The sequence below is a fragment of the Tachypleus tridentatus genome, chromosome 11 (genome assembly GCF_004210375.1).
Source record: "Tachypleus tridentatus isolate NWPU-2018 chromosome 11, ASM421037v1, whole genome shotgun sequence".
Lineage (NCBI taxonomy): Eukaryota > Metazoa > Arthropoda > Merostomata > Xiphosura > Limulidae > Tachypleus > Tachypleus tridentatus.
Genome location: NC_134835.1, coordinates 87758931 through 88291700, shown reverse-complemented (window position 1 = coordinate 88291700; position 532770 = coordinate 87758931). Strand labels below are relative to the sequence as shown.

Genomic DNA, 532770 nt, shown 5'->3' with positions numbered 1-532770 from the left:
GAAAAAAAAAAGTATATTTTCTAACGTGTCAGTCTGAGCACACTAAAAAAAAGTATATATATATTTTTTTTTCTTGTCCTGAGGAAAACATGCATTTATGATTGAAAAAAAGCACCCACACACTTCTAGTTTACATTATTTATTTTAATAGCATAAACATGTATAAAAATATTTGTTTACTTCTAAACTGTTGCAAAAAATGATAAAGATGAGAAATGTTTCTCACCTAAAGGACTTAAGCATTGTATCCACGTGCTGCTTCCTTTAGAATGACCCACTTCCTTTGATTATTTATTTTGAGTTATAAATGTTAGTGGGCTAAAGATTATAACATACATTTCAGTTATAAAATACTATACAGAAGAGACTTGTTGCCACAAAGTAGCAATATGCACCGACGGTTAAGGAGAACTGATGAAAAAATGAAAAGATATCTGTGTTTTGTGGCAAGTGAAGAACTAACAAAACCTTATTTTAAGTAACTCATCTATTTAACTTTCAGGCTACTGAATAAAAAATTCACAGCGGATTAATTATTATATAACTAATAAATATTAACTAAAATGTGCACATTGGTTCCATATGTGCGCTATAACAACGATATTCAAATACGTTTATAAGAATTTTTTGCACTTTTCAAGGAAACTAAAACTTTTAACAAAGTGGTTATTTACTGGTTGACATTGATTCAAACATGAATCCAGCTGAACTTTATATAATAACTGGAGGGAAGGTGGTGGGTAATGTTGATTAGCTGCCTCCCTCTAGTCCATAAGGTTCAAAATTAAAAACAGTTAATGTGCAGGTAACGTGTGTCGTTTTGTGCAAAAATTATGAAAATAACAAAATACAAAAATTAACTTTTCTTGTTAAAATAAAATTGTATATACTTAACATGAAGTAACTTATTACTTCTTTGCACACTAAACTTTATACAAGTTGTACTGGATAAATGATAGAACGTCTGTTTATCACCAAACTAAGCCGAACATAATATGTCACGCAAATAAGAAAAAGATGGTCGTTAACATCAGACCCTGGTGGGACAACAGTAAGCCTACAGATTTACAAGTCAGGCCATGGGTTTGATTCCCCTCAATGGATAGTTTTGCTCTAGAAACATACACTTTAATATCCCTCTTGGCATGGTTGATTTTAAGATGTTATTTCGTGGAATTTACCTTTTAGCCATTTTAGAAAATTACTTAAACAGAAAATCAACCTCACCAACCACAAATTAATTGCAATATACCTATTCTAACAATCATGGCCAGGTGGTTAAGGCATAATCTGAGGATCGCGGGTGCGAATACCCATAACACCAAACATGCCCATTCAGCCGTGGACACGTTATTATGTTACGGTCAATCCCACTATTTGTTAGTTAAAACGTAGCCAAGAGTTGGCGGTGATGACTAGTTGCTTTCCCTCTAGTATTACACTGTTAAATTAGAGACGGCTAGCACACGTAACCTTCCTGTAGCTTTGGGCGAAATTAAAAAAAAAAACTGTTTTTTTGTGTTGTTGTTTATTATACTATGTCTCATGATTCCGCCCCGAATTAAGAAATAATACCCATTTTAGTTCCATCTTTTTCGCATTATCATGCCTATTAGTGTTTGAATGCTCTTTGGATCATTCTTTGACATGCGAAGTTGTTAGGATTAATGTATGCATGATAATATAATAAGACTGATAATTTACAATATATTATTTTTTACTGCTCCAAGACATGTTCGCAGTAAAAATATCTATACCTTATCTGTTGTGTGTGAATTTCACCAAAGCATTTCCCTCAAATACCAAAATTCATCAGGCCACCCGTGTTGCGGCATTTCAAGTCTATTAAAAGTCAGATTAATTTGATATATATCAAACTGAAAAGAATAAATACAGATAATAAAATTGAGTTTACTTTAGAATTACACGTTTAAACCAGTGACTAAAATTATCAAAATCTAAGGTCAGGACATTGTCTAATTTGAAATCGAGAATAATAAAAATGACAAGAAACATGGTATATTTCAGTAAAATTTATTTCTTAAGCATTGGGATAGGCATGCTAAATAACAGGAGACCCTAAGATATATATGTTACAGAGTCATGCTGAATTTCTCTAAATATCTGAGTTCCTGAGAATTAAATAAATACATGTGAAACAGTGTCAACTACAGTAAAGCCTAATCTTTATCATAGTCGAACATAAAGCACTACGTATTTTCTTTGATGATGAACTGTTTCTGATATTGGATTACAACCCCAAGACTGGTTAGTTCAAGACCATCTGCCAGGCTGCTTAAATGTACTGCACAGGTAATTTCAATTTACCAAGAGTATCTAGCACTATCCTTGTGACTGCTCATTTTCATTTAAACATAGAAGAGGCCATAACCTTGAAATATCACATGACATATTGAAGGACTGTTCTTACGATTCTTACATAACACTTTGTAACAAAATTTTACTTCTTGTTCTTCAGCAGAAAGTATTATTTCCCAATTGCTTATGCCTAAAGTAAAATACCTATTTTTTCTCTTCAAACTTTGCTTTTGCGACCTGAGTAATGAAATTTTCAAATGTACCCATTTTCTAGAACATTCCAGGTAGATTCAGTGCTGAGTAACTGAAAGAGAGTTTTCTCGAACTTACATTAATTTTCAAGAACTTTCTAGAATTTTTAAGAACATTTTCGAATTTTCTAGAACTTTCCATAGTAGTATATATATATACAGGGGTTCACCACTTCAGTTTAGTTCTAGCTGCCTAAGTGAGCACATAGACCTATTTGATTTTTATCAGAGATGACATCAAGAAGCTGCAAGCATTCTCCAGACGCATTCTGCTATGTATGTGGCCAATTTATCAAGACAAGAGCAAAATGATACTCTATGACAGCATCTGCTAAAATGTGTGAAGCCTACAAACCCTGGGCACCTCATTTTCTCTGCGAGCACTGCAGAAAAATTCTAGATGGTAAGATGGACATATTTTGCTTGCTTGAATAGTAAGATTTTATATTATACAAATTTTAGACCTTTTAAGATTTAAATATCTTTCAGTACACCTCAAAGAGGAATACAATAGCATCAAGTCCTTGCTAGTAGCCTTGAAGTATGATGAGTATGGCTGGGAAGTTATCGGAGACTTCAAAATGGTGACATTCCTGATGGATCTCTAAGGAGGCTTTACCAAGTTTCCCTGTTATCTTTGCTTTAGGGACACCACAGCACACTACAACTAGGAGCACTGGCCACTACGAACCGAGTTTGCTGTGGGGAGACACAATGTCAAGTGTGAGCCACTAGTGGACCTCAAGACGGTGTTGTTCCCACATAAAATTGGGTCTTATGAAACAATTTGTCACAGCTTGTAATAAGGAGTCTGCAGCCTTCAGGTATCATCGAGACTTCTTCCTTAAATTGTCTGAGGCAAAAGTCAAAGCTGGTGTCTTCGTTGAACCATAAATAAAGATCCTGGAGTGCATAGAATTACCCAAGAAGCTCAGTAGGAAGGGGGAAAACTTGGGGCAGATTTGTCGCAGTCGTTTGGAGCTTCTTGGGCAATCACAAGGCCGAAAATTATGTGGAACTGATTGAGGCTCTGGTGAAGAACTACGGCCAAATGAGCTGCAGGATGTCCCTGAAAGACCATATCCTTGACGCTCATCTTGATAAATTCAAGAAGAACATGGGAGCATATCAGAAGAGCAAGGCGAGCGCTTCCACCAAGATATACTGGACTTTTAACGCCGTTACCAAGGAGCGTATAACGAAAACATGATGGGAGACTATATTTGGGGGCTGATACGTGAAAGTGATTTACATTACAGTCGCAAATCTTGAAAAACTACTCACTTCTAAACATTTGTGTTCATTTTTATATAACTTTGGTATAAATACATGTAAATCTTAATTCATATGTTGTTTTATTCAGACCTTATGTAGATTAAAAGTGCAAATTTGCTCATTTTTACATAGAAAATAGGTTAATTTCTAAAATTTATTATCTAGGTCACAAAAGCAAAGTTGGAAGGGAATAATGTCCGTTTTCTGTACTTTTACAACATAAGCAATTAGTAAGTAACACATACTATCAAGGAACAAAATTTGTGTTACATAGTGTAATGTGCAGCATTTTCGTCACGGAAGACGAGAGACCTTGACAGAATGACAGAGGTACAAAACTTCATGAAAATGCATGTAGAATAACTGATATATTTAGAATAATACAATGCTAATATAAAAAGATAAAACATGTGAGATATAATTCTATATCACACTTTTCTTCTTTCACTGACTTCAGTCTTCCTAGTCTAACAATTAAAGTTAAAATTAGTAAACCTTGTGCACTTGTCTTGATCAAGAAATACAGCAACCTTTTTTTACTTTTATAAACACTTACATGCGACACAGTCAATACACCCCTTTAAAAATGAAATATCATATGCATGTCCTTTAACACTGATGAAAGTACACACTAAGGCATAATAAATACCTCTAATTAACAAAGAATATCACAAACATGATAACACCAAACACAAAGTACACCCTTGTGCAAATTAATTGAAACAAGACGGAAAATTACGCTTTTTTTCAATTTTTTGCGTTTTATTTCTGAGAATCCAAAAATTACAAATTAATACATGATGTGACCGCCTTTATTTGACTGCAATCTTTACTAATTTTTGGACCGCGGTACCACACCTCAATTATGGCCTCAGTTAGCTTATCTTTCGTAGTACAGTCTTTTCTCCGGACTTAAATCCTAATGAAAAACTTTGGGCGATTTGTAAAGAAAGACTTCGGGCTCCGTGCCACGCATCGAAACTTGCTGAAAAATGCCAGATCCATCTGGAAATCTCTTTTTCAATTCTGGAACGACTCTTGTCTACAAAACTTCGATGTACTGTGGTCCTCGCATCATACCTTCTACGATATGTAAGCCTCTGGCGCCATAGTAGCTGAAAAAGCCCCAAAACATCTTCAAGGGATGTTTTACGAACTGATTGATGTGAGATTCTCGAAGTTTCTCGCCTGTAGATCTGCGAACATGCAGACTTCTTTGACCCTGTATGAAGAAATGAGTCTCGTCACTGAGACTTCCTCCATTGTTCTTGCGTCCAGTTATTGTATTTCAGACCCCACTGATACCGTTTTCTTTATTGAGTTGGTGAGAAGTTGTTTTTTGACTGGTCTCATTGCCCTTCTAACGCAATTTCGAATGACGTAATATTCCTCAAAATTTCGTCATGTATTCCCAAAATAGATCGACCGTACTGCAAAACATAGCTAATGACGCTGTCTGTTTGATAAAATGACTATTAAAGGAAATCAGCGGGTCCAGCGATCTTACACCGGCCCCCATGCTGAAAATATTGTAAAATGACCATTTGTTTCAATTAACTTGCAGAGTGTATATCGTATTAATTTTTGATAACCTGAGGTAATTTTAAACCTAACACAAGAGTAGGAGAAAAGAGCAATGCATGTGTCAGCAGAAAATTCCACAGAATACACTGTGGTCAGTATACTAACATTTTATCTTTTCTATTCATTATAATATATTCAGATAAAATGCATTATTTCTCAAGAAGTGTGGTTGGTGTACACTGATTAACAAGAGATTCAATAAAATTTTTTTAGAGTAGTACTGAATTCTTCGGAATACATGAATTCATAATAACAAAATAAGGAGATTGGACACAACGTAAAATATAAAAGCACAATATTTATAATTATGTACTTTCTTACATATTTGATGATTGATTTTACTAGATTAGAAGTATTCCCTCTCCAAATATGATTGGATATTTATTCTATAAAATTCATTTTAAATTGGTGATTTGGACCAATGTATGATTTAAAATATCCATACTTGAAAACCTTTGCAACTTTTGTTCAGTGTGGCTTGTTAGTCCACTATGTATTTGCTTCTCCACAACTTGCTTGAAACAAGATGTATAAATTTTCCAAATTATTGCATGTGTCACTATGTGATTTATTATGTTCAACATCTTTAGAAGTTTCCTTCTCATTCTAGTAAAGACTGCAGGTGTTGTGAGCTAGTATTAATAGCATGGATTTATACTAAAATAGTATATTTGAGGTATTAAAAACAGTCTTCAGTTCATAGACCTGTGATATAGGTATTTACCAATAACCTTTACTTAAATATTATTCAAATGGTGATCACTAATGTACAAGCGTTGATCCATCTGGTTTCTTTTTAAGAACCACTGTGCTACTATAATTTAAGATGGAAGGTTAAGCAATGTCTAAATTTAACCTTCATTGAATTTCCTCAGAGAATCTTTAAGATTGAAAAATCTGATTGGGTTCTCAGATAGTAAAATGTTATATTCAGTTAGACTTGTACAACCTAGTTATATCCGTTAAAATATAAGTATGTCCATTTAAGAGGTGTTTTTTTTTATTTCCCATGTTTGGCAGTTTGATATTTAAAGCTTAACTATAACTGAAGTAAAATCTCTTTGTACAGTACCAAGAAGTTAGAGCAAATATTTCTCTTCAGTAAAGATGGCATATTCAACTCATGACTCTGGTGTAAATTTTGTCACTTTTATAAAATACTTTTAACATATTTTCATGCAGTCACCAAATAATCTTCATTTTCCAGTTTGTAGTTTGCTTCACCACATTTACTGTGTATCTTAAGCTGGTCTTATCACTGTATAACAAGTTTATTTTCCCAAAACAAGTCTTATTATGAAGCTCTTGAAAAAGAACTGTCAGATTGCTTCTAATGGTCAGTTGAAATGTCAATGTCCCAATTTCTATGGCTGGGATTAATTGTTGGACCAAAAGCTAGGTCAACTAATCCATTGAAAATCATTAATTGAAAGGACCTAACATTCTTTATGAACTATTATATGATATTTTCACAATGAAATAAAGCCACTACCTTATGTAATTTCCAGTTGATTATTACCAAGTTTGTAGGGTTAACTGGTTGTTTGAATGAATGGATCAAAAGGTTACTGCAACTCTTGTTCTCCAAGCTATCAAGCAGTTTCACTATATTTCCTTTTCTGTGATGCCACTTGAAATGAGGGATAATCTTGTGTAAGGAAATTCAGTATTTTGAAGGCTAAGCCACTGGTGCTGCTAGCAGTCTAAGAAGGAAAATGTATTTTGCCATGGGTTACTGCACTTCACCTCAATTGGTCAGAGTGGGAATATATATATATATATATTCCTAATGTTAATCCTGGTTGCACGAACTGAACCTAAGAAGTCTTAATTTTGCTGGATTCTATTGGTAATTGCTCACTGCTTGAAGCTGAGTGGGGGAGTCAGATTTATCAGCACCTAGATAGCAATACAACTACTAATACCTTGCAAGAAAAGATTGTTTAGGAAAACTAATTCTAATACTAGTAGTATTTATGTGAAAATAGAGAGTATATATTATATACACACATAACTCTCAACATTTGAATGAAAATAAAGAATGCAAATAGCAAATATAAGGCAATTAGATTAACAGTGAACTATCATTACTGATTGCAGAGCATTACGGTGTACCCACTGTTATTAATGCAGGAAAGTGAAATTTTTATGTTTTGACACTGAAATAATCAATAGGCAGCAGTATTTTTTCAGAAAAGATGAATGAAGAGCAAGTTCAAGCTATATTTAAGGGAAAAGTTTTCCCCAGATTGTCAATAATGGTGGGGAAGAGCACTTTCTGTTAGACTAAATCACAATACTTAAACAAAAGTTATCTGCAGAAAATGAAATGTTCAGACAGTAGGTTATGTGCCAAAAATAAATATGGTGTACCTAGTGTTTATTTGGTCATGGTTTACTATTTTTGACCAGACAGGTTGCAGTATCTTGTAAGTTGTCACATTTACTTACTATTCTCTTTCAGTACTAGATGCATTTGGAATACACAGTATAGACTGTGAACATTTAGACAGACATATAGCAAATACATGTAGTGCTAAGGAATACCCATTAAAGATGTTAGTCAAACACAAGTTAACAGGGACAAAACTAAGCAGCAAGTCTTAAGACAGTGAAAAACTATCTATTGAATATATGCACTTGTCACTTTGATATCTTTATTGGTAATAAATATTTTTTTTTCTTTCACATTATGTCTGGTCTCTTTCTTTAAACTTACTTTGTCTGCAATTGTTTTTACATGAAGTTAAAATATTTTCATACAGCAACACCTTTTAAGAGAAATAGCCAGTATTCACTGAAAATTATAATTCTTCATTTCACCATATGGCTTTATCAAGAGATAGATACCGACTGAACACAACACACTTAACATAATGAAACAGCTCATGTTATTTAGTCTGATGTGCATTCATATTGTCAACAATGAGAAGGTAATGATCCTAACTTATTCTATTTGATCCTTTTACTAGTAAGATCTTTATATACAAGCATAAATACCATTGTAGTATGAATAAGATTAAAGCATTTTGTGGAAAAATTTTAAGGTTCAAATACATGTACAAGAAAATTCTTTGAGAGACTTAAAATTTTCAAATATAACTAAATCATTATAATTTTTTTTTTAATTTTTATAATGATTATGATCCAGTAATTATTAATGTTATTGGTTTGTAAGAGATTACAAAAGCTAGTGTACATGAGCAATACGTTGAAAGATTACTAAGAAATTATGCCACTATTACATACTTTTCAGTAGTTTGTTGTTTCTAAGAAAACATCCCATTACTCTGCCACATGCATCAAAACTATACAACAGTTTATGAAGTGGAAATACTAAAATTTGCTTGCAGAATTTTAACATGGTATCATGAATAGTATTAGTATACATAACACTTTTTTTTTAAAGAATAACATCTTTACTGCAGTAGTATTCTCATGTGACTTCAAAACTGTTTTTTTACTCAGTATATGTATATACATTTTCAAAGAAATCTCACCCAAAAACTCAGGTATAGACATTTTTTAGTGTGAAATTTGTCTTTTAATCCTTAACTGGCAGCCAACATCAACTGATAATGCTAGCTACAACATTCCTGCTCTTTAAGGGTTAAATTAGCCAACCAATGTTTTACATATTTGTTCAGAAATTCAAGGAATATAAAACAATCTCTAAGAAAATAATCAAAAATGGAGTTACGCATCAGTTTATAAAGGTACAAACAATGAGGAACAAAACTCCTGTATGTATTAAAATTATTTAATCTTTCATAGACTTACAAATTTGACTAAATAAATTTTCAGCTTCACTTTTATCAAATCACCAACAATACATATTCAATTCCAGATATTCCATTGTGAAAGCATTGATAAAACTTGTCTTAAATTACAAATGATTTTACAATTGCCAAGGTTTAAAAGCATTTATATAGCCATACATTTATTCACCAAAAATCACATAAAATATTTATATAACACATTACAAGGAGGGAAAAAAATCCCAAATTAATATCCGTTTTACAACATTAGCACAATTTGAAAAATACGGATAATACAATTTTCCAGTAGAACAAATTACTGAAGTAGCCGAGATGGCAGTCTAACCTCAAGACCTGAGAGAAAAAAATTTTAGAGGCTTATAATTAATTGTAGGTTGAAATATAAATGAATTCAAAAAGTAAAATCTTAAACTATTTTTCTCACAATTTGAAGAGAAAGTTTTGCACATTTCATAAAGTTGAAAATATTAAGAAGTCATCTTGTAATATTTTAGTAAAATTTCAAAATATTAGGTTGAGGAATAATTCGTGAGCGTTTTTAAATAATTTCATTCAAGCATTACATGCAAGACTATACAATACTTCAATGCATGAACACATTACACCCAAAACATTTATTATGATACCTTATTTCATGTAATACCTAGGTATATAGTATGCATTGTTTGAAACGAAATTGCAAGAAATTAAATGCGAAAAGCAGATGGTGTCGAAAATGCTCGATTTTGTCCACTTGACATTCCATTTAATGAGCTGAAAATGAAAGCAAAAATTAAAGACATGAAAATCAAACACACCATCTATTAGAGCAAAAAATTATCTACCAAATGACATGAAATATTTTGCGAAAGCGTTTCATTTATGAATATATTTTGTTAACTTGAAAAAACGCTCATGAATTATTCCTCAACCCAATAATACATAAAACTATTTCTGAATACAATATTTCTACTAGTATGATCCACTTAAATGATTTTTAACTGCAAAGTAATCTGTATATTTACAATATACACTCCACATTACCATTTAGCTATATTTCAACAGTATAGACCTCACATGTGAACTTAATCAAAAATTAAACATTTTTATCCAATTTAATTTTACTTGGTATTTCTTGAAACCTCAATTGTCATATACTTGCAGGCCAAACACCATTCTCCTATCACAAAGCATGTAATAAAATATTTGTACATAAAAAAATGTGAAAAATCACCTGTGAGATTATAAGGTTAATCAGCATACAAAAGACAAAAAATGTTTAACAAATTGTTACTTTTTTACTATTAATTATTGCAATTTAAAATCACTTAAATTCAAAGCCTGTGAAACTTTGTTTTCTGTTGAAACCTTACATATGAACTTTATGAATATTCTTACCTATATAACAGGGCATGTCTTATATTAAGACCTCATCACACGATTAGTTACCAATTATGCAGGTGATCACATCTATCAACTTGCTAGTAACTCAAAGTACCATCTGCTTCAGACTAGGTAGTAGTGTACCTACAAAGATTACAGAATTTGACTTATCACAGTGGGAACAGCAGCCGTGCTTTATATACTCACATGTACATGTATATGCTCCTGCCATCTGACAAATAAGGAAGACACTAAGTAATATCTATTTAAATTATTTGAGTTATGAACCACGTTCCAATATAAAAACAATAGAGCAATTTATCCAATTTTGAAGAGGTTATAGTGAAAGTATAACTAAGAAACATCTTTCTGCATTTATCATAATTTCCAATAATTTTAAGATTTATGTCACAGCTTTGTAATTGCTTCATTACACTATCTTTAAAATGACAGTTATGCTTGAACAGATTACTTAGTTTGGTTTTAAAGACTGTCACAGGTTGGACCTTACAAAGATCATAGGATGAATTAATCCACATTTTCCAGTATATTAAACACTGATTATTCAGCCATGTATTAAAAGGTAATTAGATTTTTAAATCAGTTCTCTATTCCTGAACAGAAACAAGTGAAATCATTCAGGCTAGCCAATAAGCAAAGATCACTACTTCATCTTATATTTCAGAACTGGACAGGAAGTAAATCCTCGCATATGCTGTTTATTATTTCCTTTTGTATAACACAACTAAAGTTATAAACTTTCTACAAACTACTGCATGTGTTATGATTATGTGAGCAAACTTTGACTGCAATAAAATTTCAAAATGTAGGGAAGTAGAATTAAATAATATATACATGTCCCATAACAAATAGTTTTAATTTCCCTACAACTTAATTTTTTTAAGTTTCTTTGCAAAAGGTGAATTTATTAGAGATGTATTTTGATATCTTTTTGACCTAGAATTACCCTTTGAGAAAATCTGGACATAGTATGCACAATTACAACTTAAGGCAGTAACCAAAGAATGTTTGGTTTTAACAAGAATTCTAGAATTGATAATCAACTATATTTGGCAAAAGAACGTGTACTCCTTTTATGGATTACCTAATGTAATAAGCCTAAAACAGGAAATTACTGTAACTTCTAAATAAATGCCTAAAACATCCACTACATTTCAAAGTGCAGCCACGGTTTCCCTAAAGAGGTTCAATAAACAAAACTGGATATAAATGCATGTGATCAACATACATTAAATATCAAGGCAATTTCAAAAAAATACATTTGGCAACATTTTTTATACAATTGTAAAGTATACTTGTATTATATATCATGAACAACAGCAATATTTCATAATATGACCACCTATTTGTTCTTTATTATTTAATATTGTAATGTCAACCACCAGCAAAAATGGCCAAGAGTATTGTAATAAAATTCAGGCTATATTTGCTAAGTGCATCATGTGATGGATAGATTTTTAACTTCATTTGAATACCTAGCAAATAACAGCAACTGTATAACCATTGATACACAAATGTTTTAAAGCAGTCCGTTGTTTATATGGGGTCTCATATCATAATTTAATACATTCAAAATCATTTGTTTATGTAAGGGGTTCTTTTGGGCACAATGTTGCTGACAATATTACTTTTTTCATATCACTGCAGGAATGATTTTGCCCATGTTAAATACACATTTAGACTGTCTCCCACAACAGAAATCTTTATGCTGGCATTTAAAAGAGAGCACCAAACTCAGTTTCAAACACTGTATCAGCAATCACAGTCATAACTGATGGTAAGTGTTGATTTATAGTAAATACTGCATGATTACAAATTTAATTGATACTGCAGATAAAATAGCCATCCTTTAAACTATTAGAAGCAGCAAGCAGGAGATGACAAAAATGGTGATTCTAGGTGAAAGAGGCAGAAATTCTGTAGTTATATATTTTATTTGGAGAATACTTAATTATAAGGAAGTATTGCTGAAGTAACTGTTCAATGAGTTTAGGGTTGTCACAATGGAAGTGGGCCATAGTCATGTCGCAACATAAACTCAATCGGAAATGCATGGAGAAAGTTATATTAACCCTTTTGCAGCAGGTTTATCAAATTTGTAGAAACTGAGTCACAAATTTCACTTGTACAATATGTGGTAACGTTTGCTTAATGCATTGTTTTAAAAACTGGTAATATTTTGATCTTAAGTATCTTGTACATGATTGATAATTTATAATTAAGGTTTTACTAAAAATTTTTTGATATTGTAGTTACATTCATTCAAACTAGCAAATTACATGCTAAGTGATTTTCATTTTAAGTATGAAAATAATTTTCTTGTAGTTTTCACATTTCATTTGCATACCTGTTCACTTTTTTTCTATGTAAATTTCTTTTAATAATACTCCCAAAATAATACGAAAACATTTTCAACCCAACACGACATTCATAGATGCAATTAATAGCAACACATCAATCATTCACAGTGTTAATGTTTATTGACACACAGTAGAAATTTGGGGAGAATGACTTAAGAACCATATAAACAAATTTCAATGTAACTGATTGAGAAATCTGCAGTTTTCTGATAGTTAAATTGCACTCTCCAAAATAAAATGGCACATGAAAAAAGGGTTGTTAAAGCACGAGTTTATTCTGTCTGTATATAAACTGAACTTACATTAAACAAAAGGAAAAACAAAACTATTAAAAATGTTTTACTTCACATTTCAATGGGCATAACAGTAATTAATTTTAATAAACATAACTTATAAGCCACAATCAGACAAATACTTCTTACAATGTTATAGGAAGTACATGTCATCAGCTAATCATACAACCCACCTCTTAGTTACAAGAGCTGCTTATCGACTCTTAGAATTACGAATAATTATTCAATCTCACACACATACATCCATTATACACATTCCAGTATTAAGTAATTATCATATTCAGACCTAGTAGTACAATTTTTCAATTTTGATTATTGCTATTAATTAGAAGTAAATTCAACAGTACCCATTGTTATAGTTACATAACTGACTGTCAGAGTGACATGATTAGAATTGGCTACTACTATTATGGAAACATGACTGCAGACTTCTCAGCAGAAATGATTATAAACATATTATCTTCATGAATTAACTCATCATTAAAATCCAAGAGAAAGTAGTTTTATTTGTATTATTTTCTGATAATTATCTTTGCTTACTTTTTTTATAAGCTTCATAATTTTCTTTCAATAGATATATCACCCATACAATTTACAGTTTCAATTAACATGAGATTTAAGGTCATCTTTCTAAAGTTCCCATAGTCTTAAATTTGTTTACATATTGTAAAACAGAACAGCACATAGAAGCCTAACTTCTGTCCAGATATCAGTTAGAAGAAGAGAAAGATTATTAAGAAACCTATCAGTTTAAAAAAAAAAAAAAAAAGGCCATACATTTTGTTTTCACACAAGTCGTGGATTAGGACTTCTGGCAAGTTCTATCATATTTTTAGTTAATTTCCAGATGATACATGCTCCAGAGTTAACACTAATCTGTGTCTGGTTAAATAACAAAAAGAACAAACACAAAAGAGAAAGACAGAGGAAATTGAAAGTACTTCAACAGTTACTCTAACCCAAAACACATGCATAGCCTTAACTTCCACTCACTTTTAAGCCTAATAAAAGCATCAAGAATAATACTGACCTCTTCTTTCAAGCTGACTCCATATTTTAAAACTAACCTCAAATGCATTTCAGCACTTTAAAACACCTGGCACATCTTCAAAATCTTCCTACATATACTTCTTAATTTCTCTCATTACACCAGTAGAACATCAGGATGCAGTCATAACAATGACCAACTGAATGAACATTTGTGTGAAGATATACATAATATTGACTAATAATAACATAATTGACTAAAACTTAAGTTTCTTTTATACTGTTTTACTGGCAATGGTATTATTTACATGGTTCGAAGTTTTAATTAACACCTACAACAATTCCAGCATTTACAAGGTGGTCACTTTTTTCAAGTGTATTTTCTCACGAGGACAGTTACATGTAAATATAATTCCTATTAATCATAAATTTTCTGTGTTCAAAACTGAATGGTGTGCATATTATTACTGGTATTCTTTTATTTAAAATTTGACATGATATTTCTTATGTAGAAAACCAAAAGAACTCTTTGCCTTTCTGCAGAAACATTGTACTTAAAGTATCTTTTTCTCAAGTTTTATTAATTTTCTAATATCCAGATAATCATAATACCATCATTTCCATTCATTAATACAAAATTTGTCATTATACACTTTAAACTAATAAATGATTTCAGTTTTATGATGAAAGTTCATAAGATTACTTGACATCATGTTGAGAACAAACGTCATGCAAGAACAGAAGTGGCAAATTTTTTCATAAACCCCTACATGAAAGTTTGCTTTTCTTTCTTTTAGTACTTCTTAAGTTATTATTTGAAGTTTAATCTATAAAGAAAAAAGGGGAGAGCTAGTATTCATAAATTAAGGTTCATTAGTTCACTCTGGTCACAAACTTAGATGAATACAACCAACACTTCTCTTAACTTAGTAAGGATACCTGTATCTCAGAACAGGCTTGGTATAGGTATTAACACTTTTATAGATATGGAGAGAATAAAGTTTTGACCTTCCTAGGGCATCTTCAAGTTTTCTTCACTTGAAGATGACCTAAGAAGGTCAAAACGTTGTTCTCTCCTTATCAATAAAAGTGTTAGTACCCATACCAGTTGTTCCAAGATACATTTTGTATCAAGTTGGTTTCTCGTCATCAAGAATTAATAAGGACACGATCATTAAACTGCAAAGCACAACATTCTTGTGCTCAGAGTTGTTTATATGTAAAAAACTGAGAACTTCAGTAAAACTGTGTGAAAACAAACATTTCATGAATGTCTATTTAGAATCTTGTTACTTCTTATTCATCCTATAAACATACCACGAATTTCCTGTTTTCATGTATTTTTCTTACATTTTATGTTTCAAACATTCTTAAAATTCACATCCATGAAAAATGTGAGGAAAGAACATGCAGTTGTCCTGTACTATTAGCCCGTATCAAAAATGACAAAAGACTGGCATAAAAAGTTTAAAAATTATCATCTGGAAAGTCAAGATTGTTTCTCCACACTTTACTTGATTATTACACCACAACCCTGTAGATATATTAAACATGCAGTTGTTTATCCATTGTACTAAATGTCACTTTGAAAACCTCACAACCTGAATACTTGTTTATAATTAATTGTAAAGAACATTAATACAGAAATTAGTTTTATCTGTACTCCTCTAGTTAAAACGACAATATTCCTCTAATCTTAATCCTAATTTGTACAAGTTTCTGGACAATTTCTACTTGCAGAAAAAATTGGTTTTTGTAACTTATTACAAATTAGGCCACACTTAATTGACTTAGGACAATTTTAATGTATAAAATTTAGTCTCAATGCATTCTTTAAATGTGAGATACAAGTTATGATATGAAAAAAAACCTTTCTATGAACAAAAAAAAATTGGTTTTTATGCCAGATTAAACAGCATTTTAAGGTGAAGATGATATACTGTGTGTGTGAGTATATACATAGAGAGAAATACTAAAATCATCAATCTTTGGTTACATGATACTATGGCTTCCCATTTGTAAAGAAAGATTTTGATAGTTTTATAGTCCTAACAGATTTTGTTTCAATATCAGTAAGTATATGAAATTCACATAATGTAAAATAAAATCTGGCTTTAGAAAAAGCCGTTTTTCCAAAACGTATTTCTTCTTGCGTAACGAATTTGTTTATTATAACACTGGGTTAAATTCACTAATCTACAAGACTCTTGAGAATCTCAAGTCACTTGATATGACTAAACTACTTTATTATTATAAGACAGAGTGAACTGGTTATCACAAAAGCGGAATGTACAACAAATGCTGGCATCTGGCCGCTGACAAAAGTTTGGAATTAACAATATAATATATAAAATAATCATGATTCACTCAAATACAGGAAGAGTCCAGAAGCTTTCATGACCTCTTCTGGAAAGACAGATATGACATGGTGAGGATATGAGAAGTTAAAAATGGACAGCACACAAAGAAAAACACTGGCTAACCTGCACTCCACTGATAACATCTGTGTAAACAAATTAAAATAGACATTATGGGGATGGGTAATCTAGCAGACTTGAAACTATAGTGTGTCAATCTAATTTTAATGTATTTCCTAGGATATCAATGTGTCTGTGACAACTGAAATTCTTCTATTAAGCTGACTGTAGGATAAGTTGACCTAGCTGATGCCTTCCTGTCAAGTTGACCTGCAGTCTTCCTGCCTCAAACATTAGGTACCTACAGCTTTCTTTGAACCCTGCCTGCCCTGGTAACATTCTGGTAGCTGCTTAATACATCCCTAAATTAAAATGTAAAAAACATTAGCTCAAACCGATTAAAAAAATACTTTACCAAACCTCTTCCTCTCTCTGATGCCAGAACAAACGACTTAAACACCTAACCTGTGTTATAAAAATTTTTTTCTTCAAATATTTGAAACATTGATTTTCATTGTAATATTAAACTCATTTAGTCAAAATATCTTGGCTAATTTCATACTTTATTCAATAAGGTAACTGAACTATGGAAGATAGTACTTAACATAAAAGTATTCTACATGCCTCATTATTACCTAACTACTTCAAATAATTTGAATTATTTTATTATTGTGGGGTAAAATGTTAGGTCTGATTATGACATGTGCCTTCACAATAAATTGTACAAAAAAAAAAAAGAGAGGGAGAGAGAAGAAAAATATAGAAACATTCAAACAAAGCCTTACCCATTATGTACAGAGCTGTTTACTGAACTCAAAATCTTCTGAAACTACCAGATCCATAACCACCTGCAACAACAAAAAACAAAGGATTGAAACATGAGCAACTAAAGAAAAATGTTTTAGCAAATTAGCAGCACCAATATAATAATCTGTTGCTAAAGATACTGAATTTGATAGGTGGTTGTTTGTAATTAAGCACAAAGCTACATAATGGCCTATCTGTGCTCTGCTCACTATGGTAGCAAAACCAAGATTCTAGTGTTGTAAGTCTGCAGAAATACGGCTGTGCCACTGGGCAGCGAAATTGATAACTATAACCGAGAAGGAAGTTTGGGCGAAACAGAGACCTTAGACGTTATATTGGCATTCTGAATCTTAGACTTAGTTAGCTGGAGTACATTTAGATGACTTGTTTATAATCTGTCATAAGTCACCTTGTGCTTCATTTTTGTACATTTCTAGATGACCGCCTTGACAACTACTGTTCTGTTAGCAAAGTTTTATGATAACACTCGTACATTTACATATTGTTAGGAGTGATGGGTGCAATGAGTGGGTTTTATTTGGGAACTTGGGACTGGCATGTATTTTAAGGAAGCTAATAATGATGATGTGCAATTTTTTGTAGCTATCCTAATTACAGTAGAAGCAATAGATGAAAAGCAGTGTAAACTGTGGAAAATGGTAACAGGATTTCAAAAGAAACTTAAGTTGTCACATTAAAGGGATATATTGGGTAACAATGACTTGCACAAAGTTAGAAACAGTGCTTCTGTGCTAAATGTAGTGAATTTAATCATAATGAGCATGTTCCACTTTGCATCAAGATTTCAGCAATTGGTTTACAAGATGAACTACTGAAGGAAAAAGAAAAGACAGATAAGGATGCAAGTGATAAACCTGAGGTTAGAATTGTAGGTGATTCTTAAACAAGATATATGGAAAGGATAGTTTGCTGGGTAAACAGGAAGAAAAGAATTAGATTATGGCACCCAAGGGCATGGGTGGATGTTAAAACTAAGAGCAAGAACATGGAACATCTTACCTTAAATTATCTCACTAAACCTATACAGTCTTTTGAGTTTGATACAAAAAGATACATTTGGCAATAGATATTGCGAAGACATAGTATAAACTTATACCATTCAACTTTTGAAAATTAGAATATATACCAGAAAGTCAAACCCATATTCCATGCCCTCCTATCATACACCATTTTTTAAATAATGTCAATAATTCTCTGACAATTGCTTTTGGATTATTTATAACTAACAGAAAGACTATTTTACTGATTTTTGTATCAAGCTATTCAGTGTACAGGCTTCATCACTGTTATAACCTAGATCACCACAGCTACATAAGAGAATGATTATAATCCACTTATAATTTAATTGGAAAGCCAGTTAAACTATAGTGGTGTTAGATATGTTCTTAACTGTATATTTAGAAGTGAAAATGTTTTATGTGCTAAAGCTGACATTACAAAAATGTAGGAATAAATTTAATTGAGCGAGGAAGATATGAAAAAAATTAATTTTGTATATTTTTAAATTAATTGTTATAAAAGTAACTAAAATATAAAATTAAGAAATTAAATAAGAAAAAAAAAGTTAATATCTCATTGACATGTAAACAAGCCGAGTTACACAATTTCACACTGTTCACCACAACTCATTGCTTAAGTTGGGGACAAAACTAATAATTTAAAAGCAATGGCAAATTCAAAATATAAGCCTGTTTTTTTTTTAGTTTTTTTTTTTTTCCAAATATACACAGCTGCAAGATCTTAAATTCAGTTTTGGGTTGAAAATGAAATAAATTTAAAATTTCATCCAAAAACTATGTATAAAAAGAAAAACATTGTTAAAATAAATGTTAGTGTTATTGTCACAATTCAAATAAGTTAAAAAGTAATTCATTATCCTTTGACCATTTCTTTTTCATAAATATGTACAAAATAGAAAAAAAGCTAATACCACAGTATTTTATTACTTTTAAATAACAAAACAAAAAAGAATAGCAATCATGACATTAATGGATCATTTTGTCTAATGGTAAAACTTATTATGCTAAACTATTTAAAGATGAATCAAACACTTAAATTCCTAACTTAAACTTCTACTTAACTGTTAAACTAATCAATGTAGAACCTGTCTTCAATTTCCTAGAAGCTAATTTATAACTTTATAACAAATCAATATCTTACCTCCATAAGGTCCTGCTCCTCTCTGTGTAAAGTTACTTCCACTTCTCATTGCTCCTCCTCCATAATTGCCACTGTATCCAGCTCCAAATCCACCACTCCAAACACTGGTGGGACCTATAATTTATTTTCAATATCTAATTTGCAAAATATAAAGTACTTAGCTGTTTATAACAAACAATTTGATAATTTTGCTTACATACATTTCTTTTAAATCATTGTTTGGTGTTATGAACATGTGGGTTTAAACATCAGTCCTTCCATCTAGGCATCTTGAAGTGTCCTTATGATGATGATGTCTTCCAACCCAATCAAAATTTTCTTGGCTAAATGATAAATACGTATCCCTCAAAACAAAAGTACAAAAACTATTATTAGCCAATTCCGGCTTGTTATTACCACGTGGATTTGATAGCAGTGCAAACATACCAAGATAAAGTTTTCACAACCCTCACCCCCACACTAACCAAAAGAACACTTATTATGATTCCAGCCACTAGAATTATTAAAAACTAGAAAAACCACAAAATATGTTGTCAGAAAGAAGTGTTCAAAATCTTACCTTGTCCAAAACTACCACTTCCACCACCACTGTAGCTCCCCATCCCCTGACTACCAAATCCTCCTCCAAATGCTAGATAGGTATACAATGTAGTATTACATGTAAATAAAACTGTGTCTAGAAGAATTAGAACAATTCAGAAAGCACAAAATAGTTAATGTCTCACAAACTGCATTCAGTAGAAGAAATAAATATTCTGATATGTATGAAAACACTTTTTTGGAGACTTCATCACAAAAACTAACTGCAATCAAAGAGTGCTAAACTTTCTTCAGTTTCATAAAACAATCAATTTTTATTTGAGGTAGCAGCTAATGAACATGTCCATTTTCATCTATATAGCTATGAATAATACAAACCATGTTACTAACACACAAGGACATTTAATTAGTGTAATTTGATAAAATAATTAACCAAGTGCTTTTAACCTTTATACTACAAACTACAATAAGTTTGCTATATCCAGAAAAAGTAAAGGACAATCATCAAATTGAGATTTTTTTTTTAAAAAGACATTTTTTACTCTACCTTGCATAAAGATACTGCAGTTAAGATTTTAAAATAAAAGTAGGGGTCTACCTTGTCCACCATATGCATCATCTCTCATAGTTTGTCCTCTTCCATAAGAAGATCCCCCATAGTCTCCTCGTTCCCCTATTGAAAATTAATGCAATGACATAAAGCAAGTGAAATGATATTTCAATAACTTTTATTGAATAAATCATCAAGTCATCTTCACTATGTTCTTTAACTTCATGAACCATGGCATTTATAACATGAAAGGATATGACCTCTACATAAAATATACAAGCTGGAACCTAAATTTGGTGCGTTCACCAGTAAATCAGAAAAAATTAGAGGATCTGATATCAGTGAATTATTTCCTTTTTTCACTCATTACAAACACGCACAAAACATTTTATAATGTAACATGATTATCCATTGTTTAATAGAGAACATTTTTATGATAAAATTTAAAAACAACTTGAGTGGATAAAGAAGACTATTACTACTTTAACATGGCAACAAATGTACATTATGACAAAGTTTTGCCATCACCAGGTACAAGATCTTTTTAAACTAAATGTTTTATGACAGTTATGAAGTTCAACTTGTAATAGGTTTTGTCATTAACCATTCAAGCTTAATCCAAATTTTATTCGTCACAAAGTGGGCCCTCATCTGAAAAGTTTTTTTGCAGACTTTCAGATCTTTATGTGAACAGTAATACAAGTGTTATTGATTTGTTGTCTGAAGAAATGTGACAAGGGTGCTATTATTAGATTTTTAGTGAAAAGTTATATAATGGACTGTACGTGCTTTTTCTACCATTGGAGAACTGAACTCAATTTTTGTTCTGGAAAATCCACCACAAACCCATCAGGGGATGGAAAACAGTGAAATAGTAAATTTTATTGTGTGACTTATTGAGATAAAGTCTGAAAACTATTTTAATAAGTGGTAATGATAAATACTACATTTCTAACAAAACCTTGTAAATTAACCAAAACATCTCTTTATAATTATAAGATATAGTAAAAAGTATATTACATTAACTATTAGGTTAAAACTGTTTCACTACTTAATAAAAACAAAAAATTAAGACATGGACATTTTAAATATGAAAAGTGCATTTTGTCCACTTTTTGAAGGTTTTCTAGAAAATTTTCTGCAAATTTTGGGTAAAGCATTTTTTTTTAAATAGACATTTAACAATGTTTCAACAACTCCCTAAAACAAATAAATTAAATATTGTTATTTATCTTTAATTCACCTATTTTTGAGTTAATTATTCACAAAGTTCACCTTTAAATATTGCTGAGCTCAAGCCCCTTTCTCACTGAACTTTTTGAAGAATCATAACACATGATTTTGTTTTATCCTAAAGTCTGCCATATTAGACAGCAGTGCATACATATTATAGACAGTGAAGTAATTTGAAAGTGTCCTTCCATGGTTGTGCTACAACCACCATGTATACCCTTTCACAAATTCCATGCAAAGTCTCCATTACCTCCTAATGTTCTCCAGGTAATTATCAAATGTGAAGCTAAATTTGGTCCACCAGTTCATTCTGTATGGCCCATGACATGCAAGAATAAGTATTTTCTTAAGATGATGGAAATGTTTGTCATTAAGTTTAATAGTTTCAGCATGCACAGGGTTAAAACGTCCTATGATAATTTGTCAATATGACAGTTTGTAACTAAAGGCTTTTACAATTTCTGAACCAAAACCAACTAACTTTTGGATGAAAATTTAAGTTTTTAATACCAATGTTTTTTGTTTACAACTGACATGTCCCCACTTGATTTAAGCAATGTAAATGAACATGGATATCATGTATTCAAGATTTTTTGGAGTATAAATAGCTTAAAAATTTGCCATCAAGATTATCAGTTTCTTTTTTAAAGACACTCATGAAACATTAAGAGCAGCATTTCAAAAGCTACTGATAACAATACAACTTTGCAATAAAGAACAGCAATATATTGCTCAAAATTTCTTCATACAAGTGGCTTTTATCTTAACCTGTGCCACGTAGTTAAAATTCTCAAACAAAGTTCAGGATAAACCTTAAATAGCAATTACCTCTTCCTCCCCCATAAGAGGAATTTCTTCCTCCACCACTTGACCCACGACTACTTGAGCCTCTCATTCTAGCACTCTCCAATTCTTGTTTGGACAAAGCTTTTTTTACTTCAGTCTTTCTTCCTTTCAGAATATGATGCTTTTTCACTGCATTTAAAGAATTCAACATTATGCAATTCTACCATGATCCAATTTATTAAGAATATACTTCTTAGAAATCTCATGAATGTGCTTTGTTTAAATCCAAACAAGATGACAGAAAACTGTTCATGATTACAGTACTATCTACACTTAGATTTATCACTATCACTTTCATTTGCTACTGACAAAACAGATGAAGGCCATACAATTACTCAATGATAAGTTTTGATCTTTGCATTTTTAAATGTAAACTATTAAACATCTTAAAAATTCAATTACACGAGCAAACTATGAGCTAGTGATTTCTTTAAAAATGTTAAGAGTAGAAACATGACATTTATTCATTTTAACCTCCTCAGTGGGTGGAATAGATTACAGCAGCCTCATGACCCCAAAAGTAACCATTTTCTGCATTACAACTTTTAATGTGTATTTTCATGAAATTTTTCATGCTATGGGCAAATATTAAGTCTTTTGTTGACAAAAAAAAAACAGAATTTTTAATGAAACATTTTTTTACCAACGAATTTGTACACTGAATTATTACTATTATTTTTCCTAATCTAACTCAATAAGTTTCTAATCTTTACATTTAGTTACTTATATAATAAAGAATATACTTGAAAAATAATATATTCACCTGTTTTTTTTTCTCTATGGCACATATGCCTTAACTTGTCAATGCAACTCATGAGAAAAAAATTATTAAAACTGAACAACAAAATAGATAATGCTCGGTAAAACTAAAAATAATACATCACCTGACAGGTTAAAACTTAAAATTTTGAGAGGAAAGGACGTGTAAAGTGGGCATGGCATTTCAGATTTTATAGTTTATAGCCACACAGACAAATGAGGTTGAAGGTATACCTTAGTAATATCTATATTATAAAGAGTAAGTTTACTTCAAATTCCATACTTCTTGGAGGTGTAGGAAGCTCAAAAAGCAAATGTCACAATTTTCATGCTACAGAAGATTAAAGATTTTTCAAAGTATTTCTTCATAAAAACTTAAAAGTTTGACAATTATTAGCTGTTTTCATGCCAAATTTATTTGTACAGAACTACAACAAAGTAAAAGGGTTAAAACAACTTATGAAATACAGTACACCAGAATTAATAAATTATTATTACTATACATAATTATTTTACATTCCCTTAACAAAAACAAAAAGTATTTTCAACAATTACTTACCAAATTTTACTTAAAATTTTCCAACTAGTCCAAGTTGTACTATTGTTTAAATTCTTCATACAGCATGACACTCAACCCAAAACATCTCTTTTACCTCATTACAATTTATACAAATCTTATTTTGGTACCTTTTCTCAAAATATTTGTGTATATTTCTTCTCTGTTCAACATGTGTACTGTTCACACAATGTATGAACAGCCTTTTATTGTTATTTTAAGAGCCTGTTCATTAAGTGGATAAAATAAAAATTCAATTCTGTAAACAAAAACATTTATCTAATCAACAGTGTGCACAATGTCAGTCATGGTATGAACAATATTCTATACACTTACACACAATCTTATCAACACAGTCATAGTCATCAAACTCAACAAAAGCAAAACCACGTTTTTTCCCTGTTGACTTTTCTGTAACAATATTAACATTGACAATATTTCCATACTGTCCAAAATGGTCTCTCAGATCATCTTCTTCAACATCCTCCTTTAGTCCTCCAATAAATATTCTTTTCACTGTTGCCTGTGCCTCTGGTTTTCCACAATCCTTTAAATAAAATAAAGGAGAATAAAAAAATATGGAAACAGTTTATAAAACTTAGTTCAAAAATATAATACATAATATACAATGAGAAACATTTAATTAAAACGGTAAATGAAAAACTCAAAAACACATCATAAATCCTTACACTTCTGCAGCCTAATCTAGATTGTTAGCAAAATGTATTGGTACATGAGCTTAATATGTGTACAATGTACTTGACACCAAAACACAAACAAAAAAAATAAAAAACACTTTCAATTCAGGGATTAAACTTAAAACTATACAATAAGGCAGTTCTGACAATAACTGTGGACACAACTCATTTACCTAACATATTTCTAATAACAAAGAGAAGGAATGATGCAAATCAATGCTCAGTATCTAATTAAAAAGATGAAAAAATAAATCTTTTGAAGTAACTAATTGAAATTGAGTCTAAGTTTAGTTAATTGGAAAAAAAACATCACCTCACTATAAACATTAACACTAGCTGGAGAGTGACAACGTAATAATCTAAAGCAAATATCTAACTAGGCATAGCTTGGCAATTGAAACAGATCGAGGTCCTTGCACACAAGTTAATGGAAAAAGCTAGCAAAACTCTTAAATATCTTTACCTCCCGTGGAACTGCTCGTTTTGGTTCGACTTCTCTACCATCAACTTTATGTGGTCGAGCAGCCTGTGCATCATCAACCATATGAGCTTTTTTGTAAGTAATAAAGCCAAAACCCCGAGATTTCTTTGTGTTTGGATCCCTCATCACTACACAATCCACAATTTCTCCCCATTGTTCAAAATGTGCCTTTAGAGATTCTTCTGTTGTTCTGTAATCAAGACCTCCAATAAAAAGCTTGCAATACTGTTCAGGCTCCATGTCATTCTAGAAGTTATAGAAAATAAATATTAAGTTACTAAAAAGAAGTTACAATACTGCAATTATACAATACAGACAACACATTAGGTTCCAAGTAGAACTGGTATAATGCTATTGCCTATTCACACCTTCTAAATAGCAACAAAGAAATTCGTTTGATAATAAATTAGCAATTTTGAAAAGCAGACATCAGATACAAGTTTTAAAAGTAAAACATAAGAAATTATGATGAAAAGGCTATAACTTTGGGTAACTTCCCACACAAAATTTATTTTTAAAGCAAAAGTATGAATTCTAATGCAAAAAGAAGTAATCATTAGGACTTTTGAAAATAAAATTTATTTTGAAATGCTCACATCAACTGTTTTCCATACAAAAATATGAAAAACTATGGTACAAAGATTTTTTTTACAAAAAATACTTAGAGATCAAGGTGTGTATTTCGATGCAAAAACAATACTTCAGATGACCTAAAAATGGATAAAAAACAACATATAATGCAAATGCTGTCTTTTCCAAACACCTGAAGTCAATGTTTATTTACTGTAGAAATTGATTATAAGTGTTTCAGAATGTTTTCTACTTTAATCATAAGTGGGAAAAACTTTAATTATGCAATTTTGTTAGCATAGAAAACAATCTTATATGTGCACTTTGAAAAACCACTATATCAAACAGCTTAAAGCTTATCTTTATTATCAATGTGTGCCAATAAAAACAAAGTTGTAATTGAAATGTAGTTTACAATTCAAATGAAAATACTTAAATTCTTATTATTCTGTATTTGTCAACTAACTATTCTCCTTATCAATTTTTTTATAGATTTTTTTCAAACCCATTTTAAAGCTGTTAGCTAGGCAAACCAATCATAAACTTATAGCGATGAAAGAATTTATTCATATTAAATGTATTTTTACAGATATTTATAACCAATATAGCGAACTTTGTCCAACATATCAACTTTTACAAAAGTCTGAGCTTACCCTGGTATCTATAAAACAAAAGGAGATTTCATAATCACATTAGTTGTAAACCTAAAATATTGTGACTGATAGATATCCACCAGTAGTAGTTACCTCTACTTATTCTATATCATATGATGTAAATGATATGACGTTCACACCACTCTTATCATAAACTATTGTGGCACACATTCTTTCACTGTAGTCACACCCAATAAAATGACACATGATAAACAGTTGTTAGGGCAGCAGTCTGTTTATGCCCTAAGATATGATGTTAAAGCAAGTAATAGCCAGGATAACACACAGACATTTATATACTGATTTATGAATTATGCAATCAACACCACAAGGTTTACTGAATGGCCTTATTCCTAGAAATGCAAATAATTTTGAATGATTTAAAATTGTTTCAAATATCAAATGCTTCTGCATCCAATGAAACTGGCCAGAACAAAGTAGAATAAGAGAAACTGTTTTACGTATTGTGGTCTTTACAATTTGAACCAACATCCTGTTTTTGGTTAACATCCACTCACTGACAAATGAGAGCAGTAGCAACAATCTCAATATTTTTAAAACCAGTTTACAACTAGTGGAACTACAGCTCCCTTGAAATAAGTCATGCAAATGCAGCATATATTAATACTGTAAACATTTTCTTTTGTTTTTGGTGTACACTAATTAAGATTTTGTTTATGAAATATCTGTTTATTCATAACTCAGAGTTTACATTCACACATTTCAGTGGCCAGGGACAATAATTATCTAGGACCTCCTAAATTTAGGTCAAAATTATCAAGCCTTCTTGCTTGTCTGAATTTGATAATGATTAATATCCATTCTTATGACCTAATCTTTTAAAACATTGACTTAGTTTCTTAATTACAAACATTGTGTCTATAAATAACCTGAAAAAAATCACATTACTGCACATGTAATATTGCTAGTCCAGACCAATTAAAATTATTGGTGTCATAGCAGCCAACAGGGTTCACCACAAAGTTCCATATGAGCTTGTCTGTGTATATACATAACAAAATCTGAGTTTAAAAGTATCATTTCTTGGTAAGAATAAGAGGGCTAGTAGTGGGCCCACAACAATGGAAATTGCAAGACTTTACAGAGGCTCTAATGATCTCTTAAAAACTCAATGTGCTTAAACTTTATGTTCCTATAAAGATTTTGCTGAAAAGCTCTGGTTTTCTTATTATAATGTAGTTTGTGAAGTATACGTCCAAATCTCAAAAGCTACTGCATTAATCACCAACAATCATAATTAGATATTTTTACAGCTGAGCAATAAATAAAACAATTGTAAATTCTACAAATATTATGTTTCATATTTAACCAATAAAAAGTACAAAAAGGGACTAAGTTTCAAATATTATAATAAACTTTAAAATATTGTTTTTCTTTAGTGAAAATGTCAAACAGAAAAGTTAAGCAATTTCATGTATAACCACATCTATAAAGAAATAGTTCAATAAAATCTACTCTGTGGCATAATGCTGTGATGGTAGCTCATTTTCAACTTAAAATGTCAATAAAATCCTTCTTCCCATGGATGGTGAATATTATTAAATGTGAAATACAAGAACTGTCAGAATTGCAGAAAAGACCCAAAGCCCGATAGCCTTCCATAGGAGCTAGCAGTTACACCTGCCCAGAGGGTGGGTATTTCTGCATTTTTCTTTTTAAAAAGGTAGAAGGGAAGTTTTAGTGTCATAAGTACTAACTGGACATATCGAATATAAATGTAAGATTTTTCTTTTTTTTTGGAGATGGACAACAAATATTCCATAGTAAAAGTTTTTAACTTTAGTTAAAATAATCACTTCTAAAACAAGTTTAGAAATAATGGTAATAAGACTTTCGCTGACAATGTAAATATTAACATCTTAATTCACGTTAAATTTAATCAACCAATTTTGAAATCTTAAATTTAAAGAGATCGTGACAAAGCTCCAATAATAGTTGAAATTGAATCAACCAGAATCTTGAGTGTTAGCATCTAGTCACAGCGAACTAAAGTAAATATATAACATTCAACAACGTATTTGAGAAATAATAACAATGATTTATCTTCAAAATTACGAATGATGTACACACTAATTCTAAAAATAAAAGGTGCACAACTAGATATTTCTTAAAATCACCATAAGGCATAACTGCTAGTGAAATTGAATATTATCACTTTTCTCCCATTTTTCTTCGCAATGTTTTTCGTCGATTTAATTACCTAATTAAAGTAACATCGTATAATCTTAAAAATTCAAATTACTATATACAGTAATGGAACACATATACTAGCAGATTACTCACATCTGAAGAAACCATGTTATCACTATAACAAAGAACTTTAACACTCCAGAACAACGCGTGAATATGAAAATTAAAATGGTGGTCGTCACGTGATACGTGATGTTGTTTCTTCGAGAAGTCCGTTAATGAAAAACTTACTGCAATTTTATCATTTTCTTGTTTGCAGACTTTGATAAATTTATAACTACTTTAAGAATAAATAAGCAATATGTTTAGCATCGCTTGCTTAAAATTATTTCTGAATTAATTGACAGTTTTCCCGCTTTCAGAAAACAATTTTGTTGACACTGCGCATGTTTTCGGCCGTTATTACCAATAGGCTTGACCTGCTTAGATAACGCCAATAGAAACTCAATGCGAGACAAAGAAAGAAATTTAGATTCGTTGAAAATTTAACTAGTCCTGCACAAGGTTAACAGTTGAACGCTATATTTATTACAGAACGTACAAAAAAACGGATAATTCGGTAAGGTATATATTTAGTTTAATTTTATTTTCTGTGTTATTAATAAATGTAGTCCGATGTTGATGACGTAGGCTAAGCTTAAGGTGAATTAAAAACGTTGCCTTTGCTGTGTCGATAAATTTTATACGATACAACTATTGCAAAATATGATACCATGCTACAACAGTACAAGTACTACAATATTACATACAAATACTTTGACATCGGGTGATATTCAGGCCACCAATTGAGAAATGGATATAAAGGCCCTTCAAATTTAACATGAATGAATACATTTATTGATTACATGAGTTATTAAAAATAAAAAAAATGTGATTGCATTGCAGTATTAAAGTTAAATACTCTAAAGTAATGTGTAGACAAGTTATGCTGTTTTCTGTTCCCATAATATAATAATTAATGCTTACAAATTTTAATTTTATATTATTGATTTATCAGCGTTAATGAAAATTCATCACTCCTATATTTATAACCTATTGTGTGGGTAAAAGGTGGACAGATGACTAAGTCTGTGAAAATGTTGCTTCACAAACATATGCTTGCTGATTAGAGTGAGAAATTGAAGATGTGCCAGTGGCTGTCACATCTCCAGGAATATTAGTTCAGGAAGGAAAGAGGTATGATGTTACAAATGTAACTTGTAAAAAATGTTCAGTAATACCTCTACAAAGTAGACATGCTCTTGAAGCTTCGTTCTCTGTATACCGAATCACTGGTAACTCTATCACTACGAGGATGCTTTCCAAGCCTTTGTAACATATCATTTAATACTATAAACACTTATCATTTATATAGTAAAGGCAACTTATTTGTAAATATCTTACCATATTTTATACTGTACAGTATGGAAAGTAAAATCTGACATAAAAGGAACAGTACTGACTGCCAAGGTGAATATTGAACATTGCATGATCATCTTGACATGCAGTACTGAAGAATTCATATCTTATTATAGTTTTATTGTTTCTTACATTGTACTGTTATCTATAAATGTACTGTTTATTAATTTTAGTATAGTTATTTATTTGTGACTTTATTTTTAGCTTTGTGTAAAAAATTTTAAAATTCATTATTACAAAATCTCGTTTGTTGAATATACATATAAAGATATTACCGTTTAAGAATTGAACTTGTTTATTTAGCACTAAAGAACAGTTAACAGTTAAAAATGTTGAATGTTTAATTAATTCCTCTAAAAGATTGTAGAAGCAATATGTACAATGTCACCTTTTGTTTTCATTGATATATTTGTGGCTGTGAAAATTTTTACAGTTTGATTGATGGCAAAGTTAAAAAAAAATTAAGTAAATGACTTCTTCCATAAAACTATACCAGAAGGTCTCTCTTGTTTTTTTGAGTTTTAATTTATACGAGAAAATAGTTTTTCACTGGTTTTTGCTAACCAATGTTGGTTAATACTCAATTAAAATAGGGTTAAAAAATGTATAATTGTTTTGTTTGTAATTAGTATGTGTTCTAAATGTTAATTAAAAACACATTGGCTGGTATAAGAATTTTATAGATGTAGTGAATCTGAACAGGTCTGAACAATATGATTATAATATTGGTAGTCTTTTAGATTATGGAAGTCACCTAATTAATTTTTCTTTGTTCTGAATAGACTATAAATGACTGAAAATAAAATCTGTACTGCATAGAAAATTATTTTTAAAAAATTGATTACATCAAGAGTAATGTTCTTAGCTTAATTTATGTGTAATATTTAATACTCGTGTAAAATGCATGACATTAAAACAGACAAAAGGAGGAAAGATTACTGAAGGTCATTTGATGAGCTTGGATTAGCCTTCCTACTCAAAACAAATTATTAAGCAGTGAATTAGCCCATTTACTTTGTAATGGTCGTTTGAGTGATAAATGTGAAAATGATATTCAACAAATTTTAGTCAACAGGATATTTTTCAGTTTACTTGTCACAAAACAGTAAGTTTATCTGATTCATTTTGCAAACATTGTAACTTAATAAAATCTAACATAGCTATTAAAATGTAAAAAATGATTTTAAACAGAATGAAACATCAATAAAATACCTTTTTTGTTAAGCATTAAACAACCTCCAGTCATGTAACTGTTTTATATTGTGTGTGTGTGTGTGTGTGTGTGTGTACGTATTCCTGTATCTAAGTAAATTACTATCACCTAATGATTGTAAAGGCTTCTCCAAATATGGTGCATTTGTATTCGTTTTTTTTTGTTACCTATTCAACTTGTCTTTTAACATGTATCAGCTTACCTTATGTCAGAATGTCTTCCAACTGGAAAAAAGTTTCCAAATATATAATTTAACAGACAAATACTGTAAATAACAATTCAGTGAATGGAACATTTACAAAACTTAGCTATAGATTTATTATTTTGCAATAATCTAATTCTTTATCTATCCAGTTATGTTTACATCTTCTTTATAGCTGATTTTAAAGGTGATATCATTACTAAGTGGTCAAACTATGGCCTCTGCAAAATAAGGAAAATTTTTGAAAATCATAAAATTAAAATGTTCTTATGATAGATCTTTATCTAAAGTAGTTACTCTTTGGTATGGGTAAGAAAATTTTTAAATTGTAGTTTTGTTTACAGCCCATGCTATGCAGAAGTGAAAACTTTCTTCAAGAACTACACTAAATGGAAGACAAACTATTTATTATAAAATCTAGTTAGTTTGAGGTAACATATAAAGTTTCTTTAAAGTTAAAGGAAAGTCTTTCTCTGATTCAATAATTTGGAGAAATTTACTTAATTTTAAACTGTATGTTAAAACATACACACAAAGTAGTATAAACCTTTATCCACCTGAAAACATTAGGAATCAGTGATGTTCCTTTGTACATTTGTACTGTTGTTTGTGTACATTAGCAGAAGGCTTATGATTAAGTTAAACTTACTGCAATAGGAACAATATTTGTCTGCAACAAATTTTACTGGAGATAATTTTATGTTCATCTGATATTTTTACTGATGTATGTTCTATATTACTTCATGGTAAGTGAGCTGTGATAATGTTTTCATGGATAAATGAACTGGCACTATTCATGTGATAAGATAGACAGATAGATAGGGCTAAAGAGTGTTGATAGACATTACTTGTAGAAAAATTTTTGATAGTTAAAATTTTTACATAAAATAACATTGCTGCTATCATATAAAAAAAAAAAAAACTTTTCAAATTAGCATACTTGGTGTGCATAACTTGCTTTTTCTTAGTATTGCTTTTCACTTTGGTCTTTTCCAGTAAATAAAACTGTCATAAAATGTTTTTAACACTCCTATGAAAAGTGGGGCCTAATAGGCCCCAGAGCAACTTGAAAGGTTATTAATATTAGGCTAATAATTTTGTATTTAAATGAAATTGTCATTTAAATCCATTAATGAATGGATTAACGAGATTCCCACTGTCTCTATCTACTATCTAGCGAAACCACAGCCAGGGGAACGGGCTTGGAGAAATCAGGACTAGAAACGACTTTTCGTAGGATTGTTAAATACAATTATTTGTGACATACTATTCTTGGCATAATAGTATGAATGAATTAAGAAACTTATGAAAATAATGAATAACAAAGATCTAGAAAGTAAAGTATGCAAAAGTACATGTTAATAATCTAAAGTACGACCTACACATAGGTGTGGAATTTATTACCTGATGCTCAGAATAATAAATTTTATTATAATATTGGCCCATTGAACATGTAGTTTCTGCACATTTTTCAAGTTTGTTCTATTATTAGAAACTTCAAAATAAAAGTTTAGGGGACCATACAAGTTCCTGATTATTCTGAAGTGAAATTTAGCACATGAACACACAATTTTAAAAAGAAGAAACTATAAAGTTTGGTTGCCAGCTTTAAGAAATGCCATTTTAGTTTTTCAATAATAAATTTTGTAAGTGGTCACTGTTAAATAACAGTAAAATCCTAAAAGTTAAATTGTACTTTTTTGTGTTTTGTGAAATGAGATGGACAAGTAGGCTTTTTTAGCATATTTCCCCTTAGACAAGTTTTTAAAAATAAATTTGGCACAGCTGCTTTGTTTCCTGGTTTCAGTCTTCACCATTTTTTAAAAATAGGAATCACATTTGCAATAAGAAATTTTTCTTTTGTCAAGAGACATGGATTTACCTCTCCTGATGTCTAGCTTGTCACCATTTGCCAGAAGAAGTTTATACTGGCTGAAGTGATGGCTTCACTTGGGGCACATGATACATGGTAGGGTTGATGTCTGATCTTGGTTTGGGCATTGGTATTTTTAAGCTTATTGAATTTCAAGTTCTAATTTAAATGCCCACAAACATAACATCACTTTTTAAAGAGGGTTGAGTACGTTATAGTAATTCTGAATATGTAGATTAGCAAGTGCATTAAGAAACTTGCCTTTAAGATGAGAGGAGACTTTTGGGGCTTGAAAATTAATAATAATAACAAAACAAAACTGAATGATGTGTGGTTATGTAAAGTGGTATATAATCTACTCAACCTCTCTAAATGTATAGTGGCATTGCATAGCACGGGAAGTTCTAATATCAACCACTGAAAGAAAACATTTTTTAATTTTCTCTACATTTCAGTTCAATGGCTTGTATTATAAATTACTTATATTTTTGTGTAAATGATTATTGTAGTGTAAGTTGGCTTACATTTCTGAATTAGATGCTCTAGTTTCAATACTGATAAATTGAATAACAAACAAAATCTTTTTCATTTGGATGGTGAAAAACGTTTATTGTGGGTTCACTGTGGAAATTTTCCAGTAAAAATGAAGTTCTTCAGTTTTCTTTTATTCCAAATTTTTTCAATGATTTTGGAGTGTGATTTAAAACAGGTTCATGAATAAAATATTTTGTTGTAAGAAGTTACAAGCTTCTGGCAAATGAATAAAATATTTTATTCATTAGGACTACAGTAAGCATAATTCAAGTTTTTTACCTTGTGTGGCTTATAAGGTAGATAACATAAAACATAATGTAAACAACTTAAGATTTTAACATGTAAGCCATAATTTTTCTTAGGTTAAAATGGGTAAAAAGAAACAAAAAGAAGGCAGTCCTGAACCTGAAGAAGAGTATACAGTGGAAAAAGTTGTTGATAAAAGAGTAATTCAAGGCCGTGTTGAGTATTTTCTGAAATGGAAAGGATACCCAGAGTAAGTGTTATAATAATTTTTCAAAATAAAATATTGCATAATTCTCAAGAATAAAGCAAGTTCCTGTTAGATGATTTCTGAAATGTAAACTTAAGATGTCGTTTAATGGAATGAGTCTTAAGTACGATAAACTGTAATTGTAATATTTAGTTTTCATACAAGCAGCTTAAGAATTTAAGACTAATCCACTGACTAATTATTATAATATAAAGGTTGAGTACTGTGTACAACAAGCTCATTTGTCTCTTTTTAAAGTGGAGTCAGTCTTGGCTTTTCTAATTATTTAGGCTTACACAAGTTGTATAAGGACGAAACAGGTTGTTTTCACTGTTACTGAGTTTTTGTATTTCGAGTTTAATTTTATGTAGCTTGGGACATTTTTTGGTCTTGTCTGTAGAAAGTTACCTCACTCTGTAATTTTCTTTTATTATTAACATGCACCATGTTATAAGTACTTGCAAATTGTCTTGTTTTAAGTTAGTAATTTAACACAAATTTATCTTCTGTTATTGTAGATCTATGACACAGTTTGATTTAAAATGGTAGATTCTTCCCTTTTTACATGATGTAGTAATTTTTCTAATATTCATTTTATGGTCTTGCTTGTAGAAAGTTGCCTCACTTTTTAATTTTCTTTTATTGTAAACATGTACCATGTCATAACAAAGTACAGCAAAAGCTATCTAAGGCAGAATCGCTTGTGACTGAGTAAAATTTCCAGCTTAAGCAGGTTTTCTGGCTTAGACATAGTAAACATGCATTTCCAAAATTATATATAATTTTTGAGCAGAACATTATACTTGCTTGACTCAAGGGAAGGAAGACATTTATGTATGAAGTTATACTGTTTGTGTGCTTATGTATATTTTGTCTAATTTTGTTCTTATTCTAATAAATACAACAAAATCGTAATCACATTTATTTGAAGAAAGTGTCCAGTTTCAACTATTTCATTATTTTAATGGGCTTTCTCATGCAGTTAAAAAAGGCCATTTCTATAGCTTTTTCGTGTAATTTTTTTCCCCTTCATTTTTGCATGCAATTTGATAGCATTAATATAACTTAACAATTGCAGTGAAGTAGGAATTTCTATTTCCTCACCTTTTCCCATTTTGTTAGTCTTCTGAATCTCTCGCACCATTCTATTATAGATTTTCAACCAGTTTCATCAGTTTCTGTTAAAACGTTCTTGTCAATGTTCATAAAACTTTCCACGTTCACAGAATCATCTGTATCAATCTTCTAAAACAGTTTGGATTTCACTAGAATCGTCATAACAAACAACTTCTCCACAATCTCTGCTATTATCAAGAATAAATCCACAGTTTCGAAAGCACTCTTTCATAAAAGAATTCATCTTTTATGCATTTGGCAGAATGACTTAAAAATGCTATTGCATCTGACACATCAATTTCCGTGGTCATTTCAGATGCTCTCTTACAGTTGTTCATGTTTGCAATAATATGCCAAAGCATCAGTTTTCCTTATTTCAGTTTTTTCAGTATATAATTCCATTATCTAGAGGCTGTAGAACTTATGTTCTACATGGAAATAGAAAGACTAAACAAATGTTTGAAAGTTGAACTTTTGGGTGATAAGTTGCATAATCTAGGAAAAGTGGAATATTCCTATTTTCTTGTTTCATTCTTTTGTTTAATTTGTTCAAAAATTCCTAGAATATAGCACTTGTTATTTACACTTTATTATTTGCTTTCCATTCCACAGGAAGTTGATCCTTCCCTAAATTTTTGAAACAGTGCAAATTTTCACTTTTACCTATTACCCATGGTTTCTCTAGTTTTCCATCTGCAAACAAGACCAAAAGTACAGTAAATCTTTTTTTCAAATAGCAACCTCCAGAACACTTCTTCAATCTGCAACATTTTATTGGGAAGAGCTCTGAAAAATAAAGCTGCATTTGCAGTATCTTTTGGGTTGTAATGACGAATAATTTCTTAACTTTTCGTGCGAGTTTTCCACTGTATTTTTGTCAACATCATTTGCTTTCCCACAGGAAACATTTTATCCTTTCTCTTAATAATGTTGTAAATCTGTCTTTCCACATTTGAAATGAGCAGTGAGTTCTCAAATGCTCTTTTTCCCCACAATGCATAAAACTTTTCCTTGAGATTTAATTTAATTTATTCTCCATGGGTCTGAAAAATAAAACATTGAAAGTAAAACTACCACTACATTTCTTATTTTCTTTTTCCTACTTTTACTGGCAGCCTATTATTAAAATTAGAATCGTAAATTTTAGAGGCAAGGAACTTAATACCCTAATTTTTTATTACAATTCTACTAAATTCTTTATTTTTACAAAACTTACTAAATGCTCTCATTTAAAAAAACTGCCAAATACCTCATTTTTTATAAATACATGCTTAAGTCCTATGTTTTATATAAAAATAAATTCATGAGTTATATTTATTCCAATGTAATCCTTTAATGAAATAATCATTTGACTATCTGAAATAATTTATCCAAAGCTTTGTCAAACACCCTAACTTTGATCCTAACCTTCATCCTAAATTCATTAAAAGATTACATGCATATTTAATATTTTTTTAAGAAAATGAGGGTATTTAGTAGCTTTTTTTAGAAATGTGGGTATTAAGTAAATCTTCCCTAAATTTTAAAATTAGGAAAGATAGGAATTTTTTTCATGAGAATTATTTAAAGAGTAGAATTTTGCACTTTAAGACATAATTCTATAAATCATGAATATAATTTAACAGAAAAAAGAACAGAATATATTTAACCAATACTTACTGTAACAAAATGTCCGAGAAATTTATAAACAAGAATTTCTTAATATTTAAAGAAATTATTAATTAAATAAGAAATTAATATTTAATCAAGAATATTTTTTCCATCTTACTCAGGTTCTAATTCTACTTGTTGGTAGATGAGGTAGGTGAAAGGTAGTTTCTGTCTGTGTTACACAGGTTCTGCCATATAGAGGGCCTTTTATAAGAGAAATCTTAAGATAATGCTGCAAAATTTTGATATTCTGCTCTATGTAGCTTCTGGCTTAGACAGGTTTTACTGTATTTACAAATTGTCTTATATTAAGTTGGTAATTTGACACAATTTTATCTTCTGTCATTGTAGATCTATGACAAACAATTTGATTTAAAATGGTAAATTCTTTCCTTTTTGCATGTTGTAGTAATTTTTCTAGTTTTGGATTTCCAGGTTTCATATTAGGAAGACTTGCATTATAATGTACATTATAATGTCTCTTGGTGTAGATTCTTGTACGTGGTGAAGGAACCTCCTAGAGAAGGTTCTGTTCTTTCAGTTTACCTCCTCTGGGATCTAAACATCAACCCATGTGTTTGCCTTGTGTGGTGACCCGTGGCCTTGACTTCCTGTATACCAGTGTTTAGGTATGGTGCTCATGAAACCCTGCAGTATCCTTGTTTGACACTGTAGTGTGGGCTTCATGGTGGGTGGGGTTAGTGGGCACCAAAATATTCTTTATTATGGATCTCTCAAATAAAAAAATTAAATAAAATAGTGAAAAACACAGTCCAAAGGTAAACTACCACGTCTTGAAGATTCTGAGCAGCAATCTTCAACCTCTGTAATACCTGTACCTCATTTTCTTGTGCTATTTCATGTATATCAGAAGGGACTGGAGGGACTTGCTTGCTCTCTTAAGTCAGCTTTGCTCTGGTGACATTGGTGGAAACATCCACTCCTAAACTCAGTGAACTCCTTATATCCAAAGGTTATTGAGAATATAACCATTGAGGTTACTCTCCATACTACTTTGAATTCATCGTGAGGAGTTACTGTTGAGAAGGATTTGAAGAACATCATTGAGTCATGTATCCTTGTCAGATTCTCTGCCCAAGGACTTTCTGCAGTGAGGTGTATCTCCACTTGCACAGGTGGAATTATGACATGTCCTAATTTTGACATTTACATCACCAAGTTCACCTCCCACCATCAAGGCAAGCTATCTTGATTGCAAGGTATGGCCATATATTCCGAACCCTCTCAAATGTTTCTAGTGTCAGTGGTTCAGTTACTCGAAGACATCATGTCATGGTTTGTTGACATGTGTGCATTTTAGTGGCAAGGACCAAGATGCTTATGAGTGTGAAACACTCTCATTGAGTTAATTGTAACAGTTCTCACCTATTCTACTTTTGTTCTTGCCCTAAGTGGTTTGAAGAAGAGGTACAGCATTTTGAAAATTAATGAAAACATTACTTGCCCTGAGGCTTGAAAGTTACTGTCGGGTGTATGCTGCTGCACTTGCACAACTACAATGGTTGTCTATCTTGTCAAGACATGTTCAAAATGATTGCCTCACAGTGAACTAGTATGTGATAAATCATCCTAAGATGAGCAAGAAACTGGTTAAAATCATCTGGCAGATGAAGCAAAATTCATCATAATGAACAACAAATAAAGATAAATTTCCAAAATTATAAAAGAATCCTATTTTTGAAAAGTTGTTTTTCCAATCCAATCAGGATATAACATAGTGGGATTATGTGTTGTATTTTAAAAAAAATTAAATGGAGTCCTTGCACGTCTGTACTCTTTGGATATATTGGAGAAAAGTAAATGTTCTTACCGAGGAAAAAGTTAGAAGTCAATGGGATTTGTTCGTTTCAAGATACTGTAGGGTGAATAACCCCTCAGAAACAGAATTTTTCCATTCTGAAGCCATTTTCAATTCAGAGTATAGTTTTGAATGTTAAATGAAGAAAGGTAAAACTTGCAGGTTTGATACAACTACTACATGTATTTAAAAGTTTAATTGAAAATATCAAAAAGTGACAAAGGTATTTAATTTTAAAAATGAGCAATTTTACACTTGGGTATGAAAAAGATACCATCACTGAATCCACTTGCAGTATGATTTTATTGGCACGAAAGCAATTTATTGCAAATGAAATATTAATATGCTTTTTATTTATAACCAGTCAAAATTTAAAGTGTAATTTCAGAAATAAAAGGAAAATTAGGTTTGTAGCCATTTTTGGCACTAACTACAAGCTCCTGGCCACAGGGATATTGGTATGGAGCAAATATCTGGCCTTACTCTTAGGATATGTTACAAAAGAACAGTATTCATAGGTTTGATGGTAACAATCATTGTTTTACAAAGGCTCGAAATGTAGAGATTTGCAATAAAAAAATTGTTTTGCTTGAGTGGTGTTCTTTAAATCATATTTAAAAAAAACTATTTGGAGTACAGCTTTAGGAATTTGCATGGCTGAATAAATCAAAATGAAGTTTTTTGCTTAAATGTTTTTAAGAAACTATGGCATGAACTGGGAAAAGTTTTTCTGGGTGAGTTGGCATGGAATGACCCGGTAAGTTGGTTTAAAAACATCATGCAATTTTGGTAAAGACCTATTGAATATGATCTGATATTCATAATTCATTTTAATTAAAGAAAGGTGAATACGTTTTTCATCCAAACTGCTGTATGTGTTTTGGCTGTTTTCTTTCATTGGCAGATTATTAAATTGGAAATTTGCTTTTATGTTATTCTTACAGTTCTTTTTATTTGGTTATACATAAATTTAAATTTTTTTTTAACTTTGTTTTGTAGCATTACTTGTATTCTGCATATATATTTTAACTTGTTTCCATAATTTTCTCTTTTGTATTTACAAGGTTTTGCTAAATTGTTCATTGTTCTATATCATTTGTGTACTTAACCCTTTTGCAATGGGCTTGGTATAATATACACAAGTTCATCTAAACATTTGCACATGTTAAGTACTTGCACTATAACTTTTGATACAGCATGTGTATCATTGCAAAATTTGTTAGACTTTTAGTGAGGATTACAAATATTTTATTTTCCAAAAATCATATTTTCAATTAAATATTTTTTACTAAAGATTTGTTTGTGAAAATAGTGTCTCGTTACTATTCTGAATGAAAAGTGATTTAATGTTACGATTTAAAAAAACTTCATTCCAAAAATCTCAAATATTGTTTGCATAATCTCTAAACTAAAACCTCCTAAATGTATTTCAAATGTTTGTTTTCACCAATATTTTATATTTTGTATTCTCACAATGTGGGGTCTGTCACTTGATTAACCTCTTAGCCATCATAAAAAAAAAAAAGGAAATATAAATTACACTTTTTCAAGCTGGAATTATTACATATTATGACATGAAAATACAAATGTTTAGTCGAAGTAGTTTAAGTCTCATAACACTATATGTGAACATTTTTAATTTTTATTATACTGACCTTCCAGTTGTACTTTCCTAGCATTACATAGCTTGTATTGACAGAGTGCACATGCACTCAGGTCGGTATCCAGTAATATAAAACTGATTTTTAGTCTTCCCTGTCTTGTCTGTGTTTTATTTGACTAGTATTTTGTGATATACAGTCATATTTCAGTTATCCATTTTGTATGTGTATATAGATTATTACTATTTAGAAATAAATTATTAGTTATCTTTCTTAAAATATAGAACAGTAAATTAAGTAAAACAATTACCTGTTGTCATAATGACCTTTATACAAAATTCGGTTGCTGCTGGTTATAGGTTGCGAAGCCTTTTAAAATTTTGCATATGGAGGATATCAAAAAAAAATTTTTAGGTCTTATACATACACTTGAATAACCAAAAATATTGTGCTTCACAATACTGATACCTTAGAATTCCACTATAATTTATTAAGCTTAGTAACTAAGATTTGTATTATTTAATATCTAAATAAAACATTGAACAGACTAAAGACAATTCTTACCTCAATGAAATCTTGGATCATAAGAATCTTGTAGCATTTTCATAGAATAAAATGGTGGGGAAAACTACTCTGGAGGTATTCTAAGCTGTTAACTGGTTATTCATGTCATGTATTAAGGAAAGCATATATAAGGGACTGTTTCAAACAATGGAAAGAGCTGAATGGTGCCACCATATATTATATATCTCAGAAAAATAAAATAAAAAATTTTAATTTTATATTCTAGCTTGCTAATATTAGTAACTTAAGTTTCTAATTTGTATGAAATTTGTATAGACTTAGTATTTTGACATCACAAATATTTAATTTTAAACAACGGTGCATTGAACATATGTGACTCACTAAAATCTGTATTTAAATGACTTATTTTCATATTTACATTTAAGTTAAGAAATTCTCATGTATAATATTAAAGAGTGAATTATATATAATATACAATTTGGTTCCAAACTTGATATAAATTCATAAAATAATAATTCAATAAAGTTTTGAATGCAAGTTAACAAACGTAATAATGTGGCCTTTGAATCCTTACCTGTTGCAAAAGGGTTAATGCGTAATCTTCCTCAGCTGTTGAATTTTATTTCAGAATGAGTATTAATACCATCTGACTGTGGTTTTGCTTTGGTTATTGTCAATTCCCATCCCTGAATACAAATGAAATTACTAATGTGACATGATTATGTGTATTAAGGTTTTTATAATAATTTAATAATATTGGGATTAAAATTTATTAATACTATCACCTGCAAAAATGCATGCTAGTTCCATCTCGCTTGTAACCCTTTCTTTTTGAAACACTGGTCAAACACCATGTTATCTCAATTGTTGGCTCAATTCAAAAGTTTATTGAACTACTATTTTATAAATTTGTTGTCAAACTGTAGATTTTAATTTTTAATTCAAGTTTTCATATATACATTATTTAATTTCTTAATTTAAAAGTAAATGTTAAAAGAATATCACTCAACGATCAATTTTTATTGTAGTTTGTTGAATGTAGCACTGCTTGAAATTAGATGCTTGTGAAGTCAAAATACAAAGGCTGTATGTTTGTACAAATTAGGAACTCAAATTAATGATATTGACTAGCTACAATATACAAACTTTTTTATATTTTCTATTTGCTGAGCTATCACTATATTTAGTGAATCAAACAGTTACCTCCATCCCCTGCACACCTTCCATTTTTGGAAATGGTCTCATATATACTTGTATATATCTCTTCTATGAATTATGTGAATAACCAATCAAATGCTTAGAATATCTTCCAAGTGGTTTTCTCAGCCATTTTTAAATATAATGGCATCAATTCTTGTTTTTCAAGACATATCTTCATGTTGGCACATTAACTCTTTTACTCTAATAGAAATTTTATATTTTTTGACCAAAATACAACTTAGTTACTAAGTTTGATAAATTGTAATGTAATTATATGTTATTGATATAGTAATTTATGATTTTTTGTTTATTTAAATGTGTATATAAAACCTTAAATTATTTCACATCCTTCATGTGCTAAATTTCTTAAGGCTAGAAGAGAGTTGTTTCCTTTATTTCTTTATTTACTGTTCTATGATTTAAGAAAAATAAGTTTAATGGCTTATTTTTAAATAATATGTATACTTATGTAGTGTGTAATAATTGAAATGTCACCATACTACAAAATACTAGTCTACTGAAACACAACAGACAGGGTCGCTTTGTAAACATTAGTTTTATACTCTTGGATACGGTAAAATGAGTACATATGCACCATGTCGTCGTAATTTCTGTGATGTTAGCTAACAATGGTTGAAAGGTGAATATAACAGTTAATAAATATGAGTGTATAATGTTATGAACTTTAACCTATTTAGATTAAACATTTGTGTTTTCAAGGTATAATTTGTAGTCATTCTTATCTGGTTCAAACAAGAAGATCCAGTTCCAAAGTATATTATGATTACATCTTTCTTATGAAAATGATTGTTATATCTAGAAAGGAAAAAAAACAAAACAATTTTGGTATTTCCTAATTTTATATACTGGTTACAAGATTGGTGAAATTTACTGAACATCTACAGAATTGGAATTAAATAGTGAAAGTAGCATATCAAGTTTTTTTCTTAAACATTTGATAATTATTGGGATGTTATAAAGATTTCTCATAATTTTAAAACTTCGACACACAAAAGAATTTTTATCTTGTAATTTTCATTTTTCTTCATGTTGGATTGTCAATATTCCGAAAGAAAGTTTATGAAAACTCATTTTAATCAAAAAATCTTAATACTTAACCTGATGTTTAGTGTACAAAAGACATGTAATGTTTACCAATAACCCATAAAATTTTGATAATGTATGTTCACATTATCAAAAATCATTGTATAATTACTCTCTTGGATACTTTAGTGTTTAAGGTGGGTGGATTCTGCCCGACCTGTAATGAAAGGTTTGCGTATCAATTTGTTTCAAATTTATCCTCAGTATTCATAGCTTCTGCTAGGAGGGCTTGTTGTGCAAAAAAAAAGTAAATTTATAACCAGATTTGGTAGTTGTTAGAATTTAAGCTACTTATATATGACAAGTAATAGATGATTAAGGACTACTGAAAATATGCTGAATTATGCTAAAACACAATACAGTGGAAAAATGTTGTCTGTAAGTGGCCTAACACTATGTATGGAAATATTTACACCTTTTATTAAAACCAAGTCACTCAGCTACACAGTAGTATGTTAGTGGACTTGTACTGCTAGAAATTGGGATTTGATACCTGTGGTGGGAAGAGCACAGTTAGCTCTTTGTGTAGCTTTGTGTTTAATAATGAACAACAAATACAATCAAAAGATGGAAAGGAAGTGAAAAAAGGTATAAAGTTTAACAGACTATAACTATTTATAAAATGGAAAAGCTTATCAGGCCCTTGGCTTATATTATGGACAATGTGGTATTTTCAAAGTTTAGGGGTCAACTAGAATATATTCTTATTTCCAGCTATTCAAATATTTGTTCCACTAATATTAAAATAGGTATGTAACAGTTAATTTAGTAATGCAAAGTACTAACTAAGATGGAATGTTAAAAAGTATAAAGCATTCATCCTTAATAGAAATTTAAATAATATTTATCACTGCTGCTTTTTATCCTGAAAACAAAGTTTCCAAGGATTATCACATTTACCTATTATCTTTTCTTTGGATGTGCACAGTGGTTACTGTAGAACAGGGTCTAGATTGTTTTTTTTTCTTGAGCTGACTGTGTGTTTGAAATCAATTTGATTTTTAAAACTGTTTGAACTTGTACACTTTTGTTTGGAATTCAGCATTTCATTTGTCTTCTCTGCCATTTGATCTTTTTTTAAAAATTAATTTATTTTAACATAATGTATGATTACTTGGCAATGAGAAATTGACATAATTTGCCATGTATGATTACAAATTTGGGTGTCAAAAGAAGCTAAACAATTTACTAGTATACTAAAAATGACACTGGAAGTAGTGTTATTTTTCATCACCCTTCTCTGTACATGTGGAATGGTTATTCACACAAAGTATTTTTTTTTAGTTCTTAATTTACATCTGGTGTTAAGAAGCCCCACAGTGTAGGAAAGTGTTTAGATGTAGCTCCTGCAGAGAACAGTGGATTCTAATGAATAAGAAAGAAACAAGTCCATAATTTTTGTATAATCTGTAGACATACTTTTTCCTTTCATAAAATATCAAAATGTTTCAACACATAAAGCAATGAATAACTTGTTAATCATTTGTTAATTTTAATAAACTTCTCACTGTGTGTTAATAAGATTAACAAGTTCTGTACATACAATCACACTTTTAAAGTTTTTCAGAAAAGCAACAGGAACAGTTGCTCTAAATATTTTGAATATCCTCAGTCTGTGAATAGTTCTTTTTACGTGGATTTAATCCTTTTGTGACAGGTCAAGGGTTAAAGGCCATGTCATCACATTTGTTGACTTTCATTCAAAATTGTTGAACATATCTCAAGTTTGGTATCAAACTGCAGATTGTGATTTAAACTTTAATGTTATATGAAATAGTTTCTAATTTAAAAATTAATAGAATACACCTAACTGTTGATTTCTGTGAGTCATAGTATGTTGAATGCAGCACTGGTTAAAATTAGATGTTTGTGATGTCAAAATACCAAGTATATTGTGTTTTAGAAACTAGGAACTCAAATTACCAATATTAACAAGCTAGAATATAAAATAACTTCTTTTTATTTTGTTGAGATGTGAATTGTGTATTGAATCAAACACAGTTAATACGTTTACTTCCATTTTTGGAAATCGTCCCTTATGTACACTTGCTTCAGTATGACTTGAATAATCAATCGACAGCTTAGTGTGTGTCTCATAGTAGTTTTCTCAATCATTTTAATCTGTTTAATTGCTACCAAGTTTTTTCAAACCAAGATTTCAAGGAGGAAGGTTGTTTTTAGTCTGCTCGAGGTTTCACATTTCTTTTCAATCTAAATACAACTTAAGTCACTAAGCTTGATAAATTATAGTGGAAATTTGTGGTATTGTTACACTAATTTATGATTTTTTGATTATCTATATATCTATAAAACCTATAAAAAAAATTTGTGCAAAATTTTAAAAGGCTTAGCAGCAACTGAGATTCAAGGTTGTAGCTAGCAAAGACAGTTTTTTTTATTTATTGTTCTGTATTTTTAAGAAAAAATAAATAACTTATTTCTAAATTATACAATGTATAATATTTTAAATATTACTACATAATACCAAATACTAGTCCACTAAAACAGCCAAGATGATGTCATTTTGTAAAGACTGAAGGTCAGTCTTGTATTATTGGGTATGGTAACATGAATGCACATGCTGCATCGCATCGATGCAAGTTATGTTAGCAAGGCACTACTGGAAGGTCAGTATAATATAAATAATATAACATTATGAGACGTAAGCTATTTAGACTAAACCTTTCTATTTTGTGTTATAATATTTTGTCATTTTATCATGAAAAAAAATCATTATTTTCTCATTTTTATGATGGTTATGAGGTCAGTTGGTTGACAGATCCCACATAGTTAGTGTATAGAAAATAACAAGATATAAAATCTTACTGAAAACAAACATTTGAAATCTGTTTAGGAAATTTTAACAATTACACAAATAATATTTAAGGTTTTTGGGATGAAGCTTAGTTTTTGAATCATAACATGAAATAACCTTGGACTCAGGCAAGAAGTGAAACAGTTGTAATATTTTCACAAACAAATCTTTAGTAAAAGTATTTCATTAAAAGTCTACCAAATTTTGTACTTGAGAGCTACTGAAAATATGCTGAATTACATTAAAACATAATATTGTAGAAAAATGGTGTTGTCTGTAAATGTCCTAACACATTAGGAACTCAAATTACCAATATTAACAAGCTAATTAGAACTTAATACCTTTTTATTTTGCCAAGATATGGCTTATACACTGAATCAAACAGTGCCCACATTCATCTCTTTTAATGTTTGAGAGCAATCCATTATATACTTTAATATATGATATTAATAACCAGTCAACAGCCTAGAAAGTTCCCTAGTGTTGTTGTGGGGTATTAAAAGTTATTGCACATATACTTAATGTGTACAAATGTGTAGACGAACTCTTGTATATTTTACTGAGCCCATCTTGAAAGGGTTTAAGGAAATTTGTTTACTGTATAGTATCACTCTTGCACTAAAGAAAAAGGATTTACAGAGTTTTTTTAAATGTATTATTTTAGTAACAACTTTCAATATAAAATACTAGTAAAATTAAAAGGGGAAAGTCTTTTTTAATAACAATTAAGGCACAGTAATAATGAAGTAATTTTTTAAATCATATTTTTGTCCTTTGGACAGCATTTATTAATTTACCATTCCCTTAGGTTGATTGTGAAATTATTTTTAAATATTTAGTTTCTTCAATTTTTAATATTTTGCAAAACAGTTCTGAAAATACTTGGGAACCTGAAGAGCATCTTGATTGTCCAGACCTCATAGCAGAATATGAGAGTTCAAAAAAAAATACTGATGCAGAGCAGAGTGATGGGAAAAGGAAAAAGAACGAAAGTGACTCGGATAGTTCAACCCAAAAAAAGAAAAGAAAAACTGAAGTAAGGAAAGTATTGAATTAATTATGATCTTGGTTGTTAAAAACTTAATGTGTTTTCATATAATTTACAAATGTTGCTTTTGCTGATGGGTTTTCAGAAACACATTTGAGCACTAACAGAATTTATGCTTTAAAAAAATGAAAAGGTAATACCATTAGAAAGCTCAGAATGGGAGTAAACATATTACAGGTCCTTTGATGTGTTAGTATTACCAAGGTTATTTATATTGTAATCTTAATTTAGGTAGTAAAGAAATTTGGTAAGTTCAGCAGTGGATGAATGAATAAATGTGCATCTGGAATGTGACCTTTCTTTGAATGTAATGTTCAGTATTTTAGTCATTTGTTTTCAAATAACTTTGAATTAGTGAAAAGTTACACTAGTAATTGAAGTTTAAAAGCATGCAGGATTAACAGACAAATAATTTAGCATCACAAAATAAACTGAATGGTTACGGCAATTTACTTGTGGTCCATTATAGTTCATTATCCAAACATGTTCATATATTGGTTTCTTTTCTAAAGCTCTGTTAGCAGTTAAGTGATGATAGTCATTCTTTTATCACATGTATTGGTAGAAAAATTTTATAAAGTTATTAAATATCAGGTCATTGAAAATGGATAAATTTGTTTGGGTTGCAGCTTTGTCTTATAAGGATTTCTTGGTTTAAGTACAGGTAGGAGAAGTAATGAGCATTTTTTTCTCTTTTTGTTCAAGAGTGAGTTTGTTTGATAAATCTGCTATTCTTTATAGATAATGGCATAAAATAAGCCTGCTTTGCTGCAGGCTTTAAAGGCCTTCTTATGGTTCACAGACTCCAGTGTTTCAATCGAGCTCCCCCATTATCTTCAGTTACTTCTACAGCTACCATAAGATGGTCTATGGCAAAAAACAAATACACTTTTTTTAACATTTATATGTTGAGCTTGAACATGTGCTACCTTTGATCTTGTGAGTTTGTGAATTGGAGTATGGACATAAAATTCAGTGCCATTTCAGGTTCAGTAACTCTAAAACCCTCTTAAGCTACTATCATGCCTGAATAACTAATGTAGCCAAGGTTTTTGACAAAGATAACTTGGTGATAGTATTGGGAGTTCAGGAGTATTCTAATGAATAAATAAAAAAAAAATTCTGCTGAGGATAGTTTGATTGTGGGTCAAAAAAGTTGTGTATTAAGTTTTAGGTATTGAGTCTACTAGCATGGAAGAAATGCAAAACATTACATTTTCTTTGCTATGAACTATTTTCATTACTTGGAAAATATTTTGCCTGATTTGTTCATAACCTTCCACTCCTGAACAAGCAGTCTCTTAGTCACATTCGTGAAAGTTCTTGCCTGCACTAAATTATTAAATTCCAATTCTTAAGCGTGTTAGTTTACAGAAGAACATGGTTCTTATTAGCAAGGTAGTTTTTAATATTTATGTTGGATGCTGGTTATTGCAATTTTCTGCACAGTTTTGAAGGTCGTGCTTACAATGTTCATTTGTGCATAAAAAAATGTATTTTTTTTTTTTAAGAAACCTGAAGTGGATTTTGAAATTGTATTTGAGTTGTGCATTCTAGCTTTTTAATTTTTCATAGGATGATAGTAAACCTAAAGGGTTTGACAGAGGCTTAGAGCCTGACCGGATCATTGGTGCCACCGATTCAAGTGGAGAGCTTATGTTTCTTATCAAATGGTGAGTTTGACTGGTGGCAGAACTTTTTTTTAAGTTTTAATTTTTAATATCTTAGATAATTGATAACACAATTTTTTTTTTTTTGAAGGACTGACGTGTTGAATGCAGACATTAGTATAGGATAAAGAACCATTTCATCAATCCATTACGAGTCTTCTTTCTTTTTAATATAGAAGTTCCGTAATTTTACGTATTCTCATTCTGTTTTACTATAGATAAGTTTTAGCTAATTGATTTATCTCAAAACAATTGATCAGATTTCTTGGTTTATCGAATACTAATCAGAGGCTAGACTAATTTAAATCAGTGCAATATAGTTCCAAGTATTAGCAGAATTGAGGATCATTTTCAAACCAATAGTATGGCTATTTGCACATATAAGCAAGTTAGACATGAGCAACACTGAATTTTGGCATACTGCAACTTAGTATCTTTTCAGCATACTACAGATGATTTGAGACAGAATTCACAAGGGAAGTATTCTGCTAGTTTAACTGAGAAACTTCTTTATTACTGAACAAGTAGAATATTTATATGGTTATAATTTTTCACCAGGTTAATATGGCATATACAAACCATTCACATGATTATGAACGTGTATTTGATCATTTGTTCAAGCTTGAAAATATAAAGATTTTCTCTGAATAAAAATATATAAACAACTGCAAAAGAAACCCAAACAACTTCAGGAATTAAACAGTTTGATTATGAAATTACCAAATATTTTAGCATAGATATTTTTATTTAAACTTCTAATTGTTTAGTGGTTGTACACTTATGTTTTTGGATTACTGTGATGTTATAACATGGATGCTTTATAATGTGAAGAAAGTAAATATTACATTTTAGAAATATGAATTGCACATTATGCTACTGTGTAAAATATTTGAAACTGTATAGTAAATTTCCTCAAGTTTAAAAAATGTTAAGTGTTGAATCTACTGTTATTTCCAGATGTTAAGCTTTAATTGCGGTGAAGCACATACAAAGTATAGACTTGTGTTACCAGTCAAATACCACCTTCGAGACAGGTTGCAGGTTTAAGATGTTATCACTTATTGACTCGCATTCAAAATTTAATTTCGGGAATTGGTATCAAACTGTAGGTATAATTAAAATTTTAGTATTATACATTATTAAATTTCTTAATTTAAAAGTAAATATTGAACACAAACATCAGTTTTTATGCATCATGTGGTATGTTAATGTAGCACAGATTCAAATTAGATTTTTAGGATGTCAAAATACTAAGCCTAATTTTATATGAATTAGGAACTCATTACCAATATTGACAAGTTGGAATATAAAATAAGAACCTCGTATCTTTTTTTTTCTGAGATATCACTTATGTGCTGAATCAAATATTGTGGCCCTACTCATCTTTCTGCTTTTGGAAATGGTCTATTATATCCACCTGCTTCAGATGATGTGAATAACTAATCAAAAGCTCAGAATGCCTCCTTAGTGTTTTCGTTGGCCATTTTAATGTGTTGCAAAGGCTATCTCATTCTCTCTAACCCAAGATTTAAAGCAGGTAGGTTGTGTCTGCTTGAAATTTCATATTTTTTAGACCAAAATACAGCTTAGTTATAGTAAACTTGGTAAATTTTAGTGGAATTCTGTGATATCAATTTAGTATTTTGATTCTTTGGTTATTCAATTGTATATATGAAGCCTAAAAACATTATTTCATATCTACCATGTGATAAATTTCAAAAGGCTTAGTAAACTACATCAAGCAGCAATTGAGTACAAAGGTTGTTGCTAGAAAAGATAATTGTGCACTTTATTAAGGTCAGTTTTGTATTCTTTGATACAGTAACACGAGTGTGCATTTACTGAGTCATTGTAACTTCTTTAATGTTGAGCCAGGCATGGCTGAATGGTCAATGTGATAAATGTATAATGTTACAGTTTTTAAGCTATTCAGTCCAAATACTTGTGTTTTCGTGTTATAATTTATTTCCACTTTAGTACAAAAGAAGCATAATTTATATTTATTTCCTAATTTTTGTGAGATTGGTCAGATCTACTGAACCCATACAGATTCTTTATCAAAAATTCAGCCAGTTTTAAGTTTTGTCCTGAGAAACATTTGGTATCTGTTTAGACAAAGATTTTGGATGTGAAATTTGAAAATTTTCTGGTGCATAAAAGTATTTTTAATTTTATAATGATAATTGCTTTGCATGGTAGATAGGCAATGTGAAAAGAAAAAAACAGGCATGAGAAAAACATTCCTTAACAAACCATAATACTTAATAAAAATGTATGTTTTATATATGAAAGCATTGTAATGTTTATTGGTAATCTGCCAAATTTCATGAACATGAGCTCACTAATTTTAAAAGTTATTGCATGAACATTTTAAAAATCAGGAAATTGTTATGGTGTTGATCCCAGGGACTGAGCTTGTGCTGAAAGAGGTATATAAGTGCACATATTCATGGCTTAATCAGTATTTTATACAGCTACTTCAGATATTGAATGTCACTTCAAACACTTTTTCTTCCTAATTATTAGGATATAATGTATATTTCTGGCATTTGTTTGTATTTTTTGATATTTTGTTTATTAGATCATTCTCATCTAAGAATAAGCAGCTAAATATTAAGTTTAACCAATGTAACAGTCTGCTAGTTTTTCATATTTTCTAGAGTACCAGCTCACTCATAATTATTGTACTGGATGATACCAATTTAACTTGATGAGATGCTGTAACCATACAATTTACACTTTTTATTTGACAGTAAAAAGGTTTTTCAGAATTAACCAGTCTTTATGCCAGACATCAAGTTGTATTTGCATCAAAGCAATAAACAAATTAACCTGTAATAGTTATAATACGTGAGGAAATGTTTTGTCTTGCGGTTTGGTAACAAGCTTGCACTTGTTTGGAGAGAATTCTGAAATCAGATTTACATCATTTGTTTCAATAATGTAATGCTTATAGTTGTGGTAAAGGTATGCTGTAAGCAGGAATAATTATTGTGGATTAGTACAATTAACCTTTTTGTTGCAGTTAGATCAAAGAGTGCATCTCATGATATTTTAGTTATTTTCAAATTATTTGTGCTTAACTTGCATATTCAGTGCTTAATGAATTTGAAACTCAAATTTGGAGATATTAAGAAGTTATAATGAAAAATAAGAACCTCCTACCTCTGATTTGTTGAGATAATCAATATATTTAACTATTCTAGCTTTGCTACTCCATTCTTTCAAACCTCTTGTCTAGTCCCACTTGTGTTGTTGACTAAGAATTTATAACAAATATAAAGAGAAATTTCTTGTTTATGTAAACCTTATAGCCATTTGTAAGTAGCTTGAAGGAGAAAATCATAATCTTAAACTTTTGGCATGCAATGACAAAGTTGTTGCTCTAAAGAGAAATGGGATTTTTAAAAACTTGTACATAACTTTAGAAACTCAAATAAATTACAAGGTTTTTCTGTGGTATAATGTAGTAAGTTGATTTTTATTTTCTAATGTGAATTTAAAGCATAAAAAATTAAAAGCTCTTGTTCTATTTGAAAGAATAAATTAAGTTTATTGTAAGGCTTAGCATGTGTGATGGCTGAGCACAAAATCTTGTAACCACTGTAAGTTGTTTTTTGAAATATCTTTTATTCTTCTATATTTTCAGAAAAACAACTGAATTTAAGCATTTGTGAATAAATAATTATGTAATGTATCGTATCTAATCTATGGTAGCACTGTTTTGTAAAATACTGATGTAGTTTGAGATTTGTACTTTGTAGTCTTGTATAGTTATGCCTACTGAGCTTTATTCTTTTGAATGTCTGAATTGAGGTAAGTAAAAGCAAATAATCTAACATTAAAAGTTTAACTTTAAAAAGAAAATATTTCTTTCTAAAATGTCATAAATAATACTTTACAAATGTCTGCAGAATAAAGTTTATGCATAAATGGTATACATTTCAAAAATGAATAATGCACATAAAAATTACATGAATTAATATCAAGTTATACACATTCTAACTTACAACATTGTACACAAATATTGACACAATGAAAGGAATGACTGGAATGAAAGGATAAAGAATGGAAAGAACTAAAAAAACCATGTGTACAGAAAAAACACTTAATGAATGCAAATTTACATAGGTATTTTACTACACACATTGAGAACTGATTTTGACTTATGAAAGGGAACATCACTAATGTATGAATAGCAAAAGAAAACTTTACAAAACTGTTTCAGTTGAAAATCAGCGTAAAGAAGAAACTGCTGTACATTCATATAAAACATTAAAATATTTAGAGAAAAAAAAAGATTGTAAGTGAAGGAAGATAGCAGAAATGTTTAAATAAAGAATTAACTTATGTGATACTCAAGATGTTTAGTACAGAGAAAATCATCACAAGGTTTACATTGTGTTACTTTATTTTATGCATTTCGTTCTCTAACTTCTGTCACTAGCTGTTTGGAAATGCCTCTCAAAAGTGAGTTTCATAGATGATGAACCTTGAAAAGTTCTTGAAAGTGATATACCAGGACTTGATCTGCTTTGAAGTATATGTTTAACAAGAGCTGTGACCAGGCCCATTCTGAAGGCTTTCTGAGATAATGCTGATTGGTCTGTTTGTACTGTCTTGTTCAAAATGAAAAAAAAAAAAAAAAAAACAACAACAACATTGTACACCATTTTATTCTTATTTGTCTAGTAGAAAAGTTATTTAAGTGTTGGTCATTTAGATCCACCCCTTCCATAAACTTGCAATCCAAAATTAACAGAGGTTTTGTAATCCCAGCATCCCTCTTTCTTCTTGTCATACTTGTCATAGTATTGGTGTAAAGTGAGTGAATTATCTCATTTCTCAGTCTACTTTCACAGCTGTTAGTTCCATTTTTTTTAAAAATTCTACTTTCCCTCTATGTAGGTTTGTAAAAACCAACTGTTGTAGGAAATACAGCCTGTCTTTCTTGCATGTTCTACAAGTAGAGGTTTTCATATTTGGTAGTTTGTCAAATAAGGGGAAGTGTAAACGTTATCCTTGAAAACCCAGGCTCATAATCTTTTGTGCTTGTCCTTCAGTACCATCACAACATTGATTCTAAACCTCTAGCTGCTATTTGCACTTCTTTGCCTGTGTATCTTTTAAACTTCAGACAGTCTACCCTCGCAGTTTCTACCAGGAACCATTAATTGTTATCCCACTTAACAGATTTCTTTGGTAGATATTGGAGGAAACCAGTTCTACATTTTATGTTCAACATCTTTTCATCTACAGTTTTGTTAGGAGAGTGTGGGAAACAGTGTTAGGTTTAACCTTTAACATTTTATCAATTAGGGTCAATATTAGGAAAAGCATTAGTATTGTTATTGAAATGCAAGTAGGTGTGGATTGCTAAAGACATGTCCATAGAGAAAATTTTAGTAAACCAAAGGTCATAGAAAGGAAAACAGGTAGACCAGTAGTCAGAAAGAGAAGGATAAGTCTTTAGTTCTATAGTTGTAGTTAAACCTACATTCCAAAATTTCTTCAAGTGTAATGCCAGTCCATCTTACTCTATTTTTCCTCTTTTTTGGTGGTTCATCTGTTTGTTGGGCTTGTCTTTCATTTACATATTGATTTCTTTGATTTATAATTATATTTAAAGTTTCTAAGGTAAATAAGTCTGAAAAGATCAATAATTTTATTGTTAAAGGTGACCTGTCTAGATGCAGGTTCACCTCTGTTTAATAGAGGTATATTGACCTCCTCATTCTTGGTGAACTGTGTGCAAGTCCAGTTGTCATTGCAGATGAAAGGATTTTCCTGTCGGGAGGTGATGGTTTTAGTATACCCTTTCACCTATTTTTATTAACTCTGCCTTTTTTCTGTGATGAAGTTTGTGTGGTGTACATGGCCTGGGTGGTTCAGGTGTACCTTCATCTGATGAGGATCTTCCAGGTATTTCTTGATCTCCCCATAAGACAGATTCAAAAACAGCTGGATCTACTTGATTATCTTGTTTTGTGCACTGATTCTGTCAGAGGCAAAGCAACAGAAGCATAAACTTTTTCGGCTGATGATTCCTCTGACAGATGTGACCCTTTAACTGACAAGAAAAATAGAATAAGGAGAAACTGTACTTCTTTGTTGAGAACTTTTGTTTTTATCCTATATTGTCTTAATTATTTCTTGAAGTTATGTTTCATTTCGAGAAAAGGAAAAAATACATATTCTTTGTATTGTATCATTACATATACTAGCAGAAATACTTACCATCTGGATGGTTATCCAGCTGTTTAGTTTCTGCAGAAGGTTGTTGGATCTGTAACCTTTTCTGGAAGTATCAGACAATTCTATAACAATGTATTTATACTTGACATTCGACGTCCATGGGAAAGGATTTTATTGAAATTTTAGTTTTAAAAATGAGCTATCAATGTAGTATTACATCATAAAGTAGATTTTAGATAAGTATTTCTTTGTAGATGCAATTATCAATGAAACTGCCTTGCATTTCTGTTGCAACATTCATGAGATTTTCATTAAAGAAAAAAACTTTTTTAAACTTGTTTTTTGATGGTGTTATATTTGATACTTGAAACATTTTGGTAAGTTTTATTGGTGAAATCTGAAACATTTCAATTGTTGTATTTATTGCACAGCTATAAAAGTACTGCCTACTTCTAAAAATATTATCCAATGATGATTAGTTTAGTAGTTTGCAAGATCTGAGTTTTGGACTAGCACATCACACTCTTTATAAGGTGTCGCACATATTATCATGTATTCCCTATTGTATAACATTATTATGTGTATTTCATGAAGTGTATTACGTCTTTGTATACATATATTCTGTGATGTGTATTTTAAATTTCAGAAACAGCACATAATTATGCTGAAATGCAGAAAGAGCTACAATGGATTTTGGGTAACACCTGTGGAACTGACTTCACATGCATTATAGATAATTACTATTTTTAAGTAATTTATCACTACATCTAAAAAAGGCAAACTATTATTTTTCTTAATAAAAAGGAATGAACAGGGTTTTTTAGAAACATCTATTTATAGGAAAACCTTTTTCTGTTCTTATGCCATCATGCCTGGAATCATGTTGTATAGAAGCTCAAAAATGTCTGCATTTTACACTTGTATTCACAAAGTTTTGAGGATATGTATATATTTATATAAAGAGATGTATTTTCAAGAATTCAGCTTAATAAAAGTGTAGAATGTTTAAAATTATATACTTCATATTTGATAGTCTTTATTCAGATTAGTGATTTTTTTTTACAAACATCTGTACAATGTATTTGTTGCTGTAGATGTTCTAATTTAGCCTTTTTGCTGAACTTGTAAAATGTCATATAGTCTGTTTTTATTCTCGCAAGCCAGCTTTGTTGAAACCTGGTAACATTTAATTGTGAATGCAAAAGTGTGTGATTACTGGCTAAGACATTTTAATACTATAATCACTGTATACTGCAAGTTAGTTTATATGCTGTGTAATTTTGTTTTTAGCCTGCTAGTGTTACAACATTTGGTTTAAAGAACTGAACCAAACGAACTGGGTTGCAGTATCTGTAAAATGCTTGGGGAATCCTAATAGTAGTTAGTTGTTATTTGCAATATTGATGGTATTTTTGCTTAAATTTTATTTGTAACTGAAAAACTCCTGGACCAAAAGCAGTTTATTCTTGAGTTAAGGTGTTGAACTTTGAGTTAACTCTTTATACACTGTGAATAATATATACAAACTTAAAACCTGAAGTTATTGTGTTGATGAAATATTGAAATTTTGTGTGACATTGTACATTTAAAGAATTTTATTTTATTATTTGAAGGAAGGGTAGTGATGATGCAGACCTTGTTCCAGCTAAACAAGCAAATGTCAAATGCCCTCAAGTTGTTATTAAATTCTATGAAGAACGACTAACTTGGCACACAAGCACTAATCATGAAGAAGATGGAGAGAAAGTAACAAAGCCATCATAAATTCTTAATTATCTGGCTTCTGCAACACCATTTAGTTATTTTATCTCGAATGTATTATTATAGGGTTTCATTTATAGTTTCAAATGAAGCCATTTCACATAATCTGGGTTTAAAAAGTTCATACAAATTGTCCCCTGTTTTTCTAAAATGCCTTAGTGTTTTTGTTCTAAGAAAGGCAGCAATTTGTGCTTTTAATTTGAAGTTTGAAATAACTTAATTTACACATTTAGAACACAATTTTCACACAGAATAGCATGATTACCATATTTTGTTTCTCAACGATACCCTGTACTTTTTTAGTTACAAAATAATACAAGATTTGGTTTTTCTTGTGTACACAACTGGAAACATCATACTGTTACTAAAGAGTGTTAGAGTAATTATGTATTCGTGGCACAGTATTGAACATTTTAGTCAATTTAAGTCTAGAAAATACCTGAAAATTCTAGAAACATTAAAGTTTTGCATAACTGGTTACATAAAGGGAAAATATTTCAAAATGTGTTGGTAACAAAGTTTTTATGAGTAACTATTGTTAAGACTAGTAGTGATTTCATATTCTACTCTGACATTACATTTTTTTCTAGTTCACATTCATATATCAAAATATGTTTCAGAATGTTTTTCAGAACAAAGTTTAAGCTTTTCTTTTACTGTCTCTAGTAAATGGTTTCTTTTATAGAATATATATTTTCGATTTAATGAAAGTTAATTCAACCTTTACAAGTATAAATGAATGGATGTTAACTTTTGCTTTAAAATATTCAAGAAACGTTTTAAAAAGTATTTCCACAAAATCAAATAAAATGAGGTAATTGAAGTGAAAGGATATACTGTTTGATGGCAGATTTATTTTAAATTATTATTAACACAGTTGTAAAGAAATAGTTTGGAGAAAAGTGAGAACTTTTTTAGTACGTTTAAAATCTTTTATAGTAAAAATATTGAATGTTCTGTAGTAATTGTAATATTAAAATGTGACACTGCATTAGTCAGTATAAAATAAACTTAGTAAATGATTGTTTACTGTCATATTACATTTTTCTTTACATTTAAAGAAATAAACTTAATTGAATGAACTAAAAATATTGTATTTCATCTTTAAGAGATGTTTTGTGTGTTAGTTCTCTGCAGATAGTTGACATTTTGATTTCGGTAATTAATGCTAAGAATTCTGCTGTAAATGTAATGTTAACATTTCTCATGTATCATCATTGTATCCGAAAATAAAGTACTGTTTTTTTTATTATTTCAGTCATCCATAAAATTTATATTTTTCAAAATTAAATACTTCACACAAAATATGAATGCTTTATAAATTGTCAAATTTAAAAATTATGTTATGGACATTAGTGTTTTTGATATATATACATATTGTCAGCAATTAATATCCATAAAATACTCGTGTTTCAATTTACTCTGATAGTTTATACTCTTTTTTTGATTAATAATACAAGGTCTGTTTGAATTTCTGATGTTTCATAATAGTTACAAAATTGTTTACATTCAAATATCAGATAATTTAGAAATATTATAAAGCAGATTTTAATATCTAGTGTGTTGTGTACTTGAATACATTAATTTTGACGTGGTGTAAGACATCTAGTATTTATTGTTTATTGTGTATTTTACTATGAAGTTAAAATAACTTCAGCTTTGTAATACCCGATATCACAACTAAGATAACCAGTGAACTGAAGAGATTTGATTATAGTGAAATCTTAATGTATGTGTGTGTGAAAATAGATCAGTGTATTAGACAAAAGCTTGTTTTTCCGACAACAAATATAACGCAAAATTTAGCTGAATTTGTTAACTCTTTTTGTATGAAGTTATTTAAATATTGAATAATCTGAGAAAGATGATTCTCTAATCTGATAGCCCAAGATTAGAAATTGTTTGAAATACGTGAATTAGAGGATATGAAAAATTGACTTGTTCAGGGAGGATTCCATTCAATGAAAATGAGTGATACAACATAAGAAAAAACAAAACTGCTGTGGATGATGATAAGAAAATACTGTTGAAGTGGGCATATATTCTTTTTATAATATTCGAGTTCTGGTAATCAATTTGACAAATTCACAGTGAATTTACAATATGTAATGATGATGAATGTTAACGAGTATTAACTATATGGTCTGTGCAGTTTGTTCGTCTAATAAGTGATTACTTTGGAAAGATTAGGATATACAAATTGCTCGTCAGCCCAAATGAATATATGGCCCCTTTCAAATTATTATTGCAATATAGATGCGTTAAAACTTGGTTTATTTTCACCACCAGTTGGTAAAATGTCAGTATGGAAAAGTGTGCATGAAGGGGAGGTGGAGGCTTGCTTGTATTGTTTTTATATATTTGAACATTTTACTGAAATGATTTTTATAATGTGATAAGAAAATTTACAATTAGAAATTTTGGGTACATCAGCCTACGCGTGTGTTGATTTTATTTTTATGTCTACGTGTTTGTTTTCGGAAACAAATTACTTCACGTCTTAATGCAATAGCACAAGCCACGTGACAAACGGTTGTAACCCAATTTTGAAATATAATTTAATAGGACATGTTTGGATTGTACAGTTTTATTTTTTGGTTGTTCAATATTACTGTTGTATTCTTTTCAATTTACAAAATCAAAGCACTGCTTCATTTTGTAACAAATTTAGTGGAACAAAATGTATTCCGATATGTATTTGAGAATATTAAATATAGGAGGGTAACTGAATGGTAAATTTAACATGTTTATCTGTTTAAAACGTTAAAATGCAATATAAAAGACAGCGAATTCTATCAGTTTGTGTTTCCAAAACTTACAGTTGGCTTTAGCGTAAACACAAGTTGTTTAATTTTTAATTCATAAAGAAACGAAAAATAACTTCCCCTTATTTAGTCGGAGTAACAAACAAAATAGTGTATAATGCGAAGTAATTATGTTTTTACTACAAAATAAGGATTTCTTCTAAAAACCGTAAAGTCCCCCCCCGTCTTTTTCTTCTTTTTTTTTTGACGTGAAATACTGACGACAAATTAAGCTTGACCTTTTAAAGGATAGTTAATCATAAGAGTAGATTTCACGGTTAAAGTTAGAAGTCCGTTGTATTGATAATGCAATGCTTGTATTAATCTTGAAATAAAGCAAGAACCATGCATCACACCTGGTTGTAACCCAGCTGTCCGTGTAACTGTTTGCATTTTCTACTTTGAACAAGTTGTGCTTAACTGAAAGTGTAGTTCTTTACCCATGTAACCTATAGCTAACAAGGATCGTTGTGTTGACGTATGTTAACGAATGTTAATAAACATTATTTAATATTGGCTAGCTAGAGCAATTCTGCACTTAAACGCAAGAGCATAGGTGAATGCGTTTCAATTTGCGTGTTTTAATTAATAACTTCGTGTTTTTGGCAATTAGACTTTAATTTAGTAGTACTGATACATTTTTGTTTATTTTTACGCATAAGTGTATGGTACAGAAGGTACGATACGTTTTTTACACTCTTAGTTAATATATAAATTTTCTGATATTTCAACAAGTTTAGTATGGACGTAGAAAATGCTGAATAAGCAACAGTAACTTTTCTATATACTAGTTTCGCATGAGCTATTGTCATTAGTTATTAAATTTGCTCTCCATCAGAAAAGATGGCTGTACCTTTACTTGTAATGTTTCAGAACAGAGCAATGTCTTTTCTATCAGTCAATCGTGTAACGCCCTGGAGTTTCCTCTTTCCCCTGTGACTGAAAAACAGTGGACTGGAGTCCTGTGAATGGAGTGTGTACCGGGAGCAGCCTAGTTTTATTTATATTGTGTCTTAGTACTTAAAAACACGCTCTACCCTGTTAGGTAGCGTTATTTCACATATCTTTAGGAAACTTTAAACAGATTCAGGCTTAAAAGTTCTGTTATAATATTTTGTTAAAGTAAATGATATCTTCATTTCAATGTTTCAATTTCAGATTATATGGAGGGGGGTAACAATGAACTGGTAAGAGAGAGCTACTCTTGCCAATTCCACACTCACACAACAAACAATCGCACTTTTATTGTATATTGTTTATGACTGTTATAATAAAGATTGTTGTTTGTGTGATTATGTGTACTGGCTCTTTTATTGTGAGAGTAAAGAGAAACGAGGCCATATTTCGTAACAGCAGAAGTCGAACGTTTCGTTTAGGGGGGCCCACCCCATTTACTTTAAGAAAAATCAATGCAACTGACAATATTACGTGTGCACGTAAGTCGTTTTTATAGTATTGAAGCCTTCGATCCTGGCCGGGTGGGTTAGGTGTTCGACTCGTAATCTGAGGGTCGCGGGTTCGAATCCCCGTCGGACCAAATATGCTCGCCCTTTCAGCCGTGGAAGCGTTATAATGTGACGGTCAATCCTACTTTTCATTGGTAAAAGAGTTGGCGGTGGGTGGTGATGACTAGCTGCCTTCCCTCTAGTTTTACACTGCAAAATTAGGGACGGTTAGCGCAGATAGCCCTCGAGTAGCTTTGCGCGAATTTTAAAGACATCTAATTTTTATTTTCTTACTACGATATTTTTGCTAATGATGTAGATGAACATATAATAAAAAATATAAGTGTAAAAGATGTAGGAATAGCAGTGCCAAAAATGGTATGGAGGTAATATAGTAGTGACAATTTCTGTGTAGCTGTATTATACCTCTGTTCTTTTTTGTATTCTTTTTGGCATAGCAATTCCTACATAATTTACATTTTCAAAAAAATTTCTTATTACTTGTTTTGTGACATCCCTGCCCTGGCTGAATGTTAGTGTATTCTATGAATGTGTGTAATAAAATTTAATACGTGTATTGATTTTCTTACTCCTACACTTCATATGTAATATGGGGGTTGGCTCCCTAAAGACACCGATTGTATAGTGTACAAAGCGTTAAATATTGTACATGTTAAAGTTATTTTAGCTTAATATATCATTGGCTGGGAATTCCTTTTCATTCTGTACGTAAGCCTTTGGAAGAAACGCTAAATTTCAAGGCGTGATGATAACATCATTTATACTAGAAATTACGATGTTTAAAGTTATTGCGACTAAGCGATGACATCGCGCACTGCTCAAAAACAGTAACGGTGGATTTAGGTTTAAAAGTGACGTTTATGATCAAGTAGTTATAGAATTATCTTGACCGTAATAATGATAAAGATGAACAATTTGGTGGGTTGGTCTCTGATTTGGTATCTCAGCAATGGTTTCTTGTCTTGTTGGAGTGGAGAACTCAACGAAAGTGGGTAGCAATCACCTATTAAAGTAAAATCCTGTCATTGTTGATTTTAACGTGCATATTTGTATTATGCTTGTTAAGTATCTTGGCCATCCGTACAGATGCTATAATATAGTCTAATGTCGAAAAAAGCTGTTATAACTTGACATATTATTTTACCAAGTGCGTAATATCAATAAAGATTATGATTACTGCAATCTCTTTTAAATATTTTAATATTAGTTTTTGTATTCAGTTAATTGTTTTTATCAGATATAATATGTTTCTTTCATTTTTATTTATCTCTGAAACTAATTTTTTGTGCTTGAAATATATTGTCCATTAAAATAGTAATAAACATATTATTCTAATGATTTTGTTTTTTATAAATGGAATGTTGCTTTAATGTCCCCCGCTGGTCTTTGGGCTTACAACGCTGAAATCAGGGTTTCGATTTCCCTCAGTGGACTATTTACTAGGTTAATTTTTACAACTTAAGTTTTCTTCATTATTACAAGTGAAAGCATAGCTTTCCCAATAATTTTACTATTCAATTTCTACTTTATTTTAGTTTGATATGATTGGCAAAGTTAACTACAAGGTTAACAAATTTGATTTTGACCTAAAGGTTTCCCTAAAGAAAACGAAACGTTATCTTACTCTAGAAACGCAAAAAAACACTATAGATACAGAGTTTCGGCTTTAATGGAGTGTTCCTGCCTTTTATCTATAATATAATCTCGTTTTTTACTTAATAGGTGACTCAGAGCTTTAATGATAAACAAAATCGCGTTCCTATATAAACTTCCCCCATATGGACCCAAACTTTTTAGACAAGTTCAGTTGCCACCTGTGAAGTTTCATAAAGATCCGTGATTGCATGGCAGATAATTTCACACACAACAAATGGTCAAATGCAAATTTCTCATTGAACACACTTTTAATATAGCAAGTTTTGTCAGAACTAGAGAAATACAATCGAATATCTATGAAAGGCTCAAACGACTGTTCGTTTTTGCCAGGATATCTACAACACAGTTTGGTTCAACTTTAATATCACGGTGAATGTATAATGAGGCCTACTTTGCTGGGCCTGGCAACTAGTTGTATATTATATATATATAGGCCTATATATTTATTTATGATTTAAAAAATAAGACAAACACCTCAGTGTGCCATTTTGAAATTTGCCCAAAAGGTGGTCTCAGAATGCATAATTCAGGCTTTTCTTTTATGTTTTTATTTAAAAATTTCCCGGGGGCATGCCCCCTGACCCCCCTAGCATGGCTTCGCGCCTGCGGCGCTTGCATCAAGCACTCAAAGTACCCCCCTCCTCCAAATAGCCATTTCTGGCTACACCCCCTGAAAACAGATATAATCATTTCTTCTGTAGGGAGCGTTCTAAATTACGTAAAATAGTAAACTCTTTCATGTACTATATAAATAAACTCAAGTTATTTAATTATGAAAATTTAAATTTTGTTAAAAAAACAAAATATGATTTATTACTTCAGAAAACATAACTGGTTTTAATTAAGCCAACGTTCCACCATTACGGTTTCATCGGGGCAAACAAGACACTAAATAACTGATTTAGGATTAAACAAAAGACTCCAAAATAATTTGAGTCTTAACGCGAGAATATACAAACATAATTGTATTACTTTGTGAAATTGAAAGTATTTGCAAAATGACAAAATTATACTGTTTAAAGTACACATAAAATATTTTCTTGCACTAATTAAATACAAATAGTAATAGTCAGAACTTCAAGAGTGAATTTTTGTTTAACAGTGGCTTATTTTTCAAGAATAATAGGACGTCTTTATATTTATCTAAAAAGCTATGACAGTAGGTAAGAATGTTTATTGTCATTGGACAATCAGAATCCATACATACTGTGTTTTCTCAACAAAATATTCAGCCACATTACTAAGTGTACTGTCTAATGTGTGCAGAGCTCGAAAATGTTCATTAACTTTATTCATAACAGTTTTTCCTGTTCCACTAATGTATACAGATCCACGAAGTTTATATATCAAACTATACTACACATTCTTGTAATTGCAGTTTCACTTAAACATGATTTACAATTTGAACATTTGTATGAGGATTTACTGCATGATTTATGTTTAAAGGCTGATCTTACTAACACAATGTTCAATGTTCTACCTGTGATGTCGAGAAACCCACTTGTTGAGAAATTTATATGCAAAAACGGCTCGTTTGGGTTGAGAAAATATTTTACATAGAAGAGCGAACAACGTTTCGGTGATGACAAAACGTTTCGAACAACGTTTCGACCTTCTTCTTCTTTCGGTCATCGTCAGGTTCACAAAGAAAGAGGTAACTGATCGTCGGTTCACAAAGAAAGCTGACCGGACATGTTTGAAAGGGGTTGTGTAACTGTGTGTCGAAATGTAGAGGACGGTATTAGATGTTTGAATATATAATTTTATTTATTTTATTATATTAATATAGGTATAAAGGCGTTCCTTTATATTGGTTTATTTTGGGTTTAAGTTGTTGTATAAGTAAGGCTTATTTAATTTTGCGTTTGTTTATGTTTGTTTCTTTATTTAGTATTTGAGTGTTTTCTATGGTTATGTTGTGTTTATTTGACTTGCAGTGTTCGAAAACGTGTGAAGGTGACTTTTTATGTTCTTTGAATCTGGTTTCCATTTTTCTACTTGTTTCTCCAATATAGAAGTCGTGGCAGTTATCACATTGTATTTTATAAATAATGTTGGTGTGGTGTTTGTCAGTGTAGTTTTTACATAGTATAGACCTCAGTTTTGTGCCTGGTTTTTGAATAAATTTGGTATTAACTGGAATGTCATATTTTGTTACTACTTTTCGCCAAATGTTGGTTATTTGTTTGCTGATGTCAGGAATATATGGTATACAGCAGTACATGGTTTCGTGGTTTTTTGATTCGTGAGCTGTATTTACTGTAGTTGGTGGTTGATTTTGCTTTTTGTCTAGGTGTGTGCGTATAATGTTTCCTACGGTTTGTGGAGGAAACTTATTGATGTTGATGAAGTATTGTTTTATTTTGTCTAATTCATCGTTAATTTTATCTGGTGAGTATAGTTTTATGGCTGTGTTTATTTGGTTTCTTAGTATGTTGTGTTTTTGTTTTGTTTCATGTGCTGAATCCCAAGGAATGTATAGTCCAGTATGGGTGATTTTTCGGTGGATTTCTGTTTTGAATTGTGTGTCGGTTCTTGTAATTTTGAGGTTAAGAAATGATATTTGATTGCTTTCTTCCTGTTCACATGTGAAGTTAATGTTGGGATGTATAGAGTTAATGTGATTGAAAAAATTAAGTATGTGTTCTGTAGATTTGAATCCCGCAACCGTGTCATCTACGTATCTGTACCAGTATAGTGGTGGATGTAATGCTGTGTTAATTGCTTGTGTTTCAACTTGTGTCATAAAAATATTGGCTAGAACTGGTGATACTGGGTTGCCCATGCTTAGGCCATTTGTTTGTATATAGTTTTGGTTGTTAAACATGAAGTTTGTCTTTATCGTGGTGAATTCTATGAGGGTTGCTAACTGGTTACTGGGAATTTCTATAGTTGGGTTAGGGTCTCGGATATAGAGTTCTAAGGCTATCTTGCAGGCTTCAGTGGTTGGAACTTCTGTAAAGAGGGATATAACATCGAAACTGGCCATTAAGGCTTTATGATTAAGTTGATTTAGATTAGACTTGAAATTAAAAGTCTTTGATGAATGAGCTGGCTGATGTTACATATTTAGAGAATGCCCATGCTATGTATTTACCAAGATTGTAATTAAACGATTCATATGTGGACATTATTGCTCGTAATGAACAATCTGGTTTATGAGGTTTGGGGATGCCGTATATTTGCGGTGTGCGTGAGTCGGTTTTACGTAGGTAGGAATAAAGTGTTTGTGAAATTGTGTTGGCTTTTTTCATTTGTAGTAGTAATTTGTTCAGTTGCGTCTCGTGTGTCTTTGTTGGATTTGTGTGTATTGGTTTAAATTTGTTCGTGTCTGATAAGATGTTATTCATTTTTTGGATGTATTCATTCATGTTCATTATGACTATAGCGTTACCTTTATCTGCTTTTAGAATTTTTATGTTTTTGTCTTGTTTTAGGTTTTTAATGGAATTAATGTCTCTTTTTGTAAGGTTGTTTTTAGTAAACTAAAAAACAAAAAAATCATTTGTGTAAGGAGGTAAGCCATGCTCCTATTGACAGATGGTTTTGCTGCATAATGTATGCGTTTTCTTATTGCAAAGCCACACTAGGCTATCTGCTGTTTACACCAAGTGGAATCGAACCCCAGATTTTACCATTGTCTCAGCAGTTTGGTGTGATGGGGATTCGAACCCGCAGCCCTCGGATAACGAGTCGAGTGTCTTAACCACCTGGCTATGCCGGGCCAGGTATCAAGGAAATACCATATAATTTAGATTGAATGTTGTTGTTTGGATTAAGATAATTTATTATATATTTATAAAACGTTAAGTTTCTATTGGCCTTTACATTTCTCTCATGTTATTAGTAAAATATCATTGTACTATTTTGTAGTTGTGTTTATTGTGTAGATGGTCATTTATCTCATCAACATACCAATCTTTAAGCCCGCTATGGCCAAGTGGTCAAGGCATTCGACTCGTAATCTAAGGGTCCCAGTTTCGAGTCCCTGTCGTACCAAACATGTTCGCCTTTTCAGCGTTATAATGTGATGGCTAGCTCCACTATTTATTGGTAAAAGAGGAGCCGTCCGTAACTGAGCAGTATAAAATTAGAGGGAAGGCAGCTAGTCATCATCACACATCGTCAACAATTTATTAAAATGGTATATACTATTTTAATACTATATATGTATTAAGTTATTTATGACATCATGAAAATTCAACATTCACAATTAAATTAAGTATTATATCAAACAATCATTATAGTTCTAATGAAAATAAATTGTTTTGTTTCTAATCAATTATAACTAGAAATTGTCTTACTTTTAGAAAAAAACATGACATATTCGCATAGATAATTTTTTAGAACCAAACATGACATTTATTGCTATAGAAATTAGTGTTAATCAGAAACCTTTCTATTTTGTTTCATTTTCCTTTTTATTACTGTACCTATGATATACTCGTACACTCATTGTTTTTACATATTCAAACACTTACACTGTAGCATAATAAGCATTAAAAATAAATTAACACTATATATTTCTTTGTGATATCTTTAGCAGGTTAAAGTGTTGTAACACCATAAATTAACTACATCCTAAACTCCAATAATTTTAGAAATCTTCATAAAAATATAGCGTTGACATTGGAGCCTTCAGCTATTTATAAACTTGAAAAAAAAAATGTTCATATGCCAAATTGTTTTGCTGTTCATTAAGGAGATTAAAACTTCTATGACCAAAACATTAAACATACGTATATGGTCAGTATGATTTATATTGATTAGTTTACGTAATATGTCTGTGAAGTGTGGTAAAAATAACCTAATGATTAACCATTAATTAAGTATAGATGACGGAACAAAGCGTACTCACGTATTTAAAAATGTAACCTAATATAAACACTGTTATGGTTATTGTAATGGATATTTGTCTGGGAATGCAGTGGGCATTTATAGTTTCTGTGTAACTAAATTATCTCTATTTAATGCATAGAAATGGGCAAATATGTGCCTGGACTAATGCACAATCCCTACTAGGCACGTATAAGATTTTACAAGTAGAAGAGTAGCCTTTTAAAATAAAACATATTCGTCTGAAATAACACTTAAAGTAATTCTTCATTTCTTTTAAAGTAGTCACTCTAGAAAGTGTGTAATGAAAACTATTATTATTTGTATTAATGTTCTTTTTTATTCATTCACTTCGTACATAATATAGGGGTTGGGTCCCTAAAGACATCAGATGTATAATGTACAAAGTATTAAGTATCTACACGTTACATTCATCTAATGCGCATATTATTGGTTAGCAATTTGTGTTTCACCCTGTGTTTAAGGTGTTTGAAGAAATAACAGATATTTGTGAGAAAGCTAACTTCAAGAGAAAAATGATAATATCATTTACACTAGAATTGTGAAGTATTTAGCTTATATAAAATACAGAAGTAGCAAATTGGCTTTTCAATGTCCCTACAACATTCACAGTATCTTATTTAATATTTTACAAAAGGTTTGGGTAGAATATTCTAAGCAGAGTTTGTTGTAGGCTGGCAAGAGAATGGTAATAATTATAAACGAGCCATTTTGAGCTGATGTTTTTCCTTGTATGTTTAAAATAAATACTTTATTTTGTGCAATTTGATATGTGTACAGCCATAGCAGTCAATAATAAAGCTTTTAAAGTGTTGTTTGCGCTGAACTGCAACTGCTTAAGGTGCATTCTGCCTGAATGTTTTTTAGGGTTTTTATGCAGTTCGTTGTAACCCGTATTATAAACCACTATCGTGGTCCATGATATATGTCTCACATAAAACGATCTTTGGTATACACAAATAGGTGATATGAAAATGTTTTTACCAGATAATACACATATATGAAACCTGTGGAACACAATATGTAAAAACGGCTGGTTTGGGTTGAGAAAATTTTTTATGTAAAAGAGTGAACAACGTTTCGACCTTCTTCGGTCATTGCCAGGTTCACAAAGTGTAGAGGAGCGAGTTGGAATTCCGTTGTCGAACATGCTCGTCTTTTCAACCATTGGGCATTAAATTTATCGATCAATCGCACTTTTAATTGTTAAAGAGTAGCCTAAGAGTTGGCGGTGAGTAGTATTGATTTCCTCCAGTATATCACCTCTAATTTCGAAATGGCTAATGATGATAACCCTTGAGTAGCTTTGTGCGAAATTCGGTAAACAAACAAACCAATGAAAGGCTTGAAATAAAAAACAACAACAAATCTAGCCAGTATCTATGCAGTTTTTATATAAAATGTGATTCAGAAAAGTGTTTAGTTCGTTCTAGATACCTTTGTTTTCTTAATGTTCACCAAAAATAATACCTGCGATATTCATAAGGTCTTACTGACATCTGTGTTCATCACTATTAGAGCAGACGATATCAAGTGTTTATATCTCCTCAGTGATGAATGACAATGGCCAGCTACTTTATGAACGGTAGTCACTACGTGTAAATGTAATGTTTCCTATTAAAAAAAAGGAGTTTAGATTCAAACTATTCTAACCGATGTTTCAAGTGAGTCGATAGACAAAAAGATATCTCGAAGGAAGAACAAAAGAACAACTATTGATAAATTTATAAGCCCAATAGAGGGCAAACGTTCAGTATGCACACAGTTTTATATTTCAATATTTGAATAAAGATTTTTCGTTTTCATTGCCAGATTTACCATAAGACAAATGAGACAACTGCATCAGGACATCCATAAAGTTCGTTTATAATATTAATATTATGAAATGTAAACAATTATGCTAAAGTGATTTTTATTTCTATAGTTCTAACTGTTCTATTATAGGTGTATTCCATCAGCATGGCCTGAAATTGAATATTGGTTATTACAAATTTTTAAATACAGGAAACAGGTGTGATCGCTATAAATATAATAGTCCATACAGGCGTCAGCTCGAGCCAAACCACTCGATGGTCGTAATTTGCCTAACTGACAACATTGCTCCAGGAGCTCCCAGAATGTAACGAACAAGATAGTAGGCATCGGATCATCCCCAAATCACGAAACTTTCCCACACATGTATTTAGGTCCATAGATCATCCACTCCTATAAAATATGTACACTGCACAATATTCATATACAAGCACTTATATGAATATAAATACATATATACACATGTGCGTCCCCCGCTAGTACAGCGGTATTTCTACGGATTTACAACACTCAAATCAGGAGTTCGATTCCTTTCGGTGGGCTCAGCAGATAGCGCGATGTGGTTTTGTTATAAGGAAACACACACACACACATACGCAAAGATATATATGAAAGACATGCAATTATACAACACATGTATAATTTTTATGCAAAGCGCGCACACTTGCAAAATATAAATTCGTATGATATGTATGCAAAGTGCACACATGCACAGCGACACACGAGCGTACATATACACTACACACACGTAAACATATAAAATATAAATAATAGCTTATGTATTTTCTATTTGATGTTGTATTGATTTTTCTACTACTATATGCGTTACGGAAATGAGTGATCAACACAAAATTACATGACAATATTGTGGTGCTCGGAAGAAAAAATAGTACACGAAAAAATATCAGCAAATTATTACAAAATGTAGAATGATTGGTGGATACTTTATTTATTGGCAGCCATCATCATCTAATAACGAAAATAACATTGAAGGTTAGGTTTTTACTCAGTATCTTCAAAATAAGCTCCTCAAGCAGAATAGGAGCCAGTTGAAGTATAGTTGAAACTTGAAATGGACATTGGTTTGGAGAAGTCCAAATGTGTTAAAAAATAAGGATAGAGACCTTATCAAATCTAGCAAAAGTAATTGTACTTGCACGACACAAATAATTGATCATACTCATCCAAATGGTGAAAAAATTGATCGAAGTTGGTTATGTTATTCACCCATGGCGAAAATAGAAAAGTAGATTCAACCAAGAATTGAGATTACTTGGGTATGATGGAAGTTATAGCAGAGTATACAGAAATATGTGAACAAAGGAAATATATATATATATTACCTGTCACCGGCGACTTTTGAGTAGCTCATTGAAATAACTGTAATTTAATTCTGAGCGGTATTGTTTCCAGGATAAAATAATCAAAATATTTTTCTGTATCTTCAGGTTATACCAAAGATAATAGCAGCACTAATTTTCTCACTTGTTGTTTTAAATATCTGGAAGCTGATGGTTCTGTTGAAAGATTTCTATCCTTTATGGATTGTCTTGGTCACACTGTTCAGCAGTTAAGATCATCACTTTTTTTTCTCTCTTTTAAATAACCGGTATTGATATAGAAAACTGTTGTGGCTAATTCTATTACAATGCAGCCAACATGAGCGGACGTTATCTAGGGGATGGAAAGTCTTGTTAGACAAAAATGTCTACTGGCAGTATTCTTTCCATGTTCTGCATATTCGTTAACTCTTACTTTCTAGATCGCTGTTGTGCTCAGGTAGTGTTGTTTTTTTTTCGATTTCGTGTAAAGGCTTTACACGTTATTTTCAAGACCAACAAGTAACTCTTAAGAGAGAAACTCAAAATCAGAGACTTAATGATGTCAAAGAAGTTGTCATACATCAGATGGTCCAGTCATGCAAATGTCACAAATGTATTACAGTCTGGCTATTCTGTAATTATTGATCTACCTTATTGTTAGGATGAGAGAGGAGAAAATAGAATAGAAGCACAGCATCAAATTTGGTAAAAATAATGTGTAAATTGGAAACAGGGATTTTTAGTGATGTGTGGCACGCAATTCGTGAAAGATTTGATGTAGTTAGTAAGCAGCTACAAGACCTCAAGGTAAATCTCAAAAGAGCTATAGTACTGCTGAAATCAGTAGTGGAATTTGTGCAAGAATTGCGAGGTTGTTTTGTTGACTTTGAACTATCAGGAATTGAAAAAAAAAAAAATGGAGCACCACATTATATAGCACGAGCGTGTTCGTCCTAGTAATGTCAGGTTAGATCCGTTAGGTTATGGTGAAAGTAAAATACAACAGGGTTCAAGTGACCACTTCAGAACTTTCAGTCTTTCTTGAATGTTTATTAAAAATGATATATTTCGTGGCCTTGATTTTTGAGATATACTGAATGAATTTAGAAGCTCAAAAGCACAAACAGCTTACTTTTACAACTGTTTCTTTTCTTTTCATATTCTAAAGATGCATAATAAAATATGCATATATATATGACTTCCTTTTTTATGTTTCCAAAATATTATGAGATGTCTTAGGACCTCCACAGGTCTAAATTTGGTCATGTTCATTTTGCATTATGCATGATTTCCATCCTGTTTATTTCTTACCTTAAAACTCATTACGTTTAGTCTACTTAATATTTACTTTACAATTTATTTTACCAATCTCCCAATTATAAATGAGATCTGCCCAACACTCTTTGCATATATAAGTTAACCTGAGAATAGTACAGAGTAGGTAGGAGGCGGAGATTTTACTGTCTTGGTCACAGGAGTAGTTAGAATAATACCCTGACACTCAAAGGATGCCATTTTAGTAGAGTTTCATCAGGTGAGACGAGATCAAATGATGCTTGCTGAGGGTTGTATATCTATTACATAATATGCTGACACCTGAGGGCTACATAACTGCTGCGTAATAGGAACCGGAGGACGCTAATATTTTATGGTTATAGTTCCATGAAGTAACATTAGAGGGCATATTATATACAATATTTTCCTCACACAGGCGAATAGAGTCTCTGCAGTATATTTGTGTAGTAAGTACACGTTTGACTATCCTTTTTGATGCATTTTCTTATGTTGAGGTTATGTGGAGGCAGTTCTAATAGACTGAAAATCTCCTTTATTATCTCGACCAAATTATATACAGACCCAGTGGCTCCCACATTTATGACTCAGATCCAGATTGTTTTTTTGTTTTTTTTTGCAAACACACCTCAAAGTTTCTTTCATGTACACAAATTTTATACGACTACTGACCAAATTTATAGAGTATTTATAGTTTCTTAGATATCTGTTATGATTTTTCTAGACTGACCAATTTCTAACATTGACTGGAATCCTGCAAAGGCGAGAACATTTATAGTGCTGGGTAAGGCGCTACCAAAACATATTTCAATTCACAAATTTCTCTATTTCTCCAAGTTAAAGTGTGAATCATATTCTTTTCCAATTCCTTGATCTTGAAACTGTTTTCACGTTCTACTAAATAATGTGTGTATAGTCCAGCATCAAAATCGAGTTGTAAAGGTCGAGCACAAATGTTTCCATCCACATTGATTGCCACGAAATTGATACTGTAATGTTTGAAGTTGTATGGGTTTTTCTTTCAAGATCAATGAAATGCCTCATTATCAAAATACCCTACAACAAGCCGTTATTATCGACATTAAAGTATAATCGATATATGATTTTGAAGTTTTCTAGAGGAATTGAAAACGATTTGCACATTACATATTAACAATGTAATGATATGATTGGTTATAGTTTAACAGTTTAATTGCTGTAAATGTTTCAGTGATCATGTCTTCATCCTTAGATAATGTCAAATGACTTCTCTTAGCTTTTCTATTATAATTCAGTAAGGTTTCTGTGTGGGCCTTACATGTGTAATTGGTGTAAGCTCAAGAAATGAGCTTGTCATTCAGGTGTACATCTACTTGAGGAAATATAGAAGTTAGAAACAGATTGACAGGAGGAGAATAATCTTCATACTTTCTTATGTTGATACCATGTGGTTTAACACGCTGTACATGAAGGTGTGATTATTCTCTATCTAATTATTCATCTCCAAATCCCAATATAGAAAATTCAATAACTTCTCTGTCAGTTACTGGAGATAGAAGATCCACCGATCCTCCTCACTCATAGTAAACGTTGGAGGGAGGAAAAATAACTCTAGCTCAGAGTTTGTGCACTGATAGGACCTTTCATGCAATAAAAGGGTCATGATTACTTGTGAAAAAGTCTGGAGGGAATTGTCTTTTCCATCTCTTTGTTTGAGTGCTTCTGATCAGGACACTTTTCTGTTTCTGCTTTTTTATTAGATAGCACAATCTTTTTGCCATCTTGAGCCAGGTTCTGGACTATTTGTATTGCTGATTATTTTCCAGCATCAACAAAAGCTTTTCCTTGTTTGAGATCTGTTGTTCAATTTATGCTTGAGTGAATAGCTTGTATTCCTAAGGCTTAGATCCCTTTTTCAGAAATACTATAGCTGAAAGAAACAAGTTACTTAAAACGTCTCCTAGTCCATGATTCTATTGCCATTGATCATCAGTATGATAAAGCATTCATGATTTTAGAGAAAAAAAACACATAGGTTCAAGAAATCATGATAAAGATGAATAAAACCCCTATAATATAGAGCATAATAAGGCAATCTTTCCTACTTGATAATCATAATAGGAATTATAGACAGCTGGTTCAAGATAGTAAGGTACTCTTATGAAGTCACAGATGGTGCAAATGAAGTACTATGATGATTATTTCTTATTCAGATGAGATAGGTCGACACGTATCTTCCCTTATATCGATATCAATAGTTTGAAACTTTGGTATAGAAAGGGGTCTGTTATTAGGATTTGTAAATGTTTCAGTGATCATGTCTTCATCCTTATCCTTAACTTGAAAGATCCATATCAGCAGTACATGTGCTTCACCAACAATACTAGATTTCACAATATCTGAGTAAACATAAAACAATGTATAAAATCCACCATGCATGTTAATAATATATGAAGCTATAGAGGGTTCTGTTATCATGCAATTATTATAAAATCCAAGTAGCACTGATAGCACAGGATCTAATATTATTGAGTCACCATCATTTACATTCACACTTACTTTTCAGATCTATGAAACATAGGTAAATATAGGCTCATTGTTAAGTTTTGGAAGCACTGGCAAAATAGTTCACAGTTATTTCTTACCTAGTAACAGCTGATCCATGCTAAATAACAAGTGATAGAGTTGTGTTTAACATTTTATAATGCCATGTGATTCAGATCTGTTTAAAGGATTTGGCTATTAAATTTGTCTAGATATTCTTTACATTTTATAAAACATTGTATTTTCCCTTCCCTTGTATAATATTTCTTCCACAGCATTGACGTCATGGGGAACTTGATAGCACGTTATGTTCCGTAAAATGTTCCACTTAATTTTTTTCTGAGATAGTCTTTACAATTTTTACACTGGATGATTTTTCTCTCTTTTCTTTTGTAACTTGTTAAAATTCCATTTGTCCATTGAGGCATATAATTTTCCTTAACTTGACTTCACCTTGCTAGTATACACTTAATTGCCAACTTTGAATCGAAATTGTGCTTTTTTAGATGGTTTGTTAAGTGTTTTCTACACCACAACTTTATTAGAATGGTTAACATCTATTGGGCTTATACTAACGATGTAATTATATGATTGGTTAGAGGTTCTGAAGAGGTTTTTAGATACTGTGATATATTTGTCAGTTCCTTGATAACTAAAAAAGTACCACATGCTGATTTTAAGAGTAATTAAATATTTTAGAAAACATTCTGATACACGTGAGTTAGCATTAAAAGTAATTGGTTTATTGACTTAGGATAAAGTGATCTTCCAAATCAGCCTGCATTGTTCATTGATCCCTAAAATGATTAGTCAGTTTCTCGAAAATTTATATCTCACCAATTTGTGTAGAGTATTTATATTCTGATGACTTCACCAGTCATTGGTCTGTTTTAGGGTGATGGATTTGCCTTATACTTTCACAGTCAATGATCTCTGAATTTGCATGAGTGAGTGATTCCAATTTACTTTTAACAGGTTCCATAGCATGCAAGTGATAGGTCTGATGATGCTGGAGTAGTCAGTTTATCATGTTTGCTTTATTGTCTATGGGTAATGCATAAATTTTGTATGTCAGAAATCATATTGTTATCTGTAGAATTTAATACCTTATGAACTGGTCTTTCCCAAACATTGGGCAGATAAAGTGAATGTTCCAGTTTTACAAGAACTGGAATCATTATTTTTATATTTTATACATATATATATGTTTCAATTCCAGCAGTTTTACCAATAGTTCATCCTGCCAAACCACAAAATAATGAAAGTATTAGTGCTATGAGTAATGATATAAACGTTCCTTTCTGTATTAGTAAGTGTCTTTTCTGTTTAACTGATGCTTTCTTGACAGTCAAATCTCTCAACAATCACTCGTATCATCTCAGTTACACCTTTTGTATGTTTATCACGGGAATGTTGTTTTTTAAGACATTTAAAGTGATTTCATAAATACACTAAAATAATGTTTAACTCTGTCAATTATACAAACCACACCCCACAGATGGGGATAGTCAACATTACAGTTTTCTATGTGATGTGAAGATTGTACTGTGTAACTCAATTGCACTGATAATGATCTGAATCTGAAAGATATCCACTCCAGAAGGGATGTTTAAACAAAAACAAACCTACATATCTAGTGACTAAACATTTGAATGCTAGTTTTCCAATTATGTATGATCTGTCTTTCAGATAAAATCCTTCTAGTTTTATCACTGCTGCAGTCATGATAATAACTGGATATATAATCAGTGAAAAATCAATTTTAACTTACTTTAGTAAGTATATAATAACTTTATCTTCAGGAAAAAGTCTTGTTCTGGAGATTGTAGTTTCAAATCAATAAGTGAGTAAACATTTGATTTTCTTGTTGCACCTTGATAAAATTCAAAGTTCTTAACACATGTCAGAAACATTTGTCTGACTAAAACACTCAACCAGGATTTATGTCTAATATTCATGAACAATATAATGTATTGATAATTTCAACTAATATCATGCTTTTCTCTATTCTTATTAAATAGATTCTGAAAAATATAAAACTGATAAATTCAAATGGTGGCTTTCACATGTACACAGATGAAAAAAAAAAGAAATATTTTGCATTAAGACAGTATACATTGATTGAAATGTATCACACAATTGCACAATATTTCTTGGAATAGGATAAATAACTTCATGATGATAAGTCAAAACTTTGTTACAAACTGTGATTTACCACTTCCTGACACTAAATATGTAAATGGATATCTATTCCAAACTCTAATGAGAAGTAAATGAAAAAAAGACTCACCTTATATAGATCTAAAAACTTGAGCACACTTGGGATCTTTCTCCACGACCCTGCACATACCCTTTTTTCAGTCCATATCTCATGGTGAGAAGTTAGTTTCATTAGATGAAAAAAATCAGTAATCATACAGTAGAGTTGTTAAAACATGTAAGGATGCATCATTTGATGTAAACTGGATGACAATTTTTTATTTCTTGTTGCAAAGTCTTTAAATTTCTACACATTTTATTAGGATTTGACAAAATTGAGGGTAAACCATTTAATTTTACACTAGAGCTTCCCATCATTTTGTAAGTATCCACAATTCTTTAGATCACCAGTGACTCATGATGATATATTATGACCATCAAGCTTGACTGTAAATTCATGAAGAAAATCCTCTACAGGAGAATCATTAGATCAGCTTGAAGTATAAGCAATACTATCTGTACCATAATATAATACAGATAAACCTATCTTCTAACACATATAATATAACACATAACACATAATTTCAGACAAGCATGAGCAGTGGTGAAAACCACCAAAAAGATGTTAATTTAATTCTTCTGGGACAAATACTTATGTTTGTATTCTTAGTTAACAGCAGTTATTTAGTTACTAATTGGAGTATCATCTGTTATTACCTTAGTATCATCATTCATTAATAAGTAATACACTTTAAACAGATGTTATATGGGTAGGTTCTGATCTGCCCTCAGACATATCCCAACATCCCAAAAAAGAATTAAGGCAAAGTTTTTAAACTGACCTTTTTCCTGAAGTAAAGGCTATTTTCTATGGTCAGTTGCTCTCCTTTTTTTCATTATATTGAGAAACGTAATTCTGTTTTGCCTCTGATGTTACACAGTGAGAGGCCATTAAGAAATTTTCTGATTTATTTTAAGAACTGTATCAATATAGTTCCTAAAAGGATCTCTGAATTTAGCAGAAAAGTAGCAAATGTTGTATATTTTCATTACCTTGTAGTTAGATGCAATTGCTTTTTTAACTTCTTCAGTGACCCAGGTACCAATAAAAGCTCTCTCTCTTCTTCACAATATGTACAGGACAGTGGTGATCTTGATTCCACACATGATCTGCATAAGGGGACAGTTAATTTATCATCACTTCTAAAAGGTAAAACAAGATGGTGGAGTTTTCTTGGGACTAAAATTCTACATTTCATAAAACCAAATTTTTTTAAATCAGAGAAATGTGCTGTTATGATGGTACGATATCCAACTGGATATTCACAGTACTTGTTTGTCCATAGATATAGTGATGTAAGGTCTATGTACTTAATCTTTTTTTTCTTCCTTTCTATTATACAAAAGTCTTGTCACTTTGACTCTCCCTTAACAGAAGGCATCTTGTATACCAAAGCAAGAAACTACAGTGTGGTCCATAAGGAAATCAATCAAGTCTAAATCATTAGTTTTTCATCTTCTTAAATTCATGTTCCCAAAACGACTTTGTACCCTAGAGCTTTGAGATACTGTCATCTTTCTAATGTACACTTTCTTAAAAACCACATGGGTCTATTTAGGACAACACTCTGTTATCAGAAACATAATATTCATTACATCCATGGTAGTGGCACCCATAAAATTCATAAATTGTGTTGTGCTCCTTATAGAAACTGTCTACTTTATATTTCAGGATATGTTTCTCACCACTGTTAATGCATATCGGATCTTGACTCCTCAGATTTCTGTATATAGTTTAACCACTGGATGCTTACTATAGTTGTTGGGTGTAAAGTGTCCGTAATTAAGTATGAAAGATACTGATGGCATAAACTTGCTTTTGTATACAACTATACTGTATACAGAAGCAATGGTCATGTACCTCAAGGAGTCAATGTCACAGGTTGTGAGAAATACAAATATTTGAAGATAATAGTTTCTAACATAATTCAAGAGAATAACTTTCAACAATGATAGCGTTACTTTCTTACTTTGGACTTCTTGAAAGTCACTGATAGTGACAGTCTACGAATTTTCGTCTTGTAGGTGCTGACATGGTGTCAGGAGAGTAAAAGCTGGTATCTGGTATAGTCCCTCGATATTATTGGTTTTATTTTACGTTGAAAAGGTATGAAAAATACCTTTTTGCAGTTATTCTAAAGCAAATATTCTAGGAAACAATGATAATGTCATAGGTATTAAATTATATCTCTCAGTTATTGTAACTGTTAGACTTTTGATGCTTATAACCATATTTTTTCATCTATTTATGGTCCTTTTGTGGGACAGCAGTAAGTGTATGGATTTACAGCAGTAAAATCAGGGATTCAATTCCCATTGGGGAATATAGCAGATGGTCAAGTGTGACTTTGTTATGAAACATACACGCCTTTATTTACGATAAGGTCTGGCTTCATCCTGTGACCAGTAAGAGAAGTGCCCATCAAAACCTTTCAGGTTGTGAGCTATAGTAGAATAATTTTTATGCTATTTCGAAAAACAAGAACTTACAAAACACATCACGTGAATTATAACTTTTATAAACTGTTTCCTTACCATTTAAGTCGAAGACCACAAAATAATTCACCTCACGAATTTCAGTTCCCTCGTTAATCTCAAAATAATAAAAAAAAATTATTGAGAAGAAAACATAAATTTTTATTTAAAACAAATGATTTACATCCTAAGCATCTTATTTCATCATATCAATGAAAATATGATGTACATTTTTTCTGTCAATAAAAACAAAACATTTTTGTATTGATAAAGCTTTTCATAGGAAGATATGATATAATTTTTTACATTATTTGGTTTATGGCTGTTGTAACAGTCTGCCTATTTACAAAACCTATTAAAATCAGTTCAAGCTATGGGCTGACCTGATGTACATTCGTTACTGTAAATAAACGTTACATTATATCACGGGAAAATATTTTCAGATCACGTAAGACCTTTGAAACTACACAGCTGAAATTATCTGAAGAAACTATAGTAGTTGAATTTTTAGATGGCATTCATATTTTGTTATTTATTCTATTTTGCAAGGTTCTCCCAAATCATTAGACGAAATGTTTAAGTCCTGAGCCTTACGCACAAGCAAAGGCTTTTGCTAGTTACAAATATATTTATGCTTAGGATCTTTTCTAAAGGATGCTAAAACTGATAATGTAGCCTTAGCACGATAAAGGCAATCATTATATTCATTACAGAAATACCCGCCGTTTTTTGTTTTTCAAGTTGATCAAAACTAATATTCGATAACGTATACTTACCACTGCCAAAGGAGAATTCTAACTTAGTGACCTCAATTTTGAAAGACTGGTCTAACAGTATATCTAATTTTACCCAGGTTGACTTTTTCGATGTTGGTTAAGATCATATCGGATGAAAACTGTTCCTTAATTTGCATTAAGATTACTTGTTTATCGACGTGATTCGAATAAATAAATGCAAACTCTAACTTTATCTCTCTTTCAACGACTTATTGTCTTGTCCAGTATATTCTGAAAGCTCACAATGTTTATAAGTGGAATTAGGATTAAGTAATATGTCGTAGTAATTATATTGTGTATTTTAATTCTCATATTCCCTCTCTTTTTTAACAGTAACTTCTCCGTCTTCCCTGCGAGAGTACAAGACAGAACAAACGAATGCAGTAGAATCTCGCTTAACTGTAATTGGAATAGAAGAAAGCATTCAAAACAATATCCTAAGTTTGTTTGCTTATGTGTTTGTTATTAAGTTCAAAGTTACTAAATGGGATATCTATGCTGTAACCATCACAGGTATTGAAACGTGGTTTTTAGTGTTATAAGTCTACAAACTTACCGCTGAGATTGTAAAGAGCTAACTTCAGATTTTAGATGTATCCAAACTTCAGTCTCATATGACCAACAACCTACGGATTTACACAACAAACTGACAAGTGAATATAAGGGATCATTGAAAAGATTAATCAACGTTTAAATGTTCTAAATTTTCCATATTAGGGAGACCCGGCTTGACCAGGTGGTTAAAGCATTCGTCATCTGAAGGGCGCGGGCTTGAATCCCTATCACAGCAAACACGCTCGCACTTTTAGCCGTGGGGGCGTTATAAAGTTACAGTCAATCCCACAATTCATTGGTAAAAGGGTAACCCAAGAGTTGGCGGTGGGTAGTGATGACTAGCTGCCTTTCCTCTAGTCTTACACTGCTACATTAGGAATGTGTAACGCAGATAGCCCTTTAAGCAAACTTTATAAAAACAAACCATATTAGGGAAAAATATATATGTAATCAGTGACGACGAGAAAACCCAGTTGTGGAGAAAAAATGTGTAAAAACGGCTGGTTTGGGTTGAGAAAATTTTTTATGTAGAAAAGCGGACAATGTTTCGATCTTCTTCGGTCATCGTCAGGTTCACGAAGACAGAAAGAGGTAACTGACCGATAGATAAATATATAGGTCGAAACATTGTTCACTTCTCTACGTAAAAAATTTTCTCAACTCAAATGATCCGTTTTTACATATATATTTCTCTACAAGTGGGTTTTCTCGACATCACTGACCGATAGATAGCTGACCACGTGTTTGAAGGGGCTGTGAAACTGAGTGCAGGAATGTAGAGGCATGCTTAGATGTTGGATATATTTATTAATATAGGTATAAAGGTGTTCCTTTGTATTGGTTTATTTTGGGCTTGAGTTGTTGTATAAGTAAGGTTTCTTTAATCTTGCATTTGTTCACGTTTGTTTCTTTATTTAGTGTTTATCTTATTCCCAGGAATTTACTTTTATTTTTGTAAACAATTGTTTTGAATCTCAAAGAATGTTTTTGACACAATACCATTATACCTTTATTATTATGATTACTGTTCACAATTTGCATTAAAAATATTAATAAAGGTTAAACACCAAGTTAAACCCATTTGAAGTATTTATTAACAACACTTTCTAAAACTGTTTGCTTTTTTAAATTTTAGTAGTGTAAGACTAGAAGAAAGGCAGCTAGTCATTACCACCCACCGCCAACTCTTGAGCTACTCTTTTACCAACGAATAGTGGGATTGACCTTCAAATTATAACGTTCCCAAGCTGAAAGAGCGTTTGGTGTGATGGTGAATAGAGCACTCCAACAACCTGGCCATGCCGAACCTTCTAAAACTAAATAGGAGAAATAAATATACTAAAATAAATATTGGACAACATAGATAATCAAATAGATCAAATTCACAGCTTGCATATGATAATGGTTTAAAATGGAATATAAAACTTCACCGGCATATGAACTAACTGACCAGGTCAGAGACGCCTAGCAAACTTTCCGTAAAGATGTATAAACACGGATACCCTATCTTACAAGTTGGTTAACTAGTAATATTAAATATTTTTTAAGATAGCAAATACATAGAAATCTCCCACTGTAATATCTCTCGAAATGCGGTTTTTTATTGTTTAATAAAAATAGTTGAATACCCTTCCATAAATTCATTCAATTTCTCCTTTGCTTTCATTCTAACACCTTATTAAAAGTAAGAAGCAATTTTGTTAGTCTTCAAATAGCTAGATTATTATTTGATTTAATACTTCCTAAAGATAGTATTCTACGTTGTAACACACTATCTCTAATTTTTATCTTCACATAATCGAATTAATGATTTTATCTGATTCGTAATGTTTATCTGTCAATTTTTGACTTTTTGGAAAAGTCAGTTTTTGTCTTTAATATATAAATAAAAATATTTTTGTCTAAGTTTTTAGTACATTAAAACACACCCTTAGATATTTACAGATTATTTGGTTACTTACAAGTGAAAAGATGAGTTCTTTCTTCAACTATTTGTCTTTGATATTAACTGGTACTTACAACGCTAAAAACCGGGTTTCGATACCCATGGTGGACAGAGCAGAGATAGCCCATTGTGTAGCTATGTGCTTAATTCAAAACAACAACTGGTACTTTATTAATTTCATCTATTTTCGAAAGATAGAAGATACTTATTATTCGTTTTATTTATGTATATATGTAATACATATATATATATATTCCACTAATTGTTAGTAAAAGAGTAGCCCAAGAGTTGGCGGTGGGTGGTGATGACTATCTGCCTTCCCTCTTGTCACATACTGCTAAATTAGGGACGGCTAGAGCAGATAGCCCTCGTGTAGATCTGTGCGGGATTCAAATCAAACATGTATTATATTTCAGAGTTGTTTATTCTCCTTTAAAAAACCCTATTATCGGAAACTAAATAATGTAATACTAAAAACTGACTTAAAAATGGGTAAAAGGTACAGGCAGAACTAAAACTGTGGAAATAATGGGTTAATAAAACCATAAATAACTTTTAATTGCAATATCAAAAGATAAATCAAACTTTGATATTGTCACAGATGAAAGTTACTTTAATTTTTTAATAAAAAGAAATAAAAGCTTTAGGTTAAAGAACTAGAAAACGAAATGAAATTTGAAATAGAAATTGCAAGAATGAGGATTAAAATGAAAGATTTTGAATGAAAACTAAATTTTATTATGAGAATGAACAACAAAAATTGATAGCGAACTTACTGATAACATTAAATATTTGATTTAAGATTGCCCAAAAGCAAGAGCTTATTAAAAACGTAAAATTTATTGCAAAACTGAAGAGTAAAATGACGAGAGAGTGGAAAATTATAAAAAACGAATTTTAGAAAACGAATAATGTAATGACGATGAATATATTCTAGAAGATTTCACCCTTCCGATAAATCGTTGACATCCTTCAAACAGAACACACTAAATTTTAGCTTTCAAGTATAACAAAGACAGATATTAGGCCCGCAAAATGTCATAAAAGTTTATTATTTTGAATTTTGAAATTTATAAAATTTGTAACTTTATACACTTATTTCTAGGCTAAAGTAGGGATTGAATTGTATAACTTTGTGATAGTGGTTTTAATTATTGTAAAAGTTACAGCTATCAGGGATATGGCTATACTGAAAATTTATAGATGTTGTGTCCATTCCATGGACATATGAAAACTGAACAAATAAAAAGGAAAAAAATATTAAAATTTTAACCAAAAGTAGAAATCGTTGGTTATTTATAGAATTACTATAAGAAGTATCCAAAACAAAATAAGTGATGCAATTAAAAATACACAAACAAGTGAAGTGATAGTAGATGATCCGTATAGCTAAATGAAGAAGTCTTAGTTTGTTAATCACAGTAGAGTTTGAAAGTAATTTTAAAATCCATCCAATTAGTATCACTTTACTTGTTTGAGTACTTTTTATTACAACACTTATTTGGTTTTGATACTTCTTATAGCATTTTTATGAATAACGAACGATCCATACCTTCCGTTAGGCCCGCCATGGTCATGTGGGTTAAGACGTTCGACTCCTCATCTAAGGGTCACGGGTTCGAATCCCACTAGCACCAAACATGCTCGCCCTTTCAGCCGTGGGGGCGTTATAATGTGACGGTGAACCCAACTATTAGTTGGTAAAAGAGTAGCCCAAGAGTTGGCGGTGGGTGGTGATGACTAGCTGCCTTCCCTCTAGTCTTACACTGCTAAATTAGGGACGGCTAGCGCAGATAACCCTCATGTAGATTTGCGCGAAATAAAAAAAACAACATATATAATATATTGTTATACACAACCAGTTCACAAATTTTTATTACTCGTAACACTATTTTAAGTGTTATAAATGTTTTATGAAGTTCTTGTGTAGCTTTGCGCAAAATTCAAAAACAACCAAAAACAAACCCTTCCGTTAAAATTTCATCTTTCTTCTATTTACCCAACTAATGTATTAAGAGATTTTTTTAAACATACGCTTTAAACCTTTTATTCAAGAAGTTAAAAGTTTCATGACGGTTGATTTTAATTTCCATAACTACATTTTCTAGTGTTATTTTAATATGGACTGGTGATATTTCACTTTGTATTTGAATAGATAATAACTTGGGTTATAAATATATCCTTGAACGATATTTAAATAATAGAGAATTACTTGCGAAATGTATATTAGGCACTATCGTACTTATAAATATTATTTTTGACATTTGAGAAAAAAAAAATTTAAACGACTTAAAGGTACTACAATTTGTATAACGTAAGCCCATACACACACACTCACATATATACATATATGTATAACTTAAGCCCATACACACACACTCACATATATACATATATTCAACACAAGTTATGAATTTATTTTTGAATTAAAATGAACAATTTGATTAAGGAAAAAAACTGGTCATTTAATATGCAGTTATACCTACAACTATGTATTGCATCTGGTTTCGTTGTTTTAATTATTGCTTTATCATTTAGATAGAATACTTGGACTGAAAATATTGTATCGCTCTTTAAATACAAGTAATAATAATGACCATATTACTTTTCTTTGTCCCTCCCTCCCCAGTGGCTCAGCGATACTTGCGATGGCTTATAACAGTTAAAACCGGGTTTTGATACCCTTAGTACGACCAGTACAGATAGCCTATTGCGTTGCTTTATCCTAAACAACAAACAAACAAGCAAACTGCGTACTTTTTCTGGGTAGAAGAAAAGTAATGTATAGTATATTTAGATATTTTTGTCCTTGAAACACGAATATTAATTATTAGAAGATGACATTTATATAAAACTACCAATTCACACACGTATTTAGACTTTTTAAAGTCCATTTTGTCCCATGGAGCTTTCATTTTGTTGCTATTATTAAACCACACACATGCATATGTGTGATATTTAACAATGGGCTCTCCAGAACTTGCAGTGCCAGCAGAAGTATTTTTACTTCCTTGGTTCTGTACAGTTTGTTATAGAAACAGGCAGTAGTAGTTGTTGTTTTTTGGAGTGGTGTAAATCTTATAATCTGTTTTTGGATTACCACAAGTGGGAAAGTATATGTAATCAGAGAACCTAGGATAAAAAATAACACTAGTAACGTATCAACAGTTGAATCTTGGACTATACTTATAAGTGAGACTTATATTTAAGCATTTCCAGCTAATTTCTTCTAATAAAGAGTGAGAAAAGTTTTTGTAGCTTAGTAAACTACATAATGTTTGGGTTCTTTAAGATATGGATTTAGAATTATATATTAGATATTGTAGAATAGTTATGTTTGCAGTACATATTTCATGGTTGGTTATTCTAAAATTTAGAGGACATATAACTCTGGGAGTTTCGTTCTATGTGTTTTCTTATAGCAAAGCCACATCAGGCTATTTGCTGAATTTACCGAGGGGAATCGAATTCCTGATTTTAGAGTTGTAAATCCGTAGATTTACCACTGTATCAGTAGGAGATAACTCTGGAAGAAAGAAAGAGAGAAAATGTGTTCAACGGTTTGGCTAAATTATTTTCAAAAAGTTATTTAATCAGAAATGAGGAAAAGCTACTTTCTCCCGGTATCTATATTATCTAGAACAAATATAGCAATTAGTAAATCATTTTTTGACCACATTTGGTGTTTCAAATTACTGGAGGCGAGAAAATAAACTTATCGTCTCATTATTATACAGGTTGTAATAGCAGAAAACAATATTTCAGAATTTAAGTTTCAGCGTGATTTTGTTAGTTTGATGTATCATTTAATTCGACTTTGAGCTATTAATTTACTCGACGTTTTTAGAGGCTTCTGTGATACACGCTAATACTCAACAGATATTGTAAATGACGATCTTTTTCTCATCAATAATAATGTAATAGCTTTATAAAAAATTTATAACACTTATAATAGTGTACATATAATAAGTAATAAAAATTTGTGAACTGACTGTGTATAACAATATATTGCTGTTTTTTTTTTTAATTTCGCGCAAAGCTACATGAGGGCTATCTGCGCTAGTCGTCTCTAATTTAGCAGGGTAAGACAAGAGGTAAGGCAGCTAGTCATCACCACCCACCGCCAACTCTTGGGCTACTCTTTTACCAATGAATAGTGGGATTGACCGTCACATTATAATGCCCCCTCGGCTGAAAGGGCGAGCATGTTTTGTGTGACAGGGATTCAAATGCGCGATCTTCGGATTACGAGTCGAGTGCCTTAACCAACTGGCCATGCCGGGCCTATTATGTATATATACATATAGATTTTACACATCTATTAAAAACAGCACTCGGAAACACGCAAACGTTGTTCCACATTAATAAAAAGCTAACAATTCTTTTCGTGATTATACACGCATATATGCATTTTTCTCATACTTTCCCAGTAACTACGTAATGTTGAAAAATATGCATATATAAAACATAGAAATTACGAATTAAGGATGTATTTTCTTACAGTAAAAAATCTGTTTCGAACGTTTCTGCCTTTTCTAAAAACATAGCTTATAATTCGTCAACAAGTTATCAGCTCGTGTTACGTCTGTATGTATATTATGTATTTATTTTATCTCTATAAAGAAGTTGACAAAAACTGGTCGTCTTAGTTGCGGAAATAATATTGCTTCCAATGTGTCACTGAACATATACTTGGCTTTAAATATTGTCGCCCAACACGCCATAAGCTGAGAGGGAAAAATACAATAAAAACGCACAAACAAAAAACACGTGGTCGTTGCTATGAGAACATTCGACGCATATACTTGTTTATCGAACTCCGGCTCTAAAAAAGTTACATTTTTTGTTTTTTTTATTTTTATATTATGTAGGCTTGCTTGGGGACCGTGTCTCTATTTAACAGGTAGACTATTTCATTGTATAACATAATGTTTACACAGATACATGTGTGATCAAACGTATGATAGGTGGATTTCATTGTATAACATAATGTTTACACCAGATACATGTGTGATCAAACGTATGATAGGTGGATTTCATTGTATAACATAATGTTTACACCAGATACATGTGTGATCAAACGTATGATAGGTGGATTTAGCAACTCATTTGTTGGTATCAAATAATTTTAGGTAATATATAAAATTACACCATCTAGTTTTATTTTATAATGGACAATTCATTTTTTCCCTACTAAAATGTATCTGGAGTTGCTGTGTCTAGAATCTAACTACATGAACAAACTTGCTTCTGTTTATCTATATAAACATCTATAACATAACACGACTCCGACAGTTGTGGAAGCACCGTAACCTGAACTTCATTGTACATCTAAAACAATAGAGTATTAATCTTCTGATAGTTACATATGTGGTAATAGTAAGTGTAGCATAGTAAATATTCAACTAACGCTTAATATTTCTTGTGATTACAATTTAGAAATTAGCAGAGAAGGTTAATTTTATTACTTATCTCTTTTGAATATGAGTTTTACGCTGTTTAGAAATATAAGTATTTTAATGATTTTTTTGTTGCAATGTATATAGACTGGAATTAGTTTGAAATGTTATAAACCAGCAATTAAGTCGGTAAACGCGAGTGACAGTGGCATACGGTTTGTGTGCACGATACTGACAAAGAACTGATATTTACTGTTGGTAGGAAATATGTTTGGAACATTTTTCAATGTTTTATTATACACTATCATCACTTACTGAAAATTAATATAACGCAAAGTGAAAATAAAGTGAAAAACACAAATAAATATATTTTTAGTACAGAACTATAAATTTTAACAATTAAGTTCTCTGATATTGTTTGTTTTCACGTTTATTGTTAAGCATAATTATACACACACACACACACATATATATATATGATATCTCATGAATTCGAGTCATATTAGTTTTATTGGTGGTCTACATAGATGTGTGACTGTTTAACTATAAAACAAATTTTGTTTCATGACTTGAAGCTACATGGAATTCAAATATGATTAATGGCTTTCATTAGAGTTTTGACGAGAAAAATATGTTGTATACAGTTGAAGCCTACCTTTAGTGTGTGCCTCATGTTTATGGTTCTCGTATTTGTATTTGATGGATTAGCTTCAAGAATTTAAACGTATTTCTGAAGTAACCAAGCAAAGATACAACAACATAAAAACACTACACCAGCTCATGTATTTAATTGTATTCTGCATGCAATATCGTTTTTAGTTGGTAACACTAATATGTATATTATTGTTCGAAACGATTTCAAATACTCGGAATCTATACAAAGATACCAATAATATCTGTTATTTGTCGTATGTCCATGTAACTACTTCGCAGGTTATGGATGAATTATCACCATAAACGTAATGGGGGTTCATCAGATACATGCTGGGATAAATTTAAATTTTTAGTTTTTCATTTTGTGTTTTGTGGTTTTTATGAACGTTTTTGCGTTTGTTTTTGTTTTCAACTACTTTGCCTAGGTTGATAGAATTTCGCTAAATTTGGTATGAAGGTTTGTTGGACCCATGTGGAGATATAAATTTGTGGTTTTGCCTTGTGTGTGTGTGTGTAGCAGTTCTTATGTGCGTTTTTTATAATTACATATAAGGGAAGCGACTTTTCATGTCGTCAGATAGCCTTTAATTAACCATGAACTTACATAATTTCTATCTAGGGTAGGAAATGAACACTACAGCTAGTGTATAATACTATAGCCATGACAAAGCCAAAACACTATTATAAATTATTATTAGTTAATTTTCATTTAAATCAGACTAATGTTATTAGTAATGTGACTTAAAATGTAAGCGACCACTTATTCAGTTCACACTCATAAATAACTATTTAGTAAATTTTGTTTTAATTTGTAGATTTCATGGCGTGGCACTTCGATATGTGAGTGAAGTAAACCTCTCGTGCTTCAATAAATAACCAGTACTGACCAGTTTAGCACAGCGGGGATAAACATTTATCATAAATAAGGGTCAACTGCACCAGGGCAAAGGATTCTACAATATGGTGCCTCTAATGGGTCATTCTATAAAATCTTAAACTTATCCATACTTACATCTTACTTCACCAAACACATCTTGTTTGTGTAGGACAGTATGGTATAAGAGTGTATAATACGAGTATAAGTCTGTTTTCTGACTGCAGAGTGATGCACGACTCAACTGTTTGTTTTGTTTGTTTGAATTTCGCGCAAAGCTACTCGAGAGCTACCTGTGCTAGCCGTCCCTAACATAGCAGAGTAAGACCAGAAGGAAGGCAACTAGTCATCACCACCCACCGCCAACTCACGGGCTACTCTTTTACCAACGAATAGTGGGATTGACCGTAACATTATAACGCCCCGTTGGCTGAAAGGGCGAGCATGTTTGGTGCGACAGGATTCAAATCCGCGACCCTCAGATTACGAGTCGAGTGCCTTAACCCACCTGGCCATGTCGGGCCTCGACTCAACAGTAAACAATTATATTATTTCATACATTACACCATATTCTTAATACCATTACAGGCGAGATATTTTGTTATTATTGTATGTTATTAAGCACAAAGCTACAAAAAGAGTTATTTGTGCTCTGCCCACTACGGATATCGAAACCCGATTTTTAGCAGTATACTATTGTGCGTTTCGTTATTAGTAGAATGCGTTTTGTTGGACCTCTGAGATATAGGTTGGCCTTGTAATAAAATTTTGGTTTCAACCTCTGTACACTGAAAATAAGTCCGGTTGCGGCTGTGAACACACGATTCAGTCTCGGAGTCTGTGTCTTAAAATTTCAATTTTATTAGTTTCATTTTTCGAATACCATTGGCCCGGCATGGCCAGGTGGGTTAAGGCGTTCGACTCATAATCCGAGGGTCGCGGGTTCTAATTCCCGTCACACCAAACATGCTCGCCCTTTCATCCGTGGGGGCGATATAATGTTACGATCAATCCCACTATTTGTTGGTAAAAGAGTTGGCGGTGGGTGGTGATGACTAGCTGCCTTCCCTCTTGTCTTACATAACAAAATTAGGGACGGCTAGCGCAGATAGCCCTCTAGTAGCTTTGCACGAAATTCAAAAAACAAAACAAACAAACTAATGCCATTACTACTGGACACCAAGTAATGAGTGGGTAAATGTGTATATCTCGCATTTTACCAGTTTTATAATTCATGATTTGAATATATTTATATAAAATAGAATACACGATGAAAAATAACGTTATATTTATCACTGACCTTTCTCTCTGACCCTTCACAAATATTTAGCTTGTTTGTTAATTATAAGTATAAAGCTCTACAGTGGACTATTTATGCTGTGCACACCACATGAATCAACCACCAAGAGGCATATATTTCCAAAATATTTTATTCATTAATAAGGAAACTTTATTTAGTCCTGAGACCGCCTCCTACTGTACTTTGGAACACGTTAAATGTCGATGCATCATTGCCGAGTCTCGGGTAGATTTACCTGGTGACACCTATCTGCCTTCCAGCTCTCCTTCTCTAACTGAGCAGTGAAAGACTAGAGATAAAGCAATAATACTCACTTTTCGGCTACTCTGTTACCAAAAACAAGTGGGATTGGATGTAATGTTATTACTTCCTAAAGAATGAAAGTTCGAGTGGGTTTGGCGAAGGGTAACTAAAAAAAGAAGACTGATTAGAAAGTCTTCCAGCAGGCCATTGGTAAGTTTATGAAGTTGCAATGCAAAAATCCAGAGCTCCATTTCCCACGATGGATAGGATGGAAATAGCTTCTTCTCCAGACTTGCGTTAATAGAATAATTGTATCAAGTTTTTTCACTTAACCATAAAATCAATTGTTTTAAAACCACGAAGAAAACGTTTTGGTGATAAAAAATGAAACCTTTGTTGCTTAGGTATTTAAATTTGTATATGCACCTGTGGGGTTAAATAACTTCACTACGTCTTCAGAGGACAAAATAAATTATATTAAATTTTGAAGGGCAAACACTTAACAACAAATGGTAATTTCGAAAATTTTCAATGCATAAGAGGCAACAAATTTTATACTTCATTCTGTGCGCGTTAATAAGGTGTGAGGATAAATAATTTACAGTGCTATGACATAAGGTGAGAGGGTAAATAATTTACAGTGTCATGATATAAGGTGTGAGGATAAATAATTTACAATGCCATGATATAAGGTGTGAGGATAAATAATTTACAGTGCCATGATATAAGGTGAGAGGGTAAATAATTTACAATGCCATGATATAAGGCGTGAGGATAAATAATTTACAGTGTTATGATATAAGGTGAGAGGGTAAATGATTTACAATGCCATGATATAAGGTGTGAGGATAAATAATTTACAGTATCATGATATAAGGTGAGAGGGTAAATAACTTACAGTGCCATGATATCAGGTGAGAGGGTAAATAATTTACAATGACATGATACAAGGCGTGAGGGTAAATAATTTACAGTGCCATGATATAAGGCGTGAGGATAAATAATTTATAGTGCCATGATACGAAGTGTGAGGATAAATAATTTACAGTGCCATGATAAAAGGTGTGACGATAAATAATTTAGAATGTCATGATATAAGGTGCGAGGATAAATAATTTACAGTGCCATGATATAAGGTGCGAGAATAAGTAACTTACAGTGCCATGATATAAGGTGCGAGTATAAATAATTTTGAACATCATGATATAAGTTGCGAGGACAAATAATTTATAATAATATAAATCGGACAAACTGTATGAGAACAAAATAGTAGATAAAGCAAATTTAATAACATTCTATTGAACATATTCCGGTATTTTATGCAAGTTTGAATTATCTAATGATAGAATGCTCCTTGAGAAGTGTAATTTATTTTATTAGATCTTTGTATGCTCTTGAGAGTATATAGAACATCGTTTTGCTTTAATCCCATTTCTGAGTACAGTTCATTCTTCTACGTCACTATAAGCTGGTTTGTTGCCAAAATCTTTATTGGAAATGAAACGTTACATGGCAATTATAGCAAACGCTTTTGAATTATCTAATTATTTGAAGCTTGTTGTAATTTCTTGGCCATTATACTCTAGCAATCATTTCACATTATGAAAACAGTGAACATAGCTTAAAATGTTGAATGTGAGTAATCTTATAATAACTCCGAACAAGGTGTTATTATGTTTTAGGCAAAAGAAATTACACTGGCAAAGCATTTTTTTGTGGACTGCATCTGTGTGGAGCTTATTGTAATGGTGTTGTATCCAGGTTTGATTATAAATATTTTATCTTTATGGACTCCATCTCTGATATTTGTTGTCATAATATTGTTTCTTCTGTGCACTGCATCTGCCTGAAATGCAGGTGTTTTAGTCTCTGCTTAGATATGAAAAAATAAACACAGCATAGTCCTAACGGTTACTTTCCTTTAATACTTAGGTATGATGGCATTACTAACATTTGCGTTTTTATTTTTACACAAACCTCAGGAAGTACTTGAACATTGGAATCAATATCAAAATATAAGTAATATTCTTATTGAACTTAATTGTATGTGATAAATGTTTAACTTTCGTTTTGGCTGTTCACATTTATTTATGTGTGATAATTATGCAGATAGAGAATTGTTTTTTTGTTTGTTTTTGAATTTCGCACAAAGCTACTCGAGGGTTATCTGTGCTAGCCGTCCCTAATTTAGCAGTGTAATACTAGAGGGAAAGCAGTTAGTCATCACCACCCAACGCAAACTCTTGGGCTACTCTTTTACCAACGAATAGTGGGATTGACCGTCACATTATAACGCCCCCACGGCTGAAAGGGCGAGCATGTTTGGCGCGACGGGGATGCGAACCCGCGACCCTCAGATTACGAGTTGCACGCCTTAACACGCTTGGCCATGCCGGGCCCAGATAGAGAAGCAACAAGCTTGTTATCTGTTCTGAAAAGTTTACAATAAAAACATAACTTTATTGAAGCTAGGATCAATACTGGTTGTTTCTATCCTTTCACATACTTCTATGTCATTCTTCATCAATGCAAATGAAACTTCAGGAGCTCAACCGCAAAGTGTTATCATCAAACATGCGTGACTCATACCACCTCGGAAAAGATGTCACCCCGTATATGACATTTTTGAGGTTTCAGGAGACTTTGTCCTCCGTGGAGCACAAAGAACTTGTCACGAGTAACATTTTGTTATGCACAACATGTTCTGCTATTATCATTCCGCAAAGAATCGTTTTTAAACAGATCATTTTCCCTATGTCATCTTTTAAGTCACAATTTTTGAGCATGGCTCTACAAATGTATAGCATTACTTCTTCACCATTGTAATTATAACACGTAACTTGTACTTGATTACTTACAGCCGTGAAACCATACTTTCATCACATTTTATTATATTGTGATGCAATGGGTTTCTTTAAAGTCATTGACACAGTGGCCGCTTTAAAGTCACTTTAAAGTTACTGATGTAGTGGGACGCTTTAACATCAGTGACGTAGTAGACTGATTTAAGGTCATTGATGTAACAGATTGCTTAAAAATCACTTACAAGCGGTAATATTTGTAACTGTATTAAGGTAAAATGAGAAAGAACGACTAAGTGGTTTCACCATGTCACAATCTGATGAAATGTTAACACTTTGATAAATTAAACACATGTGATGAAATTTTAATCTCAGTTTTCTCAGGTAAAATCCTTTTTTTTTCTTAACCGTGGGTTAGTCGCTTAAGAATTTCTTATGTCGAGATCAACATTATATATGGATAGATAGTACAACTCTTATGCAACCGCTGAGAACCAGTCTGAAGAAAAAGAAACAAAAATAACTGAAAAAAATATACAGTAAAACCCTAAATTGAGTGTTAATCGGATTGTTAAAGTTTCACGTACAGAAGTGGTTGGTGTAATATTTCAATAAAATTTACAAGAACTTCTAATATACATACATTTAAACCATGCCCGCACACACACACACACATGCATAGATACAAAATTTACTTAGATCCTTACTTCAAACACACAAAAACTAGCTGTCTTCCCTGTAGCTTTTTTTACACTACTGCTAAATTAGAGAAGGCTAGCGCAGATAGTTGTCGTTTAGCTTTGGGCGAAATTTCCAAACAAAACATGTAGATTGAGCAACTTGTAACTTACGAATTCGCGTGCTAAGCCATACCTTCTGGTGATGGAATTATTCCTGTATGCACATCTTTACGTAAACCATGCACCTATTCAAGTAGGATTATCAGAAAGAGTTTTGGTTGTATTATTAAACTGGACAATGGATTCTTTTTTTTTCTGTTCTAGAGGAAGTAGAAATAATCTTCTTGCTGTGGGTTGTGTCCGTATCGTGTCTGTATTTGTATTCTGTTGTTTTTTTATGCGTGCTAATGTACGGTGTGAACGGAAATAGGGCACATATACGAACCTGTACCTCTCTCATTTTTTTTCTCTTCTTTTTCTAGCCAAAGCTTTTAAGTGAAGTTTATCGTTGACGGTAGGAAGGAAAGGGGTAAACGTACTGACTCATACAACGCCGTGTACTCTCGGTTCATCCGTGATACGTAACCCTTTCTGTACGAAAGTTGTTTCTCAATAACAAGCTTAGAAGGCTTCAGGCTGTTATGAATTCCGTTTCTGAATGCACAAATGAGTTATTGTGACCGAGCCTTTTATCTAACCATTTATGCCTGTCGAACTTTACACACACACACACATACTGCCATACCCGCCTTGAATTAGCTGTGAGGATTATAACTACAGATAACAACTGAAGAAACGTACAAGGAACTTGTTTGTTGCAAAAAAAGGATAATGACATTAAAACAACTATAACATATTGAAATAACATTGCATAATTTCAGCTTAGCTATCCAGAAAATATACGGGGATACAGTTTATATGTGTATACTGTTGACATTTTGTTTATGTTGGGATATGCAGTTAATGTGTGTATAGTGTTGGCATTTTGTTTATGTTGGAAAATGCGGTTTATGTGTGTATAGTGTTGGCATTTTGTTTATGTTGGAAAATGCGGTTTATGTGTGTATAGTGTTAGCATTTTGTTTATATTGGAAGATACGGTTTATGTGTGTATAGTATTAGCATTTTGTTTATGTTGGAAGATACGGTTTATGTGTGTATAGTGTTAGCATTTTGTTTATGTTGAAAGATACGGTTTATGTGTGTATAGTGTTAGCATTTTGTTTATGTTGGAAGATACGGTTTATGTGTGTATAGTGTCAGCATTTTGTTTTTGTTGGAAGATACGGTTTATGTGTGTATAGTGTTAGCATTTTGTTTATGTTGGAAGATACGGTTTATGTGTGTATAGTATTAGCATTTTGTTTATGTTGGAAGATACGGTTTATGTGTGTATAGTGTTAGCATTTTGTTTATGTTGGAAGATACGGTTTATGTGTGTATAGTGTTAGCATTTTGTTTATGTTGGAAGATACGGTTTATGTGTGTATAGTGTTAGCATTTTGTTTATGTTGGAAGATACGGTTTATGTGTGTATAGTGTCAGCATTTTGTTTATGTTGGAAGATACGGTTTATGTGTGTATAGTGTTAGCATTTTGTTTATGTTGGAAGATACAGTTGATGTGTGTATAGTGTTAGCATTTTGTTTATGTTGGGAGATACAGTTGATGTGTGTATGCTTATAATTTTTGTACAAGTTTTTACACACAGAAAAAAAAAAGATTTTGGAACAATTATTAAAACATCTGATTATGTATCATAGCTCAAACACCTAAGACTTTCCTAACTAATATATGATATATCATTAGCCAGGTATCTCTTAAAAGTATTCATGCAGATTTCTGTACATAAGATTGACATTCTTGTTAACAGCTTGCTGTAACATTATAAGCGCGTGATAATCTTTTTACTTGAATAAAGATTACACACGGAAATGGCTAAACGTTTTTAGTCAATTTGTATCTTGAATATGTAATCCAAAATAGACGATGATAGAGTGAGAGCTACTTGAATAAAGAATAGGTATTTATACTGAGGCATGAATCTTCATCCATAATATGTAAACTTTCAATTATCCAAACTATATAATCACTACAACCATAAGTCAGAGTTTCAAAGCTTATTGAAGATGTCTGTCGTGATGATGTTTGTCTGTGAGAAGAGTTATGCGGAGCTTAAAGTTTAAGACCAGCTCTGTTAGAAACTACCATGTACTCATGGGCACATATTTATAAATGGCGAGATGTTTTGCCTCTGTAGGTGGCTTTACAGTTACCATATGTATATTTATATACGACCTTTGAACTCGAAAGTGGAGATAGAATGTCTTTAGTTGTAAACAAGAGTTAACGAATGTGAAGTGAGTATTCGAAGACAATGAGCAGGTTAACCGTAGGGCCGATAGACCTGAGTAGCATAATGAGTTAGGTTTTAATAAAAGACTTTGTTTTTCTCACGTAAGGTATTATAAGGATCAGAGGAAATTTAGAACAAAACTGGACACTCGTTGGTGGAATGTTTTCTTAATTAGAAAGTTATGTGTTAAATTTCAAGATCTTTTCTTACTTGTAAGAATTATTTGTGATTTTTCATCTTATTACTGCTACACAATGAACAACGATAACTAGTTAAAACACCCAGTTGTCAAAAGTGAAGCAAACATATGGCCTGTTGTCCTTAAGTGAAGCAAAAAACATGTCTCCAGAACACGAATTCTATAAAGGTGGAGCAATTAGTTCAGAAGACCTAATGCCAATCTTATTATGTGTTAGTATTATACCTGAAAGAAATGTCATGTGGTTTTCCAAAGAGTTAGTGACGTTCCTTCTGTCTGGCTTATATCTATAGAATTACTCCCGATAGCTTGGTATCTTATTGCGAGAAGTTGATTATTACGTGTAGTCATCTTCAAGTACAAATAATGGCATGTCAAAGTAATTTAGATGTACTGTGACGTTCTTCCTTCGTGGGTTGTAAACGTGTAAGAGTTTGCATTTTGTAGTTCAATTAACTGGGTATCGGTATTTTCAAACTAAACAATACCATTCAAAGGGGCTAAACTGCTAGGTCAGAGGTTTTCAAGGCTCAGGAAGGTTCGTTCCCAGTTTTTAGCTACTGGTTGGAAGAAAACAATCGTTTAACAGAATCTGCTGCTGAATGCCCTTATCCGGGATTGAACCGAATAATACCATTGGCTGTTACTCAGTGATACCTAGTACAAACCTTGGGTTTTTTAGATTAGCAACCGGCCTACAGGAAAATGGGAACTTAAGTTTTAGCTTAGAAATACCTTAATACCTATATGACAATATAATGATATCACACACTGAAGAGCATTGAAATGATAGGAATATCAATTCCTTTGAAACTTTAGCGTCATTTCGGCCTGACATGACCTCGTGAATTTTATCAGTGAACAAACATTTCTGGAATTCAAAAAGTAAAGTTAACACCCATATAAACGGAACTTTTAAGTGTAACCTGTATATTGTGTGGTGTGTAGGACGCTTTGTCTTAATTCCCGCACTAACCTGCCCAGTCTCGTTAGGGTTGTACTATTATATTATATTACATTCTGTCACGCAGCTTATTGTTGCTCATAAATGTTATGTCAACATATTTATAATATCAACTTATTATGGTGACAAAAAAGTCTTAGCACGATTTGCACGTTGATCACAAAAGATTAATGGTTTCAGTATTTGCAAATTTTGGCTCTTGTTTCGGTTTGATAGTATTTAGGGTTACTATATCAGCAAAGAACGTTAGTCAATGTTATTCTTACCAATGCTGGTATTCAGTCATTGCTCTGTCAATTAATCTTGTCACCTGGGATTAAGTACACAAGTAAGGCTTTAAGTGTTAACAACTTTAATCGTTTACATAGTGTCTAAATCCAAACGGGAGGGATTTTGTGTGTATCCTGCTTTATAAAAATTTGATTTTTTTTAAACACTGAAATGGCTTAATTAAGTTATTCGTTATATTAACAAGGAAAGGGAAAAACACTTGAAAATAGTGATATTACAACACTGACGTAGTGACAAGAAATTGGTTTCGCTATTGCCATAGCCAAATAATGCATATGAGAAGAAAAATGGTTTCGGTACTTTAAAAGTTAACTAAAGGGCTATCTTTAGTTAACTATATCTGTTTTTATGCTCGAGATTGTCGCGCTCATTAGGACCTGGGCCTGCAGAGTCTATACGGTGTGATGAGGGATTTTTGGTAATTTCCGAGTGGCTAATGAAGGCAATGTTAGTTTCAGATCAATAATATAGCTCCTCCCTAATAAAACAAGCTTTAGAAAAAAAATCCGCATCACAGTGTTTCCGCGTCTGCTTATTCTGTTTATGGCAAAATGCATTTAAATCTTATATAGTATTTTTTTTAATTCAAGAGTCAAAGAAATATGAAAGTCTACCACACAGAACTAGTAATCACCAGCGTATCTAAAGAAATAAGAAACTCTACCACACAGAACTAGTAATCACCTGTGTATCTAAAGAAACATGAATGTCTACCACACAGAACTAGTAATCACCAGTGTAGCTAAAGTAATATGAATGTCTACCACACAGAACTAGTAATCACCAGTGTATCTAAAGTAATATGAATGTCTACCACACAGAACTAGTAATCATCAGTCTGGAAGCAGTGCGAAATTAAACAAATGAACATGATAACTACTTTACTTCATTTAAAAAGATTTTGATTGGAGGGCATAGCGTGTATGATGATTGTAAATACAGCAGAAGATGCGCAGTGAATTATACTTCTCTGGCTGTCACAATCCGTGTAAATTCTGCGCAGATTAATGATATATTCATGAAGGCGTGATAGAAGCATAGAAATAATAATTGTCTGGGTATGTTCATTTCTGCTCTCACTCATTCAGTATTGTTTTGTTACGTAACAGAGAAGTTTGGCACGCAGAACTGCGAAGAAAGCTTTGTATGTATTTTCAGTAAAGGGACCGTTAGAGTATCGTCTGATTAAAGTTTTACACAAAGACTTTGTAGTCACAATTAGAGCAACAAAAACCAGTAAATCACAACTCGTTTTTCTACGTAAAAGCATCTTACGCTGATATTTGTTCGCAAATAACAGTATTTAATATTAATATGATAAATTTTCATTGAAATCAAGATAATCGAATATGGGTGGTGTCTTTCTCGTGATCCGTGTTGTGTGAATAAATACCGATAACAACGACTCTATGGATGAAATTAACGAATTAACGTTTCGTTTGTTAAATATATTCAATAACATCATCACCATTGTATCTTATTGTATACACACACATGTATATATATATTGTCAATGAAAAGCAACTAATATTCCCATAATATAATTATTTGATATATATATATATATATATACTAAAAGGCACTGTGTAACATATTTATACAGTTTTGTAGTTAAACGATCACACTTTCCCTTATTCGGATTATCTCTTCGTGTTTTTTTTCTTAAATTGATAATTAATATATTGTTAAAACGTGCGTGTGTCGAGAATATCATTGGCTTTTCGCTTGGTTCAGATACTTTAGAAATTAAATATCAAAAACGTCGATTGTTCTTTGGATTTACGTTTTTGCTCTGACTGTTGAACAAAATTTGATTTCACGACATCTGGTATTCTATAATACCCTGCAGGCATATCAGTATTCGAAGTATAAACATTTTTGTTTGTTTATTTTAGAACAAAGCCACGTTGGAGTAACTACTGTATCTACCGCGGGGAATCGAACCATAGATTTAAAGCCACGTTGGACTACCTACTGTATATACAGCGAGGAATCGAACTATGGATTTAAGCGTAGTAAGATTCGTTGACTTAATGTTATTACACAGGGGGACAAAAGGCGAATTTATATGCTTTCAATGTTTCTCCTGTTCCTTTAATAATATGACTTTCTTCCCGTAGCACTAAAGCTCTACATAATTTTAGAGTATATAAAAGTAACATTTATTCTTCTTTCGATGATATTTTTATTAGCCATAAAGTGTTGGGAAAAGAAGGGCTAAAGTTTATATGTTTTTTTTTTTATTTTCAAAAACCTGTTCAATTTAGTTAAACATAGCTTCGTGAAATGAATGAATATCAATAGGTTAGGTTTTAGTGACAACAAGCAAATAACAAGATGATACTGGAAATAGCTTTTTATTGAAGGGCTAGTATGAAACTTTAAATTCTTTTGAGTTTCAGTCACTAGTATCCATATATAACGAGATATGCTGAAAGGTATTAATAATCACCATTCGATGCGAAAATAAAGAGGTCGGGTCATAAAACTGACGTACATAAATATGTACTTAATTCATCTTAATGCAGTAAATTCAGAGAATCGAGGAGTACAAGATGGCTACGGCTTTCGAGTACTGTATTTCTTTAAACGTACTCATTAACTGTTTGTCTGTGTGAGAAAAGGATTTTATTTTTGTAGTTGATAGACTTGTTTTTAAAGTTACGAGCATGCGATGCTATCTGTTTATTTCAAATTAACACAGACGTGCATAAAAGTAAAAAAAAAGGTAAAAAGTTGAATACGAAATACTACTTTAGCGTGATATAGAAATCCAGGAACTAACCTGTCACTGTGTAGTTCTATTTCTTCTAGCATGGGTTTGTGTGATAAATGTTTTATGAGTTCTAAGTGTACACAGACTTCAATATTCAGAATGTAGAAGTTATTTTGCTGTGCAGAAACACAGAATCTATGTTCATTTCAAAGAATGATTTCTCTATGGTATTCTGTCGTTCCAGTAAATTCGTGATTTCTATACATTTATTACCAATATATATACCATTTCATACCGTGCGTGTGGTTTACTTAAAAAGTAAAAGTAGAAAACTACATTAGTATGCTAAGCATTAAGACTGTGAAGGAGACATACGTGCATGATATATTTATTGTAATTGCCCCCATCCCAGTGGCACAGTGGCATGTCTGAGAACTTTCAACGCTATAATCCAGGTTTTGATACCCGTGTTCGGCAGAGCACAAATAACCCATTGTGTAGCTTTGTGCTTAATTACAAACAAACAAAAACCACTGTAATTAGTAGTAAGTATAGAATAGAGCATATTTTTCTACTTGCCTATGTAAATGGTTTGTTGTGCATCCGAATGAAAAGTTTATCACGTATTGGATACAAAAATGAGTAACTTCAGTCGTGATATTAAATTTTAAATGAATTTAGGAAACTCGAAAATGGACAACTGTATAATTCAGTCATTTGTGAAAACACGTATAGAGAAATAACCTATATATTATTTTCTCTTAATTCTTACTATTCGTTTTAATTATATAAAACGTTTATTAGGTGGTCACTAAGTTCAAAACAAAAGAAAACATGAAGATTTCGGGTTTCTGCCTTTTAACTAGAGGTAATAAATATATTTGCAAATACTGAGTTAGACACAGAGAATATTAGAGTAAAATACTATAAATTCTGTTCACTTTTCAGTTTCTCATATTGATAAACCACTAGTATGGATTAGTTCTTGAAAATGTTTAACTCAGTGTAAATTACAAATTTGTTTGTGTGACGAACATTTATATGACGGTAGGTTACATAAGACGTACAGTAAGATACTTTTTTAAAAAAAAAGTAGATAATCTGGATAAACTACTGTTTTATATATATATTATTGATGTTTTAGTAACATGAATGAACCGCAGATAAACTGGTAATGACAAAAAATCACGTATTTGTGGTTTGATGTATACTTTGTAGTGCATGTAAACCAATAGCTGATGGATGATAAGGTAAAGCATTGCTGTATTATTATTATTGAAATGATATTGTATCAGATGGCAAAAGATAGCCCAAATTATTCTGCTGTTGTACGGTTGGAACTTTATATTTAATTTTCGATTCCGTTGTCTAAATTAGAACGAGTAATTATTGATCACTTCATAGACTCGGAGATTGTTCATTTTCTTCGTTATCATCCAGACTTCAAAGTAAATGATTATCTTCCATTTTAATACGGATTGTGACTAGCTATTTATTTTTCATTATTATCTGGTATTTAGAAGAAAGTACTCCAATTAATTATCATCTGGATCTTAAAATTAAATCATTATCTTTCCCTGTAATACATACTTTAGAAGGAGCAGTTTTCCTTCTGTTATTAAGTACATTTCAATACATTTCAGGATCTACACGCTTGTTTCTTTCAATGCCATACTCTGATAGTTTTCTAGACTTAAAATGCAGGATGCAAAACTAAATACTTATAAACCACGAGTGTTCTAAGCACTGTGGGTAGACGATAAAGCATCTGTAACTGTAACTGTAAACTTCTGGGGGTCATGAAGGGGCATGTTGAAGTTCATAAGTGTGTAAAGTTGTGAAAAAAAACACAAGCAGGAAAGTGGGTTTGATATATAGCTAAACAAAACTGTGTACTCGAAATTCACATACTGGTAATAATAAACAGTGTGGGATGTAGTTGCTTTTAGTAAACTGTACTTTAACATTAATGGATTAAACTAAACTTACACAGGTCACCTCTAGTGAACAAGCCTTTCCATTTGGTATCCATTTAAGTCTTTCTTAGGCAGTAATTGGCCCGTGTTCTCCAAGCGAAGCCTCCCTTTCCAGCCAAGACCACTTCATTTGCCACATTTGTTTCTGCACATGCGTGTAGAACCTGTCCTCAGCGCCGTGGACTGAAGGGCAGGCTTTTGGGGGCCCAGAATGGGGGTTAGCTTGGCAGACTTGGTTGATAGGTTACTATTCTGATTAGCGTCACTTCACAACACGTTTCTCAGTGCAAATGTTGGAGCTGACTTGAGCCAACAACGATAAGAAGTTTCCCTCTAAACTGTTATGCATAATACTGCATATCAGAGAAACAAGCACATATCTATATGTTTTCAGCCTGAAGAAGCGAATGGGTTCTCATAACATATTGTGAAACAAGAAACGTTCTGGGACTTTGACTGCGAACGATTCATGACATCTTTTGCTCTGTATATCTCCTACATACATGTATAATACATAAACAATTAGGTTTAGATAATCAATATTCATAAAACTGAATTGAATTTGATATTAAAAAAAGACTTAAACTTACCAATATCAATTATATATATCTATTGTTACTCATAATGGTTGCACATTTTTAACTCCCGCGTCCAGCCATCTTTTCAGAGTAGTCAAACTCAACAGATTTATTTACTTGTTTTACTGAAGCCATATTTCAATGACGTCACTTCAAATATTAGCACAGAGTTTCAATATTACTGATTTTCAAAATTTTGTCAGCTTGTCAAGTGGTTGCAATTCTATACTTATAACGAACACACATGCATCTGCATCATGATGAAATCTAACAGTTCAGAATTGATTGGAAGAAAGTAACCGGTCAGCATCTCGACCACGTGACTTTCTTCGGAATTCGAGTCGTAATTAATTAACACACTTCTTCGGTAATTAATTCACTTAGAGATGACCATCGTGTTCATAAAACTCAAAACATATAGCGGCACTTTAATGTTGTCTATTATGTGGCATTTATCTTTAATTATGATATACCGGTAATTTTTATTACCTTTTGCTTAAAATATGATTTCAATAAAAAAATTTAGAACATAGAAGAACAAAGTAGAAGCACCAGTGTCACATGTTATTCAAATCGTATATTTCACTGTGTTAAGTGAAACATCACAGAAGCCAAGTCTTATTCTTCCGATTTGATTTTATCTGTGAATATTTGTTAAAGATGACGGCTGTATCTCCTCGAAATCTGTATAACTCATACTTATTTTAAGTAAATTAGAACTCATTCCAAGTGGTACATCAATTGTTAAATTTTACAAAGAAAATAAACTTTGACTGCCACTCGGAAAGGCCTAGTTGATACATTGGGCGATTTTATGAACTTTTATCAAAAGTATTAGAAAAGTAAAACAAATGATAAAGTTTTAAATAAGAACGTTGTTTCTGATAAAGCTTTCCTACTTGTAATTATCTTGATGTTTAGTTTTATGTTTTGCTTTAACAATACACACTTCGGCACATTGTGCAACAATGTGCTTGTTTGACTACATGTAGTGTTATTAAGTCATCTTTTTTTCTTATAAATATGGTTTTTACCGTAACCTGACTATTTATATGTTCATCCAACAAAAACACTTATTGTGAACTTTATCACTGCTGTTCCTTTTTGGTATTTACCAAAATAATTAGTAGTAGCTTAACCAAATGTTGTTGTTTTTTTATCTGTTTATACTACTTTTATAACTGTAGAAACAATTTATTATATTATTGTCACACTGGTGTTTCTAATAATGGATTTACCTAATTTACTTTGTTGAGTAGCGGTAAACAACGTACTACTACAAGGATAGAACTAGTATATGATGTGTATTGCATAGCTATCCGTTGAGGAGTTTACCTGACTGTAAATATACATGTCTGTCGTTATACTGTAGTATTTCTGTTTACGTAAAGAAAGTATGGGCTAGATGGCGCTCTTAGGTAACTTAGAATCATGATCTCTACAAACATTACAAAACAGTTAAAATGACGTTCATAATGCAAAGCAAATTTTTTACTTCTTTATTAAGAATTAATACAGAGTTTACATGAATAACATAATGTTTTGTAACTTCTTATACTATTATTAACAAAGTGATTTACCTGTCTTTTGCTTTAATTACACGGTGTGATGTTTAACACAGTTATTTCACTCTTTTATCATATATAATCGATTTTTGAAATGATTTAACGAACGCATTCATTGGAGTATCCATTTGAACAGTAAGAACATTTTGACATCACAACTGAGTTAAATTTATATTAAGAGTAAGTTTGTTTTTGTTTTAGAAAGTTTGCACAAAGCTAAGAAAAGACTATCTTTTCATAACGTTTCTACTTTTCAGCTGCGGCTAATAGAATGGTTCTGAGTTGTTGTTTTTTAAATACAACTCTTAGCTCCGTTATTTCTTGATTCATTTGAGATTTAATTAAGCTTTGGACTCAGCAGGTCAATCCCTTTTGATTGATGTATTTGACCATCCCAATTTATTCTAACCTCGCTTAAAATAATTTCAATTTGAGGGTAATGAATTGCTAGTGCACAAAAATATAAAAGGTAATGTAAAAGGGGTGAAAAGGTCTCATAGATTAATTTACTCTAATTCTTTCAAAGTTATTTAAAGTGCAGGATTCTCACTTAACTGATAGACTAGAGGAAAAGCATTACCCACCAACAGCTTTGAGCTAATTGTATCTGACCAAATACTGAAATGTGAGCGTTGTTTTTTTTAGCGCATCCCAGGTTATAGCAAGTCACTTCGTGAGCTACAAATGCTAGAATTCACAGTCCGGTACGATTACCCCAAGCAATGACTGGCTGCTCTCCATTTCATTAATAATGAAAGTAATTTCATGTAAATCTTGTGACGTGAAGAAATTTCAGCTTTTTAGATACAAATAGTAAAATTACAGCCTTTAATGTTGCAATATCTAATTCGCCTTTGTTCACTGCGTAGTTTTCACTAAATAAGGATGTTTTTCCTCCTGTGGAATATGCTTTGAGTTCTATGCATTTTTATGCCCCTATTATGTTTCCTTGCTGCATTTCAAATACGAGACAGGTCTGACAGAACAAGTAAGGCTGTTTAGGATACGTTTAATTGCATCAAACTCTGAACGTAGAAAAACCAAATCTATGTGCAAAATTCCCAGTCAGTACGTGAAACATTAATTGTTCTTTCATGTTAAAAACTGTATTATTTCACAACAACACATACTGTGTCCCCCAAAACACACACGTGTGTAAACTGTAACATAACTAACTGCTGTGGTGATATAAAAACACAAGTTTTGTGTGTTTTCTAATAACACAAGTTACGGCCGGTTTTCGATGTTAAATTGTGTATTTAAACGCATTGTTTTATTGGAAAGTCATATTTTTAAGATGTGTATTTTATTTTTTTGTTTAATTATCGAACAATGATTGTGTTATTTTTAACTTGAATACAAACACCAGAACACCAGTTAGTTAGTTCACAGTGTAAACTGAAGATATAATTAATCAGGCTTCTAATTTGCGTTTATAAACGTCGAGAATGCAAAGAAAAGGATTAGAAATATGCAATGATAAAAGCAACGAAGATGATGAGAGGTTTCCATAGCAACGAAAAAGAGAGTCTTTCTCAGTGCAGTGTCCATTGTTATCGTCATACTAGTAAAACACATAGTTGCTATAGCTACATTATGTATATATACTTGTAAAATTATCGTGGCAGACGTTCAGTCCAGTTATTTAATACTTTACACCTTTTATGACTGTTTACTGCAGATAATTAAAAATTCTTACTTATGGTTTGTTTTAACAAGTTAGATAGTTGGTCGTGTTGAATACTTGCTTCTTTTCTTATTTGTTGATTTTCACTGAAAGCTTCACAAGGCCTATATAAACTAGTCGTCCCTAAAGTAAAAATGATTGACAAGAGAGAGGGGTTTCTAGTCAACACCAGCTATCGCCAACTCTTGAGCAACCCTTTACTGACGAAAAATGGGACTGACTGTAACACCATAAAGCCTCTGTGATTGAAAAGGCGAACATATATGGTGAAGAGATTCGATTCCGCGATCCGCACATTACGAGACGAATACCCTAATCACCGGACTATATCAAGACATCATATTGAAATTAATTCTCTGTATCTATACAATTTTAATATAATAAAGGATGGCGGTGGTCAGCTTACGGGTATGGAATGTTTTAAATTATACAATCAGAATTAGAACTCGTTGTTTATTGTTTGCATTCAGATTTGCAATATACAACTACGCTCTAAATAAATTATAAAAATATTATATATTAAATGCAAACATGTAACTCTGGAATGAGAGGATAAACAAACATTATTAATATCTGCTGACATCTTGAAAACTTTCTTGAATTTTTCACGTAAAAAGAGAATTAATGCATTTTTGGCGACTTATAAATTTGTGATTTTTGGTATTTTCACCCTAAAGGACACATTTAGATCGCACATGGGCTAATATGACAAATAGGTCAGACACCCAAGTTTAAGGCATAACATCCTATAATGTGTAACTGTTAACTGGCAATTAATCAACATCATACCAACATACAAAGTACTTTTAAATGAATACCAGCACTGATTGTGACTGTAACGCTTCCACAGCTGATGTTGTGGAGAGTGCACAATGGTATATCGCTATTAGAATCTTGGAATTTGTGATACACAGCCCAGGATGCCTATCATTAGGACACTCGGCCCTTGTTTGCGATAAAAAAAGACAACAAAAAAACTTCTTGAGATCTTGACTGTAAAAGTGTTTCAATAAATCAGATCTCTCCATACCCAATGTCATCTACTACGATATGATTAATTTGAACAACAACAACAAACAAATAGATGAAGATACTAAAATATAAAGCCAATACGCAGTATCTCATACTTTACACATTCACATTATCTGTACAAGGTAAGGTGTTTTTTTCAAGAAAGTGTAAAATATCTTGCACTCTACACATTCGTATTATCCGTACAATGCGAGTTTTTGTTTTAGAAAGTGTAGAATACCTTTTATTTGTTTACTAGTTTGTATTAAGTGTACAAACACAGTGGCTAGCGTAAAATAGGGCACATTAATAAAATATCTTGCTACACATCAAGACATATATATCAATGTGTAAAACAAGGTATATTTGTAAGTAAAAATGACAAGTAAAAATTAAAATAGAATTAACCTTGTTACTATGTTTATTTTAGCCGATACAGTTAAATCACGATTTCTCTCGTTAAGAAGATGAGAACGGTTTGAAATTACAATGATACCAAATAACTTGTAAGACTTAGTGTTAGTATGTTTTTTATATTGTTATATCATATACCAAAGAAGTTATTTAATTTTTCTCGAGATCAGACAAAACGTTTGTTACTTGTTTAGGTTTAAAATTCACAACTATCTACGATTAAGACAGTAAATTACACGAGCATTTTTCTTACTGCTACAATCTTTGTGTCGGACTACAAAGTTTATGGACTAAAAAGGATTAATCACTTTTTGTTAGGACAGTTTCTGTAAGTTACTATAATGACGTGACAACCACATGCTCAGATATATTTGGTTCATGATGGGCTCCTAACTACTATTCGTTAATGCAGTTTCACCACTGGTATTTTATGGCGGCGGATTACACATTTCTTTCCTAGGAAGAATATTCGTACATCAAAATTATGAAATGAAAGAGTTTGAATCACAACTGTCTCATTTGACCACACGTTGAAATTAACGGCTGTTTTCATGGAAAACATACCTGAAGAAGTTTGAATCACAACTGTCTCATTTGACCACATGTATATCAAGTCTACAATAAATTTTCGTTATATGTTTTGCGTAAACGTGGTCTTAGAAGCTACGTCCATTTTGAGTTGAGGGGTGGGTCTGTAGAAAGTTTAAGATATATGCTTTGAGATTAACTTCGTTGTCATTTGTGGCACCTTGTTGTAATGGAAAGTGTCGGGAAATAGTTTGTAAGCATTGCCGCCAGATTTAAGCATTGTAGTGCGAGTAGTTTCAAGGGTAAACAAGACCAGGAACAGCTTTCTTGTAAAGCACGATTCGTATTTAGTGCATATTTCTGGAGTGTAAGGGTAGGAGTTATTGCTTAACATTTAAGCAAGTCTTCAGGGTATGTTACTGTTAGATTAAGCACTTTTTACATATTATCATTAGTACTATAGTGGAGATGTTTTCTACCTTGCAAAACTTTATAGTTATTAAAGTACTAGTGGCAATAAAATAGAGAAGGTCAAATATGAACAGGAATTTGCACACATACAGCAACAGTTATTATACATCGCTTGAAATATTTCATATACTTTCAGCTTTATAATTTCAAAGAAGTAGACAATAACGTGCGATAATGTATATGTTAAACATAATATGTATTTTGATAATTACTCTGAAATAGTTACAGAAAACGTTATATATGTATTAAAAATACGATAATGCATATCATTTTTCATCATTACTGCCTGCACGACAGAAAAGGTGGGTAATACATCATTATTTGCCTCTTGTGCATTACATGATATTAATTTGAAACAAGTCTCGTTTCGTACTGTCTTTTCAGTTCGTAAGTGAAACTGTAGTTTTGTTAATTAGTCATCTGCCTTTAGTGGCTCAGTGGCAAGTCTTTAGGCTTTAGACACTAAAATTATGGTTTCGATACTCGTAATTGATAAGGTACAGATATTCCATTGTGTAGTTTTGTGCTTAGAAACAACCGAAACCGAATTTAGTCATCTACTTCACTGTTGCCAGCAAAATACCAGTTCTTTTTGTGTAATGGTGCAAGAACCAGACATTTGTTCTGTTGAGACTGGAAGCCTATATCGGAACCATAAAAAAGTTTCAACATATTCATAGCTTCTCTAACATGATTGGAGTTTTATCCGTATCAGATTGTTGCCTTTAAAATCCTCACTGACACCCATCCTTTCTTTATATTAATGCATGTTTACAGATTTTCTAGAATAAGCGAATTTGTGTAAATTTTCAAACATGAATATTTTAGAACAAAATTAAAATTCCGAAATTAAATATTTTTCTATGTTGTTACTAAAGCTTGGCTATTGTTAGAAAGTAGTCATGATGTTTGTTATTTTATATTTGGTATTATTTTTAAGTTTAGTATAAAATAATATTACTTTATTATCCATATATTTTTTGTTTTGTTTTTTGATAGAAGTATACGTGTTGAACCAAATGGAATAAAACTATCTAAAAGTGTTTCAATGTCCATACATCAGTTCCCGTAAATCATTCGATTTTCCAAAAGGAATAAAGAATTGAACCTGATGTAATTTAACTAATAATACTTCTTTTGATTTACTGAACGAACGCACCGAATAATGCTATGTGTCATTGATTGCATGACTTATTGTTGCCATATGTTTTCAGCATTTCTATAAAAACGTTTTTTTCATAGGTGCGCGTGTGTGTTTTTTTACATCAAAGCCACATCGGCTATCTGCTTAGTCTACCTAGGGGGAAATCGAACCCCTGATTTTAGCGTTGTAAATCCATAGACTTACCGCTGTATCAGTGGTGGACGTTATAGGTATAATAATGTTTCATTAGAAGGAATAGATACCTGTCGTGAAATGTAAAACACGAAATAATAAAAAAATAATATTTTACTTTTAGCTTTTCAAGACGATTAATATAAAAGATGGAAAGAACAGATTCATGTGCATAATAATAATAATAAAAATGTACAATAGTCATGCTTCTATGACCTATATTGGTTTAGAAGTGAATGTGAGTTTTGAAGAACATCCTTGTTTGGTCCGTGGTACGTTTACAAGCTTACAAAGGTAAAATCCGGGGCTCGATTACTCGTGGTGGATAGAACTCAGCTAAATGTGCGGGAAATTTAGCGCTAAAACAACAATGACAATTTTTAAACATTCTTTGAGGAGGTGATGAAGAAACAACATTGTGATAAAAGAAATAAACGTAAATCTCTTACCAGAAATATGAAGAAATGTCTGCCTGAGAGAGAAAAGCACCAAACACGGCCTGGCGTCTGTAATATTAACACAATTCTATAGTGTTATTTTTACTGAAGATAAATTAATATTATTAATATAAACTCTCTTTTGCCTTTTTATTTTATTGCAAAAATTTGATTCATACATATCGGCGATTTATGATGGGATAATATAGTAAAGCAAAGTTGACTCCGATTTATCAAAACACATTTTTAAACATTTTTATCTGAAATTTTTACTCGTTACTAATAACATCAAAAAGAAGTTTTTATAATAACTTTTTTTTTACTTTAAGTGAAAGAAAAAGATAGCTCATTGTTTACCATTACTCTTAATTACAAACAAACAAACTCAGTAGGTCAGTGCTCTTAGAAAATTAAAGACTATCAGTACAACGTTTAGTCAAGTGTATAGTGAACGTTAGAGAAAAAATAAATCCATCATTTGACAACAGCCAGAGTTGTGTGATTTGGATGACTTCGTGTGACAATGTAATAAAACGTTCGTCACCCATATCTGTCTCAGATCTAATAAACTGTAGATGGTTATTTCAATACTGTGTGATGAAGACCAGTTCTGGGTATAATAAGATACTCGTTATCATAGTTGTAGTTCCTTCACGAACTTTTATTTTTTTTCTATAATACTCTTTCAGCTCCCAGTGTCCACGTAACTAAAATGGACTCTCATAGCGATTGTATTTATGGAAGGGGTTTAGGCTCACCATCACTTTGACCATTACCACCTACACAATAGACTGATTAGTTCTTGAATGTTAATCTTAGGTTCCTACAACCGAGATAGTATAAAATTAATATGGTAATATTCAGACTAAATAACATTGAGAGAGGCTTTTCAAGATACAAGTTTGATACTTATTACAATAACCTTCTAGTAATGTAACTTTAATTTTATTTATGAAACCTGCATGTTTAGTACATTATGATATATTTGTTGTACTACAGCAAGATTGTTATAAAGTCTTTTTTGTCACATCTTCTTCAGAATGATATATATATCGCAACGTTTTATATATTCGAGCTTCAACTTTATTTTATATCTCTGAATGAATTTCGTTTTTACCAATGAAATGGGGCTTGGAATGGCCTACTGAATGTCTCTTACCGAAAATACTCGTCCTTTCAGACATGGGGATATCACAATGTCATTATTCATTGGTAAAAAAATACCCTAAGAGTTGTTGGTTGTGGGTGTTTACTAGATGTCTTTCCTGTAGTTTATCACTTGCTAAATTAGGGACGGTTGGTGCATATAGCTCTCGTGTAGATTTGCACGAAATTCAGAACAATACAAAACGAATAAAATGAAAAGGTGATAAATAATGTAATGATTTATAAACGCGAAAAGAGATATTTCATGCAAATATAACACAAACCTATGATTCTTCCTTATCCGTGTACTCTGTTATTATACTTCTGAAGCTCAATGTTATTTTAATGCTTCGTAAGTAAATATTAACCAAAATAAGTTCTAGAAATACCCAATAGATAGTGACACCTACTGACAATCAAAGTCCATTAAAATATAAAGTTTTCTTTCTAAATGGCAAAAACAAATGTGTGTGTGTATACATATATGTAAATTATATGTAGCACCTGAAATAAAATAACTATCGAACTTTGAAAATAGTTTGAAGTTAGAATATTATTGTTCGGTAAAACTTTCCAACTAAACAACTTCAAATTACCTGGAATTGTGAGTATATAATATGCATAGTGATCGATGAACAAGAACAAAATATGTATCATAAACACAACGTAATAATGGTTACAATAAGTTGCCCTAAAATTGTTTACACTTCTCGTTTTTATGGCTTTCATTGAAAGCATAGATAATGTAGTATGAAACATTACAATTGAAAATAAGAAAAATATAGTTCAATACAATAAACATGGACAGTAACGCACAATACACTAGATTAGAAAAATGGAGAGTAAAGCACAATATACTAACTAGATTTAAAAAAAATGGACATTGTAGTATCTATTTTTTGGAATTCTCTCTTTTTCTTTCTCATTACCTTTTGTCTTAAATAGACATAACACCAAAGAACAACTTATGATACACGATTCGCCTGATGCTGAACTGCAGATTTATGACAAAAAGTAGGCTAAACTCAAATAAGATATTTTACTACTAATATAACGATAGCATGATCCAAAATATGATGCTTCACATCTATGGAAATCCTAGTGTAACAGAACAAAACTCATAAAAGGATATTCTGTAGAGTTGTATCAAAGAGGTCTACTGTAACCGTTCTTACATAATATATAGCTGTTATTAATGAGGAAGTCAAGTTCATGGATTTTAAAAAGAAAGACACGTTTGACATAGTGAATTATTATGTTATATCCAAAACATATAATCTTCTTTTACTTTATACTTATTTAAATTTATTCCTTCTCATTTAACTGTATACTAACCGATCACAAAGTGTTTTTTCTTTCAGAGTTATCATTACTATAAATATATATATTATGTAATGTGCCTTAAGTTGTTATTATGGCACCTTTGCTTTTCTTGTTATTTAAAAACGACTTGCTTAACTGTATATCAAATTCGAAATGTTCAGTGTTTGCTTATGATCTAAAAATTTATGAGATGATAAATGTAATTGATAATTGGTTACCTTCTTATGCAGTTAAAACTAGAAAACATAATAAGTTTGAAAGTATAGAAAATTGTCTACGTCTTGATTTTTCTACGTATGCAGCAATGACTTACACTGTTATTAATCTTAACAGAATAGAAGGCATTTGGTGTCAAAAATTAACTTTTAATGACTATATAACAGTGATTGAGAAATATTATAAAGTTCATCGTTCTTAAGTAGAAAAAATGCTCATTTTTTGCACAAACATCTTGCGCCGTAAGGTGGTATATTACGCTAAATACTTTGTCAATGAGATTTTGATTTTACAGTATTAAAATACAATATAGAAAAATAATCAACGTGGGTTTTCTGAAATTATTTTCGAGAACACGTGTTTGTTTCCTATGAAAATATATTGAGTACATTCAATCAGTTTCATAAATATAAGAAAATGATAGCCAAATGGGAAATTAATTTTATCGTCAGGGTTGTAGTAAAAACAATCAATCAAACTCACCACGCTTTAAATTGGGTCTAGTCCATTTGATTTTCTTGCTTCATAAATGGATTTAGATGTTTTCGGTCTACCATGATGTTTATTTATTGAAAAGAAACATTTAAAATTTAAAAATATCTTAAATAAGGACTGTTTTGTTCATGATTAATAAGTTTCAGTTTCTTGTAGTTTCATTGCATTTTTGCTCTGTTTTTTAGAATTTATTTTAATTCTATAACTGTAAGTATATAATGTTATCAGTTTTGTATTTTACATGTCTGACGCCGTCTGCAATTGTATAAACCTTTTGGAGACAGCTAAAATAAATAAATAAGTAAAATTAATATATATAGTATATATCTTCAGATTTATTGCTCGGAAATAAATGTAGAATCGAATTAATACTGCGCTTTCAATATTATGACTAGCAATAGGACTTATCTTCTTCAGAATCTTTAGCTTTGGATAATTTGGTTAAGGAAAATCACATATCGATATAGTCATAATGTAATCTAGTATGTTAACACCTTGGAATATCGGTAGAACAAAATCATACGCAGCTTAAATATTTGAAGTTTTAATAAGTGATGTCGAGAAAACCCACTTGTAGAGAAATATATATACAAAAACGGCTCGTTTGGGTTGAGAAAATATTTTACATAGAAGAGCGAACAACGTTTCGACCTTCGGTCATCGTCAGATTTTAATTTTAATCGACGATTTTTTAGTGTCCAAAGTCTGGAAACTTATCGCTGACCCATGGGAAGTCGAGTACTTGTCAGCAAAGGGACATATTTAAATCTTTAACATTAACACAATGGCGGGTTTCTTTAGTCCGATTTGTTCGTTTAACGTTAACAAGTAAATACATATCAGTAAGTAGGTAGTATTTTGTTAGGTAACCATAACGTGAGCTAGATTCAAATATTCTGTTTCAAGTAAAGGAAGGAATACTAAGCATCTAAAAGAAGAGTTGTGAAAAATAAAGTTAACATTAAGGAGAAGCGAACGTTTCTTCTAAAGTTGGCTCCTCGAATAAAGCGTCACCTTCACTTTAGTCTGTGAGGTATTATTTACAATGCCACGTTTTAGCTGTTTTTTATTTGTCAATAGGCTTGAAACAGATAGATCTGGTGCTTGCAAGCTGTTATACTGTCAGGCTAAATTCTGCTTTTGCATTTCATCGCCACTAAGATACTAGGCTGTTTGGTTTGAATTTCGTGCTAAGCTGTAAGAAAGCTATATGCGCTAACCGTCCCTTATTGGGTATTTAAGATTCAGACAATTAAAAAAAATAACTGTGGCATGTACAACAACCATTTCTTTATAATTGTTTGTTTGTTTTGAATTTCGTGCAAAGCTGCACAAGGGCTATCTGCGGTAGCTCTCCCTAATTTAACAGCGTAAGACCAGGGGGAGGGCAATTAGTCATCATCACCTACCGCCAACTCTTGAGCTACTCTTTTACCAACGGATAGTGGGATTTACCATAACATTATAACGCCCCCACTGCTTAAAGAGCGAGCATGTTTGTTGTGACAGGGATTCGATTACGAGTCGAGTGCCTAACCACCTGGCCATGCCGGGCTTCTTTATAATAAAACACAGTTTTGTATAAAAATACACTCCTCACAACAAGAACATGTTTTTTACTAGGACTGTACGTGAGGGTTTGATTATATCTTTGTTGATGTAATTTTTAATGTAGTACTGATAAATTAGAATTCTTAACAAAAACTATTATTTTTTAATAAGTGGTATCACTTTTAGTATATAAAAACTTTACAGTTTATTCAGTAAAATGTATAAAACGTTTGAGCTCTGTACATTGAGTCATTTTGATGCAATAAGTTGCGAGTGACTAAAGAGCCCAATAGGAAATATTTCCTTGCAACATTTCTTTGGAAAATCCCTTTTATTACTGGAAAAAATTCCTCTTTTCCATTTTTTTTTAATGGGACATGAATAATTCGAGTAGTAATTACTGTAATAGTTTTGATTTATGGTAAATGTAAGGTTACCTATATACGTTCTAATTTTTGGCAGTTTGTAGTTAAGCATAAAGCTATGCAACAGGATGTACGTCCTGTGCTCATTGCGGATATTGAAACCCAGTTTTCAGCATTATAAGTCTTAAGACGTACCGCTAAGCCACTAGGGGCGAGTTATTGTGCAACAAAACAGTAGATTACTTCAATAGAATGCTAAATTGAGCTGTTCTTATTCTAAATGTGTATGTGTGTGTGTGAATTGAATTTGGACGAAAATGAATTCTAAAGAACAAATTTCTATAATTAATACTTGAAATCGGTGGTACTTGGTGTACCTGACGGTGCTTTTACTGTCGAAACCATGGTTGAAGTAAATGAAATGTTTGTGAAACGTACAACTGTCTTTATTTCCCCCCAATTCTGTAACAAATTTCTACTTCATTATAAAACTACATAATTAATATTAATAACATATTTGCGCATATTCAAGTTTCTTTGTAATAATGGTTTAGCGATAAGTGGCATGCAGGACCTTAAAAGACGTAGATTAAATTTAGTGGTTTGGTGTTCCAAAAGTTCTCGTTCGCTGCACGTGTAATAATTATTTTAATTAATATGTACCATGACGGAACAAGTAAAGTGTTATATATATAACGTTTAAATTTTTAATAAAGACACGGGTACCAAGGTATAAAGCAGAACAATTAAACTAAAATATAACAATAAGTTGTTTGCAAGTTTCTTCATGACAAATTTAATATCATGTACAGGCTGGGCCAAAAGTTACCTAATCTTTGTTCTACTGAAAGAGCTAGTTACTATAGGCGTTCACAAGGGATGCGAGGTTTCATTATTAAACCTTTGATTCTCAGAGCGGTTCTTGCAACTAAATAATTATTGATAATCCTACTTCTGTTTTTTGCTTGTAACTTCAAAATAATCGCTACAACGGCAGATGAGAAATCTTACGCATCAAAGTAGGTTTAGGTATGTGAGAAAGAAAGCCAAATTTAAACAGGAATGCCTTGTCCATTCTTTGGAATAAAATGATTTTGTGATGTTTTTCTTTATCTTTTTTACTTTTGAACAGTGATTTTAAAAGTAATGTATATTTTGTCAAGTGTGGGATCTCAATGAATAGCTGTTTTCACTCTGTGTTAGTCGATATTTATTCAGTCATTTTAAAAATAAAGGAAACAATCCAATTTTGTGTTCTTTATTATTGTAGAAGTATATTGGAAACAATTGATAAACAAAGTAGAAACTGATAAATTATGTACAGTACACGTCAGAACAATTCCAAAAATAGAAAGGCATAGTTTTGATCTACACTTGATACACATTATGCGGCGTATGATAGTAAAGAATTTAACTAGTGTATAATCCTAAATCACTTGTGACAAAATTTCAATTCTTTCTATATTCTGAATGACTAAACAATGTCAATATTGTAGTGAAGTTTTAACAGCCAATAGTCATTATTAACTATATACTTACAGTTTTTGCAACACCAAAAGGTTTTCGTATTAAAGACAGTGAACGGTTCTGAAATGAAACGTGGTTACACTTTTACCATTTAAAAATATGTATAAATTAAGTATTGCTTATGTTTTTTTCTAGTTTTGCCGTCTATAGGTTTTATGCAAAATGGCATTCTGTAACATCAATATAATCTTATTTAATAAATTGCCAGCTTTCAAGAAAGAATTAAAATCAATACTTATATATTTCTATAAAAAGTGGCTGAGTAAAGTGAGATAAGAAACTAAATTTATACTTTTAATGTACACGAACGTTATCATTCAAATGTAAATGACTGTATTTAAGCTGTGTTAGTCGACTAAAACTTGAGAGCATTTTTGCTTACCCCGTGTCTTAGATTTAACGTTCAGGACTCATAAAGCTAAAATTCGGAATTTGATCACTGTGGGTGGCAAGCAAAGAAAACTTATTGTGCATTTTTGCACTTGAAACAAACTTATAGTTCAAATCCATATTATAATACAATTTTAAATAGGTACACCTTTTGACAGAATGTTTTTATTCTCAAAGTTCGGTTACTGCTTCGGTTATATATTCTTAGCAGTTATCTGTGGGTTATTTGATTAAAACAAACGCACACATACACAAACATTTAAACAGACATGCACACACGTAGGAGATAAACGTGATCCACCAAGGTAAATTATAAAGTGGCCAGAAAAAATGAACTAAATAGAGGTTATATTAGATGTGAAAGATTCTGCCATGCTTATCACCAGGATATTTTTGTCACGAAACCTTTCTAGTCACATACTTATTATATGTGAAGCAGCAAAATATAAAATGAATAGAGATGGGAGATCTGTTATTATATGCACAGAACGGAATTAATTTATCGTCTTTGTCCAATATTAACTGTATGATACCCTATAGGTTTTCATACCAATTCTGATCTTTCCAACAACAGTTTATTATTAACCATGTATTTGTACGAAATCATTTAACGTATTTACTTCTTTGGTTATCGCCTGATAAAAAAACAACAACACAGTAACATAACAGAAATAAATCGAACACGATTACAGCATAATAAATACCCTTCTGTCAGTAGCTAACTTGTTTTCTACCGATTTCGCGGTTAAAGAGAGATTATCCCCCATTTTGTTTTTGAAACGATATATTAAACGAATGCAGAAACACGTTTTCTAAAATAAACCGTTTCTTATGGGGAGAATGTATAAATTAATCATATTTGCGTCTAAACTAAGTATACGATAACGTTATTTATCAAACTTACATTCACTCATAATTTTGAAATTCAAGTTTCGGAAAAACAAAAGTTATTTTCATTGATATCTAAATGATTTTTTAAGTTTACTTCTTGATTTACTGAATGACTGCATTTAAATAATCAATACCAGATTTTTTATAATTTTTGGTTAGATATAATCAATAACAAACGATTTTAGGATAATTATTTGCTGTTCTTCATTGCAAGCACATGGTTAGAAAACTTGTAAATGAAGTAACGTAGCTGTATGCAGCACACAATACGATTTTTTTTTTCAGATTTCTTTCAACCTTCTAACAATCACTTTTTGTAGAACAAGGTAAACTGGGTTTAAAAATAAACATGTAAGTTTTATTATTCTGTGACACTTGATATAGATATTTGTTACAGAATTTTTCAAATCAGAAACATTCGGTTAGTTTTTGGTAAATATTGATGAAACAATACAAAAATGAATGGCATATCTTCATTTAAAGTATTTCTATTAATCTGTTTTGAAAATATACATCGGATTTCAAGTTCAAGCTATCGTTATCATTTCATATATACTTTAATTTAAGATCAGCTGTCTCTTTACGTAAATATAGTTGGCTATTTCTACAAAATTTCATATACAAAAATTTGCATCATTAAGAAATGATAATCTATCATTAATCATCTATGAATAAAACCTATCATAAATAAACTACTAACTATCTATAGTTTATGACATGTCTTTATCATTTCCTACCACTTTACACATTCATTTGTGAGCGCATTGTAATAATGACAGGCAAACCCATTATTTGGTTAAGAGTAGCCGTCTATGAGATGGGTGTTGCTTTATGAATGCCTTCCATAAGGTCGACAGCTCAAATTAGGAATGCCTATTTCTGAAATTTAGGATAGCTATATGCCACATAAAATATAGTTACTGTTGAAAATACCAAATGTCATTTTATGTACAATAGCAGTTTTCTATACACTCATATTTCTCTTTTGTACTTTGATACTTTGTGAGCTGTTTCCAGCATGCTTTGACATAGTTTAGTGTGTAAGCTCAAATATTTCGATTGTTTGATCTAGTCCTTTTTCAGGTGCGTTTATTTATGTTTATGTACCACCTCATCCGCTCTATTCTGTAACTAATATGAGATAGAGTCACTAATATTATTTCCTGACATGGTCTGGTGTTTAGGGTCTTCGACTCACAACCTGAGGATCGACGGAATTGAAACCCCTCTCAGAACCCCTTGGTCACGGTGATGTTATAATATGACGATCAATCCTACTACTTGGGGGTAAAAGAGTAGTCAACAGATGTTGACGGCCAAGTTGTCTGCTCTTTGTTCAGCTGTTAAAACGTAGAGACGACAACAGATAGGCTTAGTAGCTGTGCCATAAACAGTCTTAATTGCTCTCTCATAAATTGCTACCCATTTCCTATGTACGCCCATTAATTTTTACTCGCACCTGTATTTACTCCTACATATAATCGTTAATATACCTTGTACAGAATGTCTACTTTCAACTATTTCCTCCGCTGTTATACCCTATAGCAGTCATTTATTTCCTACAAATATTTTTGTATACTAACGTGACTATATATATATTAAAGTATATCAGTGCTAGATAAATATACTTAGTTCGAAACGCAAAATCGCACATTGAAGTTCATGCACTTATATCATCTTTATTATATACTTTTTAGAATGCTATATACTTAAATAATAGCATATATATTGTATGTGGTTTTATAGTTAGCCTACCTATAAACTTCCCTCTGATACAACATTGGATTATTATTGAGGTTAATCGCAGTGTAAAAACTATGTTCTAGGTTCTCTTATTAGAACTACTTCTATCATCGTTGATTGTGCTTCTTATAATGGTATGATAACACACTATTTCCCAACGCCGACATTTCTACTGCAACCAGCGTGGCAAAGTCAATCTTAAAATACACATCTTCACAAACTTTACTCAGCAACCCCACTGTACGTAGATGTCGGCTTCCGAGATCATGTTTAAGTATGTCAAAGATATAAAAGTCCATTAGAGGTGCACCAACACTAGACAGATATGTTATCGTATAGGAGTTACATTATTGCAGTACTTTGGGTGAAATTTAGGAGCATGTTACTGTTCTAAATGCCTTCCCGGGGAAATTCTAAAACTCTTTTCTTGGAAATATTGTGTGACCTTTTTCCTAAATTAGTTAATAAACTTTCTATATGAATATTTCTTTTTGTCTTTTTTTTAAATTACTCGGTAATGATATTATGCTGTGGCATTGTGCTGTAGAATAAGTAGAAGGCACTAAACATACAACCAAGTTCGCATATGTGTCGTAGCGCTAATTCATTAAGAACTGCAAATCGTTCATATAAAATGGGTGCCTGTTTGTGTGTTTTTCTTATAGTAAAGCCACATTGGGCTATCTGCTGTATCCACCGAGGGCAATTTTAGCGTTGTAAATCCGAAGACTTACCATTGTCTCACCGGAGGACTATGAAATGGAATAATAAGTATGTTGCTTTACTACCTGAAATGTTTACTTGATACTTAATGGTATAGTTTTATGTACGGCTAGCACTTTCAACTCTGAGGTCAATTCGTGACTTTTTGTAATGAAACACTAATTTTATATAGTCCACAAGGGAAAAAATGTTCCACACAAGAATGTATGATTTATTATCCTTACTTAAAGTTTAAAATGTTTAACTACATTCGATTTTATTTCGTAATTTAGTAAACTCTTATTGAATGCACGAGATACAGCTAATACCATTTCTAACTTTTTAATATAAAGGTTTTAATTTGGCGTTATTTTGAAGCTTTAAAACATTTTCCATGGTTATCAAAATACAAAATTAAGAGAATTCAGTTACAAATAACATTCTATATTTAAATTCCTGCGCCGATATTTCGTTTGAAAAAAAAACAAAAATGAAAAAGAAATATAAAATGCGTGATATATACATTTGATCAAACAGATGGTTACATTTATAGTAAACAAACGTGAAAGACGAACAACAAACCACATTCACTACAAAGTATGGCGAATGGAAAGGTAGCTTTTATTGGAGAAAATATATAAAAGCATGAGGAAGTTTTCAGTTTATATTAAAGTGTACAAAACTAGAAGAAACTGGAAATTACAAAACTTACCAAATTACTAGTTAAGTAAACAACTGAGTGAAAAGTTGGATCATAACGTCTAATTTTTGTACGCGTCCCCTCAGGTTGGACAGGATAAAAATAATTCATAAAAACAAATGTGGTGGAGCATAAAGAATCTGAAGGTGGTTGACAAACAACAGGTCAGTATTTAATGGAGAAACATTATGAAGATGAAACATTACAGCGAGAAAGTAATAATAGTGTGGTTATTCTACTATGTGAATAAAGAGTGTATGTGTGGTTTCTTCTTTTCAAAGCCGCATGTGGCTATCTGCCGAGCCCACCAAGGGGAATCGTATCCTTGATTTTAGCGTTGTAAATCCGTAGACTTACTGCAATACTAGCAGGGGACTGAGTAGAAAAACATGGGCATAAGAAGTAAGTAGAACAATAAGAAAGAAATGGGTATAATAGAAGAATAAAAAAAACATAAAACTAATAGAATAATATAGTGATAAGAGAACATGAAGAGGATGAAGTATTAGTGGGAAAGTATCCATAATATGAACCATCTTATTGGAAGAAAAAACACAAAAATAAAGAGGGTTACACAGTAAGAAAAAGTGACGTGGTTATTGAATAAAAGGGCAAAAATATGAACGATAATATTCAACAATATAAGATTAATGTATTTGATCTTTAAGAACATGAAAATGATATTGTACAGCAAGAATATAACATTAATCTTGATATTTTTTTAATACGAACATGGTGATAAAGAAGTAGTGAAGCAAGAAATCAACATTTTTTGGTCATTATTCAAGTGTATAAGAACTAAAAGAAATTGAAGCTATAAATGGCTACGAGGATGAAGTAACACAATACACATCATTAATTTTGTAGCTGTTGTTTAAAAGGAGAAGAATATGAAAACGATAAAGTATTACAAAAGGTATTTTGTGTGAAATATGAAAAAAAATAAAGAGGGTGAATTTGTGAAGGATCAGGGTAACATCGGTTTGGATAATGTACAATGGTAAAGCATCACGAAAACATCGGTTTGGATAGTATACAATGGTGAAACATCAGAATAACAACGGTTCGGATAATGTGCAATACTGTACAAGAGTAAATGAGTAGAGCCGCATTTGATACGACAAACTTACAGTGACACAGATTGAGAGTACGGTGATACGTTTAGCTTGTACGTGTATGTGAGTATGAACGTAACATATGAAAACAGCATTTCTCAATACTCATTGTCCTTTATTGTTTTCATTGCATAAAGTTGTGTTACTTTCAGTCACTATTGAAATGTATTCTGTTAGTAATCTACTAAATATCTATCACCATCTGCACATACAAGAAAACTTTAATTTGAATAAACTAAAACTTTGAAGGTGGGCTATAATTAATACTTAGTGAACTGAACTCTGAAAGCCGTCAACCTGAATATACTGTTCAGAAACTACAAGAATAAGCTGTAGAAAAGAAAAAGAGACGCACATCACAAAAACAGATTTGATATTAAATCATGTTACTGTAAGTTACACAGAAGGATCATAAAGAAGACAGAACATACAAGATCTGGATACAGAATGCTTTCAGTTCAAGATTTATTCGAAAGTTTAAATTTACTGTCAAAGCACTAAGAAAAATTGAAAGTGCAAAATCACGTATGTATTACAAATTAATACCAGTATTAACTGACCCACTGTACTATCTGTACTTCCACAACTTTATAATTTTGAACTTCATCGTTTGAAAATACGAATGAAACTTCTAAGGACCAAATGCTATAAGAAAACTTAAAATATTCATGCTTTCCCTTTTTACCAATATTGAGAAAATATAAATTATATATATAATACTGTCAGAAAGATTTCTTTGTATAATTTGACATTCTAAAGTATTTACCCTTCATAAATAGATTTCAAATGTTATCAGCTTAATGTATTAAAAAAGGAATTAACAATTATTGTAATGAGATTAAAATTAGAAAGTTACCTGTATAAATATTCCTGTGTTAGTAAAGAACTATAACTTGTATACACATCCAGAATCACTCAGAGATAAATCTTATATGAATAACTAGTTTATAAACAATGTATTTTAGGAGACCAATGGAAGAATAAAACATAATATTTAATAAAAACATATTGTTATTTTAAAAAGTTAAAGGAGAGAAAAGTAACAAAAAGGATGAGCTGTTTCAGAAGCTCGTCTTTACAAACGAAACGATGGCAGTAATAAACTTAATGAGTTGTCTAAACATTGGAAAAATAATGCGACAATAAATAGTTTAAGATACTAATACATAAAAAAATTAAATATCACCTTGAGATTGATACACACAACACACACTTATATGTACATAGGTTTAACTAAGAGAACCTAAATTGCAAAAACAAAAACAACAACACCAAAATAACTGATATTTGGAAGTCTTAAGAAACAAGAAATTGATGTATATGAAAACGGGAATAGCGTTGATACTTTTTAAAGCGAATTTTTAGCATTAGAAATTAACAATATTTAATAATCTGGTACTGATTTTTTTTATTTAGCAATATATATGCACACAGAAAATAAATTGTCTAACAAGATTGCACTGGAAGATTAAAAAGTCTTAGTAAATGTATGTATTGGTTTAGGGGCTTTAAAGGCTCTGTAAAAATATAACAGGCTGGAATTTTGAAAAATAAATCGAAACAATATGATTGTAGTTCGCACCTTCTCTTTAATTATTAAGATTGACCACGCATTACTCCTCATTCCTCAACCTGCTGTTATCTTAGTCATATTTTAATGTTCTCCTTTAAGAAAGTTCTGTTAAAACGTGATGATGTTTACTAGTGAAAGATGTAAACATGGTGATGTGGTAGCAAGAGGTTTTACAGTTTGTTCCATATTAACTCAACAATTCACGTTGTATATATAACTCTTCTCACAAAGATAATCCTAATTATTCACCAAATAATAAACAAAGGACGACATTGTTAACTTGTTATGAAGTATTATGTAAAACATTTCTTCCTTCACGAAGTTTCATTAAGAATATTTTCGAGGCAAAAATGGTCTTCATATCTACTCATAATAAGTTTGGTTTGTTTTGAATTTCGCGCAAAGCTACATGAGGGCTATCTTCGCTAGCCGTCCATAATTAAGCAGTGCAACACAAGAGGGAAGACAGCTAGTCATCACCATCCACCGCCAACTCTTGAACTACTCTTTTACCAACGAAAAGTGGTGTTTCCTCACGAAAAATGAGGAAACTACAATTTGACTCTATCAACATTGAAATTGTTCATGTAAGAACTCTATAAAAAAAAAAGACAAATCGAAAAAAATTTACAATTATTAGTTGGTAATAGATAGAACTTACATTACTATAGCTTCTAATAAACGTAGCAGACTACATCAAGTTCCAATCAACTGATTGAACCACAGCATTTACTAACTAAACGACTGAATCACTACATCTTCTAGGCCCGGTGTAACGATTTCAAACTACCCCCTGTAAATGTTAACCCCCGGTAATTTGAATTCGTTTTCATATTACCGGGGGTAGTCTGAAATCGATTTCATCTTACCCTCCTTGATTTCAAACTACCCCCTTCCCGATAGACTCGTTTTAACGGTTTGTTATGATGCTAGGCGTTTTTATCGCACTCAGTGTTTGCAAATGAAATTAACACATTGATAATAATGTAAAAATTCGAATATTTATCATGTTCTATATCACATGCTTTCAATCACTCATTTTTATTTCAGTGCGCATAAAGAAATATAAAAAAAATTAATGTGTATAAATTACAATATATTGAATGAAGACGGTATGTAGACATGAGGTCTGGCGAGGACGAGCCCTTAAAATACCTTTTATCTTATATAAATCATCTATTTTAATAAAATAATTTTAATAATCATTATGTTTGTCATTTTGGAGTTAGAAGAGGGGGTAATTTGACATCAAGGGGGTTAATTTAAAATCGATTTCATGTTACCCCCCCCCGGTACTCTGAAAACGATTTCATATTACCGGGGGGTAACTTGAAAACGGGGTTAATTTGAAATCGTTACACCGGCATGGTCAGGTGGTTAAGGCACTCGACTCGTTATTCAAGGGTCGCAGGTTCGAATCCCCGTCACACCAAACATGCTCGCTCTTTCAGCAGTGGGGGCATTATAATGTGACGGTCAATCCCACTATTCGTTGGTAAAAGAGTAGCCCAAAAGTTGGCGGTGGGTGGTGATGACTAGCTGCCTTCTCTCTAGTCTTACACTGCTAATTTAAGGAAGGCTAGCGCAGATAGCCCTAGAGAAGCTTTTCTCGAAATTCAAAACAAAATCAAACTATATCTTCTAAGAAAACTAAAAGAATTTCATTAGATTGCCAAGAATGAGTGTTTTCCAGATTTTTATACAAGGTTGTCAATTAGAATTAGTATTCGTAAGAATGACAGATTAGAGAAACGTACTTTTAGGATGCCAAATCAAAACAGCGTTCTTATATAGAAATGTCACTTCAACCAGCGTTCTTATATAGAAATGTCACTTCAACCAGCGTTCTCATATAGAATTGTCACTTCAACCAACGTTTTTATATGGAATTTTCACTTCAGGCAGTGCTCTTATATAGAATTGTAATTTCAGCCAGTGTCCTTATATAGAAATGTCACTTCAACCAACATTCTTGTATACAATTGTCACTTCAGCCAGTGTTCTTATATAGAAATATCACTTCTACTAGCGTTCTTGTGAAAATTTTGAATCACAGCAACGCTCTTGTACGCTTTTCATCAAATAGCAGGTTTTAGTGTGATGTCATATTATGACAACGTTAGTGTACGAATATTGAGTGTTTTTTGTTTTGTATACGTTTTTTATGTTTCAGCCTTGGGAACACAATTGCTAGATAGTTAACTTGACAAAATAGTTGTTGTTGTTTTGAGTACTTAAAAATATTTGTAATGGCTTATAACTACGTTTGTATTGCCATCCACATGATTATTGGTACTAAAAAAAAATTATGTATTTAGATTTGTCGCCGTTCCTAATTTTGAACTACTGACCAGAAGGAAGACAACCAACCAGCCAGCAGCGCCGTACCCTCTATCATCGACAATCAGGGAAGTGCGGAAAATATTTTCTAATATCGCCGGATATGTATCTAGATCCACAGCTTCGAAGTCTACCGTCTACTACACAGCCAACGGCTCTAAAGGAATGCGTGTATCTGGTAAAGGTAAAGTGTACTTACTTTACAAGAAAAAAATGAACCACTCTGTTAGTTTTCAGAAAAAGTTTTCTCTGCCATGATTACTGAAAACAAGAACAACAACGAAAAAAGAAACGTTCAGCACAGAGGAAAACGCTCAAACCATTTATGAAAATATCTGCATTAATTTCCACACAATAACAAAACAATGACAAGTAAAGCAACTAAGCCTAAACAAATATATTATCAAAGGTTACTGATCTAACTTAGAGTAAGTGACGTTGTGTTTCTCCTTATAGATATTTAGTATTAACCATTAATACAGAAATTTTTGACATATTTTACTGTAATAAGTTAACCCACACCTTATCAGTCGTATGTCTTGAAGACTGCAGTGTGTACTTGTTGCTTTTCATTGTATCAGCTTTATTTGTAATAAATAATATGCTTTATAAACTTAAACACTGACACACTGACTTTATGACTTACAAATGAAGTTTAGACCACGTGTGGTTTTGCAAACCGTATGAAAGGCGTTAAGATTATATAGTTATGCTGTAGTAAGGTACTGGTACTTGTTGCTGAGGTTTTCATTTGTTGGACTGTATTGGTTTGAAAATATAAAATTAATATTTCAACATCATAATGTATATTTTATTCTATGTATATGGTTAGTTGCTATCAATATTTGATACCTAAAGAGAGACCACGCTGGAAAACGTCCTGACGCTGAAAAGCCTGATTTGCCTGGGCGTATTTAATGGCTTGCTTGCTCGAATCTTGAATCCGAGGACAGAAATTTTGTTGCTCATTGACGCAGAACGTGCTTTGTACTTTAAGGTCGTGAATGCATTAGAAGAGTTACATTAAAAGCCCCATTATTGGGCCAGTCAAGAGTTTGGCAGTAGAGGTTGATGACTAGCTGCCATCTATCGGTTCAAAATTAGGATCAGTTACTCTTATGTATATTCCAAACGAAAAAAAAAAAAAGGTAGAGAGAGAGATAGAGAGAGAGCTGGAAAATTACAGTCATGCATTTTTCACACCAATATCTGTATGGATATTCACACAGAAGATCAAACCTTCAAAAGATGTTGCCAGTAATATCCAGAAGTGCATTTGAACATCAAGGCCAAACAATGCTGGCTCAAAAAATAAATACACTAATACATAAAGTTTGTATCTCTGGAATACAATCGAACATGTTATTTAGCTAAAGGACACTGGAAAAAATCATTACGTGTGTGTTTATTTACTTACTTTATGTTATTACTACGTCAAAACCTTCTAATCAGTAAGAGTATGGATACAAAATTATGTGTATGTACAATATATATATCTTTATGTATTCAGTTAGATATCATAGAAATGTATCATAACATTAAGAGGAAAATATTTTATGTACAAGACAATTTTTTCTCTTACTAGGTTATAAGGCATTAAAATCGTCAGAAAAACTAGATATATAATCTGTCTTATTTGAAACAAAAATGCACAATATTAATTAACTTCGTAGTTAAAAACCTCAAAAAACAACAACAAGCGAACTGAATATATCAGCAATAACCATAAATGATAGGTTTATATACTCAACAGAATTATTTAACTAGTAGTGTTAAAGCAGATCTGCCAAGCGCAACATCACAAAGTTCACGATGTGTCAGAGCAGATCTTTAATGAGTCAAACGAAGCTATTAGCATAATAAGAGAAGGAAAGAAGTTGGTCGATTTTCAGAACATTAACCTGCACTCTAGCGACAACAAGATGAGAACAAGGAAGGCGGAGCAAGGATAATCCAGGGCACGAGAGTGATTGGATGTTTCTCTTCGCTCAAGGACCTTGAAGGTTAAAGCGGCCCACGCAATGAGGCCTGCCCGGGATATATTGCATAATTGCAGCTGCTACCAGTTATTTTTCTTAGTTGTGAATTATTAAAGTTTTGACTGTCTTTTTGAAGATTCTTGATTAGAAGTACCTCTGTATAAGTATGCAATAGAATGTTGTTACTATATCGAAGGTCTTATGTCCTCCTAAGATTGATAATACAACAAACTATTTTGGTACAACTAACAAAGTGCATCAATGCACTCTGCTATACATTCCAGACACAAGTTAGCAACTGTGCAGAATATATAGATAACGTGCTTACAAACAACCCCACTTAAGTCTTTAATAATGCTTATGTATGTACACTGTGCAACAAACTTAAATAAAGTTGTTAGGAGAAAATTAGTTTTGGCATTTATAAGTATTCGATCTGATACAAAATACTGTGCAAAAATGTCAATAAAATTGTCAACGGAGCCCTATGTACAAACTACTAATACAAAGTGATAATGTGCACAGAAGCTCAATGAACTTGTTAGTAGTATGGTTCTATGTGCAAAAACACATTAACATTAATGATACACAGTACGCAAGATTCGAACAACATTAATAACAGAATTATTATAACACAAATTTTGCTCCTGGATACTATGTGTTATTTCTTAATTGCTTATGTTGTAAAAGTACAGGAAATGGCCATTATTCCCTTCAAACTTTGCTTTTGTGACCTGGGTAACGAAAATGAGAAATTAACCTATTTTTTATGTAAAAACGGGCAAATTTGCAAAGTTTCATTCACATAAGGTCTGAATAAAACAGCATATGAATCAAGATTTACGTGTATTTATACTAAAGTTACATAAAAATGAACAAAAAGGTTTAGAAGTGAGTACTTTTCGAGATTTGCGACTGCAATGTAAATCACTTTCACGTATCAGCCCCCAAATAGTCTCCTATCATGTTTTCGTTATACGCTCCTTAGTAGTAGCGTTCAAAGTCCAGTAAATCGTGGTGGAAGCACTTGCCTTGCTCTTCTGAGTATGCTCCCATGTTCTCCTTGAATTTATCAAGATAAGCGTCAAGAATATGAACTTTCAGGGACATCGTGCAGCCCATTTTGCTGTAGTTCTTCACCAGAGTCTCAACCAGTTTCACCAAATTTTCGGCCTTGTGATTGCCCAAGAAGCTCCGAGTCATTGCGACAAAGCTGCCCCAAGCCTTTTCTTCTTCCTACTGAGCTTCTTGGGGAATTCTGCGCACTCCAGGATCCTCTTTATTTGTGGTCCAACGAAGACACCAACTTTGACCTTTGCCTCAGACAGCTCAGGGCAGTATGGTACTGGGGCGATGGATGATGGAAGGTCCAGACACATGATAGCAGATGCATTCTTGCTAGCTCGACATTTGGAAGGGTCCACCATGCAGAAGTAGCAATTACTTGAGTGGTCAGTGGTTCACGTCAAATTCTTGGAATAGCAAACTTCATGGCTCTCTTTTCCCCTCTGTACCCTCCTGCAAAAGAGCAAAATAAAATTGTTATTATCAAGAATAGACTTATGCCATCCACAACTAGTGTGTAAGAGGCTCATGCAAAATATTTTATATGTGATAATTTTTCTATACTATTGGAAATTAAAAAAGGTCTAAAATTTGTGTAATAGAAAATCTTACTATTCAAGCAAGGAAAAACTGTCCGTCTTACCTTCTAGAGTTTTTTCGCAATGCTCGCAGGTAAAATGAGATGCCCATGGTTTGTCTTGAGCTTCGACAGGCATGCCGAAATATGCATTGTAGGCTTCACACATTTTAGCAGATGCTGTAACAGAGTACTTTTTCGCTCTTTGATAAATCGACCACATACATAGCAGAATGCGTCTGGAGAATGCTTGCAGCTTCTTGATGCCATCCCGAATAAAATCAGATAGGTTTATGTGTTCACTTGGGCAGCTAGAGCTAAAACTGAACTGGTGAGTGGTGAGCCCCTGCATACATATTACTATGGAAAGTTCTAGAAAATTCTAAAAGGTTCTTGAAAATTCTCGTAAGTTCTACAACATTTTAGAAAGTTCCTGTAAGTTCGAGAAAATATTCTTTAAACTACTCAGCACTGAATCTACCTGGAATGTTATGTAAAACGGGTAAATTTGAAAATTTCATTACCCAGGTCACAAGAGCCCAGCATGCCCAGATGGGTTAAGTCGTGCGACTCGTAATCTGAGGTCACCAAACATGCTCACCTTTTCAGCCGTGGGGGCATTATAATGTAACTGTCAATTCTACTACTCGTTGGTAAAAGAGTAGCCCAAGATTTGGCGGTGGGTGGTGATGACTAGCTGCCTTCCCTCTAGTCTTACACTGCTAAAATAGAGACGGCTAGTGTAGATAGCCCTCGAGTAGCTTTGAGCAAAATTCATAAAAAAAAGAAAAACCAGGTCACAAAAGCAAAGTTTAAAGAGAAAAATAGGTCTTTTCCATTTACTTTAGGCATAAAAAATTAGGAAATAACGCTTTTTGCCCAGGAACAAGAAAAAGTAAAAATTTTGCTTCATAGTTTCACTTATGTCATTAAAATTATACATGCTTACGCAATAAAGAATAAGACATTTTAATAACAGTAACAGTGCATTAGTTATACAAGACATAGGTGGATATTAAAACCATATGCATTAACTTTTAATAACAGTAATAGTATATCAGTCTATACAAAGATTAATAGGATATCAAGACAACATGCATAAACTTTTAATAATTCAAATATCCATCTATCAGCATTTGTATACGCTAGTTAAACATTTTATCTTTTAGACAATACGCACAAATTCTTATCAATATTAAGATAGAAATTATGACATTATGCACGTACTCTAAATAAAAATGATAATATATTAGTGTATGCAAGGCTTGATAAATATATATTAATGTGATGTATCAGGTCATTCCTTAAGTAATGTCTGATTTTAGGTTCAGAAAAAGAGAAAGGATTTGAAACGCTTTTAATGTTATTTAATCAAAATATATGTTCCATTATTATTAATTACTTCCTGCCAATGATCCACAAGCTTTTTTCTATCAAGATAGTTCTGCAAACTTTGGAATAAGTGACAGTGGGATGGGGCAAGGTCTGGAGAATAAGGAGCATGTGGAAGTTTTTCCCAGTATAGCTTTTCAATCTTTGCAGATGTGATCATTGCTTTATGGGGCCGTGCATTATCCTGGTGTAATACAACACCTTTACGATTGATCAAAGCAGGTCTATTTTCTTTCAGTGCAACATTCAAGCACTCTAACTGAACAACAGAAGTCCCATGCAATCATTACATTGAGTTGCAGCAACTCAAAGTGGATCCCACCTAAAGCTTAACAAAACTTTCCGAGGGTGGAGATCCATTTTGAGCTGTGCTTCAGCCAGTTTACCTGCACTAATCCATTGTCTGCAGCTCTTAACATTTTTATAATATATCCATTTTCATGTACAGTTAATAACCTATCCAAAAATAGGTGAGTTACGTTCACGAGAGTGCAGAGAAATGCAAATGTCCACTCTTGCTATAAGATAGGCTTCTGTCAAATCATGGGAGACCTATTTTCCAAGTTTTGACACTTTCCAAGCTGTTGCAGATGATGGTGAACTGTTGAATGGGTTGAATTAAGCTTCTGTGCTAGTTCTTAAATTGTTAAAGCATAACCTTCATAAAGTACAGCCAGCAGAAAATTATCATTAAACTCAACAGGACGACCTGAACGTAGGGCATCACTTAAGCTGTAGTCACCTTATCTGAACTTCTGAAACCATTTCCGACATTTTCTTTCATTGAGAGACTTCGCATTATAAACACATTGAATGTTTCGTGTAGTTTCTGCTGCACTATTGCCTTTTTTAAACTCATAAAGCATTATATGTCTAATGTGGTCTTCAAACACATCCATCTTCATAAGGATTTATTTGATTAATGATGTGAAAAAGTGGAGTTGAGTTAGTTTCTTTTGTTTGTCTGAACATTTTTGTACACGTCCTACTACATATTTTAGTCATTAAAGTCTTCTACAAAGAGAGAAATGATGATGCGCTTTCTGTATTAAATTTTCGGACTTTACTTATGGGATGACCTGATACACCAACTCTTGTTAACATTAAGACATTACGCATATACTCTAAATAATAATAGTATATTAGTGTATGCAAGGTTTGATAAATGTATACACAATGTGTATAGAAAACCTAGTCAATGCAAAACATATAGCAGTAGTATTATATCATTGTATAAAAAGCTTAACTGTATTTTAAGATAATATGCATAAACTCTTCATAACAGTAATTATATAACATAGCATACATAACCTTAAAAATAGATACTAAAACAATATGTAAGATATCTTAATAACAGTAATAACATATCAGTGTTTTCAATATTTAAACGAATTACAAAACAATATACACAAATTTGTAACAACAGTAATAATTTAGCAGCTATAGAAGGCTTAGATGAATATGAAGACAGTATGTTTATTGAAGGAATTGATAATGTGGATGCACCATCTTCTGCCGTAAATTATATGTACTATGTGTATGTCAAGACATTGTTTATGAACTCTTGTTTGTTCTTAATTTTCGCGCAAAGCTACATGAGGGCTATCTGCTTTTATTAGCTCTTAGCAAGAGTAATCATATATATTAGTGTATAAAAGACTTAGATATTAGAAGACAGCACTCATGAACTCTTTAATAATAATAACAATAATATATCGGTGTATATAAGGAATGACAGATAGATAAAAATACATTGTATGTAAGCTGTTTGAAACAGTAATAACACGCGCGCATGTGCTTACAAGGCTTAGGTAGATTACAAGACAACGGGCATAAAGTCATTAATAATGTATCAATTTACACCCAAGTTAGGTAAAAACGTAGTGTCAGTGCAAGAGAAGAAATTCCAAAGCGTTTATCGTGTAAAACATCTAAACAACTGTGCCTATCAAATATTGTGTTTTATAGAATAAGTCAGAATAACAATAGATGTTGTCTTGATTTCCCAGTCAACTGAGGCAACGAAAATGGTTTTGTAATATGTATAAAGAAAAAATTGACGTTGCAACAATTTGCTTAAGGCTTTTTTATGTTGCTTGTGTGCTATTTACAAATTTTTAGCAATCTTCATAATAAAAAATGTGTGCACTAAAATTCTCCAAAGGTATTGATAAGTAATAGACATTGTTAAACTTGATAACATAGAAATGTAAAAATAATGTTTTATGTCATGACATTGTGCTTCGAACATTATATCACTAGCAAAAACAGTACTTCTTTAAATATAGGATTTCTAGAATAATATGAAAGAATTCTGATAATATACACTGGAATCTATAAGTCCACTTGTCTCAGTCTGAACATTAGATAATTGTTTAGTAAGTACGGCCTATATTCGATAAAGACATAAATCAACTTTGTAACTTGTGTTCGTTCAGTTAGAACTGAACTTTGCTGTACGTAATATTATCAGTAAAGAAACTTATGAAGTTCTATAACCTAAAGCTAGACCTTTTCTTAAAAAAAAACTTAACTCAGTTTTTAATATGATGTTGTGCTAAATATCTACTAAACTATATTTACGTCTGTTGAAATGGAGTACACGTGCATTTTTAGGACAGACAAAACTGAGCAATATTATAACAAATTGTTTGGCTATAATTTTCACAATCTGCGCAAAAATTAATAAATGAATGTTAGTTTATGCTCAGTGCACATGAAAATACAAAACGTTTTTATTAGTTATTTGGTTCAATATCTGAAGAAAGTGAATATCAGTTGTTATTGGTACACTGGATATAAACTGTGTGATTATATTTAGGTTTAGTATTAAGATAAAATTTTCTATGGTTATGTAAAGTTGTCGTCAGTAACTATTTGCCGACGGGCGTTAACAATTAGAAACTCAGCTAATTATGTCCTTCTTCTACCTCGAAAACGTATTTTAATGTGATAAAAAGGCTAGAGAAAAGTGATCTTTAAACTCAAGATAATTATAAAAGAACTTTTTATTTTAATTAACGTTTCGTCTTTGCGGTTTCTTCAGGGCTAATAGATGCAACTGATTGATATTAGAATATTCATTAAATTGTAAAAGTACTTGTAATATTCTGTTTCTCGAACTTTACGCTCACATTACATAAGAATGATTAACTCAAATGGACTCAAACAATAATGGAATGTACAAAAATAATTAACATGTAAAACAATAGCCGAATGGAATTATCGCTTGAATGTGTGTGTTTTTATATAGCAAAGTCACATCGAGCTATCTGCCGTGTCTACTGCTGTAAATTCGAAGACTCACCGTTTGACATATTGCTTGAGAAAAATATTTTTATTATGGTAAATTTACTATTTCATTGTAGTGTTACATAAACAAGGTTGTCTACCACCTTGTTTCAGGTTGTGAAAGAAACTGGGAATACAAAAACTAAAATGACTTTATTTCGACGTAAGTGTAGTTGTTTAGGATTTATCGAAATCTTAAACACATTTATATTGTCTCGTCTGTTTATTTTTGTGAGTGTGACTGAAGCTATATCCATATAGAGAAACAAAGGAAAAGATGAAAAACAATACTTTACGTGAGACCACAATTGCATTCTTTAACCGATAAATCTATTTATTATAGCCGTTTCTTTCCTTTGCTTTTAAATTTGTTGAGTTTCCGTTTAATGAACTTTTTCCAGGTCTTAATTTTTACTTCTCAGGGTTATTATAGAGTAATGAAACTAGTTCAACCTTCGGATTGACTACAGATAATTTTACAAACATACACATATACATCTGATTATTAAAATTATATTGTGTATTCTAAACCTCCACTTTTACCATGTTTTGTTTAATCACATTTATTCACGGTTCTAGTTAACATGAATGTACAGTTAATTACAATTACTTTTAAAGCATTTTTTTCTAATCATCGGTATTATTACTGTTTTAGGCACTTGTGTAGTTTACAATTTCAATACTAACAACGCTCATTTTACAGTTGTTTATTTTGATTCGAGTTCTAATCACTTATTGGATGTGGACACAAGACCGAAACGTAACATACATAAAAGCAAGTTTTGTTAAGGTAACAATGAATACGTATACACATATACAAATTAATCATGTTTTAATGCTTAAGAAACTTAATGATTATCCAAAAACATGCTGAAAAAAAAGTGCCCTTTCTCCTAAATCAGCCTTTAGTTGGTGTGGAATCACTTACCCAAACGTAGATTAACAGTTATGGGCAACTAAAGTAACAATGACGTCAATTTATTTTATTGAGAAGAATATCGACGTGTTTTTATGGCCTGGTGGTTAAAGCGCTCGATTCATACTCTGAGGGTCGCGCGTTCGAATCTAGGTCGCACTAAACATTCTCGCCCTTTTCTCCGTGAAGGTATTATAATGTGACTGTCAATCCTACTATTTGTTGGTAAAAAAGTAGCTCAAGAGTTGGCGATGGGTGGTGTTTTCCCGCTAGTCTTTCATTGCTAAATTAGTAACGGCTAGCGCAGATAACTCTCGTGTAGGTTTGCGTGAAATTAAAAAAAAAACAAGCAAATAAAGAAAATGTATTATAACACGGTGATATTCATAAAAAAATGGAATGAAAATGTTTTATTCCATTATATTTTTATTCTGTCACTGAGTTTTGAAAAAAATTAATACATAAGAGTTGTACGTAAATTTAATGTGTAGCCCATTTAATAAAATACAAAACTTCCATATAGAAATAAGGGCGTCTGCAGTTGTGGATAATTAAACCACCATAACTGAGAACTTTGAAACATCTGCAGTTAAAAGTATATATGTATATGTGTGTGTGCATCAACAGTACAGCTAAACCTTTGAAAGATGAACACTTATTTGTAGTATGTACGCACTTACGTTCTACGTAGTGAAGCCAAGTATTAGCCTGTAATAGAACCTATTTTTCTTGTTTTGTGTGTATGTGTTATGTTTCTTTCATTAGCGTGAAAGTTTAAATGTGTTATCACATTATTAAAATTTTACAGGAATGCTTCAAATTTTGCACAAATTAAACTTATCATTTACTATCTTGTAAGACCATCTTACTATATTATATTCAAGGATTAATTTGTGTAACATGGCCTTAGGGAAAAGAATATTAAAATACTAAGCCAAGTTTAAGATATTGATTTATGAAATGCTAGATTTCAATTATGTAGTTGTTTGTTTTACATTTTGCGCAAAGCTACGCGAGGACTATCTGCTCTAGCCGTCCATAATTTAGCAGTGTAAGACTAGAGGTAAGGCAGGTGGTCATCACCAACCACCGCCAACTCGTAGGCTACTCTTTAACCAACGAATAGAGGGATTGGCCGTAACATTTTAACGCCCCACGGCTGAAAGGACGATTATTTTTGTTGTTACAGGGATTCGAACCCACAACCCTAATATTACGAGTCGAATGTTCTAACCACCTGGCCATGCAATTGGTATAACATGTTTATGTGTTATATAAAATTGTTTTCAATTTATGCGGTAGAATTCTTTCCAAATAAGCGAATTTCAGTTTTTGATTAAAAAAAAGAATGTTTCTATCAGAAATATAGAATGGCATAAAGGTAGAAGTTAGTAAAATACGTCAATCAGTGTTTTACAGTCTGCTTGAAATTTTAATCAATTACGTAGTATTATATAACGTTATATTATTTACATTGAGTTTGAGACTTCAAGAATAAACTAGGTGTAGCTATATAATATTGGTATTAAAGAATATTATATTGGGATAATATCTTTTCAGGTACATTGTGTTATAATATTATATTGCTGTTCAAATTAGTTAAATCAACAAATTTCTTGGTAAAATCATGTTATCAGCTAACTCTTATAATTATTTTTATTTATTCAAATCAGTCTTTGCCAAGTAAAAACCAAATGTTTCTTCAAAACCTTAACAAAAATGTATAAAATTAAATATGAACAGACGATTATTTTCAGTGTCTTACAATAAGTATGAGTGTCAGGTTTTGACTCTTACCAAATTACAGATTTCCATTTATTTTTTACATCTCCGAATGTAATCAGTGGGCTACTCCTATTTGATCCTAAGAATAAATTTCGAATACAAACGTAAGCGCGGACAGTTCTAGGCATTTGACTGAAGACATCTAATATAGAAAAACTGCAGTTAATAGGAGTGTCTTTGTTGCTGTTTTTTCTGATAAAAGTTAAGCAACACCGAAGAAAATTGTGGTTGAGTTGGACGAGGCTTGTAATAGAAGGAAAAGTTTATTAGAAACACGTAAAATGTTACTAAATCTTCATTTAATTATTATTAACTATACGGTTTATTTCGAATTTTGCGCAAAGCTACACTGTGATAGCAGTCCCTAATTTAGCAGTGAAAGACTCGAGTGAAGGCAGCTAGTCAACACAATCCATCCCTAACTTTTGGAAAACTATTTTACTAACGAATAGTGAGATTGACTATCACATTATAACGTCGCCACGACCGAAAGGGCGAGAATATTTGGTGGGATGGGAATTTGAGCCCGACACCAACAAATTACGAGTCAAGCTTCCTAACTACCTGATCCTTCCAGGCCCGATTATTATATTAGTAACCCACAATTTTTTAAAGAAAAAGTGTAATAAAAATTAGTTGTAACTTGCATATTAAACCCAAATAAAACATTAGTATTATGGATAAAAATATTTACTTCTAAGGTTATCTTTATATGTTACCTTTCCATAGATTTTTTCGTAGTTTCACTGCTCTAAATTATTAATAATTATTAATAACGTTCAAACAGAAACACAGAGTGCGTCGTAGCTTCTTGACTATTTACTTGTCACTCTAATATAATGTCTTATTAAGACATCACATTCCTTTCTATTAACTCACGTTGTGGTTTTGGAGTTTGCTTGTTTATAAGCGAACTCTCCTCATATATTTGGAGCTAACGTGGTTAAAATTAGCAGAAGGACTTGGGTTGGCCTGAGGGTGTCCTCTCCTATACTGTACCTCTAGCAGGAGGGATCAAAACGGGCTCTAAAACATTAAGTCTTTCTTATAATAAATTAAATCACACTTTATAGGTTTAGAAAAGACCATTCCTTCTGTTATATGTACACATGATCGCAGTTTATATGTTTAGAAACACCAATTTCTTTGCTATATGTACACCAAGTCCAATTTATAAGTTTAGAAATACAATTTCTTTTGTTATGTGTGCATAAGATTATAGTTTATAGGTGTAGAAAACACCAATTCCTTTGTTATGTTCATGAAGTTATAATTTAGGAAATAATAAACATTAGCTTCTGTGTAGGCTTTGTTAAAAGTTACAAATTTAGGAAAATAATAATCCCTTTTTTCAACTGTAAGTACAAAGTCATGAGATTGTTATATTTTATGCACTCACAAATAGTCTTTTTTTGTGTACGTCATGCGTACTCACAGAATGTAAGGTCTTCTTGTGTTCTATTCATAATTATATTAACGAAACAAAACATGTTAGAGCTACAATTAGCGAATTGAATTCAATAGCGGTACTATAAGGAAACTATGACAGTATATCAGTATCACCCTTATCCTGTCTTATGCTGCTTTCCAGGTTTGTTATGTAAAATTATAACCGAATGAAAGATACGTTGCACTTTAATTACTTTCAGGAATAATTTTCGTTATATATGAATAATTAAGATCATAAAATACAATGAAACATTAGTTAACTAGCGATATAAGGACAAACGTATGGGAAAGTTCGCGGTTGTATTTTTAACTTGGTTTTAAATGGTTTCATGGAAACAGATTCCTGAACTTTATGTTTTTAATACATGATAACTGATGTAATTTTGTGCTCGAAACCGCTCATATGGAGGAATGGCAATCAATTGGATATACAGAACTAAAGAAAACTGTCGCTGACTATGGTACCAGTCACAGGTAACTTTGGTACAACAGAATACCTTGATATAGTTGACTTTACTAGCGGGGATGGAATAAAACAAAGAGGTTACATATCAAATTTTCTCCTATATTTACCCAGTTATGTACACACAGATAATGTTGTGTATTTAGATATGTCTAAATATAAGCAATATACTAGCTTTATGTGTGAAACTGCTTTTCATTTAAACATGAAAAGACTCATTGTGTGTGAGTATACAAAACGATATATTTGCTTCAACACTAGAACGATGAGTTGAGTATTAACGGATAAAAACTCCAAACACAAAATAATTTATTTTTAAAGGCGGAGAAAATATGCTTACAGATCAAAATTTAACAGTTGTGTTTAGGTAATTATATATATAATCAGATATTCGGAAACACTTATCCAATAGTGTACTAAAATAATTTTGGAAACGCTTTGTTCACTTCAACAAGCATTACCTATAAAGAAAGTTTCATATAAACTCGATCTATACTAAGTACGATTAAAAATATTGACCGTGGCATAATCACATAACTGCTAATTGTTATGTTACTTTAAATATTAAAGACAATAGTAAATCTGTTTTCGAGGATTTAAGAGAGAAACGACGTGTTGAATAGAAATACTTGGTGTTCCGATATTTTAATTTTGCGACCTAAAGTATAGTGGTTTGTAAGACTGCGTATAAAGTTTCGAGTCCTCTGATGGATCAGTTGTAAATTTGTGTACTTACGATGTTAAAATACAGGGCTTGATTCCATTTAGTTAACAGAGTGCAGATAGCCTATTGGGTAGTTTTCCACTAAAAAGACAGCAACAACAACAACGTGTATTTTCTATAAATCTCTACAGCGTGTAGCTTTGCGCGAAATTCTAATCAAACCAAACTGTACAGGCAAGCAGGTATAAATGTAAGACTTTGGATTAAAAAAACACTTTGTTTATTTCCGGAACATTAGACTTAAAGACTGTAACCAGTTATTATATAATTGTCTCTGTTTAACCAAAGGAACATGTTCTTTGATAGTAATTGTATAAAATTCTAGACTTAAGTGTTTATTAAAGTTTATTTTGTTTACTTGTAACTAAATACAAGATACTGTCTTCATATCACACCAATTGTAACACTTTGAGAGAACGTCGAAAGCGAAAATAAAAACCTGTTCTATCTTTTAAACTTGTAGAACTCTCTCTATATACGTATTACTGCACAGAAATTTATATCTAAAAGTATAAGTTGTAACATTTTTTTATTCTCAATTTTCAATAAATGTTTGTCAGAGCTGAGTTAATCAGACCAGAGAAATGTAATTTAATACATAGAAAAACACAATTTTCGATATGGCACTGACCAATAAAAAATATAATTTACACAATTGCAAGAACCAACAAAAACATAATTTCCATAATGGCGAAAACGAACAAAAACGTCATTTCCATATTAGAGGTATCCAACAAAAAAACAACAACATTATTTCCATAATAGCTCTGACCAAGTAAACCACAAGTTTAATGTCTGAGATACAAATCAAGATAATTGCGACAGTAATGCAACAGTATTCAACTCTTCTAGCAAAATGTTTTATTTGCTAACTGATTCGATGTTCATTCAATATAAAAGAAAAGTTTCTATATCATTTGTTCACTTTTTGTTCTCACTGGCATAGCGATAATTTTGAAGGCGTATAATGCTAAAAACAGGGTTTCAATGCTCGTGGTTGGTGCAGCACAGGTAGCTCTTTGTGTGGCTTTGTATCTAAAAACAAACAAGCTCTTCTTTCACTGTTTTTACTGCACAATTTTATATCAACAATTAAGAGTGTTTGGTAAAGCAACTTTGAATCAGATAATATTTTTATCAGCTCATAGAAATGGTGCCATAAATCTTTTCTTCCATATTCGGTTGTTTTTTATGAAGAGACGCCATGCGAGGGTTAGCGGTGAGATTAATGGATTATGTGTGTGTTTTTCTTATAGCAAAGTCACATCGGACTGTCTGCTGAGCCCACCGAGGGGAGTTGAACCCCTGAATTTAGCGTTGTAAATCCGAAGACTTACTGCTATACTAGTGGGAGATGTTAATGGATTGTAATGCTAAAATTCGATGTTCGATATTCACAAGCACATTGATTTGTTTTGCGTTGACAACAAGAAAAACAAAAAAAAACCTAAAAATGATTCAGTTCATAAGCAGCAGTAAGTCTTACAACTTTAATAAAAACAAATTGTTATAAGTAAAACATATTAAATATATTATATTTCTTAAAGATATAACTAATAAGCAACAGGCAGACGTCAGGCAGTTATTTTAATTTCAGAATATAAACATGTTTTAGGACGTCTAATATTGTAAACTGAATTAAGACAAGATCGTATGAATCATGATAGTATAGTTGTTAGAAAGTGGCTGGTTAATTTGTTAAAATAAAATAACTCTTTATAAAGAATGTCGTTTTTATAAAGTTTCGTCTATCTTAACCTTAATCATGACTTTCAAACTAATTAAGATATTTTTGTGCAACGTACAATTACAAACTCCTGGAATTTGGTAGAAACGCAATCTAAGAATACAAAATACAATTGAAACATTTGATAAAAATATACGTAATTTTTATATTGAAATGTAACTCATGGACATTTTGAGCACGTCCTTAACTTTAAATAAACTTAATTATTTTAATGAATGACACTTCATTACGCTATATAATTAAATAGTAAATAGAGCCTAGTGTATTCGACAAAAATTTGAACCTATATAATATGGACTATTATTTATTTTCATTGCGAGGTCTACCGAAAAATTAAACCATACTTTTAGAAAAAAAATTAATATGAAAACTAGGTGTCACACTTCATGTCTCTTTGCCTAAACAATCTTCTGTGGTAGATAGAGAAATTAGTTTTACGCCTTGAAACTATATTTTGTGGTGTAAGCAGACATCGAGTTTTATTTTTGAAACTATTTTGTAGCAGGTAAGAATAAACCAATTAAAATATTTAGCTTTTGCTTTTTCAAACAGCAGGTCGACTACCTAGACTAAACATGTATACATATGCAGTTTTTATTATTGTAAAAAATACAGTAACTTTCGTTGTACGTTGAATTAATGAGTATTATTGAAGTGTCACTGAATCTGTAATCCTTGGATGTAGATGATGCAAACCAAGAAGGCGATACGATGTCTCCAGGTTAACAAAGAAAAAAACGATATTGCCTTTAATTCTAAAATACTTAAACTAATTGTAAGTGAAACCTAAAAACCAGTTTAAATTACATGGATGAAATACCAGGTCTGTGTTTCTTTTATTCCCCAGACCCCTATGATCACTTGCGAACATGTAACTGTATGGTATTCAAAAATAATGTTGGTTTTTATTTGGAAAACGGTGCTTCGCAAGTTCTCATTCGTTAAGTAGCAAAACAGTGTGTCAGTACTGAAAAGATCCTTCCTTAAAATACACATTGATGTATGTGTGCGTGATGCATTCAATATATTGCAATCCTTTTGTCTACGTAACTTGTTAACTGTTGAATCAGAAAATATACACTGATGTGTCTAACTGTATTTGAATTGTTTTGGTAAACGAAGCGAATTGTTTCTTCAAGATGTTTATTACATTTTCACTAAAGCAATCCAAAACATATTTGTATATAAACCTACCTCTAGATATTTGATACAACTACTTGATGATGTTTGTAAGTCACTGAGAAAGTGCTGCTTTCTCGGTGGCAAATGTTTGTACAAGCTTTAGGAGTTTGTATTGAAATACATGTCTTTGTTATCTCAAGATATGAATTTACAAAAACACCTTATTTACTTTTGTACTTTTTTGTTGATTAAACGATGTTGTAATTTCAATGTTAAGTGTTTGTTTTACAACATAATAATTTGGACGCCATGTGGTTTAAAAAGTCTTAGCTGATCAGAAATGCAAAATGAAAAATATCTTGAACTTACCAGAATAAAATCACAAAATAATATAATTAGCAAACCTTTTAAATAGCTTGACGGTTTAATAAAAGGGAAGAGCATATATTTATTAATTGTATACATGTATAATAGTTTTTGTAATCGATTAGGCTGTGATGTGCGTACATTTTTATGACGAATATTTAAAACAGATATGATAAAAATAGCTTAATATAACTTTTTATTAAAGACGAACATTTTATTTCGTATTTAAAATTAAATGATTGGTTGAATAACATCTTAATGGAACTCCTATCTGCTATGCATCTAATCAGCAAACGTGGTGGTAAGATAAACAATAATTCACAGAAACAAAACATGTATCAAAAACTGATAGAACCTCCTCCCGATAATTATGTTGGGGAGAGTTGTCCTAACAGAAAATGAAGTCAGACTTTGTAGATATATTATATGGGTTGTTGATAATCACTTCTGACTGGGACAGTTGTGTACTTTTTTAATAAAAAGTCCAGATATTGTAGTCTGATGTCTTTTAAGGTGTACACAGTGACAAAGACCTTGTTACGTACTTTCTTTTTTTAATGTATCAATTAAACAGTTGCTTATACTCTGTCGTTTTTTAAAATATTTCTGATCACAAAGATCTGATTGGAAATTCTATGCATCAACTAGAGTTGTAGGTTAACATATTTGTAATTTTTAAAAAAAATTTTCCCATATAAGGAAGACCTGGCACGGCCAGGTGGTTAAGGCGCTTGACTCGTAATCTGAGGGTCACGGGTTCGAATCCAGTCAAATCAAACATGCTTGCCATTTCAGTCGTGGGGGCGTTAGAATGTGAGGTTAAACCCACTATTCGTTGGTAAAAGAGTAGCCCAAGAGTTGGCAGGGGTGGTAAGGACTAGCCTCTTTCCCTCTTGTCTTACACTGCTAAATTAGGGACGGCTCGGTGCAGTGGGCTAACAACCTGCTCACTTAAATACTTGTTGAAGAATCCGCAAGCGGTTGCGGCCCTATGTTCCTAGATAGAATGTAATGGTGATAACTAACTAACTAACTAACTAATATATTTATCATGATAAAGATATATAATCTTATAAACTTCTCTAATTTTTAGACATTTTGAGAGTTATATTTAGAATTTAGAAATATATTAAAACTCTGTGAGACCAATTACACAGGCCTATGAGATTAAATTTCATAAAATTTGTTTTGGTTTTAATAACGGATATTCTTTTTATAATTCAGCTACACAGATTTTAAAAATAATATCATTTTTTTCTTTTACGTGAGGATTTTTTTACAAATCTGGATGAAAAACTCTTACTCAGATGAAGTTATTATTTCATTTACCACAACTGCTCAACCTTTTTTTATTATTACATTTGGGTTTTAAAATAACAGATAAGAATCTCACGTCGCGATTGATTAACATAATTGACGACGAGTGGGCCATTTTAATTTAACGTGTTTGTGGACTGTGATAATTTTCAAAACTTAGATAGAGTACGGATAATTACTTGTACCGATCAAAATACAAAAAATAGTTTTAAATGGGTTCTTTGTGATAACAATATGCAGAAACGTTGTAATACTACGCTGGATTTTTACATACTTAAAAATATCAAAATGCACAAAGATATGTAGAGCTGATATTTATTTCAAAAATTGTGGATTTGTGTGTTTTTGGCCTTATTTCTAAGGGCTATGAATACATATAATCTTATACTGGGTTCAAGAGCTGTGAACTGTTCTGAAGTTGAGATTTGTTGAAAGATTATAAAGATTATAAAGTTGAGCTCATTAGTTACAATTTTATTCGAAATTCACTTTGACTTCATGAGTTATAGATTATTGTGAAGATTGTCATAGTTCCTACCTATGAAGTTTCTCACGTTGACAGGTATTTCAGATATTTATTACTTTTGTTTTAGAGCCACACATCAAAATTATTGTAAAACATTAGTCTTTGGATTGCAAACAAAAAATTTGGAACATTTTACGAATAGTGAACATTTCATAAGCGTAAAAGTAAGATTATTACAAAATGCTTAATATTTATTAAGAGTTATCCTATTTAGGTGAACAACACATTAGTTATGTTAAACAGTTAGAGATATAGACACGTCAGTCCGTTCTATGCTACGATTACGTAATATTTTTTGTTGTTGATTACATCAACTGTTCGCCATAATATTTAGGAATTCAGTAAATAACACAATGGTTTTGATTTGTTTGTTTGTTTTTTGAATTTCGCGCAAAGCTACTCGAGGGCTATCTGCGCTAGCCGTCCCTAATTTTGCAGTGTAAGATTAGAGGGAAGGGAGCTAGTCATCACCACCCACCATAATCTCTTGGGCTATTCCTTTACCAACGAATAGTGGGATTGACCGTAACATTATAACGCCCAACGGCTGAAATAACAAGCATGCTTAGAGTGATGGGGACTCGAACCCACGACTCTCATATTACGAATCGAGTGCCTTAACAACCTGGCCATGCTGGGCTGTTGATTTGTTTTATTCGTACAAATAGCTATTTCGTTAACGTTTTTACTACCATCAGAACTGATTTCTAGGTTTATATCATAGTTTTATGAAAGAATAGTATATGTAATTCTGCATCTGTGCTGGACTACATTGATTATAATATAGTAATGCTAGTAATGTGTTTATTACATCACCATTCTACTGAAATATTTCTTATTGTTTCACATTCCATCCAAAATAAAACTGGTAGATGACAAAGGTAGCTGTCTAGTCGTGTTACAGAAGTGGTTATTCTGCACACCAAATTACTCAGTTGTTAGGACATGAGAACAAATGAAAACTTTTATGATAGCTTTTAAGTAACTGAAACGTTTGAGTTTATACTCAATATGTATTTCTGGAAATAAATTAAGTATGTCCAAACTTAAAGTCACAGTTATTCTTTTGCTTAAGTATATTTTGTCAGTGACACGAAGTGAAATGATACTTATAGGTAACATTCTGCTGAAAACTAAATGTACTCGCCACTTTGTTTAATCAAACTTTTCTTTAAGAAAATGCATATTAGAAACTATCTAATCAGCTATTTATTAACCTATCTTATGGCACGAAAAACTACTTGTCGTTATAATTCCAAGACCGACTCCATGCCCTTAATTAATTGAATTGATGAAACAGATGTCACCATTTACCATGAAAGAAGTAATACATTTTTCAATAACATGGTCTAGATGTTGCCACTTTAAGTTCTCTGGAAATGAAAATAGAAGCAATTTTCTTTAAAAAATGGCACTTCGATATCAAAGATAAATTATTACACGAAACGCTAAATGTGAAGCGAAAGAGGTATGACAGTAACAGGAATTCTAAGCTACAAAACTACATGTATTTAGCGAAGATATTAGGCGCTGAAATATGCATTAAGATGTGACTACAGTATTAAACAACGACAGAATTAGTGTTGGAATATCTCAGTGTCAAATCTGCCTTTTGTTTTTGAATTTCGTGCAGAGCTATACGAGGGCTATCTCGCTAGCCATCCGTAATTTAGCAGTGTAAGACTATAGGGAAAGAGGTTAGTCCTTACAACCTCCGGCAATTCTTGGGCTACTATTTTACCCACGAATAGGGGATTGATCGTAACATTATAACGCCCCCACGACTGAGAGGGAGAGAATGTTTGGTGTGACGATGATTCGAACCCGCGACCCTTGGATTACGATTCGAGTGTCTTAAACACCTGGCCATGTCGGGCCAACTGAACTTTAGAGAAAATTTACTTTTTTACACTGAGCAGTATTATCAAGTAATGATAATTCTGTAATATTCCAATCACACTGTTTGACTGGAAGAAGCAGAAAAATCTAGTTTGGTTATATAAGCATAACTCTAAGTGTCAAAAAAGGAAAGACAGAACAGTAAAGTATTACTATTATACAGGGTGTTTGGAAAGTCACTGTGCAGTTTTGTAATCATATTTTATTATATTTCAGATTTTGATCCCAATATGGTTTTAACAACTGAAGAACGTGCGTGGCTCGTCGAACACGTATTCCGAGAAGGTGGTAGATACACAGATGTGGTACGACAGCGATTTGCTGAAAAATTCCCAGATTCACCTGTTCCACATCGCAATGCAGTTCGGGAAACAGAATCAGTGGATGATGCCAAACGCTGCGGAAGGCCAGCAAAGCTATCGGAGGAGAAACTGTTGGATATTTCTGACAGTGTGATGCAGAGTCCATCAAAATCATTACGAAGGTTAGCTCAGCAGCATGATATTGGTCTTGGAACTGCTCATAAGGCCGTCAAAAAGAAATTAAAGCTCTTCCCATACAAAATAATGGCGGCACAAGAACTGGAAGCATCTGATAATGGAAAACAAATACGCTATTGCAGATGGTTTAACCGATTTATCGAAGAGAATACAGCTAATGTGTTGGATGTGACCTTTTTCACCGACGAAGCATGGTTCCATATCCCGGGTTACGTTAATTCACAAAATTAAAGATTGTGGTTATCCGATAATCCTCACAGTTTGCACGAAACACCTCTACATGATTTCAAGGTTGGTGTGTGGGTGGCGATTTCCAGACGTCGAATTGTTGGCCTTATTTTCTTTATGAACACAATAAACAGCGAGCGCTATTGTTCGGAGATGTTTCGCACCTTCATCGGTCAGATGACAAGTGATGAAATCAATTACTCATGGTTTCAACAGGATGCTGCTACTGTCCACACATCTCACAGATCTATGCGGTTATTAAAGGAATGGTTTGGAGATCGCATTATTTCCAAAGACGTGTGGTCCCCACGCTCACCAGATCTTAATCCACCAGACTTTTATCTATGGGGACCAACAAAATCTGCAGTATATCGGGATCGTCCGCGCACACAGGATGACTTGAAAGCAGCGATAACAGAATTCATTCAGTCTATTTCAAGTCAGCAACTGATAGCGGTGTTTAGAAACAAAATAAGAAGGATCCAAGCCTGTATTGATGCCAACGAGGGTCACTTTCAACATTGTTTATAATTTTCATTCATATTCACCTCCTGTATTGTATATTGAAACATGTCTGTTAATAAATATATAAACGCACAGTAACTTTCCGAACACCATGTAGTTCTTATAAGACATTATTATCAGACCTATTATATTTTTAAACGGTACATTCTTTACATAGTTCCTTAAGAATTTTCTAGAAATGTATAACAGTAGAATTATAACTACACTACATTTCTTTGCAGATCACGCTTTTTGCTCATTCCAAAACTCTTCAGGTTGGCTGGGTTATAAACACAGTGGTAAGTACAATGGTAATTTAAATCACTTGATACAACAAGATGGCGAACCATGATTATAATTATACGTGTTGTAAGACATTAATAAGAGTTTTATTAGAGATCCCTTTCATTAAAAGTAAGTACCCATTCAGTAACAAAACATTTTAAAGACTTCTACACGTTAACATCAAATGATACGCAGTTGCTAAACAGAAACAGAATACAGATCCACGAGAGGATGGTAACCCAAAATTAGTCTTACCTTTCTATACATACATGTTAGTGTTTCCAACTGTTCTCTGTCTGCAGTATTTCGATGAAACAAGCATAAAATTTCATAATTGTGTCGCAATTTTTTGTCTTGTCACATGTACAATTATGACCATGCTTTGTAAGCTTGTGAAAGGCATTCAAATCATAACAAATAAAGTACTACTACTTAATGTGCCTGTAATACTATAAGTATAGCACTGGTGTATAACAGTGTCGAATTAATCAAAACTTGAGCGTTATAACATAGAAGACATAATACTAAGGAGGTACGAGAAAAGTGAGGAAGATATCGTTAAGAAAATCATGAAACAGATAATAAATACAGTGTTTTGTGAAAGAAGGAATAACGTAAAGAAGCACTAAATGTAACACAGAAGCATAAGCAGTTCAAGTGTTGTAGCTGTGATTTTTAAAGTTTACCACACTTCTGTCATATTCTTCCGTGCAGCATTATAAGACGATGTTACTCATAATGACAACGTTAATACTTACATCAATTGTTAAAATAATTCATTTGTTTCTATAAAATTCAACCAGAACAGGTAAGGGTGATCGACGAGCCTGCGCAGTAACTGAACAAAACATGAAACAAATACATAAAAAAATTCGTGGCACACTGGTAAACAGAACAAAATATATTACATAACCTTGTTTATATCACAATGTCGGCTGAAAAATTAAATTCTTCTCCCTTGTTACGTATCATAATTTATCTGGGAAAAGTTTCTGATTTATTATGTTACGTACACTACGTATTAAGATTTCAGATCTCCGGACATTTAAATTTAAACATAGAAGTTCATTGAATTTCAATATGCATCATATTTATGATATTTCCTAACAAAGTTGATACTCACAATTTTCTTTCTTAACACAAACTATATTTTAATACACAAACAACAATACAGTTTATAATAACGGTTATTACAAGTAGTTAATGCAAATAATTATTTATATACAAAACATTTACAAACTCGCAAACTATACTGAATCTTCTATCTGGTCTAGAACTGAATATTTTATTGATGGTTCAAGTCCATGACTAGTAAATTAATTCTGATTGATATTGTTACACCTCGCTTAAACTAGCTAGCTTATAAGCTGACTTTTTACCAACAAATATATTTAATGTCCTCGTAGAGATACTAACGTTCAAAGTTAATTCACTGAAGTTAAGCGGCTTTTAATGTTCGAAATCTATAGACTTTCCTTGTTACATTTTGTAGTTTTCCGGTTAGTAAGCGTTAATCATAGTTATAGCTACCAAAGCTTGTAGTACACTGACTGTAGCTGACCAACAGTATATTCTATTACTGTTTCTTAGCTCGTCGGTTTATATACTTGTTAGGGGAGATTCTCGAAAGCTCAAGAAAATTCAAAGATACGGTAATGTTTTTGTTAAACATATATTATTGATTTTTGCTCTCGAATATCTTCAACAAATCAGAGAACAGGCGTGACTTGCGCATTACATATCCAACAATATACGTTACATGCATCAAACTGAAACAAACGTAGATATTGAAATAAATGCATAACAGTAAATCTGTTACCCTTTTTTGTTGTAAGTTCTCGAAAGAATAGGAAATATGGGTGTGCTGTTGAACAATTAGGATAAGACAAGAGGACACTTATGTCAGATTTAGCAAATGTCGGAAAGGCTTCTTCATATAGAAGGTTGATCAAAATCTGTATTCTGATTTGCCATCCAAAGCCTTCTATTGACTGCATTAAAAACACATTTTGAAGATGGTAAACAGCAGCGACAGTTTTAATACAAAAAACAACAACTCGGCCATATCGACATATAGAATACAAGTAGTTATTTTCTCTTGTGAGGAATGTACTGTTTTATATCGAATAAGCGTATCAGGATTTCTCTTTTGGAAAGGTTTGTTTTATATAGAAAACAAAAATATTTCTGCTTTCTGGAAACTATTGATTTATATAGAATACACAGAACTAATTTTCGTTTCGGAAAACTTTTAGCTAGTAGAACATGAAGAAATTGATTTTTGTCTTATGAGAGAGGTTTGTTTTATATAGAAAACACATAGTTATCTTTTGTTAAAAGCGCTGACTTACAGAACTTAAACAGATGTTTTTCTCTTGTGAGAAAAGTTTTATACAGAAAATACATACCACTCTTCTGAAAGCGTTTAAATTCTATAGAATACAGGGAACTAATTTTTGCTTCTAAGAAAACTTTAGTTTATATAGAATATCTATGGATGATATGCAACATACGACTGATTCACTCTTCCAATGTGTTTTCTTCTTTAGCTTCCATAATTCAATTAATATTGTGATTATGTTGCAACATACGTAATCATAAAATACAAAAGAGCTTAAGAGTTTTGCAAGTTAAAGTAAATTTATGTATCAGGCATAAGACGACTGAAAACAAATACAGGAAAACGATTTCATTTAATTCTCTCAGCGAGAGAAAAAATATTTAGTTATTGTAAAAGAAGTATAAGCTGCTTCTGGAAGAAAAGCTTTTAAGCCATAAATTACTCACCTGAGAGGCAAATGAGAATTATTACTGTTCAGTGTGTCTTTAAGAGTCTTAGTAATTGTATAAGCAAATCCATGACCGTTGGTATTACAGTATAGACAAGCTATTATCCTTCATTTGTCATCGCGTTTCTTACGTATAAATGAATTACCATATAGTCTCTTTTTACCTATGGTATAGATGTAATCACATAAATGAAAAAAAATGTTTCGACAGGGATTTTCTGACAGTCCGATAGGTATGATAATCAAACTAGATAGGTGTTTTAGGTAAATTAAAGACCTGATAGAAGTAAATTTCAGTATAATACTAAACATAGAAAGATGTAGTAGTTGGGGCTAATAATTCGTAATTATATCTATATGACAAACAACAAGAATAAAGGATTTAGTTGTGGTTGAAGTAATGAATATATATATAATACAAAATAAAATTGCTGTACCATATTTAATACTTGATACAAAGATAAGGACAAATGTGTATGCCACATAGTTGGTGTGGAACGAACAAGTGAAAATTACCTATAGCCATAGATACTTTTCTTCATCAATCCACTAAATAAGTACACTTTCAATACATTGATTATTAAAACAGTTTAAGGCGTTTTACAGTTGAACATTGAGTGATATAAATATTTTAAACAGAAAAACAGATAACCCAAAATTAGTTCTAAATGATAAAATTATTTATGCGCTAGATCAAGGAGTTTTAGAATCCGTTCTTTAACCTCAAATATCATTTAACGATGTTTTAAAATAAATCAGTTATTTGTATTTAAAAACAAACAAGCGAGCAGATAACCGAAAATACCTACCAAATTCTTCACAAAATCAGTAAAATAGATACATTTCTTTGAAACAACATACATATTTGAAGATCAAAACTGTTGTAATTATCAACTACTTCTTGTTTAATAACACACGATTTTTAGACTTAAATATAGTCAAGACATTTCGATTCTACTTTTTCTAACAGTAGTTTTTTTTTTTTAATTTTCTGAAGAAATGCTTGATAGCTATCTACCCAAACTGTTCTAATTTTGAAATAATAGACTGGAGGGCAAGCAGCTAGTCCACATCACCTACTGCCAACTCTTGGGCTGTACTAATGGAACAATTTTTGGCGGTAATGGACTGTGAAAAAACAATGTTATTAGATATTTTCGAACTACGACAAAAGAACAAAAGTTTTAAAAAATTTGAAGTGTTTTGCGTTAAAACAGTGTATATTATAACATATAATGCATAAATAAAGCTTTATATATTATTTAAAAATATAGCATGACAAAATAGACTCAAACAACAAGTTAGCTCAACAACTAGTCTTAGTTTTCTGTAGCTTTGTAAGTATCTGAATTATGAAAGGACTGAAATCTCAAATACAAGTAAAATAATAGATTATCTGAAAGGCATAAGCTGTGTCTAATTTGAAAATTTCTTGTTGTTTTGTATTATATATTTTATGTAAATTCAATTAAAATAAATTACAGGTGTAGTTCACTTAAACATTTATATGAAAAATTCACAGGGAAATCTAATACTTATTACATGAATTACAGAAATCAAGAAGTGATATACATATAACTCCCTCAATGTGTTTTACATATAAGTGAGTTTTCTTGTTGGTATAACTCGAAGAAAATTTCTCATTAAATTTGAGAGGAATTTTCAAAATTCTCTCAGGTGTGCACATGGCTTTCATATAGCTAAGTACAAGGGAATGCTAGTTCGTCGATAACAAGTTTAATTTTTGCTGAGTTTCAGAGCGAGAGAATCACACTAATAACGATTAACGAGTTCAATTAAACTGTGGTTAAAAACAAAAAAAGACACTGAGAAATACTATTCCAATTTTTCGTTGTTAGTTTATACATTGTGACTCCTTCAATTCTAAAAACAAATCTTCAACGAGGAATCGCAATTAGGAATAGTAATGTTAAAGATATGAGATGACATTTTTTTTTTCTGCATTGCTTCTTATTACCTTATAAGAAGCCTTGAGGAAATAACCAGGCTACATATTTCCTGTTACATTTACAGAGTGTCTTCATATTTCGTAATAAGTGCTAACATGATACCAATATGGCTGGGGAATAAAGTACTTTTCTCCTCTGTTTTAGGCTTGGCATAGCCAGGTATTTAAGGCGCTCGAATCGTAACCCGAGGATCGCGAGTTTGAATCTCTGTCGAACCAAACATGCTCGCCCTTTCAGCTGTGGGGGCGTTATAATGTTACGGTCAATCCCACTATTTGTTGGTAAAAAAGTAGCTCAAGAGTTGGCGGTGGGTGATTATGAGTTGCTGCCTTTCCTCTAGTCTTATACTGATAAATTAGGGACGGCTAGCGCAGATAGTCCTCGAGTAGCTTTGTGCGAAATTCAAAAACAAACCAAACTTTTGTTTTACTTTGAGAACGGAAAATAAAGTCAGTTCTCCATTTAATAAGTTATTCTTAATAAAATTAACTTGTATTTTTTAACCAGAGTTTCTCATAAAAAATATTAAATATTATTCCGTTGATACATATATTTCAACAACTTTTACAACTGAGCATTTGTTACTCGTTTTAGTAGTAATTTTAAATCACATTAAAATTTGTCTTAACTTTATATATATTATTGATCGTTATTCCTGAACATCCGTAAACAGGTTAAATACAAAACTGATATGTGATGTAGCTATATAGAAAATGCCGTATTACACAAATTCATAATTTCTGAACCCACTCTGAATTCCATTATTATTCCTATAATACTGGCCTCCCAGTGACTGAGCGGTATGTCTGCGGACTTACAACGCTAAAAACCGGGTTTCGATATCCGTGGTGGGCAGAGCACAGATAGCCCATTGCGTAGCTTTGTGCTTAATTCGAAACAACAACAACTATAACACTAAGTGCTCTCCATCTCTATTCTATTTTCTAAAATACTCACAATAATCTATATATCTGTTCTTACCCAGTTCAGATGCATGCTTTCTATCATGGATTTTTACCATACCAATTCTTCCTTCAGTGGTACAGCAGTATGTCTGCGAAGTTACACACCTAAAATGCGGGTTTTGATACCCGTGGTGGGCAGAGCACAGATAGTTCATTGTATAGCTTTGTGCTTAATTCTAAACAAATAATACTACTGTGCTTAATTCTAAACAAATAATACTACTGTGCTTAATTCTAAACAAATAATACTACTGTGCTTAATTCTAAACAAATAATACTACAATTCCTAGTATAAAACAATTATTTTACGCATTTTTTAAGGACTGACATAGTTCACTTGCTTTAATTCGAGTTTTATTTACTCTATTGGTTATAATGCTTAAAACAATTTTGGTGATTATTATTAATTTTTAAACTTAAGAATATAATTGTGCATTATGAGATCAGTATTTGGATTTAAGAATAATTTACGTATTCTAAGCTTTCGAATCTCGTGAAATATTGAATTTACGGCCAATGAAAATATTGTTATCATTGAAATGAAATAGAAACCCTGTAACTCGAGCGCTTTCGAAAGGTGGACCTTCTTCTTCAGCGACAAAATGAAGATACTTAACTAATGTATGAATGCATTTTTATCATTAGAATATTAGTTTTCTTCTGTACTGATTTATAACGTTTGTCATTTTCTTACGGAGAGGTATCATCATTAATTTATAAGTTCATTTTTGTTGTGATGATCTATAGAGTTAGTTTACCTTTGATCAGAGGCTACTAATACATCTAACAGCCAACGCAAACTTTTCTTTAAACACATTGTTGACCTTAATACATTTCTTCTATTACAATTTCTACCAGAAATCAACATGTTCTTACAACTTTTTCCTTTATCAGTGTGGTGTGATTCACCCATATTTTTGCTGAAATCTACACACCGATATTTTACTATGCTGCTGGCATTCCAGATTTAGCAGATACCAGCAACACGCTGGTAATACCTTCTATTAAACACCAGTGTAATGTTCTACCAATATTAATTGTTTTTACCAAACACCACCCTACTTTTTTTGCTTATGTAAAATGTCTCTATAACACATTAATTTGCTGATAGTTTATTTTTTTTACAGACATCAACAAAATGTTATTTCTCACATATGCCATCCATGCCAGATTTTACCTACGTTAACATTCTATTGTATAAACCATACGATATTTTGCCTCCATTTTATATTAATACTGAATACGTTCGCATTCACCTCAATTAATAATATTATTATTCAAGTTACATGTTTTTTACTCAAAATTCCATTCAGGTTTTACACTGACAGATATTCTAACCTGCTTTATAGAGCTCATCACTCCTAACCTATATTCCAAATTTCTATTAAATTCTCATATCTCTACTTCTTATCTTCCATCTTGTTTTACACCCTCTATTGTTAAATTGATATTTATACCATTGTACAACATAACTGACGGTAATAAGGTATAAATTTATGAACATACCGTTATTTCAGTTAGATTCCCACTCTACGTGACGTTACTAGCTCTGTACATGCAATGTACTATATACCAACTCAAGCATCAATGATTCTTATTTAAACTACTGAATCGCCACCATGATCTTTACAATACAACTAACCGTTAGCTTCGAAAGTTTCAACCTTTTTTAAACATTGTATATCCATTCTCCTGTTAACATTCCAATTAGTTTAAAATTTTTTCTTACACAGAGAAATCTTATTATACGCAAAAAAAAGCAACGCACTTATAGTCACATATTTCACAGTTTTTTTCAACATGTTGCAGTAGTACCTTGTCTCACACGAGACATTTATTCGATTTCTGCTTGGCTTTATAAGTAAGGTAGAATTTTTGTTTCCAAACCAAACATTAACGAATGTCCGCTGCTTCTTGGTCGTTTTTTGGGAAGAAAGGTGGAGTCTCGTTTAAGGTTTGGAAAGATACTCGCATGTTAAGCAAGGGTTAAAAACGTGTGCGCCTGAGGCAGCCTTTGTTGTCTAGCGAAGGGCATCACGCTGTCGTTATACCTAGCTACAGCAAGCTGACGACACGATTGAAAGATAATGAGGCAGGAAGACGAGAGATGGAATGAATAAGAAGTGAACGCTTATCTGAGACTAGTGAAAAACGACAACTTCCTGCCATTTAACCTTTACCACACCCTGTCGTGGAAGCAAGCTGGTCGAACCTGCGCTTTTCCTTAAGTTTTCTTACGTTAGTGAATGTGCGTGTATTGGTTACTGTTATTTTTTAAACTGCTTTCACATAGTAACAGTATAAGTTAGTTTTTAAAACATTGTTCTTATACTCAAAATAAGTAACTCCTCTGAAATATAATAACAAATTCCAAAAAGGAATTATTAGATCTATACATAAATAAAATCACTGAAAATTATATTATACCCGCGACAAGTACAGTATAGAAGTTTCCCTATATTATTTACTGAGAGCTTATTGAAGTTTACAACAACGTTTCAGATCTCATGTTGCCTCAAATCTATTTTCTCCATTGTTATTCGTACTAGGCTCTAATTGCGAACCATTTCCGACTTCCGAAAGTGTAAATTTCATTGTAGTAACGTTTGATGTCCAAGTCAGTCTTGGACCACATATCTTGATAAACGTTCTGCTGTTTCTCCAATGTGTAGTGATCTTGACTTTTAACACCATCTTTAAGAAGACGAAGCCAAGAAAAGTTGATTCTAACCAGACCTGGAATGTGTCAGAGATGTGGTTATGTGTGGTTGCTTTGATTCCGGTTTCGTCGGCTGTATGTTTCATGAAAAAGCATTTATTGCGGTATGGTTGAAAAGTTTTCACCTTTTGACTTGTAAGCCTTTGTCAAATTTTTATTTGTTTTATTGTTAACTGTAGCAGGAAATATCTCCAGCTTCATTGCAGTGAGCCGAAGGTTTCTCTTCTCTAACCATAGTCTTCACATTGCGATGAGGATGTCACTCCGGAATGGGTTGGGGTGTGAGTTTGATATGTGTTACTGTCTCATCGCTCTATGAATTTTAACCCTTCCATAGGGAACATTTTAGGATATTCTCATCAAAATACTAGGTCCTTTGGATTTACATCATTTAATGATTTCTATGCATGAATATCTATTTCTGAAAAAAGTTTTTAATATGATCCTTCCCCCAGCTATGATTCTAATTGTAGCGACATTACACCAGTTTTATGGGTACTAAACATGTCACCCTTTCGCCACGATTTGCATCAATAGCGACGCCACTGCATTATAATATACAAACTATTCCAGTAAAGTGCAATTATTCCTCTTCATTCCTCTTGTATAGTCTTAAGTTTTTGTTTGTTATACTTACATATCCTTAAGGCACAAAAATAATTTATAAACAGAAAACAAATCTAGTCGAGACATATAAATCAAATATAAAAATAAAATCGGCATTTTTGATTAGCAAAATTTAAAACAAAAACTGTCTTACAGTATTTAAGTTTTAACGAATACGCAAAAACTATACAAGAAATTTAAGAAACCATAACTGCACAGAGAAGTCACAAAGGGCTAGAAACAGTAAAAATCATAAGGAGAAGCTGTAGAAATGTGCTAATAAAAAACTTAATTTCGTATTTTATTATATTTCTAATTTTTTCACTCTTTTTCAGTCATCTTATAGACTTATTGTTCTTATTTACGTAGCCTAAATACATACAAAGAGTATGTGAATACTCTTTTATTGTGAATAAAAACATTATAACAAGTTTGGTTTGTTTTGAATTTCGCGCAAAGCTACTCGAGGGCTATCTGCGCTAGCCGTTCCTTATTTAGCAGTGTAAGACTAGAGGGAAGACAGCTAGTCATCACCACCCACACCAACTTTCGGGCTACTCTTTTACCAATGAATAGCGGGATTTACCATAACATTATAACACCCCCAAGGCTGAAAGGGCAAGCATGTTTGGTGTGATGAGGATTCGAATCCGTGACCCTCAGATTACGAGTCGAGTTTCTTGATCACCTGGCCATGCCAAGCCAACATTATAATAAACTGACATTCATTGAGTATGTGTTTGAAAGAAACAACTAACAAAAACATAGTTTTTCATGTTCGAAGAAGTATTTGTTCTCTATAACTGTTTTAGGTTTCAACCATTTCAAAGCCATAAACAATACTCGAGATTGGTTAATTATGCTCCTTAAGCATCCGAATTAAAACATGTTATATTTTCATATGATTCATTTTTAAAAGAAACCACAAAATTTATTCAATTTGAGATATTAAAATGTTATTAGTAAAACTTAGAACATCATTCACTAAAACCAATCTTCCTACTATTATTAAATAATCTAATATGGTTGAAGTACAAACCTCGTATCATGAAAATAAAAACAAAACATTGGTGACCACATGTTGATTGTTTTATTAGTTTAAATTTAAAGGTCAAGCTTGACTGAACGGCTACTATGCCTGTAGTATAAATCATACGTTTTTATTGTTCACAACTTATAGCCACAAAAACGCTCTACGCACTTTGTTGACATGTAGGAGTTTAATCCTACTATTTGATCAAACAAAATCAGTCCAACAGTTGACAGTGGATGATATTAACTAGCTTCGTTCCTCTATTATATGAATTCAAAATTAAAGGTAGCTGTTTACAAATTATCCTTGTAGCTTTGCGCGAAAGTTCCGAAACAGAAACAAACTTAAACATTTAAAAGCAGTGTCATAGAGATGATTTATTCAGAACACTGAGGGAAAAAAAAAACGTGATTTATTCAAGTACTAATGCTATATATTCTAACTAAATGCTATTATAAAGTATATGAGACTCCAATCTTTGATGTTAGTACTATATAATCTTACCGAATGCTATTATAAAGTATATGAGATTTCATTTATTGAAATTAATGCTGTATAGTCTTACTAAAAGTTATTATAAAGTATTCTAGACTCCATTCCTTGATATTAATGCTGTATATTCCTACTAAATTATGTTATAAAGTATACGACACTCCAATCCTTCATCCTAATATTAATGCTGTATGCACTTACAATATACTTTATTATCAAGAATGAGGTGTTTCTATCCTTTACTGTACGTTATTTTTGGGTTGCCACTTTGTTCTGCAGTTTCCAAGTTTCTAAAGATCTTACCGTAGATTCAATATAATTGTTATTAGTTCTAGAACATTCACACAGAAAAAGAACAACTTTAGTTTACCCTACACACTAGTTCTCAAATACATTATTTACCTTACACACTAGTTTACAAATACATCATTTACCGTACACACTAGTTTACAAATACATTATTTACCATACACATAATTTACAAATACATTATTTAAACTACACACTGGTTTACAAATACATTATTTACCCTACACATTAGTTTACAAATAAATTATTTACCCTACACACTAGTTTACAAATACATTATTTAAACTACACACTGGTTTACAAATACATTATTTACCCTACACATTAGTTTACAAATAAATTATTTACCCTACACACTAGTTTACAAATACATTATTTAAACTACACACTGTTTTAATAATACATTTTAATTGAACTTGGGAAAAAACCCATGTCAATCCTCCATTTGATCATTTCTTAATTCTAAATGATTACATATATAAGTATTGTAAGGTAACCTATATTGTCTTTTTTCTTGCAAAACGTCATCTTCACATCTGAGCAAACTTTGGGTTTTATTCAGATGTTCTTGAATGGCTTTATAAATAATTTTGGGTGAGAAATAATTTTTGTCAGATATGGATTAATATTCTCAAATTCATTTGATCTAAATGAAATATTATTAAAAGTTTAAATGTCCTGTCAAATAAAAGTTTAATTAAGATATTGTTATATAAATCTAGAATGAAACCATTGCAATGGAAATATGGGCCAATAAACGTTTTGCGTGAAAAACTTCAGACTCAATACTGCCTTTGTTATTATGGATTAAAATATTCAAAAACTTGTAATTATTTTCATGTTCTACTGTAAACATATTGTTAATATGCTTACTATTTACATAACTTAGAGCCCTTGACACTTGAATTATGTTTTTAAGAATGATGAATATATCTTCAATACATTTCTGTAATAAACAAATTGTTTTGAATTCCTCAGGCATTTTTCAAATCAACATTTTTCGTACACAAAAATAGGCTAACACTTGGGCATACATGTAACCCATAACTACTCCACATATTTGAGCAACTATTTCACCATTGAACGTGAAATGTGATTGTTTAATACACTGTTTCTTAGAACAAACGTTAGATTAAATAAGACAAAAACAACTTAACGAACACTGGATTTAATCTGGAACCGATAGATGCTCCATATATTTTATCATATAAGCATGAAGTGTGATTGTTTTTTAGCTAAATCACGAACTTCCCGTAAAACATTCCTAACAAACCTAACATAATTCTCATTTGTAAAGAAGACTGGTACAGAGATGAAGAGATTTTTCTAAAGATATATTTGTAAATAAATATTATACATCAAAATTAACATAATATGCCTTCTCCTAAATTATTAAATTTGTAATTTTTCCCTCAAATTTGATAATATACAAGATTTTATACTCCTTACCTCTTACCGATCTAATGTAATGAAATTAAACTTGTACTCATTCATAATTTTACATTCTGATGTTTGATACTATCGGTCATTGTATAATTTTGGTAAATCATACAAAATTCTTAAATGTATTTCAAACAGTATTCTTCTGAATACACAGTTTCAGGATTAATACGAGTGCATAAATAAATATTCTATTGACACATATACATAAACGAAATGAGTAATATAATCACCGTCTCACGATTTTTTTAATTTAAAAAATGATAGATATTAGTTTTCTTCTTAATTTTAGTAATTCCAAAACAGTGATTTTAAAGATAATTATGATTCATCAACTGCGCCATGCATTGAAACAATAATCTGACAGAAGGCCACTAGAGTAAAATACCAATTCCACAGAAGGCCACTAGACTGAAATATCAATCTGACAAATATCCACTGGGAGAAAATATCAATCTCACAGATGGCCACCAGAAGAAGTTACCAGTCTCACACAAATGGTCAGTAAACTGAAATACCAATCTCACGCGAGTGGCCAGTAGACTAAATATCATTCTCATAGGCGGTCTCCATACTGAAGCTATAGTTTTATGTTTTATATATACATAAAAGCTCTTTCCTTTCGGTTTGCTCCCCAGTGGCCCAGCGGTAAGTTGAAAGACTTATAACGCTAAAAACCGTGTTTTGGTGCTCGTGAGGAGCTCGGGACAGATATATCATTGTGTTGTTTAACACTTAACAACAAAAAAACAACTCCTTACAGTTTCTTAATTACTTTCTCAAAATGCTCATTGTGGTGAAGATGTTATTTATGACCACATTTAAAACTTATTCGGTTGACATTATTCTACAATATCACAGTTGGTTTGTATCAAAACACAACACAATTTTTAGTTAACAATAAGAAAAAATTATGGTTTTCGTAATGAGGAAACGATTAAGCAGCAGTACTGATACCAGTTATCCTTGTCATCATCTGTTAACTCATATGGTGTTGATAATGAAGAAACGATTAAGCAGCAGTACTGATACCAGTTATCCTTATCATTATCTGTTAACTCATATGGTGTTCATAATGAAGAAACGAGTAAGCAGCAGTACTGATACCAGTTATCCTTATCATTATCTGTTAACTCATATGGTGTTCATAATGAAGAAACGAGTAAGTAGCAGTACAGATACCAATTATCCTTGTCATCATCTGTTAACTCATATGGTGTTCATAATGAAGAAACGAGTAAGCAGCAGTACTGATACCAGTTATCCTTATCATTATCTGTTAACTCATATGGTGTTCATAATGAAGAAACGAGTAAGTAGCAGTACAGATACCAATTATCCTTGTCATCATCTGTTAACTCATATGGTGTTCATAATGAAGAAACGAGTAAGTAGCAGTACAGATACCAGTTATCCTTATCATTATCTGTTAACTCATATGGTGTTCATAATGAAGAAACGAGTAAGTAGCAGTACAGATACCAGTTATCCTTATCATTATCTGTTAACTCATATGGTGTTCATAATGAAGAAACGAGTAAGTAGCAGTACAGATACCAGTTATCCTTATCATTATCTGTTAACTCATATGGTGTTCATAATGAAGAAACGAGTAAGTAGCAGTACTGATACCAGTTATCCTTATCATTATCTGTTAACTCATATGGTGTTCATAATGAAGAAACGAGTAAGTAGCAGTACAGATACCAGTTATCCTTATCATTATCTGTTAACTCATATGGTGTTCATAATGAAGAAACGAGTAAGTAGCAGTACTGATACCAGTTATCCTTATCATTTTCTGTTAACTCATATGGTGTTCATAATGAAGAAACGAGTAAGTAGCAGTACAGATACCAGTTATCCTTATCATTATCTGTTAACTCATATGGTGTTCATAATGAAGAAACGAGTAAGTAGCAGTACTGATACCAGTTATCCTTATCATTATCTGTTAACTCATATGGTGTTCATAATGAAGAAACGAGTAAGTAGCAGTACTGATACCAGTTATCCTTATCATTATCTGTTAACTCATATGGTGTTCATAATGAAGAAACGAGTAAGTAGCAGTACAGATACCAATTATCCTATTTTAATTCTTTCTGAAAAGCTACTTATGCTTATTTTTATTTTCAAAGTTCTCGATTGAGAGCAAAGCATACTGAAGGTCTTTTAAAAATAAATGGATTTTCTCATTGAAGTTGAACTTCGGAAAGTGTAACAGTGAAGGAAAATTAATAACTCACTGACCTCAGTTTTGATGAAATTAAGAAGAAAAAAAATAACGGTACGGTATCACTTTCTCTGGATCATAAGAGTTGAACACTTGCTGTACACGACAGTATTTCATCGCTCGTTGTATACCACAGAAGTTGAGCACTTGCTGTACTCCACAAGGTTTGATCAGTTGCTGTTCAATACAGGAGCTGAACACTTGCTGTACTTCATAGGGTTTTATCACTTGTGCACCACAGGACTTAAACAACTGCTGTGCTCCACAGGATTTGATCACCTGATGTACACCACAGAAGCTGGCCGACGCTTTTCAAAAGCTGCAATCAAATTATTAAATTTGAACCTTTCTAGAAGAAAAAAGCACCATAAGCGAAGCGGTGCAATAGAGCATACTGATAAAACTAGTCTGTTTAATAAGTGATAAACTAAGAAATTGCTCTTGCTTTTGTGTGATGTGATGTGTGTTTGTCTACAGCTTTTCTATTAAAAAGTATAAATGACTACTGTTAAAAGTTAAAATTACTGACACATTTTGTATGGTACTAGCACGCTCTCGATATAAATATTTATTTACTTAAGATAATTCGAATTTAGCACATGTGGGGGTATAGTATTTCTATACCACATAAAAGAAAATGAAACTACACGTAACACGACAAACATTTCATGATTAAAATGTATCTGCAGGGCAACTGAATCACTAAATCATTACAACAGCCATTAAATCGTGTGTATTATACAGCTTCTTATAAAAAGCAAGGAAAGCAATACATTCAATATCTTTAAACATGGAATACAATATTTTTATATCTTTAATAGCTTTATCAGGAGATACATTTCAGCCCATCTTGTGTATTAACATACATAGAATTCAGTTTCTTATAGAAGAGAAATGAAATTCATTTTCAATATATAATAGGTGTGAATACACTTTACCTCATACTTGTCCAGGAGCGTAAGTTCTGAAAGTGCGGATTCAAAAATGTAAACAATATTTTGACTTTTGTACACCACATTTTTTATTTTGCTGATAAATGGCAATTGCAGTGATATTTTTTATGTTTCCCATAATATTTCAATATAGGCTTCATAAAAACAAAACAGCTGTTGATTATTATCATTCACTCCTATGTTTAAACAAACAACGTGCAAGTTGGTGTACTATTTAAACGTTTTATTCATTTGAATTTTTAGTTCAAGCGAAATTTTTATGACGTTGTTGAGACTAATTTCAGATTTCTGATGTTGTGATAGTATCGATTTATGTAAAGTACTGTAAATTTGACATATTTATTTAAACTTGCATGCCTTGTTAATGCTAATTATCGTTGCATTTGTGGATAAATGACAGTAGTTACAGAATAGCAATATTTTAAACTCTGTTGTGAAAACATTTCTAGAGCATAATTGCAACCATTTCAGGAACTCTAACCTTGCATGGTTTTTTATAGTTTCATTTCAACTGAGTTTATATTTAGTGACTCAACGTATATGTTTCCTAAGGCATGTTAATTGCATTTCAATAGCTGGAGTTGTTAACATTGCCAATAAAAACAGGAAAGTTCTTTCAACGATTTGCAAATTACATCAATTCATTAAATCCTGTAGCAAAAAATTCTAGACATTGCAATTCAGATGCTGATACTGTTGTACAATAGACAAAACGAAATTACGTAGAATACTTATTATAATGAACTGAACTTGCAAATCACAATATTGAATATTAGAGTATATAGTGAGGGTTAAAAACCCAAATGACATATATGGAGCATGTAGTGTACATTAATAAAAACAGTGACTAACACTAGAGCTATGTAATAAAAATGAAATGCATAACATTGATAACTAGCCTTCAATAAATATAGGGACCAATAAAAAATTAAAATGAACACGTATTGAAATATATGCAATGAATTAATTAATATCAAGTGGTAGGCAGAGCACAGACTGCTCATTGAGTAGCTTTGAGCTTAATTACAAACCAAAAAAATTTAATACTAAGATATTTGAAAGTGGTGTATAGAAGTTAAGCTAAATGAAACACGCACTAAAGTTCGCAGTAGTGTTAAAATGAGCAAAATAAGTTTTATAGTGACTCCAAAAAGTCCACCGCTAGTACAGTGATAAGTTTACGGACTTACAACGCTAAAATGAGGGGTTTGATTCCTCTCGGTGGACTCAGTAGGTAACCTAATGTGGCTTTGTTATGTGAAAAAAAACCACACACACACACTCCAAAAATAATAAGAAATGGAAGACAATACGGAGTTAGTAAAAACTGAAATAAACGAAACAAACAATAAATCATGATGTTATAAAACACACAAGTTAAATAATAATTCAACGAACCTAGTAAACCTAGGTATAAAAGCTAATCAACTTTATCCAGACATTTTGAAGAAGGGTATGGTTTGTTTTATTTTAAGCGCTATATGCGCTTTGCACATTATGGAGATCAAAACTACTCTTTTAGTGTTTGTTTTTGAATTTCGCGCAAAAATACACGAGAGCTATCTGCGCTAGCCGTCCCTAACTTAGCAATGTAAAACTAGAGAGAAAGCAGCTAGTCATCACCACCCACCACCAACTCTTGGGCTACCCTTTTACCAACCAACGAATAGTGGGATTGACCGTCACATTATGACGCCTCCACGGCTGAAGGAGCGAGCATGTTTGGTGCGACGGGGATATAGCTTAGAGGGAAGGAAGCTAGTCAACTCCACACATCTTCAACTCTTAACGCACTATTTTTGAAGGAAGAGCGGGATATAAAGCTACAATGTATCTCTCCAACGAATGTTCTGTGACAGATTAAAGGTAGATAGAGTATAACGTACTGTTCCTTTACGATGAGTGGTTTAGGATAAGACGCCCCTTCCAGAGGGGTTGTCTTATCCAAAACTAGTACTCAGTTTTCTCGCCATTTATAATACCCTACTTGCGTATTACGCAACCTTCTACATGCTCTAAGTTATGTTTGAATGGCGCAGTTATTTCTCGTCATTTCTGTCATTAATTTATTCGTACGTCTAAATATAGTATGTGTTGTATTAACATATACCAACACAATCTTAGTTAACTTACAATCGTCTTGGTGTTTTATGCGCTAATTTTATACACTTTAAAATAACTTAGGTTGTGAAAACTTAATATTTAAGAGATATTTCTCCTTGAAGCTGAAAATCATGAAACCAATACACATTAAATAAACTTTAAACGCTTACATGTTCCATCCATATTTGTCCAATATATAGTTTATGTTCACCTGAATGACTCCTCATTCACAAAGTAGACTAAACAGTTGTCTGTTAGTTTGAACTGAGGACCAGAGGAAGTGAATCAAACCCAAAGCACTCGTCATTTAATGCAGTGGCGCGAGGCTAGCCACTAAACGAAGTGAAACAGGATTTCGATACCCGTAGTGGGCAGGCCACAGATAGATCATTGTGTAGTTTTGTGCTTAATTCTAAACAAAACAAAAGTTCCCTTGAAACTTTTACCGGATTATATTTTTGTATAACTGGCTGTATGTGGTTTTGGTGTCTAAAATCAAATTAAAGAGTAAGGCATGTTTGCTTCTTTTTCTGCTTTGAGGTTTCAGGTGCCCCTTGTGTTATTGCAATCATAATAACTGCCAAAACAAAATAATACAAAAATAAAAACTGTCAGTTAATAAAAATCTGACTTACTCCATCAGAAAGTTTAAGTTTCTCAGCTTTAAAATAGAGTTCAGTGTTGTGACTATCAGAGTAAAACCGTTAACTGAAATGGAAAGTACTATATGCCATTCCATAAGTCGCTAGTATGTGTGTAAAATTTTCTGTTTAGACATACATATGTCATTGAGAAAATAAGTATATAAAATGTGGATTCTCTTATCCGTAGAAATACAATGAATGGTTACGAAACATCCTTGTCATAGCTTTTCAAAACGGAAAGAAGGAACCAGTAGTATAATATTGAGCCAGTAGAGTAATATTGCATCAGTAGTACAATATTGAATCAATAGCGTAATACTGAACCAGTTGTGTAATATTAAATTACTAGTTTAATATAGAACCAGTAATAATATTGAACCAGTTGTGTAATAATAAATCATTAGTGTAATATTGAACCAGAAGAGTGATATAGATTCAGTAGTGCAATATTGAACCAGTAGCGTAATATAGAACCAGTAGTAATATTGAACAAGAAGAGTAATATTGAATCAGTAGAGTAATACAGAATCAGTAGTGCAGTATTGAACCAGCAGTGTAATATAGAACCAGTTGTGTAATATTAAATCACTAGTGTAATACTGAACCAGAAGAGTAATATTGAATCAGAAGAGCAATATTGACTCAAAAGAGTAATATTGAATCAGTAGTGTAATTTTGAAACAGAAGAGTAATATAGAATCATTAGTGCAATATTGAACCAGTCGTGTTATATAGAACCAGTAGTGTTATATAGAACCAGTAGTAATATTGAACCAGTTGTGTACTATTAAATTCCTAGTGTAATATTGAATCAGTAATGTAATATTGAATCAGAAGAGTAGTACAAAATCAGTATTGTAATACTGAACCAGTAGTGTGATATTGAATCATTAGTGTAGTATAGAACCAGTAGTAATATTGACTGCCATGTTGGTTATTTCAGTTTCTTATAATGTCTACAGGCAACTAATTTATATCATTAATTAATGATGTCAAATACAGAACAAAGTGAAAATTATTTTGCGAACTGTACTTTATAGTGGAGTTAGATAAAATTACTAACTAGTAACTGAGTTACCACGTGCAAGAACATTACGCTAAATCATTATTTCCCGTTATTTCTTGTTTTGTGTGTCTGGCAGGTGTTTCTTTTTTATTCTGTTTTTGAAAAATAAAACTGTATGGTAATTTAAAATAATTAAATGCGACGTAAAGTAATTAGTTTTGTTAGCATAGCGTGCTTTTCATACATTCTTCATTAATATATATGAATAAATGAATTGAAAAATTATCGCCACATTTACATAAAAAAATATATATAAATAATATTAACGCTAGTGTTTATATCAGTACGACAGGTTTTAATTTAAAAGAATTAGTTTTTTTTCAAACGGAACTAAAATCAAGAAACGTTTATTTGAAACTAAACAACCAGATGCACTTCCGCTGAGTCCCGAAAAATGTAAGCGTTTTGTTTCAAGAATAGATGAAACCGAAATTAAGATTTACAAGTATTGTTATTTATTTTTATTGGAGTTCGTATGTCATGCTATGTTGTAAAAATTGCGAAGTTAAGCGTCCCTTACGTAACTTCATTTTAATGTCTACCGACTCTGACAGCACAGTATTTCGATTATGTTACTCGTATTCATATATTTCAATGGATAAATATATTTCAACAGCCTATCACAGTTACTCATTTTTATTTGCCAAAGTTACGTAATTCACCTATTCATTATGCGAATGCCAGAATTTTAACTAAAATTGAAATTATATGGGTGATTTCTCGTAACTACACATATATAGTTTTCAGTAATCAAGTCTGTAGTATATTTATTATTATTATAGACTAAAACTAGAAAACAAAAATTCTTATATTGTTAAAAAAATATGATAATAAGAAACAGAGATACTTAACGATAATTCCAGATACGAATATACAATATATATATATATTTACTTACTAAGTTTTTAAAATCATATATTTTCTTTTATCGCGAAAATACTTTTAATTATTTTTAAGAACTTGCTACTCAGTGGCACAGCGGCATGTCTGTGTACTCACACTGCTATCAACCGAGTTTTGACACCCATGGTGACCAGAGCAAAGATAACCCATTGTGTAGGTTTGTGCTCAATTCCAAACAATCAATTTATAAGAACGTACCACGTGTTCAGTAAGCATCCAATGCATGAATAAAAAAGGTTGTGATTGTGAGAATGCATTATAGCTACAGTTGATAATTTTAACAACAATAAAACTATTTATTGTTGAGAACAAATACGATCGCTTGACAAGATGTGAATGACCAATTAATATTTGGAATGTTACTCCTTACATTTTATCTCTAGGTTTATACCATTTTTCTATGATATAGTGAAAACATTTCGTGTGAATCTTGTGTATTATTTTTTTACAAATGTATCGAGTTCCATAACTTTATAAGAACAATCTACTTGAAAACATTGCTCATTATATCGATAAGAAAATACTTTTATATTGTATAAATCGAACATAATTGGTAAGTTGCTCATCTCTTTTATAGGGTCACTTTCAGTTGTCTATATCTAGAAATAAGTAACAAGCAATCATCCTACCTACAAGGTTATGTTTACGTTATCTAAACCTAAACATAAGTAGCAAACAGCTATCCTATCTGTAAGGTTTTGATTAAGTTTTTTTTTTTAATCTAGTCATAATTAGCAAGCAGTCTTCCTATCTATAAGATTATGTTATCTAAGTCTAGACATGAGTTAGTTAGTTAGTTATCACCATTAGATTCCATAAAGGAACATAGGGCCGCAATCGCTTGCGGATTCTTCAACAGGTATTTAAGTGGGTAGGTTGTTAGCCCACTACACCGAGCCGTCCCTAATTTAGTAGTGTTAGACTAGAGGGAAGGCAGCTAGTCATCACCACCCACCGCCAACTCTTGGGCTACTCTTTTACCAACAAATAGTGGGATTGATCGTCACATTATAACGCCCCCACGGCTGGGAGGGCAAGCATGTTTGGCGCGACGCGGGCGCGAACTGGCGACCCTCGGATTACGAGTCGCACGCCTTACGCGCTTGGCCATGCCAGGCCGCTAGACATGAGTAACAAGAAGTAATTCTGTCTATAAGGTTATGTTTATGTTATCTAAATCTTAACATGAATAACAAGAAGTAATCCTGTCTATAAGGTTATGTTTACGTTATCTAAATCTTAACATGAATAACAAAAAGTAATCCTGTCTATAAGGTTATGCTTACGTTATCTAAATCTTAACATGGGTAACAAGCAGTGGTCCTGTCAATAAGGGTATGCTTAAGTTTCATAATAAGACATAAATGGCAAGCACCGTGTCTTTTTGTAATGTTAATTCTTTTTTATGAAGTTTTAATCTAAGGTATTTTTCTTTTACAAGACAGAAAGATTTATACAGAAAACATTTTCATTTATATATATAATATTTACAATATCTTATATATAATACTTAAAATATCTTAGATGTGTTATCCACACAACAGCACCTTGAAACAATAACATAACTGAACAGTAACAGTTAATTGCCTTTGTCGTTGAAATAATCATTGTCTTTGGTACTTTATAGTAGATTTTCTGTATCTCAGAAAATGCAACCATTTGTAATCATAACTTTTTTCTGAATATTTGATAAGCCGAGTGTGGCTTAATGGATAGAATGTTTGAATTGTAAATTCCAAGGCACTTAAAGGTTATCTGCTCATAGAGCGTCTCTAATTTTGAACTAGTAAATTAGAGAGAAGGCAGCTAGTCAGCAGCACTCGTCGCCAACACTTGAATTATTCTTATTGACCTAATATTGCGACATGAATTTCACTCATATAGAACACTAACAGCTGTAAAGCGCATTTTTTGAGACAACGCAACACGAACCAAAACTTTCGGATCTACAGTTTGAGCATGATAATAGCTCATGAACTTTAAAGCTAATGTAAAGTTGTCACACTTCAAACACTGAAGCATTTATTAAGAGTGCTACTGCATTCAAAACAAGAGTACGTTCAACTGTACTCTTTTATCTTTGTTTAGCTAATTATTTTAGTCTTCACACCTTCAACCTATTAAGTACTCAGTACAGTATTTTTAATGTGTATTTTAACTTTATGCAACATGATATTGCCAAGACATTTATTCATTATTAAGAAGATTCAGTTGCTAGGCTATTGTTATATCAAAGTATTTCAAATATCGAATATCCATACTAAAACCTCACCATTCAATAAAAATTAGGATGCTTATTAAGTAAACAATCTAATGCAATATAAAATGTAGATAATTGCACAATTTATAACATAAAAGATAATAAGTGATAAATAGTTTGGTGACGAGAAACCTTGATTATTTTACCTACATTAGTGAGGTGAGCGAATGTGAAGAGTGAAAATAAACACGTGTGAAAAAGTAAACTTGATCAACACTTTTACTTGTTTAGCCATTCAGTTTATTTTACTATCACATTTTTCTCCTGTTGCCAGCTTGGGTACAATTTGTATGAAATAAAACCCTGAACAACTCCAGTTTCATCCGGCTTACGTGAACTTTAAATGGGCATAAAAACGAACAAACATAATACATCTTCGGATAGACAAAAATAGCTTGTGTAAGTTATTCATAAAGATTCAACAAAATCCTTTTTTTTATTTTAAAAATGTTTTTATCAGTTTTTTCAAAAGATTTTATAACCAAATTTTATTTTTATTTTAACTTTTTGTCTCTTTTTCAAAACCCCTCAAAAAATCCATCGCGGATAGAGCATATAACATAAAGTACAAACGAGCTTTCTCCAAAATAGTGTTATAAAACTTGATTACTAACTGTACATATTTGTCTAATATTGTAAAAACGCTACTTTTTCTGAGTACTAATTTGTTATTAACAAATAGCAGCAATAACAAAATAAATGCAAGCATATAAATATCAGAATACAAGTTATTATATAAATTGGTATTTTACTGTTTAAATTTAAAATGTAATTTCAAGAATTTTTACATAGTTTTAGGGAAGAAACGCAAACGACAATAGCTGTTTAAAATCACATTTTAATAACAAATAGCTTGCAATAAATGTAATGCTGGCTGTTTTAATATTTATAACTGATGTTTTTTTATATCTGAAACCTTAAATTTTTGTATTTATGCCTCTTTGTACCTCTCAATTTCATTGAAAATTCAAAGCGTATATATAGAGATCCTGCGAGACCTGATGTTCGAGCCATACATAGTAATGCATACTTTGGGAAAGAACATTTCCTTTACAAAAGTAGACGTAACCTTATTTTCAACTCAGATTCAATAAGCTGACCCTCTATTTGTTTCGTAATAAGCAGGGAGATGGAATGAAACTGCAATTTGTTTTCATTATATTCATTAAATCTTTAAAACATGCTAATTTTTTTTGTCATATTACAGCTGTGAACTGTTTTTCCAGACATGTGAGCTACACAACACAATGAGAGTTTTGCGAGTTGGATTAGATATGAGTTGTAGAGTGTACGGGTAAAAATGCGACCGCAGTGGTTTTTCAGACTTTTCAAGACCGCAGTGGTTTTTCAGACTTTTCAAGTTCATGTATCAATTTTTGTTTAAACTTCTATTTTTGGGAATTACAAACCAAAATCTAATTTTAAAAAACCTAGCAACAAACATTACTATTTTAAATACCTACCCATTAAGGGAGGATATACTTGTTTTTTTCTGGCACAATTGAAAAGTATGTGGTGTGATTATAAACGGCATGTCTTTGTGGGCGGAAGGCGAGCTTGGAAGTGAAAAGAATAATGAATATGCTTACACTGGAAGTTTTTACTGAGTTTATTAGTTATAAGCTATACGTTAATTTTATCTGGTCTCACCGAGAATAGTTTTATCTACCATCAGTAGCACGCTTACTACGGTTTGAAAATCATTGGTTTAAAGTAGTACTTGTAGTTTAGAGTCAAATTAGGAAACACATTTTAAACTTATGCCGCTAATAAGCCTGCATAACTTTATAAAGACTTCGTTCCAATACTATATGCTACCATGAACTGTATTTTCATCCCAAGGTCTAAGTTATTCATATAGAAGAGTATATATTCGTGGAGTTAAAGAAGCCCGCCCTTCAATAGCACAGCGGGAATTCTGCAGATTTAACGACATAAGAAACCGGATTTTGATACCCATAGTGGGCAGGGCACATGTAGCCCAATGTGCAACTTTGTGCTTAACAGCGAACATTGACAACAAGTTAAAGAATCAAAGGTATAAATAATAGTAGAATATTGTCGATATGGATAATAAATTAGAATTATGAACAATATTATTATAATATACACCTCTATATCCCTTAATTTCAAATGGTTTTATAAAAAGTGAATCAAAGGTGTGAAGAAAGATCACTGTTAAACAGAAAATAAAATGAATTTGCGGAAACAGACGAGTATACGTTCCTTGTTATTTTACTTACATTCACATGATAATGAAAAAGATACATTTTTCTATCTAACTGTAAGAATACAAACATTTTAATGTATGAACAGTTCGGTAGACATTTTTCTCTCAGTTTTTTTTCCAAATGTAACAAAAAAAATTAATTTAGTACTTAACTCAAACAAACTATTACGTGTATCCACCAAAAAATAGACTGCAATTAGATTTTTGTTTGTTTTTAAATTTCGCGCAAAGCTACACGAGGGCTATCTGTGCTAGCCGTCCCTAATTTAGCAGTGTAATACTAGAGGGAAAGCAGCTAGTTATCACCACATACCGCCAACTCTTGGACTACTCTTTTACCAACGAATAGTGGGTTTGACCGTCACATTCTAACGCCCCCATGGCTGAAAGGGCGAGCATGTTTGGTGTGACGGGGATTCGAACCCGCAACCCTCGGATTACGAGTCGAGTGCTTTAACCACCTGGCCATGCCGGACCCTGCAATTAGGTACGTCCATGATGTTTTCCCACGAAAAAACTAAAAATAGCTTTTTACCTCTCTTTAATTTAAACATTACAGTTGATTCAAATAATACATATCAAGTAGATTATCATATTTTCTTTATAAAAACGACAGAAATTATGTTCCAATTACAATAGAGTAATAAACAATTAACATTTATACATTTAATACTCACTACGTAGTTCAGTGTATTAAAATGAACTATAACTCCAAACATTACAATGGACATCCTTTTTCTCGTAGTCAGGCGCCATCAGATTATGTAGTTCATAGTTATTTTATAAAGAGATAAATAAATTTCTAAATCAAATAAAAATAAATTTGTTCCTTAAAAAAAGCAAAAAAATGAACACGAACACATAAACTACCTGTGTATGTAAGATTCTTTTTCACTTTTGGATAAAACATTGAGAAATTTTAAAAAATCTAAATTTTACGTGCTACAAGAACCACGTCATACCTTCAAACCTTGTATCTATATTTTTCATATAATACAAGTAACACATTTTAACTTCACCATTATGTCCTTCAAAGGTATACTATGGCATAGCTTATAAGAAGCTACTTAATTTATATTGAGAATAAAAGTTTTCAAGTGTCGTATGACACATAAACTACTTGTCTTATTTCAGTTGGCAAAGAGTACGCCTTTAATAAGCAATAAATAAAAAATAATATATTTAACTGCTCCTTTTTGGAAGCATATGTCACTGATAGCCCAACATTTATGAAGTTTATAAACTGAAAGTCTTTATCTAAGAAATTTTACTTAATGTCGTTGTTTTATATGTATTCTATCATAAATCCATTTCATGCTATATGAATATAGAATTCGATGGAACTATGAATCACACACACACACATATGTATGTGTGGTTACACATCTGAAAAGTAATTATGTGGTATACTAACAAAATGGTCCTTCGGTGGACCAGGTATAAATTTATTGTATTACAAACCTAAAATTTTGGGTGTGATCCCGTGTAGTGGAGAGAATACAGATAGCCCAATATGAAACCTAGCACTTAAAAATAAACAAACAAACAATATTTGATAAAACAAACATGTGATGTTTCAATAGCCACACATGTCAAGATTTTCCCTGGCTGGCTCTGTTCCCAGGCTCTCCTTCGTCATATTAGGTGTATAAAACAAAATACGCTTTAAAAGAAAAGTATGAACATATGTTTTCGCGGTATGGTTTGGAAATGAATATTTATGAAACTAAATAATGAAGCACATGAAGTTTGTTTGTAATGAGGCACAAAACTACACATTGCCTATCTTTGCTCTTCCCATCATCGGTATCGAAACCAGGTTTTTAACGTTGTAAATCCGCAGATGTGAAAATAAAAGAAAAAGCTACAGGGCAGTTATGATGTGAAACGCACCGTTTAACCACAACTATAATTTTATCGTATTACTATTACTTTATTAACAATAATGTTATTACAATACAACCCAAATATAAACAAAAGCATAGTACTCTCAGTAAGGTTGCTAACTGACCAGAAATTTTCCGATTTTTTGTTGTTATACTGTGTTAGAATTAGCGTATAGACCTAGGATTAAAAATAACAAGCGTTTCTTTATAATGTGTTAGAATTAGTATCTTAAAATATGATTAAAAATAATAAGTGTTTCAGGTTTAAAACCGGCTGAAAATGTTTGATAATTAGTGGTTCTTTTATCTATGGGACAAGCGTGATTTAAAAGTTACTTTGAATGCGAATCAGAGAGTTCATGGTTTGATGTCTGTTGTTGCAAAAATAGCACTTTGGAACCATGGGCTACAGTCAAATCCTACTATTCATCCAGGTAAGAGTACACCAAGAGTTCGCGGCGAATGTTGTTTTCCTTCGAATCAGATAGTTCAAGTTAAAACATTTGTGCATAAATAATCGTGTGTAACTATGTGCAGAAGCTCTGAATCAGACCAATCCTTTATCCATTATATGCATGTACTTTTCACTAGTGAGGTCGACAAAGTAAAGCTGTGTGTATTGCATATCGTACTGCTATTAAAAATCATTAGATAAAGAATAGATATGTGACATTGTACGAACTAAGATGCTGTACAGATAAAACGTACTTTCGGGAATATCTGAACCCTAAATTGAAAGATAATACGTGTATATATGTACTATAAACTTTAAATGTAATACAGAGCACTATTAATAATGATGTTAAAAAAACAATACATTTTACATGTATAGTACATCGTTAGAGTGTAGAATGTTTGTAGGGCATATTTCTTAGCTTAGGAGGAAACCGGACTTCCATTCCACATCGTCAGTACCAGGCTGAAAAGGCACGTAACGAAATGTTACAATTAAGCATTACCTGCGTCATTACAGTAATGATTTAGTATACATTTGTAAAAAATATATAAGTTTCACTTTCATACTTTGCTCTTCAATAAGAAAAAATGACAAGAAAAATTTAACTTATGTATTGCACCTACAATTACTTTAAAAATGATTACTGCCAAAATGGTAAATTTATGAAGAATGTGTCTCACACACGTAACACTGGAAGGCACAGAGAAGATACCACGGTTGTTTAAAACATCACGTATGTAAAATATAGCTGTCTTAGATGTGTAGCTTATGCCAACATAATGCGATGGACCAGGCAATGTCATCACGTTAGCAGGTAAGAATAACTGATGATATACAGAAGATAAGTGTTTAAATGTATTCACACAATTATAGCGAGTCACGTTTGGAATATGTAAACAAACTTCAAAGAAAGGAAACAAACAATTAACTTACTGAAAGAAGATATAACTAAAATTTAATAAGTGCATGAAAACTTAAATACCGGAAGCTGTGATTTTTTTTGTTTTTTAGAGCAAAGCCACATCACACTATCTGCTTTGTCTACTGCAGGAAATTGAATCATGGATTTTATCATTGTAATTCCGTAAAGTTACCGCTGTTCCACCACGGTATCGAAAGTTGTGAAAGGAACGTACGCATATTCATAATGGCAAGAACAATGTATTTGATTTAAAAATACACACAATTAGTTGTTAATTTTTCAGTACATATGCACACATATACATGTGTTTTCAGTACACATGTAGAATGTATTGCTTTTTTAACATTGCTGTTAATAGTGTTCAATATTACATTTAAATTCCAAACTGATTTAATCTTGTGTTTACTATATTAAGACGTTGTTTGCTCATACTTTACATTCATAAAAGTTAGATGAGTTATCTGTATTTTTATTTTAGAGCAACTATGATATAGCTAAATTACTTCTCTTCGTAATTATCTTATGTTGTTGTAAGTTAATTACAATTATTATATATTTGTAACATAGTTGAAATATTTCCAATTTATAGTAACATAAGAAATAATGTTACTGTGTCAAATCTAGAGCAGCATATGATATGTAGTAAAATTGTTTAACTCTTAACTACATATGTGTGATCCAAGCTCAAATTCTAAAAATGTAGTTCATTGTTTAAAAACAGTGCCCTTTCTATGCAATGGCTGTTTCCCTGGTTTAATAACTACGAATGAGACTTTTTTTATTTTTACTCTTTCTTTGCATCCCAATATTAATCAAACTGGTAACAAGAACTTCAAATAACATAGGGAAGAAAACATAAGATAAAAAAATTAGTTGCACTATTAGCAGTTGGATTATTCATATTTCCCTGATAAAAATATCTTTCCTTATCGCTAAATATTTTCAGCTAAAGCTGTATGCAAAAATGACGTTATTTTGGATTCGACTGCTTGGTTGTCATAAATGTTACATCATAGAAACTGCCTAAAACAAAATATTAAGCTCAATATACACCTTGTGGGTTTTAAAGAAAAACAAACTCTCTGCTCTTCAGGTAGAAGACAAAGTAAGCAAAAATTATATTTAACGTATAATTGCCATCGGATGTTTTAAACTCAATGACAGGGACTAGTCTGTGTTAGTTTAACTCTTCACTTTTGACTCCATAGCTTTAACTAAATCTTTAACCACGTGATGACATCATACAGGTGTACTTATTATGCTAAGTTTGCATAGTTGTGTCACCCAAAGACGCCATTTTGTTCATGCATGTCTACGTTTGTTTCCGTCTTTGCAAATTTCAGTTTAATCATTGTGATAAATTTATATAACAAACAAACTTACCTTTTAGAAACATATGATATGTAGTAAATATAGTGGTAAAATATTGAGTATTTTCAACGTACGGAACCTATAGGGATAGAAGGTTTATATTACAGGTATCTTATAGAAATAATGATATTTTGTAGACTTATTGACTAAAATTGGACAGAAAATAATACGTTGTAAATAAATTATTTTATTTAATAGAAATAAAAGATATAAGTAAAGACGGTTAAGGCATGCAATGATACAGTACACATAGGTGTTGTATTTGTGTATGTGTGTTTTCATATAGCAAAACCACATCAAGCTATCTGCTGAGTCCACTTAAAACATGTTAGGCCTACTGTGATAGAAAATTTTCCCGTTAATAAGTTCAGAATTTATTAGTTCTAGACAAAGATAAAACAACAACAAATGGTTGAAATCATATGGATATGAGAGACATACTGCAAACATGAAAATTACTCTAGCTAAATGGACAAATATAATGAAGAAACTTCAAATTGACTGAGTATTGCTTGTTTTTTGAATTTCGCACAAAGCTACTCGAGGGCTATCTGTGCTAGCCGTCCATAATTTAGCAGTGTAAGACTAGAGAGAAGACAGCTAGTCATCACCACCCACCGCCAACTCTTGGGCTACTCTTTTACCAACGACCGTCACCTTATAACGCCCCCACGGCTGAAAGGGTGAGTATGTTTGGTGTGATGGGGATGCAAACCCGCGACCCTCAGATCACAAATCGCACGCTTTAACACGCTTGGCCATGCCGGACCTTGACTGAGTAAGAAATATAATTTGAAACATTTTTAGGGTTTGTTCTTGACCTAAACACATATCTAGTCTGAATGTGTTATACAAAGTGTGGTGTGTTTATAAAGGCAATTGGTTCTGGTAGTAGCAATTTCTTGCCTCTTGACAACTAAATAAACTTACAAAATGTGCTTTAGTTGAAAGGAAAAGTGAAGTTAGAGAGGTAACAGAAAACATTGACCAAAATGATCTAAAGCTTGCCTGAAAATATTTCTTTTTGAATAAAAATTACCGTCCAACATCAGATATAGTGAGGGCATTTGGATATTGTTATTTCTAAAGTGTAATAAATAAATTTGAACACAGTTATTACCAAGTTATAGAAATTTAATTTGAGCTTAGTTATTAATAAAGCGTAATAAGTTACGTTTGGACCTTATTATTTCTAAAATATAATACGTCGGATTTATTATTATTAAATTATTGTAAATACATTTAGATTCAGTTATTTCTGAGGTATCGTAAAGGCATTTATTACAAAGTTATTACAAAGATGTAATATGTGTATTTCAATCTTATTATTCTTATGGTGTAATAACTGGACTTGAACATTGTTATTTGTAAAGTATACTCGATACATTTGGACGTTGTTGTTTCTAAGATTTATTAAGCACATTTAGACCTTGTTATTTCTATGGTGTAATAATTGGACATTGTTATTTGTAAGGTATACCAGATACGTTTAGACCTTATTATTTGTAAGGTATACTAGATATATTTATACCTTGTTATTTCTAAAATGAAGTGAAGTATTTTAAAATTTATTGCTTCGAAGTTGTAAATGATATATCTGAACCTTACTGTTTGAAAGGTGTAAATGATATATCTGAACCTTACTGTTTGAAAGGTGTAAATGATATATCTGAACCTTACTGTTTCTGAGGTGTAAAAAGTACGAATATAAATCGTTCATAAACAAGTAGTGTTTAACTAGTTTAGTAATAAAACGAGTCGATTAATTTTTGGATTTAACTTTTGCTGTAGTATATTAATATTTAATTGGTAACGATTATAAAGTGAATAATAAACGGAACCATGAGATAACATTTTCTTTAATTCTCATCTAGAACTTCGTGTAATATCTCAAAAAGTGTACAGACGGAGAATTGTTACCTGATGTGGATGTATTACTAATACAGTTTATATCGTATTAACTTTCTAGGAGGCAAGTTGTGCAGCTTTGTTCGTATGGCATGTTAACATGTACCTACTTTGTAAAATATGTTTTTATTTACCTCCTTTGTTATCATCCCTACTTTGTTACCATTTTCATGGTATATAGTCCTCCGCTAGTACAGCGGTAAGTTTACGGATTTAGAACGGTAAAATCAGGGGTTCGATTTTCCTCGGTGGACTTAGCAGATAGCCCGATGTGGCTTTGCTATATGAAAAACACACACATTCATGGAATATTATCTTCAGAAAAATCAAAGACCTTCCATTAGTAATATATTATATGAACAGTAAAATTCCAAGGTGTTTGCAAAAAGTTGTACCTTGAGTACAAGTCTATATTATAGTTTTTTAATTGGCACTTGCAAATATTTCATACAAATATTACATAGCTTCTTTTAAAACTGGTTATTTAAAAAAAAACACAACAAATATATGCATAAGCTAAACCTTGAGGTTGACTTGTAGGTGTATTAACACGAAAATGTTAATAACAGTTGGAGTTTTGCACCAGAAAAATGGACAGGCGTTTAGGGCGCTCGACTCGTAATCTGAGGGTCGCGAGTTCGAATTCCCGTTACACCAAACATGCTCACCCTTACAGCCGTGCAGATGTTATAAAGTTACGGTCAGTACCACTATTTGTTGGTAAAAGAATATCCCAAGAATTGGCGATGAGTGGTGATGACTAGCTATCTTCCCACGAGGGACGGCTAGTGCAGGTAGCTTTTGTGTAACTTTGTACGGAACTTAAAATAAACAAACAAACAAGTTTTTAATTGTAAAATCTAGAAGTAAGATACAAACATATATATTTCGTAACGTTGCAGTATATCTAGTTCTCCTGTACGATTAATAATTGTAGTTCTACCAGTACACTTTCTTCTTACTTCTTTTTCCTAGAGGAACAGCAGTAAGTTTACGTGCGCAACGCTAAAATACGGAGTTTGATTCATCACGTGGACACAGCAAATAGCTCATTGTAGATATGGTTTAAGACAAAAATCAACCAAACAAGTAATTCACTTCTTATGTTGGTAGTGTATTAGTGATGGATTAACTCTATTAGTGCACATTCTCAGATAGGGTGCTAAAGTTTTTGGTTTCCGCTTCAAAAATATATCATAAAGAAAGTATTATTTATTATTATTATTATTTCACAGAGAAGTTTTTAAAGTTAAGTATTTTTTATATTATGTACGGTCTACTATACAATGTACTGAAAATAATTATGGTAACAATGAATGAAATGGAAAAAACACACACACTCTGGATTGTTAACTTTTTATTAGATGAAAACGAACTGTACCAAGGTACAGTCTGTAGTTGATTTTTTATATTATGGTAGGTTGTCATCCAATCAATCAGATAACGCCACATCAACACAATGTTTATAAAAAGTACATGCAGTAATAGTATTTCTAATAGTGTGTGTGTGTTCTCTATAGCAAATTCTCATCGGGTTATCTACTGAGTATACCAATGAGAATCGAACCCCTGATTCCTCATAGTAGCGAGTATTGGTAACACTTATAAGTATCAGGTCTAAAATGCCATAAAAATGTAGAAGTCAGATGTTTGGCTGGTAAAAGCTAGCTATTTTATGTGATAAATTGAAGAAAATTTCCTTGTTTCGATAGAAAGTGTATAAAATCTCTAAGAACAGTAAGTGAAAGTATAGTTATTGATGACAGAAGTAATTGGGGTAGAAAACCTAAACTCTTCAAAAATTATATTAAGGTATTCAGTATATGGTTTTTAAGTAATACACAATAATCCAGTAGAGATCTTGTCAATGACCAAGTTGTATGTGTGATGTAAATGCTACCTCCAAAATTGCAAGATAATGCAGTTTAAGCACGAATAAATTTTATTCTGTAGGTTAAAAGAAATAGTTATTTTTCAACAACAAGGTGTTCGAAATCTTAAACACTAAAATTATACGTAATCATAGTCGAATATTAGGAAACAACTTTATCTCATGTCTATTTTTTTTACTTTATATTGAAAACGTTTCTACTGTGTGTTTTGCCTTAAGGTCTGATAAATTTGGTATGGACAATATTTCTATCCTAGCAATTCAAATTACTTTAGGATCATCTACTGTAGCCAAACTCCAGAATATTTCATGGAGAACAAACGAGTTGTTGCTGTTGTTTTGAATTAAGCACAAAGCTACACAATGGGCTATCTGTGCTCTGCTCACCATGGGTAGGGAAACCCGGTTTTTAACGTTGGAATTCCGCAGACATACCGCTGAGCCACTGTGGGCGAACAAATGAAAACATATTTTTATACAATATATTTTTATTTTTATCAGGAAATTATACAAAAAATGGTGATACAAAATAAACTTGCTGTACGATATAAAAGCTCCTTGCATTTGTATTTCTTAAGTTTTATGAACGCCATATTAAAACTGAACTATTATATATCTTACGTAAGAATTGTTTAAATCTTATTTTTCCTTGCATTTATTATTTTAAAATATTTTACTTGACATGTTAATTATGGTAAAAAAATTGAAATTTTGAAATGTATTGAATACATAATCATTAAATTTCTTTTCCTTCAATTTATCGGAACCATTCTAGATTAAAATTAGAAATGGAAGTTATTATGATTTTTCTTTCTTTCCACTAATAGCAGCACATGTTCTATTCTAAGCCTACGCTTCTTTTTCTAAAAAAGAAGCTTTAATTCATTCTCTGTTTACTTTAAGATGTAGCCTATTTTCTATGTAAAATTATCAGATGGTGGTATTGATTTCAATATTTCTCCAAAGTATATCTGTTTTCGTTTCTTATACATATTGAATAAAAGAGTATATGAACCCTAAAGAAGTAATATAATGACAAATATTTACTGTGGATGGAAAATATATGTTTCATTTTTTAAAAAAGTTCATAATTTGATGTTTTATTTATTAAATTTACGTTTTCCTGCCCTGAGTTTCTCATTAAAATAGTTTTAATTCATAACTTTCTTTATTAGTACAAGCTATATTATCAATTTGAAACATTTCTAATGATTTTCTTAAATACTTTGTAACTATGTCTTTTAAGAGAAAGGTTAGGAAATGTAATATTATGTGTTTTTAGTAGAGTAGTTACTACAGTGAAAACAAAAGAAATCCGCACTGTATCAAAGTAAAAGTAATGGAAGTTCGTGAACACTTTGTAACTAAATATTCCATAGAAAGTTTCATATCATTGTGCTTCTTTTGGTAAGAACGATGCATAAATTGGACTTTACCCTTACCATATATCATATCAATGTGATAGTCTTTACTGTCTTATCTTATCTGACTGCACAAATATTTTATTGCTTAAATTTACATTACTAAGGTACAACGAGGACCACCAACTCTTAAAGAGATATCTGTGCTAGTGGAAGATGGCACTAACTCTAAACCAGCCGGTTGGTTAGAGTAACAAGAATGAAATAAGGATTCAGAGTTTAACATCAGAACAAGCAATAGCATCTTTAAGGGAGTTAATTTTATACTTTCGGCTAAAAATTCGATGACATTCAGTTGCTATAAACTTCTAGATCTACTTCCCTCGCATTTATTATGTTATGTTTGCTGGAATACGTAACTATTCACATACACATATATATGTATATATGTAAATAAAATCATCTATGAATCTTTTCTCTTAGCTTTATCTTTACATTTCAGCTAAATTATCCACAACTATATACTAATAAAATATGATGTACAATTTACTATAATCCAGAAGGCGTAATACTTCTCTTTATTTCTATAAACTGTAAAATACAACTAAAATACACAAGTAATTTCTAAATTTGGTAGCGTAGATAGCACGAATATAATGTTTCTCTGTTGTTCAACGATAATTTTACGGAGTTATGATGCTAAAAGCCTGGGTTCGATTCCTTGCGATGGACAACGGTAGATAGCTCTTGTGTAGTTGTACGCTAAAACAATAACAACGAATATAGTAACTCAAAAATTCAATGATGAGGTGAGTTTCAAACTACACATAGTTTCGTTTATTTTTTTCGATTTTAGTTTTTTTCAGTTTAATAATTATATTAGAAGTAAGTAACATAAGAGTTTTGTTCCAGTTGTTATTTTTTATTCGCTTTGCCCTATAAAAATTATAAATCCTTAATACGTTTTAACATGATAAATAATAAGTAAAGTTACAGTTTTTAATTTTTGATTCTCTGTTACATAAACTTCAGCGGTTAACAGAAACTGATAGTTTAATGTTAACAGTTCCTGAGGAAACAAAATTTTTAAATAATTAATACCGTTGTAATGTCATTTTAAATATTATTTAAATAGTTATTTACATCAGCTTCTGGTAAACTCACTTATTAAAACTAATTTTAATAATTTGTTATTTGTGAAACTTGTATAGTCTCATATGGCATTTTTGTGATTTTGCCCTTTCTGACAAGAACATTCGAATCGATGTTATGCATAGTAGAGTGTCATGTTATGGACCAAATGAAAAATATCATATCCTTAACCAGTAAATATAAATATTTTATTTAATAATTTGAGCTAACTATATAACAAAGGATCCTATTATGGACCAAATGAAAAACATGATATCCTTAACCCGTAAAAATAAATATTTTGTTTTATAATTTGAGCTAACTGTATAGCAGAGAATCCTATTATGGACCAAATAAAAATAACTGTATAGCAGAGAATCCTATTATGGACCAAATAAAAATATTATGTTCTTAACCCGTAAAATAAATATTTTATTTAATACTTTGAGCTAACTGCATAGGAGAGGATCCTATTACGAACTAGACTAATGTTAGTGTTTAAATGCTTTATTAATTGTAGATTACTGACAATACATATATGTGACCTCTACACTTCCTTTTTTGGGGAGGCAGTGGCTCTCAAAGTGTGGTGCGCGAATTACTGATGGTTCGGGAGAGTCCTTCAAGTGGGCTGGGAGCTGGTCCAAAATACAAGTCACTGACGCGTAAAGCCACGGACAAAGAAGGGCATACAAGGTGGTTTATTGACGAAAAGGTTTGAGAACCACTATTTAGGGTATTACTAAAGATATTCACTTCTTCCTAGCTTTCCTATCTTCAAGAAATCTCTAGATCACTGAAGAATCCTTTTGCTGTCACACAGTCATATCCATGTTAATTGAGAATTGTTTCAAGAAAATATTGAAAACATTTATAAATACAAAAGATCAATAATCATGCGAACTTAAAGGAATTAACATAGAATTTTGAAAACTCTCAAGGTTTGAGGCTTATTAGTGGAAAGAAATAAAGAAGATATTACGAAATGAAGCAATGGCGATTAGGAGACTTCTAATTTTGGTTAGAAAACTTCGTTAAGTCCCTGAAAACAAACTATTTTTTCTGCTGTTTTGAATTTCGCGCAAAGCTACATGAGACCAATTTGCACTAGTCGTTCCTAATTTTAGCGGTATAAGACTAGAGGAAAAGCAGTCAGTCATCACCACCTACACTCAACTCTTGCGCTACTCTTTTACGAACGAATAGTGGAATTAACTGTAACTGCTGAAAGGCGCACGTGTTTGGTGTGACGGGGATTCGAACCCGCGATTCTCAGACTTAGATTCAAGCACCGCAACCACTTGGCCATTCTTCTGGTGCGCAACTCCAACTGCTATTACAATTTTCGTGTTAAAACAATTGCTTGTCAACTTTATGGTTTAGCTTATGTATATACTTATTTTTTTTTTAATAACCAGTTTTAAAAGAAGTTATGTATTACTTGTATGAAATACCTGCGACTATTATTTTGTATTAGTGACTGACTCTTGGTTGAGGAACATTTTACAATAGTTGGGTTTTATATTTGCGAATACGATGCAATTCACTACTTTATAAAACCTTTAAAAATCCTCTGCTGAAATCTTTCTATTTTGCTTTTGTAACCTAACGACAGTTATAAACATTAGAAATGTAAATGTCTATAAACCAGTTAGTGAAACGATATGCTAATTTTTAGTTAGTAGAACGTTATCAGCTTTGAATGAATTATTTATTGATGCTATTGGGTCAGCGCTTTAGGGCGCTTGACTCGCAATCTGAGCCGTGGGGGTGTTAAAACGTAAGGGTCAATCCCACTATTCGTTGGTAGAAGAGTAACCCAAGAGTTGGCGGTGAGTTGTTATGACCAACATCCTTCCCTCTCCTCTTTCACTGACAAACAAGGGAGACGGTTAGCGCAGATAGCTCTCGTGTAGTTTTGCGCGAAATTCAATAGCAAACGGACAATACTTGTACTATTTAACAGTTTACCCTACTGGAGACAAACTGTGGCATTTTGATGAATGTAGAAATAATAAAAGTTATAGCTGGTAAATGAAACAAATAATGAATCATTTACTTGCACTATTGAACAGAATCCTGATAAACATAGAAATTATTTCAAAAATCGCTGAAGAGAAAATCCTGTTATGAGATGCGTGAAAAAAATAAGTGGATAGAGTTAGGTAAGAAGAAAAGTGTTGAATTTTCGTGCAAATATACTCGAGGACTATCTTTATTACTTGTTCCTAATTCTGAATGATAAACTAAAAAAAAGGCACTATTGGATATTAATCACCGCCCACTCTTGGGCTATTGTTTAACAATAAATGATGGGATCAATCGTCACATTATAACACCGCCATGGCTGAAGAGGCAAACATTTTTGGCGACAAGTTTTGATAGCGAAACCGGAGGATTTCAAGTCGGGGAATCTTAAGCACCAGACCACTATTGTAAGATACAGTTATTATATTGTTATATAAATGTATGGTGAAAGTAATTTTAATATATCATATTTCATTTGTGGCAGTGATCATATTAATAGAAGCAAGGGCGCTCGCTACGGGAGCGGTGGGCTGCGAGTAGTAATCTCCATAGCTATTCGACTATTCGAACAAATTTTCAGTTTTTATTCGGCCAAAATAAAAAGCAGGAAACATGGTATTTCGGGCAACTTTTACCTTTATTCTGTAAAAACTGGTAGCAGAAGTTTATTACTCATAACCACATTGGGGCAAAGACTGTACAACTCACCCCTCAGAAAAATCCCCCGATACGCCCGTGACTGCAACCGACATCGTGTCTTTCTCTATAATTATAATTAAGTGAACGTTTTACATAGTCATGGCATCTCGAATAATAACTGTCATAATTTGTGGATCACATTTTATGATCTCGTGCAGAGATTAAGGTAAGAAACTTAATAAAATTTGACGTTTGAGAGACATTTTTTTTTTAAAGTAATAGTGAGAGAAGGTGAAATTCCGAGTATTTAGCGTTTGCTTGGTTTCTCTTAATGTGAATAATGAAAGGTATAAATAGTTACGCTAGTTTAAATCGTATAATAATGCTTAAAGTATCCAGTAACTCTCTAACATTTTTTCTTCAATTTCCTCACACTGTACTTGATGAAAATTAAAAAAACACTTTCGGGTATTTGAGCAAAGTTACATGGAGTTTATCTGCAATGACTGTATCTGATTTTGAAATAATGAACTAGAGGGAATACAGCTAGTCAAAAGTACCTACCAACACTTATTCGGCTATCCTAATCGAATGGTAGGATTTGACTATCGCTCTTATAACGTATTCTCGGCCCCGAAGTCCGAAGCGCAATTTTGCAGCAACGAGACGCAAACATAGGATCATCGGATTCAAAGTCCGACGCGTTAATTTTTAAGCTATTCTTAACCAAAACAGCATCATATTTTTGAACGACGTTTTAAAACGTACATCAATTTGTTAAAACTTGCAGTAAAGTAAGATTATAATCACTATTCAACAATAAAAAGTAATCAACGAAACGTGTTGACCAAGGTTAACCACACTTTATACAAACAACATGCCAGTTTCTGCGGGTCTTTTAGAACTTTCCTCAATCGTCCATCGTATTTAGTTTGATGTCATGATTATGCTGTCCAAACGACTAAACTTCTACTGTCAAAAGCTTCTGTGAAGGACAGCGAGTTACAACATAGAACAAGGTCTAAAGTGACTTCCGTATCTCCAGTTTATTTGGTCATCTGTCTTATGAAATAAACCACTGACGTGAAGATGTTATTGGAAGCTTTTGATCCTTTATAAGTTTCAAATCCTTTTTAGTAGGTTTTACTATATTAAGTGAAATATTAAGCTCTAACTCAAAAGCTTCGCGAATTGTAGTATTTCTTGAGTAATTATAATTTTCATTTTGCGAAGGAGAGCACTGCTTGGGATTGGTGTCGAGTGTAGCTTAGGAGTCACTTGTCATCACAAAGGCTTTGCGAAAGAGCTTCTATTTTCTAAGTTATATATATAAGAAACTTTCTTTAAAAAACAACAACAATATATATATACTTCTCTACCCAGAGGTGTCACGTCAGCATCACAGTATCTAACGATCGGGAATGCGTTATGAAACATACATACATAGGCGGTGAGCAAACCGGCTGTACCTCCACAACTTAGATCTCTGGCGAGCGTCAATATATTAACGTAACTAAATCATTTAAGATTGTCCCATGTGTGTCTTGAAATTGCTATTTTATTCTTCATATGGACTTCATACTTAAGCGTTTGTAGAATAATATATCTCTGTGTCGTTAAAGCTGCATAATGCGCTATATGTGCTGTGTCCACGGTTAGTATCGAAACCCGATTTTTAGCGCTATAAGTCCCCAGACTAACAGCTGAGTTAACGTGCGCTTGTGAAAGTTTAGGTTAAGCTTTAAAATTTTATGCTAAAATTATGTTATTATATGGTTTATTCAAGGATTGAACGAAGAGAAAATTTCGTTATGTGTTAAGCAAACTAAATTCATTGTTTGAAGATTAAACTAATGTTAAGATTTTTTATAAACAAACGTTCTTACTTGATTTACATTTGAAGTAAACTGTGGTTTAAAATTTGCACTGTGTATGATGCATACACTTAAAGTTTAATAAAATGTAAACAAATGTTCTAAATTTTCTGTAACGAGTGGCTTAAGAAGTTTAACAAGAAAAAATAACGTTTCGAGTTTTAACTAAAACCCAGATTTTTCTCTTAAGTGTAAAACTTTACACATGGTAATAAAAGTATCGGGTCTTATACAATGTCTAGAATTTTCTATTATGTTTAATATAACCGTTTACACAAACAAAGAATAATCTCAGTCTTAGGCAATGTTCAGAGTCTTCTATCACATATAATGTTCACATAAGGAAAGTTAAGTCTAATTTCTCACTACTTATGAGTATGGAGCTCTAAACCATTTTGTTTTCCTTCTATTGCCAAAGTTTATTTGACACCCACAAGCTTATGCCTACGTGAAGCTGGTCAAGAAACAGGCGGAACAATTTACTGGTGTAATGCTAACGACTTCATCATTAATATCAAGTTGACTGACCTTGAAATATTTTCTGTATGACTGTCTCGTTTCTTGCTCTTTGTACTATGCGTTTTGGAATTTTTGTTGTAATAGCTTAGGTAACTTGAATATTCAACAAAATTAACTTTATATTTGTTTTAGGAAAAATTGCAGGGCACGTGTTTTATGGGTAGGACGTGGCCTAGTGTCAGCGTTTTCAGACTGTGAATCTGAGAGTTTAAATTTCGTGACTTCTTACCGCAAAAACGCGCTTCCCACTTTCGAGTCAAGGGTCATATCGTGTCGTGATCAAGTTCTACTATTCGTTCAGACAAGAGTAGCCTAAAAGTTAGTTTTGGGTGTTGCTGACTAGTTATATTCCTTCTAATCTATCAGTTTAAATAGATTACAATATTGACAAATCCGAATCTGTATATATACCACAGTTGAAAATAATGTAGCAAACCTAAGTTACAAAGAAATATAATGCTTTGCAAGTTATTTTCTTCATTTCAGACCTGGGATAGATATCCATTGGATTTTTGGAAGCTAAGATGAGTTGGATACATATTATTATTTCTGTAAAAGAACAAAAAACAATCGAAATGTTTAATATAATAATTCTTTCTTTAGGTCTTCTAAAGAAAGAGAAAAAACGACTGGTTATCAAAGATTTACACTGTGGATGGTATTCATACACGTTTCTTTAAATTATAACTCTCTAGCATTCACATAAACTGAAATATGCTTAAATAAATTAACAGTTGTGGTTTACATGTTGGTTTCTCGTAGATTGCGAGTTGTCACGTGAATCACAGGTATGTTTATGCTACAATAGCCATCCCCATTAAAACAGGTTTTAAATTACACATCGATATTGAAAAGCAGAAATAATTAAGTGATGAACTGCGGTCTTCCAAAACGGAAACGTTGTGTAAATAAATACACGTCACAGACACATTGTGGTTTATGCGTTTAAAATACAGAGAGTCGTTCGGCCAGTATGGTATTAGTTCATACTGGATTTATTCATGGTAATAAATGTGAAGAAGTGGTGCTTGCTATTGCATGTGTCCACTCTCAATGATTTCGGTATAAAAAAGGCCTAAGAAGCCAACGAACAAAGATATCGCTACCGATTTTAAAGAATCTTTGTTTAGAACTAATAAAAAAATACGTCAAACTATACGAAAAGTAGTTTTGACTTCCCTGATATTTTTTTAAAGTTTCAAGCATCATTATTAAAGAACAATGACCAAAGGAAGATTAAGCTATACTTTCAGAACAAAATTACGTATAAACTACACACTTTGGTGTTGTGTGATACAAAGACAAGTAGTTAGAGTTACTTAGACTTGCAACTCCAGGAGGCTCTCATGGAACTATTTTTCTCTCAAATCATCCACGTAACGTTTCGAATTTTTGCATCATTATTGATTTTCGTTATATTAATGATCTTTATTTTTGTTTCTCTATATTCCAGTAATAACGTGTTTTTTTCTATACCTTAGTAACACGGTATTATGATCTATATTTCAGAAACAACGTATTATACACTATACGTCAATAACAACTTATTATGTTCTATACTTCAGTAACAAAATATTATGATATATAATTAAAAATAATGTATTATACCCCGTGCTTCATTAATAACATACTTTAGTAACAAACTAGGAATGATATATGCACAGAATAACTTTTGATAATCTGAGCTGATAGTGCTTAGTCTGGATCAAAATAAGGCAACAATCCACAAGGGCATATCTCAATAAATTTTCCTGACACAATACAACTGATGATTCTGTTGGTTATAAAATTTATTATTATTATTATTTTACAAACTATCGGAAAAAGTAAAAAATATACGAATAGGAAATTTATAATTAAACTTTGTCTTAAAAATGGTTCTTCTGTCAACATCTACTGAAACGACTAGATTTACGAAGCAAATTAGCATCAAAAATCAGAATGAAACGTTTTAATCTCTAGAAGTCTATACTAGAACAGATGCAGACGTTTCCAGAAAAAAACAAAAACATATACCTCACTTGGAGTAGAAATATCTTTCACTATTCCCTGTTTATCTTCCTTAAGAAAGTGCTGTTTTTTGCACCCGTTTTGAATGGTTATTTACCTCTAGGTTATCAAGTACAAGTGTTTTAAGGTGAAGGTCATGTAACGTATTTACTCACAAGGTCAGTCTGTTGTAATCTCAATACAAAGGACGTTACAGTATGATGGTTTTAGATGAAAATTTATAGCCTGTTAAGTAATTTTTACACGATTATTTTTTGTATTTATGATTGAATATTTTAATTATCCTAAAAGTTTTTTCTTAATGCTTCATACAGTGAAGTATGAATGTTTGAAAGCTATATGTATTACGTTATTTATAAGAACTAACAATTAAACTGCTGCAGTTCTAGCAGGAAAACTGAACATTACTTGACTATCTATATGAGGGTTAGACGCACTCTGAATAACCCTTTTTTATTGTTTGTTTCTTTTATAATTTTATAAAGTGTTATCGGCATATAGTTTTTGAGGTGATGGACTGAAAGAGTGTGTGTGTGTTTTTTTATAGCAAAGCCACATCGGGCTATCTGCTCAGCCCACAGAGGGGAATCGAATCCCTGATTGTAGCGTAGTAAATCTGAAGACATACCGCTGTACTAGCGAGGGGCAACTGAAAGAGAGACTGCTAAGCAGAAGCACTGACTACTAACTCTTAGGCTAGTATTTTCTAAATAGTAGGATTTAACTATCACTCTTATAGAGCACTCAGGACGCCAGAAAGCGGGATTTTTTTTTTTTTTAAGTAATGGGAAGCAAATAAAGAATTCTAGAATTTATACCACAGACAAACTAAACTATAGACCATGCTATTTGTATTTAAATAGTCTGTTTAACAAGCAATTTTTCTGTAATAAATAATAGGCTTCAAAATGTTCTACCATCATAAGCCTTGTATTACTGAATTATGTTTTAATAACACTACTTTAAGCGAGCACACGGTGACTGGATTCTGTGCTTATTATGAAGAAATTATTGGAGTTTTTTTCCCATATTTTCAAATACAACTGCCCTGTTGTAATTGTTCAAGGAACGCTTATTTATTTTTGAATTTCGCTCAAAGCTACACGAAAAGTATCTGTGCTAGCTGCTCCTAATTTAGCAATGTAAGACTAGACGGAAGGCAGCTAGTCATCACCACCCATCTCCAACTCTTGGGCTACTCTTTTATCAACGAATAGTAGAAGTGACCGTTACTATATAACGCCTCCACGGCTGAAAGGGCGAGCATGTTTGTTGCGACGGGGATTCGAACCCGCAACCCTTATATTACGAGTCGAATGCCTCAATCACCTGGCCATACCGGGCCTTCAAAGAATGTTAATCAAGGTAAAAAAGTATTGCCATAAGCCTTAAGCTAAATAAAAAAGAAAAGAAAAGGAAATTCATGTAGTCATAGATAATAACAGTTTATGCCTAAACGTTTTACTATTTAAAAATGTCTAATTCTGGTGATGTGTTTTACAACTTTAAAATGTTTAAGTCTACTGTTGTGGTTTACCCCGATGAATCAGCGTTGAATTCCCGGACTTACAATACTAAAATCCGAGGTTTTATTACCCGCGGTGAAGAGAACGCAGTGGCTTATCTTTGGGTTAAAAGTAACAGCGACTACCACCTAAAATTCTTCGTACTGTTGTCGTGTTTTATTACCTTAACACTTGTTTGTTTTGCTGCTATGTTCTATCACTTTAAGAGTTTTAACTCCACAGCAGAGTTTATCACTTCATTATTTTAATTCTATATTTGATTTACTGCTTTAAAATGTTTTATTTTGCAGGCGCTGTTGTTGTTGTTTAAGCGCAAAATTACATAATTATTTGCTCTGTTCATCGCGGGCGACCGAATCTCGGATTTTAACATTGCAAGTTCGTAAACTTACAACTGGCTCGCTAGGAGATATTTTAATATCGTAGTTTATCACCTTAATGTTTTCATACTACTTATTTGATTATGATGTAAACTTAATTTAACTCTACTGTTAGGATAGCGGTAAGTTTAGGGCCTTATAAATATAAGATTCGGGGCTCAATTCGGTTGATACAACATATAGTTTGTTTGTTTGTTTGTTTGTTTGTTTGTTTTGAATTTCGCACAAAGTTACTCGAAGGCTATCTGTGCTAGTCGTCCCTAATTAAGTAGTGTAAGACTAGAGGAAAGGCAGCTAGTCATCAGCACCCACCGCCAACTCTTGGGCTACTCTTTTACCAACGAAAAGTAGGATTGACCATCACATTATAACGCGCCCACGGCTGAAAGGGCTAGCATGTTTGGCGCGACGGGGATGCGAACATGCGACACTCAGATTACGATTCGCACGCCTTAACACGCTTGGCCACAACGTATAGTCCAATATGTTTTGCTATAAAATAATCAATCAGTCAATTACTATTTTAAAATTCGGCTGCTATATTCTACTGCTTTAAAAGTTTTCAATTTCTTACTCTGTTTTATTGCTTTACATTAAAAAAAAATTCTACTGTGTTTTACTGCTTTAACATTTTTAGCTTCTGCTACTGTATTGTATTGCTTTAAAATATTGTCGTGTTTTACTACACTCAAACAGCAGTAAAACGCAGCTTTAAAAGTTTTAATTCTACTAATGTATTTTACTGATATAAATTTTTAAATTGTATTATTGTATTTTACTACTTTAAAATTTTTAATTTTGCTCTAACAGACTTATTTTATTTTTTTTTGTAAATTAAAGGCTTCTGGTTTCAATATGTTACTTTTGAGCTTCGCCATTTTTCAAACATTCAATTATGTATTTTACCTAGTATTTTGATTTAAAGGTACAGACTTCATGTGAGTAGTCTTTTAAACATGGTTTGTAACGCAAATAAGAAAAGAATTATGAAAACGGAAAGTTCCAAGAGTTATAGTAAATATACATACGTATATATATATATATATATACGGAGTTAATATAATTATTTTCGTATTCAATTTTTAATACGTATATAGATACAATACTAAAAATCTATAGAGTTATCTAGTTTGCAAGCACTATTATTTATGTGTTTTGATGAGACGAAGTCAAGATAATTGGCCACAAAAGTTCTAAGTTGAAAGTTGAAAGGGTTGTTTGTTTGCTTGTTGTTATACACAAAACTACTCAATTGGCTACTATTATTTTAGCGTTATAAGCTTTCAGACTTATTGCTGAACCATTGAGGGCTACATAATATGTGTATTATTGAGAGATTTAAAAGATATAATAATACAGATGAAAGTTATATATATAACCATTTATTTAGCATCGTATGTTCTCTTAAAACAGTAGAAAATTTTTCATTTTACATAGCCACTGTTATTGAATATAATATATTCTTGGTATAAACAAACTAACTACTGAAGAAAGTATTCAGAACTCTTAATATCTAGACAATATCAGTAAATGTTCTGCTTTTAAAAACATGCATTTGATATTAGGATTATATCTTATTATACTGAAATACTCCACCCGTATTCTTTAAGACACTAAAAAGATGCACATTGAAAAAGTGGGGAAACTGTGTATTAATTAACACTGTTAGTATAAGGCAAAAGAATCAATGTTGCGAGCAACGTTAATATGTTCTCTCTTTCTTTTCATATAACTATTTTTTTACTGCATATATCTATTGCTGATATAACTATGACATTAAATACAAATTAAAGCTCATTCCTGGACAGGCAGAAACAAAATATTATTTAGCTATCTATACCTTTCACAATGCTTCAAGGATGGAATGTGTCAACCACCGGATTGTTGGCTTTCTTGTGAATTCATATACGCTGTAATGCAGTTTCTACTTCTGGCAAAACTAGAGGAATAAGTGATGCTCTGACTTCAATGATTAAATACAACATTTATGTGTTATTTTGAAAACTTAAAATAGCCATGAGTCTTTTAGACTGGAAATGTCTGAAAGTGCACAATTTAAAATTCTATAGGATCACGCTGTCTGGTCGCATTTATATCTTACTCAGTAGAACTGAAACAGGTCTGTGCTCAGCAAAACCAAAACATCTCACTGCTTTAGATAGAATGGCCGCCACGCTGGCCATTCAACGTCGGCGGCCTCGTTATATTGTCTAGACAGGCTCAACCCTTTGAACCCATGCGGATGATGGGTGAGACCGGTCATCGCTTAACCGTCTCGAGCTGGCTGTTGTTAAGCAGGCAACACACAGAAGACCGTGAAAAAGTGAGCGTTCTCCGAGTCTGTGGAATTAAAAAAAGTTGTGAATATACGGTGATTGTTTGGTCTGAAAGACGTTAGAGCAGCAAGTTAGTAGAGGTAGCATTGTGGTGAATTGACCGTGATTTGGTTGAGGTTATCGGGTGATCACGTGAGCTGAAATCTGTCAGGATGTGAGCTCAAGTTCCAGTCAACCTGTGGTAGTCATATCAACGAAAATTAGGCGTGTAATTTCAAAACATGGATTTCCTTTAACACATCAGAACTATGGTAAAATTATGAATCGATAATTTACGAGAATGCCCTGATTCTTGGCTTGACATTACAAAATTTTTTGGTCACTCGTTGAAGTTATCATAATATGTGTCCGTATAAACAACACCAGAAGCTTAGCTGTAATACTGTGAGAACCTGAGCCATTTGTTGTTACTCGTTATGACGTCTCGCATGGTGTCTTCGACCCGTTCGTGTTTTTCCGACTCGGCCTAAATTACCGAAGAAGTTGGACTGTTGCCATATCTTCAACAAACAAGTAGCCTAGTAAAGAAAAACAGGTTAGTTCTGCTAGAACAACTGCATGTATTCTATACTTTCTGGTTATTGTGTAGAAAAAAAAAAAAAAAGAAAAGAAAGAGGGGACAACTGGTTTTTCGCATAACAAATATTATGGGTGTTTTTTCAGTATAATTGAATGATTTTAGTGGAAGAAATTATTGGTCTTTAACGACTTGTTAGCAATGAAAAGATTGCAATGCTGACGTATTATTTCCTTGTTAAAGAGTGAAAGATAGTTTTAGGTTAAATGACAACACATTTTACTCTATGGGTACGTAAACAACGAACCTAAATAAATGGTGATTATCAAATACAGATATATAAGATGAAAGCATTAACGGCTAAGTTATCATTTATACATCCTTCAATTATACAGGAACAAAATGTTGCAGCGATTTACTAACATATGATTATTTTCAGCGATATCATTGGAGTTCCAGATTCGTGACTCGCACTTTAACATTATTTTGTATAAATGAACTACAGTTTACTTCCACTTTTCTCCACGTGTTAAATTTCTCTTTTTCTTTCTTTATTAATTTAACGCTTTAATAGAACAAGAAAAACAAACTATTCCCAACTTGACCAGTTATAAGCTTTATTTCCACAAGTATGTTGCAAGTATATTCATTAACTGAACATGAAAGGGAGTGACTGATGCAATCAGTTTTCCATGTCTTGTAACGGGTAATAGTTTAAAGAATTACACCATACATGTAATATTTACTTTATAGAATCAAATATTATGAAAGTAAATAATCTATAGATTGATTGATTAATCGATTCCTATTAAAACACAAAAGACGCAATGAGTGTTTATATTATGAGAGTAGATATAAATCTCTGAGAAAATTTCAAGAGTTCTCTAAAAACAACTTTCACGTAGCAACGTCTTATAAACTATAAAAGAGCTGAAAAAAATTCATGTAGTTGATATAAAACATGTTATGATAACATTATGAACAAATATTAACGTCTCTGCGTAAATAATATTTCCCGTGTATGTACCCTGTACATAACAAACTATAGATGTTACATAAAACTTATTTTTGAAATTAAGCATAAAGCTACACAATGGGCTATCTGTGTTCTGACCACCACAACTATTGAAACCCAGTTTCTAGCCTTATAAATCTGCAGACATACAGATGTGCCACAGAGGGATAATATATAAAACAAACCTTTATATTAATAAATAATATAGAATTATCCTAATATATAACCTTTCATCCAACATGATAAAAACAAACAAGTTAGAGAGTTATCTAGTCTTTAGTTTGTATTATTTACATATAATGATATAACTTCTTGATAATGCTTTCAAACTTCTGGACAGAGGCAACTAACACGTAAAATATAATCAGAGTTGACAAGTGTTAGCTGTGCTAGGATATAAAATTGTATTGTGTGAAAGAAGTTGGAAGTCCGAACTAACTGTGAATTGCAATATACAAAACCTTATGTAATAAAATACTCGTTGTTATATTTATACGAATGTTGGCAACTTCAAAAACGAATTCGCATAAATTGTGGTCAAGGTTTTATATATATATATATAAAGTTCATACCGTCGTTCTCACCTTTGTTGATGTTCAACTGATATAAAGCTCGTATTGTTATCTTTACCTTTTTTGATGTACAACTCATATAAAGTTCATATTGCCATCCTTAACTTTGTTGATGTACAACCCGTATAAAGCTCATACTGTCGTCCTTACCTTTGTTGATGTAGTACTCATATAAAACTCGTAGTGTCGTCCTTATCTTTGTTGATGTAGTACTCATAAAACGTTCATACTATTGTCCTTATCTTTCTTGATGTAGTACTCATAAAACGTTCATACTATTGTCCTTATCTTTCTTGATGTAGTGCTCATAAAACGTTCATACTATTGTCCTTATCTTTGTTGATGTAGTACTCATAAAACGTTTATACTATTGTCCTTGTCTTTGTTGATGTAGTACTCATATAACGTTCACACTGTCGTCCTTATTTTTGTTGATGTACAAATAATTACGGAGAGTTTACGTTTTTGTCACATCATTACTAATACTTTTTGTCTAGTGCAAGTTAAACAAATATGGTTATGTGGGAGGCGCGATGTTTATCCATGTTGGCTTACATGTATGATAATTAGGTCTTCTTAGAGGCTACGTTTTGTTTCTTCTTCGTGTTACATGTCGGAGCTGTTTACTAAGACAAACCAGTGTTACATAAAGATTTGTTTGCTGCATTATGTGAGTCATGTTATCTCAGCATATTTATTTTTTATATAAAAAGAAAAGTAGAATGGACTAACAATAACAACATACATATTGAAACAAAGGTGAAAAAAAGGTTTCACCATTGAAACAAAGGTGAAAAAAACACTATCTGCCTTACACAGATAGCAGAATTTGATTGTAAAATGTGTTTCAATAAGACGAAAGCTAAAGCGACGAAGGACTTGTGCTATCAGTGTATGGCAGTTTGGCGACTATTTTTACCTTTGTTTCATCGTGAATGTATATATATATATATATATGGTGTCTAAATCATCAGTCATATAACATATCATAATAATTCCTACGACAATGTTTGTCTGAAACAGTCTACTTTTTACTTTATTTGTTAGAATTAAAAGCTTTCACTATAATAATGCTTTCTTACAGTTACAAAATGGACAGCAAATTACGTCGATAACACCATTCACAAACAGTATTAAAACCCACTCTATAAATTTATTCTTCGTGAAAGGTATTCATTTCTTTTTCTATTCAAATTCGTGACTTTTTTTTTTCATGTATTAAGTTGACTGGGCTTAATTGCAACTCTAATCGTCTTTCAAAATCCGTGATAACGAGAAACCCACTTGAAGTAAAAATGTGTCTCAGGACGTCTGATATGGGTATTAATATTTTTACCAAAATAAAGCAGAGAACAAATTTTCGACATCCTTAGGTCGAAATGTTGTTCTTTTCTTTATTTTGATAAAAGTGTTAATATCCATACTGGCCGTCCTGAGACACATTTTTTCTTTTAAGATATTTCATTTCATCTGTTTTTCTTTAAACTTTTCGTTAGTTTGATGAGTTGAATGGAAAACTCAAATAATGCTAAGACAAAAACACAAATGTTTATTTAGCACAAAGCTACATAGTGAACTAACTAGCTGTGCTCTATCAACCACAGTTATTGAAACCCGCTCCTTATTTGCGTAAGCTTGCAGACTTGCCGCTGAGCCACTGGATAGTTCTTGAGGGGATATTTTACGAATTTCATTACGAGGTGAATTTTCGTTGATATTAAGAATTAACGTTTCTATTAGTATTATTTTTTAAAATATCTTTATTATACGTAGTTGTTGATTACGTTTAATGTATTAGACATGTAACAAAGAATGGTGATGAACATTTCTGACGACAAACTCTGAAGCCCTACACATAGAGGTATGTATCCATAAATAACTCACTCGTTCAAGCCTTATTTTACAACGTATATACATAGTGGCATATAACTCTTTTATTAACTTTTGCTATCCTGTAGTTGCTTTGCAAAGAGCAATTTTATGGTCTAAAATATCGTTAACAGCGAGAATAGCTAACTGGTTATTCTATGTATTATAATCGTTATAAATTTGAATTTTATGTTATGTTTATCCATAGCATTTATTTTATCATTAATCAGTCTGTAATATGAAATTGGCTTCTTTGATTTCAAGCTAGTTTACAAATCATACCCGCTAATTTCTAGCACTAGCTTACTTTTGATCAGAAGTTGTCAATAAAATGTTATGATAGTCATGGACCAAACTCTGTTGACCTATTTACAGTCCGGAATATGACTGTACCTTACTGACTATGTGTTAAAATTAAAGAACAAGATATTTGAACTTTAAATGGTTACTTGCAACATATATATATATATACAATAACAACTAGAATAAACTGCTCTAATGCTTGAAGTGTTTTTATTGTATGGATACTCTTTCTACTTATGTATCTATACGTATTTAAGTTAATGTCTAGAACAATAGAAATATTATATTTTTATTACCAAATACTAGTTTTAAAGTATTGAAGGTAACAAATGTTAATAACATTTGAATCATCAGTGCTTTTATCGTAAACACGTAAATTTGCACACTCATGTCTTGAGGTTTTTATTTGCTTATAAATAACTATTTGGTGTTCAACGCATTATGTAACTACAAAATATTGATTATTATAAACGTGCACGTGAGATAAAAGAGTAAATACAAGGCAAACTTCTTTAGAGCGTGTTGAGCGTCTTTTGTCACGTTCACAATGAAATGAACTTATTGAGAGTTAGATTAAAGAGTTTAAGAGGATGATACAAAGAATACTGAGATAAAGTGACTTGTCTTTCAATGTCGTATAAACTGTAGATGAAGGAAAACAAGACTATGTAAGAAGAAAGGCAGGGAAAGAGAGGGTTAAACTTTGTTTTTGAATTTCGCGCAAAACTAAACGAGGGCTATCTGCGCTAGCAGTCCCTAATTTAGCAGTGTAAGACTAGAGGGAAGGCACCTAGACATCACTATCTACCACCAACTTTTGGGCTACTCTTTTACCAAGGAATAGTGGGATTGACCTGTTTCATTATAAAAACCCCTCGGCTGAAAGAGTGTGACGGGGATTCAAACCCGCGATCCTCAGACTACGTACAACTCGTGCACCCTAATCACCTGGCCACGCTGGACCCAAAAGTTAATGACTAGGCTGATGTTAATTTCAATATTTTCTATATTTGTTTCAAGTCTTATTGAAACAAAAAGATTTACACAGCTGATGTAATTGTTTAACGTTGACGGAGGAGGCTGGCTATTCGTTTAAAAGCTTAATGCATATTTAGTTTTATTTATAACCAAACACTTTTATGTTATTCTGAAACACTTGCCAGTATTGTGAAATTTGGCGATTTTTCAGACGGATGCATGAGTGCAACGCTTAATATTTGATTTTGAAAAAGAAGTTATTATGGAATACGATGTGATAATTCGTGTATGTATGGTAAAATAAAATCAAAGATCGAGAACTCAGGGAGTTCCCTCATGAAACAAACAAAAAATATTCATCTCGAAAAACCTATAGGAATTAGAAAAATAACCCTTCAAACTTTTACCAAACACACATACTTAAAAAGTAAACCGGTTGCCTCGGACGTTGCTCTACAATAAGTAAATAAACTGGAGATAAGGACTTGTTTTTCTCATTAGCAACTCTTTACAGTAGTTTTTGAGGGCAACGTTCGGAATGCCTAGTTGTTTAGTTTGATTATTTGCTTCCTCTGAAATACGTGATCAACACCTAGCATGTGTTTAACATTTCACTAAACAGAAATTTAAAATGTTACATAGTGAAACGCTAATAACAGTAATGGATAATATATATATATGTATTATTTCTTTGTTTTACCGGTTCTGCTTCTTATGTAACTAGGTGGTAGGATACCCTAAAAGGTGTAATTTACTTTGTATCAAATTATGTAAGAATTAAAGAAGCAAATTACATAATCATAAGTTATCTAAGACTGACAATGTTTGTGTGAATATTTATCCCTGAAGTATTGTATAAATCTCATTAATACTTAATAACTTAATATATATTGTTTTTTCGATTTTATCGCAAAATTTTACACTAAGCTCTCTGTCTACAGAGGGACTCTATCCCTGGATGTTTAACACTATAAGTTGGGAACTTATTGTTCACCTCACGAGGAACTTTCATTAGACCAAAATATTGCAAGTTTTCCACAACATTATTTTCTTTATAACGGGTTTCTCGCTCCTTAAACTACTTTAGTTTTTCTGTTTCATGTTTAAAAATTACAAATAAATAAATATATATATACATTTTAAAATCAAGGATAAAGTATTTAAATCATTTAAAAATTCTTGGGCAACACAGCTTTAAAGCAAGAAACTACTTTATACGTTCTCTATCACTTAAGAATAATTCTTTTTACTAACTTTAAATGTGTTTATGAAAAACAAAACAAAGTTCAATTCATCAATATTTAATTTTTCTGCGTAAACCCAATGAGAAAATGCCTTTAAACATTAATGTAATCTTGCATAGGTTCCTATCAAACAACTGTTTTTCCAAATTAAGAGGCAAAGACAGCCTTGTTGCTTTGCGCCATAAACGCCAAACCCACTAACCCACCCAAATTAAGAAACAATTGCAAGTTTTCTGTTTTATTTCAATATTAAAAAATATTGGACTTGTGATTTGTTTCCTAACGTTTACGTTAAACACACTACGAAAAAGGTGTCAAAGAAAAAGAAGTATTTAAATTATTAGGCTTAAAAATACATTATGAAAATCTAAGTACTGGTGAAAACTAATAATTTGTTAAATATAACGTTTCATCGCAATACCATCATATCTAACCAGCTTTCTTATAAATTTCCCGGGTATACCGTATAAAATAATGAGAATATCTACAAGAAACATAATATCAACAGAAGTACTACAAGTTGTGATATTCATGAAGAAACTTCTCCGGTATATTTTAAATTATTATTTTGGCTTCGTTATTTGGAGCTTTAACTCTGTGTTAAACAATGTAGATGTATATTTTGGCCCTGTTGTTGTTTTGTTTGGGGGGGGGTAAGTTTTATTCTTGTTGTAGACAATGTTGAAGCGTTTATTAGGACTATGGTTCATAAAAACTGTAGATCCGAAAGTAAAGAGTGATTACAAAAAAATTCCCATGTTTAAAATAAAAACTACCTGTTGTAGTTAAAATAAATTTTACTAGAAGCAAACTGAAAATCTTAAGATTAATTCAGAAAAGTTTGTAAACGGCTTAATCTGTTTTAAACATTTTTACAGAAGTTATTAAACATGCTTACCGTCATTACTAACGCAAATGCTCCGGGCATCAGACGTGTTTACACAGTTTGCTAGAATCAATTTGAGAATGTTTCGTTTTGAAATTAATGCATATAAATCATACTTTATAAAGGTCAAGAACACTCGATGTCTGAGCTTTGTGAGAAAGAAACAGAACTTCAACATAAGATCTCGTAAAACTACGAATCCTAACAAAATATAAAGAATTAGAAAGTAGCCAGCATATAGTTTCCACCCATGTGTGTGTGTGTGTATGTGTGTGTGTGTTTCTTATAGCAAAGCCACATTGAGCTATCTGCTGAGCCCACCGCTGTTCAATGGGGAGGGACTTTAGGATGAAGAAATTACTTTCGGCTAAAATCTAGGTTATTCACAAAATAAAGTGACTTTACGTTGCAATTCAGCTGACCTACCAAAACGTGTGTATAGTGTTAGCCTACTTTACTAGAACACAGGTGACCTACCAAAATGTGTATATAGTGTTTATCTACTTTACTAGAACACAGGTGACCTATAAAAATGTGTATATAATGTTAGCTTACTCTACTAGAACACAGGTGACCTACCAAAATGTGTATATAGTGTTAATCTACTCTACTAGAACACAGGTGACCTACCAAAAATGTGTAGGTAATGTTGAGGCATTTTATATCAAAATTTAGTTATCTATTAAGATGTTTATATATTGTAAAGTTACTTTCCATTAGAGCTCAGCTGACCTTCAAAATGTGCATATAATGCTTTGCTACGTTACATTAGAACTCAGTTGACCTACTAAAATTAGTATGTAAGGTTAAGCTACTTTAGATTTGAAACTCAGTTGACTTAAGAAAATGTGTATATAATATTAAGCTACTTTATATTAGAATTCAGATGGCCTGCCAAAACTTGTATATAATGCGAATCTAGTTTAGTCTAGAACTAAGCTGACCTACCAAAATGTTTATATAATGTTAAACTTCTTATCATTAGAACTCAGTCAGCTGATCTCCCAAAATATGTATGTACATTTAACCTACTGTATATCTGAAATCAAGTAACCTTTCAGAACTTGTATATATTGTTATAGTACTTTACATTAAAACGCACCTGACCTACCAAACAGAGTATATAATGTTAAGTTACTTTACATAAGAACTCAGATGGCGTATCAAACCTGTATATGTATTGTGAAGATACATTACCTTAAAAATCAGCTGTCCTACCAAAATGTTTGTATAATGTTAAGCTGTTTTATACTAGCATTCAGCTAACCTACCAAAATGTGTATGTGATGTTAAAATACTTTATACCAGGACTCAAAAATGTTTATGTAATGTTAAACCTCTTTCCATCAAAATTCAGTTGACTGACCTACCAAAATGTGTACGTACTTTTAAGCTACTTTATAGTAAAACCAAACTTATTTACCAAAATGTTTATATAATGTGATCCTCTTTACATTAGAATTAACTTGACCTATCAAAATGTTTATATAATATTAAGCCACGTTACACCAAAAATCTGTTTACCTTCTAAAATGTTCGAATAATGTGAAACTACTTTACATCAGAATTAGCCCTCACCTACCAAAATGTGTATGTAGTGCTAAGTTACTTTACATTCAAAATAAACTGACCTACCAAAATCTGTATATAATGTTAAGCTACTTTATATTCGAACTTAGAGCTTTGCCAACCTACCAAAATGTGTATGTAATGTTGAAATAGTTGATACAAGAACCTACCTGATCTACCAATATGTCTTTGTTACGTTAAGCTATTTCACCCTAGAATTCAGCTGACCTACCAAAACGTGAATGTAATATTTAGCTATTTTACACTATAATTCAGCTGACCTACCAAAACGTGAATGTAATATTTAGCTATTTTACACTATAATTCAGCTGACCTACCAAAACGTGAATGTAATATTTAGCTATTTTACACTATAATTCAGCTGACCTACCGAGATGTGTATATAACATTGAGCCATTTTCTTCGAGAACTCATCTGACTTTCTAAAAATACTTATATAATGTTAAACCATTTTCCATTAAAACTTAGTTGGTTGACATTCCGAACTTCATACGGGATTTTAAACTACTTTATATTAGAGCTCAGGGTAACCTACTAAAATGTGTAAATAATGTTAAGGTAGCTAACACAAAACTTAGGTGACCTACCAAAATGTATATATAATGGTAAGTTACTTTACAATGAATATATTATGTTGGGTCAGTTATGTTCCAGTGTAAAATTGTAATAATTTTACTATGTACATATTTTGTTAAATCTCTTAAGTTTCAGTATAAGTTGACGTTTTCACTATGGACATCTTTCATTATGTAATTTAAATTCTAGTGTATAGTAACGTTTTTATACACATTCTGTTAAGCCAATTAAGTATCCATGTAAAGCACCGTTTAAACAATTTACACTTTGTGTTAAAATATCGCATTTTCCTGTAAAGCATTGCCTTTAGTATAAAAACATTATATTACATCAGACAAGTTGTGCTATAGATTTATCAGGTTGAATATAGACACATTCAAACACATCAGTTACGTTCCTCTAAATTATTGCTTTTATTTTGGACACATTTTGTTAGGTCAATTAAATTCAGATGAAAACATTTAATCTTTACACCATATAAATGTTTTGTTAGACCAATGCTAAATTTCAATATAAATTATCGTTTTTACGTAGGCGCATTGTATCAGATGATTTAATTTGTAAAGTAAAGTAGAGTATTATATTAATACTCTATAATGGGCTAGTTAAGTTTTTGTGTAAAACAACGTCTTTACTTTGGACTAATTATGTTAGTTCAGCTAAGGTTCAATATAAGAACTTTACTTGTGACAGAATACTTTAGGTTTTGTGTCAAATTTCAGTGTAAAGTTACGACTCCAAATTAGAACATATTTTGTTAGGTTAGTTAAGTTCTACTATAAAATATCGTTTTAATTATAACACAGGCCCGGCATGGCCAGGTGGTTAAGGCACTCGACTCGTAATCCGAGGGTCGCAGGTTTGAATCACCCTCACACCAAACATGTTCGCCCTTTCAATGTTATAATTTGACCGGTCAATCCCACTATTCGTTGGTAAAAGAGTAGCCCAAGAGTTGACGGTGGGTGGTGATGGTCTTACACTGCTAAATTAGGGACGGCTAACGCAGATAGCCCTCGTGTAGCTTTGTGCGAAATTAAAAATTCACCAATTATGATACATTATTTTAGTTCAGTTTCAGTTCACAAAATTATCATTTGACAGTCTACATATTTCGTTAGTGGGTTATATTTTAGTGGGAATAGCATTCTACTTTGGTAAAAAATTAAGTTAGGTCTGTTATTTTTAGTGTAGCGCAATAAGTAGTCTTTACTATGTAAATATTGTGAAGTTTTTTATACATTATGTAGGTGAGTTAGGTTACAGTGTAATATAGCATTTTTATCATGTAAATACTGTTTTCGGCCAATTAACATCCAAAGTAAAATATGTTTTTATTACAGGCACATTATGCCAGGTCAGTGAAGTTACAATGTAAAAAATGTAGTGTCTTTATTATATAGATAAAATAACTTCCAGAGAAAGTAACCTCCTACATTAGATATATTATATTACAGCAGTTAAGTTTCAATATAAAGAAAACTCTTTACTATCGACACATCTTGTTAAGACAATTATCATTGAATACTAACTATCGTTTTTGCGTAGTTCATATTATGTTAAGTCAGCTGAATTCCAATGAAAAGTTATGTTTTTACATGTTGTTACGTCAGTTACAATTCAGTAAAAGCAGTGTATTACATTGGACATATAATGTTATGGCAGTCAGGTTCAAGTGCAAAGTAAATTTTTATAATGTATACATTTTGTTAGTTCAGTTAAACTGGAAAGTAGAGTAACGTGTTTATTACGTAAAACATATATGAAAGTTATATTCCGATGTAAAGTATCGTTTTATCTATGAACACATTACGTTAGGTCTTTAGTTACTGTGTGTTTTGAAAGGTCAATGATGAGTAAACGTGTATCGTAATGTCTTCTCTTTTGAACAAATTTTGTTAGATAGGTCGGTTAGGTTCCAATTTTTAAAAAAAGAAGTAACAACTTTAACATGTGCATACTGTTTTATCGCTCTCGTTTAATTGTCAGTCCTTTTAAAAGTATTTGGTAAAAATAATTCAAAGTCTAGTTCATTCAAACTATAAGAGATTAGTTTTTTTTTTTTTTTACGTTTCAGAAAGCTTGGACACTTGTAGACTATCAAATATTTATAGGCTCACATTACAAGTGACCGTCATTCAAGATTCTCTACCAATCTAGGACTAACATAAAAGCTAGTCAACAAATCTATTTCTATGCTTATCGTTACGTTATAATTTGGGACCCGGCATGGCCAAGCGTGTTAAGGCGTGCAACTCGTAATCTGAGGGTCACGGGTTCGCATCCCCATCGCGCCAAACATGCTCGCCCTTTCAGCCGTGGGGGCGTTATAAAGTGACAGTCAATCCCACTATTCGTTGGTAAAAGAGTAACCTAAGAGTTGGCGGTGGGTGGTGATGACTAGCTGCCTTCCCTCTTGTCTTAGACTGCTAAATTAGGGACGGCTAGCACAGATAGCCCTCGAGTAGCTTTGTGCAAAATTCCAAAACAAACAAACAATACGTTATAATTTAAAACCGCAGCCCCCTCTATCTAAACAAATTGCAACATTAAAGATATAGTTTACAACTCTACTTTTTCTTGTCTTGTAAAGTCTTTTGAACAATTCTAATATATACAATAAAATATTCCACTAAGTTGCCCATTCATCAAGTATTTTGAACAGTTTTCTTCTCCAAGGCCTATTGTATACAGATGAGATAGTGTCTTGTTCCTTGTTGTCACTGGTTGTACTACCAATAGACGAGTTCCTCATTTGGCCTCAGAAAATACTTAGTTGTCTAGACAAGAATCCAGATTCCTCAGTATGTTAATTTTTTTCGCTTACACGCTGTTCTCTGAAGTTATCTAGTTGTTTAATATCTCACCGACATACTTCCAAAAATGATCACGTTGAATAACTTTAGGCTTGGATTGTCTATCCGTTTGTGTTTTCTAAACCGTGTCTTTGATTCTTTTGTCATTTTACTTCAGACAGAGATTGTATAGAACATTGTCATATCACTTCGATGAAATCCAGTTTCATCAGCATTAACATCAAAACGACTTTATATTCTATTATTTACTGATTTAAGTCATTCTCCGATAAAGTCGTGAACATCATGGATGGTGTTCCTTAATCTATCGTCTGTTTTGTGTAAGACTATCTCGAGTGACTGTTCTCCAAAAGGTTCAAAATCACTTTCATTTTTCTCTGGAACATCAGTAATGATGATATTTTCCCAGTGGTTTATATACTGCTGTGTAACGACCCATCAGTAACAGTGAGAGATTACGATTTCACGTTTTTCGATGCTCGTGGATTTTTTGTTTTAACAGTGTCTGGTTATATCTATCCATCATACAGTCATTAGATGGAGGAAGGACTATTGTCCTGGCCTTTTTACTCCCAATGATCTGACGTATTTATGCAAACAACTCTGGTTCAAAGTTCTAAACCTGGTAAAAGTGGACTTTCATGAACACCCCAAATCTTGAAACAAATTTATAGACGAGTTTCTTCACAAGAGTTTTTGTTTCTTTGTTAGAAACAAAATATGTTTTTTGCCATTTGGTAAAATAGTGAATCACAACCATGATGTATTTATCTTCACTGTTACTTCGTGAAAAAGGACTAAGAAAATCAACAACAAGTCTCTCCAAAGGAGCTCTAATACAGTGTACTTTATACTGTAGCTGTCCACATTGTTTCTTTTATGGACCTTTCTACTTACAACTGAGTTGATATGTTTCACATCAGTTTTACATAGACCCTTGGCACCTACCCTATAGAAGCACTCTTTTACTCACTGCAGTGTCTTCTTAACATTTAAATGTCCAGCCGTTAGCAGGTTGTGGAGACAATGAAGGGTTTCAGAAATGTTTCAGCTATAGTCGTTGTTTTTGTTCGCCAGCACTTATCCTTTCCTAACATAATAATTCCTTCTATAAGCATAAGGAATTCTACTGTGTCTAATACATCATTGTTTTTAGGCTGTATTAAGTGAATGTGAATATTTAGCACGAGAATATTCCAATGAGGTTTTTTTGCAATATTCTTGATTCACTAAATAATTGGTTTCAATTTTATATCTTTTGACTGAGCAGTCCTGTTTTTTATGTTGGACCACAAATATCTTCAACGGCACCTGTGGATGCCATATTTTTTACTACACTTTACTGCACTTTACGTTGGTCATCTTTTCTGTACTGCGCTCCCCTCTTCTCGTGTTATTTACACTATTAATTTACATATAGTTTTCAGAATAAAGCACTCCCATGGTTCCTACCACAACGATGTACGATGTTAAAATTATATTCCTTAAAGTTGTAGAGCCACCTTGCTATTTGGCCTCCTGAAATACAAAAATTCAGCAGCTACTTCAATGCTGTCTTATCCGTCAATAGCTTTTGTTAGTATAGATAATGATGGAAGTGACTCAGTGCTTGAACAACATTTAGTAGCTCCTTTCAAGGTACAATACTTTATTTCTGTAGCTTACAATTCTTTGTTATGGTACATAATCACATGTTCTTTTCAATGTTATACTGACGACAAGACTGCTCCCGTTGGAAATTCACTGGCATCTGTATATAAAATAAGTTTGTCAACATTAGAGTATCGGTCAATGCCTTCTTCTGTTTGTTGAATGCTTGTTCATAATCAGCAGCCCAAATATATGCTCCATCTATATTTTACTCGAATTTTATGATTTGTTGTATTCGTGGCCTTAATGGCGATATATTTATTCTTCAGGTCTAAAAAAGTTTTACCAACCATTAGTCCAGAAGGACACACAGACTGGAGTGTTTGCTTCTATTACAGCTCAGTTAGCAAACGTAAGTTTATCTTTAATAAGTCCTTGTATTAGTACTTCTGATTTTGGTGGTACAATGACTGCTTTCCTGGTTACCACCAGAAATTCAATCTCTGAAGGTAGTAAAGGCAAAGTAGTGCAAAGGGATTTTTTTAGTCGTAAACTGTGGAGCTATTTAAAACTAGCCTTGGCTTGCATCTACGTCTCCATACGAAGTCAATTCAGAATATGAACCTTTTCTTGGTATAAATTTTCTTCAAGAGAAAGAGAGAAATTTCATACAACAATGGTAACTTAAGTTTTCTCTTTTTCGCACCTTATGGCCTCTTTCTATTCACATCATACCCTTTTTTTCATTGCTGGAGGGATATTCCTCATTTTTCGTTACTAAATCGGTTCAAACTATAGTAACTGTGGAGCTATTGCTGATCAACATACTGCAAGACTTTCCATCAATAAACCTTTGAATTCTTAGGTTAATTTCTTTAAACAAGTAACCTATTATTTCACTTGAGGCAGATAGAGTATATTACCAGCTGACATTACTCTGTAAATCTATCTAATTTCTATTTTCCAATGGTAGTTGAGTCCTTGGTTGTTCCATTAATATGGTCGAGCTTGAAGCGTCGTTTTAGGGATTTTCGCTTTTTGATATCGTAATAGCTATCGATTCTTCATAGTCTCGTCTGTAATGGCCAGGTTTACCACATTTATAACAGTTCTTCCTCGTGTGACTCCCTGGTATCTTTACATCATATTCTATTGGTTACTGTTGAACTGGCCAGCTAAATTCTGGTAATGTCATAGTTTGAGTTGTCGAGAAAGATCCTTTAGTAACAAGTGACACAAAAGCTATTCTACCCCATATTTTGTAGCAGATAACATCCTGGCTGGATCTGTTACGGCTACTACTTTTTATGGACAGGTTAAAGAAAACTATTGTGTCTTTAGATCATAGTGAAATGTATATTTGTTAAGGGTTTTACTTTTACGTAACATTCAACGAGTATATTACCTTGTGCTGTAATTTTTTTATTATCACGGAATAATAATTTATCTCTAGAATTTTTTTACGATGACAGTTCACATTTGGTGAGACGTACGTAGCTGTAATGAAAATATCTTCTGATAACATCTTTCATGAATCACTAATGCTTCATTTTTCAAATCCTCTACTTGTCAGTATAGCTTCGTAAAACACTTGCAATAGTACTTTTGAGAGTTCGTTGATAATAGCAGTAGGTGCTTATGTTAGTAGACGATACACACATACATCCAAATACATAATTATGTATAAGTAGATTTTTTCGTACACAGACAGCTATCGTGAACTTAGTGTTTCGTAACAGCTGCATGCACGTGCATGATGTAACCCACTAAAGTTTCTGTCTGACCTCCACTGGTTCTTCCATCGCTTGTCTAGCCGTCTGGGTTAGTCATATGCAGCCTGTTATCAGTTTCAACCTATACATTATGAAGTTTTTCATATTTGTCGATTTGATCCAACGTTGAAAATATTTTAATTAATGAAATAAATGTTTAATTATTCTTCGTTTACTTGAATAACCATAGTAGTGAAGAGTGCATGGACATATTAAGCTAGTCCTAACGTAAATTTAATTCCAGCAACCACACTATACGCTGTGACTACACAAAAAAACAACCAATCCGCACAAAGAGACAGGTTGGTGGACAGACACATTGACTAATGGACACAAATAGTGGATTTTATCTTCAGATGTCTCAATTATGCCACATCTGAAAATGTGTACAGTTGGTAAAACGTTTCACAAACTACCTCAATTGCTCACTGACCATATTTCTTCTAACTGTTTATACGCACCACGTGAAAGCAGAGTAGATAGTTTCGTGGATAGGCAGCTTGTAAAATAATAAATCTATTAATGCTAAAATAACTATCCTGTCCAAGTAAGATATTATACAATACGAAATCTTAAACGTTTCAATATAACAGAATATAAAGTTAAAAAAATATCGCGTTTAGAAAGTTTATCTATCACGTATTTTTGTAATTATTATAAGTTCATTAGTGAAAAGGACTAACAAATGAATGACTCGGTAACTATTTTCTTCTGATTGTTAAACAAAAATGAATATGTATTTCTTTGTTAGCCACTATCTATCAATACATAAATGGTAATAAGAAAAACAGTCCTGGTTGTAACTTAATCTGATTGAGATACCTTTCAAATACCTCAAAGTAGAACACACAAGTATGAGCAATAGGTACCGAAAACCGTTGTTCAAATTTCTCAAAAATTGTTTATTAATACAAAATGAAATGATTCACAGCAGAAATATTTGTTCTAGTACTATGGATTTAAAACTATTTCAAGGTGTAACATTAAACAAATTATATCTGCTCTAAATTTATATCGATGGGTAAGAATAAATTCGATCTGTGTGAAAATAGAGAGATTCAAATCTTCAGTTGCCATTTTCTTTTAATTAGCCACAATAATGTCAAACTATAATCTTCTACAGTTAGCAGTAACTGTCCAGTCTTTTCACTGCATATATATATAATAAAACCACAAAATATGAATTATCGTACAGATTGTATACATAACAATATTTATAAATAGCAAAAATAAACTTATTTATATGTCTTCCATTTTTGAACATGCAGTATAAAATGCTATTTTTAGAAAAACGTTACTAAATATTTGGCGCCTCTTTTGGTTGAGATATGATGACTGACGTACTAATTGTTGTGTAATGTTAGTTTGAATTACATAACGGTTGCAAGTATTACTAAGAATTATATGAAATTTGAAAGACAATACAGTAAGATGTATTTTAATTAAATTATTAGGAATTATGAAAATAAATTGTTTTTGTATAATATTACGAAAAAGTGTACTTGAGGAGATCTATAAAACTGATTGGTAAGAAAAACTAGAATAAGAAATAATGAAATAGGAAGAAGAAAAAGTATATTTTATAAGCTTAAATTAATTCATATTTTAATCTATTTACTGTATTTGTGTTATTTATTATTTAATTGTTATTTATTATAAGATATTAAGTTGAACAAAAACCCTTTAATGGGTTCACGTTAAATATTACGTTCAGAGCCATTTTCATTTCTATTTTCTAATTTCGCGCAAAGCTATACGAGGGCTATCTGCGCTAGCCAGCCCTAATTTAACAGTGTAAGACTAGAGGGAAGGCAGCTAGTCATCACCACCCATCACCAACTCTTGGGCTACTCTTTTACCAGCGAATAGTAGGATTGACTGTAATAATATAACGGCCCCATGGCTGAAAGGGAGAGCGTGTTTGGTGCGACCAGGATTCGAAACCGCGACCCTCAGAGTACGAGTCTAGCGTCTTAACCCACCTGGCCAGTGCCTGGCCGCCATTTTTAGTTACCATTGGTTTTATTTATATAACGTTTTAGTTACCGTAATTAGTTTTGCTTAGATAACGTGTTTTCTGAAACAAATAAAATAAACATAAACATTTCAAAAGGTATGGCAAAATTTGAAATTTATTAACAACTGTTCACAGTATATGAGATTTGATTTGCATATTTTCAAATTAATAAACTAATATGAAACGTGTTCTGAAAAAGCTTGATAGTTCATTTTCTGAAACATAAATAGTTTACGAAAGAATCAAATCCTCATATTTTTGTTTAAATAGTAACATTTTACTTCATTTTCTTTATTATTCTGTTAGTGAAAATCTAAATACTATCTATTATGTATTTAATTAGTTAAACAACTGAGCAACTACTATAATGGAACCTATGATCAAGCGTAGTCAGTCCCAATGTTGTGGTGTTTGATAAATCATCTCTTCCAGGACCCCTCAGAATTACATGGTATTTCAGACTTTGAACATTGGACTTAAGGGGAAGTTATTCTGAAACATGGAAAAAAATCATAATGATACAAGTAGTGTCTCAGATGAATTTCAACCATAGATTTGAAAACTAACCACTTGAGAATTTTCATGATGTCAGAAAAACACTTAGGCTCAATAAGTAATAGTACAAAAGTATATAAACCACATAACCGTATCGCTTTCGAAAGGTAGACCTTATTCACTTGAGAATATTTGTAGACACTATTCGGCCTTCGCGTAACGTGTGCGTATGTTTATCTGAGCGCCTTCAATTGCTTTATTGAACGATTGTAATATGTGGTTAGAATTTTCTAATATTCTAGATCTAAATAATAATTAAAAGCTAGTGATTAGTTTACCCTTGTTAAAATAACATTCTAATGTTAGTTACCATTAGTTAATTTAGATAACGTTTTAGTTATCTTTTTTGTTTGTTTTTGAAATTAACGTAAAGGTGCACGAGAGCTATCTGCGCTTAGCTATCCCTAACTTAGCAGTCTAAGACTAGAGTGAATGCCGCTAGTCATCATCACTCACCGCCAACTCTTGGGCTACGCCTTTACCAATGAATAATGGGATTGACCATACCATTATAACTCCCCTACAGCGAGCATGTTTGGTGCGAAGGGGATTCGAACCCGCGACCCTCAGATTACGAGCAGCGTGCCTTAACCACCTGGCCATGCTGGGCCTATTGTTTTAGTTACCATAATTAGTTTTACTTAGATAACGCGTTTTCTGTCCGTTTCTATTAGTCATTAAAACGGAGACACTTAAACAGTTAAATATTTTAGTCATTCTTTATTTTGTCTTATTTTACGATTCCTTCGCAGAGAGTAAAAATCATGTCTAACATCTGACACGCACATCTTGTATATTGTACTTTCAACAGTGTATTAGTGACATTTCCGTTACATGTTTTTGCGCCAGTTCTAAATTGCTTTTAACTTTTCTAATATAAACGTATACACTGAATATTAGCTAAGGCATTTTCGCTTCAAAATACAGATACGGTTTCATTTGGAAATAAAATCTCTATAACTCCTTTTTGCACAATTAAATGAAGATACAATTCGGTAAAACTCCATGATTTAAGTGTTTAAATACCCACAACACAAATATAAACTCCATGATCATAAAAGAAAGTTATATTTTGAAGTAAGCTAGGCATGTGACAGATTTTTCATAAAAAAAACAGAAATGCACGTATAACTTTATTGTATTTTTACCTTACTTTGGCGTAAAAGATGTCTATAAGTCATTGGTACATAGAAGTTTACATATAATCATTGCTACTATTATATATTTTTATTATAAATGTTATTTTCCATTTTACGATTAGTAAATATCTTAAGGTGATCGAACCTCGTGAGAAATTGTTAGATATACAGCCGAAAATATCGCTGGCAGTAGGGTTATCTAACTGATGAAGCAATGCATTTCATTCACAAGTTCTGATGTATGTAAGTAGCTTGCTTCGACCTGAAGTTAATACTAAACAACTTTAAAAATAAAAAAGCTAGATATATTCCTTTAAACACGTTAGTCTACACACTTTTGAGCTTTATACCACTTTAACATAAGTTCCCGTAACCTAGATAAACCTCTATTGACATTGTATTAATTGACACCTTGTTGCCCTGAAACTTTAAAGATTGTCATGTGTAGTCGATTAGTATAACTAGCCTTGAGTGTAAACAAAAGAATCCACATGCTCTCACTTTCAAAAGTCCTCACAGCGCCCAGTGGTCTCACAAGACCAACCCATCGCCTTTATTGGACTTGATCCAGTGCGTCACGACCAAGTACAAAACTCCTTCTCAAATCCAAAATAATTAACGATCCAGATAATTTTTTATGTAGTGTGATGAGGAGTTTCAATCTTAATGTGCCTAAGAAATTCGGTACAAATCCGATCACACTTTATATGGTATTAACCCCAAACTGAGAAAATGCCTTATTTACCCATTATATAACAATGATTCGAAGTGATACAGAAAATAAATCCGGACCAAATCTAGCGAGGACTGTCCCATACTAACTTTCTATCTTGTGTAAAACGTTCATATACGTCGGTCTATTTGTTTTTGAGATACACGCGCAGAAACACCGACAAACACACGAACCCGATTGCAATACTCTCATTTTCCCTTTCCGGTGGTGAGGGTAATCATAAGTACAATAACACAAAGACAACACAAGTTAACTAATAAATACATTAACACAAAGTTAATACAAGTTAAATCATAAATGCAATAATACATATTAATTCATAAATAATTGTTTGGTTGGATGGTTTAGAGCAAAGAAACCTCAGGCTATCTACCTATCTACTGTGTCCACCGCTGGGAATCGAAACTCGAATTTTTACGTTATAAGTCTGTAGACTTACGACTGCCCCACCGGCGAAATATCATAAATACAACAATACGTAACAACTCATAATTATCCCAGATATTTTGTTTTTCTTTGTAATTAAACAAAAGCTACACAATCAGCTATCTATGCTCTGCCCACCACGGGTATCGAAACCCGGTTTCTTGCGTTGCAAGGCCGCAGACACACCTCTGTGTCACGAAAGAGCCTCAAGTGTTTTTATCTAATAAAGATAAAATACATAAAATATCCCTGATATATAGATAAATTATTCAAAACTTGCAAATGTGGATAAGTTTCCAAAGTAACGTTAGACGCGCAAGATGAATAAAAAGATTTAAAACCATACACTTACAAATCAAATAAAGAACAAAATTGTTTTACTAAGTATGAAATTATTTTATTCGGTGTAAATAACTAAATACCGAACTATTAAGTCCCCAAGTAGTTCAGCGGTAAGTCTGCAGGCTTACAAAACTAAAAACTGGGTTTCCATACCCGTGGCGAGACAAGTACAACTGCACCACAGAGGCACAGCGGAATGCCTACGGACTCACAGCGCTAAAAACCTGGTTTTGCTACTCGTGGTGGGCAGAGCACAAATAGCCCATTGTATAGCTTTGTGCTTAATTACATATAATCAAACCGAGCACAGCTTTGCGATTAGCAACAACTAAACCAAAAGTTGAACTGCTAAGAAAGGTATAAAACTGCATTTTTCAATTGTTGTTTTTAATTATATTAAAAGATCTTAGGATTACCAAATCTGCTTGTAAAACAATTACATTAATTGATCTGAACTGACAGGCACTTCATTCTACGTACTTTAATAAATTAATCAAAAACTTGAAATTTAAGATGCTGTAAGTTCTAATATTTTGACGGGAAATATTGAAACCAATTATAATTTTAACATGGGGATAAATTATTAAAAGCTTTAAATAGACTGTTTAATGAATTTACATTCTTTAGAATTCGAACGTAAATTCATTAAACAGTCAATTATGTTAAGGCTATATCACCAGTTCTTCCATGTGGAGCAAGCAAATCGCAGCTTGGATAACCGTAAACGAAATTAATATTTTAAACAATCATAGTGTATTATGAAAAATTACATCTAAATTCATTATATTGATTATTTATTTATATTGTTATCAAGGTGCATTATCATACTTGAGTAAAATTTTCACTTAATAATGAAATTTAGTAGTCCAGAAATATACCTTTATCATTAAAATTATATGTATTCTTTTTCTTTGACTTACGATGTTGAAAATCTAACAAAACATAAGAGGAGCAGGTAAAAGCTTTTCTTCTGCCTTTTAAAAAAATCATAAACAATCTTACAAAGAATGATCGTAAAATATTTTTATTATCTTAAAAATTGTATCGAAAAATATCATCAGAGGCTTCAAGTTAACAACAAATATTAAAATACGAGTATTTTATGTGATTTTTGTTTTCAAAACGTATAAAATCAAATTCCGTTGCTGAAATTAAATAAACATAAAGCTTTCATTTTAATATAATGAAAAAGAAAAATACTTTTATTCAAAACCTCGGAATGTAATGCGCTTTTGGCATTTAATAAAATATATAATAATGTGGTGTTCTTAAGTGTATTGATTTCTTCTAAGAGTAATCGGGTAGGATCCGCAGAATAACAGGAGATTTCAGCAGAAAAGGTATTACGGTGTAAATGTGATTTTTCTAGCCTTGACCAAGTTCGAAGCCTAGAAAGAGACATGAAACAATGTACGTCACAATGAAACAATCTTTATTCAAATCACATTAAAACAATCAAGATTAAGATGAAGAGACCTGTCAGAAAATAAATAGATGTATGTGTATGTTGAAGATTAAGAAAACATAGCATTATTTACGTGAAACAAAATGACATTTTTTGGGTAGTGTGTGATATCCATGTTTCTGTTGGTTATTCCCTTAAGGTATATATCACCTGACCTGCCAATGGTAAAGATCATTGTCTACGTCTACATATCGTGTTCTACTATATAGGAATCCTTATCAAGAGAAAGTTCTAATGATATTCTGGTTTAATGATCTTGTTCAATAGGTAACTAGGGCAAACGGAAATTAGGTACTTCTTCGACTAATGTTCCAAGTTAACACTACCTACATGTATGTACAGAATTTTGAAAATTTTCATATTAAAAAAATAGGGTGGATATAAAACGCATAGCAAGTATGCTTACTAAAATAATACATAATTACCATATTTAAAATTATTTATTTTTAAAAATATTATGCACTGAAAATATAATAACCAGTATTTAAAACACTGAAGTGTTCAAGTGTTACCAAGTTTATCAGTCAGTTAATGGATAATCAGTGCATTATTTAGGCGGTTTGTGCATTACTATCAGCCATTTAGCAGTTCAGTGCATTAAATTTTGAGTTCTATTGCAACAAAGTACTAGAGATATGAAAAGTACACATATAAAAATTAACATATTTGTAATATATTTATTGTTAATTCATATTAACATATATGAAGTTCATAATTAGTTACTTAAAATTTTGCCTGTTGTAAAGAATGAAAAACCCTTTTTCATTATTTCTTCATTTAAATGAATAATCCAAAAGAATCCACACAGCAATAAAAAAGTATTCCAAGACCATAACCCCAAGAATACCTTTTGAGGTTTGACCAACTTTACAGATTTAGGTTAGTCCTAAATTCATATACTTTATAACATAAATATAATTTAAAAAACAACAATAGACATATTCAACATTCAAACTAACATCATTAATGAAGGTAACATTAATAGTAAAAGTAAAGTATCATGAAGTTTCAAAAAAGATCAAGAGAAAAAGAGACAATGTAAGAGTGGAATTTAAAAAAACTATTCTCAACCAACAAGTTGCCAAGCTTCTCATTAATGAATACGTTGATTGATGGTTGATATATTTCATAGGTAAATCTAAATAAGCATGACTTTTAAATTCCACTCTTACATTGTTTGTTTTTTTCTTGATCTTTTTTGAAAGTTCCTGACACTTTACTTTTACTATTAATGTCACTTTCATTAATGATGTTAGTTTGAATGTTTAATATGTCTATTGTTGTTTTTTAAATTATATTTATGTTATAAAGTATATGAATTTAGTAACAGTGAGAATAAATGCATCTTGGTAGTAATTAACAATTTCACCAAGTATATGTTATTTTTTTTTAAGCGGGAAGTAAAAACTTGCTAATTAATTTGCTTAGAGATTTGAGGTGACTATGCACCTTCAGTTGGATCAACACAAAGATACATTAAATCCTTGGAATCAAGAAGACCAAGACCAAAGAATTTCATTCTTTTTCCAATATAATGGTAGAAATACACTTTTAAATGAATTATCCATTTAAGGAGATGAAAACAAGATACTATGGTATCAATGTCTTTCTAATGAGTTACCAAAAAGTGTTAAACGAGGTTAGGAGTGACATACCAGTACCTCTGGTATTTTAAAGGAAACTGAAGAAAATGCCATTGGATCTTCTGCATTTATACCTTGAATATAATCACTGAGCAGAGTATGCAGTGATACTAAAGAATACTACTGATATCATATGTGACATTCACGAGGAAAAAATTAAATATTTAGTAATAAAATGAAAATTTCCCGTGATGTAAATATTGATAACAATATATTTGTATCGTGGTGACATGGTATAGCTACAACATATGCATTACAAGAGAGTGTTATCTACAAAGTCAATCAGATGTTAGATAGGATCCTGTGTTGTAGTCAAAAGAATCAATGATATGGCTTATATAATACAAATGTAAAGACAGTCCAAGTAAAAGGGTACCCACAACGACTACTTTTGGACTACATTGGTAAGAAAAGAATCAACTAGTTGACTCAAAATATATTTTGTCAAAGCTAAATCAACCTAATGATGACTCCGAGATTCACTTCGAAATCAATTCTGATAAATCACGAAGGATGAAACCACCATCATGTTTCCATTACTATTTTCCAGAAGAAACTCCCTCCGCTCACTGATTATTGGTGATAAAGGACAAGAGGCCATCCCATCTTTGTATCATAAGCCAAAGAAAAGAAAATAATTGAAAAAAGGATTTGATGTATGGATAATTTATGTACAATAAATGAATAAAAAAGATTTGTTGATCAAAATTGTGATTGCACTATTTTGTTCCATACGTTTAAGAAATAATTTATTGATTGCAAGCTCTATATTTATAAATATTAATGTTTGTTATCAAATATTACTTATGTACGTTTGTGTTTAATGTGCAATCGTTCTATTTGTGTAATAGGATTATTCAAGGCTAGATTATTTGGCTAGAAGGGGGTTTTAGTTATAGGCTCAATGACCGGAAATTTCTTAATTTTAGGATACGCATGAGAAAATTAACAAGCAACTTTTTAGCGTTATCTTAGAAGTTAGGTCCAGCAATATTGTTATTTTTATACGGGACAATTCAAGTGAACCCGTTCAACAACAAAAGCCGTTACAAAGATATTTTCTAATATTTTCTAAATGCGTTGGGTCTATAGAATTACCCAAGTTAATTTATAACAGAATCCCATGTTACATAACGTATTCGCAGAGAGCGAAATGTTTAGAAGCAGTTTTGTTCTTATGTCATTCGGTACGTATTTTCCGAACATTCAACAATGAGAATCATATTTTATTTTATGGTCATAACGAAAGTTTTATTTGTCAAATTTATCAGGTAGATCGAAAGGAAAATAAAAATTTAAGAGACACATTTGAAATATCTATGTTTTACAATGTTGAGTAATAATTTCAATATTATACATGTAAATTGTATGCAAAACCAATATGATGTTAATTTTATTTGGGTTATTGGTGTTACACAATCTAAGTTAAATAAAATATCATGGTAGTTTGTTGGTCTAGCGATTGAAATTCTGTAATGAACAATGTTAGATACTTGTTTTACGAACCTTAAATACTTATTTTTTATTATTTTTAGTCGAGTATACAGTTGACAAAGTTCTTTTATATTATCTAACACTTAAATTTAGGTTTAATTGGAATTTTCCGTGACCTAACAAATACACTTATGTTTTGTTATTATGTATTAAAAACGACATAAAAATCATAAAAGTACCTTGTCACATACAGTAGAATCAGCCAACCTAATTGATTTTTAGTAAAGAACTAAGATAAACAAAAACACGAAAAAAAATGTTATATTTAAAAATTTCTACCAGTACACAGATTTCCGCGCAATATGTACTCCAAAATAGAAATTATTCATAGCTTCTAACATCATGCATAAGAATGAAAATCGTTGTGGACTGTTAAAAGTTCAATATTTAGGGGCAAATCACCAAACAATTCGGAAGATAACACTTAATTCGTTAACAAAAACCAAAAACAATAATCACATTTCAATATTTCATGCCTGTATACGATCTATGTGTTTTCAGTCATAACCCAAATGATAACTTTATTCATACTAACCAAAAATGTACTATATTATTTACTTAATTGTCAGGGCAACGTATTATGTTCTATGTACGCATGCCAAAGAAGATTGAGCCTAGTAACCGATAAACATTTATATTTTTGTAAGCGCCATGAGTTACGAAGCGTTTATATTAATCACCATCTTGATGCCAATGTCAAATATATGTTAAATCTGCATACAAAAATAATAAGTATTGCTTGAATTTTCGCTGAAAAATGAAAAGATAATTCAACTGTTAATGTGAAGAATTTTTTTCCATAACAAATAATGAAGGAACAATAGCCACAAAAAGTAACTGAAAACATGTTTTATTATTATAAACAGTTATACAAATTTAGTATTAGGGTTTATTACAAGATGTATTTTATTACACATTTCTATTTCACTTTGTTTTATATCAGTTCATGCAAAAACTGTCATGCGAAAGATATTTCTTGAATAAAATACTTGATTAAGTACCGATTTTACGTATTTTTAAATATAACTATTTAAATAAATGTTAAAAAATTTCAGGCCTTAAAATATCTTTCACGAAGCTGCCCTCTGCTCTCGCCAGTTTTACTTGGAATCCCTACCGTACACTGTCGATTTCTTACACCCGCCTTTCTGGGTAAACTACGTCATCATTAGTTGCTCTACCCACAAGGAACACCCAGCACGTGGGGTAGGGCAGCCAATCAGGGATAGAAAGTTTTCAATGACGTACATCTCTAGCTCTTATACGGATTGCAGTTCAACAATTACCATTACCACCCTCTTCGTTGCTAAAGTCTGGGGACGGGTTCAATCGAAGAGCTCAGTGTGTATACAAGAAATCATAGCAGTAGTAGCGGCAACCCACGATCCATGAGAGCGTCGTCGCAGAGACTTGTTTCTGGTAAGTTGGCTTTGTTGCAGTATCTGTACGTGAAAAGGTAGGCCGTATATTATACTTCTATTCTTTAGTGCCTCTCCGAAAATTGTTTTTGAAATTTTGTGAAGGTAAAAAAAACAAAAAACCTCTTGGTATAGTTCTCTGTGACAAACTACCTAACTTTAAGTGTGAAATTTGTATTGATTTATGAGTTCTGAGACTACGAAAACAAATATATACGTGATTTTATATATGCATTTTTATGAAGTTAAAATGAAGTGTTTCAGAGGATAAATTATCTTTTTACGTTTTCGTTTAATTTATTTTAAAAACGTAAACAGATCAATCATTTAATTGCCTTAACACGATAAATTTGGTTCACTCAGGTTTACTTTCGCCAGATGTCGTACCGATAGACTGACTGTATGTGAACTCCCGTTAGGCTTAGTTTAAACATGAATTATAGTGCTTAGTATTTTGTATTTACAAGTTTAAATATGGGTAGACCTATTATACTTTTTAAAATTTAACTAAAATATTTTATTTCGATACGCATATTTAGTGCTTTAACTTAAAAATTATTTTGTGGATTGTACGTTCTAAAGTATCATTTGTAGTGCTGACTTCATGTATCACTATATAAATAATATTAATAGTAACAATAAAATACTACTACTACTAGTGTGAAACCTAAATTCTAAATTTTAATTTAGCTTAATACCATTAGTGTGTTAGATGCTATAAGTAAAAGTAACTTGCTACTATATTACTACTACTGTTAGTGTAAGTACTAATGTTGTCAGTAATGTCAATAATACTAAGTAAAACGTAGCCCTAAACAGCTAATTTGCACCTTGCCACTCAGCTTTGTACAAGACAAAACAATCTTAGGTCAACCAGTAACCGTCACCACTTAATTTTTAATATTATGGAGCAGTTTCTTTTAGAACACTTATTCTACCACACTGAGACATATGTTGGTCAGTTAATTTGATTACAATAAATTATTAACTAATGTGTTCAAATTAATAACAAAAATAAATAATTAGCCAATTTAATTTCATAGAAAGAACCGTATAAGTCAAGATTAAGACGAAAATATTGTGTTTAAAAAGTATGTACTTTGTCTTTGAAATTTTGTAAAAAAAAAAAGTATTTGATGCCAAGTTCCTGAAATAAGTATTAATATACATATATAAATTTAATGTTTTCATTTTAAAACTATTGTTCTGCTGATAAATTTGACCCTTCACTATTGGTAGTTTATCAAAGTGATTAAGAAAACTAAATCTTTTTAAGCTTGTAATTGGAGTTCAAACTTTCTAGGCCTTGTATCACTAGGAGTTTACTGAACTGTTGTTAGGTATATTTATATCATGCCTAAAAAAAACAAACAAAAACAAAAAATCACCTAGGTTATAGTGCTCTATAGCTGAGTCTTTCCTGTCTGTTATACAAAATTTTAATAATCCTACAATTTAACAGTAGTATCTTTGATTAGAACTATGCACTTGGGTTTAGCTACAGGGTTTTTAGATGTTTTTTGTTAATGCATCTGAATTTATTTGTGCTTGCTTAGTCACATGCTATGTGACTGATTTTTCTTCTTCAAAGCTTATACATTTTTTTCTGTTACCACTTTCTAAAATGGTACTTTTAAAATACCTATTGTAATATTATTTTGTTCTAATTAACAGGATTAAGCTGAACTTATAATGGCTCAATATATTTAGGTGGTCAGGATTCAAATTTATCACATTTTTGTTTCCAATTTTATAATTGGAACAGCTGTGAAGAAACTTGATGTCATCAGTTGTAAAACAATGCAACAATTAGGGGGTTGTGCATCTTCAACCTTGAAGTATGGTTACTACTGTTGAATACAGGCCCACTGACAAGGAGAGGGAGCAACTGAAACCTGGTTATACCAAAAAGCCCACAAATCACCTTTAAGCTGTATCTCCATTTAATCATAAAAAAAATAGTTTTAGCTTTTATTTGTTTATAAACCATTGACAGAAATAATAATTTGAGTACAAATGATATACATTTGTTATTTATGGATTTAATAGCTATTTTTTGTTACGTTTATAATGTTTTTATGCTTATACTGTGAGCTAAAGAATGGCTGTTGCTATGACTGTTTATGAGTTTGTTGTCCTACTTTGGGATCTTTTAATAAGTAATTAAAAATGTTAAAGAGAGAGGGAGGAAGGAGTCTGCAAGGATATTTGCCCTGGGGCCTGTGGTGGCTCTCAATATTCCTGGTTGCATATACAGAATTTGGATTATTATATGTAATAAAACTTGAAAATTAAAATCTGCATATAAATATACTTTTGATGTTCTATGACACAAAAACCCATATGAATATAGTACACCAAAAAACCAAATGTATTGTGCTTATTTCTTTAACAAAGTAAAGATGTGGAAGCTAACAAAAACAAACATCCATCTATCATGAACTTTGAAACATAAGGAAATGTTTCTATGGTGTTGTTCTAAGATTTTGGAACCTGGCTTGGTTTTTAAGATTTGTTTGATAATAATTCTTGAAACATTATTCAGAAATTGAATGGATGTATCTATTTAAATCATTACATACCTGTAAAAATGAAATGTGGCACTGACAGCTAGGTGTAATCATGGATAGAATATTTTATGATTTTATCTTTTGTTGTGAAATTAGATTGGTGTGTTTGCTCATTATTTGTAAACATGTATTATTCATTAAAAAAAAAAAAAGGCATACTAAAGTGATTTATATTTTCACATTGCCAGGTCAAAAAGAGATTTATTATAAGACTTAAATGGCTAAATTCTAGTGACTCTAACTGAGCCTGCACATGTAAAATGTGATGCTTTTTTGATACTTAATTTTTTAAAAAATGTTTAAAAATTAAAAGTTTGTAGTTATGTACGACAAGAGGTCTTTGTAGCTCATGTATACTAAATTAACATTTTGATACAAAGAAACTCCCGTGAGGTCTCAAATATACAAGTTCTCACCATATTTTAGCCATGCTATGAATGGTTTTAAACATTAGTACACTATTGATACTGAGCTTAATCAGGTAGTGATCCTTTGACTTGAAAGTTAACTTGGACCTTCCAGTGGTTACATGCTTAGGAAATAAGTTTTATAAGTGAAAGGTAAGGGACAAGATACTGTAAAGATATTAGTATTTGATTGGTAATACTGATTATTGAGAGAACCAAAATTTTGACGTATTTGTGAGACTTTGTGCTGAGTGTCACATGTAGTTTGTACTAAAATTGAAAGAAAATGTAACTTTTTAAGATTTCATTTTAAACATGGAGAGGCTAGTGTATAATTCTTATTGTAGAAAATTATTTCAATCAATTCTGAATATTGAATTTTTTTTAAGTGCAAGGGATTTACTAGAAATTAATAGAATCATTGCTGGTATTTTAAAATGCTCTTTAGCACTTTTTAAGTTTTTATTTTAAACATATATTTGGGCAGATATGATGTGGGTGCTTTAAAAACAATGGAAGGTGGGTAACCTACCTATAACTTACCAGTATAATTTCTTGAAAAATAGGGCTAGAAGCGATTACTTAGAAAAAAAACCCAAAACCTGTTGTAATATCACTTTAATTAAGTAGTGTGTGTGCTTCAACTTCAGTTACTTCCATATGCTGTTGCATTTGTATATTAGAGAAGGTAGGTTGGGTTTCTTTGTTTAAAATGACTGTAAGTACATTGAAACTAAAATATTTAATACATATTTATAATTTGTTAATCAGGTAGGTCTCAATGAATTGAATATTTATAAACGACTTTAATAGTAGTTGATACTTAGCTTACATGAAACAAAATACATGCTTTAAGCATTTATATCAGCTGATACTGAACTTAAAATTCTTATTTATGAGCTAAAATTATAATATTAAGCTGAAAAGGTCTATTTAAACTTGATCTATGACTAAAATACTTGTCAGTCAGAATTGTGTACTTAATTGGTATATCTCATGATGTAGTCATGCTATTAGAAGCATTTTAAAACTGATGGCTAATTGTATGGTTATGAAGAGCAAAATCTAAGAGACTGGAAGGATTATTTTCAATAAGAAATATTTAAATTATTTTATGATATACTGTTGTCAAGCAGGGTATGTGTATTAAATTTGTAGTATGCTGTGCTTTTCTCCTTTTGTTCCATAAAGATCATTAACAAATACTGTAACTTGTTTTTTAGTAGATAGGCCCATAAGCAAAAGTGTACTAGTATTGTACAGGGTGCCCCATAAGTCCCTACCCATCACCCATCCATATATCTTGTGTATCCAGTGTATCTGTGTGCTGTCACCAGTATTCTTGTGCTCATGTACCCACGTATTTGTCACAATATGCTCTTCAAGTGTAAATGGGCTTACATTGGCCATATTTCTCTTAAAAAAAGAAACAACTTTATAATACATGCGTAATTGAATATAACATAATAACATATGGATTGGTAGGGACTTGCAGAGATTAAGCCTAGTAGTGTTATTTGGTATTGAGTGTTGGATGTGAAAATAATAGGAACAGGGAACAAAGATATGCCAAATATATTATGAGAAATGGCTATTGAAGAATTCTAATAGGAAATTTAACATTGAAACTGTGTGTGAAGGAAATAACCTGCCTAGAGGACAGGTTAAGACATATTAGAAGAACAGAACTAATGTCCAATAAAGTAAAGAACTGCCCTGTAATATTTTACTAATGATTAACAATAACCATACTATTGCTCTTTTTATTAAGGAGTTGCTTGTAAAAAAAAAGTGATTAAAAAAAGAAATTGTCTTGTTTGAAACATTCTATATATTGTAATTACCATAAACATAAAGAAGTTAAACCTTTTCAAATTAAACAACCTAGAATAATCATAACCATCTGTAAAACTTGAAGTAATGATACCATGTAAATCCCTTGACATTACCTATGGTATCTGGTGCATAACAGAATTGAGCTTTAAATATTCATGTTAGAAAAAGAGCAGTACAGGGGCTGCCATTATTCTGTGACAAAAAAAAAAAAATATGGGGAGGGGGGGTCAATAGACCTTTACAAAATGTCTTGCAAAATTGAAACTTCCAATAGGCAATATAATAGGAAACCTCTTGTTTGCTTAATTGGCGATTCTGATAAGTCTAAATTGATTTGTTGATGGAATTAGAGAAGTTATGTTAGTCATACCTAATTTGCTTTAAAAACAACTATGTACTTGGGTTTCATTTCGTCTGTGGTATCAACAGTAGTCAATTTTTAGTTTTTGGTCCACATAAGTGGTTTTCTAACGGTTTTGTTTGCTGACCAACTGATTTTTTTGTCTTTTTCATTCTGATGAACCACTATGAGATTTAATACATTGTGTTCCCACTTCCGCAATTGTGCAACCTTTCCCGCACTACCTGAAGTGACGGGAGCGCTAAAGATTGAAAACCGTCGTTGGTCACGAACGTTAGGGTTATCGTACGCGATGTAGTACTCTTCTATAACATTGTATCTAAAGTAATGAAAAGAACCAATAAACTTTTCTCTAAATTATGACCTTGGGTTTTTGCATCCACAGGTTACTTTGTGTAGCACAGATTTCTCCGTGTTGTATAAACTCTTCTAGATTGGGTTATATATTTGTGCTTGTGGCTAATATCAGTCACTAATTTATCTGTTGTAATCCTAGCTGGCCTGATGAATCGTGGTATGGGACAAGAGGTATTGTTGACATCAGATATACCAGATATGCTGTGGTTGACATATTTTTGTACATTTTCTTTACTTTCATTCGTAATTTTTTTTTTAAATCATGAATATAGAGTTCTGTTGGTGCTGTGATTGCTTGATTCGTTCCGGGAATAACAATGATATGCAAAGTTAATTTAAGTAATACTACATAATTGGTGTTAATATAAATAAGTAGTATTGGTTTATTAATTCTCACCCTAATTCTGGTTTGAAAATGACTCGTATTAAAAAACAAGATAAAGGTAAACCTTCACCAATTTGACCTATTTTTCACAATGACGGCTCATGCAATTTCATAATATGAAAATAGTATCTAAACCATTATTGTGTTTGTTTCCCAGTGGGCTTGAAGCTTGGTATTGTGCGACAGGCCTTGTCGGCATTGGATATAACAGATTTAACGTATTTAATAGTCCTCTTCTTTAATTTCATTCTCAAATTCGGCCTTCGGCGGGTCCGCAGTGAGCCTTAGGATTTACAACGCTAAAATCAGGGATTCGATTACCCTAGGTGGACACACTAGATAGCTCATAAGGCTTTGGTAAAAAAACAAACAAACAAACAACAAATGTAGGTTACAAATTGAAGAATATCAAAATCACACAATTAGTACATTTTGTTTTATTAACTTTAAATTCTATAATGCGACAACTTCTGAAATGATGGCCTTAGCATGTTACATCTACCTGTGAATATTGCAAAATTTCATGAATTTTGTATATTTTTGTGAGTGTACATGAAATTAAATGTATTTAATACCTTGCCTTACTTATTATTGGATGAGTTTGGAACCTTGAACTGATGACTCGTTTATCGTTAAAATAAACCGAAAGTTCGTTTTTGTTTTTTATTATGTTTAGGTATTGGATGATTTGAGGAAGCCAATTGTTTTTCATTTGTCGCTAGATGGCATTACAATTACAAATTACCGAAAAGAAAAGAGAAAAGGAATCATTAATGACTGCGGCACAGGAACTTGAAATTTTTTATTAAGGATTAGGGCAAATTTATCTATGAGACTGTTTTATCCTGTTTTTTATTAGGTGTATTTTTGTGCGCCAGCACTACCATTCGTGGAGCACGCGTGTACCCTATTCTATTTTATTACTATCAGAATCTCTACCAGTCTATCCCCAGATTGATAATTAATTAACTTGAGACCTTCTTGAGCATGATCTAAATACATCAATCGAAAGAGTTTGACCTTCTGAGTTAACGACTGTAATTAGATATCAAATTCGGTCAAGATACAGCGTAGCTATAGTTAAAAGCTTGTACTTGAAAAGAAAAAAACAAACTTAGTCGCTCTTCAAGGCTTAAAGAAGCTCAAAGTACTGTTTCTACAATAGGATTTTATCTGTTTGTGCAAATCATTATGACGATACATGATTGGCTAAAATAAAATGTTTCTTTTAGATTACACGGACACTTACTAGAACTATCCGCCAATGAATTATAACAAACCCACAGTTCTAGAATTTTCAATTTATCTGGAAATATACTCCCAGGCTTTCCTTATAAGCAGCGTAAAGCATGATCAATTTAACAACAGGATAGAAATTCTATATAAGACCAAAGTTAAAGAGTGAATTTATTTTCGAAATGAACCAAAATAATACTCGTTTATCAAAAATCTCATATTCGTAGATTTTATCTGAATTATTACTTTATAGTCCATAGGCTTTAAAGTGTTTTATAATCTTATGGAGGGACATCTCTCTCGTTTAAAGCTAATGCTAAATAATTATAGATTCTGGATCTATTTGGTTCCATAGTTGGTGACCAATGATTACTGAAAACAAAAATGCATTCCTCACTTTGGGGCAGTGGGTGCATTACAGGTTTGGCGATTAAATCCCACTATTGGATTAGTGTAGTCCACGAGTTGGCGGAAAATGGTGTTGGCTTGCTGCCTTCCATTTGGTCTGTCACGTCAAATTAGGAACCGATAGCCGCTAGTAGATTTACCCGAAATTCAATAACTTCGCAGATAGGATATTGAGTAATGCAATACATTTGTTAAAGCTTTATTTGTATTGCTCCATCAGTAGAAATTTCCACAGTAGGTCTGAGTTAAGTTTATACAGTTACAGCGCTAAAACCAGGGGTTCTATTTTTTGTGGAAGATGGAGGACAGGTAGACTTTCGGGTAATTTTACGCTTAAACCAACGAATGACTGAAGAGCAAACAGTTTCCTCACTTTAAATTGTTTATTAAACGTTTAATTTATTCTTATACACAACAAGTATATACTCAGTGATTTATTCCTGTATTTTCTATGAAATCTTTACTAGACATGTATTATAGCTACACACTATGATACATACAAATAACAATCAAATACAATTTTGATATCTGGTGCGGACAGAGCACAGAGCCTACCGTGCAGCTTTGTGCTCAAAAACAAACAAAAGTAATCAGCTATAGTAGTACGTATACCGATAAGGTAAGAGTACATACTTTTGTTTTTTTTTCGAACCCCTGATTTTAGCGTTGCAAATCGGGAGACATACCGCTGTACTAGCGGGGGGCACATAGTTTTGTTATTCTTCCATTATATTAAAGAAGCTGTTTTGTAGTTTTTAAAGGTATGTTTTAATGATAAAAATGTTTCAGTACAATATAAATACTACAGTTATATTCATTTTACTATATTTCTTTCGCTAACAAAAGCGCTGCAGATTGTGGCAGTCGTGCTTCTCAACTCCAATAAAGATCCTTCAGTTCTCATCGGAAACGGAAATGATGTAGAAGTCTTAATTGTGTTTTGAAGGGTGTTTACTTGAGTACCATTAACACTACACTTAACAGGGTGTTGTGATTTCATAAACAAAATACTGATTTACATAGATTTAATTTCAATGTTTATTCTGTAAAAGTGTACAGATATCGTAGACTTTCCTCCATTTAATGTTTATATGAAAACCACTCACGAAAGATTCTTCTGATCTGAGAAGAAGAAAACTTGTTCGAAAAAGGTACTTGCAATTAGATATCCGGATATTCATTTTCTCCTGCTAGAGCTGAGATTGTTTGGAGAGGTCTGTGTAAATGTATTGAATGTGATCCAATTATCTATTTAGAATACTTTTGTTTGGTAAAACTGATCATTTATTTACCACACCACTATTTCTTGTTCAGTACAACGAAGCATGAAAAACCATTAATCGTATATGAAGTGTAAAGGATTTTATCATAATATATAAATAAATAATTTTTTAAAGAGAGAACGAAAAGGAAAACGTATTGGTAATAATCTATTACTAAAGAACGTTACTTATTCCTTTATATCCTAGACCTGACATGACCAGGTGGTTAGGGCGCTCTACTCGTAATCTGAGGGTCGCGGGTTCGAATACCTGTCACATCAAACATGCTCGCCTTTACAGCCGTGGGGACGATATAATGTGACGGTCAATTCCACTATTCGTTGGTAAAAGAGTAGCCCAAGGGAAGTAGTACTTCCCCCTAGTATTACAATACTAAATTAGGGACGGCTAGCACAGATAGGCCTTGTGCACCTTTGCACAAAATTGAAACGTTCATTTTCTTTTACGCTTTCAAATGAAAATTTTATGTGAAATTGTACGTGTATAAGCATTAACGTGGTTATGTATCTCATGATATGTTTCAGTTTATTCTGCCTTTTTTTTTTTTTCTTGGAACGTGAGGATTTAGCGTTGCATGTTTGAAGATGATATGAAACATTTGAACGAGACGAATATTAACTACGGATTATGCGCTGATGTTGAAAGCTTTGAGCTAATCCATATGAGATATAATCACATCCGTAAGTTGCCAGGTGTATATGTCTTTGTCAATTTTCTAGGTACGTGTACGTTTTTTGTGGATAAACATTCTATACGGATGTTGTACGCAGTTTACATTCAAAACAGTTATCTAGAGATGTAAAAAAAAACCAGTTAAAAAGAGTTTATGAACGAGTTAAAAAGTGTACAAGTTTGAGGTTTTTAAATCAATTATATTGCGACGGTTGGACACACGCTTGCGCATTCGCACTGATTTTCATATTCACTATATTTTACTGTAGCGGACAGGAGTTCGATTCTCCTCGATGGACTCAACAAATAGCCCTATGTGGCTTTGCTATAAGAACACATACGTACACTGCAGCGGATAGTACAGTTAACAACAAAATAATAATGATAAAACATTAACAAAGTTATAAATTATATCACAGATCCTTTAATACTTTGGTATGTACCTAAATGATTAAATTTATGCTTTTAGCAATAATATAAAGACATACACTATTGTATGTTTGTTATCATACAAACTTACTTCATCTAGGAACATCACACCATCGTATATATGCTGCATTATTTTATTATAAAATACGGTAGTACTTAATAGTGATCGTGATTAAACAAAATGGCGGCCATAAAAATCTGAGATACATTTTTATTTCAAGTGAATTTCTTGATGGGTTATGTTTAAATCGGTCATTATTTGTCTTTGTAAAATTTAATTTTTGTTGTTGTACTTGTATCATTAAGACTATTTTAGTGTTTTTAAACTTCCATAAAAGTTGATAAACCAACAATATTTGTTTTTGTATATTACTGAACAGCGTGTTTTTATTATGTTTCCATTGTTTTCAATATTTCTTTAATGTTTGTAAGACAATAAAAATGATTAATAATTCTAGCATTAAATGATCTCATGTAAAAACCTTCTAAGTATACATATCACTATAAACATATCTGTAAATATATAGAAAAACCTTTTAATGATATATACTGCATCTTATCGAATTGAACAGAAGAGTAGGATTAATATTAAGACTTTATTTCGAACTAATTTTAATCAAATAGTTTTCTCTATATATTCTATAATGGACATTGGAAAAATTATTAATATAAATATACTTAACAAATATAGGTTAGAATGAAAGAAAATATTAATTAATTTTAACATTTACAGGGTTAAAGTTTCACATTTGCAAACACGCAGTTTAAGTCTTTTTTTTTTTTTATAATGCGATTGAGAAGGTTTGCTGATTGTAATTTTCCGCCACTGTATATTTGCAAATAACACAAAATTCAATTACCGAACCCTTTCAAGTCGTGTGCAGAATGTGTACTACGTCATCGGTATTTTCTATGTGCAAATTCTAGACACTTAACTGACCTCCTGAATCCACCTAGTGACAGTGGAAAACCTCTGTTCAAACTATCAACAAGTGTTCAACAACGACAAAAAACAAAAACTGAGTCATTTAAACATTTTTTTTATAATTTTTTAGCGCTAATTTGTAACTTGTTATTTGTTAGGAATTTTGAACATTTTAGTCTCAATGCTTTCAGTTTGTTCTGTCAGTGTTAATGCTACTGAGAACCATGTTAACAGATTTCAATTATTTAAAAGTTGAAAAAATATTGAAAATGTGATATGAATTTCATCATTAACCTTAGTCCGAGTACATTTTTACTGTAAAACATGATTACCCAGTTGGTCGCGTAAATATGCTGCAAGAGCTTAACTTTTTAGCAAGTAGTTTTAGAAGCGCTGGCAATATTTTGCAAATGAGCTTAACAGTAAAATTCGAGCCTTGATTTAAGTGATATTTGAAAAAAAATTATTGAAGTGAAACGTTTAAAACTGTTACACAAAAGTACGTTTGAATCTGAAGGTATTGTCCACATGCTGCCCCATATGTGTAATATATTTTATATATATAATATTGATTGCAATGAAAAGATAACCTGGTTTATTATTATTGTTGTCTTGCTCTCTTCATTAACAACGCCCTTTCCTCCAATGGCACAGCGGTATGTCTCCGGACTTAATGCTAGAAGACAGACTTCGATACCCATGGTTGGTAGAGCACAAGCCTATTCTGTAGCTTTGTTTAACCTCAAACAAACAGAACAAATCATTACCAATATTTGTTTGTTAAAACCAGAAACTTTAACACTAATTAGGTGTGGTTAAAAAAAGAGAGAGAGAATCATCAACATAAGCTATTGAATATAATATTTTTGGTGATCTTAAGATTTTATAACCTATGAAACGCATTAATTGGTCGTTTTTTTTCGTTAGATCAAAAGAGATAGTCGAATCCCATGCGATTAGAATAGTCCACGATTTAAAAATGAGCAGTGTTGACTGTCTGCCTTCCCTCTACTTTATTACTTAAATTAGGAACAGTTAGCGTGAATTATTATTGATTTTACACGTAATTCAACAAACAATAATCACCTAGCAACTCACGTGTAAAGAGAGTATTAACATTTTTCGTCTAATGAAATACCTTTTCATTGCACGTACTAACCGCATTTATTTCGTAAAGTTATACCGTTTGATTCAACATGTATCATTATAAATATGAAAATTTGGGTTTATCTTAGCTAATAAATTTTGTTTGCCATTTACGTACAGTACTCATATTAAGATATAAAATGTTTATAAAGAGAACAATACTAAACATTGGAGCGGTAATTTTCAGTTTTTATCTATAGATGTTTTACCTAAACAACAACACAATCATAATTGGTTTTATTTGCCATTAAGACCTGAAATGGATAAAAGCACATTTACTATATTTCACAACAAATTTATTTTTGAAGTAAAGAGAGAGAGAGAGAGAAATATTTTTTTTATTAATTAGTTTGAGCTTTTACCCTTTGTGATTCGGCTCATGCAGCTAACTAGATTTAATACTTAAATACATATCTTTGAAAACTGCAAATCGAGTATTGAGAGATAGATGTTTTTAGATAAACCATAAACACGTATATCTATCGATTTAGGCTGATTTATAAGGATATTGAGTTTTATTTTTGCTTAGCCAGTCCTGTTTAATATTTAGTTACTTTGAAGGTGGTTTTAATGAGCGATTTTTATGGCCGCCATTTTGTTTAATCACGATCACTATTAAGTACTATCGTACTTTATAATAAAATAATGCAGCATATATACGATGGTGTGATGTTCCTAAATGAAGTAAATTTGTATGATAACAAACATACAATAGTGTATGACTTTATATTATTGCTAAAAGCATAAATTTAATTAATAAGATGCATACCAAAGTATTAAAGGAGCTGTGATATTTTTTATCAATATTTATTTGTTAACCATACTATCCGCTACAATAAAATAAAGTGAATATAAGAAAACCTCAGACTTTGAATTGATGCATAATATTACACTGGAGAGGGAAGGACTCCATGGCCCAGTAACTATTGCTTAGGACTATTAGCCTGAAGGTTTTGAATTCATAGCTTTCTCGTGACATGTTATGTCCTTGAGAAAGATGTATCACCCCTATTATTCCAGTTTACCCAGTTGTATAGTGGGCATCAGTGGTTAGCTTGGGATTTACGTGTGATGGGCTGGCATAGACAGTGGAACAGGGACTCCAGTGTGTACTGGAGCACATGTCTTATTTTTATACCTGGTAAAAAGTTACTGTTTCAGTGTTGAATTCATTGGTTACAATTAACCAGGTAAATAAGGTGTCCTCAGTTGATGGAGTTTTGTCAAATTTGTTTTGCCGCCTATAGGAATCGGATTTAATCACTGGCTCTTGCGCGTCATGTAGATGTAGGATGGGCTTGAGTTAGTTGTAGTAGAGAACTAAACATACACTTCTTAACAAAATGTTTTTAAAATCTAAATAAATAAATACTGTATTCATGTATAATGTCATATGGCTTAGCAAGGTTAAGAGTAATCTTATTCTAGAGGGAGCTGTCTTTTGTAAAATTTATTTTTGTTTTAATTTCACTTCTTGGAAAATTTCCATAAATTAAAGGTATTAAGAAAGTCTTGGTAATAAATAAGATTTCACCAATACATTTAAGAGGCTCTAGTACAAAATAACATTTGCATAACGTTTACAGTCATGTAATAAATACGCTCTACATATCTTTATTTCTCTATGTGCGTGTAGCTTCGTTTTGTTTTTCGTTAATTGCACATTTGTTTTATATTAATATTTCCAATAGCCATTGTGAATGTCAGTACTGAAACTGTTAATAATAATAATAAAATTCCCTATCCCCAGATTTTTTGCATCATTTTTATTGATGTTCTGCGTGATTCTTAGTAATGCTATGAAATCTGTTAACCACCCTGAACTTGGTTCTTATCATTAATAAGACAATAAAAGAAATTTACGGAGCAAATATATGTAGATTTATAGCTTTGAATGAAAACCGTTTATTTTCTGAATTGATTTGTATACTAGGATTGGGTAATTAGCGTACCGGACTGTGAAACCGAGGTTTCATTGCTCTTATCCCATTACCATAAGTAAAAAGCAAAACAAAAAACAATCTCGCATTTTGAGATTGTGTTATAAGTGTGACGGCCACAATCTCCTATTCGATTACAGTTCCCCAAGAGTCAGTGTTGTATACAGTTGACTATTTGCTTTTCCTTCAGTCTACCAGTTCAAATTTAGAGTTGGCTAGCCCAGGTATCCCTTGAGTAGCTTTGTTCGAATTTCACAAATGATCAATGAACTATGTGTGTACAAGTTTTAGGGTTACTTGTTAACTTTACATTGAGGGTCAATTTTTATTATTTTACGTTTTTGTATTCTGAGTATAGCCTTTGATGGCTCTTTCTCTTGCAGAGATAATTTTTATTAATTTATGTGTACGAATATATTAACTAATGGAAGACGGTATGTTAAAAGTGTAATCTTAAATATTTATGCTAATTTTTCGTTGTCTCGTCTTTGCTTTGTAATATTATAATATAATAGATTAACTTACCTTTTTTGTTTTTGGATTTTGAGGAAAGCTACTCGAGGGCTATCTGTGCTAGCCTTCCCTAATTAAGCAGTGAAAGACGAGAGGGAAGGCGACTAATCACCACCACCAACGCTTGGGCTACTCTTTTACTAACGAATAGTGAGATTGACCGTAACATTATAATGCCCTCACGTCTGAAAAGGCGAATATATTTAGTGTTACTGGGATTCGAACCCGTGACCTTCAGATTGCGAGTCGAAGATCCTTAACCAACTGATAATACCGAGCCATTAATTTACCTCAGTTCACATGTTTCGTTTCCGATTTGAACTTCAGTTTTGTGCTGTTTTTTTTTTTTAACAGATACTTTTCGTCTTTGTTAAATACAGATTTTCGATTTTAAACATCTTCGTTTTCTTTGTTATTTCAGAGTTAATAAACTCTGTTAATGTAACTAAGCTTTATTTTCCCTTAGTTTTTGGCTATTAAAAATCTCTCACAGGAGCACAATATAGAGCTTATTTTATTGTCTTCACCTGTGATGAATACCAGAGAATATATTCATTATTGATACATGCACGTATGTAGCATCTCGAGAGTGAAGTGCAATTTACTAGCCATTTGTGAGACAGCCAGTCAAAAGAGAGAGCCGCTACCCGTAGGACGTTACAAGCTCAGCTCGCTATTTCAGTCAGTCTTTCTCTTCAACTCTCCGTAGGCTGACGTACAATCGTTTTACGGCTGTTCTCTGCTCTAAGAACTTCTGTTCGCACCAAGATCAGGGACATTTTTCAATCTAGTGCAACATAACTCGTGGTTCTAAGTTTATGTAAATATTATCGACACTGACAAAATTTCAACTAGAAGTCAGATTTGTGTCGTAAACCTTTTGTTCGCCGTCACATTCAACAAATAAAAAAAGATGGTACATTTGAAATGTTGCATGATTCTATACGGAAAAAGTACAACTTAGCAGAAGTTAGCTGAGTGATGGGATAAGTGAGAAGTCTTAGTTTTTGTTTGAAGTGGAACAAGTCTTGTAAGGCTACTGTTAATTAAACAACTTTTTTTTTTTTTTTTTACTTAAGGAGGTTTGTTGATGACAGTGACAGTAGCATGTTACGATATACTTCCTTCTTTTTCTTTTACTGGAAATATTTTAAGATGTGCAAATAAGCTCGAAATTTCAAAATTAGCGGGAAATCTAGCATCCCTTCTTTTAGTTGTTCATGAAATTTTCTTTTCTATTCCTTGCTTGAGTGCCTAAACAAGTGCCTGACTCTGGCGTTCTTTCCTTTTTTTGTGGGCACTTTTCAGCCCTTCTGTGCTACGCCGCCGATGGAGCAAGTTCGTGAATTGATGAATCATTGTGCCGTGCCATCCACGTCCGACACCACAGCCACCACTGGTCCAGGACCAGGCCTTACAGGGCCAACCCCACTCCCTCTAGTACCCACTGGGTGTCTGGGAAATAGAATGATGTCACGCAACGTAAATGGCACAAGTAAGTTAGTCCTTTCTTACAGAGCATGAATGTTTTGCACGAGCATCCTTTCCTGTCCTCAGTGTTGCTTCCAGTAACCTATTTGATCAATGACATAAATAGCAGTTATTACTAAAAATGAATTGTAAAAATATAACTTTTTACGTTAGTTAATTAGTTTGTTAAGTTTCGCTCTGAGCTACTGAATGGCTAACTGCACCAGTTGTCTCTGATTTAGAAATAATAAACTGGAAGGAAGGTAGTTAGTAAACATCATCCAAAGCCAACTTTTGGGTTAATCTGATTGAATGATGGGATTTGATTGTCATTCTTACAATGAACCGGTGTCCTTAAAATACAGAGTGCTTTTTATTTTCTCAGTAATGGAGATTGAATCTTGGCTCCACAATCCAGTATGTTAACAACTAAGCCGTATTCAGCCAACATGAATACGAACGTCATTCTAATTCCAATATGTATTACGACAGGAGAGAAGTTCTCATCACTGCTTTTAGATTTATTTCGAAAATAAAGTTATTTGCACCATATTCAGTTGTCGACTCCTGTGTTTAAAATTATAAGGTTTTGTATGCCTCTGTACAAGCTACCGATATCTCTTTACTCTGTACCAAGGTGTCTCAACAGAAAATTAGAGGGCTTATAACGCTAAAAAGTAGGTTTCGATACCCACAACGGGAAGACTTAGATAGCCCATTGTGTGTCTTTATGTTTAATAACAAAGAAATTTCTTCATTCGCACTTATATCTAAGTACTTTTAACTTATTTCCCCACTAATGCAAACAAAAAATAAAATAAAATAAAACATTTAAGTAGTGAAAAGAGCATTTGAGACTATTGCCTATTAAGGAATGGTTATCATGCATAAGTGAAAGCGAAACAGTTGCAAGTTGTTGTGGCTGAGGTACTTAAAACGATTTGAAACGTTGGCGAGGCCAATTTTCGAAACTATTTGAATTTTGGGCTGACAGCTGGGGGTACATTATGTTACGTGAATTTGCAAACAAGACAGCCCATTAAAAATGAAACCGTTAGTGATTGTTTGATAATTTCGAGCTCTTACATCCAGTTCAGGTCGGTATCGCTTAGATTATAGAAAGTACATTGTTAAGACTACTCATTGTAAGAAAACTAAAATGCGAGTATTTTGTGATTTGTGCTTTACGTCTTAGTTTCTGTTATTCGTTATTCCTTACAAATTTTCTCCGAGATCGATATGTTTAAAATAAATATTCTTTTTCGGTATGTTTCAAAACATGAAGATTGTAGGTTTAGAGAAAAAAAAGTCTGGTTTCGTGTATTAACTTAATATAACTTAAGGTTATTTTCGAAGCTCGTTTATTACATTTTGGGTATAATCGAAACAATGAAGTTTTGTTATTTTTAAATAATAAAACAAGGAAACTGTTGGTGTATCTTTTCTAGGACAGATATATGTCGCTGACTTGAAAGTTTAAAGAAAGCTTGTGCTTAAGAGTTGTAAAACGATATTGGTCTGTGTATGCAAATCTGACTGGAAAAGAGTTAGCATTTTTTTACGTGTGACAAGATGTCTGTTTTTAGTTTTATCGCTTACTTGATCTACTAAGCTCTTCTGATTCTGTACAGGTTCCTGTAATTTTGCCCTTCTGATTACAAACTTACCAGACTCCTTTACCGATCAGTTATGTTATTCTAATTCTTCTTTCTTATAATTTTAATCCTACAGTCTAGTTTAGCGTACCTAATAGGATGGACTTTTTTTTTTTAATATAAGTTGGATAGTTCAGGGGGGCTGGCTCACTTGTGATCTATATTTCAGTTTACAGTTTGTTATATTTGGTAAATAAGAACGTGTCTAAAGTAAGTTGTTTTGATATTATTATTATTATCTTTCGTTGTACCTGGAGTTATTTAGCAAATAAATCGACTTCACTGATTATTTAAGTTCACTTATTCATCATCACTATACTTCAGTCGAGATAATATGTTGTTTCAATTTTACTTGAAACTAAACTGAATAAGTTATAGTAGACCCCTTTTTACGGGCATGATTTGACTTGTGTATATATATATATATGTATGTATGTATGTATGTATGTGTGTGTGTGTGTGTGTGTGTGTGTGTAATATATATTGGTTTCTGTAAAAAAGCTTGAGTCTGTTTTAACTTTTCAATTGAAGTTAACACACTCGGATTTTCTTGTACGTCTTAGCGGTTGAATAGCAATATGAAACATAAGTTTACACTAGGAGACTAACCCATTATTATAAATGAGAACTGCAATTTATAGAAATATATGTTCTCATCAATCCAATGAGGCTGACAACTAGTGTGTGTGTGTGTGTGTGTGTGTAGTACTACTATTTAGTGAACTGTTTTTTTTTTTGGAATTTCGCACAAAGCTACTCGAGGGCTATCTGTGCTAGCCGTCCTTAATTTAGCAGTGTAAGACTAGAGGGAAGGCAGCTAGTCATCACCACCCACCGCCAACTCTTGGGCTACTCTTTTACCAACGAATAGTGGGATTGACCGTCACATTATAACGCCCCCACGGCTGGGAGGGCGAGCATGTTTGGCGCGAACCCGCGACCCTCAGATTACGAAGCGCACGCCTTAACGCGCTAGGCCATGCCAGGCCTTAGTGAACTGGTCGTAATGAATTTTGTCAGCGCAAGGATATTGGTTAACAGTATTACAATTAAAATAGTCATTCCTGCTACGCTTTTCTATTAGTGCATAAATGGATAACACACACTTAGTATCTGGATTTAGCTTAAGTTCGAACCCATATTCGAAACTTGTATGAAAGCCATATGCGTACAATCAGTGAAAACAACAACAACAAACAAACTGAACAAGTGATAGGCTTTTTTACATCAACATAAAAATAATTTCTAAGATTATTAGCAAATATTAATGTTCTTAACATTTATTTTTACCAACACAAGTTAAGCTGAGTTGTGCTTTAAAGCTATTCATGGTTGTATGAGAATTTGCATATTACTGTCGAAATTTGATACCCACTTAAAAAAAACAACAGATATCCTGAACAAAGGAAACTGTGTATTGCCAAGTCTCGCAACAACGTAATGGCCACAACTACATATTTTTTATATCATTTTCTAATGAAACTAACATTGCAATGTTATGTATTCTGTAAGTAATAATGTAATGGAAAGTATGCTAAAAATAACTCTTCATATATTTGTAAGAAGTCTAATAAATAACCACGATTACTATGAATAATAGATAACCTTTATTGTTTATTTTTTTTGTTTTTGAATTTTGCGCAAAGCTACTCAAGGGCTATCTGCGCTAGCCGTCCCTAATTTAGCAGTGTAAGACAAAAGAGAAGGCAGCTTGTCATCACCACTCACCGCCAACTCTTGGGCTACTCTTTTACCAACGAATAGTGGGATTGACTGTCACATTATAATGCCCCTACGGGTGAAAGGGCGAGCATGTATGGTGCGACCGGGATTCGAACCCGCGACGCTTGGATTATGAGTCGAACGCCTTAACCCACCTGGCTATGCAGGGCCTGATAACCTTTATTGCACAAATAGTTGGCAGTTTATACCTTATTCTTAAATAATTATGTTTTTATTATATAAAGTCTGCATTCTCATTTCGTGTAGTAATTGTATATGTTCGACTATCGATGCTGTATTTTTGTGGCATAGTATGTAACTTTCTTTATCAGATTTGTAGTTTTGTTGTTGTTTTTGCTTTTCTAAGATTTGCTTTATTAACACATCTAATTAAGTATTCTGCATTTGTTCTTTTTTCCCGGAATGCTCAACGTGAGACGCAACTGTCATAATTTATTACTTATTAATTATCGTGAAACCTGTTTAAGAAGCATATTAATTTTCTACATATTTTCCCAACAGAATATGATTTTAAACTAAGTTACTCAGTTTCGAAAACCTCTTAATAGTTAATGGAGGAACTTTAATTTCGTATTGCCCCATAGTGTATGGAATATTAAGAGTTGTGCACTATTGAAATTGAGTTGGCATGAAATACACAAATGAATAGCATTACACAATACAGACTTAAACAACAACAAAACTGTATTCCACTTGGAATTCCAAAAACGAACCGGTAACCAGTTGCGTGCAGTGTTGGCAGAATTTTATTCCTGCTCTCAAATAAGTGCTTTTTCACATATCCTCTTGTGTAGCAGAATTAATAAACTGCCAGGACTTTTCAGTTGTATCTAAAGGTTTAAGTAAGTTATGTATAAAAGTAGAAAACAAAATAATACCACAATAATGATAGAATAATAAACATGAATAATCCTGCATTACCTACGATTGGAAAATGAATATAAAAAGTATACCATGCTCTCTAAAAACAACACAGAAACATTTTTGGAATTTAATTGAAGTGTGAGCTTAAAAGTCCGTGTAAGATGTGGCTCGCCTGGCAGATTATGACAAAAGCAAGCAATTTCGGCAATTTTGATCTCGTCTCGTGTTTTCACGGTGTACTACTTATCAAAACTACGTAATTGGAAGTGTAAAATGTGTGTATTTATTGTAGTACACATCTTGGAAACCTGACCAAACGAACAATTAATCTAGTACAGGTAAAGATACAAGTAAAATTTTCTGAAACATCTCTTCGTTGTATTGATTGTAGTAATACATTTACCATTATAATCAATTAATAAATGTAATCCATTTACCGTTCTTTGACTTGTATGTAGCCTGAATTTTATTAATTTACAATTGAAAAAAATAAAACTATATGAAAGGAGAAAATTAAGGTATTTTAATTTCATAAGGTAAAGTTAACTTTTATTGTACCAAGATTCGAAACGTTATTTTATGAAAGACATGAGCATTTGTACGCACGAAGTCTCGTTGTTACGCAGTTTGTGCAGGTGCAATAGGGCTCGAGTCCTAAAAATTTAGTTTAAAGAATTCATGTTTACCTGAAGCAGCGGGATATGGAATTCTGCAGTTTGTATACAAGACACAGTACCTTTATCTTCATGTTACACGCATTCTTGCAAACAGTTTGAATTTCACTGAGAGCTACTCAAGAACTATCTGCGATAGCCGTCCGTAACTTAGCAGTGACAGATTGGAGGGAAGGCTACTCTTTTTACCAACGAATAGTGGGATTGATTGTGACATTATAACGCCCCCACAGCTGAAAGGGCGAGCTTCTTTAGTGGGGCATAGATTTGAAGCCGCGACCATCAGATTGCGAGTCGAGAGCTCCTAGTCACCTGGCCATGCCGGGACTTTTAAAAAGAGAATAAACATATTTGTGCATTATATTGTTTTTAAGGTGTATACACTTTAAATAACATCGTTTGATTTAAACGAGGAGTTCTCCACAACTCATCCAATGTAGACGCATTTTATATGAGGAATTGTCTTAATATAATAGACATGCTAGGAATCTATTCACTTCTGTGGTGAGAAACGCTCCTCATATGAAAGCCTATGTATTTTTGTAACATTTTTTGATATATAGATATTTAATCTCAATATTTAAAATACTGAGAGATTATAGGAATATAACTAAACAATTGCAATTGAAGAAAAGACTTTTCAAGATCTTCTGTAAATGTAATTCTACAAAATTGCACATTCTAACTGAGGAAAAAGTTAGGACACCCTACCACCTAATAGCTAGTGTTTTACCCTCTTTGGCTGAAATAACTGCAGTGAGACGCTTCTTGTAGCCGTCTACCAGTCTCTGACATCGGTCTGAAGAAAGTTTGCCCCACTCCTAAATGCAGAATTCTTTCAGCTGTGAGATGTTTGACGGGTTTCTTGCATGTACAGCTTGTTTCAAGTCACCCAACAGCATCTCAATGGGATTAAGTTCTGGGCTTTGACTCTGCCATTCCAGGACTCTCCATTTCTTAGTTTTCAGCCAGTCCTTGGTGGATTTACTGGTATGTTTTGGGTCATTGCCGTGTTGCAGGTTCCAGGTCCGCTTCAGCTTTACTTTTCTTACAGATGGTCTCGCATGATCCTCAAGCACCCTCTGATACACAGTAGAATTCATGGTGGATTCTATGATCGTGAGCTGTCCAGGTCCTGCTGCAGCAAAGCAGCCCCAACCCATGACACTTCCACCTCCATGCTTCACAGTTGGTATGAGGTACTTTTCCTGGAATGCTGTATTTGGTTTACGCCAAATATGTCCTCTGTTCTGGTGTCCAAATAATTCAATTTTGGACTCATCTGTCTAAAGGACATTTATTCCAGAAGTCCTGGTCTTTGCCTACATTCTCACTGGCAAACTTCAGTCTGGCCTTGATGTTTCTCTTAGAGAGCAAAGGTTTCCTCCTTGCACACCTCCCATGCAAGTTAAACTTGTGCAGTCTCTTTCTGATTGTAGAGGCATGCACTTTCACATCAACAGTAGCCAGAGCCTGCTATAGGTCCCGTGAAGACATGTTAGGGTGTTTGGAGAACTCTTTTAGCATCTTGCGATCTACTCTCGGGGTGAACTTGCTTGAATGACCAGACCTGGGCATGTTGGCAGTTGTTTTGAAAGCCCTCCACTTGTTAACTATTTTCCGGACAGTGGAATGGCTGATTTCAAAATCTTTTGGGATCTTTTTAAATCCCTTACCAGACTCATAAGCTGCTACAAGTTTCTTTCTGAAGGCCTCAGACAGCTATTTTGCTCTCACCATGGTGCTCACTCTCACTTCAACAGTCAGGAGATTAAATACCAATATATCCAAAAATGTTACAAAAATACACAGGCTTTCATAGGGTGTCCTAACTTTTTCACATGACTGTATATATTACAGCTGAAAATCTCTTGTTTTTGTTTATTTAATTAAATTGTCTTACAGCTCCAAAAAGATCGAAACTCGGTTTCTAGCGCTGTTAAGTCTGCACACGAACAACTGTGCCACTGGGGAGTATATTTTTGTACAAATATGCAGCCAAATGTGTTATTCTCGCATGTATACAGGAAATTGTATTAGTAGACAAAACAAACAAACTAAACAACAACAAAAACTAGGTTTGTACTACTAAAAATAAAACCCTCAAAAGATGTCATCAGTTGACATATAAAAACCTGCTCGTTATTCATTGATTACTAACTGTAGCTAATGCAAAAAGAAAAGAAAACTCGCTCTGCGTACTTTGGAGTTGCGATTCTTGTAACGGTAATGGCCAAATCTCGCTATTTTGTCAGATTAAGATGCAAATTGATATTTTAGCAGAAATCTGGATTTCAGAGTTGGAGAGCCATGTGCGAATCAGTGCGATACCGAAAGATGTTAGTTGCACTTTAAGCTGTGGATGCGTTATAATCGTGATAGTCCATTCCGTAACGCAATGGTATTGCGCTGCTGACTAGGTGTTATCATTCTAGTCAGTAGTGAAAAAAATTTATGCTTATCGGCGTTGGTTCTCTGTTAGTTTTCCCCGAATATCTATAAACAAACAAAAGCAGATATGTTTTGTCACTCGCCCTCAGTAAAGTTGTATGGGAACTTTGGAATTTTCACCTGCAATTTAAAAAAAATTTAAAGAAAGTACCATGAATGGAGAGTTTCTGAGAGTTAACACTAAAAATGAAATAGTTTTTCAGAATACTATAAACGGAAACGAAAAAAAGGTTTCAAAATTTGTAAAATTATTATTGAAGAGGAGTGGAAACAGCCTGTTTATTAATTTAAAGTTTAGACTTGAAAAAAAAAAATCTTAAATTCGTGATATTTCCTTATGGGTACGTATTGGTAGTTATATATTTTCCATTCTCGTTAGGCTTAGAAGTATGAAATTCTTTTTCTAACAAGTTCATTATAATATAAATTTGATTTGACATCATAGACTCTCTGAATTCACGAGGTTTCCTATGATAAACAGCTTGTAATATTAAAGTTGAAATATATTTATCGAAAATAGAGATCATAAATAAAATCGTTACGTATTTGAGTTTCGTGTTCACTAGTATTTTGTTCCTTCTCGTTATTCCTTTCAAAAGCCTTCCCTCTGAACCAAAGTTCATAATTACACTACTGTACCTGAGCCCTAGGGTACTCTAATATGAACGGCTATGTGCGCACGAGGTACTTTCCGCTCAGTTTGAAAATGTCATTTCTCCAGAGGTACTGCGTGAAGTTACTTTGTTCTTTGTATATCTTTGATTGAATAGTTAGTTCATGACGTTTAAAATGCAAGTGTGTGATTATCATTGCATGTTTTCACGTTGTATTTTGTAGCTGTGAATAAAGAGTTTCATTATGTAAGAATGCACTAATGTATGACAAAAATGTTAATCATTCGGTGACATTCGTTGCATATATATATATATGCAAGATAAAGAGCCCAAAACACAGGGTTGTCTTGATTCTGTGTTTACGTATGAATAACCAACTGAAACCATCTGGGATTTCATACTTATGTATGAGTAAGTGACGTGTATATTGTTATTATTGGTTGTACAACTAATCCATGATATAAACCGAAATAGCCCAATCGATTTCTCTTAATTTTGAAATAATGGCTATAAGTGATTCATTCCCAAGTATATCTCATTTAAACTTCTGTAGATTATATTACAGGATCTTTGTAGCAGAATGAAAACAATCAGCGGGTACACGTACTTTCTAGAATAATAAATGATCATATTCAAGTAGTTTTGATAATAAGTTAACATAAAAGTGTTTATAAATTAACTAACGGTTTATTTTGAAGGAATTTTATGGAGTATGACTTCAGAAGCCAATTTGAGATTGAAAGTTAATAAATGCACATTTTGTTTTTTGAATTTGGTGCAAAGCTACACGAGGGCTATCTGTGCTAGCCGTCCCTAATTTAGCAGTGTAAGACTAGTGGGAAAGCAGCTAGTCATCACCACCCACCGCCAACTCTTGGGCTACTCTTTTACCAATAAATAGTGTGATTGACTGTCACATTATAACACCCCCCACTGCTGAAAGGGCGAGCATGTTTGGTGCGACGGGGATTCGAACACGCGACCCTCAGATATAAATACACATATAAAACGATTGATCTTGAAGTTATACTGCAGTTTAACGAAGACGGGAGGTAACATAAAACTGGATGTGTTATTTTAAAGCTGTTTTTCAATACACAAATCACCAAGTTACGTGACAGCCACAGCCGATATAAGGGTGTTGTGGAACAGAATCTATCATAACTACATTTTGATATTGTTTGGTTTGTAATAGGTATTGTAGTGCTACTGAAATTTTATCGCTTTAGTTAAGGGTATGTAACATTTCATTTTGGCCTCGAAAAGTTGTACATTTGAATCATGAAGTTGCGTTCAGATTGGATAGTTCAACTTTCCAAACCTGGAATATCCTTTGTAGCTAAGACAGTGGAAATAAAGGACTAAGTTCATCTACTTTGAACATCTGTGCAGTGCAAAAAGAAACTCGCAACAAATCGTACCCCAGCTGTTTTAATCAAAATGCAGCATTTTGTAACAGTTGGGAATCGAGGGGAGCACAAATGTCAGAGCAAAAACCATCCACATGCTGCAAAAGACAGTATGCAATGTAGTAAAAAAGTATCGTCGTCTGTAAAAGCGACAAAAATTATTTCACCAACGAGTTTGTTTAACCGTCGCATATGTCAAGCAGGGAGGATAAAACTGTAATTCATACTACTCTATAAGCAGAAATATCAATCATGCCACCGATCGTATCCTCTACGGATTTAAGTGTCATTCGACTGCGGAAACGGGTGCAGAGAAATGCCGTCTTCGTACACTAGATAGTTTATGAACGTTATCAGAGAGGAGTAGCATGCTTTGGCCATGACAGCGTCACGACGAAGCTATTGTCAAGGTGACCATCAGATAAAGCATGAACGAATTTGGCGACATCTATAATGGGGGATGGGGGTGGAGGTGAGGCTCCGAAATCGTTTTAATATAACGTTTCTCCAAAGTGTGCTACGAATTTCTTGAGAAATTCTTGTGATCAATTTCGTCATCACCAAGAAAATATACTAGCATACTCTATGCTTCAGATTGAGAGCTTTTAGAAAATCTATATACACGCAGAAGGCAGTGACAGGTCACGATACGCACAATAAATCAACGTGTATAGAAATAAGAAAAAATATACATTTTTGTGTTGAAGAAACTGGATATAAATAAAAATCTACCATTCTAATTTAGGAATTTTAATTGCCATTGTTAAATATAACACTGAAATATAATGTATCTGTCTTCCATACCGGTATTTAACAGCAAGGCATACTTTTGTAGTTATTATTATTTTTTATACCATTACACCGTCATAAGTAGCTTTCTTTTCAAGCATAGTACAAAAATGAATATCTGTCATCCCCCACACACACTATTGTGTAAATTACTTGCTTGGTGAATTCACGTATATTGATATTACTAAGCCCCATGTGTTGGATTAATTTATTCAACCGTTTTTGTTATTGATATGGGTATGTTATTGACCCATATCTCTACTTATGACTCAAGCGTATCGTTTCTTTATCCACCGGTTTCACTCTAAAGCAGCGTGGATAGTACAAGTAAGTTTGGTACAAAATGTACCTATGTTGATTGTGTGTGTATTAAAGTTATTTAAATTGTGGGGGTATAACGGAAAAGTACAAAGTGAATATACTACCTAACCTTGAAGGGTAAGAAGAGAACAGTCCTCAGAACATGCTAGATTATAGAAACATGAATATTTTCTGATAGATACGTGTTTATAACGTGCAACTACCATTGCAGTTTCTATAAAGGATCGGAAGTATCATGTACAATTTAATAATGTTTTCGTTAAGGATTTATTGCAGAAGTGTCAGTTCGTAAAGGTCTGGCAGAAGGGACAAAGAAGGTTGAAACAAGACGAACAATTATGTTGTTTGTCAAGAGCGTGCTCTGGGAACTAAGACTATTTGCCACCTTTCCTAATTTTGAATTATTGACCAATGGGAGAGCAGTCACTCATTAGGACCCTACCGACCACGTCAAGGGACTGTGACGCTTTCAAAACACTTCAAAGTACCGGGAATATGTTTTTTTAGTATCTAACTCATTCGAACCTGGCTCGCTAACTATGAAATCTAGAGCTTTCTTTATCTTGGGGCCTATCACACTCACCTTCGTGAACAATGAGTTTTAACAGATTGTTTGTTTTTAATTTCGCTCAAAACTACACGAGGGCTATGTGCGGTAGTCGTCCCTAATTTACCTGAGTAAGACTAGAGGGAAGGCAGCTAGTCATTACCACCCACCGCCAACTTTTGGACTACTCTTTTATCAACGAATAGTGGGATTGACCGTCACATTATAATGACCCCACGGCTGAAAGAGCGAGTTTGTTTGGTGTGAAGGAGATTCGAAACCATAACCCTCAGATTACGAGTCAAGCACCCTAACCACTTGGCAATGGCGGGCCATAGACAGAACGAAAGTTAAGCACAAGTAACAACTGAACACGAACGTAGTCCATCACATGCCTATCAACATTTTGAAGATGCGCAACATCGCACTCAAGCGCCCTTACCATCTGGTCATGATGGGCCGAGTTTTCACAAAATTTACAAATACCACCCATTAATCACATTTAAAGTTTTTATCTTAAATAAATTATGAAGAATTTAATCGTTTAATCGAAAAAACTTTCATCGTCATCCGAGTGTAGAAGTGATAAAAACAATATGCTTCTATAGTGTAACTGTAAAATTGTTCTGTGTGTGTAAGCTGCTAAAAAATACTTTAACAGAAGTTAAACAAACTTTCTTTACAGGAAAAAACAGACCAAAATGTCACAAATGTATTAGTACCTGCTAAAATATTTTTCACGAACAGATCACAAACTCATTAAAAAGTCAATCCTATTTTTCATAAATTGTATTAAATAGATTGTAAATACGGCACATATTTAAAACCGTCAGTGGTCAAATAGACGAAGTCTCAAAAAACTAGGTGACGGAGACCTCCTGGAAAGAAAACAGTTCCAGATATTCTTTGTACGCGCTTGGAACTTGGGAACTGGCCAAATCGTGTGTGCAGTATGTGACTTAGTCACTAGTAACGTCATTGACCTACCTGGCGAGAACTACTTCCTTTTAAACATGCGACTTTCAGGCCTTTCTTTGTATAATTATTTACCTTTAAAATATTACATTAAAAATCGATATATCATTGGATGTTGTATTAGTATGAAAAAAGACGAAAGGTCTTCAGAAAATATCCTGTAATTTATTATCACTGAATTCTGAAAAGTTTGAATGTTGTTCCCCAGTGGATCAACAATATGTTTCAGGGTTTCCAACACTAAAATCTAGGGTTCAATTCTCTGTAGTTTACAGAGGGTTGTATTCTCATTTTATGTAGCTTTGAGCTAAAAAAAAAGACAAAACAACTAATAACAGTTTCAATATACTGTAAAGATGTTTAAATTTTATGTAGTTGGAGAAGTTTACTAACCAGTTTTATACTATACTTTCATTATTCACAATCCATGTGCATTACTTTACACAGTTGAAACAAAAAAAATTATCGATTTCAGTTCCGTAAATTTTATTAATTTTTATCTGAACTGGTGAAGGTTAACATGGAACTTCAGTGTCAATAGACTGTAGATACTATTTTTCTTTGAATACATGTTTATTGCGTGCACATCAAAAAGAATTTTACCGAAATTATGGTGAGATCATGAAAATGTGATTCTACTATCTTGATAGTTGTAGCCAAATGGTCAAATTTCTGTCAGATAATGCCATTTTACGAACTTTCAGCGACTGTCGTTGAATCTACTTAAAATAAGTTATTTGTGACTCTTATTCTAACTGTCCCTTTTTTGACTACCAGACATTCGTTTCTCTTGCCACCACAACATAGTAATCATGCTTTTGATACTTGTTATCTGTGTGACACACATTTCTTGATTGGTTAAGCATACTTCAAGTGTATGAATTGTCAATCCCTGACCATGCGTTTGTTTTTGCTGTCAAATATGTATACTTGAGACTACATAAGACGTTAAATACGTTTAAGTGCTTCAAATACGGGTCTTTTTTTTTTAGACCATCGGATTTTTTTTTCGGAGATCTTGTTATTTGTATGGTAGATACAGTAAGTATAAAAAACGATACAATTTGTACATAACAAAACTCTTCCTTTAAAATAAAAAACAAAACATTTTCTGGCAGTTGCCTTTCATTATATTTATTGCTAGTTTTCAAGTTATTGGTTACCGTTGAGGTCCACTTGTTACGTCAAGAGTATTTTGTGTTTTGTCCTTTCACAACATTCAGTATAAAGAACTGATACGGACTAATTTTTATATAATATACGACTGACAATATATATGAAGAATCCTTGTGGTAATTAATGGAATTATTTAAAATAATCTGATAAATAATGAGTTGGATTCGGATTGTCGTGTAGTAAATTGTAGAACCCTGAAATATGCAGTTGGTGACCCAAGTTCGAATCTGTGCGATAAATACCACAAACCTTAGGTACGTTTACAAAGTGACAGTAAACCATCTAGCGTGGATGGTAGTGCAATTGAGTGATTTACTTTCCCTCAGATCAGTAGCTTAGAATTGGGGACATGGCCAGGTGGGTTAAGGCGTGCGACTCGTAATCTGAGGGTCGCGGGTTCGTATCCCCGTCGCACAAAACATGCTCGCCCTTACAGCCGTAGGGGCATTATAATGTGTCGGCCAATCCCATTATTCGTTGGTAAAAGAGTAGCCCAAGAGTTGGCGGTGGGTGGTGATGACTAGCTGCCTTCTCTCTAGTCTTACACTGCTAAATTAGGGACGGCTAGCGCAGATAGCTCTCGAGTAGCTTTGCGCGAAATTAAAAAAAAAAAAATGGGGACAACGGTAGACAACCTTATTACTTTTGCTACAAATACGAAAAAAAAACAACAACAACAACAAATATTTTACATAAAAAATTAATAAACCATTAGGATTTGGAACGTATTGCAAACTTTCGGGTTAATATTATATGCATAAACCACATTTCTGAATTACTGAAAGTCTTCCTTCTCCGGCTGCACAGAGGCAAGTCTGAAGGTTTGGAACGCTAAAATTTGGGGATTGATATCGTTGTGAGCAGAGCACAGATAATCTATTGTGTAACGTTGTGCTTAACAACCAATCAACAATTCACGCGTGAAATGATTAAGTATATCTTTATATTTGAAGATCACGTTTCTCTCTTAAAACTTCTGTTGCGTTTAATACTAATTTTTGGCTGACATTTATCCAAAATCATTAATTAATAGCTGTGTAAAATTGGGTTAAAAAGTCTTAACAAAATAAAACAAGATGTTTTATTCTTTATGATGAAGTTGTCGCCGTTTAACACGTTGTTGAAGTGAAGCCAATGTTTGAAGCCAAGAAATAAATACTGCCACTACAACTTATCTATATCGTGTAATTTATAGAGCTGTGTCAGTAGCCAACAGTTCAAACTTGTCAGGAAGCACTAAATGAAAGGATAATTTTAAAGTGCTTTATGTGACGCAACAGATGTAACTTTAATGCGCCTGAAGTGTTGCGTCTATTAATTGCCGCTGTCTAAGAAGAGACATAAGGAATAGCTTTGTTAAAACCCTAGTTTTCTTGTGCTTAAAACAAAACGAGGAAATTCTTAATAAAGTAAGATAAAGTATCGACAAGTGAAAAATAATTCAGACCCTTAGAGATATAGATCAATAAAGCGACATTTCCAAACACCTTCAAAATCATAGCGTGAGTCATTTTTTTAAAACAAGAATCAGTGTGAAATGTGAATTGAAACTGAATAGTGCTTTTTTATTCGGACAAGATACGAATAACCAGGTCACACACCAGGTTGCTCTTTAAACTTTCTGGCATTGCCATTATTACTGGAACCAGCGTTACTAGTGCTAGTTTGAGTGTTATATTGTTTTTGTTTTTTTTTCTTACCTGCTTTTTATATTTTTACCAGTGCTGTTTTTACAGGTTGCGCTATTATGGGATATCGGATGGCGTGCGTGTACGTATTTGCTTTTTCGTATAGAGAAGTGGTGACATAAAGTTTTATATAGATTAGCCCTCGTCTCCAACGTTGCGCAATTTTGTGAACAAGGAAGAGTAGTATTCTTAACTTTTGTGGTAATTCAGGAATAACTATATAATACAAAATTTTGCATTTTTTCTCTTTGTTTTAACGCAAATCAGCTTGATGAATTATCAGTACCGTGCCCACCATGGGGATCAAACATCGAATTTTAGTGTTAAAAGCCCTCACGCTTATTGCTGAGCTATGGTTCTTTTTATACGCATTAAAATGAAATTTTATACATATACATTTCAGCATTCAGTTTAAACAAGTATAGAAAACCCTAACAATTTTTTAAAACTTTGAAAATGTTTTCGAGGGAAGAATTTGCTGCACAAAAGTTTGGTGAAGGTAAACATCTTCTACGAACAGTTTGACCTTGAGGAAGAAAGGTCCATCCGTCGAAAACACTGGTTACAGTTTTGTAGTTTTGTCTTTCATTGTTTTTTTTTTTTTTAATATACGTGTATTCGTAACATCATAAATATAATTTAGATGAAGTTAGACATTTTTTGCAAACGACAGTTCTATTGACATGACACATTTTTTCTCGTCTAGTAGCTTGGATTGCGTCCATGGTAAAAATAATAAATGTTGTCAATGTTTAAACTGTTTGTATGACTATAGGGCACGACATTGTTAAGGAAAATTGGTCTTTCATATATACAGACCGTATCCAGATCAAAAAGTAATTTCTTTCAGGAAAGAAAAAAAAAACAAACCCTAACACTTTAATATGACAATACACACCTGTAACCCAACATGCTTGCTCTGTAGGGTTGCTGTCAGGGCTAGTCACTCGAGTGTAAAAATTCTTGTTTATTTGATTGTGAATTACGCGCAAAGCTACTCGAGGGCTATCTGTGCTAGCCGTCCCTAATTTAGCAGTGTAAAACTAGAGGGAAGGCAGCTAGTTATCACCACCCACTGCCAACTCTTGAGCTACTCTTTTACCAACAAATAGTGGGATTGACTGTAACATTATAACGCCTCCACAGCTGAAAGGGCGAGCATGTTTGGTGCGATCGAGATTCGAACCCGCGACCCTCGGATTACGAGTCGAATGCCTTAAAACGCTTGGCCACGCCGGGCCCAAAAATTCTTGACTAATACAAAACACCCGAGTGACCGATCTTAAATATAGAAAAGAACCTAATATGAGCAAATGTGGCCTACTAATATTTAAAGTAAGCAAGTTGAAAAACTATTTTTATTTTTCTAAGCAGACATTTATAATAAGATAAAATGTACATTAATTTTTACTTAAAATCTTATGATGTTAAGTCTATAAATTTTCGTACAGTGAATATTAGGCTGAAAAAGAGATTCCTTTTGAAGTTAAATATTCTTGTTTTTTTTTTTTATATTAGTATTTTCGTGCAAAGCTACACAAGGACCGTTAGCTTGTAGTTGTCCCAAATGTTGAACAAACGGAGTAGAAGGAAGGCAAGTAGTAACAGTATTTATCGCTAATTCGTGGGCTAAATTTTTCTAAATGAATAGTTACACTGCTGGCCAAAATCTTAAGGCCAATGAACATAAAGAAAAAAAATATGCATTTTGCGTTGTTAGACTCGACACTTATTTGAGTAAAGCTTTGAAAGATGAAAATAAGAAAGTGGAAAAAAAACACTTTTTTAGCATTTATTAGGGAAAATGTAAACACTATGAAATTAGCCTAAATACTAGCTGGTCAAACGTTTAAGACCATACAGAAATGAAGCGTTAATCGGTAAACACGTAACGAAATTTAGTGATTTGTGTTCAAGCATTAGCGTTGTCAACATCTCCCACTGACATTTTCTGTGTTACATTGGGTAAAAGTATTGCAAAGGCTAAAACGTTGACAGAGTTTGAACGTGGCAGAATTGTTGAGCTGCAAAAGCAAGGTCTATCTTAACGTGCCATCGCTGGTGAGATTGGGCGTAGTAAAACTGCTGTTGCAAATTTCTTAAAAGATCCCGAGGGATACGGAACGAGAATTTTAAGTGGTCGGCCCAAGAAAATTTCGCCGGCGTTGAATAGGAGGATTCGACGGGTTGTCCGGCAAGACACCAGCTGATTGTCGAACCAGATTAAGGCCCTTACCGACGCAGTATGCAGCTCAAGAACAACAAAACGGCATCTAAGAGAGAAAGGCTTTAAAAACCATAAACGTCTTCAAAGGCCACGCCTCTTTCCACACCACGAAACAGCTCGGTTAAACTTTGCTGAGAAGCACCAAACATGGGACGTAGAAAAGTGGAAGAAGGTTTTGTTCTCTGATGAGAAAATAAATTAACCTAGATGGTCCAGATGGCTTCCAACGTTACTGGTACGATAAGGATATCTTACAGGAGACATTTTCTAAGGCCTGGCATGGCCTAGCGCGTAAGGCGTGCGACTCGTAATCCGAGGGTCGCGGGTTCGCGCTCGCGTCGCGCTAAACATGCTCGCCCTCCCAGCCGTGGGGGTGTATAATGTGACGGTCAATCCCACTATTCGTTGGTAAAAGAGTAGCCCAAGAGTTGGCGGTGGGTGGTGATGACTAGCTGCCTTCCCTCTAGTCTTACACTGCAAAATTAGGGACGGCTAGCACAGATAGCCCTCGAGTAGCTTTGTGCGAAATTCCAAACAAGACATTTTCTACATGACACAGTGGAGGAAGTTCCATCATGATCTGGGGTGCTTCTTCTTCCATGAAACAATGGAGCTTCAGGTTATACAGGGGCGTCAAACAGCAGCTGGCTACATTAGCGTGTTGGAGAGAGCATTCTTATTGACTGAAGGCCCTCGCTTGTGTGGAAATGACTGCATCTTTCAGCAGGACAACGCTACAATCCACAATGCCCGCAGGACAAAGGACTTTTTCATGGCGAATAACGTGATTCTTTTGGACCATCCAGCGTGTTCGCCCGAACCGAACCCCATTGAAAATGTTTGGGGGTGGATGGCAAGGGAAGTCTATGGAAATGGACGTCAATTCTAAACAGTGCATGGTCTTCGTGAAGCCATCTTCGCCACCTGGAATGATATTCTAGCCAGCCTTCTGCAAACGCTTATATCGACCATGACAAAGCGTACGTTTGAAGTTATTCGCAATGACGGCTGTTTAACTCACTACTGAGACCTTTTGTTGGGCATTTCTTACCCTATTTAGGACTTCTTTTTGGTATGGTCTTAAAGTTTAGACCAGCTAGTATTTAGGCTAATTTCATCGTGTTCACATTTTCCCTATTAAATGATAAAAAAGTTTTTTATTTTTATTTTCCCTTTTCTTATTCTAATCTTTGGAAGCTCTACTCAAATAAGTGGTTGAATCTAACAACGCAAAATGCATATTTTTCTTTTATGTTCATTAGCCTTAAGATTTTGGCCAGTAGTGTACACTTCTTTGCCATTCTTGAGGCGTACCCACGAACACAGCGCAATTTGGTGGCGATGGGACACGAACCATGGTTTCACAATCTTGGTACGCTAACCACTAGTTTAAGCTCGATCTACAAATATTCTTACTAAACTGAAATATAATTTCTATTTAGAGTAGATAACCTTGATAGATAAAAATGTATTATTAGTAAGTATTTAACTGTAGCCCCCAGGTGACTCGGCGATAAGCTCGAGGATTTATACTTTAAAACTTTTGGTTCGATACCCGTGGTAGAAGCAGCGCACATTGTCTGTTGTTAATGCTGTGCTTAAAGACAAACAATCTTGACTGTAAATATATATATTATTTATTTATAATTTCTTTTGAAGACTAAGTTCTTTTTTTCGTTGTTGAAATAAATGTAAACATGCACGATAATGTGGAGCCGGTCTTGAGAGAGATACATTGTTTGAATTTCTTTTTCTCGTGACGTTGATTATACCTAGAACAAAAAATGGCTTGACTTTTATAATTGTGTTGTATGTGTACCAACTCTAAAACAGACTTTTGGTCACTGACGTTGCCACAGTTTCTTTATAGGTCCAAGCACCGTTTACTGAATTGTTACAAAATGAAACACCATAACAATTAAGGCTACCGGTTTCAATGGGTGTGTTTGTCAGTTGTAATACTTTTGTTTGTCAAACTTGTAAAAAGTCGATCAAATCTAATGTGCGTTTCACGACGAAATTACGTTAGTTATTTTTCTACTTTTAATGTTCTCCGAGTCGTGTGATGACACGGCCTAGTTTTCAATTTGAGTGCATTAAAATGGAAACTTTTGAGTCAGTAACTATACAAGATTTTAAGTGTTATGCAACGGATACCTTTATCTTTTACATATAACCCGCTATTTGGCTTAAATATAAAAGGAGCAAGAAAATGTCATCTCTATATGTTCCCTTGACGCTGAAAGAGATTGTTCTGGACGTAAACACACACAGCTGTAGTAAATATATATTAACATATATACGTTTTACGTGATGTTAATCGTACAAAGTAAGTATCATTTATGGATAAAATTTGTTTGATTGTTCTCCAGTGACACAGCGGTACTATCTAAGGACACACGTCGTTAGAAACCGAGTTTCGATACTCGTGGTGGGCAGAGCACAAATTATTCATGGTGTAGCTTTGTGTTTAACTCCAACCAAAAAATAATGTTGTTTTAAGAATTTTTTAGAGTTAATTATGTTAGTTCTAGAAGTATTAAACAAAGTTATTTAAATGGACTACTTTAAACATGGTAAACGCTGTAAATTCAGTCATGTTATTTTGTGTAATTTCTTTACTCACTGCTACTCCCTGTACTAGACCACCTGGTTTCGCCCTAATGATGGTTGCATTATCAGAATGCTTCATTACTTTATCTATAGAAACTGGAAGATGGAGGGAGATATAATAATGTTTTTAAAAACCTAGTCAGCAAGACCTGTTTAGTGGATATATCGCACGCTTGTGAGTAGAGTTAGTGCTTTGTGCACGAGATGTTGAATTGTCTTTTATTTGAGTCTAAAAACATGGGGTGGGTGGGTTGACGAAAAAACATAGGCTAGATGGTGGCTTTGAAAGCTTACAGTATACGTTTATGCACGTGTATGATTTCGTGCCCACGTTGAGCTGTTGGGCTGAGAGACTGGCTTGTGTAAGAAAGAGTTACAAGCTGCATTGATATTGTGTGCCTTTTTTTTCTTTCTCTTATCAGATGAAACGGCCCACACCGTACAAGTTGCTTGCTATATTTTTAGCTGTTATTCTTCTCAAGGGTATCAAAGGGTTAGACGAGGGGGGTTCGTGAAGCGTCAAAGTTACAGGCGACTTTTTCAAATGTTGAACAATTTATATTCCATGAAAGCTCGTAAACCTTTCGTCTCTACTATTTTGAAAGGAAGAGAAAAAAACATTCATAGATGTGTCACTACCGTACATGTTCGTGTGTGTAAATTTTAAATAATATATATTCACTGTATCGAAAGTGAGCAGACAGCGCGCGACGAAGGGTACAAATCAATATTGTGGAACAACAACAACAACAAAAAAAACACGTTTAGTGAGTTTCTCGAAAAGCTGAGATCGTTGAAAACATTTTTTCCCCCTCTAAGAAATGGAGCGTCTCTTATTTTCTTTGAATATAACTGTACTATAGACACGTTTCTCAATTTTAAAATTGCGTTCTGTGCTCATAAATATAATATATTTTTTCAAATTGTATATTTTGTTAATGCTAAAAAATAAACTAATTAATGTTTTTTTCTATCGGATATGAATGTCAAATAACTTCAGATAAGAGATCGTTTCAGTTTATATTTTGATTTCATTATGCAGTTTTAATGAAAATACTACAACATTTATAATAGCGAATACTTTTGTTTTTGTAAGAAGCATCTACGGCATTTATTAATTTTGCAAAGTATCCAAACATCAAGTCTTTTTTTGAATATAGTGTTAGAGTATTTGAAAACAGTAATTATTACATATATTTTAATGTAATGAGTATTGTTAGTTGCTGAAAATTTGGAACTATGAATTAAATCAAAATTTAACCTTCGGTAATGAAAATGTGTACACATATTTATGTAATATGTGTAATTCGCAATTTAAATTACAGTATTTGTAGAACAATCGACCGGGCGTAGCCTTAGTTATTAGCGTGCCGAACTGTAGATTTGAATGTCTATGGTTCCCGTTGTGTTCCCACAAAAAATCGTGTTTCACACTTTGGGGTCATGGGTATGTAATAAGAGTAACGGTAAAATCCTATTATTTAATTAGAGTACTCAAAAAGTTGGCTGCGGGTGCCGTTAACTAGTTATTTTACCTGAATTCTATTATTTCAAAATTGGAGATGGCTCATGCATGTAGTTATTGTCTATCTTTTCATGCATATACGAAAACTAAATTGTAGAAAATTCTGTATGAATGCGTTTGTCCGTTAGATATGTATACCTATGTATGAATCTTCTGTAAATTATCATATTGTATACAGAGGTGTATCTGATAGCCTGTTTGTTTTATCCGATTATATTTTCTTGCTATTTGTTTGAACCTATAATTACTGTAAATTTGACTTGAAATTCAAACATGATTTCGTCTAGCATTTGTATCTTTTCATTTTATTTGAATGAATAACTTTTATCACAAAAAATTTTAGCAAAATAAAATGCCTATAAAACAAAAAGAAGAAAAAAAACACTTTGTTTTACTGGCAATAAAACAATATTTTACATAACAGTATGACATATCCATCGCTGTACTGTTCTCTGGTGGGAAAAGTGACAAGTCTGCTAAAATGTGGACTTCGATTCCCGCAGTAAACGTAGAAGACAGCTCAACATGACTGTTCTAAAATCAAAACAGACGATTTCTATATTCTTCTGGAATTTGTGTAAAGTTGGAAGTTTTCGAATATTATTAGTCTGTAAAAAATAAAAATGCAGATTGTTCTCTACGTTCAATAGTTTTTCTTTAATTTAAAGTGTTGGAGTTACAAGCTTATGAAAATTCCCATTACTTATTTTCATTCTTTTCTGTCCATGCTAATGAATTGTCGGAGCGTAGAACAGGAATATGTTGTGATATCTGTGTAGCGAACCCCTTGTTATTTCTCTATTTACCCCTTCAAAATATTACAATTTTTCTTAACGAACGTGAAAAACAAAATGATTATAGGGAAAAGGTAGAACTTTGTATTTTTGTGCTCAATTCCTAAAGTGTAATTATAGGCTAAGAACGGAAGTATAACGACAAGTATGCAGAGTATGAAATAATTTATGTGGTTTTCGGCTACAGGTTGGCTTGATTTCCGCCGTATACTAACGCTTTGATTGGTTTATACACGCAACAACGTATAAAGTGTGCTACAAAATTATTCTCTTATTCTGTACCAATATTCTGAGCCACAGTTATCAAATGTTTTGTTTTTATTACTTTGTATTGAAATTACTGTTTAAAGTCTAGTGAAGAGAAGCAGGAAGCATTTTAATCCATTACATCTAGGTGGGCCACTGCTTGATGGCTTTTTAACTTGAAACACGACTACAGACATTCAGGTTGTGTTAAAACAACACAATCATATATAACAATAGAAATCGTGTTCATTATATTTTCATAATTATTTTAACGACTTTATTAAATTTTAAATATAAACTGAACATTTCCTAATGGGCTAATATTTTCTTACACCATTGTAGCTTGCATGAAAAAATACATTGAATAAACAAAAAGATGAAAAGAATGAACGATTTTTTAGTTTTAACCACTTTCTGGTAAGAAAAAAGAAGCCCAGAGTTTTATTTCTTACTCTGCTTCACTAAGATCGATCGGTGTCGGGTATTGAAGCCCAGAGTTTTATTTCCTACTCTGCTTCACTAAGATCGATCGGTGTCGGGCCCAGAGTATTGAAGCCCAGAGTTTTATTTCTTACTCTGCTTCACTAAGATCGATCGGTGTCGGGTATTGAAGCCCAGAGTTTTATTTCTTACTCTGCTTCACTAAGATCGATCGGTGTCGGGTATTGAAGCCCAGAGTTTTATTTCCTACTCTGCTTCACTAAGATCGATCGGTGTCGGGTATTGAAGCCCAGAGTTTTATTTCTTACTCTGCTTCACTAAGATCGATCGGTGTCGGGTATTGAAGCCCAGAGTTTTATTTCCTACTCTGCTTCACTAAGATCGATCGGTGTCGGGTATTGAAGCCCAGAGTTTTATTTCCTACTCTGCTTCACTAAGATCGATCGGTGTCGGGTATTTTCAACGAGATGAAGTTTAGAAAAAAGGGGAAGAGAGAGTGAGAGAGAAAACGGAGTATCTTGGCTTTTTTTTGTTCTTATCGGAACGGATCATAAAAACGACAAAAAATTTAGGCAAGAACTAACTGGCAGCAGGAGAACTGCTGTCTTTTCTCAACTATGCTCTTTTCCTTCTAGCATTAGATATACACTGTACATTGAAATCTCAATGAAAAGTGTTTTTTTCTTTAATAGAATCGTCTGTAAAACGCGGTTCAAAAAATGTCACTTTCATAGTTATTTATTTTAATTCTAGAAATGATTCGTATTTCCTTCTTGTTGCATAAAACATTTTGAATAAATTTTACTTGTGTGATGAATCTAATAATTTTTGTGCCTTTTTGCTTTTCTTAAACCGTATATCTTGATGTTTTCAATGTTTTGTTTCTTATCTTGTTCAAAAATATCGTGTATTATTAGTTTGTTAAAAGAATGGATGGAAAAATTAAGTTTCATGAGTTTATCTTGTTTTAGCTCTTAGTTTTTGGCAGTTTGACCTAGACAACAGCTCACGCATCATTGTAATTTAAAACTTTCTGTTTTCCATTGTTCGGTATAGTTCATTGTGAAGATTACAGAGTTAAAATCATTCTTGTAGGAAAACTGCGTGAAAATACTTTTCGAAAAAAATTAAAAACTACCATTTGAAAATTATTAGTTATATATAATTGTTGCTATATAAATCGCTGAAGTTGATTTCGGCATGTAGATTCTATAGTTTTCTACGCGACGTTACACAATTCTTAGTGCACGCCATGTATATATCCAATGGAAACAATCAAATTCATTTTCTTTGGAACTTTGAAATATTCTTGGTGAAACCAAATAATATGCCATCTTACACTTCCATTTCCTTTGTTGTTGTTTTATTATTAGGTTTTTCCCGGGGATATTTCAAAGAATATTTCGAAATCTACAACCTGATTAAAGCAGTTAATTACTTTGACTAAGTAAATTTAACAATTGTGTTTTGTGTTCAAAATTATCGAGTAAGTTAACCAATTTATTCAATCATCTCAGTCAAATCAGCCAATTGAATATTTTAACGATCAGGTGAGTATAGATAATACATAATGTCTGAGATGAATATCTATACTCGTTTACGTAAATATTTTTTGTCTGTACATATGTGTTTTATAATACTTATTAGCTCTATAAAGTAAACATTTTATCTTATCTCGTGAGAGGGCCACATTCCCGCCATTATCTGACTGACTGAATAGGTACTTTGTTTTACTCAGGTTATGTTGGAAGGATGTTCGGAAAACATCACAGCGCCTCCTTTCGGCAAACAGGTATGTGTTTACAGGTGATAACGCAATCCATTAGGAAGTTATTTGGCGGTTATTCTTTTTTTTTTTTTTTAATATAGTTTAGAACTTTCTGTTATATTTGTATATGTACGAACCAGGTATACCCACTTCATTAACTTTTTATAACCTGAAGTTTTATTTATTTATTTCTGTGTAACTTACGCCCTCCAACTGGAGGATTATGTAAATATTTAGCAGTGTCATTTGTTCAGGTAGGTATAAACTTTAACATTACACTTTATTGTATACGTTTAGATCTAGTAAAAATTACTAAAATTATTACAGACTGGTTGTCGTCTGCAAGTTTTTTGTTTTAATTCTCACTACGCAACATTGTGTAAATGTATAAACTGTACGCCATGTAGTAGTACACTTGTTTTTTAATTATGTGTTAGGGAGAAAGGTAAGTTACGAGGCAATGTTTTTTGAAAATATTGAGATTCAGTTGTGTATAAATTCGAACATACAAAATAACAATGTGTTATTGTGTTAAGACTTGCCTTTAAGCTCGGCATAACCGGGTGGTTAAGGCTTTCGACTCGTAATCCGAGGGTCGCAGGTTCGAATCCCCATCACACCAAACATGCTCACCCTTTCAACCGTGGGGCGTTATAATGTGACGGTCAATCCCACTATTTGTTGATAAAAGAGTAGCTCTAGAGTTGGCGGTGGGTGGTGGTGATTAATTACCTTTCCTCTGCTAAATTAGGGACGACTAGCGCAAATAGTCCTAGTGTGGCTTTGCGCGAAATTAAAAAAACGAACAAACTATTGCCTTTGAGTAGCATAAAACCGTAAAACTGTAGGCTTAAGTTTAATATGAAACGCAAAACAATATAATCAAAACCAAAGACCTAAAAGAGGTAAAAACTAACTTTGACCATCTAAATTGAAAATACATACTGTGAAAGACAAACAAAGAAAAAGAGCAACTAGTTTTGCCAGGATACGTAGTTGTAACGTGTGTGATATTACGTTACAATATGGTAGAAATGTTATATTTTTTGTCACCTGCTGAAGTAAAGGAGCAGTTAGCTACAAATAAGGTACACTAAGATGTTGTTATGTATTCTTTTCGCTGTTACTGAAAACCCATACTGAGTTAGTAAATGTTCTTGTGATTTAAATTACTATCCGTCCTGTTATGATAATAGGCGTTTCCAGCTAAGGCGTTGTAAACCGTAAGACTCATTGTCTTAGTTATGTCTTTAAGCGTGGTAAACCTATTTCATAAATAGGGTTACAAAAGTGCCCGAATAGTGGTAAATATTTGACTTTTAGTAGTAAATTTTAAATAATAGTAATTAAAAACTTTGAAAGAATCCTACCATGAAATATTTAAGATTGCTATTTTGCTATATAGAAACATTTGAATCTTGTCTGTGTAGGTTTCTCATGCATAATAATTAACTTAAGTTGTGCATACGAAGATAAGTGGGTGCTTATCGCAAGCAATTTGATTTTAAACGAATTTTCATATGCATTTATATACACATAGTCTATTATAGCTTGGTAGTTAAGGCACTCGACTTGTAATTCTGGTCGCGAGTTCGGATCCAGTCATCAAACATATTCACCCTTTTAGCCGTGGGGACGTTACAGTGTGAAAGTAAATCTCATTATTCGTTGTAAAATGGAAACCTGACAGTTTAGAATGGATGATGTTCATTAGTTACCTTACCTTTAGTCTACCGCTGTAAAATTAGAGACGGCCCACGCAGATAGCCCTCGTATAGCTTTGCGAGTCATTTAACAAACGAACAAAGAAACTTTTATACAACATAAAAAAATATATTTTCAACATAATCATAATTTGTAATCAATGTCATTATTATGGCTAGTAGGGTGTTCTGCAATTATTATAAAGTAGTTTTGTCTTGTCATAACTAATGTTATAAATTCCAATTTATTTTTGTGCTGTATAGGCTGAAAGAAACACTTCAAATGTTGAACTGGTAGACTGCACATGGTAAAACAACATGTTACACAAGTGCTGTGCACGTTGGGTGATGTTCAGATACTGAATGTTAATAAATGCATTTTAAAATATTATTAAAGGCTGTAACTTGAAAGATATTTCATCGTGACGACTGTAGAGTTAATAAGGCGGCATAGGTTAGCGAATTGATTGGGTATATGTGTAAAAATGTACCATGTATAGAAAGCATAGTACTGGCACTGTACTATGTACTGTAAGGTAGTGTTGATTGGATATCAACTATTGTCATGGTAGTAGTCCATATGATTACCTAAGACTAATTACACAACAATGCGATGGCTTTAATGTCTTAATTTTTACATGATCTACTATAATTCCTGTACGCTAAATTCGAAAATGATATCCATTTTTCTCCATCACGTACAGATTTTTCACAAAACGTCATAGGTACTTTTACATAAGTGAATTATTTTCATTGAAACCTGGTCACATTTATGCTTAAAGGTTTGACAACCACTGGCCATAGATTTCTCTAGACCAATAATAACTCGAGTCTTATCGATCGTTTTAGGATCTAAGAGAAACGGTTAATAGGATGCATGATCGCATCGTTTCTGGATAGTATTTGTTTATGTGTGCACTTTTTAAATATTATTTTTTCTTTACAGTATTACTTATTTGCCATTATGGCAACAAGAGTTTATGTAAATGACCCAAACATATTCTGTTATATTTATGGTAAAGTTGTTGTAAATTTGATCTAAGTAAGAGCTGTTTTGTTTCTTCCAGATTTGTAAAAAATCCTTACGTGATAGCAAAAATCACGTGAAGTTTAAATTTATAGACCTGTGCTATTTATTAATTGCTAATATTTCTTAATTACTAAATATGTTTTTCCTACGTTTCGGTTCCTACATATGACTTTTCCTGGTCTGGTCGTTGAAAACGGAGGTTTGACTCAGTGTCGATGGAAAGGACACTACTGTGATGTATGTATCCGAATAATTGATATCAGGCTGGTATCTTTAAGTGTTAGCCACCACCTCCTGATCATAAGATCACAGGCGCCGAGTATATAGGGTACCCGGGGTCGCACCCTCGTGAAAGGTACATAATATGAAGATCTAATTAACTTTCCATGTTTTAGTTATCTTGCCACCTCTCCTCTCCCCAAGGAAAACTCTACACGTATGAGATATCATTTTCATAAGTACTGTCTCTTCCTTTGGCTTAGCTTCTAATATAAACATAAAACAGTTACCAGTAACTAAAAGGAACACCACATGCATTACTCGCGAATCTCAAGCGACATTATCACAATTTATATTGAAGTCTGTTCAATCTACATCTTCCACAAGGAATTAAGGTTGGTAAAACGTTCAGCAAAATCATAAGATTGGGAAATATTTGAATTTGGAAAATTGAGCACATTGAACAAAAAAAAACAAACTTTTTTCTTGAATGTAGTGCGCTTACCGGTTGGCTACTTTCAATATATTCAATATTTTTAAGTTCTTTAAACATAACATAATTTATATATGAACATTATTTTCTGACCAAGTTATTTCTTTATTGCCAAAATGTTTTGTTGTCAATATATTTTATTCATGTATGTAATGAAAAGTACATGAACAAATTCATACTTAATATCATAAAACGAGTGCGTCATACAAAAATAATGTTCGTTCATAGGTAATGCACATAACTTGTACACGTTTTCATATTGCAGATTATTCTATTTTTCCCTCAATTTGTAAAATAATTTAAAATTATACGCTTTTACACATCAATGTCAAAAAGTGAAAAGAGGCAAAGCTGAAATGCATTAGGCTTGACGAAACCGTTACTTTAAAGTGTGTGTGTGTGTATCTATATACATATCACTATCACTTATTGTGTACGTCTGATAAACTGCCCGATGACCTACCTGTGTTTGTAGGTAACCTAACCCACTTCTTCCTCCAGCTATGCTCTGATACTCGTGTTGCCAACTATCGTACGATACACTACCTATGAACCGAAAGGCTCGATAAACTTACAGTATCACAAGCAGAATTCGACTGAATTAGACTTTACAGCCCAACCTGAATCAATAATCGTGCTATTCAGAAGTGTATACATCAATATACGACCAGAACTGAAGCAGGATAAATATAATAATCAACAGCAAAGCACGTTTGCTGTCCTAGACAGCCATTAACACCAACAGTTAAATTATAACGATATCGTACTGCCACCTATGGGTTGATAATGCATTTCAATTGATATCAGAGGAGAAATAAACATATTCAAAATTTAGTGAAACAAGCGGCACTTAATATGGTTTAGCGCATCCTGATACAAGTCTTGCGTTGTCTAAAATATTATATTTTCCTTATAAATATGGAAGAAGTGAACTTTCTTTTTTCACATTTGTGGAAATGATTGAATGTAAATGTCAGAAATTTGCTTCCAAGTACACACAAGTGTGCTTTGGTGTTTCTCGTGTAAACATCAGGTCAATATTCATTGTAAAACTCATATGAGTATCCAGGAAATAAAGATTAAAACTGTTTTTTTTTTTTCAGGTTAACGGCTTATTCGAATTTTTAGTAATCATTCCAGGGTATTCCAGCTACTAATATTCTAGGTATTAATATTATATCATGTGTATAAAATGTAGTATAACGGTGAACTAACAGATAATGATTAATAAGCACATTGAAGGGGTTTATTTTTGGGGAAAATCTTGTATATTTCGGCAGAAAATTGACCTGTTGTTTTCAGATATCTTGATGACCGGTTTGCAATGAGTGGTAGAGATTGGACTACTTGCCTTCCGTCTAACCTGTCACTTTATAATTTGTTGTGACTTGTGCAGATAGCTTTTAAATAGGTTTGTGAAAAACCAACAATTCTCTAGGAGACGCATGCAGTATAAAATATGAATCATTTATCGTTTCAATATGAGCAGCATATAGAAAAAAATTAAAATGATGCTAGTACAAGAAAGATAAAAATGGCTTGGAGTTTTTGAATCATACAACGTCTGGAGTATTTTATGCCGTGATCTTCTAAGGATCACTGAGATACAGCAGGTTGTTGAACAGTGTAGACCTGGGTTGAGCATGAACATTTCAAAACACAAACCTTCACAATTTCATTATGGGTGAGATGAAGTCACTAAAATTAGCACGGTGTGATACAGATTTCATCCGCCAGTGGCATCTACTGACCACAGGTGACAATAATTAGTGGTTTGAATTCAATTCCACTACTTAGTAATAACCTATATAGACTGTCCCAATTAACCTCAGTAACTTAAGGCTACAAGTTCTTACAGCAACCTTTAGTTCTGCTGTGGTTTAGCTGATGGAGGAGAACTAGATCAGCAGCTCAGAAAGTAAGAAGCTGGAGTTATTCTCATGAACTTCGGGCTGGATCGAGACTGTAGGAATAATCTTTCCAAAAAGTGGCAAAGAACCAATGTCCAGGAGAGGATGTTTTCAACATTTCTTTTTACGTCTTAAAGGGCTATACTTTTGTTCTTTGTCAAATGTAAGTAAGAAGAACATATTTCAGTCTCATTCTGAGAACCTTGGCATGGTTCTTCAGTAGGCGAGGAAAGCAGGTTTTAAACTAAAGATAGAAAATTGTAGCTTGCGTATGCGCACGTGGAATTTCTCGGCCACACTGTAAGTAGGTATAGAATGTCTACAGGTTCTACACAACTGCTTCGCTCAGAGACTTATCCCGATGGCAAAATGAGAGATCCACAGTTTCTCAGATTTTGTGTCGTGTCATCGATATTTTGTAGTAAGTTTCTTGAAGATAGATGAACCATTGTAAACACTGAATAAAACTGAAACATTTTATTCGGACTGAAAACACATCAAGCATTTTAGTCACGAGCATGCTTTTGCTGATGTTCCGGTTTAGTTTATCAAAGAAACGATTGTCCATTTATCCCAGTTATAGTGAAACTGAAGCAAAAGTATCAAAAATGCAATTTGCAGTAGAAGATGTAATTATTCATACTATTTCATACCATATAGTGTCCAGAACTTCCTAAGATTCTACGTGCCCCCAAAAATTACTCCCTCTGTCCAGATTGTGTTTTGGACAGAAGGATGGGAATGTATAGTTTAGATATGAATTTGTGAGTTATTTCGAAATATCGAAACTTTCCATATCTCGTTTTTGGACAAGTTAGAAGGAATCTTCAGTTCCACCCAATTCTACAACAAATGCGAGAGGGATTTGGATGAGTACTGGCTGTTGCAGTGAAATTAACTGAACTCTGGCTTGCAGTGGCTTAAAATGTAGTAGTTCAAAGAGTGAGGTGATGCTTAACTCATACTTCTAAAGAATCATAGAAGTGCAATAAGACAGTTGAATTTATTCAGTTATAGACGGCGATGACCATTTATCATGATTATCTGTTTTTTTTTGCTGTTGCAAGTCCCCCTCCGATGTGGTAGTGGTAAGTCTACGGACTTGCAACGCTAAAATTCGAGGTTCGATTCTCAACAATGGACACAACAGTATATTATGGCTTTGCTTTAAAAATAAATAAATCTGTTTCAAGGCGGAAGAACGACCTTGTTTCCTTGCAAATATGAATATTCGTGAAAATAATCTAATGTCAAAACATTAAGAGTTGTTATAATTTCAGAGTTTCATGTAACTATGGAAAATTCTGAAATCTGCTCTAGACTACAAGTATTCAGGGTGTTCCACTTATTAGTATCCAGCAGTTGCAGCCGAGACGTAACGAGCTCGAGGCTTGTTTGTAACGCGTATGCGCTTTACCCCAATTGTTTTATTCTATTCTGCGAATTTCTAATTGTTAAACAAAGCATTTAATTATGGACAGAAGATCTTACAATGACGGCCAGTTTGTTTATTTCTTTTTTTTAACTACGACTGCACCAAAGTGACACTCTCTCTCTCTCCCAAACAAACAAATAATCAAAATAGAGATATTTGTGTGAATTGTATTCTCTTTTGAAAATTTTAGAATTTTAAGACTTATTTAATACGATTTATCTTGTGTATAACAGGTTTCTGGTACTCGTGTAAGGAAGCACATTATGCTGATACAATAAAAAAACTGGTATACAATATTTATCAGCATAATAATAGCCCTTTGTGTAGCTTTTTGCTTAATAACAAATAATGCCTAAAAATTATCGCTTCATGATGCTTGTAAATACTTTTTTTTACTAACTAATGTTTCTATCTCATAACACAAGTTCTGTAGCTCAACTTTCATATGGATATATCAGTGTATACGTGTTTCAAATTGTCATTAAATTACAAATATATAAATGATATTTTTGCAATAAAATATAGAATTAAAAATTTTAGCTGAACTAGAAAAAAATATTTAAGGTTCAGTGATACACTTGTTTTTTGACAAACCCAAAAGAACCTAATTACAACATTTATTTTACATGTTGTTTTTTTTTTAATTTCGCCCAAAACTACACGAAGGAAATCTGCGCTAGCCGTCCCAAAGTTAGCATGTAATACCAGCAGGAAAGCAGCTAGTAATCACCACCTACCGCTAACTCTTGGGCTACTCGTTTACCAATGAATAGTGGGATTGATCTTTACACTTTAATGCTTTGAGAGGGCGAACATGTTTGGCGTAACGAGGATTCGAAATCGCGACCCTCAGATTACGAGTTGAACGCTTTAACCACCTGGCCATGCCGGGCCACATAGTTTGTCTATTATTATTGTATTCGTAAACATGTTTAACTTGCTTTGAAAGGCATTAGAAAATTATGAAGTTTTTATTTGGTTTAAATACTTACGCTAAAACCACTTAGAGAAAAAAACAACAACCTAAGTTCCATTCCAAATTACGAAGATATTTTGCCTAAAGCTGGTTGTATATCAGCTCAGAAACTCATTTCCATTTTTTATACAAAAGTTAATTTTCTATAATTCAAGATATACCAACTTTTCATAAATAAAATGTATGTATGTTAAACACAGCGGTTACTACGTGGTGATGCTGACTATATTGTTGTTATTATATAATATGGTGATTACTTACCACATTTCGAAAACAAATTAGAAACTGTAAAGATAGGGATTATTACTTTTTTAGAAATATAACTTTATAGCATTTTAATCATTGTCAAAATAAAAAATATGGTTGATTAAAACTTTAATGAATGTCCATTACCTTTGTCATTGTTGGTGGTCCAGTTAATTGCTACAATCACTGTGATGATGATTCCTATAGTGTTAACATTTTGTGTGTTAAGTGGGTAATAAATAACAATAAAACACATTTTTAACAATATACTACTCTTGGTCTGTAAGTTGCATAAAATATTTTCTTGCAAGTACTTACTTAAGGAAAAATAAGTACTGTTAGAATAACGTTTATTGTACGGTTTACAAATAAAATATGATAAACAAATTAATTGGAATATAAAGTAGAAATATTGTTTAAAATTGTAGAAAAATATAAACTTTAGTTTCACATTTCCTCTCTATTGCAGCTTTATATATGTTTTATATTTCAGTCAAGCTTTTCAATTTGTAAGTCTAAATGTTTAATAAACATGTTACTTACCCGAGCAATAAGTTATGTGTATTTAGAATAACCTAAGTGGATAAGTTTGTTATTAATTTTTAAAGACCTGTATTAAATCAGAAAAGTTTAGGCCCGGCATGACCAGTTGGTTTCGACTCGCAATCTGAGGATCTCCGGTTCGAATTTCCGTTCTATCAAACATGATGGCCCTTTCAATTGTGGGGATGTTTAATTTCACGGTCAATCCCCTACTATTCGTTGGTAGAAGAATAAACCAAGAGTTAGCGATGGATGATGATGACTAGCTGTCTTCCCTCTAGTTTTACACTGCTAAATTAGAGACGTCTACCGCAGATTTCCTTCTTGTAGGTTTGCGCGATATTCTAAAACAAACAATCAGAAAAGGTTAGGTCCTTCTGGCTCAGAGGTAAGCTCGAGCGATTAAAATACTAAAATCTAAGGTTCAATCTCCGCGATAGGCAAAGCTCAAAAAACTACTTTGCGCACAAAATGAAGCAGACATGACAGAAAAGGTTACAAAAATAATATATTTAAGTAAATGAAATAATGTTAAAGGTTTTATCAAGTAATTAAGCAACTATAGCTTAGCATTAATGTCAGATTGAATTGGATTAGTAATACAGTTAACACAAATTCAATAGGTACTGACACAAAGAGGCACAATATTGACTGTATTGTTGTTTTAATTATTTTCAAGAACTTACTTTAGACTCTTTCATTTTCTGCAATTTTGATATTACTTTAACCCTCGTCTTCTGTTTTCTTTTAAACATTTTCATTTCAATCAATATATATATATATATATATATTTGAATACTAATCACGGACTTGAAAATATAACATTAGCTCATATTAGGCGGGAATTCCTCGTCGTGACTAGTTCTAGAGTTTGCTTTAGTTTCGAGTATTAACTACAGAAAGTTTCACACTATTTGAATAATTATCATAGTATTAATAATGACTAATATTTTAAATATATCTTCCAAAATACTAAAAAGTTAAAAATTACATAATTAACATTTTACAAGTTAACAAATATATTCCTTTTGGGTAACACATTAAAACCGTGGGATATTTTCTTTATTCTCTTATGATTTGTATTATTTGAAGAAATACGTGCAGTTGTTTATTTTTTTATTGAAATACGAACAATTGTGTTAATAAGTCGTAAAGATATGTACATAAGCAACAGTAAATTGTTTGGTTGTTCAATATTCACAGGCATTGTTGTGTGACTTAATAAATAACACGAAATTATTTCTTTGTTTTCTGCAACATTGTAAATTTCTGTACGTATGCAGTCACCGTGTCGATTGGATAAAAACAAGAACAAAAACTGAATAAAAATACTCATGTAATAGTGGTTAGGTTTGTTGCCTTTTAATGTCTAAATATGCAGTACGCTTTCATAGGAGGGAGCACTAAATGTTTTAAACCAAATATGATTATTCGAACGTGAAAGTAATACCATTGTTACAAACAATCTTAATATTGTGGTTTTCTCATGTATACAGTAAGAGTTTTATAATAATAATATAGAATAAAAAAGAAACTATTATTAATGGATTTAATGTTTATTTTCTCGATAAAAACATAAATGTACAAGAAAACTGTACCCAGGAAAAACCAAAACACACGTCTAGTTATTCAATTTCCCATTTAAAGGGAAGCGTTCGTATACTTAAAATGAAAAATAGGACTTTTCCAGAACTTGTAGACTGGTTGTTTTTTGTTTCTGTTAAGAAGTGAACATGGGGATTATCTCTGAAATATAATATCATGGATGTTTGGTAGTGCATGAAAGTATTTTGAACAATTGTAAATTATATAAAACAGACAACTAGAATGCAACATTCTCTGCTTGAGATAGATTTCAAGTATCTCTTTTTTTCTATTTCGTTTACGTCAAAGTTACGATGGAAACATTGATGTAAAATAAAATAACTCAAAGTATTTTCAGAAATGCGGTGAAAACGTACTTGTTGCGGAGCAATACATGTCACGATATTCATGCATGAGAAAAAGAAGTCCAATTTAAATATTTGGATTCAGACTATCTTCTCGATGAATATCCTGTATCGTTTTTGTTACTTAGTCTGTTTTACTTGCATGCACTCCTTACGTGTTTTAATGTCATTTTGAAACAAGCGCTAATGCTGACAGAAATATAAGAGGATTTTGTAAACAATTTTAAAGTGCACTTTTTTGACTGATTTTATTTTATTTCTTGTAAAGAAAAATGTTTATCTCAACCAACTTCTGAAATTATTGTTCTGTTTTTGTGATATTTTGCTATTAATTTTTAACGGATAAATAATTTTTTTAAACAAGGGTGAACTTTTATTTATTTTTTTGATTTATTTCGAGAGATGTGAACTTAATTTATGGACATCCATCTATTGGAAATTCTAGGAAATAATTAGTCTTGTTATTGGTTAAGATCCACATTGTGCTATGTGTTCTGTCCGTAGAGAGTACCAAAACCCGATTTTTAGCGTTACAATTCCCCAGGCTTATCATTGGTTCTCAGTGGGTGAGCGGTAAATTTGAAGGCATTTAACGTAAAAAAGAAAACTGGGTTTTAATACTCGTGGTGGGTGCAATACAGATACACAGTGTGTAGCTTTTCTGCTTAACCAGAAGCAATCAAATTTTTCATTGAACCACTGCAGGGGAGAGAAAAAGGTTTGGAATGGATTTTTTTGTCCTGCATATAAACATTAGTTAACAATAACCAGTGATCAGCCACGTAAATGTGCTGCTATATTCTTTAGATCAATGTAACATACTAATAAATATACACGTTCAGGAAAAAGCAATACACTGTGAAACTGCGAGAAGATGGCTTTCGCTGTTTAAAGCAAAAAAGAAAAAAAGAACCTTGAGAAAATACAATTTCACTATTTTTCAACTTAAAATAATTATAGCTTTGATATAAGAAAATAAGTGTAGTCACTGAGTGCATGTTTCTTAGGAAATAACGAAGAAAATGACCAACATTTTATTTATTACTTTGTTAAGAAGGTGCCGAGAAATGTTGTTGTTTCTGTGAGGATATAAGTACGTACATAAAATTTAAAAACAAAAGTTTCTATTTATGCCATCCTCCTCTGGGATAGCGGTAACTCTACTACGCTAAAATGAGGGGTTCGATTCCCTTCGGTGGGCATAGCAGATAGCCTGTTGTGGCTTTGTTATAAGAAAACACACACTCAAACATTCTATTTTTACCAGGGACAGCTGTTCAATGGAGATAATGCTATCAATTGCTGCTCTGCTGCTGTGTAACTAGAGTATGAATAAAATCTGAGCGGTTCGTCTCTGTGTGACCACTACGGATGGAGTTGTTGCTTGGAGATATAAAGCTGCGGGCTGATTCCTTGTCAGAATATTTATGTATAAATTAATAAACTAAGAAGTCGCACACTACATTATAGTCTTTGATTTTCATTAAAATGTGTACATCTTTAGTGTTTTACAAGCTAATTTGTCATGGGTACAAAATAATAATATTATTTAGTTGTTTTCATGTAGTCGTTCATTCACATCTCATAACCAGGTGGTTAAGGCGCTTGGCTCGTAATCCGAGGAGCGCAGGTTCGAATTTCCGTCACACCAAACATGCTTGCCCTTTCAGCCGTGGGGGCGTTATAATGTGACTGTCAATCCCATTACTCGTTGGTAAAAGAGTAGCCGAAGAGTTGGCGATGGGTGGTGATGACTAGCTGCTTTTCATCTAGTTTTACAATGCTAAATTAGGAACAGCTACCGTAGATAGCTCTCGTGTAGCTTTGCACGAAATTCAAAACAAACACAACAAACAATCACCCATATCTCGCAAATGTGATGGTTAGTTTCAAAGATAAATTCTTCGTATTGTATTATATCTAGTTTTTCTAGATGTTATACTTGCGTATTATAAATAAATGTAGTCTACTCTGTAGATATATCATATTGTAATAAGATAATGTATACCGCAATGTAGAGTGTGTGAAACAAGTTGTTAATATCTGATGTTGTACATGTATTTAACCATATGCACTCGAAAGAGCGAATTAAATACTAAATCTTTTCTTTCTTTTTTTCCAAATGTCCTTCACATGAATGCTTGTACCAACAAGTTGCAATAAAGGAAGGAAACCTATCATTAAGGCCTAACATGAAACGTACAGTTAGATTGATTATTGTTGCAATGAAACATCGTAAAGTCATTGGGATTCTTTGTTGAAACTTGCAGGAGTACAGGGACGTAATATCTCATGTTATGTATTGATTTCTACAACAAAATACTTTTCATAATAATAAAAAAGGTTGGACAAAAGTAAGAAAATATCTTTTATAGTCAGGAAAGTTACATCTTGCATGATTTTATCATTCACGTTATAAATTTACTTTTTTAACCGTTCATATGTGACTTCAACAACAATAAACTATTTATATTATTATTACAAGTTTCAACTGATGAGTTTCACTGTGGCACAGCTGTAAGTATGCATAATTATAAGGCTAGAAACAGGATTTCGATATACCTTGGCACAGTACAGATAGCCAGGGGAGTAGATCCTGGGGGGATGGGGGATACATCCCCCTTCATTTTAGGTGTGGGGTATGATGCATACAATCATCCACCCGTACAGTTTGGTCTGTTGAATTGTTTTATTGCATAATAGGCCTACAAATTGTGTGTTTGTTCTTGTGATTCTCGTACTTTTACCAATCGAATTACATAATTAGGCCTAGATGTAGGCTTTTTCAGTAGTCGAAATGTACATCTTTAATATAGGCGTGCTTCTAAGCTTTTCGATCTAAGCGATAGTTCTTAAATATCAGTCCGTAGGCCTAAGTATATATGCAAGGCTTGCAAGCACAATCACAGAATCTACTCATGTCTTGTACGTAATGTAAGATTAAGTAAAATTTTCATCACAACAGATTGAACAGAGCATGAAATTCGAAAATATTACTCCCAACCCTAAACTTCTAAGACCTAGATCTGGCAGGCCATTTGTAACTTGCAGCTGCATCAATCTTATGTGTATATTGTGCGGTTTTCCTACGCCATTTGTTCTTATGCATGTCTAGCCGGTTTTATTGTTGAACGCCTTACTCTCCTTAGCTGCCGAAGCTATACCACAGTATACTCTTAGTGTACAGGTTAACGACAGGTTCGGGCCACTCGGATCCAGACGCGCCCTACATCACCCCCCTCCACTCTCTCTAGTCTGAGTCTCGATTTTACAACAGGGCTCATTAGACCTGTGTTTGTGGCTCTCATTAATCCATGAAATTTCTGATTATCACCACCCTCTAATAAAGTGCTGGTACTTTATGGTAAAAGAACAATATATTCTCTTATCATAGATGGTAAAAATATTGTATTTTCTTGTATAATTAGAACACAAAAGGAGCAATTTCAACGGCATGAAGCCTCTATTCGAATTGTATTGCTAGTTTTTGTTTAGGTGTTTTTATTTAATAGACGTGCTTATAGACATTATATCACAACGTGTTTGCTTTTTGATGAGCTTTAACAGGAATATAATATATTTGTAATTTGTTTAAGTATTTTTCGAGAAACTTGCAATTACTTGTGTTGTAATTAGCACACATTATTGTCCCAGCGATGCCCAGGCGGTCAGTCGGCTCAGTTGTCACTGTGCCGGTTCGCGCGTTCGACTTAAATACATTGTACAGTTCAGTCCTATTTCCATTCTGTTCTATCTTCGTTCGTTGTATGTTAGAGTTTTTCAATAAAGACTGTATTTTAGCCTGTTCAGTCATCTGGGAAACAGATTCCAATTATGACAAGCAAGCATCTGAAACTTTCCGATATTAGACAGTTCTGCAAGCCAGTTACTAGTACTAGAAGTGAAAACGCAGATGCAGATAATCCAATAACCTTGTACAACTATTGCACATTATGAACCACCAGATAGTTGTGAAACAAGTTTGTGCAGTAATGAAAAATCTGACACTCCACAGATACAGTGTGGAAAGCCATATCGCCCAGACGCACAACTAATATCACGACAAAAAGCAAAATAAAATATCAACTTCCAGGGCAAGTGGTTTGAATTTCCATGGCTACACTTCAATAATCAGACTCAAAAAGTCATATGCTTTCTGTGTTTAAGGCGGAAAACAGTGGCCTTTTTACAGGGAAAGTGGAGAGGCCAGTGGAGTATACCTTCATATCCACTGGTTATTGCAACTGGAAAAAGGCAAAACAGAAATTCGACGAACACCAAACCTCCTCTCAGCACAGATTCGCTATATCTCCAGAAGGTTTACTTGATGTAAGTCCAGTGACTGTCCAGCTACATGATGGAAAAAAGAAGCAGCAGGAAGAATGCAAAATAGTCAAAATATTCAGAGTTTACATTTCTTACCTCGTCAAGGTTTAGCATTGCGTGGACATACTGATACGGAGGGGAACTTCCTGCAGTTAATGAAGCTCCTGGAAGAGGAAAATCCTGAGTTGACGGCCTACTTGTCAAATAAATCCACATTCACATCACCCCAGGCTCAGAATGAAATAATGGAGATGTTCAGCCATCAGATACTGAGGAACATTGCACACGAAGTGCAGCAAAGTAAACATCTTTGCATTAATAGTTGATGGCACTCAAGATGTTACAGGTGCCGAACAGGAAGCAAATATTGTGTACGATATGAAGATGAGAACCTTGATGTTCATGAGACATTTCTTGGTTTGTACAGTGTTTCCAATACAACTGGTGAAACAATATCCTCGACTATACTTGATGTACTGACTAGACTCAATTTAACACTGTCAGGATTAAGAGCACAAACTTATGATGGAGCCGCTAACATGAGTGGTGCGTACAGTGGATGCCAGGCAAAAATAAAAGAGAAGCAACCATCAGCTTTGTTTTTTCACTGCAGAGCACACACGGCTAATTTAAAATGCAACATGCAGTTGAAGCTTGTGAATGTGTTCGAGATTCCATCCAGTGGGTACATGAACTTGGTGTCTTGCTTCAGAGGTCAGGCAAATACAAGACAATCTTTGAAAATATTGTATCATCAGACAGCCACAATGGTCCAGTTAAATACATCCGCCCACCTATAGGTTGTGCCACCTATCTGCAATTACATGTGCTAATGATCACTACAGTGACATTGATGATTCTTTGTCTGAATTAGCAAATGAAAAATCAGGTGTGGCAGTGAAAGCACGAGGTCTGCTGGACAGATTTGACAAAGGAAAGACAGTTTTAGGATTGTTGATGGCTCAGTATCCATTAGCTGCATTAGAGGAACTAAACCGTTCATTCCAAGCAAAATCAGCGACAGTATCTGGAATGATTGAAGCATCTGCAATGACAGTTGAGCAATTGCGGGTATTGCAAACAGAAAAAAATTGCAACAAGATATTTGATGAAGCTGAGAAAAAGGTAACTTCCCTTTTGAACTATCGAACTACCACGCATTCGCAGACCCCCCCCTCCCCCAGAAGGATCACAGGTGATGGCTCAGCACACCATTCTGCAACAGAAGCCAATGTTTTAAATTTATGGACACAGTCATAGAACATCTGACCACTAGTTTCAATGCACAACAATGACTTGAGGCAATATCTGGCACTTGAGAACATGATCACATCTGGCAAGATTTACAACTCGGTTATAAACTTCTATCCAGAAATCTCTGCACAACGGCTCGAGTTTCAGTTGCTCATGTTCAAAGGAACAACAAAAGCATTATTCCTGAAAGGTGCGAAGGATGCTTACTGTAAAATGCATGAAACAAGCCAGCAGATGTTTAGTGAAGTGTTTCTTCTCATGAAAATTTTACTTGTATGTCCAGTATCCAGCTGCGAATGTGAACACAGCTTTTCTGCATTAAGACGGTTAAAGACGTGGTTAAGGTCAACTATGTCTCATTGCCGCCTCAACCATGTGGCTGTTTGTCACACTCACAAAGATGAGATCGACAAGATAAATATAGAAGAGCTTATGAAAGAATTCATAAACAGATAATCACAAAGAAGGTATACGTTTGGGAACATGTAGACTAGAGAACTAAATGAATCTTACTTCAATGAAAAGTATGAATAATTATGTGCTACATTGTACTGATGTGTAATTTTCAAGAGTTCGCAAAGACATTTTAATTATTTTTATCAAACAACATGAACAGTTTTTCAGTAGATATAAACTTATCAAGGGTAATTACTAATTTTATTAATATTTGAAAACGTAATTCATGCAATGAAAGTTATTAGTAACCTTGTCAAGTATAATGGTCATCTTTTATACTGTGCAATGTGCAGGAATAAATTCATGTGGTAGTTAATTTGTGACACATTTGTCTTAATATTCTATTAACATTTTGAAAACTGTTCACAACACCTCACTTATACAAACCTACATGGAAACCTTGAAGTATCGTGGCAACAAGATTACTCTGTGACTGCATGTTTACAGCTTTCAGGTTCACGTAATCAGAGATTACTAATTTGAAAATTGAACAGTCCACATAAGTGGTTGCAAAAACAATAATCATCCCCCCCATCGGGTGTAAACAATCTACGCCCCTGCAGATGACTCTTTGTGTATCATTGTGCTTAACTACCAACAAACAATAGTTTAGTTTAAATTAATTTCATTCCTACAGAACTTTTAAAACTGAGTTTATCACTAGAGTTACGTTTTACATGACATATGATGTAGTTATAGAAATGTTAATGTTAGCACCATTGCAGAAAATGTCTAGTATTACGGTTCTATCGTATACCAAACAGAAGGTTTATAATAACTCCAGAACAAAAAATAATTATGAATAGATTTAGCCTGGCTAAACTAATATACACGTCTAGTTACTGAATTTCTTTATTAAAAAAAAAAACCTTTCATATAATTAGGACGATTTGTTAGCTAAATTAAATATTAAAGATATACGCTTGAAAAATTTAACGTCCAGTAAAATTCTCAGTGATGTCGAGAAACCCACTTGTTGAGAAATTTATATGCAAAAACGGCTCGTTTGGGTTGAAAAAATATTTTACATAGAAGAGCGAACAACGTTTCGACCTTCTTCGGTCATCGTCAGGTTCACCGAAGAAGGTCGAAACGTTGTTCGCTCTTCTATGTAAAATATTTTCTCAACCCAAACGAGCCGTTTTTGGATATAAAATTCCAGTAAAATTCTATTTCATAAAGAGGCACATTATCAGAAGCAACGACAAGCGAAATGCCACAAAACTGCTTCTGATTCACTCAGCTTAGCACTTAATTCATATTAAGCAAAACTTTGTAGAATGCTTTATTTTGTTTGAAAGTCATAACATACTTTAAATAAAACATCTAGTAAAATACTAATATCTTTAAAAAGTTGAGCTGTTGGGAAAACGTCAGGTTTGCAAGTTTTTAGAATTTACTTTCTATGCAAATACACGGTCTTAAAGCTCCTTATCAAGCCGGCAACCTGTTGGTTACTTGAGTCATCATCATGTTCTTCTTCTTGGACTTGTTCGTGGTTTATTTCATTTAAAGTTTTGGGGCTAATGTCTTCTTGTTTGTTTCATTTCTTTTCTTGTTGGGAGCAAAGCGGAACATATGGCTTGTTTGGTTTGTTTTGAATTACGCGCAAAGCTACATGAAGACTATCTGCGCTAGCCGTTCCTAATTTTGCAGTGTAAGACTAGAAGGAAGGCAACTGGTCATTACCACCCACCGCCAACTCTTGGGTTACTCTTTTACCAACGAATAGTGGGATTTACCGTCACTTTATAATGCCCTCACGACTGACCCTCGGATCACGAGTCGAGTGCCTTAACCATCTGGCCATGCTGGCCCTCATTTCCTCTTTTGGTGACTCTTCTAGCTCCTACAGTGAGGAACATGTGGAAGATTGTATATTGCATCTTGTTAATGAGTTTCTCATCTGGCCTCCGGAAACGAAGGTTGAGCAGGGAGTATAATGTTTACTTGAGGATTGGAATTATCTAATTTAAACGGGTTCTTATGCTCACGCGGTCTGAATGTCCAGATCAAGGACCACATGAGACTAGCAGACTCTAATTTTGAAATACTGACCACATTAAAGGCTGCCAGCCAATAGTATATCTTGGCACCGAGGCTTTTTTCAGTTCTTTGAATTTAACAGCAGGATTAGCTGTTACTGTTATAATACACATATAGATGAAAGTTCGGAGTATGCTCTTATCCATTACGTCTCGAACATTGGACACAATATACTATATGTTGGTCCACACTCGGTCCGGGCTCCTTGGGAAACACCACCTTTTTCTTTTCTTTTTCGGCTTGCTCTTCTCGCTCTTATGACCAGTAGAAACACGGCTAATGCGTGGCTGTCATATTTGTTTCACAATCATATGTACTTATTTTACAACGTTTTTAATTAATGTAAAAATAATGTGTTTTTTTGTGTTATATACACCCAAAGACCGATGTATTTGTTTTTCTATCACATAGATTAAAAATAAAATATAAAGGAAACTGTAGAACACCAAGCTTAATGCCTATGAGGCGTTCATTTTAAAATATGTTATATAATAAGGTAATAATAGGCTTTTATACCTAACACATGTTTAAAGGTAAAATCCAAAATTTTTTATTTTTGTAAATGGTATTTTAACCTTGCATGATACACGATTGCCGTGAATATGAGAATTGAAATCTATACTTTCAACTTGGGGTTTGTGCTGTGTAACTGGTTATAAGAACAACTTGAAATAAATAACAGTAATAATGAAAACAAATATTTGCCTCGCACATACACAGATTTCCTCTCCCAGTGTCGGTAGATGCTACAAAACACAGGTCCCCTCATGAATTTAAAATTCTCGTAGAAGAGATGAATATTTTTATAAGTTTTGAAAATGTATTATAAGCTGCTTGTTTTTCTGTCATAAATGTGGTACATTAAAAACTCTAAAAATAAAGTAGGTGAAAAAATCTCAATTGCAATTTCAAGGTTGTGATAAGACTTGACAAGAGTATAGGCCTAAGCCAATGTTATTTGACACAAATTTAATATAAATACTTAGTTGTTTTTTTTTTTTATCATAAAGCACAAACTTCACAATGTGTTACCTGTACTGTATCCACAGCGAGCATCAAAATTCGACTTTTATCTTTAAAATATCACAAACTGATCGCTGAGCTATCGATGTGGTGGTATGGGGAGTACTATAATATGTATGTTATAGATTAGTGCCATTATAGATATCGTCATCATTTTCGTGTAATTAAAAAAAACACAACATTACAGTAATAATACATATTAATAAAAACTAGGAATACGTAATATATAGTGAAATACGACACCTGTTTCGAAAGTTTTCCTTTTACCAGTTCTTAGCAGTGGAAATAATTTAAAATAGAATAAAAAATTCCGTACAATGACTTAATATATACCTTTTATAATAAATTTGCATTCTCATTATAACGCTATACATGTGAAGGTAAATATTGAACGAAATGACCTTTGGAATAATTGTTTTTCCTTTTTTGAAAAACGAAACTTTACGTAATTTGCTCCTATTATATGTACAAATATTTAATTTTAAATAAAATTTGTCTAGCGTTACAAGAAAGTAGTTCAAGGCAAATTAGTACACGGTTATTAATATATTGAATTAAAGGCACAAAGTTAACCCCTGTATAAATTTGTTATGAATTATTTTAACGTTGTGTCCAACAATGTTCTTAGCGTGAGTGACATAGTCTTGACATTATGTATTAATTGAGATTGCTATGCATGCGCCTTTGCAAACATGCCTAAAAATAGCTTGTGGGCGACCGTTATTTACACAGGCAAACTGTAGTTGATAAATGGGTGCCCTTATTTATACAAATCATTTATCAAACTTTTCATTTGGGACTGAAAAATGGAAGTCATTTTCAATAAAAACGACAAACCGCTTCAGATAAGTATTTGTTTATTCTACCCAAAGTTTCAACTTATGCTTTCTTTACGAATCGCAGGTTTAAAAAATTGTTTTGTAACTTGTGACGTTTATAAACCCTTAGGTGTAAATCAAAACTCGGGTGGTTTGTTTTGAATTTCGCGCAAAGCAACTCGAGAGCTATCTGCGCAAAACGCGAATGGAATAAATAAACATTTATTTGAAGTTGTTTGTCGTCTTCATTGTAAGCATATATATGTTTACAATCACTCTTAGGACTTTTGCTAAAATTAGAACTTGAATTTGTATCTTCTGACAAGTACAATGTCATGTCAAACTGTAAGCTTGGGTTACATTATTTCTGACATTTACTGTTTAATGTTAGGAGTACTGTGTACTTGTGCTTACTGTTTGGGTATTGAATACCAGCATGTTAAGATTTAGTCCAAACCACTTTTTGGTTTTGATTTCCCTCTGTATTTAGTGATTAAAAAAAAAAAGAGAAGTAAAAGGTTGTCGTTTGTTTAGTAACGATAACAAACAAAACAACTAAATTCGGATTAAAAAACAGTTCTGTTATTTCCAAATGTCTTGCATTGTTCTTGTCGTTTTCGAATGTGCAGAAGACAGTGGCTTATGGACAGAATACAGAAATGCTCTAAATTACTTTATATCAACCAAATTTATTTCTCATTCTTCCAGTCTTTTGGAAAAAAGTTCTCCTGTACAATATATCTTGCATGTTTTATATTTTCTTCGTAATTTTATTAAATAAATTAAATACAATATGAGTATAAAGTCTTTAAATTATTTAGCCAGGCTATGTTCTTATGAGTTATACGCTAATTTCGTATAAGTTAATGCATTATATATTTATTATTTGTTTCTTCCTTTAACACCTTTCCACACGCAAGAATCTGTCAATTTTCTGCCATTTTCTACCATTTTCTACTTACTCTGTTTCAACTGTAAGTTTTGCTACCGTTCTATTTACAATACAGTGTGTTTATTATCGTCTTTCTCTGTTTTTTAAAGTTTCGATATTTCCTCACTCACTTATTTTGGTCACATTCTATACCACACTTTTTATTATTGCTTCGATTCAAATTTTCTCTTCTCTTCCTTTGATTTCATGTTTTGATAACAGTAGCAGCGTATAGACATTTGAATCATACTTTAATTTGTTTTAAGTTTTGTCAAATGTCTTCTCATTGTCTTAGTTATTTTTGTGTGTGGCGATATCTCGTTTATTTAAGTATTTTTAGACTTTTAAAGTGTTTTGTTCGTCTCTCATTTCCACCCCATTTTTTCTTCTTTTTTCATAATCCTGTTGTAATTATTTTCAAATTGTGCTTTGACCACTTTCATTCCTTTACGTTCAGTATGCCCACTATACATGTGTAACTTGTTTTGTATTAATCACCCATTTCGGTTCTTCCTACCTCCGTCTAGTAAGTGTAATAGAACACGTTTCTGTCTAAATCCAACGTCTATCTGATATACAGTTTGTCTGTCATGCTCTGTACTTCCTGAACGATTAATCGTATAGAACAAAAAATATTATTTTCAGACTACATTCCCGCAAAATCATTCAATTTGCAATTATTAAAATTTCACATCAATATCGATCCACTAGTCTATGTGTGTGCTGAACAGTCAATCTAAGGGGGGAAAAAACTTATTAAACACAAAAATGTATCTTTTGTGAGGGAATTTCCTAGAGAAAAAAGGACTTTCTTTGTCCATTGATTAGAAGAAATATTTCGAAGATAGGAGCACGGATAGAAAAAAAAAAACGAATAAATAGGAACGTGTTTGAGTGTATATTTGTTACCCTTCACTTTATATATATTTTTCATGCAGGTATTATTTACATGTAAGATTTTATTGTACCGTGTAGAATAAATTAAATTAAATATCTCCCTCTTGACACTTCTTATATAAATTACAACGGCCTTTTTGTGTGCTTAGTAAAATGAACAAGGAACGGCGACATCCAGCAGAAAACATCACCGTGGCCACTTGGCGACCTTGAGCGTTCTTTTTTGCTGGATGCATCTATTGCATCGAAATGAAAACACTTTGTTTAAAAACAAACGCAATACAATCTTCCTTATTAAAATACCACAGGGAATAACAAAATATGATTGTAAACGGCCCACAAGACAATCATATTGAATATACGCCAATCGTACATTTTTAGTCTATTCATTACTATATTCAGGAAATTTACTACCGTTTATATATTTTACTTGTACTTGTTCCCCCTTTTCACATTCCAAAATTTGTGCTTCATAGCTAGTAATAGCACTCGACTTATAATCTGAGGGTCGCGGGTTCGAATCCCCGTCGCACCAAACATGCTCGCCCTTTCAGCCATGGGGGCGTTATAAAGCGACGGTCAATCCCACTATTCGTTGGTAAAAGAACAGCCCAAGAGTTGGTGATGGGTGGTAATGACTAGCTGCCTTTCACCTAGTCTTACACTGCTAATTTAGGGACGGCTAGCGCAGATAGCCCTCGTGTAGTTTTACGCGAAATTCAAAACAAAACAAACAATCTGAGTTCCACATTTTACTCTTTTTAGCTATATATAACGCTAAAACCGGGTTTCGATAAAGTACAGGTAGCCCATTGTGTAGCGTTGTGCTTAACTATAAACAAATTAAAAATCAGTTGGATTTCATGTTGCACTTTCTACTCGTAATATTTTTCTCTCAATAAATTTTGTCTGTTCTGTTCAAATATTCCTGATATTGAGTGAATTTCCCAAATATTACACTTTTTGCTTACTTAATTGTTCTAGTGCAAGGTTTCACAATGGGATATTCATGGTATGTCCACCAGGGGGGGAACTGATACCCGGATATTAGTGCAAGTCTGTACATTTTTGTCTCATTCATCGGAAAACTTGTACTTTTTAATCAGCTTCGTGTGCTGACCTCGCTATTTCCATTTCACAATCTCTTTTGTTCTTCCCTCCAAATAATATTTATCTAAATTTCAATTCAATTTATTCTTCTCCATATGATTTTCTATTATGATATGCACAATCCGTTACCATTTCGTCAACAGCACAATGCAGACAGTTTTTCTACCACAGCATGTACCGCGATATTCTATTCCATTCATTCATATTCTGGGCCATTTGAAAACATTTCCATCATATTTGTCTAATTCCTTTTTACTATCCAGAAACTCTTCGGTCTTTCTTTTTTTTTGATTACTTTTCGTCTTTTACCACATTTAACACTCATATTCACATTTTCTTTTCTCTTCTTTTTTTCAAATGACTTGTTTCTATTCCTACTGTGTTCTGATTGGCTTTCCTTTATTGTTCCTTTTTCTTCTAAGAACTCGCTAAGTGTTCTTGTTATCATTCCAGTTTTTAATTTATACGTTATTTCATAATGACATTTTATGTCTTTCTTGTCTTTTTTTTTCACTATCTACTTGTTAATTAGGTAAATGTCTCATATTTGATCTTCTCTCAGTGGTGCAGCATTTAGTGTGAATGTTTATAACTCTAAAAATGGGGTTTTAACACTCGTGTGTAGCTTTGTACTTAATAATTTGATAGTCGTGGTACATGCACAACACAGATAGCCAATTATCTAGCTTTTTGCTTAATAACTTGATAATTATGTACAGTGTAGATAGGCTTTTGTATAGTTTTGTGCTTAATGACAAAAATAAACACGTATTTTGTTTAGAATTGTTAATAGTTTACATAAAGCTCATTGAATTTATCTTCATAGTATTTCAAATAGTTTTCAAATTCCTCCTTTTTATCGTGGAGTATAACATTTTTCCTAATTTTTCTTTCCCATATCAGTTCTTTCCTTCTTACTTTCTAAAATTTTCAAACCGTTTTTTTCTCTCATTTTTCCATATTCACTCCTATCTACTGTCTTTGCTCTTTCTCCTAAATGTTCTATAGTTTCAAAAATTTCTAAGTTGTTACACTATTCTCTATTCCTTTCTAGACTTATTTTCTTTATTTTTATTTCCATGGGAATACGTAAGACCTACTTTTAAAAAATTATGCGTGTGTGTTTTGTTATAGCAAAGCCACATCGGGCTGTCTGCTCAGTCCATCGAAGGGAATCGAACCCCTGATTTTAGCGCTGTACCAGAGGGGAGCTAAAAAAAATGATACCCTTTTCAGTACACAGGGGTATGTTTATGTACTTACAACGGTAGCAATCGGATTTCGTTAGGCAGAGCATAAATATCCTATTGTATTGCTTTGCGTTTAACCTCAAAATAAGATAAATATGGTGACTTGTCTAATTTAGGTTTTAAAATGTTTTACAAATTCACTTTATAAACCTGAATTCAATGTCGATACTTGCCAGATTAATATGACTTGTGACCCATTTGCAAACTGATAACAGCACATTTGAGAAAATTTTGATGATTGAGATGCACCTCAGGATTAGTAAACGTTGGTTTTTATCATTAACTAAATTGTTGGTACAACATATGTGTAAACGTATGAATTATGGCGTACAAAAACTAAATTTTGAGCTTGGCTATCAGAAGATCCCTAAAATAGAAACGCACAAAGTCCTTAATTTCGATTAAAAATATGAAAAAAAAGCTAGTTACGTTTACGTTAACAAAATTTTAAAGCATGAGAAAATAAAGTTGGGATAATAATTTTGCTTTGACAATCAAGTTGTGCTCCAAACTAAACGAAATTAAACGTTATTAAATAAGATTCATTTAGGTTTATCTAGAAACATTAAGACCGAGTTTTATTCTGATTTTGAAACATGCTGCAGGTGAGAATAGTTTAAGACATTAATTTTCATAACTCAAAATTTATCGATTTCACAGGCAGAAATAAACAATTTGATAAAATTATTTATTGCTTATTTATTTACTGTTTACTAAACACAAAGCCATAAAATGAGTACTTTACCCAATGTGGGTATTGAAACCTGATTTTTAATGCTATAGAACTTCAGATTTGAGCTACCGCGAACATTTATTATTAGCAAGTCTAAGTATGGAGAAATTGATCACACAATCTGTGTTTTTACAACTAAGTCGTCAAAGTTACTAGATCTTAGGTACTGTAACTGAAAAGTAGATAGAGTTGGTACAAAATATTTGTTATATTTAAATGCTCGTAAACTAACATAAAGTAATTCCACATAAAATATACTTGTATCTTAATACACACATAGTGTTTATAGAATTTAATCGTACGTCATAAAAAATATTGTAGGTTCATTAATCAATCTGTCAATCGTAGGTAAATGTCATCTACCAAGAATACGTTTAATAGGAATTAAAATGCACAAAAAGCAGGCAAGTTAACAAGTATGGGGTTAAAGAAGATTGAAAATAATTCAAAGGAGGCATGGGCCCGGCATGGCCAGGTGGTTAAATCACTCGATTCGTATTCTAAGGATCGCCGGTTCGAATCCCATCACATCAAATATGCTTACCCTTTCAGCCGTGGAGACGTTATAATGTGACAATCAATCCCACTATTCGTTGATAAAAGAGTAGCCAAAGAGTTGGCGATAGGTGGTGATGACTAGCAGCATTCCCTCTAGTCTTAGTGTTAAATTAGGGATGGCTAACGCAGATAGCCTTCGTGTAGCTTCGCGCGAAATTCAGAACAAACTAAACTACTTGGATGATGTAGGTAGGGATGAATAGGTTAAATTTTTTACACTTATTTTCTCTTAAGAACAGAAATGTAAAGGGAACCTTACTGAAATTCCAAAGAGATCAGTGTGATAAAGGCTTCTAGTTTCTTTGTTTTATTCTGATGATAATAGGACACAACTTTAAGATTTGGAAACGAATATGTTTGTTTGCAGTTAAACACACAGCTGCACACTTAAGTGGACTTAAAGGGGTGTCTGAAATCTTTTAAGCGTTTGGGTTTTAGAAATTCATCGGCTTCAAAACACTTTATTACTCTTGTTAACTTCCTACTTTAGCACATTAGATTTTTTTTTCGGTCATAGGATTTTCTTTTGTAACCACAACGGCCTGGCATGGCCAAGCGCGTAAGGCGTGCGACTCGTAATCCGGGGTTCGCGCCCGCGTCGCGCTAAACATGCTCGCCCTCCCAGCCGTGGGGGTGTATAATGTGACGGTCAATCCCACTATTCGTTGGTAAAAGAGTAGCCCAAGAGTTGGCGGTGGGTGGTGATGACTAGCTGCCTTCTTTCTAGTCTTACACTGCTAAATTAGGGACGGCTAGCACAGATAGCCCTCGAGTAGCTTTGTGCGAAATTCCAAAACAAACAAACGTAACCACAACCTTCACTTTAATTAACTACTGACGTAAATACTTTACGTGAAACTTGATAATCTAATAATTTTGATAGTTCAAAGAATAAAGTGAAATATTTTTAAAGAAATACGGCGAATGGTTAAAGTACAGATTGTTATTACTAATTTCATTTTGCCGTTAAAAATATTCGATGAAACTTAAATGAGAACTTAAAACCATACAAACTTTTTCCTCGTAACTAGAATAATAATATTCTATATATAATTTTTATCAGTTTCTCATTATCTGCCAGAAATATACTTTGGCATGTTATCAACCAGAACCTAACATTTAAAATGTCTCGACAAATCTATAATCCGTGTTTTCATTCACAACAATTTAAAAATCATCAGCTTTATCAGTCATCAAAAACCCTTGTTAGTCTTTTAACAGAATTCGATCGAAAGTCCATGCGCAAGGCTTCAAATTTTATGCACCATGCTAGTATGAAGTAGTAGTCCGATATCAAACTTACACCATCCTTAGGAAGGCAAAAAAACCAAAACCGAACATCATTAAACACGAATGCAGCGCACTCGAAACCACCTGAAACGAAAAAACAGCATCAAAATTCAATCAGCAGACAAAGGAAACAGTGTAGTCATCCTAGACATCAACGATTATGACACGAAGATCAAACAGTTACTGGACAAACACCAATATAAAAAGATCGCCAATGATCCTACAGAAAATATAGAGACTCATCAATAGAATGCTGAACAAACTAACGAAACAAGGGTCAATTAACGAAAAACTAACAAAGACTTAAGATCCAAGGAAAATTTCTCTTCTCAGTTCTACAGACTACTTAAGGTATACAAACCTAATATACCTCTAAGTCCTATCGTCAGTGCTCAAAACTCACCTTGCCATCAACTAGCTACTTTTCTAGTACCTATCTTATCTCCACCACGAGGAAACACTGAATATCACATTCAAAACTCGACATATTTCACAGGAAAACTCAGAAAGCTACATATCAAATCCCAGGATATTATGGTCAGTTTTGACGTCACAGGTCTATTTACAAATGTTCCAAACTCGGAAACCTTTCACATCACCAGACAACGACTGCTGAATGACAACTCTCTTCCACAAATAACAGATATGAAAATAGACGTCATAATGGAACTAACAACAAATACCCAATACAACGAGGAATTTATGAACAAACAGATAATCTAGCCGTGGAATCACCACTCTCTCCAATCCTAGCAGACATTTTCATGGAAAACTTTGAAGAAAGAGCCCTTTCATCCACACCTATAAAACTAAGTTTCTACAGACGTTATGTCGACACTTTCGTTACCAGCTTTCTTAGAACATCTCAATTCTATAGACAAAAGAATCCACTTCACTATGGAAATAGAGGAACAAAACAGTTTATCGTTTCTTGACATACTCATCAGCAAACAAGCAAGACAAATAACCACAATTGTATACAGAAAACCCACCCACACGGACGGATACCTACACATCCACGCCTATCATCCAACTTCGATAAAACGTGGTATAATCCAATGCCTAAAAAAGAGAGAAGAAAACATTTGAGATAAGACATCCATCGAAGCAGAACGCCAAAAGATCAGTTTTAAACAGAATGGTTACATCTCCTCCTTTATCAAAAACTCCTTGAAGAAGATCACGACAGAAAGAAAAGATCAGAAAGTCACCACCATATCTACCATACCTACAACATTTCAGTGAAAAACTCAAACACATAGCTAAAACATTCAACACCGAAGCCCGGAGAAAATCCTACAACACTTTAAGGTCCATTTTTGTAAAAATAAAAAAAAAAAGCAACGACCTACCAAAGAGAATCTCAAACACATCATCTATGAAATTCCGTATTCTTGCAACGATACGTACATTGGATAAACGGGAAGAAAACTCTCGAAAAGAATAGAAGAACGTCAAGATAGCACAAGACTCATGAAAAAACAAAATTCAGCCATTGCAGAGCACGCATCAACTGGACACAGAATAAACTGAGAGAAAACTAGAATAATCGACACAGACAAATTAACCCTATTAAACCTTCACTAAACAGAGATTCTGGATTAAAGGTGAGTAACCTATGGCTGCCATTGGGTGAACTTACAGGAAATCTCTTCTCCAATCAGAAACAGTGATAATCCAACCAATCATAACACGCTATCCACAATCAACCAGGACACTATAAAAGACCGACAACACTTACACATGACCTGGGTCCTTTTAGAGGGTTTTGAGGAGAGACATGAGCTAGACACCGAGCAAGTCAGTCGTGCCAATATGCTGTTCAGAACGAAACGTTCATCCTGGCCAGTCAGGCCGTTAGTGCCGCCTGTAATCGTCGACGGCTTACCGCCGAACCTCACGCCGTACCAAGTCGCCACGTTGATCGCCCGAGCCAAGCCTGGGGCAACCATCGAACCGTCCAGGACCCGTATTTTACGCCGGGGAGGAATCCTCATCCAACCAGCTACTACTGCAGACCAAACCTATCTGTGCCAGCCATGGAACACTGAATTTAAAGTAAGTTGTTCCCCAACGAAAAGTCCAGTCAATCTTTATTCTGTATTCCTCAGGGGCGTCGACCCATCAATTCAACCAGAAGAAATTAGACAAACCATAGAACCCCAAATACAAGCCAAGGTATACGCAGTTCATCGAATTTATTCTAAGAACAGTAATCATCCCACACACTTCATGAAGATAGTGACAACATCGAAGTACAGTGCCGACTGTATTTTACGAGATGGCTGCTATTATCATATATTTCATTTTAGAGCCGAACGCCCACATCGACGACCACTTAAGAATGGTTCAAACCAAGCACCCAGATATCGCAAACAACCAACGGAAATCTTCCAACAGGAAAATACCAAAATACCGCCGAGTCCAGACCGTATTAGAAGAAACATGAAGACGGATTCAGACAACCCGACTCAGAAGAAGACAACACCCATTGTTAGCAACACGCCAAATTCCAGTAGTTCAAGAAAGAAAAAGGACAGTTCCTGCCAGACTTCAATCCTAGTTCCACAGAATTCAACAACCAGCCAGACTCAAACCATTACGAAGATAACCATCGACGCGACAGCACAAATTGAAAAACAATCTACTTCCACGCAGAAAACTCAAACCAAAATCTCGAGAAGAAACAAAGCATCACAGACCAGCGAAGAAAAACTCACCGAAGAACAGCCAGTAGTTTCACCACTAAGACCACGTTTCTCAGTTGCACCAATGGGCTTCAAGTGTGGAAACAAGTTCATGATGAAGTTACCACCCGATCTACAAGACTGCAGCTAACAGTTTCCATGTACACCATCAACGTAGTTCATCAGTTTTTTTTTTTTTTTAATTTTGAATTTTGTGTTGTTTTTTTTGGTTTTTTTTTCTTTCTTTCCCAGCTACTTCCGGGCACGGTCTGGGTAGATTATTCGGCGCCCAGGCCGTGAAAGTGGGTTTTCTCGGGGCACTCCCGTTTCCCCCCACAGCAAAATCTCTGGCATCGGACCTGTAGGTCCCAGCCTCATTCTGAAAAGGGCCGTTTTCACAGTCAAGGGTATCTAATCAATTACAGTAAATTTCAAAAACCAATTCGCCAGCCGCCAGTGTACTCCATCCTCGAGCCAAGGTCTGGCTCACTTCACTTTCGCTGCTTTCGTCCAGTTCTCCCGTCCTTCCTCTCACTCACAAATACACCACTACATTTTTTTTGAAATGTTAAAAATAAAGTAAAAATTCCACGGATATCTTAAAACATTTATCATGTAAGGGGACGAAGAGGAACTACAAAGTTCCTGAACACCCAGTTGGGGAGAGAACTCTTCTGATTTCTCTCTCTCTCTAAACTAAACCCCTGCCACGATAGTTTAGTTAGTTCACATGACCTGAAGACGAAAGGCGGAAGACTTTCGAAACGTCGTCCTCTACAGTTGCCGTCCATTCTACAAAGTTTCATCATTAATGTTCTGTCTAAACAATCTATCAAAGTTGTCTAAATGTGTTGTTTTAAGTGACTGTCCCATGTGAAATGACAAAAGTGTTCAAATACGGAATTAAGTATAAATCTCCCAGTATAACAATTGAATTTGTTGTGTTATTACCTAAATTCTCTCTCTGGTGTAAAAACAAGTAACATGTTTCTGAATGGATAAGCTATAAAAGTTCCAATAGTTTCTTACTTTTTAAAATAAAAAAAATTGGATTTTTTCCCTCTCCTGGATGTCACTTTATGCGCACGTGTATGTAAAGGTCTGATAGAGATCTCAAGTTTCAGGTGAAGCTAAGTTAATCTCATATTTTTTTGTTTGGAAAACTGAAGAAGTTACTTGAAATATTGCAAACAGTAAATTTCAAAATTTAAAAGCTGTGACTGATGCAAGAAGCTAACAAAAAGTATTTATGCATTAATGGAATCGCGTATAAGTGCATGATAAGTTTGTTACTCATGTGGATTAGGATTTTCTCACCGCTCAACAACTCAATGTCAAAATAGATGGAATTATTTTGAAAGGATGTGTCGTACGTCTTTTTGAGGAAGGGTATTGGTATAGCAAGATTTTTCAATGCTTTTTTAAAAGAATGTGCTTATTTTAAAAGCGAAGACTATTGTTATCAGAGCTAATCTTCAACCCAAAACGTCTGCAATGAAGCTGGGCATATCTCCTGGTTCCATTAATGAGATGGTGAATAAAGATTTAAAATTGGTGAAAGTTTAGAAGCTGACACTGAACAGATAAACTCTCCAAATGCTCATTGATTTCTCATTAACTCACTGTTTCACCAATTCTCATATTATATCGTACATTTGTTTCTATATTTTGCAAGAATTTTCTAGGTTTGTTCACGTTCCCTTTAGTAAACAAACATCTAAATTAAAAAGATAAAAAATATAGCTTACAATAGCACGAAAGATGATAGAAAAAACAAAGTCGCAGCAATTTCATTTGACTATATATATTTAGTCTTCCGATACAGCTATAATATATGTTTTTCTTTAGTTTGCTTAAACGTGGTCTTAGAAAGAATTTGGGAAAGTTTATTATGATGAAGCTTGTTACAATGGAAATTGCGGTGTTTGGCACCAATGTGTGATCATGACCAATTAGACTAATTACTATCGACGACAGATAATTTAATTTCAAGGACAGCAAGAGCCTGAAAACATCATTCTTTACAAACTATCACTACTTAGTAGTAATGTTAAGGTCAATACTCCAATAGATAAATTAATTTACTGTCCAGTTTACGCTCGCTCCTCTTGTAACTGTCAATTGTTACCGAAGAAAGTTCAAGAATGATTGTTAAAATGTCTGGATAAAAAAAAACAACAACTGATGTAGTGATGTTAATAGATGGTGGTATCAATCAGAAAATACACCTGATTCAAACTCAATTCACATGTTTTGTTTTGTTTTTATAAAAAAACTAAAGTGCAATTTAATTATTCTAATTGAAAACATTCGTACATTGTGGCACTGCTGTTATTCTGTTTTTGTTTCATGAAATATTTTGAAAGTTTATTAACAGTTTTGAAGTATAATCAAAATTTTTACTTTTAATACAGATTGAAAGTTGTTTGTTTGTTGAATTTCACGCAAAACTATTTTAGTTGTATCTGTGCTAACCGTTTGTAATTTTGAAGTAATAGACTAGAGGGTTTGTTTGTTTGTTTGGGAATTTCGCACAAAGCTACTCGAGGGCTATCTGTGCTAGCCGTCCCTAATTTAGCAGTGTAAGACTAGAGGGAAGGCAGCTAGTCATCACCACCCACCGCCAACTCTTGGGCTACTCTTTTACCAACGAATAGTGGGATTGACCGTCACATTATACACCCCCACGGCTGGGAGGGCGAGCATGTTTAGCGCGACGCACGCCTTACGCGCTAGGCCATGCCGGGCCTTAGACTAGAGGGAAGGCAGATAGTTTACACCACCCACCGCCAAATTTTGAGCTACTCATTACAAATGAATAGTGATACTGACCAGCATATTATAACGTCCCGATTGCAGAAAATGAGCGATAGGATTTGAACCCGCAATCCGCAGATTGCAAGTCGGGCGTCCTCATCGCCAGGTCACTGACAAACCGATTGACAATGAATGGCATACAAGTATTGGAGACGGCTTGACTCGATAATGAAGAAAAGTATTATAAATATACTACGTATTCGACAAGATAGTCATCTTCAGGTACAAATATTTACAGAAACATATACAGTATGGAACAAAAAAGTCACGAGATCGAAAGCTGTTTCCGGTCATGTAACCTCTATGCTCATTATTGTATATATCTTCACGTGTCTCTGTAATACTTGTACCTGAGGATGGCATAATCTAGTTGAAACGTGGTACATCTATAATAGTTTCCTTTATTATTCCCTCAAGCCGTCTCTAAATTTTCATTTCCTAAAAAAAGTGGGTTCCTCGTCATCAAAAGTGACCAAAATAGTTTTGTCCTAAGCGCAATGCATCAATTTTATTATACAGTATTTTAAACACATAGTCAATATTAGGAAAATTAGTCCTGCTTATTAAACAATTCTTTTCTGTATGCTTCTATGCAAATATCATTTGCTTAGACTATTATGTAAAAATTAGATAATCACGATTATTAACAGATTTAAGATATGTGAATCAGTATGGTTTGTAATGTAGCGCCATCTAGTGCTCGTATGCTCGTACACTTAATAAAAAATTTTCTGAGTTGCTAACAAATGGCTAGTTTTTCTTAAGTGTTTTAAAGAAGTGTATATTTAATTAGAGGTCACAGACCTGAAAAATCAACAAAAGTTAAAATTGTAAATATGATTAGTGTTTTGTAGTCAGTTCTTTTATTTATCATAAAATTTAACGCTAACATATTGTCGTTTTCACAAAATACTGAGAATACTGAACAATTAAATTCCAAAAGTGGGAAAAACATTAAGTTAACCATTATACGGATATCATATAAACGTGTACTGGCTCTTAACAAGAAATATAATTTCGCATGGATCGCCTTGAGACTTATGAAAGCATGAAAAGGGTAGATATTTGTGACTACAATAATAATAATATAAATATATCTTAGTCCATAACAAACATCAGAAGTCTAGAAATATTACCAGGTTATGAAAACAAAGAAAGAAACAGGTCAGACAGAAGAGGATAAAGTTCGAATCTTTACTTTAAATGGTCTTAAACAACACCAGAAGCTGTTAACGGTGGTTGCAAGTATTAAATATTCAAGTACGTGACAAAAAAATGACGCTGAGGTAAAAATGATTCGACTACGGATCACAATATAGTGTGACGTATGTAACAAATAAGGCTGCAAGGATAAATAATATGCTTGGCTTCCAACAAATACTAAATTTCGAAAAAATGACAGATTTGGTTGAAAACTAAGTGATAAGAATTTCAATTACCACGTAACTATACTAAATATGTTGGTTTGAAATAAAAACCAGATTTCGTTTCTGTCAAATTGCATATAAGAATGAATTATCAAAAGTTCAGTAGCTCGTAGCTACTAGTATAAAATAAGTTTGTGTTGATTTATAGAGAAATGTGGAAAGTCATTAGAATAAAGAAAAATTTTATAGTTAACGTTAAAAACAAGATTTCTATCAAAACCACCACATTTACATGTGTAAAAATATAGGCTAGTAGTGCAGTAGAAAGCTTAGATTTTGTAAATGTTGTTTAAATATATACGGGTATCATAATAAACAGCGTGTTATTTTTTAAGCTAGGAGTTGAACTTTGTGAACCCTTGTGTGGTAGATTGCCTCTAATTTCTTATAATAATTTCTACTATTTTTCCTCTTGTATAAAATGTTTCTTTTACTTGTCACCTTTATTGTCATGGGTTATGCTTTCCTTTTTTTTTAAAGTACAGTTTTTATACACTTACACTGTTCTTAATTTTTCCCATTTTGAAATCTGTTTCAAATCTCCTTTCTCTTTAACTTGACATTTTTGCTGTTGTATATATGATGAGATTTGGGTCTAGTAAAAACATGGTTTTGTCATAACGACAGCAGTGAAGCAACGATATGTCTTCGGATTTACACTACTAAAATCAGAGATTCGGTTCTCCTCTGTAGACACAGCAGATAGCGCGATGTGGATTTGCTCTAACAAAAACACACGCATAAAAAAATCCTTGTCGAATTCTTATTTGTCTTTATCATGGCTGCGATAAATATGAACCTTGAATTTTCCAGTGTCTAGTCAAAGTGATGGTGAATTTTAAACACCGAACCTTTCCATGATTCTGTTTTTTCGTCCCCAATCTCTCTCTTTGTTTTCTTTGTTGTTAGCGAAATGAACATTTGAATATTAGTTTTTGACAATTCAATCTAAAAAAATTGTCATTTTTTTCTTATTTCTTTTGATTCACTTGTAATGACGCAATAATAAGAATATCAGATTTTTATTTTATTGGTTTAAACATATTTATCTGTTCTCTATATTATGTAATTAGCAAACAAAAGGAGGCACTTATTTTTTTATAATATTAAAACCACGTAATAATGTAAAATCTTTAACAGTTAACTGATTACATTGATTTGTTTTTAATGATTGTAATTAAGGTAATTTCTTTGTGTTCTAACCCTAATATAAAAAATAACTTTTTTTTACTTGAGGCCATTTTTCGTATTCATTTTGTTTTCTTTTTTTCACTATTTTTGAAAATGTTATAGGCTGTAAAAAATCCAAGTTTTCTGTAATGTCTGAAGGTTATTGTACGCACACATCCAGGTGATAAGCTACTAAGTGTAACTGCCAAATACATAATTTGTCTTTGTAAAATTACTTTGAAGATGTCCATTAGTAGAATAACTAAGCTGAAAACCAATATAAAATAACTGTAGAAACGTTCAGCAGTAGAATAAGTGTAGTGACGTTGAGTAGTAAAATAATTGTGAAGAATGGCTATGATGATATGCAGAAATAAAACAACTGCGGCGACCTTCAGTAGTAGAAAAACTATGACAATGTCGAGCAATAGTATAATTGTGGTGGCTTACAGTAGTAGAATACCTGCGAAGTTCTGGTTGTGATTGTATGTTGGTATATTATTTGTGAAGGTCTACCTTTATATTTCATAAATATATATTTGTTGATTACCTATCACTGTTTACCTATAGATTATTTGTTAATATCTACTGTAGGATAACCATCAGTACTAAACTGTAAATTATCTGTTAATACTTGAGTATGTCTTACATATGTTACGAAAGCTAGGCTTACATCTAGATTAGTTAACAGCATACGCTAAGTTAACCACATGTAGTTGTAAGTTTAATTATCGAGCCAATTTATACAATATTTAACAATAAGTACTTGCAAGATCCTCTAACAGATTAGCTAATAAGATGTAACTGTAGATCAGCTAACCGGATCTATTTGTACGTTTGACAAAATAAAACCTACACCTATGTTGTTTAGCCTAGCCTATACACTTGCAGGTTATTTACCAAGTATTTTTAAACATGATCCGTTCGTACTTGCAAATTAGCTAGTAAGACAAACCTATATATAAAGAATATCCATTTAAACCATCTTCTGAAATATTAATTTTAGACTAAATTGTACATTGATTTTAAGACTTTCATATAACTCACAAGGACTCACTATTATGATTACCAAACAAGACTTGTAAGATCTGTTTTAGATTAGTTATAAAGTAATACTACTTTTAGATTGAGAATGTCATGTTCATTACTTACCAAACGCCTAATTATATGTTTTTATCAGGTCATCCCATAAGCAATGTTCGAAAATTTAATACAGAAAGTGCACCACCATTTCTCTCTTTGTAGAAAACGTTAATGACTAAAATATGTAGTAGGACGTGTTTAAAAGCGTTCAGACAAATAAAAGAAACTAACTCAACTCCACTTTTTCACATCATTAATCAAATAAATCCTTATGAAGATGGATGTGTCTGAGGAGTACATTAGACATATGCTTTATGAGTTTAAAAAAGGCAATATTACAGCAGAAACTACACGAAACATTCAAGGTGTTTATGGTGCGGAGTCTCTCAATGAAAGAAAATGTCGAAGGTAGTTTCAGAACTTCAAATCAGGTGGCTACAGCTTAAGTGATGCGCAACGTTCAGGTCGTCCTATTGAGTTTAATGATGACTTGCTGCTGGCTGCACTTGAAGATTGTGTTGTAACTGTTTAAGAACTGGTACAGAAGTTTAATTCAACCAATTCAGCAGTTCACCGTCATCTGGAACAGCTTTGAAAGGTGTCAAAACTTGGAAACTGGGTCTTCCATGATTTGACAAAGCCAACCTTAGAACAAGAGTGGACATTTGCACTTCTCTGCACTCTTGTGAATGTAACTCATTATTTTTGGGCAGCTTAGTGATGACTGGTGATGAAAAATGGATATTTTATAAAAATGTTAAGCGCCTCATACAATGGTTAAATGCAGGTAAACTGGCTAAATGACAGCTCAAAATGGACCTCCACCTTAGGAAAGTTGTTAAGCATTTGGTGAGATATAGCTGGTGTAATCCACTTTGAGTTGCTGCCACCCAATGTGACGATTACATCAGACTTCTATTGTCACAGTTAGAGTGCTTGGATATTGCACAGAAAGAAAAGAGGCCTGCTTTGATCAATCGTAAATGTGTTGTGTTACATATAACAGGATAATGCACGGCCCCATACAGCAACGATCACATCTGCAAAGATTGAAAAGCTAGACGGGGAAAAACTTCCACATCTTCCTTATTCTGCAGACCTTGCCCCATCTGATTATCATCTACTCCTAAGTTTGCAAAACTATCTTGGTAGAAAAGAGCTTGGAACATACGAAGATGTCAAATCTACCCTCTTTACATTCTTTTCCTCCAAATCTGAAGAATTTTATAGAAGTGGCATTCAGAAGTTTGTAAATTGTCGACAGGAAGTAATTAATAATAATGGAACATACATTATTGATTGATTAAGTAATATTAAAAGCGTTTGAAATCCTTTCTCTTTTTCTAAACCTAAAGTCGGACATTACTTAAGGGATGACTTGATATAAATAACTGTACGTACATTAGTTGGAATGCTGAAGGTACGTTAGTTTCTGTAAACTCTATCTGTTGGGCTTTACCAACAAGGTGTTGGATTTTATTGATTCTTTTATAGTTAAGAAGAATTCCTCAGGATATAGAATCACTTTATATCGATGGAACAGCCCATGTTAGGTAGATTTGCAATAAAGTCTTTGTGATTTTATTTCAGTTGTGTATATCATATCAATTAAATATTAAATTATACATTAACATATTAACTATTATGATCAGTGGACTTCTAAATGTTAGACATTAACGTAGTTTAAGGGTCAAATATCATACGTGAACTAGGCCTACGTTTATAGGTTTACCCGCCATTTTTACAAGGTGTGTAGTTCTTAAAAGGTGTAATGCATACTGGAGAACAGAAGACGTGATTTCCAGATGTTTTTTTGAGCTAATTTTGACATTTCACCAATAAGGTTTTGATCAAGGTATTTCTTTTTTTGTTTGTTTCAAAAAGTGAAACAAAGAACGTTAGAGTTGATTTCAAGTTTGAAAGCGTAGTACTCGTTATCCATTTCAACTTAAAGCTTTTCGTTATCCAAGTGTTTCTTTAAAAAGGCCTTGTAATGAAAAGTTTGAAATTATAATATTTTCTTGAAATTAATTCGTATATGATTCGAACATTAGACTATATGAACATTCTCAAAGCCCGTTCCATTGGCTGTGGTTTCGCTAGATAATATCCAGTAGTTACTATCCAATAGTAACTATTGGAGAATATCTGGATTTTTGTTAATTTATTTGAAGAACTGTTTAATAATCTAAGAGTTATTTCTATATGTATAGATTTAACGCGAGTAGTTTTAAAACTGTAATAATTTTATTGTAAGTGCGTGAGAAATTAGAGCGTTACCAAGAGTTGCTTGTGAAACTCAAAGAACACAGTGGAATTTCATATATCAGATAAAATGCAATAGGTGAAATTTAAGATATCGGTATGTGTGTATCTGATTCAAAGAGATAGGCGTACTGGTACCATAATCACTCTTCATATCGGCCTTTCCTTTAGAAGTAATGGAAACCACTTGTGTCGGATGGAACTGAACTGCAGGTTGAGTAACTTGTTGGCCGTAATACAAAACTAACATTTATTTCGAAATGTATAATTAGTAAATTTTGAGATACCCAACATTTAAATCAGAAAAGAAACTAAAAGAGTACCAGTTTCTAAATAAAAATCAACCTAATGTGTTATACCTATCATGAAGATGACAAAAATGTTTTGCTGATTTAGGTATTCGTGATCACTTTTGTTCATCCAAACTTTAATACTTGTCTGCATGGAAGGTGTTATCGAAGTGATAAATTTTAAATATTAAAGTGTCTCTGAAGAGTAAATGGGCCGGGTGTGGTCTAGTGGTTAGTGTGCTCTGGTTGTGGTTGTTATAGTTTTAACAATACTTGGCCCGTTACGGTAAAAATGCACTACGCAAATTCGGGTCGTGGGTGCTGTGTAAGTCACGGTCAAATCCCATTGGTCAATTATGCAAAAGAAGCTCAAAAGTTGCTAGTGGATGCTGTTGACTAGGTTCCTTTTTTCTAATCAGTTCGTTCACAATTAGATAGGATGACTATGGGAGATAATCCTTTGTGTACCTTTGTGCTAATTTTCTGAAACAACAAGCTGAAGGGTAAATATCTCTGCCAGAACACGAAGACAAAGCTTGTGGCGATACTTAGAGATTGAAAACGTATTTATGATTAACGTCACTTTAAATAGTATCTTGAGTAAATGATCCATTTAACTAGAGTGTGGTTTATGATAATTTATATTTCGTAACAGGAAACGTAACATTACAAAATTTTCGTTTGACAACTTGAAAGTTTGATTTTACAGATTTCTCATTATGTCGAACAATTAAAAAAAAAATTCCTTAACTCTGGTGCTATTAACTGCAAGATTTGCGTTTCTTCGCAGTGATGTGTATGTGTATACATATACATACACACACACACACACACCAAAAATATGTTAATATATTTATTTTATTTACATATTCAGCCGATGCATAGTCGCCAATAAATATATATAGCTTTCTTTTTATTCCACCTAGAATGTTGAGTAGCAGTGCAAAATATTAAATACCATAACTGAGAAAAGAATATATGCATATTTCTGAAGTTAGCTAAGTGGCTAGCCTGTTTGTATAACTAACCTGATACATAGCTTCCATTAAGCATGGACTATTAATAAACATTTCTGATCTTTTAGTCAGTGCTACAGTAGACAAAAAAACTATTTGTTTTTACTCAGACGGTCTCGGTTTAGTGATATGATAATAAGTAGGATCTACTGTTAGGATGTAGGTCATTTAAATTACTTTTGCTATTTTTCATCCGTGGTTCCTAACTCTTTCCTGCTTTTGTTATTTTAGATTTAGTCTATTAATTCCAGTAACAAATGACGAGTATGAGATATCTTAGTTCGTGTTGGTAAGTGTTATTTAAAAGGCACTATCTAACACAATTTTACTCGAGAGCTGTGAAGAAAGGATCTTTTTTCCATGTGAGAAGAGCACGAAAAGATTGTTTAAAAGTATATATTGGTAAGATCTCTAAATTAAACGCTACTATTGCTCATGCATGTATGAAACTCATTAAGCAGCTAGTCGTGGCTATATAGTTTGAATAGTTTTGGAAAGCGAAAGTTTTATGCATTAGAACTTCTTAATATGACAGAAATGCTAGGATATTTTGTCAGTGGGCACGTAACTAAAGTATCTAGTTAAATTATTCAGCCGACATATCACTGTAGTCTCGTCGATTTTATTCGCTTCTTTCAATTTTTTATTGAAATATGTTATTTAAAATCTTAAAGAATCTAATATTGACTTTTCTCCTGTTATATCCATTATTTTTTACATCTGCTTTTTACTTAAGCTATTATGTTTCTCTCATTTGTGGTGGATACTCTTTATTGATCACTTTTATATGTTCTGTGTAAACATAGGCAGCCTTAATCCGAGAAAAAACATGAAAGGCAACTTTATGTGCAGACAAAGACCACTCAACAAACGTCAATAGTACAGTTGAACTACGCTACCGTGAAATAGCAACATTAACTTTTTTGGTGCCTCTCTAGTGCTCGCGAATCATACGTCAACAGGAACGCATTAGTTGTGTCCTACGACGTGAATTAAAGTTTGGCGCGTTTTTCACATGTCGGAAACTCGGAAAAATCTCCAACCGATATAGTCAGCGACTGCAAATATAGTTTCATATCCTGAAGAACTAGTAATAGGAAACGCTATAAGAGAAATAAAGATAAATACAAAGTGAATGTAAAAATTAAAATGCTTTCAGAAGGACTGAAAGTTACTATTGAAAGGGAAACGTTACCCGCGATTTGCCAATGTCAGTTTCAGACACTATAATTGTTTAGTAAATACTGGAGAGATCTAAGAATAAAATAGTTGTAATTGGAAACGTACTCTGTAGGAAGAATACAAACTGTTAGCAATTTAAGATAGCTTACAGATTTTAATAATATTTAGTTTTTACTGGTATATTGCCAATATTAAATTATCTTCTCAGTTTCAGCAACGGTATAGTTGACAAATGAGCAATTCTATTAAAAATCAGTTTGGTAGTTGTTAGACGGAATTAAAACTTTAACTATTTTGGTAAGGATTTCTGTGACTTAATAACTTTTTCATTTGGAACAACATGGTTTATAAGATAACCAGTTCCTGTTGGTAGCACGCTTTTCCACAAACACTGAGTGGTTTTAGAAGCAACAATACCCTTTAATCGGAAATTAAAATATTTAAATAGAAACTATTTAGGAATACTACGATAAGGCAGAAGAGAACGAAGAAAGGGTTGTTGGGAATAATAGTTGGTAACTAACATGGTGTTAATAAATTAATTTTTTAGCAAAAGCTTAACTGAAAATTTCTACAGTGTTTTAAAATCAATCTCAAGAAGATTGTGTAAGCTGTACCCTTGTTTTTAAACTAAACTGTTAAAATTTAAATTTATAATATTTTAATTTACATACGCTACCACTGCATACCATACTCAGCCACAGAGGATAGAACTTCAAACCAATATACTGTAGTCCTGAATGACAGTTTTGTTTCCTCGTTAAATCACAGGTTAGTACGTTCCTGTACGCAAAGAAATATACACCAACTCCTTTCGTTGTTATTCGCAGTGACACGTAAAACATATACTGTATATCACCAAAGAAGACATTAATAAAATATAACTAATCCTTGACATGGTTTTATTGCAAATAGAACTTTACAAAGATAGATAAGCAGACTGAAGAACTATCATAAAAAAGTGTAAACTAAAATATTATAAGGATGAATGCTTTGTTACTCGGGAAGAATTTTTTTTAAACTTCCAGACACTTAAGAATAAATACACACTATGTCGTTGTGATTGTATTGAAAAACAAATGAATTTAAATATTGAAAACCCCTCGGTGTCGATTCCTGTACGTGGTGAGGGGACCTCCCAGGGAAGGTTCTGTTATTTCTGGTTACCTCCTCTGGGGTCTAAACATCCACCCACGTGTTTGCCGTGCGTGGCGACCCGTGAAGGGTAGGAGAGAGTCCTGGTGGTTGAGGGGTTTAACCCTAACACACCACTTTGGCCTTGAATTCCTGTAGACGGGCGGCCTTTGGGTGGCCCCCCTTGGGTCAATCGGCTGGTCCACTTGGGCTAGAGTCAACCAAGTACCAGTGTTGGAAGTTCTTAACGGGTGTTGTGGACATTGTATCTGATGCTGGTGTTTGGGTATAGTGCTCACGAAACCCTGGCGTTGCTGCCATTGCATGACACTGTAGTGCGTCCGTAGGGCTCCATGGTGAGTGGGGTCAGTGGGTACCGAAATTTTTTTCCTATGGATCCTCCTAAAAAACTTAAGTAAAATAGTGAAAAAACAGTCAATAGGTAAGCGACCACGTCTTGAAGATTCTGAGCAGCAATCTTCAACATCTGTAACACACGTACCTCATTTTCTTATATTACATTCTCTTTCAGAAAAACCTTTAGGGCAAATGTCCCCCTTTTTTATTCAGAAGGGACTAGAGGGACTTGCTGGCTCTCCAAAGTCAGTAAAGAAGCTTCGATCTGGAGACATATTGGTTGAAACATCCACATCCCAACACAGTTAACTCCTCTTGAATTCAAAGGCAATTGGGGATATACCTATTGAGGTTACCCCTCATGCTACCTTGAATTCATCACGAGGAGTTATTGTTGAGAGGAATTTGAAGAACGTCCCCGAGTCAGAGATTCTCGCTGGTTTCTCCACCCAAGGAGTTTCTGCAGTGAGGCGCATCTCCACTCGAAAAGATGGAGTTACACTCGTTTTGACATTTACATCACCACGTGCACCTGCCACCATCAAGGCAGGTTATCTAAATTGCAGGGTACGGCCGTACATTCCAAACCCTCTCCGATGTTTCCAGTGTCAGAGGTTCGGCCACTCAAAGACGTCATGTCGTGGTTCCCTGACATGTGCTCGTTGTGGTGGCAAGGACCACGATGCTCATGAGTGTGACATAGACCAACATTGTGTCAACTGCAATGGTTCTCACCCTTCCTACTTTCATTCTTGCCCAAAATGGTTGGAGGAAAAAGAGGTGCAGCATTTGAAAACGACTCATAACATTAGTTATCCTAGGGCTCGGAAAATGCCACATCATCTCGGACATATGCTGCTGCACTTCGTTCCACAACTACAGTGGGAGTGCAGACAGATCTCTCTGTGCCTCCAAGAGAATCGTTTTCAAAACAAATGAAAAGCCTTTTTACCTCCATGGTTAAAAAGGTTGATGAATCAACTTCTACATTCATCTCCGTACCTCCCATACATTCCAACAAACCCCAAGATCCACATTCTTTGGTTTCAAATACAGGCATTTCTTCAGATACATCTTTTTCTCCCACCCCAAGATGAAAAGCAATCATTCGTTCGCGTTTTCAGTCACTGGAATCCCCTTCCAACAACGAAGACCTGCCCAATCGACCCAGGGCAGGATCCATGGAGGTCGATAGACCTCCTCCGAATAAGGACAGTAAGGAAAAAAGACGTGGTCGTAAACAGAAGGGTTCTCCAGCCACTTCGCCTACTCGTCATTAAAAATGGCCACCTTGATACAATGGAACTGTCGAGGTTTATGTTCTAATCTGGATGACATCAAAACACTGATTGCTTCCTACCATCCTGCATGTCTTTTCTTACAAGAAACATTTCTGAAACATGCTGATACAGTCACCTTTCGGCAGTTTTCTCTGTACAGAAATGACAGGCTGTGTGATGAACGAGTACATGGAGGAGTGGCACTGTTGGTTGATCAGCATGTGCCCACCCTGTCTTTGTCACTCAACGTAGCTATCCGTGTTTCCTTGGGACACTGTTTGTTTTCTCTACCTGTCCCCTGGAGAGACATATGATCAATCAGGCCTTGATGCTTCTGTTGAACAGTTGCCATCTCCCTTTCTAATTCTGGGGGACTTTAATGGACATCATCTTCTCTGGGGAAGTGCTTTTATTGATAGGAGGGATCGCTCTGTAGAGCATATGCTCTCTGATCACAATCTTTCTCTTTTCAGTACTGGTTCTTCCACTTATTTTGACGCACCTAGTCAGTCCTTTACCACTGTTGATCTCTCGGTTTGCTCCCCTTCATTATTCTCCCATTTTTTTATGGATGGTTGACAATAATCCATAGGCAGTGATCGTTTTCCTATACTTTTGAGAGAGACTGGCCGTGGTCGATGCCACCCTACCCGCGTGTCCCGGTGGAAGCTGGATCAGGCAGACTGGTTCACTTTCACTGCTCTCGCAGAACTTGATTCTGCCATCGTCAGTCAGCCATCAACAGACGACTTTGTGGCAGCAGTAACTGACTGTATTATACAAACAGCTGCTCGGTGTATTTCTAAAACCTCGACACGCTTTCCACGATATCCTCGTCCGTGGTGGAATCCTGCCTGCTACATGGCATGGAAGGCTCAAAAACGGGCCTGGGATTCTTTCCATAGATATCCCACACTTTCAAACTGCATCGCTTTCCAACAGGCCCGTGCACATGCTAGGTGGGTAAGAAGTCAAACCCAAAAGGAATCTTGGATTAAGTTCACAACAAGCATATATTCTACCACCAGTTCCAAGGTCATATGGGACAGGGTTCGAAAGGTCAATGGGCACTACAATTCTGTCCCCCTCTCGATCTTACTCTCTGATGGCTAAGAGGTAGCTGATGTTCAAAGCATCGCCGATACTCTAGGTGCATACTTTTGCCGGGTATCTAGCACTTCTGCTTGTTCTTCCACCTTCTTGGCCATTAAGACTCAGGCAGAGCGTTCATCTCTTTCCTTTCGAACTGACTGTCTTTTTGACTATAATGATCCCTTTACACTGGTGGAACTGAAAATGGCTTTTCATCGGTCTGGCAGTACATCTGTTGGACCTGATGATGTACACTATGACATGCTGCGCTATCTCTTTACTGCTTCTCTTGATACTCTTCTAATTGTTTTTAACCGGATCTGGTAGAAGAATGTTTTTCCTAATGCCTGGCACCAGGCTATTATCTTACTTTTTTTTAAGCCTTGGAAAGATCCCAAGATTCCTCCAAACTACCGTCCAATTGCTTTCACGAGCTGTCTCTGTAAAACCTTAGAGAGGATGGTTAATGCTCGTCTTGTTTGGTTCCTCGAATCAAACAACTTCCTTTCTCCCACCCTGTGTGGGTTCCGACGACAGCACTCCACCACGAACCACCTAATTCGACTTGAAACATCAATCAGAAAGGCCTTTCTCAAACGACAACATGACACAACATGGAAGTATGGCATTTTGCATTCTCTCTCTAAAACCGTTTCCATGCATTTTTGCTGCCAACGGGGTATTCATCCTGATCCTGAACTTCGTATCGGTGTAGTTTTGCTGTCAGTGGTCCCCGAGACCAAGTTCTTGGGGCTTATCTTTGACCGTAAGCTGACCTTTATACCACACTTAAAGCAGCTACGGGTCAAATGCACAAGAGCACTGAACATCCTCCGTGTCCTCTCTACCACCAGTTGGGGAGCAGATCGATGTTCTATGTTAGATATATCGTGCTCTTATTCGATCGAAACTCGACTATGGATTAATGGTCTATGGCTCTGCCAGACCCTCGGCTTTAAAGATGCTGGACCCCATTCATCATCAAGGACTTTGACTCTGCACTGGGGCTTTCCACACCTCCCCAGTTCAAAGCTTATACGCAGATAGACCTCGTGTAGCTTTGCGTAAAATTCAAAACAAAACAAACAATCAAAGCTTATATGTAGAATCTCATGAACCTTCTCTGCACCTTTGCCGTTTGCAACTGTCTTTACTATATTCTTCGAAACTTCGTTCCTTGCCAAAGTATCCCACTTGGGGATGTGTTTTCCTTCCTCAGTGGGTCATATTTAATCAGAACAGACGATCTGCCATTGCTTCTTTTGGCCTTTGCATCCAGGCGCAATTGGATGAATTGGGTCTGTCCTTGGATGACATTGTAGAATCCGTTGGTCAGCCCATCCCACCATGGTTTAATACAGTCCCAAAATGTGACCTTTCTTTAATTCATCTGAGAAAGGCAGATACTCCTGATTGGAAGTTTGTTTGTTGTTTTGTTTGATTTTGATTTTTGCACAAAGCTACTCGAGGGCTATCTGTGCTAGCCGTCCCTAATTTAGTAGTGTAAGACTAGAGGGAAGGCGGCTAGTCGTCACCACCCACTGCAAACTCTTGGGCCACTCTTTTATTAACGAATAGTGGGATTGAACGACACATTATAACGCCCCCACGACTGAAAGGGCTGATAGGGCATTTTCCTGTTGAGGTTCTACCTATATATTTTTAAACTGTATTTTTTTTTTAATGATTCATTAAAAATATTATTCTTGTCCTGTTTATTAGTTTCTTGATGTTACAGTTAACGTATTTCAAGCTTATTACGTGGCTCAGCATAGCCATGTGATTAGGGAGCTCGACTCGCTATCTGAGGATCTCGGGTTCAAATCCTTGTCACACCAAACATTCTCGCTTTTTCAACCGTAAGTGCGTTTTAATGTTACGGTCAATCCCACTGTTCATTGGTAAAAGAGTAGCCCAGGAGTTGGCGGTGGGTGGTGATTACTAGCTGTCTTTCCATTAGCCTTATATTGTTAACTTAGATAGCCCTCGTGTAGCTTTGCGCAAAAGTAAAACAAACATGGAAAGGAACAAGCATATTACAATATTCACGTCAGATCAATATACTTAGGATCTTCAACCAGTAAGTACATCTGGTTTATCCAGGAAAACAACAACAAAAACAACAATTTAGTATTGAATAAAAACATATATAATATTGATGGAAAATGTTCACTAATAGTTATGTTATAAGGCAAGTCTAACTTGTTAAGCTTTGTTGTGTCTGTTTATTCATTTCAATGATTATTGGGTTTTTAAATAATATTTGAACCTGCAAGTATAACTCGATCAACTCTATACATGTGTGTGTGTGTTTGTTTGTATACACGTGTATATACAAAAAGTGTTTTTGTCTAAATCCGTTAAAATCTTGATTGGGCTTTCATATGTTTTTTACGTCAATATCTTATAGAATACATCCATTATTACGTTCTTTCTCATCTTTGATTAAATTTCCAACGTCTGATCTGTGTCTGGAATCTTGAAAGAAAATGTTTATATTTATGTTGTTTATTTTGTGGGATGATTACTTCCAGTAAAAAGTATAATTTAAAATAGTGATCACGAATATCGAAAATAAAACTGAAAAACGAACTATATGTAAGAAATGTTTATATTGAAATATAATTGAGTTGGAAAAATAACTTTCCAAGCGTGTGCTGTTGTCAGTATTTAATAGCATCATGCTTAAGAGCTAAAGGGCCCTTAAAAGAAACAAACCTACTTAGTTTGATCATGATTCCGCAATCCAAGGTAAACTTTCTTAATTTTTGAAATGTTTTCTTGCAGTTGCGATGACGTCACAACCCACGAACGAATCGGAATTGCAGTTGTACAGAGTCCTCCAGCGAGCCAACCTTCTGTCTTACTATGACACATTTATATGTCAAGGTAAGATAAAAAAAAATGTTTAATTTAGCATGTTGAATAAGTGTAGGTAAATAACAGTCCAGTTGATACTTTTTCTTTATCACGGCATGTTTATTTGTTTAAGCACGATGTGTTTGTATGATAAAACAAGAGTTCCCAATTTCTTAGTCTGAGTAACAAGATAATAAAACCGAATTATTACCTTTTTGAGATACCTTATTTTTCATTGCAAGTTCTTCTTTGAAAAAATCTCAAGCATAAACAACGTTGTTTAAAATTATTTACTGCAATAAATAAAATTCTGCTCGCAGAAAATATTGCTCTGTTCGGTGTCAAGAAGGTTTTAGGAAAGAATATTTCAATATGTACTGAGACTCCCTTCAGACTGGAGTCGATTATGGGAACCACCGTGATAAAGTACTTTGTGATGTAAAACAGTCTGTAGGGTTACATGTTCTATCAATAGAAATGCAAGTTTAAAATGACGTATTACTTCGGTTGAACACATACCGCTAATAAAACTATATACAAATGTCAGTTTTATTCATTTATAAACATAAGATTCTTAGTGTTTCTTTTCCTTGTCAAATAAGAAAGAATCTTCAATAGCCACGGCACTTGAAATTCGTTTAGGCAGAATTAGAGTAAATTAATGTATGGGACCCCCTGCCCTTTTTATTAGCTACGTGCTTGTGTTTCAGTGTTATCAAGCGTAGGATGCGAGCATTACCGATTCGATTTTATTATTCACTAAGATTTGTAGCAGCCTACTCTCAATTTATATTATTTTAGGAAGGATTAGAGTAAATTAATCTATAAGACCGTGGGCGTGGTCAAATATGTTTCATTTCAATCTGTTAACACCACACATTTTAGAAATAGCTCCAGTAACAGCATCATATCTGACCAATAGAATCGATAAACTTAATACAAATACATAAACACAGTATTAAGACTGTCTCGTATTATCATCACTATTAAGTTGTGACTAAACTCGAAGTAATACAGTAGATCCAGATTATTGATATTATAGGATGAGGATGAATATTAACCATAGAATTACTGATGGAGCTGGAAATCTATCGGACTCGTACCGCGAGAATTTGGGTTTCGATACCCATGGTGGGCAGATCACAGATAGTCCATTGTGTAAGTTTGTGCTTAATTCTAAACAAACAAACTGAACTGCTTATGCACCAACGTACTTGTGGGTCCACGACACCGTTGGTTGCACCACCATACTACTTGTTACGGAAGTATTGGCTATAGACTATCTAAAAGGTACACGTTACGTAGAAAATGCAAGCTGAAATACCACTAATATTGCAGTTAGTACAACTAATTGCTGCTAGTGCTCTTTATGTATGTTTTCAGTTATTCGGAATGAAAGTTTGTCAAAAGCAAAATTCTTAAAATAATAATTATGAGCAATATGTGGTGTCCATCGGCATTGAACAGTATGAAGGGTGATTTGCAGTATGTTGTGCAGTCAGTTTTTATTGTTGTCCTAATACTAGTTCAGTATACCGAGTTTAATTTAGTACCATAGATACATTAATATCAATTATTTCTGGCTTGGTGGTTAGGGCGCTCGACTCGCAGTCCGAGCATCGCGGGTTCAAACCCTCTTACCGTTGATGTTCACCCTTTCATGTTTGGGAGCATTGTAAAGTGACGGTCACCACTTTTCATTGATAAAAGAATAGCAGGGGGTGGTGTTGACTTCTCTCCATTACTATAAAATTAGGGACGATTAAACACAGATGGTTTGTGAGTAACACAAAGAAACAAATAAATCTTTTCTGAACAGCCCTTAGAGTTAGTATATTAATATTTTATTCAGAAATCAAGTAGTAATGTTTGATAAATTTCAAACAACAATAGAGTACTGATACAGCAGTTTTATTTGAAAAACAAAACAAAAACAAGAAAGATTGATTTACTGTGGTTTTAGCGGGTTTTTCTGGCTTAACTAGTTTTTTTTTTTCTGTGTTTGAGGAAATAGGTATGTTCTATGATTTTTATTTCCATCTCGTATCCTGGTTAACGATGGAGAAACCTGTTAAGTATTTTTCAATATTTTAACCTAACTTGTAGTAACAGTTCACCAGTCTGCGTATTCATTAAAGAGAGAAAGACTACAAGTACCTTGTGTACAAAAAAACAGTTTCAGCCTAACTACGATCCGAAGTTAATTTAAAGTAAATTGTGAAATTGTGCTTGAAAATTGTAATAACCTTAATGTTTAGTTCATAGAGTTCCTTGATAATTACGAACAATATTTGCATCTTTGTGAAAGAAAAGAATTTCCTAATACAAGTTATAGATGAACAAAAAATACTATACTAATCTTGTTACTGAGCGAAGTGAGAGATTTTGTTTAATTGGACTTCTTTGTAAGAGCTCATTTCATGAATCACGCTCCCTTGTGCATTGAATCTTGCATAATATGTAATACAAATAAAATAAAACAATATTAATTTATCAAAATACAGCTTATGTTGTTTTATCTCTAAATAATTAGCTTCATATTGAAGTTCAGTAATACTCTCATGTAAACAATTGCGAAAGGTTGTTGTGTCATATTAAATTGTTATTTTAAAGACTCAATTTTTACTAGCGCGTGTAAGCAGTACTTATTTTCATATAATCAATTGCGAAAGGTTGTTGTGTGTCATGTTAAATTATATTATTTTAAAAGTCTCCATTGTTACTAGCACATGTTAATAAAATTCAGTCGTTTACATCATTATAAAGACCAGTTACTTTTATTAAAACTGTTCACATTTTTCTTTCTTTAAAGATTTTGTCACCAAACGCGTGAACGGCTGCTGCTGTTATTAGTAGGTGTTTTTGAAAATATGTAATTTTTTTAAAAAAGAAATGTATCGAACTTGGTTAATAAAGTGTTAACGATGATATAACTCAAGTGGAATTTTAGAGTATTTCAGGGAGGTAGTTATGTATTTGATTGTGTGCATTCATTACATGTAGTAGATTTCCTGTTTTAAATGTATAAAATCTAAAGACTTGAGAATGAGGCTTCGACAAGATCGAACGTTTGGTGCAGGATTTCACATATGTATGTTTTGTTTATAACTACGAACTTCTTTAGCCGAAGTGTTTTGACGTGCATGCTCTCATGAAGTTTCTTACATAAAAAGTGTTTTAATTATTTAAACTTCGCATTTATGGGTTCCTTGAGTTGTATAGTTCAGTATTTGAATCTTTGAATAGATAAGATTTGTTCTTAATGAAAATGGAAGTTTCTTTTCCTCTTTATCTATAAAGAACCTTAAGCCACACAACACGCTTCCAGTTAACCATTGACCACCGTTTATTCTCTAAGAGTTTAAGAACCACCCCACTGTTTACATTTGAGGCAAGTAACTTCCATGTGACCGTTTTTCTAACTTCCTTTTCATGGCACAGTTAGTCACGAGACATTTTGACATCTGTTTGATTTTAGAAGTTTGTCCAATTGTATCGTTCAGCACTAATAGGTGGTGCTCAGGTATCACTAAAGGCAGACATTTTCAATTTCTACTAAAAAAAAAAAAGTAAAATAAGCGGTTTTTCATAACGACAGTCCAGCAACACTTACTTTTGAAAGTCGTAATAAACCTTGTTCTTACCTGTGGCAGCACAGACTAACCACCACATCTGTGCATTAATATAGCTCAAGCAGTGATATTATAAAATATATGATCAACCACTTTTGTAAATGCACATAAACAGAATGTTTCACAAAAATTCTATATAATACTGTTTAATGTTAATACATCCCAAGTAATTAAAATAATATTCATAAACTTGCATCCCACGTGAATTATTTTGAATGAGTTAAAGCATTGTTGCCTGAAGTTAAATCATCATTGCCGGAAGGCTTTCATTGTTAGCTAGTTTGAAACAAGAATTGAAACAAGTACGAATGTGGCGAATGAAAATAAGCTGAGTTTACCATTACTGTGAGTAGTTTTGTATTTATAAATTATAACCTAATACTGAGATGCTTTTTTAATTTTTATTCCTTTTGGTAAATAAAGACATAATGACATTTATGTCGTCTATGGTTTGAATATGAAGCTCGCCATTGCAAAATAGTAACAGAAAGTGAACCATAAAGAGAAGTATTGTAAAAGTGTTATTAGTCGTCCGTTGAACTTATGTCAGAAATCTACACAAAGTTTTGTCAATAAATAGGTAAATAAAAAATATGATATTCATGTACCGTAATATATATATATATGAGCTTTTAATTATTTTATAGCATGTATCTTGAACTGTAGCACTCTTATGTTTACGGTAGTCTGTAAGAAAACTACAACACATTTTGTTCGAGTAAACTTTATTTTGGGTATGAATATACCAAATGTATACGTATATATTTGGTCCATGTTTGGTGCCACGGGGATTCGCAGATGAGTAATATAAAGTGTCTCTCCATGTTGCGTTGGCTACCTTTTTTATAAGTCCCCCGCTAGTACAGCGGGTCTACGGATTTACAACGCTAAAATCAGGGGTTCAATTTTTCTCGGTGGGCTCAGCAGATAGCCCGAAGTGGTTTTGCTAAAAACACACACACACACCTTTTTATAAGTTGTAAGGCGAGCTTCTCGAAAGTTCAGTTTGTAGTGATACTGGGAATCACTGGTATTTTACAAACACACATTGTACATTGTTAATTTTTACGCTCGAGAATCTCCTACAACTTTAGAGAATATGCGGGACTTTCGCAATACAAATTTAACAGTGTAAGCTACAATCATTATTAAAGGTGAATTTTACGAAAAAAAGAAAACTTTGCAGTCAAAAGAACTACTCATACTGATTAATTTTGCAGGTTCATATTTTTTATAAAAAATATGTGCTAATAAATGAAACGTAGAACTTGGTGCAGAAAGAGCTCTTTCCGAGGGGCAATCCGAACGTTTTAGTTTTCACGTTTGCCGCTGGGAAAGGTACTGTGACGTAATAGTTGCCAAACAAATTGCTAACGCCAGCGCGTTGAATGTAAATAAACATGGCCAGTGCATACGGAGAAACAGAGGCGGAATCTGTTTTGACTTTGTGTTCTGAATAGTGTCGAGTAGCGCCATATCAATTCGAACCTACCCTGAACGAACCTAGAACAGTTACTTTTGACACAGATCTGACAAGTTCTAGTGATGAGGACAGTTCCATGAGCGAGAGTAGCGGAACTGTGAGTGATACTGTTAGCACCCAGGCCGGTTGCAAGTCGGTCATACCTCCAGTGAAAGAATGTTAAGCCTAAGTCACGACAACAAATATGGTCTGTATTATTTCACGTGCAATTTTAAGCATCTCGAAACCTGTCTGGTGTTTATAAATTATTGGTATCACAGACTGGGTTTTATTTGTTCATACTTTGCCGACTATGGTAACTAATACTCGACCCTTCCACAATCATTGTACCGAGTATTTATGACTTGTAACAAAATAAATTTCAATTATACGTTATAATTCTGTTTATAAAATCAAACTAGGTGTAGCAGTCTGAATAGTTAATTTATCTTGAAATGTTAAATTTGAAAAATGGAATTCTTCAAACTTTTCCATATTTAAAAATGACACAAAAACATCTACAGAATGATCTACCAGCTTTTAAACTTGGAATATACTCTATTTGGGATAGATTTTCCACTGTCTAGACTAGGAAATCAAGGTTTTACTGACTTTCAGGTGCCACAATGCAAAACACGCTCATGAATGTGAAATGTGTATGTCTAGTTACATTCTTCAAAAACTTGTACTTTTTAAATTATTATATTATACTAGTCATTGCTTATCGCTTTATACTGCACACATACCTTTAAGTTTGTTCTTTTTGTGATGGCAAGGGATGGCTTCAGAGGGGTGGAACCTGTACGCTGAAGGCTGAGATAAGTCCTCAGCTCTACACGAGGAAAGATGGTGGGGACGATCCTGTCTACTGCCGATGGTTGTTTGTCTCCACCTGCCTGGCTTGAAACCCACGGAATCCAAAACAGTGGGATCTAACACAAAACATGAGCGTTCAAAGTGATCTTAACTAAGATGTATATGTGCATACATTGATACCAATACCTTAAACATAACACATTATTAAAGAATTATAAAACTTCAGTAATCATAACAGTATATAACACAATCAATACAAATAACGTAATGATCGTATAATTACATTGAACGTGCATCAGCGCAGATGTTGTCAATTCCCTTTGACATAGACTATCTTCAGTTATTCTCGTGCAATGTTAAACTCCATTCTAACAGCCTTTTGTTTTTGCCTTTCATTCGGTTAATGGGCTGTGATCAGTGTAAATGACAATAGGTTGTTGTGATGCAGATACATACATACACATTGAAATGTTCTAAAGCTAACACTAAAGCTAATATTGAATAGATCTTTTCATGACAATTAATTTTTTTTAGAAAAAATAACAAACAGGATGTTCAATACCTCTGTCGTCTGATTGTAATAGAATGGTCCAGCACCACAATTGCTGGCATCAACAGCTAATGCGAAAGGCTTATCAAAACAGTTCCATCAATACAGTGTAGGTGTACAATAAATATTTGATTTTTTTTCAAAAGCAAATTGGCATGTTTAAGACCAGCTAATGCGAAAGGCTTGTCAAAATCAGGTTCCATCAATACAGGATAGGTGCGTAATAAACATTTGACTTTTTAAAAAAGCAGATTGTCATGTTTCAGACCACTTAATTTGGTGATTTTTCTTTAACAGGTCTGTTAATGGTACAGTGATGCCATTAAAATTTTTACAAAACGTCCTGTAATAACCAGCCACTCCCAGAAATCTCAAAATTTGTTGTTTCTAGGAGTTGGATAATTCACAATGCAATCAACTTGGGCTTGAAATGGAGAAATTTGTTGTACATAACCTAAGTGGGCAAATTTGGCTGTACAAAAGTCACTTTCTTACCAAATTTGCAGCGAGATTGGTTTTCTTAGGTCTCTCACAAGCACCAAGAAATACACACAAATGTTCTTCTCAGACGTCACTGTAAATCACAATATCATCATCATAAATCCAAACATCTGACAGATTGTTGAGACATTGATTCCTCGTCGCTGTATGGTTACTTGAGAACGTTTTCATCCCAAATAGCATTACATTGTACTAGTATAATCCATCAGGAGTAATTGAGGCAGAGGTTTCTTTTGCCCTGTCAATTAGAAAATCCGTTACACACGCACGCACACACACAATTTTTTTAAATATACCTTTTCTATTTTAAAGGTTCAATTAACCATTAAAGTATTTTTACGGGTTTTATTAATTTTTATTACAGCTATAATTTTACAGTAATTTTTCGTTTGTTTTAGATATTTGTTTCGCACATTTTGTAGTATTAAAGCTGCACTTAAACGTTTGCTTCTTGTATTAATACACCTATTGGCATAAGAACAAAAGTGAGAAACACATAACTTTTGGTATACTTTTTATAAGGCATGAATACATTGATACATGTTTATAGCAATTTTTAAGAAAGGTTGTGCGACCCAATTTTTTACTATTGTACCTACGGAGATTTGTTTAGTGTAATATAATATGAAACGAAACATAAATTGCAGTTGTACAAATAATGAAATTGATGAATGGAAGATTTGTGTTTCACGAGGTGGTTGTGCAGTGAGAACAGGTAGGTTAGTTGACGTGTGTGTGTACGTTTGTTATCATAGAAACAAGCTTAACCAACAAAACGGTACAAAAGTACTGTCGAGGCTGTCAAACGTCAGTAAGTATCTTTGTGAACCAATCAAAATTAAGTTCATCCATGAAATGAATTAGTGAGGTATTCATAGAATAATTATTGGTAAAAATCTGTTAGATTAACAACTTCTAATATATGAAAAAGCCAGTGCGTTTTGGTGACACTATGATTCAACAATGGTTTTTATGTTGTATAAAGTATAAAATTGAAAAAATAATTGACAACCTGCAGTACCCGTTTTTTTGACGGAAGTTGTGTAAATTCGTGATTAATTAAAAGTTATCTTACATGCTTCACTTATATGTAGTCTCCTAGTGGCACAACGGAATGTCTTTTGGACTTAACCTCTAGAAACCGATTTTCAGTACCCGTGGTGGGCAGAACACAGATAGCCCTTCATGTAACCTACATACAAAACAAACCCTTATATGTCATTGTCAAAAACAAAAAAAAAACGCCCATAAAAACGGCAAAATAGAAAATTTGAAGTTGCATGTTTGAATGTAACTACACGTGGATACAACAAATCTTCATTTCAAATTTGGTAAAGATCCATCAGCATGGCGTGAAGTAATAGTGAAAACGCAAAAAAAGTCCATAAAACTGCAAAAATGAAAGCCCGGCATGGCCAGGTAGGTTAAGGCGTTCGACTCGTAAACTGAGGGTCGCGAATTCGAATCCCTGTCGCACCAAACATGCTTGCCCTTTCAGCCGTGGGGGCGTTAAAATGTGATGGTCAATCCAACTATTCGTTGGTAAAAGAACAACTCAAGAGTTGGCGGTGGGTGGTAATGACTGGTTGCTTTCCATTACACTGTCTTACACTGCTAAATTAGAGATGGCTAGCGCAGATAGCCCTCGTGTAACTTTGTGCGAAATTAAAAAAAAATTGTATGTAACACCGCATGGACTTGATGAATTCTTGTACCAATATTGGCGAAGAATCCATCCACACCCTGCAATGTAGTTACGTGTACATACGACAGACAGATTTCTAAATTTAGTCTTCGTTGAATAAAAGAGGTTTATTTGATTAAAAATATTTGTGATATAACAGAAAATAGCTTAACTTAGAAATTATTTAAAGTCAAAATTGAATCCATATTTTTATTTTTACGATAAATTATGCACTTGGGTCTAGACTAGGCGATCCCACACTACTTCTTTACTATAGGCTTGTCAAAACAAACCTCAACTACACTTAAGGTTTCATGCCCCCAGTGCAATAAAATCGTAATGGACAGAAAGTAATCGAGCTATTATATTATGGATAAATGCATTTTGGTTTTCATGACTCCTATTTCGAAAAATGAAGCGCGAAGTGACATGGATTAGATAAATCCAACTGAGTATATGAGGAAGAAATATTTATTAATTATCATTCTGCGAAATTCATTTTTGCAGATTTAATTATATAACACAAATCGAAAGTGTTCTATCAAAATAACTGTATCAAATTAATGTGATATATTATGCCTAAATGTACGTTTTTTTTGAAAACTCGTATGTTTTGTTTGAGAAAAATGCCGTAACATAAGTTGCACGTTCACTCCCAAACTCTATTATTGAATTACTAAGGAGGACTTGTGACTAAACAGTTATAAAATATAAAAGATAGCCACTGAATATAAAGACTTATTGAATTATTAAGGAGGACTTGTGGCTAAACAATTAGAAAAGGGAAGGGTTTGTTTGCTTGCTTGAAATTAAGCACAAAGCTACACAGTGGACTCTCTGTCCTCTGCCCACCACGGGTATCGAAACCCGGTTTATAGCAGTGTGAGTCCACAGACATACTGCTGTGTTAGTGGGGGCAAAGGTAAGGGATAACTACTAAAGATAAAGATTATTATTGAATTATTAAGGAGGACTTGTGACTAAAAAGCTATAAAATATAACTACTAAAGATATAGACTATTACTGGATTATTAAGGAGGACTTGTAGTTAAACAGTTATAAAATATAAGAAATAATTACTAAAGATAAAGACTATTATTTGATTATTAGGGATGACTTGTAACTAAACAATTATAAAATATAAGGGAAAACTACTAAAGATAAAGACTATTACTGAATTATTAAGGAGGACTTGTAACGAAACAATTATATAAGGGATAACTGCTAAAGATAAAGACTCTCTTTCATTTGAAGGTGACATCTGATATTATGTAATACACCAGCACAATCAGTATCACATCATCTTTAAAAAAAACTTAATTGATGTAATAATTATTTGTAGGAACAATATTCTTGATTAAAAATATTTTGCGGAGTGTCTAGTAGTTGGTTCATCATCTGTCTATTAACTATAAAAAGATATATGTAACATATCGTTTACCTTAGAGCGAACAGATTGGCTTAAACATTATCATGAGTGTAAGACTCAATGTTCTTGTGGCATAGTAGTTGTATGAGGACAAAAGGGTTAGTAGTTTTTTTTCAGCTGGCTGAATACGTCAACACAGTAGCAATAGTTAGCTTTCTAAGCAAATATTACATTTCTTTAGTGATAGTTTTTGGTTCTTTGTTTAGGTGGAGACGATGTCCAACAACTTTGCGAGGCTGGGGAGGAGGAGTTTCTGGAGATCATGGCGCTAGTAGGAATGGCTAGCAAACCTCTACATGTCCGGAGATTGCAGAAGGCCCTGCAAGAGTGGGTGAACAATCCTGGTAATATTTCTTTCTTGTCTAGTTATAGAGCAAAACGTTTTATTTTTAGTGACTGCATTGTTATGCCTCTTTGAATTTTGGCACTGCTTTCTGTAAACTTTCACTAACGTAGCTAACAGTAGGAAACGCTTTTATGAGCATTTTTAATGCACGTGTAATTTCTACCTTATATAATGGCTTCGACTATAATTTTTATAAGGTTTGTGGATGTTTTCATTCTGTTCATGTTTGCATAACCATAAAACTCATATGTTAATTAAAACCACGTTGCTTTGAATACTGGTAATTTATATATTTGGGCTATCTTATATTTTCCTTTGTATGTATGAATAGTGTAATTGCGAGGAATGAATGTTAAATTAGCTTATTGTGTAGTATTTAAAATGCCCTGCTAAAATACTTTTGTTTCATTTGTGTTTTAATATTTCGATATATATATTTTAGCCATATAGTTTTTATTTCACTTCACATTTCTTTTGTGTAAAGTCACCCTGTGGAGTCTCTCACTGGGACAGCGGTAAGCCTTTGGAAATTGTAATGCTAAAATTAAGGGTTCGATTCCCCTTGGTGGACACAGCAGACAGCCCGGTATGGCCTTGCTATAAGTAAACACACTCGCACACACACATGGTGGAACAGCAGTAATTCTACGGACTTGCAACGCTAAAATCTGGGGTTTGATTCTCTGCGGTGGGCCCAGCAGATGGCCCAATGAAGCTTTGCTCTAAATCCAACCTGCTTTGCGTAAAGTAAAGAGCTTACTATTATTAACACTTTCAGTCTTTATCTTAAATGATGTAACAATTCAAGATTTCTTTGCAATATTATTTAAGACAAGTTACTGTTCAATATGCTTTGAAATGCACACTACTGTCCAATATCTGGAAAGTCTTCTAAACGTTTTTGTTTTTTAATAATAATTACATTTGGCAGTCCCAGCAGACATTATTAACAGATAACATTTTATAACTGATGATATGTATACTTTAATGCTTGAATAAAAGCTTTTAGACTGGTCTGACACTAAATTTTCACGTAAAAATAATTTTATCAACACGCCCACGCGAATCCGAATTAATTTTGCAATTGAATTTTTTACTGGCGCATTGAAATTTTTATGTTAAGAATGTACTTATTATCTACATGCTTATGAATATGCACGTGTGTTCACTCAGAGTCCAGACGTAAGAAATTCCCGAATTATCACTGTTATTCCACTGATGGTTTCTAAAAACATTTCGTGTATAACATGTGATTGTTGACTTAATAAAACGCAAGGAAATATTTTTTTGTGACTCAGCTCTTGTGCACAGTAATAAACTACCTCCGTGTGCTATAATAGCCCATTTTAAAACAAGAATGGAAACTTTAGAAATTATTGATTTAGTCGAAAGTAATTAGAAGCTTTGGCTTTTTGGAAGGGTCATCAGTTTTAACCACTCGTAGTGCGTTACCTTTCAGTCAGTCAGTAGACATTAAAAGGTTGTCATATAAGGAATGTTTAATGTTGTAGTTTGTATTATTATCGTGATGTCAGTAAAACATATGTAATGAACAATGAGAAGAATTATGTATTCTGTACGCTACAACACAACAAGGCATATAAGCATCAAGAAGAATAGATAAAAATTTGTTACTCTTAGTTTTGGTTTTATTTTCTCTTGAAACAGAACACTTTCGAGGATCCTGCGGAAGTATGATACATTTACTTTTATCGTTATCATATACAATCTTTTCACTGGTTTGTAAATATCTCAGCATTTATAGTCAAATTAGATGAGCTTCTTCAAAATGGTGTTTCTAACTGTAGGAGGACCTTAATTTATATGCTAACTGATGGATGATCGAATATTAGTCTGTATGCACAAACCTGAATGGTACATTTGTTAGTTGCGTAAAATGTTTCATGTGTTGATTGATTAAAACTTAATCACAATTTCATGGTTTTTCTACTCTAAGAGAAATAGGATGGGATAAAACTCGTATCTGATACAATTTATACGGAACATGTTTAGTGTCCCTATGGTTTCTTATGAAATTTGAAATACACGATATACCATCTACTTTGAAGTTGTCTGAATGTAAAACAATATCGTGAGTCAATAAGTCCTCCCTTATTTCACAAGCCTCATTAACACAGACTTAATCTATATAATTATTATAAGACCTTCCAAGTGAAAGTGAAGTGTATAGTACAGTATGAAACCATATGAAAGTCACTCGATAAGCTGTATTTAGAAAATGAATTTCTTGGTTGGAGGGTGATAATTAACTGTTGGAATATGATACATTGATTCACCTAGGCAAGATATTAAATTTTACTTAACGTGGCGTAACGGTTAGCGTAATGAATTGTGATTTTGAGAGCTGTTGGTTCGGCTATCGTTGTTACAAAATCTTTTCTTGCACTGTGCAGCGGTGAGTGTGTTATAAATTTGACACTCAAATCCCACTGTTTGATTCTTGTAGCCCAAGATTGTGAAGGGAAGGTGTTGTTGACTAGTTGCCAACCCTTTGATTATTTAGCAGTTCAAAATTACAGACGGTTGGCGCGTATAGTTCTTGTGTTGCTTTGTGCTAATGTTGGAAACATGGATTGTTCGCATTCATTGCATACAGTTGACGATTGTAAGTTTTAAAATAACATACAGTACTGTACAAAAGTGTTAGGACCACAAAATATTTTGTCATTCTTTCCATTTTATAGGTCTGATTCTTTTATGCCACTACAGAATGTAAATTTCAAGACTATGGAAATACTTCACTGATCCATGTTGTGAGTTGAATGAGCAAGGTTGAGAATACTTACCATTCTTTAGAATTCCCATATACTTGCACAAAGGGCATGTTGTAAGGGTTCTACTTGAATGAATATACTGATCAAATCTAGGGTTTGAAGTAACTGTCATAGTACCACATGAAGTGTCTTAACCATATAGAAAGAAGCTAGTAAGGAGCGAGCATATGGTACCGTTACATGCTAGAAGTAATCGATTTAATAACACTCCACAAACAAACCTTGATAAAACAGTGTTTAACACTATATATTAAGTTTTATTGTTATACAACGTTTCATAAAGCATAGAGAAATGTCAGTAGAGCAGAGAGTTCGTGTAAAAGCTTTACATGATCCCGGTTGGACTCGTCAACAAATTGCTGAGATTTGGAATGCTCCCGTAACACTGTCAAATATATCCTAGATTGTGAGACCAATACAGGTGAATTTGAAAATAGGAAAGAAAAAGGCAGAACACCTCAACACAATGATGCTGATTTTAAGTATCTTCGTTTATACAGCCTTTAGGACATAAGGAAGAGTGTCACTGATCTCAAGCATGAGATAAACGACCATGTACCAAATGACAGAAAAGTGTTCAGACCTACAGTATCAATAAAGCTCAACAAAAATTCAATAATTGTTTATATAGTAGTTAAAAACATTTATGTAGATCTCCAAGTATTAACAGATTGAAATTTGCTCAAAGTAGAAAAACTGGACTGTTGAGTATTCTTCTTCTTCATGTGTCAAATCTGCGGCAGACATCGACGACCATGGCATGCCAGACTTCTCTGTTGTCAATCCTCCTTATCAACTCGATGTTGGTCATTGAGTTCTTGGTGACATAGTTATTGAGGCTGTCGATATATTTAGTTCTTTGACACCCTCTGCTTCTCCTCCCTTCTATTTTTCCACATTGCATCTGTTTCTTTATCCCATTCTTCCTACAGATGTGTCCTAGAAATTCCATTTGTCTTTCTTATAGTTTTCATGAGGGACCTTTTGTATCCTGCCAGTTCCATGACTTCCACATTTGTTTTTCTTTTAGTCCATGATATTTTTAGCATCCTTCTAAGGAACCACATTTCAGCAGCTTCTAATCTCTTCTCTGGATCTTTGTTCAGTGTCCAGCTCTCACAGCCATATAAGAGAACAGACCATACATATGATTTCAAGGTGTTAATTTTAGTTACATTTGTTATGTTCCTGTTTGTGAATATGGACTTCATTTTATTGAAAGTATCCTTGGACATTGCAATTCTTTTCTTTATTTTTGTGTCACTCTTTGCATTTGATGTTATAGTATATCCAAGATATTTGAAGCTTTCGACTTGTTTTATTCTCACGTCCTTGCCGGTTATGCTACATGTGGGTGTAATTGATTGTTTTGAGATAACCATGCACTCTGTTTTCTTTGCGTTTAACTGCAAGCCTTTTTCTTCACTCTCGTCTACTGTTGTTGTGAGGAGAGTCTGTAGTTTACGTTCGGAGTCCGCAATGAGGACTGTGTCATCAGCGTAGCGCAAGTTGTTGATATTGCATCCGCCTACTTTGACTCATTGAAGTTCATTGATGTTTCGTAGGATTATTTCACTGTATAAGTTAAAAAGATCTGGTGAAAATACACATCCCTGCCTCAATCCTCTTTCAGTTGGTCTATATTCACTCAATTCATTTTCAATTTTGATAGCTGCCATTTGCTGCCAGTAAAGGTTTCTAAGGATTCTTAGATCTTTAGCATCGATGTTCAGGTCTGACAACATGTCGAATAGGTCACCATGTCTCACTTTGTCAAAGGCTTTAGAATAATCGATAAAACATAGATATAAATCCTTTTGTACTTCCAGTGATCTTTCCATGAGCATGTTTAGAGCGAAAATTGCATTTCTAGTGCCTTTATCGGCTATAAATCCAAACTGAGTATCAGGAATCTCTGGTCTTATCTTATTCCTCATTCTAGACATGAGCACTCTTAAAAGAACCTTGGTAAGATGACTCATTAGACTAATTATCCTGTGCTGTTCACAGTCAGTTGTTCCGGGCTTTTTCGGCAATGAAATAAAGACTGATTTTTTAAAATCTTCCGGTATTTCACCCGTGTCATAAATAGTGTTCAGTAGTTTTGTCACTTCCTGGATTCCCACTTCTTTTAGGGCTAATAAAAGTTCAATGGGTATGTCGTCTGGACCAGCTGCTTTGCCTTTATGTATCTTCTTCATTGCATGTTCCACTTCATCAGGCATAATTGCAAGGCCTTCTGTGTCTATTTTTATGTGTGGGGTTGGGCTTCTGTTGTCGTTATATAGTTCCCAATATATTCTGACCATCTGTCAAGTATATCTTTTTTATCCATCAAGATTTCTCCATTCTTAGATTTTAAGCATCCTGTTTTTGCTGATGGAGTCTTTCCTGTCACTTCACTAATTTTCTTATGCATATATTTGCACATATATTAGTTTGGCTTGCCATTGGTTTTTCTTTGCAAAATGGTACCTATAGTAGGTTGCAATTACTTGCTATAGGAGCAGTGTCCATACAGGACCGTTCTGCCCAGCCATTGTTCCTTAGATTGGAGTCATCTGCCTGGCCAGATTGAGTGTTGCGCCATTAATGACACTATGTCAGTTGTCTCGCACTCATCCACCACCTGCCTTCCATGACTTCATCGTAACCCTGACACGGGGGGCTAAATGGGTACTCTGTCTTGCCCAAGAACCTCCCATGGGCTAGCGGAGGGAAGGAGCGCCTTACTGTTCCTTTGTCAGAGCGTGCTCTGACCCACTACCCATGTTGAGTATTAGGAAATGTTATTATGGATGAGTGAATTCAAGTTTGAAATATACTGTATTGAGTTCAAAGGTAGGTTGTTCGTCCGTCGGAAGAAAAGTGAAATATACATACCCCAGCGTGTACCACCTAGCTTGAAGCATGAAGGGGGGGAGGCAGTGTGATGGCTTGAGGGTGTTTTTGCGCTGAAGCGAGAGGAGATATTTGCAAAATGGAATAATGGTTCAGTGCAAGTATCATCAGAAACTGATCCGTCATGGTATACTTAGTGGTTTGCATATTATTGTTTAAGGATTTGACTACCAAGAAGATAATGAACTCAAACACTCATCCAACCTATGCGGAAATTACATATCTAAGAAAGAAACTGCTGAAGTCATTCAAGTGATCAATCCTGATCTCAACCCAAGTGAGCAGATTTAGGATTTGATAGATCAAAAAATTTGACTAATCGAAATTTACTTCCAAAGAAACTTTATTGGATTGTATTAGAGACATTTGGAGTAAAATTCCCAAGGCTACTTTGAATATGTTGCAACAATGCCTGAAAGACTTCCCGCAGTTATTAAAGCAAAAGCGGGACACACAAAATATTAACTACTTGCTGAACTCAAGCACTTTTACTGAGTTTCTGTTGTACTAAGTATGAAGGTTAATTATATTTGGATGTTTCACTTCTGATTTACCTTTCTTCGTTCATAGAAAACAGCCTGAAATCTAATTTTTAACTTGGTCCTAACATTTTTGTCCAGTACTTTTCATCAATAACCAAATATTCGAGATACTATTTACATAAAGTATGTATTTAGCATCATATAAAGAACAAGAATGCTCATTTTTTAGTCAGTAATTTTTAGATATTTTGTCGAACTTAAGTTGGAAAACATTTCAAATATAAATATTCAACAGAGTTACATAAGGAGTGATCATTATCAGACTAAATAAATACATCACCATTTTCGTTTATGTTGTACTATTTGGGGTTAAGTTATTTTATAGTGGTATTAGTCAAGTTTGAAGATAATGAAAGTTAACACAGTTCAAGGTACTTACTTCAATAGATTTAGCTATATGGGGTTTTAAGTCCATTTTACTTTACCTAAATTAATTTAGGTATGTAAATGATGTTATAATATCCCGTGAAGAAAATATCTTATTAAACAGATCGAGTTCTACGTCTCTGGGAGTTTTTTCTTCAAAATCTTAATTTAAGTATATTCCAAGGTAATCACATTTACGGCATTGATTTAAGAAAAAAAAAGTGTTTTTAAGTGCATTAAACAGTCTTTATTACGTATAGCACATGTCAGAATACCATGACGTATTGATCAATGAGGTTCTGTGATGTGAACACGTTTCATTAAAGAAGCTAATTTCGATTATACAATAATTTTAACGTAAATTTTATTAACAAGAAATAAGCTAATGTTGTCAAATGTAATAAGCAGGTTTATATTTTTTTGTTTTTCCGTTATTTTTTTAATTGATGCGAAATTTATTTTATGAGTCGGTATTTTCTCCACTGCTGTATACTTCAATTTGTTAACTCTGTAAATCACACACGATTACTTTTTTTTGTTTGAAGTTATGTACAAAGTTACACAAAGGGCTATCTGTGTTCTGCCCACCGCGGGTATTGAAAACCGGTTTTTAGCAATGTAAGTGGGCCTGGCATGGCCTAGCGCGTTAAGGCGTGCGCTTCGTAATCTGAGGGTCGCGGGTTCGCGCCCGAGTCGTGCCAAACATGCTCGCCCTCCCAGCCGTGGGGGCGTTATAATGTGACGGTCAATCCCACTATTCGTTGGTAAAAGAGTAGCCCAAGAGTTGGCGGTGGGTGGTGATGACTAGCTGCCTTCCCTCTAGTCTTACACTGCTAAATTAGGGACGGCTAGCACAGATAGCCCTCGAGTAACTTTGTGCGAAATTCCAAAACAAAGCAATGTAAGTTTATAGATATATCACTGGCGGGCCATAAATTTTAACTTTAATCATTAAATAAATTACTTGGTGTTACAGATCGTACGTAATAATAATAATCTGCTTAGTTCTCAAATATTTTTCTAAAAAGAACATTATTTAATAATTAAGATAAAGTAAATTTTGATGCTACTTACAAAATGTATTTAAACAGCTCACCCTACCTTGTAAAGGGTTCGTCACAACTGAATTTGCGTGTGAATGCAACTGTTCATACATTTATAAAAAAGTAATCAGTGACAGCCTGTTCGAGCGAAGGTGCCATGAGGAAAGAAGTACTCGGATCATCAGTAAGAGCGGATTATTTGGATGTGGCTTTCTTACTTGTATTCAAATATGTCATGCGCAGAGCGCTTGGAAATTAAATGTCTGTGAACATACTGATATGTAATATTGGTGATTCATAATTAATCATTCGTTTGTTATTAAGAATTATGAAGCATGTTTTGAAACTAAACCGCACATGTGTTGTTAAACTTTTTACCTGTGTGTCCATAAGGGGAGCTTACAGAACTGTAGGTTGTCTTATTCACTTTATACGCAAAGGGCTTGATGGTACTGTATTTCAAGTACGAACTGTAGTCAATAGCTACTCAAAGCTGTGAATGATCTTAAGTTTTCTTGTACGTTGAGGCCAGGGTGGAGATAAAAGACCTCTTATGAGGAATGAGAAATTTTTCTTCCCATTGTTTGTTTCGAAAAGGTTGCAAAAGGAGATGGATATGGCTGTGTTGTCTAATTAGTGAGAAATAATTACACAGCGTGAGTCTGCTTTAGGTGGTTCGAACTTTGTCTATTGATTAAAATTCACGAATGCCTTGCTGTATTGTAACATTTTGGACAACGGTGCACAGCACATAAGTAGTGTCATGAGGAAGCCTTATCGTTTTCGGCATTGTAATGCACTATACAGTTGTCAAGCTATAAAAGACTGTTTAGTGTAGATATTACTGGTTACTTTATTTTAATAGTGAATATTTTATTATTGTTTTATTTTATGAGAGCGAGTTAAAAGCAGACGAATATTGGAAGTTATGTTTGTAACTTACCGATGTTGAGAGTATAGTGAACATACGCTTAAAGTAATAAACATGTACGTTCAGTATTTTAGAGGAAACTAACAGTTTTAAAAGAGACAAGAAGTATAGTTTATTATCTTAAAGCGAGCTCGGTATGACCAGATGGTTAGGGCGCTCGTTTTATAATCTGTGGGTCGCGGTTTCCAATCCACGTCACACCATACATGCTCATCCTTTCATTCGTGAAGGCATTATTATGTAACAGTCATACCCATTATTTGTTGGTAGGGTAAGAGTTGGTGGTGATGACTATCTGCCTTCCTTCTACTCTTACATTGCTAAATTAGGAATAGCTAGCGCAGAAAATTCTCGTGTAGGTTTTCACGTAATTCGAAAAACAAACAATCCGTCAAATCGATTTCTAAAGAACCAGCTTGAGTGCACTTTGACAAAAGGAACATATATTGTCTAAAGTACGTAAACCAGACGATTATTGGAAGACTAGTATACGTCTGCGATAATTCACTCAAAAATTGTAAGTGAATTATACACAGAATACTAGTGCCATAGAAATATAGAGAGGTAGTTTGGTTTGTCAACTGTAATTCTAAAGCAATAGAATAGGCCTAAGTGGACCTTTAACAAAAGCACTATATAGTGTTTATGATATACCTACGATTTATATGGTATAAAGAAGTTGTTGTACGTACGCTTAACTAGTTCCGAATATATACATTATTTTTAAAACCCGTAGAGTGGATGCGGTTCGTTGACTTTTGAATTTATTGCCAACAAGTTACAGACACCTACTGTAAAGGAGAATCCTGGTCCCAACAACAACACGGTGTGTATTTATAGTATTATGAAATATATGTAAGAACCTTTTGACTGATAAGTAGAAAATACATACCTTAACATCCGACAAGAATTATCCAGCCATTTCTATCTGTGGTTTGTTACAAATAGCATTTAAAATATAGATGTGTCTTAAACACACCAAAACATGAACATGAATCCAATTGAAATGCTGTAAGACATTTAAGACCAACTAAGATCTGGAATGACATTTTCCTTAAATCTCTATTCACTTTGAGCTACGTTTGAAGAAGGGTAGGCTTGGCATAATGTAATGGTTAGGGTGCTCATCTGGCAATAGTGAGTTTAAATCTTGTCACCGAACATTCTCGTCCTTTCAGCTGTAGGGACGTTAAATGTTTCGAGCAATCCCACTTTTTATTGGTGAAAAGTGGCCTAAAAGTTGTTGGTGGGATATGCTTTCCCCTAGTATATTATTTCTAGGTTAGGAACAAATAGTCCAAATATTCCTATAAGCTTTTCGCAAACTTCATTAAACATAAGAAGGGAAGCAATCTGTTCCATTAAATTTGTAACGGCGATTAATGGTAAGTGTCAATATCAATGTACAGAATTGTGAATACGTGCAGATAGTGTGTAACTCCCTTTAGAGTTCGTTATATCAATATTTTTGGTGATATTATTCTATATACATACAGAAAAACAAACACGTAGATATATTTTCTTTGCGCAAGTCGAAGTATTTACTTGCTCAAATTTTGTGATGTTATTTGTGCGAATAGTACTTTGACACACTTTTCTTCTGCTCTGAAACTATTTACGTTAGAAACTCTGATAAACCATATTTTTACAACCATGATCCATTTTTATTTTGACATTATCTGTTTAAATTGGTTATATTAACAAAGTATTCACTTTTTATGTTTTCAAACAACCTCAACTGTCAAATAAAATTTTATCGAAATCCTGTAAATATGATCTCGAATAGAGAAATACTCATTCACTAAAATATTTTACGAGTTAATATTAATGATTTATTATTTATTTTAATAGATACATGTACTGGAGACCAAAATATTTTACTATTAAGTTTTTTTTTTTTTCAAAACAATGTTCTACATGTGATGATGCCGTACGTGGCATAACGAACATGTAACCGCTAGAAATCAGGTTTCTATATTCGTAGTAGACAAAACACGGATACCCTTTGTGTAGCTTTGTGCTTAACTACAACCAAACGAAACATATGATAAATAGTGTTCATTTTATCATCGTACAATTTTATTAAAATAGTAAATTTAATGAAGGTTTTAAAATTCATTTCACTTTTTTGTTTACTTTGGTGCAAAGCTATACAATAAGTTATCTGCTCTCTGTCCACGAAGGGAAATTGAATTTCGAATTTAAACGTTACAAGTCCATAAAAATATCGCTGACCCATTGGATAACTCAGTTTCTTTTATTCTCTGCACAGTAAAGTAATGTGTCAATAATTCCGTCTTTTAAAACAAAAACACTTAACACAAATAAATTAACGAGATTAATAAAATACTGTTATTTTATGCCATAATAAAATAATTTATTTTCTTTTTTTTAAATTAACCGGTCTGTTGTTGGACATATACAGACAAATTATAAATGGCATCCTCGACCTACTTAGTTTGACATTAATCTGTATTTTTAATTTTAGGACAGTAATGGTAAATAAAAGTTAATAAGTTAACATAGGAATATGTAACAATATTTTATGTTTTGGTAATTGTTTTTGTTCCATCTTAATGTAATGCTGTTCTCATGGATTTACTTACCAGTTTGTTTTTCCCAATATATTAGCACAGAACCCCAAATGCTAACTAATCACGATTCTTGTGACAGCCGAATTTGGTCATAACACACGACGTCTTCCTTTTCCTCTGTGGTTCCAAAAGCCCCTATTTTGCAAGTGTTCATTAGTTTAAGTCGAGTCCTCGGGGAATATACTCAGAAAAGATTGTTTGAAAACCAAAGATGATGATATTAAATAAACAACCTAAAACGTTGTAGACATTTGTAGGACATTACCAGGTTTATCTTTACTCTTAGCGATGCAGGCAGTATAGAGGTAAAACGCAAATAATATTACATCGTTATAATTAACTAGATATTTCAATATATCGTTAAGATCAAAACTAAATCAATTATTTTCGTCTTGAATGTGAAAGAAAAAACATTTTTTATTACTACTTATTCTTTAATGTTGCTTTTCAAGTTATCAACTAAAACTTTACATTTATTTAAAATAATATATTCACTCCCAACACCGACAATGTATCTCACTGACTACCAAAGCCTAGGCTTTGGTATATTTAACCTGAACAGATCTTTATGAAACACAAGGGCTAAACGTCAAAGCTTCTAAGGCTCAGTCATAGCCATACTTAATTGACAATTGTTAGTGGATAGGAGGGCAACCTTTCATTAGTACCCGCCGCCTGTGTGGTTTCTCTTATGCGAATACTAGGAATGACTGTAACTTTTATTCCGCCACTACTACTGAAAGTGCAAAATGTTAACTTTTCTAAATGAAACTACCTGGATTTTATGAGACATCTGGAACCGCCTTTCCTCCCAAGAAGAGTGCAAAAATGAGGTAGGGAGACACTATTCTATAACGTTGAGTAATGTTAGCTAGGTTTATCTGAAAAGATAGCTATATGTCTGTATCCATCTATAGATAAATTAGTGTTTTTATTGATTAACCAAAAAAAATACTGTTTACTGCAGTGTAGGTTTGTACCGAGATAAAATAGATTCGTTTAGAATGATGAATGTGTTTATGTGAGTTTATCTAAAGAGAGCGAAAAAGATAGTTGTTACGTTAATTTAGAAAGTGTTGGTTCATCTAAATTCTAAAGTATGACTTCTTGTTTATTAGGTTTTTTTGAAAGAAGCTAGTGTATTTAAGTAGGGTAATCGAGATGGACAAGATCTTATATATGTAGATGAATCCAAAATGTCACACTCTCGTAAGAGACAGAGATGAGTTAAAGTTTTTGTAGGTCTGCCTAGGAAGATAGTTGTCTTGGGTTAAATTCAGTTAAGGTGATGTTTGTATAGTTTATAGATTGATCTAGCAAGGTAACTGGAATCGTACAGGTCTTCTAGACAGATTAGTCTACCTTTTTAAAGGCTTACTTAGAAATTTTATCGTATTTCTGTAGGTTCAAGTTAAAAGAAAACACTACTACTATAGTTTCATCCAAGTATGCCCGAAAGTAGTACAGGCTTTGATGTCCTTGTCTAGAAAACGAGAGGAAACAACAAAAATGCACAATCATGTGTGTTTACACCAATTCAGGAAAATCGCAGTGCGCTCGCGCGCGTGTTTATCAGTTAACAATCTCATTGTACGTTAGTGTTTAATTTGCTCTAAGCGAATATATATGTGTGAAATAACTGAATGATAAACAAAGCCAAACAAATACCACAAATAAATAGAATTTACTACATATCGATTAATTTTTAGGTACAGGTTCTTGAAAATATGTTGAGTTTTAAGCAAAATAAATAGAATAATTTGTACGTTTTAATGAAACACGCAAATATTGTTCTTGTTTTATTAAAATACACGTTGTTATCATGACCTAAGGAATATATTTTATAATTTATTTATGAACGATTATAAATATTGACTTTTGTATCATTAACGAGGCAGTTTTTTAAATAAACTAAAAAATTAAAAGTCGAAAAAATCTTTTACGAACAAGCACTTCCTGGCGTTTTTAAAAAATATCTGGATTTAGAATCTTAGCCTAGAAATGTGTGTTGCTTATAATTTCATTTAATATTTTGTTTATAAAAGTATATTTCACAAATGCTTACTTGGACAAGACCAGACAACAAGTAATTAAAAAATGTTTGAGTTTAAAATTAATTGTCAGCATTTTTCTGTTACTTGGAATTCCCTGTGAAATAAGTTTAGTATTTCGAGTTGAATTGTACTCTGCCTAAAGGTAAAAAGTTCTCTGAACCACGTGTATGACTAAGGTGCTTTTCTAGCCAATTTATTAAGTTTAGGTTTTTTTTTTCTTTTTGGTCCCTACGAAATAATATCTTACTGTGTATTATTATTCAGTATTGACACATTAATTATTTAGATACATATCTTCTCTACTTTTATTATATTTTAGTCAAATTGTTAAATAGACTTACTAAAACTAATTGCTTTCTTAAAAATGTATAAAAATTAATTGAAAATCATCCTTATCTCTTGTATACGAGGGCTGTTACAAAAAATACGCGGACTGTTTGAATTGCGCGGCTCCAGTTGGTTTCAGGGGAATCCGCTTTGTGTCGCTAGGTTCGCACAGATCAGCTGATTACGACGCCATTTCCCGATTGCAGATATCTTCAATTGTGTATTAGCTACGCGGTTTTAAGTGCGATTTTTTCGTTTGGCGGATTTCAGAATGAATGACCTGAAGGAGTAACGACTTGCTATGAAATTTTGTGTTAAACTTGGGAAATCTGCGACTGAAACTTTTGCTATGCTTAACACGGCTTACGGTGATGTTGCTATGAAGCGTACGGCATGTTTCAAGGATGGTCGACAGTCCATTGAAGATGATGAGCGTCCTGGACGTCCTTCCACGTCAACTGACGACCCACACGTCGACAAAATCAACACCCTGGTGCGGGCAAATCGACGTCTGACTGTCAGGGAGCTTGCTGAAAAGTGTGGGATATCAGTTGGATCTTGTTACGAGATTTTGACCGAAAAATTGAAGATGCACCGTGTTGCTGCGAAATTCAGCCCTCAGAACTCGTGAGTTTTTGGCCAAACACTCGATCACTGTTCTTCCCCCCCCTACTCCACTGACCTTGCTCCTTGCGATTTTTTCTTGTTCCTCAAACTCAAAAGACCCTTGAAAGGAAGAAGATTTGAGACGATTCCCGAGATTAAGGCAAATGCGACGAAGGAGCTGGAGGACATCACAAAAGAAGCGTACCAGGACTGTTTCAACAAGTGGAAACACCGTTGGAATAAGTGTGTGCGTTGGGGAGGAGAGTACTTTGAAGGGGTCCCAGACCTGTAACTTCTAAATAAAGTACATTTTGTTTTATGACGTCAGTCCGTGTATTTTTTGAACAGACCTCGTATATACAAGTAGCTTCCATTCTTAGATTGAGTTTTGGAGAAAAATGTGCGCGCGCGCGTGTGTTAGAAAATACTGGAATATCAGACTATTCTGTTTTTCTTTCTTTATTAATTTCTTCAGTTGGTTGAGTAGTCTGATATCCTAATGTTTTATTTTTATATCCACATGTGAATTATATATATTAAACCAGTATCGATTATGAAAACAATAGATTTAGGCTAAACGTATCCCTAATTAAGAATAATTACTTAACAAGTAGTAAGAAATTGTAAAATAATAGCAACATTGATGGATTCAGTCAGAATGCATGGAATTAGAGGTACAAATGGCAATATGATTTAAAACACAAAGAACAAACCTGTATTAAAATACTGAATAGATGTAAGAAGTAATCGTGATGTGAAAGTAAAATAACAACAGTAAACTATATACAAATGAATGAAAGAATACTAAATTTGAAATAGAAGAAAACAAAAGTAAACTTGGTCCGCTGTAGTACAAAAAACATATCAGAAGACTTAATATAAGATAGTATAACAGGTGAAATGAGAATGAGTAAAGGACAAAAATAAATCGACTTAAATTTAAGCTTAATAGATGATGCTCATCAAACTGGTAGTTAAGCTGTACTCCCACTCACCTGGGCCCGGCATGGCCAAGCGTGTTAAGGCATTGCGACTCGTAATCTGAGGGTCGCGGGTTCGCAACCCCGTTGCGCCAAACATGCTCGCCCCTTTCAGGCGTGGGGGCGTTATAATGTGACGGTCAATCCCATTATCCGTTGGTAAAAGAGTAGCGCCAAGAGTTGGCGGTGGGTGGTGATAACTAGCTGCCTTCCCTCTAGTCTTACACTGCTAAATTAGGGACGGATAGCGCAGATAACATTCAAGTGGTTTTGTGCGAAATTCGCAAAACAAACAAACCCACTCACCTCTAACAGTTAAGTAGGGAGCAACATCAAAGGCTGTATTTCATACCGTATAAGCGAACCTGGTAATGTTTAAAGTAACCCTATATCAAACCGTAACATTTGTGTCTAGTACATTGCTTTCCACGTGTTTATGAACACATGCTTATATAGGTCTAAAGCTCTTTATTGTAATGAATAAAGATGAAATGCATGCCAGTTATTATAATTATTTGACTTTAGGCTACCATAAGATTAAACAGCACGCCATATGATTACAAATACTGTTTTTACGAAACATTATGTTCTATTGCAGTATGCTCTTTTTTTTTTTTTTCATCTGGTCTACATAGCTTCTTAATGCATACCTGCATGTCATTAAACTTGGGGTCCTAAAGTCACGATAAAACTTAAGCCACGTCTGACTATTTGGTCAGCTCCAGGAAAGTTTCTTTATTTAATCTCCGGACTTGCAACGCTAAATCAGGGGTTCGATTTCCCTCAGTAGACTCAGCTGATAGCCTGATGTGGCTTTGTTATAAGAAAACGCTCATTCATTTGGTCGCAAACTGAGAAATAATAGGTGTAATCTTTTATGACATAGTACTTAAATAATTATAACAATGTGATTTAGACATTTAGTTAAGACTAACATAATAGTATTTTGTGCCACGAGTACAGTATTTTCGGTCATGGGCTTAGAATTCGATAAGTTATTGTTGAAATTACGAAATCCGTATAGAAGAAAACGTGGGAAAGGAAAATAAATTACATAAAGAATACAAGCTAAAGAGTTAGTGTTGTTGTATTTATATATGATTTTACATAGTTTGCACTGAGTATAAAATGTGTACGATCATGATTATAAACCTGCTCTTCATGAGACTTTGAAACTTGAATAGACTTCAAAAATTCTGAATCAGGACAGCCAATAATCTCTTTCACCGAGTGGTCAGAGACACTTACTTGATCATTCAATTCTGCAATACATTGATTGATCTGGCACGGCCTAGTGGTTAGGGCGCTCAACTCGCATTATGTGGGCCTCAGGTTTAAATTTCGCCATCGAATATGCTTGCCATTTCAGTCGTAAGTGCATTATTGTGTGACGGTCAATCCCACTATTCGTTGAAAAATTAGGTACGATGAGCACAGGTAGCCATCGAGTAGCTTTGTCTGAAATTCAAAGCCAAATTAATATTCCTAAGCCTTAATCTTCTAGAATTTAAAATTCTAGCCTGAAAAATAATAAAAGTTATAGATGAGATTGATTTATGTAGAAACCCCAATATTTTTATTCCTCTTCTCTGTAAACAGTAGATAAATATGTATGGGTATTAATAAGCTTTCTTACGTTTTTCATTTGGTTATCCATAAATTCAACTTAGTAATTGAAAAATTAAGAACTATGATGGTCTGAAGAAAACACAACTGACTTCTTGCTTGTTCTGTTAGACGTTTTGTGTTGTTACTTGTGCTACTAAATGACATGAAATCATGTGTTTTAAAGATTATTTATGGCTGTTTGCCTTACTTAATTTTTTCAACTTCAAAAATATTGTATTAATACGATATTTCTAATCTTGGAGAAAATTATTCAACCGAAAAATATCTCTCTGCTCATACGTTTGATTAAATCAGTATTGATTTTTGATTAGGTGTTTTTTTATGACTTTGCTCCATGGCAAACAGGAAAACTCAACCGCAAGTGTATAGGATCTGGATTTTTATTTATAAGTCCAGCGTGTTCTTCAAAATCCTTTCTCGAAATGCAACTATTCATTGTTACTTTGCTTTCCGGAGAAATGGTTACGTCTACAACCGTTGACACATCCCTTGACTTTTTTGCAATGCTTTTAGGCTGTGGAAACTGAATGAAAAACACATTTTCATATGGTCTTTATGTAAATAATACGAATAATTTATACATCGCCAATCACTTCTATATTTTAACATGTTTTGTTTTTCTAACCTATGTATACTTCGCATGACCCGGTAATTAGGGCGCTTTTCTTATTATCTGCTGGTCGCGGGATCGAAACTCGTCACCGAACATGTTCGCAATTTCAGTCGTGAGGGCGTTATAATTTGATGACCAGTTTGACTAATCTCTGGTAAGAATTGGTAGTGGGTGGTTTCACTAGCTGCCTTTCCTCTGGTCTGTTACTTTAAAAGTAAGGACTACCAGCGCAAATAGGGAAATTAAACAAACATATCATACCAACTATGTTTCCACGGAGCTCATCTTGTGTATGATGCGCAACAATTATTTGTTTGTTCTAAAGCGTTGCCAGATTTGGCTATCTGCTGTATTGACCGCTAGAAATCGAACTCAGGATTTAAGTGTTGTAAGTCCGTAACCCTTCCTCTGGGAGACTTTCTAACTGAAATGAGTTCTATTGACAACAAAACTACGTTCACCACTAGTTAGGTTTGTACAGCAAAATCAACCTTAGAGTCAATTTTTTTGTTTTTTACTATTGTTATGAAGCACAAAGCTACACAACGGATGTCAAAACTTAATGTTTGGCTCATGAGCTCAGACATTGGCGGGAGCACTTAAAAACAATCAAAACACTAACATTATAGTGTTCAAAATTTGGAAATGTTATAATAATGCAAAACAAAATTAAGAATCATTTATATATATAGTTAAAGATTAAGCACACTGTTTAGGTTAATATTTTTTTTTGAAAACTATATTACAATGAAAATAACACTTCACACAAACTCAATAATACACAAACTAAAACAAATAAAGCAGGTTAGAGCACAAAACAAATTTACACAAACGCAATCCAGTTGATTGTTCCTTGTTCATTGGTAAATACGTAAAACAAATCAGTAATGAAGTACACCAAAACAGAGTTAAAACATTTAAACAAACCTCAGACATCAGATTAGTCTTTCACCTGCTAGATGATAAAAAAAATTTAATTTAAAACCACTTTTAAAAAATTCAAACAAATTAAAATGTAGCATATTACTTCTTAATTAAAAAAAAACAATAAATACATAAGACTGGAACTTCAAACATTGAACTGTTCTTGGAGTTCAGATGATAAGTTAAATCAAACCATGCTTAAAATAATACTAATACTTTAAAATGTATCCGTCACATTTCAAATCACGGACAGTACGTTTATCGTTATTGCTTCATAATACAATCTGTAAAATAGCAAAAGCAGTGCCCTCGGAAGAGATAGAGACACTAGAATGGCTAGACAGTAGTCCTTATCTAGGTTGGAAGAGATGGAGGGATTACAATGGTGTGATCATTTCCACACTGAAAGGAGGAGGTTTGAAAGACCAGAATAGCTATACCACTTACTAGCGGCGCGATCATTTCCACTTTGGTAGCAAGAAGTGGAGAAACCAGGATGGCTAGAGCGTTCTTCTCATTTCTGTGATGGCTGAAAGAACGAGCATGTTCGGGGACGGGGATATAAATCCTCGACCGTCAGATTACGAGTTGAACGCACTTTTTAACTACAAGGGGGGTCATGCAAAGCCCCGATCACAAATGTCTTAGTCGTATAGGTTATAGTATTTTAGCACTATCTCAAGCTAAAGAAAACCTTAATACTGTAATATAAACAATACATTAGTTCAAGTGGGGATTTTCACATTATCAAAATGTATGTTACTATTGTGAGTGTTTATTAGTTTTTATCTCTCTGCACAACTTGATGCGACTTCTTATCAGTTTCTTACCGTTTTTCGCTCTCTTACCACATAAATCATAAAATATCTCCCATGTTAATTCCAAGCAGAATGATAATTATTGGCTTTTCTTTTCAGTAATCATAGACAACCAATTGCATAATTGTGATGTGTTTCACCGCATTGGCTAGGTTGAAGTCATGTATAATAGTCTCTCATTTCTTTTTGACACTACAATCCAATTGCCCTCAGAATCTTGGTCCATTTAATATTTCAGAAGTTAATTTGTGATGAAGCATATATTGTGCTTCTCGTGTTCAGCGCATGTCTAACCACTACATGATTGCTAAGGCTTGTAACTTAAAAAATTGAGCTGTCAAAAGACGAAATATTGTTTTGTTCTGAGTTCATGAGAATATGTACGGTTAATATTTGTCGTAGCCACAATCAGCATCTCTGTTTGAACCATTTTTCCTTTGGCATTTAATGTAACCTCTTTTTCCATTACATGTCTGTCTTGACTGTGTGTTTCGCTCATACTGTCAACTAATTTGGATTTGAGCTGCTTCATATTCCAATGAATATTTTGGGACGTTTGCTGTAGGTAATGGTGTCTATATTATCTCCATGAAAAGCGCGACTTCTTCTTTATGCATGAGGAAGTTTAGAAAACAGACACCAGACTACTGCTATTTTGTTTTGTACAGCGTAATGAAGTATAATAGATAATTATTCCTACGCAGTTTAATCTAAGTTTATAAACTTTGAAAGCTTCCACTTGAAAGTTTGAATGAGTTTTCCAGCCACACCGTGAGATATCCTTCACATCTTGTATTTCACGTGGCTCAGCCATCTTTTTAAAGGTTGCTCTTGGATATGTGAACTTGTTCAAGTGTTCCAAAACGAAATATTCAATATTTATTCAATAGTTAAACCCTGTATTGAAATACCACTGAGATAATTACCTTCTTCCTAGGTGTTAAAATAATCAGTTGTGATCAGTATTTGCCTGTTATTGGAAGGGGTCCGGTAATACTTGGTCTATTTAGTTGGGGATACACAAATTTTTGTTGTAGTTTGCCTGAAGTGACCAATATCTCCTCTAGCAAAACATCCAGTACAATTTCTATGTCATTTGTCAACACCTTTGGGAAAATGCGATTAATAAAATTACTTACAGTGTCTACACTATATGACACAGTTGTGTCCTCTAATTCACACATCGTGTAATGTTTATGAACCCACTACCTTAAAACTCCATACACCTATGGCTGTCGAACAAAATATATTCATTGGTTGCATGGGTTGTAAGAACAACATAGACTTCATTCCATCTAAATTACTAATGCATTTACCAGAAGACATGTGATCCAATACTTTGTTCATTACACCGTGAAAATGGTGCCTTGGTCTGCAGTACAGCAGATATAGCCTGAAATGGATCTTAGTCATTTAGATCCACTCCTCAAACTTTGATCTGCAAGCCATTTTCGTAATTAGTAAAAATAATCCTAATGTCAGAATTAGTACTCTTGTGTGTGAACTCATTTTGTTCAGTTCTGATTTCAATCTGTTAATCAATAACATTTCTCTTTTTACCTAAACTCTTCTCTTCACGCCCGCTAGTGAGAATTTTAAACATGCTCTGGTGTATGACAGTATCACTTTCTCTTAGTACGTGATCACGTATATTTATCTACCTTTTATTTTGTATGTTTCTTTGAGTATTTCTAGTCACGTACTGGTCAAACAGATGTACCTAGAATTACATCTTGGACATCGAATTTCTTAAGTATGAAATTCCAATTTTACACTTGAAAAATGTATTCTATTTCGAGATTCACAACTACTCTTAAATTGGTTTGTGGAAAGGTTCTATGAAATAGTTTAAGCAATTGATTTTTTTTTGTTTCTTTTTACATTTTTATATATCTTTACACATGTGCTGTAATATTACTGATACTGTTATTTTGGGATAATAAATTTTACTTAGTTATACTGATAAAGTTAATAGTAATAAACATGTATGATATTGTTAATTATACAACGTGGAAGACAGTTTTTGTTTAAAAATGCTTTAATGTTATGTAATTACTTGAAAAACCATTAATATGTACTTGTTATTTTGCAAGTACAAAGAATGAATATTTTACATAAATGACAGTTTTGGAATAAAGTTATAAAAATAAGAAACTGTAGATGTCTTCTTATGGTATATTTCACTGTCATTTTTATTGTGTACAGCAAAAGTATCCGTCCCCAGTGATTTAAGCTAATCTTTAAACTTATCGTATGGCATTTTGAAAAGTTTATTGTGTTGCACTCTTGGTTCCACTTAGAACCAAAATTCTTAGCTATCATTCCTTCCAACATGAAAAGTAATTGTTGAGTATTTCAGTTATGCTAAGAGCCGCTCAACAATAACATACAGTAAATCAACATTTTTATTAAGTTACGTCACATTTTGAAATGTGAATGATAGTGTGATTACTTTAGTTAGAATGTTCTGCTTCCAAAATGAAATTTGGCATCAATATTATTTATACTAGTTTTCCTCGTCACTTCAAAGGTGAATTTTGAACTTTACCTGCGTTCGCAACTTTTCAAACGGGAAACTCTATGACAGAGACCATATTTCCCAATATAGTAAAGATCAACTGCGTCAGAAAAGGCGAGTTGATGTTCATTTTGATGTTCCACAGTAAATCTTATATTTTTATATTGATTATTAATATACTATTAAATCCGACTTGCATGTTGAGGATCTTTTTGATCCAATTGCAACGTAAATTCCTATTAATCTGGAAATTTTTCATACGTTTGGTTTTAATTTCGCACAAAGCTACACGAGGGCTATCTGTGCTAGCCGTCCCTAATTTAGCAGTGTAAGACTAGAGGGAAGGCAACTAGTCATCATCACCCACCGCCAACTTTTGGGTTACTCTTTTACTAACAAATAGTGGGAATGACCGTCACATTATAACGCCCCCACGGCTGAAAGGGCGTGAATGTTTGGTGTGACGGGGATTTGAACCAGCGACCCTCAGATTACGAGTTTTCATACGTACTTACATTAGAAAATATGGATGTAAGTGTACAACCTTCTCTGTACACAAAATAGCTGGGTGAATATCCAATGGCTTTATCCTTATATATTACTATTGTGTTATTAAATTATATTTTTAAAGTTTTAATAAATAATTCTGTAATTTTATGTATCTAGTTTTAGTACGATCCTTTTCAAACATCCAAAACTCAATATCGTTATTTGCCATATCACTAGTTTTAGAAATATATTTGTTATTTAGCAGACGCTATAGAGGTAGAATACTCATGCAAAGGATCAAGTATGTCACATTAAAATGGTTTTGAATATGCATATCAATAAGTCATCTATCAACCAAGTACGATATAAAGTTTTAGTGGAACGGAATGCATTGGAACTGTATTTTGACATTGTTAGGTATTTCACATGTAATGTGATGCTACCGACAATAAATTGCACTTGGTAAAATTACATAACGTTTTACCTTAAAAAAATTCAACCTACAGTACTTAGTGTATCTCTATCTGGTGTCAGTGTATAACTATTTTATCATTTTTACTTAAGTTGCTTATTACTGTCTGTACTTATTTACTAAAGTTATATGGTTTATACTAAATGCGTCGCGTGAGCGATACGAGTATCATATCATGAGGCCCTGTTATTATTGTATGGATACACAATCCGATACGATTTATGTATCTTCACAAAATTTTGTTAAGCTTCCAGTAAACATTATAAATTCTTTGTACAGGAAACAAACAAACAGAATTTCTAATAAAGTATTATATTTTTAAAAAATTGATGATTAAATAAAGGAATATGAATAGTGGGTACTGAATGTTGTCTTCATTTGTTTTATCAAAAACATTAAAGCTAAAGTGTGTTTTTCTTATATCAAAGCATTATCAGGGTAACTGCTGTATCCACCGATGGGAATCGAAACCCTGATTTTTAGCGTTGTAAATTTGTAGACTTACCGTTGTTCCAGTGGGGGCAATGGGAAAAATAACATAATAAATTAATATAGATAAACATATTAACTTTTTTTTTTTTACTCCATTTAGTTAACGAAACCTGAACATTTGAAAACTGTAAAATGTGAAGTACTTAAATAAGAGAATGCTAGTAATATAGATAATTAACCAGAGCCAAGACTCTCGAACTGTGCGATAAACAGTTGGTAAAACTGTATCTAGATACATTACTCTTCAAGCGTGTTAGGACCAAGTCAAAAATTAGATTTCAGGCTAATTTAAAAAAACAACGGAAGATTTTGCTTATTTAGAATTAAGCACAAAATTACACAATGGGCTATCTGTGCTCTGCCCACCACTGGTATCGAAACCCGGTTTCTAGTAGTGTGAGTCTGAATACATACTACTGTGCCACTAGGAGGCACAGTGGAAGGTAAATCACAGGTGAAACCTCAATATTTTGTTAATTTTCATATTTAGTACAACAGAAACTCAGTGGAAGTACTTGAGTTCAGTAAACAGTTAATATTTTGTGTGCCCTCTTTTGCTTTAATAACTGCAGGCAGTCTTTTAGAAATTTTTGCAATATATTTAATCAAAATGCCCTTTGGGATTTTACTCCAAATGTCTCTAATACGCTCCCATAAAGTTTCTTTGGAAATAACTTTTGATTTGTCAAGTTTTTGATCTATAAAATCCCAAATTTACTCAATTGGGTTGAGATCGGGGCTCTGCGGGGCCCATTATATTATTTGAATTACTCTAAAAGCTTCTTTCTTAGCTACGTAATTTCTGCATAAGTTGGATGAGTTATTGGGTTCATTCTGTTCTTTGTACTAGAATCATTTACCAATAATACATAAACCACTAGATTAGTATCTGATGATAATTGCTCTGGTTCATTATTCAATCTGTTTTGGTAATATCTCTTGTCGCCTCAACTGAAAAACACTCCCAAACCATCACAATGCTTTATTGATGCTGCATGGTAGGTGCTATGTATTGAGGCTAGTATCTTTTATCTTTTTTTCCGTCAGACGCTTTGAACGAAATATTTCAAATTTGGACTGATCCGTCCATAATACCATTTTCCAATTATTAACAGTTCAGTTTTGAACTTTTTAAAACAAATTTCAGTCTTTTGATAATATTTAGAGATCGACGTAAAGGTTTTTAAACTGCTGTAGGATCAAATATTCCATCCTCGCTAAGCCTTCTTGATCCTGCGTATCTGGACACTTTCCTGTCATTTAGTACATGACCAATTACCTCACGCTTGACATAAGTGGCAGTGTTCCTTCTGTCCCAGATGCTGTATAAACGAAGATATTTAACTTCTGTATCATTGAATTTAGGTTATCTGTCTTTTCATTCCCTATTTTCAAATTTACCTGTTTCATCCTCATTATTTTGTATGTACTTGACAGTGTTTGGGGAGCATTTCAAGTCTGTAGCAATTTTTCAGAGTGTCCAACCAGCATCACCTAAAGCTTTTATTTGATTTCTCCCCTCTATTAACAATTCTCTACACCCTTTAGACCTTGGGTTAAAAAGGAAACTTAACGTGTAGGGTTAAAAAGGATTAATGTGTAGGGTTTTTATCAAGATTTGTGGAGTGCAATTAAATTTGTTTCTTCTAGCATATGCTGATCTCTTATGCTAGTTTCTTGCTAACTTCTTTATATATATATATTTACCCCATATATTGCATGGGGCACCAAGACAAGTTATTTCAGATTCTAAATTCTACCAGTATGTTTATTCAGGCAAAACCTTTATGACATGTCCTTGGTCTATGTTAGTTGTGAAGAATTATTAGTATTCTCACCCTGGCTCATTCAGTTGTCAACAGGGATCAGTGAAGTATTACTATGGCGTTGAAAATTACATTCTGTAATGGCATGAAAGTATTATCTCCATAGAATGGATATAATGATAAACTATATTTTCTTGTCCTAACACTTGGCCCCAGTACTGTATATATACATACATACATGTATGTATGTATAAATTGAGAGTCTGTGTTTGGATAAGTTAACATTCATGCGTCGGTTAAAGTGTATTTTAGTGCTTCAGATTATTTTTTTATTTATTGGTTCATCTTTACAAAATTTAAAACGTTATCTACAAACTGTTGATAATATTATATTAATTTTCAATTGTTATATGTTGGGGTAAAATATTCATTACTCAGTTTTAGCGGTATCAAGGAACATAACCATGGCATATCTATTGAACGTACGTCAAATGAATTTAGTTTGCGTATGCACACATTTCAGTTCCTCGCTTCAGCTTTAGTCCAGCTTTTCCTATACGTTGGTATTCAAAGAATTATAATTTTAAAATTCTCATCAGCTCATTACGTAAGTTCTTTCAGGTGCACGAATGTGTAGACACGTTACATAGGCACAGTTGAACATGTCATTCATGTGCTTCATCTTTATTGTTGAAAGCTGTCTGATTCTACATGCCAATAGTCAAAAATAACCTTTAAAATGTTTAACTACTAAAAACTTTATTAAGCCACCAGACAGTTATTTGTATAGGGAAACGGTACACAATTTGACTGTTCCTTTTTCTTTGCAATGGTTGTATTACTTTATTCTTAGATCTATTTTGAAACTGATGAAACCTGGTTGAATAAACGTCAACTTTTTTCTTGTAAAAACACAAGTATAGATGACGATGTTTTAGACTTTTGAAATGGCGTCCTCTGTACTTGTATTCCTACAACAGACAGTTGCCGTCCATTCAGATAAATTTCTCATGAATAATTTTTCCTAAACAAGCCATAAATAATATTTTGAAACTAGTTATACCCATGGTGTTCCAGTGAAGCCAGTACAGCAGTTGTTTTTTGAGATATCCATCACTAATGTTTGTATGATGTATCGTGTGTTAAATTAGGCCTACCAAGATAGCAGTCTGGTTTAACAAAATACTTGTCAGTAGATTACCGAGTTCTTCTGCTGATCTATGTTGTTGTTACAGTTTATTACCATAGATCGTGGATGCAATGTAGCCTAAATATTGATACACTTACAGCTAATTTCAGGTACATCTCTTTCGTATTTTGTTTATCACTAACGTCAGTCGAAACCTAAATCCACTTTGTGTTTCTGGGTACTGCATGGTATTATTATTTAGTGGTAACAACTAGTAGTAATTAAAAAATCATTGTTATACTGTAAATAACCGAATTCGTAACTATTTTGTACTCATTTATCTTACAGTGTAACATTAAATTTTAATATTAAAAGATATATAGTTATTCCTATATTCTTGTTTGCATTCATTTAGGCACTGTCATCTCTACATCATTTCATATTTTTTCTAAGACAGTATTGAGCTTCTCCACTTACTTGTAGCTAATCCTTATTCAACTGGACAAAGTGGCACCTTTGCTGAAAATATGATATAGAATGGTGAAAAATATCCCGGCGGCTCAAGCATTTGTCTATGTATTGCTAGAAGTATATATTAAATTATGTTCAGGTCTGTTTATGCAAAAGAGACAAAACGATTGAACACAATCAGATTCGTCTTTCCGATCAGTGGCCGCACCAATCTAAGTAAATTAGTTTAAATTAGCCTATGCTATAAATCTCATCGCTTGTCTCAAACCTTCCTGATAAAACGAAATATGGGGTTGCCTGTTTTGATAGTATATGGGATGTGAGAAACTATATCTCCAATCTTTAACTGTTCACGATTAAAGTACGTGCTTTAAGTTTCTTTCTTGAAACATAGGCCAAGATAATTCTCTGGATTTGTCTATGGTTGAGAAGAGATAAAAACCTTTCTAATTGACAGTCTCATCATGCATATAGCTAAGTTACTAGCTTATTTATTCGAAACCCAAATAAAATACAAGTATAACAATCAGCTCTTTGCATACAATTATTTATCAAGTCTTTTCTTAAGTTCCCTTAAATTTACTGCTTACACTACATTTGAAGGCCATTCATTCCAATGGCCAAATAAAACCGTTTTAGATGAAGCGAGTTCCTACCCTGACAAAAGCTATATTTTTTCCTCTGATCCTACCATTCTCTTATTAAGGACGAAGAAAGGTGATGCATCAACACTATCAACTCCCTTAACAGTCTTAAACACCCAATCAAATACCTTTTTACTCTTCATATTTCAAGATAAAACAGTTCAACAGATTTTAACCTGTTCTCGTATGACAAACCTCTCTATCTCAGATTTAATCCTAGTAACCAAATTCTGAACCCTTTTCAACAGTTGAATGTTCTTCCTAAGGTAAGGCACCCAAGCCTAAACAAAAACTCAAAATGTGGTCAAACCAGTAACATATACATTGAAATATATTATCTTTGACTTTTATTCAGTATTTCTATACGTACAACCTAAAATCGTATTTGCCCTACTACTAGCATCAACACATTATTTAGATGGCCTAAGAAACTAATAAATTAGAACACCAAGATAATTTTCTTTCATTATTAAGGTTTTTCATCAACATTATAAGTATAATTCCAAGTATCCCAAATGCATTTCCATGCATTTATTTTAATTAAAAGCCATTTGCTGTTTATTTGCACAACTGATCAAATTATCCAAATCATTTTATAAAGTAGCAATATCTTCTTCACAGCAAGCAACACTCTAAACCTCAATATCGCCAAAAAATGTAAATAATATATTGACCATTCCTTCATCTTTGTCATTGATATAAATAAAATACAACAAAAGTCTTAACGCTAGGCCCTGAGGTAACCTATTTCTGACATTAATCCTATTTGACTGAACTTTGTTTATAAAAACAATCTGCTTTTTCCGATCAAGCCAATTTTCTGCCCAATGAGCCACACTATCTTTCACACCTACAGATATAATATTTTGATATATTTTTACGTAAAACTTTGTCAAATGTTTTTGAAAATTCAGATACACCAAACTCACAGCTATACTATAATTTTACGAAGAATGTCAAAAGATTAGTGAGACAAGATTTTCCCTTAGTAAAACCATGTTGAATATTCAACAGAATTTTAAATTTCATTAAATAACTACTAAAGTTTCTTTTGCCAGACTTCCAAAACATTTTTCTGTCAATCATGTACTACTGATAGATTTATAATTATTAACTGAATGAAAAATTTATTGCCGTTTAAAGAAACTGAAAGTAAACTGGTCAACTGGTAATACACAAGTTCACCAATGGCATGTTTTTTTTCCATACCAGAATATCCTGAATGGTTGACGGTACCGTGATTTAGGTAGGCATGAGTCATAGGTCAGTACTCGTTTTAGTGACAAATGACTTAGTGAGCTGGTACTCTATGAAAGATTAGGCCTCTTCAGATCCATTATAGTTCTTAGAATTAGAATGTGTGACATCTTTCATATCGTAGGTTTTGCTAGAGAGAGAAACATAGTTTTTAAATTCACCTTGTAGATATAAATTGAAAATAATGGGAGTATAAATTTTCGTCCTTTACGTGCTCATACTTTTACAGAATATTGATAAAAGCACTGAACGAGTTTAACATTCTGGTATTCTCAATTGAGATTAATTAACCAATAAGATTAGAATAAAAAAGGTAGAAGGATTGAATGATTTAATATGTATGAACGGATTAAAAGATATGAGTAACGCAAAGACAAGGAAACAATAGTATAAAGCATAAATATATTTTATTAATGCGCTAAAAACAAACAAGATGAAAATGTACGTACAATATTTCAAAGTGGACTAAATTTCGCAGAATGATAAATGAAACTGAAGAAAAAGTAAAGGAACTGAAAGTAAAATCGTAAATACACTTTAGTAAACTGGTTTACAAATACATGAAAATAGTTTTATGACTCAAGTTTTTACAATTTGACAGGTAAAATGTGACATACTAAACGATAGACTCAAAGAACCAATAAAGTCATAGGTATATAACTTAACAAATCTTGTTCGGTGGACGTGACAATTAAATTACCCATTCCTATTTCACTCATGACAGCTGTAGAGGAAGCAACATCAAATGGCATAAGCTGACTTGTCCAGCTAACTAGCACATTGCTTACAAAAGGCCTAAGCTGGTACCATCGTAAAGTCTACAATCCTAGTATTGCTACTCACATTTCTGGAATTGGTTTTCCAAGGCAAATAATGGAATTAAAAAATTCAAAATTTTATGCGTATATTCCTTATTAATTATAAATCATAATTATGATAGAAACTCATGACAGTTATAAAATCTCTGGTGACATCAAGGAATGCGTGTCGTATGTTATTAATAGTGTACTATCCCTTTAGAGAGACCGTTAATGGTATGTGTGGGATTAGCCGTTGCGTACGTGCTTCTGGTGAGTGAATTTTGTTTTGTATAATCCTTGGGGAGAGAAGGGGACTACCAATATACAAATGCTTGTTTTTATATTATATCTTCTATAATTACAATAATTATTTTCTCTCATTAATCACGTAGTAGTTAAATGAATAAAGTTGTAGCTGAGATAGGTAACTTGTTTTCAAGCTGTTCAAGTTCCATAGCTAAGTAATCTTGAAGTTTTTCTTTTGTTTCAACTGTGTGATGTTTACATCCGCTTACAACCAGCACTGTTGCACAATATATAGGTTTGTTTTTCCTATTTACAGCCATGTTTCAGACACCACTTGTGCCCGCCTTGCCTCCAAACCATCCAAACCACCTACTGAACTCTCTGACAGCTTCTAGTAGAGTTGGTCCTGGTCTCGTCAACCTATCCCAGTCGTCAGGCCTGCCTATGCGACCCAGCCCGCCTGTATCCATGCTCCCTAATAATACCAGCCACTCGTCTCCTTCTCCTGGAAGGAAAGATGTAACATCTCCCAGTCAGATTCATGCGGCAACACATCACCACCAACAGCAACTTCAGCAAATTTCTCAACTACAACAACAACATCAATTTATCCAGTCTTTTCAACAGGTAAAACAAGGAATATGTATGTATGTACGTGCGTGTCTCTCTGTGTGTGTATGTATATATATTTATATATAATCATTTAATGCTTTTCTTCCGATCCTAGTTCATCACCTATAGTCTTAACGAATTAAAGCTTGTGATAATAGCACACAAAAGGTGTTGGTGATATCCCTTCCATCAAGCAAAATCTTAAACGTCAAAGTTAAACAATTTGACCATCTTGAAAATCAAAACAAGGATGTGTAGATGAGTGCTTAAACCCACATCATCTCACCTCCTATTGCCTTTCGGTATTTGCAGCCAGACGTTATTTAAATTTTAAAAGTAGAAACAGAACTACCAAAAATGTCTATATTTTAGAACTCCTAACCAAAATAAAAGTAACAGTAAACAGAACGATTTTGAAAAGTTTTGTAAAAACTTAGACGCTGCTTTTGATAAAGCTGATAATTAAAAAATACGACAATTATGTTTTTTCAAAGTACGTGTTAAATATTCATTTTAATAATACTCATACAAAATATTTAATTATTGATCTAATGAAATTTAAATTAAGATATAATCAAGTTTTAAATAACATTTCGGAAAGCAGAAAAGAAAAATATTATGTCGTAATAGATTTTAAACAAAATATATGCTGATTTATCTTTACTGTACCTTATTCAAGAAGTATTGAAGAAAATATTTTTCTTTTAAAATTATTACCACTTACCGTAAATTTTAAATATAACAAATCTGTTGGACCTCCTCCTCTTAATTATAAAGATCATTGAAGTATTTAATCCTTTACAAATAGATAATTTACCCTCTTTCTAGTAACAGATAATTAGAAATAATAGAAGATAGTGAAGTAAAATTAATTTTAAAAATTGGAACTATATTTCGGATTCTAAAAAAGACAAATAAATCTGAATATTAAAAAAATCTAGATAATAATATTGATTACAATGTTATTAAAGGATGTAAAAACAACAGCAAGATGTCTCTCACCGTTTCTCTCTTTTGAGTGGAAACTATGTGTTATTAAATCAATTGAAACTCAATTAAGAACCTTAAATTTATCTAAATATAAAATGGAGTTGCCCTTTAATATACTTAAAAATAGAATAAAAAACGTTGAAGGTAAATTTATTATTACATCTATGGAAATAGCTGGATGACATTTTGACTTTATTTGTGAAAACTTATATGCCCAAATTTTATTTAATGAAATCAGTACCTCATATATTTTTACAAAAACTGCTTTAAAGAAAGATACTTTTATTAATAATATGCAGAAAGCCGTTAAATAATTGAATATATACACAAACTGTTATAATTTACCATTTTTATACGCTGTCCCTAAACTACATAAGAATCCCGCAAAATTTAAATTTCTTACCATTTCTTTAAATACTGTTATCAAAATCCGTTTTCATTGCAATTAACAAAGTTTTAGATATTTTGTTTGAAAAAGATTATCAAAATATTCAGGATTTTTTATTATAGAAAATAATACTCAAATTATAGAATGTTTAAGTAATCTAGATTCTTTAAAAACAGCCAATTCTGTCACCACCTACGATTTTACCACATTATATACTGCAATAGATTTAAATGAACTTGTTAAGAGTATTTAGTAACCTATTTGATAACTTTATGGATGCAGAAGCGGATATTACAAAATATAACTTTTCTAAGATCCAGTGCAAAAACATACTGTACTTCTGTAATCAAATGGTAGGTATTCCAATGGATGCTAATTTCTTTTCAAATATGGCTAACTTGTATCTGTTCTTCTATGAATATTTATTTAAAAAACTTTAAATTCCAATTTATTTAACTATACAATCATATATATTCAATAATTAACATAAACTTCGCCCCAGATACAACGCATCCTAAGAAACTGACAACAGAAAAAGTAATGGCAATAATTCTTACGCTGATTATCAAGTTACTTATATTTATTTTATAGAAGGCAGAGTTCAGTTGACAATTTTTTGATAAAAGAAAGAAGTTTAATTTTTCTGTTCATGGCTTACTTTTTCCCCACATAGTGTTATTATCGTGTATTATTAGAAAAAGTTATTATATCATAAATGAAAATATTTTTAATGGTACGCGATAGTAATAACTCTTTTATGGATAATATTTCCTTATTCGTAAATAAACTAAAAAGTAATGGATACAGATATATTCAACTTAAAAAGTTTACTCTTTTTATAATAAATATAAATTTATTTTAAATAATAAATCTTCAGTTAAGAAAAACACCTTACTTACAGGGCATTCGTTTATCAAGGGTTACCTTGGATAGCTAGCTAACTTAGTTTTCAAAACCAGTTTTTATTCACTGTGCCGGGACTGGGAAGTGTTACATATTATAATTTATCGTGGACGAGTCTCGGAGTTATTATGTTACGTACATTACGTATTACGATTTAAAACAGTCGGAAATTTTAATTAGAAATTAATTAAATGTCGATATGTATTAAATTTATGATTGGTACACACAGTTTTTTTTTCTTAATGCAAATACGTTTTAATATACAAACAACAATACAATTTACAATAACGGTTATTACAAATAATGATTCATATACAAACATTTTACCAACTCGCGAATGTCTTCTACCTCGTATGGAACTGAATATTTTATCGATGGTCCAGGTCCACGACGATTGAATTACTTCTGAGTTGATATTGTTACACTTCTTGTTTATTCTTGGCTGGCCTCACACCACTTACAAGCTGACTTTATACCGACAGAGATATTTAATATCCTTGCAGAAATACTAACGTCAGTAGTTAATTCACTGTGTTCGATATCTGTGAACATTTCCGGTCACATTCTGTAGTTTTCCGATTGATAAGCGTTAATCACAATTATATCTTCCGAGATTTACAGTATATTTGATCATAGCTGACAAACAATATTATATTACTGTCTCTCCGCATCTTGCTATAGCTAGCTTTTATACTCATTAGGCGAGATTCTCGAATTTTCACTTGCCAACAATATTTGAAGATACATTAGTGCTTTCGTAAAACAATTATTATTTATTCTTGCACTCGATTAGCTTCTACAGATTAAAAAACCAAGCTGCGTATTTAACAATATGTATTACATGCATTAAACTGAAACAAACGTAGATATTAAAATAAATGTATAACAGTAAATCCATTACAGAAGATAAACTTGTAGTAGCTGCTCTTGTTTGAGCTTTCCCGTGCTACACTTGAATATATCATCGACAATTTATAAGTACGTTTTCTTACGTAAATAACTGTGCTATTATTTAGGAAGGGAAGATAAATATTTCATTTTTCTGAGAGTACAGAGTATAAAGAATAAATAGTTATATCATTCATTTTTGTCCTTTGTTTTAGAATTTTCTTTCATCGATAACTTTATAATAGTAATGGTTAGGAGTTCTGTAATATAGAATTTTGGGTGGTTCTGTTTCTACTTTTAAATTTTTAAAAATTAAATAACTTTAAGGGTAACTATTTTCTCACGTCTGGTTGCAGACAGCGAAAGAAAGTAGGAGGTGAGACGATATTGGTTTAAGCACTCACCTGCACATCCTTGTTGTGATTTTCTACAATGGTCAACTTGTTTAACGTTAGCGTTTTGGATTTTGCTTGATAGATGAGATATCACCAACACTTTTTGGGCACTATTACCACAAGCTTTATTCCGTTATAACTATAGATTTACAAGGAACGGAAATACATTAAATTATTAAAAATTCTTTATTGTTTAACAGTGCTGATTTAAATCACCTATTAACAATAACTGAAATTGGTAATTATTGTGTTATCTATGTTTGTGTTTCTTGTGCATTTGTGTATTTGTTTTAAAACAGCTGTAATTTCAGTTTTATATCACAAAGTGTGTTCCTAATTATTGTTTTCTTCATGTTGTTTCAAGATATCTGCTCGTTTCATATCTAAATACATGCCTACAAACATTAATCAACAAGCTATTCTAATAATATTACATGTAAGTAAAGAATATATACGCAACATTGTAAATATCACAATGGCAGTGTAATCAGAATGAGTGTAAATAAGTTTCGAGACTCGAGGTATGGAACTTGATTTAATTTTTTTGTAACTTTAGAAGTTTTCAGCGACAGAATCGAAAGTTTACAAAATATATGATTTTTCTTAGCTTTCGAAGAATGTTTTACACATTCCAAATGTTAAGCATAATTGTGCTGTTCTATGGGAATGGAGATAAATATTTCATTTCCCTGAGTACAAAATATGAAGTATAAATAGTTATATCACTCGCTTTTGTCTTCTGGTGGCTCATCAATAAGTTTGAGGGCTTACAACGCTAAAATACAGGGATCGATTCCTGCAATTGGCACATTGCATACCCTTGTGTACTTTAGTAAACAAACAAACAGTACATTAATATTATAGAAATCTGTTAACAAAAAAGACATGACTATTGTGGATATTAATTGGTGAAAGTGTTTATATAGTAGTGTAAACATTTTTGTGTAAATATTTATAAGGATTAACCTATCATTACTTTTTCAGTAAGATATTTGAAGTGTCATATCTGTATACTTAGGAAGTAACTTTACTATATCATATATTTATTTAGAAAAGCATTAATAAAACTGTATAGCAATTTTAAGTCTGATAAAAAATATTTTTAGACCTGACCGAGATGGCCAGGTGGTTAGGACGCTCGATTCGTAATTCGAGGGTCGCAGGTTCGAATCCCCGTCACACCAAACATTTTTAGACCATGTTCTACGAGAAAGAAAAAATAGGGGGGGGGAGAGGATAAAGACATGTAGCAACAAAGACAGAACAAATATACCGATAGGTAAAACTTTAGACACACTGGAAAGTGTATCATTTTACTGTTCCAACTCATTAATATTTATTTTATAGGAATCCAAACATTATTTTTGTAAGTGACATGAACCAATAAATTACTTACTTAATTCATATTATATTTAACCTTAAAACCTCGACTCTGTCGTACTTATTTTACGATACCGGACAAACGATAAAAATATTAAAATTTTCTTTCATGGATAACCTAGTGTTAGATCTTCCAAACAATACAAACTTCATTTGAAAATGAGTTGCATTTCTTTTTGTCATGCTTTTTCTAAGTATCGTATCTACAGAAGAGCTGTTTTCAGTGGTAAATTAATCAATACATACTAGGAGAATATCCGAAATTCACCTGTACTGTATAGTCTCACTTGCATGTACAATGTTTGAGGTGTGATGTTGGTATGAAATACAGACTTTGTAGATGCAGTCACGATTGGATTTTCGTCGGAGTTAAAGCGACCAGAAAGAAACGTCGTCAAGAAATGTTAAAATCCAATAAAAGAGGAGAGGATAAGAAAATAGCATAGCTGTAGGAATCGTAAAAAATAGAACTTTGTTCTTCTCGTTGTAACCACTATAATTCTCTTGGGTTGTCCGTTGACTAACAGGTATAATCAGACCTCAACTAACAAATGTCGTCAGAAATAATTTATAATACTTATTGTTGTTTCTACTAACAATTTGTGCAGAGTATCTAGGATGCCATGAATATGTTGAAAACCATTCTTACATTGAAACTCTAGGTCGAAATGTACTTTTGAGATTTAAAAAAAAGTCAAACGCTGAATCTGTGCAAGTGTATTTTTAAAAACAATAAATTGATCTAGCGGGTTTTATTTTGTTCAAAGTTACCACCTAAACATCGCAATGTTTATACGATTGACTTATGATTTCAGCGTTAAAAAAACGTTTGAAGAAAGGAGATGTCGCCTAACTACTTTTTTTTTTCAACTATCACGCACCTGTATTAACTTAATGTTTCAACAAGATCCGATTCACGACATAGTTGTTAAAATAATTCTAAATGTATATAGGCTTGTCAGTTATTTTGGAAGTTAGTACTATTTCAACTGTCACGTAAATTCTTGGAAAATACTTAGTTGTTTTGTTGCTAGTGTTAAACTATCAATACTTGAGATTGGTCAACGGTTTTGTCATTCCCGTTAATCATGATGTAAGTGATAGTTTTTCAAAATTATCAGCACTGATAACAAAAGCGTTGTGGAAAACTACACTAACATAACTGACGACATCTAAAAAATGAGTTGTGATTAATTTTATGAAATTTTCTATGATTTAAAAAATCATTGTTTCTCTATATCCTTACACACTCAAAGCTATGATCAATAAAGTTATATCTGTATGTAGTTTATATGTAAAATATTAGTTTGATAACCAATACTATTTCAAGGAGGAAAGTTTACTGAAGGAATTATTTACATGTTGTCTAATTGTTCAAAGTAAAGAAATTATTACGGTTAACAGCGGAACAAATTGTTTACACAATCATCTTTCACTGTAGCTTTTAGATGTATTCGTTTCTAACTTTAACATAAATGAAATTTTTAAATTATTAAAAAAATGGAAATAATTTATTCGATAATCCTTTACTAATTAAAAGGACTTATCGTTACTTTACCGAAGCATTTTTCTTAATGTTCAAATATCACAATATTGTTTTATATCCAGATACGTAATTAATTTACAATATTTACAATGTTAAACGTTGGATTCTTTTCATATGTTCCACTGTTGCTTCACTCTTTGGAAATGTTGATAAATTTAAAGTAGGCTTTCAGCTCAATGTGTGTGTGTGTGTATATATGTATGTATAAAGATATATGTAAAAATACATGTATGTATGTATGTACAAACCATGACTTAAGAAAAACCTGTGTGCTTCCGCCTATAACTGTTGCCACCAAATCTAACGTGATTTACAATAAACTTTCACTATGCATAGTCATATACTGGATGTATTTTTGTTTTAATTTTTATTCCGACGTCTTAAGTAACTGATTTCTATTGTAACCGTAATATAAGATTTCCTGTTAAATTCTTAAAACTGCCATTTATCACAGATACTTTGTTTAGATGCTATTTTTATACTTAATATTTAAATTTCAAGCGTACGTGTTACTTCTTAATTTACTGTTTCGTCTCTACATGAGAAAAATATTGAAAATCCCTTTTATGATAAAGTAATTTTTGACTTTAAGGTTTTGCGGATAAACTTAGTGTTTACTCAAAAGTTTTTATTTCAACATAATTTCTGAGAGCAGTTTGTGCATTTGACTATCTTTATATATGATGTGTGCAATGGAAGGGGAATGATTATAAATGTCTTGACTATTATAATTAACTAAGGTTTAAATTTTTCTGATGAATATTTTATCGAATATAAGAATAGTTTCAAAATCTTCTTCTGTTTTATATAAGAACTAACCACACCATCATTTGATAATAAATGACCAAATACATTTTATCAAAAATTTTATAATCTTTATAATATAACAGCTGTTTCTTTACGTGTGAAAAATATTTCATTTCATGAACATTTAGAGCTACTTTCAAACCAAAAATTGGGATTAGTTCTCAAAAATTTTGTTGTTATAAAACTGAAATTTTCTGTTTTTCTATTTACCAAGGCTGAATTATTTTTATACTTAATTTTTCAGTCATCTGAAAGGTAATTTTAAATTCATAGTAAGAAGCTAAATTTACGATATGAAAGGTTTGTTACAGTTTGTGTATAAATTGATGCAAAGTACCAATACTCTATTTTATTATACAACTTTTAGAAGGTCCTTTTTTTAGCTCTCCTAAGTGACACAGCAGTATGTCTGTAGATTTGCAATGCTAAAAACCGGGTTTCGATACCTTTGGTTGTTTTTTGTTTTGTTTTTAATTTTCGCACACTACTCGAGGGCTATCTGTGCTAGCCGTCCCTAATTTAGCAGTGTAAGACTAGAGGGAAGGCAGCTAGTCATCACCACCCACCGCCAACTCTTAGGCTACTCTTTTACCAACGAATAGTGGGATTGACCGTCACATTATAACGCCCCCACGGCTGAAAGGGCGAGCATGTTTGGCGCGACGGGGATGCGAACCCGCGATTCTCAGATTACGAGTCGCACGCCTTAACACGCTTGGCCATGCCGGGCTCCCTTTGGTTGGCAGAGTACAGATAATCCATTGTGTAGCATTGCACTTAACTTCAAACAAACAAAACCGAAATATGGAAATATTAAGTAATTTATGTTCTCCAATAACACAGTGATACTTCTTCGGATTTACAATGCTAGAATCCTGGTTTGATACCCGTGGTGAGTAGAGCACAGATAGCTCATTGTGTAGCTTTTTGCGTAATAACGAATCTTTTTGAAACTTAATTATTGTGCTTTTCACATTGTTAATTTAGTGGCATTCTTAAAAGTCAACATCTATTTAGAAATTACAAAGGAACATGAAATATCCAAACAACAACATACATTGAAATAAACTACACATGTATCCCTTTTAGTTTTAGTTATAACAATGTTGCTTTCTTTTTATCTTTTTTTTAGTTCAATAGAAAATTTGTAAAATCCTGTGACTGGCTAAACAGGTATACATATGTGTCTTAACTTAAATACTCAACTTAAACGTTATTAGCTGCAGGATCACGTTAGACTAAATAGTTACTTCGGAAAAAAATATAAAAAGGGCATAGTTAGATAGTTGGTAAATTCATGGAATGATTGTTTTAATCCGAAGTAACGGTTTGTTTGTTTTTGTTTTCAATTTCGCGCAAAGCTACACGAGGGCAATTCGCGCTCCGATGTAACAGATTGTGTAATACTAGTTTAACATTTCGGAATATACATACGTTCCATCTTTAGCAATGTTTTACAGTAAATAAATATGTTAATTGCAATAATTGCAAATAATGAAAATTTAAATACAATGTTTACACAATCCGACACGTTTGTATAGAAGAAGTTAAGACTCAGATCAAAAACAAAAATAAGCGCAAAAATTATTAAATAAACTTGGATACAGACCCGAAATACATAACAACGTAAGCACCTTGATTACTGAAAGTAAATTAAAAGAAGCTTAATAAAAACAGCGTTTAATTGAAGTAAGAGTACGGGGGGGTTGTTATAGAGCAAGACTCCTTATATCATTTCGAGGAACCTTTGTTGTCCCCACACACAGATACAGACAGACAGACAACTAGGATTTGTTTGTTTTTTAGCTTATTTGATAATTTAACATTTGTCCAGGTAAGCCTCTGTTAATGTACATTTATTAGGTATAAATTAATTATTTCTCTGCTCTGGTCCATCTGCGAGTAAATTTAATAATTTCAAGATATTTTTGGGTTTGTGCCCTGCATGGCCAGGCGGTTAAGGCACTCGACTCGTAATCTGAGGGTCGCGGGTTCGAATCCCCGTCACACCAAACATGCTCGCCCTTTAGCCGTGGGAACGTTATAATGTGACGGTCAATCCCAGCTAGCACAAATAGCCCTCGTGTAGCTTTGCGCAAAACTCAAAACCAAACCAGACTGAAAATGTTTGTGTTTTCTCTTTGAATCCCCCCTCACAGTGGCTCAGCGGTAAGTATGATGGCTTGTAACGCTACAAATCAGGTTTCTCTACCAGTGGTAAGCAGAACAGAAGTGATTTGTTGTGTAGTTTTGTGCTTACCAACAAATAAACAAAATACCTTTCTAGTCTTATTTTTCTTACGAGTGTTCATCGTAGTGCAAATATTTAATTTGTTATTACACAGGCCTGCGATGGTTTTATTGTCTTGAAATTTTTACATGTTCTATACTAATTTCTGTATGCTAAATCCGAAAATGATATCCATTCTTTTCCACACCGTTCATATTTTTTCACAAAACGTTATATGTAACTTTACGTAAGTGAATCATTTTCATTGAAATCAGGTCACATTTTGTTATGCTTAAAATGTTGATAATCACTGATTATACATTTGTCTAGACCAATCGCGATGTGGGAGCATTACCGATCGTAAGACATACTAGTTGTACTACGACATACTAAATTAATTTGTTGTTCTTCGTCTCTTTTATTGTTGTATTGCTCATCATTAGCCTTAGATTATTGATTAAACTTAGCTTTTAAAACACTAAACTTTTGCTTAACACAAGAAGTACAGCACGATATAGAATTATTGTTTAATTCTTTATCACAATCAACCATCAAAACGTCAGTACAATAAAATGGAAAATAGTTCTTTTTTCCTGTCATTCGTTCCACTTTCATCTCTTTATACTAATCAACGAAATAGACAGTTAACAATTGAACAAGACTTATCAGTTGTTTGAATATGATGCAGAGTTAATGATTTATGTTGAACAACCTAGTATCCTCAGTCGTTGACTATTTTTTTTATAGAAAATCTTCACCTCGGATGTGTTGAAATCAGGACATAAATACTACCTGCACCAAGTCAATAGCTGATTTTGAAAGAAAATACGCAGGGTTTAAAATAAACTAACCATCCAGAGTAACACATTAAATCAAATTATTGGCCGAAAATGTTAAATAATAGCAAAATTTTTATGATCTAGGAAGAAATTAATGTAATATTATTACTCGAATTGATCTTAATTTTTGTTTTTGTATGTTTGTAATTAAGCACAAAGCTACACAATGGGCTATCTAAACTTTGTTTCTAGCGTTGTAAGTCCGTAGGTATATCACTTTGACACCGGTAGGGGCTAATTTTCTGTATACCACACTTTTAAGTAATGTTGAAGAATCCGTGTCTAAAAAGCAAACAAACAATAAAGTTTAATTATGTAGAGTTGAATTTCATCAAGTCCATTAAGAATCGACATCTTATTTTATTTGAAAAAAATATCTTAGATGTAACTCCTATTTAGAAAAATAAGAGTAATTTGCATGTTGTGTTTGAACGTATGTGTTTTGAGAAATGCTAAAGTTCTTTCACGTACAGGACTCGAAGTATTGGTGCGCATTGCTGTACTTTGCCGTATTGTCGGATCACTAACTGACAAATTCAGAATATAATATTTGAGTTGTAAAGTTTAAAGTTTTCTAATATGGGTTAGGTTCAAAAGATATACTATTTAGATATGATATATTTATTATTTAAGCTGTAATTGACTAAACAAAATACAATATCTATTTATTTTTTAAGTATCTGAGATTTTAATATCCTACATATAACAATTTGGCTACTTAACCTGTAGTGTCTGCTTGGAAAGATTTTTCTGGTTTTATGTTACCAAAATGACCTTGTTTATTTCTAAATGACAATACAATATCTGTCAAAATCTGATATATAGATGTTGCAATTATCGATGCATTTTATATTGTGATTGAATGGCAGTAAGATCGAAGTTATAATTAATCGTGTAATTAAATAACTTGTGATCTTTAATCTGGCTGCTACTTAACCTTGAATGTGCATGAGCCAATTTAACACAACTGACATTATAGTGGCGTAAAATAATAATGTTTGTTTTTGAATTTCGCACAAAGCTACTCGAGGGCTATCTGAGCTAGCCGTCCCTAGTTTAGCAGTGTAAGACTAGAGGGAAGGTTGCTAGTCATCACCACCCACCGCCAACTCTTGGGCTACTCTTTTACCAACGAATAGTGGGATTGACCGTCACATTATACGCCCTCACGGCTGGGAGGGCGAGCATGTTTAGCGCGACGCGGGCTCGAACCCGCGACCCTCGGATTACGAGTCGCACGCCTTACGCGCTTGGCCATGTCAGGCCCGAAAACAATAATAATAAATATGAAACATTATGACGAGAATTGTTTTGTTATTCAAATAGCTGTAACAGCGGTTCATAATATTTCATTTCTGTACGTTTTAGAAATATTCCTTTTTAATGTGTCGCTCAAGTTATGTTTGTCTGTCATTAGGAATGAATTAACGATGTCTATTAAAACCAACGTATCGAACCTATTTTACTTCGTTAGTTTTATAAGAACCAAGAAATGAATGACGAGAGTTGATTACAAAGAGAGGGCAAATTCCAAAAATCAACGATGCAACTTAGCTTTGGGAATACCATAACGTCACGGTTGGTACAACGCCGACTTTAAATCCGAAACGCTTTGTCGGGTTTGTTGGCACGCCCTTCATAAACTGCCACAGTGTTGTTGTTGTTTTTTTCATATCTCAACGCTCTTTTGAGCCGTTGAGTGTGCTGATCTAACATTGAAGCGATACCGGAAGTCAACGATCACTAAAGATAACCTTAGGAACAGGACACGCCAACGTCCGACGTAAGCGTAGCGTTGAATTTTGGAATGCGCTCAGGGAGAGCTCAACTAGATATTCATTTTTTTTTTTTTTACTGATAACACTTATTTTTTCACGCATTACAAATGATAAATTACAAAACCTGTGATTCATTTTAAAGAAAATTATTTACAAATTTATATGATCAACTCTTGCTTGCGTCGTTATGATAACGGTAAGTTATATTACAAACATTTTAATATTTCAGTTGTCTCTGTAATTAAGAATAAAAAAAACTGTTTTGGAAACAAGAGCAGCAAGTGCATTTCCGTATGCAACTATTCTTCAACAAAATTGAGAATTTTTGGAAAGGTCTACCTTGGTTGTTGAATTATAAGTAAAGGTTAATTAGGTGTTACTTTAGCTACTGACTGTCTTTTAATCTTCTCGACCAGTCTGTTTCTTACCAACAAGCACAAATTAACTCTAGGGCATAAAGTTTCTATTTTTCGAGTGTCATCTGTTTTCTAATCATAAATAATACAGTTATGTGTATAGATTTTTATCATTAAACAGTGGTCTGCATAAATTAAAGACGCGAATTAATTTCAATAACTTATAATCTGCTACAATATCTAGTACTTGTATATTAGATATTACGATTTTTCCGTTAATATTATTATTTTTTAAGTGTAATAAACAACCTATTATGTAATTCTCCTTGTTAGTTTCGGTATCTTAACCAGCAAAAAATAAACTCTTTTACAATTATTACAGTTATTTTTAATTTTTCAGTTATTAATGTTTTTTAATGTAAGTTTTTTAAAACAAATTTATAAATTCACTCATGATCACTGCACACGATTATAACACAACCCTTGTTCTTAGTTTATATAATGCTTCTCCAGTGGTGTAGCGGTATATCTGTGGACTTACAACGCTAGAAAGCCGGTTTTGATACCCATGGTGGGCAGAGCATAGATAGCCCTTGGTGTAACTTTGTGCTTTCATTACAAAGCAAAGAGACAAGTTTATATGTGGCCAAGCGTGTTGAGGCATGCGACTCGTAATCTGAGGGTCGCGGGTTCGCAACTCTTCGCGCCAAACATGCTCACCCTTTCAGCCGTGGGGGCGTTATAAAGTGACAGTCAATCCCACTATTCGTTGGTAAAAGAGTAGCCCAAGAGTTGGCGGTGGGTAGTGATGACTAGCTGCCTTCCCTCTAGTCTTACGCTGCTAAATTAGGGACGGCTAGCACAGATAGCCCTCGAGTAGTGTGCGAAATTAAAAACAACAACAAAAAACAACCAAAGGTATCGAAACCCTGTTTTTAGCATTGCAAATCTACAGACATACTGCGAAATTCAAAAACAAAATTTAAAAACAAGTTTATATGATACAGTTAGTAAGATATTAATATCATTTGTTGTTTCTTCCGCTTGACAAGCAAGGCCAAACCAACTATCTGAAATTCTGCATATGCTTACTGACAGATAATGTTCGATTCCCCGTGGTGAAAATAGCAGGTAGTCAAGTGTGGCTGTGCTCTTTAAAAACAAACAAATAATACTTTTAAACCTACTGAAAAACACGGCAACTCAGATTGTTAAATAATATTCCGTTTATTGATTATCCTTTATGAAATAGAAAATCCGCAAAAACATTTCTGTATTTAGGGGATGTAACTTTAATTCGTATAATAAACACTAAATGTGCACAGTCTTAGCAAAAAGTCCTTGAGATTTCAATTCTTCTTAAAAGAGAGTAAGAGAAGTACATCTAATTAAATACATCACAATATCAAATAAATACGTTAAGGACACCTATATCAGTCTTCCTGTATAATTTAACATTACTACTACGTTATTTTTATCTTATATATTTCTCGAACCATGTATTTTGCAACATAGTCCGCCTGAAAACAAATTTCTATCTTAACTGTAAGAATAACTTGCATGACCAGCTAGCTAACTGGTTAATCTACACAAGTGATGTTGAAGGTTTTATATTACTTGGTGCTAACCAGTGTACGTTTCCAGACATACTTTACTCTTTACGTACACTGTAACAAGAAAACAATAATGGATCTTGATAGGGCCTGATGATTAGGGGCATTCGAATTGGAATCTGCAGGAGGCGCCATTGACTTTTCTTTAGTGGATATGAAGAGGAGTTTTCCACTATAAGTAATAGCTACCCAAACTTGTTATGCACCATCTCCTACGTGTTGCAGGTGGGAAGTACAGTCTTCCCTTGTCTTTTGTCTAGTGAAATGACGAATCGTACCATCAGCTTTACAAGAAAGAAACAGAACTCACATGAAAAGGTGATATGTCGCCAGTGTCCTAACTGTAAGTTGGAATGCTGTCTTGACCACATAACACAGTGGCGGTGGTGAATTCTGGTTAATATCGGTTTGAAGGTAGCTCTTCTTACAAAATAACCTTGTTTGGCCAGTCTCCTACACTCTGTTCTTCTGGACATTCTGAAGTGAGTGTGCTAATTACATTTCTGTCATAAAGTGTTCAAATACTTCTTTTGGTGTTGACGTGTTAACCTGATCAAAACATGCCATCTAGGGTAGCATTTTTCGGCGTCCACCAGTAGACTTTTCTGGAACAAAGTTTCCTGTAGTAAAATGACGTTTCAAGATTCTGGATACCGTACACTGTGGGTACCCTACTGTTTTGGCAATTTTCGTTTTTTTCATATCACTTCTTGAGAGTGAAACAGTTTGACACCACCGCTTCTCGTAAGTGAGAAGGCATTATTCTACGCTAAGTATAGAGAACTTATCTGACCATAGCTTTGATTTTTTTTTAAAAGATTATACATCCTTTTATAAAAAAAAAAAAAACAGGTTTGTATGTATGTTTGATGAACAAGTGCTCAAAACAACTTGTATAGACCATAATAACGACAAATGCATGTTTGTACAATCATAAGATACCTTTCCTATTACTCGAGAATTTACTCAATAATTACCCCATGCGTGTAGACAATGACATTCATATTGACTCAATGTGTAAACATTTGACCGAGGTTGTATAATGTTGAATGTTGCCAACTAAGATAACACGTACTGTAATGTTGAATGTTGCCAACTAAGATAACACGTACTGTAATGTTGAATGTTGCCAACTAAGATAACACGTACTGTAATGTTGAATGTTGCCAACTAAGATAACACGTACTGTAATGTTGAATGTTGCCAACTAAGATAACACGTACTGTAATGTTGACTGCTTCCATCTAAGACAACACGTACTATAATGTTTACTGTTTCTAACTAAGGTAACATGTACTATAATGTTGACTGTTTCCAACTGAATTATGCATATTTCAAATCATTCTTGCTGTTTAGTTTATCAGTGCGTAATAAATTGCATGTGGTGTACTGGCATAACACAAATATTCGTTTATTTGTTATACCTTATTGAGGTATATGATAGTTTTACTGAAGGGAGGTCTGGAAATCTTATCTTGGTAATCTCTTTGAGTAAAAGAAAATGCTGTGAACTATGATGTATTTTTGCGCAGCTACCATTGGCTGGGGAAAATTAAAACTATCCATCTAGCAGGTGTTTCCCGGAAAACTGTAACTTTTAGGTTATTAAATGAATTATCAGTTTGTTTATTGTTGTTGTTTTTTGATAAATTATGGCATTTGTTGAAAGTTAAAGTTTTTTAGAAGATTTGCATTTATCATAGATATTTTTACTTTCGGAAAACTATTCAGGGAACTTTATGTAGAATTAGGGCTACGTTACAAATTTCAAGTTGATTCTGTTGTAAAAATGGGATTTACAGAAAGGGTGATGAAAACTTAGATAAAGTTTTAACTTTCTCTACTGTAGAAAAATACTTTTATGCAGGAATCTTTATTTCGAAAAGGCGTTGTTCGAAGATTGAAGTTTTAGTTTAGTTATCTTTGTTATTGTATGTTATATATAGCTTGGCATGGGCCGGTGACAAGGGCGCTCATCTCGGAATCGCTCCGTCGCGGGATCGAATTCCATTCGTGAACATGCTCGTCCTTTTAGACATGGGGGCACTATAATAATACGACCACTCTCACTTCCCCTAGATAAATGAGTATCCCAAAAATTGGTGGTAGTTAGTGTTGACCCCCACCTTAGTCTATCACTTTAACTTAGGGACAGCTATTGCAGATAGCTGTCATGAAGCTTTGCGCAAATACCAAAAAAGGCAGCTAGTCATCACTACCCACCGCCAACTCTTGGGCTACTCTTTTACCAACGAAGAGTGGGATTGACCGTCACATTATAACGCCCCCACGGCTGAAAGGGCGAGCATGTTTGGCGCGATAGGGATGCGAACCCGCGACCATCAGATTACGAGTCGCACGCCTTAACACGCTTGGCCATGCCGGGCCCAAATTAAGGACGGCTAGCGCAGATAGCCCTCGTATAGCTTTGCGGAAAATTAAAAAACAAGCAAAGCCAACAAGACCAACAAATTTATTTCATATCTTTCCGAAAAAAAATAGGCTTTATTAATGGACAATATACAAAAAATGAAACATCTATGATTGTATTATAGGTTTAACCCTTGCAAATTAGTATATTGACAGTCCTATGAAAAATTAATATTTAAAAATTTTGCCCAACACTGTATTAATTTTTTATGTTCTGTATTCTGAAACCTCTCAACCTTTCCAGTGTACACTTTGTGGTTAGAATTATTCCGAGGGCTTTAAATTATATATGGCCCGTACAAAGTATTTAAAATAAAGATTCTGTTCAAACATTCTAGAAATAATGGTACAAAAATCTTTAGTATAAAATGTTTTTTCTTTACTTTTTAATTTTTGGATTTTAAAAAATCCAACTTATAAGTTTCAAGGCATCCTACTTTGGACTTCAAGGTCAACAGACCAGATGTGAGTATGTTTCCAGTTAGAATTGATCAAGGATATCTAGCTTAAGGAGTTTATAGTCTTAATTTATGAGATTATTTTTAAGTACTTCCTGGTTATGGCTGTATGCGCGCCACTTTGAAGTCAGCAGATAGAAAGTTACGTATTTTATATAGGTAAAAATTAAAATACTCTTGTATTAGATTTTAGTTTCAATCTCTTGTTTTATATGATATAAACAACAACCAAAGACGAAACGTTTGTCAGACTGTTATCACTTCTATTCTCACGCCATAATATTACTTTATATTTTTATTTACACAGGCATTAATTTGTATTAATATATGTAACCCATTTTTGCTTCTTCATCTCTCATGACAAGAAAGCTAGTGAATGTCTACTATTCAATGCACATTTTAACACCTCAAACTATCATATACCAAGCCATCTGTTTTTCATGTGTTTACCTAGTGGTCGATGTTTATTTTCGTTTATCACACTCTCTAATTATTATCCAGGTTATCAGACTCTCTGTTTTTATGTAAAGACATACGTTAGTATATGGATGGTGTGCGAGTCTACACCCTTAAAATTTCTGAACATGTTAAGGTGTGTGTGTTTTCTTGTAGCAAAGCCGCATCGGGCTATCTGCTGAGCCCACCGAGGAGAATCGAACCCTTGATTTTAGCGTTGTAAATCTGTAGACTTATTACCACTGTACTAACGGGGGGCACTCTTCCCCGTACAGTAAATTTTCATGAAATGTATGTAGTAGAAAAAAAAAGTTTGGGAAAAAGACATTCTCTGTAAAATGCGCAGAAAGTCAACAACCATTATGATATTTTATAATTTAAACAGTTGACATAATCGACAGTCGGGTATGAAAGGCTAGAAGGCCTAATATATTTTTTTATTGGGGAGGGGTACTGAGTTGGAATACATATTACCAGTACTTGTTGGTGTTGTACGAGTTTGTATTTGCTAGTGTGCACAATTCCCAATTTAAAAAGAGTATCATTTGCTTGTCAGATAGACATGGGTGAACAAAAAATTTTTACCTTTTGGAAGCTCGGACATCACATCATAGTTGTGCACATTCCCCTAAATATTTCGCAAAAATCGCGTTTTATTTGTAGAGTGTGCTTATACACACACTCACTTCCTAACAATACGTTTGTATATTAGCAAATGCTAGGAGGCTGAAATTTAATATCATTCTTACTTCCGTAAGTTCAACTCGACCACTAAGGTTCAACGATGTTACTTAACGGATTTGTGTCAAATGATAAAAGGCATAAACTAAACTGTTTTGTTTTGTTTTCACGTATACTATTGCGTATTCTTTGGTCATATTGATGCTACATCTCGACACTGCTTCCCTGAATTTACATCTGGATAACTATTATCCAGCCTGAACTGAATCTATATCTCGATACTAATGTTGCAACCTGCTATACTAATGAACCTACATCTTGATAACCTTTATTCAGTTTACTACCTGACTGAACCTAAATCTCGATACTAATACTTCAACGTACTACGCTAGTTAATCTAGATATTGATATCCATTATTCAATCCAATACCAGACTGAAACTGCATCTCCAGCTTTTTGCCATAGGTGACTTAATTAATCTTTCTATTTCACTTCAGTAACTCTAATATTTTGTATACGTACGTTAGTCACAGAAAAATGTGAAAACTTTATATAATCATCAAAGAAACTTACTTTATATAACATAATTAATATTAATCACTAACATACCCCAAAATTTCGAGGTTTTTAACGTCTGTAGCGCTTTTAACAGCTTTAAATTTAGAACTTAGTGTATTGATAGCTCAAATTTTGACAATTGTTTTAGTTTTAGTGTTTGTCTTAACTATTATTGTAGAATATGTAGAATATTTAAGAGTAACAATTTTTTAACAAACAAAAATCACTTGGAGATGAAAGGTAAGACCAGAATGTGATATATTCTAATAGCCTGCTCTAGACACACAAGTATATGACCGGAAATTAAGATATAGTTTTATGTGGAAGCTTGCATTAAGTTACTATTAAACAACTGATTCCCAAAGCTTTTCATTTATATTATTGTGCTTCTCTAGCTTTGTTGACTCAGAATATAATTAATAAATAACTTTAATAAAAGGTAAAATATTACGTAAGTTTCGACTTGTAATTTTATATGTTTTTTCTAATGGTCTTTCATAATATAACTAAAGTTTCGAGACATGGCTTGTAGTCACTAAACTATCACGATCATCACATATCAAAACACACATATGTACATAGAATTAATACATACACACACAGTACTGTGTAAATATGTTAGGACAAGATAACATTATGACATTTCTTTCCTTTCCATATGGCTAATTCATTTATCCCATTAAAAAAAATGTAAGTTTCAATACTGGTAATGCTTCACTGATCCCTGTTGACAAATGAATGAGATATGGTGAGAAAACTTATAATTCTTTACAATTAACATATACTTGTACCAAGGGCATGTCATAACGGTTCTCCTTAAATGAACATATTCATTAAATTTAGGGTCTGAAATAACTGTCATGATACCCCCATGCAGTGTCTTAGCTATATATATATAAAAGCTTGCAAGGAACTAGCATATGATACAAATATATGCTAGAAGAACTTAATTTAATAGCACTCCATAAATAATCTGCCCCCCGCTAGTACAGCGGTATGTCTCTGGATTTACAACGCTAAAATCAGGGGTTCGATTCCCCTCGGTGGGCTGAGCAGATAGCCCTTTGTGGCTTTGCTATACGAAGAACACACACACACACCACAAATAATTCTTGATAAAAAGAGTGCTGAACAATATATATCAAGTTTTGTTTTTACGCCAAGGCCCAAAAAGCGTGGAGAATTGTTAGTAGCATAGAGAGTTCATGTAAAAGTTTTACGTGATGCTAGTTTGGATCTTTAACAATTTTTTCAGACTTAAAATGCTCCCGAAACTCTGATCGAGACAGATAAATTGGAAAAATTATGAAAATAAGAGAAAGAACACCTGCATTCAGTGACACTTGTGTTAAGGATCCTCGTTTATGCAGCGTTCGGGACAGAAAGAAGGCTGCCACTGATTTCAAGCGTCAAATAAACGACCCTTAACCAAATCACAGAAAAGTGTTCAGACCAACAATATCAATAAGACTCAACAAGAATGGAATACTTGTTTATACAGCAGTTGAAAAACATTTACGTCGATCTCCAAATATTGAGAGACTGAAATTTGCTAAAAGTACAAAAACTGGAATGTTGGTTATTAGGAAATGTTATGGACGGATGAGTCCAAGTTTGAAATATTTGGTTCAAAGTGTCTGGCGAAAGAAAGGTAAAAGATACTTACACAAATGCATAGCACCTACCATGCAGCATCAGGGAAGCATGTGATGTTTTGAGGTATTTTTCAGCTGAGGCATCCAGAGACATTTGCAAAATAGATGGAACAATGGACCAGTGCAAGTATCTTTAGAAACTAATCGTAGTATACCCAGTAGTTTATGTATTGTTAGTAAAAAATGCTGCTACTAAGAAAATAATGACTCCAACATTCATCCAACCTATGCAGAAATTATTTAGCTAAGAATTAAGCTGATGGAATCATTCGAATGATGATTTATCCCTACAGAACTTCGATCTCAACCACATTGAGCAAATTTAGGATTTTATAGATCAAGAACTTGAAAAATCAAAAGTTATTTCCAAAGAAACTTTATGGGACTATATTAGAGACTTTGGAGTAAAATTCCAAGGGGCACTTTATTAAATGTGTTGCCAAAATGCCAGAATGATTGTCTACAGCTATTATTACGAAAGGGCGATACAAACTATTAGCTGTTTGCTGAACTCACACAGTGATTTTCTTTTGTACTAAATAAGAAGTGTAATAAAATGTAGATGTCTCACCTGTGATTAATCTTGCATTATTCTTTGAAAGTAGACTGAAATGTAATTTTTGGCTTTGTCCTAACACTTTTGCATAGTACCGTATATGTTTAATCAGATCATTTTAACCGTTAAACATGTAAACCAGATTTGTTTTACACTAATTTATTTTCTTTGTTAATAATAAACTATTACGTTTACAACAATACACTTTTTTATCCACGATGGCGCCGTATTTGTTAAATAGCTAGGTATATTACAGGTTAGCTATTCCTGTAGCTATGAAACAGTAGATATTTTTAAAACTCGAGTTACACTCCTGTTGTGTTATTTTTGCAAAATAAAACGCGTTTAAGGACAAAAGCTTTATGACTTGATGTTCTAGTGTGCTGTCAGTTAAGAGTTTTGTTAGTATGAGCAGTACAGCTACTTAGTAAACCTCTCTAGAATCAAATCGAACGCTCCTAAATAACCTTTTCCCTGACACTAAACCCTTTCGTCCCTCGTTCACCACAATCCTGCTGTAGCGATGAAATAGTCGTTATGAGATGGCGGGAGTGGCTGTTCTTTGAAACTGGTATACCTAACAGATGGCGATGTGTTTTGTGCATGTTATTTTAGTTCTTTTTTATTGTTGTACACGGATCTTTAAATCTGTTCAACATGACACAGAACCATAGCTTCTGTACTGATATATATATAAAAAAAGTGACATGCTGCGACTAGGCCTTTTACATGTTAAGAGTTTCGATGTCTTAGTTCAATTACAGTGACATGGCCCCTGTTTTACCAGCGAAAGAACATGCGTGCTTATAATAGTGTGAGTTTTAATTAATGGTGCGTAGTTTCGTTCTGACCAGAAATATACACAAAGAAAGCCCCTTAATGTAAAGAAAAGTGACCGATAAAGTTAGCGGATGAACAATCGAAACCTTTTTTTCTTTCATTCTATATATTAACTTTAAATAATCTGTGTGATTTATTGTGGATAAACAAGCTATCCTATTATCTTCAACAACATAACTAGTGTGCGACAGAAATGTTCATAGTATATAATTAACATATATTGATGTTTACTGCTTGTAGACGCCTTGATTTTTTTGTAGGTTGTAAAACAAATGTGGACTTCAGTCTAAACTGAAGATCAGAATAACGTTAGAAGTCGTTGACTGCTTGCACTGTCTACTTTATAGTTCCAAGAAATAAAGTATTCAGTTAGAGTTCCATAATAAATTTTAAAGTCCTTCTATCTTTTTCTAAAATAAATTCATCCATGTTTATAAGTAAGCATGTTTGTAGTTTGACTTACAATTTGTCGTCATGAAATATACAGGGTGTTCGGAAAGTCACTGTGCACTTGTATATTTATTAACAGACATGTTTCAATATGGAATACAGGAGGTAAATATGAATGACAATTATAAACAATGTTGAAAGTGACCCCCGTTGTCATCAATACAGGCCTGAATCCTTCTTACTTCTGTTTCTAAACACCACTAATAGTTGCTGGCTTGAAATAGACTGAATAAAATATGATTACAAAACTGCACAGTGACTTTCCGAACACCATGTAGTTTATATTTTTGTAGTCCCCCTTTCTCCTGCTGGTTCAAAGGCAAATCCATGTGCTTATAACACGAAAAATTGGGTTTCGACAGCCGTGAATGGCAGAGGACAAATACCCTATTGTTAAGCTTTGTGAATAGCAACAATAAAAAAATTATTTTTAAATAGAAGTTTACACAAAAAATAAAACCTTTTAGATCTGAAAGACCTCGTAAGTGTAATAACATTTGCAATGTTCTGATATTGATGTTACTGTAAATGTATGTTTTTATCCCCATTTTTAGGCTTCAAAGCTCCGTTAAGTAATAATTTTTTTCAGCTAGGTGTATGGCGTATTTCCTCGCTAAAATTACTTTTGTTGGGGAGGAAGAAGGCGTTTTTGCTCAGCCATAGATAGTTGGTAGTCACACTTAAACTTATAGCTAGTTAAGGCTTAAGAAATGTTTTCCTAATGCTACTAGGAGATAACGCACGGCAGTTGTAACTAAATTAAAACTAACATACTAGCTATTTTTAATTAAGTCGTATAGATATACAGGATGAACTAAAAATGATTTGCCTTGATCACATCGTACAGGATAACAATTGGGCAATAGTTCTTTCTTTTATGTCGTACTCTTCATAGCGCGTAAATTAAATATCCATTCTCCATACAGCACATGTAATTTATCGCATATAATTGTGAAATAATATTATAATTTAGTACTTATATTGAAGAGTAACTAATTTTTGCCTTGTCGTGTAAATATAAAACTGCAAAAAAATGTAAATAAATATGTGGTTTTAAATCATTGTCTTTCTGCAAAACAAAATGACCAGGATTGGTTTTTGTTTGTTTGGAATTTCGTAAAAAGCTACAAGAGGGCTGTGCTAGCCATTTCTAATATAACAATGAAGGGCTAGGGGGGAGGCAGCTAGTTATTCTTACCCATCGCCAACTCTTATGCTACTCTTTTACGAATGAATAGTGAGATTGATTCTCACCTTATAACACCTTGGCTGAAAAAGCTAGCATATTTTGTGGGACGGGAATTCGAATTCGCGACTCTGCGGTTGCGAGTCAAGCAGCCTAACCATCTGGCCATTCCAAGCCCAATCAACCAGGACATGTATGTTATTAGGAAATAACAAAAAAAAATATAAAAGACATCACTTTATAAATGAAAAATAGATATTACTAGGTTTCCATATTTGTACTTAGGGTACAAATCTTAGTTTGCTTCAGCCGTTTCAGGCTCTCTCTCAGGAACTGGCGTCAGGCACCTTGTGAGCGCTCCGACTCAAAACAAGATATCTTAAAAGGGTAAAATACTTTTTGCGACACTCCACTTGGTTATTAAGGTGCACAAACATGACATTAAAATACATAATGAACTATATTTTACAGTTATACTGTGTTCTTAACATGTTCTCATTTTAAAAAGGTTTATGATTTATATACGATGGGGTCGATTTATTTTTAGTTGTTTGTGTTGGCAGGAAAAAGAGGTGTGCAAACCATGATTAAAATCCAAGTTATTAATACTATAGTGCAGTTAGAAACATAGTACATAAATAAGCTATGCGTTTTAAAAATCTGTTTTAGTGCTAGTTATTTTTATGTGGTATCTTGTTACTTTTGATTTTTCTTTTTGCTGCTTAATTTGAAGGAAGTTGCGTTGCCTGTATTATTTCGCTAATGTATACGTAGTCAATTTAGTATTAATGTAAGTTGTCTCAAATTATTAGTGTTACATAAATTTTTTATTCAAAATGACCACACAAAAATGGAGAGTAGGTATTGAATATGATATATTTCCCATAACGGTGACGTCACGACTGATAGTTTGGAACGGCTCCAACACTATAAGCAATATAACGCTTGCACCACAGATCTTGTGACAAACAGAATGCAGTCATTACGCTGCAACGGTTTTGTACAAAAATATATCGTTATTCGGAATTCTAAATTTTGAATAAAATCATTTTAAGAAAAGCGTAATAAAAAAGGGTAAAATAGTTCCATAGAACAATTTTCTGGATACTTTTTTCAGTATAATTTTTTTAAAAATCTGTACATCTTAGACTTAGAGCATACCGTTTACAGGGTTTCTTGTAACGCTATTTTAATATTTATGGAAGCTGGCGGTCCATTGCAAACATGTAAGAATGGTATCTATCATAAAGCAAAAGTGTTTCTAAGTTTTATAAAGTATATTTATTAGAGAGGAAGTATTCGCAGAGCTAACATCCATTATATTAAATATGTGAAATAAGTTCAGTCTTTAAAATACAAGCCTTTGCACTAAACATTATCGGCTTAACTCGGAGTTTATCAGATACGTTAGAAATATGCTTAGCACTTATAAGTACCTTATTACCTTTTTTTAAAGTACTTTGTCAACAACGTATTTTAGTATATCTTTCTTTATATAATCCTCTATGATTTTGCTATAATCAGTATTATCACTGTGTTTTTTTTCTGGAATATCTTTTTAGCGAGCTTCTTTATTTTAACTATAAAGATTATTTTTCCCGTTTTTTTTTTTTTCAAAAGTCATTCATGTTATTGGGTTGAAGAACTTATCACGCAAGAGAGTGATGCGATGTTACAAGCTAGTGTTTTTACTTATGTTCTTCCACGTCATGGATTTCTTTCAATATCAAAGCTTTAACACAACTTTACAATATTATAAGGTGTTTTTATGTTTGCATACGTGAAATATGTTGTTGTTGATTTTTTGTAATTATACTTTATTTTTTACTAGTTACGAAAAGGACTGCAAATAAGTTTTGTCATATTTGATGATACAGGTAGATACACTCACAAAATCGAAGAGAATTTAGGGGAACGAAAGTCGATATCATGTTATTTACATTATTTATGAAAGTGGAAGTTTGTGGATAACCCGTCACACAATAACTATTGGTCAGTTTCGTTGTCTGACTAAAATTATGAATTCGGATATTCATATAAGTATCCTATCCTACCGTCCTCTAGTGGCACAGCAGTATGTCTTCGGACTCATACTGCTAAAACCGGGTTTTGCTACCAAGTAATGGGCAGAGCACAGAAAGCCCATTGTGTACCTCTGTGCCTAATTCCAAAGAAACAAACCTATCACACCTTGTTATACAATTTATTTTTCAAATATATATATGCGTACACATTAAAATGCACATTTATTGGTTAAAATATTTATGTAAAAACTGAAATTAATTAATTTCGAAGTTAATATTATGCTTTAGTGAATGTATTCTAAATCTATGTAAACAAATCCAATGTTATCTCATACAGTGCGTGAATGGTAAAATTGTATCTCGTCAGCATCCCTACTTGGCAGTTACTGATGCTTGGTTATAAACACAAGCTAATACCGAGTTGCAATATACTTTTCAATCCTTGATTGTTTGGTTCGTTTGTTTGTTTAAAACAAGCATCGAACAATAAATAATTATTGGTACGTGGCTGATATTATTTTGGATTTCATATAAATTCCACAATATGGAATTATGAAAGCAGAAAAGATTGTATGCTGCTACCTTTTATATCTTGACTTTACCAGTTCTGTTTTATAAGAAGTTGTACATCATTAATCAATGGAACAAACTACTTGAATGAAGTTTACATGGAATGTTTTCGAAGTTTCCTTTATTGCAGATTCCTAAAAGTTTCTATATGTACCATTTGGTGTTGCAATGATTTTTAATTATTCTATTATTTAGAGAGTAACTCACAAGTTCCATTGTAAAACCTCTTTGAAATAAAAGTAAATTAATAGTTTGTGATATAAGGTATAATTATATAGTTTGTTTGTTTTGTCAGTTTTTGTTTTTTTACATTGTCACTAATAATAAATTGCTTCCATTGAATTCATAAAGTCAAGAGATTCATTAATTTTATTGAAAAGTTGACATAAGAAACTGTTGCATTCTTAAATTTTCAAAAGGAAAGTTTATTTGGTTAACATGTAAAAGTGGTAATTACCCAGAAAACCTAGTTCATAAAGCTTAAGTGCCCAGTGTAATAAATGCGATTTTGAAATCTGTTGTAGTTTTTATAAATTCAGATTGTTCTGCTAAATAGTATGTGTATTGAATATAAGGTTCATATGAGGGAATCAAACAGAGTTACCTATAAGTATGTATATATACATATATAGTTATTTCATATTTGTAGGTTGTTTGTTTTTCAAACACCCATCTTTTACAAAGGGAATATTTAATTCTGTACAAGTAACCTGAGAATTAACACATATAAATAACCTTTTTAAACAGATAAAACGAAAACACCATTTTTAATGAACTAATACCATATATTAAAGAATATATAGTTTTGGTAAACAACGTTGTTTCTTCTTGGAACACTTCTAGTGGCCAGAATCTAGTTTACATACCCTTGGTAGGCAGAGCACAGATAACCAATCATGTAGCTTTGTGCTACAAAATAATATTCTTGGGAGAAGTGGTTAAATAAGTTGTTTTCTCACTAAAATGTAGTTAAAAATCGATGTTATGAGTAGCTACAAATATAAAATACAGGCTTTATTTTAGTTGGTTGAAAGTACACCCCACACCAACTAACGAATCAGAGACGTGGTTTCTTGTAACCTCCACCTTATAAAATATGGCATTAGATTGGTGCAATAATTTAATGAAAATTAAAAAAAAATATTTGAAGGACCCTTTTCATTTGGGTCGGTTGGGAGATTATTTCTTTTTTAGGGGGAAGCAGTTGAAAAACTTTAGGATCTGGCATTATTATATGAGGTTGGTCGGGCAACCAGAAAAAAAAGCATTTATTCCAGACTTATGGAGCTAGAAACTTTTTAAATGCTTTCACTTGACGATTTGTACTTGGTTTCGTACAATTCGTGCATGTAGCTTTCACTCCTCACTGTTGTTGCTCCTTGTCATACACCATGTAATTAATTCTTTAATATTATGTTTAACCAATTACAAAAGAAAAAACTCAGATTTACTACTATTAATGCTTAACTTTCATCAAACTTACAAACGTAACTTGCGTTATTTTCCATAACATGTATTATAAAGCTTGAAAATCCTACTTGAAAGAAGTCTGCTTTATCTGTATAGTTTTGTAATGAAATGTCAAAATGAAGAAGTTTGGAATGTCAAATCTCTGGACAAGTTTCGTGTGTAATCTCTTTAATGTCAGGTATACTTAAAAATTCGCTTTTAAAGCGAATGAGAAATAAAAAAGAGCAACTTTGAATTTGCATTTCGTATAGAAAGTGAATAAAAACCATTAATAAAATAATGACAGTGAACTTACTGTTGTTAGGGGTGGAATGTTAAGATCAGTGAAAAGTATTGTTCACTAAAATAATATTTGAGATGTCTGTGTGATCAGGATTGAAATATTAGAATCAGAGGAAACACTGGTTTGCTAAAATAACAGTGATGCGTTTCATGTGATGAGGAGTGTAAAGGCAGGAGGTAAACTTGTTTATTAACATGATGATAGTGTATTTGCTGTAAACAATAACTTAAAATATATAGATATATATAGCATGAATAGACTGTTTCACTTAATTAAAACAAGTGTATTTGATGGAACTTAGGATATAATGTAAACGCAGTGTTTCCTAAATTTTATTACATCTGGTGTGATCATGAATGCAATATAAGAGCAGTAGAAAGACCTGTGTTCTAAAATAATTCTGGAATATTTGATGACATAAAAAATGTAATTTCATGATGTTAGAAAAACACAGTTTCACAAAGTCTTGATAGAAATGAATAAAAACCCTACAACCCGAGCGCTTTAGAAAGAAGAAGATCCCCGCCACACCAAACATGCTCGCTCTTTCAGCCGTGGGGGCGTTATAAAGTTACAGTCTATCCCACTATTTGTTGGTAAAAGAGTAGCTGAAGAGTTGGTTTGGGTGGTGATGACTAGCTGCTATTCCTCTAATCTTACACTCCTAAATTAGGGACGGCTAGCGCAGATAGCCCTCGTGTAGCTCTGCGCGGAATTTAAAACAAACCAAATCAAATCTTTCGAAAGTTCTCGGGTTATAGAGTTTTTATTAATTTATATGAAGAATATAATCTTACGTTCAGTTTAGTTTACATCTGGAGTGTCATATTTGATTCTCTCAATCTTTATGAATTATATGGGTTATTGATAACCTACTTAATAATAAAATTCGTATTATATTTAAGATATATTCAAATCACTTTCAGAAGCTACTAGACATAGACATGATACATCTGTATTATATATTTTTAAAAAAACTGCGTTTAAAATGTTCTGAGAATCAACACATTTATATATTTTCTTAAAAATGAACATAAATGGTTAAAAATTTCCCTCCCTTACTTTTCTCCAGTGGCAAAGAAGTAAGTCTGCGGACTTAGGAGGCAAGAAACTTGGTTTCGATACCAGTGGTGGGCAGTGCACTGCTTGTCCGTTGTGTAGCTTTATGCTTAATTACAAACAACCTAGCCCTCCGTTTCTTAACTTTAAAATTTATATTTCATAAGTTCGCTATTAAAGATAGTATTATAAAATTCAAAAAGTTCTTAATTTTTTAAATAAGACAAAAATCAATTATTGAAATGGTTAATTAGACATGTAATGAGGCATTTAAATTTCTTGGAAAACAAAACAATTTTTTTTTAGATTTCATATATTTGAAATATTTTATACATTTACAAAATAATAAAATTTTGGTGAAGGTTAAAAATAGACAAATGGATAAAGTTTATAATTGGGACAGTTAGGTAAAAATTATTTCATAGAAAATCCCGATGAAATGAGAATTAATTAATATAATAATATGTCAATTGAAGTTGAGAAAAACGTTTTGACTTGTGGTCTAAAAGTTGATATTCCAAATAGACTTAAATTTGAAGATTAATTTTTTAGAATTTGAAATGCTTTTACAAATACTGTTCCATCAACATATTTAGAAGAAATAAGGACAAACTTTTAGTGGTGTTAATACTGAAATTAGTGATTTAACCTTAATTGCTTTTATTAAGTATAACTGTAATTAGAAACACTTTTAAAATTAAAGCTCAGAAACATTGAAGCCTTAAAAATCTTATCGAAAATGATAGTATTGTTATTCTTGATAAAAATTAATACTTAAGAGGAACAAAAGAAATTATAGGTGAGTCTACTAAAATACGACATGAACCTACTGATAAAAGGGAAGCTAAATTGCAATGATATTTGCTACAACTAAAGAAAGGCAACATTTTAAAGAAATAACGGTACTGGGATATAAGACTATCAGGGAGTCATCCAATAATCTTATGTGGGTTACAAAACGTTCCTAAAACAGGAAATCCCTTTGCGACCAATAGTGTCCAAAATTGGAACTTACAATTATGCATTGGTGGATTTTGGCAGAATGTTTAAAGAAGCTCCCCACGTATAAATTAGTACGTCCTGAAAGACAGTTTTGAGTTCTATTATGAAAATCAACAGATGAAATTTAATGGTAACGTTCATTGTGCCAGTTTTGACATCGAATCATTATATACTAGTATCTCATCAGAAGAAACTGTACAGTGGGTAGATGATCTGGTTTACAATGATAATTCGCATATATTAGTTAGTGTATGAACTAGTTATTCACTCTCAGTGTGTGTTTTTCTTATAGCAAAGCCACATCAGATTATCTGCTGAGCTCACTGAAGGAAATCGAACCCCTGATTTTAGCGTTGTAACTCCGTTGTCTTACCGCTGTGTTAGCGGGGGGTGGAGCAGTTCCAGTTAGATTTGGTTAAATAAAAGCTTGAACAATAAAAGTTATCTTGGCGCATCAATTCAATAAGGTGTGATCAGAAAAGGATGTCTGGTTGGTCAATGATAAGTTAACAGACTTTTGTCAGTGCTAAACCCTGAGGCTCGATTCTCTCTATTTCCATTTTATTTTTCTTTCCTTTTTATTCATTCAATATTTTTTCCTCTCTTCTCTGCCTCTCCTTCTCCTTTCTCTCTTCTATTGCTACTCCGCTCTCTAGATCTTGTTGTTTGACAAACTCTCTAGAGTACTATCTTTAACCCTAGTCGCTCTCCACTCTTTATTCACTTATCAAAATTAACAACATTGTTTTTACTGCTATTACAGTTGTGTATATATAGGCCTACTTTCGCTACCGTTTACCTCTGTAGATTCTTGGCTGGTTGGCCAAATGTCAGGTTTGGTAGAGGAACTAGATTCTATACAGTAGGCGTCTGTGGCTTATTGGTGATAAATTTCAGCGTTAAACGGGCACTACACAATCCATTTGTTTTAAAATCATATATATTGAAAATAAGTCAAACATAAGTACCAAAATTTCGTCACTCTATTGTTTAAAATCTGGAGCTATAAATATTTTTTCTCAAAAATTCTCGCAGACTGGTTCGATTACTTTAGAACCCAATCGGCAAGACGAATTTCTCTCCTTTTTTATTAGAATACGGTTAGTGATAAATCCACTTACGTTACCCCGTGAGTTACTACAGTTGTATCCAGAGCTTTAAATAACCTTTTTTTTTTCAGAAGTCCACATAAAGTGGTTCAGTTACTTTAGAACACGCTCTGATAAGACGAATTCTTCTTCTCTATCTCTATTTTTATAATCAAACTCTTGAAACTTTACACCGTTTTGTCTAAATTGACAACCACTCAGTCTAACTTTCCTTTCATTCACTAACTTACTTTTCACTTTTAGTCTGTATCTGTATATATTTATAACACGCAACAGAAAAATATAGAAATATCTAGCCTTCCAGTGACAACAATATTAAAAATAATGAAAATAGATGTAGAAGCTTCGAGGAAAACGACGTCAAAAAAATTACAAAAACCTAGCACAACACAAGTAATGATATACAGAATCACGTATGAAACTTGTCGTAATTATTACTTTTAAAATAATTAACTTTTAACACTTGTTATAAAAACCACAATCATTTAGTGTTAAATAACTAAAAAATAAAGTAAATAACAACTGTCCAACTGATTAGTCATGTATATCCAACACACATAAATTCATTAGGATAGCGTAAAACAATGATTTTTTTTGCCACATCAGCTCATTAGGATGTGGTACAACAACGAGTTATTTTTGTGCCTATTCTTTGGGCACCAACTGATTAGGAATGCAACTTTCTTATGATGGCATCAGGCATTCTTAACTAAGTAAATCATATTTTAAACGGTTTAAATATTACATTTGATTATTAAAATTACAGCAAATGAATTAATTGTATTAAGAATATCTAATTTTTAACCATGAAATGAAATGATATAAAATTGAAAATGGATATTAATTTTACTGTATATTTGATATGTTCTATAATCGGTGATTTATCTAAAAACTAAGTGCAGTAGGGAAACGACAATCCTAAGGACTGATATAAAGGCTGAATATAGTAAGTTATTTTTGTTTGTGTTTTGTTCTAAGGGCTCAGGAGAGTACGTACAGCCGGGTTCCCCTATTTCTCTTACACCGGTTCTCGATGAAAATCAAATCCAACGATTAGCAGAAGCAGCAGAAATTCTGATCAAGACGATGCCCCCTTTAGAACCTAAACCTCAAAATAACAAGAAGAAAATTAGTAAAGAATTAGAGGTAGGTAATGTTGTGTTAAAACCTCAAATTAACATCAGGTAAACGCAGTGGGCATGGGTGGGGGTATGGTTATGCTTCCTTCCATTTTGATGACTTTCTTGAACTATGTATTAATGATAATGTGTTGACAGTAGAAGTGGTAAGCGCTTTTGCTCAATTGTTATCCTGACGGATCAGTTCTAGGTATGATATGTAATACCATTTTATTTCTCACTTTTTTATTTAAAAAAAAATGAAACCTGTGTTTTGTCGAAATGTCTATGATTCACTTACAAAAATACATAAAATTTGAAGTATCAGTAAATTATTTCGTTTTCTTACTTGTCATTTTTACATTGTTTAAATTTTTGTTTTGATTGGTGTGTGTAAACACGGTATATTTTAGACAAATATCTGACACTTAAGGCATTTTTGTAAATGGAGCCTATAAAGCTGGATATATGAAGAAAGGTCAAATTAAAAAATCAGGATTCTTAAACTCAGAATGTTTTCAGTTTATCCTGAGCTCTGAAAGTAAGCATCGACTTTTGTGAAGCTTTTATAGAACACATTTGTTGAATATCTAGTTTAGGTAAGCTACTGATCAAATAAGACATATTTATAGTTAGTATGGAAAGGAAATTAAATATGCTCGGAAATGATTTATATAAATAATTCTCTATAGGTTGGAAATTAAGAAGTGAACTTCTTTAAAGTATATTATGGATATAAGTATCTTGTTTTGATTGAAGTTAGTATTTATGTAGAATACATTATCTCGAAATCATCTCTAAAAACTAGTAAAGCCTATACCATGATCACTTAAGGAGCACAGTCTATCTGCAGTATTGGAAATAATTATTGAAACGTGAATGAAAAGGGTGTGAAAGGCAAATACTTTGGAAATTTTACACTTTATTGTTTGAAAGTGAACTGTTTTCAATTTCAGGCACTTGTTGACAGTTTACGCTGTTATTAGTTGTTATTTTACCAATCAGAAAGTATTACACCAGTATAAAGTCTATAAAAGTGCAGAAGGTTATACAACCTTCATTAGTAATAGTAATGTGAATACATTCATGGTGCCCTGTACTGAAATACCATTTGACAGGTAGGTAGAGATCAAATATTTTTCTAGCCAACATTACACCATGAGAGAAATATAAGTTGCCAAAGTTTTCTTGCTAGACAGAGCGTGCATGACACTTGCAACTGCTAATGAGAGAAATGGCCGAGAAAAAATCAAAAAGCTCCAGAAAATAATAAAGAATTCAAATGTACATTATTTATGCGATAGGCGACATTTAAGTACAGATTTGGCCAAAGACCTTGATGTAAATCCAAGTATGAATGTTGCTTTAAGGGCTGTGTGGTAAAAATTAGCAGGAAGTGGTCTTAATGAATCTGTAGCTGTTAGTAAAATAATTGCTGACAAGAAGTAACCAAACTAAGGATTTAAAATAGGCACAAAGCTACAAACAGTAGAATGAGGAAAGCTGAAGATGTGTGCTTTTCACAGATCAAACTTAATTCGAATTGCCCAATAACAATCGGTGAAAGCCCGATCAAGGGTGGATAGGGAAACAGTATCTTAAGCAGAGTATAATAACTATAGTAGAGCATGGTGTAATTAAAATCTATATAATTTGGGGCTATATCTCAGTAAAGGATGTCAGTGATCTACACAGAATTGGTGGTAACTTCACTGCTGAAAAGGATTGGCACATTCAGGTTCATAATCTCATTCCTTTAGGAAAACGAATCATTGAGAGATGATTGAAAAAAAATTCTACTCTCATACATTGATAAACTGTATAGTAGTTTGTGCATGTTAAAACTCGCTTTCAAGATGCTAGTGCAATGTATAACTTATTTCGTTTTCTTTTGTATTTTCTATGGTAATAGTTTGTACCATTAAGAAATTCGCCAACTGTTTGTTATTATAGCTGCTATTATTCGTAACTTGCTACTCCATTTAAGTATCGTTTCTGTGTTTTCATAATTATTTCCGTTAATGAATATCATGAACAGCTAAAAACTGTAAAATTTAGCATATTAGAGCAGCTAATAAACTCCATTGTTATTTCTAAATATAACATTATCATCTTAAAACTATAGTATTTAACAATTTCATGATCAGCTAAGAATCAAGTGTAAAAATATATTATGAACAACAAAGGATTACAGTGTTCAGCCACTTCTTGACCAATTAAAAACTGTAGTTTATAACTATATTATAACACTGCCTATTTATATTGTGATCTTTTAATAACTACAGTGTTTAGTCATATCATGACCAGCTCAGAAGTAGAGTACCTAACCGTATTTTCTAGCTAACAAATGAAATGTGTTTAACCGTTTTATGACCAACTAAGAACTGACTAAACTTATCACGACTAGAGAAAAGACGCATTGTTTAGATATATCGCGATCAGCTGAGAACAATATTTTCCAGCCATATCATAAACTAGCTAAGAATTGCATTACCATTGAATTAATTGGGCTTATAGAATCGATGTATGGTTTTTATGTATAGATTATCTTTATACCCTTTTGTTTTGAAAAACTGCTAAATCCAGCATTTGTGACTAGTATCCTATTGACGCTTTATATTATAAAACAGAACTTGCTCATGTTAGGTAACAAACCCAACATAAGGACAATTTTTGTTTGTTTGTTTGTTTAGAATTAAGCACAAAGCTACACAATGGGCTATCTGTCCTCTGCCCACCACGGGAATCGAAACCCGGTTTTTAGTGAGCAAGTCCGCAGACATGCTACTGTGCCACTGGGTTGCACATCAAACCAATGGGAAGTACAAATTTTTCGTAAATCAACATTTATCTACCCAGCCTACGAAATGAATTCAAATAATTCATGATATGCAAGAGCCAGTAATAATTCAAATGCTAAAACCAAATAAAACTCATCCCAAACATTCTTTCATGGTTCATTCTTAATGACTAAAAACTAGCATATTAATCGGCTACTAGCGCTATTGCTTTACGTAATAATAATAATAAGTAAACACTGACCATTTAAGAAAATATAAACAATTTTGTGACTTTTGGACCCAAACACAAATGAAATGGCGATAGTGCATTCGAATATATTGCTTTAAGAATAGAAAGATGTTGCAGAAACACCCCTCAAAAATATAAGTCCTGTTATATCAGGTATATTTTATTTTGACGTTTCTGGTATGATTTAAGCTATATTTTAAACTTCAAATGTTTCAAAACTCAAGTTATTATTCACATATGCTGCAAGAAGAAATTATATTTTGAAGATGAATTCTCGTTCATTATCTAGATACAAACGTTTAAATTCACATATTTTTACAAGATTATATCTGGAAACCACAGAAAATAAACTGGATAAGGCACTCGTAATCTGAGAGTTGCGGGTTCGAATCCTTGTCACACCAAACATGCTTGCCCTTTCAGTCGTGGCGGCGTTATAATTTAAGGTCAATCCCGCTATTCGTTAGTAAAAGAGTAGCCCAAGAGTTGGCGGTGGGTTGAAATGACATAACAGAGATGAATATTTGTACACTTTAAATACTGAATTAGTTAACTCTTTAGCGAAGTGAGGACTAATGTGCTCCTTGCGAAACGGTAGAAACACTATATTTAGTTGAATTTCGTCTATATTCACTTCTATGCAGTCCTCGCATCGTTATTTTGGAGAGCCGGTATGTAGAACGAACATATTCTTATGTCGTTACATTGTATAACGTTTAATGAATACGCATCTTATTTTTTATGCTGTATCATTCGGGAATACTTTCACTGTAAAATACTGTTTTATCTCAACGTTGTATTCAAAATATTCATAAGTATAACTTGTAAAGGAACGTTATGTTAATATTGAATAAAATTTACATTTGAAAATTTTTTGAATATTTAATGAATAGCCAAACTTAGTTTTACCCAAATATGTGAAAGTTTATAATGGCACGAATAATTTAGTAGCGTTTATCTGGCCATGCATTTTCAGAAATTGTAAGCGTTTACTGTTATTTTTCTGAATAGGTGTTTACAGAAATCTTAATAATTTAGCATTATTTCTCCAAACTTATCTATACAGAAATCGTGATTGCGAACTTACAATTAACATTAAATCTAAGTGATCAAAACGTTTTGGAAATAAGAATTAGTGTTATTTTTATTTTAATGTTATACTCTCTCAGAAATTTACATGTGGATGGTTTGTTAAAAATAAATGTAAACCATCCGAAAATACGGTGTGGAATATATTATAATATTTTTCATTAAACTTTTATTCAATGGAACGAATATGCCAGATATGTTTAGAAACGGATTAGATTGTCATTTAGCCAACTGTATCAAATCGCAACCGATAAAGGTGACCCAATGATTTCGTGGTTGTGGATTATAAGGCACCACTTCTTATCATGAACACATTTAAGTATAATATATTTTATTCGTCGTTCTATTAAGCTTCAGCTTCAGTTTGGTAAAATGTTAATCTCTTATTGTGACTAAAATCGCGAAATATTTTTTTCCGAGCACTTGTTGTTTGGAAGCGTTACCCACGCAGAGAGTCCTCCAAAAAACTAAAAATATAACGCTAGGCCTGATGAGAAAGGAATAACCATCCTAAATTGTTACGCGCAGTCTTTAAAAATATATTTTGAAAATCGTTGGCGCTCGTAGTTGCTATTTTATAATTGTGTTTCTGTCACTTGTCATGGAATACAAGTAGTCAACACCAACACTAACCGTCACTTTTATAATGCCTTCAATGGTAAAAGGGGCGAACCAGATACCAGCAAACTGTGAGTCGAGCTTCGTAACCAGGTAATACACTACATATTATGGATTAACTTATTTTAACACGTCATTATATATAACTTATGATAAAGAAAACTCCTTTCATTTCCGAACGCTGCTTGTCCTTAATTGCATACACTAGATCACTAACGATCTTTTAGTTAGTTTGATGCGACATACAGTGAAGCTGAATTTTTGTCGTAACTGCTTTTCTAAATCTCAACTTTACGAACATTCGCTCCATTGGAAGATGCAAAAAGTACTAAAAGTTTCTAAGTTATGATTTCTTAAACTGACAATAGATTTATGAACTGGTCTCTGTAAAGTCGGAAAATTTTCACCGTTATGGAAAAAACAAATTATTTATGTGTGTGAAATGCTTGTATCAGAGCTTCGGTATAATGCGCATGCGATGTATTTAGTGTTTTTCCAAGCTGCGTGATTAATACTTAGACTTCGCTATAGCAAAGGGCTTATTGTTTCGACCTAAACCCGGGGCGTTCTGTGTGTTAAAACCTGATTATTACCGCCACTCAGCTCATGGCAAAGTGCCAATCAATAATGTATCTGTAGAGCCAAGTGAGTTGAGATCATACACACACACACACACACGTATCTTTTGGGCTACTGACGCTATGGCACCCTGCCCTCAAATACTGTAGCTTCGTATATCTTGTCCGTGTTGTCTCAGATAATTTCAAGCGAGTTTTTACACCATTCGTTCTAACCTCATGAGTATACGTTGAACTTATTTACATATCGATTAAAAGCACGCAATCGCATACAGCTGTTTTACCACACAGTTGACTGTATGGTCAAACCTTGTGGGAATACTTTCAACATGAACAAAGGGTTAAAAAGGATGAGGACAGAGCGTAGGTAATTTATCACCGAATAGAAGTAAATTTCCCACATAAAATTCCACCATTTTCCTTCGTGAAAAGAGATTGTAATGAATTAATTTTATGTTTCCAAGTATGACATTTGAGAGGGCCTTTTTACACAATAGCAAACTATGGACAACTTTCAAATGTAGGCGAAGTTTGAAGAGAATGAGTTAAAGTTTAAACTGTGTATTTATTGAGAGAATGAAAACTAGTGAAATATTTTTATTATATACCATTCTGTACCTAGGTTATCAGAAGAAGAAAAAACAAACAAAAAACATTATATTCCACAGTTTTTCAACCCAGTTTTAAAGATCTAATCTGCTTTTATGTATCTCAAGACGGCTGGTCTGGGTATTAAAACTTTTATTAACATTAGATACATACATTCGTATTACGAAGAATAAAATCGTGTTATTGTTTCATATGTTTTGATTAAACAGATAATGGTAAAATAGTCTCGCTACTGTCTATTCTTTTAATTTCTTTATAGCGATCTTTATGAATCTGTGATGAAATTGGTTTTAAACCAAACCTCTTAATCCTTTTGTTAAGTTACAGAGTTTAACACATTTAAGGTATGTTGAAAATTTAATTTTTCGTATGATGTTCATGGAAATAGATGATTATCTGTAACTACATTAGTCACTTTATATCACACAGTAAAAAAAATCTCTTGAACTTGGCAGAGTGAACTAGAACTTCGGTGAAAATTGCCTCAATAGGATATTTCTTTACTGAAATGATTTAGTTACATTATAAGAGAAGGGTTCCATAAATAATAGTTTGAGCTTTGTTGGACTGTCCCTGTTTGTTTCTATAGTGAAACCTTGTTTAAATCGACTTGAAGAAAGCTCATCGTAGAAACCGAACGTCGTTTCACTCAAGGAACAGGAAAGAAAAACAGTCCTTTAGAGCCACAGCTTGTCCATGTTTAAACACAAGTCATACGTAAAGTAAAATTGTAGAAGGTAGTTTATCTTGCTTTAAGTCTTTAGTTCGAGAGATAAATAAGATTACATCTATCCATCTTCTGCGTTAAAACTTTTCAGTTAAATTATTTGTGATTCACACTTTAAAAAAATTGAAAAGAACTAAATGGTAAATTGCGATGTCATAAAAGTACTGCATTTTAAATTTATTTTATTACTAATTTTATTTTGTTTTCCTTCAGATGTTATTAGATGAGGAAACGTCTTCAACATTGAAAATATTTTAGAGTAAGAAATCAAATATATTTTGTAAGAAAAAGTAACTACTTCTTATTTTAAAAATATCTTGGTTGGTTTGTAGTAAGAAATAATTAAAGTTTTCATACATTATAAAAGATAGTAACTTCTAGGTGTATGTCGTAAGTTTATATTAATGCAATACGCGATAATTGTCCCCAAGTACAAGGCTTTAAAAAATGGTTCATTAACAGTAATTGCTATTTTTTTAAATTCCATAATATCATATTTCAAATGAACTCGTTATGGCATCAGATCGAATATTCTCTGTGTTAAAGTATCATTTAGCAATTTCTACCAGGAGATGACGACAACACACGAGGTACACCGAACAATTCCGTCATTGCCGAGCCAATGAGCGAAGTAGTGTATTTTATCTACTTAAAACCATCACCACATTTTATGGACAGTTTTGTCAATAACCTGGGATTATCATCAATGGTCACGGAAATAGAGAAATAAAATTATCGACATTGGCTGGACTTCACCCCCACAACACACATATAGAAAAAAAAAAAGAAAGTAAAACGCAAGATACTATTCTCAATATAGGATTTGGGTTGAGCAAAAAAAAAGTCATTACATGTTTGCGATCACTTAACAGAGCGAGAAGGGTCTGTACAATAACATCTAATTTTCTCAAACAATACCAAAACAACACATAAATATAAACCTCTCCCAATGAGACTGCGGGTAAGGCTACAGACTCACAACGCTAAAATCCGGGGCTAGATTTCCTGTGGTAGACACAGCAAATATTCTGATGTGACGTTTCTGTTAAAAACAAAAACTTAAATAAATATATATACTAATTTTATGATATGGTCATAAGTTTCTGGTACTTTCTCTTTTTATGATCATATTGTTAGCAGGAGCACTGGGCCTAAAATACTTCTCTCACACACATATTTTTCTTTTCGTTCGATGTACAGTTGAAATGTTGCGTAGCCCCTTTGTTCCATTTTTGACATGAAATATTAAGTCGTTTTACATATCATTCGAATCTCGAAATTGTAAGCTACATTTTTCTTATTGCAAAATCGATTTAAAGTTTTTAGTTAATGGTTTTTGCGCGTCAGTGGACAATTTTTCATTTTCTTCTAGTTTACAGCCTGAGTTTGTCAGTCAATGCCCCTTCCCCCCAGTTGCTAAGCAGTACTCTGAAGGCCTGTTATTCTAGAATCCGGGTTCTGATACCCTTGATGGGGTCAGCACAGAAAGCCCGTTTTGTAGCTTTGCGCTTATCTGCAAACAAACAAATTGTCGATAAACGAGTTTTATATTATGGTACTCGGTACCATATTTCCTTTCTCTCTTGCGCTAATAAAGCTTAATCTGGCGGAACAAGATCTATTTATTCGTAGTTGTCGCACCATTACACAACAATAATGCTGATAATTGATTCGTAGTTGTTGCACCGTTACACAACAATAATAGGCCCGGCATGACCAGGTGGGATAAGGCGTTCGACTCGTAATCTTTTTTTTTTTTTAGTGTTGAAACTGCAGTAAAATGTCGCACATAATGTAAATATAGTTTTCTAATTTCTGAGGGACAAGGTGGTTAAAGCACTCGACTCGTAATCCGAGGGTCGCGGATTCAAATTCCCGTCACACCAAACATTCTCGCCCGTGGGGACGTTATAATGTACGGTCAATCCCACTATTCGTTGATAAAAGAGTAGCCCAAGAGCTGGCTGTGGGTGGTGATGACTAGCTGCCTTCCCTTTAGTCTTAAGCTGCTAAATTAGGGACGGCTAGCGCATATAGCTCTCATGTAGCTTTGCACGAAAGTCAAAACGTAAAAAGAACAGGTAAACCATAGAAGATGTTTTACATAATACACTGTAATAGTTTCATGTGGACTGCTCTTTTCTTCTGCTCAGTTTTGGAAACGACTTTTTTGAACTATATTAATTTTTCTATAAGACTTACTCGACGCCATTGTCTAGTTTTTTAGAATGAGTAGGCTACAGAGAATGTTGTACGAAAGTGTTGCATAGTTTTTGAGAAGATACGTAGACCACAGATAATGCTGTACTCTGTTACGAGTAGACCACAAATGGTGTCATATGAGCACTTCGAGTTTCTGAGGAGGTAATTGCTGTAATTTTTTGTAGAATAGGAGTTGTTGTTAAAAACGGGTATCGAAACTCACTTTCTAGTGGTAGAAGTCCGTAGACGTACCACAATACCACTGGGAGAGGGGAGTTGTACAATAGGTAGAGCACGTAGAATGATGTGTATAACGTATAGTAACCATTATGCAAATAAAACGTCGAGACCTTTTTCTCTAAAATCCATAAAAAAGTGATTTCTTTCCCCTGGAACACGAAGTCATGATGTCTTTTATTGCGGTCAAATTGAAGGAAAGAATTAGAAAGATGAGCTTAGCTGCTGATCAGTCTGAAATCTGTAGCTGCTGGAAGTGAGATCAGTCTGAAATCTGCATCTGCTCTGCAATGGGAATCACTTTCTTAGTTCTCAGTTTTATAGAGATTGAGACACGTGCAATATTTTTGTGATTTAGTGTCGTATCTAGAGCAGAAAGTAATACTAAGTTATTAGTATGTAATTATTGGATTAAACCAAAGAAACCCGATGTAGCTAAATCAATTAATGCCTTCATCACGCGTTCTTCATTTCTATATGAGATTTGTCAAAAGTGTTTAATTATACGTATCTTGTACTTTTAACTTTTACTTTTTCGTATTATACAGATATGCATAGAATATCTACATGTTTGATAAAGATATATTTGTGTGTTACTTTTAACTATTTTTTTGCATCTTACGTAAGTATTTAGGAATATTCAAGTACTTAATTTTAGTCAATAAATATTACGGGATTGTTATTTTTATTAATTAAACTATTTTTTAAACACAAGAAATATAATTTTTTAACAAAATAAAGGTTAAAAAAAAAACAACAAGCTAGAAAGACATCTTGTACAAAAAATATTCTATTGCTTTGTTGCCCAAATGTTACCGTGAAATATAAACCTGTGCATTACACTTGTGTTTAGAAAGTTTTTGTGTCAAAAATATTTACTGAAGAAAATATATTTATGGTATATAAATACGAGTAAAACTTAGAAATAACAGGAAAAAAATATTTTTAATCTTATTTTAATGATTTATTTTTATAGACTTATTCTTATTTGTAATTAAGGTTTTAAGCCTAACTACCTAGAAACGGTAGATTATGTAGTCTACAACCAATTGATGGGTTTTACTTAAGGGTGAGAGATATTGTTGGTAAAACATAAATTGTGTCGTCATCGAAGTCTTATTTTAGAGCTTAAGGCAACTTTTCAGGTAGCTAAGTCATTGATGAACATTACGCGTGTGTGTTTTTGTTTTGTTTTTAAAGAATTTTGTAGGCGTATACGTTTGAAACAAGATTATCTTTCCGATTTCACTATCCTTATGATAATAACACTCAAGGTTAAGTAAGATAACGAGGAAATGATACATAAACAAAAGGTCTTCTTCTTGCAATTAGTCATAATTATCTCCTTGTGAATTGTAATTCATATGGCACACTCCGTTGGTGCTTGAATTGCCTAAAGATTTGAGTGTAATCAATCTTTGTTTGATATAAGTTAGTTCAAGAACGGCTGAGTGCAAAACGCAATATATAGAAAATACCTTCTGCATATTTGGAACTTGAATACTTTGAGTACAATACCTTTACGACGAACAATTCGTTTTTAATGCAGGCATAGAATTAATATTTGTGAACCATCGTTTAGCATACATTTGTAGCTGTTAGACGCCATCTGTTAATGAGCATTTAACAGATATAACATATTTGTAATTTGAGTATTTCATAACAGTTATGCTTGCTACACCGAAATATGTTATAACACAAAAATTATTCAATACAAAAGTGTGTATTTTATCATATTTTTATGTGTATATACCAACCTTTTTAGTCATTCTTTTGATTTGTTAATGATAATGTCTAACAACGATATTTGTCAATATATTGTTTCCATCCTGAAACCTCAATTTATAGATCACTTTATGCTGTGCAAAAAAGCGCTAATTTTTTTATACCCTCCCACAGAATATCACACAACTTGTATCTTCCAGGTATTAGTGCTTTTTCAAGAGACCCGTGTTTTATTTGCAAGTAAAATTTTTAAGTATGTTTTGACAAAGTATTTATCAACTGCTTGTAAATATATTTTTATAATGTTCGGCAGTTGCTAGTTTCAGTCTGAACTGTACGTGGACTAAGATATCACAAAGTTCAGACATAGCCCTCTCTAATTTTGAACTGCTCTGTACTCTTAACCGAATAACGCGATTAACAGTTACTTTCTAAGGCACCCAAAGGTTAAAGAGTATTTAAAGGTTATTCATGGGTTCGAACCTTCAATCGTCTAATTCTCTGGTTGGAATGATAACTACTAAGTCAATTTCATACTTTCCAGTAATCAAAAGGCGTTGTAGTTTTTATGTAGTTGCTGTGACATTAATAGTTCTTACAGTTTCATACGTTATGTGCTGCGTCTACTTTTTCTTATAGCTATGATGTATGCACAAGTTATGACAAAATCTTGCTAGGGCATTTCACCATGAGGTGATTTATTTTTCATCGATTATCTTTATTGTCTGAAAATAAAGTTTTGAGCATACGATGAGTATGTTATGAATTTATAATATATTCCAGTTTTGTATTCAGTATGTTAAAAATTGAACTTGTTATATATCCTCTGATACGTATGTTATGAATGTATAGGTTCCATTGTATTTTAAATATGTTAAGAATAAATTTTTTGTATTCTGGTATCTTCTGAAGCATATCTCATAAATATATCACGTATCCCAATGTGTACGAAATATGATGAAAGTGGATATTGACCTGTGTCATCTGTGATGCATATGTTATGGATGGGTCAATATATTTTAGTGTGTATTAATAATGCATCTTGTTTGTTGTAGCTATGATGTGTTTATTGTTATGATGTTTTTGTTTTCATAAAGAGGCATACCGTTTTCCTAGTGGTTTTTTTTTTTTTTTTTCCTTCTTCTTCCAAACACTTTTCAGCGATTTGAAACTTTGGTTCAGTACACCATAATTTCTTTTTAGTTTTTATTTATTTAGTCTCTTTTAAGGATTGTATGGGGTCAAAAATCAAACAGTCCAAAAAATGTATATTTAAGGTTTATTTGAAGTCGTATTTATGGCATTTAAGATGAAAATTGTCACAAATATAGACTTTTATGTACTCACTTCATTACCATACAAGAAAACTCATTTTGAGAAATATAGACAATTTTGGAATTTTTGTACAATATTTCAGCGAGGAAAATATAATTTGAGGTTTCCGTCAAACCAGCTTACATTGTATAAGAATATCTTTATGAAGATTCCAAGCGGTAGTATAGATAGATAGTTTTCAAATTTTCAGTGTGTTTCACGATGTTTCTGGTGTAAAAATTAACTTTGTTGGGATTGTGTGACAGAGACACGTTGCACTGCCAGTAAATATTGGCTTTTTAATTTTATTTTTGAGTTTTCATTGAATAACTTAAGAATAGATTTTTTTCTTCCTCTACCCATGTTTTATATGTTATCAATGGATATTTTGTATTTTATTATTTAAAGAATGGACTTGTATTTTTCAACATGTAATAAGTATGTTGTTAATGTATTTCTTTTAGTACGTGATGAACATGCCAGAAGATGATCCTCGAAGGATGGACGAAATGAGGAAGTATGCAGCAATTTATGGTCGATTTGACTGCAAGAGAAAGCCAGAAAAACCTCTAACTTTGCATGAGGTTTGTTCCAATAATGTGTGTGTTTATATGTATATAACTTTATTTTCAACAGGATAATAAAGTAATTTGAATACTACACAGGCCTACGATAGATGTATTGCCTAGAAATCTTTACATGTTATACAGCCATTCGTGTACGTTGAATCCGAAAATGATATCAAGTTCTCCATCACATACAAATTTTTGACAAACGTCCTAAGGCAATACATAAAAGAAAAATCATAACACATAGTCTTGAGACTAAAAGACGTAGAGCAGATTTCATAAAAAAAACCCAAAAAAATCAGGGTGAATGAAGATGCATATTCGTTTGAAATTAATGTTCTTCCCTTTTCTTCAGTTTGTTTGAATTTTGTTAACAAACATAATAATTTTATTATTAGATCTTAGATTGTTTATTGTGGTAAATAAAATAATAATTTGATCTAAATAAGATTTTTACCCGATTTGTAAAAAAATCCTTACGTGCTAAAAATAATATTTTCTAAATCTACATAGCAGAATTGTGGGAAATCCACAATGAAAACCCAAACAACTTTTATGAAGTTTAAATTCGTAGGCTTGTATTATTAAATATAGTTCCAACACTATACTCTAGTTCACAATCTTTCTCTCTCTCTTATGTATAAAACATATCCAAACAGGACTTTGATGACCACGGTCTTCCCCAAATGTCTTCTCTTTGAGGTACAAAGAATTTCCAGTGTTGATACATTCATTCATAAGTCAGCTTCTGTCTTCTCTGGTCTATTATGACCTGGCATGACCAGGTAGTTAGGGCGCTCGACTCGTAATTTGAGGGTCATGGGTTTGAATCCCCGTCACACCAAGCATGCTTGTCTTTTCAGCCGTTGGGGCATTATAACGTGATGGTCAATCCTACTGTTCGTTGGTAAGAGAGTAGCCCAAGAGTTAGCGGTGGGTGATAGTGACTAACTGCCCACCGTCTAGTCTTACATTGCTAAATTAGGGACGGCTAGCGTAGATAGCTCTCGTGTAGCTTTGCACGAAATTAAAAACAGCAACAACACAGTCTTTCCTTTCTTCAACCTTTTTAGTTACAATCAGACTTTCAATTTTTTTCTTTCCTCATAACGTGCCCTACAAACTCTATCTGTGATGTGAGTCAGTAGCTTCTTACTGCTACATTATCTTGACAAACTATTAACATTTGAGGTGTGACTTGTCCAACATACCTTCAAAATACGCCTAAAGGAACCACAACTCATTTGATTCAGTTATTTTTTTCCATACTTGGCAACATTGCCCAACATTCTGATGTATATTTGAGAACTGGTGTAGCGCTACAATCCAGAACTTTAAATTCGTCTCCGTAGAAATTTTACTATTTGTCAGCATCATTTTTTTCATTTTCAGAAACGCTTCTTTTGTAATCCCGATTCTCCATTTTATTTCATGGTTACATTTACCATTTGATGTTACCTAGCTTTCCAGGTAGTTCAATGTATTGATTTCCCTTATCTGTTCTTATCTACTTTGATAATGCAGTTCACCGTTACCTAATATTAAAGCTGTTGAACATATCATATAAGGTGGATGTTTATTGGCCTGTAACGTGCTCTATTTCTAATGGGACTTAAACTCTTCTGTTGTAAGACATCAAACAGAAGTAGGCTTATGGCCAACATGGGTATAATCTGTACCCAACATTTATTTGTATTACACACAGGACTTTTACTTACAGACGCTAAGTGGATTACAGTTATTGTAAGAAATTGTAAAGCGAGTTCAATAATAAATACATTTTTATCATGATACAAACTGAAACGTTAGTACATAATGCAGACTGTTTCTATCACTCATGCCTCATAAGTCATTTGTATTAAGAAATTCGTTACTATTTTGTGTAATCTTATAATAAAGCACATTCAACACAGCACTAAGTGTAGTAATAGAATACATTTAACATTGCACGAGATGTAATGATAACACATTTTGTATAGTTTAACCAGAGGTAAAGGACGCGCTGATTGCATAAGAACAGGTTAATAGATTCTATTTAGGTTAAAGTTTTTTTTTATTATGAAATATTTATTAAAATTCTTATGTATACATTTATATGTACAATTCACCAAGAGATCTCTAATAAATTATGTTAATTGAGAAAGTTTTGTGTTTAAAGTTCAAATTTACAGAGTTAATTTTTTAACTACAGACGTGCTGAGAATGTATACAATAATGTTTCTCAGAAATAATTTTATTCAAGAAAAGTCACTTATATTTTATTACATTTTCAGATATTTTGATGCTACAAGCTGTAACATTGTTTCCAGGTGTATGTAGACACTGAATTTTCTTGGACAGCAGTAACATTCTTTTACAAGTTCGATGACTTAATGCTGTAGATTAGATGCTTTCATTAATGTTTCTAGGTGTCAGTAAATGAAGCAGCTGCTCAAATCTGTAAGCACATCCCTGCCCTGCTCACACGAAGAGACGAACTTTTCCCCTTGGCCCGACAGGTGGTGCGAGACAGTGGATATCAGTATTCAAAAGGTCATTCCAGGTATTAAGCTTTTTGTTTCGTCTGTATAAACTCACAATAACTTTTACTGTCATTTAACGGGTTATAAATCACTCTTTTAGAAGTACTGATTTATACTGGATACCAATCTGTGAGCAGCTTCTTATGGGTGACTGATTTTATGAGTTATGGGCGAAAAAACAACAATAACTATATATTTCAGAATAAAAAGAAAAACACTGACTTTAAATTTGAGTAGTTCACAATTCCGGGTGGTGGGGTAAAAATCATTATTTGTTGAATCATTTATGTGATTAGTTTTTCAAGAAATTCTCTTCAATGCTGATATGCTTTTTAAATATGTTATATTATGATTTTGATGCGCTACGTGCAACAAGGAGAAAATAATCTTCAAAAGGGCTGTATAATACAAAGTTAACGTATTTGAAACCAGCCTAGAGCTTTGTAATGCGCTTACGTTTGTTAAGTGGCTTTAAAAATTTAAGATGATCAAGCAGCTTTAAATCGATTAATTCATGTTCTTCTCATGCTCTCGTTTATACATTCAGTTGCTTTGCCGAAGAAATAATTTTACTATGTTTTCAGTGAACTCTGTTTTTTAACTGACGTTAAGCTCATGTCCTGTCTGTCTGTCAGGGTACTGTCGTGTATGTGGATAAATAGTTGTTTTTTTTCATATTTTCGATGTCCGCTAATTTTTGTTGTTGTTTAATAAATGATATGTCTACCGATAAGAAAAATGAACTAGTCACTCATATAAATAAAAGAACTAAGTATAAAAACCTCGTGTAATTGATATATTTGGATTTTTTTTAATTTATTAAGTGAAGTTTTGTTTGTTGCTGTTACTGGTGTGGGTGCGGATTGATCTTGTAGAGCTAGCGAGTTGAGTTAAAATCTTTGCGATACCGAAAGATATTCCCCACTCTTTAAGCTGTGATTGCTTTATAAAAGTTAAATTCAGTCCCATTTAGCGTGGACTTTGGATGTTAGGGTGACCGGCTGCATTCCTCTTCTTCGATAGTTTAAAGTTAGGGGCGGTGGCAGATAGCTTTATTAGGTTTGCTATAAATACAAACAACAAATACACGCTATTGGTATGATGTCTATATATATCTAAGTAATCATGCACACTATACGAACTTACATCTTAATTTGCCTATAATAATTACACTACGCACGTATGGTTACTATTACTAACACCTGTCAGAGATGGACCTGGGTATGTTCTTAGTTACATCTTACATCTTAATTTGCCTATAACAATTACACTACGCACGTGTGGTTACTATTACTAACACCTGTCAGAGATGGACCTGGGTATGTTCTTAGTTACATCTTACATCTTAATTTGCCTATAACAATTACACTACGCACGTGTGGTTACTATTACTAACACCTGTCAGAGATGGACCTGGGTATGTTCTTAGTTTCTTTCGAATTGCTCGTGTAATGGAAATGTATCGTTAAGGTAAACAGTGAGGTAGGTATAGGAAACGAAGCCTCGCACTGTTAGTTAATGTTATACTTGTAACATTAATTAGTTTCTTTTTCAAGAGTTTTAATTAACTTGAACCTGGGATTAGCAAGAAGACCCATCTTGAATCAGTGGCAGTTGCACGAGAAGCTATGCACATATTCTCGATTAATTAGATGTCTCTTACCATCACGTACAAACAATCCTCTAGACTTGACACGGCGTTAACGTCAATGTCATACATATATGGACGTTTTTTTTTAATTGTTCAGGAATACACGGTACTGTAGTTCCAAAAACCAGTTGACAAGTCTATATGTATACATCCTACTCTAATCAGTAATTCAACATCCACGTAATTAACTGAGCTAAACGTTTAATTTTAATTTATTCTGTATGATCTTATGTTTTAATTGTATATTAGTTATCGTTTATTTACATTCATTATATAGCATATTTTAATACAAATGCTTATATAATCCTATGAACTTTCCTGTAACAATACTGTAAAACTATTTGTGAAACTAATACCACAAAATAAATTTCGTAGCGTATTTAAACTGCCCCTATGAATTTTCCTGTAACAGTACTGTAAAACGTATACCACAAGATGGATTTCGTAGGATATTAAAACTCGCTATGAACCTTCCGGTAAGAGTTTGTTTGTTTGTTTTTGAATTTCGCACAAAGCTACTCGAGAGCTATCTGTGCTAGCCGTCCCTAATTTAGCAGTGTAAGACTAGAGGGAAGGCAGCTAGTCATTACTACCCACCGCCAACTCTTCGGCTACTCTTTTACCAACGAATAGTTGGATTGACCGTCACATTATAACGCCCCTACGACTGAAAGGGGCGAACATGTTTGGTGCGACCAGGATTCGAACGCCTTAACCCACTTGGCCATGCCAGGCCTTCCTATTTGTGAAACTTATGCAACAACACGTATTTTGGAGCGTATTAAAACTGACCCTATAAACTTTCCTGTAACAATATTGTATAACTGTACCTAAATCTTATACCACAGGATGGATTTGGTAAAGCATGAAAAACTGGTCATATAAAAACGAAAAATGAAATCCTTTATTTTTGGAAGCCTTGTAATATTTTTCAAATTGAAGGAAAATCCCGTTTTCTAGAGATTATGTAACTTCAGTAAACGTATAATCACATTATGGGACTTAAGTATTTTCCAAAGATCATTAAAAAACTAAATACTGATAAGTATTTATGGGAACGTATAAACATTAACGTTGATTTTAATTATTCAAATTATATAGTCTTTAACCAAGCATATGTGTTCAAAAGAGAGTGAGAGAAAAAGGAAAAAGAAAAAGCGCGAGTTACAAGGAAAGCATAAAACATACCAGTAGTATGGAAAGGGCGCAGTAAACCTTGTTAACTCCCTTTTTACACGTGCATTAACATCACTACATTAAACATGTAAAGATATTATTACCCTTGAAAGTGCAGCTTTTGTACAAATAAATAAACATATAAGTCATAAGGGAATGACTCGTATGTTCATGGTATGTTTATATTAGATACAAGTGTCTCCTTTGGATATAAGCATTAGAAGTGTAAAAGAAATCACACAAATAACCGCTTTCCAACTACATGTAAGATATCCTTTATATGAAACATCATTTTTAATAATATAAAAAATACAACAAAACGTTATAACTTAACACTGCCAATGAAATAATAAGCAAGATAGTTTATAGTATCTACACATATACAAGGATAGGTGTTTAGGTGTTACTGTATGAAGACATTTCGATTGTATGAGATTTTTAGACATTGAAGTTAATGTTGTTTCTCTCGTGTTTGCATTCCTTCTAAAGTCTATCACTGTACTACTTCCGAGGACCACTTTAACCAACTCAAAGGTAAGTTCACACGTGAGACCCATGGATTCCTATTTGTTGTTGTATCTTGCAGAGGAACTGACATGTTGACATGTGGGTGGATGTTTTGTCTTGATAGGATTTTACTTTACTGACATCTATTCCCTACAAAACTGATACTTCCTTGCGATTCTCCGTTAACGTCATTATTATTATACGGACGGGACGAGAATAACCTTTCTGTAATTTTGTAACCACAATAAGAAGACATACGTTCCGTTCAGTGTGTAGCATATGTTCATGTATAACGTACAGTTTTCTATGGTTCGTCTTTTGAAAAAAAAAGTTATGATCACGACTCTTGTCTCGCTTTTGTAGATTTAAATCCAAGTTTCCACCTTAATAGTGATGTTTTTGGTAAAACTGTTTTATCTGATTCTTTTTATGTGTACAATCAGTTGCTGTTTCTCATTGAACCACGCCTTCTTCTGCTATTTTTTTCAGTACGGTTTAACTCTACAGATATTAAGTTTTTCAAAACTAAAATTTTCATGTCTTGTGGCATTTCTTTGGTGCAATACGGCGTTTTAACTGCAACAAGATGTTAAAGCCTTTAATCTCAAGTCACAGGCCACTGGAATGACCAGGAGTAGTTAAATGGATATGTTACATAAATCATAAACAAACCTCTGCATATCTACGCACGTTATCTTCGATAGGGTAACTAGACGTAACAACTGAGGAAGTAGGAGTCATACCTTCTGTTCTCAAATAAATGACATATTTCTCCAGGCTGTGAATGAGATAGCTTAAAATAAGTGGGAACTTTTATATTTTTGCCATATAAGGTAAATCATCAGAATACAAAAGTTGGAAATATATACTCCAACATGTACTTCCTCAGACAATCGATAATTCTGGAGCTTTTAAAGTGAAAAATGGTAAAGCTATTACTGTCACATCCTCACCAAAGAATACACATTTGTACTTCAAAAATAAAAATTCATTAATCAATGGGCCCATAAAATATCATATATGCCTTCTCATTACTCATAAAGATAAAACTTAATAAACCGTGACACACTCACTGAGACTATGGAAATGGGCGGTTTGTTAAGTACCGTTCGCTTTTGACAAAATCTTTTGAAAGCTTGACATAAACTTCATTTGAACTTTTACACAAATTATTTTTATTAGGCTTAGATATAAAAGTGAACCAAAATTTGTGTCTATGTCGGATAGTTTTGTTTTGTTTTTATCGACGAGTTACAATATTCCAAAAGATTGTTTGCACTAATTAATCTTAGATATCTGTTAGTTCTGGATGTTAACCAAAATTCTTGACAATGCCAGACGTCTTTTTTTTTTTCAATGCCTGTCGACAAGATATTGTAGTTCTTCGATTGTTTAACAAATGAACAAGAGAATCTGATGTAATCAGAATCATTTTCTTTTCTTTTTTTGGTTTGCTCTAACCAACAAGGTTCTTGGCAGCTATAAAACAAAATTGTTAGTTTTGACGATACTTCTAGGTCACAGGGCTATAGATCTAATGATGAAGATTCCTGTAAACGCCCCAGACTGGATCCTAGCCCCTGCAGTCTCATTGATAAAATCCAACTGGAGGAAGAGAAGAAAAAACGACAGGTATGTTTATAGGTTATATATATATATATCTAAAAGAGTAAAGATATTTGAAAAATGTGTCACCATTTGCATATGTTCTAGATATTAGATTACTAAAATCAAACAAAATTATGTACTTGATGCATCAGTTATAAAGATCCAAATGTATAATAAAAAAGCTTAATCGTGGATATATACTGACTCTGAACCCAAATTATTGTGCAGTCTGGTGTATAATAAAATATTTTATTGTGCACCAATTTGTCCAGTTATGTGATGATTTTAAAAACTAGTTTATTGGTATAACCATGAAAGCACACAACAAATGTTATTACGTGTTTATCTAAACAACATAGTAGAAGGAGCTAAGAATGAATTTTTTTAAATATTATTTAAAATATTGAATGAATAAAAAGTACAGTGTCTGGTTTTAAGTATGTATGGGCAGGATTCTTTACAGCAGGTACCTGTGACTTGTTGGTGATAAATTTCAACAATAAACAATCAGTACACAGTCCATCTCTTTTAAAATAATATGTATTCAAAACAAATCAAACGTATGTACAAACATTGTTTACATTATTGGTTGTCAAAATTGTACCCAGAGCTTTTCCTCAAAGTTCATACAGGCTAGTACAGTTACTTTACAACATGCTTGACAAGACAAATTCTTCTACAAAGTCAGTAGCAAGAGGAGTGGTGACTTGAGTGGCTTTCAAACTCATGAAAATGGAAATATAATAAACTAAGGGGTTTCAAACTCCTTCTGAGGCATATCCAAGCATATGTCGAAATTTCACTGTGATTACAAGCTAGGAAGTTTGAAAATCATAATTTATGAAAAAAAATTAGGGAAAACTAGTTGCATGCAGACTGTGGACTGAACCTGTATGAGATGCTAGCGCGAATGTCCAATCAAGTGTGAAACTATTCTTCACGGACAGATATTCTGACGGATGACACTTTATTATACAGAATGAATAGTTCTTATTAGGTGAATAGATCAACCGTTTGGACATCAACAATAAAAAACAAAAATGTTTATAAGAAAGATCAGTAATCCTTATCACCTTAGTTGTCAGAAAATAATTTTTAAATATATGAAACGTGGCCGTAAGGTGCGTTAAACTCTTACTCAGGATTTGAAGTATGGAGATTTCTTTAACTTCTGTTGTTAAATTCCTTTTGCATAAATAAATATCCTAATGCCCAGTTTTGTAGCATAATAATATAAGTTTACCTGGAATAACGTGTGTTAATTACGAAAGTAATTACAGTTGGAGTGTGATTTTTTCCAACTCTAGGACCTCTTAGAATTTATATTCCATACATAAGTTAGCAAAAACTGCTAGAAGAGGTCTACTGGTTTACTAACTCTAACTGGTTAGTACTTTTTCTTCTTTCACCAACAAACCTTTAACGTGAAAGTTAGATTACTGAAAAATTCATTAGCTTATCCTGAATATTGTTTGTTATTATTTAACGAATTTAATAGATGGGTTTTCTGCTATTATTACTACTTGTAGAGACTGTAGAATTACCTTGATGGCAATTCTATGTGTAATGATGATTCATCTTTATACTTAACGTAATATGAAGCTGTGTCATTATTGTTCACTTTTGGAGGAATTTACTATCGCACTATTCCTATTTAATAAGTAGGAGTAATACTAAATGTTTCAGGAAAGATGTGAAGCGATAGTAGAACAATTGAAATCAATAGGAGCTCAGCAGGAGGAATTAAAAGCCAAGTTGCTGCAGAGTCGAGAGCTCCAAAACTACTCTGGAACTAATCAAATCCAGCCACAGCTGGAGCAGCTTTCCAAACATCATATGCAGCTGATTAATGAACAGAGTGAACTAAACAAACAGTTGAAGAGACTGGACAGGTAGGTAGACAGAACAGCACTTACTATCAGGTATGTGTGCGAGGCAGAACTCGAAGATGGGACTAATTTAGTCCATCCTTTCTGTTGTCACATTCTTGATATTAATTTTGATACGCTATACGATTTTTTTCTTTGGATGAATGCGTTTACTTTAATGTGCAAATGAGTAAAAATCTCCCAATTTTGCCTCCCCCCCAGTGGCATAGCGGTACGTCTTCGTACTTACAACGCTAAAAACTGGGTTTCGATACCCGTGGTGGGCATAGCACAGATAGCTCTTTGTGTAGCTTTCTTCCCAACTTTTATTTTTTAACATTTTGTTCATTGCCATAATTAGATGCATATACTTTTACTGAGTGTTTAATTTCGCGTAAGTATACTCGAGAGCTATGTGTACTAGCTGTTCTTATCTTAGAAGCGATAGACTAGAAGGAAGGACGGAAGCTAGTCAATATAATTTGCACCAACATTTAGATTAGTCTTTATAAATGAAAAGTGGTAGTATTCGTCATATTATAACGACTTCACTGCTGAAAGGGGGATATGAAGTTTGCATGGCTTAAGATTTAAATGCATGAACTATTTTAAGTATAAACAAATTTAAGAAAGGTTTGAGGTTATTTATCAACTTATTTTATATGTCTTAAGAAACCCGCAGGTCGTGGTTAGAGTACTCAACTAACAAGCTGGGTTCGTTTACCCATATCCAAACGCTGCCTGTTTTTACACAATACAGGCTGAATTCAATTGTTGGAGAAAAGTTACTCAATTGGAGATCATATGTAGCCTTTATTTATGCTTATAGCGCTGAATTTTATCACAGTAGTTTTGCCTACTTGTTCAGAAAACCCTATTTGTACTTTGCTACCGCTTAGTAGATGTTCTGTAAGACTTACGCTGTTAAGATGTAATGGGTAAATGTTTATGATACTAGCCAAGTTAACAGGTTTGTAGTTTGGAACCTGAGGTTTGTAACTTAAAATGAGGTGTTCTCATTGATTTAGCAGAATGAAAAAAGTGAAATAGAGATGTAATAAATAAGCAAAAGTGTATTATGCCGCTTTATAAACATACATTAGGCTTAACATTAGTTAAGCCTTTTCAAAACAAGCTAATGCGCTGTAGTGTATTTCTTGTTCATTTTGCCCATGACATTTATGCTTAGTAATTTTAATATAGTTATACAAAATTGGTGTCTATTCATGGATTAAAATTATGGTGAATAACAAAAATTCTAGTAAAAAAATTATTTTCACGTGGAAATAGGAGAAGGAATAAAGGAAAAAGAAGAGATTTGTTCTTCAAAATATAAACTAAAGAAATTAACATAAAATAGGCGAACTAAGGTAACGTTTAGAAGAAACTGATGCAATACCAAAATAGGTGTGGTAAGGAAGCACCTATATTCAGCTGAAAGTTAAAGTAACAAAGAAAACGCAGATATAAATCGATAATTTGTTAGATGGAAGAATGTAATAACGACTAGTGAATTCAATATTACTCTACATAATTATAACTAGATTTAAACCCATAATAGTACTGTCTGTTGTATGTCCATGAAATTACTTCACAGTACATAAAACTTTTTAAATTTTGCATTTTGCAATATCGATTTTATGAACGGTTTTGGATTTTTCACCACTACTTCGCTCCCTGTATTCTCAAGACGACAGGTATGGGTATTAAAACTTTAATTAACATAAAATACAGAACAACTCGTCATCACGAATTACTTCGCCCTATGGATCTTCGTCAGATTTGCTACGGCGTTTTGAGTCTATAGGGAGATAACATGCAGAGTTGCGGTTTCACATTTTGTGTTTTGTAGTTTTTATGGTCATTTGTTTGTTTTTAAAATTACGTATAAGAAAAGAAACTTTTCTTGTCCTAAAATAAAATTTCATTAATGAATTTACATAACTTCCGTCCAGGGACCAGCTAGTGTTGTAATAAAGATTGGCAGTGTGACGTCAACAACATCCTAAAGTTTGACTTATGGCTGTAAATCTTGAAGTGAAGGTCATAGTTGGTTTTGAAGACGATTAACCAATACTTATAAAATTACTAACAGCAGTTAAATGTATTCAGTGAAATATTTCTGAAAGTTGAGTACTGTTACTAGTTTCATTTACCAGCAATTCATATATATTAATATAAATTTAATGAGTTAATCTACAGAATATCAGTGCATACTATTTTAAAAACCACTGTAATGAAAAAACTGAGAAAGAAAACTATATATGCTTATCTGACCTCATGGTATTTTTGTTGGTAAAGTTGCTGAATATTAACATTTTTTAGTGTATGTTCTAACCGAGCTATTTTGTATTTATTCTGTGTATGGAATCTGTTACGTGCTCTGTTTTTTTTTCGTTTGCTTTTTTAAATACTACAAGTTACTTAAAGCTATATGAAACGACTACAATTTAATGTGAAGGTATCTATTCCCCTTAACGTGAGGTATGAAATTGTAACATATTGACATCTGTTGAGAGCTTTATACAGTATAAATATATATTTCTAATCACAAAAACAAATAAATAAAATAAAATAAAAAATAATCTCAGCCTATTGGAAGCTAGGCCTTCCCTATTTACCTACAAAGAAAAAATATCGTCTTTCAATCTGGTTTTCATTGTTGTCAGTCGCTCTCTCATAGTCCATATTTTACTGTGTATTTAACCTATAATATTTTTAAGTCTTTACTTAGTTATTTTGTTTAATATCATTACTCTAATTTCTTGTCTTTTTTATATATATTTTTTCTTATTCCTTCCGACTTTATCCAACTAATTACTTTTAGGTGTGTTGTTTTTCATTCCGTTTTCTTATTTGTCTTATTCAGTTAATTCCGTTCCTTCATGACTTCCTAGTATCCTTAATATACATTTAGTCGTAAGTATACAGAAGCAAATTATAATACTAAGTAAAAAAGGCCGGCAAATGACAATTTTTAAAATGCATGTTTTGTAAAACAATTAAAACTTGTTGATATATAATGATTTGTTCGTGCTGATTTCACAATAGCTTAACGTACAATTGAAAAACAGATAAACAATATTCCTAAACAGCCGGTGGTACTGTCGACAAGATCTCTTATCAGTAACAAGGTCGAGTATACTTAAAATACGTGCCTTAACTGAAAAGTTAGTTATATCAAGCACACATTTTGAAGCTTGACAATTAGTAATCACGAAGTACCGCAAAATTATATCAAAAAAATTGCACACTCGTTAATTAAGATGACCTTGAACCTACGTTATGACACGTGATTCGCAATCTGCGGGTCGTATGATCGCATTCCGTCTTCAAATATGCTCGTCCGTTCAGCCGTGTGGGCGTTATTATGTGATGGTTAATCCCACTATTCGTTGGTAAAAGAGTAGCCCAAGAGTTGGCGGTGGGTGGTGATTACTAACTGCCTTTCCTCTAATCTTACATTGATAAATTAAAGACGGCTAGCGCAGATAGCCCTCGTGTAGCTTTGAGCGAAATTCAAAACAAACCAGCCGTGAGGTGTTTATAATGCAATGATAAATCCCATTATTCGTTGGTAAAGAGTAGCCCCAACCTGGTGTGGTACTGAATAGTTGCTTTCTCTCTTAAATCATCTCTTCAAAATTAGAGGCGATTAACGCATATGGCCCTCTAGTAACTTTACGCGACATTCAAAACAAACACACATTTTTAATTATAAAAACAACTAATACAAATGGCATGCTGTTTAAGAAGGCAAATATCACAAACGGTATGCTGTTTAAAAATGGCAGCTGACGCAAACAGCATTGTTTAAGAAGGCAACTACCCTAAGTTTTCAAGCATCCCCACCCATTAGCGGAGCGGTATGTCTGCGGACTCACACCGCTATAAACCGAGTTTCAAATACCCGTGGTGAGAAGGGCATAAGTAGCCCACTGTCTAGTTTTGTGCTTAATTCCAAACAATCCAATTCAAGCATTCACATTGGTGTTGCTCAGGAAAATAAGATTGTCGACTTTTCTAATATTCTCCAGTAAGCACTCGTATTTTAGGCCTAATGTAAATCATCCAAGTATCTGTTAACAGAAGTTTTTGCCTTTAGAACCAATTTTTTTACATGAAATGTACCCATGCTAGCTTGTGTGTTATTTAAAAGCGTACTTTTTATATCATTCTAAAATAGTACAGCTTTGTTTGTATTAGTTTATACGCATTTTACATTGCATGCTGTATTCTTAAAAAAGAAAGTGAGCAACTAGTTTCATAAAGAAGTTTGAAGAAACTTTTGTTTCTTAAGAAAAACAAACCGACATATTTACTAACAATTTGTGTAAATAAACTTAATAAAGAAGACAAAGTTACAAATTTATTTCATAAAGAAAACAATATTGAGTACGTTGTATGAAAATGTCTTTGGAGCCTTACCACGTTATTACAACCCATGTCGTCACGTCCAGGTATGTTCTATTTGATAACTGTACATATTACTAATAACCCTGCAGCGTAGTTTCCAGTGCAAAAGGGCTCCGTCAAAATACACCATCCTAAATGTGTTTTCCATAACCCATCTAGTGTATAAGGACTATGGTTTCTTAGCACCCATTTCAATGATCCGATTGCAAGGAAATCCATTGTTTTCTCAAGTGATACTTAATATTTTTTCGTACGTAATAGCGATAATACTCGTTTCATTCTTATCGATTATTTGGTAGGTCGGCAGAAAGTTTAGGACTTACGACGCTAAAATCTAGTATTCGATTTTTCGGAGTGAGCAGAATGCAAATAGCTCTTTTTTGTAGCTTTGCACTAAGAAAACATTAATAATAACATTATCATCTTGGTAAACCCATGTCCTGTTAACTTCGATTCTTGATTATAATGCGTACCATTGGGTGGAGCATAAAGGCGGCTTTTGTCTGTTTTCATGGTTTCTTACCTGTTATAGAACACCACATTTTGCTTCTTACGGCTGGTGTACATTTGATCCATGTGTTTTTGGTTTACGATACCATTAAGTACAAGATATATACCGACCACGGAAACACCAAATTTTCGATTTTAACACGGTTATGATATGAATGTATGAACAGCAACCTGTTTTGGGTTGATATCACACTACTTACCCAACGCCAAACAATATCAGGGTGTGGTTCTGATACATTCTGTTCCACCATGACTTTATAGCAGCTGTAGTTTTCACATTACATGCAAATTCCTTATCAAAGATTGTTTTAATGTGACATACTAAATTCTGTGTAATGACGAATTGGAATTTCATGACCAAGCAAAGAATTAATGATAATAAAAGCTTAAGATGTTACACATTTTAAAGAATAGTAAGTATTAAGTACTTCATTGATTTCGTTATGACTAAATCTATCTTCACCTTTATTTACTAAGTAATTTCTGGAACAAAAGTGAGAATACTGTGTTAATTTATTTCCATTGCTAGATACGCGATAGAGAAGAGGTTGAGAGGACGTAGACCGTTGCTTCACACATCACGTATCTTTTAGCGGTGCTTATGTCTTAGTGGTTTCGTCTATAAGCGGTTATATAACTACATTAAAACTTTGTTTGTTAAAACTGGTTTTCTTACTTAAAATAGTATATGCATGAATATTTACGTTAAATAGAACCGGAGAAACAAGCTTACAACATAAGAAAAGAAAGAAAAAATCAGGCACTGTTTCATTTATCTTTTTTGCTTTATCACGTCTGTTTGGTAGAAAAGTAACTGTTTTGTTCAACGAAGAGTAGGCGCTGTTTATAGACGCCGAGCACTGAAGAGCCGACTGTTTTTTCATTGTCTGGTTTTTTGTTTTGTCTGGGTCTGCATCAACTCCACGTCTGTAAGAATAAACAATGCTGTACGTCTGGCGCAATACGTTTTTATTGTACTCGTATACGCAAGGAGTGTGTGTATACATATACACATTGATAGATTGATGAATACATACTGAGTTCACAAACGTGTATGTCGTATATTGTCCTGTAACTAAGACAGTGAATAGTTATATACGAAGCGGTGTGTGTAGGTATATGTATATTTTTGAGTAGATTAATACTGATGAAGTTAAGTAAACAAAATCAAAAGAAAGGACTGCGTTAAAAACAGTAAATCCAAATCTCTGACTAATTATATTAGTTTGTTATAACATAGAAACAAGTCGAAACAAAAATAACTAAAAAAATAATAAACAAAAAAACATTGCACTAATTAAAAAGATCCCAGGGTACAAGCTATAATGTGGGATATAAAATGTACCCTAGGTTTTAGAGGTGACTGCGGAAGTAGGACCCACATTGCCGTGAGGGTACACCGTCTATCAGTATTAACCTCCATTCACCAGTCTCACATAAAGAAATAAATGAAAGGGGTAGCAATAGATATAGAAATAGAAATTAGGATAGCGAGATGTGGATGCTCAAGCCCACAACTTCCCACATCTATACCATCCTACACTACGTGCAGACAGTTGTGGGAAGGTGACTGCTCTCCAAAGTAAAGAATAAAAAATTAATTGAAAAATAAGAATAAGAAAAAATATTAGGTACTACCATTTGGGAGTAAGTAAGGTAGAAATTAAATTATTATAATATCTATGAAATAGATGAACGCTGTTGGTGTGATAAACCAGTGTTTGTTCAATAATAATTATCATTGTTTATCAACAGCGACGCATAGAATTTCTTTTCGGCAATATCGTTATCCGCTTATTTTCATTTGGATGTGATAAAGATGCCGTAGGCCCGGCATGGTCAGAAGGTTAAGGCAGTCGACGTGAGGGCGTTATTATGTGATGGTCAGTCCCACTTTCGTTGATAAAGGAGTAGCCCAAGAGTTGGCGGTGGGTGGTGATGACTAGTTGCCTTCCCTCTAGTCTTACACTGCTAAATTATAGACAGCTAGCGCAGATAGCCCTCGAGTAGCTTTGAGCGAAATTCAGAACAAACCAAAAGATGTCGTAAATATATATTTATATATATATATATATATAATGTTTGGCATACCATGAAAACCATATATACAATGTATAATACATCTTATGGTACACAATTCTTAGAAATTCTGAGTGAAGAATATGTCGTAGTATATCTAACACACTTCACATTTACTACAGACAAGACCTTTCGCCATGACCAGAGCTCATTAGGCTGACTGGGTAACGGCAGAGTAGCCGTCTGAGTGCTATTTATAACATCAGTGTTTATGAACAACTGTTATAGTGTGAAACAGATTAAGAAAGTGAATTGAAATGTTTATCAGTTTTATATAAGTCGTTTAAAAACTAGACTTTCAGAGCAAGAATTAAGAACACAACATTATTTTATTTATAATTGATAACATTATGTAACAAAAGTTTTACTTTTTCTTGTTCCTGGGCAAAAAGTGTTATTTACCAATTGCTTATGCCTAAATTAAATGGAAAATGCGTATTTTCCTCTTCAAACTTTGCTTATGTGACCTGAGTAATGAAATTTTCAAATTTACTCATTTTCCAGAACATTCCAGGTAGATTCAGTGCTGAGTAGCTGATAGATAATTTTCTCGAACTTACAAGAATTTTCAAGAACTTTCTAGAATGTTGTAGAACTTACGAAACTTTTGAGGAACCTTTTAGAATTTTCTAGAACTTTCCATAGTAATATATATACAGGGGCTCATCACTCACCACTTCAGTTTAGTTCTAGCTGCCTACATAGACATAGACCTACCTGATTTTATCAGAGATGGCATCAAGAAGCTGCAAGCATTCTCCAGACGCATTTTGTTGTGTATGTGGTCGATTTATCAAAACAAGAGCGAAAATGTACTCTGTGACAGAATCTGCTAAAATGTGTGGAGCCTACAAGGCATATTTCGGTATGCCTCTCGGGGATCAAGAAATTTCTAACCGTGATAATGTTGTCACAGGATAATATAGTTTGTATTAAAACTTCTCGGGTCAGCCCAAGCGACGATAAGTAAGTAACAAAAACGCGGTCTTGAATATTTCCTCTAGTCTTGCTTCGTCTTCCTAATACCAGGTACATCGATTAGTAAATTCGGGTATAAAAGTAACAACAGCTAGTAAAACCTCCATTATGTATAGCCAACTTTTTGATATATAGTTTCATATTTGAAACGTATGTTCAGTAAATTGTCTATTTCAACCTGAAAATTCATATTTATATTAGATACATTTACTTTAAGACTATTTGCACTAGACAAAACATCTTTGGGAATAGCATTTCATTCCATTTGATAACTTTACTTTCCTTAGTTTAATCTATTTAAAAGCTTTATATTAAAGATATTTGCATGACACTTCGTTCTGATAAAATCCCCTCCCCTCATATCCAAGTGCAAGTAATCCTTGTTTCGTTCATCTTAAAAACGTGTTTTATCTCCACAATGAGTAAGAAAGCATGCGTGAATGAAACAGTTTAATTTACTTCGAAATATTTAATAGTGTGAAAGAAACGATATACACAAAACGTATTTAATGATGTCATTCTTGCCATTTCTGTGTTGTACATGTACCAGAATTGCATGGCCAATAAATGCGTTCGTAAAAACTAATAAAATAATATATTTAACGTACCAACAAGTTCTCACTTGATTTATTCACTTTCACTGATTTTTCATCACACAGGTTTTAATTACAAAATGTCATTCCTGGAGTATTTAGAAAGATTTAAAGTCAATAAAATAGTACGACATGCACTTAGGAATCTTGAGAAAACACTATATGTAATACCTATTTTCAAGTGTCAGCCACTATCTAGTCTATGGTTTCTCACTCTACAGATCTTCTCATCTTAATACGATTCTTTTGTTAAAGTGTAAACCCCAAAGTAATAACTTCTAAATCGTTCTTGCTTCTTCAGGTACTAGCTGGCCCGGCATGGCCAGCTGGGTTAAGGCGTTCGACTCGTAATCTGAGGGTCGCGGATTCGAATCCCCATCACACCAAACTTGCTCGTCCACTTTCAGCCGTAGTGGTGTTATAATGTGCGGTCAATCTCACTATTCGTTGGTAAGAGAGTAGCCCAAGAGTTGGCGATGGGTGGTCTTAGACTAGCTGCCTTCCCTTTAGTCTAATACTGCTATATTAGTGACGGCTAGTGCAGATAGCAAACAAACAAACAAACATACAGGTAATAGCCTTGATCATGAAACCCGACATGGCCAGGGGATTAGAGTACTCGACTCGCAATCTGAGGGTCGCGGTTTCGAATCTCTGTCCCACCAAACATCCTTTCAACCGTGGAAGCGTTATAAGTACAGTCAATTCCACTATTCGTTTATAAAATAGTAGCATAAGAGTTGGCGGTGGTGGTGGTAAGTATCTGCCTTTTCTATATTCTTACACTGCTAAATTAATGACGGCTAGCGCAGATAGCCCTCATGTAGCTTTGCGCGAAATTTATAACAAGTCAAACCTTCATTGTGAGATTCCACCAAGATGGTTTAACAGTTTTATAGGTTAAACATCTTGCGTTTTCCTTACTAAATGAGGTATTACGTTTAACATATAAGCCAGCGAGCAGCAATTGATTGGTTTGTGTTGAGTTTCACGTAAAGTTACACGAGGGCTACATGTGCTCGTCGCTCTTAATTTAGTAGAGGGAAGGTAGCTAGTCATCACCACCCAGTTCCCAACTCTTGGGCTACTCTTTTACCAATAAATGGTGTAACTGATGGATACATTATAACGCCCTCATGGCTGAAAGGGCAAGTATGTTTGGTGAGACGGCGATTGGAACCCTCAACCTTCAGCTTGCGAGTCAAGCATCCTAACCTCCAGATCATGCTGGGCGGCAGCAGTTCAAGATGTCAATAGTAATGAATTCAGTTACTTCATGTTCAATAACCGTGAATAACCGGTTAAAAACAATACAATTTTTAAAAAAATCATTTGTCCATAAGTGGAGAGCAATACATTTAAGTATAGCTGATTCATAATGTTAAAAAACAAAGAAGCGTGGGTTCATGATACCCTATAACCCAAGTGCATTCGATGTATGGATACAGATGCATGCTTACGTGATTATGTGCTGAATATTATGAAGCATTGTGAACTATGTATGTACCTATATATCAGGGTTACCAACCGGTGGGTCGCGACACCCCAGGGGGTCGCGAAGCCTTGGCATGGGAGTCGCGTAGCCTTGTTAGAAGTAGCTTGGGATAACATTAATTTTATTTCATCAATTACATTTCATTGCTCTTACATTTTTTTTGTTTCGGTGCAAAGCAAAACGTGTGCTACGTTAGTTCAATGTCATTAGGTGATATTATGGGTGTATGTATGCGTGCCTGTGTGAATGTGTATGTGTCTTCAACTGTATGTCTGTGTGTACTAGTGAGTAGCGAGTGTGTGAGTGCACGCGCATGTACGTATGCTTGTGTGTCTGTTTAGCTGTGATTAAGGGTGTGAGTGCACGCGCATGTACGTATGCTTGTGTGTCTGTTTAGCTGTGATTAAGTGTGTGTGTGCTCGCTGTCGACACGTGAGTCACATATCCGTTGCTGATTGGTGGATGACGAATCGCGCGACTGGCCACGCTCCCTTCCCTCCCAATACTTACCCCATTATTACTCTACCTGCACCCCCCACAAGTAGTCAGTGTAAGATCTACAGTTGCCAAAGCGTTTATTATTCAACATTTTTATTTTATTTTAACAAGGAGATAAGTAAGCAGTAGAGGTGAGTTGTGACCATGGCTAAACGGCGCAAATACTCAGAATGCTACCTCAACATTGGCTTCACCACTGTGCTCGCCAACGACGGCATCGAGAAACCACAGTGTGTTTTGTGCCATGCTGTCCTGAGTGCAGAGTCAATGAAACCATCAAAACTCAAGCGTCATCTCGAGACGAAACATCCAGAACACACAAAGAAGGGCTTGGATTTCTTCAAACGGCATGAACGGTGTCTTAAAAGCCAAAGAATCGATAGAAGTGGGTCGTTTCAGCAGCAGAGTGCAGCCGTAGTGGAAGCTTCATATGAGATTGCATTCGAAATTGCTAAACAAAAAAAGCCTCAAACGATTGGAGAAACACTTCTTAAACCCTGCATGATGAAAGCAGTAAATCTTATTCTTGGAGAAGCCAGTGCAAAGAAGATGCAGCAAGTATCCCTGTCAAATAATACTATACAGAGGCGCATTTCTAAAATGTCTGTGGATGTGAAGGAACAGGTTTTGACTGAAATCAAGGGTTTCCCTTTGTTCTCCTTTCAGCTCGACGAGTCAACAGATGTAAGTTCATGTTCTCAGTTGCTTGTCTTCGTGAGATACATTAATTCAGGTGACATCAAAGACGAATTCTTATTCTGCAGTGCACTTGAAACCACAACAAAAGCTGATGATGTCATGGAAAAAGTTTCAACTTTTTTTCAAGACGAAGATCTTCAATGGGAAAACGTATGTGTGGTTTGTACGGATGGGGCACCGGCTATGCTGGGATCGAAATCAGGATTCCAGTCGAGAGTGAAAAAGCTAGTACCTCAAGCAAAGGGCATCCACTGCATGATTCACCGATATGCTCTCGCCAGTAAGACTCTTCCTGCCTCTCTGCAGGAAGTGCTTGAGTCTGTAATCAAAATTGTAAATTATGTGAAGACTCAAGCACTCAACACTCGCCTATTCAAAGAACTATGCAAAAACATGAATGCTGACCACGAAGTCCTTCTCTTCTACACAGCAGTACGTTGGTTGTCGAAAGGAAACGTTATTAATCGTGTCTTTGAAATGAAAGATGAAATAAAGCTATTCCTGGAGACTCAAGAAAGGAAAGATCTTGTAGCTCACTTCGAAGATGAAGCATGGAATAAAAGGGTTGCGTACCTAGCCGACATTTTTGACCAGCTGAACAAGCTCAATTTGAAGCTTCAAGGAAGGGAAACACATGTTCTCCTTTTTCAAGATAGTCTTCGGGCCTTTGTTTCCAAACTGCAGAACTGGCGTCGGAAAACCAATCTTGGAAACATCGCTATGTTTGAAAAACTTTGTGGAGTGACGGATGAGTCTCAGATCCAACTGGATCAGTTCCTCAAGGATGAGATTGCCGAACATCTTCAGTCTCTAGAAAAGGAAGTCGAGCGTTACTTCCCTGAGCTATCACAGGAACAGGAGGCCCTGGTAAGGAACCCATTTTGTACTGAACTTGATGTATCCAGCATCCCAGATGATATCCAAGATGAATTTCTGGATCTAAGGAACGACTCTTCAACTCGTGATCTCTTCAAGGTGAAATCCGTGACTCAGTTCTGGTGCGCTATGTATCAGTCATACTCCAAAGTCAGCATGATAGCTTTACGTGTCCTTGTTCCATTTGCTTCTACCTACTTGTGTGAGGCAGGATTTTCCACTCTTGTCAATATAAAAACAAAGAATAGGAACAAATTGGATGTTGGAGATAACATGAGACTGGCTCTAACAAACGCTCAGCCACGAATTTCAAAGCTTGCTGCTGAAATGCAACATCAGGCATCTCACTAAGTGGGTTGGATAGCTGTTCAAACCTATGTTAATATTATTTTAAGAAATATATGTTCTTTTTGTGAATTCAGGTTGGACCAATGTGATTTAATTTGCTAATAAATAATTACAGAATTTTTGAATATTTTTTTTAGATGTTTCTTTCCCTCTCCTTCACAGAAAATAAAAGAAATATTAAGCTGCTGATAGTAAGCCCTAAGTAGGGGGTTACATGGGTTTCAAACTTTTAGGTAAGGGGTCGCGAGTGCCAAAAGGTTGGGAACCCCTGCTATATATGGTAGATTGTTGTGTTGTAGATTTAATCAACAACTTAACTTATCTCGTAGATAAAATAAACACAGCTGTTGTTAAGCTTCAAATAGAATTCTGGGCTTTACAGATTTTAATACCATGGGATGGGTTTGTTTTTCCTAGATTATTAAAGATTTATTTACTTTGAAACTTCGCAGATAACTATCGTGTATTTCAGCTACGCGTCACTTTTACAGCAAATTTCAAATGCTTAAACTTTTTAATGAAACGAATGTAAACCTAACTTATTTCTAAACTTGTAGAATTCCACGACTATCGATCGATTGACTAGAAAAATAGACATGATAAATGTTATTTTTAATATTGAATAACTTTCCTTGACTTTATTAATTCATAATTAATATCTGTATTGTACTCTCGTTACTACAATCGACGTGAACCTAATTGATTCTTAATTTTCATGAACTTTACAAATCAGAGCTTCAAGTGTTTTCTAACCACTATTTAGGTTAAGACATTGAAAAAAATAGCTTACGTTATTATGATACATCTCGCACAGAATTTTCTAACTTTAACACAACAAAGAATTGAGGTGCTACTACTTTCCACTGTGTATTTAAAGCAGACAACGTAATCATCATCACGGTACCTAACTGGAAGTGGGGCATTTTAAATATGTTTCAGCAAAATATTTTCTCACTTCTATTCTCTCACCAGTTTTTTTTCTTATATTATATTCCCATGTTCAAATAAAGGTATCCATAGTCACAATGCAATCCTGACCTTAGGATATGTGAACATAGTTAAAGCTAAATTTGTCATGTGTAATTCATTGATATTTTATGAATCACAAGATTTATTGAACCCTAACGAAACTTAAATATCGCTCGTTATTCATTCGAATATTATGTTCTTAGATATAAATTTCTTTTTGTTTTTGTTATTTTAGTTCACAAGGTTTCCGACAAACCGATAAGGTTTAATGTTTTATAAAGTTATGTTTCACAATATTTAGATCTAATTATTAATCTACTTACTTAAACACATAAATGACAGAAACTCACCTATTGACAATTTTCCAATATGTAGTTAATAGTATTAACTAGGCCTGACATGGCCAGGTGCTTAAGACGCTCGAATCGTAGTCTGAGGGTCGTGGGTCCGAATCTCCGTCGCAACAAACATGCTCGCCCTTTCAGCCGTAGGGGCGTTATAATGTGACGGTTATTCCCACTATTTGTTGGTAAAAGAGTAGCCCAAGAGTCGGCGGTGGATAGTGATAACTAGCTACCTTCCCTCTAGTCTTACACTGCTAAATTAGGGATGGCTAGCGCAGATAGCCCTCGTGTAGCTTCGTGCGAAATTAAAAAACAAACTATCAGTAACTAAGTCAAGAAAGAAATATATTTTAAAACTGCCGCAGACAATAATTTAACTAAAAATGGTACTGCATAAAAGCGTTATACGTTAACATTGAATGTTTCCATGAGATATAAATAATGAACCTTTAATCAATATTAGTTTTTAATTAAATTACATGTTGTGTTTTTATGTTATTTCTCCGATTTTTTTATCAAAATGGTGTAAATTAATTGAATCTTTTATATACAACTTACATAAAACTGCAATATAGTCTGAACGTTATTCAGAATAACATCACATTAAACTAAAATAAATATGAACAATCGTTCCTTTGTGTTAATGCGATGAAGTAAACTGTTAATTTATGAACGCTTTTTACTGAAGAGTTTATTTTTATTGTTTTAGAAAATAGTGTGCTTGTTAGATACTATATGTAAATACGCTGATTGTTGTTTGTAGTTATGTATTACAAGTTTGGTGAATACACAGTGGTGATGTTTACCAAGCTGACAAGATTCGTACGAGGCTCAGATAATGAAATGTTATATTAATTTTTAAATATGTGTGTCGGAATGTGTTTGTGTAAGAATTCAGAGGATGATCACAAATCCAAGACAGAGGAATTTTATGACGGATTCGAAGTTTCGAGAAATACAGGCACTAAATGTTTTAGTACATAATTGTTTGAGGTAAATTTCATGTTTTATTTTTTCAAGGAAAAAAAACCCGAATATTTTCTTAGTTGTGGAACTAGATCTCTAGTTAACTATTTATTAGGTCATCAGGTCATTCCTTGTATATAACAATATTATACTTTTCAATATTTCTCCCTCCCAGTGGTTCACAGGCATGTTTGCGGATTTACAACGCTAGAAATCGATTTTCGATACCCGCGGTAGCATAGTACAAATAATCCATTGTATAGCTTTATGCTTAATTATAAGCAAACAAACTTTTCAGAATGGAAATTTTTAACGCTTGATTCATTCAGTGGTAAGTTTGCAGGCTTACGATGCAAAAACTTAGGTTTTGACACTTGCAATAGGCAGAGCACAAATAGCTATTTCTGTAGCTTTGCGCTTAACAACAACCAAACCATTTAATTATAGACCTTTACAGATTCTTCGACAATTTATGCCAATTTTCATTAAATTAATGCTTGTTCAATATTTTGTTGTATATATATATATGTATTCCTTATTCATCCATTTACCTCTAGTGTAAAACAGCATAAGGTTAGTTGTTTTCTTTAGTTGGAAGCTATGTCATTAATTCTGCGAAATATTGAGGTTATGCCTAGCTTTATTTCGCTGTTATGAGATGAAAAAGTTTTCCAACATTCAGGTGTAATTTTGTCCAGCTACACACAAACTTTTATTAAACTGGTTAATATTTTTGCCATTAGTGAATTAAGTTTTGAAGAAGAAATATATGAGAGTATACCTGAGATCGTCTGTGTTTAAACTTCGTAGATAATTATTGTGTATTTAAGTGTAATTAAAATTTATTAAGCAAAAGAATCAGCAATGTTTGTTCTCGAAACATTTCAGAAACTTGATAATTACATATGGCGATATTTAGTTAATAAATTCCAAGAGCATTCTAACACCTGATCATAAATTGTTTGGCTATAGAAAAAAATATATCATAGATCGAATAAAAAATGAAGTTATCAGATAAAATGATTATTGATTGGGTATTTGAAAAAAAAACACCGATATATGTTAAATACATTTAATAATAGCTATAAAGAAAAATTATAAACTGTTGAATATAAACAAAAATAAAAAATAGAAATTACAAATAAACATAAAAACTTCTACAGTATGTAGAACTTAATTAGTTCAATAAAATATTGTTGCAACAACTGCAAAGAAGATTCGTGATCAAATACAAAATTATAATAAAGTGTAATTCAAATTTATTACGAGTAAATTATTTATACGTGAATAGTTGGGATGGGAAATATTTATGGGTTAAAACTTGCTGAGTGTATCATTAAGTTCCTTCTTCCTAAACCAAGTAGAAAGAGATTCCAGAAAGTATATTAAGAAATGTTACAAGAAACTTAAAAATTCATCACTTCCAATTTTTCAAATAATTTTGAAATAAAATTACATTTTAACGCTATTCCAATAATAAAAAATTAAAACTTGTGATTACTGTTTTTCGATATACTGTATAATATTATCAAGTACAATAACTGTTTACTGACGAGTGATGCTTACATATGTAATTCTTTGTTGTCGTGATTATACTCGTATTCTGACGCGCTTTGCACTTTACCTTCAACATTAGTTTTTTAACTCGGGCCCCAACCCTGTAACGAATAGTAAAGCAATTTGCTTAGCAGAATCTCATTTGCATACAGTAAATTACAGCGAAAGTCTGACACAAATAAACATCTCGTGAATATTCATGTCATGGTCTGATTAACCTACATCGCAATAGTACTTGCTTAAAGAGAACGTCCAGAAGTTTACCAATTACATGTAGTGTGCGGTTCATGCTTCACTGTAACTAATGTAGAATACGCTTCTCATGAGAGAATACTTTGATGTGAAATAATCCAAAGAATCTTAACTACAGACAAACAGTGCTTTTCTTTGTTTGTTTTTGAACTTATTGAATTTTATCGGTGTCTTCGTCGCACTCCAAAAGGAGTTTGAAACCTGTGTCAAGTAATAAGGTATCTGTATATATATTTTGATGGACAAAAGTGAATAAACTGTTTGTACGCTAATCAATATTACCGACTTTAAAAGCCATTAAACGGTAATAGTTGTGCGACGCTAAAATATATATTTTTGACAATCCGCTTTGAGTCGCTCATAATAAGCGCGAACTCAGTACAAACGTGTACGAGTACAGCCAAATATATTCGTGCTTATGTACTCGAAAATGGGTTTTAAGCACATTGTTATAAAGTATTGTTTTTTGTAATATTTCGATTTAAATGTGAATTGTAAGTTAGTTGGTTGTACCAATTATTTCGAATGACAACTTTTTAATAAACCTCACCACCTCGATTGAACAGTTTTTAAATTAATTATATTGAAATTATTATCTCTTAAAGAAGCCGTATTAACATTAGAAGCGCACTAGGTTTTGAACAGTTGCTCCTATTTCATTTACTTACTAAATATCATTGTATTGCTTACTCATTAAACGTAATATGAATCTTTTATTATTCCTCACAAATGTGTATTATAAAAACAGCTCTCATCTTTCACATAATTATCACGTTTTAAATATTGTACGTGGACCCGGCATGGCCAAGCGCGTAAGGCGTGCGACTCGAAATCCGAGGGTCGCGGGTTCGCGCCAAACATGCTCGCCCTCCCAGCCGTGGGGGCGTTATAAGATGACGGTCAATCCCACTATTCGTTGGTAAAAGAGTAGTCCAAGAGTTGGCGGTGGGTGGTGATGACTGGCTGCCTTCCCTCTAGTCTTACAATGCTAAATTAGGAACGGCTCGGTGCAGTGGGCTTCAGCCTACTCACTTAAATACTTGTTGAAGAATCCGCAAGCGATTGCGGCTCTATGTCCCTAGATGGAATCTAATGGTGATAACTAACTAACTAAATATTGTACGTACACAAAATATGGTAGTACTCAAGGAAGGGACTAGTGTAAGTTTTAGTTTCTTTATTGAGAAAATACATTTTTTGTAATTGTAAGATTTTTGTTGAATAACGATTGTAAATTATATTTACATATTTTGCATCACTCTACACGCGTAATGAAATATCAAATCCACATAATGTTTGTAGTGTGAAGGTATTAAATATTCTCAACTATGTAACTTTTTCTGTGCTTTTATTGGAATATAATTTAATTAGGCCACACCTTTATTATAACATGCCATAGTTTTTTAATAATCAGATTGTATTTTTTCTTTCAGAGCTGTCAGGTGATTAAAAGTTAGAATTGGTTTAAGCAAGGCACTATTTAGCATTGAGATAAAACTACGTGATTTTTCTGGAAATGGCAGCATTGTAACATTATTTAACTCGTAAGATCAACGGTAAAACGCATTTCCCTTGTGCTGTATGCCAGTATTACATTACCTAACGGTAGTTATTTATATTTCTAGTAACGCATAATCTTTGACTTAGCCCTAACTTCGCGTTCCAGCACCTCGTGCTCTTGGTATTAACAGTTAAACAGACGGTTTCATTTCTTTAGTCGGTTCCCATGGCAACAGTTTTGCTGGTTTCACGTGAACAAAAACTGGGCAGCCTTGGTCGATATGTATAATAAATAAAACTCTACGTGACAACTGGGTTTTATTGGCCACAGGAAACTAGCGGTAACAGTTTCAGCCCACAGTTATCGATCTGCCTAGCAGCCCTAGGGAAACTGGGATTTATTTTGAAACTGTCTGAAGGACATACGCGGAAGAATTGCTGCTACGAAACCTTGTTTGTATATTATTTGTACCTTCTAGAAATAAATATTACCAATATCTGACCTTGAAATTTTTCCTATTTATAATTCAGGACTAGAAAGCATATACTTTACTTTTAATAATTCCTCTATTTTGTTCAATTTTTGATGTTTTATAACATTATATGAAACGTAATTCATATGCATAATGTTTTTAAAGTTAAAATGTAATTATTTCATCTTTTATTCAAGAAAAAGTGCTTTTATGTAATTGTTTTACATTATATAGTATGAGAGAGAGATCAACTTGATGTCCTCTAATGAGCGTTCGTTTTTCTTTATTTGTTACAGATTCGTCTGACGCTATTAACTTTTTATTTCTTTTTTGCTATTGCAATACAAATCGTTAATTTGTCTTTTTTCTTATGATTAATATAATTCGCATTAAAATGCATAACCAAATGAACAAATATCAATGAGCTTTAACATTTTGAAAATAACTTACAAAACATTATCAAGGCGTAAATTAATTGTCACACAAAGCTTCTATCTTCTTTTCCGTTGTTCATATTTAAGTTCCGTCATTTATTTGCATCTGTGCGTATTTCTAAGTTTGAAAAGAAGACAAGATATACAAATATACTTAGCTTACTGTACTTTTTATGTTGCAAAGATACACTTTAATTTTTCTGTAATATATAGTATAGTGTACTTTATAAAAAGAATAACGTAATTCTTCGAACATATTCAAACATGCTCGCCCTTTTAAACATGGGGGCGTGACGGTCAGTCCTACTATTCGTTGGTAAAAGAGTAGCACAAGAGTTGACCGTGGATGGTGGTGACTAGATGCCTTTCCTTTAGTCTTTCACTGCTAAATTAGGGACGGCTGGAGCAGGTAGCTCTCGTGTAGTTTTGCGCGAAATTCAAAACAAATGAAAATAATTTAACATAATGATTTAGTTTTTAAAGTGTAGAAAATAAAAGGCCATATTTGTAAATATCAGAATTCTGAGTGAAAATTATATTTACCAGTTTCAGGTTGCGAGTATGGTATGGATAAAATCGTTTTTGTTTGTTCATTGTTTGCATAAAGGATTACTGTAGTTTATATTTTCTGGTAACTTATGTTTTAAATACCTTATAACAACCACGAGGATGAATTCAAATTTATGCTGTGTGTCAAAAACGTTTTAGTGAGATTTGATAGGTTATTTACATTGAAAAATAAAATGAAATTGTTCTATCAAGTAAGTGGTTCAGGCAAATGTTTTATGCATATTTTCTACAATACAAAATAATCATGAAGAATAAGTCGAATGGCTTCTACCGGTTTTTAATGTTAATGAAAGATATGTTGTAGATTTATTGTTTTTATAAAATGAGAAATTATGTATGACAAAGACAAAATTTATTTATTTGTTTTTAAGCACAAAACTGTCTGCTATTTTTCCTACCGTTGATATCAAACCTCAATTTTTTGGTTATATACGCCTTTTAATTTATCATCGAGCCTATAGAGGGCTAGTAATTTATGGTAAATGGACGTGGTACATAAAAAAAGTGTATTTGTTATTAGCTTTAGCTTATTGTACATTCCTAACTCTGTATGTAGGGATAAAAAATACAAAATTTAGTGAAGTAACAACTGTAGTGTTCTGGCAACATAATTGTTCTAATTATATTTAAATTCGAAATTACGTCGCAACTTTTCTACACAGAAGTCTTAAGTATATTGTAATAAAAATTAAAAACAGAGAGTTTATATTGCGTAGTAAACTAGCATGCCATTTTTTAAAGCTACAACGATATATTAATATCAGCAATTTCATATTTAACAAATGTAGAAGATACGTTTCTTATTTATTTTCTGCTGCTGACTCTTTCATTCTTAACTTCTAAATACATATACTATAAACTTCGAAAACAATGCCTTTGAATGAGTTTAACCTTGTTGTTTTGTTAACGTAATGCACTGTTTGTTTTTAAAATAAACATTATTCGTATGTGTTATCAGATTGTTCCCCAGTGGCTCAGCGGTATGTCTGCAGACTTAAAACGCTAAAACCTGGTTTCGATACCCGTGGTTGCAGAACACAGATAGCTTTGTGCTTAATTCAAAACAACAAGTTATCAGATTAGAAAAAAGTATATTTAATTAACGGTTTTTGAGCTATAATGCAAAAGCATTAACAGTAAAATGCTTGTTGCGGCATAATAAAAGCATTCCCCCTATTTATTTTAATAATCTGTTATAAAGTTATTCTCTATCATTTATTCTACAGACTTGCTTCGACTAAGTTTTTAAGGTATATTTACTGTAAAGTGTCGGTAAGCAAATAAGTTGTGTTATATTAACTTGACGATAAAGAAGTTATAGTTTACCTGTCATATTTATTTTAAAAGTAAACGAATAAACATCTAAAAAGTTTCATTCAACCGGAATTTGCAAATAAATTACTACACTTAATTCATTCTATTAGCAGCACCAAAAATGTCAACAAATGTGTTTTTGTATTTAATCTTTTTTGTGCTTATATCATATGAAGGAATTAAGAATTACAACAAATAAAAATTAGCTATAAAAAAGTGTCAGTTCCAAGAGGATTTAAAAAATATATAAACTTGTCTAAAACAATCATGTTTTCTTTGAAGCAAGTTAATCGAAACGTGTCTTTCAAATAAAAGATCCCTCCTTCCCCACACACAGTGGGTAAGCGGTAAGTATGTAGACTTATGACGCTAAATATCAGGTTTCCATATCCTAGGTGAACAGAGCACAAACAGACCATTGTATTGCTTTGTCCATAACAACCAATCAAACAATTAATGAAATTATGTACTTACGGGTAGGCAGAAGAAGAATACTATTATTGTATACCTGCAGCTAGTCAAATACTGTACAGAGAACTCATGCCACACTGCTACACAAACCGTAAATCACGCTGTTCGTGTGCAAAAATAATGAAAGAACTATTCAGAACAAAGAAATATTTGTTTTGTAGTTTTGTTTTTTATACTTTCGTCCTACTTATTAAAACCTAACAACAATCACGCTGTAATTTGTAACCAAACCTCAGCTTAGTATAATAGCATACGTATGTCGTAGCTCCTGCCATCTGTTGAAGATGTATTGAGGTAGAGAAGACATATATGAAATAAAACACTACAATTATTGAACTCAGTTTTTTTTCTCTCTATTATTATTTCATTCAACTAGTTTCATGACTTCAAAGGTCACTGTCCAGGACGTAATTTTACAAATAAGCTATGATGAAAAAAAACATTAAACTACCAATTTTCAACTACACATAATTAACCTGAATTAAATACATATTTTCAAAATGTACAAACATAAACCACTTTTCTTATATAAATCAAATGCATTAAAATATAATAGAAAATAAAATAGTTGAAGATCATCAAATATACTTTCTTTGCTATTCTTTATAATTTTAATTAAAAGGAGAATTGATATTAATTATACTTTCTCCTGTATAAATGCTTAATGTTAAGCATATAAAAAGAGTATATTTTAATGCCAAATATACCTCTTAGTTTTAAAGGTATTTTTATTATTCCTAGTAATACTTTAATGCTGCGGACTTACAGCACTATAATCCGGGTTTCAATACCCGTGGTGAGCAGAGCACAGATAGCCCTTTGTGTAGCTTTGTGTTTAACTTCAAACAAAAGAAACCGCCTAACTTTGCTAAACTACTCAAGTTTTGTTCTTTAACCTCCATCTATTTAAGGTGGCGCTCGAAATTTGTGAAACATTTTTCGAAACTTAATATTATGTTTTGTATCACGTGCCCAAAAAGGGAATATATAAACATATGATTCCTTCAGCTTTTTAAATTTGAACAGATATATTCGTTTAAAGGTTTGTTAGCATTTGTTGAGGTTTTTTGGGAGATCTAACATGGAATTTACAAAAATTATAACATAATTGTGATATGTTTAACACTTTGCATTATAGTATATTATAATTTTGACATTAAAAAGCTGAACTAAATGATTGTAAAAAAGTTGTAACCACGAGACAAAATTAACCCCTTGTTCTATGAATTTAAAAATACATCTTATTAAACTAAAATATTAACATCTGATTTTAATCTGATTTGTATTCAGGATTTCAGCGCTTATTCACCACGAAACTTTCAGCTGTGTCAAGTCATAGTTGAACTCCTAGAAATACTCAGTTCTTTATAACTTATTCAAACCATACTGAAACACTGAAAATTATGTTAAAATGTACACACCTACATGTGTCTCTCATACTATAGGCTATTTGTAAAGATTTAATTATAAATGATTGGTAATTAATATGGTCAAATGTTAAGCATACAAAATTTTCACAGTTGGTGTAAACTTTATTCACATAAACAGCATAACACAGGTTTTTCTTATTCCAGAACCGAAGCTTTTTTCTTTTATTTATTATGATAAAAAGTTTAGAACTAATTAAAGTTATATGAAGGTTAATAATAAGCGAATTGTAGGAAATTTAATTTAAATGTTTTGTTGGGAAGCCACAATACCAGTTTAACATAATCTGTTGCAATCGAATCAAAATTTATTTTATCTCAATGTGAACATTAGGAAACGAAAATAACTGTATTTAAATGCTTCATTTCTTAGAAACATCATCATTTCAGACAAACCATCTGATAATTAAAAGAAATAAGTGAATATGATTTACATAAACCAATAAAGGTAATAGTTTCGCAATGAGAACATCGAGCTAGCAAAAGATATTTACGATATCGTTTCATAATAGCCTATTGAAATTACCTACTTCTAATTAATTAGTTAACTATTTTTATAACAAGGTATAGAAAGCTAAAAGAAATGATACTCAAATTCTTGATCGGCATTATGGACATTTATCTGGCCAGGCCAAGATTATTAAGTCACTCGACTCGTAATCTGAGGGTTGCGGGTTTGAATCCTCGTCACACCACACATATTTACCTGTTCAGCCATGGGGGCGTTATAAGTGACGACCAATTCCACTATTCGTTGGTAAAAGAGCAGCTTATGAGTTGGCGGTGGGTGGTGAAGACTAGCTGCCTTCCCTCTAGTTTTACATTGCTAAATTAGGGACGGCTAGCACAGATAGCCCTCGAGTAACTTTGTGCGAAATTCAAAAACAAACAATTCTTTTTCTGATGAAAAACTTACCAGTAAATTTAAATAGAATTAAGCTATTTTTATTTATTTCAAGGCAAACTTAATATCCTTTATTAAACTTAAAACTCTAACAAAATAATTTTGTAGTATTAAGTAACTGTACTTTAAAAATATCATAATGATATTAGAATAAGTTGGAGCGGCTTTTGCATCTATTGCTGTCCATGAATGTGATAGAAAACGTGTTCCTTCTAAGCTTTGTTTGTTATTTTTAATTTCGCACAAAGCTACTCGAGGGCTATCTGTGCTAGCCGTCCCTAATTTAGCAGTGTAAGACTAGAGGGAAGGCAGCTAGTCATCACCACCCACGGCCAACTCTTGGGCTACTCTTTTACCGGCGAATAGTGGGATTGACCGTAACATTATAACGCCCCCACAGCTGAAAGGGCGAGCATGTTTGGCGCGACGGGGATGCGAACTCGCGACCCTCAGATTACGAGTTGCACACCTTAACACGCTTGGCCATGCCGGGCCTCCTTGTAAACAAACAAACGTCTTTTTTAAGACTAATGCCAAACCTTTTAAGATAAAACATTTTTAAACCTGGGATAAATTAGTTCCTTGCGTTGATCCACTAAATATTTCATAACATTAAGTCTGTAATCATGTTCAGTACTCGGATATAAAACTACAAAATCTAAAGAATCAAAAGTGATTTTTGGGTAATTTTTTCTAAGAGATTAGTATATTAGATTAAAAAAAAACGTTTTAATAATATGCAGTGAAAAATACGAAAATGTTACTTAATGTATATGTTTTGGTTATATGACATTATTTATTTCCAAAATGTACCTTTTGCAAATTATATTCAATTAATTAATCAACCTTCTTCAAATACAGGTATTTATCAAGTCGAAAGAGTTATGGACATTTATCAAATTGCTCAGAATCTGAGAAGGTCGACACAGATGATACAGGTAAGGAATGATTTTTAATAGTGAGTGGCACATTATAACTCCTTTGGTCAGGGAAATAGATAATCGTAACTTATGGGCAGTTGAGAATAACATTTCTATATGTTAAATATCTGTAATGATTTTTCTTCGTTCATTTCATTACCAAATGTTTCGTTCGAAGTTTAACTTTTCAGTTGTACACAAATACTGGAAATTGATATTCCATCATTCAGTTTCTTTGTTTTTCAAAGACTGTTTTGGTTAGAAAAAACAAAAGGATTTTAAATAATGTGAGGTTTTAATGTGTGTGAGTGTCATAATGTAAAAGATTATTTAATGTGGATATTCATTCATTAATTTACAGTATTTATCATATGAGTGGATATTTTATGAGTGTTTAAATTTTTCATAACAAGAGAGTTACAAACAATTATTTTAAATTAAATGTTATGATAAGTTTAGTATGTAACTCGGTAAGAGTCGTACATTATGTTTGTACCTCATTGATATAGAGATGATAAAACGTCCCATGAAATTTATTGAAGTCGAAGATGAATATAGTGAGTGAGCAGACAGTTTAGTAATATACACATAAATAGTATGAGGTGAGTGGGAAACAGTAGACAAACTTCGAACACACGAGGAATGAAATGAAAGCACATAAAAGAGGCGTTCGAACAGAGAAGGAAGGCTTAACGATTAATGTAGGCCAAACGGTTAATATACATTAGAATGAGACTTTTGGTGTAGAAAGAGATAAGAGTAATATTTTATTTCGGCAAAGAGAGTTCTAAAGCAATTGGACCTACTTGTTTGGACTTTGACCAAAAAAAAAAAAAAAGGTGTTTGTTGGACGTAGGCGTATATACGAAAAAGGAGTAGACGATCTTAGATGTGTAGGAAACAAACGTGGTAGCTCGATGAAACGTAAGTGAACTATGCTTGGATAGTTCGGCGATAGTAAATATGCGTAAATGGACTTTTGACAAGAAGAGAATTATGTAGTATTTATGATATGCCTACGATCGTCTTTAGTGTTTTTGTTGTACATATGTTTAATCAGTTCTGAATATACATACTGAAAACTTGTGAAGTTAGTTCAGTTCGTTTATCTTTGAATTTACTGCTCGTAAATAAGAGATCCTTACTATAGAAGAATCCTTAGCTCAACAACAACACACGCTGTATATATTTGAACTTACTATATATACAATATTAAAAAGTACGTTTCTTGACAATAAGAGAAAGAATTTTTTTATACATATGTCAGTTTAGAGAAACTCGTATTATCTGCGAGTGGACCAAATATCAGCATGACAAATGAGGGAGGAAAATCATCCATAAGAAACGTTATTAAACAATATATAGAACTAAGTTATGACAAACATTATTAAGTTCTGTTTTGCTCTTCGATCGTTGAATATGATATGCGAAGAAAAACTATGAAATTCAGATCGTACAGAATAGAACATGTTTGTGAGGTTTACTATAGTCAGTCAAAATAACATAACATAAATTCAAAACCAATACTGTGGTTGCAATACAGTAGAAATAAAATGTAATAAATAAACAGCAGATACAATTAAACAAGCCATTTAGTTGTAAGAAATGGAAATAGTTTTCATGTTACTAATTTCAAATTATTGAACTTCCCGCTTAATATGAAGAAAAGGCTTAAACAATGAACCATCACTTTTTAGTAGTTCAGACTTGAATCGTTGTTATAAATATTTTTGTGCTCATCTTTTCTCTATCTTAGCATAATAAGTCTATCTTGTAAGTCAGTGGTGCACAAACTTTTTGAGTCGGGGGCCACAAACAGACTTCTCGTAACCGTTGGGAGCCACAAAAAAGTGAAGATTAAAATCGTCCCACAGTTGTTTCACACAAGATGGACATCACATTTAAGAACACACAAATAATGATTGCATCAAAGAGTTTGCACATTATTCTAAGAAATGTTATGATGTTATGATACGTCAACTGTCACAAAGTCAGTGCGATGCATGTCATCTATGAGCTTAGAAATGTCCGGCTTGATGTTTGACGTTGAAAGACACAAGACTGCTTCCAGATGATTATCAGTCAGCTGATTGCGAGTGTTGTTTTTGTTCAGTTTCATATGTGAGAAAGCTTGTTTGCAGCAGTACGTGCTGGTGTGGACAAGTGCGTTCTCTTTGAGATTAGCAAATGTATCAGGCAACGTTTTGTAGAAGTCAAGCAAACTGTTTTCTTGGTAAATAGCACACAGTTCATCAGATGCCTGGAGATCAGCAAGTTCGAGCTGATATTCTGCTGACAAGTTATCCACTGACACACTGAACGGATCAGCAAAAAGTTTCATCAACAATCTGCATTGGTCAAAGTCATGAAACTGTGAGTTGAAGGATTGAATCAAGGTATCTAGCTTCCCAACATAAACTTGTGTGTCAATGTCCTGATTCTTCTGTAGCAGTGACTGAAAAGTGGGAAAGTGCATGAAGTTGCCTGATGCTGCTTGCTGCCAGAACAACTGCAACTTTGTCCTGAAAGCTGAGACATGATTTGCAAGCTAACAGACAAGCTGATTTTTGCCTTGCAACTTCAAGTTCAGATCATTCAAGTGTTGTGTCATGTTGACCAGAAAGGTCAAATCAGCTTGCCATGCTGGATCAGTCATGGAAATCACTTCTGTGTCTTTGTTCTTGCTTCTGAGGAATTCTGTCAACTCTAAGAATCTTCTGAGCATTTCTCAACTCAGCCAGTGTACTTCACAGTGATACACGAGGTCACCATGGTCTGAATCAGTTTTTTCAAGAAGACTTCAAAACTGACAATGATTGAGCCCTTGTGATTTGATGAAATTAATGGTTTTTGTCACTAATGCCATCAGTGCCTAAAAACCAAGTTCTTTACTGCACTGGTTCTGTTGGTGAATAATACAGTGCAACTTCACCAACTGTCTGTTCTGCTTTCCTCAATGCTTCAATAACAGTGCTACCAGCTCCAGTCATGGCTTGTATTTTATCAGTTGTCACACTTACCAGTTTCATGACATCCAATGAAACACTACTACATAGTCGTACTGTATCCTTGAATAGAGCAGACCCAGTTCTCTGACCTTTCATGGAACCCATGCCGATTAGTTCCTCTGTGATATCAAACGATGATGACACACCATGAATAAAAACTAGTATCTGTGCTGTTGAACTGATGTCAGTCGACTCGTCTGCTTACTTTATTTGTAAGCTGCCTTGTCACATCTGCTGAGAGGTGTGAAATTCTTTGTTGAACTCTCATACGATTTAAAGCCACCATCTGTAGCTTGGGAACTGCTTCCAGACACAACTTTTCTGATGCAGTAATCATACATTGCTTGACAAAATCACCATCAGTAAACAGTCGGTCAGATTTCGCTATCATCGATAAAATATCGTAACTGACCTCACATGCTGCACCTAAATTTGCTGACTGCTTTGAGATTATGATTCATATATCTATCAAGTTTTCTTTTAAACTTCCTCAAACTTATTGCCTTCACAACATCCAAAAGCAACCCATTCCATTTGCCAACCATCCTATTTGAAAAATAAAACTATCTTAGCTGAAGGTGATTTCTATTTTGCTTAAATTTATATCTATGTGTCTTACAATGTAGTTCTATAATTCTTGCTGTTAAGTAAAAAAAATGTTGATCCACCAACATTATCAACTTCTTTTACAGTCTTAAACACTTCAATCAGATCCACTCTAATTCTTTTTTTTTTTTTCAAGAGAAAATAATTTTAAAGATCTTTATCTCTTATCATATGACAACTCCTCCATCCCAGGTACCATTTTGGTAACCTTTCTTTGAGTCCTTTCCAACAATTCAATGTTTTGTCTTTCCTAAGGTAAGGAGCCCATGACTGAACACATTATTCCAAATGCTGCCTAACTAGTGACCTATACAATGAAATTATAACCTCTTTAGTGTTGTATTTAATATTTCTGCAGATGCAACTTAAACTCCTATTTGTCATACCACTAGCAATGGCACACTGCTTGGATGCATTAAAAAACTGATCAACCATTATTCCAAGATCATTTTCTTTCATGGCACTTTTAAGGTTATTCTCATCCAAACTATACTTGTAATTCACGTTATGATAACCCACATGCATTATATTGCATTTATCATAATTAAAACCTGTCTGCCATTTGTTTTCACAACTCATAAAATGGTGTAATCCCTTTTGTAAAGTAGCAGAATCCTCTTCACAGTCAGCAAAACCCAACATCTTGATATCAGCAGCAAATGTAAGTAATGTATTGACCATTTCTTCATGTATGTCATTAATATAAAACAAAAAGATCAATGGTCTTAAGACTGTGCCTTGAGGTATCCCACTTATAACATTAATCCAGTTTGATTGAACTCCACTTATGACATCCCTCTGCTTTCTTCCATCAAGCCACTCCCCTATCCAGTTAATTAACTTATTTTCCACACCTATAGAGATACATTTCTTTAGAAGCCTTTTATATAGCACATTGTCAAATGTTTTCTGAAAATCCAGATACACCAAATTTACACTCTTACCATCATCTGGATATGCAATAACATTTTTAAAGCATGTGAAATGATTTGTAAGGCAAGTTTTCCCTTAGTGAAACCATATTAATTGTCCAATAAAATTTTAAATAGTGTTAAATGACTTTGCAAAGTATATTTTATCAGATTTCTCAAAACTTGTAATCATTCAAGCTTCTGTTACTTAGATTTTGAAATTTAACATACAAAGTTCATTTTAAATAAAAGTTTGAATTAATTTTTTACATTAATATATTTTTCAGGTTAAAAAAAGATGTAGCTTTATGTCCTACACATCTCCAGGTATGCAGAAATAAAGTAATAATTCTAAGACTTATATAACTGGTATAGATCACTAATACATACCTTTCACATAATTTATAATTTTTCAGATTCACAGTTTTCAGCCTATAGTAACACTTCCTCACCTCCCATGAGTCAGGAAGTTAATGACTCCACATCACTTGACTTCAGTCATTCAGTAACCACAGATATGTTTAATGCCATGAGGATGGTGTCAACTAGCAAAAAGACCAATGCCCAAATCACCAAGCAGCTTGTTCAGGAAACTCTTATGGATGAAGGACTACGTGTTGTGAAAGAACTTGCCAATCAGATAAAAGATGAGAGTGACAGCTCTGTTGCACTTTCAAAAGCAGACATTTACTCTCAAGCACATATCAGTAAAGCAGAGAAAGAGTATATAAACCACTCTTCTGCTTCCACCAGCTTGTCATCAGCTGTGACAGCTTCTTCAAGCATATCAAGTGTCACTCTTTCATCAACTGCACCACTAGTTGTTTCATCATCAGCACAAAATGGCTATGGTTTGGTCAGTTTGAATGGACCAGTATAAAAAAAAAAAAAAGCTGTAAAGGTTGTAGAGCCATGCTTATTAAGAGTTAGTGGCATAATGTGATTGTTTTGCAAACTTTGGACTTTTTGTGTAACATGGGTAAGATTCTTGTTGATTGTGTTAGTACAGAAAACAACCTTAGGTCATTTGCCATTTGTGTAAATGATTATATTGTGTCCATACTGATGAGTTGATATTGATTGTCTCAGACATTCTAAATACTGTTAATAAAATCAAAATATCTTTCAGCAGTTTTTCTATCTTGAGTACTGGTTTACAGATCAGAAGTATGTGTTGCTTTTTGCAGATTTCAAGAATGTATCTTTTCACTTGAATCATGTAATCTGTTATACATGCAGAATGACCAAGTTTGTGAAGTGTGTGCAATAATCTGTGCTCGCACATGCCTCCAGGAATGAAAGAAAGGTAGGAGATTTTGGTCAATATAAGCCAAATCAATGAGGCAATAGTCAATAAAAGCACAGAGTTGAGATCTCATCTGTGTTGTTTAATTTTCATTTGTGGTTGTGATTTGCTGTAGTGGTTGAAGAAACTGTTCAGTGACCAGAACTGCAATAAAAGCATCTTTAAAACAATGTGTAACTCTCTTTTGTGTCTTAAGCTTGAGACCTAATAAACAATAAACTTTTCAATCAATGGATGCTGATTTTTTTTATGTTGGTTGTAAAATTAATGTATTGAATATTAAAGTACAGATATCATAGTATGAAAATTATTGGTTGTGCCTCCTACAGCATGTATTATTAGAAGTACCTACAAACTGTTTATTTTGGTGCTGATACTTCAAATGAAAAGATTTCAGGCTTCATTTCTTTTTGTTCTGTGACCTAGTCAATGCAGTAGAATTTAATTGACTATCATAAATATTCTTACATATCTGTTGATAATACTGAAAGAATTTCAGTGGCTTAAGTCTATTGCTCAGTTTTTAATTTGTATTAAAAATCAAAGAAAACTACTTAGTTATTATATTGCACTGTTTGTTGCTGTTGTTTAATTGCTTTTGTATGTTCTGTATATTTAATGAGTAATTACTTTAACAAAAGTTATCAGTTTGTTGTATAATGTACTCCTTGTTGTATTCTTAAAAATGTTCAAAACAATACAATCTTAAAAGTATTCATGAATAGCAAAAGTTTTGACTGTGCTAGTTTCTTTTTGTAAAAATACATCCCCAAATTTTCAGTACTTGTTTGTTATTGATTTATTTTTCTGGTTTTAAATTTAAACTAGAGATGCAAGATTGGTCACTCACGTACTCTCAAGTCTTGCATTTTTAAAATATTTTTTCTTCTTGATACAAAAGATACATTGTTTGTCATTCTGCTTTATAATGTGATAATGTGTTTGTTCATAACATTTAACTTTTAATATGCTGAATCTCTTAAAGGTTAATTTGAAAGAAACAAAAATAAATTGTAATTTGAGTATTTCTAGCTTATTTTACATCTTTAACTTTTGATGTTAAAGGCTATCATAATATTTGTTTTTGTTTAAAAGGTTGTTAAAAAGGTATCTTGTTGGTTTGATTTTTTATTGCTGAAATAGTCTGTTATTTCTGTATTTTACTTAGTAAACTTTTCAAGAGGAGCATTTTATTTACTGTGTGATAAACTGAAAGAAATATATATAGTTCTAAAAATTTGGTTTGCATCATCAAGATTTTGATGCAAAATTACTGCATGAGTATATATATATATATATATATATAGATAGGAAGAGTAGGATATAGTGCTGTCAGTTGGTTAGATAACCAAATACTTTGTGTGATAAGGAAATAATTATTTTTCTTTTTGCCAAGTGTTTAAAAAAAGTCCAAGTATGTGATATAATGTGATACTTGTTAGTCATAGAACTTTCCATTAAAGTAGTTTTTTTGGTGAAACTGGGTTTTTAATAATACAAAAGTAAATAGTGCTAAATATATTGCCTTTTTCTTTTTCTAAGTATGAGAAAAGGGTTCTGTGTTACAAAGATAATTTATAGAAATGATATGACTTATAAAGTCTTTTTGGTACAGCCACACAGGAGGAGAAATTGTAAACAATTAATTAGTTTTATAATACAAGATAAAAGATAAAAAAAAATTCAGAAAAATGATAAATACTGATATTGTTGCACTGTTTTCCCACTTCTATAATAAAATATTAGCAATAAATAACTTTTCATTGAAATTCCAGTGAAATAGATTAATTCAATTGACCTTTGCATCTTTGACATTCAAAAACATTTGATAAGATGTTTCCAAATAGCTTGTTAATTCCAATAAATTCATTTTAAATTTCCTAATTTTATTAATTTTTAACACACATTTTAAAGAGTATATCTAAGAAATATAAATATGTGAATTTATTGTTTATATTCAGCAGTTGCACATTATTAAATAATACAATAGTTCCCTGTGATTTACTTACATAATTAACAGTTTTGTGGAATGAGCATTTAGGAAATGTTACTTGCTCTTTTTTTATTAAACTGTTGTAAAGTAAATTTTAATTTTTGTATATTATTACTAAGGCATGTTTAATACTTTTATATACAGATGTATAAGATTAGAGTCAAAGTAACTCATCTTACTCTTTCTGTTACCTTTTTACCCTATTAAAGAATTGTCATCCTTGGTTATAGGTTTTCTCACAAATAGAAGTTTTTATTTATTTTATAATTAATCAGTTTTGTTTTTTAAAACATCTTTGGATAATTTCATGAGTTGAATTATGAAATTTCTCCTACAATTTTGTAAATAGAATTAAGATAGATGGACTGAAGCTATCTTGTCATCAGGTGACACCAGTAAAATCTGTTCTTCAGAGGGTTAGTTGGGTTAGAAAACTAAAGTTAATCTAAAGTTTATAACCATTATTTTTCCATCAGTAATAGCCAAATATTCTTAGTAACTTGCACCTACAGGTTGTTTAATGTTAGTAAACAAGCATGTCCTATAAAATTGCAAATAACACTGCATATAAGCACCTTAGTAATTTGTAATTATTAAGTTTGCAAGAACATATAAAAACCATAAAATCTATATTGGGTTTTATATCTTGAGAAAGTTTTATGTGTAAAGGCTGAAGCAAAGATTAAGTTAAATGTCAGTAATTTTAAAATGTGGACTAATTAATGATTTAGTTAATTAAGCTTATGTCATGTTCTTATATTTTATTAGTTAATGATTAAATCATATTTGGTATTTCTTTTATCATTAAATACAAACAAGAATAAGCTTTAAACATATACTTATAGCTGTTGCTGCTGATGGGTCTCAAACTTTGTTATAATAAACTTCTGAGCTCAAATAAAAAATACAATTGCACTTGTACTATTTGCTATTCACAATTTGTGTTTATTTTTCAAAATTATTAAAAATTATTTTTAATCACCACACTTTTAATGGTTGTTTCCCCATAAATTAACCATATTATTTTTTTGTTGTTTAAGGTGAAAAAAGCAATCAGTTTTATAAATTAAATGTTGTAATTGAAACTTATAATAGCTTTATTCAAATAAAAGTATTAGAAAAAATCATTGGTTTTTTTGTTAATTAGATAACAAGCAAAATTTGAGTTAGATATTGACTATTCTGATGATACTAAAGCTTTCTAGCCTTGAATATGGTGTGCAATTTATTCATTGGTGATATATTAGGTAATGTAGCCAAGTTAAATATATATATATATATAGTTTGGTGATCTTAGTGTACCTTTTTCAAGAGATTACAAGATGATGATGTGAGAATTTCTAATAAATGAAATTTGACCTAGCTCTGTTTTCAAGGTGATATTGACCATTCAACTCACGTTAAAATGATATACAACATTTTGTAACATAGTGTACAATTTATTAAAATTTTATACAAGTTTAATAAAACATTGTGTGAAAACATTGATATCAATATAATTCTGATATGAAAGTTCCTCCAGTGTTTAATATTTTGCATCATAATATATTATAATTTTGACATTATAAAACTAAACAAAACGACTGTAAGAAAAGTTACAATCACCAGAGAAAATTAACCCCTTGTCCTATGAATTAAAAAATACATCTTAGTAAACTGAAATACTTACATCTGATTTTAATCTGATTTGTATTCAGGATTTCAGTTATTATTCAGCATGAAACATTTAGCTGTGTCAACAGTAATAAGTTAACTTGAACTCATAGAAACACTTAGTTCTATATAATTTATAAACGTATTTAAACTGTACTGAAACACTTCTAAATAACTTACTAAAATTATGTTAAAATTCATACACCTGCATGTGTCCCTCATACTATAGGCTATTTATAGATATTTAATTATAAATGATTGGTAATTAATATGGTCAAATATTGAGCATACAAAATTAATTTTCACAGTTGGTATAAACTTTATTCACATAAACAGCATAACACAGGGTTTTCTTATTCCAGAACCGAAGCTTTTTTCTTTTATTTATTATGATAAAAAGTTTAGAACTAATTAAAGTTGTATGAAGGTTAATAATAAGCGAATTGTGGGAAATTTAATTTAAATGTTTTCTTGGGAAGCCACAATACCAGTTTAGCATAATCTGTTGCAATCGAATCAAAATTTATTTTATCTCAATGTGAACATTAGGAAACGAAAATAATTGTATTTAAATGCTTCATTTCTTAGAAACAACATCATTTCAGACAGACCATCTGATAATTAAAAGAAATATAAGTGAATATGATTTATATAAACCAATAAAGGTAATAGTTTTGCAATGAGAGCATCGAGCTAGCAAAAGAAATTTACGATATTGTTTCATAATAGCCTATTGAAATTACCTACTTCTAATTAATTAGTTAACTATTTTTATAACAGGGTATAGAAAGCTAAAAGAAATGATACTCAAATTCTTGATTGGCCTGGCCAGATTATTAAGTCACTCGACTCGTAATCTGAGGGTTGCGGGTTTGAATCCTCGTCACACCACACATATTTACCTGTTCAGCCATGGGGGCGTTATAAGTGACGACCAATTCCACTATTCGTTGGTAAAAGAGCAGCTTAAGAGTTGGCGGTGGGTGATGAAGACTAGCTGCCTTCCCTCTAGTTTTACACTGCTAAATTAGGGACGTCTAGTGCAGATAGCTCTCGTGTAGCTTTGCGCGAAATTCAAAAGAAACCAAATTTTTGAACTATTTGAAACCACAGTTTCATTAATTGTTTTAGACTTTTGTATGAAAAGTATACGTCCACAACAAAGATGCAACTTTACCATGAGAAATAAGCCCATTGAGCTAGAACATATTAAGACGTTGAAAGTAAAATAAGATTAAACACCTTAAATGTTATATTTAACGTGGAACATAGTCCTTGAATGTGAGTCACCTACCTAAATGTTTTGTATGACTATGGCAAAACTTAATATATATAGATATACCTGTGAATTTGTGTTTTAATAAATATTTTCTTTAACTTTCCAAATGAATGGAATGTCTGAAAGGTTTTCACACTAAAAATAAAATTGGTTTTCATTACTGTTGGTGAGCAGAGCACAGAAAGTCCGTTGTACATCTTTGCGTTTAATACCAAATCAAGTAAACTAACTGATCATCCTCCCATTTCCTACAAGTTAAGTCAAATTCTGTATGTTTCTACAATTATTATTACAGGGCTTTGTTCTTTAATGTAACTTCCGATCTTAACATATATCTTCATCCTAGTGTGGCTGTACAAACTCCAATTTCCATGATAAAGCATGACATCTATAAGTGGCAATCTCATTGTAAGAACTTTTGTGTATATGCTAATTTGTGCATCCTGAGTGTGGGCCTAGCCTTTAACTTACGGTTAAGTGACCAAAGATATTATCTAATGTGTTGTCTGTTAGAGTAGCCTTTTCATAATTTGTAAGTACCAGCACGTTAGAGTAAAAGGAAAAAAAAAAGTCCTAATTTCTGTTCTGAAGATGTTTTTTTTGCTGTACAGTTCATAGCCATTCGAACACTGACAAAAATTGTGAAACTCTATGGGTCTTTATGTAGTACTGAGGTATCTTCATTGGGTATTACTGAATACAGAAGAGATATGGAAATAAAAAGTATAATACTTAGCACTTAAATCGTTACAGATTATCTTTCTGTGAATTAAAACCAGAATATTTAATGAATGTTTCTTATCAGTAACTTGTCATGTTTTTACAAAAGTATAAAGGTGTTATGAAAATGTTAATATCATAGCTTATATTGGAATATATTTCTCTGAGAAAGACAAGACATTCTAGGAGGTGATCGTGTTCTCATGTGTTAATGGGAAGATCAAGCAGGCTTTACTGGTATAACCAAAAGTTTAACATTAATTTTTACTCAGCCAATGCATCAAAATACATTGTAAACACTGAGATGTCGAAGAGAACTCTGTGGTCATCGCAACTCGAATCCATGATGTGTAAAAGTCTAAAACTGCAGTCTTTGGCCTGTAATGTGTTCTCACCAAGAGAGAGAGAGAGTATCTACTCATCTATTTATTTTCGATCATTTCGCACCTTGTAGTCCTGTAGTGTTCATTTGTTCGATTTTCCTGTATATTCTATATTTAATGTCATTTTTGCAAATGTGTTACATTAATTAGAGAAATATTTGTCTTCAAAAAGCTAAGGTTATTGCGCTGTGTCGTACTTAATCTTGGTGTTATTTTGATAAAACAAACATTGATATACTACAAACAAATTTATTGAAAATATATTATCGGTTAAATTTATCTAAAATTTATAAAGTTGAGTGGAATTATAAAATGGAGAATTTTATGTTTTTCATGGGAACGTAAAACTTCCTACTTATTTGCGATGATTTGATTATAAGTTGTTTTTTTATCATTTAGTTTATGTACATTTGAAAGTTAATTAATTTGTTAGCCAGCGATCACAAACGTTGGATTATATACCTTACAGTGTTATTGAATATATATATATTTATATATACATTCTTAGTTTGAAAATAATATAGAGTGATTTGGTTAAGCATCCTCGTGTATTTCTGTGTGAAAGCGTATTAATCAATCCAATACCTATCCGGCCATCCTGTTTAGTGTTATTATTTGTTAATACTTTTCTTTCAAAAACTGAACACTTTCTCATAATTCTCTATAGGTTAACTGAATGTATTTGTCATAGAGCTTTTTTTTTAAAAAAAAAAAAAAAAAAAAGCGCGTATTTTTCTGTCCAGGCACATCAGTATCTGTATGCTAAATAAATTTGATTTGACTTGTTCAACAACCGCGTTTTTCCGCTAGAATTGTCAATCTTTAAGCAAATCATTCGACTTTCACATTATTTGTTTCATTCTAATACATTTACTCAGTTATTGTTTTGTAACGTTTTATCCAGCAAATAATTAATTGCTGACTATTATTACTTTTACTGAATAATTGAACTATTAGCTGTATAGAAAGTTAACACACTGATTTTCAGGCATGTGGAACGTTATAAAGGCAGCATATTTACATGATGACAACGACATTCTTCTTCTATCGAAACTAAAATACTTGCCATAGACGTTATAGGCTTGACTAAGTAGCGCTAAACATCCATTAATGTTTAGAAAACGTGTTACGGGAGTTGGCTAACCTACGATTTGTTTGTTTAAAAAAAAAATAATTATCCATGTTTCTTTACTAAAGCCCCTCGCTAGTACAGTGGTAAGTCTCCGGATTTACAACGTTAAAATCAGCGGTTCGATTCCCCTCGGTGGGCTCAGCATATAGCACGATGTGGCTTTGCTATAAGAAAAACACTCTTTACTAAGACACACGTCTTAACACATTTCCTATCTCTTACATATATCCCAACAAACGTTACTTTCCCATATTTATTCCTGAAATAAACAGTGGCGGATTTAATGTTGTGTGGGCCCAGGGACTAATATTTTTTTCTGAGTCCGACCTGCCATGTAATTTAACATAGCATAAAATTATCAATGGGCCCTTTCACCCCTACCTAAATACACCACTATGAATAATTAATATTTTGTTTAATCTTGCAGTAGAATTCCTAATAATATTTCTCTTTACTATTCTCGTACCTTATTATTTTTCTTATTAGTACCATAATATTTTTTCGCTTCACTTTTCTGTAGACTGCATGTTTAACATCTTTACTTCCATTGATCACAATTTATTCAACATCTAAATTTCCTTTCCCTTATTTAACAACTACCCAAACAGTTTGTTACCTTCTTTATTCAACAACTACCAAAACAACGTTTTCTTTCCCTTATTCAACAATTTTCCAAACAATATCTTCCCAAACAACACTTTTTTTCATTCGTTCCAAAACTTATACATTATTTTCCTTCTTATTAAGTAACTTTACAAATAATTTCCTCCACATTTTAGTAGCTTTTCAAACAGTATTTCAACTGATTAGTACTTTCCATGTTGAAAATAGGTTTTATTCTATCAGCTGGTATTGTTTAATACATAATACTTCAATAACTTTATTATATTTCCATATATTTGCTGACCCCTGAAATAATAGTTCTCTAACTATTTATCTATTTTACAAATTTGATTTCATCTGTTATCTTTATTGCTGTCGAAATATGTTTTTATCGTATTTGTTCTATTTTTTTTATAAAAAGATATTCTACACTAAATGTAACATTAAACTTTTAGAGTTATCAATCCTCCAGATCTTCCTTTTCTTTATATATCTTACATATTTTAATAAAAAATATCTAATAAAATGAACAGAAAAAGCCGCAAGCATAAAATACTTCCAGCTTTATATCTGTAATATTTTTCCAGACTAAAAAGTACCTTACTTTACAATGCCATGGAGATCAATTTTGCAACGGCAAATTCTGGAATGGTACTTTTTGTCGAGAAGAAGACTAAAGTAATGTAAGCATGTGAAATGCTGCTGTATTTTTTCTGTTTCTCTGGAAATATCTTCGATGCGATAGGTATTTGTATGCATTGTAATAATATTGGTGAGAATATTTCGTGAAACGTATATATATATATGTAAAAACGGCTGGTTTGGGTTGAATTTTTTTTTTTTTTTATGTAGAACCTGACGATGACCGAAGAAGGTCGAAACGTTTTTACAAATATATATATTTATCTACAAATGGGTTTTCTCGTCATCACCGATTATTCCTTGAAACGGTGTTTTTTTTTTATTTAATTGTTTATGTCAAGGCGACATCTTACGGATTCAGAAAAAATAGCCTAAGCGTCAGTCAACTATCACTTAAAAAAACAAACAACTAGTGCTATTTATTATTTACGAGAAACCAATAACTGGAGGAACTTTTTGCGATGTTATACATAAGTATACCATACATCCACACAGGATAATTATTTTAAAATAGAACTTGTGCACCATTATCACACTTTGACATATCTGTGAACTTCAGTTTGTATAATTGTCTATTAAAATAAATGCTCAGATTATTGTCTTAAACAAAATCTATTAGTTGACTTGCCTCGTTACAGCTCTTTTTTTCTTCTTTGACGTTAATTTTTATTGATATAGGGGGGATGTTCTTATCATTTTCGAACTAGTCGCTTTAAGGAATTTTGATAAACTTTGTTAGAGGCTAGCGGAGCATTAGCATGTAGCGTAAGTAATTAGTAAGTAAAATAGCTGCTTATTAGTAAAAAGAAGAGAAATACACTAAAGATATTAGTATATATATAAAAAAACGCGTTGGTAAATAACATGTAGATTTTTACCAATTAGAACATAAAATAGGTCTTTAGTAAGTAAAAGGCTAGATTAGTTAATAGCATGAATAGAGATCTCAAAAGTAATTTTGAAACACATCCGTGTCTCCAGCCAAGTAAGATGAATGGAGTTACTGTTCCGTGACTCTTCTTATGGGGCTAAAGTTTTGACCGAATCTAGGGTATTACTTTAGCAGTGTTATAAATGCAGGAATAAAATTATTCTCTTGTTTCTGAATGTATCTAAACATTCAAATCACATTACAATAGCACTTCGTACTTGTTTAAGATTGACAGAAGTAAACAATCAAACAGTAATAAAATTATTGTTATTGTTGCAGAAACAAAACGTAAATAAAAAATGATCGGTACAAAACAATATTTTACTGGTAGATATTAACTTGAAGAAAGGTTTGACAGCTGTAGCACATAGTAATATTTTTATGAACAATTTGTTTATAATTTTAATGTTGATTTGTTTTCCACAGTCACTAAATTAAAACTAACAACTTAAAGGTCAAAGGCTATAAGTAACACCTGCATAAAACACGAGTATTATGATCAGTTTGTTGGTAAGTACTTTTAGACGCCCATAGTAAATAAAAACATTTACTTGCTGTGATAAAACTAGTAGCTTACAGTGAGTGAACATCAATTTATCGAATATAAAACGTGAATAATTTAATAAGACACACCTGTAAGTAAAATGTATTGAAATAAGTAGCCTACTAGTAAGAAATGCTTAGAAAGCCTACGTCTCTCAAATTGTCTGTCATGTATTAAAATTGGTGAATCGTTAATACAAAAGGTATATCAGTTGACTTTGTTAAAAAGTACATTTCAACCGTTTAACCTTAGTTGCTTGTGAGTAAAATTCTTTAATAGCTGACAAATTAAGATTGTTGTTTTATGAGTGTGCTCGTGTGTGTGTGAAAAGCGACATTGCAAGATATCGTTTTCCTGCAAAACCTGGAACAGTTTCTTCCGCTAGAAATGATTTTCACATTTTCCATTGCTATATCCTGAACATAGCGGCTGGCTGTTTCCATTTAAAACGTCAAGGTAAGCCACTTACGAATTACAGCGAAGTATTGTTGGTCACAGAACTGTAATGGAAAGCTACTGGCATTTTAGTTTCATGAAGTATATTTGAGCTCATCACTTTTTTTTTTTACCTGGACGAGTTTTCTCTGTGTCATTCTATCAAATAAAATCGTATTTTGTTATGAGATGATATTTAATACATTCCACGTTTCATATATGTCGTTAACGTGATTTTTTAACATTCTCGTTCATCACTAAAACAAATGGTTGACGCAGTTTAGGTCACAATGGCCGCTATTCTCATAGTTCTGTCCCTACTTTAATAAATATGCTTTTCTTGTGGAAAACATACCAAGCAATTTTCCTGTTCTGTATTCATACTTGAAGGTATCACTTTTTGTCAAGTCCACAGGTTCGGACAGAAAAACATTTGTTAGTGAACCAAACTTGCTTGGTTGGTGAATGTCACGAAGGTATAATGATTTGTGTGTGTGTTATCCCAAGATCCGTCCATTCGTGCAGTTTCTAGAAAACTGAATAATGTAATACCAGTTACAATCGTTAAGGACACTAGGGTTTATGTAAACCTAACATTTCAGTGTAATAGTCATCACATAATTCTATAACTGTGATAACTCCTAAGAAAGCTTAATGTAAAAAACCAGATATATCGATTGCGCATGTTTATAAAGTACCTGTCCTTTTGCTCTTTTTTTCATTCCACTTTCATGAATTTTCCGGCTTGTACACATGGTCTAAAAACAATCTATAATTCAGATTTTCAATATGTAAGTTTGCCAAATAAAACGTTTAAAATTAACTCGAATATATTTTGTGTGATCTCTATAACTTTTATTTTTTCTTGTCATTACTCGATGCTTGTTTAATAAAATGTAGGAAGTTAAAATCCTGTGTAAGAAAACAACAAAATTCTGTATGATTCTAGTTGCTTGGGACTTATCAGTAAGTTTTTAAGCATCGTATTTTCGTTCCATGTGATATGTTTGGGCTCATCGTTTTTTTTTTCTCTAGCAAGGTTCCTCTGCTTTCAGGATGGTTGTTTCTGCCAATTAAAATCATATTTATTTAGTCCTGTGGCCTATCTCGTTGTTCATCAGGTTGTTTCTTGCAAGTTATCTTTGGTCTCAAGAAGGTTGAGTCTTTCTACTTCATTAAAAATTTTGTTTTGGTCCTAAAGAGCATTTCTGGGCTTATTAGTTTTGTTTTGTTTTTCTAGAAAATTAACTCCTGGTCTCAAGGTAATTGCCTCTGCCCACTTCTTTAAAGTGATTAAGTGTGTGTGTGCTCGCTGTTGACACGTGAGTCACATGTCCGTTGCTGATTGGTGGATGACGAATCGCGCGACTGGCCACGCTCCCTTCCCTCCCAATACTTACCCCATCATTACTCTACCTGCACCCCCCACAAGTAGTCAGTGTAAGATCTACAATTGCCAAAGCGTTCATTATTCAACATTTTTATTTTATTTTAACAAGGAGATAAGTAAGCAGTAGAGGTGAGTTGTGACCATGGCTAAACGGCGCAGATACTCAGAATGCTACCTCAACATTGGCTTCACCACTGTGCTCGCCAACGACGGCATCGAGAAACCACAGTGTGTTTTGTGCCATGCTGTCCTGAGTGCAGAGTCAATGAAACCATCAAAACTCAAGCGTCATCTCGAGACGAAACATCCAGAACACGCAAAGAAGGGTTTGGATTTCTTCAAACGCCATGAACGGTGTCTTAAAAGCCAAAGAATCGATAGAAGTGGGTCGTTTCAGCAGCAGAGTGCAGCCGTAGTGGAAGCTTCATATGAGATTGCATTCGAAATTGCTAAACAAAAAAAGCCTCAAACGATTGGAGAAACACTTCTTAAACCCTGCATGATGAAAGCAGTAAATCTTATTCTTGGAGAAGCCAGTGCAAAGAAGATGCAGCAAGTATCCCTGTCAAATAATACTATACAGAGGCGCATTTCTAAAATGTCTGTGGATGTGAAGGAACAGGTTTTGACTGAAATCAAGGGTTTCCCTTTGTTCTCCTTTCAGCTCGACGAGTCAACAGATGTCAGTTCATGTTCTCAGTTGCTTGTCTTCGTGAGATACATTAATTCAGGTGACATCAAAGACGAATTCTTATGCTGCAGTGCACTTGAAACCACAACAAAAGCTGATGATGTCATGGAAAAAGTTTCAACTTTTTTTTCAAGACGAAGATCTTCAATGGGAAAACGTGTGTGGGGTTTGTACGGATGGGGCACCGGCTATGCTGGGATCGAAATCAGGATTCCAGTCGAGAGTGAAGAAGCTAGCACCTCAAGCAAAAGGGCATCCACTGCATGATTCACCGATATGCTCTCGCCAGTAAGACTCTCCCTGCCTCTCTGCAGGAAGTGCTTGAATCTGTAATCAAAATTGTAAATTATGTGAAGACTCAAGCACTCAACACTCGCCTATTCAAAGAACTATGCAAAGACATGAATGCTGACCACGAAGTCCTTCTCTTCTACACAGCAGTACGATGGTTGTCGAAAGGAAACGTTATTAATCGTGTCTTTGAAATGAAAGATGAAATAAAGCTATTCCTGAAGACTCAAGAAAGGAAAGATCTTGCAGCTCACTTCGAAGATGAAGCATGGAATAAAAGGGTTGCGTACCTAGCCGACATTTTTGACCAGCTGAACAAGCTCAATTTGAAGCTTCAAGGAAGGGAAACACATGTTCTCCTTTTTCAAGATAGTCTTCGGGCCTTTGTTTCCAAACTGCAGAACTGGCGTCGGAAAACCAATCTTGGAAACATCGCTATGTTTGAAAAACTTTGTGGAGTGACGGATGAGTCTCAGATCCAACTGGATCAGTTCCTCAAGGATGAGATTGCCGAACATCTTCAGTCTCTAGAAAAAGGAAGTCGAGCGTTACTTCCCTGAGCTATCACAGGAACAGGAGGCCCTGGTAAGAAACCCATTTTGTGCTGAACTTGATGTATCCAGCATCCCAGATGATATCCAAGATGAATTTCTGGATCTAAGGAACGACTCTTTAGCTCGTGATCTCTTCAAGGTGAAATCCGTGACTCAGTTCTGGTGCGCTATGTATCAGTCATACTCCAAAGTCAGCAGGATTGCTTTACGTGTCCTTGTTCCATTTGCTTCTACCTACTTGTGTGAGGCAGGATTTTCCACTCTTGTCAATATAAAAACAAGAATAGGAACAAATTGGATGTTGGAGATAACATGAGACTGGCTCTAACAAACGCTCGGCCACGAATTTCAAAGCTTGTTGCTGAAATACAACATCAGGCATCTCACTAGCTGGGTTGGATAGCTGTTCAAACCTATGTTAATATTATTTTAAGAAATATATGTTCTTTTTGTGAATTCAGGTTGGACCAATGTGATTTAATTTGCTAATAAATAATTACAGAATTTTTGAATATTTTTTTTAGATGTTTCTTTCCCTCTCCTTCACAGAAAATAAAAGAAATATTAAGCTGCTGATAGTAAGCCCTAAGTAGGGGGTTACATGGGTTTCAAACTTTTAGGTAAGGGGTCGCGAGTGCCGAAAGGTTGGGAATCCCTGACTTATAACATCTTGGCCAATGGGTATTACATAAATATTGCCTTTTTAAAATGGAGCAAGCATTACTGATTAATAAATAATCACAGCTAAACACATTTCGAGGTATTTTAAGATTTGTAAACTTTCATATTTTGAAGTACCATCAGTTCTAAGATAATTAACGCTCACACGACAACTATTTAATTTTGTTATGATGTTGTTACTAACTCTGAAGATCATTCAAACTTGAATAATATATTAATGAAAAATTTAATCCTCTAGTGGGAAGGTAAAAAAAAAAAAGTTGCATGCTTTTCTAGACAGCCTAAGATTGTGAGGTCATATCACTTTAATCAACGTGTTATTAAGAACTGAAAGTGTTTAGCTATAGCTAAATTATAAAAGTAATAGTTTGATCCATATTTAGCAGCTTAAAAACCTAAAATAAGCTTCTTTTTTAACAGATTTAACAAAAGTAGCAATTTATTTGTTAAAGGTGCGAAAAATCTTAGCAAAATTACTAAATGGTTTGAAAATTACTTCAAAAGTGGAAATAAATATATTAAAAAGTGTTACTCGTGTTGATCAAATAAAAACTCCCTAAGAATCTTTCTACGAGATTCTAACATAGAAAAGTAAGAAACCATAATGTAAATGTTGTATTAATCTGAAAGGACAAAAAATAAAGTGAAATACGAACTTAGACAGAGAGTAGAAAGGAAACGAATATTTCTGTTATTCTACCTTTGAAATCAAGAGCTCGAAACCCTTCAGTGCTGATAAGCAGACACACACACACACATATCACACGCATAATCTTCTTTCGTTCACTTTTGTAGACTGCGAGTCTGTTTATACAAAATGAAAATACTGATGGTATGTACAATTATATAGATTACATTACTTAATGTTTAAAAGAATGAATTTATAGTACAAAAATAATATCGTTTTTAACTATTTTTAACATTTCTTTTCAATTTTTAAGAGTTTTGTGAAAAAAGTCGTTTTAACACAACTAAATGCAATAAATTTCCTCTTAATTTATAGCGCCCACGATAATTATCACCGCTAAACACATACGTTGTATTATTGTTCAAGTGTTGGGAATCAAACACAACAGAATTTAATAAAAGCTGAAAATGAGTATATTCAAGAACTATTTTTTCACTAAAGAGTCCTTTCAGTTACTGTTTTGTGATTATTAGTGAGCTTTATATATTTGTACCTCACTGAAACATTATATTATAATTAAGAAAAAATACTACGCTCTGCATCTACCTAACTTATACGATGCTAATGATTTTGAACGTTTCATCCCGTTTATTTTATTGTCCGCAAATCTGAACTCGGGTGTGATCATTGCATTAAAAAAAGTGCAAATACTACTAAAAAACGATTTGCGGTAGTGTCAGGAAGTTATATCACAAGTCACTGAATAACATTTGAAAACAAAATTAAAACTGAATTTTCCTAAATATAATATGTAAGATCACAATGCACATGGCTGCATAATAATTGGTAAAATGATAACACGTATGAGCGAAACATAACTATATTAAAGAGCATATATGCAATGATTTTTTTTAAAAACAAAATCTCAACAACTCTTGGACTCGGGTTAGTGTTATCATTCATCTACGTAGATATTAAATTGTTCCTGATTTGAAAATAATGTTTTTTATATTATTTATATTAATGATCTACATACATAGTCTCGCCCAGTATAAGTCTAATATTTATAAATAACCAAAGTAACTAATGATATGTATTTTCCGAAACAAAATAACAACAACAAACGGTTTGGATATCAATATGTATCAGCAATACAATAAATTGACGATTTCTGCGAAGAAATATTACATGCAAATATTTACCAAAATATTTCTCTATGCGTGAATAATTAATTCAAAGTTATCTCTTTTGGAAAACAACCTTTGATGTTTCTCCTTTTCAAAATTCCACTACTGGTATAGGTTTGCGTAAAGCAATTTAATGAAAATGGAAATTCTAGACATAATTTTCAAAAATGTTTTTGCTACTACTATATGTTTTCATCCCCTTTAATTAAACAATAACATTTTAAAAGACATCTTGGTTTCCCCTCTTTGACGGCATAGAACATTTAAGTTTGTTTTTTGGAATTTCGCACAAAGCTACTCGAGGGCTATCTGTGCTAGCCGTTTCTAATTTAGGAGTGTAAGACTAGAGGGAAGGCAGCTAGTCATCACCACCCACCGCCAACTCTTGGGCTACTCTTTTACCAACGAATAGTGGGATTGATCAATACATTATACGCCCCCACGGCTGGGAGGGCGAGCATGTTTAGCGCGACGCGGGCGCGAACCCACGACCCTCAGATTACGAGTCGCACGCCTTACGCGCTTGGCCATGCCTGGCCGAACATTTAAGTGTCAACTTAATTTTAAAAGTAATTGAATTAGCCTAAGTGGATTTTTTACAAGAAGAGAACTATATAGTGTTTAAGATACAACTGTGATCTCCATAATGTAAAAAAATAATTGTACATACGTTTAACTTGTTATATATATATATAATTTTAAAAACAAGTGGAGTTCGTGATGATCGCTTATTGTCGAATTTATCACCAACAAGTCACGGACGCCTACTGTAGAACAATCCTTAGCCCAACACACTAATATATTCATATTACCATATGCAATACCAAAAAGTAGTTTTTCACAAACGTATACATAACTTGTAAATTTATTTAACTCCAAATGTTAACTTATTTGGAGAGGGAAACATCGTAAAGTAACTAGAGTTGTGATGATAGGCTATTTTCAGTCTTTAATTTGGTGAAAAGAAGTCTGTAATACCAACATAAAATAGTTCGTCCATTGGGTAATTCTGAATAATAAACTTGGAACAGTGCGACAATATTATTCACATATCTAAATTAATTTATATTACTAACTAGTATAAGGTGTGTGTTGTTCTTATAGCAAAGCCACATTGGCTGTCTGCTGAGTCCAACGAATAGTATAAGAACTTTAAAATCCCATAAAAACTAGAGCTCTGATCATTTTTATTATTGAATTTGATGTAAATAAATCTGTGATATCATTGCTAAATAGTTGGTCACTGTATATTTCCTAATATTAAATTTAGCAAAGTGTTAGAATATTATTCACATATTTAAACTAATTTAGATTATCGAATGATGAGTCTTACTCGTATTTGATATTAATAACAACAAAGCAATTTCACAGATTTAACGTATCTATAGCTACTAACTTTTCTTCCAAATGAACATGTGATAATAAACAAGATTCGTGCATTTCGTTCAATTGTTAAATAAGGTTCTTTGCTTTTCAAACTGATAACACAGCAGGTTTGGAATACGTCAATGTTTTGTAAAGCCAGAAAGTTATTTTCAGTATTAGTTCGTCTCTACATCTTATCGTCCCTACAGGTTTTAACAAATCAAGATTCATTAATTTCCTTTTTTTTTTATTCTGACCTTATTACATTTGCTTCAATATGACAATGCCACCATATGGAAGCAATATATTTAAACTTATTTGTCAGATTAGCATTGTTCTGAGAAGAAACTCAAAACGGATACTACTATTCCGTCAAGTATTTCCGTTTCTGTTGGAAGACCGAAACAATAAGCCTCTGAGTCTCAGAAAAGACAGTGCGAGTACATTGCTTCCTGAATTTAAAAAGAAAGCTAAGGAAAAAGTGATCAGACATATTGCCACCTAATGGTACAATGGTATTTCTGCAGAATTATACTGCTAAAAATCGGGTTTCAGTGGTGGGCAGAGCACAGACAGCCCTTTGTGTAGTTTTGTGCATAGTAACAAAACAACCAGTACGTTTTAATATTATCTAATTAATGCAAATTATTAAAGATAAACAGGAATGCAAAATATGTTGAAGGTTTTTACTAAAAAAATATTCAATGCTTTATTTGACACCTTTATACTAATCTAACAAGCTATGGTTGTATCTTAGTGATAAAAAATAACACAAGTCACCTACTGTTTTATTGATGATGAAAAACTAAAAAAAATAAGTTATCTTAACAAAAGATTACAAATGGGCAGACATTGTATTATTCTGATCATTGTGACACTTCAGTGAACATTTTGCATAGAGGATAAACTCTGACTATAAAAGCAGTGGTAATTTTTAAAAGGTTTCTAATCTGTTTGTGCAGAAGTCACATGAGATAAACTTCCAGTATGCAAGCCATCTAGATGCTTGAATCATCCTAATAGCAGATGAAAAAAGTTCTTGAAAGAAATTCACAGAGTTCCCTGAACTGGTATTGGTGACCTTAGTGTATCTGAACGTGCAGCAGAGAAGCATATTGCCTACTCATAATTGAAAAGTACAATTAGAAACACTGACCTTCACAGTGATAATGCTGTGTTAAATAAATATTCAGATATGTTGATTACTTATTTGTATGTTAGAATGTTGTACATATAAAACTTTTTGTAATCATTAAATACTATAAATATGCAATTTCATTCAAAGATTTTATTATTTCAGTCATATTCAACATTAGTACAGTGTTTGTGGGATGCAAGCAATACCACAGAATGTCCTGCGTACATGACATACAATTATATAATTCTCTTTATAATACTTACAAGTCACCATCATATCAAACAGCATATATTCAAAGCTGCTCAAATTCTTTTTTAACTAATATTCTACCTCATGTTTATGCTAGGAAATTAGTAAACACAATAATTTGAACAAGTTTGGTGAAAATCAGTCATAACTGGCAAATAAACTGTATGCAAATAATGCTCTAAACAGTTTGCACCATTGCCTGACTTAAATGCATTTAATTATAATGTTTTTATTAACCATAAACCTGCATATAATTAAGAAATAAATTAAGCACTCTAAAGCACATTATATTAAGTTTAACGTATATGATGTCTTGGGTTCATTTTAGGTATTTGTTATTTGTACATAAAAACATACATATATTGTACATATATATATATATATATAGCATTAATAACTTTACTTTATGATTAACTCATGTATCCATAAGCATCATTTATGGTTTCTCAAAATTTTTGTTGTACTGTCAAAACCTACATTAAAAACAGTTGTCAAAAATACAGATATCACAAAGCAAAATAAATAAATAAAATTGGGTATTTGTTTAAGAATGTTAGCTAATACACATACTTAATCAGAAACAATTGAAACTACTTAATATTTCACAGTTTTTGTTAGTTCTAAATATAAAAATTTATGGATTTGATCAGTTTTCTTAAGTCTCTTTGTTTCACTAGAATTATTTTTACTTTTCCTCTGTAATAAGAGGTACAGATTATGTAAATACCTAAAATCTGAATATATTTAAATTACTTATTTTTACGACTAAACAATACTGCAATAATTTCAACTAGTTCATAACTACATGGCCATGCTAAATTCAGTCATATCACAGCCTTGACTTTGATAAGCATAATGATTATAAGTCTTAGTTTTAAGTGTGTATCTGTGAAAACCACACTGCAGTGATTTTTGAACCACCAAATTCATATAATTCAACAAACAACACAATAATCAAAAATATCTTAAATTAACTTCCACATTAGAAATTATTATTTTAGACAACGTTAACTATTTTCCATGCAGTGTCAGACAGTACATTTGTCATGGTAGGTATGATTTGTTTCTTCTTAGTGTGTGTGTATCAACATCACAATATATCTCACATAAAGAAAGTTGCAATTCATACCAAGAAATAAGTGCACACACATGCATTTTATTACTAATGAGATCATAACATTCTATACAAAGACAATTAATGAGTGCTGATGTTGCTGTATATAATAAGCCTTGAAGAATTAAGTAATTTTTTAAATTTGGTTTACCCTAAAATACATAACATGATATGTAAAATAAAAAAATAACCATTTAAGTGATTATCCTCAGTCTATTTTGAGGTGAGTTCTTGAGGGTTTTTTACATTTTATTTCTTTTATTTGTCAATATTTTAAATAAATCAGTGCCAAACAGAAACGATATTAAAAACAGCTTATTTTTAATACATCATTACTTACTAAGCACTAATAAAAGGACAAAACTCTCAACAACTCTGTAACCCTTCATCAACTAACAAAGCAACAAAATTCTGTAGGATTGGCTAACCTTCCATTATTTAACAAGACAATGTAAGTGAAGGATTATGTATCCTTTCATCAGTTAACAAAGCAAGGAAACTGAAGGATATTGTATCCTTCCAGCAATTAATAAAGCCAAAACCTTTCAAAAATGGCAAAACTGTAACTTTTAATGCAAAACAATGCAAATCATAGTGTAAAAATCACTTGTGTACTTTTTAAAAATGAAAATACTTGAAATTTCTACAAAGTGTAGATATCTAACATAGTCACCAATGTATGAACTTGTCATGTAGTTAAAACCTATCAATCAAATATTAGTTTTATAGGTACTAAGTACCTCTGAAAAAAAACTATGAAGAAAGTAACATTCCATATCTACCCAAAAGAAACATTTTCAATTGATATTATGTGCATTTGAGAGATATAGTTATTAAACCATTATTTTTATTATTATCTGATGACTGAAAATATGGATGGTTACATTTGGATATGTTCAAAAGTTACTGTGCATTGAGTTTTTCTATCCTTTTAAACAATTGCTAGTAAGATGTTAGCTCCCATCTTCTCTTTCTTTTATGTTACAAAACTACAAGAAAATAAAAATTTAAGCACAAGAAACATATAAATAAAAGGTTAAGGCATGAAAAATGGTAATAAAAGGGATATATATATCGTGTTACAACGTGTTATTGGTTAAATTATATCTTGCATAAAATTGAATAATAAGCTTTTTGTGCTTGCAATTAATTGAAATGATGACCTTTCAAAAACTATAAAATTACAATTTTTTTATTTCAAGTCAAGATATGTTAGATAAACATTCAAGTGATAAAGATATATTGCAACATTATTAAAGTGAATTTGTTAATTCAGTGCATATAAAATGGTGGAAGTTTAATCAACTTCTAATAAATTTGTTTTGGTTACTCTAACAATTTCTATCAATTTCACTTGCATTTTAGCTGTTTAAGTCTTTTATTTAGACTTTTTTTTTCTGCTTCTTTCTCATATGCACAGTTTGTAACAAAATATTTGATTTTTTTTGCACAGTATTGAAGAATAAACGGATGCTACATCAATTTCCTCTCATTTACTATTTAACCGGAATAAGGATATTCATTCACAAATTAAAAATTTAAAGAAATTATTCAGTGTTTTTACTATGTCAACATATTTCAGTTAAACTTGAATGAATTTACATTATTTCTGGATGCCAGCTAGTACACTGCTAAATACATATAACCTTGGCACTAATTCTTTAATGTATACAAGTATAATGTATAGTATAATTAAATTCAACAATAAAATATTTTCACATTTTAGCAAAACCAAAACATAACTAAACATATTCCTTTCAACAACTTGTTTATTAGCTAATTCTACATTTTTCAATCTTGTATACTGAAAATTCATAACACATTATAATCTAAACTTCAACAATTATCTAGCTTCCATTCAAGTAACCACATCATAGAATATATCTGTAGCTCTCAATTTCTACTAATTTAATAATTTTATATAATAATGTAAGGTAAGTGATCTACTGTTAAGTTCCTTGCCATACATTTTTCACATAAAGGCACTTACAAATATAATTATCACCTACAAAAACACCAGACTACAGCATCATGCAAAAACGAGTAATACTTTATTCATGATTATGAGTATCTTTACTTGGCTAATCTGCATGTCAACAAGATAATGTATTGAGTTTAAGACAATCAATTGACTCCACAATGGGAAAACCATGTGGTTGGTTTACTCTAGATGAAAAAAAATTTTCAAAACAGGGCAGGATAATTCTGTTCAAAAAAATTGCTAAGTACAGAAGGCAATTTGTATACCATATGGTTACCTGGTTTATTTTTATAAAACAAACCACAAATATATGTACAAATCACACAGAAGGAAATGTAAAAGTCTAAAGAATGCCCTTCAGTTAATCAAATTGTTTATGTTTCTTTTGCTAAAAGTTTCACAACTATTTATACAGTTCTTGTTTCCTTCATAATCATTTTAGCTGCTAAAGCCATCCCAAGTTTCTAACTCTAGTCACAGGAAAGGCAACTAGGCAGCAGTACTCACCAACAATTATTGGGTTACTCTTTACAATACTACCTTCCTCTCCCCCATGGCTGAGAAGGTGAGTATGTTCAGTACTGGGTTTTGATCCTGCCACCTGTAGCCTGAGAGTCAATAATCCTAACTATTAGGCCTTATTTATTTAGAAAATATTTCTGAAGTTTAACAAAATTGATGAGGGTGTATATTTTTTGTGTACTTTCATAAAATGGAATGTTTTCTAAGTAATGAAAACACAAAACATTTTCCTCTGAGTCTTACATGTTTTGAGTAACAAAATTTAATTCTTGATGCAACCTTTACAACTAGGAATAATGCATATACTCACTGTCCAAACAGCCAGAAAGAATTTTCTGTGTAAAAAAAAAAACAACCAAAAAACAAAACATTCTCTTTAATAAAACCATTCTTATGAGCAGTTAATCTGATATGGTAATAAAATTACTATTAGATCTTCTACCCCAAATATACCTATTTAATAATTTTAAAAGTTAGCACTAAAAGTACACCCCTCAACATCATCCAAAACACCTTGTTCTAATAGGACTACCTTATGACTGCTCTGAAGTAAATGAGTTATTGAACATAAATATGTTGATTACCAAGAACGATTGTGAATGCTGGTTTTAAATTATTCATATGGTTACCAATATTATAAAACTTAATAAGATAATTCTTGGAACCAAATGATCAAAAACCTGATGTGTAAATTACATTGTATTTAGATGTTACTAAATAATCTTTAGGAATGTTTTAGAAGGTTAACTGGTTTCAATATATATACTATGAGAAGACAGAAATGGATAGACACAATCTTATAGTATGCAGTACTGGAAGTGTATTTGTTGATACTTTAATGAACAAGATACCTGTAATTTCCAGACACTTACCTCATTCTATGATGATATTTTAGTACCATTCTTATGTTCCATGCAAATTTATATAGCAAGAAGTCTAAATTATCAGGAACAAACTAAAATAAAGCAATAGCTCAATACTATCACTACGTAATTCCCCATACTAATTTGCATTTTTATCACTGAGCTTTAAGAGAATGATAAGGAAACTCAGATACTGTTGTAAAATAACATACATCCATGTTAATCACTTTAAAAATATCTTCAGTTATGTAATGGATATGGAATAGTGCAAAAGCATTTTAAATATTCACTGAAGACTAGAACTTAATGTAAGTATTAAAACTTGTTTAAAACAACTTGCAACTGAATTCTTTGATTTAAGATGTATTTATTCAATTTCAGTTTAATTTATTAATCAACAAGTTGTACAATAAATCATTGAAGAAAAAAAATTTTAGACTTTTTTAAAGAAATTGTTGGATTTCTTCTGTGTAGTTTGAAATTCGGCTATTCTGGTGAGTTGTGCTTGAGAAACTTCACACACACTAAAGAAGAATGCATGCTGAAGAGCTGTGGACACGGTTATCATCTTCATAATCATCCTCTGAGGAATTCAGTGAGAACTTTAAGTTACTAACTACATCAAAAACTTATTGTAAGTATCTGTCATGTTAGGCTACAAATATTTAGTTATTGGTTAACTATTTCACTGCAAAATATTATACATATTTAGCTTTAGGTTAACCCTTTAATTTCAAAATACTACAAATATGTAGTTAAGGGTCAACCTTCTCAGTACAAAATGCTAGAAATATTTCTTTACTTTCATAATTATAAGTGTGGTATGCAAACCAACAGTTTTACTATTTTGTGTTAACAAAGCTTGTATTAAAGGATTTGAAGTGGTGCTCAAGATGACGCATGATACTTATGTGGAAGAACATGTGCAGTGCATGAATGACAATTATCTTCACAAAATTGATTTTGCTTCTATGTACAAACTAAAATATTAATGTTAATGAAATACAAGCTATGTAAAAAGGTGTTTTCTACCAAACTAGGGTATTAATGTAAGTGAATTTTACTGTTTATGCAAACCAATGTAATATATGTAGATGTAGAATGTATGTGCAAACCAGAAAATGTACATAGCCAAAAAAGTGTTGACAGAAGCACAGTCTAATGCTATGTTTATCTTTATGTAATATTAATATTTTAAAATCGGATATTACATAAATGAAGAGGTTATTTCAAACGTTTTCCTGTAGAAGCCTATTAACTACCTATTTCAAACTTCAGAATACATTACCTTCAAAACGTTTTCTATGTAATTTACAAAGGAGTTAGCATATCAAAAAATGTTACCCTTTACATGGATTCCTCAGATGAGCCCCTAATATACATACCCAGGCTAATTACCTGCTGAGAGCTGAGCTAAAATTGGTTCAGCAGCTTCATGTGTGCTAGCAGACATAAGATCCTTTACTAAGTAAAGGGGAACAGATCTTCGTTTTTGTTGTTCTGCTATATCAATGAATTTTTTAATGTTTTCCTGAAAAAAAATGTATTTTCAAACAAAGTACTGAAACAGCCATGTGAGATATCACATATGAAAATATCACCATTTAATAAACTATATTTAAAATACCTGCTTAAAGCAGAACTTTTGCTAATTAAAGCTCAGTAACATGGTATATAATTAGGTGGAACCATTTTAAACATCTCATAGAAGTCAAAATACTAATTATAATTTTTGGCCAAATATTATTGGTCTTATTAAACTTTATTCTTCATTTTTACCAGCCCTCTTTACTATTTATTATGCAACTTATTTATTAATTGTTATAATACTTCAAGGTATAACCTGCATACATTACAATGTTACATAAATACACATAACCTACTGATCAACAGTATCATTTATTCATCAACAGGTCAATTCATCCATATATGTGTGTGTGAGATATATTTTATTATATTTGATGTTTGTTCTTGAATTAACTTTAATAGCTATGAAAGAAAATATATGTTCTGTATAAACATGCCACATACCAGCCGTTGTTGCTGTCTTGCTTGCTGTTTCTTCATTAGTAGTAGCTCCACAATGATACTTTGTTTATTGGGATCAACCATCTAAAACATAATCAGCAGTTGGAATGAGATTTTACATGCTCTACTAATGTATATTTTTTATATCATGTACAAACAATCTTCATAACTGGTACACTTATTAAAAGAATAAAACAAATTTTTATATTTCAGTAGTAGTTACGTAAGTAATATAATTTAATGTTTAATCCTGTACAAAACTATAACAGTTTATTTAGTGAAACAAAAGCCCAATGTAGATTATATGTGTGCTGTATTTCAAGAATGAATATAATAATTAAGAGCAAATTTCAATAAAAGAGGAATTTGTTGTTTGTTGTATTTTTGTGTTGTGTAGCAAAACTACACAAGGTCTATCTCAGCTAGCCATCCCTAATTTTGAAGTGGTAGATTAGAGTAAGGGCAGCTTGTTAACAACATCCACCACTAACTTGCAGGATATCCTAATCGAACTGTGAGATCTGATCATGTGATACTGTTGTAATGCATCTGCAGCCCCAATGTTCTGAGCATATTACTGTTAATGAGGTACAAGCCATATAAATTCAGATCCACACTAACCACTGAGCCAGACTTGGACTAAGAGGAAGTAGTATTTAAAAACTTTTTAACCAAACCTTTCTTGCATTATAGCAGTACATGGCACTTTTCAAGGGACAGGGAATTTGTGAGAGTGCAATAAATAAGTGTTTTGTAAGTAAATCATCTTTTATTCTTTTTAGGTAATGTAATTTCACTCACAGTATAGATTAGAACATTTAAAATAATATATTTATTATTAATTATTGATCATTATGATTACTTTTCATTATCTTAGTACATGCATTTAACACTAACCTAAATCTCTTTATATAGACCAAACCTCTGGATATTCAGACTACATCAAAAAATATTGCTGAAAGTGAAGGTATTCTATATGAATCAACGAATTGTATTCATTACAAGTTTTAATTTTTACCAATTTGCATATACCAAGTCACAATAGTATATTAAATCATCTACTTAAATACTTGTTAATTCATAGTTTTCGTCAATGCATATAGTTAATTTTAATCAGAAGTTTCTGATAATTCCATGGCAGTTTAACATTATGCTAGATTTTACAGTGTTCTATTAAACAATACTATACTAGTATTCATTAAAGACATAAATGTCTTTTATTCAATCATATGGAAAGATTAAGTAAAACTTTTGAAAGAACACACTAAGATTATTTATTATTGTTTCAGCTGAAATAAGAAATGCTCACACAAGTATAAAATGTCACATAATTAACAGCTATTTATTTAAGATTTAATATAACCTAATTGGTATAATCAAAGCATTGTGTATATGAACTTATGTTAGTGAAGTAACAAACAAGTTACATAGGAGCGACCCTACTTACATGTTTTACTTACTAGAATAAAGTTGAAATTGTCTTTAATGATTCGAGTACACATATAAAACAACTTAAGAAGATTTATCTGTCATAACTGGATTGGTATTTTTTATAATAGAAATAAAATGTTATTAGGAATATTAATCCAGATAGAAAGCTTCAATAAAACTAGATGTAAATAATATTTATTACCTTATCTTACACTGACCTGAATCAATGATATTTTCACATGAAATCTTAACCTGCAGAATATCCTTCGTGCATACCATGATATCATTTAAGTACAGAGCATATACAACTCTGCTAGTAATTATAGTAAACCAAGATAATTAAGCATACCCTTCCATTTATTCTGAATCCATCACTCAAACTATTAGCATGGTTCAGCAAGTCAGCCTGAAACATCTGTTTGGTATTCTTCCCCTTAGCTTTTGCCACAGCCGAGTTTCGAAGCTTTTGTTTACCCCAAACCTGCACCATAATGGCTCCATCTTTTAAGTAATCAACCAGCTTAAAAAAAGAAAAACACATTATCAGATGTCATATAGACTTTTGAATTGATGAACCACAGGACTGTTTTATTAAATTTACAAATTCAATATATGTGTAGTTGTAAATCTTTATGTAGTTTTTTTAACTTACCCATTTGGAAGTGTACTATACAAACACAAACATTCTTTTCCTATATTTGTTAATTATCTCAGAAATGGCACAACATTTAAAGATAAGCTACATTTAAATTATCGTTAGTATAAAACCTTTAAGATATTGCATGGAGAACCATATAAATGCTTGATAAGTTATGCCTTAAAATTAGTAACATGAAAGTAACTTGAAAGATAAGGTTGGTAAACATTAAGATATTACAATAGTTTTCTTTTAGTTAGGATCATAACAAGATACCATTTGAAAAACATTTTAGTTTGTAGTTGAAATGTTAAGAGTTAATATTCATCATGGGAAATTATGGCACCTGCATACCTCAATGTTTCAGAATTTTTCACGAATCTACTCAAAAGTCAATATGTACATAACCATCCCTAATTTTGAACTGATAACCCAAAGGAAGGTAGCTAGTTAGTCAACAACATCCACTGCCAACTATTAACTACAATTATCTAAATAAATAGTTGGATTTCACAAACAGTCTTTAGTTTGTCCATGGTCTTAAAGTATGGAGAGTTTTTGTGGCAACAGAATGTAAATCATGAATGCTCAGAATTACAGTCTGGGCCACGTTTGGTGTATACCTTCATTGTACCACTGTAGATATATATGGTATTAAATTGATATGTTACTTAAAACTTAAGTACTTGTTCACAAATAAGAAAATGAAAATCATTAATAAAAATATTTAAGAGAAAAACTAATGTTTGGGTAATTATTGCATTTTTAAAATTCCATTTCTGTTAGCTGTCAAACTATATAAATTAAAATATAACAAGTCCTAATAAACCAATGCTTTAAAATGGTGTGAGACCTTAGGATTTTCATTTATCACAAACCATACTATAAAATTCAAATAATACCTAAAAATTTCAGCTATATATATCTTAGTAGTTAGCTATTACTCATGGAATACAACAAAGATCTATTCATTATAACAGCATTTTATTACCCTCAGTTGGACAGAAGATTAAAATATAAATTTCACAAAGTAACTTAACTTCTTTTCAAACCTTTCTGTAAAATATCAAACCATTTGTGTCTTACAAATACACACCTCTGAATGAAATAGATATTAAAATACTTATGCTCAAACTATAATATAAAAGTTAAGCAACTCTTTAAAAGAGAAAGTATTCATACTTTCCTTAAAATATTCAAAATATATGATTTGCAAAAAAATACTTGAAGCTGTTTTTAGTTTCAAAAGATGCACCTGATTAGAAAAAAAATACGAGGTATAACGAAGTAAAAAAGTAAAATTACTACAGTAGAAAAACATTTTGATTTCAAGAACACTAAGTAAAACCTTCAATGAGAATTGTAATTCTAACACTAAGGGGCTCCTTCTAATTTCTCTTATATGAAAAAAAAATAAAATCAGTTTTGGAACTCAGATTCTTTTCTAATACACCAAGAAAAATACTATTAGAAGAATTTGAAACAGTGAATACAACTTTATCAAATTATTATTTAATTTAGGGAATTTACTTTAATTGAAAAATGTTAAATGTTCATTGATAAATTATAAAAGAAAGAAACTTTGCTAATCAGATTTACTGATGCTATTACCAATTTTATAAAATTACCTGTTGTGTTACTGGTTTAAAAGAAAATTTTTTCTGATGATTAAAGTCAGGGTTACTGGTGTTAGTAATCATCTCTGTAACAGCATCTTCTTCATCCAGAAACACACGATACTTGCAACGAGTATCCTATAAAGTTCCATACATAGTATAACAGACTGAACAGCTTTTGATAAATTATAAATACAGTATACATGTTGAAAACAATTAATAAACTGTAAAATATATATTTTAAATAATAATTTATGTTTCACATTATAGTCAACTTAATCATTGTAATACACAGAGAATCAAAAACATTCTTTCTCTTGCCTTAAATAGCATGTATTCTTGACAGTTAACTTGTACTTAAATGAGAATGCCTCAATAATAATAGATATCAAAAGGTATCCTGTAGCTACATAGAGATTTTGGTCTTGATCATTTTTTGTAGTAACCCCTACCTGTACACAGTTAACAGAAAAAATCATTAATATTTACCAATTACTAAGCTTGACTTCTCCATGAAATCTTATGCTATAATGAACTTTCTAGCAATCAAAGAGATCTCATGAATTATAAATATAATAATTTATTTATAAAAACAACTTCAAAAGTCTAATGTATGCAATAATTACCCTGTACTTATTAGGTAAGCCACGACAACCATGAATCTTGACCATGAAGTGCAAGTCTTTTCCAATTAATTCACTTGGATTATCTATGAAAACATCATCATCTTCAGTATATTCCTTTCCATCTTCAGTGCATGGTACAACTTCAACCTACAGAAATATGAAGAATCTTTTATATCCATTTGAATTTTACTTGTATACATATAATGACACATATTAAACTATCAGGAAGATGAATTCTTCACAACTTCTAAAATATAATGCAAAAAGGCCAATTTTCTTAATAGAAGACAGAAGAAACAAATCAGATATTACATATTTTGCTCACACATACAAAGAAATGTTGTGCTTGCATAAATCTATGGCATATGCTCATGAAAATTTCCAATAGCTGAGACAAAATGTTTAGTTAATTCTTATATTCTTTCTGCAATATGTAAATAATTAGATAAGAAAATGTGGTCAGAGATTTCCAAGTTTCTGTTATAATGAGATCAAAATTTAAGATCGTCAGTATGAAACAGAACTTTAAATAAAAAAATGGAGCTAAGTTAATTCTTTCCAATTTGGTATATCACTATTGAAGAGATAATGAAATAAACATCTCAAAGAATACTGTAGACAGGTGAAGAAATTACTATAAGATTACCTATACTACTATGGGAGGAGTAAAATAAAATCATTGCCTATTTATATAAGTGGATATAAGAAACATTAATTCAACATCCAAATGAATCTATCTAAGTTTATGAATCTATTAATAAATGACAGAAAAAAATATTTGTTATTGAAAATAATATTCTGAATTACATTTTTTACTAAAACATTTTTATTGCTACAAACTATTTTCAATAATAATAAACTAACAAGATATCAACAGAAAAAAATCATAACCAAAGTATAAGCTATAAGCATGGAACATAAGCATTAAAAGTATATGAATTATCAGTTTTCTACAATTAACAAATATGAAATTAAGTTTTATTATATCACTCCAGTACTAACTAACATTACAAACTGATCTAACTTTGATAAATATTAACAAGTGCTTACATTCATAATTCCTACTTCTGTTCCTTTGAAATCTGTAATTTCTAACTGCTCTTTTTGTTCAACCTGAAAGCCAAATAATAAAAGTAGTGTAAATTAAAATAATTCTCATTTAAGGTCTGAAACATTTTTTGTACAAAATTGATAAACTACATTGCAAACCAAAGAAAGATAAATATGTGTTAAATTTTTAATACTCTAGCAATTTCAAAAAGTTCTTACAGTTCATATGCTTTTAGTGTACAGTCTCAAGTTAGATTTCTAAGTTCTCTTGAGTTACATGTGATGTAACATATCTAAAGGATAACTGAAACTAAAAAATAGTATTGGTTGATCCAAAAATAATACAAATGAAAATCTAAGGATAAAAAGGATATACAAGTTTTTGGGTTTTACTTAAAATAAGTCCCTAATTATGGAAGATATATGATATTACAATAATGCAAAATATTTTGCTCTTTTTATTGCTTTAAAATATCATACTATCATAATATAAAGATTATTAAATGAAACATTTTTATTTTCTTCAGTAACAAAATGTAATAATATCTGTAATGAAAACCTGAGCATCAGTAATTGACAATATAGTTTAGTTCTGTACAAGAAGGAAGTTTAGTCAGTAATAAGAAGTGGACATCTTTTCTCTTCATTCCAAAATTGTTCTTTCCATAAACATTACTTACATAGGAAAATTGTCTTACTGCTGTTTGTTTTAGTAAAATTAGAAAGTAATTAATCGAAATAAAAACTATATGCACTTTAAAATGAAAGATACGATAAGGTTTACTTTTTTGTTTCTCCTTAGAGGCTACATATTTGTTAATATAAAAGTAATATCCAAAATACTTTATAATATAACAATAAAATTGAAAAGGCAAAAAATAATCACAGGTTGAGAAAGTTAAGATATAAGATTAATATAAAATTTTTTAATAAAAATTACTCAACAGAAAATAAGAAACAAAAATTACTAATTTTAGTACAATCTAAAATATAAGGTTTTTAAATATTTTGATATAATAAAAAAGAAAAATGTACAAGATTACATGTATTAAATGTACATTTACATCAGTGATATGGACAAAATCCTAATAAAGTAACTGGCCAATCTAAAATGTAATAAGCATTCCTCATTTATAAGTACAATATAATATGGTCAGTGATCCCCAAAAGGATGTAGGAAAGGAGGAAAAATTATTATAAAACATTTCCCCATTAATGCCTGAAATTAATAATATTTTTTTCACCCCTGAACTCATGAATTCCTTTAAATAATGAAAGGTGGAATAAGATAAATAAAATAGATCAACATTTTGAAGTCTTACAAGAAAAGCTAAGGGCTGCAGAAAAATCTGAACATTGCCAATACGAACTTCTGTGTCAATGTCTTCTAAAAATGGATCTCTCTCCTAAAACACAGAACAACACAGATTTAGATAAGTAGATGTAATAATAAACTTTTTCAAATATTTTAATGTGCATAGTTACTCTAATCAGACTATTATTATTTTCGTCTATTTGAATTAAAAAAATATAAAACATTTACACATAGTTTATCCAATTTACTTGTTACTTACCTCAGGTAAGTCCCAATCATCCCCTGCCTCATAATTCTGATACATTTCTTTCATTAGGTATAATCGATTAAGGAATACCTCTTTTGGCCATTCAAATTCAAGTTCATTCTCAAGATTACGCATCTTAATAAGCACCTGAAACCAAAAACTAGGTATTAAATCAACCATACCATCCAAAAATGTTAACAATATTTAGGGAAAAAATATAAACTACTTACAAGCTTGCAACTTTTTTTTTATATTCTCAATGCCCTATTAATCTTTTACTGTATGAGAATGTCTTCTGCTAGTACAGCAGTAAGTCTACAGATTTACAATGCCAAAACTGGGGGTTCAATTTCCTTCAATGGACTCAGCAGATAGCCTGATGTGGCTTTGCTATAAGAAAATATACACACACTGTATGATAAGTTGATGCTAAAAACTACCTTTTAATTGTTTGAATTAAAAATGAAGCTTTATATGAATTACTATTATATTTTTTTCAAAATAATTTATTTTAATGTTAGGAAAAATATGTATTTGTGTTTATAGAAGTCTTAAATAACTAGTGAATATGGATTTTTATAGCAAAATATACAATCAATAACTTCTTGGTCAGTAGAGTTGTGAGGTCACAGTAGTCTTTTCTTTTAACAGGTTTAATGAGTGAGGCAAAGACCTTCAGAAGTAGAAGAGAGACTGCAAAACCAGCTAAAAAAACTACAGAAAAATACTTGCTTATATACATGGGTGATGAGTTTAAACAGGGAACCTTTCTGATGCACATAATGAATTTGTAAATGAAACATGAAGAAGTCGTTTAATATACAATGTTAAGGTGAAAGCTAACTATAGGCATGTTTTTCTCGTTTTGAGTAATCACTTCAATACAGGGAGCTTAATATTCTCTTTCACAACATGTAAAAAAAATAAAAACATCTAGAGAGTAGTAGAAGAATAGCATTCTCAACCTTCTCCCATTAAAGTTCATGTCCCTAATAATAACTTAAATAAGATATATGAGAATTACATTGTTATAGCAGAAGCTTAAAAATAGGTTAACTGTAGTAATTGAAAGTGCAAACTGATCTAGATTCTTGCTTAATACATTACTGATTATTTGTATATTTTATGTGTCATTAAAAGAATAAGCAGTTCTTATAATGTACTATTGCATATATCTCCTAAGTCACTTATTTTCACTAGATGGAGCAAACCAAGAATTTATCCTAATTTTAAATATAAATAATCATATAGCAAATACTACTGAAATACTCCTGTTTTCCTGAATTAACCTCATTGTTTAAATTCACACAATCTTTCACATTTAACTGTGTATATTTCATTTACACAGGCCTACAAATTTAAACTTCATAAAAATTGTTTTGGTTTTAATAACAGATTTTCTAATTTTGTATAATTTATCTAAGCAAATTTTGAAACTAATATTAAATTTTTCTATCACTTAAGGAATTTTTGGAAACTGAGAAGAAAAACTCTCATTTGAATCAATAATTATTTTGTTTACTCTATTAAACACTTTTTATTATGTTTGTAAATAAAAATACAAATAGACTGAACAAAAAGGACGAACATTGATGTCAAATAAATATGTATCTTCATTTATCCTAATTATATTTTTTCCTGAAATATGTCTTTTAGTTTTAAAAACTTAAGTCTTGTTGTGGTCTTTCTTCTATGTACTGCATCTGGAGCATCTAGTTTCAATGACCAGCATTTTTCCTGATACGTCCTCTTCATTTATCTGATGTCTTGATAAAGCCTTTCCTCCTTGTTCTTTACTGAGGGAAATAGTTAATATGCCAGTATATGAAATGAACTTTCAAGGTCATATTACAGCCCAACTCTTTGACGTTATAAGGCATTTTACTGACAATATTTTTCTAATTTGGGTCTAGTTGTTTTCTAAAAATTTATCAATAACATCTTTTAAAGACAATCCATGCTTCTTTTACAACTTTTCTCATTGCCTTTTTGAACTGTTCATCCCAAGTCAATTTCCTAATTTAAGACTCAACAAATATTTACCACAAATATAATAGAATATGTTTGGGTCATTTACACAACCTCTTTTTTGTCATAGCAATTAATAAATAATGTCAGTGTACAGACACAAGCAAATACTATCTAAAAATGACATATCATGTGGCCTGTTAATCGTTTATGTACAAGTGGTGTGTTTCTTGTGGGTTCTAAAATGATTGGCAATACTCCCATATCATGATTAGTCGAGAGAAAACTATAGTCAGTGGTTGACATTTTGTTATGCTTAAAAATGTGTCCCGATTTCAATGAAAATGACTCACTTATTTAAAAGTACGTGTGATATTTTGTGAAAAATCTGTACATTATGGAAGAAATTGGATATCATTTTCAAATTCAGTGTACAAAAGTTACTGTAGAACATGTAAAAATGTCAAGATAATGGAACAGTCGTAGGTTTTATAGGATAAAACATAATATGACAAAATTAAATATAAATTTTTAAAACTGAACATTAAAGTAAAGTAGATCCTAAACTGAAATCTCCAGTTTCTCATTATAATTTATCAGCACTTCATGTAACTGATCCATCTTCTGATTCTAAGCAGAATTAATACAGTTAGAACATCAGTAGGTTTAATTAATGCTACATCATTATTTCCTTGATGTCTTAGCTGAAATAGACAGATATTTCGTATTGGAGTAGTATAAAGAAAAGTTTTATACAAAGTAATGTAACAGAACATTTAATAAGGGTTTAAAATGAATTAAAAATAACTTATGATGTTCAGTTTCTGAGCAGTATGCCTTTTAAAAATAACATAGGAGAATAAACCATCAAACACTCTAATGAAACTGATTACACCACAAACTCACCAGATAGGAAGAAAATTTTAGCCATGGCATAGTAGCTCATAGAATGGCTCCAATGTTTTTCAAGTACAAACTTAGCTCATAGCTGATTTTTTGACTGATTTGAGATCTAATTATAGTTTTGGGCCTAGGAGAGCAAACCCTTCTGACTGATGTATTTGAACACCTGCAGTTCTCATATATTAATAATTTTAATCCTGCCTAAAATAATTTCAATTTGAGGGCAAGCTGGTAGAAATCCTGAGGAGTGAAGTAATCAAATCAGGTGTATAGGGTGCCCTACACTTAATATTGCTGGTACACAACAATATAACTGATAAAAGAATTTAAAGTGCTGTGGCTATTGAGGATTTCCTCTTGTTTGGGTATGTAATAAATAACAAAAATTGGTCAATTGCTTACAAAGTGTGAATCCTGAGATCAAACAAGAATCTAATGACTAACCTGATTCTAACACAACAACAGCTACTCTGGTAGATTTAATTCAGGTAGATAGAAGGAGGCTAAGAATAACAGGTATACAAATCCAGGACACAATGAAAAATGAAATTTAAGAAAAATTAAAGAAAATTTAGCATGTCTCACTACTTTTGGATTCAAGGAGAAACTGTCTTGATTGAAGTACTATTAAGAAGTTTACCCAAAATATTCTCTAAATCATTTTCCACTAGTTCACATGGCATTTATGCTTTCAGCAAAACTTATAAAGTCTAACAGGGATGGCAAACATTATATATGCAGTTCACCAGGGCACAAAACAGCCAACCATCAAAGTAACACAAAGAAGCATAACTTCCTAGATAAAGTGGTAAAGTTGCAAGAGGTTAATTCCCTGTAATAACAAGTAAAATTTGTGTATGACAAATAAAAATTACTTGTTTCAAAAACCAAGACAACTGTCCAGGCCAATACCTTAAAACTCCCATGGAAATAACATTAAAACAGAAAAAAAGAAATATATCAAAGAAAATACACTGTTGGTAATAAATTGATTATACACTTTGCAAGGTGACTAGTACTGTTAAATTCCTAGTCTATGAAAAAATTCTCAAAAGAACTCATATTTCAAGATTCACTAAGCACCCTTTAATCAAAATATCAGATTTGATTTTCTGTAAGAGAAAATATTCCTAATAAACTCTCTATATAATGCAAAGTCAAAATGTGGTCTCAATTTTTTACATGACACTTTGTTTCAGGGTACTGGATACTACGAACAAAGATGTTTCATGAGAAATCAGGATTACCAATCATTTTTTCTAGTGATCATAAAATCATCACTAAACACACAGACTTAAAAATTTCAAAAGTTAATATTTTCTTAAATCAAAAATATATTTTCAATAATACTGACCTATATTTAAACTACAGCTATTACTCAACTGCTAGAGTTTCTATACCTTTGTCCATCTGAGTATTGGTCAAATTTTTTCTTGCTTGCTCCAGTCTTTTATGCTACATTTAATTGCCCTTTGTGATATATGTCCCATAAACACTATTCACCTACCTCAATGTCCCTATATCTTGGTACTGAATATAAGCACCTCCTTCAAATAAGAATGTCACTTTTTTAGGACTGACCCAGTCCACAGGTTCTAACACTGACTCATAGTGGGAAGGAAGGGTGAGTATCATTGTTGTTAAATATGAAATGGCATTATAAGTAGGCTCCTGCTCAAGAAGGAGTGTCCCCAACTTTATTCTCTTCTCCAAGAGTGGAGGAAAGTTACTCAATTCCTCTGGATGAATAATTTATATCGACCACTTCAGTGACTAGAAATCAGCAAAATATCAGGTGATGCACACTGGAGAGCCATAAGAAACAATGTTCTGAAAACAGTGCAATGTATGAACCAATTTCCCTACATTTTTAAAAGCAGCCTGACCCAATTTGTTCAATCCATTGACCAGCAGGAATGGGCATTATCCCCTTATGCTTTATTCATGACAGTCCAGCATAGTACAGTAATACCATCCAGTCTATATTGAGGTGGTCATATGAAAGTTAACATTTTCATAAACTTAAAATTTATTTCCAGTAATTCTTACCTTCATTGACACTTATAGCTGACACTAGGATTTTTGCAGCTTTTCGTTTCTACAATCTGTGTGATTTAAGTCTCACAGGAAACAAACTGCTACTATAACTTGTGTTTATACAGTGGCAATTAAATGGGTGAGCAATCTAAGTAGCTGCCTAGTGTGGTGTATTACAGAGGTCAGCAAATTGGACGTCAGAAAAAGTGGAGGGGGCAGAGGAATTGGCCTAAAGAAGGAATGGTGGTGAGAATACAATTTTAAGTAAAGATATCTCTCTTTTTATCAGATTTCACATTAATTCTATACAATGAAGCCACTCGAGACATGTGAAAGAAAGCTGACCTAGAAAAAGAGGGTGCAGATTTTGTTAATGATAAAGTTAACATTCATTACCTCTATCCAAAAAAAGGTTCATGAGACATTTATGCTAAATAAAATATTGTTTATTTCTGAAACAACCATGACCAGTCTTTTCTACTTTTGGCTGAGTTTAATTCATTCCAATTCTTTCAGTTCTCCTGCTCTTCATTCTTGATAAATGTTGGATCCACGTTTACTTGACACAATACAGACTGACTTATGTAAAATAATTTTGGTCCTAGTGACAGAACTAAATTTTTTTGTAGAATTTAAGTTTTGAAAACGTTTTGTACTCTTCTTGATACTGCGAGTTTCTAATTTCATTTCAAGCAGGAAATTCTCTTTCTTAAAGACAAAGAATTTATTATGGAGAGGAAGAAGCAACAATACTGTGATATTATCTAAGAAAGTCCTCTTTTAAGTGTGGGTAGTTTGTTACAGATCCAGAAGGCCTTCTATGTTCCTATTTCCTATCCAGGCAAAGTATGAGTTGTATTGGTCATGTGCCACATGTAGGAGTATTTACCAACTTGACAAGTTACAGTCATGCATCACTATTGACCACTTGTACATTAATAGGACAGAATAACAGACAGAAAACTGATGAACCAGAAAAGTGATAACACTCTAACTAACTAATTAAACCTGATCAACTGCCACATGTACTTCACTGTAGAACAGTTTGACTGATTGGAAAATTATCTGCAGTATCAAGGTCCACTTTCAAATAGATACAACTTGAATTGAACCATTAAGTAGTTAAGACAAACCTTTGAGTGGCAGTGTTAGTAGATCTCAGATGAGCAGATGAAGAGGTTTAGTGATCTTTATTCTTTGAGATATTAAGTGGAATTTCACAATCTAGTATCTACATTATATGTTAATTATTCAGTTGCAGTTGTCAGAACAGTTGTGTGGTCTACAGCTGGAGTAACTGGGATCATCAGCTAAAAGGAGCTGATAATTCTTACTTTCTAAGCTACTGAGTGGAAGTGCTATGATTCATATGAACAGGTCAACTGCTCATGACACCAATATATATAACAGTTAGATGTAATATCTAAGCATGTAAAGCTTCAAAGGTTCTTACAATTTTTGCATTCCAAGCATTTAAGAGGAATTTCATAGTGAATATTAGCAGATGTTTATGTGAGAACTTATCTGAGACTTCTTTATCATGAGCATGCACATGTGTAACTTTATCTTGCATTTAAAAAGAAGAATGTACCTTTGATTCTGATGGATTTATATTGGTCTACCATGTTTACAGTAAGGGTGCATTGCTCTTAAACAGCAAGAAAAATGACATATAATGTGAAAAATCTTTATAGAAAATAGAATCTAAATTATTGATTTATTAACTTAGAAAAGAGATATTAAATGCCAAAAACGTTTGTAAATGTGATGATAACTTGACTGAAGATTTCACAAACTGTTTTAACAGATGAAGAAAGTTGCTTCATAAGTAACTAGCAAAGGCACTTGGCAACACTAGACCTAAGAAGCAATTACATGATAATTTCATTTATCATCAGTTTTGTATATTTTTATACCAATCTCTTCACTTATTGAGCACTTTTTCACAGCATGAAGACAGTAATAATGAAATAGTTGCTAAATTTAAACTACTAATCTTATTGCTTATCTATCTAAACTTGTCTTTTTTCGGGGTGATCCACCTAAGTTTCTCAATAAAATTTTATCACATCAACATATGATGCTAGAAATATGGAAAACTCTGTCTTGTATGTGTAAATGAAGAAAATTTGCAAGTTATTAAATGTAAGTAACTAAAAAATTCTACATGAATGACTTAGTTAAAATATTTAATGGCATACTTCTCAAGATATTGATATTGACTTTTACAGTTAAGCAAACAAGTTCATTCAAGTAATCCTTTTTTTTTATTATGCATGAGAAAGATGTGACACTGTCTTTGCAAAATGCTTAATCCACATCTGGACTAAATGGAGGGTGCACACAATTTCAGCTATAAAGCTAGCATACATTCATGACTGCAAACAGATGTTAAGCTGCCAAATAAGCATTTAAAGCAAACAGTAGAAAGCAGAAAAAATGAAGAAAACTGTAACAATTCAGTAATAGGAAATAAAATATTTCTGCACATGTTTCTAGTTTAATTAAAGGAAATTCCATAAAACCATCAAAGTTATTAATGGAAAAACATAGGGCAATTAAAGACTGTGGATTAATGCACAGAGAAAATAAATTCCATATTTTCAGTGATTACAAAAGTAATGTAGTTGAATTACTTGGATGATTAAGAAATGAAACAACTAGCCATTAAGTGAAAAAAACAAACAAACCCCAAAATAATGAATTTTATTTTACAGTTAATATGGTAACATAATTATAAATACAGAAGAACAGTGAAACATATAAATCTATAGGTGATGCACAAGTGTGTTCCAAACTAAAGAACTGAGTAATCAAGCAGAGGATCTTGAAGACTTGAAATAGTTCTAACTATGTTTATATTTAATTGAGAGGTATTTTCACTGGATTTGCAGTCCTCAAAAAAACTCAGGCTAAGAGCATCTTAAAGGTTCCAAAACTATGGAATGATAATGCGCATGGAGATTGGAGATACTATAGCTACAGAAAGTATATGTAAACAAAAACACCCAAGATGCACCTGCTGATCGGTTACATATAACACATTTCACACAGTTCAAAATATTTTTGTAACTGTTCTCACACTTTCAACTTGCACAGATGTATAATTCTCCTCAATGATGTGTAAGATTTGATAGAAGCTTCATTCACTTACCATCTCAAATAAGTTACACTACTAATCATATGATCACTATAATAAGCTCGTATGCTTACTTAGACAAAAGGGAACAATATCCATTTGTAATACGTACTTCTGCAATCCACACAATTGGCAAGAGTTTCTTGCAGAGTGAGCAGGAAGAAGTACTATATATATGGATGAACAACATGAAATAAAGTAAAACTTCAAGAACATGTGCATATGATGCATTTTTGAATATACAGATAGAGATTATGAATATGATTGTCAATTTGAAATCCCTTCATTGAAAACATATAACCTTGAAGTATTAAAGGGAAATGACAAAATATTCACATTATGTACTTCAAAGATTTGAATAAATACATATATACATATTTTAGTGAAATTAAATAAATAAATTTAAATGATGTTAAATTAATAAATAGAATCATGAGGAAGGATTGCATTAGAAACAGCAGATCCAAACCTCTGATTAATTATATTATAACCATAATTTTTTAGAAAGCCAAAACAAAACACATTAAAATTAAAAAATTAAACAAAACACACTGTAGCAGCATTTTGTTTGGGCTTTTTAAAAAAATTATGGTTATAATATATATATATATAAAATATATATTATTCCTACTACTGCCATAAATTCCCATGGTTGGAGTACATTGGGACTATAATACTGATTTTGTATTATACTTTGATCATGGTTGTACACATTTTATCCATTTCTTCAAATTTCACCTAATCATTCATAATCGCCCGCGTCGCGCTAAACATGCTCGCCCTTCCAGCCGTGGGGTGTATAATGTGACGGTCAATCCCACTATTCGTTGGTAAAGAGTAGCCCAAGAGTTGGCGGTGGGTGGTGATGACTAGCTGCCTTCCCTCTAGTCTTACACTGCTAAATTAGGGACGGCTAGCACAGATAGCCCTCGAGTAGCTTTGTGCGAAATTTCCAAACAAACAAACAAACAAAAACATTCATAATATTTTTTACCTACTTCTTACTATTTAGTTGTAGGTGCAATCACACAAGACTGTGAATAATGGCATGCAAAAAGAAAGAAATATAATTTCAGATATTCGCAAACATATGAACAATCAAAATATATTCATGCATTTCTTTAAAAAAAATGTCTAATAATACAACAGTTCCCTGAATAACGTTTAATGCTAGAAGTACAATCCAATATATTTCACGTTTGATAGTTAATAGTTTGTCTTACATTAAAAAATTCTAATTAGTTGATGCACATTTCTGAGATAATCTAAAAATACATCTTGGACAAACTAGTCATTATTTACAACATGAAAGTTAATTTTTCATGGTACTGTATCATTACTTATACACAGAAAATATTATGTATAAATACTTTGTATTCCCGTAATAAAATAAAGTAAAAATATTTCAGGAAGAAGGACTACTAGTTATGATTCTAAATATTATTTACATTTATTGTTATGGGACACACATTTCTTTTTGTTTTATTAACCCACATATCTGTAGCATCTTCCTTCTTGTTACTTATGTCAACAATAGCTCTTTACATACAGTCTGTGACAGAGTATAATAATACTTTATTTAATGCAGTGCCTTGATTAATGTTATTCGAGAATATTAAAAAAGAGGACTAATGATTATTTTTGATGTAATTACTAGTTATTTTCATTTGTATCTACAATAATGATGTATGTTGAATGAAAATTAAGGTTTGATATGTATGAAAAAAAATTATTCTAGTTATTTAACCTGTTAGTCAAAAATAAATTTAAAAAAGATAGGCAAGGATATTCAATCTAATTGAAAGGGTGAAAGATTTCAAAGTACAAACCCCATGGTATGCTGAAAACATGCGAGCACACAAAAGAACTGTGCAAATGTTTAGAGTTCTAATACAGCACACTTCATACATTATTATTGTTACTAACCTCAACTTTTCTGCTACAGCCATCAAGCTATGAATAATGATATAGAAAAGTACATATAGTTCAGTGCTACAGATAAAAGTATTATCTCAAAAATTCCAAAATACATTCAATAAATAGAGAAAAAATAAGTTCAGAGGTAATTATGAACAAAAGCTTGGGGATGCAGAAAATTAAAAATTTCAATGAAATGAGTAAGTTAATTGAATTATTCAGAAGAAAGATTTCACGTTAAAATAAAAATAATCAAAATACTTAATACAGTGAGTACCTTACAAGCACAAAAAAATTTCTTAACAGGAAAAATGTTATAGACACTGAACATTTATTAGTGCCAGTTTTACCCAAGAACTTAATAATATCTTTTTAGGTTTGTATAATCAACTGCTTTTACAATGTTCTTGGTGAATACTAGGCTACAGTTTCAAATTCTTTTCCAGCTTCTCTACAAAAAATATTCTATTCTAATTACTAAGATTACATAACATTCGGTGTTATTTTGAAAAAAATGACTAATTGTAAAATTAAATACTCTTAAACAAATAATAGTTTTGGCATATGCAGCACACCAGGCCATATTATCATATAGTTTGTTTTTTTTCTAAATTAATTATGGTAACAATTGTGTAGTATAAGTATAGTAGTCAGCTCACTAAAATATTATTTAATATTTGTATAGTTTCAACTTGTTAATAACATGCTACTTTAACTTAAGCACATGGAGTGCACTAGTTTCAGTATTTCTTCAGAAGTGAATCTTGTACATTAGCCATTATTTTATTAAAGTAGTTACCTTCTCTCACTTGACATGTTTTTGAAAACTACAAATTGACAAAAAAATTAGCATAATTAAAAAGATATTTTACATATGTTTATAAAACATTTAAATAATTATTAATAAACCTAAGGAATTAAGAACTAATCTTTGAAAAAATAAATAAAATTATTACAGCAGATGATCTGATGCACAACAGTATTTACCAATGCAAATATTTTAAAGAATAAATTCATGTAAATTATGTTTTTCTTAAATATTTTCTTAATTTTCTTTTGTGTTTTAAAGTCAAACTAGAAATGCTACAAGTAACCCAAATTTTAAAGACAGAGCTCACCTCTGTCCTCCCTGACAATTTTCCTAGCATCTGTGGTGACACCAGCATGATTTCAAACTTCACACGTTTGTCAAGCTCTTCACTTATGGAATTAGCTTCATCGATTCCAGGTAAGACCTCCAGCAGGTCCTTATTAAGTATAGCTGTTTCTAGAAATAAGAAAAATGCACGAATTATAATACTGATATTTACCACAAACTTAAAAATGTAAAACAAATTTTTTCTGAAAAAATAAAAGAAAGAATAGCATTTTTCAAAGTGCTTAAGATTATTTCAAAGTAACTTAAATGGTTAGATACAAAAAATAGATATACAGCCCTATATATGTTACATAGTAAATTTACATTACATAACATGAAAGAACCTGAAACTGGATAAGCGTCAAAGTAAAAAAAATAACAAAATTCAATAAAATAATTTTGAAATAATATTGTTTTTTACTATCCTTGATAAGTTTTCAATCTTCTAGCCTTTAAATTAAGCAACAAAATTACAAACTTTAAATCAAAAGAAGCCAATCTGTTTATACTTATTTATTATAGCCTAAGGAAGTGATACAATAACATGTTACATGTAACTAATGCATGTGCCAGTTCCAAAATTTACAATTATGAAAATTCCACTTTTCTTATTTTCACTGAAACAAAATTTCATAGTTTTTATGTATTGGGATCAGTCAAAATTCTATATGGAACAAAGGTTTGTATAAAGAGTGAATGCTGTTCTAACACTTTTTTTTTTTAGTTATTTTAATTACACTTAATGAAAGGGCTTGCAATTAATCACACAATCATTTTGCTCTCACATACATCATTTGCCTTAGTTGCCATCTAACAGCTGAGTTACAAGTTCATGAAATGTTTCAGCAAGTCTATTGAACTCATTTTCAACAAATCAGTAATAAAGTGAAGAAAACTGGACAATGAACTGATTTTCTGTAGTTGTTGAAGTCCTTCTACAGATTCAATGGCTGTATTACAAATTTTCTTAAAGCAGTTTATCTTGATGTTTAGATGTGGATCAAGAACAGATTTGTCATACCTTTAAAATGAAAACAAGTAATTTTTTTTAAAAATGAGATTTGCCAACCCTCATCTTTACTAATGAAGGAAATATTTTACAGATAATTAATAGCAAGTTAAACATTACCACAACACTAGCCAAAACATTGGAATTTAGCATCTTGGCAAAAATTGCCTCAGAATAAAACTTTGCTTCACTGACTCTTGCAATAAAGATTAGAAGATCACAGGAATTTTACAACTGGTATTTGAAACCATGAACAGCATTATTCTACATTTCAGTTAACTAGGAAGCATGATATAGCAATACTTCCCGATGATGAGACGTAGTCAAAGTTGATGAAGGTCGCTGACTATATGCAAAAATTGACTGCATCATTCAATACAAATCTCAGAGGTGTGTACACTGTAAGATAAGGAAAACTTTTGAATTTACATCTCCAATCCTTTATTAAAGACCACTGTTCTTGCCTTTCATGTTTGCTTCATTGTCTTTCAGGAGCAGTGCCATTTTTTCACATTTGCTCAGAACAGGTTTGATGTAAAACTTGTGAGGTTTCTGTCATTCTGGAATACAGTGTGGCAAAACTGAGTAATACATGGCATTTCTAGTAGCAGTCAATATACAAAACCAGAGCTCACAGAACATGAATGAAATTAGCTTATTCCTGGACAACTCATTGTTAATGTTCTTTTCAGTACATGTTAATTTCTTGCAAGATGTTCTTTTATGACAAAATCAAAGATGCCAGCAAAATATTCAACAAATTGCAGGACATTTTTATTTCTCGGTGTGATGAGATTTTCACGTCTTCTAAAAAGGAGAGTATTTTAAGTTTCATTACTCCTATCAAGGCAGTAAGTACAGTTTGCCAATACCTCAATTTATTTACTAAGACACTCATTTATTGTATGAATTACATGGTTTATTTTCACTTGAGATCATAATTCCTTCCACTGTTGAAATGATATTCCATACAACCTCCTGATTTTTCACATAAATTGAAAATTGCCAGCAAATTTTTCCAGTCCTTTTCTCCACTTGCTAACACTGATAAACTAGCTGTGCCAAAAATCTTACAGCAAAGATAAACAGTATATCACTTGTGACAAAATATGAATCCATTGTCAGAGTATTATTTCTCCAACGATAAGTCATTGCATTTAAATTTTCTTCTCTTAAAATCTTTGGGGTAGTCAAATTATCTGCAGCTGCACTAAATTCATTTTGACATATAACTGTCACTTACTTGAATCAATTTTTTTGCTTAGCAAACTTTACCAACCAAATCAACAAATATTTTGCTTCCTGTATGCTTTTCCTCTCTTTACAGATAGCTTTATGGTAACAAACTGTGTTTTTATTTATTTATAAGACAACACTCTATGCAGTTGTATCACTAGTTTTAGCAGTAATAGTTGCTTTGACAAATTCTAATGGCAGTTTCTTGATAATATTTTAATGTGACTTTAGATTAGTGCCTTTGTGGTTTTCCTAATTTGACTTTCTTTTCTTCTTTCTTTTTCTGATATTAAGCACTAAAAATGTGTTTTCCATCAGCTATGTTTCTCTTAATTAAGCTTACTGGGTTATCAAGATCATAACTGTCCACTTTTTAACCATATTCCACCTTTTTTTACAAACTGTTGAAACTTAATAATATATTGTTTATTCTCCATACTTCCTGATTAAATAAATTTGAAGTCTGTTGAGTTTACAATTCAATTATTTATTACAACAGTCTAGTTCTAAAGTATTTTTGAAATTTCTAGATATTTATTATCAGGATATATTTGATGCATATGCACACTTCCTGATAAATAAGAAATTTATAATGTACAGAGAAGATACCTGAATAATCCACCCTTGTTCTCCCATTTACTACTGGCACAATATGTTCTAAGTTACAGGAGACATAACAACAGATATGACACTATAAACATACAGTGATCTTGAGAAAATAATTCATTACAAAATTAATTCTACTTTTTCAGCACTTCTATTTTGACATTATAGAGTTACATACAACTAGTCAATAAAACCAACTCTGTACATACCCAAAGACTGGTCATCACAGTCCATATTAATTCCTGCTTTGTTAGCAATCTCTTCTTGTGCCATTTCATAGGTAACTTCTGGATACTGTTTCTCAGTATTCATGGCTTGCTCAGGATTGTTGTACACATAAAGCTGAGTAGTGCCAAACATTATTCTGGACAGTAGTAAAATTATTACATTTATTCTTTTATAATTCATTTATTTTTAAATAATATTCATGCACTAGTAAAAACAGGCAATAACAAACTAAGTATTAAGTTAAATAAGTTTATTACATAGAGAAAGTAATAAAAACTCTCGTTTATTTTTTTTACTCTATAAATCACTCTCAGTTCTGTAGAAGCACCACAACTGGGTAAGTTATCAGTTTAGCTGCCACGTTAACCATGCAGATTAACTGACAAATGCAACTTAAGATTCCACCTAAGCCACTAAAGACAGTATTGGCTTTTTTAGTTTTGGCATTGGTCTCAATCAGTTTCATGTGGATTCAGAAATAACTGTAACATCAGCTCCATACTCTATTTTGAAATTAATTGTTACTTCATTTATTCTTACATTAATCTGCATACTGGTTCTTTATTATCATTGCATGCAATCCATCCAAGGAAAATTACACTAGTATTCCCTAACTGTAAAGAATCTCATTTTCTCATATTTACTGCACCATCCACCCCTTGACTGGGCCTGTTTCATTTTGTCTCTGTTACAACTTAAATCTCATGCATCATTTCTGAGATGTACATTTTTGCTTAGGTTTTTAATGTGTTGGTCATAAAGTTGATTATCAAAGTTTTAAACCACATAAGATCTTTTTCTGTTAGCTGAGTAGCGATTCAGTTTTGTTAAATAAGTGTCTAGCTTCTGCGCTCTGTATTTTGTTTTGGTTCAATACATTTATGAGTACCAAATAATGTTGATAACAGTTTCTAAAGTGAAATCTATTTTCATCTGTAATATCTTGTGACAGTTCATTATCCACAGTTCCTTCTACTGTTCTATTTGATAAATGCATCCTTCTTCATTCCAAGGTTGCAATATTTTGTTTCTTTTAAATTATATAACCTTTTTATATGTTTTTGCACATAATAATGAAAGAAAGTTCTTTCATATATCACACTAAGCTTTGATATAAAAGCGTTACTCAGATTTACTTAACACAATTTCTTAGCCATTATGCTCCATTAAATGTGAATGCTTCATGTACATATTCTACTTCTCTTCCCATGGAATAAATGAGAACTGACATAAAATTCTTCTTCCTCATGGAGTTTTATAGCCATATAGAATCTTGTACATCTCTGTTTCAGTTTGGCCCACTGTTATAGTCTTTCAAAATTAGCGCTTTCAGGAGGATTAAATTTGAGAATATTCATTTTACCATACCATCACTTCTGACACCATGTCACATTCCAGGTTAACAAGTCTAGCTGTATAACATTTTGAACCTAAAGTTATTTTATCAGAGAATACAGACAGAGTGCAATACCATATATGTATATTAGCCATGGCTCTCTAAATTCCTGCTAAAATACAACTTTACTAACAATACCTTGTAGCATATGTTTAACCAAGCACATTAACAATATTTATTATATGGATATATTACAATAATTATACATTTGAATACTAAAATAAGTCATTTATCCTCAAAAGTATTTTCATTTCATGTAAAATATTTTGATAAACAAGACTAACGTGACTGGATACAAGGATATGCAGCACAATTTTTATTTTGTATTATAATACATTTCACATGTTATATGTGCTTTTGTATGAGTATTACATCCTTTTATGGAAAGTCATGCAAGACATACACTACATAGCCAAAAGTATGTGAACACCCCTTCTAATTAGTGGGTTCAGCTATTTCATGACCGAAGAAGGTCGAAACGTTGTTCGCTCTTCTACGCAAAATATTTTCTCAACCCAAACGAGCTGTTTTTGCATATATATTTCTCTACAAGTGGGTTTTATCGACATCACTGATTATCCCAGTCAACTGTAAGTGCTGTTATTGTGAGGTGGAAACGTCTAGGAGCAACAACAGCTTAGCCACAAGCTCACAGAATGGGACTGCTGAGTGCTGAAGCATGTAAAAATCATCTGTCCATAGTTGCAACATTCACTACTGAGTTCCAAACTGCCTCTGGAAGCAGCATCAGCACAAGAACCATTTATTGGGAGCTTCAGGAAATGGGTTTTCATGGCTGAGCAGCTGTACACAAGCATAAGATCATCATGCACAATGCCCAGCATTGGCTGGAGTGGTGTAAAGCACACTGCCATTGAACTCTGGAGCAGTGGAAGCTCATTATCTAGAGTGATGAATCACGCTTCACTACCTGGCAGTCTGACGGACGAATATGGGTTTGGCAAGTGCCAGGAGAACGCTACCTGCCTGAGTGCATAGTGCAACTGTAAATTTTGTGGAGGAGGAATAATGGCCTTGGGCTTGTTTTTCATAGTTTGGGCTAGGTTCTTTAATTTTAGTAAAGGGAAATCTTAATGCTACGGCATGCAATGACATTCTAGAGAATTGTGTGTTCCAAACTTTGTGGCAACAGTTTGGAGAAGACCCTTTTTTGTTTCAGCATGACAATGCTCCCGTGCATAAAGCAAGGTCCATAAAGACATGGTTTGACGAGGTTGGTGTGGAAGAATTTGACTGGTCTGCACAGAGCCCTGACCTCAACCCCATGGAACACCTTTGGGATGAATTGGAAAGCTGAATGCAAGCCAGGCCTTCTTGTCCGACATCAGTGCCTGACCTCATTGATGCTCTTCTGGCTAAATACAAGCAATAACCCACAGCTATGTTCCAAAATTTAATGAAAAGCCTTCCAGAAAAATGGAGGCTGTTATAGCAACTAAGGGGGGTACCAACTCCATGGTTTTGGAATGAGATGTTCAACAACCACATATGGGTGTAATGTTTGGGTTTCCACATACTTTTAGCCATGTAGTGTACATAGTCTTTACAGTAAAAAAAACAAACAAACATATTTTAACAGAAAGTAAATAAACATGTTGTTTTAATACCGTTTTTGCTTTATCAGACATTTTCAATAAGCTATTGTGTTGTATTGATAAAATTAACTGTTCTCATCTAACTTAGATATTTCTAACTAGTTATTTGTCAGTGAAATTATATATATATATCTTTTAAAGGAGAGTTTTTACTAAAGAATGAAATAGATTCATTGGATGATTTATAGCTATACATTAAACATACAAGATTTTTGTGTATATTCGACGCAATATAGTTGAATTCTTTGAATAAAATTTCAAATACAAAGTTAGTTGAATAACATTTCTTCTTTAATTTTACTTCTTAAAATATTACAAAAAATAGTTGAAATGTATTATGTAATCTAAAAAGAGATATTACGTAAACATGCATCTTTATCTCTTACATTACAAAACATTCTTTGAATGTTTTAATTTTTATTCACATTTATAAAAACTGTTATGAGTAAGTTTTAAAATATTATAATGATTTATGTGTAATATTTTAGAATGCTAGGTAAATAAATTTTTATTTGTTATAAGTCTTCCTAAAATGTACAAATCCAAGAAAAAATTACATAAATATTTACTTACTGTGATATTGACACTTTGTTAAATGTTGTTAACATAAGAACTCCTTGTTAACTATATACAAATATATAATTTATACAGTATATATTCATATACACACTATAAAATATAATAGCTAAGACAAATCAAAATTGCTTATATAAAATCCTTTCAACCCTTCTGAGTCCATTGTTAAGCAAATTAGGAATGTAATCTGAGATACATGATTACTAATTCTGCTTATGTTGTTTATAGTGGTCTTAAACAATGTTGTCTCACTTGTAAATATAAAGTGGATCATGCTAAACATAAAAAAAGACATTTGAATGTTACACCCTTGATGAGAGCCATTGGACAAATAGAAGACACATGAAGGCTGTTATAAATTTGCAATAAGTTGCCTCTATTAGTGGAATGCAAAACTACTTTTAAGTTAATACTAAAGTTGCTCAGACACAGGAATATGACAAACCATCATCCACAATAGAAGGAGGTGATCACTATCTGTCAATTTTAGTAGGCTCACCACAATTATAAAGTATCTGTTCCAAGGATATTCACAGTTGCTATTTGGTGTGGTGACAGTTAGAAACAGCCTGAAAAGGCTGGCATTTATTTCAGATGCTCAATGAAGTGTATTTTCATCACAATAAGGAACAAGACAGTTCACCTGCAATTGTGTCAAGTATACATCCTGTATACCACCAGCATATTGTGTAACATTCTTCTCTCAGATAAGTTGTATTTTACTATACAATTAAGTAGAATTATACATGTTTGTGGAATATCTGAAACTAGATCCAATTCCATTTTCATACAGCAATGTAACACTCATATGGTGGTAGTAAAAGTGTACTTTGGGTTGGAAGAAGCATTAGTACATGAATTGATCTATATGACTAGGAGAATAGTAATATTCATGATAGACATTATATGAACAACATCCTATAACCATATTTGCTGGTATGTGCTAATATAAGTGCCCCTGTTATCAGCCTAATGATTCATAACTCTCACTCTAACTGAGTTAAACTGGTCAACACATTTATTGCAGAGTTTGACTAAGTGAAAAAGCTTGCACATTCACTAGGCTGTCCTCATCAAGCATGTATGAATGTTTTTGTTGCATCCCATTAAGTCACTCCAAATTATAAGGATACCATTGAAACAACTCTTTCAGATTAAGGATAATGCATGTTTTTGTAACTTATAAACATTCTGAATTTAAGTAGGAAACTTCAGTATAAGGTTATTAATTGTGGTCATATTTCTTATTGAAAAGAAGTGTCAGGAATGTAAATATGTAAAGCTACCAAATGCAATTCACAATGATAGGCTGAATGAAAAATCATTTGCATTTCAGACCACATGGCTAATCATGAGTCAATAGTTCTAAAATATCACGAAGTAGAATTATTCTTTAATTATTTTGTGTATCATACATATAAAAACCTACAGCTCATAGTTTCACAGATTATCAAGAAGTAATCTGAACAGCAGAAAAGAAAGACTTAATACGTTTGAACGATTTACTAAAGTAAACCTATGATTCATACTATTTATATACCTGTCACAATGTGTAAGTACTACTTTTGAAGTCACAGGATCACCATTTAACAGGATGCGACAATCATTGGCACATTGTTCCATACAAACGATACTATTATCCATGGTAATAACTGCATGACTGTCATGAATGCTGTTAAATTATAAATAAGCATTAGATTAAAATTATAATACCCAAAAATTATCATTATTTAACTACTGTATGTAATAGGTATTACTTTAGAATTTTAATACCCCAGACTTACAGTTAATATATATACTGCATAAAAATTCATTGGAATAATATTGTTCATTTATTAATGCACAAATTCTGTAATTTACAATTCATTACAAGGTTTAAAATCTAAAAAGACAAAGCAACATATTGAAAATCTATGCATTTTAACCTATTACTTTTATAAAGAATTAGTTTGACTAATTAATCATAAAAAATGATTGTTTCCTGAAACAAACAGACAAAGCATTATCTAATGGTTTATTTACTAGGTCTTATTCATATTACTAATATAAAATGGCTATTAACATACACAGTATTTAATATCTTAAAATCTAATTAAATGTTTATTTAAAGGTCTTTTACCATGGTCCAAAGAGAATAATATCAGCATCACACTTCCCAATTGCATTTTCTCCTTCTTTAATAATATGAATAATTTTCCCTGAGAGTTGTGGGTCAAAGTTCAGGTTAGCTAAGTGTGGATGTTTTTTCTTTTCCTCTTCAATTTTTGCTCTGTTATCATCCTAATGAAATAAGCATAATAGTAGCATCACAACACAGATAAATTTTGCCCAAATTCATGCAGTCTTTTATTTTAGCACACCTTGTAAATAAAATAATAATTGTTTATGAAACCTTTCATTATGTAACCTTGAAAAATGAACAAGTAAGTGGTGTAAAGAGTACAAGAAATAATTTTACAAGTGATGCACATGCAAACAAACTTGTATACAGATTGTAATATAGATATCTGAGAAAAGAAATTAATGCTCTTGATTATATTTCACATCACTTCATTGCTACAGATACATCTTTATAAGAAATGCATACAAACATATAATGTATATATATATATATATATATTTACAGTTTTCAGATAGTATTTTACATTGAAATTATGTTCCTTATTTAGAGTGATAAGGTGCTTAGTATGATAAAATTTGACTCATTAATTCTTCACAATAATGAAACTTAAAATACATTACTCATCTGATGAGTTAATTTACAAAACTGATCAGACAAATAATTATGTATATTTATGATTTATTTTACCAGTTAAGGCCTACTCTGAAGTATGCAGATCTCTAAATAACTCTCGTGTACATGTTAGGCACAGTTTTCATTAAATATCTCATAAAACAATTAATCCTGTGTGAATTGGTGGGGATCCAAGTGCACATGTTCCAACCTTCTACAGAGTGACATCCAATATGATATTATATATTGATGTCAGAGTTATAAACCATTCTTTTTATCATAAAATGCCATTTTAGCAACATTTCATGTTAGAGGAAAGTAAATACCAGATACAGTATAGTGGGATACTGAAAAACTGTAGATATCCATTTTGGAGGTTGCACAGATTATCAAATGCAATGAGCAAACTACACAATGGAAAATTATTTTTGTTCTTCACATGAACATCATTTTTCTTTCTGACTTCTCAGAGCCTGAGTCAAAATGATGTCATCAATTCAGGCACATCTTGTGTACAAATACTTTTCAACATATCTCATTTTTTTGTGAATCCTGGCATGGCCAGGTGGTTAGGGCATTTGGCTAGTAATCTGAAATTTTGCTAAATTAGGAACAGCTAGTGCAGATAGCTCTCATGTAGCTTTGGTCAAAATTCAAGTGAACAAATAAACAAACATTTTGTGCATCCATTGTACTTTTTACTAAAAGCTTGTCAGATTTCCTGAAAATATACATAGAAGTTCATAATCATAGTCAATGTACTTCTCCAATATGGGTTCAGTGTTTTTTTTTTTCATGTTAAGAGTTTAGTCCCAACTATTATGGAGTCAACCATTATTTTGTTTTAAGTCATGAATTTTTTTTACACCAAGGTGGCTGGCCCAGCCAGCATCTATATAGGACAAGCATATTTGACAACAGGAATTATAACTCACAGCTCTCAGACTGCAAGTCTAGTGCTTTAACCACAAGCCATGCCAGTATTACATTGGGTTAAAGGATAACTATAATTTATATTATCTTAGTTAAAACAAGAAAAATAACTTATAAAATAATGTCAATAACCTCTCTATTTGTTTTATGTCATTCAGCTTACACTTGGTATTCATTCTTGTTGATAATCTAAGTATAAATTCCAATGTATAAACAACCTAAATTCAAGAAATGTACAGCAAAGAGCAATTTTGTACTCAGACAAGAACGAAAATAAACAAGTACAAGTGAACAAATATGCAAAATCCTTTTCAGAGTATTTATTTAAATATTCACACCTATTAGTTGGATTACAATTTTTCTTTATTTCTTACTGGTTGGTGGAACAGAGGGTTTCTACATACACCCACAAAGGACTTGGATAGAAACATTTTAATTTACTATTTAAATTTAGGCAAAATATTAAAGTGCAGTACGTTAGAATTCATTCATGCATACAGCTCTAATTATTCCAAATGACATTCATAAAGGAAAAAATCCTCTTATAATTGGCACAAGTATCTGTGCCCCTCTTTAGATGTGCTTGCTCCTCCCCAGACAAGTCAGGTGTTCACATGGTCAAAGTAATACAAGTTTGTAACCATTGGAACATATAATTTTTATCTAATTAAAGCAATTAGCACATGTTTATGAACTTTCAACACATTCAATTAACTAAGATGTCAAAACTTTATGCAGAATACCTGTGCAAAAATTTAGAAAAATTTACCTGAACATATCTGACTAGTTATGAAAGGTTTAAACTTATAACTGTTTCAGTTATTACACATTCAAAACTAACATTTGGTAGCAATGGCTTTGTATCTTAACAGTTCACGATATTTTCCTTCAATATGAACTAAAGTTATACTTCAGACAGCCCTTGCTGTCTAAATCCTCAATAAAGGAAACATTTGAAATAACTTTATGGAATGTGATGCATCTTTTAAAAGCATTTCATACATGTACATTGCAAGTGAAGTCTCATGAGCATGCTGGACACTCAGTCATTCTTCAAGAGAAATGTTGATCAATTCAGCAAGTTGCAGGTTATAAAATTATCATTCATGAAACTGAGGGAAAAAAAAAGGAGGACAATTACATCAGTATGTGCTAGCAATGAGGTCATAGGATGTGGTCGCAATAATTATGTCATTTCACAAGATGAAGATGTCGTAACATCCATGAATGCTTATTCCTTCCGACACCATACTTCTATCATTACTATACGAGGTCTCTTAAAAAAATACGCGGACTGACGTCATAAAACAAAATGTACTTTATTTAGAAGTTACAGGTCTGGGACACCTTCAAAGTACTCTCCTCCCCAACGCACACACTTATCCCAACGGTGTTTCCACTTGTTGAAACAGTCCTGGTACGCTTCTTTTGTAATGTCCTCCAGCTCCTTCGTCGCATTTGCCTTTATCTCGGGAATCGTCTCAAATCTTCTTCCTTTCAAGGGTCTTTTGAGTTTGAGGAACAAGAAAAAATCGCAAGGAGCAAGGTCAGGTGAGTAGGGGAAGTGGGGAAGAACAGTGATCGAGTGTTTGGCCAAAAACTCACGAGTTCTCAGGGCTGAATTTCGCAGCAACGCGGTGCATCTTCAATTTTTCGGTCAAAATCTCGTAACAAGATCCAACTGATAACCCACACTCTTCAGCAAGCTCCCTGACAGTCAGACGTCGATTTGCCCGCACCAGGGTGTTGATTTTGTCGACGTGTGGGTCGTCAATTGACGTGGAAGGACGTCCAGGACGCTCATCATCTTCAATGGAGTGTCGACTATCCTTAAAACGTTCATGCTACTTGAAACATGCCGTACGCTTCATAGCAACATCACCGTAAGCCGTGTTAAGCATAGCAAAAGTTTCAGTCGCAGATTTTCCAAGTTTAACACAAAATTTCACAGCAAGTCGTTGCTCCTTTAGGCCATTCATTCTGAAATCCGCCAAACGAAAAAATCGCACTTCACTTAAAACCGCGTAGCTAATACACAAATGAAGATATCTGCAATTGGGAAATTGCGTCGTAATCAGCTGATCTGTGCGAACCTAGCGACATCAAGCGGATTCCCCTGGAACCAAATGGTTCCGCGCAATTCAAACAGTCCGCGTATTTTTTGAACAGCCGTCGTATATCTCATAGTTTCCTATTTAAAAATGGGGCTGCTACTAGTTACAAGGGGCAGTCTTAATGGAGGGGTAAAAGACATTTGCTTCCTCAGCAATCAACAAATTTTAGTCAAAATAACAAAAGTGTGAAAAGTAATCTAATGTGAAGCACTCTCAAACCCACTTCAGTTGGTTACAGACTGTCTATCCAAATAAGTGTACATCTGTTAATTAGATGCAGCATGAAGTACAAGTCATCTGTAAAGAGAACAAATGGTTGCAGGATTGGCAATAATCTGCATTTAGTTACTGCAATATTGGGCAAGACTCTTTATCCCAATTGCTTCAAACTGCTCCCCGTTCTATGCATTTTAGGCCTCCTACTGGACTATTAAAGATAGTGTTCATTTTATCTAGCTTTAACACCAGATTTGATTGGTTGAATGTAGCTTCAGAAATAACTATTATGAGATACAACATTTAACTCGAAGTAAACCATTATTCATTTATTTTGAAATTAACCTGCCACACTGATTCTTCTATGTTACATGCAATTCATTCAAGGAAACTTGTATCACATACCAGAGTGCCTTGTGTTTTCCTGCATCTGTATTTTTCTTACTTAGCTGGATTTATTTCATTTTGTCTTTGTTCCCAATCACATTTCATACATCATTAATGAAGTGAACACTTTCCTTAGGCCTGTAATGTATTGGCCAATGGTCATAAAGTTGTATCATTAAAGTTCTTAGCTCACAAATAGATTAGAAGTCAAGTTACTTCGGTGAAATTTCTGCCTCCTCAGATCTGTTTTTGTGACAGTTCCTTTTCCAAGACTCCTATTACTGGCTGCCTTAAAATTTCAGTAATTGATATAAGAGGCTTTCTACAAATGTCAAGAATAACACCATACAGTGTTAAAAAGTAAGAGTACGTAACTTCCCATCTACACTTTCATTTGCTTTAATAACAAGATATTTAGAATGATAGAGACTGACTGACTAATTTTTCACAATGCTGAAACAAACAAAATTAAACACATGAGAAGGAATATAGTATATTTATGAACACTTAACTGATTATGTACACTGCACATAGCACTTCTAGAATAATCAGAATTTGTAACACTGTAACTACAATAAAGCAACATCACCCAAATAAATAATCAATAATCACGCCCTTCTTTTCATTGTTATGCAAATAAGGTATCAGTTAACTACTCATGAGCTGAAATGTAAAGATATGTCATTTTGTCTCAGTTCCCACTTTGAAATTATTTGCAGGGAGAAAACATACCATTCTCACCAGAAGTTATACACTGGCTCCTACCTGCTGTGATTGGAAGGGAGTTTGATGTCTTGCTACGAGAAAAATACATGACAATGGCTGTTGCATAAATGCAGCTTTGTGAAGAGTGTTCAATCTATACAATGGCTATGTACAGTTTCAGCTTTAAACATCTAAGTTAACATTATTCATATCTTTATTAACAGTACCATTATGGTAGTAACAGTTTCACATTCTGATAACAATATCTGAAGATACTTGTACCCAATTTCCAATAACTTGCTGTGACTAGAAGGCATATATTTTTTTTAATGTTTCTCCAAATAAGTGAAATATCCAAATTCCTTCTTTGAGTTCTTAACCATGTTTTATGAATAATCAAAAGTATATTAACATCTATGAGTTCTTTCAATGTAGGAACTTTGACAAAATAGCCTATTTTGGCCCGGCATGGCTAAGTGCGTTAAGGCGTGCGACTCGTAATCTGAGAGTCGCGGGTTCGCATCCGTGTCACGCCAAACATGCTCGCCCTCCCAGCCGTGGGGGCGTTATAATATGACGGTCAATCCTACTATTCGTTGGTAAAAGAGTAGCCCAAGAGTTGGCGGTGGGTGGTGATGACTAGCTGCCTTCCCTCTAGTCTTACACTGCTAAATAAGGGGCGGCTAGCACAGATAGCCCTCGAGTAGCTTTGTGCGAAATTCCAAAACAATAGCCTATCTTTTGCAAGAAGTAATTATCAGATACTTTACTGGTATAGCAATGAATTGAAGGAGGTGATTATTAACATTTTGTATCTGTGTAGTTTTGCCTCATCACAGTTATATTAGAAATTCTGATTATCCTAGAATTACTTTGTGCAATTTGTGACCACAGTAAGACAATGAAGTGTAAAGTTTCTGGAACATAACAAATTCCATCATGATATTTTAACATGACACAAAAACTTAAAAAATCCATGTGTATAAAAACAATTATATAATATCTAAACAGTCATTATACTAGGAAAAAAAAACTGAGAATAATTGTTAGAAGAAATTACAAGTCAAATTTGCATAGACATTAAAATGGCCAATTTATCAGACTATTATCCATTTTTAATTCTCTAAACATAGGATTGGTCCATTTGACCAAGCATGTGACTTCACAAAATCTGGCAGTTTTTCAGTTAACATTATAAGTTTTTCACATACAAAAAAAAATCATATTTTTTAATAAAGTATTTTTAATAAACTAAAATAAAGATTTGTCCATGAATATATTGAGTATTTGTTTTGAATAGTCCATGTGCAAAGTAATTTTCATGTTATGATTAAAAATAATTTTTCTCATATCAAATTTCCTTTGTGTAATCACTAAAACACCATAATTACATTTCAAACGTTTTTGTTTTTCAGTAAAACTTTATATTTTACAAGTTATTTTCTCTACCTTACCTCTATATGCAATCTGTCAATTTGACTGACCTCATAACTACTAAAAAAGAAAAAAGAAACCTAAATTATCATGTTTTTGTTTCTAAAATAACTTAAAATTGTAATATGTAACTACATTAATTTATTCTAAGTAGCTTTAAGCTTGTACCAGTATACTTTTTTTATAATTAAATTTTATTCTTTTATTACCTTTCTAATCATGTCTAACTACTATCAGTGCCAATAAATCACTTGAGGAGTGTGCAGCTAATGTTATGAGAGATTGAGCAAGTTTTTAATGTGTTCAACCATTCTGGTAGGCTTGCATTATGTTTTTAAGTAAGGCCAAAGAAAATGAGCAAAGTACTGATATTACTAATATATTGTGAATGACTGGTTGAGGCCATAGGGTAATCAGACCACTTTAGTCAAACATGTTTGCAGGCTGTTTCGAAAGGAACTAAAGAAATGGGGAAATTTGAAAAAAAAAATCATATTGCTTTAAATTATGACAGCATACCTCTTTCTGTTGTGTTTCAGCTTGTTTTAGTTTTTCTTCATAACTCTGTTTCATTTGTAGAAGCTCACGCTCATTTTCTGCCATCTGAGCCCTCATCTCTTCTTCTAGCTTCTTCAACTTTGCAATTTCTGAAAGAAATATTTTTGCATTTCTTTCATTAATACACTAAAATAATTTTAGCTTCTAGAATTGTTATGTAATATATAATTAATATATTGCATACTTTGAACCATGTATTACACTGCTTATTTAACCAGTGATAGTCTGTACATAGTTCAAAGAACTATATACCCACATCAATAAAGAATGAATATTAGATATAACAGGTCACAAAGAAATGTTTTTCATTTGAATTTAATCTGTTATAAAGTCTGTCTATTATCAAGAAACCTCAACATGTGAAAAGCTCTAACAAGATACACAGTTTCATATCACACTAATATTATAAAATACCCACTAAAATATTTTTGGAATGGCACACTGATAGATGTTTCATTCACATAATTCCAACCAAATAATTAATTTGCACTGCTTCTACATAAAACAGAGCATTATCTCTATTGAAGTAGTTCAGGAAGGATTCATACATAACTTAAAAAAAACAAAACTACTTTACAAAATGAAACAATTTACTATTCACAAAGGTTCTATAAAGTTTTCATGACATACCATCCTCTGACATTCCAGGTTCTACACCAGTCAAACCAACATCTCCATGATCTAATGCTTTCTTTAACTTTTCATTTTCTTCTCTTAACTCTCGGATAAGTTTTTCTGTTGGATCTTCATTAATTGTTGCCACTGTCTTAATTTGTTTGGCTCTGTCAGCTAAGTTCACACATAAAACATTACTTACTGACATTCACACCAAACTATGAGTATAATACATGACTATTTGCAGTACAAGAAACACAGACACTAATACATAGTTCTAAAACTAAGCTAATTTTGCATTTAAAAGAAACATTATATAACCAAATTTTAACTTTCATGGGTTAAACTTAAAATAAAGGTAATTATCTTCATTAAGCCAAATATCAAAACTTGAGTTGAAATCAAAGAACAATGCCCATTGTTTATAATAATTTATAACAAAAAAAGATCGAAGTTATGAGGAAAACATTCATAAATGCTACAAATTAAAGTATGTGTGTGTGTATTTTTCTTATAGCAAAGCCACATCGGGTTATCTGCTGAGTTCACTGAGGGGAATCAAACTCCTGATTTTTAGCATTGTAAATCTGTAGACTTACTGTTGTACTAGCAGGGGACACAAATTAAAGTAACTAAAGTAACAAAACCTCACAAAAATATACACTAAAATAAATATTACAAGTTCTAAAATTCAATGAAATAATCTTTAGTCTCATAGAGTAAAATGAATAAAAATATCCACTAAGTCACTAAATTTAAGATTTCACAAAATTTACCTATCTAAATCAATTAAAATATTTTTACAATTACTAAGTTGTAAAGTGAAATTGTTGTAACTAACACAGAATACTTCACAGCTGCTAAATTTGAAACATGCATTGGAAATAATAATCTGTGAATAGTAAATTTTGCATTTAAAATATTGAAATCAGTAGCTAATTTTAATCTGAACTATAAAAAATTAGTTATGGATAGTTCCCTATATGATGATTGGAAATATTATTTTATATCTGAAAATCAGTGATAAATACAGCTTTATTGTGGCATATTCAGGTAAAGTTTTCTAAATATTTATACAAGTGTTTTGTATGTAACTAAAAACATGATTCTTGTAATCTGAAGTTAGTAAGGTTTTACACTCTATCCATTCTCTACCTATGACAAAGATTATGTATACCAACAACTGCTCTGTAGGACTTATACTTGCTTGGTTCTGTTAGTATTTCATGCTTTCTTGAAATGAGAACATAGTCATTTAAAGAGGGTAGCATAGAAAGTTGTAACAAATATTATGAGTTAAAAGTTTAAGTTTATCTCTCTTGAAAATGTATATAAAGATGAATATTGGCACAGGTAATCTATAAATTTTGGAACACTGCACTAGGACCTTGATGTGAATTAACATTGTGGTATTTTCATCATTTCTGATCTTATATCTGGCTTAATCGAACAGAATTATGTTTTGAATTCACTCTATGCCCTAAAAACCAGATAAGATTTTTGATAATATATAAAAACAAACCAGTAGAAATAAATTATATTAGTTGAGTACAAATTCACTCCTAATTTATGAATAAAGATTTTATATAGTTATTCATTACTTTTTTATTATTTTTTCTTTGTTGTAAGTGTTCATTTTATTCTCTGCAAAATATTCCTGGAACCTGCTATACTGCAGATGTCTATATGATGGATATCTTTTCTCTTGAATACATCTCTGTTTACTAAATCTACGATTCCATTTAATTAACTTTTAGTTTTGTCAAATACTTGTTTCATTATAAAATGTAATGTAGAATATGATATATTTCACTGCTGACCCATACATCATATGGTCTATTCTCTATTATATATTCTAGCTTATATGATACTGCCTACTTCAGCTGGTATATGCCCAGTGTCAATAATGGTAAACATTCTTCAGTCATCTTTGGGAAAGTCCAAGACAACATCATATTTTTTCAACCTAAATTTTTTCACTATAATATCTGAATTCCATAATCTATTGCAATTTGTTGGGTTGTTTCATTGGTTTTAGAAGTATCGTGTGACAACATAATCACCTGTATTTTGTTTTATGAGACCAAGACAACAGCTGTTTCATATAGCACTGAAAATGCTCACACAGTATCTTATAAAAGTAATCTCCAAGTTGATAAATACTATGTTCAGCAGCTTTAATTGTTTATGTAAGCATTTTTTGCTTCTAACACTCTGCACTTTTGTGAAAAGCCTTGAAAGATTGGACTTCCTCTAAATATTGCTGGAACACCTATTTTTAGAAAGAATATCATCTGGGTTTTCAAATCAAGTTCTTCTACATCAATTTCGAATATATGGTAAACATGTTTCATCATTTTATTTGCCATAAGATGATATGAACCAAAAACCAACATAGTGTATCCAATAACGGATACAACAATTATAGTTTCGAATTCTCTAGCTCTGGCTGATTCATTTTGTGTTTAATGTTAATATTACAATAATTTGACTTTTCAATTAAGTTAACCAGAAGAAAATATTTTTGGTAAACTTGTCCAAATAAAAGTCTACAGTATTGTTATCTATAAGCTCAATTATTGTAGTTTGCTTTGTATTTAACTGTAATCACTTGATAAAAAGTTACAGATGTAAATGCTAAGTTAGTAGGCAAAAAAGAACATTTGCCATGTACTTCTATGTGTATGGAATAACACAACACTATAGTAGTAGTTGTATAAGCACCCTGATCCATCAGCATTTGCAGGTGGACACCATAGTTTTCATAATGTGATCATATTATTTCTTTTTCAAATTAAAAACATCCTATGAAGACCAAAGTTTATGGAATACATCTAATTAGTAATCAAGCTTTTATGTTAAAGTTTCCTTAAATGAGTTGTTTATTTGATTTTTATTATCTTAAGTTGAATTTTATTCAAAAGCTATAAATGGATAACTCCATCAATTTTTTAATCTTTGCATTTCACTCTGCAGCAAAGTTATATTTATTTTTATTTATACTGATGTCTTATTGTTTTCCAAATACATGATTAACTTGCAATTTCTTTTTTAACTCCAATGCTAATTTACGTTTTTGTGTCAGCATAACTGTAAGGAATGAATGATTTATAAATGTATGTTTTAACTTGATTATGCGATATTGATCTTGAATTTATGTCATAGATGAATCGAGTGAAAGAAACATTCCCCAAAAGTTCTTGATAAGTCAGGAAATATGGGTTTCTTTAATGTAGTTGACAGCAATTTCATACAAAGAGTCAAATAAACAGAAGCAAGAATCAGTCTCATACTTATCTGTAAACATATTTAAACTATCAGTAGTGCAAGGTATTATGTTTCTGTAGCTCATCATTGTGGAAATTTTTCCAAAAGGCAATTTTAAAGTAATAAAGAAAATTATATGTAACCTAAATATTATGAAGCAGATTTGTAAAACTTCAAAAAAAGTAAAGTAGAACATACCATATCTCAATGTTGACAACGTCTCCTCATAATTGATATCTGCTGGGCTAATAGCTGCAATCTAATACAAATAAAAATTTTAGCTATGAGCCTACTAAACATTTAATATTGTCAAAAACAACCTTGTAAAAAAAAAGGTAAAAGTAACACTCTTCAAACGAATGGTAATTCAAAGAAAATTATTCTTAAATGATTGGTTTTTTTAGAGCAAAGTTATACACTGGACGATTTGCAATTTGCTCATGTTGGGAAATCAAACCCCAAATTTTAGCACTACAAGTCTATAAATCGACCAGAGGACATTCTTAACTATAAACATACATCAAAAGCTAATAAAACCTCTAAATCTCAAAATACAGCAGCATATCTAATGGAGATAATTTAATAATTTAACAAATTTGTAATCTTTTTTTACCTCTAAGTTATAACTTTGCATAAAAAGATGTGATATACAGCTATTAAAATGACTTCCTGTCCTAAAATCTTGCCTTTCCCTACATAAATATCATATCAACATCATAGATGTTGGTTTTTATTTCTTTTACTTATGTTAACAGTGATACATTTTGACAAAAGTATTTGTGTTGGTAATTTAAAAATTTTTCAGTAACATAAAAAGTTAAGTAGTACTTATAGTGAACTTTAAATAGAATCTAAAAACCTAGTTTTCAAAAACTAATTGAATTCAGATGAATTTACATTCTAATTTACATTTTAATAATAACAGTGTGCTAAATTTCTAAATGCTTAGTAATTATGAATGACATACCTTTGTTTTCTATATGGTATAAAATGACAATTTTGGCAAGAACACTTTTAATACAAAATTAAATAAAATATTCATCATCTGAGATATAGCTTGAAATTTATAAATCTCAAAAATGAATAATGCTATAAATGATTGGCTTAAGCATTTTCTATGAATGTATGTCATCATTTCTTTTTTTTTGTGTGAAAATGATTCCTCGTGGATGTATCTGCTACAACTATTTTAAATATTATATGAAAAATCCACTTCAATTTTTTTCAGCACAGACTCAGTTCCTGGGACCAACCCATAACCATTTTATGCTTGTTATACTTTTCAAGATATAACTTTTAAATTAGTAAATGCATGTGTGTGGTTGATTATCAGTAAACATTACAATGCATTCATATGCAAAATATTAGTTTTATTAACCCTTAAACAGTAGAAATGTTGTAAGTAGCAGCACCAAATGATAGCAAATGCCATTTAAGGGTTATGGTCTGTCAAACAATGTTCTTCTCATATTTTTTCTCATGCTGCCCATCCACCATGCAAAGTAATTTTAATTTTAAGATTAAAAATACTTTTATGTATCAGAAACTTCTGAAATTTCACATGCAAAATCATTATGATGTTTAGATAGTTAAAAATATTTCTTAAGAAAAATTTTACATTTTATCTGTTGTTTTCGCCAACGAATCTCTGTACAGGTTTGATTGATTTAATCGATGTCATAACCACCATAAAAAATTATGAACTAAAATAGATGATGAATCCAAAATTATAACACAAAAACATAAATGTTCTGACTAAATAGCTTAAATCTCCTAACGTTATATATATATTAATTTTATTATGCTGACCTTCAGTCATGTCTGGCTAAACATATAGAAATCACAATAACACAGTTCATGTGCAATTATGTTACTGTATCCAAGAATATAAAACTGACTTTTAGTTTTTACAAAATGACCTGTCTTGGCTGTGTTTTAGTGAACTAGTATATTGTAAAATACAGTCACATTTCAATTATTATGCATTATGTATGTATATAAATTATTATTATTATATCACACCAAACAGATTAGTCAAGTAAACAGTTATCTTTTCTACTTATGACCTTTGTACTCAGTTACTGCATGTCAGAGGTTGCTAACCCTTAAGAATTTTTTAATGTATACATATACATACACAGTTGAATAACAAAAAAATCCTAAATTACTATATGGACACAATAAAACTCCATTGTAATTTATCAAGTATAGCAACTAAGCTGTATTTGGGTTTAAAAAATAGAAAAATAAATTTTGAACAGGTTAAAGACTCAACTTACCCTTAAGAAGGTTTGGTTTAAAAGAAAGAGATGTCACTTATATTTGTAAACTGCTAAAAAAAATACTAGGGAGACGTTCTGGGCTTTTTATCGGTTATTCAGGTTATTCACACCTCATATATAAAAGTAAGTGTATATAGGGGGCCATTTCCAAAAATGGAAAGAGGTGAGTGGGGTCACTGTGTTTGATTCAGTATATGATTAATATTGCAGCAAATAGAAAATATGTTCTTACTTTATACTACAGCTTTTCAGTATCAGTAATTTGAGTTCCTAATTCATATAAAACTATAAATTTTGTATTTTGACATCATAAACTTCTAATTCAAACCAGTGCTGCATTCAACATACCACATAACAAAAAAGTCATTGTTTGGATGTAAATTTTTAATATTTACTTTTAAATTAAGAAATTAAATAACGTATAATGTAAAAACGTGAAAATCTACAATTTCATAACCAAACTTTATGACATAAATTTATAAAACAGTACATCAATAACATTTTGAATCTAAGTCAACAAATGTAACAACATGGTATTTAACCCATGTTCTATCTGGAAAGGGTTAAAAAATTAACTTGTTAGAACTCAAGCTCTAAACGTTTAAATTAGTTAGTATTTATGTACTGAAACTTTCTCATTAAGAAAGAATGGGAATTTTACTCTTTCTTAAGAGATTGTTCTTTGTAGTTAAACAAAAATTACATAGTAAGCTATCTGTGTTGTGCTCTCCACAGGTATCAAAACCTGCTTTTTCGTTTTTTATGTTATAAACCTAGCACCCTACTGCTGAGCCACTGGAGAGTCTTCTCTTAATATCAAGCTTATATTTAAAAAATAAGCTAAAAAAAAGTCAGTTTTATATTTTACTTTCTTTGATAGCCTATTGTAATACATAATGACATGTAAAAAATTTGGGTAAATAATCAAAAATACAAGAAATGCCTTGCCCAAATTAACTTGAGAAAATATTTTATAAAATGTGGAGGGTTCCTGAGTGATCTGAATTATGTTATTGATATGGTTCACAAAATATTATTTAGGCCAACAGTGACAAGATTCTACCTGACATTAATGAATAAATATTATTCACTTAGAGGAAAGCCAAAATTTGTGGTGTTCAAATCATCAAGAAATAACTATTTATTTATTTATTAGTTATTTAGAAAATAGGTTTAACAGTGTGATAAAAATTTTTGTTCTACGTCTCAAACATTAATATTTGTTTTAGAAACTTGTATGACCCTCACCTACTATGACTTTTTTGTGATAATTCTGACCTTGAAGCAATTAGCACAAACTAAGTTTACACCTTACCATTATAGTTTTGCTGTTCCCTCCAAGAGCATTCATTAAAAGCCGAGTTAGAACAGAATCTCGGTAAGGCACTAAAAAAATATGCATATCATTTATGGAGGTGTGTTTTGAGCTATAACAAATTATAATGTAATGCTTATATAAATATTACATTTTTTTAAAAATTAGATAGATACCTAAATATTTCATTTAATGTAAAATTTTCAAATTTCATTTGAAGTGCCTAGAATTTTATATTTTTCTATTTTTATTACAATCTTTACTAAAATATATTAAAAAACACATTAAAGTATAAAACAGTATGACAGGTCACAGAAAATAAAATATTTGTATTGCTCAAAACAGTTAAAAATTACTAAAACGAAAATCATATCATAACAAATTTGTAACCTAATCAATACTACAAAAAATTAAATTATATACATGAATATGAAATATACATTATTTGTAAAAAGGGATTAATAAAGAAGGTATAAATATTTGAAACAATTAAATTCCTTTTTCTAATTTCTAAATCACCAAATAACCTTCATTTAATTCAGAAGTGGCTAAACATGATCAAACTGCACAACTGTTGTTTATGATTTAACACTAATGTTTATTTATCAAAAGAAAAGTAAATGTGACAGAACAATAACACATTTTACTGCAAGAAATGATATTTGTTAACTCATTTGCTTTTAATATATATATGCAATATCACAAAATTGCTTAAATTTAATATCCCAGACCTAATTCTAATCTGCTATCAGAGCTTTGGTCCCCAAATGTTTATATTTATATTATGTTTATACTTGGTCCCCAAATGTATATATATTTCGTTTATATTCACAAGTACACCATAAAACTTATGTATACTGGTCTGAGATCCAGTATACATAAGTTTTGAAAATTCAGAAAAACAAAAACACTGTGCAAATCACTTATTCTCAGTTTGAATCATATTGTTCTTACCTAAGTTAACCTTGACTCTCTCATTTCAAAAACAAACCTGCCTTTAATGCCAAGTTGTGCTTAAAAATTTTCGTTCTCTGTGGCAAACCACTGATAAAATTGGACAAGTATTCTGAAATATTTCTGTTTCATGTAACAGCCACAGAGCAGTCTCATATCAACTTTTTTCAAATCAGAATTGCTTGCTAAAAAAAGTGTGTGTACATACTAAATATTTATATGGTACAAGTTATTTTATTTGAAATTGTCTTTAAACTATTATGTTTAAATTCTTAGATAGAAAATAAGAATGTTGAATGTTTGGATGGCCTCAAGATGAGAAAAAATACTTTTTGTATTACATTGCAACTTCCAGATATAGCAAGGTATTCATGAAGCAAATCCTAAAATGGTGAATTTCTTTACCTCTTGTATTTTTCCCAGAAGATTTTTCAGCAAGAGCATGAATACAGTTTCCTAAGCAAGACAGTGACTGGTTGATTGCTGCTCCCTCCTTCAATCTGTCACCTGTTGCTCCAGTACTAGCTACTCGCTCACTGAATAAAACAACAACATGTGTTCAAATACATTGTTAACAGCATGAGATGAAAGGCACAACTGATAGTTTTTAAAGCCTGAAATGGACAACAATTCAAAGTTCTTACCTTCCAGCCAAGTCAACAAGATTAACCACTGATGTCTTAGCTGTTTCTTGTCCTGCTGCATTTTTAGCCTTCTGTATTAGTGTAATGCCAACAATGGTATGAGCTCGGCTGAATAATTCAAATACAATATTTATGAAATTAATTTTATTTTGATGTAAATAATGATAATTATTACACTAAAATAAATTTATTTCTATCAACAGTGGCAAGACAATAATATTGAAAACCAAAAAACAGTGTTTACAAAAATAACAAAGCAAATAAAACATTGCTACAGATTGTTGAGAAATTTAACACCATTTATACCTTTACAAAATTGTTAAACACAGCTGGAGATATCTAGTTTGCATCTTAAAGTGATAATAGGTTTCCTTTTACATTTAGTATAAGAAAAAAACATCATCCTTTACAAGACCACATAACCTACATCACTTACAGACCAGTTAATAGTTTTAATGAATATAAATCTCATAGTCCTAGCTAAGTTCATGATATGAAAACCCAAAAGCAACACTGTTCATGAATTGTTAAAATCTGTACTTAAGCAATAAAAATAAACAACGATATTGAAAATTTAATATCATAAAAAGACAAACAATCTTAACATTTCTCTATAGCTAACAAGATCAGCAAAGCTGTCCTAAACCAAAGCTGTAATTTTCGTACACTGAAAATGTCTTTCTGATAGGTACTTCCCTCTGGTCACAAGATTACTTATTTTCATTCATTACTGTCCCTGTATGTAAACGTTTTACTTTATGCATGCCACAAGACTTCCTTTCTTAGTTTAATCAAGTGATTTCAATTTGTCTATCATGTAAATCATTATATGCTACTTCTCCACCAATAGGAGCATAACATACTCACGTTAAACATGTAAATCCCTCTCTGCACTTCTCCCAAACTACACTTTGAAGTTTGGCAGAAGATGAAAGCACCAGAAAAATGTGGGGAGGAAGAGTGGGAAGTGAGAGTGAAGAGAAATATCTATTGGAAATACATTTTCAGCACAAGAAAATTTTAACTTCTGATATGGTATTTTCTTCCACTCACAATATTAGCTAGAATCCAACACTGATTAGTGGAAGGGACCTGTGCAAGAGAAGAGCAGATATAACCCCCAAAAGTGTCCAAAGTATACCTCTGCAATTGAGAGAGTCAGATTGGAAGATCTGAAGAAAGGAACTGCATCATTTCTGACCAGATATACTCTTCTTACATCCATACAGAGTGAAGAAAAAGGATAGGAGCACATCCAAGTGGGAGATTATCAAGAAAGGATAAGTATTTAAACCGTTAAACAGAAATATACAAGTCAATCCTTCATAGTAGAAAAGTGGGTAAACAAAGGATGAGTCCTATGATGTACAGTGGTTAGGGCATGATGGACCATACTCAGTAAGTCAACTACATCTAAACCTCATGCTAATGGGAACAGACATCCAAGCAGGGGAATGATGAAAATCATATAATTTTTACCACACATCTCAGAGACTAGATGGAATCTAGAACTGCTTCAACTCTGGGGCATGACTCAAGTTATTTTAGAAATATCTTGATCCAAGAACCTGACATCTGGCATTGAAAGGATATCTATGTAAGCAAAATCTATTTTCCCAACAGAGAAACTGACCAGAACCATCCAGTAAGCATTGAAATCCTCAGACAAAGGTACACAAGCGATAGCAAAAAGAGATAATTGGAAGAATTCCCCTAATCTTCACTGTGACCCACAGCATGAGGAGTACAACTGAGAGAGGAAGGTAGACAACCTTGAACATGCATGAGGACTTATGATGATTGGTTCACTCTAAATCCAAATTACAGCTGCAGAGTACCAATATCCATGTAGGGATGGGATGAAGGCTCCCAATAAAGGGGTGGACTGCAGTTCGAAGTTTCATACTGTAATAATTGTATAATGCATATTGAGGACATCAAGACATCTATACTAGCAGAACACTACTGCCTTACTCTGTACTGAATGGTATTGTCTTTTTTGTGTGTGGAACAAATTCAGCAAGGTACTTTCATGGTAGACCACCCCAGCAGCTTAGAACTGATTCCTATAGTCTACTTGAAGAAAGAGGGGTGAAAATGCATAGGAGAGTCTGGAGGAATGTCATCACTTGAGACAGTGTGTTGAGTGATCCTGAAACCCTATTTTGAAAAGCAAACCATCCCAATTTATTCAATCAAGGTACAGTAGATATGAACAGCTAACCTCTTTTGTTTGACCCAGGAAGTCTATGGGTGGTAGGTCCATAAAAAGCAAGTTTATAAAGCAAACATCATAAGGTTATTCATCTTCGAGTGATAATGTGAAACATCCCATCTTAATGGTAAGCACTCTGAAGCCATGGAACGGAAAGTGTAAGTCAATATGGCATTAAAGTTAAGCTTTTGAATTGTAGAATACCTGGCCAGGCATCACTTGCCATAGAGAAGAATTTATCTAATAAAAGTGTGAAGGACTAATCCCTGAAATAAAAGAAAGTGTTAATATAAACTTACCCAGTCTTAGAGTTGCACTGTAACTTGAGGAACAGTTACAAGTGGAAGAAAAAAACCCAAGGAAGCCAAAACGATGTATATGATGTAAATAATGGAAGATTAGTATGTTAAATGTAGTCTACGTGTCCGATTGCAGAATTTCCTCCAATAGGCGACAAAGACAAGAAAGAAGGAAAAAGGAAAAGTGTTGAATTTGATGAAAAGTTACTCTGAATGTGTGGGAAGGGAATAATGAGAAATAAGCTAAGTTAATCAAGCAATGAACCAAATTAGTGAGAATAGATCTCAAGACGATGAATATTTCCATGGGATAAAGAGCTGGGAACAAAACCACAGAAGTAAGTTGTGTGAGCAGTATAGCAGAAAAGGGCCCACACTGGACATAGAAGTCTATCAGAATGAGGATGAGGGTAGATATGAGAGATAGAGGGAAAAGAAATAGATTAAAAAGGAAGAGGTACCCTCACAAGCCAACGAGGATTTGGGAGGAAGGGATGATCTGGATAAAGGAGAAGAGAGGTATGGTAATAAAATGTTTGTATGATGTCGATGGCAAACAAGTCAGACTGTCAGTGACAACATGCCAAGAGAAGGAAATACACTTTAAGGGAAAGGTGAAACACAGAACACAAAGAAAGAGGTTTGGATGAAGGTGAAGTAAAGGAATGAAGGATATATTAACATTCCAGTCTGGAAGAGTAGGTCTTTGGGGAGAGCAACAATTCCAGAAAGAACAGATTAATATGGTAAGAACTGGTGAAGTAAAGAGTCTACAGTAACAACAAAGACTAAAGGTATGGGATAAAGGTGCTTGATATATTAACACTAGAATCGAGGAAACCAAGGACCCGTGATTAAAAAACTACATCAGAAATTTACACATACCAGCCATGCTAAGTTGAGTAGCTGGAAATCCTCTAGCATGGAACCATGTGTGAAAGACTTTCTACTTCCATTGATATACATTCATGAAAGAAAGATGAATAAACTGAACTAAATGTAAATCTCTGCAACTGGAGAAACCTGATCTTCTAGTGATGACTGAACTGGCCAGTAGGAAGCTATGAGAAGAACCTGGCACGGAGTGATATGGACAACAGAAATAAGCCAATGAAGAAATCGGATAGGAAGATAAACTTATAGCATTTTGTGAGACCAATCTTGACTGAAGTCAACTGATAGCTAAAGTCTGCAAATGAGGCACTGGGGACCAAAAGAGGGGTAATTTGTGATTGTAGCGGCAAATGTATTGGTGTGAAGAAAACCCCACAAATTACAAAGCCGTCAAAAAACAAGAGGACTGAGGGACCACTCCATTGAATGTATCTTATTGAGGTGGGAAAGACAATCTGCTATGAGATTAAAAGTGCCCAGAACATGCTATGTGATTAACCCTTTCATTAAATGTTAGGTGGAATCCACCCTGCTCATAACCATGAAGGTAATCATAAGAATAATTATACTAAATGTTAACTTTAAAAATGTTTATTCACTTCCTTGCATAACAAAGAGATAGAATCTCACACTGATAAGGCCAGTGCATATAAGTAAGTTATAAAAATGAACTCCTTTCTGAAAATATAGCCCAAAAAAACCAAAATTATAATGTATGTTACCTACTATAAGGGGTGATAATGCTTACTGGGTGATCACTTGGTAGGAGACAGCATCCATCTCAAGGAGTATTCTTCACCCAATATGTGTGGTATAGCAAAGTGTATTGTCAAAATAACCTTTCACAGTGCTAAAGTATCACATAAATGGTCAGAATGTAATATTGCTCAATTGAATTATATTTCAGATGGTTGGTTGGGCATGACTGTGTAGTGTGTTTAAAGCAACAAGTCAGTCCATACCATATTAGAGAAATATTTAAGTGAGATGTCTTATACAAGAATCAAGTGCAAGGAAAAATATATATCACACCTGCATCCGAAGGAGCACACAAGGTTCATTCATTTGATCTAATGAATCAAATAAATAGGATTTATTTATTAATCCTAATTAATAAAATTAGGAAAATAATTTTTTCCTAAATAGGAAAATAGCTGATCCATAATGTAGTGTAATTGTTTGTACTACACTTTCAGGTACTGCTCCAACCCTAATTTTCAATGAAAACTGTATCTTCTTGGTTACAATTCTAGTGGGATTACACCAACCCAGTGGGTAACTCTCCACATCTACCTTTCCATCTTCTTTTGACTAAGAAATCAAGGGTTCTTCGTTACTTTACTAGAATAAAACAGGAGGAAGGAATTTGTGAGAAGAGAAGAATGCTAGAGAGGAGCTCAGACTAAAGTAATCATCACCTTTGCATAAAGTCTAACATTGATATATTGTGAAATTTGTTAACAAGAAAATGAATGGCAGATATTAGCCAGGTGTTGTTGTTTTTCTGCAAAATACAGAATGAGAGAAAATACACACACACACACACACACACTGATGAAGCAGTCATGCAGTAAACCATTTCTCAACAGTAAGCACTGAGCAGAGACAGATGAGCTAAACAGTTTCTATTATTCCTTCACTTACTGCAGATTCTAAGAGAGAGAGAAGTATTCCTCATGAGACTTCACTAGCCAGTTGGTGGGCTTATTATCGCATTGAATTATAATAACAGAAATGAAAGAACTGTAAAAAAATACACAAACAACAATTCACAAATGAATTGAAAATGACAACTGGAGGAAGATAAAACCCAGGATAGAGGAAACCACAATATATTGTAAGTTATGTGTTGGAGATAATGCACATCTTTCCTTGCAAGCTCTCATGCAGGGGTTGTCAAAAGATAGAAGTAAGAAAAGCTATGAGATGACAAACTTGATGTGAAAAGATGCAAAAAATATGAATAGTGTTGTCACCCATCAAAGAATAAACTAGTTAGATGAGAGACATAGCCCAACTGTTCAAAGTAAAAGAGGATAAGTCACCAGAGAAAAATAAATCTCACTTTAACAAAATATATTGTCTGCAGGTTTCTGCCAATACTTGTGTTAACTCTTTTGATGGATAACAGATGTTTCTCAATATTAGTATGTTTTAGCACAAAGCCAAACAACAAGCTATTTGCACTCTATCTATCAGTAGGAAATAAACCATGTATCTGAGCATTGTAAGTCAATTAACTTACCACTTACCTACTCGAGGGAAGGTATTTCTCCTCAGTTTCCCTGGAAAGGTACAGTATGAGTGACATAATGTCCTAAGAGGACAAAAGAGAAGAATGGGGTCAATCAAGTTCTTTTGAAGAAATAAGTACATTAACTTCAGGACTCAGCTTGTGAATCAAAAGGCTATTATATACTTTGTTCAGCATTGGTCATTATGATGATTTTAAACAACTTAAAATGAGTGATAATCACTTATTCTAAGGGCATGTTGTAATACACTTGACTTTGTATGTGATCTGAAGTTGCATATTCTTTTATATGTGTTAATAATTTCCGTTTTTGTCAGCTCAAGATTATCATAAAGAAACAATGTAACATATATGTCTGGGAGAAGATTGAAGAAGGCAAATGCCATAAAGTAAGGCATCTTAATAATGCAAATCTCAGAAACAAAGAAGCTAAGTTAACTGGAATACAAAAGAACAAGAAAATCGGGATAAAGTTAGAATAAAAGATATTTGCAAGTCTCCCTAGTAAAACTGACAGTATCATGATGTAAGGCCTTCAAAAAAGGGTGAAATATGGATGAATAGTAAAGAAGTTGAGTAAGTAAGTGATGAAGAGTGAGAGTGAGAAAGTAAATGAAAGTATCCTCAAGCTGAAAGAATGGACTTAAATAATGAAACCTAATGCAACAACATAACCTTTAATAATGAAATAAAAAGAACTGAAGAAAGAGAAAACAAAAGATGCATACCTGTGTAATTTTGGCAGTGACTGTTTGTTTTTTTTTCATTTAAGCACAAAGCAACACAATGGAATATCTGTGCTCATCACAGGTATCACACCCAATTTATAGCATTATAAGCCTTCAGATTTACAACTGAGGAGGCTTCAAGCAGTGAAGAACAAAGGTGAAATTACCTGATACACTGTTGGGATGAAGAAAGTAAGAGAAAAAGCAGGCATAGAAACAACAATGATAAAACTTGTTGAAAAACAGATAAGGTTCTGTTGAAATAACTAAAGCAGAAAGTTGAAAATCCTGTATTTGACACAAATTTGGAAACAGTCACTTGATGTACAATAGTAGCGACATTACTAACTACCAGAGTGCCTTCAGTTACCATTCAGTATTAGGTGACTTTTGTGGAGGAGTGATAGAATCTTAGGAGATGCCAGAAATATGTAGACTTGAACTTGTAATCCAGATGATCCATAAAATTGATACCTTATTTTAAATAAAAACTGGCCTGGTGATGTTGATGGTGCATGAGCTTACATCATTTACCTAGGGGCAACATTAAAGATAACTTAACAAAATATATGTTGGGACAAAACAAGAGGCAGTATTATTGTAAAAAAGAATTATCACAGAATGGGAGACACATCCCAAACTTATGAATATCATTAAAAGAAAAACTCAAATTGAAGATAATTTAAATCAATATCACTGCACAACAATATTTTGGAAAACTTTTGCTTCCTGAAATGTTTTTGCTGATTCTGACAAGTACCTGGTGGGTAAGCACAAATATAGTTTTGGTTTTGCTTCATCATGTATGAACTCTGAGAAATAGACAGTTAACTGTTTCCCGTACTTAATTGTGTTTATATTTATAAAATGCCATTAAGTTCAACATAATTAAAAGTGTTTTGCTCCTGATTTTCATTTGTATTCAATGTCTGGTGCCTCACATTGTAGTGTCCAACAGTAGTCAGCAAGCATTGACAGATTCCAGTTGCCCCGATATCGTTTTTCCATTGTAGCAAAACTGAAGATTTCGATGAAACGGTACGTGATGGGCAAATTTGGATGTGATTTTCGTGATCAGCAGCCAAACATCTATAAGGAACACCCAACAGTGTTGAAGAAGCAAAAACTTTGTTGTGCAGTGTATTCTTACTCAAATGTTTAAAATTTTGAATTGTTATTTCTCACAATCAAGAAAATTAAAGAATGATAATGAAAGTTTTAAATAATAAGCTCAAAAGAAGCCTTTAATTCCTAAGAAAACACACATGAACACAACTCTGCTAAGAAAAAACGAGTCTTTGTTTTTATTCAAATGCTAGTACTCATGAGGGTTACTGCTCTAATATTGGTGGAAGGCTAAAGTCCGATAATAATAGCATTAACACAAATCAACGTGTATTACTGGTTTAGTACATGTTAATATGTGTTAGGCTAGGATTTTGCTGAAGACGTAGAGTACGTGCAAAAATTTCTGTGGCAGCAGTGTGTAACAGACTGTTGTTGTGCAATGGGGAATGCAAATGTTTCTTAACTGAAAATTTATATTTTTTTTCTAAAAATATATAAATCCTAACTAATATGCGATGGAAAATTCAAAAACTAAATAAAATGACACCTTTATGCCATTAAAAATAAAAATTTTGTCCAGATTGAACTACGTTCAGTTTTGAAACAAAAATCACAGTGAAAACGTTTAATTACCTGCTGGTAGCATTCATGTTTGTTGAAGCAATACTTCTATTAAGAGTTCCTTCATCAATCTTGGCTTCAATGTCCTTGTAGCTTGTTACTAAACACGACTGCAAGCCTTCAGCTGAAAAATCAAATATTTGTATTTAATTCAGTATGTATATATATAATGCTACTATGCAAAATGGCCCGGCATGGCTAAGCGTGTTGAGGCGTGCGACTCGTAATCTGAGGGTTGCGGGTTTGCATCCCCGTCGCGCCAAACATGCTCGCCCTTTCAGCGGTGGGGACGTTATAATGTGGCGGTCAATCCCACTATTCGTTGGTGAGAGAGTAGCCCAAGAATTGGCGGTGAGTGGTGATGACTAGCTGCCTTCCCTCAAGTCTTACACTGCTAAATTAGGGACGGCTAGCACAGATAGCCCTCGAGTATCTTTGTGCGAAATTAAAAAAACAAACAAGATAAATTATGCAAAAAAACTACTTCCATAATAATACTATGCAAAAAAAAACATACGTCCACTAAATAATTCACAGTCTAAGTAGAATTATTGAAATGACATTATTCTTTATAACTTAATATCATTACAGTTGTTTGTTGTTTTTTGAATTAAGCACAAAGCTACACAATGGGCTATCTGTGATTTGCCCACCATGGGTATCGAAACTCGGTTTTTAGCGTTTTAACTCCGCAGACATACCGCTGAGCTACCGGGGGGCATCACTACAGAAAAATCTGGAACTACACAATGCTGCACAAAACAAAAAAAAATCGTTTTTCATTAATGCACATACAAATGCTTCAGTTCTGTAGCTAATAAATGCTTTGACTTCAAAGTAATAGTTTAAATAGCCACAGAACTATTTTTGTAGGTTTTTAATTTGAACAATATTCCTTCTGAGTAACGTACCCATTTATTACTCACCAAATACATTTCACAAAAATATTTTGTGAAAACCTATAGACTATATAGACCTATTTAAATAAGAAGTTGAAACCAAACATTTTTTTTTTACCGCTGTACAAACTTAATGACAAAAGCCTGAAACATCGTTTCATTCTGTAAAAGTGAATGATTTGCAAGATCATATAAAGCAAAATAGAGAGCTGAAGTACAACATAAAAAGAAACAAATTCAGAAGACTAACATTGTTAAACTGAATTGCGAATGAAAGATTTTTTAACTCCCAAATAGTGTGCGTCACAACTAATAAGAATAAATATTTAATTAAATCATAGTAATAAGCATTATTTTCTACTCTAAACATTGAACTTATTGAGAAGCAAAACACTGCTGGTCAAAATCTTAAGGCCAATGAACATAAAAAAAAAAATATGCAATTTGTGTTGCTAGACTCAACCACTTATTTGAGCAGAGCTTCGAAAGATGAAAATAAGAAAAGGGAAAATAAAAATAAAAACTTTTTTAGCATTTAATAGGGAAAATGTGAACATTATAAAATTAGCATAAATACTAGCTGGTCAAAAGTTTAAGATCATACCAAAAAGAAGTCCTAAACAGAGTAGGAAATGGCCAACAAGACGTCTCAGTAATGAGTTGCACGGCCGTCACTGCGAATAACTTTAAACATTCGCTTTGGCATGGTCGATATAAGCGTTTGCAGAAGGCTGGCTGGAATATTATTCCAAGTGGCGAAGATGGCTTCACGAAGACCATGCACTGTTTGGAATTGACGTCCATTTCTATAGACTTCCCTTGCCATCTACTCCCAAACATTTTCAATGGGGTTCAGTTAGGGCGAACACGCTGGATGGTCCAAAAGAATCACGTTATTCGCCATGAAAAAGTCCTTTGTCCTGTGGGCATTGTGGATTGCAGCATTGTCCTGCTGAAAGATCCAGTCATTTCCACAGAAGCGAGGGCCTTCAGTCAATAAAGATGCTCTCTCCAACATGCCAATGTAGCCAGCTGCTGTTTGACGCCCCTGTATAACCTGAAGCTCCATTGTTCCATGGAAGAAGCAAGCATTCCAGATCATGATGAAACCTCCTACACTGTGTCGTGTAGGAAATGTTTCCAGTGGGATATTTTTATCGTGCCAGTAACGTTGGAAGCCATCTGGACCATCCAGGTTAATGTTTTTCTCATCAGAGAACAAAACGTTCTTCCACGTTTCTACGTCCCATGTTTGGTGCTTCTCAGCAAAGTTTAACCGAGCTGTTTCGTAGTGTGGAAGGAGGCGTGGCCTTTGAAAACGTTTATGGTTTTTAAAGCCTTTATCTCGTAGATGCCGTCTTATTGTTCTTCTCTTCCTTCGTCCGCAAGAGCCTTAAACTGTTTCGAAGATTGGCTGGTGTCCTCCTGCTTAACGCCGGCGAAAATTGCTTGTGCCGACCACTTGAAATTCTCATTCCGTATCCCTCAGGATCTTTTAAGAAATTTGCACCAGCAGTTTTACTATGCCCAATCTCACCAGCGATGGTACGTTGAGAGAGACCTTGCTTTTGGAGTTCGACAATTCTGCCACGTTCAAACTCTGTCAACATTTTAGCCTTTGCCATGTTTTTACCCAATGTAACACAGGAGATGTCAGTGGGAGTTGTTGACAACGCTAATGCTTGAACACAAATGACTAAATTTCGTTACGTGCTTACCGATTAACGTTTCATTTCACTATAGTCTTAAACTTTTGACCAACTATTATTTAGGCTAATTTCATAGTGTTCCCATTTTCCATATTAAATGCTTAAAAAGTTTTTTATTTTTATTTTCCCTTTTCTTATTTTCATCTTTCGAAGCTCTACTCAAATAAGGTGTTGAGTCTAACAACACAAAATGCATATTTTTTTCTTTATGTTCATTGGCCTTAAGATTTTTGCCAGCAGTGTATCAGAAAAAAAAGTTAACTATAATGTTGTATATGTAGCCCCACGGATATCTCACCATAGAATCCTTTTTTAGGATGTTCTCTAACTTTTAAGTGTTTCTTCTTATTTCCATCAGCTCCAAGTAGGTCTTTAGCCACCTCATTGTAGATTTCCAACATACTGAAGCGAACCTATAGATCAAAATGCTTATTAAGACACCTTGTACACAGAGAAAGCGTTATAAAATTGCTATTCTACATATATTTTTTGAAGCTGCATACATATAATTTAGGTCTGAATGCAGTTAATTTTATTGTGTCATCAAGTTTACTATCAGAATGGAATACATTTGTTTTCAACTCACCTAATTTTCATAACGCATTTTTTTTTTACTTAAAAATACTCACAAAATAACAAATTACAAAACCAAATAATTAATTGTAGGAAAACATACAACTATAATCACAGGCAAGCACTTCTGGACAGTTGGTTGCTAATTAAAATCTAGCAATATATGTAACTAAAACATATGATAAACCTGTATTTATAATTACCAAATGACAGAAAAAATACTTTAAACATATCTAAATAGAACTGTTACTGAATCATAAAACCTGAAAATATCTAAAAATTATTACTGAGAAACAGAACCTGCAATAAATCTACAGAAATATATTACACCCCTTTTAGTGAATAAAATACTGACAATAAATCTAATAAAATGTTTAGTAATCTACTTATTGAATAATAGAATCTGACAACTAATTTACTAAAAATAAAAAAAAAACACTTGTTCCTAAATAATAGAACCTGACAATATATTTACTAAATGTGAATAAAAATACCTCTTACTAAATAACAGGACTTTACAGTAAACTCAATAAAATAGTCAAAAGTTTTGAAAATAGTTATTGAATACAAGAAAATAATCGTAAACCCACTAAAATATTTAAAAATTTTGTTGCCGAATAACAGAACTCAAAAATAAATCTACAAAAGAAAATCTAGAAACCTATGTTATTGAATAGCAGAACATGACAATAAATATACAAAAAAATCTAGAAATCCTTGTTACCATAGGATAAAAACTTACAATACAAGTGCAAGAAATTATCTCAAATCTTGCTACTGAATAACAGAAGATGATAATAAATTAAAATGTTTTAAAAACTCAGTTATTAAATTACAAAACCAATTACAAACCTCTATAAGATATTCAGATATCTTACACAATATAGACAAACTGTACTAAAACACTACATTACTGAATAGTAGAGCTTTAAGAATAACCTAAACATATTGAATAGCAGGATTTTTACCAAGCATACATAAAAATCCTGTGTCTTGAGAATTTTTCAGATCACCACTTTCATCAATCAAGTTATTTACTCTTTTACATTATGCTCTCAAGAATAATTATAACGAAAACTTCTAAATTGATAAGTAGGTTATTTAACCAAAGTAAAAAAAAACCTTTTAAAATCTGTAGTAAATACATTCCTATATTGTATACATATACTTTTTGAAAAGACAGGGAAATATTACAAAAATATCTGTTAGATATGTTCAGGAGATTTAATTAATAACTAATAAATGCACTTATCTGTATCTACCAAACAACTACTTTTTGTCTGAACATTGGTACTTAAGGTATCACTTTTATATCAATCTACTTGCCAACTGAAGATTATTTGAAAAATCTAATAAAAAAAGAAAATTCTGAGAAAAAAACTTAAATGATTCTCTTAACGTTTTGAGAAAAAACAAAAACTAAAAACAGTCTTAAAAATTACAAATTTATTATAAGTATTCTGTTATGTTACATAAATCTCAAAACCATAGTGAAGGTAACCTCAAATTCTGTGAGATCTCCACTGCTTTTCTTTTCTTCAATTCCTTGAAACATCTCTTCACAAAACAAAGGCACAATACCTGATGGATGATAAGAATAAAATATTTCTCATTACACAAGAGCCATATAACAACATTAAAGCTTTTACCCATGTCAATTTACTTGATGCAAAACTAATCCACATGAATGTTTTTAGTGTTTAGACAACTTGTTATTAGACCTTTGGCTGTTACAAAAATCTATTGTAAGTAAAGTAGCACCAAATTATTAAGTTAAAAATAAGTCAAAAGAAGATTTTAGTAAACAGCCATCTACTTTTCATAAATATTTTAAAACTGATATGACAAAAAGTTATTCAGATTTTTCTTACCATAAAATGCAAGTAATGGATAAGACAATGGTGATTCTTTCTTTAAAAATACAAAGTGATGAAAATTTCAGTATTGAAATAAACATATAGAACCTGCCTTGTCATGTGTCTATTACTAGTTCTTACCTTAAATTATCATGAAAACAATAATAATTTCATCTATATTTTTAAACAGTGCTGTCTTTAATATATTTTCAGTTGCAAATCATAATAATAATCATCAACTCAAACTAATTAATATGCGTGTCTTGAAATTTTCGAACATATTTCCATCTTTTATGTTATAAAGCTTATACATCAGTAGTTCAGTAGTGCTGTGACAGATAAAAAACAAAAGACTGTTATAATGTACTGGTATAAGTTGATGAATGCTTGAAAGGATCAGCAGTGAGTCACATGTGGTAGCATCCCTAACAAGTTACCAATTAGAAACTAGCAGTAATAGTAACAAAAACCATTATAATTATATAGGTACGAAGTTGCATTGTACAAGTAAAGCTACATATAACAAGTATGAGCTACTACTGGAAAGTAAAACAAACTAAAGTGTTTGTTTTGTTTTTTTGAATTTTGCACAAAGCTACATGAGAGCTATCTGCACTAGCCATCCCTAATTTAGCAATATAAGACTAGAAGGAAGGCAGCTAGTCATCACCACCCACTGCCAACACTTGGGCTACTCTTTTATCAACGAATAGTAGGATTGACCGTCACATTATAATGCCCCCACTGTACCAAACTGCTGTTTGGTGTGACAGGGATTCGAACTCACAACTCTCCGACTACGAGTTAAATGACTTAACCACCTGGCCATGCTGGGCACAAACTAAAGTGAACTGGTATGGCTTGATGTAAGTGGAACATTTAAACTATAAATTATAGATAACCTGTGTAAATTAGTGCTGCTGGTTTTTTTTCACTTTATTATATTATTTCTGTTACTTAAAGCTAAGGCTATACTTAATTCAGCACAAAGACATAAAAATTTATCTGTTAAATCATAACTTTAACAGCATTATATTTACAATACGCCAGAAGCAAACAACTTTTAGTTTGTTAGCTCTTGTACATTTATTACTACTAACATTACTATTTACAATATATCAAAACACATACTTTTGGTATCAATTTATTTATCTTGCACCAAAAATAACAAGATTTCATTTGCTAATTTTTACATCTGCTAACATTAGATCAAAATCCCCCTCCATCCTTGGAAAGAACAACAACAACACACAAAAAATGTTTTGTTTGGTAACTCATTACTTTGTTAAATGTTTTGTTAACAAAGTACGATCAAAAGTTGTATTGACAGGATTAATAACTACTTTAACTTAAAATTTTAACATACAACTAATGAAATAATTTTTAAATCTAATACCTTAGTTACCTTTATTAACACCATATCCAACCACTGAGTAAGACTTTCCTGAACCTGTTTGTCCATAAGCAAATAATGTTGAATTATATCCTTCCCATGCATTGTTCAGGACACTTCTTCCAAGATCTTCATATACCCTGGCCTTTACAATTCAAAATACAGTATTTCATGAAAAAGTTTACAAACCATGCAACTTCTCCAATAACTAACATCATGTTTAGTTGGATTATAATTTATAACCTGTTGGTTATATTGTTTACTTACTTTTCGCCCTTGACATTTGTTTTTAAATCAATATTCTCAGATAAAGTTAACTTTAAATGGCTATCAAAAACAAAATTTGCAGAACGTCAGATTGTAAACTTGTGTCTTATTTTAAACGGTTAATTGAAAATCGTCATTTAATGTTAATAACTATTATCAGAAAACAGCAATTTTATTGTAGCTGTATGCTACAAAAGTAAGCATATTTACTCTACAATATCAGGTGTTGTCTATGACACCTAATTTACCTCTTCCATGTCAGGCTTTTTTTTTTAAATGAGCAAGAAAAAGTTCATTTTTTTATATGTTACATATCTATGTTTATACGTGAGCTATATTATTTCAAAGCAACCTCCAGTAAAGAATAGGAATGCTTTTGTCCAGTGTTTATGATACATAATTCAGAATAAAACCGATAGAGAGCAGCACAAAAAGCATTTCTAATGCCGTTTAGCGAGCTCTGATTGTTAAATAGTTTTTGAAGCATGAAAGACGCCCGCCTTTTGTTGGACAAATTATGGAAAGGGTTAAGGGAAACTTCCAGAAAAACCATAAAAGTTATAACCACTTTCACCTCTAACAGAATTCTTTATAGAGAATGTCATGTGAGCTGTATGTATGGATGCTAGCAATGAACGAAGATCATCTAGATCTTAATCTAATTGAGTTTGGATAGGATCGTTATAAGGTGGCTAAGACTCTCTTTCTTCCTTTCTTTTATGCTTTGTGTTGACCAGCCAGTAGTGCCACTCGAGATAATTTAAATGATTACTGTGGATTTATCTTTCTGTGGGTTAGCGGTATGTTTACAGATTTACAACGCTTAATATTGTGGTTCAATTTCCATTGAACAGAATACAGCAGATAGTCTAGTTTGGTTCTGTTCTAAAACAAACAAAGAAGTATTGTGAATGTGCAAGTGTACAACAATATTTAAGGACTGGGTGTAACGGTTCAGTAAATCAGCTCTCCCGTAATGTATTTTACACGTATAGAAAAACAAAAGCATCTGCAATAACAAATGTTCTAAAGTAGTGAAAACCACACTTACGAGAGTTAAGAAGAGTCTGGCAATGAGGAAACTGCTGAATGACAGCTTTTGTCTTTTAATTTCTACCTCACACAAGCTATAATTTCACATTTATCGTGAATCAGTGGTAAACATATAGTTAAGGTTATTTTACGTATTTCAGATAGGAAGAGTGTTATAACATTGGCGACTGTTTGTTGTTTTATCTAGACCGATGAGTTAATTTGGCATTATGTAGTACAGGACTAGAAATACACCTAGTGTAAAATGGTATAAGTATGGCTTGTTTCTTATAGATACACATGTGTATATACAAGGCAGTTGACAACTGATTATTATGAACAATTACACGCTTAATTTTTGTTTTGGTGATCAATATATTTTAAAATGAAATGGTTAAGAGTAATATCCAACATCAAATCCCTATAATATAAGTAAGAGATGAAATCAAACCAGGTATAAGTGTGCTTAAACCTTGAAAAAATATTGGCAATAAATGCACCTCAATTGTATTTCAATATCACTAAATGAGCTCCTCACCCCTGAAAACTTCGAAATAGGCATCAAAATCATAGTAATATGCCAATTTTAAGCAGAGGTAGTGACATAATCTATTGTTTTTGCCATAGTGGCCGCCATATTGGATTAAAGACTGATCCAAATGCAGTGAAATAATATAAGGTTGAAATCGGGAACATAGAAAGCCCAGATCTACAAACAAAGTTTGTTATGTCATCTCATAGAAACTAAGAGATGGGCAAATATGTGTTTCAGGAACCATGTTGGCCGCCATTTTGAATATATAAAAATACTTAATGATGCCAAAGCAGTAAATCAAGATTCGGGATCAGAACATGCGAACTTAATAAAAACCATAAAAGAAACACTTGATGGATGCTAATTCCATGTCCAACCCATCTATTAGTGGGCTATATGATATTAAACAAAAAACAAACAAATAAGATAAAGAACGATCGTAAAGATTGGAATAGGCAAGAGACAAGTTGAAAACAAATTTTCCTTTATTTAATAAAATTGAAAGAATTATTAAACTTTTAAAGTAAAACCTAATGAAAGGACAACTCAGATTAATATGATTACTAACATTAAAAGAAAAAAAAGAGTAACACTCACTTGGTCAGCAAATTTTCTACCATTTGGATGACTATCGTTCGCAGTGCAATAGCCATTGTCTTGTTCTATATAACCGTCGTGTGACCAATAACTAAAGTCATAAGCAAATTTTTTGGGTTCTTCGTTTGGAGTGTCCGGGTTAGAGAGAAAAGTTGTAGCATCTTCCATAGAAACAATACTCTTGGCATTTCGCTGTTTTTCACGTGCATTGTGAGTTTAGTTAAGATTTAACTATTTTATCTCATAAAATATCGTAAATGAATTGATGCCTGATCATCTAAACGTAATTTCATTTCACTAACAATAATTACTATTCGTATTTAAATTAACTTTCTTTATATACTGTTAACTAAATCAATACAAGCAAGTAATAGTTGTTATAAAAATATTATTTAACCACTGTACAACAAGTTCTAGAAATATTGTTTAGAAAACATATGTAATAATCATACCAAAGACAAAAAAAGAAGCTGACATAAGTCTAGAGATAGTCCATTGTGTAGCTTTGCGATTAACTAAAAACAAACAAATATAAGCGTAAAAATAAATACAAATTTTTATTCATACATATTGGAATTTTGTTTACTGGTAATGAACTGTTATTTTCAACATTAACTCTAATTAGCTGTTAGAGTATATTGAAATCGCGTATATATAAAACTAAGAGAGGAATCGAGAGAATTATAATGTCACAATTTCAAATGAGACCAAAACCCTAGTATATTTTACAATCCTATATCACCTACTTCAGTAATCATTCCTAATATATATGTAATAAAGGAACGTAAATCTCAATTCATGCTGGCTTGTACAAATCTGTGTACCACCCTTGATATAAATATTACCTTAATCGAACAGGGCATACGCTCATTTTACAAATATATTTTTCTCATATTGTTTGAGTTGTACGAATTACAATACTGATGTTATGTGTGCACGATACCCTATTACTCTTGTTGTTATGAAATACAAGCAATGCCACACTAGTATAAATGGGTCACTCAGATTTCATTATAAAGACAAAGAAAGTACTTCTTACTTGAAACATGACTAGAATAAATTTAAGGAGAACAAAAAAATTGTTTAACAGAACATAGAGACAGACGTATTACTATTTTCTGTAGTAAGTGTTTTTTTCTAAACCTATAATGGTAGATATAGTTCTACTGGATAACCTTTTGTAGGCTTTAACGAGAAGAATCCCCAATCACCTTTGCACAGTTCTTATAATGGCATTTAAAAATATGTAATCTTCTAAGACAAATCATAAAATTGACGATGTGGTAAGAACAACTGGATGAAGAATTAAGACATTTACCATCAGTAAGAGTGTGAGAATCCACTATGTGATACTTTATCTGATACTTGTTTTGCTGCACATATGTTCTTCAAATGATTACTCACATCGTTTTGTTACAACTGGTGTGGTCTTTAATTATTGAATATATCTGTCCTGAAGCAGATACAAATTTATTTCTGTCCAGGTGATTTTCAAAACACTGTGCTCCAGAAGGGTTTGTTTTTTTTAATTTCGCGCAAAGCTACACGAGGGCTATCTGCACTAGTTTGTTTGTTTTAAATACGGCACGCCATGGCCAAGCGTGTTAAGACGTGCGACTCGTAATCTGAGGGTCGCGAGTTCGCATCCCCGTCGCGCCAAACATGCTCGTCTTTTCAGCCGTTGGGGCGATATAAAGTGATGGTCAATCCCACTATTCGTTGGTAAAAGAGTAGCCCAAGAGTTGGCGGTGGGTGGTGATGACTAGCTGCCTTCCCTCTAGTCTTACACTGCTAAATTAGGGACGGCTAGCGCAGGTAGTCCTCGTGTAGCTTTGCGCGAAATTCAAAAAAAACAAACAAACAATGTTTTAAATTTCGCGCAAAGCTACTCGAGGGATATCTCAGTGAATTACTTTGACGTTATTCTTTCTACGAGGACACTAAATATCTTAGCTGTAAGGTATCATGTTGTACCTGGTGTGAGGCCAATCAAGAAACAACAGCTAGCTAGTTAAAGCGATGAGTGACAATATCAACTCAGAATTAATTTGTTCGTCGTAGACCTGGATCGTTTGTTTGTTTTGAATTTCGTGCAAAGCTACTCGAGGGCTGTCTGCGCTAGCCGTTCCTAATTTAGCAATGTAAGACTAGTCATCACCACCCACCGCCAACTGTTGGGCTACTCTTTTACCAACGAATAGTGGGAATGACCGTCACATTATAACGCTCTCACAGCTGAAAGGGCGAGCATTTTGGGGCGACCGGGATTCGAACCCGCGACCCTCGGATTATGAGTCGAACGTCTTAACACGCTTGGCCATGCCGGGCCAAGCTTCAGGAGGGACATCAATACCATGCACAACAAATACTTGAATTTTATACTTCAATTTATATCACAATTAACTGAGCACATCTTGGGCACGTAATTCATTTGGCATGTCTGTTGCCAATTAACCTGATGTGCAGTCTTAAATATCTAGAGCTTGTTAATTTGGTTTGCTCAAGGATACACCAGAAGTGGAACGTGGAGGAGGAAAATAGTACGGATAATTTATGTTAGTTTCACAGCCATCTAAATGGTGATCATCAGGTATAGAATTTAAAATAATAGCAGCATAAATGGATCTTTTACAAATGACAATGATCCTCAGATTAGAGTCGAGCGCCTTAACCACCTGGCCATGCTGGGCCGTATTATATTTCACGACGTTATATCTGCACCCTGAGAAAGGAGAAAAATAAAGTTCTCCGTGACAGGAAACGGAGGTGAAACAGGAAAATCCTACTGCAAATCCTATTCATATTGCAATTCTGCATACACACAGGATAAAAAGTTCGCGAAGTTAGGGATTGCACATCGCGTAATAAAACGTTTTTCCGGTATAATATAAGCATGAGTGCCGTTATAGTATGATAACGAAAATAGTAGTGTTGACACTAAAATCTGATGAAATATTTTTGCTTGTTTAGTTTTAAGCATAAAGCTACACAATGGTTTATTTGCACTGTGCCCACAATGAGTAATGAATACTTGAGGAGGCTTGATGCAAGATACCAAAACTGAGCTAAAATTGTACTTGTTATTCCATTGTTTACTCATAATTATTTCATTCAAACTTAAATGATTGTGATCAAAATTTACACTATGCATCAAGCAATTTAGTGAAAACTATAATATTGTGATCCAGAAATTTAAAATGTGTTTTCTACTGAGATTCTGAATAGAGACTCTACTAATATGTGTTAGGCTTTTTCTGATAAACGCTCGAGCTGGAGCAGTGATCATATGAGTTTAGTGAATAAATATCTTGAAAAAGAAGTTTTCACTTCTCTCATTTCTGATTTTGGTTACTGATTTGATTTTTTTGACAAAGTTCAATGATTTAATTGAATTGCTAGGGAGCTTGTCAGTAGTTTTCCTTTTGAATAGCTCAAACATATTGCAATTTCTTTTGAAATTTCAACAGACAAACCGCACATCCCCAGAAGTTTAATAAGTGAAATGGCTCCTTTTGCTCCATCTGCTGTTTCAATGAACCTTAGCTGTGGTGTTGAAACCATCTGTCATTTCTGTAAACGCAGAGAAAGATATACCTATTAGTAAAGGAGAGTACAAAGACTTTAACTGCTTACAGGAAAGATACTGGGATATTAAGTAGCAGCTGAGCTCCCTCCTTATTTCCTCACCAGCAACATCATAAGCAGATGGTTATATCACACAAAGAACAGAAAAATATGATCCACTTATACTGAGATTGAACATGAAGATGATATCTCCACTTTGGTTTAGATCATTTGTTCAGTGATTCTTCTTTTACTCTCTCTTTTTGTAAATAGAAAGATCAGCATATTTTTTTTTTCCTCTTCTGCCCGATGAATGTATTATTCTAACGGTGTCTTCAGCATCATAATTTGCAACTTTGACTTGTTTATCAATCAATAATTAACAATTTCAGTGTATCAATTATCAATATATTCTATGCACTTTTTGAGTGCAAGATGATTGGTGATTTTTATAGCTTGTCAGGTCAAATCACAGCAGCATAAGGAAATGTTATTAGATCTAGTTGGTTTAGATGTTGTTAGTGTATACCAGAGTCATACCATTCTCTCTGAAAAATATAACTTGTCATTATCTTATGGGACAATTACATTACCTTTCTGTTGAAGTGTAAGCTTATAATAATTCTTCTCGCATACTTAGTGGTGTTTACTGGATAAAGTTGTGTTTTATATTACATTGTGTGATATCCTGTGTAGATGTGTGACTTTAAATTAGTACATCTAACAGCATTTACAGTCATTTGTCTTCACTTATCTTCTAGGTATATTTGCTTGTAATATTGACTTTTATGTAGCCACAATGAAAGAACTCTTATGCAATCAATAACCTAACGGGGCTATTTGGTCTATGTGGTGGACATACGAGCTCTCATGAAGCAACAACGAAAATACTCCTATTCCATCAATAGCCAAATAGTTCAGAGCTACAGCAAGCATCTCATTTCTATTGCTCTTGCTATGTATCTGTGCATCTTTTCATATGTATCATCAGTACAGTTAGAGTAATAAACTGAAAATGGTGTTTTTACCACATAGCTGACAAACTGAGTGACAAACAGTGGCCACACAGATGTTATAATCTCCTGCATCCTACCATACATTTGGGCTGACAAACCCAAAAATTGTATTTCGGGCTTTTTTCACTTTGGAAACTCAGAGAAGGTTATCATCTACTTCCATTCTTCTACCGGAATAACTTATGTCAGAGATATAATATTTTTGATGCCCAAGCAGTGTTACATGAACTCACCAGGAAGCCATCCAAAAGTTATTAACCAGAATATTTTGTCACTTAGCTGAAATAGTTTTGTTTATTTTATTCAGTGATCTTTCCCTTTCTCTCTTTACATAATGAGCAAATATATAAATAATAGTAATACTGAACAGTCAAATAAAATGAACTGAAAGTTGAGACTGATAAACAGTGTGCCCCCACCACAATGTGGGTCCTATTTTTGCAATCACCTCTAAACCTAGGGAACATTTTATATCCTATCTTTTTTATTAGTGCAGCGTTTTTGATTTTCTTTTAGGCTTGTTTATGCTTATAGCAAATTATATATATATAACTTTTATATTTTATACCATGCTGCATATTTCTCACTTTTTTAAACATATCACAATTTTAGTACTGTGTATCTTTGTATTTAAACGTTTGATTTTGTTAGGTATTTAATTTCGTATACGAAATCTGGTTGAGACTCTGCACATAATTTATTCTGAGTTGTGAGTTTGAAATAGTGTTATATTTATGTTACCGTTAGCTTCAGGACAAGCCTAAGATAAAGGAAAGGAATGTTGTAGTGTGCAAATATTAGATATATTTTCTCCTATAGTAGGTATTTCTACTTTACGAAGTCCTTAACTTTTCCTATTTGTGGAACACACAAAATCTGCTTAAGACCGTGTACCAAATCAAGCCTGAGCTGTCACATCTTGTGGCTTGACTGACGAAGGAATGTATCTGTTGTTTCACGCGATAGTTGCACTGTGTGCTGCTGATCTAATTTACCTTAGATACCTTTTGCGACTATTACATTGAACAGACATATTTCGGAATGTTGGTGTCTATTTTTTCATTGGTCAGCTGCAGAGTGAAAGAATGTGTTTGTGAGTGCAAGTTTCGATGCTTTTCGAAAGAAAGTCATTCTAATGTTTGAGAAAAACAAACTCGTTTCTTTTCTGAAAGGGTTAAGATTTGTTGTGTGAGTTAATTTTACTTAACCTTGCAAAACATTATGTTTTTCTCTTCATCACCAGTTAATAGTCCATTACAATGATAAGCAAACTTTTAGATTTTTATCCGCAGCATAGTGGTTCATAGAAAGGCTCTGATTTTTTCGAGTACAAATTTTTAGTTCATAGCTCCGTCATCTCTTGACCGATTTGAGACATAATTACAGTTTTGGACCCAGGAGGTTAAATCCTTTAGATTGATGTATTTGACTTCGTACCAGGTCTCATAAATTAATTTACTCTAATCCTTAAAGAATTTCAATTTGAGGGTAGGCTGGTAGAAATCTTAATGAATAATAAAATCGAATCAAGTGTGCTCTCGCCCCACACTTAGTATTACTGGTTTACAAAAAAAAGTAATAACGAGGAAAAAAGAAAGGTCCTATATATTAATTTACTTATTCCTGCGTAAAAGAATTTCAAGTGTCACGGCTATTGAGAATTCCCTCTTGTTTTTTATAAAATAAAGCATTTTATGGTATTCAAAGTTCAACATTATGACTTGTATCTTTCAATGAACTTTCAACAAATTCCTACAATTCTTGTTCCACATACTAAATAAACAACCCCTTTGATTTTGCGAAGATCAGTTATATTCTTGAATTACCATAAGTGGAACTCTTGTAGAAAAAAAATCTTAAAATATTTTTCAAATAACGTCTGTTGTTTATAATACCCATGAAAATAGTATTCAGTTGTAATTCTGCTTATACAATGATAATATATAATAATATAATATTAAATGATAACGGGAGATCTTTTGGTTCATCTAGGACAGGGGTTCCCAACCTTTTGGCACTCGCGACTTGAAAATGTAATTGATGAAATAAAATTAATGTTATCCCAAGCTACTTCTAACAAGGCTACGCGACTCCCCTGCCAAGGCTTTGCGACCCCTTGGGGGGTCGCGAACCACCGGTTGGGAACCCCTGATCTAGGAGGTCCTATCTACTAAATTAAACCAAAGCAAAAAACTCAAAGTCAGTCTTTGTCATTTAAATTTTTATTAAGTTTTTTCTTAAATCTCTTAAATTAACTGCCTCCAACACATTTGAAGACAAACCATTGTGTTAGAGAAACAAAGTTGTCTTAGCTGAAAATAATTCTTAATCTATTACGGTTTATGCTTGTATTTCCTAGCCTTACCATTCTCACCATTAAATACGAAAATAATATGATGCATCAACATGCTCAATTCTCTGAACAATCTAAAACGTCTTAATCAGATTCTCTTTAACTTTTTTTTTGTTTCAAGGGAAAACAAGTTCAGATATCTTTAACTGCTCTCCTATGATAAACTTTTCAAATCAGGTATCATTCTAGTAGCCATTCTCTGAAACCTTTCTAACATTTCAATACTATTTCTGAAGTAAGAAGCCAAAACTGAACATATTATTTCAAAGGTAGCCTAACTAATGACCTATAAGATGACATTATCACTTCTTTAGTCTTAGAAATGGGATAATAATTAATATTATCCCATTTCAGAGTGGTCTTACCAATGACATTATCATCTCTTTAGTCCTATCCTAATTCTAAGCAAGATTGATTTCGTTAAGTGCTAAATCTTATTAACAGAAAACATTGATCCAAAAGTGGACAACAGATAAGATAATTCACGATCCTTTACCATGTATAGCCTATGAATAATTTTTCTATTGCATAATATCTTATCAATAACGAATTCAACAAAATCTACATGTATATGAACAATAATTCTCAAATATCGTTACTTGTCGATACAGGTAAGCTCATTTAGTTACTAAAACTTAACGTCACCATGACAACATCAGGAAATTCAATCAAATTTTGTAGTGTCTCTAATCAATTCCTTTCCCAGTAGCTTAGACGGCTTCAAAACGTGTCTGTCATTACTTCAATCAATAAACGAGTATGCAAACATAGACGTTTAAAAGATAAAGTCCTTGAAAGGCAAATTATTGTTTCTACTCCTATTTATGTTTCTTTACGTAACACTTAAAATGACCTTTAAATTTAACTTAGAGAAATTTTTACGGCCTGGCATAACCAGGTGGTTAAGGCAGTCGACTCGTAATCTGAGTGTCACGGATTCGATTCCTCGTCACACCAAACACGCTCGCCCTTTCAGCCGTGGAGGCGTTATAATGTGACGGTCAATCCTACTATATTCGTTGGTTAAAGAGTAGCCCAAGAATTGGCGGTGGGTGGTGATGACTAGCTGCCTTCCCTCTAGTCTTACACTGCAAAATTACGGACGGCTAGCACAGATAGCCTTCGTGTAGCTTTGCGCGAAATTCAAAACAAACCAAGCACATTTTTACCCTTCAGAAAACGTACCGAAAAAAATATATACACTGATATTCATTCTTTCTCGGTAATATTGAATGTTGAGTATTTTTTAAAGAAAAAATATTACAAAAGAGGGTTAGTTTTGAACACAAATCTGTTTATAAATGTCAAGAACAAAACTATGAAACGTACTAGGTGTTTAGGTTTACAGAACGTCCAAGACATTAAGAGTCACATGACCTAGTAAACAGTCGCACAACCTGTATACCGATTGATATAAACTTTAAGATGTTTGGACACAATGAATCCTCAATATCAGTTACTCTAATGTTCGTAAATAAAAAATCAAATAGTAATTGCATAATAAAAATCAAATTAATCACAGTAGCTCTTAACTTTACATATGTATACAGATGTTGAGCCAGCTATATTAGAATTAATTTGAAACATCATCACCACGTTAAACTTCGTATTCTTTCATCCCATAATGCTCTGTTTGACGACGTTTCACCTCCACAATAATCATGGGAATAGTTTTATTTTCATCATATGGCTGTTATATCCAAAACGCAACACTCCTGCTTCATTTAAACTAGTCTTACATTATTAAAATGTTTCATTCATTTTTCCTAAAGCATACAGCATTATTTGAGAAGAAAATAAGCATATGATATACAATACTAATCTTGCAATAACATAATAAACCTGCTTGAGTTTTAAACATTCAACTTTTGCAGTACACTTTATAGCAGGAACATTACAATGATGTTGAAAGTACTAGCCATCAAAGGTGCCAAAAGAAAATCTATAACTTTTTTTTTTTTATAAATGTGTCGATATTCAGGCCTTGTATATGTGTATGTTTTAAAATTTGCGCTAAGCTGCTTGAGAACTATCTGTGATAGCCGTCCTTAATTTAGCAGTGATAGAATAGAGGGAAGATAACTAGTCAACTATTTGGCTATTCTTTTACCAACGAAAAGTGGGATTGAATGTCACATTATAACGCCCTTTCAGCCTTGGGGCGTTTAAATTTTTAAACATTAAGCATTTTTAAATTTAAATTTCAGGCCATTCCAGGCCAGAAATTCAGATTAATGGCTTATTAGACAGATAACGTAAATACGTACAGGTTGCATACAGAAAGATGCTTCCTCTGGTTTAGCTGCAAGTTCAGTGTCTTATAACTTTAAAATTTGAGTTTCAATACCCGTGGTTAACACAGAACAAATAGCCCATTCTATTTAAAACCAACAAATAATACAGGAAGACATTAGTGAAATTACAGATAAATAGAGGAATAAGTAAACAAACAAATATATCTATAGAAGTAAATCAAAAGATGATTTCTTAAAGCAGTAGATGAGTTAGTTCAAAACACATTTATGTTCTAAGCTTTAACCGATATACCCAATATTGCTTTGGTTATTCACGCACTTTTTCTACAGTCTTAATCATGGTACCATGTCTTTTAGAAACTTTCCGTCAAAAACTTGTGTTCACACATGTTATACTAGTTTTTGTAATACAGAAACGACCATTATGGCTTCTGTAACAGAATTTGAGTCTCGCACGAATGTGATATATCTTTCGTTCAATAAGAACTAACGTATTTTATATTATCGGTTCTAAGGAGCTGTATCCTTTGCTATTATTATAATTCATAACCATTTGTCCTTTTGAATATCGTGGTGCAAAAAGGCATGACTCGACAGCTCGGTTCCCGTCATATTATGTGGTTCGAATTTTCACGATTTTTATTTCAATTTAATATTCTACGGAACATTTTGATAAGTTTTGTTGCTGTTGTTGTCAGAAGTCTTCCGTTAACTTACGTTTGCCCAATGTTCGATCATTAATCAAACACAAAACCATAAGATGCATTTGTTCTATTTAACTGTATAAGAGAACGTTCCCGAAAATCACTTTCAGTAAACTAAGTTTTTGTTTCATTAAATGTTCTTGAAACAAAACTATATTTATCAGAAAAAGAAATTATTTCATTTTATTCCAATAAATAAAATGATCTGCCATAAAATAATGTTCTTTTTTATCAGTTTATATAATTGTGCCTATGATATTTTTCACTAAAAATTTAAATAATCAGTTCTCGCTAGTATAATTAATTTTTAATGCGAAATCACGTTTTCTGCTTTATTTTTATTTTAGCATACGATATACGTGAAGTGATATCTATATGTATGTTGTATGGTGCAAAAATAAAATATCGAAATATTACAAAACAAATACAATCAAACTAAAAAAATAAAATCAATTTTGTTAATATAGGCAAAGTATTAAAAGCATATAAATAAAAACAAAATTATTCAAAAAACTATTTCCTCGTTATTTAACGCTAAAACATCTAACAAAATTCTAGTCTATATTTTTATTATATTAATAAAATTTTCAAACACTGAGTTTAAAAACAAGTAATTAAGTTCCTATACTTATATTTACATCCAGCCTTTAGCATGAGTGAAATCAGTGAAAAGTAGGCAAATAGACATAAACAAACAAAGTTGCTTTCTAAAACTTTCTATTACACTGATTGTCAAGGGAAAAGCTGAATTATGAGCTATTTTCACTGTGCTCAATGTAGGAATGAAACTCTGAATTCAATACCATAAGCCCTCCAGCTTGCAGCTGAGACACTTGAAGATTTTTATTATAAGTCGGATATTCGAAGGAAAGAAAAACAGTTTTCAGAAACTAGCAATTATATTAAATCTTTTTGTCAATACTTACTTGTTAAAATTACGCAAATTTAGATAAAAATTATTAAAGGTTATTAATATTTTACCCTTAATTTTAACTAATAAGCGAGAAACTCAAACAATAATAAGCGTAAAATCTAACCAATTTAGGTTGCATATTTGTTCAAGGGCTATTTAGTATATTTAAAACCAAATCCGAAGTTTTGTAAAGCGTAAAATGCTTTTATAAAATTTATTCTAGAATATGAAAAACATCATTGGCACATCTCTGTTTTTTATATTGGACTATGTGATGGCTCTATGGACAAACATTTTTTTAGTTACTATGTAATAAGTCCCCCGGTGGGACAGTAGTCTGTTTACAGACTTCCAACGTTAAAATCTGGGTTTATATTCTCCGCAGCGGACACAGCGGATAACCTTGTGTGATTTTGCTCTAAAACAAATAAACAAACTATGTAATAAATGAAGAAATATAATAAATATAGTTATCATAGGTATTTTTTTTTACACAGAAACATTTTCTTCCACAAACAATATACAGTATAAATAACGTTGACGAAATCCATAAAATCATAGCTAGTCTAAAAAATACAAAGTAGAAATTGGTAGTTTTGAAATATACTCTTATTTATGGCTCGTTATTTCGTTTGTTAAATTACGAACATTCT

The 532770-nt window shown here is 32.5% G+C and overlaps 4 protein-coding genes, 3 long non-coding RNA genes and 1 pseudogene across 26 annotated transcripts; 3 read left to right on the top strand and 5 right to left on the bottom strand.

The window, feature by feature from the left end:
- Nucleotides 1-9173: 9173 nt before the first annotated feature.
- On the bottom strand, nucleotides 9174-28960 carry LOC143232704 (heterogeneous nuclear ribonucleoprotein A1, A2/B1 homolog). 4 transcript variants are annotated; one of them, XR_013017678.1, is made up of 10 exons: nucleotides 28827-28960; nucleotides 25282-25545; nucleotides 24457-24667; nucleotides 22788-22934; nucleotides 20775-20849; nucleotides 20196-20267; nucleotides 19637-19750; nucleotides 17434-17496; nucleotides 10586-10714; nucleotides 9174-9961 (listed from the first exon to the last, which is right to left on the bottom strand). XR_013017678.1 is itself a non-coding variant. In XM_076468452.1 (9 exons), the coding sequence occupies exons 1-8, from the start codon at nucleotides 28839-28841 to the stop codon at nucleotides 17462-17464; spliced, it is 933 nt and encodes a 310-aa protein (XP_076324567.1). In that variant the 5' UTR covers nucleotides 28842-28960; the 3' UTR covers nucleotides 16448-17010; nucleotides 17434-17461. The 4 variants fall into 4 exon arrangements, 2 of the variants coding, with proteins under 2 accessions (XP_076324567.1, XP_076324568.1); XR_013017677.1 differs by having other exon boundaries at nucleotides 9174-9541; XM_076468452.1 differs by lacking the exons at nucleotides 9174-9961; nucleotides 10586-10714 and adding an exon at nucleotides 16448-17010.
- Nucleotides 28961-29153: 193 nt separating this feature from the next.
- LOC143232706 (chromobox protein homolog 3-like) lies at nucleotides 29154-58202 on the top strand. Of its 3 annotated transcripts, XM_076468454.1 has the most exons (6): nucleotides 29156-29292; nucleotides 33415-33515; nucleotides 34316-34449; nucleotides 47147-47312; nucleotides 48900-48997; nucleotides 56803-58202. In XM_076468454.1, exons 2-6 carry the CDS (start codon nucleotides 33513-33515, stop codon nucleotides 56951-56953), a joined length of 552 nt encoding a protein of 183 aa, XP_076324569.1. In that variant the 5' UTR covers nucleotides 29156-29292; nucleotides 33415-33512; the 3' UTR covers nucleotides 56954-58202. The 3 variants fall into 3 exon arrangements, with proteins under 3 accessions (XP_076324570.1, XP_076324569.1, XP_076324571.1); XM_076468455.1 differs by lacking the exon at nucleotides 33415-33515 and having other exon boundaries at nucleotides 29154-29292; XM_076468456.1 differs by lacking the exons at nucleotides 29156-29292; nucleotides 33415-33515 and adding an exon at nucleotides 29378-29909.
- Nucleotides 58203-76856: 18654 nt separating this feature from the next.
- LOC143232709 (uncharacterized) lies at nucleotides 76857-103472 on the bottom strand. 3 transcript variants are annotated; one of them, XR_013017681.1, is made up of 4 exons: nucleotides 103160-103472; nucleotides 80750-80819; nucleotides 77936-78052; nucleotides 76857-77051 (listed from the first exon to the last, which is right to left on the bottom strand). It is a non-coding gene; the product is annotated as an uncharacterized LOC143232709 (long non-coding RNA). The 3 variants fall into 3 exon arrangements; XR_013017682.1 differs by lacking the exon at nucleotides 76857-77051 and adding an exon at nucleotides 77071-77353; XR_013017683.1 differs by lacking the exons at nucleotides 76857-77051; nucleotides 80750-80819 and adding an exon at nucleotides 77071-77353.
- A 79536-nt stretch (nucleotides 103473-183008) lies between these two features.
- On the bottom strand, nucleotides 183009-198835 carry LOC143232710 (uncharacterized). 3 transcript variants are annotated; one of them, XR_013017686.1, is made up of 3 exons: nucleotides 198597-198835; nucleotides 195847-196860; nucleotides 183009-184661 (listed from the first exon to the last, which is right to left on the bottom strand). It is a non-coding gene; the product is annotated as an uncharacterized LOC143232710 (long non-coding RNA). The 3 variants fall into 3 exon arrangements; XR_013017684.1 differs by lacking the exon at nucleotides 198597-198835 and adding an exon at nucleotides 197283-197419; XR_013017685.1 differs by lacking the exon at nucleotides 198597-198835 and adding an exon at nucleotides 197167-197309.
- On the top strand, nucleotides 195921-444753 carry LOC143232703 (NGFI-A-binding protein homolog). 6 transcript variants are annotated; one of them, XM_076468447.1, is made up of 14 exons: nucleotides 195921-196877; nucleotides 222940-223303; nucleotides 239079-239265; nucleotides 263731-263784; nucleotides 311544-311645; nucleotides 321896-322033; nucleotides 351759-352069; nucleotides 383933-384100; nucleotides 396666-396785; nucleotides 399179-399312; nucleotides 404144-404258; nucleotides 405921-406126; nucleotides 430637-430713; nucleotides 435637-444753. In XM_076468447.1, exons 3-14 carry the CDS (start codon nucleotides 239100-239102, stop codon nucleotides 436098-436100), a joined length of 2055 nt encoding a protein of 684 aa, XP_076324562.1. In that variant the 5' UTR covers nucleotides 195921-196877; nucleotides 222940-223303; nucleotides 239079-239099; the 3' UTR covers nucleotides 436101-444753. The 6 variants fall into 6 exon arrangements, with proteins under 6 accessions (XP_076324562.1, XP_076324561.1, XP_076324564.1 ...); XM_076468446.1 differs by having other exon boundaries at nucleotides 404126-404258; XM_076468449.1 differs by lacking the exon at nucleotides 239079-239265 and having other exon boundaries at nucleotides 404126-404258.
- LOC143232708 (protein GVQW3 pseudogene) lies at nucleotides 333271-351751 on the top strand (annotated as a pseudogene). Its single transcript, XR_013017680.1, has 2 exons — nucleotides 333271-334040; nucleotides 334612-351751. The product of XR_013017680.1 is annotated as a protein GVQW3 pseudogene (transcript).
- LOC143232711 (uncharacterized) lies at nucleotides 402392-427660 on the bottom strand. Of its 2 annotated transcripts, XR_013017687.1 has the most exons (3): nucleotides 427448-427660; nucleotides 425106-425207; nucleotides 402392-404231 (listed from the first exon to the last, which is right to left on the bottom strand). It is a non-coding gene; the product is annotated as an uncharacterized LOC143232711 (long non-coding RNA). The 2 variants fall into 2 exon arrangements; XR_013017688.1 differs by lacking the exon at nucleotides 425106-425207.
- Nucleotides 444754-454901: 10148 nt separating the features above from the next.
- LOC143232701 (kinesin-like protein KIF28) lies at nucleotides 454902-521516 on the bottom strand. Of its 4 annotated transcripts, none has more exons than XM_076468444.1 (25): nucleotides 521313-521516; nucleotides 518894-519026; nucleotides 517134-517213; nucleotides 515358-515472; nucleotides 512464-512575; nucleotides 504373-504480; nucleotides 504134-504264; nucleotides 502775-502845; nucleotides 499376-499436; nucleotides 495926-496084; nucleotides 495257-495384; nucleotides 488334-488494; nucleotides 487755-487886; nucleotides 482608-482762; nucleotides 479528-479676; nucleotides 478419-478445; nucleotides 468458-468592; nucleotides 468206-468289; nucleotides 466884-466946; nucleotides 465834-465980; nucleotides 465220-465345; nucleotides 463304-463474; nucleotides 461527-461607; nucleotides 460881-461026; nucleotides 454902-460078 (listed from the first exon to the last, which is right to left on the bottom strand). In XM_076468444.1, exons 1-24 carry the CDS (start codon nucleotides 521478-521480, stop codon nucleotides 460886-460888), a joined length of 2838 nt encoding a protein of 945 aa, XP_076324559.1. In that variant the 5' UTR covers nucleotides 521481-521516; the 3' UTR covers nucleotides 454902-460078; nucleotides 460881-460885. The 4 variants fall into 4 exon arrangements, with proteins under 4 accessions (XP_076324559.1, XP_076324557.1, XP_076324560.1 ...); XM_076468442.1 differs by having other exon boundaries at nucleotides 460894-461026; XM_076468445.1 differs by lacking the exon at nucleotides 521313-521516 and adding an exon at nucleotides 519397-519530 and having other exon boundaries at nucleotides 460894-461026.
- Between the last annotated feature and the right edge of the window lie 11254 nt (nucleotides 521517-532770).

Coding starts and splice junctions, on each gene's coding strand:
- LOC143232706 (XM_076468454.1), top strand. Junction 34,450..47,146: donor AAATGGAAAGGATACCCAGA/GTAAGTGTTATA, acceptor TTTGCAAAACAG/TTCTGAAAATACTTGGGAAC. Junction 48,998..56,802: donor CTTATGTTTCTTATCAAATG/GTGAGTTTGACT, acceptor TATTATTTGAAG/GAAGGGTAGTGATGATGCAG.
- LOC143232704 (XM_076468452.1), bottom strand. Junction 20,850..22,787: donor CTCTTATGGGGGAGGAAGAG/GTAATTGCTATT, acceptor AATTTTCAATAG/GGGAACGAGGAGACTATGGG. Junction 19,751..20,195: donor AAGTGGTAGTTTTGGACAAG/GTAAGATTTTGA, acceptor AATAAATTATAG/GTCCCACCAGTGTTTGGAGT.
- LOC143232701 (XM_076468442.1), bottom strand. CDS start 521,480: ATGGAAGATGCTACAACTTTTCTCTCTAACCCGGACACTCCAAACGAA. Junction 468,593..478,418: donor GCTGTAGCAGAAAAGTTGAG/GTTAGTAACAAT, acceptor TTTTGGTTTCAG/GTGCTTATTAAGATGCGTAA. Junction 465,346..465,833: donor GCTTACCTAATAAGTACAGG/GTAATTATTGCA, acceptor GGAACTTTATAG/GATACTCGTTGCAAGTATCG.
- LOC143232703 (XM_076468446.1), top strand. CDS start 239,100: ATGGAGCAAGTTCGTGAATTGATGAATCATTGTGCCGTGCCATCCACG. Junction 263,785..311,543: donor CGCCTCCTTTCGGCAAACAG/GTATGTGTTTAC, acceptor GTTTTCTTGCAG/TTGCGATGACGTCACAACCC. Junction 352,070..383,932: donor TTATCCAGTCTTTTCAACAG/GTAAAACAAGGA, acceptor TTTTGTTCTAAG/GGCTCAGGAGAGTACGTACA.